Source organism: Camelus dromedarius, unplaced genomic scaffold (assembly GCF_036321535.1).
Source record: "Camelus dromedarius isolate mCamDro1 unplaced genomic scaffold, mCamDro1.pat HAP1_SCAFFOLD_36, whole genome shotgun sequence".
NCBI lineage: Eukaryota > Metazoa > Chordata > Mammalia > Artiodactyla > Camelidae > Camelus > Camelus dromedarius.
In genome coordinates, this window is record NW_026989735.1 from 37,655 (window position 1) to 614,370 (window position 576,716).

A 576,716-nucleotide genomic window follows, 5' to 3' on the forward strand; every position below is an offset into this window, starting at 1 on the left:
TTATAGTTGTCATTTCATTACGCTCACAGCAGCCTACGAACACGGTTCTAGGTCCCCTAGTTTACACGTGGCAGACGGGTAACCTTTTAATCAGTAATCACGCAGCTAAGAATGGTCAGAACCAGCATTTGAATTTGATCCCTGTGTCCAGATTATTTCTATTCTCACTCAGTATTACTGGAAAACTAGGAAATTCAGAACAAACACTGCTGGGAAGTGGGTGCTTGAAATATGTTTGCTGTCATCGCCATTGGGGAGTGTTGAGTTCACGTTCCTCACAGCCCGTCCGAGGCTCCCTGCATCTCTGGCTGCCCCTGGTGGGGTCTGAAGGGCTCTGGGCAGCTTCTCCTTGATCTCTACCCCAAGGCTCTCTGCTCTCTACTTGTTGATTCTCAACCCTGACTGCTCAGAAGAGCTAATGTCTAAAAACAAAACAAAAAAATATGGTGTGGAGGGTACGGCTCAGTGATAGAGCATGTGCTTAGCATGCAAGAGGTCCTGGGTTCAATTCCCAGTACCTCCATTAAAATAAATAAAGCTAACTACCCCCCCAAAAAAGGAAAGAAGTATTTGAAAAACAATAAACAGTACAAAGTCCCCGCTCCAGGCTGGGGTGCACTAATATTTAAAGGCTCCCAGATGCTTCCCATGTGCAGGACAGTGAGAGCTACCCCTCTACACCTCTTCTCGTGAGCTTGTCCACTCACCCCCATTAGTCTCTTGAAACAGGAAAACTACTTGGCTCAGCCTAGAACTTTCTCCCAATTTCTGGACTTTTATTTGCCTACTGGACATCTCTCCTGGAGCCCACAGGCACCCAGGCAGAACTGAATCAGTTGTCTCCTCTCATGACTTGCCCCTCTTTCTGCCCTTTTTATTTCAGGGAATGGCACTATAATTTAGGACACTCCCAAAGCCAGAAAGCTGCCCGGGATCTTTGATCTCTTCCTGCCCTTCCATCACACCTGTGGCCAATCCGTCCACCTGTGGAAATGTTTTCTTCTCTCTCCTCCTGGCGGGGCCTCAGCAGGCCTTCACATGAACCTGCAAATAGGTTTCCCGGCCTCTATCTTGTCTCTTTCTAGATCACTTTGCATGTCTCCTCTACCTTGGAGGCACACAGAGTCCTGTGTGATGTGCACCTGTGATCTCTCCACCTGGTTGCCTCACCTGCCTCCCACACCCTGTGCTCACTTCTAGACTATTAGCAGTTCCTGGAAGGGAGCTGGCTCTCTTTGGCTTCCCTCCTTCTCATGTGCAGCTCCCCAGGGAGAAATGGCCTTAACATTATACCTTCACCTGATCACTTCTAGGGCAACTCAGAACTCACCATGGTGGTTCCCTCCTTTGGGAGAGCCTCGGCTACAGTTCTGGCTCTCTGCCCCGAGCACCCTCTGCTGACTGTTATGCAAGCCCTCTTAACACACCTCCTCATCCATCATTTCACGATGACTCCTGTGCACCAAGGAGCTCCCGGAAGCAGGGACAGTGACTTTTTTCTCTTTATTCTCAGAGCATGGTAGAGACTCAGGTATAAAGTTGGAGGGAACAGTGGTTATTCTGGAATTTCTCCAGAGTTGGGGCCTAGGGGTAAGTCTGGTTGGAAGAAGGGCTTAGGGGACTTACCCTGGAGCCACATTTTCAATTAACATTTCATGTTGTTTTTGTCTACAATTTGAAGTTTCGAGTCTTAAAACAGAATGACAATTTCTAAAAATTACTTTACCAAAGATTGAGGAAAATGGCAGTTTTCCATATTTAAGAATATTATTTTAATTTTGTGTGACTGGGGTGGTGGAAAATAGAAATGCAGGGGCTACTAAAGCATTCTCATCCCCTTCCCCACCCTCAGGTCCTTCGGACAGAAGAGACAGAGGGATGTGATTAGAAGACTTGGAGGGTGGACCATGCACTGCTTTTAAATTATGACAGTTACTTGTGCTTTTTTTAAACTTTCTTTTTAATGGAGGTATTGGGGCTTGAACCTAGGACCTTGTACATGCAAAGCACGTGCTCTGCCACTGAGCTATACCCACCCTTCCCCCCAATATTTGTGTTTTTAGTGGGCATAATGTGCTGGTAGCAGGTCCTTTAGCATCAGACACAGTCACCTGCCTTTGACCATCACGTTAATAACTTTCCCCTGAGCTAGAGAGCTAGGTAGTCTGTTTTCACAACTTCAATAAATTATCTACATTTTCTTTTTTCTTAAAAAAAGGCATTAACTCATGCTTCTCTTTAGTATTGTCTATAAATAAAATGTGATTTTATTAACCATTAACCAAAGTGTTAAGGGTAATAAATATTAAGTACAGATTTCTGAAGCATCAGTCATCACTGAAGATCCACATTCTGCTGTTCTTTCTCTCTCTTAGTCACCTTACTTCTGGAGTTCTGGAAGCAGCACCAGGCAGAACTTGAGTACAAACAGGACACGGTTGAGCAGGAAGAACAAGTCCGGCCAGAATAGGAGGTGCCGTGTCCCCACGTGGAGACAGATGAGTACCCAGGAAAAGTGGGCCCTGTTTAGATGCACTTTAGTCTGTTTACTTCTAGGCTTGTCAGCCTTGGCTGCATGTTGGAATCACCAGGGGACCTTAAAAAATTTTGGTGCCTGGATTCCATCACTGCAAACTCTGATGGTACTTAGTGGCCTGGGGTGCATTCTGGCATAGGGAAGTTTTTAAAGCTCCTCTGGTTATTCTAATGTGCAGCCAAGGTGAAGGAGCACTTCCCGGAATGGTGGACACAGAAGAGAAGTGTGGTCCTTCCTTCATAATAACAGTAAAAATGGGGAAAAGAAAAAGTCTGGCATAAATATATAAGAAAAGAAGCATTGATTTGTATCCTTTCATAACACCAATAAAAAAATGCAAAAAAAAAAATTAGCCACTATGACATGTATATAGAAGGAAAGACACACTGGTTTTATAGTTGACTCCCATTGTTTCACATGTGCCTTCATTATTGCAGCCTCCTTTTCATCGTAGACTAGGTGCCCCTTTGTCTTGAACTAAGTTCCGGTCACTGCTCCCACTTCCGGTTGAGATGTGCACAAAGCAGCGTGGCCCTCATCCTAAAGTCAGAGAAAGGGTAGAAGAAGCAGGGAAATCTTTGTTGAGGTGCCATCAGTGTTTGAGCAGTGTTTGAGCTAGGCATTTTATATAATTGGAAATGTAAATTTATTGCTGCCACTCCTGCTGCAAAATTAAAAAAAAAACTATATATCTTTGTATCAACATTCCAGAGCTATGAAAAAATGATTTTTTGAGTCATATGTATTATTGCTTCTTTCCATCAGATGAGAAAATTTAGAGCTGATGGTACTTGCAGTCAGCAGCAGCAGGACAGTAGGTTGTGAGCGTGAATAACACTTGGAAAGAAAATGCTTTTACTAGGAGGATCTGAAAATATCTCCAACTATAGACTTTATAAATTGAATCACATATCTACAGAATTTTGGCACTGAAAATGTCTGGAGGGAGCAGGTCAAATTCCTCTTTTTATAAATGGAAAAAAATGAAGTTCAGCTACCAATAGAAAGGGACATTTGTCTTTTACAATGTAATAAGCTTCTAATAATCCCCATTGTGAATATTTCCCATTGTTTACAACTGAAGATGGGGGTCAAATCATATGTTGGTGAAAGACTGTACATCCAGAGATGAAAGCTGAAACTTAGACAAAATTAGATGGTCATAATATTTTTGAGTCCTGAAAAACAAAAACGTATCATATTGGCAGCATAGAAAAAATACTGAAGAAAAGTTTTTTAGTCATTTAAGCTGCCAATTTTAAATTTAAAAGTGCCAACTAGTAAGTTTAAATTTTCATTGGAACATGCTTGTTGAAAAATTGAAGATGAAGACTCATTTCACTTTATCGTTCTTCCTTATTTAAAAAATTGTTTATTTATTTATTTTTTTTTAGTTTTTAATTGAAGAGTTTTACTTTAATTGCGAATGCATGCTCCATTTTTTAGAGAGGCCAGTGTTGTGGTAGTGAGACCTTGGGAAAGAAGTTGCCTAAATTCATATTTGAACACAGCAGCTTGCTTCCTGAGCGATCTTGGACAACTTAACTTCTCTGTGCCATAGTTTCCTATAAAATAAAAATAAGAGTTTTGCTTCCTCATGACTGTGGTAAGGACGGGTCGAATTAATGTACAGAATCTACTTGGAAGACTTCCTGGCACAGAGGAAGGGCCATGTACTTAGTGACAGCTATTATTATACTATATCTGCTTTTATAATCCAGGTAAATCTTGAGTCTTACTGATTTTATCTCTAAAAAAAATCTAAATATAAACTCTAAAATGGAAACTCTAAAACTTTATAGTTGTAGCTAATTAACACATAAAGCTCAACCAAGAAACACACAGTGGAGACCAGGTAGCTGCAGACACCTGTGAAACTTCCTGTCCTGCATGGACTCTAAGCTGTCACTACCGTCACTTCTGAAATCTAAGGCAAGCTCAGGAGCAGAGCTTTAAAGCTTGGCCTCGTCAGGTACCCAGACCCCTAAGCTCAGACCATGGCAGGGAAACAGTTTACTGTTCACATGTGCATTTTGAAAAAAATAGTATTAAAATGAACACAGTACATATTTTGTTGTGTGTTTGACATCGTTAACAGAAAAAAAAAAAAAGAAGGAAAAATGCCCATGCAGCTACAAATAAGGAAGCTATGCCTGAAAATTATTATTTTTTTAAAATTATGTTTAGGATTTAGTGACCAGTTAGGAGAAAAATCATTTCATTGGTGTAATCACTTGAATGACTAAACTTGTTTTTATTAAATTAGGAAGAAGAGCGTGTTCCCTTTACCACCTGGGGAAAGTCTATACATATAACCCTTTGTGCAAGTGCTCTTTTTCTGGGTAAGAACCTGCCACAGACTTTTTAGAATCTAATGTGAAATGCTGAGAAAACTGAAAGTCAAGCTGGGAAATATGTAGTCTCATAGAGAAAACTTTTTCCAGAGAACATCTGAGCCAACGCAGGGCGCCACTCTGGAGGTTCCACCGTCTCTTCTGCTCACAGTGCTTTCCCCAATACTTTTCACCTCATTTGTTAAAATGAGATCAGTGGTTTAGGATTCTCCAGGGTCTGAATAAGAGACCAGGTGGAGGCATTAAGAATTCTAAAATTTTCCAAGAGTAACAACCAAGGTAAAATATCTAAGAATAGCCTAACAAAAGGATAGTAGGAACTATGAAAAATAAAAATAAAAACTACTGAAAGATATAAATTATGCATTAATCACATGATTCTAGATTAAAAGATCATACCTCCAAAATATCAGAAGTTATAAAATTGATTTGGGGTTTATTGTGAATAAAATCATATTAGTAATATAATAATTAATAAGATAATGAGTGTTTTACTAGTTCAAGAATAGCCAGATTAGAAAATAGGACAGGAAGTCCAGATATGGGCTCTGATATCAATAATAATTTAATATAAGAGATGGAAGACATTACAAATCAGGGAGATAAATAAAGGTTATTCAGTAAATGGAACACTTGTTAGCTACTTGGGGGGAAAGGAAAAGATTGAAATCATACTGTGAACCATATATTGTGATAAATTCCAGAAACATTTAAAAATGTTTAGAATTAGAAACACAATTAGAAAAAAACTAGAAATAAATATGGATGAATATACAACCTCTAGATGAACAGTAATTTTAAGAGGAAAATATATAAAGAATTCCATGCATCAGAAGCATCCTAATTTTAAACAAAACACCAGAGGATGTTATTTGTTTACAAATCTGACAAGGGGCTAATTCCTTCAATACATAGAGAGTTCAGATCACTTCAAAGGTAATATCAAAAAATTTCAGGAGTCTAGAAAGCAGAGAAGACGAACACACATTCACAAAGGAAAAAATAGATGTCACACTCCAATGGTAATTCAGTCAGTGCACATCAAAATGAAATAGTTTTCCACCTCTCAAGTGACACAGCTCTGTTTATGAGGATGAAGTGCCAGTGATCACCAATCCCATGCCTAGGTCACTGGATATTTTTTGTGAAGTATGGTTAATTTACAATGCTGTGTTAATTTCTGCTGTACACCTCCAGCCTTCTTGGAAAGCAGTCTGGCAGTTCATATCAAGAGTAAAAAGTATTCATATGCTTTAATCCACTAATTCAGCTTTGAAAAACTTTTAATCAGGAAGTATTTCAAAATGGCAGGGAAAAGTCAGTATGGATGCAAGTCACAGACATACTTTTATATGTATATATATGTAAAACCTCAGCCAAAATATTCTTCCAACACTTCACATAGTAGAATAATATGCAGCCATGAAAAACCGTGTCCATGAAAATATTTTATGACATGTCAAAGAGTTATACTTATGTTAGGCTTGAGAATAAAATTAATATATAAAATGATTTGTAATATACAAACAATGCAAAGTTCTGTAGGAATTATGTCTAAAGGTGGAAGCATTTTTCTTATTTTATTTTTTATTCATTTTCAGAGTTGGAGTCTTTTGATTGTAGGTGACAAAATCAATCTCCAATGTGCTTAAACAACAACCAAAAAATGGGGATGCATGGGATTTATTGGTTCCTGTAAATGAAAACCTCAGGTCTGAGGTCTGGGTTCAGTCAAGGAGAGATACTGTAGCCCAGATGATGTCAAGGGCTGGTTTTGTCCTGTATTCATTCTGTGTCCAAGGATGTCTCAGCATGCTGCTTCTAGGCACTCAGCATCCCAGATCACACATCCATCCAAACAAAGAGAGCTCTCTTTTGGCAGCTTCCTCTCTTGATAGAGGAAGGTTATCATTCACATGGGCACCAGCATGTATCTCCTCACATAATAGTGGCTCTTACTGGGTTATTTGCCAATTCTCAAATCATGTGCGAGGCCAATAGAATGAGGGGTATTATTTGTCTTAAGCCAACTGAGATCTACCTCTGGTGCTTCAGAAAGAGTGGGTCAATCGAGCTTAAATCACAGGACTAAAAACAGAAGGGAGGTTATTTATCCTAAAGCAAAATCTGGGTCCTCTTCTAAGACTGGGGACAGACCCAGGACAGCAGTTCTGTCCACTACTGAGTACTTTCAAATTTTCTTTAATGAGCAAATATTAAATTTATGATCAGAAAATATGATAAGTAAGAAGAAACTTGAGGAAGGAGAATGGAAAGCTTTCCTGTTTCTTTAGAAATATTGAACCCATTAATTGCTTGGAAGAAAAATGGAAATGATTCAAGTTTGTAAAAGTTCTGAAATGAATTAGAATTGATTTCACTGACCATGTAGGAGACAGTGCTATACAGTTAGTGTGTCTTTGGGCTCTTTGAGTATTTCAGTTCTTTCACTTAATAGTTGCTTCATTTGGGGCAAATTGCATCATCTCCACGTGGCTCCACTTCCTCATCTGTAAAAGAGATATAATATTACCTTCCCCACAGGGTGATTGTGAGGATTTAGAAAAATAGATGTGTGCTGAAGCAATAGTAAGCCTTTAAAAATCTTAACTATTATGATTTCTTAATACATAATTAAAAAATTATTATGCAGACTTTTAAAAAATGCATACTATTTAAATGGCCTATATGTGCTGTAGAAGAGAGGAAGGATTAATATACCTTCTATAATACATTTTTCTCAGTCTTAACTAATTTTCACATTTAATCACACACACAACAAAAAGTTATTCCTTTCACAAGCATGAAGCTTTAACTGTGAAGAAAAGGATGATGAAAGAGGGTAGAGGAGGAAATAAAATGCTTTCTCTACAAACTGATGGCTTAAAAACTAAGAAAAACACCTTTTTAAGACTTTGGTCACCATATTCATAGCTAATACTTAGGTAGAGTTTTTCACATGCCTGTGGTTAATGTCCCAAATGTTTTCAAAATTAGTAAATCATTGACTCATCACAATAGTCCTATAAATTGCTATTATTATCCCCCCAGTATATGGGTGAGGATATTGACGCCCTTAGAGGTTAAGAAATTTGCACAGGGCCCCACAGCTAACATCGGAGCTGGGATCCAGATGCAGGAGTGTGGCTCCAGGAGGGGTTTGTAAACACTCCCTCTGCTCTCTCCTGCTGGTGCAAGCCAGACACCTGCTGTTACTGTAAGTAACATGATGTGGTTCACTTAGTCTTGAAATTCACATTCTTTGTAGCTTTCTCTCTGGGGCAGCCATTAGGAGCAGCCAGGGACACTGAGTACATGCTTCTGGACTATGACCAAGAAGGTAGATGGAAGGAAAACAGTTTAAAAATGGGATCTTTAATGTGCATTCTTCAGTGGCCAGAAAAAAACCTGTCTAGTGAGGAACTGAATCCCTATCAGCCACGTGCAATTTATGCTTCAGACACCCCCGTTGCCCTTGGGTCCACACAGTCAGAACTACAATGGATCAGGGACATGAACCTTGTGCAAATGCAGGGAGTATGAATACCTGCCATTTTAAGATCTCAAGGAGTACGAAAAGCATGTGAAGCTTCCATCAGCAGAGACCTGCTGTCACTTCCACTATTTCCCTCAGGGCATGTCCACAGTTTCACTGGTCTTATTCAGAATGAAGATGACAGAAAGCACCTGCTGAACCCTGAATCAGTGATAGGTTCTCCCTTGAAAGGAAGCGTATCCCCTTCATGGGTTACAACTAGATCATAACATAAGTAATTCTATAGATGTAGAAGGGGTATTTTCATTGGTTCTGCTATCACAGAATTGTCTCCAAAAGAACATGCCACCAGTTACTCCATTTTCAGCCATTTAAAGATATACTTAGCAGGCTTCCTTCTTTAGTGCAGTTTTAGGTTTACAGAAAAATTCACAGAAAGTGGAGTTCCCATATATTCCCTATGCCCTGCACTCAGCTGCTCCTGCTGTCAGCATGTTACATTAGTGGATGCACTCATTCTTTTTGACATCTTTCATTCCTCCTCCCCTAAAGTTTAACAAGACTGATATTCACGTCTCTTGTGGCATTTAAGTGCGATTTACATCACTTCTCACCTTTATGTGAGGTTTACAGCACATGCATGTTGTCTGTTTAAGCGTGGGTTGGGGACAAGTATTCTGTGTAAAAATACGATCATTAGTGAGTCTCATGCTGCTGGGTTTTTGGGTTGTCAGGTCCTGTTGACCATTGCTTCAGTTATTGGGATCATTGTCTACGGGCTTTCAGTGTTCATTGTATTTTCTGCAAAAGTTTCCAAGAACCGGAATGGAAGAGACCCAATCCAGAAGTACCTGACTGTGCAGGTGGCCACGCCCATCACTGCTTCCCTCATCAGTTTTATCATCATCGTGACCCTGAACGCCATATATGAGAAAGTGGCAATCATGATGACTGACTCTGGTAAGGTCCTCCTGTAGCTGAGGTCATTTCTACACCAGTTTTAGAACCAGGTCAAAACAGAGACTGTATCTTGTAGGCACTTCAATTCCAGTACACTACAGTCTTTAGAAAACTTCAAGTGTAAATGTATTTTCTCTAGCCTATGCGAGAAGTGAATTAGCTCCAGCTTTGCATTATTAAAAGGGAAAAAGGAAGCATTAGAATGTCCAAGCTCTGTGCAAACAGGTCAGTGTTTAATAATAATTTCAATTACATTAGATCATATACCCTATTGTTGAAAGTAAATAGTCTCTGTGTTGCAAACAAGTGGAAGAGGGTCGTGGTTCCAGTGGCAGATTTGCTTGTGCGTTATGGAGAGGAAAGGTAATCACAGTGTTATGTGTCTTCCCCGCATGCTGTTCCTGTTAGTGTAACTCCATTCTCATCAGCTGTGGCTTCTATAATAAATGTTTCTTCTCTCTGGCTTGTATCCCAGCCAGTGGCTTAGTGGCCCAAGTTAAGTGCTTCCGACCCACTGCTTGTGGCTGGGTCATTCTCCCAGTGGTCTGCTCAGTGGTCATCTTCTGAAAACACTAAAACCAATTCAAATTCTGAACTAGGAAGATGACCCGTTTTATGTTCCCCAAATGCTTCTAGCAAGTTGCCCCGTGTTTTGTTTGTTTTCTTCAATAGTCCTACCTTCCTGCCGTTCAGGGAGACAAGAGAATATCATTTAGCAGGATGTTTAAAAGTAGCTTTCTGTCAACTTACACCTGACAGAAGACAGTTCTTGCCCATTGGATACTGTTGTGCTTATAAATTTTAAGGAACAGCTGACTTTTTCCTTTTTTGCCTTGTAGAATATTGCGTTCATAGTGGGAGAAACTCTTACAACAGTGTGTACACTTGGAATTAATATAGTAGCTATGTTAAGGAATTCAAAACAGCTTAAATGAAAACAGTGTGAATTGTGTGTGTGTATATATATATATATATATATATATATATATATACATATTTACTGTGTTAACTCATGTGTCCGTGGCTTTGATGAGGGTCTCAAAGCTGTTCACAGTTTTACAGAATTAACTTTTCTTTATTCTAGCTGCAGAGCTCCCAAGGACCAGACTGACTATGAGAACAACCTAGCCATGAAGGTGTTCTTGTTCCTGTTTGTCAACTACTTCTCCTCATGTTTCTACATCACATTCTTTAAGGGCAGATTTGTGACTTAGCCGGGAGATCTGGTGTATTGGCTGTGAAAATACAGAAATGAAGACGTGTGAATACAGCTTCGTGTTCTGACAGTCTGACCGTTTCATGTTTTCTCTTATTTGCCCAATGAAGAGTGTCTTTACTCTCTGTTCCTTAGACATTTTTAGGCATATAATAATGACTTTATTTCATGTTAGAGCTATCTAAAATTTAAATGAGATTTTCTTTCTAATATTCCAGTGTGACCCAGGTGGCTGTCTCCTTGAACTGAAGACACAGCTGACAATAATCATGGGAGGACAGTCCATCTGGAATAACATACAAGAGGTGTTACTTCCGTGAGTACTAAGTCACGTGATCTTGGGGTGAGAATGGCCCACCCATCCATGTCATTTTCCTGCGTGCCCATCTCTAAAACAGGGGAGACTCTCTGCTTGTTAAAGCTCTCCAGATAAGATGATCCAGCCAACAGTGTAAACGTACCTGCTGTTTAATAATTATGCTTAGATACCTTCCTTTTTATGTTTAACTTAAATCCCCAAGTGCTATAGTTTCTGCTTATGAGCCCATCATTAGGGACGGGCTGATTAGAGCCCTTTGAGAGATGGCCCTTTTTGGGGCCGTGAACTAAATTTTCCCACAACTTTCTCTTCTTTTTACACATGCATTTAAAAATCTATAACAGGAATTTGTTGAGTGCCTAGTATGTGCTAGACACTGTATTAAATGTTGTACATGTATGTGTGTGTGTGCGTGCATCTGTGTGTACAATTTAAACACCCAAACAATCCTTATTCTTATCTTCCTTTTGCAAATGAAGATTCTGTGGCTTAAAGAGGGTAAGTGATTTGCCCAAGATCTCATTGCCAATAAGAGACCACTGTGGGACTCACAAATAAGACCCTATCTCTCTGAATCCATGGTCTTCTAAGAACAGAGACTCTCTTGGGTTCCTAAGGCACAGGGTTACATAATGTTTTAAGAGACACTTGTCTAAAATAATAACTACAGAAGTTTTGACTTACTGTTCTCTTCCTAAAAATGAGAAAAGCAGATGTTAGCAAAGGTCACACTGTCCTTTTGATTTTCAAATAACCCCAATCCTATATCAACGTGGACAGTCCAGTGTTATCTGTAATTTCTGAACATTTCAAGGAGCTTACAGTATTTGCTTAATGTTGATGTTGTAACAAGTATCCCCAAACCTCATGGTAGTAGGAAGAAAAAAGAAAAAGTCTCCACTAAACAACACAAATTTAACCTTGTAGCGTTCTTGAACGCAAAGCCTGCTGAAGTCAAATTATTGGCAGGGCTGTTTCTGAAGGCCTCAGTGGAACATGTATCTTTGACTTTTCTGGCTCCCAGAGGCCACCTGCATCTCTTGGCCTGTGACCTCTTTTCTCTCTCTCAAGGTCAGCATGGTTTTGTGCCTTTGACTCTGATCCTGTGGTCACATCTCCTCTTCTCTCTCCCCTCTTCTGCCTCACTCTTCCTCCTTTAACGACCCTGGTGATTACACTGGGCCCACCTCTATAATCCAGCTCGTCTCTCTTAGAGTCAGCTGGTTAGCAACTTTAACTTCATCTGCAAACATAGGCCCCCTTTGCCAGGGAACCTGACCTCTTCATATGTTCTGGGGATTAGGACATAGACATCTTGAGGGGGAACATTTTTCTGCCTACCACACTAATCTATTTAAAATAATTTCTGGCTTTGATTTTCTGTCCTCATGAAACTGTTGATATCTCTTCTGTCTTGCCTTCCACACCAGCATTCTGCTCCTGGCCTACCTAACGGCAGAGCTCACCCCTCTCTGTGGTGTCCCCGAAAACCACTTACACAAGCAGGCCTTACTGTTGTTTGGAGCATGGTGGAGAAACTCAAACAACTTGAATTTTGAAATAAAAAACCTCCATCATTTTAAAATCTTCCATGCCACTATAAAAAAATTAATTTTTTTAACTTCATTTTTAAATTTTTAAACTATTTTAAACTTTGTTACTTTTTAAACTTTACTTTTTTTTCTTATCATCCTTCATTGTAGGCTCCAGAAACCTGCTATTCTGCCCACCACATCCAGGTTCCCTTTCATTGTTTCTCCTCCCTTCCCTAACCTTCCTTCTCTCTCCCTTATTATCAAGTTTCTGTCCATTCTTTTTATAAGGCAGTTAAATTATTTTTTCTTTCTTTCTTTCTGTTTTTGCAGAGTGAACACCGTTGGGTGTCAGTGTGTCCTTCCACATTTCTTCACAAGGGCTTCATCTTTCAGCTTCAGTATGGATTACCGGGGTCTGTCTCTAAACAAAGGCATTTCCCTTGTCCCCCAGCTCACCATGCCACTCAAAAAAAGAAAGATTCTGATCTTCGCTGTGAAATGAATCTTTTTTTTTTTTCCCTACTGTGCAGTAGACAACTCTTACCCTGAGCTCACAGTCAGATTTTTCCAGAGGAGTAAAAGTAGCTCATGTGCAAATAATACTGTTTTTCTCTGTGAAAAGAAATAGATCAGATAGAGGAAATACTTAACTCAGATTACTCAAAAGCATTTCCTGAAGGAAATAGGTTAATTATTTAACAGTAAATTTTGTTGAATATGGTTTTCAGTGAGCTATTTTTACCAATCAAGGAGAAGGATTTATTTCCTAAATTGGTACTGAGCAATTCATGTGAAATGAAACTGGCTCACATGAACTAGTTTAAAGTAAAGGATGCATTATAGTATCTGTGGTCTGTTTATACCTTCACTTAAGTAAGCACATTGCTGTAGGTTCCAGTGAGCTGAACTTTGCCTCCATGTATTTCTACTCTGGGCTGAAATATTTAGGGAATATGTTTTGAATTATGTTTCTCTTGTTTGAAAACCAGGGATGCTGAATTGTAGCTAAGTTTGAGGGTGGCTTGCATTTTCCTCACTGCCTCTTCTCTTTGTATACGGTGCCAGTTTCCTTCTTAATTTTTCATAGAAAATCCTAACATACCAAAGATCTATCAATTACTCTTGCTGCACCAAAACTATACCCATCCTCAAAAATACATAGGAAAAGAAAACTTATCAAAATTAGCGACTATTTTCATGCTATTTAAATATGTCTAGAGGAACATAATGAAATGAATTTCACCATAACTCACCTGCCTCCACACCCCAAATTCCATGTGGATTTCTTGAGTAGGATTCTGGGAGCAAATGAAGAAGGACAGTGATGCTGTGATCCAGGCTCCCTCTGGGGTCTCCCCAGCACTTGGATCGGCAGCTGGTATAAAGTAGGTCTCAGTCCGAGCCAGCTGAGTGGGTGAGTGACTCACAGGCATCAGATGCGTGACATCAGTGAATTAACAGCATTCTTTGTAGGACTCAGAGCATAAGCTGAGAGCCCTGTGGCCTTCCCAGCCTCACATACTATTTTGATATTGGGGTCATTTCTGGGAATGTTATTCTGTACTTGACAGAAGGCTAGTACAATTCCAGGGTTAAGCAACTTGCCCTAGGGAAATTTTATGATAAAACATTAAGAAAAATAGTTAAATGCCCAAAATGACATAGCATTGTCCTTTGGTGTTTAGATAATGTATGGCTGTAATTTTCTTACTTTATATGTTTTCTACATTTTCCACCGTGTGTATGCACTACTATATAGTAAGAAAATGCAAATGTTTAAAAGAGAAAATCTCTCTTTTCCAGATATGATTTGGTTAGAGGAGGTGTCAGATACACATAATAAGAGAATCTTAAATACATGTGTCCATAATTCACTCTTTAATTTCAGGAACAGGAAACTCAGGAATGAAATAGATTAAGAGAGTCAAAGATACTTGTATTCAAGATTAGCAAGTGGGAGTGTCCTCAACCGAAACGGTGATAATCTATAATGCAGGGATTAGATGTGATAATGAAGGTACAAAGACAACATGAAGTAGAATATGCCACGTGGCAAGCACTGAGTAAAGGGAAACTTACTGTGATTATGCCAACATGTGTGGTCAATTCCCAAGCAAATGATTGTGTAACCCCTGCTAGAGGGAGAAAGCTTCCAGCCTTGGCTGTAGAGGGGGGCGGATCCAGTGTCTGTATTTTTCAAAATGTGTACAGGTGCTTCTCATGTGCAAATTGATATCCTGCACAAGAACCATATCCCAACAGAAAATCCAAAAGACCGAGGACAATGATGCATAGATGACAACCCAAGCTTTTCTGCCACAGAAGAGTGGTTCCACTCAGGAAGACTGAGCAAGAGGCTCAGAGTCTTAGCTAAGGACAAGTAAGTCGGGACTTCTAATACGACCTAATGCCATTGACGGGGGATGGCAGTTCAGCACAAGAAGGGAGCGCCAGTTGAGTTAACATGGAAGTTTCTTCCTGTATCCAAACCGTGATGGATTTTGGTCCCGGAGGCTAAAAGCCCTACTTCCCTGGGGCATGGACCGGATTCCACAGGAGGCTGAGACAGGAAGTATGAGGCAGAGAAAAATTCCCTCAGGAGACTCCCGAGTCTGGGTGCCAGGGAGGGTGATGGACGAGAGCGGTCCCAGCGCCACCCACACCGCAGGGCTCTGAGTGGCTGTGGAGCTGCGCGCTCCCGGCCGAACCTCAGACCTGACTGCAGCGCTCTGGGCTGCGGCCTGGGGAGTGGCTTGAGCAGCAGGCTGTCCCCGTCATTCTCGTAGGTGCTGCAGTGACTCCCACCCCTGTGGCCACGGCGTTCCCAAGCCAAGATTCTTAGTGACTTCAACCCTATTTACAGGTGACCACAGCCAGTTAGCCTGTGCTGCTCAAAAGGGAGGTCCCACATGGGGTTTTGATGTGTTAGGGGGGTTGCTAATACCTGGCCTGCTTTGAATCGTTTCATCCTGACAGCAGCCTAGGCAGTGGCAGTTTCATCTCCCACTTTTATTTCAACGATTTTTGTTGAAAGTATAGTTGGTTTACAATATTATGTTAATTCTTGGTGTACAGCATAGTGATTCAGTTATACATCCATATATATATATTCCTTGTCATATTATTTTTCACTATAGGCTATTAAAAGTTACTGAATGTAGTTCCTTATGCTATACAGTAGGACCTTGTTGTTTGATGCAAAAATTAGTAAACAAAGTATTTGCAGACTAAACCTAGCCATGTATATGACAGAGTTGAGTTTATCTCAGAATTTAAATGTGGTTTTGATCTCCAGGATCTCTTTATCAACTTATCATAAGTAAAGAGCCTGTGGACCACTTCTCAGAAAAATGTTTTAAAATCATAAGATTTAGAGAATAAAGAAGAAAGATAATTATACTGAAAAGCAGATATCAAAATATAGAAATGGGCACTTGTGATATAGTAATATCTGAATTATTGGAAGAACGTGTTGAATAAGAGGATCCAGTGGTGGGTCTACTAACTGCAATATTCTGCCATAGCAGTAAATGTAAATCATCTGAGATCCGCAACAATTGCATTTGGAATGTAAATAAAGTTAAATAACAAATAAGCCATGAAGTGTGGATTCAGATTCAGGGGTATCTCGAGTCCATATCCACACCACTTCCCAGAGCTCCCTCCTCTTCCCCTAATGTCATTGAAAGAAAGAAGTGGGGAAAGTTTGTGAAGCGAAGGGCATGTTCCATTGTAAAGAAATCTCGTAGCAAACCTGGGAGCATGGCCAGTGAATGGTTAACGCTGAGATCAGAGGCAGTGGGAAAGCTAGAAGGGGCAGCTCTATACAAGACACATCATATAATCTGTGTGTGTCCACGTGTGTGTGCATACAGACGTGTGGGCATGTATGATGTATACACCTGCATTTCGTGTGAAGCTGCCTCACTGTCCAAATTTGAAAACCATCCAAACGTGCAGTGCAGTCAGCCGAACCTCAGCCAGACGCTAAGCTGTCTGTTGTTGCTCTCTCTATTCTGCTGGACTCCACGAGTAAACCATGCACCGGCTGTTGCTTTCAGGGACAACAGCTCTGTAGGCTACAAGTCCATGCCTTGTTTCACTGCCAACTCCGATTTCACTTCAGGACAAATTGCCATTTGAAAAAGGGGGAAGCATTCAGTTGGCCCACAAGCCTCTGAGTGAGGAAAAAAATAACCTTAGAGACAGCTCTGTGGGACAGCATCCAGGAGGGGGCAGAGCACTGGGCTGCGAGTCGAGGCTGTGTTTCTTTCAAGCTCTGCACTGACTTTGAGGAGGCATGTCACTTCTTTGGCCCTTGATTTGTTCAGCTTAAATTATGGTCTTGGACCTGTTTGATCCAACGTTAGAATATCACTTTTCTGCTTGGTGACCCTCCATGTCTCCGCAATTCCTTCAGAGGGAAAAATGCCCACATCATCACTGCAGTCTCTTAGGCTCCACCCCCAAAACCACCACTTATATCCTATTCACTCTGGCCCACACCAGCCTGCATGCTGTCTGTCCAGCGTGAGGGACCTCCAGGCCTGTGATCACCATTCCCTCTGCCCCTTCTCTGCCTGGCCCTTCCCTCCATCTTTGCCTTATTCAAAGGTCAATGCCCCAGACCCACTCCTCCCTACCACACATTCTTCGCCCTCCTTTATTTTCCCCACAGCACTTATCACCAGCTCACATACCCTGTATTTCTTTCTTTTACTTATTTTCTCTGACGATTTTCAGACTTGAAAGGCCACGGTGGATAATAGCAGAGAAATGGGGGGAAAAAAGGCAAATGAGGGAAGGTATCTTCTAAAAGCTAAAATGCCCACCTGGAAAGGAGGTAGGAGATAAAGTAGTAGTCGTTAAAATTTTGATAAAGCCAAGGTAAGTAGTCAGGACTAGTTTCCACAATATTTGGGGATAGGGAGGCAGCAATAAAAAGAAATTTATCCTGAAAACAAGAAATTAAATTCTTGGGAAGATGATGTGTTCAGCTTGAGATATCAGTAATACTTTTATGACCTTGGTCTGATAATACCCTGCCTTATAATTTGATCTGCTTGGCAGCTGGGTCATGAATCTAATGGTGCCACAGTTTCAGGAGCAGAACAGACCACCCCACAATTGGAACGGGACAACCATCTGTATCCCATAGGCAGACTGGGGTTATTTTATGAATTCCTTGAAATAAGCAAGTCATCAGTGGAGATTTCGGTGCTGTTGGTTATACTAGTGTATGTTTTGGGTCTCAGAAGCATCGGTTACCGAGCCAAACAAAGACCTAGCATACCAAAACGGAGCCCGCTTTTCTCCAATAGATGCAATTATGCAGTCAGGCTTTCAAATACGGTGCCTGTGTGTATCTTTGTCAATATTTATGTTGTACAAAGCTGAAGATTTGCTGCCAAGGAATGAAATGGAATATTCATTCAGGTACGTCTCCACCATTGATTCTCAGATCCTTCTGGTCATGTCGTCTAAGGATGAACTCAGAACCGTTACTAAATGGGACTCAGCTCGGGCTGCAGCCCGTGTGGCACAGCTGTTGGCTGATATCCTTCTAAACAGAGTCATGTGAGCCCGCCAGCCTGTGCAGAAAGCCCGCAAGAGCATCCTGCCTCATGGCAGCAAGGTTCACAGGGTCACCCCTTCCACATCTCACACTTACCTTTGACATTGTTCCTATTTCTTCTGGCCGATGGTTTCTGCCTGGTTCCTTGAGTGACCTCTTGGCACATCACTGGCTTGAATTCAGGATGAATTTGCTGATCTGGAGTATCGGTTGAGCACAGATCCCCTCCTTCTCCAATGTCTTTGTCCATTTCTGTACATTTGCTTGGGCTCTGTTTCTCTTTGGTTGAACTTGGTTTTGAGCTCTCAGTTGCCTTTAAATGGTTGCATCTCAAAATAGATTTCCATAGGAAACATCTTTTCTACTATGCATGGCACACTTTAATCTACTAGAAGGCTGATGATGTGCACGTTTTGTATCTGAGCCCTTTCAGCTCACCACTGCCTTGAATTATATAGTTTTTTTTTTTTTTAAGCTTAGGAGACAGGAAAGGATTTTGGTGAATAGGGATTGCATTTTACATGAGGGTTCATGTCTGCAAAGGCACCCCTTTGTGCTTCCTGTTTATAAGTCTACAGATGGAGTTTTCATTTTCCTAAATTACATTCTATATATAAAATAATTGCTTTAAAAATATACATTATACATGGAAATGCATCTGGTTCCCTCGGAGAGTGAAAGGTCATCTTGTGGAATCTTCAGTCAGCTATGCTTTGTGACCTGGTGTCTGATTTGAGTTTCACCTTTGCTTTTGTTGTGTTTCGTGACCAGGTTCCATTAAGGGTGCAGCTGCAGTCCCTGGTGTAGAAGTTATGTTAGTTTATTCTGCTTATTTTCAAAAGGACTATAAGCCAATTACCTATTATTCCAAAATGAGTCATAATTGTAAATATGTCTTATTGGGGCTATTATCAGCATTAATAATAACAACAACATTCTGAGTGCAGCAGATCATTTGGTATTTTAACACATACGAAAAAAGCCTTGGAAAAAAAATGAGTGTTCTAGTTAAGCCAAACAAAGGTCATTGAAAGGAAAAGTTGTACGCTTTTGGGAGAAATTGATAGGACATTTAGAACTTTATGGTCTCATTAAAATACCAATTAAATAATTAAGCTTCCCCCTACCCTACAGAACAGGATGGAGAAAAAGCTATTCTAGAGAGATTTTTCAGATTTATTCATTTTCCTATTCTCTAAATAATCCCTAACAAATTAGAAAATTCAATCCATTTCTGAGAGTAGGCAGTCAGTTATTCTGTATTCAATGCTGGATTGAAACTTATTTTGTGTTCTTTTCGTTCATGGGAGATAGAATTTCCAAGTGATTTTTGAATTATTTTGGTTCCTCTAAAATAAAATGCCTTTGGTGCTGATCTCCTGACCTCAGTTTCCTCCTCCCAGTTTTCCCCATGATCATTAATGACACCCCACCTGCCTTTTTAGTTATGCCTCTTAGCTGCTGAAGGGGAACAGTTTCTGACAGATAACCCTGGAGCCCTCCACCTGTGCATTGTTAGGTCTCGCACCCAGCCACCAACCCTAGTCTCCTTCGCCTGAAGTATCTTTCTCTGCTTTTCTGCCTGGAAGGACTCTTGCCAAGCCTTTGCAGGAACCCCACCACATTTTAGAGATTTTCTGCTCTCCTCTCTAGGCATGAATTGCACTTGATTCTTGTCTTGTTGGTTCGTGATCATGTCCGTGTCCATTGTGCTCCCCAGCTGCACTGATCCTGTCGGAGGCAGTAGTCAGGCTTTTCATCTTCCCGTCCATGTCTGGAGCACCACAGCCTGGACCCTGGTTCTCATACATGTTTAAGTGACTTGAGCTTGGAGTTTCAATGCACTCACATAAAACTGTTAGATGAGTTGGCGGTAATATTGCCCCCAAGATCCCCACAAGATTCTATATGGCACATGTTTTTTTCTGAGTGAAATTTCTCTTTTATTTGTTTTAGTGAATTCCCCACTGTCCTTTGAGATTATTAGAGTAACCCTGAGTTGTTAACCACAATAGCTCTCCCCCCACCAGTGAATGATCCTGCTGTCTGAGAACTCAGACATGGGACATAAGAGAAATAATCTATCAGTCTTAAAATCTGGAAGCCATAAGGTACCATTTTGTACTTAGAGCACCCACAGCACAAACACCAGTCTCTCAAGAATTTGACGCTGCCTTCCCAGAGGGCGGGTGCCGTAAGTGAAATGCAGTGAGTGATGAAGTGAGAGCTCTTCGTCTCTGGTGCTGCCTTTTCCACCCTTGCGGTGTTAACTTGATCTTCCCTTCATATATTATGTTCTCCATTTAATTTACTGCATTTAATATCAGTTGTTCTTCAACATCTCCTTGTACCCGCCCCCTCCATTCCCTCTCTCTCCAGTGCTCTCCCACCTACGCCTCTCCTGCGCTCTCCAGGACCAGGCCTGTCTGCCCCACCCCCTCACTTCTGTTCTGTTTGCCCACCACCTGCACTGACATTTCCTTAACTCCGCAGAATGAACTTCCCAAAATGGCAGCTGAGTAACTGGGGGGGATTGTAGAACTCTCATCTCTTTACTCATTCATTTATCCATCCAACAAACACTGAGCACCTGCTGTGCCAAACACTGTATCAACTGCTGGGGAGACCGAGACAGGTAAGACTTGGTGTCTGCACTCCCCAGGCCAGGCGAGGAATGGCGAGTAGTTGATGGATTGCTAAGCAGGTGAACACACATTGGACTTCATAGAGCTGGAAATATTTGAACTGAATCTTGAAAGGTGAAAGGAAGTTAGCTCTCTAATATGTGGTAGAGGGAGTGGACAATTCATGCAGAGAGGTAGAGACATATAAGAGTACACGGCATGAAGCGGCTTGGCCAGACTGAAGAACAAGTAGGGTTAGAACAAAGGATCCATAGGTGGGAATATTAGGTGCACAAGGCCTATGTCACGATGGGCCTTGTGTGCTTAGACTTGAATGTATCCTTAAAGAAACAGGGATATATTGGAATATTTGTAAGCAAGAGAATTGCATGTTTATGTTGAAGAAGATCTGGTTATTCTGGCAGCAGAATGGAAGATACTATTTTTGGGGGGAGGCCCATATTTTGGGGTGAAAGGATATTTTGGGGACCACAGCAGGTAGCCCAGACAAGTGGCACACGCCTGCAGAGAGGCCCTGGGCAGAGGGAGAGAGACATGGGCGGCAGACGTGGTGACTGCTGCAGAGGAGACTGCAGGGCCGGGGCGGCGGGCTGCAGAGCTGCTGAGGTGACTTTCCAGTGACCCATCCGGAGAGCGGATCTGCAGGGGGAGTGTAAGGGGAGGAGCTGGTTTCGAGGGGATGGTTCTGTGTGTGGCATTTTGAGTGCAAAGTGTCTATGGGACATCTGAGGGTTGATTGCATTGTTAAGCTGGATTCACCAGTCAGGAGCTCAGAGGAGATGTGGGTGAGGCCGTGGGGGTGATTCAGTCCTGCCAAGTGGAGGATTGAAAATGAGGCCTGGGAAAAAGTGCCATGTACATGGCAAATGGGAGAAGAGAAATCCACCAAGAGAAAGAATAGCAGAGCAGTTGGCAGAAAACTAGCTGAGGCAACACAGAGAAGGCTGTAACCTGGCTTAAGAGGGATTTGAACACTGACTAAAAGGAGCATAGTGAGAAAGGGGGGGTGTGTGTGGGGCAATAAAGCAAGAACTAAAGCCCACCTTTAATTGCCAAGACTAGGGAAAAGGAGGAGGAGGACTATAGTTAGGTAGCCTTTAAAAAACAGATCTGTGTGTATCTGTGTGTGTGCATATGTGTACACACAATTTTCTGCCTGGGCTTTTTAAATTTATTTAAGTAAAACAAAAATTAATTGGAGAAAACATTCCACTGAGAGGAAAATATTTGTCCACGGCAAAAGCTACCTGGTAATCAAATAAACAGGAGCTGAAAATGCCCACTGGTTTGAAACACGCAGCCACAGACAGTGCAACTCCTGTCTCAGTGCCGCGGTGAGGGCCGTGGGGGATGCAGGGCTCTGAGCCCTGGAGGAGTCATCAGCGCAGGTACTTCTCCAAGAAACTGGACTTTAAAGGGAAGAAGAAAGTGTAGAAAGTATAAGAGAGCAATACAGGGCAGTGAGAGAGGCTTGGGTGAGGGTTAGTTTTGTTTTACAGTGGGCGTTTCTGGCCTTGCTGAGTTGCTAGGCCTTTGCTGTTGTTGGTCTTTGTTCCAAAAGCTTTTTAGAAAGTTCTTCTCGCTTGAATATCTGAACAGATTAAATCATGTTGGGTTACTTCTGGTGTTTTATTCTTTAATTAAAAAATTATCTGGAATTTATTTTAATGTCAAAAATGAGGACACTGTGCCAGGTTTTCCAATGATTTAGCTAATTACTCCAGTACTTGAATCCACTGATTTGAAGTGTCAGGTTTTTAATATTACTAAAATCTCATAAATATCCACGTCTATTCTTGAAATGTATTCTATTTCATTCATACTCTCAGTGCACTATTTCTATACCGTTTCCATGATGATAGATTAATACCTCCTAGAGTTGGTCCTATTTTATCCTTTTCCAGAATGTCCCTAATACTACAAATTCAAACATCCCTCCTCATTATTTTATTTGTAGATTTGTGTATATTTCTGGAAGAACTTTAGGATCACCCTTCAGATTTTTTTCTTAAATCCATTTGGGATTATTAACTATATTTGCATTCAGATTCTAAATTTATTTTGGAGAAAAAATGTTCTATGTCCCCCAAATTTGAGTCTGCCCAGTGAAGAGTATGGTGCATTCTACTGTTCATTCAATCATCATTTTTTTTCTTTTTTTAAGTCATTTATCAGAATCATTTTAACATTTTTCATTCATTTATTTCTGAATAGTCTGTGCATTTGTTGTCATTATAAATGATATCTTTCCTGGGTTTTGAACTGGGTTGATTGCTAATAAAGTCTTAATTTCTGGCTTCTCTTGAATATGAAATAGATCTGACAGTGTGGGGCCCACTTTCCAATATGGTGACTGTGAGCAGTGCGTTTCCTTAGGATGTCCACTTGCCTACTTGCCAGTAGCTGCACCCACTCCACACATTTCTGCTACTTTCCTGCCCCCTGTAGGCAGATGAGTTCATGTAGGGTTAGGTGGGTTATGGACACAGATACTGACATCACTGCTGCCACGCTGCTGACCCTGTGGTGTCACTAACTCTGGTTCTTGCTCTCTGACCTCCCTGAATATGACAGCTCCTTTTGGGCTGTGGACCTGCTGCATCTTTCCAGCACTGTCGGCTTTTCTGCAACACACCCCTGCCTCTCAGGTCAGAAGCAAATGTCAGCTCCTCCTACCCATCCACCCCATCCACGGTCTTGCCGTTCCTGGCCAGAGTGGTCCCTACCCCTTGACTGAGCAGTAACACTAAAGGGGCTATAAATTTGCGTCTCATCCACTGTCTTAGTTACATACCTGTGCTAGTTTACTTTAAAGGTCTGCCAGTTAGGAGGGGAGGGTCTAAAAGTCTTTTAGATCTCTGGCCTTATCATTTCTAACCGCTCCCCCACCCTGGAACAACTTACCATAGATCTCTGCTGCCCCGTCTGTAGCAAATCCATGTAAATTACAGACAAAGAGAAAAGAACTTCTAAGCCACCACCATAACTTTGACTTCCTGTGACCACACAGACCATAGAAGTATCAAGATAAAAATTCCTGAAGAAGGATATTTTGCTTAGGAAGACACTTTAATTGTATACCTTTCTGTGACTTGTAATAACTTCATAGACCCTCTGAATGTGCTGCACTCACCTTCCCAGACTCAAGGGAGCTTTCTCACTTGCCTATTTTCAGTGTATTTCCTCCAACGTTCTCTATGCATAGCTTTCCCAAAGGTACATTTCTTATTTCTATTTAAATTGTTAGATACATCCACAATATTCTTTTTTAATCCTCAATTACAAATCATCTTCCAAGATTGTATTATTTCAACACTGAGAGTGAATAATATGCCTCAAGATTCCCAAGTTTATTACGAGCAAATAACTATGGTTGGTTGAAGATTTTTAAGCATGTTACTCCTACTAAGGGTATATACATGAAAGTAACAGGTTGTAATTAGTCTTCTTCCCAGGGATTTTATATTTGCCTTTTGTTTGGAGTCTTTCACTTTTGAACATTATTATTACCATGAATGTCTATTCTCTTTGGGAATTAGTTCATCATTTGCCCCTCTCTCTTTACAGGAGTAAAGGAATTGATGTTGTCCTTCCATCCATCCACCACTCCATGTTGTGTGTCCATTCCTTCAACAAGTATTCAGTTTGGGTTCACCACCTTATCTGTGGCCTCTTTCCAGTGGACCCTCTGTTGGCACTGGAGGAAAATATATTGGAAATCAGAGTGGGTACGTGGAAACTTGACTACCAAGTACAGACGCATGGTGCCAGAAAAAGCCCAGGACATCGCAGTGTGGCAGCCCACCATGCAAGGAACAGCAATTCTGGCTGTGGTGGACCCATGTGTGTAAAAAGTCTTCATGCGGTGAAGACCTAGAAAAGTCCAAAAATGCATTGGTGTTGCTTCCTAAGGAATCCAGTTTTGGGTATTGTTTAATATGAGAGGGAGATGCTAACACTATCATCGTTATAAACAACATAGCTGTTGTAACTGTAATTGTTATTATTTTTAATATATATTTTTATAAGTATTATTTGTGACTTACAAGAGCTCTTACAGGGGCAGTTGTTAAGAAGCGTGGCCATTATACTCTTGCTGAAGTGTTAATTCAGTAGAAGCATGGTAATAGCATTAATAAGTACTAACTCTTTTGATCCTCACGTGACTATAAAGGTCACACAGCAGTGCTTGTATAATGGAGATAGAAATCTATCCATTTAAGAGTTTGTAGAACCTAAAATAAGAGCAGTCATTCCACCGTATTTGACCATATATTCCAGACTATCAGTTTAAAGTAGGAACTACCTGATGAGGCCATAGAAACCTTTTGTGCATCCCCAATCATTCGTTACCTTCCTGGTCCCCTGGGGCAGAGGTTCTTCCAGAAGGTGGCCCCATCTCTCCTCCCCACACTACTCTTGGCCTTTGCTACACACTGTTGGTCATTAGCTAAGCATCCTCATGTCCTGCAGGTGTCTGAGCTGTGAAGGAACAGAACTCCGCTGTTTACAAACTGTATTGACTATGACCAGTCTGAACAGTCTCTCTTCTTCCCTGCCCACACCCCCACAGGGCAACAGGGGGCTCACAACCACAGCAATTCCCATGCCAGCCCATCAGGGAACCTTCTTCCCTAGAAATATTCTTACAACCAGGACTGTTTCCTCCCTTACTTCACTGCCAGTTTCACTCCCAGGTTACAGCACCCAACAAAAGGCTATCCCAGTTTGAATTTCTTAATCAAGTCACGTTGACCTGAGTACCTGGCATTTTCCTATGAGCACTCATAGAAACAGAACAGGGCCTGGCAGTGGCTGTGGGCCAGGTTCCTGGATGAGGGGACTTGCTGGGCCCTTCATGTTCTGTAGCCTGGCCCGAGCTCAGCTCCCAGCATGGCGTCTTCCCATCTGCATGATTTCGGGCCAGGCTTCAACTGTTCAGAGCTTCCTTCTTTAATCTGCAAACAGAATAAATCCCTGCTGCATATTTTAAGACTGTTATGTACCACAAAGGGTGCTTAGGGAATTCAGTGAGTCAATGCATGGAAGTCACACAACCTGGTCCTCAGGGGATGTTAGTTATCTTCATTATGCACCATTGATAAAATTGGCTGCACAGACTTGGCCAGGTATCAAAGCTGCAGTCACAAGGATTTGACAATGTGTCACTGGATCATAGTCACAATTTTACACAGTAAAATAACCTTCCTGGGACCACCCAGCTGTCAGCCCACCCGACTCCCCACCCCAAGAACCCTCAGTTTATCTGATTTGCTTGCTACCTCTACTTTTTGGAGAAACTTGGCAAATCACACACAGTCAATGACTGCTAGGTTGTGTCCATTCCCATTCACTCAAATTGCCCCATTTTCAGTATCCACTGTGCTGCAAATCATAGACTAATGTTCAGAAATATGACAGCAAGGCCTTTCCCGTTCCACAGTCAGAGAAGTATGAATCTGTCATGTTTAATATGCCATATGACTCTAAGCAAGGCAGGAAAACAGGCTCCTGTGCTTTAAGAAAACATTTAGCAATGACTTTTGAAACTAAAAGTGTTTTTGTTTGACCTTCAGCTAACCAGAAAATTCAATTGACTCCTATTACCCATTACTCAGGTGTCCTGGTTTGATTGTATTAGGCACTTTTCCTCATCTCCCCAGCATGACTTGGCTCCATCAGCACAGATGGAGTGTCTCCAAGGCTGCTCCATGTGCATGGGTGTGTGCGTGCGTGCACACATGTGCACCCACTGATTGCTGCCACTGATTCATATCCAGGAGTTGTTCTGTCTTATAACTCAAGCATTGCTTTATTATATCCTAGAAAACTGCTTTTAGATCATTGATTGAACTATAGACCATCCTCTTGCCCACATTAGGAAGTGATGTCTTCCAAGACACAGGTCCTGTGTGCTTGTATATATGTATAAGTAAGAATTAAATATGCATGTGATCCCCTCACATATCTAATTTGAGCCTCCCCAATTGAATGTGCACAGTAAAGGCTAATTTCCCATAACAGGAGAACTTTTACGAAGAAAGAAGAAGGAATTAGCCACCAGGGAGAAGACAGGACATCAAGCAGGAGTTTGGTATAAAATCATTTATTCTAAAGCTGCTCTGGCTCAATAAATAAGTGGAATTGACATTGTTGTATCATGCCAGAGCACCTGCTATTGAAGACCGATTTTAATTTACTTTGATATAAGTGGAAAATTGTGTTGGAACAGCATGGGGAATGAAGAACACTGCATCTATCTCTACTCCTGAAGTGTGTCTCAGAGCTGCTCAGTTTTGAGGAAAAGTATCTTGTCTGGAGACAATAGAATTATTTTCATTGTTGGAATTTTTGTAGCTTCCAGAAGCACATCTGCAGGTGATTCTGTAAAAGTCTAGAGTTGACTTAAATAGTAGGAAATTATAGCCTATTGAAATCAGGGGAAGTGAATTATTTTTGCCTACCACCACCACCACCACCACCACCACCACCAGGCAAGCACGTGTACACCCAGAGAGATTTCACATCAGAGGGAATGACAAAGCTGGTTCTGTTACCGAGGCCAAACTTGTTCTGCTCACTGCACAACAGTGATAAATAAATAAATCAGGAGACAAGGTTTTGGGGCAAGGAATAGTAACTTTATTCAGAAAGCTGGCAGACCAAGAAGATGGGGGACTAATGTCCTGGAGAATCATCTTGCCCAAGTCAGAATTCAGGCTCCCTTTAAGCTAAAAAGGGGAGGGGGTGTGGTTGGTTGTGAAAACTTCTTGCTGCAGGCGTTCTTTGTTCTTGCAGCCATCCACGTGGGTCAGGCTGTGATGTCCCTGTAAACCTCCAACAAAACAAAGGCTATTCTGTATTTTGCAACTTGCCATCTCTGCATAAGTGCAGAAGGGCTAACATCCTTAAAGGTCAGAGCCCCGAGAATAGGCTTTCCTGTAGGTTTTAGGCTAAAGGCAACGTTGTTTTACAAAAGGTGCAGAGCCAGCAAGATTAAGCCTGGAAAACAGGGCACAGTGCTTCAAACTAAAGGAACAGATCCAATGTGGCATCAGATTTGTTCTCTATTACAGCTAGAGTTAGGGGAAATTTTGCAGTAGAAAATCCCCTCAGTTGTTTTCCTTGCTTTGCCTGAGATCTTGTTTGTTGGCTTGTGGTCTCATGGTGTCTAAACCGTATGTTCATGTGAATACTATTAAAATCATATGCTGCGGAAAACGTATCTGTTCTGCTTCAAAAAATGACTGAAACATTTAGCTTTGTTTATTCCCATAGAATTTGGATTGAATCTATTCTCAACTTCTTCCTTCAAACCAGGTTTTTACTGGAGGGTTTAAAGCCCAAACTAAAGAATTTTGGAGAAGACTCATGTAATTCATAAGAGCTTTACATCCGAATTTAAGACTGACCCATATTTATACTTTTAGTCAAGGAACACAATAAACTTTGTTAGTCGATCATTTATGGCTTTTTTAACTTTGTCCATGTAATCTTTTGGAAGTTGAGAGGCTTAGACACCTGATCTAACAAAACAGGTATCATTGCTTGACTCTGTGAATGAAAGAATCCCAGTATTTTCCCGCAAGTATATTTTATTAACAATAATAAAGAATTCTTGCTCTCTAATAAAGCAACAGACAGAAGCACATACTGAGTGTTTAAAATAAATCAGACTATGGGTTAACTTATCTAAACAAGTCAAGATAGTATAGGGCAAAAAGTATGAACTTGAAGGAAAATACATATTGTGTAATTAATATCCTATTTTTAAGAAGCATATGATAAAAGAAAACCCCAATATTTAATCATTTATCTACAAAGGAGTTATATAAAGCCAACTAATTTTCATAAGTGTTACATAAACAAAAGGGCTATCTAAATCTACATTATTAAAGATTAAATTATACCAAATAGATCTCCAAGATTGACTTTCATGATATTTATAATTTTTTAAAATATAACTTACATATAACATATCCAAGCAGCTCTTCAGTTATCCACAGTACCCTACTCTACAGTTATTCTTACTGTACTTAAAACAAATAATAGGCAAGGTTCAGGCCCTTGCTTTTGAACTGCCACTGGAATTCTGGATATTCCCTTAGGTTAAATACAAAAAGCAAAGTAACAATTCTACTTTAAAGCAGTTGTTCAAAGACTTTAACACATTCATTATCTATATCCAGTTACAGGAAAGAATTAAGTTTTCTGAACCTTAAAAAAAAGAAATCTACTGCTGAAAATGAAATTCTGTCATGTCTGCTGACCACAACTATAAAGGCTCTAAATTAGTGCTCCCTTTACTGTTTTCCTACCAGCATAGGCCATGATCATCACTTTCACATTCCATTTATGCTAGATGAACGAACGCCTCCCCACATGCTCAATTCTGACAGATGAATGTGTGTGAAAGCCATCAATCACCTAGCTTGTTGGGAATACAGTTTCTTTTCAGTGGGAAAATACACGAAATACATATATATGGGGAGGTACTAGCTCCAACTCGGTTTTACAGAGAAAACTGCATGAACTTCAAACTGGCACTAAGAAACATACTGAGAAATCACATTAAGTGTTTCTATGGCTCCTCAATCCCTTTATGCTACATTAATGAATGCATCTCCACATGCTCAATTCTGAGAGTTGAATGTGTGTGTAATCGGTCAATGACCTATCTTGTTGGGAACACACAGTTTCTTAAGAGTGTGGAACTAAACTACATATATATATATATATGGATAGGTAGTAGCTCCAACACGGTTTTAGCTGAAAACTGCATGAACTTCAAACCGGCACCAGGAAACATACTTAGAAATCACAGTAAGTGTTTCTAATGTTACAAAATCGTTTTATGCTACATGAACGAACCCCTCTACACATGTTCAATTCTGAGAGTTGAATGTGTGTGAAAGCCATCAATCATCTAGCTTGTTGGGAACACACAGTTTCTTTTCAATTGGAAACTACACTATATCTATATGGCAAGATACAAGCACCAACTGGGTTTTAGAGTGAAATCTGCATGAACTTCAAACTGGACCTAGGAAAAATGAGAAACCAGAGTAAGTGTTTCTACTACAACCCATTTCCTTCATCCTATATGAACGAACGCCTCTCTACATGATCAGTTCTGAGAGCTGATTGTGTGCAAAAGCTATCTATCCATTAGCTTGTAGGGAACACACAGTTTCTTTTGAGTGGGGAAATACACTGTATAAATATATATGGGGAGGTAATATTTCCAAGTTGACTTTATAGTGAAACCTGCATGAAATTCAAACTGGCACTAGGAAAGAAACTGAGAAACCAGAGTAAGTGTTTCTACTGCAACCCATTCCCTTTAAGCTAGATGAATGAACGTATCTCAAAATGCTCTATTCTGAGACTTAAGTGTGTGTGAAAGCCCACAATCACCTAGCTTTTGGGGAACACACAGTTTCTTTTGAGTTGGGAATTACACGACATAAATATATATGGGAGGTACTAGCTCAAACTAGGTTTTACAGTGAAAAATGCATGAAATTCAAACTGGCACGAAGAAATATACTGAGAAACCATAGAAAGTGTTTCTACGGCAACTCAGTCCCTTCATCCTAGATGAACGAACGTATCTCCACAGGCTCAGTTCTGAGAGTTGAATGTGTGTGAAATCATCTATCACTAATCTTGTAGGGAACACACAGTTACTTTTGAGTGGCGAACTACACTACATACATATATATGGGGAGGTACTAGTTACAAATCGGTTTTACACTGAAAAATACATGAACTTTAAACGGACACTAGGAAATATCCTGAGAAACCAGGGTAGTTTTTTCTACTGCAATCCATTCACTTTATTCTAGATGAAAGAACCCCTCCCCACATTCTCAGTTCTGAGAATAGAATGTGTGTGAAAGCCTTAAATCACATAGCTACTTGGCATCACAAACTATGTTTTTAGTGAGGAACAACACTACATAGATATGGAGAGGTACAAGCTGCAACTGGTTTTACTGTGAAAACTGCATGAAATTCAAACCGGCACTAGGAAACAAACTCAGAAACCAAAGTAAGTGTATCTAGAGCAAGCCATTATCTTTATGCTAGATGAACGAATTCCTCCCCACATTTTCATTCCTAGATTTGAATGTGTGTGAAAGCCGTAAATCACCTAGACACTTGGGATCACATAGTTTGCTTTCAGTGAGGAAAAACCCTACATAAATATATATGGGGAGGTAAAAGCTCCATCTCGGTTTTAAGTGAAACTGCATAAATTTCAAACCGGCAGTATTAAAAACAGAGAGAAATAAGAGTAAATGTTTATAGTGCTACAAATTCTCTTTATGCTATATGAAAAAACGTCTCGTCACATGCTCAACTCTGACACATATATACATGTGTGAAAGCGATTATTCAGTTAACTTGTTGGGAACACAAAATTTCTTTTCAGTGGTAAATTACACTACATATATATATATAGGGAGGTACATGATCCAACTCGGTTTTAAAGGGAAAACTGCATGAAATTAAATCCGGCACTAGGAAATAGACTGAGAAACCAGAGTAAAAGTTTCTCCTGCAACCCGTTCCCTTTTGCTAAATGAAGGAACGTCTTTCCACATGCTCAGTTCTGAGAGACAATTGTGTGTGAAAGCCATGCTTCAACTAGGTTGTTGGGAACACAAAGATTAATTTCAGTTTCAAACTAAACTCCATAAATATATATGGGGAGGTACTAGCTCCAAAATGGTTTTACCGTGAAAACTGCAAGAACTTCAAACCGGCACTAGGGAACAGACTGAGAAACCAGAGTAAAAGTTTCTCCTGCAACCCGTTCCCTTTGTGCTAGATGAACGAAAGTCTCTCCACATGCTCAGTTCCTAGAGATAAGTGTGTGTGAAAACCGTCCTTCTCCTAGCTTGTTGGGAACACAAAGTTTATTTTAAGTTTCAAACTTCACTACATACATATATATGGGAAGGTACTAGCTCCAACTCGGTTTTACAGTGAAAACTGCAGGGACTTCAACCCAGCACTAGGAAACAGACTGAGGAACCAGAGTAAAATTTCTTCTGAAACCCATTCTTTTTGTGCAAGATGAACGAACTTTTCTAAACATGCTCTGATCCAGAGTTAATTGTGTGTGAAAGCCGTCCTTCAACTAGCTTGTTTGAAAAAAAAAGGTTCTTGTCAGTTGCAATCAACACTCCATACTTTTATATTGGGAAGTACATGCCCCAACTCGGTTCTATAGTAAAAAATGAAGGAACTTGAAACCGGCACTAAGAAAAACACTGAGAACACAGATTAAAATTTGCACCTGCAAACCGTTCCACTTGTGCTAGATAAACGAAAGTCTCTCCACATGCTCAGTTCTGAGAGAAAAGTGCGTTTGAAAGCAGTATTTCACCTAGGTTCCTGGGAACACAAATTTTCTTTTCAGTTCCAAACTACACTCCATACATATATATGGGGATTTAGTACACCCAACTGCGTTTTACAGTGAAAATTGCAGGAACTTCAAACGGACACTAGGATATGGACTGAGAACCAGACTAAAAATTTCCCCTGCAAATCGTTCCCATTGTGCTAGATGAACGAACGTCTATCCACATGCTCATTTCGGAGAGATCAGTATGTATGAAAGCCGTTTATAACCTAGTGTCCGAAACACAAATTTTCTTTACAGTTGCAAACTACACTCTATAATTATAAATAGGGTGTTACTAGCTCCAACTTGGTTTTATAGTGAAAACTGCAGGAACTTCAATCAAACACTAGGAAGCAGACTGAGTAACCAGAGTAGAAGTTTCAACTGCAACCCGTTCCCTTTGTGCTAGATGAACGAGCGTCTCCCCAAATATTCAGTTGTCAGAGAAAAGTGTGTGAAAGCCATCCTTTCTGTAGATTGATGGGAACACAAAAGTTCTTTTCAGTTGAAAACTACACTCCACACTTTTATATGGGGACGTACTAGCTCCAACTCGCATTTACAGTGAAATCTGCAGAAACTACAAATTGGCACTGGGAAAAAGACTGAGAAAACACAGTAAAAGTTCCTCATGCAACTCGTTCCCTTTATGCTAGATAAACGAGCGTCTCCCCACATACTCAGATCTGAGGGATAACTGTGTGTTAAAGCCGAACTTCACCTAGCTTCTTGGGAAATCAAAGGTTCTATACAGGTGCAAACTACAATCCTTACATATATATGGGGAGGTACTAGCTCCTACTCGGTTTTACAGTGAAATCGGCAGGAACTTCAAACCGGCATTAGGAAACATACTTAGAATAAGAGTAAAAGTTTCTCCTGCAACAGGTTCCTTTGTGCTAGATGGACGAATGTCTATCCACATGCTCAAAACTGAGGGATAGGTGTGTGTGAATGGCGACTGATCCACCCCTATATTGTTGGGAACACAAAGTTTCTTTTCAGTTGCTAATTACAATCCATGCATATATATGGGGAGGTAGTATCTCCAACACAATTTTACAGAGAAAAATGCAGGAACTTCAACCCTGCATTAGGAAACAGAATGAGGAACAGAGTTAAAGTTTCTCCTGCAACCGTTTCCATTTGTGCTAGATGAACGAGCGTATAAACACATGTTCACTTCTGAGAGAAAAGTGTATGAAAGCCGTCTTTCACCTAGTTTGATGGGAACACAAATTTTCTTTTCATTTGAAAACTACACTCCATACATATATATGGATTGGTACTCGCTCCAAAATTTTTTAACAGTGAAAATTGCAGGACCCTCAAACCGGCACTAGGAAACAGGCTGAGAAACAGAGTAAAAGTTCCAACTGCAACAAGTTCCATTTTTGGTATATGATCAAATGTCTCTCTGCATGCTCATTTCTGAGAGATCATTATGTGGGAAAGCCGACCTTCACCTAGCTTTTTGGGAACACAAAGATTCTTTTCACTTGCAAACTACACTCCATATATGTATATGGGTAGGTCATAGTTCCAAAACGGTTTTACAGTGAAAACTGCAGGAACTTCAAACTGTCACTAGGAAATAGTCTGAGATCCAGAGTGAAAATTTCTCCTGCAACACATTCCCTTGTGCTAGATAAATGAACGTCTCTCCACAGGCTCAGGTTTGAGGAATAAGTGTTTGGGAATTCCATCCTTTAACTAGCTTGTTTGCAACATCAAGTGTCTTTTCAGTTGCAAACTACACTCCATATATATATATTAGGAGGTACTAGCTCCAACCCGGTTTTACACTGAAAACTGCAGGAACTTGAAACCGGCACTAGGAAACAGACTGTGAATCCAGAGTAAAAGTATCTCCTGCAAACCGTTCCATTTTTGCTAGATGAACGATCGTCTCCCGGCATGCTCAGTTGTGAGAGATAACTGTTTGTGATAGAAGTCCTTCAACTAGCTTGTTGGGAACACAGTGTTTCTTTTAATTTGCTAAACACACTCCGTACATATATAAGGTGAGGTACCTGCTCCACTCGGTTTTAACGTGAAAACTGCAGAAACATCAAACTGGCACTAGGAGACAGACTGAGGAATCAGAATAAAACTTTCTCCTGCAAACCGTTCCTTTTGTGAAAGACAAGTGAGCGTCTGCCCACATGCTTAGTGATGAGAGATAAGTGTGTGTGAAAGCCGTCTTTCACATAACTTGTTGAAAACACAAAATTACTTTTCAGTTGCATACTGCAATGCAAAAATGTATATGGGGGGTACTAGCTGCAACTCGGTTTTACAGGGAAAACTGTAGGAATTTCACAGGGCACTAGGACACAGACTGTGAAACCAGAGTAAAAGTTTCAGCAGAGAGAGGTTCCCTTTCTGCTTGATGAACGAACGTGTCACCACATGCTCATTTCTGAGAGATCAGTTTGTGTGAAAGCCGTCCTTCACCTAGCATGTTGGTAATACAAAAATTATTTTAATTTGCAAACAACACTCCATACATACATATGGGGAAGTACTAGCTCCAACTCGGTTTTAAATTGAATACTGCAAGAACTTCAATCCAGCACTAGGAAATAGACTGAGAAACGAGAGTAATAGTTTCTCCTGCAAATCGTTCCCTTTGTGCTAGTTGAATGAAAGTCTCTCCACATGCTCAGTTCTGAGAGAAAAGTGCGTTTGAAAGCATTATTTCACATAGGTTGTTGGGAACACAAATTTTCTTTTCAGTTGCCAAGTACACTCCATACATATGTATGGGGAGGTACTATCTCCAAATCGGTTTTTCAGTGGAACCTGCAGGAACTTCAAACCGGCACTAGGAAACAGACAGAGAAAACAGAGTTAAAGTTTCTCCTGCAAACCGTTTCTTTGTGGTACATGAACGAAAGTCTCTCCACATTCTCAGTTCTGAGAGATAAGTGTGTGTGAAAGCCACCTTCACCAAGCTAGTTGGGAAGACAAAGCTTCTTTCTAGTTGGAAACTACACTCCATATACATATGTGGGGAGGTAATAGCCCTAACTCTGTTTTACAGTGAAAACTGCAGGAACTTCAAACCGGCACTAGGAAACAAACTGAGAAACCACAGTAAAATTTTCTCCTGCAAACCGTTCCCTATCTGCTAGTTGAATGAATGTCTCTCCACGTGCTCAGTTCACAGAGATAACTGTGTGTGAAACCGTTCTTCACCTCGATTTTTGGGAACACAAATTTCTTTTCAGTTGCAAACTACACTCCATTATTATCTACAGGGAATTACAAGCTCCAAATCAGTTTTACAGTAATAACTGCAGGTATATCAAAACGGCACTAGGAAACAGACTGAGATACCATAGAAAAATTTTCCCTTGCATCCCGTTCCATTTGTGCTAGATGAACGAACTTCTCTCCAAATGCTCAGTTCTCAGAGATAAGTGTGTGCGCAAGATGTCCTTCACGTATCTTTTTGGGAACACAAAGTATCTTTTCAGTTGCAAACAACACTACATACATATAAATGGGTACGTACTAGATCCAACACGGTTTTACATTGAAAACGGCAGGAACTTCAAAGCAGCACTAGGAAAAAGACTGAGAAAGGAGAGTAAAAGTTTCTCCAGCAAATCTTTCCCTTTGTGCTAGTTGAATGAATTTCTCTCCACATGCTCAGTTCTAAGAGAAAAGTGCGTGTGAAAGCTGTATTTCACATATGTTGTTGGGAACACAAATTTTCTTTTCTGTTGCCAACTACACTCCAACCATATGTATGGGGAGGTACTGTCTCCAAATCGGTTTTTCAGTGGAAACTGCAGGAACTTCAAACCGGCACTAGGAAACAGACTGAGAAACCAGAGTAAAAATTTCTCCTGAAACCCTTTCCCTTTGTGCTAGATGAACAAACGTCTCTCCACATGGTCAAATCTGTGAGATAATTGTGTGTGTAAGCCGTGCATCACCTAGTTTGTTGGGAACACAAAGTTTCTTTTCTGTTGCAAACTACAATCCATACATATCTATGGGGAGGTAGAAGCTCCAACTCAGTATTACAGAGAAAACTGCAGGAACTTCAAACCAGCAGTAGGAAACAGACAGGGAAACCAGAATAAAAGTTTCTCCTGCCACCCGTTCCCTTTGTGCTAGATGAAAGAACGTCTATCCACATGCTCTTTTCTGAGAGATAAGTGTGTGTGAAAGAAGCCCTTCACCAAGCTTGTTGGGAAAACAAAGTTTCTTTTCAGTTGCAAACTACACTCCATACATATCTATGAGGGTGTACAAGCTCCAACTCGATGTTACAGTGAAAACTGCAGGAACCTCAAACCGGCACTAGGAAACAGACTGAGAAACCAGAGTAACAGTTTTTCCTGCACACCGTTCACATTGTGCTAGATGAACGAACTTCTCTCCACATGCTCATTTCTGAGACATAAGAGTGAGTGAAAGCCGTCCTTCACCTAGCTTGTTGGGAACACATAGTTTATTTTCTTTTGCAAACTACACTCCATACATATCTATGGGGAGGTACTAGCTCCAACTCTGTTTTACAGTGAAAACTGCAAGAACTTTAAACCGGAACTAGGAAACAGACTGAGAATTGAGAGTAAAAGTTCTCCTGGAAACCTTTCCCTTTGTGCTAGATGAACGAACGTCTATCCACATACTCAGTTCTGAGAGATAAGTGTGTGTTTAAGACGTCCTTCAACTAGCTTGTTTGGAAAACGAACTTTCATTTCAGTTGCAAACAACACTGCATAAATATCTATGGGGAGGTACAAGCTCCAACACGATGTTACAGTGAAAATTGCAGGAACTTCAAACTGGCACTAGGAAACAGACTGAGAAACCAGAGTAAATGTTTCACATGCAACCCGCTCCATTTGTGCTAGATGAATGAACGTCTCTCACATGCTCAATTCTGAGAGATAAGTGTCTGTGAAAGCCAACCTTTTACCAAGCTTGTTGGGAACTGAAAGTCTCTTTTCATTTGCAAACTACACTCCATACATATATATATGTAGGTATAAACTCCAACTCGATTTTACAGTGAAAACTGCAGGAAATTCAATCTGGCAGTAGGAAACAGACTGATATACCAGAGTAAAAGTTTCTCCTGCGAACAGTACGCTTTGTGCTAGATGAACGATACTCTCTACACATGCTCAGTTCTGAGACATAAGTCTGTGTGAAGGCCTTCCTTCACCTTGCTTGTTGGGAATACAAAGTTTGTTTTCAGTTGCAAACAACACTCAATACATATCAATGGGTTGTACTAGCTCCAAATCAGTTTTACAGTGAAAACTGCAAGAACTTCAAACAGGCCCTAGGAATCATACTGATAAACAAGAGTAAAAGTTTCCCCTGCAAACCGTTCCATTTGTGCGAGATGAACGAATGTCTCCCACATGGTCATTTCTGAGAGATATGTGTGTGAGAAAGCCGTCCTTCACCTAGCATGTTGGGAACACAAAGATTCTTTTCTGTTGCAAACTACACTGCATACATATCTATGGAGAGTTACAAGCTCCACCTCAATTTTACAGTGAATACTGCAGGAAATTCAAACCGGAACCAGGAGTCAGACTGAGAAACCAGAGTAACAATTTCTCCTGCAAACCCCTCCATTTGTGTTAGATGAACGAACGTTTCTCCACATGCTCAGTTCGAGAGATAAGTGTGTATGAAAGCCGTCCTTCACCTAGCATGTTGGGAACAGAATGTCTCTTTTCAGTTGCAAACTAGACTCCATAAATTTATATGTGGAGGTACTAGGTCCAACTCTGTTTTACAGTGAAAACTGCAGGATCTTCCTATCGGCCCTAGGAAACAAAAAGAGAAACCAGGGTAAAAGTTTCCACTGCAACCCTTTCCCTTTGTGCTAGATGAATGAATGTCTCTCCACATGCTCAGTTCTTAGAGATAAGTGTGTTCTGAATCCAAACTTCAACTAGCTTGTTGGGAACACAAATTTTCTTTAAGTTGAAAACTACACTCCATAAATATCTTTGGGGAGGTACTGGCTCCAACTCGGTTTTACAGTGAAAACAGCAGGAACTGCAAACCGGCACTAGGAAACAGACTGAGAAACCAGAGTAAAAGTTTCCCTGCAGCACGTCCATTTCTGCTAGATGAAAGAACGTCTCTCCACATGCTCATTTCTGAGAGATAATTGTGTGTGAAAGCCCCCCTTCTCCTAGATTGCTGGGAACACAAAGTATATTTTTAGTTGCAAACTACATTCCATACATATTTATGGGGAGTTACTAGCTCCAAATCGGATTTACACTTAAAACTACAGGAAATTCAAATTGGTATTAGGAAAAATACTGAGAAACCAGAGTAAATGTTTCCCCTGTACACGTTACTATTGTGCTAGATGAACGAACGTCTCTCCACATGCTCAGTTCTGGGAGATAAATGTGTGTGAAAGCCGTCTTTCACCTAGCTTGTTGGGAAAACAAAGATTGTCTTAAGTTGCAAACTACACTCCGTATATATCTATGGTTAGGTACTAGCTCCAACTCAGGTTTACAGTGAAAAATGCAGGAACTTCAAACTGGCACTAGGAAACAGACTGTGAAACCAGAGTAAATGTTTCTCCTGCAACCAGTTCCCTTTGTGCTAGATGAACGAACTTCTCTCCTCATGCTCATATCAGAGAAAAATGAGTGTGTTAAACCGTCCTTCATCTAGCTTGTTGGGAACGCAAAGTTTCTTTTCAGTTGCAAACTACACTGCATACAGATCTATGGGGAGTTACAAGCTCCAACTCGGTTTACATTGAATACTGCAGGAACTTCAAATCGGCACTAGAAAACAGATTGAGAAACCAGAGTAACAGTTTCTCCTGCAACCTGTTCCCTTTGTGATAGATGAACGAACGTGTCTCCACATGCTCAGTTCTGAGAGATATGTGTGTGTGAAAGCCACCCTTCACCAAACTTTTTGGGAAAGGAAAGTCTCTTTTCATTTGCACACTACACTCCATATATATATATGGGGAGGTACTAGCACCAACTCGGTTTTACAGTGAAAATTGCAGGAACTTCCAATCGCCCAAGGAAACAGAATGTGAAACCAGAGTAAAAGTTTCACCTGCAACCCGTTCCATTTGTGCTAGATGAACGAATGTCTCTCCACATGCTCAGTTCTGAGAGATAACTGTGTGGGAAAGCTGTACTAAACCTAGCTTGTTGGGAACGCAATGTTGATTTTCAGTTGCAAACTACACTCCATAGATAAATATGGGGAGGTACTAGCTCCAACTTGGTTTTATAGAGAAAACAGCATGAACTTCATACCGGCCCTAGGAAACAGACTGAAAAACCATAGTAAATGTTTCCCCTGCAAACTGTTCCTTTTGTGATAGATGAACGAACGTCTCTCTTCATGATCAGTTCTGAGAGATAAGTGTGTGTGAAAGCCTTCTTTCAACTAGCATTTTGGGAACACATAGTTTCTTTACATTGCAAACTAAAGTCCATGCATATATATGGAGAGTTACTAGTTCTATTCGGTTTTATAGTGAAAACTGCATTAACTTCAAACTGGCACGAGGAAGCCAAATGAGAAATCTGAGAAAAAAATTCTCCTGCAACATGCTCCCTTTGTGCTACATGAACGAACGTCTCTCCACATGCTCAGTTCTGGGAGATAATTGAGTGTGAAACCCGTCCTTCAACTAGCTTGTTGTGAACACAGATTCTTTTCATATGCAAACTACAGACCATACATATTTATGGGGAGTTACAAGCTCCAACTCGGTTTTACAGAGAAAACTGCAGGAACGTCAAAATTGCACTAAGAAATATACTGAGAAAGCAGAGAAAATGTTTCTCCTGGAAACCGTTCCATTTGTGTTAGATGAACGAAATTATCTCCACATGCTCAGTTCTGAGAGATACTTGTGTGTGAAAGCCGTACTTCACATAGCTTGTTGGGAACACAAAGATTCTTTTCAGTTCCTAACAACAGTCCATACATATATATGGGTTGGTACTATCTCCACCACGGTTTTACAGTGAAACCTGCATTAACTTCAAACCGGCACTAGGAAACAGACTGAGAAACCAGATTAAAAATTTCTCCGTCAATCATTTCCCTTTGTGCTAGATGATCGAAAGCCTCTCCACATGCTCAGTTCTGAGAGAAAAATGCGTGTGAAAGCCCTCTTTAACATAGATTGTTGGGAACACAAATTTTCTTTTCAGTTGCCAACTACACTCCATCCATATATATGGGGAGGTACTGTCTCCAAATCGGTTTTTCAGCGGAAACTGCAGGAACTTCAAATCGGCACTAGGAAACAGACTGAGAAACCAGAGTAAAAGTTTCTCCCACAAACCGTTTCTTTGTGGTACATGAAGGAAAGTCTATCCACATTCTCAGTTCAAAGAGATAAGTGTGTGTGAACGCTGCCTTCACCCAGCTAGTTGGGAAGACAAAGCTTCTTTTCAGTTGCAAACTACAATCCATACATATATGTGGGAAGGTAATAGCCCTAACTGTGATTTACTGTGAAAACTGCAGGAACTTCAAACCGGCACTAGGAAACAGACTGAGAAACCACAGTAAAATTTTCTCCTGCAAACCGTTCCCTATCTGCTGGATGAATGAATGTCTCTTCACGTGCTCAGTTCACAGATATAACTGTGTGTGAAACCGTTCTTCACCTAGATTTTTGGGAACACAAGTTTCTTTTCAGTTGCAAACTACACTCCATAATTATATACAGGGAATTACAAGCTCCAACTCAGGTTTACAGTAATAATTGCAGGTATATCAAAACGGCACTAGGAAACAGACTGACATACCATAGAAAAAGTTTCTCTTGCAACCCGTTCCATTTGTGCTAGATGAATGAACTTCTCTCCAAATGCTCAGTTCTGAGAGATGTGTGTGTGCAAGATGTCATTCACGTATCTTTTTGGGAACACAAAGTTTCTTTTCAGTTGCAAACAACACTACATACATATATATGGGTAGGTACTAGATCCAACACGGTTTTACATTGAAAACTGCAGTCACTTCAAAGAGGCACTAGGAAAAATACTGAGAAACGTGAGTAAAAGTTTCTCCTGCAAATCGTTCCCTTTGTGCTAGTTGAATGAACGTCTCTCCACATGCTCAGTTCTGAGAGAATAGTGCGTGTGAAAGCTGTATTTCACATAGGTTGTTGGGAAAAAAAAATTTTCTTTTCAGTTGCCAACTACACTCCAAACATATGTATGGGGAGGTACTGTCTCCAAATCGGTTTTTCAGTGGAAACTGCAGGAACTTCAAACCGGCACTAGGAAACAGACTGAGAAACCAGAGTAAAAGTTTCTCCTGCAAACCGTTTCTTTTGTTGTACATGAACGAAAGTCTCTCCACATTCTCAGTTCTGAGAGATAAGTGTGTGTGAAAACCACCTTAATCCAGCTAATTTGGAAGACAAAGCTTCTTTTCAGTTGCAAACTACACTCCATACATATATGTGGGGAGGTAATAGCCCTAACTCTGTTTCACAGTGAAAACTGCAGGAAATTCAAACCGGCACTAGGAAACAGACTGAGAAAGCAGTATAAAAAGTTCTCCTGCAAACAGTTCCCTTTGTGCTATATGAACGAAAGTCTCTCCACATGCTCAGATCTGAGACATAAGTGTGTGTGAAAGCCGTCCTTCACCTAACTTGTTGGGAACACAAAGTTTCGTTTCAGTTGCAAACAACACTCCATACATATGTATGGGGAGGTACAATATCCAACACATTTTTACACTGAAAAATGCAGGAACATCTAACCAGCACAAGGAAACAAACTGAGAAACCAGAGTAAAAGTTCTCCTGCAAACCGTTCCCTTAGTGCTTGATGAACGAACGTCTCTCCACATGCTCAGTTCTCAGTGATAACTGTGTGTGAAACCGTCCTTCACCTAGATTTTTGTGAACACAAATTTCTTTTCAGTTGCAAACTACACTCCATATATATATACAAGGAATTACAAGCTCCAACTCAGTTTTACAGTGATAACTGCAGGTACATGAACCCGGCACTAGGAACAGACTGAGATACCATAGAAATAGTTTACCTTGCAACCGGTTCCATTGTGCTAGATGAACGAAAGTCTCTCCACATGCTGAATTCTGAGAGATAAGTGTGTGTGAAAGCCGTCCTTCACCTAGCTTGTTGGGAACACAAAGATTCTTTTAAGTTTCAAACTACAATGCATACATATATATGGGGAGGTATAAGTTCCAACTCGGTTTTACAGTGAAAACTGCAGGATCTTCAAACATTCTTTAAGTAACAGACTGAGAAACCAGAGTAAAATCTTCCCCAGCAACCAGTTCCCATTTTGCTAGATGAACGGACGTCTCTCCACATGCTCATATCTGAGAGATTACTTGAGTGAAAGCCGTCCTTCACAAAGCTTGTTGGGAACACAAAGTTTCTTTTCAGTTGCAAACTACACTCCTTACATATATAAGAGGAGATACTAGCTCCAACTCGGTTTTACAGTGAAATCTGCAGGAACTTCAAAACGGCACTAGAAAAAGTCTGAGAAAACAGATTAAAAGTTTCTCAAGGATCCCGTTCTCTTGTGCTAGATAAACGAATGTCTCTGCATATGATCAATTCTGAGAGATAAGTGTGTGTGAAAACCTTACTTCAACTAACATTTTTGGAATACATAGTTTCTTTACATTTGCAAACTAAACTCCATGCATATATATGGAGAGTTACTAGTTCCAACTCGGTTTTTTCGTGAAAACTGCATTAACTTCAAACTGGCACGGGGAAGCCAAATGAGAAATCTGAGAAAAAAATTCTCCTGCAACACGCTCAATTTGTGCTACATGAATGAACGTCTCCCCACATGCTCAGTTCTGGGAGATAAGTGACTGTGAAACCCGTCCTTCAACTAGCATGTTGTGAACACTGATTCTTTTCATATGCAAACTACACACCATACATATTTATGGGGAGTTACAAGCTCCAACTCGGTTTTACAGAGAAAACTGCAGGAACGTCAAAATTGCACTAGGAAAGAAACTGAGAAAGCAGAGAAAATGTTTCTCCTGGAAACCGTTCCATTTGTGTTAGATGAATGAAATTATCTCCACATGCTCAGTTCTGAGAGATACTTGTGTGTGAAAGCCGTACTTCACATAGCTTGTTGGGAACACAAAGATTCTTTTCATTTCCTAACAACAGTCCATACATATATATGGGTTGGTACTATCTCCACCACGGTTTTACAGTGAAACCTGCATTAACTTCAAACCGAAACTAGGAAACAGACTGAGAAACCAGATTAAAAATTTCTCCAGCAAACAGTTCCCTTTTTGCTAGATGAACGAAATTCTATCGACATGCTCAGTTCTGAGAGATAAGTGCGTGTAAAGCCGTCTTTCACATAGGTTGTTTGGAACACAAATTTTCTTTTCAGTTGCCAACTACACTCCATCCATATATATGGGGAGTTACTATCTCCAAATCAGTTTTTCAGTGGAAACGGCAGTAACTTCAAACCGGCAATAAGAAACAGACTGAGAACCTAGAGTAAAAGTTTCTCCTGCAAACCGTTTCTTTGTGGTATATGAACGAAAGTCTCTCCACATTCTCAGTTCTGAGAGATAAGTGTGTGTGAAAGCCGTCCTCCACACAGCTAGTTGGGAAGACAAAGTTTCTTTCCTGTTGCAAACTACACTCCATACATATATGTGGGGAGGTAATAGCCCTAACTCTGTTTCACAGTGAAAACTGCAGGAAATTCAAACCGGCACTAGGAAAAAGACTGAGAAAGCAGTATAAAAAATTCTCCTGCACACTGTTCCCTTTGTGCTATATGAACGAAAGTCTCTCCACATGCTCAGATCTGAGACATAAGCGTGTGTGAAAGCCGTCCTTCACCTAACTTGATGGGAACACAAAGTTTCATTTCAGTTGCAAACAACACTCCATACATATATATGGGAAGGTACAAGATCCAACACGTTTTTACACTGAAAAATGCAGGAACCTCTAACCAGCACAAGGAAACAATCTGAGAAACCAGAGTAAAAGTTCTCCTGCAAACCGTTCCCTATATGCTAGTTGAATGAATGTCTCTCCACATGCTCAGTTTTCAAAGATAACTGTGTGTGAAAGCCGTCCTTCAAATAGCTTTTTGGGAACACAAAGTTTTTTTTCAGTTGCAAACTACACTCCATAATTGTATACAGGGAAGTACTAGCTCCAAATCTTTTTTACAGTGAAAACTGCAAGAACTTCAAACAGACACTAGTAAATAGACTGAGAAACCATAGTAAATGTTTCCCCTGCAAACAGTTCCATTTATGCTAGATGAACGAACGTCTCTCCACATGCTGAGTTCTGAGAGATTACTGTGTATTGAAGCCAAAATTCACATACCTTGTTGGGAACCCAGGGATTCTTTTAAGTTGCAAACTACACTCCATACATATATATGGGCAGTTACTAGCTCCAACTCGGTTTTACAGCGAAAACTGCAGGAAATTGAAACCGGCACTAAGTAACAGACTGGGTAACCAGAGAAAAAGTTTCCCCTGCAACCCGTTCCCTTTCTGCTAGATGAACGAACTTCTCTCCACATGCTCAGTTCTGAGAGATAAGTGCGTGTGAAGCCATACTTCACCTAGTTTGTTGGGAACACAAAGTTTCTTTTCAGTTACAAACTACACTCCATAAATATATATGGGGAGGTACTATCTCCAACTCGGTTTTACAGTGAAAACTGCAGGAACTTTATACCGTCTTTAAGTAACAGACTGAGAAACCAGGGAAAATGTTTCACCTGCAACCCGTTCCTTTTTGGCTAGATGAACGAACATCTCTCCACATGCGCAGGTATGAGAGATAAGTTTGTGTGCAAGCTGTACTTCACCTCTCTTTTGGTAAACACAAAGTTTCTTTTCACATGCAAAAAACACTCCATACGTATATATGGGTAGGTACTAGATCCAACACGGTTTTACAATGAAAACTGCAGGAACCTCAAAGCGGAACTAGGAAACAGACTGAGAAATCAGAGTAAAAGTTTCTACTTCAACCCGTTTCCTTTGTGCTAAATGAATGAAATACTCACCACATGCTCAGTTCTGAGATATAAGTGAGTGTGGAAGCCGTCCTTCACCTAGCCTATTGGGAACAAATAGTTTTTTTCAGTTGCTATGTACAATCCATACATATAAATGGTGAGGTACTATCCCCAAATCGTTTTTACAGCGAAAACTGCAGGATCTTCAAACCGGCATTTGGAAACTGAATAAGAAACAACAACATAATATTCTCCTGCAAACAGTTCCATTTGTGCTAGATGAAGGAACGTCTCTCCACATTCTCATTTCTGAGAGATAAGTGTGTGTGAAAGCCGTACTTAAACTCTCTTGTTGGGAACACAAATATTCTTTTCAGTTGCAAACTACACTCCATAAATATATATAGGTAAGTTCTAGGTGCAACTCAGTTTTACAGTGATAACTTCAGGAACTTCAAACTGGCACTAGGAAAAAACTGAGAAACCATATTAAAATACTTACCTGCAACCCGTTCCCCTTGTGCTGGATGATCGAACGTCTCTCCACATGCTTAGTTCTGAAGATAAGTGTGTGTGGAAGCCGTCATTCACCTAGCATGTTGTGAAAACAAAGATTCTTTTCAGTTGCAATCTACACTCCATAAATATATATGGGGCGATGTTACCTCCAACACGTGTTTAGAGTGAAAACTGCAGGAAGTTCAAAAAGTCTTTAGGTAACAGACTGAGATACCAGAGTAAAAGTTTCTCCTGTGAACAGTACGCTTTTTACTAGATGAACGATACTCTGTCCACATGCTCAGTTCTGAGACATAAGTCTGTGTGAAGGCCTTCCTTCACCTTGCTTGTTGGGAAAACAAAGTTTGTTTTCAGTTGCAAACAACACTCCATACATATCAATGGGGTTGCACTAGCTCCAAATCAGTTTTACAGTGAAAAGTGCAGGAACTTCCAACCGGCACTAGGAAACAGACAGAGAACCATAGTAAAAGTTTCCCTAAGATAAGTTCCCGTTGTGCTAGGTAAACGAACGTCTCTCCACATGCTCAGTTATGAGAGATGAGTGTGTGAAAGCCATCCTTCACACAGCTTGTTGGGACACAAAGTTTATTTTCAGTTGCAAACAACTCTCCATACATATATATGGGGAGGTTCTAGTTCCAACTCTTTTTTACAGTGAAACCTGCAGGAACTTAAAACCGGCACTAGGAATCATACTGATAAACAAGAGTAAAAGTTTCCCCTGCAACCCGTTCCATTTGTGCTAGATGAACGAACGTCTCCCACATGCTCATTTCTGAGAGATATGTGTGTGAGAAAGCCGTTCTTCACCTAGCATGTTGGGAACACAAAGTTTCTTTTCTGTTGCAAACTACACTGCGTACATATCTATGGAGAGTTACAAGCTCCACCTCAATTTTACAGTGAAAACTGCAGGAAATTCAAACCGGAACTAGGAAACAGACTGAGAAACCAGAGTAACAATTTCTCCTGCAACCCCCTCCATTTGTGCTACATGAACGAACGTCTCTCCACATGCTCAGTTCGAGAGATAAGTGTGTGTGAAAGCCGTCCTTCACCTAGCTTGTTGGGAACAGAAAATCTCTTTTCAGTAGCAAACTAGACTCCATAAATGTGTATGTGTTGGTACTAGGTCCAACTCTGTTTTACAGTGAAAACTGCAGGATCTTCTTATCGGCCCTAGGAAACAGAAAGAGAATCCAGAGTGAAAGTTTCCCCTGCAAACCTTTCCCTTTGTGCTAGATGAACGAATGTCTCTCCAAATGCTCAGTTCTGAGAGATAATTGTGTTCTGAATGCGAACTTCAACTTGCTTCTTGGGAACACAAATTTTCTTTATGTTGAAAACTACACTCCATAAATATCTTTGGGGAGGTACTGGCTCCAACTCGGTTTTACAGCGAAAACAGCAGGAAATTCAAACCGGCACTAGGAAACAGACTGAGAAAGCAGAGTACAAGTTTTTTCTGCAAACCGTTCCATTTGTGCTAGATGAATGAACATCTCCCCACACGCTCAGTTCTGAGAGATAAGTGTGTGTGATAGCCGTCCTTCACATAGCTTGTTGGGAACACAAATTTTCTTTTCAGTTGCAAAGTACACTCCATGCATACATATGTGGATGTAGTAGCTCCAAATCGGTTTTACAGAGAAAACTGCAGGAACTTCAAAGCGGCACTAGGAAACAGACTGAGAAACCAGAGATAAAATTTCCCCTGTAACCCGTTCCATTTGTGCTAGATGAATGAACATCTCTCCACATGCTCAGTTCTGAGAGATAATTTTGTGTGAAAGCCATCCTTCTCCCAGCTTGTGGGGACACAATGTTTCTTTTCAGTTGCAATCTACACTCCAAACATATATATGGGTATGTAGTAGCTCCAACTCGGTTTTATAGAGAAAATTGCAGGAACGTCAAACCGGCACAATGAAACAAACTATGGAACCAGAGTAAATGTTTCTCCTGCAACCCGTTAGCTTTCTGCTAGTTAAACAAAAGTCTCTCCACATGATCAGTTCTGAGAAACAAGTGTGTGTGAAAGCCGTCCTTCATGTAGCTTGTTGGGAACACAAAGTTTCTATTCAGTAGCAAACTATACTCCATACATATATATGGGGAAGAACTAGCTCCAACACTATTTTACAGTGAAAACTGCAGGAACGTCAAACCGGCACTATGAAACAGACTAAGGAAACAGAGTAAATGTTTCTCCTGCAACCCGTTAGCTTTCTGCTAGATAAACGAACATCTCTAAACCTGATCAGTTCTGAGAGTTAATTTTCTGTGAAAGCAGTAATTAACCTAGCTTGTTTGGAACACAAATTTTCTTTTTAGTTGCAAACTACACTCCATACATATATATGGGGTGTACTAGCTCCAAATCTGTTTTAAATTGAAAACTGCAGGAACTTCAAACCGGCACTAGGAAACAGACTGTGAAACCTGAGTAATAGTTTCAACTGCAACCCTTTCCCTTTGTGCTAGATGAACGAACGTCTCTCCACATGCTCAGTTCTGAGAGTAAATGTGTGTGAATGCCATTGTTCACCTATCTTGTTTGGAACACAATGTTTCTTTTCAGTTGCAAAATATACTCCATACAAATATATGGAGAGGTACTAAATCCAGCTAGGTTTTACATTGAAAACTACAGGAACATCAACCGGCACTAGGAAAAAGGCTGAGAAACCAGAGTAAAAGATTCTCCTGCAACCCGTTCCTTTTGTGCTAGATGAACGAACGTCTCTCCACATGCTACGTTCTGGAAAATATGTGTGTGTGAAAGCCATTCTTCACGTAGATTTCTGGGAACACAAAGTTTCTTTTCAGTTGCAAAATTCACTCCATACATATATATATGGGCATAACTAACTCCAACTTACTTTTACAGTGAAACCTGCAGGAACTTCAAAACGGCACTTGGAAACACACTTAGAAACCAGACTAAAAGTTTCTCCTGCAACCCGTTCCCTTTGTTCTAGATGAACGAACGTCTCTCCACATGCTCATTTCTGAGAGACAAATGTGAGTGAAAACCGTCCTTCACCTAGCTTGTTGGGAACACAAAGTTTCTTTTCAGTTGCAGACTACAATCCATAGATGTATATGGTGAGGTACTAGCCCAAACACGGATTTACATTGAAAACTGCAGGAACTTCAAACCGGCTCTAGTAAATAGACTGAGAAACCAGAGAAAAAGTTTCTCTTGCAACCCGTTCCATTTGAGCTGATGTACGAACGTCTCTCCACATGCTCAGTTCTGAGAGACAAGTGTGTCTGAAAGTCGTCCTTCATCTAGCTTGTTGGAACACAAAGTTTCTTTTCAGTTGCAAACTACACTCCATAAAAATATAAGGGGAGGTACTAGCTCCAACTAGTTTTCACAGTGAAAACTGCAAGAACTTCAAACATGAACTAGGAAACAGACTGAGAAACCAGAGTAAAAGTCCCTCCTGCCACCCGTTCTCTTGGTGCTAGATGAACGAACGTCTCTCCACATGCTCAGTTCTGAGAGATAAGTGTGTGTGAAAGCCGTCCTTCACCTAGCTTGTTGGGAACACAAAGTTTTTTTCAGTTGCAAACTCCACTCCATACATATATATGGGGAGGTACCAGCTCCAACTCGGATTTACAGTGAAAACTGCAGGAACATCAATCCGGCACTATTAAATAGACAGCGAAATCAGAGTAAAATTTTCTCCTGCAACACATTCCTATTATGCTAGATGAACGAAATTCTCTCTACATGCTCAGTTCTGAAGAGATAATTGTCTGTGAAAGCCTTTCTTCACCTATCTTGTTGGAAACACAAAGTTTATTTTTAGTTGCAAACTACACTCCATACAAATATATGGAGAGGTACTAGCTCCAACTCAGTTTTACAGTGAAAACTGAAGGAACATCAAACCGGCACTAGGAAAAAGGCTGAGAAACCAGAGTAAAAGATTCTCATGCAACCCGTTCGTTTTGTGCTAGATGAACGAACGTCTCTCCACATGCTCAGTTCTGAGAGACAAGTGTGTGTGAAAGCCGTCCTTCACCTAGCTTGTTGGGAACACAAAGTTTCTTTTCAGCTGCAAACTTCACTTCATACATATATATGGGGTGATGCTAGCTCCAACTCGAGTTTACATTAAAAACTGCAGGAACATCAAACCCACACAAGGAAACAGACTGAGAAACCAGAGTAAAATTTTCTACTGCAACCCGTTCACTTTGTGGTAGATGAACGAACTTCTCTCAACATGCTCATTTCTGAGAGATAATGGTGTGTTAAAGCAGACTTCACCTAGCTTGTTGGGAACACAAAGTTCCTTTTCAGTTGCAAACTACACTCCATACATATATATGGGGAAGTACTAGCTCCAAATCGGTTTTACAGGGTAAACTGCAAGAACTTGAAACCGGCACTAGGAAACAGACTGAGAAACCAGAGTGAAATTTTTTCTGCAAACTGTTCCCTTTGTGCTTGATGAACGAAAGTCTCTCCACATGCTCAGTTCTGAGAAATAAGTGTGTATGAAAGCCTTCCTTCACCTAGCTTTCTGGGAACACAAAGTATCTTTTTAGTTGCAAACTACAATCTATAAATATATATGTGGAAGTACTAGCTCCAACTCGGTTTTACAGTGAGAAGGGCATGAACTTCAAACCGGTACTAGGAAAGAGATTGAGAAACAAGAGTAAAAGTTGCTCCTGCAAACTGTTCCATTTGTGCTAGATTAACGAAAGTCTCTCCACATGCTCAAATCTGAGAGTTTAGTGTGTGTGAAACCGTCCTTCCCCTAGCTTGTTGGGAACACATATTTTCTTTTCAGTTACAAACTACTCTCCATTCATATATATGGGGAAATACAAGCTCCAAATCTGTTTTAGAGTGAAAACTGCAGGAACTTCAAACCGGCACGAGGAAACAGACTGAGAAAACAGAGTAAATGTTTCTGCTGCAACCCGTTCACTTTGTGCTAGATGAACGAAGTTCTCTCCACATGCTCAGTTCTGAGACATAGTTTTCTGTGAAAGCCATTCTTCACCTATCTTGTTGGGAACAAAAAGTTCCTTTTCTGTTTGCAAAATACATTCCATGCATATATATAGGGAGGTACTAGCTCCAAATCTATTTTACAGGGAAAAATGCAGGAACATCCAAACGGCACTAGGAAACAGACTGAGAAACCAGAGTAAAAATGACACCTGCAACCCGTTCCCTATGGCCTAGATGAACGAATTTCCCTCCAAATGCTCATTTCTGAGTGATAATTGGGTCTGAAAGCCGTACTTCACCTAGCTTGTTGGGAATACAAACTGTCTTTTCATTTGCAAACTATACTCCATATATGTGTGTGGGGAGGTACTAGCTCCAACACGGTTTTACAGTGAACACTGCAAGAACTTCAAACCGGCACTAGGAAACAGACAGAGAAACCAGAGTAAAAGTTTGTCCTGCAACCCTTTCCCTTTGTGCTTGATGAACGAAAGTCTCACCTCATGCTCAGTTCTGAGAGAGAAGTGTGTGTGAAAGCCGTCCTTCACCTAGCTTTTTGGGAACACAAAGTTTCTTTTCAGATACAAACTACACACCATACATATATATGGGGATGTACTAGAACCAAATCTGTTTTACACTGAAAACTGCAGGAAAATCCATACGGCACTAGGAAACAGAATGAGAAACCACAGTAAAAGTATCTTCTGCAAACCATTAAATTTGTGCTAGATTAATGGACATCTCTCCACATGCTCAGTTCTGAGGGAAATGTGTGTGTGAATGTCGTCCTTCATGTAGCTTGTTGGGAACACAAAGTTTCTTTTCAGTTGCCAACTATACTCCATACATATATATGTGGAGATACTAGCTCCAACTCATTTTACAGTGAAAACTGCAGGAACTTTTAACTGGCACTAGGAAACAGACTGAGAATCCAGAGTAACATTTTCCCTGCAACCCGTTCCTTTTCTGCTAGATGAACGAAAGTCTCTCCACATGCTCAGTTCTGAGAGATAACTGTGTGTGAAAGCCATTCTTCTCCTATCTTGTTGGGAACACAAAGATTCTTTTCAGTTACTTACTACAATCCATACATATATATGGGGACGTACTCGCTCCAACTCGTGTTTACAGTGAATACTGCAGGAACTTCAATCCGGCACTAGGAAATAGACTGAGAAACCAGAGTAAAAGTTTCTCCTGCAACCATTTCCCTTTGTGCTAGATGAACGAAATTCTCTCTATATGCTCACTTCTGAGAGATAATTGTCTGCGAAAACCGTTCTTCACCTAACATGTTGGGAACACAAAGTTTCTTTTCAGTTGCAAAATACACTCCATACATATATATGGGGAGGTACTAGCTCCAACACAGTTTTACAGTGAACACTGCAAGAACTTCAAACCGGCACTAGGAAACAGACAGAGAAACCAGAGTAAAAGTTTGTCCTGCAACCATTTCCCTTTGTGCTAGATGAACGAACGTCTCTCCACATACTCAGTTCTGAGAGATAAGTGTGTGTGAAATCCGTACTTCACCTTGCTTGTTGGGAACACAAATTTTCTTTTCATTTGCAAACTACACTCCATACATATATATGGGGAGGTACCAGCTCCAACACGTTTTCACACTGAAAACTGCAGGAACTTCAAAACTGCACTAGGAAACAGACTGAGAAAATTGAGTAAAAGTCCCTCCTGCATCCCGTTCCCTTTTGCTAGATGAACGAATGTCTCTCCACATGCTCAGCTCTGAGAGAGAATTGTGTGTGAAAGCCGTCCTTCACCTACCTTTTTGGGAACTCAAAGTTTCTATTCAGTTACAAACTACAATCCATACATATATATGGGCAGGTACTAGATCCAAATCAGTTTTATAGTGAAAACTGCAGGAAATTCCATACGGCACTAGGAAACAGACTGAGAAACCAGAGTAAAAGTTTCTCCTGCAACCCGTTCCCTTTGTGCTAGATGAACGAACGTCTCTCCACATGCTCAGTTCAGAGAGATAAGTGTGTGAAAGCTGTCCTTCACCAAGGTTGTTGGGAACACATAGTTTCTTTTCAGTAGCAAACTACACTCCATACATATATATGGGTATGTAATAGCTCCTAAACTATTTTACAGTGAAAACTGCAGGAACTTCAAACCGGCACTAGGAAACAGACTGAAAAACCAGTGTAAAGTTTCTAGTTCAACCCGTTCCCTTGGTGCTAGATGAACGAATGTCTCTCTACATGCTCAGTTCTGAGATAAGTGTGTGTGAATGTCGTCCTTCATGTAGCTTGTTGGGAACACAAATTTTCTCTTCAGTTGAAAACTACACTCCATACATATATATGAGGAGGTTGTAGCTCCAACTCGTTTTACAGTGAAAACTGCAGGAACTTTACACCGGCACTAGGAAACAGACTGAGAAACCAGTGAAAAAGTTTCTCCTGCCACCCGTTCCTTTTGTGCTATATGAACGAATGTCTCACACATGCTAGGTTCTGAGAGAAAAGTTTGTGTGAAAGCCATCCTTCCCCCAGCTTGTCGGAACACAATGTTTCTTTTCAGTTGCAAACTACACTCCATACATATATAAGGGTATGTACTATCTCCAACTCGGTTTTATAGAGAAAATTGCAGGAAAGTCATACCGGCACTATGAAACAGACTAAGGAACAAGTGTAAATGTCTCCTGCAACCCGTTAGCATTCTGCTAGATAAACGAACGTCTCTCCACATGCTCAGTTCTGAGGGATAAGTGTGTGTGAAAACCGACCTTCACGTAGCTTGTTTTGAACACAAAGTTTCTTTTCAGTTGCAAACTACACTCCATAAGTAAATATCGGGAGGTACTATCTCCAACTCGATATTACAGAGAAAACTGCAGGAACTTCAAACTGGCACTAGAAAAAAGACTGAGAAACCAGAGAAAAAGTTTCTACTGCAATCCGATCCAACTGTGCTACTGAAGGAAATTCTCCCCTCCTGCTCTGTTCTGAGAGATAACTGTGTGTGAAAGCTGTCCATCAACTAGCTTGTTGGGAAAAGAAATTTTCTTCTAGGTTGCAAAATACACTCCATCTTATATATGGGTAGGTACTAGCTCCAAATCGGTTTTACAGTGAAAACTGCAGGAACTTCAAAACGGTACTAGGAAACAGAGTGAGAAACCAGACTACAAGTTTCACCTGAAACCCTTTCCCTTTGTGCTAGATGAATGAACGTATCTCCACATGCTCATTTCTGAGAGACAAGTGTGTGTGAAAGCCGAAGTTCACCTAGCTCGTTGGGAACAAAAAAGTTTCTTTTCAGTAGCAAACTGCACTCCATATATTTATATCAGGTAGTACTAGCTCCAACTCGGTTTTAGAGTGAAAACTGCAGGAACTTATTACCGGCACTAGGAAACAGTCTGAGAAACCAGTGTAAAAGATTCTCCTGCAACACGTTCCCTTTGTGCTAGATGAACGAACGTCTCTCCACATGCAAAATTCTGAGAGATAAGTGTGTGTGAAAGCAGTCCTTCACCTAGCTTGTTGGGAACACAAAGTTTGTTTTCAGTTGCTAACAGCACTCCGTATATATAAATGGTGAGGTACTAACTCCAACTCGGTTTTACAGTGAAAATTTCAGACACTTCAATCTGGCACTACGAAACAGACTGAGAAACAAGAGTAAAAGTTTCTCCTACAACCCGTTCCGTTTGTGCTAGAGGAAAGAACGTCACTCCACATGCTCAGTTGTGAGATAATGTGTGTGAAACCGTCCTTCACCTTGCTTGTTGGGAACACAAAAATTCTTTTCATTTGCAAACTGCACTCCGTAAATATATATGGGGAAATACTAGCTAAAACATAATTTGACAGTGAAAATTGCAGATTCATCAAACCGGCACTAGGAAACAGACTGAGAAACAATAGTAAAAGTTTATAGTGCAATCCGATCCAATACTGCTAATGAAGGAAATTCTCTCCACATGCTCATTTCTGAGAGATAAGTGTGTTTGAAAGCCTTCCTTCTCCTAGCTTTTTGGGAACACAAAGTTTCTTTTCAGTTGTAAACTACAGTCCATACATTAAAAGGAGAGGTACTAGTGCCAACTCGATTTTACAGTGAAATCTGCAGGAACATGAAACCGGCCCTAGGAAACAGACTGAGAAACGAGAGTAAAATTTTCTACTGCAACCCTTTCCCTTTGTGCTAGATGAATGAATTTCTCTCCACATGCTCAGTTCTGAGAGATAAGTGTGTGTGAAAGCTGCCTTCACCTATCTTGTTGGGAACACAAAGTATCTTTTCAGTTGCAATCTACACTCCATACATATATATGGGGAGATACTAGCTCCATATCGGTTTTACAGTGATAAATTCATTAACATCATACCGGCACTAGGAAATAGACTGAGAAACCAGAGTAATAGTTGCCCCTGCAACCCGTTCCCTTTGTGCTAGATGAATGAACGTCTCTCCCCATGCTCAGTTTTGAGATATATTTTTGTGTGAAAGCCGAACTTCACCTAACTTGTTGGGAATACAAAGATTCTTTTCAGTTGCAAACAACTCTCCATACATATATATGGGGAGGTTCTAGTTCCAACTCTTTTTTACAGTGAAACCTGCAGGAACTTAAAACCGGCACTAGGAATCATACTGATAAACAAGAGTAAAAGTTTCCCCTGCAACCCGTTCCATTTGTGCTAGATGAACGAACGTCTCCCACATGCTCATTTCTGAGAGATATGTGTGTGAGAAAGCCGTTCTTCACCTAGCATGTTGGGAACACAAAGTTTCTTTTCTGTTGCAAACTACACTGCGTACATATCTATGGAGAGTTACAAGCTCCACCTCAATTTTACAGTGAAAACTGCAGGAAATTCAAACCGGAACTAGGAAACAGACTGAGAAACCAGAGTAACAATTTCTCCTGCAACCCCCTCCATTTGTGCTACATGAACGAACGTCTCTCCACATGCTCAGTTCGAGAGATAAGTGTGTGTGAAAGCCGTCCTTCACCTAGCTTGTTGGGAACAGAAAATCTCTTTTCAGTAGCAAACTAGACTCCATAAATGTATATGTGTTGGTACTAGGTCCAACTCTGTTTTACAGTGAAAACTGCAGGATCTTCTTATCGGCCCTAGGAAACAGAAAGAGAATCCAGAGTGAAAGTTTCCCCTGCAAACCTTTCCCTTTGTGCTAGATGAACGAATGTCTCTCCAAATGCTCAGTTCTGAGAGATAATTGTGTTCTGAATGCGAACTTCAACTTGCTTGTTGGGAACACAAATTTTCTTTATGTTGAAAACTACACTCCATAAATATCTTTGGGGAGGTACTGGCTCCAACTCGGTTTTACAGCGAAAACAGCAGGAAATTCAAACCGGCACTAGGAAACAGACTGAGAAAGCAGAGTACAAGTTTTTTCTGCAAACCGTTCCATTTGTGCTAGATGAATGAACATCTCCCCACACGCTCAGTTCTGAGAGATAAGTGTGTGTGATAGCCGTCCTTCACATAGCTTGTTGGGAACAGAAATTTTCTTTTCAGTTGCAAAGTACACTCCATGCATACATATGTGGATGTAGTAGCTCCAAATCGGTTTTACAGAGAAAACTGCAGGAACTTCAAAGCGGCACTAGGAAACAGACTGAGAAACCAGAGATAAAGTTTCCCCTGTAACCCGTTCCATTTGTGCTAGATGAACGAACATCTCTCCACATGCTCAGTTCTGAGAGATAAATATGTGTGAAAGCCGTCCTTCACCTAGCTTGTTTGGAACACAAAGATTGTTTTAAGTTGCAAGCTACACTCCGTACATATCTATGGTTAGGTACTAGATCCAACTCAGTTTTACAGTGAAAAATGCAGGAACTTCAAACCAGCACTAGGAAACAGACTGAGATACCAGAGTAAAAGTTTCACCTTCAACCAGTTCCCTTTGTGCTAGATGAATGAATGTCTCTCCACATGCTGAATTCTGAGAGATAATTTTGTGTGAAAGCCATCCTTCTCCCAGCTTGTGGGAACACAATGTTTCTTTTCAGTTGCAATCTACACTCCAAACATATATATGGGTATGTAGTAGCTCCAACTCGGTTTTATAGAGAAAATTGCAGGAACGTCAAACCGGCACAATGAAACAGACTATGGAACCAGAGTAAATGTTTCTCCTGCAACCCGTTAGCTTTCTGCTAGTTAAACAAAAGTCTCTCCACATGATCAGTTCTGAGAAACAAGTGTGTGTGAAAGCCGTCCTTCATGTAGCTTGTTGGGAACACAAAGTTTCTATTCAGTAGCAAGCTACACTGCATACATATATATGGGGAAGAACTAGCTCCAACACTATTTTACAGTGAAAACTGCAGGAACGTCAAACCGGCACTATGAAACAGACTAAGGAAACAGAGTAAATGTTTCTCCTGCAACCCGTTAGCTTTCTGCTAGATAAACGAACATCTCTAAACCTGATCAGTTCTGAGAGTTAATTTTCTGTGAAAGCAGTAATTAACCTAGCTTGTTTGGAACACAAATTTTCTTTTTAGTTGCAAACTACACTCCATACATATATATGGGGTGTACTAGCTCCAAATCTGTTTTAAATTGAAAACTGCAGGAACTTCAAACCGGCACTAGGAAACAGACTGTGAAACCTGAGTAATAGTTTCAACTGCAACCCTTTCCCTTTGTGCTAGATGAACGAACGTCTCTCCACATGCTCAGTTCTGAGAGTAAATGTGTGTGAATGCCATTGTTCACCTATCTTGTTTGGAACACAATGTTTCTTTTCAGTTGCAAAATATACTCCATACAAATATATGGAGAGGTACTAAATCCAGCTAGGTTTTACAGTGAAAACTACAGGAACATCAACCGGCACTAGGAAAAAGGCTGAGAAACCAGAGTAAAAGATTCTCCTGCAACCCGTTCCTTTTGTGCTAGATGAACGAACGTCTCTCCACATGCTACGTTCTGGAAAATATGTGTGTGTGAAAGCCATTCTTCACGTAGATTTCTGGGAACACAAAGTTTCTTTTCAGTTGCAAAATTCACTCCATACATATATATATGGGCATAACTAACTCCAACTTACTTTTACAGTGAAACCTGCAGGAACTTCAAAACGGCACTTGGAAACACACTGAGAAACCAGACTAAAAGTTTCTCCTGCAACCCGTTCCCTTTGTTCTAGATGAACGAACGTCTCTCCACATGCTCATTTCTGAGAGACAAATGTGAGTGAAAACCGTCCTTCACCTAGCTTGTTGGGAACACAAAGTTTCTTTTCAGTTGCAGACTACAATCCATAGATGTATATGGTGAGGTACTAGCCCAAACACGGATTTACATTGAAAACTGCAGGAACTTCAAACCGGCTCTAGTAAATAGACTGAGAAACCAGAGAAAAAGTTTCTCTTGCAACCCGTTCCATTTGAGCTGATGTACGAACGTCTCTCCACATGCTCAGTTCTGAGAGACAAGTGTGTCAGAAAGTCGTCCTTCATCTAGCTTGTTGGGAACACAAAGTTTCTTTTCAGTTGCAAACTACACTCCATAAAAATATAAGGGGAGGTACTAGCTCCAACTAGTTTTCACAGTGAAAACTGCAAGAACTTCAAACATGAACTAGGAAACAGACTGAGAAACCAGAGTAAAGTTTTTCCTGCAACCCGTTCCCTTTGTGCTAGATGAACGAACGTCTCTCCACATGCTCAGTTCTGAGAGACAAGTGTGTGTGAAAGTCGTCCTTCAAGTACCTTGTTGGGAACACAAAGTTTCTCTTCAGTTGCAAACTACACTCCAGAGATATATATGGGGATGTACTTACTGCAACTCGTTTTACAGTGAAAACTGCAGGAACTTAAACCGGCACTAGGAAGCAGACTGAGAAACCAGAGTAAAAGTCCCTCCTGCCACCCGTTGTCTTGGTGCTAGATGAACGAACGTCTCTCCACATGCTCAGTTCTGAGAGATAAGTGTGTGTGAAAGCCGTCCTTCACCTAGCTTGTTGGGAACACAAAGTTTTTTTTCAGTTGCAAACTCCACTCCATCCATATATATGGGGAGGTACAAGCTCCAACTCGGATTTACAGTGAAAACTGCAGGAACATCAATCCGGCACTATTAAATAGACAGCGAAATCAGAGTAAAATTTTCTCCTGCAACACATTCCTATTATGCTAGATGAACGAAATTCTCTCTACATGCTCAGTTCTGAAGAGATAATTGTCTGTGAAAGCCTTTCTTCACCTATCTTGTTGGAAACACAAAGTTTATTTTTAGTTGCAAACTACACTCCATACAAATATATGGAGAGGTACTAGCTCCAACTCAGTTTTACAGTGAAAACTGAAGGAACATCAAACCGGCACTAGGAAAAAGGCTGAGAAACCAGAGTAAAAGATTCTCATGCAACCCGTTCGTTTTGTGCTAGATGAACGAACGTCTCTCCACATGCTCAGTTCTGAGAGACAAGTGTGTGTGAAAGCCGTCCTTCACCTATCTTGTTGGAAACACAAAGTTTCTTTCCTGTTGCAAACTACACTCCATACATATATGTGGGGAGGTAATAGCCCTAACTCTGTTTCACAGTGAAAACTGCAGGAAATTCAAACCGGCACTAGGAAAAAGACTGAGAAAGCAGTATAAAAAATTCTCCTGCACACTGTTCCCTTTGTGCTATATGAACGAAAGTCTCTCCACATGCTCAGATCTGAGACATAAGCGTGTGTGAAAGCCGTCCTTCACCTAACTTGATGGGAACACAAAGTTTCATTTCAGTTGCAAACAACACTCCATACATATATATGGGAAGGTACAAGATCCAACACGTTTTTACACTGAAAAATGCAGGAACCTCTAACCAGCACAAGGAAACAATCTGAGAAACCAGAGTAAAAGTTCTCCTGCAAACCGTTCCCTATATGCTAGTTGAATGAATGTCTCTCCACATGCTCAGTTTTCAAAGATAACTGTGTGTGAAAGCCGTCCTTCAAATAGCTTTTTGGGAACACAAAGTTTTTTTTCAGTTGCAAACTACACTCCATAATTGTATACAGGGAAGTACTAGCTCCAAATCTTTTTTACAGTGAAAACTGCAAGAACTTCAAACAGACACTAGTAAATAGACTGAGAAACCATAGTAAATGTTTCCCCTGCAAACAGTTCCATTTATGCTAGATGAACGAACGTCTCTCCACATGCTGAGTTCTGAGAGATTACTGTGTATTGAAGCCAAAATTCACATACCTTGTTGGGAACCCAGGGATTCTTTTAAGTTGCAAACTACACTCCATACATATATATGGGCAGTTACTAGCTCCAACTCGGTTTTACAGCGAAAACTGCAGGAAATTGAAACCGGCACTAAGTAACAGACTGGGTAACCAGAGAAAAAGTTTCCCCTGCAACCCGTTCCCTTTCTGCTAGATGAACGAACTTCTCTCCACATGCTCAGTTCTGAGAGATAAGTGCGTGTGAAGCCATACTTCACCTAGTTTGTTGGGAACACAAAGTTTCTTTTCAGTTACAAACTACACTCCATAAATATATATGGGGAGGTACTATCTCCAACTCGGTTTTACAGTGAAAACTGCAGGAACTTTATACCGTCTTTAAGTAACAGACTGAGAAACCAGGGAAAAAGTTTCACCTGCAACCCGTTCCTTTTTGGCTAGATGAACGAACATCTCTCCACATGCGCAGGTATGAGAGATAAGTTTGTGTGCAAGCTGTACTTCACCTCTCTTTTGGTAAACACAAAGTTTCTTTTCACATGCAAAAAACACTCCATACGTATATATGGGTAGGTACTAGATCCAACACGGTTTTACAATGAAAACTGCAGGAACCTCAAAGCGGAACTAGGAAACAGACTGAGAAATCAGAGTAAAAGTTTCTACTTCAACCCGTTTCCTTTGTGCTAAATGAATGAAATACTCACCACATGCTCAGTTCTGAGATATAAGTGAGTGTGGAAGCCGTCCTTCACCTAGCCTATTGGGAACAAATAGTTTTTTTCAGTTGCTATGTACAATCCATACATATAAATGGTGAGGTACTATCCCCAAATCGTTTTTACAGCGAAAACTGCAGGATCTTCAAACCGGCATTTGGAAACTGAATAAGAAACAACAACATAATATTCTCCTGCAAACAGTTCCATTTGTGCTAGATGAAGGAACGTCTCTCCACATTCTCATTTCTGAGAGATAAGTGTGTGTGAAAGCCGTACTTAAACTCTCTTGTTGGGAACACAAATATTCTTTTCAGTTGCAAACTACACTCCATAAATATATATAGGTAAGTTCTAGGTGCAACTCAGTTTTACAGTGATAACTTCAGGAACTTCAAACTGGCACTAGGAAAAAACTGAGAAACCATATTAAAATACTTACCTGCAACCCGTTCCCCTTGTGCTGGATGATCGAACGTCTCTCCACATGCTTAGTTCTGAAGATAAGTGTGTGTGGAAGCCGTCATTCACCTAGCATGTTGTGAAAACAAAGATTCTTTTCAGTTGCAATCTACACTCCATAAATATATATGGGGCGATGTTACCTCCAACACGTGTTTAGAGTGAAAACTGCAGGAAGTTCAAAAAGTCTTTAGGTAACAGACTGAGATACCAGAGTAAAAGTTTCTCCTGTGAACAGTACGCTTTTTACTAGATGAACGATACTCTGTCCACATGCTCAGTTCTGAGACATAAGTCTGTGTGAAGGCCTTCCTTCACCTTGCTTGTTGGGAAAACAAAGTTTGTTTTCAGTTGCAAACAACACTCCATACATATCAATGGGGTTGCACTAGCTCCAAATCAGTTTTACAGTGAAAAGTGCAGGAACTTCCAACCGGCACTAGGAAACAGACAGAGAACCATAGTAAAAGTTTCCCTAAGATAAGTTCCCGTTGTGCTAGGTAAACGAACGTCTCTCCACATGCTCAGTTATGAGAGATGAGTGTGTGAAAGCCATCCTTCACACAGCTTGTTGGGACACAAAGTTTATTTTCAGTTGCAAACAACTCTCCATACATATATATGGGGAGGTTCTAGTTCCAACTCTTTTTTACAGTGAAACCTGCAGGAACTTAAAACCGGCACTAGGAATCATACTGATAAACAAGAGTAAAAGTTTCCCCTGCAACCCGTTCCATTTGTGCTAGATGAACGAACGTCTCCCACATGCTCATTTCTGAGAGATATGTGTGTGAGAAAGCCGTTCTTCACCTAGCATGTTGGGAACACAAAGTTTCTTTTCTGTTGCAAACTACACTGCGTACATATCTATGGAGAGTTACAAGCTCCACCTCAATTTTACAGTGAAAACTGCAGGAAATTCAAACCGGAACTAGGAAACAGACTGAGAAACCAGAGTAACAATTTCTCCTGCAACCCCCTCCATTTGTGCTACATGAACGAACGTCTCTCCACATGCTCAGTTCGAGAGATAAGTGTGTGTGAAAGCCGTCCTTCACCTAGCTTGTTGGGAACAGAAAATCTCTTTTCAGTAGCAAACTAGACTCCATAAATGTATATGTGTTGGTACTAGGTCCAACTCTGTTTTACAGTGAAAACTGCAGGATCTTCTTATCGGCCCTAGGAAACAGAAAGAGAATCCAGAGTGAAAGTTTCCCCTGCAAACCTTTCCCTTTGTGCTAGATGAACGAATGTCTCTCCAAATGCTCAGTTCTGAGAGATAATTGTGTTCTGAATGCGAACTTCAACTTGCTTCTTGGGAACACAAATTTTCTTTATGTTGAAAACTACACTCCATAAATATCTTTGGGGAGGTACTGGCTCCAACTCGGTTTTACAGCGAAAACAGCAGGAAATTCAAACCGGCACTAGGAAACAGACTGAGAAAGCAGAGTACAAGTTTTTTCTGCAAACCGTTCCATTTGTGCTAGATGAATGAACATCTCCCCACACGCTCAGTTCTGAGAGATAAGTGTGTGTGATAGCCGTCCTTCACATAGCTTGTTGGGAACACAAATTTTCTTTTCAGTTGCAAAGTACACTCCATGCATACATATGTGGATGTAGTAGCTCCAAATCGGTTTTACAGAGAAAACTGCAGGAACTTCAAAGCGGCACTAGGAAACAGACTGAGAAACCAGAGATAAAATTTCCCCTGTAACCCGTTCCATTTGTGCTAGATGAATGAACATCTCTCCACATGCTCAGTTCTGAGAGATAATTTTGTGTGAAAGCCATCCTTCTCCCAGCTTGTGGGGACACAATGTTTCTTTTCAGTTGCAATCTACACTCCAAACATATATATGGGTATGTAGTAGCTCCAACTCGGTTTTATAGAGAAAATTGCAGGAACGTCAAACCGGCACAATGAAACAAACTATGGAACCAGAGTAAATGTTTCTCCTGCAACCCGTTAGCTTTCTGCTAGTTAAACAAAAGTCTCTCCACATGATCAGTTCTGAGAAACAAGTGTGTGTGAAAGCCGTCCTTCATGTAGCTTGTTGGGAACACAAAGTTTCTATTCAGTAGCAAACTATACTCCATACATATATATGGGGAAGAACTAGCTCCAACACTATTTTACAGTGAAAACTGCAGGAACGTCAAACCGGCACTATGAAACAGACTAAGGAAACAGAGTAAATGTTTCTCCTGCAACCCGTTAGCTTTCTGCTAGATAAACGAACATCTCTAAACCTGATCAGTTCTGAGAGTTAATTTTCTGTGAAAGCAGTAATTAACCTAGCTTGTTTGGAACACAAATTTTCTTTTTAGTTGCAAACTACACTCCATACATATATATGGGGTGTACTAGCTCCAAATCTGTTTTAAATTGAAAACTGCAGGAACTTCAAACCGGCACTAGGAAACAGACTGTGAAACCTGAGTAATAGTTTCAACTGCAACCCTTTCCCTTTGTGCTAGATGAACGAACGTCTCTCCACATGCTCAGTTCTGAGAGTAAATGTGTGTGAATGCCATTGTTCACCTATCTTGTTTGGAACACAATGTTTCTTTTCAGTTGCAAAATATACTCCATACAAATATATGGAGAGGTACTAAATCCAGCTAGGTTTTACATTGAAAACTACAGGAACATCAACCGGCACTAGGAAAAAGGCTGAGAAACCAGAGTAAAAGATTCTCCTGCAACCCGTTCCTTTTGTGCTAGATGAACGAACGTCTCTCCACATGCTACGTTCTGGAAAATATGTGTGTGTGAAAGCCATTCTTCACGTAGATTTCTGGGAACACAAAGTTTCTTTTCAGTTGCAAAATTCACTCCATACATATATATATGGGCATAACTAACTCCAACTTACTTTTACAGTGAAACCTGCAGGAACTTCAAAACGGCACTTGGAAACACACTTAGAAACCAGACTAAAAGTTTCTCCTGCAACCCGTTCCCTTTGTTCTAGATGAACGAACGTCTCTCCACATGCTCATTTCTGAGAGACAAATGTGAGTGAAAACCGTCCTTCACCTAGCTTGTTGGGAACACAAAGTTTCTTTTCAGTTGCAGACTACAATCCATAGATGTATATGGTGAGGTACTAGCCCAAACACGGATTTACATTGAAAACTGCAGGAACTTCAAACCGGCTCTAGTAAATAGACTGAGAAACCAGAGAAAAAGTTTCTCTTGCAACCCGTTCCATTTGAGCTGATGTACGAACGTCTCTCCACATGCTCAGTTCTGAGAGACAAGTGTGTCTGAAAGTCGTCCTTCATCTAGCTTGTTGGAACACAAAGTTTCTTTTCAGTTGCAAACTACACTCCATAAAAATATAAGGGGAGGTACTAGCTCCAACTAGTTTTCACAGTGAAAACTGCAAGAACTTCAAACATGAACTAGGAAACAGACTGAGAAACCAGAGTAAAAGTCCCTCCTGCCACCCGTTCTCTTGGTGCTAGATGAACGAACGTCTCTCCACATGCTCAGTTCTGAGAGATAAGTGTGTGTGAAAGCCGTCCTTCACCTAGCTTGTTGGGAACACAAAGTTTTTTTCAGTTGCAAACTCCACTCCATACATATATATGGGGAGGTACCAGCTCCAACTCGGATTTACAGTGAAAACTGCAGGAACATCAATCCGGCACTATTAAATAGACAGCGAAATCAGAGTAAAATTTTCTCCTGCAACACATTCCTATTATGCTAGATGAACGAAATTCTCTCTACATGCTCAGTTCTGAAGAGATAATTGTCTGTGAAAGCCTTTCTTCACCTATCTTGTTGGAAACACAAAGTTTATTTTTAGTTGCAAACTACACTCCATACAAATATATGGAGAGGTACTAGCTCCAACTCAGTTTTACAGTGAAAACTGAAGGAACATCAAACCGGCACTAGGAAAAAGGCTGAGAAACCAGAGTAAAAGATTCTCATGCAACCCGTTCGTTTTGTGCTAGATGAACGAACGTCTCTCCACATGCTCAGTTCTGAGAGACAAGTGTGTGTGAAAGCCGTCCTTCACCTAGCTTGTTGGGAACACAAAGTTTCTTTTCAGCTGCAAACTTCACTTCATACATATATATGGGGTGATGCTAGCTCCAACTCGAGTTTACATTAAAAACTGCAGGAACATCAAACCCACACAAGGAAACAGACTGAGAAACCAGAGTAAAATTTTCTACTGCAACCCGTTCACTTTGTGGTAGATGAACGAACTTCTCTCAACATGCTCATTTCTGAGAGATAATGGTGTGTTAAAGCAGACTTCACCTAGCTTGTTGGGAACACAAAGTTCCTTTTCAGTTGCAAACTACACTCCATACATATATATGGGGAAGTACTAGCTCCAAATCGGTTTTACAGGGTAAACTGCAAGAACTTGAAACCGGCACTAGGAAACAGACTGAGAAACCAGAGTGAAATTTTTTCTGCAAACTGTTCCCTTTGTGCTTGATGAACGAAAGTCTCTCCACATGCTCAGTTCTGAGAAATAAGTGTGTATGAAAGCCTTCCTTCACCTAGCTTTCTGGGAACACAAAGTATCTTTTTAGTTGCAAACTACAATCTATAAATATATATGTGGAAGTACTAGCTCCAACTCGGTTTTACAGTGAGAAGGGCATGAACTTCAAACCGGTACTAGGAAAGAGATTGAGAAACAAGAGTAAAAGTTGCTCCTGCAAACTGTTCCATTTGTGCTAGATTAACGAAAGTCTCTCCACATGCTCAAATCTGAGAGTTTAGTGTGTGTGAAACCGTCCTTCCCCTAGCTTGTTGGGAACACATATTTTCTTTTCAGTTACAAACTACTCTCCATTCATATATATGGGGAAATACAAGCTCCAAATCTGTTTTAGAGTGAAAACTGCAGGAACTTCAAACCGGCACGAGGAAACAGACTAAGAAAACAGAGTAAATGTTTCTGCTGCAACCCGTTCACTTTGTGCTAGATGAACGAAGTTCTCTCCACATGCTCAGTTCTGAGACATAGTTTTCTGTGAAAGCCATTCTTCACCTATCTTGTTGGGAACAAAAAGTTCCTTTTCTGTTTGCAAAATACATTCCATGCATATATATAGGGAGGTACTAGCTCCAAATCTATTTTACAGGGAAAAATGCAGGAACATCCAAACGGCACTAGGAAACAGACTGAGAAACCAGAGTAAAAATGACACCTGCAACCCGTTCCCTATGGCCTAGATGAACGAATTTCCCTCCAAATGCTCATTTCTGAGTGATAATTGGGTCTGAAAGCCGTACTTCACCTAGCTTGTTGGGAATACAAACTGTCTTTTCATTTGCAAACTATACTCCATATATGTGTGTGGGGAGGTACTAGCTCCAACACGGTTTTACAGTGAACACTGCAAGAACTTCAAACCGGCACTAGGAAACAGACAGAGAAACCAGAGTAAAAGTTTGTCCTGCAACCCTTTCCCTTTGTGCTTGATGAACGAAAGTCTCACCTCATGCTCAGTTCTGAGAGAGAAGTGTGTGTGAAAGCCGTCCTTCACCTAGCTTTTTGGGAACACAAAGTTTCTTTTCAGATACAAACTACACACCATACATATATATGGGGATGTACTAGAACCAAATCTGTTTTACACTGAAAACTGCAGGAAAATCCATACGGCACTAGGAAACAGAATGAGAAACCACAGTAAAAGTATCTTCTGCAAACCATTAAATTTGTGCTAGATTAATGGACGTCTCTCCACATGCTCAGTTCTGAGAGAAATGTGTGTGTGAATGTCGTCCTTCATGTAGCTTGTTGGGAACACAAAGTTTCTTTTCAGTTGCCAACTATACTCCATACATATATATGTGGAGATACTAGCTCCAACTCATTTTACAGTGAAAACTGCAGGAACTTTTAACTGGCACTAGGAAACAGACTGAGAATCCAGAGTAACATTTTCCCTGCAACCCGTTCCTTTTCTGCTAGATGAACGAAAGTCTCTCCACATGCTCAGTTCTGAGAGATAACTGTGTGTGAAAGCCATTCTTCTCCTATCTTGTTGGGAACACAAAGATTCTTTTCAGTTACTTACTACAATCCATACATATATATGGGGACGTACTCGCTCCAACTCGTGTTTACAGTGAATACTGCAGGAACTTCAATCCGGCACTAGGAAATAGACTGAGAAACCAGAGTAAAAGTTTCTCCTGCAACCATTTCCCTTTGTGCTAGATGAACGAAATTCTCTCTATATGCTCACTTCTGAGAGATAATTGTCTGCGAAAACCGTTCTTCACCTAACATGTTGGGAACACAAAGTTTCTTTTCAGTTGCAAAATACACTCCATACATATATATGGGGAGGTACTAGCTCCAACACAGTTTTACAGTGAACACTGCAAGAACTTCAAACCGGCACTAGGAAACAGACAGAGAAACCAGAGTAAAAGTTTGTCCTGCAACCATTTCCCTTTGTGCTAGATGAACGAACGTCTCTCCACATACTCAGTTCTGAGAGATAAGTGTGTGTGAAATCCGTACTTCACCTTGCTTGTTGGGAACACAAATTTTCTTTTCATTTGCAAACTACACTCCATACATATATATGGGGAGGTACCAGCTCCAACACGTTTTCACACTGAAAACTGCAGGAACTTCAAAACTGCACTAGGAAACAGACTGAGAAAATTGAGTAAAAGTCCCTCCTGCATCCCGTTCCCTTTTGCTAGATGAACGAATGTCTCTCCACATGCTCAGCTCTGAGAGAGAATTGTGTGTGAAAGCCGTCCTTCACCTACCTTTTTGGGAACTCAAAGTTTCTATTCAGTTACAAACTACAATCCATACATATATATGGGCAGGTACTAGATCCAAATCAGTTTTATAGTGAAAACTGCAGGAAATTCCATACGGCACTAGGAAACAGACTGAGAAACCAGAGTAAAAGTTTCTCCTGCAACCCGTTCCCTTTGTGCTAGATGAACGAACGTCTCTCCACATGCTCAGTTCAGAGAGATAAGTGTGTGAAAGCTGTCCTTCACCAAGGTTGTTGGGAACACATAGTTTCTTTTCAGTAGCAAACTACACTCCATACATATATATGGGTATGTAATAGCTCCTAAACTATTTTACAGTGAAAACTGCAGGAACTTCAAACCGGCACTAGGAAACAGACTGAAAAACCAGTGTAAAGTTTCTAGTTCAACCCGTTCCCTTGGTGCTAGATGAACGAATGTCTCTCTACATGCTCAGTTCTGAGATAAGTGTGTGTGAATGTCGTCCTTCATGTAGCTTGTTGGGAACACAAATTTTCTCTTCAGTTGAAAACTACACTCCATACATATATATGAGGAGGTTGTAGCTCCAACTCGTTTTACAGTGAAAACTGCAGGAACTTTACACCGGCACTAGGAAACAGACTGAGAAACCAGTGAAAAAGTTTCTCCTGCCACCCGTTCCTTTTGTGCTATATGAACGAATGTCTCACACATGCTAGGTTCTGAGAGAAAAGTTTGTGTGAAAGCCATCCTTCCCCCAGCTTGTCGGAACACAATGTTTCTTTTCAGTTGCAAACTACACTCCATACATATATAAGGGTATGTACTATCTCCAACTCGGTTTTATAGAGAAAATTGCAGGAAAGTCATACCGGCACTATGAAACAGACTAAGGAACAAGTGTAAATGTCTCCTGCAACCCGTTAGCATTCTGCTAGATAAACGAACGTCTCTCCACATGCTCAGTTCTGAGGGATAAGTGTGTGTGAAAACCGACCTTCACGTAGCTTGTTTTGAACACAAAGTTTCTTTTCAGTTGCAAACTACACTCCATAAGTAAATATCGGGAGGTACTATCTCCAACTCGATATTACAGAGAAAACTGCAGGAACTTCAAACTGGCACTAGAAAAAAGACTGAGAAACCAGAGAAAAAGTTTCTACTGCAATCCGATCCAACTGTGCTACTGAAGGAAATTCTCCCCTCCTGCTCTGTTCTGAGAGATAACTGTGTGTGAAAGCTGTCCATCAACTAGCTTGTTGGGAAAAGAAATTTTCTTCTAGGTTGCAAAATACACTCCATCTTATATATGGGTAGGTACTAGCTCCAAATCGGTTTTACAGTGAAAACTGCAGGAACTTCAAAACGGTACTAGGAAACAGAGTGAGAAACCAGACTACAAGTTTCACCTGAAACCCTTTCCCTTTGTGCTAGATGAATGAACGTATCTCCACATGCTCATTTCTGAGAGACAAGTGTGTGTGAAAGCCGAAGTTCACCTAGCTCGTTGGGAACAAAAAAGTTTCTTTTCAGTAGCAAACTGCACTCCATATATTTATATCAGGTAGTACTAGCTCCAACTCGGTTTTAGAGTGAAAACTGCAGGAACTTATTACAGGCACTAGGAAACAGTCTGAGAAACCAGTGTAAAAGATTCTCCTGCAACACGTTCCCTTTGTGCTAGATGAACGAACGTCTCTCCACATGCAAAGTTCTGAGAGATAAGTGTGTGTGAAAGCAGTCCTTCACCTAGCTTGTTGGGAACACAAAGTTTGTTTTCAGTTGCTAACAGCACTCCGTATATATAAATGGTGAGGTACTAACTCCAACTCGGTTTTACAGTGAAAATTTCAGACACTTCAATCTGGCACTACGAAACAGACTGAGAAACAAGAGTAAAAGTTTCTCCTACAACCCGTTCCGTTTGTGCTAGAGGAATGAACGTCACTCCACATGCTCAGTTGTGAGATAATGTGTGTGAAACCGTCCTTCACCTTGCTTGTTGGGAACACAAAAATTCTTTTCATTTGCAAACTGCACTCCGTAAATATATATGGGGAAATACTAGCTAAAACATAATTTGACAGTGAAAATTGCAGATTCATCAAACCGGCAGTAGGAAACAGACTGAGAAACAATAGTAAAAGTTTATAGTGCAATCCGATCCAATACTGCTAATGAAGGAAATTCTCTCCACATGCTCATTTCTGAGAGATAAGTGTGTTTGAAAGCCTTCCTTCTCCTAGCTTTTTGGGAACACAAAGTTTCTTTTCAGTTGTAAACTACAGTCCATACATTAAAAGGAGAGGTACTAGTGCCAACTCGATTTTACAGTGAAATCTGCAGGAACATGAAACCGGCCCTAGGAAACAGACTGAGAAACGAGAGTAAAATTTTCTACTGCGACCCTTTCCCTTTGTGCTAGATGAATGAATTTCTCTCCACATGCTCAGTTCTGAGAGATAAGTGTGTGTGAAATCTGCCTTCACCTATCTTGTTGGGAACACAAAGTATCTTTTCAGTTGCAATCTACACTCCATACATATATATGGGGAGATACTAGCTCCATATCGGTTTTACAGTGATAAATTCATTAACATCATACCGGCACTAGGAAATAGACTGAGAAACCAGAGTAATAGTTGCCCCTGCAACCCGTTCCCTTTGTGCTAGATGAATGAACGTCTCTCCCCATGCTCAGTTTTGAGATATATTTTTGTGTGAAAGCCGAACTTCACCTAACTTGTTGGGAATACAAAGATTCTTTTCAGTTGCAAACAACTCTCCATACATATATATGGGGAGGTTGTAGTTCCAACTCTTTTTTACAGTGAAACCTGCAGGAACTTAAAACCGGCACTAGGAATCATACTGATAAACAAGAGTAAAAGTTTCCCCTGCAACCCGTTCCATTTGTGCTAGATGAACGAACGTCTCCCACATGCTCATTTCTGAGAGATATGTGTGTGAGAAAGCCGTTCTTCACCTAGCATGTTGGGAACACAAAGTTTCTTTTCTGTTGCAAACTACACTGCGTACATATCTATGGAGAGTTACAAGCTCCACCTCAATTTTACAGTGAAAACTGCAGGAAATTCAAACCGGAACTAGGAAACAGACTGAGAAACCAGAGTAACAATTTCTCCTGCAACCCCCTCCATTTGTGCTACATGAACGAACGTCTCTCCACATGCTCAGTTCGAGAGATAAGTGTGTGTGAAAGCCGTCCTTCACCTAGCTTGTTGGGAACAGAAAATCTCTTTTCAGTAGCAAACTAGACTCCATAAATGTATATGTGTTGGTACTAGGTCCAACTCTGTTTTACAGTGAAAACTGCAGGATCTTCTTATCGGCCCTAGGAAACAGAAAGAGAATCCAGAGTGAAAGTTTCCCCTGCAAACCTTTCCCTTTGTGCTAGATGAACGAATGTCTCTCCAAATGCTCAGTTCTGAGAGATAATTGTGTTCTGAATGCGAACTTCAACTTGCTTCTTGGGAACACAAATTTTCTTTATGTTGAAAACTACACTCCATAAATATCTTTGGGGAGGTACTGGCTCCAACTCGGTTTTACAGCGAAAACAGCAGGAAATTCAAACCGGCACTAGGAAACAGACTGAGAAAGCAGAGTACAAGTTTTTTCTGCAAACCGTTCCATTTGTGCTAGATGAATGAACATCTCCCCACACGCTCAGTTCTGAGAGATAAGTGTGTGTGATAGCCGTCCTTCACATAGCTTGTTGGGAACACAAATTTTCTTTTCAGTTGCAAAGTACACTCCATGCATACATATGTGGATGTAGTAGCTCCAAATCGGTTTTACAGAGAAAACTGCAGGAACTTCAAAGCGGCACTAGGAAACAGACTGAGAAACCAGAGATAAAGTTTCCCCTGTAACCCGTTCCATTTGTGCTAGATGAACGAACATCTCTCCACATGCTCAGTTCTGAGAGATAAATATGTGTGAAAGCCGTCCTTCACCTAGCTTGTTTGGAACACAAAGATTGTTTTAAGTTGCAAGCTACACTCCGTACATATCTATGGTTAGGTACTAGATCCAACTCAGTTTTACAGTGAAAAATGCAGGAACTTCAAACCAGCACTAGGAAACAGACTGAGAAACCAGAGTAAAAGTTTCTCCTTCAACCAGTTCCCTTTGTGCTAGATGAATGAATGTCTCTCCACATGCTGAATTCTGAGAGATAAGTTTGTGTGAAAGCCATCCTTTTCCCAGCTTGTGGGAACACAATGTTTCTTTTCAGTTGCAATCTACACTCCAAACATATATATGGGTATGTAGTAGCTCCAACTCGGTTTTATAGAGAAAATTGCAGGAACGTCAAACCGGCACAATGAAACAGACTATGGAACCAGAGTAAATGTTTCTCCTGCAACCCGTTAGCTTTCTGCTAGTTAAACAAAAGTCTTTCCACATGATCAGTTCTGAGAAACAAGTGTGTGTGAAAGCCGTCCTTCATGTAGCTTGTTGGGAACACAAAGTTTCTATTCAGTAGCAAACTACACTGCATACATATATATGGGGAAGAACTAGCTCCAACACTATTTTACAGTGAAAACTGCAGGAACGTCAAACCGGCACTATGAAACAGACTAAGGAAACAGAGTAAATGTTTCTCCTGCAACCCGTTAGCTTTCTGCTAGATAAACGAACATCTCTAAACCTGATCAGTTCTGAGAGTTAATTTTCTGTGAAAGCAGTAATTAACCTAGCTTGTTTGGAACACAAATTTTCTTTTTAGTTGCAAACTACACTCCATACATATATATGGGGTGTACTAGCTCCAAATCTGTTTTAAATTGAAAACTGCAGGAACTTCAAACCGGCACTAGGAAACAGACTGTGAAACCTGAGTAATAGTTTCAACTGCAACCCTTTCCCTTTGTGCTAGATGAACGAACGTCTCTCCACATGCTCAGTTCTGAGAGTAAATGTGTGTGAATGCCATTGTTCACCTATCTTGTTTGGAACACAATGTTTCTTTTCAGTTGCAAAATATACTCCATACAAATATATGGAGAGGTACTAAATCCAGCTAGGTTTTACAGTGAAAACTACAGGAACATCAACCGGCACTAGGAAAAAGGCTGAGAAACCAGAGTAAAAGATTCTCCTGCAACCCGTTCCTTTTGTGCTAGATGAACGAACGTCTCTCCACATGCTACGTTCTGGAAAATATGTGTGTGTGAAAGCCATTCTTCACGTAGATTTCTGGGAACACAAAGTTTCTTTTCAGTTGCAAAATTCACTCCATACATATATATATGGGCATAACTAACTCCAACTTACTTTTACAGTGAAACCTGCAGGAACTTCAAAACGGCACTTGGAAACACACTTAGAAACCAGACTAAAAGTTTCTCCTGCAACCCGTTCCCTTTGTTCTAGATGAACGAACGTCTCTCCACATGCTCATTTCTGAGAGACAAATGTGAGTGAAAACCGTCCTTCACCTAGCTTGTTGGGAACACAAAGTTTCTTTTCAGTTGCAGACTACAATCCATAGATGTATATGGTGAGGTACTAGCCCAAACACGGATTTACATTGAAAACTGCAGGAACTTCAAACCGGCTCTAGTAAATAGACTGAGAAACCAGAGAAAAAGTTTCTCTTGCAACCCGTTCCATTTGAGCTGATGTACGAACGTCTCTCCACATGCTCAGTTCTGAGAGACAAGTGTGTCAGAAAGTCGTCCTTCATCTAGCTTGTTGGGAACACAAAGTTTCTTTTCAGTTGCAAACTACACTCCATAAAAATATAAGGGGAGGTACTAGCTCCAACTAGTTTTCACAGTGAAAACTGCAAGAACTTCAAACATGAACTAGGAAACAGACTGAGAAACCAGAGTAAAGTTTTTCCTGCAACCCGTTCCCTTTGTGCCAGATGAACGAACGTCTCTCCACATGCTCAGTTCTGAGAGACAAGTGTGTGTGAAAGTCGTCCTTCAAGTACCTTGTTGGGAACACAAAGTTTCTCTTCAATTGCAAACTACACTCCATAGATATATATGGGGATGTACTTACTGCAACTCGTTTTACAGTGAAAACTGCAGGAACTTTAAACCGGCACTAGGAAACAGACTGAGAAACCAGAGTAAAAGTCCCTCCTGCCACCCGTTCTCTTGGTGCTAGATGAACGAACGTCTCTCCACATGCTCAGTTCTGAGAGATAAGTGTGTGTGAAAGCCGTCCTTCACCTAGCTTGTTGGGAACACAAAGTTTTTTTTCAGTTGCAAACTCCACTCCATACATATATATGGGGAGGTACAAGCTCCAACTCGGATTTACAGTGAAAACTGCAGGAACATCAATCCGGCACTATTAAATAGACAGCGAAATCAGAGTAAAATTTTCTCCTGCAACACATTCCTATTATGCTAGATGAACGAAATTCTCTCTACATGCTCAGTTCTGAAGAGATAATTGTCTGTGAAAGCCTTTCTTCACCTATCTTGTTGGAAACACAAAGTTTATTTTTAGTTGCAAACTACACTCCATACAAATATATGGAGAGGTACTAGCTCCAACTCAGTTTTACAGTGAAAACTGAAGGAACATCAAACCGGCACTAGGAAAAAGGCTGAGAAACCAGAGTAAAAGATTCTCATGCAACCCGTTCGTTTTGTGCTAGATGAACGAACGTCTCTCCACATGCTCAGTTCTGAGAGACAAGTGTGTGTGAAAGCCGTCCTTCACCTAGCTTGTTGGGAACACAAAGTTTCTTTTCAGCTGCAAACTTCACTTCATACATATATATGGGGTGATGCTAGCTCCAACTCGAGTTTACATTAAAAACTGCAGGAACAGCAAACCCAGACAAGGAAACAGACTGAGAAACCAGAGTAAAATTTTCTACTGCAACCCGTTCACTTTGTGGTAGATGAACGAACTTCTCTCAACATGCTCATTTCTGAGAGATAATGGTGTGTTAAAGCAGACTTCACCTAGCTTGTTGGGAACACAAAATTCCTTTTCAGTTGCAAACTACACTCCATACATATATATGGGGAAGTACTAGCTCCAAATCGGTTTTACAGGGTAAACTGCAAGAACTTGAAACCGGCACTAGGAAACAGACTGAGAAACCAGAGTGAAATTTTTTCTGCAAACTGTTCCCTTTGTGCTTGATGAACGAAAGTCTCTCCACATGCTCAGTTCTGAGAAATAAGTGTGTATGAAAGCCTTCCTTCACCTAGCTTTCTGGGAACACAAAGTATCTTTTTAGTTGCAAACTACAATCTATAAATATATATGTGGAAGTACTAGCTCCAACTCGGTTTTACAGTGAGAAGGGCATGAACTTCAAACCGGTACTAGGAAAGAGATTGAGAAACAAGAGTAAAAGTTGCTCCTGCAAACTGTTCCATTTGTGCTAGATTAACGAAAGTCTCTCCACATGCTCAAATCTGAGAGTTTAGTGTGTGTGAAACCGTCCTTCCCCTAGCTTGTTGGGAACACATATTTTCTTTTCAGTTACAAACTACTCTCCATTCATATATATGGGGAAATACAAGCTCCAAATCTGTTTTAGAGTGAAAACTGCAGGAACTTCAAACCGGCACGAGGAAACAGACTAAGAAAACAGAGTAAATGTTTCTGCTGCAACCCGTTCACTTTGTGCTAGATGAACGAAGTTCTCTCCACATGCTCAGTTCTGAGACATAGTTTTCTGTGAAAGCCATTCTTCACCTATCTTGTTGGGAACAAAAAGTTCCTTTTCTGTTTGCAAAATACATTCCATGCATATATATAGGGAGGTACTAGCTCCAAATCTATTTTACAGGGAAAAATGCAGGAACATCCAAACGGCACTAGGAAACAGACTGAGAAACCAGAGTAAAAATGACACCTGCAACCCGTTCCCTATGGCCTAGATGAACGAATTTCCCTCCAAATGCTCATTTCTGAGTGATAATTGGGTCTGAAAGCCGTACTTCACCTAGCTTGTTGGGAATACAAACTGTCTTTTCATTTGCAAACTATACTCCATATATGTGTGTGGGGAGGTACTAGCTCCAACACGGTTTTACAGTGAACACTGCAAGAACTTCAAACCGGCACTAGGAAACAGACAGAGAAACCAGAGTAAAAGTTTGTCCTGCAACCCTTTCCCTTTGTGCTTGATGAACGAAAGTCTCACCTCATGCTCAGTTCTGAGAGAGAAGTGTGTGTGAAAGCCGTCCTTCACCTAGCTTTTTGGGAACACAAAGTTTCTTTTCAGATACAAACTACACACCATACATATATATGGGGATGTACTAGAACCAAATCTGTTTTACACTGAAAACTGCAGGAAAATCCATACGGCACTAGGAAACAGAATGAGAAACCACAGTAAAAGTATCTTCTGCAAACCATTAAATTTGTGCTAGATTAATGGACGTCTCTCCACATGCTCAGTTCTGAGGGAAATGTGTGTGTGAATGTCGTCCTTCATGTAGCTTGTTGGGAACACAAAGTTTCTTTTCAGTTGCCAACTATACTCCATACATATATATGTGGAGATACTAGCTCCAACTCATTTTACAGTGAAAACTGCAGGAACTTTTAACTGGCACTAGGAAACAGACTGAGAATCCAGAGTAACATTTTCCCTGCAACCCGTTCCTTTTCTGCTAGATGAACGAAAGTCTCTCCACATGCTCAGTTCTGAGAGATAACTGTGTGTGAAAGCCATTCTTCTCCTATCTTGTTGGGAACACAAAGATTCTTTTCAGTTACTTACTACAATCCATACATATATATGGGGACGTACTCGCTCCAACTCGTGTTTACAGTGAATACTGCAGGAACTTCAATCTGGCACTAGGAAATAGACTGAGAAACCAGAGTAAAAGTTTCTCCTGCAACCATTTCCCTTTGTGCTAGATGAACGAAATTCTCTCTATATGCTCACTTCTGAGAGATAATTGTCTGCGAAAACCGTTCTTCACCTAACATGTTGGGAACACAAAGTTTCTTTTCAGTTGCAAACTACACTCCATAAGTAAATATCGGGAGGTACTATCTCCAACTCGATATTACAGAGAAAACTGCAGGAACTTCAAACTGGCACTAGAAAAAAGACTGAGAAACCAGAGAAAAAGTTTCTACTGCAATCCGATCCAACTGTGCTACTGAAGGAAATTCTCCCCTCCTGCTCTGTTCTGAGAGATAACTGTGTGTGAAAGCTGTCCATCAACTAGCTTGTTGGGAAAAGAAATTTTCTTCTAGGTTGCAAAATACACTCCATCTTATATATGGGTAGGTACTAGCTCCAAATCGGTTTTACAGTGAAAACTGCAGGAACTTCAAAACGGTACTAGGAAACAGAGTGAGAAACCAGACTACAAGTTTCACCTGAAACCCTTTCCCTTTGTGCTAGATGAATGAACGTATCTCCACATGCTCATTTCTGAGAGACAAGTGTGTGTGAAAGCCGAAGTTCACCTAGCTCGTTGGGAACAAAAAAGTTTCTTTTCAGTAGCAAACTGCACTCCATATATTTATATCAGGTAGTACTAGCTCCAACTCGGTTTTAGAGTGAAAACTGCAGGAACTTATTACAGGCACTAGGAAACAGTCTGAGAAACCAGTGTAAAAGATTCTCCTGCAACACGTTCCCTTTGTGCTAGATGAACGAACGTCTCTCCACATGCTCAGTTCTGAGACATAGTTTTCTGTGAAAGCCATTCTTCACCTATCTTGTTGGGAACAAAAAGTTCCTTTTCTGTTTGCAAAATACATTCCATGCATATATATAGGGAGGTACTAGCTCCAAATCTATTTTACAGGGAAAAATGCAGGAACATCCAAATGGCACTAGGAAACAGACTGAGAAACCAGAGTAAAAATGACACCTGCAACCCGTTCCCTATGGCCTAGATGAACGAATTTCCCTCCAAATGCTCATTTCTGAGTGATAATTGGGTCTGAAAGCCGTACTTCACCTAGCTTGTTGGGAATACAAACTGTCTTTTCATTTGCAAACTATACTCCATATATGTGTGTGGGGAGGTACTAGCTCCAACACGGTTTTACAGTGAACACTGCAAGAACTTCAAACCGGCACTAGGAAACAGACAGAGAAACCAGAGTAAAAGTTTGTCCTGCAACCCTTTCCCTTTGTGCTTGATGAACGAAAGTCTCACCTCATGCTCAGTTCTGAGAGAGAAGTGTGTGTGAAAGCCGTCCTTCACCTAGCTTTTTGGGAACACAAAGTTTCTTTTCAGATACAAACTACACACCATACATATATATGGGGATGTACTAGAACCAAATCTGTTTTACACTGAAAACTGCAGGAAAATCCATACGGCACTAGGAAACAGAATGAGAAACCACAGTAAAAGTATCTTCTGCAAACCATTAAATTTGTGCTAGATTAATGGACGTCTCTCCACATGCTCAGTTCTGAGAGAAATGTGTGTGTGAATGTCGTCCTTCATGTAGCTTGTTGGGAACACAAAGTTTCTTTTCAGTTGCCAACTATACTCCATACATATATATGTGGAGATACTAGCTCCAACTCATTTTACAGTGAAAACTGCAGGAACTTTTAACTGGCACTAGGAAACAGACTGAGAATCCAGAGTAACATTTTCCCTGCAACCCGTTCCTTTTCTGCTAGATGAACGAAAGTCTCTCCACATGCTCAGTTCTGAGAGATAACTGTGTGTGAAAGCCATTCTTCTCCTATCTTGTTGGGAACACAAAGATTCTTTTCAGTTACTTACTACAATCCATACATATATATGGGGACGTACTCGCTCCAACTCGTGTTTACAGTGAATACTGCAGGAACTTCAATCCGGCACTAGGAAATAGACTGAGAAACCAGAGTAAAAGTTTCTCCTGCAACCATTTCCCTTTGTGCTAGATGAACGAAATTCTCTCTATATGCTCACTTCTGAGAGATAATTGTCTGCGAAAACCGTTCTTCACCTAACATGTTGGGAACACAAAGTTTCTTTTCAGTTGCAAAATACACTCCATACATATATATGGGGAGGTACTAGCTCCAACACAGTTTTACAGTGAACACTGCAAGAACTTCAAACCGGCACTAGGAAACAGACAGAGAAACCAGAGTAAAAGTTTGTCCTGCAACCATTTCCCTTTGTGCTAGATGAACGAACGTCTCTCCACATACTCAGTTCTGAGAGATAAGTGTGTGTGAAATCCGTACTTCACCTTGCTTGTTGGGAACACAAATTTTCTTTTCATTTGCAAACTACACTCCATACATATATATGGGGAGGTACCAGCTCCAACACGTTTTCACACTGAAAACTGCAGGAACTTCAAAACTGCACTAGGAAACAGACTGAGAAAATTGAGTAAAAGTCCCTCCTGCATCCCGTTCCCTTTTGCTAGATGAACGAATGTCTCTCCACATGCTCAGCTCTGAGAGAGAATTGTGTGTGAAAGCCGTCCTTCACCTACCTTTTTGGGAACTCAAAGTTTCTATTCAGTTACAAACTACAATCCATACATATATATGGGCAGGTACTAGATCCAAATCAGTTTTATAGTGAAAACTGCAGGAAATTCCATACGGCACTAGGAAACAGACTGAGAAACCAGAGTAAAAGTTTCTCCTGCAACCCGTTCCCTTTGTGCTAGATGAACGAACGTCTCTCCACATGCTCAGTTCAGAGAGATAAGTGTGTGAAAGCTGTCCTTCACCAAGGTTGTTGGGAACACATAGTTTCTTTTCAGTAGCAAACTACACTCCATACATATATATGGGTATGTAATAGCTCCTAAACTATTTTACAGTGAAAACTGCAGGAACTTCAAACCGGCACTAGGAAACAGACTGAAAAACCAGTGTAAAGTTTCTAGTTCAACCCGTTCCCTTGGTGCTAGATGAACGAATGTCTCTCTACATGCTCAGTTCTGAGATAAGTGTGTGTGAATGTCGTCCTTCATGTAGCTTGTTGGGAACACAAATTTTCTCTTCAGTTGAAAACTACACTCCATACATATATATGAGGAGGTTGTAGCTCCAACTCGTTTTACAGTGAAAACTGCAGGAACTTTACACCGGCACTAGGAAACAGACTGAGAAACCAGTGAAAAAGTTTCTCCTGCCACCCGTTCCTTTTGTGCTATATGAACGAATGTCTCACACATGCTAGGTTCTGAGAGAAAAGTTTGTGTGAAAGCCATCCTTCCCCCAGCTTGTCGGAACACAATGTTTCTTTTCAGTTGCAAACTACACTCCATACATATATAAGGGTATGTACTATCTCCAACTCGGTTTTATAGAGAAAATTGCAGGAAAGTCATACCGGCACTATGAAACAGACTAAGGAACAAGTGTAAATGTCTCCTGCAACCCGTTAGCATTCTGCTAGATAAACGAACGTCTCTCCACATGCTCAGTTCTGAGGGATAAGTGTGTGTGAAAACCGACCTTCACGTAGCTTGTTTTGAACACAAAGTTTCTTTTCAGTTGCAAACTACACTCCATAAGTAAATATCGGGAGGTACTATCTCCAACTCGATATTACAGAGAAAACTGCAGGAACTTCAAACTGGCACTAGAAAAAAGACTGAGAAACCAGAGAAAAAGTTTCTACTGCAATCCGATCCAACTGTGCTACTGAAGGAAATTCTCCCCTCCTGCTCTGTTCTGAGAGATAACTGTGTGTGAAAGCTGTCCATCAACTAGCTTGTTGGGAAAAGAAATTTTCTTCTAGGTTGCAAAATACACTCCATCTTATATATGGGTAGGTACTAGCTCCAAATCGGTTTTACAGTGAAAACTGCAGGAACTTCAAAACGGTACTAGGAAACAGAGTGAGAAACCAGACTACAAGTTTCACCTGAAACCCTTTCCCTTTGTGCTAGATGAATGAACGTATCTCCACATGCTCATTTCTGAGAGACAAGTGTGTGTGAAAGCCGAAGTTCACCTAGCTCGTTGGGAACAAAAAAGTTTCTTTTCAGTAGCAAACTGCACTCCATATATTTATATCAGGTAGTACTAGCTCCAACTCGGTTTTAGAGTGAAAACTGCAGGAACTTATTACAGGCACTAGGAAACAGTCTGAGAAACCAGTGTAAAAGATTCTCCTGCAACACGTTCCCTTTGTGCTAGATGAACGAACGTCTCTCCACATGCAAAGTTCTGAGAGATAAGTGTGTGTGAAAGCAGTCCTTCACCTAGCTTGTTGGGAACACAAAGTTTGTTTTCAGTTGCTAACAGCACTCCGTATATATAAATGGTGAGGTACTAACTCCAACTCGGTTTTACAGTGAAAATTTCAGACACTTCAATCTGGCACTACGAAACAGACTGAGAAACAAGAGTAAAAGTTTCTCCTACAACCCGTTCCGTTTGTGCTAGAGGAATGAACGTCACTCCACATGCTCAGTTGTGAGATAATGTGTGTGAAACCGTCCTTCACCTTGCTTGTTGGGAACACAAAAATTCTTTTCATTTGCAAACTGCACTCCGTAAATATATATGGGGAAATACTAGCTAAAACATAATTTGACAGTGAAAATTGCAGATTCATCAAACCGGCACTAGGAAACAGACTGAGAAACAATAGTAAAAGTTTATAGTGCAATCCGATCCAATACTGCTAATGAAGGAAATTCTCTCCACATGCTCATTTCTGAGAGATAAGTGTGTTTGAAAGCCTTCCTTCTCCTAGCTTTTTGGGAACACAAAGTTTCTTTTCAGTTGTAAACTACAGTCCATACATTAAAAGGAGAGGTACTAGTGCCAACTCGATTTTACAGTGAAATCTGCAGGAACATGAAACCGGCCCTAGGAAACAGACTGAGAAACGAGAGTAAAATTTTCTACTGCGACCCTTTCCCTTTGTGCTAGATGAATGAATTTCTCTCCACATGCTCAGTTCTGAGAGATAAGTGTGTGTGAAATCTGCCTTCACCTATCTTGTTGGGAACACAAAGTATCTTTTCAGTTGCAATCTACACTCCATACATATATATGGGGAGATACTAGCTCCATATCGGTTTTACAGTGATAAATTCATTAACATCATACCGGCACTAGGAAATAGACTGAGAAACCAGAGTAATAGTTGCCCCTGCAACCCGTTCCCTTTGTGCTAGATGAATGAACGTCTCTCCCCATGCTCAGTTTTGAGATATATTTTTGTGTGAAAGCCGAACTTCACCTAACTTGTTGGGAATACAAAGATTCTTTTCAGTTGCAAACAACTCTCCATACATATATATGGGGAGGTTGTAGTTCCAACTCTTTTTTACAGTGAAACCTGCAGGAACTTAAAACCGGCACTAGGAATCATACTGATAAACAAGAGTAAAAGTTTCCCCTGCAACCCGTTCCATTTGTGCTAGATGAACGAACGTCTCCCACATGCTCATTTCTGAGAGATATGTGTGTGAGAAAGCCGTTCTTCACCTAGCATGTTGGGAACACAAAGTTTCTTTTCTGTTGCAAACTACACTGCGTACATATCTATGGAGAGTTACAAGCTCCACCTCAATTTTACAGTGAAAACTGCAGGAAATTCAAACCGGAACTAGGAAACAGACTGAGAAACCAGAGTAACAATTTCTCCTGCAACCCCCTCCATTTGTGCTACATGAACGAACGTCTCTCCACATGCTCAGTTCGAGAGATAAGTGTGTGTGAAAGCCGTCCTTCACCTAGCTTGTTGGGAACAGAAAATCTCTTTTCAGTAGCAAACTAGACTCCATAAATGTATATGTGTTGGTACTAGGTCCAACTCTGTTTTACAGTGAAAACTGCAGGATCTTCTTATCGGCCCTAGGAAACAGAAAGAGAATCCAGAGTGAAAGTTTCCCCTGCAAACCTTTCCCTTTGTGCTAGATGAACGAATGTCTCTCCAAATGCTCAGTTCTGAGAGATAATTGTGTTCTGAATGCGAACTTCAACTTGCTTCTTGGGAACACAAATTTTCTTTATGTTGAAAACTACACTCCATAAATATCTTTGGGGAGGTACTGGCTCCAACTCGGTTTTACAGCGAAAACAGCAGGAAATTCAAACCGGCACTAGGAAACAGACTGAGAAAGCAGAGTACAAGTTTTTTCTGCAAACCGTTCCATTTGTGCTAGATGAATGAACATCTCCCCACACGCTCAGTTCTGAGAGATAAGTGTGTGTGATAGCCGTCCTTCACATAGCTTGTTGGGAACACAAATTTTCTTTTCAGTTGCAAAGTACACTCCATGCATACATATGTGGATGTAGTAGCTCCAAATCGGTTTTACAGAGAAAACTGCAGGAACTTCAAAGCGGCACTAGGAAACAGACTGAGAAACCAGAGATAAAGTTTCCCCTGTAACCCGTTCCATTTGTGCTAGATGAACGAACATCTCTCCACATGCTCAGTTCTGAGAGATAAATATGTGTGAAAGCCGTCCTTCACCTAGCTTGTTTGGAACACAAAGATTGTTTTAAGTTGCAAGCTACACTCCGTACATATCTATGGTTAGGTACTAGATCCAACTCAGTTTTACAGTGAAAAATGCAGGAACTTCAAACCAGCACTAGGAAACAGACTGAGAAACCAGAGTAAAAGTTTCTCCTTCAACCAGTTCCCTTTGTGCTAGATGAATGAATGTCTCTCCACATGCTGAATTCTGAGAGATAAGTTTGTGTGAAAGCCATCCTTTTCCCAGCTTGTGGGAACACAATGTTTCTTTTCAGTTGCAATCTACACTCCAAACATATATATGGGTATGTAGTAGCTCCAACTCGGTTTTATAGAGAAAATTGCAGGAACGTCAAACCGGCACAATGAAACAGACTATGGAACCAGAGTAAATGTTTCTCCTGCAACCCGTTAGCTTTCTGCTAGTTAAACAAAAGTCTTTCCACATGATCAGTTCTGAGAAACAAGTGTGTGTGAAAGCCGTCCTTCATGTAGCTTGTTGGGAACACAAAGTTTCTATTCAGTAGCAAACTACACTGCATACATATATATGGGGAAGAACTAGCTCCAACACTATTTTACAGTGAAAACTGCAGGAACGTCAAACCGGCACTATGAAACAGACTAAGGAAACAGAGTAAATGTTTCTCCTGCAACCCGTTAGCTTTCTGCTAGATAAACGAACATCTCTAAACCTGATCAGTTCTGAGAGTTAATTTTCTGTGAAAGCAGTAATTAACCTAGCTTGTTTGGAACACAAATTTTCTTTTTAGTTGCAAACTACACTCCATACATATATATGGGGTGTACTAGCTCCAAATCTGTTTTAAATTGAAAACTGCAGGAACTTCAAACCGGCACTAGGAAACAGACTGTGAAACCTGAGTAATAGTTTCAACTGCAACCCTTTCCCTTTGTGCTAGATGAACGAACGTCTCTCCACATGCTCAGTTCTGAGAGTAAATGTGTGTGAATGCCATTGTTCACCTATCTTGTTTGGAACACAATGTTTCTTTTCAGTTGCAAAATATACTCCATACAAATATATGGAGAGGTACTAAATCCAGCTAGGTTTTACAGTGAAAACTACAGGAACATCAACCGGCACTAGGAAAAAGGCTGAGAAACCAGAGTAAAAGATTCTCCTGCAACCCGTTCCTTTTGTGCTAGATGAACGAACGTCTCTCCACATGCTACGTTCTGGAAAATATGTGTGTGTGAAAGCCATTCTTCACGTAGATTTCTGGGAACACAAAGTTTCTTTTCAGTTGCAAAATTCACTCCATACATATATATATGGGCATAACTAACTCCAACTTACTTTTACAGTGAAACCTGCAGGAACTTCAAAACGGCACTTGGAAACACACTTAGAAACCAGACTAAAAGTTTCTCCTGCAACCCGTTCCCTTTGTTCTAGATGAACGAACGTCTCTCCACATGCTCATTTCTGAGAGACAAATGTGAGTGAAAACCGTCCTTCACCTAGCTTGTTGGGAACACAAAGTTTCTTTTCAGTTGCAGACTACAATCCATAGATGTATATGGTGAGGTACTAGCCCAAACACGGATTTACATTGAAAACTGCAGGAACTTCAAACCGGCTCTAGTAAATAGACTGAGAAACCAGAGAAAAAGTTTCTCTTGCAACCCGTTCCATTTGAGCTGATGTACGAACGTCTCTCCACATGCTCAGTTCTGAGAGACAAGTGTGTCAGAAAGTCGTCCTTCATCTAGCTTGTTGGGAACACAAAGTTTCTTTTCAGTTGCAAACTACACTCCATAAAAATATAAGGGGAGGTACTAGCTCCAACTAGTTTTCACAGTGAAAACTGCAAGAACTTCAAACATGAACTAGGAAACAGACTGAGAAACCAGAGTAAAGTTTTTCCTGCAACCCGTTCCCTTTGTGCCAGATGAACGAACGTCTCTCCACATGCTCAGTTCTGAGAGACAAGTGTGTGTGAAAGTCGTCCTTCAAGTACCTTGTTGGGAACACAAAGTTTCTCTTCAATTGCAAACTACACTCCATAGATATATATGGGGATGTACTTACTGCAACTCGTTTTACAGTGAAAACTGCAGGAACTTTAAACCGGCACTAGGAAACAGACTGAGAAACCAGAGTAAAAGTCCCTCCTGCCACCCGTTCTCTTGGTGCTAGATGAACGAACGTCTCTCCACATGCTCAGTTCTGAGAGATAAGTGTGTGTGAAAGCCGTCCTTCACCTAGCTTGTTGGGAACACAAAGTTTTTTTTCAGTTGCAAACTCCACTCCATACATATATATGGGGAGGTACAAGCTCCAACTCGGATTTACAGTGAAAACTGCAGGAACATCAATCCGGCACTATTAAATAGACAGCGAAATCAGAGTAAAATTTTCTCCTGCAACACATTCCTATTATGCTAGATGAACGAAATTCTCTCTACATGCTCAGTTCTGAAGAGATAATTGTCTGTGAAAGCCTTTCTTCACCTATCTTGTTGGAAACACAAAGTTTATTTTTAGTTGCAAACTACACTCCATACAAATATATGGAGAGGTACTAGCTCCAACTCAGTTTTACAGTGAAAACTGAAGGAACATCAAACCGGCACTAGGAAAAAGGCTGAGAAACCAGAGTAAAAGATTCTCATGCAACCCGTTCGTTTTGTGCTAGATGAACGAACGTCTCTCCACATGCTCAGTTCTGAGAGACAAGTGTGTGTGAAAGCCGTCCTTCACCTAGCTTGTTGGGAACACAAAGTTTCTTTTCAGCTGCAAACTTCACTTCATACATATATATGGGGTGATGCTAGCTCCAACTCGAGTTTACATTAAAAACTGCAGGAACAGCAAACCCAGACAAGGAAACAGACTGAGAAACCAGAGTAAAATTTTCTACTGCAACCCGTTCACTTTGTGGTAGATGAACGAACTTCTCTCAACATGCTCATTTCTGAGAGATAATGGTGTGTTAAAGCAGACTTCACCTAGCTTGTTGGGAACACAAAATTCCTTTTCAGTTGCAAACTACACTCCATACATATATATGGGGAAGTACTAGCTCCAAATCGGTTTTACAGGGTAAACTGCAAGAACTTGAAACCGGCACTAGGAAACAGACTGAGAAACCAGAGTGAAATTTTTTCTGCAAACTGTTCCCTTTGTGCTTGATGAACGAAAGTCTCTCCACATGCTCAGTTCTGAGAAATAAGTGTGTATGAAAGCCTTCCTTCACCTAGCTTTCTGGGAACACAAAGTATCTTTTTAGTTGCAAACTACAATCTATAAATATATATGTGGAAGTACTAGCTCCAACTCGGTTTTACAGTGAGAAGGGCATGAACTTCAAACCGGTACTAGGAAAGAGATTGAGAAACAAGAGTAAAAGTTGCTCCTGCAAACTGTTCCATTTGTGCTAGATTAACGAAAGTCTCTCCACATGCTCAAATCTGAGAGTTTAGTGTGTGTGAAACCGTCCTTCCCCTAGCTTGTTGGGAACACATATTTTCTTTTCAGTTACAAACTACTCTCCATTCATATATATGGGGAAATACAAGCTCCAAATCTGTTTTAGAGTGAAAACTGCAGGAACTTCAAACCGGCACGAGGAAACAGACTAAGAAAACAGAGTAAATGTTTCTGCTGCAACCCGTTCACTTTGTGCTAGATGAACGAAGTTCTCTCCACATGCTCAGTTCTGAGACATAGTTTTCTGTGAAAGCCATTCTTCACCTATCTTGTTGGGAACAAAAAGTTCCTTTTCTGTTTGCAAAATACATTCCATGCATATATATAGGGAGGTACTAGCTCCAAATCTATTTTACAGGGAAAAATGCAGGAACATCCAAACGGCACTAGGAAACAGACTGAGAAACCAGAGTAAAAATGACACCTGCAACCCGTTCCCTATGGCCTAGATGAACGAATTTCCCTCCAAATGCTCATTTCTGAGTGATAATTGGGTCTGAAAGCCGTACTTCACCTAGCTTGTTGGGAATACAAACTGTCTTTTCATTTGCAAACTATACTCCATATATGTGTGTGGGGAGGTACTAGCTCCAACACGGTTTTACAGTGAACACTGCAAGAACTTCAAACCGGCACTAGGAAACAGACAGAGAAACCAGAGTAAAAGTTTGTCCTGCAACCCTTTCCCTTTGTGCTTGATGAACGAAAGTCTCACCTCATGCTCAGTTCTGAGAGAGAAGTGTGTGTGAAAGCCGTCCTTCACCTAGCTTTTTGGGAACACAAAGTTTCTTTTCAGATACAAACTACACACCATACATATATATGGGGATGTACTAGAACCAAATCTGTTTTACACTGAAAACTGCAGGAAAATCCATACGGCACTAGGAAACAGAATGAGAAACCACAGTAAAAGTATCTTCTGCAAACCATTAAATTTGTGCTAGATTAATGGACGTCTCTCCACATGCTCAGTTCTGAGGGAAATGTGTGTGTGAATGTCGTCCTTCATGTAGCTTGTTGGGAACACAAAGTTTCTTTTCAGTTGCCAACTATACTCCATACATATATATGTGGAGATACTAGCTCCAACTCATTTTACAGTGAAAACTGCAGGAACTTTTAACTGGCACTAGGAAACAGACTGAGAATCCAGAGTAACATTTTCCCTGCAACCCGTTCCTTTTCTGCTAGATGAACGAAAGTCTCTCCACATGCTCAGTTCTGAGAGATAACTGTGTGTGAAAGCCATTCTTCTCCTATCTTGTTGGGAACACAAAGATTCTTTTCAGTTACTTACTACAATCCATACATATATATGGGGACGTACTCGCTCCAACTCGTGTTTACAGTGAATACTGCAGGAACTTCAATCTGGCACTAGGAAATAGACTGAGAAACCAGAGTAAAAGTTTCTCCTGCAACCATTTCCCTTTGTGCTAGATGAACGAAATTCTCTCTATATGCTCACTTCTGAGAGATAATTGTCTGCGAAAACCGTTCTTCACCTAACATGTTGGGAACACAAAGTTTCTTTTCAGTTGCAAAATACACTCCATACATATATATGGGGAGGTACTAGCTCCAACACAGTTTTACAGTGAACACTGCAAGAACTTCAAACCGGCACTAGGAAACAGACAGAGAAACCAGAGTAAAAGTTTGTCCTGCAACCATTTCCCTTTGTGCTAGATGAACGAACGTCTCTCCACATACTCAGTTCTGAGAGATAAGTGTGTGTGAAATCCGTACTTCACCTTGCTTGTTGGGAACACAAATTTTCTTTTCATTTGCAAACTACACTCCATACATATATATGGGGAGGTACCAGCTCCAACACGTTTTCACACTGAAAACTGCAGGAACTTCAAAACTGCACTAGGAAACAGACTGAGAAAATTGAGTAAAAGTCCCTCCTGCATCCCGTTCCCTTTTGCTAGATGAACGAATGTCTCTCCACATGCTCAGCTCTGAGAGAGAATTGTGTGTGAAAGCCGTCCTTCACCTACCTTTTTGGGAACTCAAAGTTTCTATTCAGTTACAAACTACAATCCATACATATATATGGGCAGGTACTAGATCCAAATCAGTTTTATAGTGAAAACTGCAGGAAATTCCATACGGCACTAGGAAACAGACTGAGAAACCAGAGTAAAAGTTTCTCCTGCAACCCGTTCCCTTTGTGCTAGATGAACGAACGTCTCTCCACATGCTCAGTTCAGAGAGATAAGTGTGTGAAAGCCGTCCTTCACCAAGGTTGTTGGGAACACATAGTTTCTTTTCAGTAGCAAACTACACTCCATACATATATATGGGTATGTAATAGCTCCTAAACTATTTTACAGTGAAAACTGCAGGAACTTCAAACCGGCACTAGGAAACAGACTGAAAAACCAGTGTAAAGTTTCTAGTTCAAACCGTTCCCTTGGTGCTAGATGAACGAATGTCTCTCTACATGCTCAGTTCTGAGATAAGTGTGTGTGAATGTCGTCCTTCATGTAGCTTGTTGGGAACACAAATTTTCTCTTCAGTTGAAAACTACACTCCATACATATATATGAGGAGGTTGTAGCTCCAACTCGTTTTACAGTGAAAACTGCAGGAAATTCAAACCGGCACTAGGAAACAGACTGAGAAAGCAGACTAATAGTTTCTCCTGCAACCTGTTCCCTTTGTTCTAGATGAAGGAACGTGTCTCCACATTCTCATTTCTGAGAGACAAATGTGTGTGAAAGCCGTTCTTCACCTATATTGTTGGGAACACAAAGTTTCTTTTCAGTTGCAAACTACAATCCATACAAATATATGGGAGGTACTAGCTCCAAATCGGTTTTACATTGAAAACTGCAGGAACATAAAACCGGCACTAGGAAACAGACTGAGAAACCAGAGTAAAAGATTTTCCTCCAACCCGTTCCTATTTTGCTAGATGAACGAACGTCTCTGCACATGCTCAGCTCTAAGAAATAAGTGTGTGTGAAAGCCGTCCTTCAACTAGCTTGTTGGGAACACAAAGTTTCTTTTCAGTTGCAAACTACACTCCAAAAATATATATCATGAAATACTAGCTCCAACTCGATTTTACAGAGAAAACTGCAGGAACTTCAAACCTGCACTAGGAAACTGATTTAAAAACCAGAGTAAAAGTTTCTACTGCAATCCGATTCAAATGTTCTAATGAAGGAAATTCTCTCCACATGCTCTGTTCTGAGAGATAACTGTGTGTGAAAGCTGTTCTTCACCTAGCTTGTTGGGAACACAAAGTTTCTTTTCAGTTACTTACTACACTCCATACATATATATGGGGAGGTACTAGATCCAAACCGATTTTAAAGTGTAAACTGCAGGAACTTGTAACCGGCATTAGGAAACTGAGAAACCAGAGTAAAATTCTTCCTGCAAACTTTTCCAATAGTGCTAGATGAACGAAAGTCTCCCCACATGCTCAGTTCTGAGAAAGAAGTGCGTGTGAAAGCCGAACTTCAACTAGCTTGTTGGGAACACAAAATTTTTTTTCTGTTGCAAACTACACTCCATACATTTATATGGGGAGATACTAGCTCCAACTCGGTTTAGAGTGAAAACTGCAGGAACTTACTACCGGCACTAGGAATCAGTCTGAGAAACCAGAGTAAAAGATTCTCCTGCAACCCGTTCCCTTTTTGCTAGATGAATGAACGTCTCTCCACATGCTCAGTTCTGAAGAGATACGTGTGTGTGAAAACCGTCCTTCACCTAGATTTTTGTGCACACAAAGTTACTTTTCAGTTGCAAACTACACTCCATACATATATATGTGGAGTTACTAGCTTCAACACGGTTTTAAAGTGAAATCTGCAGGAACTTCAATCCGGTACTAGGAATCAGACTGAGAAACCAGAGTAAAAGTTTCTCCTGCAACCCGTTTTTTTTGTGCTAGATGAACAAACGACTATCCACATGCTCAGGTCTGAGAGATAAGTGTGTGCTAAAGTCGTCCTTCACCTTGCTACTTGGGAACACAAAGTTCCCTTTCATTTGCAAACTACAGTCCGTAAAATTATATGGGGAGGTACTAGCTCCAAGTCGGTTTTACAGTGAATTCTGCAGGAAATTCAAACCAGCACTAGGAATTAGACTGAGAAACCACAGTAAAAGTTTCTCCTGCAAACCGTTCCCTTTGTACTAGATGAACGAATGTCTCTCCACATGCTCAGTTCTGAGAGACAATTGTGTGTGAAAGCAGTCCTTCACCTAGCTTGTTGGGAACACAAAGTTTGTTTTCAGTTGCAAACAACATTCCGTATATATATATGGTGAGGTACTAACTCCAACTCGGTTTTACAGTGAAAACTGCAGGAACTTCAAACAGGCACTACGAAACAGACTGAGAAACTAGAGTAAAAGTTTCTCCTACATCCCGTTCCGTTTGTGCTAGAGGAACGAACGTCTCTGCACATGCTCAGTTCTGAGAGATAATGTGTGTGAAACCGTCCTTCACCTAGCTTGTTGGGAACACAAAATTTCCTTTCATTTGCAAACTGCACTCCGTACATCTATATGGGGAAATACTAGCTAAAACATAATTTGACAGTGAAAACTGCAGATTCTTCAAACCGGCACTAGGAAACAGACTGAGAAACCAGAGTAAAAGTTTCTACTGCAATCCGATCCAATAGTGCTAATGAAGGAAATTCTCTCCACATGCTCAGTTCTCAGAGAAAAGTGTGTGTGAAAGCCTTCCTTCTCCTAGCTTGTTGGGAACACAAAGTTTCTTTTCAGTTGTAAACTACAGTCCATACATTAAAAGGAGAGGTACTAGCGCCAACTCGATTTTACAGTGTAACCTGCGGGAACATGAAACCGGCCCTAGGAAACAGACTGAGAAACCAGTGTAAAATTTTCAACTGCAACCCGTTCCCTTTGTGCTAGATGAATGAATGTCTCTCCACATGCTCAGTTATGAGAGATAAGTGTGTGTGAAAGCCACCTTAACCTATCTTGTTGGGAACGCAAAGTTTCTTTTCAGTTGCAATCTACACTCCATACATATATATGGGGAAGTACTAGCTACAAATCGATTTTACAGTGATAAATTCAGGAACATCATACCGGCACTAGGAAATAGACTGAGAAACCAGAGTAACAGTTGCCCCTACATCTCGTTCCCTTTGTGCTAGATGAACGAACGTCTCTCCCCATGCTCAGTTTTGAGATATATTTTTGTGTGAAAGCCAAACTTCACCTACCTTGTTGGGAATACAAAGTTTCTTTTCATTTGCAAACTACACTCCAAAATATATATCGGGTGGTACTAGCTCCAAAACTCTTTTACAGTGAAAACTGCAGGAACTTCATACCGGCACTTGGAAACAGACTGAGAAACTAGAGTAAAAGATTCTCCTGCAAACCGTTCCATTTGTGCTAGATGAACGAAAGTCTCTCCACATGCTGTGTTCGGAGAGATAAGTGTGTGTGAAATCTGTACTTCACCTAGCAATTTGGGAACACAAAGTTTCTTTTCAGTTGCATTCTATACTCCAGAAATATATAATGGGAAGTACTAGCTCCAACTCGGTTTTACAGAGAAAGTTGCAGGAACTTCAAACATGCACTAGGAAACATACTTAGAAACCAGAGTAAAGTTTCTCCTGCAACCCGCTCCCTTTGTGCTAGATGAAGGAATGTCTCTCCACATGCTCAGATCTGAGAGATAAGTGTGTGTGAAAGTCGTCCTTCAGGTAGCTTGTTGTGAACACAAAGTTTCTTTTCAGTTGCATTCTATACTCCAGAAATATATAATGGGAAGTACTAGCTCCAACTCGGTTTTATAGAGAAAATTGCAGGAAAGTCAAACCGGCACTATGAAACAGACTAAAGAACCAGAGTTAATGTCTCCTGCAACCCGTTAGCTTTCTGCTAGATAAATGAACGTCTCTCCACATGCTCAGTTCTGAGGGATAAGTGTGTGTGAAATCCGTACTTCACGTAGCTTGTTGGGAACACCAAGTATATTTTCAGTTGTAAAATACACTCCATAAAAATATATCGGGAGATACTATCTCAAACTCGATATTACAGAGAAAACTGCAGGAACTTCAAACCAGCACTAGAAAAAAGACTGAGAAACCAGAGTAAAAGTTTCTACTGCAATCCGATCCAATTGTGCTAATGAAGGAAATTCTCTCCACCTGCTATGTTCTGAGAGATATCTGTGTGTGAAAGCTGTCCTTCACCTATCTTGTTGGGAACAGAAAGTTTCTTCTAGGTTGCAAAATACACTCCATCTTATATATGGGTAGGTACTAGCTCCAAATTGGTTTTATAGTGAAAACTGCAGGAACTTCAAAACGGCACTAGGAAACAGACTGAGAAACCAGACTAAAAGTTTCACCTGCAACCCGTTCCCTTTGTGCTAGATGAACGAACGTGTCTCCACATGCTCATTTCTGAGAGACAAGTGTGTGTGAAAGCCGAGGTTCACCTAGCTCATTGGGAACACAAGTTTCTCTTCAGTAGCAAACTACAATCCATATATGTTTATCAGGTAGTACTAGCTCCAACTCGGTTTTAGAGTGAAAACTGCAGGAACTTATTACCGGCACTAGGAATCAGTCTGAGAAACCAGAGTAAAAGATTCTCCTGCAACCCGTTCCCTTTTTGCTAGATGAATGAACGTCTCTCCACATGCTCAGTTCTGAAGAGATACGTGTGTGTGAAAACCGTCCTTCACCTAGATTTTTGTGCACAGAAAGTTACTTTTCAGTTGCAAACTACACTCCATACATATATATGTGGAGTTACTAGCTTCAACACGGTTTTAAAGTGAAATCTGCAGGAACTTCAATCCGGTACTAGGAATCAGACTGAGAAACCAGAGTAAAAGTTTCTCCTGCAACCCGTTTTTTTTGTGCTAGATGAACAAACGACTATCCACATGCTCAGGTCTGAGAGATAAGTGTGTGCTAAAGTCGTCCTTCACCTTGCTACTTGGGAACACAAAGTTCCCTTTCATTTGCAAACTACAGTCCGTAAAATTATATGGGGAGGTACTAGCTCCAAGTCGGTTTTACAGTGAATTCTGCAGGAAATTCAAACCAGCACTAGGAATTAGACTGAGAAACCATAGTAAAAGTTTCTCCTGCAAACCGTTCCCTTTGTACTAGATGAACGAATGTCTCTCCACATGCTCAGTTCTGAGAGACAATTGTGTGTGAAAGCAGTCCTTCACCTACCTTGTTGGGAACACCAAGTATATTTTCAGTTGTAAAATACACTCCATAAGTATATATCGGGAGATACTATCTCAAACTCGATATTACAGAGAAAACTGCAGGAACTTCAAACCAGCACTAGAAAAAAGACTGAGAAACCAGAGTAAAAGTTTCTACTGCAATCCGATCCAATTGTGCTAATGAAGGAAATTCTCTCCACCTGCTATGTTCTGAGAGATATCTGTGTGTGAAAGCTGTCCTTCACCTATCTTGTTGGGAACAGAAAGTTTCTTCTAGGTTGCAAAATACACTCCATCTTATATATGGGTAGGTACTAGCTCCAAATTGGTTTTATAGTGAAAACTGCAGGAACTTCAAAACGGCACTAGGAAACAGACTGAGAAACCAGACTAAAAGTTTCACCTGCAACCCGTTCCCTTTGTGCTAGATGAACGAACGTGTCTCCACATGCTCATTTCTGAGAGACAAGTGTGTGTGAAAGCCGAAGTTCACCTAGCTCGTTGGGAACACAAAGTTTCTCTTCAGTAGCAAACTACAATCCATATATGTTTATCAGGTAGTACTAGCTCCAACACGGTTTTAGAGTGAAAACTGCAGGAACTTATTACCGGCACTAGGAATCAGTCTGAGAAACCAGAGTAAAAGATTCTCCTGCAACCCGTTCCCTTTTTGCTAGATGAATGAACGTCTCTCCACATGCTCAGTTCTGAAGAGATACGTGTGTGTGAAAACCGTCCTTCACCTAGATTTTTGTGCACACAAAGTTACTTTTCAGTTGCAAACTACACTCCATACATATATATGTGGAGTTACTAGATTCAACACGGTTTTAAAGTGAAATCTGCAGGAACTTCAATCCGGTACTAGGAATCAGACTGAGAAACCAGAGTAAAAGTTTCTCCTGCAACCCGTTTTTTTTGTGCTAGATGAACAAACGACTATCCACATGCTCAGGTCTGAGAGATAAGTGTGTGCTAAAGTCGTCCTTCACCTTGCTACTTGGGAACACAAAGTTCCCTTTCATTTGCAAACTACAGTCCGTAAAATTATATGGGGAGGTACTAGCTCCAAGTCGGTTTTACAGTGAATTCTGCAGGAAATTCAAACCAGCACTAGGAATTAGACTGAGAAACCATAGTAAAAGTTTCTCCTGCAAACCGTTCCCTTTGTACTAGATGAACGAATGTCTCTCCACATGCTCAGTTCTGAGAGACAATTGTGTGTGAAAGCAGTCCTTCACCTACCTTGTTGGGAACACCAAGTATATTTTCAGTTGTAAAATACACTCCATAAGTATATATCGGGAGATACTATCTCAAACTCGATATTACAGAGAAAACTGCAGGAACTTCAAACCAGCACTAGAAAAAAGACTGAGAAACCAGAGTAAAAGTTTCTACTGCAATCCGATCCAATTGTGCTAATGAAGGAAATTCTCTCCACCTGCTATGTTCTGAGAGATATCTGTGTGTGAAAGCTGTCCTTCACCTATCTTGTTGGGAACAGAAAGTTTCTTCTAGGTTGCAAAATACACTCCATCTTATATATGGGTAGGTACTAGCTCCAAATTGGTTTTATAGTGAAAACTGCAGGAACTTCAAAACGGCACTAGGAAACAGACTGAGAAACCAGACTAAAAGTTTCACCTGCAACCCGTTCCCTTTGTGCTAGATGAACGAACGTGTCTCCACATGCTCATTTCTGAGAGACAAGTGTGTGTGAAAGCCGAAGTTCACCTAGCTCGTTGGGAACACAAAGTTTCTCTTCAGTAGCAAACTACAATCCATATATGTTTATCAGGTAGTACTAGCTCCAACACGGTTTTAGAGTGAAAACTGCAGGAACTTATTACCGGCACTAGGAATCAGTCTGAGAAACCAGAGTAAAAGATTCTCCTGCAACCCGTTCCCTTTTTGCTAGATGAATGAACGTCTCTCCACATGCTCAGTTCTGAAGAGATACGTGTGTGTGAAAACCGTCCTTCACCTAGATTTTTGTGCACACAAAGTTACTTTTCAGTTGCAAACTACACTCCATACATATATATGTGGAGTTACTAGATTCAACACGGTTTTAAAGTGAAATCTGCAGGAACTTCAATCCGGTACTAGGAATCAGACTGAGAAACCAGAGTAAAAGTTTCTCCTGCAACCCGTTTTTTTTGTGCTAGATGAACAAACGACTATCCACATGCTCAGGTCTGAGAGATAAGTGTGTGCTAAAGTCGTCCTTCAACTTGCTACTTGGGAACACAAAGTTCCCTTTCATTTGCAAACTACAGTCCGTAAAATTATATGGGGAGGTACTAGCTCCAAGTCGGTTTTACAGTGAATTCTGCAGGAAATTCAAACCAGCACTAGGAATTAGACTGAGAAACCACAGTAAAAGTTTCTCCTGCAAACCGTTCCCTTTGTACTAGATGAACGAATGTCTCTCCACATGCTCAGTTCTGAGAGACAATTGTGTGTGAAAGCAGTCCTTCACCTAGCTTGTTGGGAACACAAAGTTTGTTTTCAGTTGCAAACAACATTCCGTATATATATATGGTGAGGTACTAACTCCAACTCGGTTTTACAGTGAAAACTGCAGGAACTTCAAACCGGCACTACGAAACAGACAGAGAAACAAGATTAAAAGTTTCTCTTACATCCCGTTCCGTTTGTGCTAGAGGAACGAACGTCTCTGCACATGCTCAGTTCTGAGAGATAATGTGTGTGAAACCGTCCTTCACCTAGCTTGTTGGGAACACAAAATTTCCTTTCATTTGCAAACTGCACTCCGTACATGTATATGGGGAAATACTAGCTAAAACATAATTTGACAGTGAAAACTGCAGATTCTTCAAACCGGCACTAGGAAACAGACTGAGAAACCAGAGTAAAAGTTTCTACTGCAATCCGATCCAATAGTGCTAATGAAGGAAATTCTCTCCACATGCTCAGTTCTCAGAGAAAAGTGTGTGTGAAAGCCTTCCTTCTCCTAGCTTGTTGGGAACACAAAGTTTCTTTTCAGTTGTAAACTACAGTCCATACATTAAAAGGAGAGGTACTAGCGCCAACTCGATTTTACAGTGTAACCTGCGGGAACATGAAACCGGCCCTAGGAAACAGACTGAGAAACCAGTGTAAAATTTTCAACTGCAACCCGTTCCCTTTGTGCTAGATGAATGAATGTCTCTCCACATGCTCAGTTATGAGAGATAAGTGTGTGTGAAAGCCACCTTAACCTATCTTGTTGGGAACGCAAAGTTTCTTTTCAGTTGCAATCTACACTCCATACATATATATGGGGAAGTACTAGCTACAAATCGATTTTACAGTGATAAATTCAGGAACATCATACCGGCACTAGGAAATAGACTGAGAAACCAGAGTAACAGTTGCCCCTACATCTCGTTCCCTTTGTGCTAGATGAACGAACGTCTCTCCCCATGCTCAGTTTTGAGATATATTTTTGTGTGAAAGCCAAACTTCACCTACCTTGTTGGGAATACAAAGTTTCTTTTCATTTGCAAACTACACTCCAAAATATATATCGGGTGGTACTAGCTCCAAAACTCTTTTACAGTGAAAACTGCAGGTACTTCATACCGGCACTTGGAAACAGACTGAGAAACTAGAGTAAAAGATTCTCCTGCAAACCGTTACCTTTGTGCTAGATGAACGAAAGTCTCTCCACATGCTCTGTTCGGAGAGATAAGTGTGTGTGAAATCTGTACTTCACCTAGCAATTTGGGAACACAAAGTTTCTTTTCAGTTGCATTCTACACTTCAGAAATATATAATGGGAAGTACTAGCTCCAACTCGGTTTTACAGAGAAAGTTGCAGGAACTTCAAACATGCACTAGGAAACATACTTAGAAACCAGAGTAAAGTTTCTCCTGCAACCCGCTCCCTTTGTGCTAGATGAAGGAATGTCTCTCCACATGCTCAGTTCTGAGAGATAAGTGTGTGTGAAAGTCGTCCTTCACGTAGCTTGTTGTGAACACAAAGTTTCTCTTCAGTTGCAAACTACACTCCATACATATATAAGGGTATGTACTAGCTCCAACTCGGTTTTATAGAGAAAATTGCAGGAAAGTCAAACCGGCACTATGAAACAGACTAAAGAACCAGAGTTAATGTCTCCTGCAACCCGTTAGCTTTCTGCTAGATAAATGAACGTCTCTCCACATGCTCAGTTCTGAAGAGATACGTGTGTGTGAAAACCGTCCTTCACCTAGATTTTTGTGCACACAAAGTTACTTTTCAGTTGCAAACTACACTCCATACATATATATGTGAAGTTACTATCTTCAACACGGTTTTAAAGTGAAATCTGCAGGAACATCAATCCGGTACTAGGAATCAGACTGAGAAACCAGAGTAAAAGTTTCTCCTGCAACCCGTTTTTTTTGTGCTAGATGAACAAACGACTATCCACATGCTCAGGTCTGAGAGATAAGTGTGTGCTAAAGTCGTCCTTCACCTTGCTACTTGGGAACACAAAGTTCCCTTTCATTTGCAAACTACAGTCCGTAAAATTATATGGGGAGGTACTAGCTCCAAGTCGGTTTTACAGTGAATTCTGCAGGAAATTCAAACCAGCACTAGGAATTAGACTGAGAAACCACAGTAAAAGTTTCTCCTGCAAACCGTTCCCTTTGTACTAGATGAACGAATGTCTCTCCACATGCTCAGTTCTGAGAGACAATTGTGTGTGAAAGCAGTCCTTCACCTAGCTTGTTGGGAACACAAAGTTTGTTTTCAGTTGCAAACAACATTCCGTATATATATATGGTGAGGTACTAACTCCAACTCGGTTTTACAGTGAAAACTGCAGGAACTTCAAACCGGCACTACGAAACAGACTGAGAAACTAGAGTAAAACTTTCTCCTACATCCCGTTCCGTTTGTCCTAGAGGAACGAACGTCTCTGCACATGCTCAGTTCTGAGAGATAATGTGTGTGAAACCGTCCTTCACCTAGCTTGTTGGGAACACAAAATTTCCTTTCATTTGGAAACTGCACTCCGTACATGTATATGGGGAAATACTAGCTAAAACATAATTTGACAGTGAAAACTGCAGATTCTTCAAACCGGCACTAGGAAACAGACTGAGAAACCAGAGTAAAAGTTTCTACTGCAATCCGATCAAATAGTGCTAATGAAGGAAATTCTCTCCACATGCTCAGTTCTCAGAGAAAAGTGTGTGTGAAAGCCTTCCTTCTCCTAGCTTGTTGGGAACACAAAGTTTCTTTTCAGTTGTAAACTACAGTCCATACATTAAAAGGAGAGGTACTAGCGCCAACTCGATTTTACAGTGTAACCTGCGGGAACATGAAACCGGCCCTAGGAAACAGACTGAGAAACCAGTGTAAAATTTTCAACTGCAACCCGTTCCCTTTGTGCTAGATGAATGAATGTCTCTCCACATGCTCAGTTCTGAGAGATAAGTGTGTGTGAAAGCCAACTTAACCTATCTTGTTGGGAACGCAAAGTTTCTTTTCAGTTGCAATCTACACTCCATACATATATATGGGGAAGTACTAGCTACAAATCGATTTTACAGTGATAAATTCAGGAACATCATACCGGCACTAGGAAATAGACTGAGAAACCAGAGTAACAGTTGCGCCTACATCTCGTTCCCTTTGTGCTAGATGAACGAACGTCTCTCCCCATGCTCAGTTTTGAGATATATTTTTGTGTGAAAGCCAAACTTCACCTACCTTGTTGGGAATACAAAGTTTCTTTTCATTTGCAAACTACACTCCAAAATATATATCGGGTGGTACTAGCTCCAAAACTCTTTTACAGTGAAAACTGCAGGAACTTCATACTGGCACTTGGAAACAGACTGAGAAACTAGAGTAAAAGATTCTCCTGCAAACCGTTACCTTTGTGCTAGATGAACGAAAGTCTCTCCACATGCTCTGTTCGGAGAGATAAGTGTGTGTGAAATCTGTACTTCACCTAGCAATTTGGGAACACAAAGTTTCTTTTCAGTTGCATTCTACACTTCAGAAATATATAATGGGAAGTACTAGCTCCAACTCGGTTTTACAGAGAAAGTTGCAGGAACTTCAAACATGCACTAGGAAACATACTTAGAAACCAGAGTAAAGTTTCTCCTGCAACCCGCTCCCTTTGTGCTAGATGAAGGAATGTCTCTCCACATGCTCAGTTCTGAGAGATAAGTGTGTGTGAAAGTCGTCCTTCACGTAGCTTGTTGTGAACACAAAGTTTCTCTTCAGTTGCAAACTACACTCCATACATATATAAGGGTATGTACTAGCTCCAACTCGGTTTTATAGAGAAAATTGCAGGAAAGTCAAACCGGCACTATGAAACAGACTAAAGAACCAGAGTTAATGTCTCCTGCAACCCGTTAGCTTTCTGCTAGATAAATGAACGTCTCTCCACATGCTCAGTTCTGAGGGATAATTGTGTGTGAAAGCCGTACTTCACGTAGCTTGTTGGGAACACCAAGTATATTTTCAGTTGTAAAATACACTCCATAATTATATATCGGGAGATACTATCTCAAACTCGATATTACAGAGAAAACTGCAGGAACTTCAAACCAGCACTAGAAAAAAGACTGAGAAACCAGAGTAAAAGTTTCTACTGCAATCCGATCCAATTGTGCTAATGAAGGAAATTCTCTCCACCTGCTATGTTCTGAGAGATATCTGTGTGTGAAAGCTGTCCTTCACCTATCTTGTTGGGAACAGAAAGTTTCTTCTAGGTTGCAAAATACACTCCATCTTATATATGGGTAGGTACTAGCTCCAAATTGGTTTTATAGTGAAAACTGCAGGAACTTCAAAACGGCACTAGGAAACAGACTGAGAAACCAGACTAAAAGTTTCACCTGCAACCCGTTCCCTTTGTGCTAGATGAACGAACGTGTCTCCACATGCTCATTTCTGAGAGACAAGTGTGTGTGAAAGCCGAAGTTCACCTAGCTCGTTGGGAACACAAAGTTTCTCTTCAGTAGCAAACTACAATCCATATATGTTTATCAGGTAGTACTAGCTCCAACTCGGTTTTAGAGTGAAAACTGCAGGAACTTATTACCGGCACTAGGAATCAGTCTGAGAAACCAGAGTAAAAGATTCTCCTGCAACCCGTTCCCTTTTTGCTAGATGAATGAACGTCTCTCCACATGCTCAGTTCTGAAGAGATACGTGTGTGTGAAAACCGTCCTTCACCTAGATTTTTGTGCACACAAAGTTACTTTTCAGTTGCAAACTACACTCCATACATATATATGTGGATTTACTAGCTTCAACACAGTTTTAAAGTGAGATCTGCAGGAACTTCAATCCGGTACTAGGAATCAGACTGAGAAACCAGAGTAAAAGTTTCTCCTGCAACCCGTTTTTTTTGTGCTAGATGAACAAACGACTATCCACATGCTCAGGTCTGAGAGATAAGTGTGTGCTAAAGTCGTCCTTCACCTTGCTACTTGGGAACACAAAGTTCCCTTTCATTTGCAAACTACAGTCCGTAAAATTATATGGGGAGGTACTAGCTCCAAGTCGGTTTTACAGTGAATTCTGCAGGAAATTCAAACCAGCACTAGGAATTAGACTGAGAAACCACAGTAAAAGTTTCTCCTGCAAACCGTTCCCTTTGTACTAGATGAACGAATGTCTCTCCACATGCTCAGTTCTGAGAGACAATTGTGTGTGAAAGCAGTCCTTCACCTAGCTTGTTGGGAACACAAAGTTTGTTTTCAGTTGCAAACAACATTCCGTATATATATATGGTGAGGTACTAACTCCAACTCGGTTTTACAGTGAAAACTGCAGGAACTTCAAACCGGCACTACGAAACAGACAGAGAAACAAGAGTAAAAGTTTCTCTTACATCCCGTTCCGTTTGTGCTAGAGGAACGAACGTCTCTGCACATGCTCAGTTCTGAGAGATAATGTGTGTGAAACCGTCCTTCACCTAGCTTGTTGGGAACACAAAATTTCCTTTCATTTGCAAACTGCACTCCGTACATATATATGGGGAAATACTAGCTAAAACATAATTTGACAGTGAAAACTGCAGATTCTTCAAACCGGCACTAGGAAACAGACTGAGAAACCAGAGTAAAAGTTTCTACTGCAATCCGATCCAATAGTGCTAATGAAGGAAATTCTCTCCACATGCTCAGTTCTCAGAGAAAAGTGTGTGTGAAAGCCTTCCTTCTCCTAGCTTGTTGGGAACACAAAGTTTCTTTTCAGTTGTAAACTACAGTCCATACATTAAAAGGAGAGGTACTAGCGCCAACTCGATTTTACAGTGTAACCTGCGGGAACATGAAACCGGCCCTAGGAAACAGACTGAGAAACCAGTGTAAAATTTTCAACTGCAACCCGTTCCCTTTGTGCTAGATGAATGAATGTCTCTCCACATGCTCAGTTCTGAGAGATAAGTGTGTGTGAAAGCCACCTTAACCTATCTTGTTGGGAACGCAAAGTTTCTTTTCAGTTGCAATCTACACTCCATACATATATATGGGGAAGTACTGGCTACAAATCGATTTTACAGTGATAAATTCAGGAACATCATACCGGCACTAGGAAATAGACTGAGAAACCAGAGTAACAGTTGCCCCTACATCTCGTTCCCTTTGTGCTAGATGAACGAACGTCTCTCCCCATGCTCAGTTTTGAGATATATTTTTGTGTGAAAGCCAAACTTCACCTACCTTGTTGGGAATACAAAGTTTCTTTTCATTTGCAAACTACACTCCAAAATATATATCGGGTGGTACTAGCTCCAAAACTCTTTTACAGTGAAAACTGCAGGAACTTCATACCGGCACTTGGAAACAGACTGAGAAACTAGAGTAAAAGATTCTCCTGCAAACCGTTCCCTTTGTGCTAGATGAACGAAAGTCCCTCCACATGCTCTGTTCGGAGAGATAAGTGTGTGTGAAATCTGTACTTCACCTAGCATTTTGGGAACACAAAGTTTCTTTTCAGTTGCATTCTACACTCCAGAAATATATAATGGGAAGTACTAGCTCCAACTCGGTTTTACAGAGAAAGTTGCAGGAACTTCAAACATGTACTAGGAAACATACTTAGAAACCAGAGTAAAGTTTCTCCTGCAACCCGCTCCCTTTGTGCTAGATGAAGGAATGTCTCTCCACATGCTCAGTTCTGAGAGATAAGTGTGTGTGAAAGTCGTCCTTCACGTAGCTTGTTGTGAACACAAAGTTTCTCTTCAGTTGCAAACTACACTCCATACATATATAAGGGTATGTACAAGCTCCAACTCGGTTTTATAGAGAAAATTGCAGGAAAGTCAAACCGGCACTATGAAACACACTAAAGAACCAGGGTTAAGTCTACTGCAACCCTTTAGCTTTCTGCTAGATAAATGAACGTCTCTCCACATGCTCAGTTCTGAAGAGATACGTGTGTGTGAAAACCGTCCTTCACCTAGATTTTTGTGCACACAAAGTTACTTTTCAGTTGCAAACTACACTCCATACATATATATGTGGAGTTACTAGCTTCAACACGGTTTTAAAGTGAAATCTGCAGGAACTTCTATCCGGTACTAGGAATCAGACTGAGATACCAGAGTAAAAGTTTCTCCTGCAACCCGTTTTTTTTGTGCTAGATGAACAAACGACTATCCACATGCTCAGGTCTGAGAGATAAGTGTGTGCTAAAGTCGTCCTTCACCTTGCTACTTGGGAACACAAAGTTCCCTTTCATTTGCAAACTACAGTCCGTAAAATTATATGGGGAGGTACTAGCTCCAAGTCGGTTTTACAGTGAATTCTGCAGGAAATTCAAACCAGCACTACGAATTAGACTGAGAAACCATAGTAAAAGTTTCTCCTGCAAACCGTTCCCTTTGTACTAGATGAACGAATGTCTCTCCACATGCTCAGTTCTGAGAGATAATTGTGTGTGAAAGCAGTCCTTCACCTAGCTTGTTGGGAACACAAAGTTTGTTTTCAGTTGCAAACAACATTCCGTATATATATATGGTGAGGTACTAACTCCAACTCGGTTTTACAGTGAAAACTGCAGGAACTTCAAACCGGCACTACGAAACAGACTGAGAAACAAGAGTAAAACTTTCTCCTACATCCCGTTCCGTTTGTGCTAGAGGAACGAACGTCTCTGCACATGCTCAGTTCTGAGAGATAATGTGTGTGAAACCGTCCTTCACCTAGCTTGTTGGGAACACAAAATTTCCTTTCATTTGCAAACTGCACTCCGTACATATATATGGGGAAATACTAGCTAAAACATAATTTGACAGTGAAAACTGCAGATTCCTCAAACCGGCACTAGGAAACAGACTGAGAAACCAGAGTAAAAGTTTCTACTGCAATCCGATCCAATAGTGCTAATGAAGGAAATTCTCTCCACATGCTCAGTTCCCAGAGAAAAGTGTGTGTGAAAGCCTTCCTTCTCCTAGCTTGTTGGGAACACAAAGTTTCTTTTCAGTTGTAAACTACAGTCCATACATTAAAAGGAGAGGTACTAGCGCCAACTCGATTTTACAGTGTAACCTGCGGGAACATGAAACCGGCCCTAGGAATCAGACTGAGAAACCAGTGTAAAATTTTCAACTGCAACCCGTTCCATTTGTGCGAGATGAATGAATGTCTCTCCACATGCTCAGTTCTGAGAGATAAGTGTGTGTGAAAGCCACCTTAACCTATCTTGTTGGGAACGCAAAGTTTCTTTTCAGTTGCAATCTAAACTCCATACATATATATGGGGAAGTACTAGCTACAAATCGATTTTACAGTGATAAATTCAGGAACATCATACCGGCACTAGGAAATAGACTGAGAAACCAGAGTAACAGTTGCGCCTACATCTCGTTCCCTTTGTGCTAGATGAACGAACGTCTCTCCCCATGCTCAGTTTTGAGATATATTTTTGTGTGAAAGCCAAACTTCACCTACCTTGTTGGGAATACAAAGTTTCTTTTCATTTGCAAACTACACTCCAAAATATATATCGGGTGGTACTAGCTCCAAAACTCTTTTACAGTGAAAACTGCAGGAACTTCATACCGGCACTTGGAAACAGACTGAGAAACTAGAGTAAAAGATTCTCCTGCAAACCGTTCCCTTTGTGCTAGATGAACGAAAGTCTCTCCACATGCTCTGTTCGGAGAGATAAGTGTGTGTGAAATCTGTACTTCACCTAGCATTTTGGGAACACAAAGTTTCTTTTCAGTTGCATTCTACACTCCAGAAATATATAATGGGAAGTACTAGATCCAACTCGGTTTTACAGAGAATGTTGCAGGAACTTCAAACATGTACTAGGAAACATACTTAGAAACCAGAGTAAAGTTTCTCCTGCAACCCGCTCCCTTTGTGCTAGATGAAGGAATGTCTCTCCACATGCTCAGTTCTGAGAGATAAGTGTGTGTGAAAGTCGTCCTTCACGTAGCTTGTTGTGAACACAAAGTTTCTCTTCAGTTGCAAACTACACTCCATACATATATAAGGGTATGTACTAGCTCCAACTCGGTTTTATAGAGAAAATTGCAGGAAAGTCAAACCGGCACTATGAAACAGACTAAAGAACCAGAGTTAATGTCTCCTGCAACCCGTTAGCTTTCTGCTAGATAAATGAACGTCTCTCCACATGCTCAGTTCTGAAGAGATACGTGTGTGTGAAAACCGTCCTTCACCTAGATTTTTGTGCACACAAAGTTACTTTTCAGTTGCAAACTACACTCCATACATATATATGTGGAGTTACTAGCTTCAACACGGTTTTAAAGTGAAATCTGCAGGAACTTCAATCCGGTACTAGGAATCAGACTGAGAAACCAGAGTAAAAGTTTCTCCTGCAACCCGTTTTTTTTGTGCTAGATGAACAAACGACTATCCACATGCTCAGGTCTGAGAGATAAGTGTGTGCTAAAGTCGTCCTTCACCTTGCTACTTGGGAACACAAAGTTCCCTTTCATTTGCAAACTACAGTCCGTAAAATTATATGGGGAGGTACTAGCTCCAAGTCGGTTTTACAGTGAATTCTGCAGGAAATTCAAACCAGCACTAGGAATTAGACTGAGAAACCACAGTAAAAGTTTCTCCTGCAAACCGTTCCCTTTGTACTAGATGAACGAATGTCTCTCCACATGCTCAGTTCTGAGAGATAATTGTGTGTGAAAGCAGTCCTTCACCTAGCTTGTTGGGAACACAAAGTTTGTTTTCAGTTGCAAACAACATTCCGTATATATATATGGTGAGGTACTAACTCCAACTCGGTTTTACAGTGAAAACTGCAGGAACTTCAAACCGGCACTACGAAACAGACTGAGAAACTAGAGTAAAACTTTCTCCTACATCCCGTTCCGTTTGTGCTAGAGGAACGAACGTCTCTGCACATGCTCAGTTCTGAGAGATAATGTGTGTGAAACCGTCCTTCACCTAGCTTGTGGGGAACACAAAATTTCCTTTCATTTGCAAACTGCACTCCGTACATATATATGGGGAAATACTAGCTAAAACATAATTTGACAGTGAAAACTGCAGATTCTTCAAACCGGCACTAGGAAACAGACTGAGAAACCAGAGTAAAAGTTTCTACTGCAATCCGATCCAATAGTGCTAATGAAGGAAATTCTCTCCACATGCTCAGTTCTCAGAGAAAAGTGTGTGTGAAAGCCTTCCTTCTCCTAGCTTGTTGGGAACACAAAGTTTCTTTTCAGTTGTAAACTACAGTCCATACATTAAAAGGAGAGGTACTAGCGCCAACTCGATTTTACAGTGTAACCTGCGGGAACATGAAACCGGCCCTAGGAAACAGACTGAGAAACCAGTGTAAAATTTTCAACTGCAACCCGTTCCCTTTGTGCGAGATGAATGAATGTCTCTCCACATGCTCAGTTCTGAGAGATAAGTGTGTGTGAAAGCCACCTTAACCTATCTTGTTGGGAACGCAAAGTTTCTTTTCAGTTGCAATCTACACTCCATACATATATATGGGGAAGTACTAGCTACAAATCGATTTTACAGTGATAAATTCAGGAACATCATACCGGCACTAGGAAATAGACTGAGAAACCAGAGTAACAGTTGCGCCTACATCTCGTTCCCTTTGTGCTAGATGAACGAACGTCTCTCCCCATGCTCAGTTTTGAGATATATTTTTGTGTGAAAGCCAAACTTCACCTACCTTGTTGGGAATACAAAGTTTCTTTTCATTTGCAAACTACACTCCAAAATATATATCGGGTGGTACTAGCTCCAAAACTCTTTTACAGTGAAAACTGCAGGAACTTCATACCGGCACTTGGAAACAGACTGAGAAACTAGAGTAAAAGATTCTCCTGCAAACCGTTCCCTTTGTGCTAGATGAACGAAAGTCTCTCCACATGCTCTGTTCGGAGAGATAAGTGTGTGTGAAATCTGTACTTCACCTAGCATTTTGGGAACACAAAGTTTCTTTTTAGTAGCATTCTACAGTCCAGAAATATATAATGGGAAGTACTAGCTCCAACTCGGTTTTACAGAGAAAGTTGCAGGAACTTCAAACATGCACTAGGAAACATACTTAGAAACCAGAATAAAGTTTCTCCTGCAACCCGCTCTCTTTGTGCTAGATGAAGGAATGTCTCTCCACATGCTCAGTTCTGAGAGATAAGTGTGTGTGAAAGTCGTCCTTCACGTAGCTTGTTGTGAACACAAAGTTTCTCTTCAGTTGCAAACTACACTCCATACATATATAAGGGTATGTACTAGCTCCAACTCGGTTTTATAGAGAAAATTGCAGGAAAGTCAAACCGGCACTATGAAACACACTAAAGAACCAGAGTTAATGTCTCCTGCAACCCGTTAGCTTTCTGCTAGGTAAATGAACGTCTCTCCACATGCTCAGTTCTGAAGAGATACGTGTGTGTGAAAACCGTCCTTCACCTAGATTTTTGTGCACACAAAGTTACTTTTCAGTTGCAAACTACACTCCATACATATATATGTGGAGTTACTAGCTTCAACACGGTTTTAAAGTGAAATCTGCAGGAACTTCAATCCGGTACTAGGAATCAGACTGAGAAACCAGAGTAAAAGTTTCTCCTGCAACCCGTTTTTTTTGTGCTAGATGAACAAACGACTATCCACATGCTCAGGTCTGAGAGATAAGTGTGTGCTAAAGTCGTCCTTCACCTTGCTACTTGGGAACACAAAGTTCCCTTTCATTTGCAAACTACAGTCCGTAAAATTATATGGGGAGGTACTAGCTCCAAGTCGGTTTTACAGTGAATTCTGCAGGAAATTCAAACCAGCACTAGGAATTAGACTGAGAAACCACAGTAAAAGTTTCTCCTGCAAACCGTTCCCTTTGTACTAGATGAACGAATGTCTCTCCACATGCTCAGTTCTGAGAGATAATTGTGTGTGAAAGCAGTCCTTCACCTAGCTTGTTGGGAACACAAAGTTTGTTTTCAGTTGCAAACAACATTCCGTATATATATATGGTGAGGTACTAACTCCAACTCGGTTTTACAGTGAAAACGGCAGGAACTTCAAACCGGCACTACGAAACAGACTGAGAAACAAGAGTAAAACTTTCTCCTACATCCCGTTCCGTTTGTGCTAGAGGAACGAACGTCTCTGCACATGCTCAGTTCTGAGAGATAATGTGTGTGAAACCGTCCTTCACCTAGCTTGTTGGGAACACAAAATTTCCTTTCATTTGCAAACTGCACTCCGTACATATATATGGGGAAATACTAGCTAAAACATAATTTGACAGTGAAAACTGCAGATTCTTCAAACCGGCACTAGGAAACAGACTGAGAAACCAGAGTAAAAGTTTCTACTGCAATCCGATCCAATAGTGCTAATGAAGGAAATTCTCTCCACATGCTCAGTTCTCAGAGAAAAGTGTGTGTGAAAGCCTTCCTTCTCCTAGCTTGTTGGGAACACAAAGTTTCTTTTCAGTTGTAAACTACAGTCCATACATTAAAAGGAGAGGTACTAGCGCCAACTCGATTTTACAGTGTAACCTGCGGGAACATGAAACCGGCCCTAGGAAACAGACTGAGAAACCAGTGTAAAATTTTCAACTGCAACCCGTTCCCTTTGTGCTAGATGAATGAATGTCTCTCCACATGCTCAGTTCTGAGAGATAAGTGTGTGTGAAAGCCACCTTAACCTATCTTGTTGGGAACGCAAAGTTTCTTTTCAGTTGCAATCTACACTCCATACATATATATGGGGAAGTACTAGCTACAAATCGATTTTACAGTGATAAATTCAGGAACATCATACCGGCACTAGGAAATAGACTGAGAAACCAGAGTAACAGTTGCGCCTACATCTCGTTCCCTTTGTGCTAGATGAACGAACGTCTCTCCACATGCTCTGTTCGGAGAGATAAGTGTGTGTGAAATCTGTACTTCACCTTAGCATTTTGGGAACACAAAGTTTCTTTTCAGTTGCATTCTACACTCCAGAAATATATAATGGGAAGTACTATCTCCAACTCGGTTTTACAGAGAAAGTTGCAGGAACTTCAAACATGCACTAGGAAACATACTTAGAAACCAGAGTAAAGTTTCTCCTGCAACCCGCTCCCTTTGTGCTAGATGAAGGAATGTCTCTCCACATGCTCAGTTCTGAGAGATAAGTGTGTGTGAAAGTCGTCCTTCACGTAGCTTGTTGTGAACACAAAGTTTCTCTTCAGTTGCAAACTACACTCCATACATATATAAGGGTATGTACTAGCTCCAACTCGGTTTTATAGAGAAAATTGCAGGAAAGTCAAACCGGCACTATGAAACACACTAAAGAACCAGAGTTAATGTCTCCTGCAACCCGTTAGCTTTCTGCTAGATAAATGAACGTCTCTCCACATGCTCAGTTCTGAAGGATAATTGTGTGTGAAATCCGTACTTCACGTAGCTTGTTGGGAACACCAAGTATATTTTCAGTTGTAAAATACACTCCATAATTATATATCGGGAGATACTATCTCAAACTCGATATTACAGAGAAAACTGCAGGAACTTCAAACCAGCACTAGAAAAAAGACTGAGAAACCAGAGTAAAAGTTTCTACTGCAATCCGATCCAATTGTGCTAATGAAGGAAATTCTCTCCACCTGCTATGTTCTGAGAGATAACTGTGTGTGAAAGCTGTCCTTCACCTATCTTGTTGGGAACAGAAAGTTTCTTCTAGGTTGCAAAATACACTCCATCTTATATATGGGTAGGTACTAGCTCCAAATTGGTTTTATAGTGAAAACTGCAGGAACTTCAAAACGGCACTAGGAAACAGACTGAGAAACCAGACTAAAAGTTTCACCTGCAACCCGTTCCCTTTGTGCTAGATGAACGAACGTGTCTCCACATGCTCATTTCTGAGAGACAAGTGTGTGTGAAAGCCGAAGTTCACCTAGCTCGTTGGGAACACAAAGTTTCTCTTCAGTAGCAAACTACAATCCATATATGTTTATCAGGTAGTACTAGCTCCAACTCGGTTTTAGAGTGAAAACTGCAGGAACTTATTACCGGCACTAGGAATCAGTCTGAGAAACCAGAGTAAAAGATTCTCCTGCAACCCGTTCCCTTTTTGCTAGATGAATGAACGTCTCTCCACATGCTCAGTTCTGAAGAGATACGTGTGTGTGAAAACCGTCCTTCACCTAGATTTTTGTGCACACAAAGTTACTTTTCAGTTGCAAACTACACTCCATACATATATATGTGGAGTTACTAGCTTCAACACGGTTTTAAAGTGAAATCTGCAGGAACTTCAATCCGGTACTAGGAATCAGACTGAGAAACCAGAGTAAAAGTTTCTCCTGCAAACCGTTTTTTTTGTGCTAGATGAACAAACGACTATCCACATGCTCAGGTCTGAGAGATAAGTGTGTGCTAAAGTCGTACTTCACCTTGCTACTTGGGAACACAAAGTTCCCTTTCATTTGCAAACTACAGTCCGTAAAATTATATGGGGAGGTACTAGCTCCAAGTCGGTTTTACAGTGAATTCTGCAGGAAATTCAAACCAGCACTAGGAATTAGACTGAGAAACCACAGTAAAAGTTTCTCCTGCAAACCGTTCCCTTTGTACTAGATGAACGAATGTCTCTCCACATGCTCAGTTCTGAGGGATAAGTGTGTGTGAAAGCCGTACTTCACGTAGCTTGTTGGGAACACCAAGTATATTTTCAGTTGTAAAATACACTCCATAAGTATATATCGGGAGATACTATCTCAAACTCGATATTACAGTGAAAACTGCAGGAACTTCAAACCAGCACTAGAAAAAAGACTGAGAAACCAGAGTAAAAGTTTCTACTGCAATCCGATCCAATTGTGCTAATGAAGGAAATTCTCTCCACCTGCTATGTTCTGAGAGATATCTGTGTGTGAAAGCTGTCCTTCACCTATCTTGTTGGGAACAGAAAGTTTCTTCTAGGTTGCAAAATACACTCCATCTTATATATGGGTAGGTACTAGCTCCAAATTGGTTTTATAGTGAAAACTGCAGGAACTTCAAAACGGCACTAGGAAACAGACTGAGAACCAGACTAAAAGTTTCACCTGCAACCCGTTCCCTTTGTGCTAGATGAACGAACGTGTCTCCACATGCTCATTTCTGAGAGACAAGTGTGTGTGAAAGCCGAAGTTCACCTAGCTCGTTGGGAACACAAAGTTTCTCTTCAGTAGCAAACTACAATCCATATATGTTTATCAGGTAGTACTAGCTCCAACTCGGTTTTAGAGTGAAAACTGCAGGAACTTATTACCGGCACTAGGAATCAGTCTGAGAAACCAGAGTAAAAGATTCTCCTGCAACCCGTTCCCTTTTTGCTAGATGAATGAACGTCTCTCCACATGCTCAGTTCTGAAGAGATACGTGTGGGTGAAAACCGTCCTTCACCTAGATTTTTGTGCACACAAAGTTACTTTTCAGTTGCAAACTACACTCCATACATATATATGTGGAGTTACTAGCTTCAACACGGTTTTAAAGTGAAATCTGCAGGAACTTCAATCCGGTACTAGGAATCAGACTGAGAAACCAGAGTAAAAGTTTCTCCTGCAACCCGTTTTTTTTGTGCTAGATGAACAAACGACTATCCACATGCTCAGTTGTGAGAGATAAGTGTGTGCTAAAGTCGTCCTTCACCTTGCTAGTTGGGAACACAAAGTTCCCTTTCATTTGCAAACTACAGTCCGTAAAATTATATGGGGAGGTACTAGCTCCAAGTCGGTTTTACAGTGAATTCTGCAGGAAATTCAAACCAGCACTAGGAATTAGACTGAGAAACCACAGTAAAAGTTTCTCCTGCAAACCGTTCCCTTTGTACTAGAAGAACGAATGTCTCTCCACATGCTCATTTCTGAGAGATAATTGTGTGTGAAAGCAGTCCTTCACCTAGCTTGTTGGGAACACAAAGTTTGTTTTCAGTTGCAAACAACATTCCGTATATATATATGGTGAGGTACTAACTCCAACTCGGTTTTACAGTGAAAACTGCAGGAACTTCAAACCGGCACTACGAAACAGACTGAGAAACAAGAGTAAAAGTTTCTCCTACATCCCGTTCCGTTTGTGCTAGAGGAACGAACGTCTCTGCACATGCTCAGTTCTGAGAGATAATGTGTGTGAAACCGTCCTTCACCTAGCTTGTGGGGAACACAAAATTTCCTTTCATTTGCAAACTGCACTCTGTACATATATATGGGGAAATACTAGCTAAAACATAATTTGACAGTGAAAACTGCAGATTCTTCAAACCGGCACTAGGAAACAGACTGAGAAACCAGAGTAAAAGTTTCTACTGCAATCCGATCCAATAGTGCTAATGAAGGAAATTCTCTCCACATGCTCAGTTCTCAGAGAAAAGTGTGTGTGAAAGCCTTCCTTCTCCTAGCTTGTTGGGAACACAAAGTTTCTTTTCAGTTGTAAACTACAGTCCATACATTAAAAGGAGAGGTACTAGCGCCAACTCAATTTTACAGTGTAACCTGCGGAAACATGAAACCGGCCCTAGGAAACAGACTGAGAAACCAGTGTAAAATTTTCAACTGCAACCCGTTCCCTTTGTGCTAGATGAATGAATGTCTCTCCACATGCTCAGTTATGAGAGATAAGTGTGTGTGAAAGCCACCTTAACCTATCTTGTTGGGAACGCAAAGTTTCTTTTCAGTTGCAATCTACACTCCATACATATATATGGGGAAGTACTAGCTACAAATCGATTTTACAGTGATAAATTCAGGAACATCATACCGGCACTAGGAAATAGACTGAGAAACCAGAGTAACAGTTGCGCCTACATCTCATTCCCTTTGTGCTAGATGAACGAACGTCTCTCCCCATGCTCAGTTTTGAGATATATTTTTGTGTGAAAGCCAAACTTCACCTACCTTGTTGGGAATACAAAGTTTCTTTTCATTTGCAAACTACACTCCAAAATATATATCGGGTGGTACTAGCTCCAAAACTCTTTTACAGTGAAAACTGCAGGAACTTCATACCGGCACTTGGAAACAGACTGAGAAACTAGAGTAAAAGATTCTCCTGCAAACCGTTCCCTTTGTGCTAGATGAACGAAAGTCTCTCCACATGCTCTGTTCGGAGAGATAAGTGTGTGTGAAATCTGTACTTCACCTTAGCATTTTGGGAACACAAAGTTTCTTTTCAGTTGCATTCTACACTCCAGAAATATATAATGGGAAGTACTAGCTCCAACTCGGTTTTACAGAGAAAGTTGCAGGAACTTCAAACATGCACTAGGAAACATACTTAGAAACCAGAGTAAAGTTTCTCCTGCAACCCGCTCTCTTTGTGCTAGATGAAGGAATGTCTCTCCACATGCTCAGTTCTGAGAGATAAGTGTGTGTGAAAGTCGTCCTTCACGTAGCTTGTTGTGAACACAAAGTTTCTCTTCAGTTGCAAACTACACTCCATACATATATAAGGGTATGTACTAGCTCCAACTCGGTTTTATAGAGAAAATTGCAGGAAAGTCAAACCGGCACTATGAAACAGACTAAAGAACCAGAGTTAATGTCTCCTGCAACCCGTTAGCTTTCTGCTAGATAAATGAACGTCTCTCCACATGCTCAGTTCTGAAGGATAATTGTGTGTGAAATCCGTACTTCACGTAGCTTGTTGGGAACACCAAGTATATTTTCAGTTGTAAAATACACTCCATAATTATATATCGGGAGATACTATCTCAAACTCGATATTACAGAGAAAACTGCAGGAACTTCAAACCAGCACTAGAAAAAAGACTGAGAAACCAGAGTAAAAGTTTCTACTGCAATCCGATCCAATTGTGCTAATGAAGGAAATTCTCTCCACCTGCTATGTTCTGAGAGATATCTGTGTGTGAAAGCTGTCCTTCACCTATCTTGTTGGGAACAGAAAGTTTCTTCTAGGTTGCAAAATACACTCCATCTTATATATGGGTAGGTACTAGCTCCAAATTGGTTTTATAGTGAAAACTGCAGGAACTTCAAAACGGCACTAGGAAACAGACTGAGAAACCAGACTAAAAGTTTCACCTGCAACCCGTTCCCTTTGTGCTAGATGAACGAACGTGTCTCCACATGCTCATTTCTGAGAGACAAGTGTGTGTGAAAGCCGAAGTTCACCTAGCTCGTTGGGAACACAAAGTTTCTCTTCAGTAGCAAACTACAATCCATATATGTTTATCAGGTAGTACTAGCTCCAACTCGGTTTTAGAGTGAAAACTGCAGGAACTTATTACCGGCACTAGGAATCAGTCTGAGAAACCAGAGTAAAAGATTCTCCTGCAACCCGTTCCCTTTTTGCTAGATGAATGAACGTCTCTCCACATGCTCAGTTCTGAAGAGATACGTGTGTGTGAAAACCGTCCTTCACCTAGATTTTTGTGCACAGAAAGTTACTTTTCAGTTGCAAACTACACTCCATACATATATATGTGGAGTTACTAGCTTCAACACGGTTTTAAAGTGAAATCTGCAGGAACTTCAATCCGGTACTAGGAATCAGACTGAGAAACCAGAGTAAAAGTTTCTCCTGCAACCCGTTTTTTTTTGTGCTAAATGAACAAACGATTATCCACATGCTCAGGTCTGAGAGATAAGTGTGTGCTAAAGTCGTCCTTCACCTTGCTACTTGGGAACACAAAGTTCCCTTTCATTTGCAAACTACAGTCCGTAAAATTATATGGGGAGGTACTAGCTCCAAGTCGGTTTTACAGTGAATTCTGCAGGAAATTCAAACCAGCACTAGGAATTAGACTGAGAAACCACAGTAAAAGTATCTCCTGCAAACCGTTCCCTTTGTACTAGAAGAACGAATGTCTCTCCACATGCTCAGTTCTGAGAGATAATTGTGTGTGAAAGCAGTCCTTCACCTAGCTTTTTGGGAACACAAAGTTTGTTTTCAGTTGCAAACAACATTCCGTATATATATATGGTGAGGTACTAACTCCAACTCGGTTTTACAGTGAAAACTGCAGGAACTTCAAACCGGCACTACGAAACAGACTGAGAAACAAGAGTAAAAGTTTCTCCTACATCCCGTTCCGTTTGTGCTAGAGGAACGAACGTCTCTGCACATGCTCAGTTCTGAGAGATAATGTGTGTGAAACCGTCCTTCACCTAGCTTGTTGGGAACACAAAATTTCCTTTCATTTGCAAACTGCACTCCGTACATATATATGGGGAAATACTAGCTAAAACATAATTTGACAGTGAAAACTGCAGATTCTTCAAACCGGCACTAGGAAACAGACTGAGAAACCAGAGTAAAAGTTTCTACTGCAATCCGATCCAATAGTGCTAATGAAGGAAATTCTCTCCACATGCTCAGTTCTCAGAGAAAAGTGTGTGTGAAAGCCTTCCTTCTCCTAGCTTGTTGGGAACACAAAGTTTCTTTTCAGTTGTAAACTACAGTCCATATATTAAAAGGAGAGGTACTAGCGCCAACTCGATTTTACAGTGTAACCTGCGGGAACATGAAACCGGCCCTAGGAAACAGACTGAGAAACCAGTGTAAAATTTTCAACTGCAACCCGTTCCCTTTGTGCTAGATGAATGAATGTCTCTCCACATGCTCAGTTCTGAGAGATAAGTGTGTGTGAAAGCCACCTTAACCTATCTTGTTGGGAACGCAAAGTTTCTTTTCAGTTGCAATCTACACTCCATACATATATATGGGGAAGTACTAGCTACAAATCGATTTTACAGTGATAAATTCAGGAACATCATACCGGCACTAGGAAATAGACTGAGAAACCAGAGTAACAGTTGCGCCTACATCTCGTTCCCTTTGTGCTAGATGAACGAACGTCTCTCCCCATGCTCAGTTTTGAGATATATTTTTGTGTGAAAGCCAAACTTCACCTACCTTGTTGGGAATACAAAGTTTCTTTTCATTTGCAAACTACACTCCAAAATATATATCGGGTGGTACTAGCTCCAAAACTCTTTTACAGTGAAAACTGCAGGAACTTCATACCGGCACTTGGAAACAGACTGAGAAACTAGAGTAAAAGATTCTCCTGCAAACCGTTCCCTTTGTGCTAGATGAACGAAAGTCTCTCCACATGCTGTGTTCGGAGAGATAAGTGTGTGTGAAATCTGTACTTCACCTTAGCATTTTGGGAACACAAAGTTTCTTTTCAGTTGCATTCTACACTCCAGAAATATATAATGGGAAGTACTAGCTCCAACTCGGTTTTACAGAGAAAGTTGCAGGAACTTCAAACATGCACTAGGAAACATACTTAGAAACCAGAGTAAAGTTTCTCCTGCAACCCGCTCTCTTTGTGCTAGATGAAGGAATGTCTCTCCACATGCTCAGTTCTGAGAGATAAGTGTGTGTGAAAGTCGTCCTTCACGTAGCTTGTTGTGAACACAAAGTTTCTCTTCAGTTGCAAACTACACTCCATACATATATAAGGGTATGTACTAGCTCCAACTCGGTTTTATAGAGAAAATTGCAGGAAAGTCAAACCGGCACTATGAAACACACTAAAGAACCAGAGTTAATGTCTCCTGCAACCCGTTAGCTTTCTGCTAGATAAATGAACGTCTCTCCACATGCTCAGTTCTGAAGGATAATTGTGTGTGAAATCCGTACTTCACGTAGCTTGTTGGGAACACCAAGTATATTTTCAGTTGTAAAATACACTCCATAATTATATATCGGGAGATACTATCTCAAACTCGATATTACAGAGAAAACTGCAGGAACTTCAAACCAGCACTAGAAAAAAGACTGAGAAACCAGAGTAAAAGTTTCTACTGCAATCCGATCCAATTGTGCTAATGAAGGAAATTCTCTCCGCCTGCTATGTTCTGAGAGATAACTGTGTGTGAAAGCTGTCCTTCACCTATCTTGTTGGGAACAGAAAGTTTCTTCTAGGTTGCAAAATACACTCCATCTTATATATGGGTAGGTACTAGCTCCAAATTGGTTTTATAGTGAAAACTGCAGGAACTTCAAAACGGCACTAGGAAACAGACTGAGAAACCAGACTAAAAGTTTCACCTGCAACCCGTTCCCTTTGTGCTAGATGAACGAACGTGTCTCCACATGCTCATTTCTGAGAGACAAGTGTGTGTGAAAGCCGAAGTTCACCTAGCTCGTTGGGAACACAAAGTTTCTCTTCAGTAGCAAACTACAATCCATATATGTTTATCAGGTAGTACTAGTTCCAACTCGGTTTTAGAGTGAAAACTGCAGGAACTTATTACCGGCACTAGGAATCAGTCTGAGAAACCAGAGTAAAAGATTCTCCTGCAACCCGTTCCCTTTTTGCTAGATGAATGAACGTCTCTCCACATGCTCAGTTCTGAAGAGATACGTGTGTGTGAAAACCGTCCTTCACCTAGATTTTTGTGCACAGAAAGTTACTTTTCAGTTGCAAACTACACTCCATACATATATATGTGGAGTTACTAGCTTCAACACGGTTTTAAAGTGAAATCTGCAGGAACTTCAATCCGGTACTAGGAATCAGACTGAGAAACCAGAGTAAAAGTTTCTCCTGCAACCCGTTTTTTTTGTGCTAGATGAACAAACGATTATCCACATGCTCAGGTCTGAGAGATAAGTGTGTGCTAAAGTCGTCCTTCACCTTGCTACTTGGGAACACAAAGTTCCCTTTCATTTGCAAACTACAGTCCGTAAAATTATATGGGGAGGTACTAGCTCCAAGTCGGTTTTACAGTGAATTCTGCAGGAAATTCAAACCAGCACTAGGAATTAGACTGAGAAACCACAGTAAAAGTATCTCCTGCAAACCGTTCCCTTTGTACTAGAAGAACGAATGTCTCTCCACATGCTCAGTTCTGAGAGATAATTGTGTGTGAAAGCAGTCCTTCACCTAGCTTGTTGGGAACACAAAGTTTGTTTTCAGTTGCAAACAACATTCCGTATATATATATGGTGAGGTACTAACTCCAACTCGGTTTTACAGTGAAAACTGCAGGAACTTCAAACCGGCACTACGAAACAGACTGAGAAACAAGAGTAAAAGTTCCTCCTACATCCCGTTCCGTTTGTGCTAGAGGAACGAACGTCTCTGCACATGCTCAGTTCTGAGAGATAATGTGTGTGAAACCGTCCTTCACCTAGCTTGTTGGGAACACAAAATTTCCTTTCATTTGCAAACTGCACTCCGTACATCTATATGGGGAAATACTAGCTAAAACATAATTTGACAGTGAAAACTGCAGATTCTTCAAACCGGCACTAGGAAACAGACTGAGAAACCAGAGTAAAAGTTTCTACTGCAATCCGATCCAATAGTGCTAATGAAGGAAATTCTCTCCACATGCTCAGTTCTCAGAGAAAAGTGTGTGTGAAAGCCTTCCTTCTCCTAGCTTGTTGGGAACACAAAGTTTCTTTTCAGTTGTAAACTACAGTCCATACATTAAAAGGAGAGGTACTAGCGCCAACTCGATTTTACAGTGTAACCTGCGGGAACATGAAACCGGCCCTAGGAATCAGACTGAGAAACCAGTGTAAAATTTTCAACTGCAACCCGTTCCCTTTGTGCTAGATGAATGAATGTCTCTCCACATGCTCAGTTCTGAGAGATAAGTGTGTGTGAAAGCCACCTTAACCTATCTTGTTGGGAACGCAAAGTTTCTTTTCAGTTGCAATCTACACTCCATACATATATATGGGGAAGTACTAGCTACAAATCGATTTTACAGTGATAAATTCAGGAACATCATACCGGCACTAGGAAATAGACTGAGAAACCAGAGTAACAGTTGCGCCTACATCTCGTTCCCTTTGTGCTAGATGAATGAACGTCTCTCCCCATGCTCAGTTTTGAGATATATTTTTGTGTGAAAGCCAAACTTCACCTACCTTGTTGGGAATAGAAAGTTTCTTTTCATTTGCAAACTACACTCCAAAATATATATCGGGTGGTACTAGCTCCAAAACTCTTTTACAGTGAAATCTGCAGGAACTTCATACCGGCACTTGGAAACAGACTGAGAAACTAGAGTAAAAGATTGTCCTGCAATCCTTTCCCTTTGTGCTAGATGAACGAAAGTCTCTCCACATGCTCTGTTCGGAGAGATAAGTGTGTGTGAAATCTGTACTTCACCTTAGCATTTTGGGAACACAAAGTTTCTTTTCAGTTGCATTCTACACTCCAGAAATATATAATGGGAAGTACTATCTCCAACTCGGTTTTACAGAGAAAGTTGCAGGAACTTCAAACATGCACTAGGAAACATACTTAGAAACCAGAGTAAAGTTTCTCCTGCAACCCGCTCCCTTTGTGCTAGATGAAGGAATGTCTCTCCACATGCTCAGTTCTGAGAGATAAGTGTGTGTGAAAGTCGTCCTTCACGTAGCTTGTTGTGAACACAAAGTTTCTCTTCAGTTGCAAACTACACTCCATACATATATAAGGGTATGTACTAGCTCCAACTCGGTTTTATAGAGAAAATTGCAGGAAAGTCAAACCGGCACTATGAAACACACTAAAGAACCAGAGTTAATGTCTCCTGCAACCCGTTAGCTTTCTGCTAGATAAATGAACGTCTCTCCACATGCTCAGTTCTGAAGGATAATTGTGTGTGAAATCCGTACTTCACGTAGCTTGTTGGGAACACCAAGTATATTTTCAGTTGTAAAATACACTCCATAATTATATATCGGGAGATACTATCTCAAACTCGATATTACAGAGAAAACTGCAGGAACTTCAAACCAGCACTAGAAAAAAGACTGAGAAACCAGAGTAAAAGTTTCTACTGCAATCCGATCCAATTGTGCTAATGAAGGAAATTCTCTCCACCTGCTATGTTCTGAGAGATAACTGTGTGTGAAAGCTGTCCTTCACCTATCTTGTTGGGAACAGAAAGTTTCTTCTAGGTTGCAAAATACACTCCATCTTATATATGGGTAGGTACTAGCTCCAAATTGGTTTTATAGTGAAAACTGCAGGAACTTCAAAACGGCACTAGGAAACAGACTGAGAAACCAGACTAAAAGTTTCACCTGCAACCCGTTCCCTTTGTGCTAGATGAACGAACGTGTCTCCACATGCTCATTTCTGAGAGACAAGTGTGTGTGAAAGCCGAAGTTCACCTAGCTCGTTGGGAACACAAAGTTTCTCTTCAGTAGCAAACTACAATCCATATATGTTTATCAGGTAGTACTAGCTCCAACTCGGTTTTAGAGTGAAAACTGCAGGAACTTATTACCGGCACTAGGAATCAGTCTGAGAAACCAGAGTAAAAGATTCTCCTGCAACCCGTTCCCTTTTTGCTAGATGAATGAACGTCTCTCCACATGCTCAGTTCTGAAGAGATACGTGTGTGTGAAAACCGTCCTTCACCTAGATTTTTGTGCACAGAAAGTTACTTTTCAGTTGCAAACTACGCTCCATACATATATATGTGGAGTTACTAGCTTCAACACGGTTTTAAAGTGAAATCTGCAGGAACTTCAATCCGGTACTAGGAATCAGACTGAGAAACCAGAGTAAAAGTTTCTCCTGCAACCCGTTTTTTTTGTGCTAGATGAACAAACGATTATCCACATGCTCAGGTCTGAGAGATAAGTGTGTGCTAAAGTCGTCCTTCACCTTGCTACTTGGGAACACAAAGTTCCCTTTCATTTGCAAACTACAGTCCGTAAAATTATATGGGGAGGTACTAGCTCCAAGTCGGTTTTACAGTGAATTCTGCAGGAAATTCAAACCAGCACTAGGAATTAGACTGAGAAACTACAGTAAAAGTATCTCCTGCAAACCGTTCCCTTTGTACTAGAAGAACGAATGTCTCTCCACATGCTCAGTTCTGAGAGATAATTGTGTGTGAAATCAGTCCTTCACCTAGCTTGTTGGGAACACAAAGTTTGTTTTCAGTTGCAAACAACATTCCGTATATATATATGGTGAGGTACTAACTCCAACTCGGTTTTACAGTGAAAACTGCAGGAACTTCAAACCGGCACTACGAAACAGACTGAGAAACAAGAGTAAAAGTTTCTCCTACATCCCGTTCCGTTTGTGCTAGAGGAACGAACGTCTCTGCACATGCTCAGTTCTGAGAGATAATGTGTGTGAAACCGTCCTTCACCTAGCTTGTTGGGAACACAAAATTTCCTTTCATTTGCAAACTGCACTCCGTACATCTATATGGGGAAATACTAGCTAAAACATAATTTGACAGTGAAAACTGCAGATTCTTCAAACCGGCACTAGGAAACAGACTGAGAAACCAGAGTAAAAGTTTCTACTGCAATCCGATCCAATAGTGCTAATGAAGGAAATTCTCTCCACATGCTCAGTTCTCAGAGAAAAGTGTGTGTGAAAGCCTTCCTTCTCCTAGCTTGTTGGGAACACAAAGTTTCTTTTCAGTTGTAAACTACAGTCCATACATTAAAAGGAGAGGTACTAGCGCCAACTCGATTTTACAGTGTAACCTGCGGGAACATGAAACCGGCCCTAGGAAATAGACTGAGAAACCAGAGTAACAGTTGCCCCTACATCTCGTTACCTTTGTGCTAGATGAATGAATGTCTCTCCCCATGCTCAGTTTTGAGATATATTTTTGTGTTAATGCCAAACTTCACCTACCTTGTTGGGAATACAAAGTTTCTTTTCATTTGCAAACTACACTCCAAAATATATATCGGGTGCTACTAGCTCCAAAACTCTTTTACAGTGAAAACTGCAGGAACTTCATACCGGCACTTGGAAACAGACTGAGAAACTAGAGTAAAAGATTCTCCTGCAAACCGTTCCCTTTGTGCTAGATGAACGAAAGTCTCTCCACATGCTGTGTTCGGAGAGATAAGTGTGTGTGAAATCTGTACTTCACCTTAGCATTTTGGGAACACAAAGTTTCTTTTCAGTTGCATTCTACACTCCAGAAATATATAATGGGAAGTACTATCTCCAACTCGGTTTTACAGAGAAAGTTGCAGGAACTTCAAACATGCACTAGGAAACATACTTAGAAACCAGAGTAAAGTTTCTCCTGCAACCCGCTCCCTTTGTGCTAGATGAAGGAATGTCTCTCCACATGCTCAGTTCTGAGAGATAAGTGTGTGTGAAAGTCGTCCTTCACGTAGCTTGTTGTGAACACAAAGTTTCTCTTCAGTTGCAAACTACACTCCATACATATATAAGGGTATGTACTAGCTCCAACTCGGTTTTATAGAGAAAATTGCAGGAAAGTCAAACCGGCACTATGAAACAGACTAAAGAACCAGAGTTAATGTCTCCTGCAACCCGTTAGCTTTCTGCTAGATAAATGAACGTCTCTCCACATGCTCAGTTCTGAAGGATAATTGTGTGTGAAATCCGTACTTCACGTAGCTTGTTGGGAACACCAAGTATATTTTCAGTTGTAAAATACACTCCATAATTATATATCGGGAGATACTATCTCAAACTCGATATTACAGAGAAAACTGCAGGAACTTCAAACCAGCACTAGAAAAAAGACTGAGAAACCAGAGTAAAAGTTTCTACTGCAATCCGATCCAATTGTGCTAATGAAGGAAATTCTCTCCACCTGCTATGTTCTGAGAGATAACTGTGTGTGAAAGCTGTCCTTCACCTATCTTGTTGGGAACAGAAAGTTTCTTCTAGGTTGCAAAATACACTCCATCTTATATATGGGTAGGTACTAGCTCCAAATTGGTTTTATAGTGAAAACTGCAGGAACTTCAAAACGGCACTAGGAAACAGACTGAGAAACCAGACTAAAAGTTTCACCTGCAACCCGTTCCCTTTGTGCTAGATGAACGAACGTGTCTCCACATGCTCATTTCTGAGAGACAAGTGTGTGTGAAAGCCGAAGTTCACCTAGCTCGTTGGGAACACAAAGTTTCTCTTCAGTAGCAAACTACAATCCATATATGTTTATCAGGTAGTACTAGCTCCAACTCGGTTTTAGAGTGAAAACTGCAGGAACTTATTACCGGCACTAGGAATCAGTCTGAGAAACCAGAGTAAAAGATTCTCCTGCAACCCGTTCCCTTTTTGCTAGATGAATGAACGTCTCTCCACATGCTCAGTTCTGAAGAGATACGTGTGTGTGAAAACCGTCCTTCACCTAGATTTTTGTGCACAGAAAGTTACTTTTCAGTTGCAAACTACGCTCCATACATATATATGTGGAGTTACTAGCTTCAACACGGTTTTAAAGTGAAATCTGCAGGAACTTCAATCCGGTACTAGGAATCAGACTGAGAAACCAGAGTAAAAGTTTCTCCTGCAACCCGTTTTTTTTGTGCTAGATGAACAAACGATTATCCACATGCTCAGGTCTGAGAGATAAGTGTGTGCTAAAGTCGTCCTTCACCTTGCTACTTGGGAACACAAAGTTCCCTTTCATTTGCAAACTACAGTCCGTAAAATTATATGGGGAGGTACTAGCTCCAAGTCGGTTTTACAGTGAATTCTGCAGGAAATTCAAACCAGCACTAGGAATTAGACTGAGAAACTACAGTAAAAGTATCTCCTGCAAACCGTTCCCTTTGTACTAGAAGAACGAATGTCTCTCCACATGCTCAGTTCTGAGAGATAATTGTGTGTGAAATCAGTCCTTCACCTAGCTTGTTGGGAACACAAAGTTTGTTTTCAGTTGCAAACAACATTCCGTATATATATATGGTGAGGTACTAACTCCAACTCGGTTTTACAGTGAAAACTGCAGGAACTTCAAACCGGCACTACGAAACAGACTGAGAAACAAGAGTAAAAGTTTCTCCTACATCCCGTTCCGTTTGTGCTAGAGGAACGAACGTCTCTGCACATGCTCAGTTCTGAGAGATAATGTGTGTGAAACCGTCCTTCACCTAGCTTGTTGGGAACACAAAATTTCCTTTCATTTGCAAACTGCACTCCGTACATCTATATGGGGAAATACTAGCTAAAACATAATTTGACAGTGAAAACTGCAGATTCTTCAAACCGGCACTAGGAAACAGACTGAGAAACCAGAGTAAAAGTTTCTACTGCAATCCGATCCAATAGTGCTAATGAAGGAAATTCTCTCCACATGCTCAGTTCTCAGAGAAAAGTGTGTGTGAAAGCCTTCCTTCTCCTAGCTTGTTGGGAACACAAAGTTTCTTTTCAGTTGTAAACTACAGTCCATACATTAAAAGGAGAGGTACTAGCGCCAACTCGATTTTACAGTGTAACCTGCGGGAACATGAAACCGGCCCTAGGAAATAGACTGAGAAACCAGAGTAACAGTTGCCCCTACATCTCGTTACCTTTGTGCTAGATGAATGAATGTCTCTCCCCATGCTCAGTTTTGAGATATATTTTTGTGTTAATGCCAAACTTCACCTACCTTGTTGGGAATACAAAGTTTCTTTTCATTTGCAAACTACACTCCAAAATATATATCGGGTGCTACTAGCTCCAAAACTCTTTTACAGTGAAAACTGCAGGAACTTCATACCGGCACTTGGAAACAGACTGAGAAACTAGAGTAAAAGATTCTCCTGCAAACCGTTCCCTTTGTGCTAGATGAACGAAAGTCTCTCCACATGCTGTGTTCGGAGAGATAAGTGTGTGTGAAATCTGTACTTCACCTTAGCATTTTGGGAACACAAAGTTTCTTTTCAGTTGCATTCTACACTCCAGAAATATATAATGGGAAGTACTATCTCCAACTCGGTTTTACAGAGAAAGTTGCAGGAACTTCAAACATGCACTAGGAAACATACTTAGAAACCAGAGTAAAGTTTCTCCTGCAACCCGCTCCCTTTGTGCTAGATGAAGGAATGTCTCTCCACATGCTCAGTTCTGAGAGATAAGTGTGTGTGAAAGTCGTCCTTCACGTAGCTTGTTGTGAACACAAAGTTTCTCTTCAGTTGCAAACTACACTCCATACATATATAAGGGTATGTACTAGCTCCAACTCGGTTTTATAGAGAAAATTGCAGGAAAGTCAAACCGGCACTATGAAACAGACTAAAGAACCAGAGTTAATGTCTCCTGCAACCCGTTAGCTTTCTGCTAGATAAATGAACGTCTCTCCACATGCTCAGTTCTGAGGGATAATTGTGTGTGAAATCCGTACTTCACGTAGCTTGTTGGGAACACCAAGTATATTTTCAGTTGTAAAATACACTCCATAATTATATATCGGGAGATACTATCTCAAACTCGATATTACAGAGAAAACTGCAGGAACTTCAAACCAGCACTAGAAAAAAGACTGAGAAACCAGAGTAAAAGTTTCTACTGCAATCCGATCCAATTGTGCTAATGAAGGAAATTCTCTCCACCTGCTATGTTCTGAGAGATATCTGTGTGTGAAAGCTGTCCTTCACCTATCTTGTTGGGAACAGAAAGTTTCTTCTAGGTTGCAAAATACACTCCATCTTATATATGGGTAGGTACTAGCTCCAAATTGGTTTTATAGTGAAAACTGCAGGAACTTCAAAACGGCACTAGGAAACAGACTGAGAAACCAGACTAAAAGTTTCACCTGCAACCCGTTCCCTTTGTGCTAGATGAACGAACGTGTCTCCACATGCTCATTTCTGAGAGACAAGTGTGTGTGAAAGCCAAAGTTCACCTAGCTCGTTGGGAACACAAAGTTTCTCTTCAGTAGCAAACTACAATCCATATATGTTTATCAGGTAGTACTAGCTCCAACTCGGTTTTAGAGTGAAAACTGCAGGAACTTATTACCGGCACTAGGAATCAGTCTGAGAAACCAGAGTAAAAGATTCTCCTGCAACCCGTTCCCTTTTTGCTAGATGAATGAACGTCTCTCCACATGCTCAGTTCTGAAGAGATACGTGTGTGTGAAAACCGTCCTTCACCTAGATTTTTGTGCACAGAAAGTTACTTTTCAGTTGCAAACTACACTCCATACATATATATGTGGAGTTACTAGCTTCAACACGGTTTTAAAGTGAAATCTGCAGGAACTTCAATCCGGTACTAGGAATCAGACTGAGAAACCAGAGTAAAAGTTTCTCCTGCAACCCGTTTTTTTTGTGCTAGATGAACAAAAGACTATCCACATGCTCAGGTGTGAGGGATAAGTGTGTGCTAAAGTCGTCCTTCAACTTGCTACTTGGGAACACAAAGTTCCCTTTCATTTGCAAACTACAGTCCGTAAAATTATATGGGGAGGTACTAGCTCCAAGTCGGTTTTACAGTGAATTCTGCAGGAAATTCAAACCAGCACTAGGAATTAGACTGAGAAACCACAGTAAAAATTTCTCCTGCAAACCGTTCCCTTTGTACTAGATGAACGAATGTCTCTCCACATGCTCAGTTCTGAGAGATAATTGTGTGTGAAAGTAGTCCTTCACCTAGCTTGTTGGGAACACAAAGTTTGTTTTCAGTTGCAAACAACATTCCGTATATATATATGGTGAGGTACTAACTCCAACTCGCTTTTACAGTGAAAACTGCAGGAACTTTAAACCGGCACTACGAAACAGACTGAGAAACAAGAGTAAAAGTTTCTCCTACATCCCGTTCCGTTTGTGCTAGAGGAACGAACGTCTCTGCACATGCTCAGTTCTGAGAGATAATGTGTGTGAAACCGTCCTTCACCTAGCTTGTTGGGAACACAAAATTTCCTTTCATTTGCAAACTGCACTCTGTACATATATATGGGGAAATACTAGCTAAAACATAATTTGACAGTGAAAACTGCAGATTCTTCAAACCGGCACTAGGAAACAGACTGAGAAACCAGAGTAAAAGTTTCTACTGCAATCCGATCCAATAGTGCTAATGAAGGAAATTCTCTCCACATGCTCAGTTCTCAGAGAAAAGTGTGTGTGTAAGCCTTCCTTCTCCTAGCTTGTTGGGAACACAAAGTTTCTTTTCAGTTGTAAACTACAGTCCATACATTAAAAGGAGAGGTACTAGCGCCAACTCGATTTTACAGTGTAACCTGCGGGAACATGAAACCGGCCCTAGGAATCAGACTGAGAAACCAGTGTAAAATTTTCAACTGCAACCCGTTCCCTTTGTGCTAGATGAATGAATGTCTCTCCACATGCTCAGTTCTGAGAGATAAGTGTGTGTGAAAGCCACCTTAACCTATCTTGTTGGGAACGCAAAGTTTCTTTTCAGTTGCAATCTACACTCCATACATATATATGGGGAAGTACTAGCTACAAATCGATTTTACAGTGATAAATTCAGGAACATCATACCGGCACTAGGAAATAGACTGAGAAACCAGAGTAACAGTTGCGCATACATCTCGTTCCCTTTGTGCTAGATGAATGAACGTCTCTCCCCATGCTCAGTTTTGAGATATATTTTTGTGTGAAAGCCAAACTTCACCTACCTTGTTGGGAATAGAAAGTTTCTTTTCATTTGCAAACTACACTCCAAAATATATATCGGGTGGTACTAGCTCCAAAACTCTTTTACAGTGAAATCTGCAGGAACTTCATACCGGCACTTGGAAACAGACTGAGAAACTAGAGTAAAAGATTGTCCTGCAATCCTTTCCCTTTGTGCTAGATGAACGAAAGTCTCTCCACATGCTCTGTTCGGAGAGATAAGTGTGTGTGAAATCTGTACTTCACCTAGCATTTTGGGAACACAAAGTTTCTTTTCAGTTGCATTCTACACTCCAGAAATATATAATGGGAAGTACTATCTCCAACTCGGTTTTACAGAGAAAGTTGCAGGAACTTCAAACATGCACTAGGAAACATACTTAGAAACCAGAGTAAAGTTTCTCCTGCAACCCGCTCCCTTTGTGCTAGATGAAGGAATGTCTCTCCACATGCTCAGTTCTGAGAGATAAGTGTGTGTGAAAGTCGTACTTCACGTAGCTTGTTGTGAACACAAAGTTTCTCTTCAGTTGCAAACTACACTCCATACATATATAAGGGTATGTACTAGCTCCAACTCGGTTTTATAGAGAAAATTGCAGGAAAGTCAAACCGGCACTATGAAACAGACTAAAGAACCAGAGTTAACGTCTCCTGCAACCCGTTAGCTTTCTGCTAGATAAATGAACGTCTCTCCACATGCTCAGTTCTGAGGGATAAGTGTGTGTGAAAGCCGTACTTCACGTAGCTTGTTGGGAACACCAAGTATATTTTCAGTTGTAAAATACACTCCATATGTATATATCAGGAGATACTATCTCAAACTCGATATTACAGAGAAAACTGCAGGAACATCAAACCACCACTAGAAAAAAGACTGAGAAACCAGAGTAAACGTTTCTATTGCAATCCGATCCAATTGTGCTAATGAAGGAAATTCTCTCCACCTGCTATGTTCTGAGAGATATCTGTGTGTGAAAGTTGTCCTTCACCTATCTTGTTGGGAACAGAAAGTTTCTTCTAGGTTGCAAAATACACTCCATCTTATATATGGGTAGGTACTAGCTCCAAATTGGTTTTATAGTGAAAACTGCAGGAACTTCAAAACGGCACTAGGAAACAGACTGAGAAACCAGACTAAAAGTTTCACCTGCAACCCGTTCCCTTTGTGCTTGATGAACGAACGTGTCTCCACATGATCATATCTGAGAGACAATTGTTTGTGAAAGCCGAAGTTCACCTAGCTCGTTGGGAACACAAAGTTTCTTTTCAGTAGCAAACTACAATCCATATATATTTATCAGGTAGTACTAGCTCCAACTCGGTTTTAGAGTGAAAACTGCAGGAACTTATTACCGGCACTAGGAATCAGTCTGAGAAACCAGAGTAAAAGATTCTCCTGCAACCCGTTCCCTTTTTGCTAGATGAATGAACGTCTCTCCACATGCTCAGTTCTGAAGAGATACGTGTGTGTGAAAACCGTCCTTCACCTAGATTTTTGTGCACACAAAGTTACTTTTCAGTTGCAAACTACACTCCATACATATATATGTGGAGTTACTAGCTTCAACACGGTTTTAAAGTGAAATCTGCAGGAACTTCAATCCGGTACTAGGAATCAGACTGAGAAACCAGAGTAAAAGTTTCTCCTGCAACCCGTTTTTTTTGTGCTAGATGAACAAACGACTATCCACATGCTCAGGTCTGAGAGATAAATGTGTGCTAAACTCGTCCTTCACCTTGCTACTTGGGAACACAAAGTTCCCTTTCATTTGCAAACTACAGTCCGTAAAATTATATGGGGAGGTACTAGCTCCAAGTCGGCTTTACAGTGAATTCTGCAGGAAATTCAAACCAGCACTAGGAATTAGACTGAGAAACCACAGTAAAAGTTTCTCCTGCAAACCGTTCCCTTTGTACTAGATGAACGAATGTCTCTCCACATGCTCAGTTCTGAGAGACAATTGTGTGTGAAAGCAGTCCTTCACCTAGCTTGTTGGGAACACAAAGTTTGTTTTCAGTTGCAAACAACATTCCGTATATATATATGGTGAGGTACTAACCCCAACTCAGTTTTACAGTGAAAACTGCAGGAACTTCAAACCGGCACTACGAAACAGACTGAGAAACAAGAGTAAAAATTTCTCCTACATCCCGTTCCGTTTGTGCTAGAGGAACGAACGTCTCTGCACATGCTCAGTTCTGAGAGATAATGTGTGTGAAACCGTCCTTCACCTAGCTTGTTGGGAACACAAAATTTCCTTTCATTTGCAAACTGCACTCCGTTCATCTATATGGGGAAATACTAGCTAAAACATAATTTGACAGTGAAAACTGCAGATTCTTCAAACCGGCACTAGGAAACAGACTGAGAAACCAGAGTAAAAGTTTCCACTGCAACCCGTTCCCTTTGTGCGAGATGAATGAATGTCTCTCCACATGCTCAGTTCTCAGAGAAAAGTGTGTGTGAAAGCCTTCCTTCTCCTAGCTTGTTGGGAACACAAAGTTTCTTTTCAGTTGTAAACTACAGTCCATACATTAAAAGGAGAGGTACTAGCGCCAACTCGATTTTACAGTGTAACCTGCGGGAACATGAAACCGGCCCTAGGAATCAGACTGAGAAACCAGTGTAAAATTTTCAACTGCAACCCGTTCCCTTTGTGCGAGATGAATGAATGTCTCTCCACATGCTCAGTTCTGAGAGATAAGTGTGTGTGAAAGCCACCTTAACCTATCTTGTTGGGAACGCAAAGTTTCTTTTCAGTTGCAATCTACACTCCATACATATATATGGGGAAGTACTAGCTACAAATCGATTTTACAGTGATAAATTCAGGAACATCATACCGGCACTAGGAAATAGACTGAGAAACCAGAGTAACAGTTGCGCCTACATCTCGTTCCCTTTGTGCTAGATGAACGAACGTCTCTCCCCATGCTCAGTTTTGAGATATATTTTTGTGTGAAAGCCAAACTTCACCTACCTTGTTGGGAATACAAAGTTTCTTTTCATTTGCAAACTACACTCCAAAATATATATCGGGTGGTACTAGCTCCAAAACTCTTTTACAGTGAAAACTGCTGGAACTTCATATCGGAACTTGGAAACAGACTGAGAAACTAGAGTAAAAGAATGTCCTGCAAACCTTTCCCTTTGTGCTAGATGAACGAAAGTCTCTCCACATGCTCTGTTCGGAGAGATAAGTGTGTGTGAAATCTGTACTTCACCTAGCATTTTGGGAACACAAAGTTTCTTTTCAGTTGCATTCTACACTCCAGAAATATATAATGGGAAGTACTAGCTCCAACTCGGTTTTACAGAGAAAGTTGCAGGAACTTCAAACATGCACTAGGAAACATACTTAGAAACCAGAGTAAAGTTTCTCCTGCAACCCGCTCCCTTTGTGCTAGATGAAGGAATGTCTCTCCACATGCTCAGTTCTGAGAGATAAGTGTGTGTGAAAGTCGTCCTTCACGTAGCTTGTTGTGAACACAAAGTTTCTCTTCAGTTGCAAACTACACTCCATACATATATAAGGGTATGTAGTAGCTCCAACTCGGTTTTATAGAGAAAATTGCAGGAAAGTCAAACCGGCACTATGAAACAGACTAAAGGACCAGAGTTAATGTCTCCTGCAACCCGTTAGCTTTCTGCTAGATAAATGAACGTCTCTCCACATGCTCAGTTCTGAGGGATATGTGTGTGTGAAAGCCGTACTTCACGTAGCTTGTTGGAAACACCAAGTATATTTTCAGTTGTAAAATACACTCCATAATTATATATCGGGAGATACTATCTCAAACTCGATATTACAGAGAAAACTGCAGGAACTTCAAACCAGCACTAGAAAAAAGACTGAGAAACCAGAGTAAAAGTTTCTATTGCAATCCGATCCAATTGTGCTAATGAAGGAAATTCTCTCCACCTGCTATGTTCTGAGAGATATCTGTGTGTGAAAGCTGTCCTTCACCTATCTTGTTGGGAACAGAAAGTTTCTTCTAGGTTGCAAAATACACTCCATCTTATATATGGGTAGGTACTAGCTCCAAATTGGTTTTATAGTGAAAACTGCAGGAACTTCAAAACGGCAATAGGAAACAGACTGAGAAACCAGACTAAAAGTTTCACCTGCAACCCGTTCCATTTGTGCTTGATGAACGAACGTGTCTCCACATGATCATATCTGAGAGACAAGTGTGTGTGAAAGCCGAAGTTCACCTAGCTCGTTGGGAACACAAAGTTTCTCTTCAGTAGCAAACTACAATCCATATATGTTTATCAGGTAGTACTAGCTCCAACTCGGTTTTAGAGTGAAAACTGCAGGAACTTATTACCGGCACTAGGAATCAGTCTGAGATACCAGAGTAAAAGATTCTCCTGCAACCCGTTCCCTTTTTGCTAGATGAATGAACGTCTCTCCACATGCTCAGTTCTGAAGAGATACGTGTGTGTGAAAACCGTCCTTCACCTAGATTTTTGTGCACACAAATTTACTTTTCAGTTGCAAACTACACTCCATACATATATATGTGGAGTTACTAGCTTCAACACGGTTTTAAAGTGAAATCTGCAGGAACTTCAATCCGGTACTAGGAAACAGACTGAGATACCAGAGTAAAAGTTTCTCCTGCAACCCGTTTTTTTTGTGCCAGATGAACAAACGACTATCCACATGCTCAGGTCTGAGAGATAAGTGTGTGCTAAAGTCGTCCTTCAACTTGCTACTTGGGAACAAAAACTTTCCTTTTATTTGCAAACTACAGTCCGTAAAATTATATGGGGAGGTACTAGCTCCAAGTCGGTTTTACAGTGAATTCTGCAGGAAATTCAAACCAGCACTAGGAATTAGACTGAGAAACCACAGTAAAAGTTTCTCCTGCAAACCGTTCCCATTGTACTAGATGAACGAATGTCTCTCCACATGCTCAGTTCTGAGAGATAATTGTGTGTGAAAGCAGTCCTTCACCTAGCTTGTTGGGAACACAAAGTTTGTTTTCAGTTGCAAACAACATTCCGTATATATATATGGTGAGGTACTAACTCCAACTCGGTTTTACAGTGAAAACTGCAGGAACTTCATACCGGCACTTGGAAACAGACTGAGAAACTAGAGTAAAAGTTTCTCCTACATCCCGTTCCGTTTGTGCTAGAGGAACGAACGTCTCTGCACATGCTCAGTTCTGAGAGATAATGTGTGTGAAACCGTCCTTCACCTAGCTTGTTGGGAACACAAAATTTCCTTTCATTTGCAAACTGCACTCCGTACATATATATGGGGAAATACTAGCTAAAACATAATTTGACAGTGAAAACTGCAGATTCTTCAAACCGGCACTAAGAAACAGACTGAGAAACCAGAGTAAAAGTTTCTCCTGCAACCTGTTCCCTTTGTGCTAGATGAACGAAAGTCTCTCCACATGCTCAGTTCTGAGAGATAAGTGTGTGTAAAAGCTTTCCTTCACCTAGCTTGTTGGGAACACAAAGTTTCTTTTCAGTTGCAAACTCCACTCCATACATATATATGGGGAGGTACTAGCTCCAACTCGGTTTTACAGTGAAAGCTGCCGGAACTTCAAACCGGCACTAGGAAACAGACTGAGAATCCAGAGTAAAAGTTTCTCCTGCAACCCGTTCCCTTTGTGCTAGATGAACGAACGTCTCTCCACATGCTCAGTTCTGAGAGATAATTGAGTGTGAAAGCCACCATTCACCTAGCTTGTTTGGAACACAAAGTTTCTTTTCAGTTGCAAACTCCACTCCAGACATATATATGGGGAGGTACTAGCTCAAACTCGGTTTTACAGTGAAAACTGCAGGAACTTCAAACCGGCACTAGTAAACAGAATGAGAAACCAGAGTAAAAGTTTCTCCTGCAGCCCGTTCCCATTGTGCTAGATGAACGAACGTCTCTCCACATGCTCAGTTCTGAGATATACGTGTGTGTTAAAGCCGTCCTTCACCTAGCTTGTTGGGAACACAAAGTTTCTTTTTACTTGCAAACTCCACTCCTTACATATATATCGGGAGGTACTAGCTCCAACTCTGTTTTACAGTGAAAACTGCAGGAACTTCAAACCGGCACTAGGAAACAGACTGAGAAACAATAGTAAAAGTTTCTCCTGCAACCCGTTCCCTTTGTGCTTGATGAACGAACGTCTCTCCACATGCTCAGTTCTGAGAGGAAATTGTGTGTGAAAGCCGTACTTCACCTACCTTTTTGGGAACACAAAGTTCCTTTGCAGTTGCAAATTCCACTCCATATATATATATGTGGATGTACTAGCTCCAACTCTGTTTTACAGTGAAAACTGGAGGAAATTCAAACCGGCACTAGGAAACAGACTGAGAAACCAGAGTAAAAGTTTCTCCTGCAAACCATTCCCTTTGTGCTAGATGAACGAAAGTCTCTCCACATGCTCAGTTCTGAGATATAAGTGTGTGTGAAAGCCGTCCTTCACCTAGCTTGTTGGGAACACAAAGTTTCTTTTCAGTTACAAACTCCACTCCAGACATATATATGGGGAGGTACTAGCTCCAACTCGGTTTTACAGTGAAAACTGCAGGAACATCAATCCGGCACTAGGAAACAGACTGAGAAACAATAGTAAAACTTTCTCCTGCAACCCGTTCCGTTTGTGCTAGATGAACGAACGTCTCTCCACATGCTCAGTTCTGAGAGAAAATTGTGTGTGAAAGCCGTCTTTCACCTAGCTTGTTGGGAACACAAAGTTTCTTTTAAGTTGCAAACTCCACTCCATACATATATATGGGGAAGTACTATCTCCAACTCGGTTTTACAGTGAAAACTGCAGGAACGTCAAACCGACACTAGGAAACAGACTGAGAAACCAGAGTAAAAGTTTCCCCTGCAACCTGTTCCCTTTGTGCTAGATGAACGAAAGTCTCTCCACAAGCTCAGTTCTGAGAGATAAGTGTGTGTGAAAGCCGTCCTTCATCTAGCTTGTTGGGAACACAAAGTTTCTTTTCAGTTGCAAACTCCACTCCATACATATATATGGGGAGGTACGAGCTCCAACTCGGTTTTACAGTGAAAACTGCAGGAACTTCAAACCGGCACTAGGAAACAGACTGAGAAACCAGAGGAAAAGTTTCTCCTGCAACCCGTTCCCTTTCTGCTAGATGAACGAACGTCTCTCCACATGCTCAGTTCTAAGAGATAAGTGTGTGTGAAAGCCGTCCTTCACCTAGATTGTTGGGAACACAAAGATTCTTTACAGTTGCAAACTCCACTCCATACATATATATGGGGAGGTACGAGCTCCAACTCGGTTTTACAGTGAAAACTGCAGGAACCTCAAACCGGCACTAGGAAACAGACTGAGAAACCAGATTAAAAGTTTCTCCTGCAACCCTTTCCCGTTGTGCTAGATGAACGAACGTCTCTCCACATGCTCAGAACTGAGAGATAAGTGTGTGTGTAAGCCGTACTTCACCTAACTTGTTGGGAACAAAAAGTTTCTTTTCAGACGCAATCTCCACTCCATACATATATATGGGGAGGTACTAGCTCCAACTCGGTTTTACAGTGAAAACTGCAGGAACTTCAAACCGGCACTAGGAAACAGACTGAGAAACCAGAGTAAAAGTTTCTCCTGCAACCCGTTCCATTTGTGCTAGATGAACGAACGTCTCTCCACATGCTCAGTTCTGAGAGATAAGTGTGTGTGAAAGCCGTCCTTCACCTAGCTTGTTGGGAACACAAAGTTTCTTTTCACATGCAAACTCCACTCCATACATATATATGGGGAGGTACAAGCTCCAACTCGGTTTTACAGTGAAAACTGCAGGAACTTCAAACCGGCACTAGGAAACACACTGAGAAACCAGAGTAAAAGTTTCTCCTGCAACCCGTTCCCTTTGTGCTAGATGAACGAACGTCTCTCCACATGCTCAGTTCTGAGAGATAAATGTGTGTGAAAGCCGTCCTTCACCAAGCTTCTTGGGAACACAAAGTTTCTTTTCACTTGCAAACTCCACTCAATACACATATATGGGGAAGTACTAGCTCCAAATCGGTTTTACAGTGAAAACTGCAGGAACTTCAAACCGGCACTAGGAAACAGACTGAGAAACCAGAGTAAAAGTTTCTCATGCAACCCGTTTCCTTGGTGCTAGATGAAGGAATGTCTCTCCACATGCTCAGTTCTGAGAGATAAGTGTGTGTGAAAGCCGTCCTTCAACTAGCTTGTTGGGAACACAAAGGTTCTTTTCAGTTGCAAACTCCATTCCATACATATATAAGGGGACGTACTAGCTCCAACTCGGTTTTACAGTGAAAACTGCAGGAACCTCAAACCGGCACTAGGGAACAGACTGAGAAACAATAGTAAAACTTTCTCCTGCAACCCGTTCCGTTTGTGCTAGATGAACGAACGTCTCTCCACATGCTCAGTTCTGAGAGAAAATTGTGTGTGAAAGCCGTCTTTCACCTAGCTTGTTGGGAACACAAAGTTTCTTTTAAGTTGCAAACTCCACTCCATACATATATATGGGGAGGTACTATCTCCAACTCGGTTTTACAGTGAAAACTGCAGGAACGTCAAACCGACACTAGGAAACAGACTGAGAAACCAGAGTAAAAGTTTCTCCTGCAACCTGTTCCCTTTGTGCTAGATGAACGAAAGTCTCTCCACAAGCTCAGTTCTGAGAGATAAGTGTGTGTGAAAGCCGTCCTTCATCTAGCTTGTTGGGAACACAAAGTTTCTTTTCAGTTGCAAACTCCACTCCATACATATATATGGGGAGGTACGAGCTCCAACTCGGTTTTACAGTGAAAACTGCAGGAACCTCAAACCGGCACTAGGAAACAGACTGAGAAACCAGATTAAAAGTTTCTCCTGCAACCCTTTCCCGTTGTGCTAGATGAACGAACGTCTCTCCACATGCTCAGAACTGAGAGATAAGTGTGTGTGTAAGCCGTACTTCACCTAACTTGTTGGGAACAAAAAGTTTCTTTTCAGACGCAATCTCCACTCCATACATATATATGGTGAGGTACTAGCTCCAACTCGGTTTTACAGTGAAAACTGCAGGAACTTCAAACCGGCACTAGGAAACAGACTGAGAAACCAGAGTAAAAGTTTCTCCTGCAACCCGTTCCATTTCTGCTAGATGAACGAACGTCTCTCCACATGCTCAGTTCTGAGAGATAAGTGTGTGTGAAAGCCGTCCTTCACCTAGCTTGTTGGGAACACAAAGTTTCTTTTCACATGCAAACTCCACTCCATACATATATATGGGGAGGTACAAGCTCCAACTCGGTTTTACAGTGAAAACTGCAGGAACTTCAAACCGGCACTAGGAAACACACTGAGAAACCAGAGTAAAAGTTTCTCCTGCAACCCGTTCCCTTTGTGCTAGATGAACGAACGTCTCTCCACATGCTCAGTTCTGAGAGATAAATGTGTGTGAAAGCCGTCCTTCACCAAGCTTCTTGGGAACACAAAGTTTCTTTTCACTTGCAAACTCCACTCAATACACATATATGGGGAAGTACTAGCTCCAAATCGGTTTTACAGTGAAAACTGCAGGAACTTCAAACCGGCACTAGGAAACAGACTGAGAAACCAGAGTAAAAGTTTCTCATGCAACCCGTTTCCTTGGTGCTAGATGAAGGAATGTCTCTCCACATGCTCAGTTCTGAGAGATAAGTGTGTGTGAAAGCCGTCCTTCAACTAGCTTGTTGGGAACACAAAGGTTCTTTTCAGTTGCAAACTCCATTCCATACATATATAAGGGGACGTACTAGCTCCAACTCGGTTTTACAGTGAAAACTGCAGGAATCTCAAACCGGCACTAGGGAACAGACTGAGAAATCAGAGTAAATGTTGGTCTTGCAAACCGTTCCTTTGTGCTAGATGAACGAACGTCTCTCCACATGCTCAGTTTTGAGAGATAAGTGTGTTTGAAAGCCGTCCTTCACCTATCTTGTTGGGAACACAAAGTTTCTTTTCACTTGCAAACTTCACTCCATACATATATATGGGAGGTGCAAGCTCCAACTCGGTTTTACAGTGAAAACTGCAGGAACTTCAAACTGGCATTAGGAAACAGACTGAGAATCCAGAATAAATGTTTCCCCTGCAACCCGTTCCATTTGTGCTAGATGAACAAACGTCTCTCCACATGCTCATTTCTGAGAGATAAGTGTTTGTGGAAGCCGAACTTCAACTAGCTTGTTGGGAACACAAAGTTCTTTTCAGTTGCAAACTCCACTCCATACAGATATATGGGGTAGTAAGAGCTCCAACTCGGTTTTAAAGTGAAAACTGTAGGAACTTCAAACTGGCACCAGGAAACAGACTGAGAAGCCAGAGTAAAAGTTTCACCTACAAACCGTTCACTTTGTGCTAGATGAACGAACGTCTCTCCACATGCTCAGTTCTGAGAGATAAATGTGTGTGAAAGCCGTCCTTCACCTAGCTTGTTGGGAACACAAAGTTTCTTTTCAGTTGCAAACTCCACTCCATACATATATATGGGGAGGTACGAGCTCCAACTCGGTTTTACAGTGAAAACTGCAGGAACTTCAAACCGGCACTACGAAACAGACTGAGAAACCAGAGTAAAATTTTCTCCTGCAAACCTTTCCGTTTGTGCTAGATGAACGAACGTCTCTCCACATGCTCAGTACTGAGGGATAAGTGTGTGTGTAAGCCGTCCTTCACCTAACTTGTTGGGAACACAAAGTTTCTTTTCAGTTGCAAACTCCACTCCATACATATATATGGGGAGGTACTAGCTCCAACTTGTTTTTACAGTGTAAACTGCAGGAACTTCAAACCGGCACTAGGAAACAGACTGAGAAACCAGAGTAAATGTTTCTCCAGCAACCCGTTCCCTTTGTGCTAGATGAACGAACTTCTCTCCACATGCTCACTTCTGAGAGATAAGTGTGTGTGAAAGCCGTCCTTCACCTAGCTTCTTGGGAACACAAAATTTCTTTTCACATGCAAACTCCACTCCATACATATATATGGGGAGGTACTAGCTCCAGTCGGTTTTACAGTGAAAACTGCAGGACTTTCAAACCGGCACTAGGAAACAGACTGAGAAACCAGAATAAAAGTTTCTCCTGCAAACCGTTCCCTTTGTGCAAGATGAACGAACGTCTCTCCACATGCTCAGTTCTGAGAGATAAGTGTGTGTGAAAGCCGTCCTTCTCCTAGCTTTTGGGAACACAAAGTTTCTTTTCACATGGAAACTCCACTCCATACATATATATGGGGAGGTATGAGCTCCAAATCGGTTTTACAGTGAAAACTGCAGGAACTTCAAACCGGCACTAGGAAACATGCTGAGAAACCAGAGTAAAAGTTTCTCCTTCAAACCGTTCCAATTGTGCTAGATGAACGATCGTCTCTCCACATGTTCAGTTCTGAGATACAAGTGTGTGTGAAAGCTGTCTTCACCTAGTTTGTTGGGAACACAAAGTTTCTTTCCAGTTTCAAATTCCACTCAATACATATATATGGGGAGGTAATAGCTCCAAATCTGTTTTACAGTGAAAACTGCAGGAACTTCAAACCGGCACTAGGAAACAGACTGAGAAACCAGAGTAAAAGTTTCTCCTGCAACCCGTTCCCTTTGTGCTACATGAACTTACGTCTCTCCACATGCTCAGTTCTGAGAGATAAGTGTGTGTGAAAGCCGTCCTTCACCTAGATTGTTGGGAACACAATGTTTCTTTTCAGTTGCTAACTCCAATCCATACATATATATGGGGAAGTACTAGCTCCAACTCGGTTTTACAGTGAAAACTGCAGGAACTTCAAACCGGCACTAGGAAACAGACTGAGAAACCAGAGTAAAAGTTTCTCCTGCAACCCTTTCCCTTTGTGCTAGATGAACGAACGTCACTCCACATGCTCAGTTCTGAGAGATATGTGTGTGTGTAAACCGTCCTTCACCTAACTTGTTGGGAACACAAAGTTTCTTTTCAGTTGCAAACTCCACTCCATACATATATATGTGCTGGTACTAGCTCCAACTCCGTTTTTCAGTGAAAACTGCAGGAACTTCAAACCGGCACTAGGAAACAGACTGAGAAACCAGAGTAAAAGTTTCTCCTGCAAACCGTTCCCTTTGTGCAGATGAACGAACGTCCCTCCACTTGCTCAGTTCTGAGGGATAAGTGTGTGTGAAAGCCGTCCTTCACCTAGCTTCTTGGGAACACAAAGTTTCTTTTCACTTGCAAACTCCACTCCATACATATAAATGGGGAGGTACTAGCTCCAACTCAATGTTACAGTGAAAAATGCAGGAACTTCAAACCGGCACTAGGTAACAGCTGAGAATCCAGAGTAAATGTTTCTTCTGCAAACCATTCCCTTTGTTCTAGATGAACGAACGTCTGTCCACATGCTTAGTTCTGAGAGATAAGTGTGTGTGAAAGCAGTCCTTCACCTAGCTTGTTGGGAACACAAAATTTCTTTTCAGTTGCAAACTCCACTCCATATATATATATGGGGAGGTACGAGCTCCAACTCGATTTTACAGTGAAAACTGCAGGAACTTCAAACCGGCACTAGGAAACAGACTGAGAAACCAGAGTAAAAGTTTCTCCTGCAACCCTTTCCCTTTTTGCTAGATGAACGAACGTCACTCCACATGCTCAGTTCTGAGAGATAAGTGTGTGTGTAAACCGTTCTTCACATAACTTCTTGGGAACATAAAGTTTCTTTTCAGTTGCAAACTCCACTCCATACATATATATGGGGAGGTACGAGCTTCAACTCGATTTTACAGTGAAAACTGCATGAACTTCAAACCGGCACTAGGATACAGACTGAGGAACCAGAGTAAAAGTTTCTCCTGAAACCCGTTCCCGTTTTGCTAGATGAACGAACGGTTCTCCACATGCTCAGTACTGAGAGATATGTGTGTGTGAAAGCCGTCCTTCAACTTGCTTGTTGGGAACACAAAGTTTCTTTTCAGTTGCAAATTCCACTCCATACATATATATGTGTTGGTACAAGCTCCAAATCGGTTTTTTAGTGAAAACTGCAGGAACTTAAACCGGCACTAGGAAACAGACTGAGAAACCAGAGTAAAAGTTTCTACTGCAACCCGTTCCCTTTGTGCTAGATGAACGAACGTCTCTCCACATGCTCAGTTCTGAGAGATAAGTGTGTGTGAAAGCCGTCCTTCACCTAGATTGTTGGGAACACAAAGTTTCTTTTCAGTTGCAAACTCCACTCCATACATATATATGGGGAGGTACTAGCTCCAACACTCTTTTACAGTGAAAACTGTAGGAACTTCAAACCGGCACTAGGAAACAGACTGAGAAACCAGAGTAAAAGTTTCTCCTGCAAACTTTTCCGTTTGTGCTAGATGAACGAACGTCTCTCCACATGCTCAGTACTGAGGGATAAGTGTGTGTGTAAGCCGTACTTCACCTAACTTGTTGGGAACACAAAGTTTCTTTTCAGTTGCAAACTCCACTCCATACATATATATGGGGAGTTACTAGCTCCAACTTGTTTTTACAGTGAAAATTGCAGGAACTTCAAACCGGCACTAGGAAACAGACTGAGAAACCAGAATAAATGTTTCTCCAGCAACCCGTTCCCTTTGTGCTAGATGAACGAACTTCTCTCCACATGCTCACTTCTGAGAGATAAGTGTGTGTGAAAGCCGTCCTTCACCTAGCTTCTTGGGAACACAAAGTTTCTTTTCACATGCAAACTCCACTCCATACATATATATGGGGAGGTACTAGCTCCAGTCGGTTTTACAGTGAAAACTGCAGGACTTTCAAACCGGCACTAGGAAAGAGACTGAGAAACCAGAATAAAAGTTTCTCCTGCAAACCGTTCCCTTCGTGCAAGATGAACGAACGTCTCTCCACATGCTCAGTTCTGAGAGATAAGTGTGTGTGAAAGCCGTCCTTCTCCTAGCTTTTGGGAACACAAAGTTTCTTTTCACATGGAAACTCCACTCCATACATATATATGGGGAGGTACGAGCTCTAAATCGGTTTTACAGTGAAAACTGCAGGAACTTCAAACCGGCACTAGGAAACATGCTGAGAAACCAGAGTAAAAGGTTCTCCTTCAAACCGTTCCAATTGTGCTAGATGAACGATCGTCTCTCCACATGTTCAGTTCTGAGATACAAGTGTGTGTGAAAGCTGTCCTTCACCTAGTTTGTTGGGAAGACAAAGTTTCTTTCCAGTTTCAAATTCCACTCAATACATATATATGGGGAGGTAATAGCTCCAAATCTGTTTTACAGTGAAAACTGCAGGAATTTCAAACTGGCACTAGGAAACATACTGAGAAACCAGAGTAAAAGTTTCTCCTGCAACCCTTTCCCTTTGTGCTAGATGAACGAACGTCACTCCACATGCTCAGTTCTGAGAGATATGTGTGTGTGTAAACCGTCCTTCACCTAACTTGTTGGGAACACAAAGTTTCTTTTCAGTTGCAAACTCCACTCCATACATATATATGTGGTGGTACTAGCTCCAACTGGGTTTTTCAGTGAAAACATCAGGAACTTCAAACCGGCACTAGGAAACAGACTGAGAAACCAGAGTAAAAGTTTCTCCTGCAAACCGTTCCCTTTGTGCAGATGAACGAACGTCCCTCCACTTGCTCAGTTCTGAGGGATAAGTGTGTGTGAAAGCCGTCCTTCACCTAGCTTCTTGGGAACACAAAGTTTCTTTTCACTTGCAAACTCCACTCCATACATATAATTGGGGAGGTACTAGCTCCAACTCAATTTTACAGTGAAAAATGCAGGAACTTCAAACCGGCACTAGGTAACAGCTGAGAATCCAGAGTAAAAGTTTCTCCTGCAACCCGTTCCCTTTGTGCTACATGAACGTACGTCTCTCCACATGCTCAGTTCTGAGAGATAAGTGTGTGTGAAAGCCGTCCTTCACCTAGATTGTTGGGAACACAAAGTTCCTTTTCAGTTGCTAACTCCAATCCATACATATATATGGGGAGGTACTAGCTCCAAATCGGTTTTACAGTGAAAACTGCAGGAACTTCAAACCGGCACTAGGAAACAGACTGAGAAACCAGAGTAAAAGTTTCTCCTGCAACCTTTCCCTTTGTGCTAGATGAACGAACGTCACTCCACATGCTCAGTTCTGAGAGATAAGTGTTTGTGTAAACCATTCTTCACCTAACTTTTTGGGAACACAAAGTTTCTTTTCAGTTGCAAACTCCACTCCATACATATATATGTGGTGGTACTAGCTCCAACTCGGTTTTTTAGTGAAAACTGCAGGAACTTCAACTCGGCACTAGGAAACAGACTGAGAAACCAGAGTAAAAGTTTCTCCTGAAACCCGTTCCCGTTTTGCTAGATGAATGAACGTCTCTCCACATGCTCAGTACTGAGAGATATGTGTGTGTGAAAGCCGTCCTTCAACTTGCTTGTTGGGAACACAAAGTTTCTTTTAAGTTGCAAATTCCACTCCATACATATATATGTGTTGGTACAAGCTCCAAATCGGTTTTTTAGTGAAAACTGCAGGAACTTAAACCGGCACTAGGAAACAGACTGTGAAACCAGAGTAAAAGTTTCTACTGCAACCCGTTCCCTTTGTGCTGGATGAACGAACGTCTCTCCACATGCTCAGTTCTGAGAGATAAGTGTGTGTGAAAGCTGTCCTTCACCTAGATTGTTGGGAACACAAAGTTTCTTTTCATTTGCAAACTCCACTCCATACATATATATGGGGAGGTACTAGCTCCAACACTCTTTTACAGTGAAAACTGCAGGAACTTCAAACCGGCACTAGGAAACAGACTGAGAAACCAGAGTAAAAGTTTCTCCTGCAACCCGTTCCCTTTGTGCTACATGAACGTACGTCTCTCCACATGCTCAGTTCTGAGAGATAAGTGTGTGTGAAAGCCGTCCTTCACCTAGATTGTTGGGAACACAAAGTTTCTTTTCAGTTGCTAACTCCAATCCATACATATATATGGGGAGGTACTAGCTCCAACTCGGTTTTACAGTGAAAACTGCAGGAACTTCAAACCGGCACTAGGAAACAGACTGAGAAACCAGAGTAAAAGTTTCTCCTGCAACCCTTTCCCTTTGTGCTAGATGAACGAACGTCACTCCACATGCTCAGTTCTGAGAGATAAGTGTTTGTGTAAACCATTCTTCACCTAACTTTTTTTTGAACACAAAGTTTCTTTTCAGTTGCAAACTCCACTCCATACATATATATGTGGTGGTACTAGCTCCAACTCGGTTTTTCAGTGAAAACTGCAGGAACTTCAACTCGGCACTAGGAAACAGACTGAGAAACCAGAGTAAAAGTTTCTCCTGCAAACCGTTCCTTTGTGCTAGATGAACGAACGTCCCTCCACTTGCTCAGTTCTGAGGGATAAGTGTGTGTGAAAGCAGTCCTTCACATTGCTTCTTGGGAACACAAAGTTTCTTTTCACTTGCAAACTCCACTCCATACATATAAATGGGGAGGTACTAGCTCCAACTCGATTTTACAGTGAAAAATGCAGGAACTTCTAACCGGCACTAGGAAACAGCTGAGAATCCAGTGTAAATGTTTCTTCTGCAAACCTTTCCCTTTGTTCTAGATGAACGAACGTCTGTCCACATGCTTAGTTCTGAGAGATAAGTGTGTGTGAAAGCCGTCCTTCACCTAGCTTGTTGGGAACACAAAATTTCATTTCAGTTGCAAACTCCACTCCATACATATATATGGGGAGGTACGAGCTCCAACTCGATTTTACAGTGAAAACTGCAGGAACTTCAAACCGGCACTAGGAAACAGACTGAGAATCCAGAGTAAAAATTTCTCCTGCAACCCTTTCCCTTTTTGCTAGATGAACGAACGTCACTCCACATGCTCATTTCTGAGAGATAAGTGTGTGTGTAAACCGTTCTTCACCTAACTTGTTGGGAACGTAAAGTTTCTTTTCAGTTGCAAACTCCACTCCATACATATATATGGGGAGGTACGAGCTTCAACTCGATTTTACAGTGAAAACTGCATGAACTTCAAATCGGCACTAGGATACATACTGAGAAACCAGAGTAAAAGTTTCTCCTGAAACCTGTTCCCGTTTTGCTAGATGAACGAACGTCTCTCCACATGCTCAGTACTGAGAGATATGTGTGTGTGAAAGCCGTCCTTCAACTTGCTTATTGGGAACACAAAGTTTCTTTTCAGTTGCAAATTCCACTCCATACATATATATGTGTTGGTACAAGCTCCAACTCGGTTTTTTAGTGAAAACTGCAGGAACTTAAACCGGCAGTAGGAAACAGACTGAGAAACCAGAGTAAAAGTTTCTCCTGCAACCCGTTCCCTTTGTGCTAGATGAACGAACGTCTCTCCACATGCTCAGAACTGAGAGATAAGTGTGTGTGTAAGCCGTCCTTCACCTAACTTGTTGGGAACACAAAGTTTCTTTTCAGATGCAAACTCCACTCCATACATATATATGGGGAGGTACTAGCTCAAACTCGGTTTTACAGTGAAAACTGCAGGAACTTCAAACCGGCACTAGGAAACAGACTGAGAAACCAGAGTAAAAGTTTCTCCTGCAACCCGTTCCATTTGTGCTAGATGAACTTACGTCTCTCCACATGCTCAGTTCTGAGAGATAAGTGTGTGTGAAAGCCGTCCTTCACCTAGCTTGTTGGGACACAAAGTTTCTTTTCACATGCAAACTCCACTCCATACATATATATGGGGAGGTACTAGCTCCAACTCTGTTTTACAGTGAAAACTGCAGGAACTTCAAACCGGCACTAGGAAACACACTGAGAAACCAGAATAAAAGTTTCTCCTGCAACCCTTTCCCTTTGTGCTAGATGAACGAACGTCTCTCCACATGCTCAGTTCTAAGAGATAAGTGTGTGTGAAGCCGTACTTCACCAAGCTTCTTGGGAACACAAAGTTTCTTTTCACTTGCAAACTCCACTCCATACATATAAATGGGGAGGTACTAGCTCCAAGTCGATTTTACAGTGAAAAATGTAGGAATTTCAAACCGGCACTAGGAAACAGCTGAGAATCTAGAGTAAATGTTTCTTCTGCAAACCGTTCCCTTTGTTCTAGATGAACGAACGTCTGTCCATATGCTTAGTTCTGAGAGATAAGAGTGTGTGAAAGCCGTCCTTCACTTAGCTTGTTGGGGACACAAAATTTCTTTTCAGTTGCAAACTCCACTCCATACATATATATGGGGAGGTACGAGCTCCAACTCGATTTTACAGTGAAAACTGCAGGAACTTCAAACCGGCACTAGGAAACAGACTGAGAAACCAGAGTAAAAGTTTCTCCTGAAACCCGTTCCCGTTTTGCTAGATGAACGAACGTCTCTCCACATGCTCAGTACTGAGAGATATGTGTGTGTGAAAGCCGTCCTTCAACTTGCTTGTTGGGAACACAAAGTTTCTTTTCAGTTGCAAATTCCACTCCATACATATATATGTGTTGGTACTAGCTCCAACTCGGTTTTTAGTGAAAACTGCAGGAACTTCAAACCGGCACTAGGAAACAGACTGAGAAACCAGAGTAAAAGTTTCTCCTGCAACCAGTTCCCTTTGTGTTAGATGAACGAACGTCTCTCCACATGCTCAGTTCTGAGAGATAAGTGTGTGTGAAACCCGTCCTTCACCTAGATTGTTGGGAACACAAAGTTTCTCTTCAGTTGCAAACTCCACTCCATACATATATATGGGGAGGTACTATCTCCAACACTGTTTTACAGTGAAAACTGCAGGAACTTCAAACCGGCACTAGGAAACAGACTGAGAAACCAGAGTAAAACTTTCTACTGCAACCCTTTCCCTTTGTGCTAGATGAACGAACGTCTCTCCACATGATCAGTACTGAGAGATAAGTGTGTGTGTAAGCCGTCCTTCACCTAACTTGTTGGGAACACAAAGTTTCTTTTCAGTTGCAAACTCCACTCCATACATATATATGGGGAGGTACGAGCTCCAACTCGGTTTTACAGTGAAAACTGCAATAACTTCAAACCGGCACTAGGAAACAGACTGAGAAACCAGAGGAAAAGTTTCTCCTGCAACCCGTTCCCTTTGTGCTAGATGAACGAACGTCTCTCCACATGCTCAGTTCTAAGAGATAAGTGTGTGTGAAAGCCGTCCTTCACCTAGATTGTTGGGAACACAAAGATTCTTTTCAGTTGCAAACTCCACTCCATACAAATATATGGGGAGGTACTAGCTCAAACTCGGTTTTACAGTGAAAACTGCAGGAACTTCAAACCGGCACTAGGAAACAGACTGAGAAACCAGATTAAAAGTTCCTCCTACAACCCGTTCCTTTTGTGCTAGATGAACGAAAGTCTCTCCACATGCTCAGAACTCAGAAATAAGTGTGTGTGTAAGCCGTCGTTCTCCTAACTTGTTGGGAACACAAAGTTTTTTTTCAGATGCAAACTCCAGTCCATACATATATATGGGGAGGTACTAGCTCCAAATTGGTTTTACAGTGAAAACTGCAGGAACTTCAAACCGGCACTAGGAAACAGACTGAGAAACCAGAGTAAAAGTTTCTCCTGCAACCCGTTCCCTTTGTGCTAGATGAACGAACGTCTCTCCACATGCTCAGTTCTGAGAGATAAGTGTGTGTGAAAGCCGTCCATCACCTAGCTTGTTGGGAACACAAAGTTTCTTTTCACATGCAAACTCCACTCCATACATATATATGGGGAGGTACTAGCTCCAACTCTGTTTTACAGTGAGAACTGTAGGAACTTCAAACCGGCACTAGAAAACACACTGAGAAACCAGAGTAAAAGTTTCTCCTGCAACCCTTTCCCTTTGTGTTAGATGAACGAACGTCTCTCCACATGGTCAGTTCTGAGAGATAAGTGTGTGTGAAAGCCGTACTTCACCTAGCTTGTTGGGAACACAAAGTTTCTATTCAGTTGAAAACTCCACTCCATACATATAAATGGGGAGGTACTAGCTCCAAGTCGATTTTACAGTGAAAAATGTAGGAATTTCAAACCGGCACTAGGAAACAGCTGAGAATCCAGAGTAAATGTTTCTTCTGCAAACCGTTCCCTTTGTTCTAGATGAACGAACGTCTGTCCATATGCTTAGTTCTGAGAGATAAGAGTGTGTGAAAGCCGTCCTTCACTTAACTTGTTGGGGACACAAAATTTCTTTTCAGTTGCAAACTCCACTCCATACATATATATGGGGAGGTACGAGCTCCAACTCGATTTTACAGTGAAAACTGCAGGAACTTCAAACCGGCACTAGGAAACAGACTGAGAAACCAGAGTAAAAGTTTCTCCTGAAACCCGTTCCCGTTTTGCTAGATGAACGAACGTCTCTCCACATGCTCAGTACGGAGAGATATGTGTGTGTGAAAGCCGTCCTTCAACTTGCTTGTTGGGAACACAAAGTTTCTTTTCAGTTGCAAACTCCACTCCATACATATATATGGGGAGGTACGAGCTCCAACTCGGTTTTACAGTGAAAACTGCAGGAACTTCAAACCGGCACTAGGAAACAGACTGAGAAACCAGAGGAAAAGTTTCTCCTGCAACCCGTTCCCTTTGTGCTAGATGAACGAACGTCTCTCCACATGCTCAGTTCTAAGAGATAAGTGTGTGTGAAAGCCGTCCTTCAGCTGTCTTGTTGGGAACACAAAGTTTCTTTTCAGTTGCAAACTCCACTCCATACATATATACGGGGTGGTACGAGCTCCAACTCGGTTTTACAGTGAAAACTGCAGGAACTTCAAACCGGCACTAGGAAACAGACTGAGAAACCAGAGTAAAAATTTCCCTGCAACACGTTCCCTTTGTGCTAGATGAACGAACGTCTCTCCACATGCTCAGTTCTGAGATATAAGTGTGTGTGAAAGCCGTCCTTCACCTATCTGGTTGGGAACACAAAGTTTCTTTTCAGTTGCAAACTCCACTCCATATATATATATGGGGAGGTACGAGCTCCAACTCGGTTTTACAGTGAAAACTGCAGGAACTTCAAACCGGCACTAGGAAACTGAGAATCCAGAGTAAAATTTTCTTTGCAACCCTATTCCTTTCTGCTAGATGAACGAACGTCTCTCCACATGCTCAGTTCTGAGAGATGAGTGTGAAAGCCGTCCATCACCTAGATTCTTGGGAACACAAAGTTTCTTTTCAGTTGCAAACTCCACTCCATACATATATATGGGGAGTTACGAGCTCCAACTCGGTTTTACAGTGAAAACTGCAGGAACTTCAAACCGGCACTAACAAACAGACTGAGAAACCAGAGTAAATGTTTCCCTTGCAACCCGTTCCATTTGTGCTAGATGAACGAACGTGTCTCCACATGCTCAGTTCTGAGAGATAAGTGTTTGTGAAAGACGTCCTTCACCTGTCTTGTTGGGAACACAAAGTTTCTTTTCACTTGCAAACTCCACTCCATACATATAAATGGGGAGGTACTAGCTCCAACTCGATTTTACAGTGAAAAATGCAGGAACTTCAAACCGGCACTAGGAAACAGCTGAGAATCCAGTGTAAATGTTTCTTCTGCAATCCTTTCCCTTTGTTCTAGATGAACGAACGTCTGTCCACATGCTTAGTTCTGAGAGATAAGTGTGTGTGAAAGCCGTCCTTCACCTAGCTTGTTGGGAACACAAAATTTCATTTCAGTTGCAAACTCCACTCCATACATATATATGGGGAGGTACGAGCTCCAACTCGATTTTACAGTGAAAACTGCATGAACTTCAAATCGGCACTAGGATACATACTGAGAAACCAGAGTAAAAGTTTCTCCTGAAACCTGTTCCCGTTTTGCTAGATGAACGAACGTCTCTCCACATGCTCAGTACTGAGAGATATGTGTGTGTGAAAGCCGTCCTTCAACTTGCTTATTGGGAACACAAAGTTTCTTTTCAGTTGCAAATTCCACTCCATACATATATATGTGTTGGTACAAGCTCCAACTCGGTTTTTTAGTGAAAACTGCAGGAACTTAAACCGGCAGTAGGAAACAGACTGAGAAACCAGAGTAAAAGTTTCTCCTGCAACCCGTTCCCTTTGTGCTAGATGAACGAACGTCTCTCCACATGCTCAGAACTGAGAGATAAGTGTGTGTGTAAGCCGTCCTTCACCTAACTTGTTGGGAACACAAAGTTTCTTTTCAGATGCAAACTCCACTCCATACATATATATGGGGAGGTACTAGCTCAAACTCGGTTTTACAGTGAAAACTGCAAGAACTTCAAACCGGCACTAGGAAACAGACTGAGAAACCAGAGTAAAAGTTTCTCCTGCAACCCGTTCCATTTGTGCTAGATGAACTTACGTCTCTCCACATGCTCAGTTCTGAGAGATAAGTGTGTGTGAAAGCCGTCCTTCACCTAGCTTGTTGGGACACAAAGTTTCTTTTCACGTGCAAACTCCACTCCATACATATATATGGGGAGGTACTAGCTCCAACTCTGTTTTACAGTGAAAACTGCAGGAACTTCAAACCGGCACTAGGAAACACACTGAGAAACCAGAATAAAAGTTTCTCCTGCAACCCTTTCCCTTTGTGCTAGATGAACGAACGTCTCTCCACATGCTCAGTTCTAAGAGATAAGTGTGTGTGAAGCCGTACTTCACCAAGCTTCTTGGGAACACAAAGTTTCTTTTCACTTGCAAACTCCACTCCATACATATAAATGGGGAGGTACTAGCTCCAAGTCGATTTTACAGTGAAAAATGTAGGAATTTCAAACCGGCACTAGGAAACAGCTGAGAATCTAGAGTAAATGTTTCTTCTGCAAACCGTTCCCTTTGTTCTAGATGAACGAACGTCTGTCCATATGCTTAGTTCTGAGAGATAAGAGTGTGTGAAAGCCGTCCTTCACTTAGCTTGTTGGGGACACAAAATTTCTTTTCAGTTGCAAACTCCACTCCATACATATATATGGGGAGGTACGAGCTCCAACTCGATTTTACAGTGAAAACTGCAGGAACTTCAAACCGGCACTAGGAAACAGACTGAGAAACCAGAGTAAAAGTTTCTCCTGAAACCCGTTCCCGTTTTGCTAGATGAACGAACGTCTCTCCACATGCTCAGTACTGAGAGATATGTGTGTGTGAAAGCCGTCCTTCAACTTGCTTGTTGGGAACACAAAGTTTCTTTTCAGTTGCAAATTCCACTCCATACATATATATGTGTTGGTACTAGCTCCAACTCGGTTTTTAGTGAAAACTGCAGGAACTTCAAACCGGCACTAGGAAACAGACTGAGAAACCAGAGTAAAAGTTTCTCCTGCAACCAGTTCCCTTTGTGCTAGATGAACGAACGTCTCTCCACATGCTCAGTTCTGAGAGATAAGTGTGTGTGAAACCCGTCCTTCACCTAGATTGTTGGGAACACAAAGTTTCTCTTCAGTTGCAAACTCCACTCCATACATATATATGGGGAGGTACTATCTCCAACACTGTTTTACAGTGAAAACTGCAGGAACTTCAAACCGGCACTAGGAAACAGACTGAGAAACCAGAGTAAAACTTTCTACTGCAACCCTTTCCCTTTGTGCTAGATGAACGAACGTCTCTCCACATGATCAGTACTGAGAGATAAGTGTGTGTGTAAGCCGTCCTTCACCTAACTTGTTGGGAACACAAAGTTTCTTTTCAGTTGCAAACTCCACTCCATACATATATATGGGGAGGTACGAGCTCCAACTCGGTTTTACAGTGAAAACTGCAATAACTTCAAACCGGCACTAGGAAACAGACTGAGAAACCAGAGGAAAAGTTTCTCCTGCAACCCGTTCCCTTTGTGCTAGATGAACGAACGTCTCTCCACATGCTCAGTTCTAAGAGATAAGTGTGTGTGAAAGCCGTCCTTCACCTAGATTGTTGGGAACACAAAGATTCTTTTCAGTTGCAAACTCCACTCCATACAAATATATGGGGAGGTACTAGCTCAAACTCGGTTTTACAGTGAAAACTGCAGGAACTTCAAACCGGCACTAGGAAACAGACTGAGAAACCAGATTAAAAGTTCCTCCTACAACCCGTTCCTTTTGTGCTAGATGAACGAAAGTCTCTCCACATGCTCAGAACTCAGAAATAAGTGTGTGTGTAAGCCGTCGTTCTCCTAACTTGTTGGGAACACAAAGTTTTTTTTCAGATGCAAACTCCAGTCCATACATATATATGGGGAGGTACTAGCTCCAAATTGGTTTTACAGTGAAAACTGCAGGAACTTCAAACCGGCACTAGGAAACAGACTGAGAAACCAGAGTAAAAGTTTCTCCTGCAACCCGTTCCCTTTGTGCTAGATGAACGAACGTCTCTCCACATGCTCAGTTCTGAGAGATAAGTGTGTGTGAAAGCCGTCCATCACCTAGCTTGTTGGGAACACAAAGTTTCTTTTCACATGCAAACTCCACTCCATACATATATATGGGGAGGTACTAGCTCCAACTCGGTTTTACAGTGAGAACTGTAGGAACTTCAAACCGGCACTAGAAAACACACTGAGAAACCAGAGTAAAAGTTTCTCCTGCAACCCTTTCCCTTTGTGTTAGATGAACGAACGTCTCTCCACATGGTCAGTTCTGAGAGATAAGTGTGTGTGAAAGCCGTACTTCACCTAGCTTGTTGGGAACACAAAGTTTCTATTCAGTTGAAAACTCCACTCCATACATATAAATGGGGAGGTACTAGCTCCAAGTCGATTTTACAGTGAAAAATGTAGGAATTTCAAACCGGCACTAGGAAACAGCTGAGAATCCAGAGTAAATGTTTCTTCTGCAAACCGTTCCCTTTGTTCTAGATGAACGAACGTCTGTCCATATGCTTAGTTCTGAGAGATAAGAGTGTGTGAAAGCCGTCCTTCACTTAACTTGTTGGGGACACAAAATTTCTTTTCAGTTGCAAACTCCACTCCATACATATATATGGGGAGGTACGAGCTCCAACTCGATTTTACAGTGAAAACTGCAGGAACTTCAAACCGGCACTAGGAAACAGACTGAGAAACCAGAGTAAAAGTTTCTCCTGAAACCCGTTCCCGTTTTGCTAGATGAACGAACGTCTCTCCACATGCTCAGTACGGAGAGATATGTGTGTGTGAAAGCCGTCCTTCAACTTGCTTGTTGGGAACACAAAGTTTCTTTTCAGTTGCAAACTCCACTCCATACATATATATGGGGAGGTACGAGCTCCAACTCGGTTTTACAGTGAAAACTGCAGGAACTTCAAACCGGCACTAGGAAACAGACTGAGAAACCAGAGGAAAAGTTTCTCCTGCAACCCGTTCCCTTTGTGCTAGATGAACGAACGTCTCTCCACATGCTCAGTTCAAAGAGATAAGTGTGTGTGAAAGCCGTCCTTCAGCTGTCTTGTTGGGAACACAAAGTTTCTTTTCAGTTGCAAACTCCACTCCATACATATATATGGGGTGGTACGAGCTCCAACTCGGTTTTACAGTGAAAACTGCAGGAACTTCAAACCGGCACTAGGAAACAGACTGAGAAACCAGAGTAAAAATTTCCCTGCAACACGTTCCCTTTGTGCTAGATGAACGAACGTCTCTCCACATGCTCAGTTCTGAGATATAAGTGTGTGTGAAAGCCGTCCTTCACCTATCTGGTTGGGAACACAAAGTTTCTTTTCAGTTGCAAACTCCACTCCATATATATATATGGGGAGGTACGAGCTCCAACTCGGTTTTACAGTGAAAACTGCAGGAACTTCAAACCGGCACTAGGAAACTGAGAATCCAGAGTAAAATTTTCTTTGCAACCCTATTCCTTTCTGCTAGATGAACGAACGTCTCTCCACATGCTCAGTTCTGAGAGATGAGTGTGAAAGCCGTCCATCACCTAGATTCTTGGGAACACAAAGTTTCTTTTCAGTTGCAAACTCCACTCCATACATATATATGGGGAGTTACGAGCTCCAACTCGGTTTTACAGTGAAAACTGCAGGAACTTCAAACCGGCACTAACAAACAGACTGAGAAACCAGAGTAAATGTTTCCCTTGCAACCCGTTCCATTTGTGCTAGATGAACGAACGTCTCTCCACATGCTCAGTTCTGAGAGATAAGTGTTTGTGAAAGACGTCCTTCACCTGTCTTGTTGGGAACACAAAGTTTCTTTTCAGTTGCAAACTCCACTCCATACATATATATGGGGTGGTACGAGCTCCAACTCGGTTTTACAGTGAAAACTGCAGGAACTTCAAACCGGCACTAGGAACCAGACTGAGAAACCAGAGTAAAAGTTTCTCCTTCAACCCGTTCCCTTTCAGCTAGATGAACGAACGTCTCTCCACATGCTCAGTTCTGAGAGATAAGTGTGTGTGAAAGCCGTCCTTCACCTAGCTTGTTGGGAACACAAAGTTTCTTTTCACTTGCAAACTTCACTCCATACATATATATGGGAGGTACAAGCTCCAACTCGGTTTTACAGTGAAAAGTGCAGGAACTTCAAACCGGCACTAAAAACAGACTGAGATACCAGAGTAAAAGTTTCTCCTGCAACCCGTTCCATTTGTGCTAGATGAACGAACGTCTCTCCACATGCTCAGTTCTGAGAGATAAGTGTGTGTGAAAGCCGTACTTCACCTAGCTTCTTGGGATCACAAAGTTTCTTTTCACTTGCAAACTCCACTCCATACATATATATTGGGAGGTACGAGCTCCAACTCGGTTTTACAGTGAAAACTGCTGGAACTTCAAACCGGCACTAGGAAACAGACTGAGAAACCAGAGTAAAAGTTTCCCCTGCAACCCGTTCCCTTTGTGCTAGATGAACGAACGTCTCTCCACATGCTCAGTTCTGAGAGATAAGTGTGTGTGAAAGCCGTCCTTCACCTAGCTTGATGGGAAAACAAAGTTTCTTTTCAGTTGCAAACTCCACTCCATACATATATATGGGGAGGTACGAGCTCCAACTCGGTTTTATAGTGAAATCTGCAGGAACTTCAAACCGGCACTAGGAAACAGACTGAGAAACCAGAGTAAAAATTTCCCTGCAACAAGTTCCCTTTGTGCTAGATGAACGAACGTCTCTCCACATGCCCAGTTCTGAGATATAAGTGTGTGTGAAAGCCGTCCTTCACCTATCTGGTTGGGAACACAAAGTTTCTTTTCAGTTGCAAACTCCACTCCATATATATATATGGGGAGGTACGAGCTCGAACTCGGATTTACAGTGAAAACTGCAGGAACTTCAAACCGGCACTAGGAAACTGAGAATCCAGAGTAAAATTTTCTTTGCAACGCTATTCTTTTCTGCTAGATGAACGAACGTCTCTCCACATGCTCAGTTCTGAGAGATAAGTGAGTGTGAAAGCCGTCCTTCACCTAGATTCTTGGGAACACAAAGTTTCTTTTCAGTTGCAAACTCAAATCCATACATATATATGGGGAGTTACGAGCTCCAACTCGGTTTTACAGTGAAAACTGCAGGAACTTCAAACCGGCACTAACAAACAGACTGAGAAACCAGAGTAAATGTTTCCCTTGCAACCCGTTCCATTTGTGCTAGATGAACGAACGTCTCTCCACATGCTCAGTTCTGAGAGATAAGTGTTTGTGAAAGACGTCCTTCACCTGTCTTGTTGGGAACACAAAGTTTCTTTTCAGTTGCAAACTCCACTCCATACATATATATGGGGTGGTACGAGCTCCAACTCGGTTTTACAGTGAAAACTGCAGGAACTTCAAACCGGCAGTAGGAAACAGACTGAGAAACCAGAGTAAAAATTTCCCTGCAACACGTTCCCTTTGTGCTAGATGAACGAACGTCTCTCCACATGCTCAGTTCTGAGATATAAGTGTGTGTGAAAGCCGTCCTTCACCTATCTGGTTGGGAACACAAAGTTTCTTTTCAGTTGCAAACTCCACTCCATATATATATATGGGGAGGTACGAGCTCCAACTCGGTTTTACAGTGAAAACTGCAGGAACTTCAAACCGGCACTAGGAAACTGAGAATCCAGGGTAAAATTTTCTTTGCAACCCTATTCCTTTCTGCTAGATGAACGAACGTCTCTCCACATGCTCAGTTCTGAGAGATAAGTGAGTGTGAAAGCCGTCCTTCACCTAGATTCTTGGGAACACAAAGTTTCTTTTCAGTTGCAAACTCCACTCCATACATATATATGGGGAGTTACGAGCTCCAACTCGGTTTTACAGTGAAAACTGTAGGAACTTCAAACCGGCACTAGGAACCAGACTGAGAAACCAGAGTAAAAGTTTTTCCTGCAACCCGTTCCCTTTGTGCTAGATGAACGAACGTCTCTCCACATGCTCAGTTCTGAGAGATAAGTGTGTGTGAAAGCCGTCCTTCACCTAGCTTGTTGGGAACACAAAGTTTCTTTTCACTTGCAAACTTCACTCCATACATATATATGGGAGGTACAAGCTCCAACTCGGTTTTACAGTGAAAACTGCAGGAAATTCAAACTGGCACTAGGAAACAGACTGAGAAACCAGAATAAATGTTTCCCCTGCAACCCGTTCCATTTGTGCTAGATGAAAAAACGTCTCTCCACATGCTCATTTCTGAGAGATAAGTGTGTGTGGAAGCCGAACTTCAACTAGCTTGTTGGGAACACAAAGTTCCTTTCAGTTGCAAACTCCACTCCATACATATATATGGGGTAGTAAGAGCTCCAACTCGGTTTTACAGTGAAAACTGTAGGAACTTCAAACCGGCACCAGGAAACAGACTGAGAAACCAGAGTAAAAGTTTCACCTGCAAACCGTTCATTTTGAGCTAAAAGAACGAACGTCTCTCCACATGCTCAGTTCTGAGAGATAAATGTGTGTGAAAGCCGTCCGTCACCTAGCTTGTTGGGAACACAAAGTTTCTTTTCAATTGCAAACTCCACTCCATTCATATATATGGGGAGGTACTAGCTCAAACTCGGTTTTACTGTGAAAACTGCAGGAACTTCAAACCGGCACTAAAAACAGACTGAGATACCAGAGTAAAAGTTTCTCCTGCAACACGTTCCCTTTGTGCTAGATGAACGAACGTCTCTCCACATGCTCAGTTCTGAGAGATAAGTGTGTGTGAAGGACGTCCTTCACCTATCTGGTTGGGAACACAAAGTTTCTTTTCAGTTGCAAACTCCACTCCATATATATATATGGGGAGGTACGAGCTCCAACTCGGTTTTACAGTGAAAACTGCAGGAACTTCAAACCGGCACTAGCAAACTGAGAATCCAGAGTAAAATTTTATTTGCAACCCTATTCCTTTCTGCTAGATGAACGAACGTCTCTCCACATGCTCAGTTCTGAGAGATAAGTGAGTGTGAAAGCCGTCCTTCACCTAGATTCTTGGGAACACAAAGTTTCTTTTCAGTTGCAAACTCCACTCCATACATATATACGGGGAGTTACGAGCTCCAACTCGGTTTTACAGTGAAAACTGCAGGAACTTCAAACCGGCACTAACAAACAGACTGAGAAACCAGAGTAAATGTTTCCCTTGCAACCCGTTCCATTTGTGCTAGATTAACGAACGTCTCTCCACATGCTCAGTTCTGAGAGATAAGTGTTTGTGAAAGACGTCCTTCACCTGTCTTGTTGGGAACACAAAGTTTCTTTTCACTTGCAAACTCCACTCCATACATATATATGGGGTGGTACGAGCTCCAACTCGGTTTTACAGTGAAAACTGCAGGAACTTCAAACCGGCACTAGGAACCAGAGTGAGAAAGCAGAGTAAAAGTTTCTCCTGCAACCCGTTCCCTTTCAGCTAGATGAACGAACTTCTCTCCACATGCTCAATTCTGAGAGATAAGTGTGTGTGAAAGCCGTCCTTCACCTAGCTTGTTGGGAACACAAAGTTTCTTTTCAATTGCAAACTCCAATCCATACATATATATGGGGTGGTACAAGCTCCAACTCGTTTTTACAGTGAAAACTGCAGGAACTTCAAACCGGCACTACGAAACAGACTGAGCAACCAGAGTAAAAGTTTCTCCTGCAACACGTTCTCTTTGTGCTAGATGAACGAACGTCTCTCCACATGCTGAGTTCTGAGAGATAAGTGTGTGTGAAAGCCGTCCTTCACCTATCTTGTTGGGAACACAAAGTTTCTTTTCATTTCCAAACTCCAATCCATACATATATATGGGGAGGTACTAGCTCCAACTCGGTTTTACAGTGAAAACTGCAGGAACTTCAAACCGGCACTAGGAAACAGACTGAGAAACCAGAGTAAAAGTTTCTCCTGCAACCCGTTCCCTTTGTGCTGGATGAAAGAAAATCTCTCCACATGCTCTGTTCTGAGAGATAAGTGTGTGTGAAAGCCGTCCTTCACCTAGCTTGTTGGGAACACAATGTTTCTTTCCAGTTGCAAACTACACTTCATACATATATATGGGGAGGTACTAGCTCCAACTCGGATTTACAGTGAAAACTGCAGGAACTTCAAACCGGCACTAGGAAACAGACTGAGAAAATAGAGTAAAAGTTTCTCCTGCAACCCATTCCCTTAGTGCTAGATGAACGAAAGTTTCTCCACATGCTCAGTTCTGAGAGATAAGTGTGTGTGAAAGCCGTACTTCACATACCTTGTTGGGAACACAAAGTTTCTTTTCAGTTGCAAACTCCACTCCATATATATATATATATGGGTAGGTAGTAGCTCCTACGTGTTTTTACAGTGAAAACTGCAGGAACTTCAAACCGGCACTAGGAAACAGACTGAGAAACCAGAGTAAAAGTTTCTCCTGCAACCCGTTCCCTTTGTGCTAGATGAACGAACGTCTCTCCACATGCTCAGTTCTGAGAGATAAGTGTGTGTGAAAGCCGTCCTTCACCAAGCTTCTTGGGAACACAAACTTTCTTTTCACTTGCAAACTCCACACCATACATATATATGGGGAGGTACGAGCTAAAACTCGATTTTACAGTGAAAACTGCAGGAACTTCAAACCGGCACTAGGAAACAGACTGAGAAACCAGAGTAAAATTTCTCCTGCAACCCGTTCCCTTTGTGCTAGATGAACGAACGTCTCTCCACATGCTCAGTTCTGAGAGATAAGTGTGTGTGAAAGCCGTCCTTCACCTAGATTCTTGGGAACACAAAGTTTCTTTTCAGTGGCAAACTCCAATCCATACATATATATGGGGAGGTACTAGCTCTAACTCTGTTTTACAGTGAAAACTGCAGGAACTTCAAACCGGCACTAGGAAACAGACTGAGAAACCAGAGTAATGGGTTCTTCTGCAACCAGTTCCCTTTGTGCTAGATGAACGAACGTCTCTCCACATGCTCATTTCTGAGAGATAAGTGTGTGTGAAAGCCGTCCTTCACCTAGCTTGTTATGAACACAAAGTTTCTTTTCACTTGCAAAATCCACTCCATACATATATATGGGGAGGTACTAGCTCCAACTCGGTTTTACAGTGAAAACTGCAGGAACTTCAAACCGGCACTAGGAAACAGACTGAGAAACCAGAGTAAAAGTTTCTCCTGCAACCCGTTCCATTTGTGCTAGATGAACGAAAGTCTCTCCACATGCTCAGCTCTGAGAAATAAGTGTGTGTGAAAGCCGTACTTCACCTAGCTTGTTGGGAACACAAAGTTTCTTTTCAGTGGCAAACTCCACTCCATAAATATATATGGGGAGGTACTAGCCCCTACTCGTTTTTACAGTGAAAACTGCAGGAACTTCAAACCGGCACTAACAAACAGACTGAGAAACCAGAGTAAACTTTTCCCTTGCAACCCGTTCCATTTGTGCTAGATGAACGAACGTCTCTCCACATGCTCAGTTCTGAGAGATAAGTGTTTTTGAAAGACGTCCTTCACCTGTCTTGTTGGGAACACAAAGTTTCTTTTCAGTTGCAAACTCCAATCCATACATATATATGGGGTGGTATGAGCTCCAACTCGGTTTTACAGTGAAAACTGCAGGAACTTCAAACCGGCACTAGGAACCAGACTGAGAAACCAGAGTAAAAATTTCTCCTCCAACCCGTTCCCTTTCAGCTAGATGAACGAACGTCTCTCCACATGCTCAGTTCTGAGAGATAAGTGTGTGTGAAAGCCGTCCTTCACCTAGCTTGTTGGGAACACAAAGTTTCTTTTCACTTGCAAACTTCACTCCATACATATATATGGGAGGTACGAGCTCCAACTCGGTTTTACAGTGAAAATTGCAGGAACTTCAAACCGGCACTAAAAACAGACTGAGATACCAGAGTAAAAGTTTCTCCTGCAACCCGTTCCATTTGTGCTAGATGAACGAACGTCTCTCCACATGCTCATTTCTGAGAGATAAGTGTGTGTGAAAGCCGTACTTCACCTAGCTTCTTGGGATCACAAAGTTTCTTTTCACTTGCAAACTCCACTCCATACATATATATGGGGAGGTACGAGCTCCAACTCGGTTTTACAGTGAAAACTGCAGGAACTTCAAACCGGCACTAGGAAACAGACTGAGAAACCAGAGTAAAAGTTTCCCCTGCAACCCGTTCCCTTTGTGCTAGATGAACGAACGTCTCTCCACATGCTCAGTTCTGAGAGATAAGTGTGTGTGAAAGCCGTCCTTCACCTAGCTTGATGGGAAAACAAAGTTTCTTTTCAGTTGCAAACTCCACTCCATACATATATATGGGGAGGTACGAGCTCCAACTCGGTTTTACAGTGAAAACTGCAGGAACTTCAAACCGGCACTAGGAAATAGACTGAGAAACCAGAGTAAAAATTTCCCTGCAACACGTTCCCTTTGTGCTAGATGAACGAACGTCTCTCCACATGCTCAGTTCTGAGATATAAGTGTGTGTGAAAGCCGTCCTTCACCTATCTGGTTGGGAACACAAAGTTTCTTTTCAGTTGCAAACTCCACTCCATATATATATATGGGGAGGTACGAGCTCCAACTCGGATTTACAGTGAAAACTGCAGGAACTTCAAACCGGCACTAGGAAACTGAGAATCCAGAGTAAAATTTTCTTTGCAACCCTATTCCTTTCTGCTAGATGAACGAACGTCTCTCCACATGCTCAGTTCTGAGAGATAAGTGAGTGTGAAAGCCGTCCTTCACCTAGATTCTTGGGAACACAAAGTTTCTTTTCAGTTGCAGACTCCACTCCATACATATATATGGGGAGTTACGAGCTCCAACTCGGTTTTACAGTGAAAACTGCAGGAACTTCAAACCGGCACTAACAAACAGACTGAGAAACCAGAGTAAATGTTTCCCTTGCAACCCGTTCCATTTGTGCTAGATGAACGAACGTCTCTCCACATGCTCAGTTCTGAGAGATAAGTGTTTGTGAAAGACGTCCTTCATCTGTCTTGTTGGGAACACAAAGTTTCTTTTCAGTTGCAAACTCCACTCCATACATATATATGGCGTGGTATGAGCTCCAACTCGGTTTTACAGTGAAAACTGCAGGAACTTCAAACCGGCACTAGGAAACAGACTGAGAAACCAGAGTAAAAATTTCCCTGCAACACGTTCCCTTTGTGCTAGATGAACGAACGTCTCTCCACATGCTCAGTTCTGAGATATAAGTGTGTGTGAAAGCCGTCCTTCACCTATCTGGTTGGGAACACAAAGTTTCTTTTCAGTTGCAAACTCCACTCCATATATATGTATGGGGAGGTACGAGCTCCAACTCGGTTTTACAGTGAAAACTGCAGGAACTTCAAACCGGCACTAGGAAACTGAGAATCCAGAGTAAAATTTTCTTTGCAACCCTATTCCTTTCTGCTAGATGAACGAACGTCTCTCCACATGCTCAGTTCTGAGAGATAAGTGAGTGTGAAAGCCGTCCTTCACCTAGATTCTTGGGAACACAAAGTTTCTTTTCAGTTGCAAACTCCACTCCATACATATATATGGGGAGTTACGAGCTCCAACTCGGTTTTACAGTGAAAACTGCAGGAACTTCAAACCGGCACTAGGAACCAGACTGAGAAACCAGAGTAAAAGTTTCTCCTGCAACCCGTTCCCTTTCAGCTAGATGAACGAAAGCCTCTCCACATGCTCAGTTCTGAGAGATAAGTGTGTGTGAAAGCCGTCCTTCACCTAGCTTGTTGGGAACAGAAAGTTTCTTTTCAGATGCAAACTCCACTGCAGACATATATATGGGGAGGTACAAGCTCCAACTCGGTTTTACAGTGAAAATTGCTGGAACTTCAAACCGGCACTAGGAAACAGACTGAGAATCAAGAGTAAAAATTTCCCCTGCAACCCATTCACTTTGTGCTAATGAACGAACGTCTCTCCACATGCTCAGTTCTGAGAGATAATTGTGTGTGAAAGCCACCCTTCACCTAGCTTGTTGGGAACACAAAATTTCTTTTCAGATGCAAACTCCACTCCAGACATATATATGGGGAGGTACTAGCTCCAACTCGGTTTTACAGTGAAAACTGCAGGAACTTCAAACCGGCACTAGGAAACAGACTGAGAAACCAGAGTAAAAGTTTCTCCTGCAACCCGTTCTCTTTTTGCTAGATGAACGATCGTCTCTCAACATGCTCAGTTCTGAGATATAAGTGTGTGTGAAAGCCGTCCTTCACCTAGCTTGTTGGGAACACAAAGTTTCTGTACAGTTGCAAACTCCACTCCATACATATATACGGGGAGGTACAAGCTCCAACTCGGTTTTCCAGTGAAAACTGCGGGAAATTCAAACCGGCACTAGGAAACAGACTGAGAAACCGGAGTAAAAGTTTCTCCTGTAACCCGTTCCCTTTGTGCTAGATGAACGAACGTCTCTCCACATGCTCAGTTCTGAGATAAAAGTGTGTGTGAAAGCCGTACTTCAACTATCTTGCTGGGAACACAAAGTTTCTTTTCAGTTGCAAACTCCACTCCTTAAATATATATGGGGAGGTACTAGCTCCAACTCGGTTTTACAGTGAAAACTGCAGGAACTTCAAACCGGCACTAGGAAATAGACTGAGAAACCAGGGTTAAATTTTCTCCTGCAAACCGTTCCATTTGTGCTAGATGAACGAACGTCTCTACACATGCTCAGTTCTGAGATATAAGTGTGTGTGAAAGCCGTCCTTCACATAGCTTGTTGGGAACACAAAGTTTCTTTTCATTTGCAAACTCCACTCCATACATTTATATGGGTAGGTACAAGCTCCAACTCGGTTTTACAGTGAAAACTGCAGGATCTTCAAACCGGCACTAGGAAACAGACTGAGAAACAAGAGTAAAAGTTTCTTCTGCAACCCGTTCCCTTTGTGCTAGATGAACGAACGTCTCTCCACATGCTCAGTTCTGAGAGATAATTGTGTGTGAAGCCACCCTTCACCTAGCTTGTTTGGAAAACGAAGTTTCTTTTCAGTTGCAAACTCCACTCCAGACATATATATGGGGAGGTACTATCTCCAACTAGGTTTTACAGTGAAAACTGCAGGAACTTCAAACAGGCACTAGGAAACAGACTGAGAATCCAGATTAAATGTTTCTCCTGCAACCCGTTCCCTTTGTGCTAGATGAACGAACGTCTCTCCACATGCTCTGTTCTTAGAGATAAGTGTGTGTGAAATCCGTACTTCACATAGCTTGTTGGGAACACAAATATTCTTTTCAGTTGCAAACTCCACTCCATACATATATATGGGGAGGTACTAGCTCCAACTCGATTTTACAGTGAAAACTGCAGGAACTTCAAACCGGCACAAGGAAAAAGACTGAGAAACCAGAGAAAAAGTTTCTCCTGCAACCCGTTCCCTTTGTGCTAGATGAACGAAAGTCTCTCCACATGCTCATTTCTGAGAGATAAGTGTGTTTGAAAGCCGTCATTCACATAGCTTGTTGGGAACACAAAGTTTCTTTACAGTTTCAAACTCCACTCCATACATATATATGGGGAGGTACTAGCTCCAACTCGATTTTACAGTGAAAACTGCAGGAAATTCAAACCGGGACTAGGAAACAGACTGAGAAACCAGAGTAAAATTTTCTCCTGCAAACCGTTCCCTTTGTGCTAGATGAACGAACGTCTCTCCACATGCTCAGTTCTGAGAGAAAATTATGTGTGAAAGCCGTAGTTCACCTAGCTTGTTGGGAACACAAAGTTTTTTCCAGTTGCAAACTCCACTCCATACATATATATTGGGAGGTACTATATCCAACTCGGTTTTACAGTGAAAACTGCAAGAAATTCCAACCGGCACTAGGAAACAGACTGAGAATCCAGAGTAAAAATTTCTCCTGCAACCCGTTCCCTTTGTACTAGATGAACGAACGTCTCTCCACATGCTCAGTTCTGAGAGATAATTGTGTGTGAAAGCCTTCCTTCACCTAGCTTGTTGGGAACACAAAGTTTCTTTTCAGATGCAAACTCCACTCCAGACATATATATGGGGAGGTACTAGCTCCAACTCGGTTTTACAGTGAAAATTGCAGGAACTTCAAACCGGCAGTAGGAAACAGACTGAGAATCCAGAGTAAAAATTTCCCCTGCAACCCGTTCACTTTGTGCTAATGAACGAACGTCTCTCCACATGCTCAGTTCTGAGAGATAATTGTGTGTGAAAGCCGCACTTCACCTAGCTTGTTGGGAACACAAAATTTCTTTTCAGATGCAAACTCCACTCCAGACATATATATGGGGAGGTACTAGCTCCAACTCGGTTTTACAGTGAAAACTGCAGGAACTTCAAACCGGCACTAGGAAACAGACTGAGAAACCAGAGTAAAAGTTTATCCTGCAACCCGTTCCCTTTGTGCTAGGTGAACGATCGTCTCTCAACATGCTCAGTTCTGAGATATAAGTGTGTGTGAAAGCCGTTCTTCACCTAGCTTGTTGGGAACACAAAGTTTCTTTTCAGTTGCAAACTCCACTCCATACATATATATGGGGAGGTACAAGCTCCAACTCGGATTTACAGTGAAAACTGCAGGAACTTCAAACCGGCACTAGGAAACTGAGAATCCAGAGTAAAATTTTCTTTGCAACCCTATTCCTTTCTGCTAGATGAACGAACGTCTCTCCACATGCTCAGTTCTGAGAGATAAGTGAGTGTGAAAGCCGTCCTTCACCTAGATTCTTGGGAACACAAAGTTTCTTTTCAGTTGCAGACTCCACTCCATACATATATATGGGGAGTTACGAGCTCCAACTCGGTTTTACAGTGAAAACTGCAGGAACTTCAAACCGGCACTAACAAACAGACTGAGAAACCAGAGTAAATGTTTCCCTTGCAACCCGTTCCATTTGTGCTAGATGAACGAACGTCTCTCCACATGCTCAGTTCTGAGAGATAAGTGTGTGTGAAAGCCGTCCTTCACCTATCTGGTTGGGAACACAAAGTTTCTTTTCAGTTGCAAACTCCACTCCATATATATATATGGGGAGGTACGAGCTCCAACTCGGTTTTACAGTGAAAACTGCAGGAACTTCAAACCGGCACTAGGAAACTGAGAATCCAGAGTAAAATTTTCTTTGCAACCCTATTCTTTCTGCTAGATGAACGAACGTCTCTCCACATGCTCAGTTCTGAGAGATAAGTGAGTGTGAAAGCCGTCCTTCACCTAGATTCTTGGGAACACAAAGTTTCTTTTCAGTTGCAAACTCCACTCCATACATATATATGGGGAGTTACGAGCTCCAACTCGGTTTTACAGTGAAAACTGCAGGAACTTCAAACCGGCACTAGGAACCAGACTGAGAAACCAGAGTAAAAGTTTCTCCTGCAACCCGTTCCCTTTCAGCTAGATGAACGAAAGTCTCTCCACATGCTCAGTTCTGAGAGATAAGTGTGTGTGAAAGCCGTCCTTCACCTAGCTTGTTGGGAACACAAAGTTTCTTTTCAGATGCAAACTCCACTCCAGACATATATATGGGGAGGTACAAGCTCCAACTCGGTTTTACAGTGAAAATTGCTGGAACTTCAAACCGGCACTAGGAAACAGACTGAGAATCAAGAGTAAAAATTTCCCCTGCAACCCGTTCACTTTGTGCTAATGAACGAACGTCTCTCCACATGCTCAGTTCTGAGAGATAATTGTGTGTGAAAGCCACCCTTCACCTAGCTTGTTGGGAACACAAAATTTCTTTTCAGATGCAAACTCCACTCCAGACATATATATGGGGAGGTACTAGCTCCAACTCGGTTTTACAGTGAAAACTGCATGAACTTCAAACCGGCACTAGGAAACAGACTGAGAAACCAGAGTAAAAGTTTCTCCTGCAACCCGTTCCCTTTTTGCTAGATGAACGATCGTCTCTCAACATGCTCAGTTCTGAGATATAAGTGTGTGTGAAAGCCGTACTTCACCTAGCTTGTTGGGAACACAAAGTTTCTTTACAGTTGCAAACTCCACTCCATACATATATACGGGGAGGTACAAGCTCCAACTCGGTTTTCCAGTGAAAACTGCGGGAAATTCAAACCGGCACTAGGAAACAGACTGAGAAACCGGAGTAAAAGTTTCTCCTGTAACCCGTTCCCTTTGTGCTAGATGAACGAACGTCTCTCCACATGCTCAGTTCTGAGATAAAAGTGTGTGTGAAAGCGGTACTTCAACTATCTTGCTGGGAACACAAAGTTTCTTTTCAGTTGCAAACTCCACTCCTTAAATATATATGGGGAGGTACTAGCTCCAACTCGGTTTTACAGTGAAAACTGCAGGAACTTCAAACCGGCACTAGGAAATAGACTGAGAAACCAGGGTTAAAGTTTCTCCTGCAAACCGTTCCATTTGTGCTAGATGAACGAACGTCTCTCCACATGCTCAGTTCTGAGAGAAAATTATGTGTGAAAGCCGTAGTTCACCTAGCTTGTTGGGAACACAAAGTTTTTTCCAGTTGCAAACTCCACTCCATACATATATATTGGGAGGGACTATATCCAACTCGGTTTTACAGTGAAAACTGCAAGAAATTCCAACCGGCACTAGGAAACAGACTGAGAATCCAGAGTAAAAATTTCTCCTGCAACCCGTTCCCTTTGTACTAGATGAACGAACGTCTCTCCACATGCTCAGTTCTGAGAGATAATTGTGTGTGAAAGCCTTCCTTCACCTAGCTTGTTGGGAACACAAAGTTTCTTTTCAGATGCAAACTCCACTCCAGACATATATATGGGGAGGTACTAGCTCCAACTCGGTTTTACAGTGAAAATTGCAGGAACTTCAAACCGGCAGTAGGAAACAGACTGAGAATCCAGAGTAAAAATTTCCCCTGCAACCCGTTCACTTTGTGCTAATGAACGAACGTCTCTCCACATGCTCAGTTCTGAGAGATAATTGTGTGTGAAAGCCGCACTTCACCTAGCTTGTTTGGAACACAAAATTTCTTTTCAGATGCAAACTCCACTCCAGACATATATATGGGGAGGTACTAGCTCCAACTCGGTTTTACAGTGAAAACTGCAGGAACTTCAAACCGGCACTAGGAAACAGACTGAGAAACCAGAGTAAAAGTTTATCCTGCAACCCGTTCCCTTTGTGCTGGATGAACGATCGTCTCTCAACATGCTCAGTTCTGAGATATAAGTGTGTGTGAAAGCCGTTCTTCACCTAGCTTGTTGGGAACACAAAGTTTCTTTTCAGTTGCAAACTCCACTCCATACATATATATGGGGAGGTACAAGCTCCAACTCGGTTTTACAGTGAAAACTGCCGGAAATTCAAACCGGCACTAGGAAACAGACTGAGAAACCGGAGTAAAAGTTTCTCCTGCAACCCGTTCCCTTTGTGCTAGATGAACGAACGTCTCTCCACATGCTCAGTTCTGAGATAAATGTGTGTGTGAAAGCCGTACTTCAACTATCTTGCTGGGAACACAAAGTTTCTTTTCAGTTGCAAACTCCACTCCTTAAATATATATGGGGAGGTACTAGCTCCAACTCGGTTTTACAGTGAAAACTGCAGGAACTTCAAACCGGCACTAGGAAATAGACTGAGAAACCAGGGTTAAAGTTTCTCCTGCAACCCGTTCCCTTTGTGCTAGATGAACGAACGTCTCTCCACATGCTAAGTTCTGAGAGATAAGTGTGTGTGAAAGCCGTCCTTCACATAGCTTGTTGGGAACACAAAGTTTCTTTACATTTGCAAACTCCACTCCATACATATATATGGGGAGGTACTATATCCAACTCGGTTTTATAGTGAAAACTGCAGGAAATTCATACCAGGACTAGGAAACAGACTGAGAAACCAGAGTAAAAGTTTCTCCTGCAACCCGTTCCCTTTGTGCTAGATGAACGAACGTCTCTCCACATGCTCAGTTCTGAGATAAAAATGTGTGTGAAAGCCGTCCTTCAACTATCTTGCTGGGAACACAAAGTTTCTTTTCAGTTGCAAACTCCACTCCTTACATATATATGGGGAGGTAATAGCTCCAACTCGGTTTTACAGTGAAAACTGCAGGAACTTCAAACCGGCACTAGGAAACAGACTTAGAAACCAGTGTTAAAGTTTCTCCTGCAAACCGTTCCATTTGTGCTAGATGAACGAACGTTTCTCCACATGCTCAGTTCTGAGAGATAATTGTGTGTGAAGCCACCCTTCACCTAGCTTGTTTGGAAAACGAAGTTTCTTTTCATTTGCAAACTCCACTCCAGACATATATATGGGGAGGTACTATCTCCAACTATGTTTTACAGTGAAAACTGCAGGAACTTCAAACAGGCACTAGGAAACAGACTGAGAAACCAGATTAAAAGTTTCTCCTGCAACCCGTTCCCTTTGTGCTAGATGAACGAACGTCTCTCCACATGCTCAGTTCTGAGAGATAATTGTGTGTGAAAGCCGTCCTTCACATAGCTTGTTGGGAACACAAAATTTCTTTTCAGTTGCAAACTCCACTCCATACATATATATGGGGAGGTACTAGCTCCAACTCGATTTTACAGTGAAAACTGCTGGAACTTCAAACCGGCACAAGGAAAAAGACTTAGAAACCAGAGAAAAAGTTTCTCCTGCAACCCGTTCCCATTGTGCTAGATGAACGAACGTCTCTCCACATGCTCAGTTCTGAGAGATAAGTGTGTTTGAAAGCCGTCATTCACATAGCTTGTTGGGAACACAAAGTTTCTGTACAGTTGCAAACTCCACTCCATACATATATATGGGGAGGTACTAGCTCCAACTCGATTTTACAGTGAAAACTGCCGGAAATTCAAACCGGCACTAGGAAACAGACTGAGAAACCAGAGTAAAAGTTTCTCCTGCAACACGTTCCTTTGTGCTAGATGAACGAACGTCTCTCCACATGCTCAGTTCTGAGATATAAGTGTGTTTGAAAGCCGTCCTTCAACTATCTTGCTGGGAACACAAAGTTTCTTTTCAGTTGCAAACTCCATTCCTTACATATATATGGGGAGGTACTAGCTCCAACTCGGTTTTACAGTGAAAACTGCAGGAACTTCAAACCGGCACTAGGAAACAGACTGAGAAACCAGAGTTAAAGTTTCTCCTGCAAACCGTTCCCTTTGTGCTAGATGAACGAACGTCTCTCCACATGCTCAGTTCTGAGATATAAGTGTGTGTGAAAGCCGTCCTTCACATAGCTTGTTGGGAACACAAAGTTTCTTTTCAGTTGCAAACTCCACTCCATACATATATATGGGTAGGTACAAGCTCCAAATCGGTTTTACAGTGAAAACTGCAGGAACTTCAAACCGGCACTAGGAAACAGATTGAGAAACCAGAGTAAAAGTTTCTCCTGCAACCTATTCCCTTTGTGCTAGATGAACGAACGTCTCTCCACATGCTCAGTTCTGAGAGATAAGTGTGTGTGAAAGCCGTCCTTCACCTAGCTTCTTGGGAACACAAAGTTTCTTTTCACATGCAAACTCCACGCCATACATATATATGGGGAGGTACTAGCTCCAACTCGGTTTTACAGGGAAAACTGCAGGAACTTCAAACCGGCACTAGGAAACAGACTGAGAAACCAGAGTAAAAGTTTCTCCTGCAACCATTTCCCTTTGTGCTAGATGAACGAACGTCTCTCCACATGCTCAGTTCTGAGACATATGTGTGTGTGTAAGCCGTCCTTCACCTAACTTGTTGGGAACACAAAGTTTCTTTTCAGTTGCAAACTCCAATCCATATATATGTATGGGGAGGTAATAGCTCCAACTCGGTTTTACAGTGAAAACTGCAGGAACTTCAAACATGCACTAGGAAACAGACTGAGAAACCAGAGTAAAAGTTTCTCCTGCAACCCGTTCCCTTTGTGCTAGATGAACGAACGTCTCTCCACATGCTCAGTTCTGAGAGATAAGTGTGTGTGAAAGCCGTCCTTCACCTAGCTTCTTGGGAACACAAAGTTTCTTTTCACATGCAAACTCCACTCCATACATATATATGGGGAGGTACTAGCTCCAAATCGGTTTTACAGTGAAAACTGCAGGAACTTCAAACCGGCACTAGGAAACAGACTGAGAAACCAGGGTTAAAGTTTCTCCTGCAACCCGTTCCCTTTGTGCTAGATGAACGAACGTCTCTCCACATGCTAAGTTCTGAGAGATAAGTGTGTGTGAAAGCCGTCCTTCACATAGCTTGTTGGGAACACAAAGTTTCTTTACATTTGCAAACTCCACTCCATACATATATATGGGGAGGTACTATATCCAACTCGGTTTTATAGTGAAAACTGCAGGAAATTCATACCAGGACTAGGAAACAGACTGAGAAACCAGAGTAAAAGTTTCTCCTGCAACCCGTTCCCTTTGTGCTAGATGAACGAACGTCTCTCCACATGCTCAGTTCTGAGATAAAAATGTGTGTGAAAGCCGTCCTTCAACTATCTTGCTGGGAACACAAAGTTTCTTTTCAGTTGCAAACTCCACTTCTTACATATATATGGGGAGGTACTAGCTCCAACTCGGTTTTACAGTGAAAACTGCAGGAACTTCAAACCGGCAATAGGAAACAGACTTAGAAACCAGTGTTAAAGTTTCTCCTGCAAACCGTTCCATTTGTGCTAGATGAACGAACGTCTCTCCACATGCTCAGTTCTGAGAGATAATTGTGTGTGAAGCCACACTTCACCAAGCTTGTTTGGAAAACGAAGTTTCTTTTCATTTGCAAACTCCACTCCAGACATATATATGGGGAGGTACTATCTCCAACTATGTTTTACAGTGAAAACTGCAGGAACTTCAAACAGGCACTAGGAAACAGACTGAGAAACTAGATTAAAAGTTTCTCCTGCAACCCGTTCCCATTGTGCTAGATGAACGAACGTCTCTCCACATGCTCAGTTCTGAGAGACAAGTGTGTTTGAAAGCCGTCATTCACATAGCTTGTTGGGAATACAAAGTTTCTGTACAGTTGCAAACTCCACTCCATACATATATATGGGGAGGTACTAGCTCCAACTCGATTTTACAGTGAAAACTGCCGGAAATTCAAACCGGCACTAGGAAACAGACTGAGAAACCAGAGTAAAAGTTTCTCCTGCAACACGTTCCTTTGTGCTAGATGAACGAACGTCTCTCCACATGCTCAGTTCTGAGATATAAGTGTGTTTGAAAGCCGTCCTTCAACTATCTTGCTGGGAACACAAAGTTTCTTTTCAGTTGCAAACTCCATTCCTTACATATATATGGGTAGGTACTAGCTCCAACTCGGTTTTACAGTGAAAACTGCAGGAACTTCATACCGGCACTAGGAAACAGACTGAGAAACCAGAGTTAAAGTTTCTCCTGCAAACCGTTCCCTTTGTGCTAGATGAACGAACGTCTCTCCACATGCTCAGTTCTGAGATATAAGTGTGTGTGAAAGCCGTCCTTCACATAGCTTGTTGGGAACACAAAGTTTCTTTTCAGTTGCAAACTCCACTCCATACATATATATGGGTAGGTACAAGCTCCAAATCGGTTTTACAGTGAAAACTGCAGGAACTTCAAACCGGCACTAGGAAACAGACTGAGAAACAAGAGAAAAAGTTTCTCCTGCAACCCTTTCCCTTTGTGCTAGATGAACAAACGTCTCTCCACATGCTCAGTTCTGAGAGAAAATTGTGTGTGAAAGCCGTCCTTCATCTAGCTTGTTGGGAACACAAAGATTCTTTGCAGTTGCAAATTCCACTCCATACATATATATGGGGAGGTACTAGCTCCATCTCGGTTTTACAGGGAAAACTGCAGGAACTTCAAACCGGCACTAGGAAACAGACTGAGAAACCAGAGTAAAAGTTTCTCCTGCAACCTATTCCCTTTGTGCTAGATGAACGAACGTCTCTCCACATGCTCAGTTCTGAGAGATAAGTGTGTGTGAAAGCCGTCCTTCACCTAGCTTCTTGGGAACACAAAGTTTCTTTTCACATGCAAACTCCACGCCATACATATATATGGGGAGGTACTAGCTCCAACTCGGTTTTACAGTGAAAACTGCAGGAACTTCAAACCGGCACTAGGAAACAGACTGAGAAACCAGAGTAAAAGTTTCTCCTGCAACCATTTCCCTTTGTGCTAGATGAACGAACGTCTCTCCACATGCTCAGTTCTGAGACATATGTGTGTGTGTAAGCCGTCCTTCACCTAACTTGTTGGGAACACAAAGTTTCTTTTCAGTTGCAAACTCCAATCCATATATATGTATGGGGAGGTAATAGCTCCAACTCGGTTTTACAGTGAAAACTGCAGGAACTTCAAACAGGCACTAGGAAACAGACTGAGAAACCAGAGTAAAAGTTTCTCCTGCAACCCGTTCCCTTTGTGCTAGATGAACGAACGTCTCTCCACATGCTCAGTTCTGAGAGATAAGTGTGTGTGAAAGCCGTCCTTCACCTAGCTTGTTGGGAACACAAAGTTTCTTTTCACATGCAAACACCACTCCATACATATATATGGGGAGGTACTAGCTCCAAATCGGTTTTACAGTGAAAACTGCAGGAACTTCAAACCGGCACTAGGAAACAGACTGAGAAACCAGAGTTAAAGTTTCTCCTGCAAACCGTTCCCATTGTGCTAGATGAACGAACGTCTCTCCACATGCTCAGTTCTGAGATATAAGTGTGTATGAAAGCCGTTCTTCCCATAGCTTGTTGGGAACACAAAGTTTCTTTTCAGTTGCAAACTCCACTCCATACATATATATGGGTAGGTACAAGCTCCAACTCGGTTTTACAGTGAAAACTGCAGGATCTTCAAACCGGCACTAGGAAACAGACTGAGAAACCAGAGTAAAAGTTTCTCCTGCAACCCGTTCCCTTTGTGCTAGATGAACGAACGTCTCTCCACATGCTAAGTTCTGAGAGATAAGTGTGTGTGAAAGCCGTCCTTCACATAACTTGTTGGGAACACAAAGTTTCTTTACAGTTGCAAACTCCACTCCATACATATATATGGGGAGGTACTATATCCAAATCGGTTTTACAGTGAAAACTGCAGGAAATTCAAACCGGGACTAGGAAACAGACTGAGAAACCAGAGTAAAAGTTTCTCCTGCAACCCGTTCCCTTTGTGCTAGATGAACGAACGTCTCTCCACATGCTCAGTTCTGAGATAAATGTGTGTGTGAAAGCCGTCCTTCAACTATCTTGCTGGGAACACAAAGTTTCTTTTCAGTTGCAAACTCCACTCCTTACATATATATGGGGAGGTACTAGCTCCAACTCGGTTTTACAGTGAAAACTGCAGGAACTTCAAACCGGCACTAGGAAACAGACTGAGAATCCAGTGTTAAAGTTCCTCCTGCAAACCGTTCCCTTTGTGCTGGATGAACGAACGTCTCTCCACATGCTCAGTTCTGAGAGATAATTGTGTGTGAAGCCACCCTTCACCAACTTGTTTGGAAAACGAAGATTCTTTTCAGTTGCAAACTCCACTCCAGACATATATATGGGGATGTACTATCTCCAACTAGGTTTTACAGTGAAAACTGCAGGAACTTCAAACAGGCACTAGGAAACAGACTGAGAAACCAGATTAAAAGTTTCTCCTGCAACCCGTTCCCTTTGGGCTACATGAACGAACGTCTCTCCACATGCTCAGTTCTGAGAGATAAGTGTGTGTGAAAGCCGTCCTTCACATAGCTTGTTGGGAACACAAAGTTTCTTTTCATTTGCAAACTCCACTCCATACATATATATGGGGAGGTACTAGCTCCAAATCGATTTTACAGTGAAAACTGCAAGAACTTCATACCGGCACAAGGAAAAAGACTGAGAAACAAGAGAAAAAGTTTCTCCTGCAACCCGTTCCCTTTGTGCTAGATGAACGAACGTCTCTCCACATGCTCAGTTCTGAGAGATAAGTGTGTGTGAAAGCCGTCCTTCAACTATCTTGCTGGGAACACAAAGTTTCTTTTCAGTTGCAAACTCCACTCCATACATATATATGGAGAGGTACAAGCTCCAACTCGATTTTAATGTGAAAACTGCAGGAACTTCTAACCGGCACTAGGAAACAGACTGAGAAACCAGAGTAAAAGTTTCTCCTGCAACCCGTTCCCTTTGTGCTAGATGAACGAAAGTCTCTCCACATGCTCAGTTCTGAGATATAAGTGTGTGTGAAAGCCGTCCTTCACATAGCTTGTTGGGAACACAAAGTTTCTTTTCAGTTGCAAACTCCACTCCATACATATATATGGGTAGGTACAAGCTCCAACTCGGTTTTACAGTGAAAACTGCAGGAACTTCAAACCGGCACTAGGAAACAGACTGAGAAACAAGAGAAAAAGTTTCTCCTGCAACCCGTTCCCTTTGTGCTAGATGAACGAACGTCTCTCCACATGCTCAGTTCTGAGAGATATTTGTGTGTGAAGCCACCCTTCACCAAGCTTGTATGGAAAACAAAGTTTCTTTTCAGTTGCAAACTCCACTCCAGACATATATATCGGGAGGTACTATCTCCAACTAGGTTTTACAGTGAAAACTGCAGGAACTTCAAACAGGCACTAGGAAAAAGACTGAGAAACCAGAGTAAAAGTTTCTCCTGCAACCCGTTCCCTTTGTGCTAGATGAACGAACGTCTTTCCACATGCTAAGTTCTGAGAGATAAGTGTGTGTGAAAGCCGTCCTTCACATAGCTCTTTGGGAACACAAAGTTTCTTTACAGTTGCAAACTCCACTCCATACATATATATGGGGAGGTACTATATCCAACTCTGTTTTACAGTGAAAACTGCAGGAAATTCAAACCGGGACTAGGAAACAGACTGAGAAACCAGAGTAAAAGTTTCTCCTGCAACCCGTTCCCTTTGTGCTAGATGAACGAACGTCTCTCCACATGCTCAGTTCTGAGAGATAAGTGTGTTTGAAAGCCGTCCTTCAACTATCTTGCTGGGAACACAAAGTTTCTTTTCATTTGCAAACCCCACTCCTTACATATATATGGGGAGGTACTAGCTCCAACTCGGTTTTACAGTGAAAACTGCAGGAACTTCAAACCGGCACTAGGAAACAGACTGAGAAACCAGTGTTAAAGTTTCTCCTGCAAACCGTTCCATTTGTGCTAGATGAACGAACGTCTCTCCACATGCTCAGTTCTGAGATAAAAGTGTGTGTGAAAGCCGTCCTTCAACTATCTTGCTGGGAACACAAAGTTTCTTTTCAGTTGCAAACTCCACTCCTTACATATATATGGGGAGGTACTAGCTCCAACTCGGTTTTACAGTGAAAACTGCAGGAACTTCAAACCGGCACTAGGAAACAGACTGAGAAACCAGTGTTAAAGTTTCTCCTGCAAACTGTTCCCTTTGTGCTAGATGAACGAACGTCTCTCCACATGTTCAGTTCTGAGAGATAATTGTGTGTGAAGCCACCCTTCACCAACTTGTTTGGAAAACGAAGTTTCTTTTCAGTTGCAAACTCCACTCCAGACATATATATGGGGATGTACTATCTCCAACTAGGTTTTACAGTGAAAACTGCAGGAACTTCAAACAGGCACTAGGAAACAGACTGAGAAACCAGATTAAAAGTTTCTCCTGCAACCCGTTCCCTTTGGGCTACATGAACGAACGTTTCTCCACATGCTCAGTTCTGAGAGATAAGTGTGTGTGAAAGCCGTCCTTCACATAGCTTGTTGGGAACACAAAGTTTCTTTTCATTTGCAAACTCCACTCCATACATATATATGGGGAGGTACTAGCTCCAACTCGATTTTACAGTCAAAACTGCAGGAACTTCAAACCGGCACAAGGAAAAAGACTGAGAAACCAGAGAAAAAGTTTCTCCTGCAACCCGTTCCCTTTGTGCTAGATGAACGAACGTCTCTCCACATGCTCAGTTCTGAGAGATAAGTGTGTTTGAAAGCCGTCATTCACATAGCTTGTTGGGAACACAAAGTTTCTTTACAGTTGCAAACTCCACTCCATAATTATATATGGGGAGGTCCTAGCTCCATCTCGATTTTACAGTGAAAACTGCCGGAAATTCAAACCGGCACTAGGAAACAGACTGAGAAACCAGAGTAAAAGTTTCTCCTGCAACACGTTCCTTTGTGCTAGATGAACGAACGTCTCTCCACATGCTCAGTTCTGAGATATAAGTGTGTGTGAAAGCCGTCCTTCAACAATCTTGCTGGGAACACAAAGTTTCTTTTCAATTGCAAACTCCACTCCATACATATATATGGGTAGGTACAAGCACCAACTCGGTTTTACAGTGAAAACTGCAGGAACTTCAAACCGGCACTAGGAAACAGACTGAGAAACAAGAGAAAAGTTTCTCCTGCAACCCGTTCCCTTTGTGCTAGATGAACGAACGTCTCTCCACATGCTCAGTTCTGAGAGATAATTGTGTGTGAAGCCACCCTTCACCTAGCTTGTTTGGAAAACAAAGTTTCTTTTCAGTTGCAAACTTCACTCCAGACATATATATGCGGAGGTACTATCTCCAACTCGGTTTTACAGTGAAAACTGCAGGAACTTCAAACAGGCACTAGGAAACAGACTGAGAAAACAGAGTAAAAGTTTCTCCTGCAACCCGTTCCCTTTGTGCTAGATGAACGAACGTCTCTCCACATGCTCAGTTCGGAGAGATAATTGTGTGTAAAAGCCGTCCTTCAAATATCTTGTTGGGAACATAAAGTTTCTTTTCAGTTGCAATCACCACTCCATACATATATATGGGCATGTACTAGCTCCAACTCGGTTTTACAGTGAAAACTGCAGGAACTTCAAACCGGCACTAGGAAACAGACTGAGAAACCAGAGTAAAAGTTTCTCCTGCAACCCGTTCCCTTTGTGCTAGATGAACGAACGTCTCTCCACATGCTCAGTTCTGAGAGATAAGTGTGTTTGAAAGCCGTCCTTCAACTATCTTGCTGGGAACACAAAGTTTCTTTTCAGTTGCAAACTCCATTCCTTACATATATATGGGGAGGTACTAGCTCCAACTCGGTTTTACAGTGAAAACTGCAGGAAATTCAAACCGGCACTAGGAAACAGACTGAGAAACCAGAGTTAAAGTTTCTCCTGCAACACGTTCCTTTGTGCTAGATGAATGAACGTCTCTCCACATGCTCAGTTGTGAGATATAAGTGTGTGTGAAAGCCGTCCTTCACATAGCTTGTTGGGAACACAAAGTTTCTTTTCAGTTGCAAACTCCACTCCATACATATATATGGGTAGGTACAAGCTCCATCTCGGTTTTACAGTGAAAACTGCAGGAACTTCAAACCGGCACTAGGAAACAGACTGAGAAACAAGAGAAAAAGTTTCTCCTGCAACCCGTTCCCTTTGTGCTAGATGAACGAAAGTCTCTCCACATGCTCAGTTCTGAGAGATAAGTGTGTGTGAAAGCCGTCCTTCAATTAGCTTGTTGGGAACACAAAGTTTCTTTTCAGTTGCAAACTCCACTCCATACATATATATGGAGAGGTACAAGCTCCAACTCGATTTTAAAGTGAAAACTGCAGGAACTTCAAACAGGCACTAGGAAAAAGACTGAGAAACCAGAGTAAAAGATTCTCCTGCAACCCGTTCCCTTTGTGCTAGATGAACGAACGTCTCTCCACATACTCAGTTCTGAGATATAAGTGTGTGTGAAAGCCGTCCTTCACATAGCTTGTTGGGAACACAAAGTTTCTTTTCAGATGCAAACTCCACTCCATACATATATATGGGTAGGTACAAGCTCCAACTCGGTTTTACAGTGAAAACTGCAGGAACTTCAAACCGGCACTAGGAAACAGACTGAGAAACAAGAGAAAAAGTTTCTCCTGCAACCCGTTCCCTTTGTGCTAGATGAACGAACGTCTCTCCACATGCTCAGTTCTGAGAGATAAGTGTGTGTGAAAGCCGTCCTTCACTTAGCTTGTTGGGAACACAAAGTTTCTTTTCAGTTGCAAACTCCACTCCATACATATATATGGATAGGTACAAGCTCCAACTCGATTTTAAAGTGAAAACTGCAGGAACTTCAAACCGGCACTAGTAAACAGACTGAGAAACCAGAGTAAAAGATTCTCCTGCAACCCGTTCCCTTTGTGCTAGATGAACGAACGTCTCTCCACATGCTCAGTTCTGAGAGAAAATTGTGTGTGAAAGCCGTCCTTCACCTAGCTTGTTGGGAACACAAAGTTTCTTTTCACTTGCAAACTCCACTCCATACATATATATGGGGAGGTATAAGCTCCAACTCGGTTTTACAGTGAAAACTGCAGGAACTTCAAACCGGCACTAGGAAACAGACTGAGAAACCAGAGGAAAAGTTTCCCCTGCAACCAGTTCCTTTGTGCTGGATGTACGAACGTCTCTCCACATGCTCAGTTCTGAGAGAAAATTGTGTGTGAAAGCCGTCCTTCACCTAGCTTGTTGGGAACACAAAGTTTCTTTGCAGTTGCAAATTCCACTCCATACATATATATGGGGAGGTACAATCTCCAACTAGGTTTTACAGTGAAAACTGTAGGAACTTCAAACTGGCACTAGGAAACAGACTGAGAAACCAGAGTAAAACTTTCTCCTGAAAACCGTTCCCTTTGTGCTAGATGAACGAACGTCTCTCCACATGCTCAGTTCTGAGAGATAATTGTGTGTGAAAGCCGCCTTTCAACTAGTTTGTTGGGAACACAAAGTTTCTTTTCAGTTGCAAACTCCACTCCAGACATATATATGGGGAGGTACAAGCTCTAACTCGGTTTTACAGTGAAAACTGCAGGAACTTCAAACCGGCACTAGGAAAGAGACTGAGAAACCAGAGTAAATGTTTCTCCTGCAACCCGTTCCTTTTGTGCTAGATGAACGAACGTCTCTCCACATGCTCAGTTCAGAGATATAAGTGTGTGTGAAAGCCGTCCTTCACCTAGCTTGTTGGGAACACAAAGTTTCTTTTCAGTTGCAAACTCCACTCCAGACATATATATGGGGAGGTACTAGCTCCAACTCGGTTTTACAGTGAAAACTGCAGGAACTTCAAACCGGCACTAGGAAACAGACTGAGAAACAATAGTAAAAGTTTCTCCTGCAACCCGTTCCCGTTGTGCTAGATGAACGAACGTCTCTCCAGATGCTCATTACTGAGAGATATGTGTGTGTGAAAGCCGTCCTTCACCTAACTTGTTGGGAACACAAAGTTTCTTTTCACTTGCAAACTCCACTCAATACATATATATGGGGAGGTACTAGCTCCAACTCGGTTTTACAGTGAAAACTGCAGGAACTTCAAAACGGCACTAGGAAACAGACTGAGAAACCAGAGTTAAAGTTTCTCCTGCAACTCGTTCCCTTTGTGCTAGATGAACGAACGTCTCTCAACATGCTCAGTTCTGAGAGAAAATTGTGTGTGAAAGCCGTCCTTCACCTAGCTTGTTGGGAACACAAAGTTTCTTTGCAGTTGCAAACTCCACTGCATACATATATATGGGGAGGTACTAGCTCCAACTCGGTTTTACAGTGAAAACTGCAGGAACTTCAAACCGGCACTAGGAAACAGACTGAGAAACCAGAGTAAAAGTTTCTCCTGCCACCCGTTCCCTTTGAGCTAGATGAACGAACATCTCTCCACATGCTCAGTTCTGAGATAGAAGTGTGTGTGAAAGCCGTACTTCAACTAGCTTGTTGTAAACACAAAGTTTCTTTTCAGTTGCAAACTAAACTCCAGACATATATATGGGGAGGTACTAGATCCAACTCGGTTTTACAGTGAAAACTGCAGGAACTTCAAACCGGCACTAGGAAACAGACTGAGAAACAATAGTAAAAGTTTCTACTGCAACCCGTTCCCTTTGTGCTAGATGAACGAACGTCTCTCCACATGCTCAGTTCTGAGAGAAAATTGTGTGTGAAAGCCGTCCTTCACCTAGCTTGTTGGGAACACAAAGTTTCTTTTCAGTTGCAAACTCCACTCCAGACATATAAATGGGGAGGTACTAGCTCCAACTCGGTTTTACAGTGAAAACTGCAGGAACTTCAAACCGGCACTAGGAAACAGACTGAGAAACCAGAGTAAAAGTTTCTCCTGCAACCTGTTCTCTTTGTGCTAGATGAACGAAAGTCTCTCCACATGCTCAGTTCTGAGAGATAAGTGTGTGTAAAAGCTTTCCTTCACCTAGCTTGTTGGGAACACAAAGTTTCCTTTCAGTTGCAAACTCCACTCCATACATATATATGGGGAGCTACTAGCTCCAACTCGGTTTTACAGTGAAAGCTGCCGGAACTTCAAACCGGCACTAGGAAACAGACTGAGAATCCAGAGTAAAAGTTTCTCCTGCAACCTGTTCCCTTTGTGCTAGATGAACGAACGTCTCTCCACATGCTCAGTTCTGAGATATACGTGTGTTTTAAAGCCGTCCTTCACCTAGCTTGTTGGGAACACAAAGTTTCTTTTCACTTGCAAACTCCACTCCTTACATATATATGGGGAGGTACTAGCTCCAACTCTGTTTTACAGTGAAAACTGCAGGAACTTCAAACCGGCACTAGGAAACAGACTGAGAAACAATAGTAAAAGTTTCTCCTGCAACCCGTTCCCTTTGTGCTTGATGAAGGAACGTCTCTCCACATGCTCAGTTCTGAGAGGAAATTGTGTGTGAAAGCCGTACTTCACCTAGCTTGTTGGGAACACAAAGTTTCTTTGCAGTTGCAAATTCCACTCCATATATATATATGTGGATGTACTAGCTCCAACTCTGTTTTACAGTGAAAACTGGAGGAAATTCAAACCATCACTAGGAAACAGACTGAGAAACCAGAGTAAAAGTTTCTCCTGCAAACCATTCCCTTTGTGCTAGATGAACGAAAGTCTCTCCACATGCTCAGTTCTGAGAGATAAGTGTGTGTGAAAGCCGTCCTTCACCTAGCTTGTTGGGAACACAAAGTTTCTTTTCAGTTGCAAACTCCACTCCAGACATATATATGGGGAGGTACTAGCTCCAACTCGGTTTACAGTGAAAACTGCAGGAACATCAAACCGACACTAGGAAACAGACTGAGAAACCAGAGTAAAAGTTTCTCCTGCAACCTGTTCCCTTTGTGCTAGATGAACGAAAGTCTCTCCACAAGCTCAGTTCTGAGAGATAAGTGTGTGTGAAAGCCGTCCTTCACCTAGCTTGTTGGGAACACAAAGTTTCTTTTCAGTTGCAAACTCCACTCCATACATATATATTGGGACATACGAGCTCCAACTCGGTTTTACAGTGAAAACTGCAGGAACTTCAAACCGGCACTAGGAAACAGACTGAGAAACCAGAGGATTAGTTTCTCCTGCAACCCGTTCCCTTTGTTCTAGATGAACGAACGTCTCTCCACATGCTCAGTTCTACGAGATAAGTGTGTGTGAAAGCCGTCCTTCACCTAGATTGTTGGGAACACAAAGATTCTTTTCAGTTGCAAACTCCACTCCATACATATATATGGGGAGGTACGAGCTCCAACTCGGTTTTACAGTGAAAACTGCAGGAACTTCAAACCGGCACTAGGAAACAGACTGAGAAACCAGATTAAAAGTATCTCCTGCAACCCTTTCCCTTTGTGCTAGATGAACAAACGTCTCTCCACATGCTCAGAACTGAGAGATAAGTGTGTGTGTAAGCCGTCCTTCACCTAACTTGTTGGGAACACAAAGTTTCTTTTCAGACGCAATCTCCACTCCATACATATATATGGGGATGTACTAGCTCCAACTCGGTTTTACAGTGAAAACTGCAGGAACTTCAAACCGGCACTAGGAAACAGACTGAGAAACCAGAGTAAAAGTTTCTCCTGCAACCCGTTCCCTTTGTGCTAGATGAACGAACGTCTCTCCACATGCTCAGTTCTGAGAGATAAGTGTGTGTGAAAGCCGTCCTTCACCTAGCTTGTTGGGAACACAAAGTTTCTTTTCACATGCAAACTCCACTCCATACATATATATGGGGAGGTACTAGCTCCAACTCGGTTTTACAGTGAAAACTGCAGGAACTTCAAACCGGCACTAGGAAACACACTGAGAAACCAGAGTAAAAGTTTCTCCTGCAACCCGTTCCCTTTGTGCTAGATGAACGAACGTCTCTCCACATGCTCAGTTCTGAGAGATAAGTGTGTGTGAAAGCCGTCCTTCACCTAGCTTGTTGGGAACACAAAGTTTCTTTTCACATGCAAACTCCACGCCATACATATATATGGGGAGGTACTAGCTCCAACTCGGTTTTACAGTGAAAACTGCAGGAACTTCAAACCGGCACTAGGAAAGACACTGAGAAACCAGAGTAAAAGTTTCTCCTGCAACCTGTTCCCTTTGTGCTAGATGAACGAAAGTCTCTCCACAAGCTCAGTTCTGAGAGATAAGTGTGTGTGAAAGCCGTCCTTCACCTAGCTTGTTGGGAACACAAAGTTTCTTTTCAGTTGCAAACTCCACTCCATACATATATATGGGGAGGTACGAGCTCCAACTCGGTTTTACAGTGAAAACTGCAGGAACTTCAAACCGGCACTAGGAAACAGACTGAGAAACCAGAGGAAAAGTTTCTCCTGCAACCCGTTCCCTTTGTTCTAGATGAACGAACGTCTCTCCACATGCTCAGTTCTACGAGATAAGTGTGTGTGAAAGCCGTCCTTCACCTAGATTGTTGGGAACACAAAGATTCTTTTCAGTTGCAAACTCCACTCCATACATATATATGGGGAGTTACGAGCTCCAACTCGGTTTTACAGTGAAAACTGCAGGAATCTCAAACCGGCACTAGGAAACAGACTGAGAAACCAGATTAAAAGTATCTCCTGCAACCCTTTCCCTTTGTGCTAGATGAACAAACGTCTCTCCACATGCTCAGAACTGAGAGATAAGTGTGTGTGTAAGCCGTCCTTCACCTAACTTGTTGGGAAAACAAAGTTTCTTTTCAGACGCAATCTCCACTCCATACATATATATGGGGAGGTACTAGCTCCAACTCGGTTTTACAGTGAAAACTGCAGGAACTTCAAACCGGCACTAGGAAACACACTGAGAAACCAGAGTAAAAGTTTCTCCTGCAACCCGTTCCCTTTGTGCTAGATGAACGAACGTCTCTCCACATGGTCAGTTCTGAGAGATAAGTGTGTGTGAAAGCCGTCCTTCACCAAGCTTCTTGGGAACACAAAGTTTCTTTTCACTTGCAAACTCCACACCATACATATATATGGGGAGGTACGAGCTCCAACTCGGTTTTACAGTGAAAACTGCAGGAAATTCAAACTGGCACTAGGAAACAGACTGAGAATCCAGAATAAATGTTTCCCCTGCAACCCGTTCCATTTGTACTAGATGAACAAACGTCTCTCCACATGCTCATTTCTGAGAGATAAGTGTGTGTGGAAGCAGAACTTCAACTAGCTTGTTGGGAACACAAAGTTCCTTTCAGTTGCAAACTCCACTCCATACATATATATGGGGTGGTAAGAGCTCCAACTCGGTTTTACACTGAAAACTGCAGGAACTTCAAACCGGCACTAGGAAACAGACTGAGAAACCAGAGTAAATGTTTCTCCTGCAACCCGTTCCTTTTGTGCTAGATGAACGAACGTCTCTCCACATGCTCAGTTCTGAGAGAAAATTGTGTGTGAAAGCCGTACTTCACCTGGCTTGTTGGGAACACAAAGTTTCTTTTCACTTGCAAACTTCACTCCATACATATATATGGGAGGTACAAGCTCCAACTCGGTTTTACAGTGAAAACTGCAGGAACTTCAAACTGGCACTAGGAAACAGACTGAGAATCCAGAATAAATGTTTCCCCTGCAACCCGTTCCATTTGTGATAGATGAACAAACGTCTCTCCACATGCTAATTTCTGAGAGATAAGTGTGTGTGGAAGCCGAACTTCAACTAGCTTGTTGGGAACACAAAGTTCCTTTCAGTTGAAAACTCCACTCCATACAGATATATGGGGTAGTAAGAGCTCCAACTCGGTTTTACAGTGAAAACTGCAGGAACTTCAAACCGGCACCAGGAAACAGACTGAGAAGCCTGAGTAAAAGTTTCACCTGCAAACAGTTCACTTTGTGCTAGATGAACGAAAGTCTCTCCACATGCTCAGTTCTGAGAGATAAATGTGTGTGAAAGCCGTACTTCACCTAGCTTGTTGGGAACACAAAGTTTCTTTTCAGTTGCAAACTCCACTCCATACATATATATGGGGAGGTACTAGCTCCAACTTGTTTTTACAGTGAAAACTGCAGGAACATCAAACCGGCACTAGGAAACAGACTGAGAAACCAGAATAAAAGTTTCTCCTGCAAACCGTTCCCTTTGTGCAAGATGAACGAACGTCTCTCCACATGCTCAGTTCTGAGAGATAAATGTGTGTGAAAGCCGTCCTTCTCCTAGCTTTTGGGAACACAAAGTTTCTTTTCACATGGAAACTCCACTCCATACATATATATGGGGAGGTACGAGCTCCAAATCGATTTTACAGTGAAAACTGCAGGAACTTCAAACCGGCACTAGGAAACATACTGAGAAACCAGAGTAAAAGTTTCTCCTTCAAACCGTTCCAATTGTGCTAGATGAACGATCGTCTCTCCACATGTTCATTTCTGAGATACAAGTGTGTGTGAAAGCTGTCCTTCACCTAGTTTGTTGGGAACACAAAGTTTCTTTCCAGTTTCAAATTCCACTCAATACATATATATGGGGAGGTAATAGCTCCAAATCTGTTTTACAGTGAAAACTGCAGGAACTTCAAACCGGCACTAGGAAACAGACTGAGAAACCAGAGTAAAAGTTTCTCCTGCAAACCGTTCCCTTTGTGCAGATGAACGAACGTCCCTCCACTTGCTCAGTTCTGAGGGATAAGTGTGTGTGAAAGCCGTCCTTCACCTAGCTTCTTGGGAACACAAAGTTTCTTTTCACTTGCAAACTCCACTCCATACATATAAATGGGGAGGTACTAGCTCCAACTCAATTTTACAGTGAAAAACGCAGGAACTTCAAACCGGCACTAGGTAACAGCTGAGAATCCAGAGTAAATGTTTCTTCTGCAAACCATTCCCTTTGTTCTAGATGAACGAACGTCTGTCCACATGCTTAGTTCTGAGAGATAAGTGTGTGTGAAAGCCGTCCTTCACCTAGCTTGTTGGGAACACAAAATTTCTTTTCAGTTGCAAACTCCACTCCATACATATATATGGGGAGGTACGAGCTCCAACTCGATTTTACAGTGAAAACTGCAGGAACTTCAAACCGGCACTAGGAAACAGACTGAGAAACCAGAGTAAAAGTTTCTCCTGCAACCCTTTCCTTTTTTGCTAGATGAACGACCGTCACTCCACATGCTCAGTTCTGAGAGATAAGTGTGTGTGTAAACCGTTCTTCACCTAACTTCTTGGGAACATAAAGTTTCTTTTCAGTTGCAAACTCCACTCCATACATATATATGGGGAGGTACGAGCTTCAACTCGATTTTACAGTGAAAACTGCATGAACATCAAACCGGCACTAGGATACAGACTGAGGAACCAGAGTAAAAGTTTCTCCTGAAACCCGTTCCCGTTTTGCTAGATGAACGAACGTCTCTCCTCATGCTCAGTACTGAGAGATATGTGTGTGTGAAAGCCGTCCTTCAACTTGCTTGTTGGGAACACAAAGTTTCTTTTCAGTTGCAAATTCCACTCCATACATATATATGTGTTGGTAGAAGCTCCAAATCGGTTTTTTTGTGAAAACTGCAGGAACTTAAACCGGCACTAGGAAACAGACTGAGAAACCAGAGTACAAGTTTCAACTGCAACACGTTCCCTTTGTGCTAGATGAACGAAAGTCTCTCCACATGCTCAGTTCTGAGAGATAAATGTGTGTGAAAGCCGTCCTTCACCTAGATTGTTGGGAACACAAAGTTTCATTTCAGTTGCAAACTCCACTCCATACATATATATGGGGAGGTACTAGCTCCAACACTCTTTTACAGTGAAAACTGCAGGAACTTCAAACCGGCACTAGGAAACAGACTGAGAAACCAGAGTAAAAGTTTCTCCTGCAACCCGTTCCCTTTGTGCTAGATGAAGGAACGTCACTCCACATGCTCATTTCTGAGAGATAAGTGTGTGTGTAAACCGTTCTTCACCTAACTTGTTGGGAACGTAAAGTGTCTTTTCAGTTGCAAACTCCACTCCATACATATATATGGGGAGGTACGAGCTCCAACTCGGTTTTACAGTGAAAACTGCATGAACTTCAAACCGGCACTAGGATACAGACTGATAAACCAGAGTAAAAGTTTCTCCTGAAACCCGTTCCCGTTTTGCTAGATGAACGAACGTCTCTCCACATGCTCAGTACTGAGAGATATGTGTGTGTGAAAGCCGTCCTTCAACTTGCTTATTGGGAACACAAAGTTTCTTTTCAGTTGCAAATTCCACTCCATACATATATATGTGTTGGTACAAGCTCCAACTCGGTTTTTTAGTGAAAACTGCAGGACCTTAAACCGGCACTAGGAAACAGACTGAGAAACCAGAGTAAAAGTTTCTCCTGCAACCCGTTCCCATTGTGCTAGATGAACGAACGTCTCTCCACATGCTCAGAACTGAGAGGTAAGTGTGTGTGTAAGCCGTCCTTCAACTAACTTGTTGGGAACACAAAGTTTCTTTTCAGATGCAAACTCCACTCCATACATATATATGGGGAGGTACTAGCTCCAACTCGGTTTTACAGTGAAAACTGCAGGAACTTCAAACCGGCACTAGGAAACAGACTGAGAAACCAGAGTAAAAGTTTCTTCTGCAACCAGTTCCCTTTGTGCTAGATGAACGAACGTCTCTCCACATGCTCAGTTCTGAGAGATAAGTGTGTGTGAAAGCCGTCCTTCTCCTAGCTTGTTGGGAACACAAAGTTTCTTTTCACATGCAAACTCCACTCCATACATATATATGGGTAGGTACTAGCTCCAACTCGGATTTACAGTGAAAACTGTAGGAACTTCAAACCGGCACTAGGAAACACACTGAGAAACCAGAGTAAAAGTTTCTCCTGCAACCCTTTCCCTTTGTGTTAGATGAACGAACGTCTCTCCACATGGTCAGTTCTGAGAGATAAGTGTGTGTGAAAGCCGTACTTCACCTAGCTTGTTGGGAACACAAAGTTTCTATTCAGTTGAAAACTCCACTCCATACATATATATGGGGAGGTACTAGCTCCAAATCGGTTTTACAGTGAAAACTGCAGGAACTTCAAACCGGCACTAGGAAACAGACTGAGAATCCAGAGTAAAAGTTTCTCCTGCAACCCGTTCCCTTTGTGCTAGATGAACGAACGTCTCTCCACATGCTCAGTTCTGAGAGATAAGTGTGTGTGAAAGCCGTCCTTCACCTAGCTTGTTGGGAACACAAAGTTTCTTTTCACATGCAAACTCCACTCCATACATATATATGGGTAGGTACTAGCTCCAACTCGGATTTACAGTGAAAACTGTAGGAACTTCAAACCGGCACTAGGAAACACACTGAGAAACCAGAGTAAAAGTTTCTCCTGCAACCCTTTCCCTTTGTGTTAGATGAACGAACGTCTCTCCACATGGTCAGTTCTGAGAGATAAGTGTGTGTGAAAGCCGTACTTCACCTAGCTTGTTGGGAACACAAAGTTTCTATTCAGTTGAAAACTCCACTCCATACATATATATGGGGAGGTACTAGCTCCAACTCGGTTTTTCAGTGAAAACTGCAGGATCTTCAAACCGGCACTAGGAAACAGACTGAGAAACCAGAGTAAAAGTTTCTCCTGCAACCCGTTCCCTTTGTGCTAGGTGAACGAACGTGTCTCCACATGCTCAGTTCTGAGAGTTAAGTGTGTGTGAAAGCCTTCCTTCACCAAGCTTCTTGGGAACACAAAGTTTCTTTTCACTTGCAAACTCCACACCGTACATATATATGGGGAGGTACTAGCTCCAACTCGGTTTTACAGTGAAAACTGCAGGAACTTCAAACCGGCATTAGGAAACAGACTGAGAATCCAGAGTAAAAGTTTCTCCTGCAAACCGTTCCCTTTGTGCTAGATGAACGAACGTCTCTCCACATGATTAGTTCTGAGAGATAAGTGTGTGTGAAAGCCGTCCTTCACATAGCTTGTTGGGAACACAAAGTTTCTTTTCAGTTGCAAACTCCACTCCATACATATATATGGGGAGGTACGAGCTCCAACTCGGTTTTACAGTGAAAACTGCAGGAACTTCAAACCGGCACTAGGAAACAGACTGAGAAACCAGAGTAAAAGTTTCTCCTGAAACCCGTGCCAGTTTTGCTAGATGAACGAACGTCTCTCCACATGCTCAGTACTGAGAGTTATGTCTGTGTGAAAGCCGTCCTTCACCTTGCTTGTTGGGAACACAAAGTTTCTTTTCAGTTGCAAACTCCATTCCATACATATATATGGGGAGGTACTAGCTCCAACTCGGTTTTACAGTGAAAACTGCAGGAACCTCAAACCGGAACTAGGGAACAGACTGGAAAGCAGAGTAAATGTTGCTCTTGCAAACCGTTCCTTTGTGCTAGATGAACGAACGTCTCTCCACATGCTCAGTTCTGAGAGATAAGGGTGTGTGAAAGCCGTCCTTTACCTAGCTTGTTGGGAACACAAAGTTTCTTTTCACTTGCAAACTTCACTCCATACATATATATGGGAAGTACAAACTCCAACTCGGTTTTACAGTGAAAACTGCAGGAAATTCAAACTGGCACTAGGAAACAGACTGAGAAACCAGAATAAATGTTTCCCCTGCAACCCGTTCCCTTTGTGCTAGATGAACGAACGTCTCTCCACATGCTCAGTTCTGAGAGATAAGTGTGTGTGAAAGCCGTACTTCACCTAGCTTGTTGGGAACACAAAGTTACTTTTCAGTTGCAAACTCCACTCCATACATATATATGGGGATGTACTAGCTCCAACTCGGTTTTTCAGTGAAAACTGCAGGAACTTCAAACCGGCACTAGGAAACAGACTGAGAATCCAGAGTAAAAGTTTCTCATGCAACCCGTTCCCTTTGTGCTAGATGAACGAACGTCTCTCCACATGCTCAGTTCTGAGAGATAAGTGTGTGTGAAAGCCGTCCTTCACCTAGCTTGTTGGGAACACAAAGTTGCTTTTCACTTGCAAACTCCACTCCATACATATATATGGGGAGGTACTAGCTCCAACTCGGTTTTACAGTGAAAACTGTAGGAACTTCAAACCGGCACTAGGAAACACACTGAGAAACCAGAGTAAAAGTTTCTCCTGCAACCCTTTCCCTTTGTGTTAGATGAACGAACGTCTCTCCACATGCTCAGTTCTGAGAGATAAGTGTGTGTGAAAGCCGTACTTCACCTAGCTTGTTGGGAACACAAAGTTTCTATTCAGTTGAAAACTCCACTCCATACATATATATGGGGAGGTACTAGCTCCAACTCGGTTTTTCAGTGAAAACTGCAGGATCTTCAAACTGGCACTAGGAAACAGACTGAGAAACCAGAGTAAAAGTTTCTCCTGCAACCCGTTCCCTTTGTGCTAGATGAACGAACGTGTCTCCACATGCTCAGTTCTGAGAGATAAGTGTGTGTGAAAGCCGTCCTTCACATAGCTTGTTGGGAACACAAAGTTTCTTTTCAGTTGCAAACTCCACTCCATACATATATATGGGGAGGTACGAGCTCCAACTCGGTTTTACAGTGAAAACTGCAGGAACTTCAAACCGGCACTAGGAAACAGACTGAGAAACCCGAGTAAAAGTTTCTCCTGAAACCCGTGCCAGTTTTGCTAGATGAACGAACGTCTCTCCACATGCTCAGTACTGAGAGTTATGTCTGTGTGAAAGCCGTCCTTCACCTTGCTTGTTGGGAACACAAAGTTTCTTTTCAGTTGCAAACTCCATTCCATACATATATATGGGGAGGTACTAGCTCCAACTCGGTTTTACAGTGAAAACTGCAGGAACCTCAAACCGGAACTAGGGAACAGATTGAGAAAGCAGAGTAAATGTTGCTCTTGCAAACCGTTCCTTTGTGCTAGATGAACGAACGTCTCTCCACATGCTCAGTTCTGAGAGATAAGGGTGTGTGAAAGCCGTCCTTTACCTAGCTTGTTGGGAACACAAAGTTTCTTTTCACTTGCAAACTTCATTCCATACATATATATGGGAAGTACAAACTCCAACTCGGTTTTACAGTGAAAACTGCAGGAAATTCAAACTGGCACTAGGAAACAGACTGAGAAACCAGAATAAATGTTTCCCCTGCAACCCGTTCCCTTTGTGCTAGATGAACGAACGTCTCTCCACATGCTCAGTTCTGAGAGATATGTGTGTGTGAAAGCCGTACTTCACCTAGCTTGTTGGGAACACAAAGTTTCTTTTCAGTTGCAAACTCCACTCCATACATATATATGGGGATGTACTAGCTCCAACTCGGTTTTTCAGTGAAAACTGCAGGAACTTCAAACCGGCACTAGGAAACAGACTGAGAATCCAGAGTAAAAGTTTCTCCTGCAACCCGTTCCCTTTGTGCTAGATGAACGAACGTCTCTCAACATGCTCAGTTCTGAGAGATAAGTGTGTGTGAAAGCCGTCCTTCACCTAGCTTGTTGGGAACACAAAGTTTCTTTTCACTTGCAAACTCCACTCCATACATATATATGGGGAGGTACTAGCTCCAACTCGGTTTTACAGTGAAAACTGTAGGAACTTCAAACCGGCACTAGGAAACACACTGAGAAACCAGAGTAAAAGTTTCTCCTGCAACCCTTTCCCTTTGTGTTAGATGAACGAACGTCTCTCCACATGCTTAGTTCTGAGAGATAAGTGTGTGTGAAAGCCGTACTTCACCTAGCTTGTTGGGAACACAAAGTTTCTATTCAGTTGAAAACTCCACTCCATACATATATATGGGGAGGTACTAGCTCCAACTCGGTTTTTCAGTGAAAACTGCAGGATCTTCAAACCGGCACTAGGAAACAGACTGAGAAACCAGAGTAAAAGTTTCTCCTGCAACCCGTTCCCTTTGTGCTAGATGAACGAACGTGTCTCCACATGCTCAGTTCTGAGAGTTAAGTGTGTGTGAAAGCCGTCCTTCACCAAGCTTCTTGGGAACACAAAGTTTCTTTTCACTTGCAAACTCCACACCGTACATATATATGGGGAGGTACTAGCTCCAACTCGGTTTTACAGTGATAACTGCAGGAACTTCAAACCGGCATTAGGAAACAGACTGAGAATCCAGAGTAAAAGTTTCTCCTGCAAACCGTTCCCTTTGTGCTAGATGAACGAACGTCTCTCCACATGATTAGTTCTGAGAGATAAGTGTGTGTGAAAGCCGTCCTTCACATAGCTTGTTGGGAACACAAAGTTTCTTTTCAGTTGCAAACTCCACTCCATACATATATATGGGGAGGTACGAGCTCCAACTCGGTTTTACAGTGAAAACTGCAGGAACTTCAAACCGGCACTAGGAAACAGACTGAGAAACCAGAGTAAAAGTTTCTCCTGAAACCCGTGCCAGTTTTGCTAGATGAACGAACGTCTCTCCACATGCTCAGTACTGAGAGTTATGTCTGTGTGAAAGCCGTCCTTCACCTTGCTTGTTGGGAACACAAAGTTTCTTTTCAGTTGCAAACTCCATTCCATACATATATATGGGGAGGTACTAGCTCCAACTCGGTTTTACAGTGAAAACTGCAGGAACCTCAAACCGGAACTAGGGAACAGACTGAGAAAGCAGAGTAAATGTTGCTCTTGCAAACCGTTCCTTTGTGCTAGATGAACGAACGTCTCTCCACATGCTCAGTTCTGAGAGATAAGGGTGTGTGAAAGCCGTCCTTTACCTAGCTTGTTGGGAACACAAAGTTTCTTTTCACTTGCAAACTTCACTCCATACATATATATGGGAAGTACAAACTCCAACTCGGTTTTACAGTGAAAACTGCAGGAAATTCAAACTGGCACTAGGAAACAGACTGAGAAACCAGAATAAATGTTTCCCCTGCAACCCGTTCCCTTTGTGCTAGATGAACGAACGTCTCTCCACATGCTCAGTTCTGAGAGATAAGTGTGTGTGAAAGCCGTACTTCACCTAGCTTGTTGGGAACACAAAGTTTCTTTTCAGTTGCAAACTCCACTCCATACATATATATGGGGATGTACTAGCTCCAACTCGGTTTTTCAGTGAAAACTGCAGGAACTTCAAACCGGCACTAGGAAACAGACTGAGAAACCAGAGTAAAAGTTTCTCCTGCAACCCGTTCCCTTTGTGCTAGATGAACGAACGTCTCTCCACATGCTCAGTTCTGAGAGATAAGTGTGTGTGAAAGCCGTCCTTCACCTAGCTTGTTGGGAACACAAAGTTTCTTTTCACATGCAAACTCCACTCCATACATATATATGGGGAGGTACTAGCTCCAACTCGGTTTTACAGTGAAAACTGTAGGAACTTCAAACCGGCACTAGGAAACACACTGAGAAACCAGAGTAAAAGTTTCTCCTGCAACCCTTTCCCTTTGTGTTAGATGAACGAACGTCTCTCCACATGCTCAGTTCTGAGAGATAAGTGTGTGTGAAAGCCGTACTTCACCTAGCTTGTTGGGAACACAAAGTTTCTTTTCAGTTGAAAACTCCACTCCATACATATATATGGGGAGGTACTAGCTCCAACTCGGTTTTTCAGTGAAAACTGCAGGATCTTCAAACCGGCACTAGGAAACAGACTGAGAAACCAGAGTAAAAGTTTCTCCTGCAACCCGTTCCCTTTGTGCTAGATGAAGGAATTTGTCTCCACATGCTCAGTTCTGAGAGTTAAGTGTGTGTGAAAGCCGTCCTTCACCAAGCTTCTTGGGAACACAAAGTTTCTTTTCACTTGCAAACTCCACACCGTACATATATATGGGGAGGTACTAGCTCCAACTCGGTTTTACAGTGAAAACTGCAGGAACTTCAAACCGGCACTAGGAAACAGACTGAGAAACCAGAGTAAAAGTTTCTCCTGCAAACCGTTCCCTTTGTGCTAGATGAACGAACGTCTCTCCACATGATTAGTTCTGAGAGATAAGTGTGTGTGAAAGCCGTCCTTCACATAGCTTGTTGGGAACACAAAGTTTCTTTTCAGTTGCAAACTCCACTCCATACATATATATGGGGAGGTACGAGCTCCAACTCGGTTTTACAGTGAAAACTGCAGGAACTTCAAACCGGCACTAGGAAACAGACTGAGAAACCAGAGTAAAAGTTTCTCCTGAAACCCGTGAAAGTTTTGCTAGATGAACGAACGTCTCTCCACATGCTCAGTACTGAGAGTTATGTCTGTGTGAAAGCCGTCCTTCACCTTTCTTGTTGGGAACACAAAGTTTCTTTTCACTTGCAAACTCCACTCAATACACATATATGGGGAAGTACTAGCTCCAAATCGGTTTTACAGTGAAAACTACAGGAACTTCAAACCGGCACTAGGAAACAGACTGAGAAACCAGAGTAAAAGTTTCTCATGCAACCCGTTTCCTTGGTGCTAGATGAACGAATGTCTCTCCACATGCTGAGTTCTGAGAGATATGTGTGTGTGAAAGCCGTCCTTCACCTAGCTTGTTGGGAACACAAAGTTTCTTTTCAGTTGCAAACTCCATTCCATACATATATATGGGGAGGTACTAGCTCCAACTCGGTTTTACAGTGAAAACTGCAGGAACCTCAAACCGGCACTAGGGAACAGACTGAGAAAGCAGAGTAAATGTTGCTCTTGCAAACCGTTCCTTTGTGCTAGATGAACGAACGTCTCTCCACATGCTCAGTTCTGAGAGATAAGGGTGTGTGAAAGCCGTCCTTTACCTAGCTTGTTGGGAACACAAAGTTTCTTTTCACTTGCAAACTTCACTCCATACATATATATGGGAAGTACAAACTCCAACTCGGTTTTACAGTGAAAACTGCAGGAAATTCAAACTGGCACTAGGAAACAGACTGAGAAACCAGAATAAATGTTTCCCCTGCAACCCGTTCCCTTTGTGCTAGATGAACGAACGTCTCTCCACATGCTCAGTTCTGAGAGATAAGTGTGTGTGAAAGCCGTACTTCACCTAGCTTGTTGGGAACACAAAGTTTCTTTTCAGTTGCAAACTCCACTCCATACATATATATGGGGATGTACTAGCTCCAACTCGGTTTTTCAGTGAAAACTGCAGGAACTTCAAACCGGCACTAGGAAACAGACTGAGAAACCAGAGTAAAAGTTTCTCCTGCAACCCGTTCCCTTTGTGGTAGATGAACGAACGTCTCTCCACATGCTCAGTTCTGAGAGATAAGTGTGTGTGAAAGCCGTCCTTCACCAAGCTTCTTGGGAACACAAAGTTTCTTTTCACTTGCAAACTCCACACCATACATATATATGGGGAGGTACTAGCTCCAACTCGGTTTTACAGTGAAAACTGCAGGAACTTCAAACTGGCATTAGGAAACAGACTGAGAATCCAGAGAAAAAGTTTCTCCTGCAACCCGTTCCCTTTGTGCTAGATGAACGAACGTCTCTCCACATGATTAGTTCTGAGAGATATGTGTGTGTGAAAGCCGTCCTTCAGATAGCTTGTTGGGAACACAAAGATTCTTTTCAGTTGCAAACTCCACTCCATACATATATATCGGGAGGTACGAGCTCCAACTCGGTTTTACAGTGAAAACTGCAGGAACTTCAAACCGGCACTAGGAAACAGACTGAGAAACCAGAGTAAAAGTTTCTCCTGAAACCCGTTCCAGTTTTGCTAGATGAACGAACGTCTCTCCACATGCTCAGTACTGAGAGATATGTCTGTGTGAAAGCCGTCCTTCACCTTGCTTGTTGGGAACACAAAGTTTCTTTTCACTTGCAAACTCCACTCAATACATATATATGGGGAATTACTAGCTCCAAATCGGTTTTACAGTGAAAACTACAGGAACTTCAAACCGGCACTAGGAAACTGAGAATCCAGAGTAAAATTTTCTTTGCAACCCTATTCCTTTCTGCTAGATGAACGAACGTCTCTCCACATGCTCTGTTCTGAAAGATAAGTGAGTGTGAAAGCCGTCCTTCACCTAGATTCTTGGGAACACAAAGTTTCTTTTCAGTTGCAAACTCCACTCCATACATATATATGGGGAGTTACGAGCTCCAACTCGGTTTTACAGTGAAAACTGCAGGAACTTCAAACCGGCACTAGGAAACAGACTGAGAAACCAGAGTAAATGTTTCCCTTGCAACCCGTTCCCTTTGTGCTAGATGAACGAACGTCTCTCCACATGCTCAGTTCTGAGAGATAAGTGTGTGTGAAAGCCGTACTTCACCTAGCTTGTTGGGAACACAAAGTTTCTTTTCAGTTGCAATATCCACTCCATACATATATGGGGATGTACTAGCTCCAACTCGGTTTTTCAGTGAAAACTGCAGGAACTTCAAACTGGCATTAGGAAACAGACTGAGAATCCAGAGAAAAAGTTTCTCCTGCAACCCGTTCCCTTTGTGCTAGATGAACGAACGTCTCTCCACATGATTAGTTCTGAGAGATAAGTGTGTGTGAAAGCCGTCCTTCAGATAGCTTGTTGGGAACACAAAGATTCTTTTCAGTTGCAAACTCCACTCCATACATATATATCGGGAGGTACGAGCTCCAACTCTGTTTTACAGTGAAAACTGTAGGAACTTCAAACCGGCACTAGGAAACACACTGAGAAACCAGAGTAAAAGTTTCTCCTGCAACCCTTTCCCTTTGTGTTAGATGAACGAACGTCTCTCCACATGCTCAGTTCTGAGAGATAAGTGTGTGTGAAAGCCGTACTTCACCTAGCTTGTTGGGAACACAAAGTTTCTTTTCAGTTGAAAACTCCACTCCATACATATATATGGGGAGGTACTAGCTCCAACTCGGTTTTTCAGTGAAAACTGCAGGATCTTCAAACCGGCACTAGGAAACAGACTGAGAAACCAGAGTAAAAGTTTCTCCTGCAACCCGTTCCCTTTGTGCTAGATGAACGAACGTGTCTCCACATGCTCAGTTCTGAGAGTTAAGTGTGTGTGAAAGCCGTCCTTCACCAAGCTTCTTGGGAACACAAAGTTTCTTTTCACTTGCAAACTCCACACCGTACATATATATGGGGAGGTACTAGCTCCAACTCGGTTTTACAGTGAAAACTGCAGGAACTTCAAACCGGCACTAGGAAACAGACTGAGAAACCAGAGTAAAAGTTTCTCCTGCAAACCGTTCCCTTTGTGCTAGATGAACAAACGTCTCTCCACATGATTAGTTCTGAGAGATAAGTGTGTGTGAAAGCCGTCCTTCACATAGCTTGTTGGGAACACAAAGTTTCTTTTCAGTTGCAAACTCCACTCCATACATATATATGGGGAGGTACGAGCTCCAACTCGGTTTTACAGTGAAAACTGCAGGAATTTCAAACCGGCACTAGGAAACAGACTGATAAACCAGAGTAAAAGTTTCTCCTGAAACCCGTGCCAGTTTTGCTAGATGAACGAACGTCTCTCCACATGCTCAGTACTGAGAGTTATGTCTGTGTGAAAGCCGTCCTTCACCTTTCTTGTTGGGAACACAAAGTTTCTTTTCACTTGCAAACTCCACTCAATACACATATATGGGGAAGTACTAGCTCCAAATCGGTTTTACAGTGAAAACTACAGGAACTTCAAACCGGCACTAGGAAACAGACTGAGAAACCAGAGTAAAAGTTTCTCATGCAACCCGTTTCCTTGGTGCTAGATGAACGAATGTCTCTCCACATGCTGAGTTCTGAGAGATATGTGTGTGTGAAAGCCGTCCTTCACCTAGCTTGTTGGGAACACAAAGTTTCTTTTCAGTTGCAAACTCCATTCCATACATATATATGGGGAGGTACTAGCTCCAACTCGGTTTTACAGTGAAAACTGCAGGAACCTCAAACCGGCACTAGGGAACAGACTCAGAAAGCAGAGTAAATGTTGCTCTTGCAAACCGTTCCTTTGTGCTAGATGAACGAACGTCTCTCCACATGCTCAGTTCTGAGAGATAAGGGTGTGTGAAAGCCGTCCTTTACCTAGCTTGTTGGGAACACAAAGTTTCTTTTCACTTGCAAACTTCACTCCATACATATATATGGGAAGTACAAACTCCAACTCGGTTTTACAGTGAAAACTGCAGGAAATTCAAACTGGCACTAGGAAACAGACTGAGAAACCAGAATAAATGTTTCCCCTGCAACCCGTTCCCTTTGTGCTAGATGAACGAACGTCTCTCCACATGCTCAGTTCTGAGAGATAAGTGTGTGTGAAAGCCGTACTTCACCTAGCTTGTTGGGAACACAAAGTTTCTTTTCAGTTGCAAACTCCACTCCATACATATATATGGGGATGTACTAGCTCCAACTCGGTTTTTCAGTGAAAACTGCAGGAACTTCAAACCGGCACTAGGAAACAGACTGAGAAACCAGAGTAAAAGTTTCTCCTGCAACCCGTTCCCTTTGTGGTAGATGAACGAACGTCTCTCCACATGCTCAGTTCTGAGAGATAAGTGTGTGTGAAAGCCGTCCTTCACCAAGCTTCTTGGGAACACAAAGTTTCTTTTCACTTGCAAACTCCACTCAATACATATATATGGGGAAGTACTAGCTCCAAATCGGTTTTACAGTGAAAACTACAGGAACTTCAAACCGGCACTAGGAAACTGAGAATCCTGAGTAAAATTTTCTTTGCAACCCTATTCCTTTCTGCTAGATGAACGAACGTCTCTCCACATGCTCATTTCTGAGAGATAAGTGAGTGTGAAAGCCGTCCTTCACCTAGATTCTTGGGAACACAAAGTTTCTTTTCAGTTGCAAACTCCACTCCATACATATATATGGGGAGTTACGAGCTCCAACTCGGTTTTACAGTGAAAACTGCAGGAACTTCAAACCGGCACTAGGAAACAGACTGAGAAACCAGAGTAAATGTTTCCCTTGCAACCCGTTCCCTTTGTGCTAGATGAACGAACGTCTCTCCACATGCTCAGTTCTGAGAGATAAGTGTGTGTGAAAGCCGTACTTCACCTAGCTTGTTGGGAACACAAAGTTTCTTTTCAGTTGCAATATCCACTCCATACATATATGGGGATGTACTAGCTCCAACTCGATTTTTCAGTGAAAACTGCAGGAACTTCAAACTGGCATTAGGAAACAGACTGAGAATCCAGAGAAAAAGTTTCTCCTGCAACCCGTTCCCTTTGTGCTAGATGAACGAACGTCTCTCCACATGATTAGTTCTGAGAGATAAGTGTGTGTGAAAGCCGTCCTTCAGATAGCTTGTTGGGAACACAAAGATTCTTTTCAGTTGCAAACTCCACTCCATACATATATATCGGGAGGTACGAGCTCCAACTCGGTTTTAAAGTGAAAACTGCAGGAACTTCAAACCGGCACTAGGAAACAGACTGAGAAACCAGAGTAAAAGTTTCTCCTGAAACCCGTTCCAGTTTTGCTAGATGAACGAACGTCTCTCCACATGCTCAGTACTGAGAGATATGTCTGTGTGAAAGCCGTCCTTCACCTTGCTTGTTGGGAACACAAAGTTTCTTTTCACTTGCAAACTCCACTCAATACATATATATGGGGAAGTACTAGCTCCAAATCGGTTTTACAGTGAAAACTACAGGAACTTCAAACCGGCACTAGGAAACTGAGAATCCAGAGTAAAATTTTCTTTGCAACCCTATTCCTTTCTGCTAGATGAACGAACGTCTCTCCACATGCTCAGTTCTGAGAGATAAGTGAGTGTGAAAGCCGTCCTTCACCTAGATTCTTGGGAACACAAAGTTTCTTTTCAGTTGCAAACTCCACTCCATACATATATATGGGGAGTTACGAGCTCCAACTCGGTTTTACAGTGAAAACTGCAGGAACTTCAAACCGGCACTAGGAAACAGACTGAGAAACCAGAGTAAATGTTTCCCTTGCAACCCGTTCCCTTTGTGCTAGATGAACGAACGTCTCTCCACATGCTCAGTTCTGAGAGATAAGTGTTTGTGAAAGACGTCCTTCACCTGTCTTGTTGGGAACACAAAGTTTCTTTTCAGTTGCAAACTCCACTCCATACATATATATGGGGTAGTAAGAGCTCCAACTCGGTTTTACAGTGAAAACTACAGGAACTTCAAACCGGCACTAGGAAACTGAGAATCCTGAGTAAAATTTTCTTTGCAACCCTATTCCTTTCTGCTAGATGAACGAACGTCTCTCCACATGCTCATTTCTGAGAGATAAGTGAGTGTGAAAGCCGTCCTTCACCTAGATTCTTGGGAACACAAAGTTTCTTTTCAGTTGCAAACTCCACTCCATACATATATATGGGGAGTTACGAGCTCCAACTCGGTTTTACAGTGAAAACTGCAGGAACTTCAAACCGGCACTAGGAAACAGACTGAGAAACCAGAGTAAATGTTTCCCTTGCAACCCGTTCCCTTTGTGCTAGATGAACGAACGTCTCTCCACATGCTCAGTTCTGAGAGATAAGTGTGTGTGAAAGCCGTACTTCACCTAGCTTGTTGGGAACACAAAGTTTCTTTTCAGTTGCAATATCCACTCCATACATATATGGGGATGTACTAGCTCCAACTCGATTTTTCAGTGAAAACTGCAGGAACTTCAAACTGGCATTAGGAAACAGACTGAGAATCCAGAGAAAAAGTTTCTCCTGCAACCCGTTCCCTTTGTGCTAGATGAACGAACGTCTCTCCACATGATTAGTTCTGAGAGATAAGTGTGTGTGAAAGCCGTCCTTCAGATAGCTTGTTGGGAACACAAAGATTCTTTTCAGTTGCAAACTCCACTCCATACATATATATCGGGAGGTACGAGCTCCAACTCGGTTTTAAAGTGAAAACTGCAGGAACTTCAAACCGGCACTAGGAAACAGACTGAGAAACCAGAGTAAAAGTTTCTCCTGAAACCCGTTCCAGTTTTGCTAGATGAACGAACGTCTCTCCACATGCTCAGTACTGAGAGATATGTCTGTGTGAAAGCCGTCCTTCACCTTGCTTGTTGGGAACACAAAGTTTCTTTTCACTTGCAAACTCCACTCAATACATATATATGGGGAAGTACTAGCTCCAAATCGGTTTTACAGTGAAAACTACAGGAACTTCAAACCGGCACTAGGAAACTGAGAATCCAGAGTAAAATTTTCTTTGCAACCCTATTCCTTTCTGCTAGATGAACGAACGTCTCTCCACATGCTCAGTTCTGAGAGATAAGTGAGTGTGAAAGCCGTCCTTCACCTAGATTCTTGGGAACACAAAGTTTCTTTTCAGTTGCAAACTCCACTCCATACATATATATGGGGAGTTACGAGCTCCAACTCGGTTTTACAGTGAAAACTGCAGGAACTTCAAACCGGCACTAGGAAACAGACTGAGAAACCAGAGTAAATGTTTCCCTTGCAACCCGTTCCCTTTGTGCTAGATGAACGAACGTCTCTCCACATGCTCAGTTCTGAGAGATAAGTGTTTGTGAAAGACGTCCTTCACCTGTCTTGTTGGGAACACAAAGTTTCTTTTCAGTTGCAAACTCCACTCCATACATATATATGGGGTAGTAAGAGCTCCAACTCGGTTTTACAGTGAAAACTGTAGGAACTTCAAACCGGCACCAGGAAACAGACTGAGAAACCAGAGTAAAAGTTACACCTGCAAACCGTTCATTTTGTGCTAGATGAACGAACGTCTCTCCACATGCTCAGTTCTGAGAGATAAATGTGTGTGAAAGCCGTCCTTCACCTAGCTTGTTGGGAACACAAAGTTTCTTTTCAGTTGCAAACTCCACTCCATTCATATATATGGGGAGGTACTAGCTCAAACTCGGTTTTACAGTGAAAACTGCAGGAACTTCAAACCGGCACTAAAAACAGACTGAGATACCAGAGTAAAAGTTTCTCCTGCAACCCGTTCCATTTGTGCTAGATGAACGAACGTCTCTCCACATGCTCAGTTCTGAGAGATAAGTGTGTGTGAAAGCCGTACTTCACCTAGCTTCTTGGGAACACAAAGTTTCTTTTCACTTGCAAACTCCACTCCATACATATATATGGGGAGGTACGAGCTCCAACTCGGTTTTACAGTGAAAACTGCAGGAACTTCAAACCGGCACTAGGAAACAGACTGAGAAACCAGAGTAAAAGTTTCCCCTGCAACCCGTTCCCTTTGTGCTAGATGAACGAACGTCTCTCCACATGCTCAGTTCTGAGAGATAAGTGTGTGTGAAAGCCGTCCTTCACCTAGCTTGATGGGAATACAAAGTTTCTTTTCAGTTGCAAACTCCACTCCATACATATATATGGGGAGGTACGAGCTCCAACTCGGTTTTACAGTGAAAACTGCAGGAACTTCAAACCGGCACTAGGAAACAGACTGAGAAACCAGAGTAAAAATTTCCCTGCAACACGTTCCCTTTGTGCTAGATGAACGAACGTCTCTCCACATGCTCAGTTCTGAGAGATAAGTGTGTGTGAAAGCCGTCCTTCACCTATCTGGTTGGGAACACAAAGTTTCTTTTCAGTTGCAAACTCCACTCCATATATATATATGGGGAGGTACGAGCTCCAACTCGGATTTACAGTGAAAACTGCAGGAACTTCAAACCGGCACTAGGAAACTGAGAATCCAGAGTAAAATTTTCTTTGCAACCCTATTCCTTTCTGCTAGATGAACGAACGTCTCTCCACATGCTCAGTTCTGAGAGATAAGTGAGTGTGAAAGCCGTCCTTTACCTAGATTCTTGGGAACACAAAGTTTCTTTTCAGTTGCAAACTCCACTCCATACATATATATGGGGATTTACGAGCTCCAACTCGGTTTTACAGTGAAAACTGCAGGAACTTCAAACCGGCACTAACAAACAGACTGAGAAACCAGAGTAAATGTTTCCCTTGCAACCCGTTCCATTTGTGCTAGATGAACGAACGTCTCTCCACATGCTCAGTTCTGAGAGATAAGTGTTTGTGAAAGACGTCCTTCACCTGTCTTGTTGGGAACACAAAGTTTCTTTTCAGTTGCAAACTCCACTCCATACATATATATGGGGTGGTACGAGCTCCAACTCGGTTTTACAGTGAAAACTGCAGGAACTTCAAACCGGCCCTAGGAAACAGACTGAGAAACCAGAGTAAAAATTTCCCTGCAACACGTTCCATTTGTGCTAGATGAACGAAAGTCTCTCCACATGCTCAGTTCTGAGAGATAAGTGTTTGTGAAAGACGTCCTTCACCTGTCTTGTTGGGAACACAAAGTTTCTTTTCAGTTGCAAACTCCACTCCATACATATATATGGGGTGGTACGAGCTCCAACTCGGTTTTACAGTGAAAACTGCAGGAACTTCAAACCGGCACTAGGAACCAGACTGAGAAACCAGAGTAAAAGTTTCTCCTGCAACCCGTTCCCTTTCAGCTAGATGAACGAACGTCTCTCCACATGCTCAGTTCTGAGAGATAAGTGTGTGTGAAAGCCGTCCTTCACCTAGCTTGTTGGGAACACAAAGTTTCTTTTCACTTGCAAACTTCACTCCATACATATATATGGGAGGTACAAGCTCCAACTCGGTTTTACAGTGAAAAGTGCAGGAACTTCAAACCGGCACTAAAAACAGACTGAGATACCAGAGTAAAAGTTTCTCCTGCAACCCGTTCCATTTGTGCTAGATGAACGAACGTCTCTCCACATGCTAAGTTCTGAGAGATAAGTGTGTGTGAAAGCCGTACTTCACCTAGCTTCTTGGGAACACAAAGTTTCTTTTCACTTGCAAACTCCACTCCATACATATATATGGGGAGGTACGAGCTCCAACTCGGTTTTACAGTGAAAACTGCAGGAACTTCAAACCGGCACTAGGAAACAGACTGAGAAACCAGAGTAAAAATTTCCCTGCAACACGTTCCCTTTGTGCTAGATGAACGAACGTCTCTCCACATGCTCAGTTCTGAGATATAAGTGTGTGTGAAAGCCGTCCTTCACCTATCTGGTTGGGAACACAAAGTTTCTTTTCAGTTGCAAACTCCACTCCATATATATATATATGGGGAGGTACGAGATCCAACTCGGATTTACAGTGAAAACTGCAGGAACTTCAAACCGGCACTAGGAAACTGAGAATCCAGAGTAAAATTTTCTTTGCAACCCTATTCCTTTCTGCTAGATGAACGAACGTCTCTCCACATGCTCAGTTCTGAGAGATAAGTGAGTGTGAAAGCCGTCCTTCACCTAGATTCTTGGGAACACAAAGTTTCTTTTCAGTTGCAAACTCCACTCCATACATATATATGGGGAGTTACGAGCTCCAACTCGGTTTTACAGTGAAAACTGCAGGAACTTCAAACCGGCACTAACAAAGAGACTGAGAAACCAGAGTAAATGTTTCCCTTGCAACCCGTTCCATTTGTGCTAGATGAACGAACGTCTCTCCACATGCTCAGTTCTGAGAGATAAGTGTTTGTGAAAGACGTCGTTCACCTGTCTTGTTGGGAACACAAAGTTTCTTTTCAGTTGCAAACTCCACTCCATACATATATATGGGGTGGTACGAGCTCCAACTCGGTTTTACAGTGAAAACTGCAGGAACTTCAAACCGGCACCAGGAAACAGACTGAGAAACCAGAGTAAAAGTTTCACCTGCAAACCGTTCATTTTGTGCTAAAAGAACGAACGTCTCTCCACATGCTCAGTTCTGAGAGATAAGTGTGTGTGAAAGCCGTACTTCACCTAGCTTCTTGGGAACACAAAGTTTCTTTTCACTTGCAACCTCCACTCCATACATATATATGGGGTGGTAATAGCTCCAACTCGATTTTACAGTGAAAACTGCAGGAACTTCAAACCGGCACTAGGAAACAGACTGAGAAACCAGAGTAAAAGTTTCCCCTGCAACCCATTCCCTTTGTGCTAGATGAACGAACGTCTCTCCACATGCTCAGTTCTGAGAGATAAGTGTGTGTGAAAGCCGTCCTTCACCTAGCTTGATGGGAAAACAAAGTTTCTTTTCAGTTGCAAACTCCACTCCATACATATATATGGGGAGGTACGAGCTCCAACTCGGTTTTACAGTGAAAACTGCAGGAACTTCAAACCGGCACTAGGAAACAGACTGAGAAACCAGAGTAAAAATTTCCCTGCAACACGTTCCCTTTGTGCTAGATGAACGAACGTCTCTCCACATGCTCAGTTCTGAGAGATAAGTGTGTGTGAAGGAAGTCCTTCACCTATCTGGTTGGGAACACAAAGTTTCTTTTCAGTTGCAAACTCCACTCCATATTTATATATGGGGAGGTACGAGCTCCAACTCAGTTTTACAGTGAAAACTGCAGGAACTTCAAACCGGCACTAGGAAACTGAGAATCCAGAGTAAAATTTTCTTTGCAACCCTATTCCTTTCTGCTAGATGAACGAACGTCTCTCCACATGCTCAGTTCTGAGAGATAAGGGAGTGTGAAAGCCGTCCTTCACCTAGATTCTTGGGAACACAAAGCTTCTTTTCAGTTGCAAACTCCACTCCATACATATATATGGGGAGTTACGAGCTCCAACTCGGTTTTACAGTGAAAACTGCAGGAACTTCAAACCGGCACTAACAAACAGACTGAGAAACCAGAGTAAATGTTTCCCTTGCAACCCGTTCCATTTGTGCTAGATGAACGAACGTCTCTCCACATGCTGAGTTCTGAGAGATAAGTGTGTGTGAAAGCCGTCCTTCACCTATCTTGTTGGGAAACAAAGTTTCTTTTCATTTCCAAACTCCAATCCATACATATATATGGGGAGGTACTAGCTCCAACTCGGTTTTACAGTGAAAACTGCAGGAACTTCAAACCGGCACTAGGAAACAGACTGAGAAACCAGAGTAAATGTTTCTCCTGCAACCCGTTCCCTTTGTGCTGGATGAACGAAAATCTCTCCACATGCTCAGTTCTGAGAGATAAGTGTGTGTGAAAGCCGTCCTTCACCTAGCTTGTTGGGAACACAAAGTTTCTTTCCAGTTGCAAACTACACTTCATACATATATATGGGGAGGTACTAGCTCCAACTCGGATTTACAGTGAAAACTGCAGGAACTTCAAACCGGCACTAGGAAACAGACTGAGAAAATAGAGTAAAAGTTTCTCCTGCAACCCATTCCCTTAGTGCTAGATGAACGAACGTTTCTCCACATGCTCAGTTCTGAGAGATAAGTGTGTGTGAAAGCCGTACTTCACATACCTTGTTGGGAACACAAAGTTTCTTTTCAGTTGCAAACTCCACTCCATATATATATATATGGGTAGGTAGTAGCTCCTACGTGTTTTTACAGTGAAAACTGCAGGAACTTCAAACCGGCACTAGGAAACAGACTGAGAAACCAGAGTAAAAGTTTCTCCTGCAACCCGTTCCCTTTCTGCTAGATGAACGAAAGTCTCTCCACATGCTCAGTTCTGAGAGATAAGTGTGTGTGAAAGCCGTCCTTCACCTAGATTCTTGGGAACACAAAGTTTCTTTTCAGTGGCAAACTCCAATCCATACATATATATGGGGAGGTACTAGCTCTAACTCTGTTTTACAGTGAAACTGCAGGAACTTCAAACCGGCACTAGGAAACAGACTGAGAAACCAGAGTAATGGGTTCTTCTGCAAACTGTTCCCTTTGTGCTAGATGAACGAACGTCTCTCCACATGCTCATTTCTGAGAGATTAGTGTGTGTGAAAGCCGTCCTTCACCTAGCTTGTTATGAACACAAAGTTTCTTTTCACTTGCAAAATCCACTCCATACATATATATGTGGAGGTACTAGCTCCAACTCGGTTTTACAGTGAAAACTGCAGGAACTTCAAACCGGCACTAGGAAACAGACTGAGAAACCAGAGTAAAAGTTTCTCCTGCAACCCGTTCCATTTGTGCTAGATGAACGAAAGTCTCTCCACATGCTCAGCTCTGAGAAATAAGTGTGTGTGAAAGCCGTACTTCACCTAGCTTGTTGGGAACACAAAGTTTCTTTTCAGTGGCAAACTCCACTCCATAAATATATATGTGGAGGTACTAGCTCCTACTCGTTTTTACAGTGAAAACTGCAGGAACTTCAAACCGGCACTAGGAAGCAGACTGAGAATCCAGAGTAAAAGTTTCTCCTGCAACCCGTTCCCTTTGTGCTAGATGAACGAACGTCTCTCCACATGCTCAGTTCTGAGAGATAATTGTGTGTGAAAGCCGTCCTTCACCTAGCTTGTTGGGAACACAGAGTTCCTTTTCAGTTGCAAACTCCAATCCATACATATATATGGGGAGGTACTAGCTCCAACTCGGTTTTACAGTGAAAACTGCAGGAACTTCAAACCGGCACTAGGAAACAGACTGAGAAACCAGAGTAAAAGTTTCTCCTGCAACCCGTTCCCTTTGTGCTGGATGAACGAAAATCTCTCCACATGCTCAGTTCTGAGAGATAAGTGTGTGTGAAAGCCGTCCTTCACCTAGCTTGTTGGGAACACAAAGTTTCTTTCCAGTTGCAAACTACACTTCATACATATATATGGGGAGGTACTAGCTCCAACTCGGATTTACAGTGAAAACTGCAGGAACTTCAAACCGGCACTAGGAAACAGACTGAGAAAATAGAGTAAAAGTTTCTCCTGCAACCCATTCCCTTAGTGCTAGATGAACGAACGTTTCTCCACATGCTCAGTTCTGAGAGATAAGTGTGTGTGAAAGCCGTACTTCACATACCTTGTTGGGAACACAAAGTTTCTTTTCAGTTGCAAACTCCACTCCATATATATATATATGGGTAGGTAGTAGCTCCTACGTGTTTTTACAGTGAAAACTGCAGGAACTTCAAACCGGCACTAGGAAACAGACTGAGAAACCAGAGTAAAAGTTTCTCCTGCAACCCGTTCCCTTTCTGCTAGATGAACGAAAGTCTCTCCACATGCTCAGTTCTGAGAGATAAGTGTGTGTGAAAGCCGTCCTTCACCTAGATTCTTGGGAACACAAAGTTTCTTTTCAGTGGCAAACTCCAATCCATACATATATATGGGGAGGTACTAGCTCTAACTCTGTTTTACAGTGAAACTGCAGGAATTTCAAACCGGCACTAGGAAACAGACTGACAAACCAGAGTAATGGGTTCTTCTGCAACTAGTTCCCTTTGTGCTAGATGAACGAACGTCTCTCCACATGCTCATTTCTGAGAGATTAGTGTGTGTGAAAGCCGTACTTCACCTAGCTTGTTATGAACACAAAGTTTCTTTTCACTTGCAAAATCCACTCCATACATATATATGGGGAGGTACTAGCTCCAACTCGGTTTTACAGTGAAAACTGCAGGAACTTCAAACCGGCACTAGGAAACAGACTGAGAAACCAGAGTAAAAGTTTCTCCTGCAACCCGTTCCATTTGTGCTAGATGAACGAAAGTCTCTCCACATGCTCAGCTCTGAGAAATAAGTGTGTGTGAAAGCCGTACTTCACCTAGCTTGTTGGGAACACAAAGTTTCTTTTCAGTGGCAAACTCCACTCCATAAATATATATGGGGAGGTACTAGCTCCTACTCGTTTTTACAGTGAAATCTGCAGGAACTTCAAACCGGCACTAGGAAGCAGACTGAGAATCCAGAGTAAAAGTTTATCCTGCAACCCGTTCCCTTTGTGCTAGATGAACGAACGTCTCTCCACATGCTCAGTTCTGAGAGATAATTGTGTGTGAAAGCCGTACTTCACCTAGCTTGTTGGGAACACGGAGTTCCTTTTCACTTGCAAACTCCAATCCATACATATATATGGGGAGGTACTAGCTCCAACTCGGTTTTACAGTGAAAACTGCAGGATCTTCAAACCGGCACTAGGAAACAGACTGAGAAACCAGAGTAAAAGTTTCTCCTGCAACCCGTTCCCTTTGTGCTAGATGAACGAACTTCTCTCCACATGCTCAGTTCGGAGAAATAAGTGTGTGTGAAAGCCGTCGTTCACCTAGCTTCTTGGGAACACAAAGATTCTTTTCAGTTGCAAACTCCACTCCATACATATATACGGGTAGGTACTAGCTCCAACTCGGTTTTACAGTGAAAACTGCAGGAAATTCAAACCTGCACTAGGAAACAGACTGAGAATCCAGAGTAAAAGTTTCTCCTGCAACCCGTTCCCTTTGTGCTAGATGAACGAACGTCTCTCCACATGCTCAGTTCTGAGAGATAAGTGTGTGTGAAAGCCGTCCTTCACCAGGCTTGTTGGGAACACAGAGTTCCTTTTCAGTTGCAAACTCCAATCCATACATATATATGGGGAGGTACTATTTCCAACCCGGTTTTACAGTGAAAACTGCAGGAACTTCAAACCGGCAATAAGAAACAGACTGAGAAACCAGAGTAAATGTTTCTCATGCAACCCGTTCCATTTGGGCTAGATGAACGAACGTCTCTCCACATGCTCAGTTCTGAGAAAAAATTGTGTGTGAAAGCCGTCCTTCACCTAGCTTCTTGGGAACACAAAGTTACTTTTCACTTGCAAACACCACTCCATACATATATATGGGGAGGTACGAGCTCCAACTCGGTTTTACAGTGAAAACTGCAGGAACTTAAAACCGGCACTAAGAAACAGTCTGAGAAACCTGAGTAAATGTTTCTCCTGCAACCCGTTCCATTTGTGATAGATGAACGAACGTCTCTCCACATGCTCAGTTCTGAGAAATAAGTGTTTGTGAAAGCCGTCCTTCACCTAGCTTGTTGGGAACACAAAGTTTCTTTTCAGTTGCAAACTCCACTCCATACATATATATGGGGTGGTACGAGCTCCAACTCGGTTTTACAGTGAAAACTGCAGGATCTTCAAACCGGCACTAGGAAAGAGACTGAGAAACCAGAGTAAAAGTTTCTCCTGCAACCCATTCCCTTTCTGCTAGATGAACGAACGTCTCACCACATGCTCAGTTCTGAGAGATAAGTGTGTGTGAAAGCCGTCCTTCACCTAGCTTGTTGGGAACACAAAGTTTCTTTTCAATTGCAAACTCCACTCCATACATATATATGGGGAGGTACAAGTTCCAACTCGGTTTTACAGTGAAAACTGCAGGAACTTTAAACCGGCACTACGAAACAGACTGAGCAACCAGAGTAAAAGTTTCTCCTGCAACCCGTTCTATTTGTGCTAGATGAATGAACGTCTCTCCAGATGCTCAGTTCTGAGAGATAAAAGTGTGTGAAAGCCGTCCTTCACCTAGCTTGTTGGGAACACAAAGTTTCTTTCCAGTTGCAAACTCTACTCCATACATATATATGGGGAGGTACTAGCTCCAACTCGGTTTTACAGTGAAAACTGCAGGAAATTCAAACCGGCACTAGGAAACAGACTGAGAAACCAGAGTAAAAGTTTCTACTGCAACCCGTTCCCTTAGTGCTAGATGAACGAACGTTTCTCCACATGCTCAGTTCTGAGTGATAATTCTGTGTGAAAGCCGTACTTCACCTACCTTGTTGGGAACACAAAGTTTCTTTTAAGTTGAAAACTCCACTCCACACCATATATATGGGGAAGTACTAGCTCCAACACGGTTTTACAGTGAAAACTGCAAGAACTTCAACCCGGCACTAGGAAACAGACTGAGAAACCAGAGTAAAAGTTTCACCTGCAACCCGTTCCCTTTCTGCTAGATGAATGAAAGTCTCTCCACATGCTCAGTTCTGAGAGATAAGTGTGTGTGAAAGCCGTCCTTCACCTATATTCTTGGGAACACAAAGTTTCTTTTCAGTGGCAAAATCCACTCCATACATATATATGGGGAGGTACTAGCTCCAACTCGGTTTCACAGTGAAAAGTGCAGGAAATTCAAACCGGCACTAGGAAACAGACTGAAAAACCAGAGTAATAGTTTCTTCTGCAACCCGTTCCCTTTGAGCTGGATGAACGAATATTTCCCCACATGCTCAGTTCTGAGAGATAAGTGTGTGTGAAAGCCGTCCTTCACATAGCTTGTTGGGAACCCAAAGTTTCTTTTCACTTGCAAACTCCACTCCATACATATATATTTGGAAGTACTAGCTCCAACTCGTTTTTACAGTGAAAACTGCAGGAACTTCAAACCGGCACTAGGAAACAGACTGAGAAACCAGAATAAAAGTTTCTCCTGCAACCCGTTCCCTTTGTGCTAGATGAACGATCGACTCTCCACATGCTCAGTTCTGAGAGATAAGTGTGTGTGAAAGCCGTACTTCACCTACCTTGTTGGGAACACAAAGTTTCTTTTAAGTTGCAAACTCCACTCCACACCATATATAAGGGGAAGTACTAGCCCCAACTCGGTTTTACAGTGAAAACTGCAGGAAATTCAAACCGGCACTAGGAATCAGACTGAGAAACCAGAGAAAAGTTTCTCCTGGAACCCGTTCCATTTGTGCTAGATGAACGATCGTCTCTCCACATGCTCAGTTCTGAGAGAAAAGTGTGTGTGAAAGCCTTCCTTCTCCTAGCTTCTTGGGAACACAAAGATTCTTTTCAGTTGCAAACTCCACTCCATAAATATATATGGGGATGTACTAGCTCCAACTCGATTTTACAGTGAAAACTGCAGGAACTTCAAACCAGCACTAGGAAACAGACTGAGATACCAGAGTAAAAATTTCTACTGTAACCGGTTCCCTTTGTGCTAGATGAATGAACGTCTCTCCACATGCTCAGTTCTGAGGGATAAGTGTGTGTGAAAGCCGTCCTTCACCTAGATTCTTGGGAACACAAAGTTTCTTTTCACTTGCAAACTCCACTCCATACATATATATGGGGTGGTACTAGCTCCAACTCGGTTTTACAGTGAAAACTGCAGGATCTTCAAACCGGCACTAGGAAACAGACTGAGAAACCAGAGTAATAGTTTCTCCTGCAACCCGTTCCCTTTCTGCTAGATGAATGAACATCTCTCCACATGCTCAGTTCTGAGAGATAAGTGTGTGTGAAAGCCGTCCTTCACCTAGCTTGTAGGGAACACAAAGTTTCTTTTCAATTGCAAACTCCACTCCATACATATATATGGGGAGGTACAAGCTCCAACTCGGTTTTACAGTGAAAACTGGAGGAACATTAAACCGGCACTACGAAACAGACTGAGCAACCAGAGTAAAAGTTTCTCCTGCAACCCGTTCCCTTTTTGCTAGATGAACGAACGTCTCTCCACATGCTCAGTTCTGAGAGATAATTGTGTGTGAAAGCCGTCCTTCACCTAGCTTGTTGGGAACACAAAGTTTCTTTCCAGTTGCAAACTCCACTCCATACATATATATGGGGAGGTACTAGCTCCAACTCGGTTTTACAGTGAAAACTGCAGGAACTTCAAACCGGCACTAGGAAACAGACTGAGAAACCAGAGTAAAAGTTTCTCCTGCAACCCGTTCCCTTTCTGCTAGATGAACGAACGTCTCTCCACATGCTCAGTTCTGAGAGATAAGTGTGGGTGAAAGCCGTCCTTCACCTAGCTTGTTGGGAACACAAAGTTTCTTTTCAATTGCAAACTCCACTCCATACATATATATGGGGAGGTACAAGCTCCAACTCGGTTTTACAGTGAAAACTGCAGGAACTTTAAACCGGCACTACGAAACAGACTGAGCAACCAGAGTAAAAGTTTCTCCTGCAACCCGTTCCCTTTGTGCTAGATGAACGAACGTCTCTCCACATGCTCAGTTCTGAGAGATAAGTGTGTGTGAAAGCCGTCCTTCACCTAGCTTGTTGGGAACACAAAGTTTCTTTCCAGTTGCAAACTCCACTCCATACATATATATGGGGAGGTACTAGCTCCAACTCGGTTTTACAGTGAAAACTGCAGGAACTTCAAACCGGCACTAGTAAACAGACTGAGAAACCAGAGGAAAAGTTTCTCCTGCAACCCGTTCCCTTTGTGCTAGATGAACGATCGTCTCTCCACATGCTCAGTTCTGAGAGATAAGTGTGTGTGAAAGCCTTCCTTCTCCTAACTTCTTGGGAACACAAAGATTCTTTTCAGTTGCAAACTCCACTCCATAAATATATATGGGGATGTACTAGCTCCAACTCGATTTTACAGTGAAAACTGCAGGAATTTCAAACCAGCACTAGGAAACAGACTGAGATACCAGAGTAAAAATTTCTACTGTAACCCGTTCCCTTTGTGCTAGATGAATGAACGTCTCTCCACATGCTCAGTTCTGAGGGATAAGTGTGTGTGAAAGCCGTCCTTCACCTAGATTCTTGGGAACACAAAGTTTCTTTTCACTTGCAAACTCCACTCCATACATATATATGGGGAGGTACTAGCTCCAACTTGGTTTTACAGTGAAAACTGCAGGATCTTCAAACCGGCAATAGGAAACAGACTGAGAAACCAGAGTAAAAGTTTCTCCTGCAACCCGTTCCCTTTGTGCTAGATGAACGAACTTCTCTCCACATGCTCAGTTCTGAGAGATAAGTGTGTGTGAAAGCCGTCCTTCAACAGGCTTGTTGGGAACACAAAGTTTCTTTTCAGTTGCAAACTCCTCTCCATACATATATATGGGGAGGTACTAGCTCCAACACGGTTTTACAGTGAAAACTGCAAGAACTTCAACCCGGCACTAGGAAACAGACTGAGAAACCAGAGTAAAAGTTTCACCTGCAACCCGTTCCCTTTCTGCTAGATGAATGAAAGTCTCTCCACATGCTCAGTTCTGAGAGATAAGTGTGTGTGAAAGCCGTCCTTCACCTATATTCTTGGGAACACAAAGTTTCTTTTCAGTGGCAAAATCCACTCCATACATATATATGGGGAGGTACTAGCTCCAACTCGGTTTTACAGTGAAAAGTGCAGGAAATTCAAACCGGCACTAGGAAACAGACTGAAAAACCAGAGTAATAGTTTCTTCTGCAACCCGTTCCCTTTGTGCTGGATGAACGAACATTTCTCCACATGCTCAGTTCTGAGAGATAAGTGTGTGTGAAAGCCGTCCTTCAGATAGCTTGTTGGGAACCCAAAGTTTCTTTTCATTTGCAAACTCCACTCCATACATATATATTTGGAGGTACTAGCTCCAACTCGTTTTTACAGTGAAAACTGCAGGAACTTCAAACCGGCACTAGGAAACAGACTGAGAAACCAGAATAAAAGTTTCTCCTGCAACCCGTTCCCTTTGTGCTAGATGAACGATCGACTCTCCACATGCTCAGTTCTGAGAGATAAGTGTGTGTGAAAGCCTTCCTTCTCCTAGCTTCTTGGGAACACAAAGATTCTTTTCAGTTGCAAACTCCACTCCATAAATATATATGGGGATGTACTAGCTCCAACTCGATTTTACAGTGAAAACTGCAGGAACTTCAAACCAGCACTAGGAAACAGACTGAGATACCAGAGTAAAAATTTCTACTGTAACCGGTTCCCTTTTTGCTAGATGAATGAACGTCTCTCCACATGCTCAGTTCTGAGGGATAAGTGTGTGTGAAAGCCGTCCTTCACCTAGATTCTTGGGAACACAAAGTTTCTTTTCACTTGCAAACTCCACTCCATACATATATATGGGGTGGTACTAGCTCCAACTCGGTTTTACAGTGAAAACTGCAGGATCTTCAAACCGGCACTAGGAAACAGACTGAGAAACCAGAGTAAAAGTTTCTCCTGCAACCCGTTCCCTTTCTGCTAGATGAACGAACGTCTCTCCACATGCTCAGTTCTGAGAGATAAGTGTGGGTGAAAGCCGTCCTTCACCTAGCTTGTTGGGAACACAAAGTTTCTTTTCAATTGCAAACTCCACTCCATACATATATATGGAGAGGTACAAGCTCCAACTCGGTTTTACAGTGAAAACTGCAGGAACTTTAAACCGGCACTACGAAACAGACTGAGCAACCAGAGTAAAAGTTTCTCCTGCAACCCGTTCCCTTTGTGCTAGATGAACGAACGTCTCTCCACATGCTCAGTTCTGAGAGATAAGTGTGTGTGAAAGCCGTCCTTCACCTAGCTTGTTGGGAACACAAAGTTTCTTTCCAGTTGCAAACTCCACTCCATACATATATATGGGGAGGTACTAGCTCCAACTCGGTTTTACAGTGAAAACTGCAGGAACTTCAAACCGGCACTAGTAAACAGACTGAGAAACCAGAGGAAAAGTTTCTCCTGCAACCCGTTCCCTTTGTGCTAGATGAACGATCGTCTCTCCACATGCTCAGTTCTGAGAGATAAGTGTGTGTGAAAGCCTTCCTTCTCCTAGCTTCTTTGGAACACAAAGATTCTTTTCAGTTGCAAACTCCACTCCATAAATATATATGGGGATGTACTAGCTCCAACTCGATTTTACAGTGAAAACTGCAGGAATTTCAAACCAGCACTAGGAAACAGACTGAGATACCAGAGTAAAAATTTCTACTGTAACCCGTTCCCTTTGTGCTAGATGAATGAACGTCTCTCCACATGCTCAGTTCTGAGGGATAAGTGTGTGTGAAAGCCGTCCTTCACCTAGATTCTTGGGAACACAAAGTTTCTTTTCACTTGCAAACTCCACTCCATACATATATATGGGGAGGTACTAGCACCAACTTGGTTTTACAGTGAAAACTGCAGGATCTTCAAACCGGCACTAGGAAACAGACTGAGACACCAGAGTAAAAGTTTCTCCTGCAACCCGTTCCCTTTGTGCTTGATGAACGAACTTCTCTCCACATGCTCAGTTCTGAGAGATAAGTGTGTGTGAAAGCCGTCCTTCAACAGGCTTGTTGGGAACACAAAGTTTCTTTTCAGTTGCAAACTCCTCTCCATACATATATATGGGGAGGTACGAGCTCCAACTCTGTTTTACAGTGAAAACTGCAAGAACTTCAAAACGGCACTAGGAAACAGACTGAGAAACCAGAGTAAAAGTTTCTCCTGCAAACCGTTCCCTTAGTGCTAGATGAACGAACGTTTCTCCACATGCTCAGTTCTGAGAGATAATTGTGTGTGAAAGCCGTACTTCACCTACCTTGTTGGGAACACAAAGTTTCTTTTAAGTTGAAAACTCCACTCCACACCATATATATGGGGAAGTACTACCTCCAACACGGTTTTACAGTGAAAACTGCAAGAACTTCAACCCGGCACTAGGAAACAGACTGAGAAACCAGAGTAAAAGTTTCACCTGCAACCCGTTCCCTTTCTGCTAGATGAATGAAAGTCTCTCCACATGCTCAGTTCTGAGAGATAAGTGTGTGTGAAAGCCGTCCTTCACCTATATTCTTGGGAACACAAAGTTTCTTTTCAGTGGCAAAATCCACTCCATACATATATATGGGGAGGTACTAGCTCCAACTCGGTTTTACAGTGAAAAGTGCAGGAAATTCAAACCGGCACTAGGAAACAGACTGAAAAACCAGAGTAATAGTTTCTTCTGCAACCCGTTCCCTTTGTGCTGGATGAACGAACATTTCTCCACATGCTCAGTTCTGAGAGATAAGTGTGTGTGAAAGCCGTCCTTCAGATAGCTTGTTGGGAACCCAAAGTTTCTTTTCACTTGCAAACTCCACTCCATACATATATATTTGGAGGTACTAGCTCCAACTCGTTTTTACAGTGAAAACTGCAGGAACTTCAAACCGGCACTAGGAAACAGACTGAGAAACCAGAATAAAAGTTTCTCCTGCAACCCGTTCCCTTTGTGCTAGATGAACGATCGACTCTCCACATGCTCAGTTCTGAGAGATAAGTGTGTGTGAAAGCCTTCCTTCTCCTAGCTTCTTTGGAACACAAAGATTCTTTTCATTTGCAAACTCCACTCCATAAATATATATGGGGATGTACTAGCTCCAACTCGATTTTACAGTGAAAACTGCAGGAACTTCAAACCAGCACTAGGAAACAGACTGAGAAACCAGAGTAAAAATTTCTACTGTAACCCGTTCCCTTTGTGCTAGATGAACGAACGTCTCTCCAAATTCTCAGTTCTGAGGGATAAGTGTGTGTGAAAGCCGTCCTTCACCTAGATTCTTGGGAACACAAAGTTTCTTTTCACTTGCAAACTCCATTCCATACATATATATGGGGGGGTACGAGCTCCAACTCGGTTTTACAGTGAAAACTGCAGGAACTTCAAACCGGCACTAGGAAACAGACTGAGAAACCAGAGTAAAAGTTTCTCCTGCAACCCGTTCCCTTTCTGCTAGATGAACGAACGTCTCTCCACATGCTCAGTTCTGAGAGATAAGTGTGTGTGAAAGCCGTCCTTCACCTAGCTTGTTGGGAACACAAAGTTTCTTTTCAATTGCAAACTCCACTCCATACATATATATGGGGAGGTACAAGCTCCAACTCGGTTTTACAGTGAAAACTGCAGGAACTTTAAACCGGCACTACGAAACAGACTGAGCAACCAGAGTAAAAGTTTCTCCTGCAACCCGTTCCCTTTGTGCTAGATGAACGAACGTCTCTCCACATGCTCAGTTCTGAGAGATAAGTGTGTGTGAAAGCCGTCCTTCACCTAGCTTGTTGGGAACACAAAGTTTCTTTCCAGTTGCAAACTCCACTCCATACATATATATGGGGAGGTACTAGCTCCAACTCGGTTTTACAGTGAAAAGTGCAGGAACTTCAAACCGGCACTAGTAAACAGACTGAGAAACCAGAGGAAAAGTTTCTCCTGCAACCCGTTCCCTTTGTGCTAGATGAACGATCGTCTCTCCACATGCTCAGTTCTGAGAGATAAGTGTGTGTGAAAGCCGTCCTTCACCTAGCTTGTTGGGAACACAAAGATTCTTTTCAGTTGCAAACTCCACTCCATAAATATATATGTGGATGTACTAGCTCCAACTCGATTTTACAGTGAAAACTGCAGGAACTTCAAACCAGCACTAGGAAACAGACTGAGAAACCAGAGTAAAAATTTCTACTGTAACCCGTTCCCTTTGTGCTAGATGAACGAACGTCTCTCCACATGCTCAGTTCTGAGGGATAAGTGTGTGTGAAAGCCGAACTTCACCTAGCTTGTTGGGAACACTAAGTTTCTTTTCACTTGCAAAATCCACTCCATACATATATATGGGGAGGTACTAGCTCCAACTCGATTTTACAGTGAAAACTGCAGGAACTTCAAACAGGCACTAGGAAACAGACTGAGAAACCAGAGTAAAAATTTCCCCTGCAACCCGTTCCCTTTGTGCTAGATGAACGAACGTCTCTCCACATGCTCAGTTCTGAGAGATAAGTGTGTGTGAATGCCGTACTTCACCCAGCTTCTTGGGAACACAGGGTTTCTTTTCACTTGCAAACTCCACTCCATACTTATATATGGGGAGGTACTAGCTCCAACCCGGTTTTACAGTGAAAACTGCAGGAACTTCAAACCGGCACTAGGAAACAGACTGAGAAACCAGAGTAAAAGTTTCTCCTGCAACCCTTTCCCTTTCTGCTAGATGAACGAACGTCTCTCCACATGCTCAGTTCTGAGAGATAAGTGTGTGTGAAAGCCGTCCTTCACCTAGCTTGTTGGGAACACAAAGTTTCTTTTCAATTGCAAACTCCACTCCATACATATATATGGGGAGGTACAAGCTCCAACTCGGTTTTACAGTGAAAACTGCAGGAACTTTAAACCGGCACTACGAAACAGACTGAGCAACCAGAGTAAAAGTTTCTCCTGCAACCCGTTCCCTTTGTGCTAGATGAACGAACGTCTCACCACATGCTCAGTTCTGAGAGATAAGTGTGTGTGAAAGCCGTCCTTCACCTAGCTTGTTGGGAACACAAAGTTTCTTTCCAGTTGCAAACTCCACTCCATACATATATATGGGGAGGTACTAGCTCCAACTCGGTTTTACAGTGAAAACTGCAGGAACTTCAAACCAGCACTAGTAAACAGACTGAGAAACCAGAGGAAAAGTTTCTCCTGCAACCCGTTCCCTTTGTGCTAGATGAACGATCGTCTCTCCACATGCTCAGTTCTGAGAGATAAGTGTGTGTGAAAGCCTTCCTTCTCCTAGCTTCTTGGGAACACAAAGATTCTTTTCAGTTGCAAACTCCACTCCATAAATATATATGGGGATGTACTAGCTCCAACTCGATTTTACAGTGAAAACTGCAGGAATTTCAAACCAGCACTAGGAAACAGACTGAGATACCAGAGTAAAAATTTCTACTGTAACCCGTTCCCTTTGTGCTAGATGAATGAACGTCTCTCCACATGCTCAGTTCTGAGGGATAAGTGTGTGTGAAAGCCGTCCTTCACCTAAATTCTTGGGAACACAAAGTTTCTTTTCACTTGCAAACTCCACTCCATACATATATATGGGGAGGTACTAGCTCCAACTCGGTTTGACAGTGAAAACTGCAGGATCTTCAAACCGGCACTAGGAAACAGACTGAGAAACCAGAGTAAAAGTTTCTCCTGCAACCCGTTCCCTTTGTGCTAGATGAACGAACTTCTCTCCTCATGCTCATTTCTGAGAGATAAGTGTGTGTGAAAGCCGTCCTTCAACAGGCTTGTTGGGAACACAAAGTTTCTTTTCAGTTGCAAACTCCTCTCCATACATATATATGGGGAGGTACGAGCTCCAACTCTGTTTTACAGTGAAAACTGCAAGAACTTCAAACGGCACTAGGAAACAGACTGAGAAACCAGAGTAAAGTTTCTCCTGCAAACCGTTCCCTTTGTGCTAGATGAACGAACGTCTCTCCACATGCTCAGTTCTGAGAGATAAGTGTGTGTGAAAGCCGTTCTTCACCTAGATTCTTGGGAACACAAAGTTTCTTTTCAGTGGCAAACTCCACTCCATACATATATATGGGGAGGTACAAGCTCCAACTCGGTTTTACAGTGAAAAGTGCAGGAAATTCAAACCGGCACTAGGAAACAGACTGAAAAACCAGAGTAATAGTTTCTTCGGCAACCCGTTCCCTTTTTGCTAGATGAACGAACATTTCTCCACATGCTCAGTTCTGAAAGATAAGTGTGTGTGAAAGCCGTCCTTCACATAGCTTGTTGGGAACCCAAAGTTTCTTTTCACTTGCAAACTCCACTCCATACATATATATGGGGAGGTACTAGCTCCAACTCGATTTTACAGTGAAAACTGCAGGAACTTCAAACCAGCACTAGGAAACAGACTGAGATACCAGAGTAAAAATTTCTACTTTAACCCGTTCCCTTTGTGCTAGATGAATGAACGTCTCTCCACATGCTCAGTTCTGAGAGATAAGTGTGTGTGAAAGCCGTCCTTCACCTAGATTCTTGGGAACACAAATTTTTTTTTTCACTTGCAAACTCCACTCCATACATATATATGGGGAGGTACTAGCTCCAACTCGGTTTTACAGTGAAAAGTGCAGGATCTTCAAACCGGCACTAGGAAACAGACTGAGAAACCAGAGTAAAAGTTTCTCCTACAACCCGTTCCCTTTGTGCTAGATGAACGAACGTCTCTCCACATGCTCAGTTCTGAGAGATAAGTGTGTGTGAAAGCCTTCCTTTTCCTAGCTTCTTGGGTACACAAAGATTCTTTTCAGTTGCAAACTCCACTAAATAAATATATATGGGGATGTACTAGCTCCAACTCGATTTTACAGTGAAAACTGCAGGAACTTCAAACCAGCACTAGGAAACAGACTGAGAAACCAAAGTAAAAATTTCTACTGTAACCCGTTCCCTTTGTGCTAGATGAACGAACGTCTCTCCACATGCTCAGTTCTGAGGGATAAGTGTGTGTGAAAGCCGAACTTCACCTAGCTTGTTGGGAACACTAAGTTTCTATTCACTTGCAAACTCCACTCCATACATATATATGGGGAGGTACTAGCTCCAACTCGGTTTTACAGTGAAAACTGCAGGAACTTCAAACAGGCACTAGGAAACAGACTGAGAAACCAGAGTAAAAATTTCCCCTGCAACCCGTTCCATTGTGCTGGATGAACGAACGTCTCTCCACATGCTCAGTTCTGAGAGATAAGTGTGTGTGAATGCCGTACTTCACCTAGCTTCTTGGGAACACAAAGTTTCTTTTCAGTTGCAAAATCCACTCCATACTTATATATGGGGAGGTACGAGCTCCAACTCGGTTTTACAGTGAAAACTGCAGGAACTTCAAACCGGCACTAAGAAACAGTGTGAGAAACCAGAGTAAATGTTTCTCCTGCAACCCGTTCCATTTGTGCTAGATGAACGAACGTCTCTCCACATGCTCAGTTCTGAGAAATAAGTGTTTGTGAAAGCCGTCCTTCACCTAGCTTGTTGGGAACACAAAGTTTCTTTTCAGTTGCCAACTCAACTCCATACATATATATGGGGTGGTACGAGCTCCAACTTGGTTTTACAGTGAAAACTGCAGGAACTTCAAACCGGCACTAGGAAACAAACTGAGAAACCAGAGTAAAAGTTTCTCCTGCAACCCGTTCCATTTCTGCTAGATGAACGAACGTCTCTCCACATGCTCAGTTCTGAGAGATAAGTGTGTGTGAAAGCCGTCCTTCACCTAGCTTGTTGGGAACACAAAGTTTCTTTTCAATTGCAAACTGCACTCCATACATATATATGGGGAGGTACAAGCTCCAACTCGGTTTTACAGTGAAAACTGGAGGAACTTTAAACCGGCACTACGAAACAGACTGAGCAACCAGAGTAAAAGTTTCTCCTGCAACCCGTTCCCTTTGTGCTAGATGAACGAACGTCTCTCCACATGCTCAGTTCTGAGAGATAAGTGTGTGTGAAAGCCGTCCTTCACCTAGCTTGTTGGGAACACAAAGTTTCTTTCCAGTTGCAAACCCCACTCCATACATATATATGGGGAGGTACTAGCTCCAACTCGATTTTACAGTGAGAACTGCAGGAACTTCAAACCATCTCTAGTAAACAGACTGAGAAACCAGAGTAAAAATTTCTACTGTAACCCGTTCCCTTTGTGCTAGATGAACGAACGTCTCTCCACATGCTCAGTTCTGAGGGATAAGTTTGTGTGAAAGCCGTCCTTCACCTAGATTCTTGGGAACACAAAGTTTCTTTTCACTTGCAAACTCCACTCCATACATATATATGGGGAGGTACTAGCTCCAACACGGTTTTACAGTGAAAACTGCAGGATCTTCAAACCGGCACTAGAAAAGAGACTGAGAAACCAGAGTAAAAGTTTCTCCTGCAACCCGTTCCCGTTGTGCTAGATGAACGAACTTCTCTCCACATGCTCAGTTCTGAGAGATAAGTGTGTGTGAAAGCCGTCCTTCAACAGGCTTCTTGGGAACACAAAGTTTCTTTTCAGTTGCAAACTCCTCTCCATACATATATATGGGGAGGTACGAGTTCCAACTCGTTTTTACAGTGAAAACTGCAGGAACTTCAAACCGGCACTAGGAAACAGACTGAGAAACCAGAGTAAAAGTTTATCCTGCAACCCGTTCCCTTTGTGCTAGATGAACGATCGTCTCTCCACATGCTCAGTTCTGAGAGATAAGTGTGTGTGAAAGCCTTACTTCTCCTAGCTTCTTGGGAACACAAAGATTCTTTTCAGTTGCAAACTTCACTCCATAAATATATATGGGGATGTACTAGCTCCAACTCGATTTTACAGTGAAAACTGCAGGAACTTCAAACCAGCACTAGGAAACAGACTGAGATACCAGAGTAAAAATTTCTACTGTAACCCGTTCCCTTTCTGATAGATGAACGAACGTCTCTCCACATGCTCAGTTCTGAGAGATAAGTGTGTGTGAAAGCCGCCCTTCACCTATCTTGTTGGGAACACAAAGATTCTTTTAAGGTGCAAACTCCACTCCATACATATAAATGGGGAGGTACTAGCTCCAACTCGGTTTTACAGTGAAAACTGCAGGAACTTCAATCTGGCACTAGGAAACAGACTGAGAAACCAGAGTAAAAGTTTCTCCTGCCACCCGTTCCCTTTGGGCTAGATGAACGATCTTCTCTACACATGGTGAGTTCTGAGAGATAAATGTGTGTGAAAGCTTTCATTCACTTAGCTTGTTGGGAACACAAAGTTTCTTTTCAGTTGCAAACTCCACTCCATACATATATATGGGGAGGTACTAGCTCCAACTCGGTTTTACATTGAAAACTGCAGGAACTTCAAACCGGCACTAGGAAACAGACTGAGAATCCAGAGTAAAGTCTCTCCTGCAACCCGTTCCCTTTGTGCTAGAAGAACGAAAGTGTCTCCACATGCTTATTTCTGAGAGATAAGTGTGTGTGAAAGCCGTCCTTCAGCTAGCTTGTTGTTAACACAAAGTTTCTTTTCAGTTGCAAACTCCACTCCATAAATATATATGGGGTGGTACTAGCTCCCACTCGGTTTTACAGTGAAAACTGCAGGAATTTCAAACCGGCACTAGGAAACAGACTGAGAAACCAGAGTAAAATTTCTCCTGCAACCCGTTCCATTTGTGCTAGATGAACGAACGTATCTCCACATGCTCAGTTCTGAGAGATAAGTGGGTGTGAAAGCCGTCCTTCACCTAGCTTGTTGGGAACACAAAGTTTCTTTTCAGTTGCAAACTCCAATCCATACAGGTATATGGGGAGGTACTAGCTCCAACTCGGTTTTACAGTGGAAACTGCATGAACTTCAAACCGTCACTAGGAAACAGACTGAGAAAACAGAGAATAGTTTCTCCTGCAACACGTTCCTTTTGTGCTAGATGAACGAAAGTCTCTCCACATGCTCAGTTCTGAGAGATAAGTGTGTGTGAAAGCCGAACTTCACCTAGCTTGTTGGGAACACAAAGTTTCTTTTCACTTGCAAACTCCACTCCATACATATATATGGGAATGTACTAGCTCCAACTCGGTTTTACAGTGAAAACTGCAGGAAATTCAAACCGGCATTAGGAAACAGACTGAGAAACCAGAGTAAAGTTTCTCCTGAGCACCTTTCCCTTTGAGCTAGATGAACGAACGTCTCTCCACATGCTCAGTTCTGAGAGATAAATGTGTGGGAAAGCTGTCCTTCACCTAGCTTGTTGGGAACACAAAGTTTCTTTTCAGTTGCAAACTTCAATCCATACATATATATGGGGAGGTACTAGATCTAAATCTGTTTTACAGTGAAAACTGCAGGAACTTCAAACCGGCACTAGGAAACAGACTGAGAAACCAGAGTAAAAGATTCTCATGGAACTCGTTCCCTTTGTGCTAGATGAACGAACGTCTCTCCTTATGCTCAGTTCTGAGAGATAAGTGTGTGTAATGCCGTCCTTCACCTAGCTTGTTGGGAACGCAAACTTTCTTTTCAGTTGCAAACCCCACTCCATACATATATATGGGGAGGTACAAGTTCCAACTCGGTTTTAAAGTGAAAACTGCAAGAACTTCAAAACGGCACTAGGAAACAGACTGAGAAACCAGAGTAAAAGTTTCTCCTGCAACCCGTTCCCTTTGTGCTAGATGAACGAACGTCTCTCCACATGCTAAGTTCTGAGAGATAAGTGTGTGTGAAAGCCGCACTTCACCTAGCTTGTTGGGAACACAAAGTATTTTTTCAGTTGCAAACTCCACTCCATACATATATATGGGGAGGTACGAGCTCCAACTCGGTTTTACAGTGAAAACTGCAGGAACTTCCAACCGGCACTAGGAAACAGACTGAGAAACCAGAGTAAAATTTCTCCAGCCACCCGTTCCCTTTGGGCTAGATGAACGATCGTCTCTACACATGCTCAGTTCTGAGAAATAAATGTGTGTGAAAGCTTTCCTTCACCAAACTTTTTGGGAACACAAAGTTTCTTTTCAGTTGCAAACTCCACTCCATACATATATATGGGGAGGTACTAGCTCCAACTCGGTTTTACAGTGAAAACTGCATTAACTTCAAACCGGCACTAGGAAACAGACTGAGAAACCAGAGTAAAAGTTTCTCATGCAACCCGTTCCCTTTGTGCCAGATGAACGAACGTCTCTCCATACGCTCAGTTCTGAGAGATAAGTGTGTGTGAATGCCGTCCTTCACCAGGCTTGTTGGGATCCCAAAGTTTCTTTTCAGTTGCAAACTCCACTCCATACATATATATGGGGTGATACGAGCTCCAACTCTATTTTACAGTGAAAACTGCAGGAACTTCAAACCGGCACAAGAAATCAGACTGAGAAACCAGAGTAAAAGTTTCCCCTGCAACCCGTTCCCTTTCTGATAGATGAACGAACGTCTCTCCACATGCTCAGTTCTGAGAGAGAAGTGTGTGTGAAAGTCGTCCTTCACCTAGCTTGTTGGGAACAAAAAGTTTCTTTTCACTTGCAAACTCCACTCCATACATATATATGGGAATGTACTAGCTCCAACTCGGTTTTACAGTGAAAACTGCAGGAAATTCAAACCGGCATTAGGAAACAGACTGAGAAACCAGAGTAAAGTTTCTCCTGAGCACCTTTCCCTTTGAGCTAGATGAACGAACGTCTCTCCACATGCTCAGTTCTGAGAGATAAATGTGTGAGAAAGCTGTCCTTCACCTAGCTTGTTGGGAACACAAAGTTTCTTTTCAGTTGCAAACTTCAATCCATACATATATATGGGGAGGTACTAGATCCAAATCTGTTTTACAGTGAAAACTGCAGGAACTTCAAACCGGCACTAGGAAACAGACTGAGAAACCAGAGTAAAAGTTTCTCATGGAACTCGTTCCCTTTCTGCTAGATGAACGAACGTCTCTCCTTATGCTCAGTTCTGAGAGATAAGTGTGTGTAATGCCGTCCTTCACCTAGCTTGTTGGGAACGCAAACTTTCTTTTCAGTTGCAAACCCCACTCCATACATATATATGGGGAGGTACTAGTTCCAACTCGGTTTTAAAGTGAAAACTGCAAGAACTTCAAAACGGCACTAGGAAACAGACTGAGAAACCAGAGTAAAAGTTTCTCCTGCAACCCGTTCCCTTTGTGCTAGATGAATGAACGTCTCTCCACATGCTAAGTTCTGAGAGATAAGTGTGTGTGAAAGCCGCACTTCACCTAGCTTGTTGGGAACACAAAGTATTTTTTCAGTTGCAAACTCCACTCCATACATATATATGGGGAGGTACGAGCTCCAACTCGGTTTTACAGTGAAAACTGCAGGAACTTCCAACCGGCACTAGGAAACAGACTGAGAAACCAGAGTAAAATTTCTCCAGCCACCCGTTCCCTTTGGGCTAGATGAACGATCGTCTCTACACATGCTCAGTTCTGAGAAATAAATGTGTGTGAAAGCTTTCCTTCACCAAACTTGTTGGGAACACAAAGTTTCTTTTCAGTTGCAAACTCCACTCCATACATATATATGGGGAGGTACTAGCTCCAACTCGGTTTTACAGTGAAAACTGCATTAAATTCAAACCGGCATTAGGAAACAGACTGAGAAACCAGAGTAAAAGTTTCTCATGCAACCCGTTCCCTTTGTGCCAGATGAACGAACGTCTCTCCATACGCTCAGTTCTGAGAGATAAGTGTGTGTGAATGCCGTCCTTCACCAGGCTTGTTGGGATCCCAAAGTTTCTTTTCAGTTGCAAACTCCACTCCATACATATATATGGGGTGATACGAGCTCCAACTCTATTTTACAGTGAAAACTGCAGGAACTTCAAACCGGCAGAAGAAATCAGACTGAGAAACCAGAGTAAAAATTTCCCCTGCAACCCGTTCCCTTTCTGATAGATGAACGAACGTCTCTCCACATGCTCAGTTCTGAGAGAGAAGTGTGTGTGAAAGTCGTCCTTCACCTAGCTTGCTGGGAACAAAAAGTTTCTTTTCACTTGCAAACTCCACTCCATACATATAAATGGGGATATACTAGCTCCAAATCGGTTTTACAGTGAAAACTGCAAGAACTTCAAAACGGCACTAGGAAACAGACTGAGAAACCAGAGTAAAAGTTTCTCCTGCAACCCGTTCCCTTTGTGCTAGATGAACGAACGTCTCTCCACATGCTCAGTTCTGAGAGAAAATTGTGTGTGAAAGCCGCACTTCACGTAGCTTGTTGGGAACACAAAGTATTTTTTCAGTTGCAAACTCCACTCCATACATATATATGGGGAGGTACGAGCTCCAACTCGGTTTTACAGTGAAAACTGCAGGAACTTCCAACCGGCACTAGGAAACAGACTGAGAAACCAGAGTAAAAGTTTCTCCTGCCACCCGTTCCCTTTGGGCTAGATGAACGATCGTCTCTACACATGCTCAGTTCTGAGAGATAAATGTGTGTGAAAGCTTTCCTTCACCTAGCTTGTTGGGAACACAAAGTTTCTTTTCAGTTGCAAACTCCACTCCATACATATATATGGGTAGGTACTAGCTCCAACTCGGTTTTACAGTGAAAACTGCATGAACTTCAAACCGGCACTAGGAAACAGACTGAGAAACCAGAGTAAAGTTTCTCCTGAACACTGTTCCCCTTGTGCTAGATGAACGAAAGTCTCTCCACATGCTCAGTTGTGAGAGATAAGTGTGTGTGAAAGCCGTCCTTCACCTAGCTTGTTGGGAACACAAAGTTTCTTTTCAGTTGCAAACTCCAATCCATACAGGTATATGGGGAGGTACTAGCTCCAACTCGGTTTTACAGTGGAAACTGCAGGAACTTCAAACCGGCACTAGGAAACAGACTGAGAAACCAGAGTAAATGTTTCTCCTGCCACCCGTTCCCTTTGTGCTAGATGAACGATCGTCTCTCCACATGCTCAGTTCTGAGAGATAAATGTGTGAGGAAGCCGAACTTCACATAGCTTGTTGGGAACACAAATTTTCTTTTCACTTGCAAACTCCACTCCATACATATATATGGGGAGGTACTAGCTCCAACTCGGTTTTACAGTGAAAACTGCAGGAACATCAAACAGGCACTAGGAAACAGTCTGAGAAACCAGAGTAAAAGTTTCCCCTGCAACCCGTTCCCTTTGTGCTAAATGAACGAACGTCTCTCCACATGCTCAGTTCTGAGAGATAAGTGTGTGTGAAAGCCGTCCTTCACATAGCTTGTTGGGAACAGAAAGATTCTTTTCAGTTGAAAATTCCACTCCATACATATATATGGGGAGGTACTATATCCAACTCGGGTTTACAGTGAAAACTGCAGGAACTTCAAACCGGCACTAGGAAACAGACTGAGAAACCAGAGTAAAGTTTCTCCTGAACAACTTTCCCTTTGTTCTAGATGAACGAACGTCTCACCACATGCTCATTTCTGGAGATAAATGTGTGTGAATGCCGTCCTTCAACTAGCTTGTTGGGAACACAAAGTTTCTATTCAGTTGCAAACTCCAATCCATACATTTATATGGGGAGGTACTAGCTCCAACTCGGTGTTACAGTGAAAACTGCAGGAACTTCAAACCGGCACTAGGAAACAGACTGAGAAACCAGAGTAAAAGTTTCTCATGCAACCCGTTCCCTTTGTGCTAGATGAACGAACGTCTCTCCATACGCTCAGTTCTGAGAGATAAGTGTGTGTGAATGCCGTCCTTCACCAGGCTTGTTGGGATCCCAAAGTTTCTTTTCAGTTGCAAACTCCACTCCATACATATATATGGGGTGATACGAGCTCCAACTCTATTTTACAGTGAAAACTGCAGGAACTTCAAACCGGCACAAGAAATCAGACTGAGAAACCAGAGTAAAAGTTTCCCCTGCAACCCGTTCCCTTTCTGATAGATGAACGAACGTCTCTCCACATGCTCACTTCTGAGAGAGAAGTGTGTGTGAAAGCCGTCCTTCACCTAACTTGTTGGGAACAAAAAGTTTCTTTTCACTTGCAAACTCCACTCCATACATATAAATGGGGATGTACTAGCTCCAAATCGGTTTTACAGTGAAAACTGCAAGAACTTCAAAACGGCACTAGGAAACAGACTGAGAAACCAGAGTAAAAGTTTCTCCTGCAACCCGTTCCCTTTGTGCTAGATGAACGAACGTCTCTCCACATGCTCACTTCTGAGAGATAAGTGTGTGTGAAAGCCGTCCTTCACCTAGCTTGTTGGGAACACAAAGTTTCTTTTCAGTTGCAAACTCCAATCCATACAGGTATATGGGGAGGTACTAGCTCCAACTCGGTTTTACAGTGGAAACTGCAGGAACTTCAAACCGGCACTAGGAAACAGACTGAGAAACCAGAGTAAATGTTTATCCTGCCACCCGTTCCCTTTGGGCTAGATGAACGATCGTGTCTACACATGCTGAGTTCTGAGAGATAAATGTGTTTGGAAGCCGAACTTCACCTAGCTTGTTGGGAACACAAAGTTTCTTTTCACTTGCAAACTCCACTCCATACATATATATGGGGAGGTACTAGCTCCAACTCGGTTTTACAGTGAAAACTGCAGGAACTTCAAACAGGCACTAGGAAACAGACTGAGAAACCAGAGTAAAAGTTTCCCCTGCAACCCGTTCCCTTTTTGCTAGATGAACGAACGTCTCTCCACATGCTCAGTTCTGAGAGATAAGTGTGTGTGAAAGCCGTCCTTCACCTAGCTTGTTGGGAACACAAAGTTTTTTTTCACTTGCCAACTCCACTCCATACATTTATATCGGGAGGTACGAGCTCCAAATCGGTTTTACAGTGAAAACTGCAGGAACTTGAAACCGGCACTAGGAAACAGACTGAGAAACCACAGTAAAAGTTTCTCCTGCAACCCGTTTCCTTTGTGCTAGATGAACGAACGTCTCACCACATGCTCAGTTCTGAGAGATAAGTGTGTGTGAAAGCCGTCCTTCACATAGCTTGTTGGGAACAGAAAGATTCTTTTCAGTTGAAAATTCCACTCCATACATATATATGGGGAGGTACTATATCCAACTCTGTTTTACAGTGAAAACTGCAGGAACTTCAAACCGGCACTAGGAAACAGACTGAGAAACCAGAGTAAAAGTTTCTCCTGCCACCCGTCCCATTTGTGCTAAATGAACGATCGTCTCTCCACATGCTCAGTTCTGAGAGATATATGTGTGTGAAAGCTGTCCTTCACCTAGCTTGTCGGGAACACAAAGTTTCTTTTCAGTTGCAAACTCCACTCCATTCATATATATGGGGAGGTACTAGCTCCAACTCAGTTTTACAGTGAAAACTGCAGGAACTTCTAACCGGCACTAGGAAACAGACTGAGAAACCAGAGTAAAAGTTTCTCCTGCAACCCGTTCCCTTTGTGCTAGATGAACGAACGTCTCTTCAGACGCTGAGTTCTGAGAGATAAGTGTGTGTGAATGCCGTCTTCACCAGGCTTGTTGGGAACACAAAGTTTCTTTTCAGTTGCAAACTCCACTCCATACATATATATGGGGTGATACGAGCTCCAACTCGGTTTTACAGTGAAAACTGCAGGAACTTCAAACCGGCACAAGAAATCAGACTGAGAAACCAGAATAAAAGTTTCCCCTGCAACCCGTTCCCTTTCTGATAGATGAACGAACGTCTCTCCACATGCTCATTTCTGAGAGAGAAGTGTGTGTGAAAGCCGTCCTTCACATAGCTTGTTGGGAACACAAAGTTTCTTTTCACTTGCAAACTCCACTCCATACATATAAATGGGGATGTACTAGCTCCAACTCGGTTTTACAGTGAAAACTGCAAGAACTTCAAAACGGCACTAGGAAACAGACTGAGAAACCAGAGTAAAAGTTTCTCCTGCAACCCGTTCCCTTTGTGATAGATGAACGAACGTCTCTCCACATGCTCAGTTCTGAGAGAAAATTGTGTTTGAAAGCCGTCCTTCACCTAGCTTGTTGGAACACAAAGTTTCTTTTCAGTTGCAAACTACACTCCATACATATATATGTTGAGGTACTAGCTCCAACTCGGTTTTACAGTGAAAATTGCAGGAAATTTATACTAGCACTAGGAAACAGACTGAGAAAACAGAGTAAAAGTTTCACCTGCAAACTGTTCCCTTTGTTATAGATGAACGAAAGTCTCTCCACATGCTCAGTTCTGAAAGATAAATGTGTGTGAAAGCCGTCCTTCACCTAGCTTGTTGGGAACACAAAGTTTCTTTTCACTTGCAAACTCCACTCCATACATATATATGGGGAGGTACTAGCTCCAACTCGGTTTTACAGTGAAAAATGCAGGAACTTCAAACCGGCACTAGGAAAGATACTGAGAGACCAGAGTAAAAGTTTCTCCTGCAACCCGTTCCCTTTGTGGTAGATGAACGAACGTCTCTCCACATGTTCAGTTCTGAGAGATAAGTGTGTGTGAAAGCCGTCCTTCACCTAGCTTGTTGGGAACACAAAGTTTCTTTTCAGTTACAAACTCCACTCCATACATATAAATGGGGAGGTACTAGCTCCAACACGGTTTTACAGTGAAAACTGCAGGAACTTCAAACCGGCACTACGAAACAGAGTGAGAAACCAGAGTAAAAGTTTCTTCTGTATCCCGTTCCCTTTGTGCTAGACGAACGAACTTCTCTCTACATGCTCAGCTCTGAGAGATTAGTGTTGTGAAAGCCGTCCTTCACCTAGCTTGTTGGGAACACAAAGTTTTTTTTCACTTGCAAACTCCACTCCATACATATATATGGGGAGGTACGAGATCCAACACGGTTTTACTCTGAAAACTGCAGGAACTTCAAACCGGCACTAGGAAACAGACTGAGAAACCAGTGTAAAAGTTCCTCCTGCAACCCGTTCCCTTTGTGCTAGATGAACGAAATTCTCTCCCCTTGGTCATTTCTGAGAGATAAGTGTGTGTGAAAGACGTCTTTCACCTACCTTGTTGGGATCACAAAGTTTCTTTTCAGTTGCAAACTCCACTCCATACATATCTATGGGGAGGTACGAGCTCCAACTCTGTTTTACAGTGAAAACTGCAGGAACTTCAAACCGACACTAGGAAAAAGACTGAGAAACCAGAGAAAAGTTTCCCCTGCAAACCGTTCCATTTGTGCTAGAAGAACGAACGTCTCTCCACATGCTCTGTTCTTAGATATATGTGTGTGTGACAGCCGTCCTTCACATACCTTCTTAGGAACACAAACATTCTTTCCAGTTGCTAACCCCTCTCCATACATATATATGGGGAGGTACTAGCTCCAACTCGGTTTTACAGTGAAAACTGCAGGAAATTCAAACCGGCACTAGGAATCAGACTGAGAAACCAGAGTAAAAGTTTCTCCTCCCACCCGTTCCCTTTGGGCTAGATGAACGATCATCTCTACACATGCTCAGTTCTGAGAGATAAATGTGTGTGAAAGCTTTAATTCACCTAGCTTGTTGGGAACACAAAGTTTCTTTTCAGTTGCAAACTCCACTCCATACATATATATGGGGAGGTACAAGCTCCAACTCGGTTTTACAGTGAAAACTGCATTAACTTCAAAGCGGCACTAGGAAACAGACTGAGAAACCAGAGTAAAAGTTTCTCATGCAACCCGTTCCATTTGTGCTAGATGAACGAACGTCTCTCCACATGCTCAGTTCTGAGAGATAAGTGTGTGTAAAAGCCGTCCTTCACCTAGCTTGTTGGGAACACAAAGTTTCTTTTCAGTTGCAAACTCCACTCCATACATATATATGGGGAGGTACTAGCTCCAACTCGGTTTTACAGTGGAAACTGCAAGAACTTCAAACCGGCACTAGGAAACAGACTGAGAAACCAGAGAAATAGTTTCTCCTGTAACCCGTTCCATTTGTGCTAGATGAACGAACGTCTCTCCACATGCTCAGTTCTGAGAGATAAGTGTGTGTGAAAGCCGAACTTCACCTAGCTTGTTGGGAACACAAAGTTTCTTTTCACTTGCAAACTCCACTCCATACATATATAGGGGAGGTACGAGCTCCAACTCGGTTTTACAGTGAAAACTGCAGGAATTTCAAAACGGCACTAGGAAACTGACTGAGAAACCAGAGTAAAGTTTCTCCTGAACACCTTTCCCTTTGTGCTAGATGAACGTACGTCTCTCCACATGCTCATTTCAGAGAGATAAATGTGTGTGAAAGCCGTCCTTCACCTAGCTTGATTGGAACACAAAGTTTCTTTTCAGTTGCAAACTCCAATCCGTACATATATATGGGGAGGTACTAGCTCCAACTCGGTTTTACAGTGAAAACTGCAGGTTTTTCAAACCGGCACTTGGAAACAGACTGAGGAACCAGAGTAAAAGTTTCTCCTGCAACCCTTTCCCTTTGTGCTAGATGAAGGAACGTCTCTCCATATGCTCAGTTCTGAGAGATAAGTGTGTGTGAATGCCGTCCTTCACCTAGCTTGTTGGGAATGCAAAGTTTCTTTTCAGTTGCAAACCCCACTCCATACATGTATATGGGGAGGTACTAGTTCCAACTCGGTTTTACAGTGAAAACTGCAGGAACTTCAAACAGGCACTAGGAAACAGACTGAGAATCCAGAGTAAAATTTTATCCTGCAACCCGTTCCATTTGTTCTAGATGAACGAACGTCTCTAAACATGCTCAGTTCTGAGAGATAATTGTGTGTGAAAGCCGTCCTTCACCTAGCTTATAGGGTACACAAAGTTTCTTTTCAGTTGCAAACTCCAATCCATACAGTTATATAGGGAGGTATTAGCTCCAACTCAGTTTTACAGTGAAAACTGCAGGAACTTCAAACCGGCACTAGGAAACAGACTGAGAAACCAGAGTAAAAGTTTGTCCTACAAACCCGTTCCCTTTGTGCTAGATGATCGAACGTCTCTCCACATGCTCATTTCTGAAAGATAAGTGTGTGTGAAAGCCGTACTTCACCTAGCTTGTTGGGAACACAAAGTTTCTTTTCAGTTGCAAACTCCACTCCATACATATAAATGGGTAGGTACAAGCTCCAACTCGGTTTTACAGTGAAAACTGCAGGAACTTCAAACCGGCACTAGGAAACAGACTGAGAAACCAGAGTAAAGTTTCTCCTGAACAAATTTCCCTTTGTGCTAGATGAACGAACGTCTCACCACATGCTCATTTCTGAGAGATAAATGTGTGTGAATGCCGTCCTTCAACTAGCTTGTTGGGAAAACAAAGTTTCTATTCAGTTGCAAACTCCAATCCATACATATATATGGGGAGGTACTAGCTCCAACTCGGTTTTACAGTGAAAACTGCAGGAACTTCAAACCGGCCCTAGGAAACAGACTGAGAAACCAGAGTAAAAGTTTCTCCTGCAACCCGTTCCCTTTGTGCTAGATGAACGAACGGCTCTCCATACGCTGAGTTCTGAGAGATAAGTGTGTGTGAATGCCGTCCTTCACGAGGCTTGTTGGGAACACAAAGTTTCTTTTCAGTTGCAAATTCCACTCCATACATATATATGGGGTGATACGAGCTCCAACTCGGTTTTACAGTGAAAACTGCAGGAACTTCAAACCGGCACTACGAAACAGACTGAGAAACCAGAGTAAAAGTTTCTTCTGTATCCCGTTCCCTTTGTGCTAGACGAACGAACTTCTCTCTACATGCTCAGCTCTGAGAGATTAGTGTTGTGAAAGCCGTTCTTCACCTAGCTTGTTGGGAACACAAAGTTTTTTTTCACTTGCAAACTCCACTCCATACATATACATGGGGAGGTACGAGGTCCAACACGGTTTTACTCTGAAAACTGCAGGAACTTCAAACCGGCACTAGGAAACAGACTGAGAAACCAGTGTAAAAGTTCCTCCTGCAACCCGTTCCCTTTGTGCTAGATGAACGAAATTCTCTCCCCTTGGTCAGTTCTGAGAGATAAGTGTGTGTGAAAGACGTCCTTCACCTACCTTGTTGGGATCACAAAGTTTCTTTTCAGTTGCAAACTCCACTCCATACATATCTATGGGGAGGTATAAGCTCCAACTCTGTTTTACAGTGAAAACTGCAGGAACCTCAAACCGGCACTAGGAAAAAGACTGAGAAACCAGAGAAAAGTTTCCCATGCAAACCGTTCCATTTGTGCTAGAAGAACGAACGTCTCTCCACATGCTCTGTTCTTAGATATATGTGTGTGTGACAGCCGTCCTTCACATAGCTTCTTAGGAACACAAAGATTCTTTCCAGTTGCTAACCCCTCTCCATACATATATATGGGGAGGTACTAGCTCCAACTCGGTTTTACAGTGAAAACTGCAGGAAATTCAAACCGGCAATAGGAAACAGACTGAGGAACCAGAGTAAAAGTTTCTCCTGCAACCCTTTCCCTTTGTGCTAGATGAAGGAACGTCTCTCCATATGCTCAGTTCTGAGAGATAAGTATGTGTGAATGCCGTCCTTCACCTAGCTTGCTGGGAACGCAAAGTTTCTTTTCAGTTGCAAACCCCACTCCATACATGTATATGGGGAGGTACTAGTTCCAACTCGGTTTTACAGTGGAAACTGCAGGAACTTCAAACCGGCACTAGGAAACAGACTGAGAAACCAGAGCAAAAGTTTCTCCTGCCACCCGTTCCCTTTGGGCTAGATGAACGATCATGTCTACACATGCTCAGTTCTGAGAGATAAGTGTGTGTGAAAGAAGAACTTCACCTAGCTTGTTGGGAACACAATGTTTATTTTCAGTTGCAAACTCCAATCCATACATACATATGGGGAGGTACTAGCTCCAAATCGGTTTTACAGTGAAAACTGCAGGAACTTCAAACCGGCACTAGGAAACAGACTGAGAAACCAGAGTAAAAGTTTCTCCTGCAACCCGTTCCCTTTGTGCTAGATGAACGAACGTCTCTCCATATGCTCAGTTCTGAGAGATAAGTGTGTGTTAATGCCGTCGTTCACCTAGCTTGTTGGGAACGCAAAGATTCTTTTCAGTTGCAAAACCCACTCCATACATATATATGGGGAGGTACTAGTTCCAACTCGGTTTTACAGTGAAAACTGCAGGAAATTCAAACCGGCACTAGGAAACAGACTGAGAAACCAGAGAAATAGTTTCTCCTGTAACCCGTTCCATTTGTGCTAGATGAACGAACGTCTCTCCACATGCTCAGTTCTGAGAGATAAGTGTGTGTGAAAGCCGAACTTCACCTAGCTTGTTGGGAACACAAAGTTTCTTTTCACTTGCAAACTCCACTCCATACATATATATGGGGAGGTACGAGGTCCAACACGGTTTTACTCTGAAAACTGCAGGAACTTCAAACCGGCACTAGGAAACAGACTGAGAAACCAGTGTAAAAGTTCCTCCTGCAACCCGTTCCCTTTGTGCTAGATGAACGAAATTCTCTCCCCTTGGTCAGTTCTGAGAGATAAGTGTGTGTGAAAGACGTCCTTCACCTACCTTGTTGGGATCACAAAGTTTCTTTTCAGTTGCAAACTCCACTCCATACATATCTATGGGGAGGTATAAGCTCCAACTCTGTTTTACAGTGAAAACTGCAGGAACTTCAAACTGGCACTAGGAAAAAGACTGAGAAACCAGAGAAAAGTTTCCCCTGCAAACCGTTCCATTTGTGCTAGAAGAACGAACGTCTCTCCACATGCTCTGTTCTTAGATATATGTGTGTGTGACAGCCGTCCTTCACATAGCTTCTTAGGAACACAAAGATTCTTTCCAGTTGCTAACCCCTCTCCATACATATATATGGGGAGGTACTAGCTCCAACTCGGTTTTACAGTGAAAACTGCAGGAAATTCAAACCGGCACTAGGAAACAGACTGAGGAACCAGAGTAAAAGTTTCTCCTGCAACCCTTTCCCTTTGTGCTAGATGAAGGAACGTCTCTCCATATGCTCAGTTCTGAGAGATAAGTATGTGTGAATGCCGTCCTTCACCTAGCTTGTTGGGAACGCAAAGTTTCTTTTCAGTTGCAAACCCCACTCCATACATGTATATGGGGAGGTACTAGTTCCAACTCGGTTTTACAGTGGAAACTGCAGGAACTTCAAACCGGCACTAGGAAACAGACTGAGAAACCAGAGCAAAAGTTTCTCCTGCCACCCGTTCCCTTTGGGCTAGATGAACGATCATGTCTACACATGCTCAGTTCTGAGAGATAAGTGTGTGTGAAAGAAGAACTTCACCTAGCTTGTTGGGAACACAATGTTTATTTTCAGTTGCAAACTCCAATCCATAGATACATATGGGGAGGTACTAGCTCCAAATCGGTTTTACAGTGAAAACTGCAGGAACTTCAAACCGGCACTAGGAAACAGACTGAGAAACCAGAGTAAAAGTTTCTCCTGCAACCCGTTCCCTTTGTGCTAGATGAACGAACGTCTCTCCATATGCTCAGTTCTGAGAGATAAGTGTGTGTTAATGCCGTCGTTCACCTAGCTTGTTGGGAACGCAAAGATTCTTTTCAGTTGCAAAACCCACTCCATACATATATATGGGGAGGTACTAGTTCCAACTCGGTTTTACAGTGAAAACTGCAGGAAATTCAAACCGGCACTAGGAAACAGACTGAGAAACCAGAGAAATAGTTTCTCCTGTAACCCGTTCCATTTGTGCTAGATGAACGAACGTCTCTCCACATGCTCAGTTCTGAGAGATAAGTGTGTGTGAAAGCCGAACTTCACCTAGCTTGTTGGGAACACAAAGTTTCTTTTCACTTGCAAACTCCACTCCATACATATATATGGGGAGGTACGAGCTCCAACTCTGTTTTACAGTGAAAACTGCATTAACTTCAAATCGGCACTAGGAAACTGACTGAGAAACCAGAGTAAAGTTTCTTCTGAACACCTTTCCCTTTGTGCTAGATGAACGTACGTCTCTCCACATGCTCATTTCAGAGATATAAATGTGTGGAAAGCCTTCCTTCACCTAGCTTGTTTGGAACACAAAGTTTCTTTTCAGTTGCAAACTCCAATCCATACATATATATGGGGAGGTACTAGCCCCAACTCGGTTTTACAATGAAAACTGCAGGTTCTTCAAACCGGCACTAGGAAACAGACTGAGGAACCAGAGTTAAAGTTTCTCCTGCAACCCTTTCCCTTTGAGCTAGATGAAGGAACGTCTCTCCATATGCTCAGTTCTGAGAGATAAGTGTGTGTGAATGCCGTCCTTCACCTAGCTTGTTGGGAACGCAAAGTTTCTTTTCAGTTGCAAACCCCACTCCATACATGTATATGGGGAGGTACTAGTTCCAACTCGGTTTTACAATGAAAACTGCAGGAACTTCAAACCGGCACTAGGAAACAGACTGAGAATCCAGAGTAAAATTTTCTCCTGCAACCCGTTCCATTTGTGCTAGATGAACGAACGTCTCTAAACATGCTCACTTCTGAGAGATAATTGTGTGTGAAAGCCGTCCTTCACCTAGCTTGTAGGGTACACAAAGTTTCTTTTCAGTTGCAAACTCCAATCCATACAGTTATATGGGGAGGTATTAGCTCCAACTCGGTTTTACAGTGAAAACTGCAGGAACTTCAAACCGGCACTAGGAAACAGACTGAGAAACCAGAGTAAAAGTTTTCCTACAACCCGTTCCCTTCGTGCTAGATGAACGAAAGTCTCTCCACATGCTCAGTTCTGAGAGATAAGTGTGTGTGAAAGCCGTCCTTCACCTAGCTTGTTGGGAACAGAAAGTTTCTTTTTAGTTGCAAACTCCACTCCATACATATAAATGGGGAGGTACTAGCTCCAACTCTGTTTTACAGTGAAAACTGCAGGAACTTCAAACCAGCACTAGGAAACAGACTGAGAAACCAGAGTAAAGTTTCTCCTGCACCCTGTTCCCTTTGTGTTAGATGAACGAACGTCTCTCCACATGCTCAGTTCTGAGAGATAAGTGTGTGTGAAAGCCGTCCTTCACCTAGCTTGTTGTGAACACAAAGTTTATTTTCAGTTGCAAACTCCAATCCATACAGGTATATGGGGAGGTACTAGCTCCAACTCGGTTTTACAGTGGAAACTGCAGGAACTTCAAACCGGCACTAGGAAACAGACTGAGAAACCAGAGCAATAGTTTCTCCTGCCACCCGTTCCCTTTGGGCTAGATGAACGATCATGTCTACACATGCTGAGTTCTGAGAGATAAGTGTGTGTGAAAGCCGAACTTCACCTAATTGTTGGGAACACAAAGTTTCTTTTCAGTTGCAAACTCCAATCCATACATACATATGGGGAGGTACTAGCTCCAAATCGGTTTTACAGTGAAAACTGCAGGAACTTCAAACCGGCACTAGGAAACAGACTGAGAAACCAGAGTAAAAGTTTCTCCTGCAATCCGTTCCCTTTGTGCTATATGAACGAACGTCTCTCCATATGCTCAGCTCTGAGAGATAAGTTTGTGTGAATGCCGTCCTTCACCTAGCTTGTTGGGAACGCAAAGTTTCTTTTCAGTTGCAAAACCCACTCCATACATATATATGGGGAGGTACTAGTTCCAACTCGGTTTTACAGTGAAAACTGCAGGAAATTCAAACCGGCACTAGGAAACAGACTGAGAAACCAGAGTAAAAGTTTCTCCAGCAACCCGTTCCCTTTGTGCTAGATGAACGAACGTGTCTCCACATGCTCAGTTCTGAGAGATAATTGTGTGTGAAAACCGTCCTTCACCTAGCTTGTAGGGAACATAAAGTTTCTATTCAGTTGCAAACTCCAATCCATACAGGTATATGGGGAGGTATTAGCTCCAACTCGGTTTACAGTGAAAACTTCAGGAACTTCCAACCGGCACTAGGAAACAGACTGAGAAACCAGAGTAAAAGTTTCTCCTACAAACCCGTTCCCTGTGTGCTAGATGAACGAAAGTCTGTCCACATGCTCAATTCTGAGAGATAAGTGTGTGTGAAAGCCGTACTTCATCTAGCTTGTTGGGAACACAAAGTTTCTTTTCAGTTGCAAACTCCACTCCATACATATATATGGGGAGGTACAAGCTCAAACTCGGTATTACAGTGAAAACTGCAGGAACTTCAAACCGGCACTAGGAAACAGACTGAGAAACCAGAGTAAAAGTTTCTCCTGCCACCCGTTCCTTTTGGCCTAGATGAACGATCGTCTCTGCACATGCTCAGTTCTGAGAGATAAATGTGTGTGAAAGCTTTCCTTCACCTAGCTTGTTGGGAACACAAAGTTTCTTTTCAGTTGCAAACTCCACTCCATACATATATATGGGGAGGTACTAGCTCCAACTCGGTTTTACAGTGAAAACTGCAAGAACTTCAAACCGGCACTAGGAAACAGACTGAGAAACCAGAGTAAAGTTTCTCCTGCACCCTGTTCCCTTTGTGCTAGATGAACGAAAGTCTCTCCACATGCTCAGTTCTGAGAGATAAGTGTGTGTGAAAGCCGTCCTTCACCTAGCTTGTTGGGAACACAAAGTTTCTTTTCAGTTGCAAACTCCAGTCCATACAGGTATATGGGGAGGTACTAGCTCCAACACGGATTTACAGTGGAAACTGCATGAACTTTAAACCGGCACTAGGAAACAGACTGAGAAACGAGAGTAAATGTTTCTCCTGCAACCCGTTCCCTTTGTGCTAGATGAAGGAACGTCTCACCACTTGCTCAGTTCTGAGAGATAAGTGTGTGTGAAAGCCGTCCTTCACATAGCTTGTGGGGAACAGAAAGATTCTTTTCAGTTGAAAATTCCACTCAATACATATATATGGGGAGGTACTATATCCAACTCGGTTTTACAGTGAAAACTGCAGGAACTTCAAACCGGCACTAGGAAACAGACTGTGAATCCAGAGTAAAAGTTTCTCCTGCCACCCGTTCCCTTTGTGCTAAATGAACGATCGTCTCTCCACATGCTCAGTTTTGAGAGATAAATGTGTGTGAAAGCTCTCCTTCACCTAGCTTGTTGGGAACACAAAGTTTTTTTCAGTTGCAAACTCCAGTCCATACATATATATGGGGAGGTACTAGTTCCAACTCGGTTTTACAGTGACAACTGCAGGAACTTCAAACCGGCACTATTAAACAGACTGAGAAACCAGAGTAAAGTTTCTCCTGAACAACTTTCCCTTTGTGCTAGATGAACGAACGTCTCTCCACATGCTCATTTCTGAGAGATTAATGTGTGTGAATGCCGTCCTTCAACTAGCTTGCTGGGAACACAAAGTTTCTTTTCATTTGTAAACTCCAATCCATACATATATATAGGGAGGTACTAGCTCCAACTCGGTTTTACAGTGAAAACTGCAGGAATTTCAAACCGGCACTAGGAAACAGACTGAGAATCCAGAGTAAAAGTTTATCCTGCAACCCGTTCTCTTTGTGCTAGATGAACGAACGTCTCTCCACATGCTCAGTTCTGAGAGATAAGTGTGTGTGAAAGCCGACCTTCACCTAGCTTCTTGGGAACATAAAGTTTCTTTTCAGTTGCTAACTCCATTCCATGCATATATATGGGGAGGTTCTAGCTCCAACTCGGTTTTACAGTGAAAACTGCAGGAACATCAAACCGGCACTAGGAAACAAACTGAGAAACCAGAGTAAAAGTTTCCCCTGCAACCCGTTCCTTTTGTGCTAGATGAACGAACGTCTCTCCACATTCTGAGTTCTGAGAGATAAGTGTGTGTGAAAGCCGCCCTTCACCTAGCTTGTTGGGAACACAAAGTTTCTTTTCGCTTGCAAACTACAATCCATACATATATATGGGAAGGTACTAGCTCCAAATCGGTTTTACAGTGAAAACTGCAGGAACTTCAAACCGGCACTATTAAACAGACTGAGGAACCAGAGTAAAAGTTTCTCCTGCAACCCATTCCCTTTGTGCTAGATGAGCGAACGTTTCTCCACATGCTCAGTTCTGAGAGATAAGTGTGTGTGAAAGCCGTCCTTCAACTACCTTGTTGGGAACACAAAGTTTCTTTTCAGTTGCAAACTCCACTCCATACATATATATGGGGAGGTACTAGCTCCAACTCGATTTTACAGTGAAAACTGCAGGAACTTCAAAACGGCACTAGGAAAAAGACTGAGAAGCCAGAGTAAAAGTTTCTGCTGCAACCCGTTCCTTTGTGCTAGATGAACGAACGTCTCTCCACATGCTCAGTTCTGAGAGATAAGTGTGTGTGAAAGCCGTCCTTCACCTAGCTTCTTGGGAACAGAAAGTTTCTTTTCAGTTGCAAACTCCATTCCATGCATATATATGGGGAGGTACTAGCTCCAACTCGGTTTTACAGTGAAAACTGCAGGAACTTCAAACCGGCACTAGGAGACAGACTGAGAAACCAGAGTAAAAGTTTCCCCTGCAACCCGTTCCTTTTGTGCTAGATGAACGAACGTCTCTCCACATGCTCAGTTCTGAAGAGATAAGTGTGTGTTAAAGCCGTCCTTCCCCTAGCTTGTTGGGAACACAAAGTTTCTTTTCGCTTGCAAACTACAATCCATACATATATATCGGAAGGTACTAGCTCCAACTCGGATTTACAGTGAAAACTGCAGGAACTTCAAACCGGCAGTATTAAACAGACTGAGAAACCAGAGTAAAAGTTTCTCCTGCAACCCATTCCCTTTGTGCTTGATGAACGAACGTTTCTCCACAAGCTCAGTTCTGAGAGATAAGTGTGTGTGAAAGCCGTCCTTCACCTAATTTGTTGGGAACACAAAGTTTCTATTCATTTGCAAACTCCAATCCATACATATATAAAGGGAGGTACTAGCTCCAACTCGATTTTACAGTGAAAACTGCAGGAACTTCAAACAGGCACTATTAAACAGACTGAGAAACCAGAGTAAAAGTTTCTCCTGCAACCCATTCCCTTTGTGCTAAATGAACGAAAGTCTCTCCACATGCACAGTTCTGAGAGATAAGTGTGTGTGAAAGCCGTTCTTCACCCAACTTGTTGGGAACACAAAGTTTCTTTTCAGTTGCAAACTCCACTCCATACATATATATGGGGAGGTACTAGCTCCAACTCTGTTTTACAGTGAAAACTGCAGGAACTTCAAACCGGCACTAGGAAACAGACTGAGAATCCAGAGTAAAAGTTTCTCCTGCAACCCGTTCCCTTTGTGCTAGATGAACGAACGTCTCTCCACATGCTCAGTTCTGAGGGATAAGTGTGTTTGAAAGCCTTCCTTCACATAGCTTATTGGGAAAACAAAGTTTTTTCCAGTTGCAAACTCCACTCCATACATATATGGGGAGTTACTAGTTCCAACTCGGTTTTACAGTGAAAACTGCAGGAACTTCAAACCAGCACTTGGAAACAGACTGAGAATCCAGAGTAAAAGTTTATCCTGCATCCCGTTCCATTTGTGCTAGATGAACGAACGTCTCTCCACATGCTCAGTTCTGAGAGATATGTGTGTGTGAAAGCCGTCCTTCACCAAGCTTCTTGGGAACAGTAAGTTTCTTTTCAGTTGCAAACTCTAATCCATACATACATATGGGGATTTACTAGCTCCAACTCGGTTTTACCGTGAAAACTGCAGGAACTTCAAACCGTCACTAGGAAACAGACTGAGATAGCTGAGTAGAAGTTTCTCCTGAAAACCGTTCCCTTTGTGCTAGATGAACGAACGTCTCTCCACATACTCAGTTCTGAGAGTTAAGTGTGTGTGAAAGCCGTCCTTCACCTAGCTTGTTGTGAGCACAAAGTTTCTTTTCAGTTGCAAACACCACTCCATACGTATATATGGGGTGGTAAGAGATCCAACTCGGTTTTACAGAGAAAACTGCAGGAACTTCAAACCGGCACTAGGAAAGAGACTGAGAAACCAGAGTAAAAGTTTCTCCTGCAACCCGTTCCCTTTGTGCTAGATGAACGAACGTCTCTCCACATGCTCAGTTCTGAGGTATAAGTGGGTGTGAAAGCCGTCCTTCACATAGCTTATTGGGAACACAAAGTTTTTTTCAGTTGCACACACCACTCCATACATATATGGGGAGTTACTAGTTCCAACTCAGTTTTACAGTGAAAACTGCAGGAACTTCAAACCGGCACTAGGAAACAGACTGAGAATGCAGAGTAAAAGTTTCTCCTGCAATCCGTTCCCTTTGTGCTAGACGACCGAACGTCTCTCCACATGCTCATTTCTGAGAGATAAGTGTGTGTGAAAGCCGTCCTTCACCTAGCTTCTTGGGAACAGAAAGTTTCTTTTCAGTTGCAAACTCCATTCCTTGCATATATATGGGGAGGTACTAGCTCCAAGTCGGTTTTACAGTGAAAACTGCAGGAACTTCAAACCGGCACTAGGAAACAGACTGAGAAACCAGAGTAAAAGTTTCTCCTGCAACCCGTTCCCTTTGTGCTAGATGAACGAACGTCTCTCCACATGCTCAGTTCTGAGAGATAATTGTGTGTGAAAGCCGTCCTTCACCTAACTTGTTGGGAACACAAAGTTTCTTTTCAGTTGCAAACTTCACTCCATACAAATATATGGGGAGGTACTAGCTCCAACTCGGTTTTACACTGAAAACTGCAGGAACTTCAAACCGGCACTAGGAAACAGACTGAGAATCCAGAGTAGAAGATTCTCCTGCAACCCGTTCCCATTGTGCTAGATGAAAGAACTTCTCTCCACATGCTCAGTTCTGAGAGATAAGTGTGTGTGAAAGCCGTCCTTCAATTAGCTTGTTGTGAACACAAAGTTTCTTTTCAGTTGCAAACCCCAATCCATACATATATATGGGGAGGAACAAGCTCCAAATCGGTTTTACAGTGAAAACTGCAGGAACTTCAAACCGGCACTAGGAAACAGACTGTGAAACCACAGTAAAAGTTTCTCCTGCAACCCGTTCCCTTTGTGCTAGATGAACGAACGTCTCTCCACATGCTCAGTTCTGAGGGATAAGTGTGTGTGAAAGCCGTCCTTCACATAGCTTATTGGGGAGACAAAGTTTTTTTCAGTTGCAAACTCCAATCCATACATATATGGGGAGTTAGTAGTTCCAACTCGGTTTTACAGTGAAAACTGCAGGAACTTCAAACCGGCACTAGGAAACAGACTGAGAATCCAGAGTAAAAGTTTCTCCTGCAACCCGTTCCCTTTGTGCTAGATGAACGAACGTCTCTCCACATGCTCAGTTCTGAGAGATAAGTGTGTTTGAAAGCCGTCCTTCACCTAGCTTCTTGGGAACACAAAGTTTCTTTTCCGTTGCAAACTCCATTCCATGCATATATATGGGGAGGTACTAGCTCCAACTCGGTTTTACAGTGAAAACTGCAGGAACTTCAAACCGGCACTAGGAAACAGACTGAGAAACCAGAGTAAAAGTTTCCCCTGCAACCCGTTCCTTTTGTTCTAGATGAACGAACGTGTCTCCACATGCTCAGTTCTGAGAGATAAGTGTGTGTTAAAGCCGTCCTTCACCTAGCTTGTTGGGAACACAAAGTTTCTTTTCGCTTGCAAACTACAATCCATACATATATAAAGGGAGGTACTAGCTCCAACTCGGTTTTACAGTGTAAACTGCAGGAACTTCAAACAGGCACTATTAAACAGACTGAGAAACCAGAGTAAAAGTTTCTACTGCAACCCACTCCCTTTGTGCTAGATGAACGAACGTCTCTCCACATGCACAGTTCTGAGAGATAAGTGTGTGTGAAAGCCGTCCTTCACATAACTTGTTGGGAACACAAAGTTTCTTTTCAGTTGCAAACTCGACCTCATACATATATATGGGGTGGTACTAGCTCCAACTCGGTTTTACAGTGAAAACTGCAGGAACTTCAAACCGGCACTAGGAAACTTACTGAGAATCCAGGGTAAAAGTTTATCCTGCATCCCGTTACATTTGTGCTAGATGAAAGAACGTCTCTCCACATGCTCAGTTCTGAGGTATAAGTGGGTGTGAAAGCCGTCCTTCACATAGCTTATTGGGAACACAAAGTTTTTTTCAGTTGCAAACTCCACTCCATACATATATGGGGAGTTACTAGTTCCAACTCGGTTTTACAATGAAAACTGCAGGAACTTCAAACCGGCACTAGGAAACAGACTGAGAATCTAGAGTAAAAGTTTCTCCTGCAATCCTTTCCCTTTGTGCTAGACGAACGAACGTCTCTCCACATGCTCAGTTCTGAGAGATAAGTGTGTGTGAAAGCCGTCCTTCACTTAGCTTCTTGGAAACAGAAAGTTTCTTTTCAGTTGCAAACTCCATTCCATGCATATATATGGGGAGGTACTAGCTCCAAGTCGGTTTTACAGTGAAAACTGCAGGAACTTCAAACCGGCACTAGGAAACAGACTGAGAAACCAGAGTAAAAGTTTCTCCTGCAACCCGTTCCCTTTGTGCTAGATGAACGAACGTCTCTCCACATGCTCAGTTCTGAGAGATAAGTGTGTGTTAAAGCCGTCCTTCACCAAGCTTTTTGGGAACACAAAGATTCTTTTCGCTTGCAAACTACAATCCATACATATATATGGGAAGGTACTAGCTCCAACTCGGTTTTACAGTGAAAACTGCAGGAACTTCAAACCGGCACTATTAAACAGACTGAGAAACCAGAGTAAAAGTTTCTCCTGCAACCCATTCCCTTTGTGCTAGATGAACGAATGTCTCTCCACATGCTCAGTTCTGAGAGATAATTGTGTGTGAAAGCCGTCCTTCACCTAACTTGTTGGGAACACAAAGTTTCTTTTCAGTTGCAAACTTCACTCCATACAAATATATGGGGAGGTACTAGCTCCAACTCGGTTTTACACTGAAAACTGCAGGAACTTCAAACCGGCACTAGGAAACAGACTGAGAATCCAGAGTAGAAGATTCTCCTGCAACCCGTTCCCATTGTGCTAGATGAACGAACGTCTCTCCACATGCTCAGTTCTGAGAGATAACTGTGTGTGAAAGCCGTCCTTCACCAAGCTTCTTGGAACAAAGTTTCTTTTCAGTTGCAAACTCTAATCCATACATACATATGGGGATTTACTAGCTCCAACTCGGTTTTACAGTGAAAACTGCAGGAACATCAAACCGTCACTTGGAAACAGACTGAGAAACCAGAGTAGAAGTTTCTCCTGCAAACCGTTCCCTTTGTGCTAGATGAACGAACGTCTCTCCACATGCTCAGTTCTGAAAGTTAAGTGTGTGTGAAAGCCGACCTTCACCTAACTTGTTGTGAACACAAAGTTTCTTTTCAGTTGCAAACTCCACTCCATAAATATATATGGGGTTGTAATAGCTCCAACTCGGTTTTACAGAGAAATCTGCAGGAACTTCAAACCGGCACTAGGAAACAGACTGAGAATCCAGAGTAAAAGTTTCTCCTGCAACCCGTTCCCTTTGTGCTAGATGAACGAACGTCTCTCCACATGCTCAGTTCTGAGAGATAAGTGTGTTTGAAAGCCGTCCTTCACCTAGCTTCTTGGGAACACAAAGTTTCTTTTCCGTTGCAAACTCCATTCCATGCATATATATGGGGAGGTACTAGCTCCAACTCGGTTTTACAGTGAAAACTGCAGGAACTTCAAACCGGCACTAGGAAACAGACTGAGAAACCAGAGTAAAAGTTTCCCCTGCAACCCGTTCCTTTTGTTCTAGATGAACGAACGTCTCTCCACATGCTCAGTTCTGAGAGATAAGTGTGTGTTAAAGCCGTCCTTCACCTAGCTTGTTGGGAACACAAAGTTTCTTTTCGCTTGCAAACTACAATCCATACATATATATGGGAAGGTACAAGCTCCAACTCGGTTTTACAGTGAAAACTGCAGGAACTTCAAATCGGCACTAGGAAACAGACTGAGAATCCAGAGTAGAAGATTCTCCTGCAACCCGTTCCCATTGTGCTAGATGAAAGAACGTCTCTCCACATGCTCAGTTCTGAGAGATAAGTGTGTGTGAAAGCCGTTCTTCACCTAGCTTCTTGGGAACAGTAAGTTTCTTTTCAGTTGCAAACTCTAATCCATACATACATATGGGGATTTACTAGCTCCAACTCGGTTTTACAGTGAAAATTGCCGGAACTTCAAACCGTCACTAGGAAACAGACTGAGATACCAGAGTAGAAGTTTCTCCTGCAAACCGTTCCCTTTGTGCTAGATGAACGAACGTCTCTCCACATACTCATTTCTGAGAGATAAGTGTGTGTGAAAGCCGTCCTTCACCTAGCTTCTTGGGAACAGAAAGTTTCTATTCAGTTGCAAACTCCATTGCATGCATATATATGGGGAGGTACTAGCTCCAAGTCGGTTTTACAGTGAAAACTGCAGGAACTTCAAACCGGCACTAGGAAACAGACTGAGAAACCAGAGTAAAAGTTTCTCCTGCAACCCGTTCCCTTTGTGCTAGATGAACGAACTTCTCTCCACATGCTCAGTTCTGAGAGATAATTGTGTGTGAAAGCCGTCCTTCACTTAACTTGTTGGGAACACAAAGTTTCTTTTCAGTTGCAAACTTAACTCCGAACAAATATATGGGGAAGTACTAGCTCCAACTCGGTTTTACACTGAAAACTGCAGGAACTGCAAACCGGCACTAGGAAACAGACTGAGAATCCAGAGTAGAAGATTCTCCTGCAACCCGTTCCCATTGTGCTAGATGAAAGAACGTCTCTCCACATGCTCAGTTCTGAGAGATAAGTGTGTGTGAAAGCCGTCCTTCAATTAGCTTGTTGTGAACACAAAGTTTCTTTTCAGTTGCAAACCCCAATCCATACATATATATGAGGAGGAACAAGCTCCAACTCGGTTTTACAGTGAAAACTGCAGGAACTTCAAATCGGCACTAGGAAACAGACTAAGAAACCAGAGTAAAAGTTTATAATGCATCCCGTTCCCTTTGTGCTAGATGAACGAACGTCTCTCCACATGCTCATTTCTGAGAGATAAGTGTGTTTGAAAGCCGTCCTTCACATAGCTTATTGGGGAGACAAAGTTTTTTTCAGTTTCAAATTCCAATCCATACATATATGGGGAGTTACTAGTTCCAACTCGGTTTTACAGTGAAAACTGCAGGAACTTCAAACCGGCACTAGGAAACAGACTGAGAATCCAGAGTAAAAGTTTCTCCTGCAACCCGTTCCCTTTGTGCTAGATGAACGAACGTCTCTCCACATGCTCAGTTCTGAGAGATAAGTGTGTTTGAAAGCCGTCCTTCACCTAGCTTCTTGGGAACACAAAGTTTCTTTTCCGTTGCAAACTCCATTCCATGCATATATATGGGGAGGTACTAGCTCCAACTCGGTTTTACAGTGAAAACTGCAGGAACTTCAAACCGGCACTTGGAAACAGACTGAGAAACCAGAGTAAAAGTTTCCCCTGCAACCCGTTCCTTTTGTTCTAGATGAACGAACGTCTCTCCACATGCTCACTTCTGAGAGATAAGTGTGTGTTAAAGCCGTCCTTCACCTAGCTTGTTGGGAACACAATGTGTCTTTTCGCTTGCAAACTACAATCCATACATATATAAAGGGAGGTACTAGCTCCAACTCGGTTTTACAGTGTAAACTGCAGGAACTTCAATCAGGCACTATTAAACAGACTGAGAAACCAGAGTAAAAGTTTCTCCTGCAACCCACTCCCTTTTTGCTAGATGAACGAACGTCTCTCCACTTGCACAGTTCTGAGAGATAAGTGTGTGTGAAAGCCGTCCTTCACATAACTTGTTGGGAACACAAAGTTTCTTTTCAGTTGCAAACTCGACCTCATACATATATATGGGGTGGTACAAGCTCCAACTCGGTTTTACAGTGAAAACTGCAGGAACTTCAAACCGGCACTAGGAAACATACTGAGAATCCAGAGTAAAAGTTTATCCTGCATCCCGTTCCATTTGTGCTAGATGAAAGAACGTCTCTCCACATGCTCAGTTCTGAGGTATAAGTGGGTGTGAAAGTCGTCCTTCACATAGCTTATTGGGAACACAAAGTTTTTTTCAGTTGCAAACTCCACTCCATACATATATGGGGAGTTACTAGTTCCAACACGGTTTTACAGTGAAAACTGCAGGAACTTCAAACCGGAACTAGGAAACAGACTGAGAATCCAGAGTAAAAGTTTCTCCTGCAATCCTTTCCCTTTGTGCTAGACGAACGAACGTCTCTCCACATGCTCAGTTCTGAGAGATAAGTGTGTGTGAAAGCCGTCCTTCACCTAGCTTCTTGGGAACAGAAAGTTTCTTTTCAGTTGCAAACTCCATTCCATGCATATATATGGGGAGGTACTAGCTCCAAGTCGGTTTTACAGTGAAAACTGCAGGAACTTCAAACCGGCACTAGGAAACAGACTGAGAAACCAGAGTAAAAGTTTCTCCTGCAACCCGTTCCCTTTGTGCTAGATGAACGAACGTCTCTCCACATGCTCAGTTCTGAGATATAAGTGTGTGTTAAAGCCGTCCTTCACCAAGCTTGTTGGGAACACAAAGATTCTTTTCGCTTGCAAACTACAATCCATACATATATATGGGAAGGTACTAGCTCCAACTCGGTTTTACAGTGAAAACTGCAGGAACTTCAAACCGGCACTATTAAACAGACTGAGAAAAAAGAGTAAAAGGTTCTCCTGCAACCCATTCCCTTTGTGCTAGATGAACGAACGTCTCTCCACATGCTCAGTTCTGAGAGATAATTGTGTGTGAAAGCCGTCCTTCACCTAGCTTGTTGGGAACACAAAGTTTCTTTTCAGACGCAAACTCCACTCCATACATATATATTTGGAGGTACTAGTTCCAACTCGGTTTTACAGTGAAAACTGCAGGAACTTCAAACCGGCACTAGGAAGCAGACTGAGAATCCAGAGTAAAAGTTTCTCCTGCAACCCGTTCCCTTTGTGCTAGATGAACGAACGTCTCTTCACATGCTCAGTTCTGAGAGATAAGTGTGTGTGAAAGCCGTCCTTCACCAAGCTTCTTGGAACAGAAAGTTTCTTTTCAGTTGCAAACTCTAATCCATACATACATATGGGGATTTACTAGCTCCAACTCGGTTTTATAGTGAAAACTGCAGGAACATCAAACCGTCACTAGGAAACAGACTGAGAAACCAGAGTAGAAGTTTCTCCTGCAAACCATTCCCTTTGTGCTAGATGAACGAACGTCTCTCCACATACTCAGTTCTGAGAGTTAAGTGTGTGTGAAAGCCGTCCTTCACCTAGCTTGTTGTGAACACAAAGTTTCTTTTCAGTTGCAAACTCCACTCCATACATATATATGGGGTGGTAATAGCTCCAACTCGGTTTTACAGAGAAAACTGCAGGATCTTCAAACCGGCACTAGGAAACAGACTGAGAAACCAGAGTAAAAGTTTCTCCTGCAACCCGTTCCCTTTGTGCTAGATGAACGAACGTCTCTCCAGATGCTCAGTTCTGAGGGATAAGTGTGTGTGAAAGCCGTCCTTCACATAGCTTAATGGGAAGACAAAGTTTTTTTCAGTTGCAAACTCCAATCCATACATATATGGGGAGTTACTAGTTCCAACTCGGTTTTACAGTGAAAAATGCGGGAACTTCAAAACGGCACTAGGAAACAGACTGAGAATCCAGAGTAAAAGTTTCTCCTGCAACACGTTCCCTTTGTGCTAGATGAACGAACGTCTCTCCACATGCTCAGTTCTGAGAGATAAGTGTGTGTGAAAGCCGTCCTTCACCTAGCTTCTTGGGAACACAAAGTTTCTTTTCCGTTGCAAACTCCATTCCATGCATATATATGGGGAGGTACTAGCTCCAACTCGGTATTACAGTGAAAACTGCAGGAACTTCAAACCGGCACTAGGAAACAGACTGAGAAACCAGAGTAAAAGTTTCCCCTGCAACCCGTTCCTTTTGTGCTAGATGAACGAACGTCTCTCCACATGCTCAGTGCTGAGAGATAAGTGTGTGTTAAAGCCGTCCTTCACCTAGCTTGTTGGGAACACAAAGTTTCTTTTCACTTGCAAACTACAATCCATACATATATATGGGAAGGTACTAGCTCCAACTCGGTTTTACAGTGAAAACTGCAGGAACCTCAAACCGGCACTATTAAACAGACTGAGAAACCAGAGTAAAAGTTTCTCCTGCAACCCATTCCCTTTGTGCTAGATGAAAGAACGTTTCTCCACATGCTCAGTTCTGAGAGTTAAGTGTGTGTGAAAGCCGTCCTTCAACTAACTTGTTGGGAACACAACGTTTCTTTTCAGTTGCAAAATCCACTCCATACATATATATGGGGAGGTACTAGCTCCAACTCGGTTTTACAGTGAAAACTGCAGGAACTTCAAACCGGCACTAGGAAAAAGACTGAGAAACCAGAGTAAAAATTTCTGCTGCAAACCGTTCCTTTTGTGCTAGATGAACGAACGTCTCTCTACATGCTCAGTTCTGAGAGATAAGTGTGTGTGAAAGCCGCCCTTCACCTAGCTTCTTGGGAACAGAAAGTTTCTTTTCAGTTGTAAACTCCATTCCATGCATATATATGGGGAGGTATTAGCTCCAACTCGGTTTTACAGTGTAAACTGCAGGAACTTCAAACCGGCACTAGGAAACAGACTGAGAAACCAGAGTAAAAGTTTCCCCTGCAACCCGTTCCTTTTGTGCTAGATGAACGAACGTCTCTCCACATGCTCAATTCTGAGAGATAAGTGTGTGTGAAAGCCGTCCTTCACCTATCTTGTTGGGAACACAAAGTTTCTTTTCATTTGCAAACTCCAATCCATACATATATATAGGGAGGTACTAGCTCCAACTCGGTTTTACAGTGAAAACTGCAGGAACTTCAAACCGGCACTAGGAAAGGGTTTGAGAAACCAGAGTAAAAGTTTCTACTGGAACCCATTCCTTTGTGCTAGATGAACGAACGTCTCTCCACATGCTCAGTTCTGAGAGATAATTGTGTCTGTAAGCCGTCCTTCAATTAGCTTGTTGTGAACACAAAGTTTCTTTTCAGTTGCAAACTTCAATCCATACATATATATGGGGAGGAACAAGCTCCAACTCGGTTTTACAGTGAAAACTGCAGGAACTTCAAAACGGCACTAGGAAACAGACTGAGAATCCAGAGTAGAAAATTCTCCTGCAACCCGTTCCCTTTTTGCTAGATGAAAGAACGTCTCTACACATGCTCAGTTCTGAGAGATATGTGTGTGTGAAAGCCGTCCTTCACCTAGCTTCTTGGGAACACAAATTTTCTTTTCATTTGCAAACTCCACTCCATACATACATATGGGGAGGTACTAGCTCCAACTCGGTTTTACAGTGAAAACTGCAGGAACTTCAAACCGGCACTAGGAAACAGACTGAGAAACCAGAGTAAAAGTTTCCCCTGCAACCCGTTCCTTTTGTGCTAGATGAACGAACGTCTCTCCACATGCTCAATTCTGAGAGATAAGTGTGTGTGAAAGCAGGCCTTCACCTATCTTGTTAGGAACACAAAGTTTCTTTTCATTTGCAAACTAAAATCCATACATATATATATAGGGAGGTACTAGCTCCAACTCGGTTTTACAGTGAAAACTGCAGGAACTTCAAACAGGCACTATTAAACAGACTGAGAAACCAGAGTAAAAGTTTCTCCTGCAACACATTCCCTTTGTGCTAGATGAACGAACGTCTCTCCACATGCACAGTTCTGAGAGATAAGTGTGTGTGAAAGCCGTCCTTCACCTAACTTGTTGGGAACACAAAGTTCCTTTTCAGTTGCAAACTCCACTCCATACATATATATGGGGAGGTACTAGCTCCAACTCGGTTTTACAGTGAAAACTGCAGGAACTGCAAACCGGCACTAGGAAACAGACTGAGAATCCAGAGTAGAAAATTCTCCTGCAAACCTTTCCCTTTTTGCTAGATGAAAGAACGTCTCTACACATGCTCAGTTCTGAGAGATAAGTGTGTGTGAAAGCCGTCCTTCACCTAGCTTCTTGGGAACACAAAGTTTCTTTTCATTTGCAAACTCCACTCCATACATATATATGGGGAGGTACTAGCTCCAACTCGGTTTTACAGTGAAAACTGCAGGAACTTCAAACCGGCACTATTAAACAGACCGAGAAACCAGAGTAAAAGTTTCTCCTGCAACCCGTTCCCTTTGTGCTAGATGAACGAACTTCTCTCTACATGCTCAGTTCTGAGAGATAAGTGTGTGTTAAAGCCGTCCTTCACCTAGCTTGTTGGAAACACAAAGTTTCTTTTCGCTTGAAAACTACAATCCATACATATATATGGGAAGGTACTAGCTCCAACTCGGTTTTACAGTGAAAACTGCAGGAACTTCAAACCGGCACTATTAAACAGACCGAGAAACCAGAGTAAAAGTTTCTCCTGCAACCCATTCCCTTTTCTGCTAGATGAACGAACGTCTCTCCACATGCTCAGTTCTGAGAGATAAGTTTGTGTGAAAGCCGTCCTTCACCTAACTTGTTGGGAACACAAAGTTTCTTTTCAGTTGCAAACTCCACTCCATACAAATATATGGGGAGGTACTAGCTCCAACTCGGTTTTACAGTGAAAACTGCAGGAACTTCTTACCGGCACTAGGAAACAGACTAAGAGTCCATAGTAGAAGATTCTCCTGCAACCCGTTCCCTTTTTGCTAGATGAACGAACGTCTCTCAACATGCTCAGTTCTGAGAGTTAAGTGTGTGTGAAAGCCGTCCTTCACATTGCTTCTTGGGAACACAAAGCTTCTTTTCACTTGTAAACTACACTCCATACATATATATGGGGAGGTACTATCTCCAACTCGGTTTTACAGTGAAAACTGCAGGAACTTCAAACCGGCACTAGGAAAGGGTTTGAGAAACCAGAGTAAAAGTTTCTACTGCAACCCATTCTTCTGTGCTAGATGAACGAACGTCTCTCCACATGCTCAGTTCTGAGAGATAATTGTGTCTGTAAGCCGTCCTTCAATTAGCTTGTTGTGAACACAAAGTTTCTTTTCAGTTGCAAACTTCAATCCATACATATATATGGGGAGGAACAAGCTCCAACTCGGTTTTACAGTGAAAACTGCAGGAACTTCAAAACGGCACTAGGAAACAGACCGAGAATCCAGAGTAGAAAATTCTCCTGCAACCCGTTCCCTTTTTGCTAGATGAAAGAACGTCTCTACACATGCTCAGTTCTGAGAGATAAGTGTGTGTGAAAGCCGCCCTTCACCTAGTTTCTTGGGGACAGAAAGTTTCTTTTCAGTTGCAAACTCCATTCCATGCATATATATGGGGAGGTACTAGCTCCAAGTCGGTTTTACAGTGAAAACTGCAGGAACTTCAAACCGGCACTAGGAAACAGACTGAGAAACCAGAGTAAAAGTTTCTCCTGCAACCCGTTCCCTTTGTGCTAGATGAACGAACTTCTCTCCACATGCTCAGTTCTGAGAGATAAGTGTGTGTGAAAGCCGTTCTTCACCTATCTTGTTGTGAACACAAAGTTTCTTTTCACTTGCAAACTCCACTCCATACATATATAAGGGGAGGTACAAGCTCCAACTCGGTTTTACAGTGAAAACTGCAGGAACTTCAAACCGGCACTAGGAAACAGACTGAGAAACCAGAGTAAAAGTTTTTCCTGCAACCAGTTCCCTTGGTGCTAATTGAACGAATGTCTCACCTCATGCTCAGTTCTGAGATATAAGTGTGTGTGAAAGCCGTCCTTCACCTAGCTTGTTGGGAACACAAAGTTTCTTTCCAGTTGCAAACTCCACTCCATACATATATATGGGGAGGTACTAGCTCCAAGTCGGTTTTACAGTGAAAACTGCAAGAAATTCAAACCGGCACTAGGAGACAGACTGAGAAACCAGAGAAAAACTTCCTCCGGCAACCCGTTCCCTTTGTGCTAGATGAACGAAAGTCTCTCCTCATGCTCACTTATGAGAGATAATTGTGTGTGAAAGCCGTCGTTCAACTAGCTTGTTGGGAACACAAAGTTTCTTTTCAGTTGCAAACTCCACTCCATACATATATATGGGGAGGTACTTGCTCCAACTCGGTTTTACAGTGAAAACTGCAGGAACATCAAACCGTCACTAGGAAACAGAGTGAGAAACCAGAGTAGAAGTTTCTCCTGCAAACCATTCCCTTTGTGCTAGATGAACGAACGTCTCTCCACATACTCAGTTCTGAGAGTTAAGTGTGTGTGAAAGCCGTCCTTCACCTAGCTTGTTGGGAACAGAAAGTTTCTTTTCAGTTGTAAACTCCATTCCATGCATATATATGGGGAGGTACTAGCTCCAACTCGGTTTTACAGTGTAAACTGCAGGAACTTCAAACCGGCACTAGGAAACAGACTGAGAAACCAGAGTAAAAGTTTCTCCTGCAACCCGTTCCCTTTGTGCTAGATGAACGAACGTCTCTCCAGATGCTAAGTTCTGAGGGATAATTGTGTGTGAAAGCCGTCCTTCACATAGCTTATTGGGAAGACAATGTTTTTTTCAGTTGCATACTGCAATCCATACATATATGGGGAGTTACTAGTTCCAAATCGGTTTTACAGTGAAAAATGCAGGAACTTCAAACCGGCACTAGGAAACAGACTGAGAATACAGAGTAAAAGTTTCTCCTGCAACCCGTTCCCTTTGTGCTAGATGAATGAACGTCTCTCCACATGCTCAGTTCTGAGAGATAAGTGTGTGTGAAAGCCGTCCTTCACCTAGCTTCTTGGGAACACAAAGTTTCTTTTCCGTTGCAAACTCCATTCCATGCATATATATGGGGAGGTACTAGCTCCAACTCGTTATTACAGTGAAAACTGCAGGAACTTCAAACCGGCACTAGGAAACAGACTGAGAAACCAGAGTAAATGTTTCCCCTGCAACCCGTTCCTTTTGTGCTAGATGAACGAACGTCTCTCCACATGCTCAGTTCTGAGAGATAAGTGTGTGTTAAAGCCGTCCTTCACCTAGCTTGTTGAGAACACAAAGTTTCTTTTCACTTGCAAACTACAATCTATACATATATATGGGAAGGTACTAGCTCCAACTCGGTTTTACAGTGAAAACTGCAGGAACCTCAAACCGGCACTATTAAACAGACTGAGAAACCAGAGTAAAAGTTTCTCCTGCAACCCATTCCCTTTGTGCTAGATGAACGAACGTCTCTCCACATGCTCAGTTCTGAGAGTTAAGTGTGTGTGAAAGCCGTCCTTCAACTAACTTGTTGGGAACACAAAGTTTCTTTTCAGTTGCAAACTCCACTCCATACATATATATGGGGAGGTACTAGCTCCAACTCGGTTTTACAGTGAAAACGGCAGGAACTTCAAACCAGCACTAGGAAAAAGACTGAGAAACCAGAGTAAAAATTTCTGCTGCAACCCGTTCCCTTTGTGCTAGATGAACGAACGTCTCTCCACATGCTCAGTTCTGAGAGATAAGTGTGTGTGAAAGCCGCCCTTCACCTAGCTTCTTGGGAACAGAAAGTTTCTTTTCAGTTGTAAACTCCATTCCATGCATATATATGGGGAGGTACTAGCTCCAACTCGGTTTTACAGTGTAAACTGCAGGAACTTCAAACCGGCACTAGGAAACAGACTGAGAAACCAGAGTAAAAGTTTCCCCTGCAACCCGTTCCTTTTGTGCTAGATGAACGAACGTCTCTCCACATGCTCAATTCTGAGAGATAAGTGTGTGTGAAAGCCGTCCTTCACCTATCTTGTTGGGAACACAAAGTTTCTTTTCATTTGCAAACTCCAATCCATACATATATATAGGGAGGTACAAGCTCCAACTCGGTTTTACAGTGAAAACTGCAGGAACTTCAAACCGGCACTAGGAAAGCGTTTGAGAAACCAGAGTAAAAGTTTCTACTGCAACCCATTCCTTTGTGCTAGATGAACGAACGTCTCTCCACATGCTCAGTTCTGAGAGTTAAGTGTGTGTGAAAGCCGTCCTTCAACTAACTTGTTGGGAACACAAAGTTTCTTTTCAGTTGCAAACTCCACTCCATACATATATATGGGGAGGTACTAGCTCCAACTCGGTTTTACAGTGAAAACGGCAGGAACTTCAAACCAGCACTAGGAAAAAGACTGAGAAACCAGAGTAAAAGTTTCTACTGGAACCCATTCCTTTGTGCTAGATGAACGAACGTCTCTCCACATGCTCAGTTCTGAGAGATAATTGTGTCTGTAAGCCGTCCTTAAATTAGCTTGTTGTGAACACAAAGTTTCTTTTCAGTTGCAAACTTCAATCCATACATATATATGGGGATTAACAAGCTCCAACTCGGTTTTACAGTGAAAACTGCAGGAACTTCAAAACGGCACTAGGAAACAGACTGAGAATCCAGAGTAGAAAATTCTCCTGCAACCCGTTCCATTTTTGCTAGATGAAAGAACGTCTCTCCACATGCTCAGTTCTGAGAGATAAGTTTGTGTGAAAGCCGTCCTTCACCTAACTTGTTGGGAACACAAATTTTCTTTTCAGTTGCAAACTCCACTCCATACAAATATATGGGGAGGTACTAGCTCCAACTCGGTTTTACAGTGAAAACTGCAGGAACTTCTTACCGGCACTAGGAAACAGACTAAGAATCCATTGTAGAAGATTCTCCTGCAACCCGTTCCCTTTGTGCTAGATGAACGGACGTCTCTCCACATGCTCAGTTCTGAGAGATAAGTGTGTGTGAAAGCAGTTCTTCACCTATCTTGTTGTGAACACAAAGTTTCTTTTCACTTGCAAACTCCACTCCATACATATATAAGGGGAGGTACAAGCTCCAACTCGGTTTTACAGTGAAAACTGCAGGAACTTCAAACCGGCACTAGGAAACAGACTGACAAACCAGAGTAAAAGTTTTTCCTGCAACCCGTTCCCTTGGTGCTAATTGAACGAATGTCTCACCACATGCTCAGTTCTGAGATATAAGTGTGTGTGTAAGCCGTCCTTCACCTAGCTTGTTGGGAACACAAAGTTTCTTTTCAGTTGCAAACTCCACTCCATACATATATATGGGGAGGTACTAGCTCCAGCTCGGTTTTACAGTGAAAACTGCAGGAAATTCAAACCGGCACTAGGAGACAGACTGAGAAACCAGAGTAAAAGTTTCTCCTGGAACCCGTTCCCTTTGTGTTAGATGAACGAAAGTCCCTCCTCATGCTCACTTCTGAGAGATAAGTGTGTGTGAAAGCCGTCCTTCACCTAGCTTGTTGGGAACACAAAATTTTTTTCAGTTGCAAACTCCACTCCATACATTTATATAGGTAGGTACAAGCTCCAACTCGGTTTTACAGTGAAAACTGCAAGAACTTCAAACCGGCACTAAGAAACAGACTGAGAAGCCAGAGTATAAGTTACTCCTGCAACATGTTCCCTTTGTGCTAGATGAACGAACGTCTCTCCACATGCTCAGTTCTGAGAGATAAGTGTGTGTGAAAGCCGTCCTTCACCTAGTTTGTTGGTAACACAAAGTTTCTTTTCACTTGCAAACTCCACTCCATACATAAATATGGTGAGATACTAGCTCCAACTCGGTTTTACAGTGAAAACTGCAAGAAATTCAAACCGGCACTAGGAAACAGACTGAGAAACCAGAGTAAAAGTTTCTCCTGCAACCCGTTCCATTTGTGCTAGATGAACGAACGTCTCTCCACATGCTCAGTTCTGCAAGATAAGTGTGTGTGAAAGCCGGACTTCACCTATCTTCTTGGGAACACAAAGTTTCTTTTCAGTTGCAAACTCCACTCCATACATATATATATGGGGAGGTACTAGCTCCAACTCGATTTTACAGTGAAATCTGCAGGAACATCAAAGGGCACTAGGAAACAGACAGAGAAACCAGAGTAAAAGTTTCTCCTGCAACCCGTTCTCTTTCTGCTAGGTGAACGAACGTCTCTCCACATGCTCAGTTCTGAGAGATAAGTGTGTGTGAAAGCCGTCCTTCACCTAGTTTGTTGGTAACACAAAGTTTCTTTTCACTTGCAAACTCCACTCCATACATAAATATGGTGAGATACTAGCTCCAACTCGGGTTTACAGTGAAAACTGCAAGAAATTCAAACCGGCACTAGGAAACAGACTGAGAAACCAGAGTAAAAGTTTCTCCTGCAACCCGTTCCATTTGTGCTAGATGAATGAACGTCTCTCCACATGCTCAGTTCTGCAAGATAATTGTGTGTGAAAGCCGGACTTCACCTATCTTCTTGGGAACACAAAGTTTCTTTTCAGTTGCAAACTCCACTCCATACATATATATATGGGGAGGTACTAGCTCCAACTCGGTTTTACAGTGAAATCTGCAGGAACATCAAAGGGCACTAGGAAACAGACTGAGGAACCAGAGTAAAAGTTTCTCCTGCAACCCGTTCTCTTTCTGCTAGGTGAACGAACGTCTCTCCACATGCTCAGTTCTGAGGGATAAGTGTGTGTTAAAGCCGTCCTTCACCTAGCTTGTTGGGAACAGAAAGTGTTTTTTCTCTTGCAAACTCCACTCCATAAATATATATGGGGAAGTACTAGCTCCAACTCGGTTTTACAGTGAAAATTGTAGGAACTTCAAACCGGCACTAGGAAACAGACTGAGAAACCAGAGTAAAAGTTTCTCCTGCAACCCGTTCCCTTTGTGCTAGATGAACGGACGTCTCTCCACATGCTCAGTTCTGAGAGATAAGTGTGTGTGAAAGCTGTTCTTCACCTATCTTGTTGTGAACACAAAGTTTCTTTTCACTTGCAAACTCCACTCCATACATATATAAGGGGAGGTACTAGCTCCAACTCGGTTTTACAGTGAAAACTGCAGGAACTTCAAACCGGCACTAGGAAACAGACTGAGAAACCAGAGTAAAAGTTTTTCCTGCAACCCGTTCCCTTGGTGCTAATTGAACGAATGTCTCACCACATGCTCAGTTTTGAGATATAAGTGTGTGTGAAAGCCGTCCTTCACCTAGCTTGTTGGGAACACAAAGTTTCTTTTCAGTTGCAAACTCCACTCCATACATATATATGGGGAGGTACTAGCTCCAACTCGGTTTTACAGTGAAAACTGCAGGAAATTCAAACCGGCACTAGGAGACAGACTGAGAAACCAGAGTAAATGTTTCTCCTGCAACCCGTTCCATTTGTGCTAGATGAATGAACGTCTATCCACATGCTCAGTTCTGCAAGATAAGTGTGTGTGAAAGCCGGACTTCACCTATCTTCTTGGGAACACAAAGTTTCTTTTCAGTTGCAAACTCCACTCCATACATATATATATGGGGAGGTACTATCTCCAACTCGGTTTTACAGTGAAATCTGCAGGAACATCAAAGGGCACTAGGAAACAGACTGAGGAACCAGAGTAAAAGTTTCTCCTGCAACCCGTTCTCTTTCTGCTAGGTGAACGAACGTCTCTCCACATGCTCAGTTCTGAGAGATAAGTGTGTGTTAAAGCCGTCCTTCACCTAGCTTGTTGGGAACACAAAGTGTCTTTTCTCTTGCAAACTCCACTCCATACATATATATGGGGAAGTACTAGCTCCAACTCGGTTTTACAGTAAAAAATGTAGGAACTTCAAACCGGCACTAGGAAACAGACTGAGATACCAGAGTAAAAGTTTCTCCTGCAACCCGTTCCCTTTGTGCTAGATGAACGGACGTCTCTCCACATGCTCAGTTCTGAGAGATAAGTGTGTGTGAAAGCCGTTCTTCACCTATCTTGTTGTGAACAGAAAGTTTCTTTTCACTTGCAAACTCCACTCCATACATATATAAGGGGAGGTACTAGCTCCAACTCGGTTTTACAGTGAAAACTGCAGGAACTTCAAACCGGCACTAGGAAACAGACTGAGAAACCAGAGTAAAAGTTTTTCCTGCAACCCGTTCCCTTGGTGATAATTGAACGAATGTCTCACCACATGCTCAGCTTTGAGATATAAGTGTGTGTGAAAGCCGTCCTTCACCTAGCTTGTTGGGAACACAAAGTTTCTTTTCAGTTGCAAACTCCACTCCATACATATATATGGGGAGGTACTAGCTCCAACTCGGTTTTACAGTGAAAACTGCAGGAACTTCAAACCGGCACTAGGAAAAAGACTGAGAAACCAGAGTAAAAATTTCTGCTGCAACCCGTTCCCTTTGTGCTAGATGAACGAACGTCTCTCCACATGCTCAGTTCTGAGAGATAAGTGTGTGTGAAAGCCGCCCTTCACCTAGCTTCTTGGGAACAGAAAGTTTCTTTTCAGTTGTAAACTCCATTCCATGCATATATATGGGGAGGTACTAGCTCCAACTCGGTTTTACAGTGTAAACTGCAGGAACTTCAAACCGGCACTAGGAAACAGACTGAGAAACCAGAGTAAAAGTTTCCCCTGCAACCCGTTCCTTTTGTGCTAGATGAACGAACGTCTCTCCACATGCTCAATTCTGAGAGATAAGTGTGTGTGAAAGCCGTCCTTCACCTATCTTGTTGGGAACACAAAGTTTCTTTTCATTTGCAAACTCCAATCCATACATATATATAGGGAGGTACTAGCTCCAACTCGGTTTTACAGTGAAAACTGCAGGAACTTCAAACCGGCACTAGGAAAGGGTTTGAGAAACGAGAGTAAAAGTTTCTACTGCAACCCATTCCTTTGTGCTAGATGAACGAACGTCTCTCCACATGCTCAGTTCTGAGAGATAATTGTGTCTGTAAGCCGTCCTTCAATTAGCTTGTTGTGAACACAAAGTTTCTTTTCAGTTGCAAACTTCAATCCATACATATATATGGGGAGGAACAAGCTCCAACTCCTTTTTACAGTGAAAACTGCAGGAACTTCAAAACGGCACTAGGAAACAGACTGAGAATCCAGAGTAGAAAATTCTCCTGCAACCCGTTCCATTTTTGCTAGATGAAAGAACGTCTCTACACATGCTCAGTTCTGAGAGATATGTGTGTGTGAAAGCCGTCCTTCACCTAGCTTCTTGGGAACACAAATTTTCTTTTCATTTGCAAACTCCACTCCATACATATATATGGGGAGGTACTAGCTCCAACTCGGTTTTACAGTGAAAACTGCAGGAACTTCAAACCGGCACTAGGAAACAGACTGAGAAACCAGAGTAAAAGTTTCCCCTGCAACCCGTTCCTTTTTTGCTAGATGAACGAACGTCTCTCCACATGCTCAATTCTGAGAGATAAGTGTGTGTGAAAGCTGGCCTTCACCTATCTTGTTGGGAACACAAAGTTTCTTTTCATTTGCAAACTCCAATCCATACATATATATAGGGAGGTACTAGCTCCAACTCGGTTTTACAGTGAAAACTGCAGGAACTTCAAACAGGCACTATTAAACAGACTGAGAAACCAGAGTAAATGTTTCACCTGCAACACATTCCCTTTGTGCTAGATGAACGAACGTCTCTCCACATGCACAGTTCTGAGAGATAAGTGTGTGTGAAAGCCGTCCTTCACCTAACTTGTTGGGAACACAAAGTTCCTTTTCAGTTGCAAACACCACTCCATACATATATATGGGGAGGTACTAGCTCCAACTCGGTTTTACAGTGAAAACTGCAGGAACTTCAAAACGAGAATAGGAAACAGACTGAGAAACCAGAGAAAAAGTTTCTCCGGCAACCCGTTCCCTTTGTGCTAGATGAACGAAAGTCTCTCCTCATGCTCACTTATGAGAGATAATTGTGTGTGAAAGCCGTCGTTCAACTAGCTTGTTGGGAACACAAAGTTTCTTTTCAGTTGCAAACTCCACTCCATACATATATATGGGGAGGTACTTGCTCCAACTCGGTTTTACAGTGAAAACTGCAGGAACATCAAACCGTCACTAGGAAACAGACTGAGAAACCAGAGTAGAAGTTTCTCCTGCAAACCATTCCCTTTGTGCTAGATGAACGAACGTCTCTCCACATACTCAGTTCTGAGAGTTAAGTGTGTGTGAAAGCCGTCCTTCACCTAGCTTGTTGTGAACACAAAGTTTCTTTTCAGTTGCAAACTCCACTCCATACATATATATGGGGTGGTAATAGCTCCAACTCGGTTTTACAGAGAAAACTGCAGGAACTTCAAACGGGCACTAGGAAACAGACTGAGAAACCAGAGTAAAAGTTTCTCCTGCAACCCGTTCCCTTTGTGCTAGATGAACGAACGTCTCTCCAGATGCTAAGTTCTGAGGGATAAGTGTGTGTGAAAGCCGTCCTTCACATAGCTTATTGGGAAGACAATGTTTTTTTCAGTTGCATACTCCAATCCATACATATATGGGGAGTTACTAGTTCCAACTCGGTTTTACAGTGAAAAATGCAGGAACTTCAAACCGGCACTAGGAAACAGACTGAGAATCCAGAGTAAAAGTTTCTCCTGCAACCCGTTCCCTTTGTGCTAGATGAACGAACGCCTCTCCACATGCTCAGTTCTGAGAGATAAGTGTGTGTGAAAGCCGTCCTTCACCTAGCTTGTTGGGAACACAAAGTTTCTTTTCCGTTGCAAACTCCATTCCATGCATATATATGGGGAGGTACTAGCTCCAACTCGGTTTTACAGTGAAAACTGCAGGAACTTCAAACCGGCACTAGGAAACAGACTGAGAAACCAGAGTAAAAGTTTCCCCTGCAACCCGTTCCTTTTGTGCTAGATGAACGAACGTCTCTCCACATGCTCAGTTCTGAGAGATAAGTGTGTGTTAAAGCCGTCCTTCACCTAGCTTGTTGGGAACACAAAGTTTCTTTTCACTTGCAAACTACAATCTATACATATATATGGGAAGGTACTAGCTCCAACTCGGTTTTACAGTGAAAACTGCAGGAACCTCAAACCGGCACTATTAAACAGACTGAGAAACCAGAGTAAAAGTTTCTCCTGCAACCCATTCCCTTTGTGCTAGATGAAAGAACGTTTCTCCACATGCTCAGTTCTGAGATTTAAGTGTGTGTGAAAGCCGTCCTTCAACTAACTTGTTGGGAACACAAAGTTTCTTTTCAGTTGCAAACTCCACTCCATACATATATATGGGGAGGTACTAGCTCCAACTCGGTTTTACAGTGAAAACTGCAGGAACTTCAAACCGTCACTAGGAAAAAGACTGAGAATCCAGAGTAAAAATTTCTGCTGCAACCCGTTCCCTTTGTGCTAGATGAACGAACGTCTCTCCACATGCTCAGTTCTGAGAGATAAGTGTGTGTGAAAGCCGCCCTTCACCTAGCTTCTTGGGAACAGAAAGTTTCTTTTCAGTTGTAAACTCCATTCCATGCATATATATGGGGAGGTACTAGCTCCAACTCTGTTTTACAGTGTAAACTGCAGGAACTTCAAACCGGCACTAGGAAACAGACTGAGAAACCAGAGTAAAAGTTTCCCCTGCAACCCGTTCCTTTTGTGCTAGATGAACGAACGTCTCTCCACATGCTCAATTCTGAGAGATAAGTGTGTGTGAAAGCCGTCCTTCACCTATCTTGTTGGGAACACAAAGTTTCTTTTCATTTGCAAACTCCAATCCATACATATATATAGGGAGGTACTAGCTCCAACTCGGTTTTACAGTGAAAACTGCAGGAACTTCAAACCGGCACTAGGAAACAGACTAAGAGTCCATAGTAGAAGATTCTCCTGCAACCCGTTCCCTTTTTGCTAGATGAACGAACGTCTCTCAACATGCTCAGTTCTGAGATTTAAGTGTGTGTGAAAGCCGTCCTTCACATTGCTTGTTGGGAACACAAAGTTTCTTTTCACTTGTAAACTACACTCCATACATATATATGGGGAGGTACTAGCTCCAACTCGGTTTTACAGTGAAAACTGCAGGAACATCAATCCGGCACTAGGAAAGGGTTTGAGAAACCAGAGTATAAGTTTCTACTGCAACCCATTCCTCTGTGCTAGATGAACGAACGTCTCTCCACATGCTCAGTTCTGAGAGATAATTGTGTCTGTAAGCCGTCCTTCAATTAGCTTGTTGTGAACACAAAGTTTCTTTTCAGTTGCAAACTTCAATCCATACATATATATGGGGAGGAACAAGCTCCAACTCGGTTTTACAGTGAAAACTGCAGGAACTTCAAAACGGCACTAGGAAACAGACTGAGAATCCAGAGTAGAAAATTCTCCTGCAACCCGTTCCCTTTTTGCTAGATGAAAGAACGTCTCTACACATGCTCAGTTCTGAGAGATAAGTGTGTGTGAAAGCCGTCCTTCACCTAGCTTCTTGGGAACACAAATTTTCTTTTCATTTGCAAACTCCACTCCATACATATATATGGGGAGGTACAAGCTCCAACTCGGTTTTACAGTGAAAACTGCAGGAACATCAAACCGGCATTAGGAAACAGACTGAGAAAGCAGAGTAAAATTTTCTCCTGCAACCCGTTCCTTTTGTGCCAGATGAACGAACGTCTCTCAACATGCTCAGTTCTGAGAGATAAGTGTTTGTGAAAGCCGTTCTTCACCCAGCTTGTTGGGAACTCAAAGTTTCTTTTCAGACGCAAACTCCACTCCATACATATATATGGGGAGGTACTAGTTCCAACTCGGTTTTACAGTGAAAACTGCAGGAACTTCAAACCGGCACTAGGAAACAGACTGAGAATCCAGAGTAAAAGTTTCTCCTGCAATCCGTTCCCTTTGTGCTAGATGAACGAACGTCTCTCCACATGCTCAGTTCTGACAGATAAGTGTGTGTGAAAGCCATCCTTCACCTACCTTCTTGGGAACAGAAAGTTTCTTTTCAGTTGCAAACTCCACTCCATACAAATATATGGGGAAGTACTAGCTCCAACTCGGTTTTACAGTGAAAACTGCAGGAACTTCTTACCGGCACTAGGAAACAGACTAAGAATCCATTGTAGAAGATTCTCCTGCAACCCGTTCCCTTTGTGCTAGATGAACGGACGTCTCTCCACATGCTCAGTTCTGAGAGATAAGTGTGTGTGAAAGCAGTTCTTCACCTATCTTGTTGTGAACACAAAGTTTCTTTTCACTTGCAAACTCCACTAAATACATATATAAGGGGAGGTACAAGCTCCAACTCGGTTTTACAGTGAAAACTGCAGGAACTTCAAACCGGCACTAGGAAACAGACTGAGAATCCAGAGTAAAAGTTTTTCCTGCAACCCGTTCCCTTGGTGCTAATTGAATGAATGTCTCACCACATGCTCAGTTCTGAGATATAAGTGTGTGTGAAAGCCGTCCTTCACCTAGCTTGTTGGGAACACAAAGTTTCTTTTCAGTTGCAAACTCCATTCCATACATATATATGGGGAGGTACTAGCTCCAACTCGGTTTTACAGTGAAAACTGCAGGAAATTCAAACCGGCACTAGGAGACAGACTGAGAAACCAGAGTAAAAGTTTCTCCTGGAACCCGTTCCCTTTGTGTTAGATGAACGAAAGTCTCTCCTCATGCTCACTTCTGAGAGATAAGTGTGTGTGAAAGCCGTCCTTCACCTAGCTTGTTGGGAACACAAAATTTTTTACAGTTGCAAACTCCACTCCATACATTTATATAGGTAGGTACAAGCTCCAACTCGGTTTTACAGTGAAAACTGCAAGAACTTCAAACCGGCACTAGGAAACAGACTGAGAAACCAGAGTATAAGTTACTCCTGCAACATGTTCCCTTTGTGCTAGATGAACGAACGTCTCTCCACATGCTCAGTTCTGAGAGATAAGTGTGTGTGAAAGCCGTCCTTCACCTAGTTTGTTGGTAACACAAAGTTTCTTTTCACTTGCAAACTCCACTCCATACATAAATATGGTGAGATACTAGCTCCAACTCGGTTTTACAGTGAAAACTGCAAGAAATTCAAACCGGCACTAGGAAACAGACTGAGAAACCAGAGTAAAAGTTTCTCCTGCAACCCGTTCCATTTGTGCTAGATGAACGAACGTCTCTCCACATGCTCAGTTCTGCAAGATAAGTGTGTGTGAAAGCCGGACTTCACCTATCTTCTTGGGAACACAAAGTTTCTTTTCAGTTGCAAACTCCACTCCATACATATATATATGGGGAGGTACTAGCTCCAACTCGATTTTACAGTGAAATCTGCAGGAACATCAAAGGGCACTAGGAAACAGACAGAGAAACCAGAGTAAAAGTTTCTCCTGCAACCCGTTCTCTTTCTGCTAGGTGAACGAACGTCTCTCCACATGCTCAGTTCTGAGAGATAAGTGTGTGTGGAAGCCGTCCTTCACCTAGTTTGTTGGTAACACAAAGTTTCTTTTCACTTGCAAACTCCACTCCATACATAAATATGGTGAGATACTAGCTCCAACTCGGTTTTACAGTGAAAACTGCAAGAAATTCAAACCGGCACTAGGAAACAGACTGAGAAACCAGAGTAAAAGTTTCTCCTGCAACCCGTTCCATTTGTGCTAGATGAATGAACGTCTCTCCACATGCTCAGTTCTGCAAGATAATTGTGTGTGAAAGCCGGACTTCACCTATCTTCTTGGGAACACAAAGTTTCTTTTCAGTTGCAAACTCCACTCCATACATATATATATGGGGAGGTACTAGCTCCAACTCGGTTTTACAGTGAAATCTGCAGGAACATCAAAGGGCACTAGGAAACAGACTGAGGAACCAGGGTAAAAGTTTCTCCTGCAACCCGTTCTCTTTCTGCTAGGTGAACGAACGTCTCTCCACATGCTCAGTTCTGAGAGATAAGTGTGTGTTAAAGCCGTCCTTCACCTAGCTTGTTGGGAACACAAAGTGTCTTTTCTCTTGCAAACTCCACTCCATAAATATATATGGGGAAGTACTAGCTCCAACTCGGTTTTACAGTGAAAACTGTAGGAACTTCAAACCGGCACTAGGAAACAGACTGAGAAACCAGAGTAAAAGTTTCTCCTGCAACCCGTTCCCTTTGTGCTAGATGAACGGACGTCTCTCCACATGCTCAGTTCTGAGAGATAAGTGTGTGTGAAACCCGTTCTTCACCTATCTTGTTGTGAACACAAAGTTTCTTTTCACTTGCAAACTCCACTCCATACATATATAAGGGGAGGTACTAGCTCCAACTCGGTTTTACAGTGAAAACTGCAGGAACTTCAAACCGGCACTAGGAAACAGACTGAGAAACCAGAGTAAAAGTTTTTCCTGCAACCCGTTCCCTTGGTGCTAATTGAACGAATGTCTCACCACATGCTCAGTTTTGAGATATAAGTGTGTGTGAAAGCCGTCCTTCACCTAGCTTGTTGGGAACACAAAGTTTCTTTTCAGTTGCAAACTCCACTCCATACATATATATGGGGAGGTACTAGCTCCAACTCGGTTTTACAGTGAAAACTGCAGGAAATTCAAACCGGCACTAGGAGACAGACTGAGAAACCAGAGTAAAAGTTTCTCCTGCAACCCGTTCCATTTGTGCTAGATGAAATAAAGTCTCTCCACATGCTCAGTTCTGAGAGATATGTGTGTGTGAAAGACGTCCTTCACTTTGCTTGTTGGGAACACAATGTTTCTTTTCAGTTGCAAACTCCACTCCATACATATATATGGGGAGGTACTAGCTCCAAGTCGGTTTTACAGTGAAAACTGCAGGAACTTCAAACCGGCACTAGGAAACAGACTGAGAAACCAGAGAAAAAGTTTCTCCGGCAACCCGTTCCCTTTGTGCTAGATGAACGAAAGTCTCTCCTCATGCTCACTTATGAGAGATAATTGTGTGTGAAAGCCGTCGTTCAACTAGCTTGTTGGGAACACAAAGTTTCTTTTCAGTTGCAATCTCCACTCCATACATATATATGGGGAGGTACTTGCTCCAACTCTGTTTTACAGTGAATACTGCAGGAACTTCATACCGGCACTAGGAAACAGACTGAGAAACCAGAGTAAAAGTTTCTCCTGGAACCCGTTCCCTATGTGTTAGATGAACGAAAGTCTCTCCTTATGCTCACTTCTGAGAGATAAGTGTGTGTGAAAGCCGTCCTTCACCTATCTTGTTGGGAACACAAAATTTCTTTTTAGTTGCAAACTCCACTCCATACATTTATATAGGTAAGTACTAGCTCCAACTCGGTTTTACAGTGAAAACTGCAAGAACTTCAAACCGGCACTAGGAAACAGAATAAGAAACCAGAGTATAAGTTACTCCTGCAACATGTTCCCTTTGTGCTAGATGAACGAACGTCTCTCCACATGCTCAGTTCTGAGAGATAAGTGTGTGTGAAAGCCGTCCTTCACCTAGCTTGTTGGGAACACAAAATTTTTTTCAGTTGCAAACTCCACTCCATACATTTATATAGGTAGGTACAAGCTCCAACTCGGTTTTACAGTGAAAACTGCAAGAACTTCAAACCGGCACTAGGAAACAGACTGAGAAACCAGAGTATAAGTTACTCCTGCAACATGTTCCCTTTGTGCTAGATGAACGAACGTCTCTCCACATGCTCAGTTCTGAGAGATAAGTGTGTGTGAAAGCCGTCCTTCACCTAGGTTGTTGGTAACACAAAGTTTCTTTTCACTTGCAAAATCCACTCCATACATAAATATGGTGAGATACTAGCTCCAACTCGGTTTTACAGTGAAAACTGCAAGAAATTCAAACCGGCACTAGGAAACAGACTGAGAAACCAGAGTAAAAGTTTCTCCTGCAACCCGTTCCATTTGTGCTAGATGAACGAACGTCTCTCCACATGCTCAGTTCTGCAAGATAAGTGTGTGTGAAAGCCGGACTTCACCTATCTTCTTGGGAACACAAAGTTTCTTTTCAGTTGCAAACTCCACTCCATACATATATATATGGGGAGGTACTAGCTCCAACTCGATTTTACAGTGAAATCTGCAGGAACATCAAAGGGCACTAGGAAACAGACAGAGAAACCAGAGTAAAAGTTTCTCCTGCAACCCGTTCTCTTTCTGCTAGGTGAACGAACGTCTCTCCACATGCTCAGTTCTGAGAGATAAGTGTGTGTGAAAGCCGTCCTTCACCTAGTTTGTTGGTAACACAAAGTTTCTTTTCACTTGCAAACTCCACTCCATACATAAATATGGTGAGATACTAGCTCCAACTCGGTTTTACAGTGAAAACTGCAAGAAATTCAAACCGGCACTAGGAAACAGACTGAGAAACCAGAGTAAAAGTTTCTCCTGCAACCCGTTCCATTTGTGCTAGATGAATGAACGTCTCTCCACATGCTCAGTTCTGCAAGATAATTGTGTGTGAAAGCCGGACTTCACCTATCTTCTTGGGAACACAAAGTTTCTTTTCAGTTGGAAACTCCACTCCATACATATATATATGGGGAGGTACTAGCTCCAACTCGGTTTTACAGTGAAATCTGCAGGAACATCAAAGGGCACTAGGAAACAGACTGAGGAACCAGAGTAAAAGTTTCTCCTGCAACCCGTTCTCTTTCTGCTAGGTGAACGAACGTCTCTCCACATGCTCAGTTCTGAGAGATAAGTGTGTGTTAAAGCCGTCCTGCACCTAGCTTGTTGGGAACACAAAGTGTCTTTTCTCTTGCAAACTCCACTCCATAAATATATATGGGGAAGTACTAGCTCCAACTCGGTTTTACAGTGAAAACTGTAGGAACTTCAAACCGGCACTAGGAAACAGACTGAGAAACCAGAGTAAAAGTTTCTCCTGCAACCCGTTCCCTTTGTGCTAGATGAACGGACGTCTCTCCACATGCTCAGTTCTGAGAGATAAGTGTGTGTGAAAGCCGTTCTTCACCTATCTTGTTGTGAACACAAAGTTTCTTTTCACTTGCAAACTCCACTCCATACATATATAATGGGAGGTACTAGCTCCAACTCGGTTTTACAGTGAAAACTGCAGGAACTTCAAACCGGCACTAGGAAACAGACTGAGAAACCAGAGTAAAAGTTTTTCCTGCAACCCGTTCCCTTGGTGCTAATTGAACGAATGTCTCACCACATGCTCAGTTTTGAGATATAAGTGTGTGTGAAAGCCGTCCTTCACCTAGCTTGTTGGGAACACAAAGTTTCTTTTCAGTTGCAAACTCCACTCCATACATATATATGGGGAGGTACTAGCTCCAACTCGGTTTTACAGTGAAAACTGCAGGAAATTCAAACCGGCACTAGGAGGCAGACTGAGAAACCAGAGTAAAAGTTTCTCCTGCAACCCGTTCCATTTGTGCTAGATGAAATAAAGTCTCTCCACATGCTCAGTTCTGAGAGATATGTGTGTGTGAAAGACGTCCTTCACTTTGCTTGTTGGGAACACAATGTTTCTTTTCAGTTGCAAACTCCACTCCATACATATATATGGGGAGGTACTAGCTCCAAGTCGGTTTTACAGTGAAAACTGCAGGAACTTCAAACCGGCACTAGGAAACAGACTGAGAAACCAGAGAAAAAGTTTCTCCGGCAACCCGTTCCCTTTGTGCTAGATGAACGAAAGTCTCTCCTCATGCTCACTTATGAGAGATAATTGTGTGTGAAAGCCGTCGTTCAACTAGCTTGTTGGGAACACAAAGTTTCTTTTCAGTTGCAAACTCCACTCCATACATATATATGGGGAGGTACTTGCTCCAACTCTGTTTTACAGTGAATACTGCAGGAACTTCATACCGGCACTAGGAAACAGACTGAGAAACCAGAGTAAAAGTTTCTCCTGGAACCCGTTCCCTATGTGTTAGATGAACGAAAGTCTCTCCTCATGCTCACTTCTGAGAGATAAGTGTGTGTGAAAGCCGTCCTTCACTTATCTTGTTGGGAACACAAAATTTCTTTTCAGTTGCAAACTCCACTCTATACATTTATATAGGTAAGTACTAGCTCCAACTCGGTTTTACAGTGAAAACTGCAAGAACTTCAAAACGGCACTAGGAAACAGACTAAGAAACCAGAGTATAAGTTACTCCTGCAACATGTTCCCTTAGTGCTAGAAGAACGAACGTCTCTCCACATGCTCAGTTCTGAGAGATAATTGTGTCTGTAAGCCGTCCTTCAATTAGCTTGTTGTGAACACAAAGTTTCTTTTCAGTTGCAAACTTCAATCCATACATATATATGGGGAGGTACTAGCTCCAACTCGGTTTTACAGTGAAAACTGCAGGAACTTCAAAACGGCACTAGGAAACAGACTGAGAATCCAGAGTAGAAAATTCCCTTGCAACCAGTTCCCTTTTTGCTAGATGAAAGAACGTCTCTACACATGCTCAGTTCTGAGAGATAAGTGTGTGTGAAAGCCGTCCTTCACCTAGCTTCTTGGGAACACAAATTTTCTTTTCATTTGCAAACTCCACTCCATACATATATATGGGGAGGTACTAGCTCCAACTCGGTTTTACAGTGAAAACTGCAGGAACATCAAACCGGCACTAGGAAACAGACTGAGAAACCAGAGTAAAAGTTTCTCCTGCAACCCGTTCCTTTTGTGCTAGATGAACGAACGTCTCTCAACATGCTCAGTTCTGAGAGATAATTGTTTGTGAAAGCCGTTCTTCACCCAGCTTGTTGGGAACTCAAAGTTTCTTTTCAGACGCAAACTCCACTCCATACATATATATGGGGAGGTACTAGTTCCAACTCGGTTTTACAGTGAAAACTGCAGGAACTTCAAACCGGCACTAGGAAACAGACTGAGAATCCAGAGTAAAAGTTTCTCCTGCAAACCGTTCCCTTTGTGCTAGATGAACGAACGTCTCTCCACATGCTCAGTTCTGACAGATAAGTGTGTGTGAAAGCCGTCCTTCACCTAGCTTCTTGGGAACAGAAAGTTTCTTTTCAGTTGCAAACTCCATTCCATGCATATATATGGGGAGGTACTAGCTCCAAGTCGGTTTTACAGCGAAAACTGCAGGAACTTCAAACCGGCACTAGGAAACAGACTGAGAAACCAGAGTAAAAGTTTCTCCTGCAACCCGTTCCCTTTGTGCTAGATGAACGAACTTCTCTCCACATGCTCAGTTCTGAGAGATAAGTGTGTGTTAAAGCCGTCCTTCACCTAGCTTGTTGGAAACACAAAGTTTCTTTTCGCTTGAAAACTACAATCCATACATACATATGGGAAGGTACTAGCTACAACTAGGTTTTACAGTGAAAACTGCAGGAACTTCAAACCGGCACTATTAAACAGACCGAGAAACCAGAGTAAAAGTTTCTCCTGCAACCCATTCCCTTTGTGCTAGATGAACGAACGTCTCTCCACATGCTCAGTTCTGAGAGATAAGTTTGTGTGAAAGCCGTCCTTCACCTAACTTATTGGGAACACAAATTTTCTTTTCAGTTGCAAACTCCACTCCATACAAATATATGGGGAGGTACTAGCTCCAACTCGGTTTTACAGTGAAAACTGCAGGAACTTCTTACCAGCACTAGGAAACAGACTAAGAATCCATTGTAGAAGATTCTCCTGCAACCCGTTCCCTTTGTGCTAGATGAACGGACGTCTCTCCACATGCTCAATTCTGAGAGATAAGTGTGTGTGAAAGCAGTTCTTCACCTATCTTGTTGTGAACACAAAGTTTCTTTTCACTTGCAAACTCCACTCCATACATATATAAGGGGAGGTACAAGCTCCAACTCGGTTTTACAGTGAAAACTGCAAGAACTTCAAAACGGCACTAGGAAACAGACTAAGAAACCAGAGTATAAGTTACTCCTGCAACATGTTCCCTTAGTGCTAGATGAACGAACGTCTCTCCACATGCTCAGTTCTGAGAGATAATTGTGTCTGTAAGCCGTCCTTCAATTAGCTTGTTGTGAACACAAAGTTTCTTTTCAGTTGCAAACTTCAATCCATACATATATATGGGGAGGTACTAGCTCCAACTCGGTTTTACAGTGAAAACTGCAGGAACATCAAACCGGCACTAGGAAACAGACTGAGAAACCAGAGTAAAAGTTTCTCCTGCAACCCGTTCCTTTTGTGCTAGATGAACGAACGTCTCTCAACATGCTCAGTTCTGAGAGATAATTGTTTGTGAAAGCCGTTCTTCACCCAGCTTGTTGGGAACTCAAAGTTTCTTTTCAGACGCAAACTCCACTCCATACATATATATGGGGAGGTACTAGTTCCAACTCGGTTTTACAGTGAAAACTGCAGGAACTTCAAACCGGCACTAGGAAACAGACTGAGAATCCAGAGTAAAAGTTTCTCCTGCAATCCGTTCCCTTTGTGCTAGATGAACGAACGTCTCTCCACATGCTCAGTTCTGACAGATAAGTGTGTGTGAAAGCCGTCCTTCACCTAGCTTCTTGGGAACAGAAAGTTTCTTTTCAGTTGCAAACTCCATTCCATGCATATATATGGGGAGGTACTAGCTCCAAGTCGGTTTTACAGCGAAAACTGCAGGAACTTCAAACCGGCACTATTAAACAGACCGAGAAACCAGAGTAAAAGTTTCTCCTGCAACCCATTCCCTTTGTGCTAGATGAACGAACGTCTCTCCACATGCTCAGTTCTGAGAGATAAGTTTGTGTGAAAGCCGTCCTTCACCTAACTTATTGGGAACACAAATTTTCTTTTCAGTTGCAAACTCCACTCCATACAAATATATGGGGAGGTACTAGCTCCAACTCGGTTTTACAGTGAAAACTGCAGGAACTTCTTACCGGCACTAGGAAACAGACTAAGAATCCATTGTAGAAGATTCTCCTGCAACCCGTTCCCTTTGTGCTAGATGAACGGACGTCTCTCCACATGCTCAATTCTGAGAGATAAGTGTGTGTGAAAGCAGTTCTTCACCTATCTTGTTGTGAACACAAAGTTTCTTTTCACTTGCAAACTCCACTCCATACATATATAAGGGGAGGTACAAGTTCCAACTCGGTTTTACAGTGAAAACTGCAGGAACTTCAAACCGGCACTAGGAAACAGACTGAGAAAGCAGAGTAAAAGTTTTTCCTGCAACCCGTTCCCTTGGTGCTAATTGAACGAATGTCTCACCACATGCTCAGTTCTGAGATATAAGTGTGTGTGAAAGCCGTCCTTCACCTATCTTGTTGGGAACACAAAGTTTCTTTTCAGTTGCAAACTCCATTCCATACATATATATGGGGAGGTACTAGCTCCAACTCGGTTTTACAGTGAAAACTGCAGGAAATTCAAACCGGCACTAGGAGACAGACTGAGAAACCAGAGTAAAAGTTTCTCCTGGAACCCGTTCCCTTTGTGTTAGATGAACGAAAGTCTCTCCTCATGCTCACTTCTGAGAGATAAGTGTGTGTGAAAGCTGTCCTTCACCTAGCTTGTTGGGAACACAAAATTTTTTTCAGTTGCAAACTCCACTCCATACATTTATATAGGTAGGTACAAACTCCAACTCGGTTTTACAGTGAAAACTGCAAGAACTTCAAACCGGCACTAGGAAACAGACTGAGAAACCAGAGTATAAGTTACTCCTGCAACATGTTCCGTTTGTGCTAGATGAACGAACGTCTCTCCACATGCTCAGTTCTGAGAGATAAGTGTGTGTGAAAGCCGTCCTTCACCTAGTTTGTTGGTAACACAAAGTTTCTTTTCACTTGCAAACTCCACTCCATACATAAATATGGTTAGATACTAGCTCCAACTCGGTTTTACAGTGAAAACTGCAAGAAATTCAAACCGGCACTAGGAAACAGACTGAGAAACCAGAGTAAAAGTTTCCCCTGCAACCCGTTCCATTTGTGCTAGATGAACGAACGTCTCTCCACATGCTCAGTTCTGCAAGATAAGTGTGTGTGAAAGCCGGACTTCACCTATCTTCTTGGGAACACAAAGTTTCTTTTCAGTTGCAAACTCCACTCCATACATATATATATGGGGAGGTACTAGCTCCAACTCGATTTTACAGTGAAATCTGCAGGAACATCAAAGGGCACTAGGAAACAGACAGAGAAACCAGAGTAAAAGTTTCTCCTGCAACCCGTTCTCTTTCTGCTAGGTGAACGAACGTCTCTCCACATGCTCAGTTCTGAGAGATAAGTGTGTGTGAAAGCCGTCCTTCACCTAGTTTGTTGGTAACACAAAGTTTCTTTTCACTTGCAAACTCCACTCCATACATAAATATGGTGAGATACTAGCTCCAACTCGGTTTTACAGTGAAAACTGCAAGAAATTCAAACCGGCACTAGGAAACAGACTGAGAAACCAGAGTAATAGTTTCTCCTGCAACCCGTTCCATTTGTGCTAGATGAATGAACGTCTCTCCACATGCTCAGTTCTGCAAGATAATTGTGTGTGAAAGCCGGACTTCACCTATCTTCTTGGGAACACAAAGTTTCTTTTCAGTTGCAAACTCCACTCCATACATATATATATGGGGAGGTACTAGCTCCAACTCGGTTTTACAGTGAAATCTGCAGGAACATCAAAGGGCACTAGGAAACAGACTGAGGAACCAGAGTAAAAGTTTCTCCTGCAACCCGTTCTCTTTCTGCTAGGTGAACGAACGTCTCTCCACATGCTCAGTTCTGAGAGATAAGTGTGTGTTAAAGCCGTCCTTCACCTAGCTTGTTGGGAACACAAAGTGTCTTTTCTCTTGCAAACTCCACTCCATAAATATATATGGGGAAGTACTAGCTCCAACTCGGTTTTACAGTGAAAACTGTAGGAACTTCAAACCGGCACTAGGAAACAGACTGAGAAACCAGAGTAAAAGTTTCTCCTGCAACACGTTCCCTTGTGCTAGATGAACGGACGTCTCTCCACATGATCAGTTCTGAGAGATAAGTGTGTGTGAAAGCCGTTCTTCAACTATCTTGTTGTGAACACAAAGTTTCTTTTCACTTGCAAACTCCACTCCATACATATATAAGGGGAGGTACTAGCTCCAACTCGGTTTTACAGTGAAAACTGCAGGAACTTCAAACCGGCACTAGGAAACAGACTGAGAAACCAGAGTAAAAGTTTTTCCTGCAACCCGTTCCCTTGGCGCTAATTGAACGAATGTCTCACCACATGCTCAGTTTTGAGATATAAGTGTGTGTGAAAGCCGTCCTTCACCTAGCTTGTTGGGAACACAAAGTTTCTTTTCAGTTGCAAACTCCACTCCATACATATATATGGGGAGGTACTAGCTCCAACTCGGTTTTACAGTGAAAACTGCAGGAAATTCAAACCGGCACTAGGAGACAGACTGAGAAACCAGAGTAAAAGTTTCTCCTGCAACCCGTTCCATTTGTGCTAGATGAAATAAAGTCTCTCCACATGCTCAGTTCTGAGAGATATGTGTGTGTGAAAGACGTCCTTCACTTTGCTTGTTGGGAACACAATGTTTCTTTTCAGTTGCAAACTCCTCTCCATACATATATATGGGGAGGTACTAGCTCCAAGTCGGTTTTACAGTGAAAACTGCAGGAACTTCAAACCGGCACTAGGAAACAGACTGAGAAACCAGAGAAAAAGTTTCTCCGGCAACCCGTTCCCTTTGTGCTAGATGAACGAAACTCTCTCCTCATGCTCACTTATGAGAGATAATTGTGTGTGAAAGCCGTCGTTCAACTAGCTTGTTCGGAACACAAAGTTTCTTTTCAGTTGCAAACTCCACTCCATACATATATATGGGGAGGTACTTGCTCCAACTCTGTTTTACAGTGAATACTGCAGGAACTTCATACCGGCACTAGGAAACAGACTGAGAAACCAGAGTAAAAGTTTCTCCTGGAACCCGTTCCCTATGTGTTAGATGAACGAAAGTCTCTCCTCATGCTCACTTCTGAGAGATAAGTGTGTGTGAAAGCCGTGCTTCACCCATCTTGTTGGGAACACAAAATTTCTTTTCAGTTGCAAACTCCACTCCATACATTTATATAGGTAAGTACTAGCTCCAACTCGGTTTTACAGTGAAAACTGCAAGAACTTCAAACCGGCACTAGGAAACAGACTAAGAAACCAGAGTATAAGTTACACCTGCAACATGTTCCCTTTGTGCTAGATGAACGAACGTCTCTCCACATGCTCAGTTCTGAGAGAAAAGTGTGTGTGAAAGCCGTCCTTCACCTAGCTTGTTGGGAACACAAAGTGTCTATTCTCTTGCAAACTCCACTCCATATATACATATGGGGAGGTACTAGCTCCAACTCGGTTTTACAGTGAAAACTGCAGGAACTTCAAACCGGCACTAGGAAACAGACTGAGAAACTAGAGTAAAACTTTCTCCTGCAAACCGTTCCCTTTGTGCTAGATGAACGGACGTCTCTCCACATGCTCAGTTCTGAGAGATACGTGTGTGTGAAAGCCGTCCTTCATCTAGCTTGTTGGGAACAGAAAGTTTCTTTTCAGTTGCAAAGTCCACTCCATACATATATATGGGGAGGTACTAGCTCCAACTCGGTTTTACAGTGAAAACTGAAGGAACTTTAAACCGGCACTAGGAAACAGACTGAGACACCACAGTAAAGGTTTCTCCTGCAACCCGTTCCATTTGTGCTAGATGAACGAACGTCCCTCCACATGCTCAGTTCTGAGAGATAAGTGTGTGTGAAAGCCGTCCTTCACCTAGCTTGTTGGGAACACAAAGTTTCTTTTCAATTGCCAACTCCACTCCATACATATATATGGGGAGATACTAGCTCCAACTCGGTTTTACAGTGAAAACTGTAGGAACTTCAAATCGGCACTAGGAGACAGACTGAGAAACCAGAGTAAAAGTTTCTCCTGCAACCCGTTCCATTTGTGCTAGATGAACGAACGTCTCTCCACATGCTCAGTTCAGAGAGATAAGTGTGTGTGAAAGCCGTCCTTCACCTAGCTTGTTGGGAACAGAAAGTTTCTTTACAGTTGCAAACTCCACCCCATACACATATATGGGGAGGTACTAGCTCCAACTCGGTTTTACAGTGAAAACTGCAGGAACTTCATACCGGCACTAGGAAACAGACTGAGACACCACAGTAAAAGTTTCTCCTGCAACCCGTTCCCTTTGTGCTAGATGAACGAACGTCTCTCCACATGCTCAGTTCTGAGAGATAAGTGTGTGTGAATGCCGTTCTTCACCTAACTTGTTGGGAACACAAATTTTCTTTCCATTTGCAAACTCCACTCCATACATATATATGGTGAGGTTCTAGCTCCAACTCTGTTTTACAGTGAAAATTGCAGGAACTTCAAATCGGCACTAGGAAACAGACTGAGAATATAGACTAAAAGATTCACCTGCAACCGGTTCCATTTGTGCTAGATGAACGAACGTCTCTCCACATGCTCATTTCTGAGAAATAAGTGTGTGTGAAAGCCGTCCTTCACATAGCTTGTTGGGAACACAAAGTTTCTTTTCAGTTGCAAACTCTACTCCATAAATATATATGGGGAGGTACTAGCTCCAACTCGGTTTTACAGTGAAAACTGCAGGAACTTCAAACCGGCACTAGGAAACAGACTGAGAAACCAGAGTAATAGTTTCTCTTGCAACCCATTCCCTTTGTGCTAGATGAACGAACGTCTCTCCACATGCTCATTTCTGAGAGATAAGTGTGTGTGAATGCCGTTCTTCACCTAACTTGTTGGGAACACAAATTTTCTTTCCAGTTGCTAACTCCACTCCATACATATATATGGGGAGGTACTAGCTCCAAATCGGTTTTACAGTGAAAACTGCAGGAACTTCAAACCGGCACTAGGAATCAGACTGAGAATATAGAGTAAAAGATTCACCTGCAACCCGTTCCATTTGTGCATGATGAAAGAAATTCTCTCCACATGCTCAGTTCTGAGAGATAAGTGTGTGTGAAAGCCGTCCTTCACAAAGCTTGTTGGGAACACAAAGTTTCTTTTCAGTTGCAAACTACACTCCATAAATATATATGGGGAGGTACTAGCTCCAACTCGATTTTACAGTGAAAACTGCAGGAACTTCAAACCGGCAGTAGGAAACAGACTGAGAAACCAGAGTAAAAGTTTCTCCTGCAACCCGTTCCCTTTGTGCTAGATGAACGAACGTCTCTCCACATGCTCAGTTCTGAGAGATAAGTGTGTGTGAAAGCCGTCCTTCACAAAGCTTGTTGGGAACACAAAGTTTCTTTTCAGTTGCAAACTACACTCCATAAATATATATGGGGAGGTACTAGCTCCAACTCGATTTTACAGTGAAAACTGCAGGAACTTCAAACCGGCAGTAGGAAACAGACTGAGAAACCAGAGTAAAAGTTTCTCCTGCAACCCGTTCCCTTTGTGCTAGATGAACGGACGTCTCTCCACATGCTCAGTTCTGAGAGATACGTGTGTGTGAAAGCCGTCCTTCATCTAGCTTGTTGGGAACAGAAAGTTTCTTTTCAGTTGCAAAGTCCACTCCATACATATATATGGGGAGGTACTAGCTCCAACTCGGTTTTACAGTGAAAACTGAAGGAACTTTAAACCGGCACTAGGAAACAGACTGAGACACCACAGTAAAGGTTTCTCCTGCAACCCGTTCCATTTGTGCTAGATGAACGAACGTCCCTCCACATGCTCAGTTCTGAGAGATAAGTGTGTGTGAAAGCCGTCCTTCACCTAGCTTGTTGGGAACACAAAGTTTCTTTTCAATTGCCAACTCCACTCCATACATATATATGGGGAGATACTAGCTCCAACTCGGTTTTACAGTGAAAACTGTAGGAACTTCAAATCGGCACTAGGAGACAGACTGAGAAACCAGAGTAAAAGTTTCTCCTGCAACCCGTTCCATTTGTGCTAGATGAACGAACGTCTCTCCACATGCTCAGTTCAGAGAGATAAGTGTGTGTGAAAGCCGTCCTTCACCTAGCTTGTTGGGAACAGAAAGTTTCTTTACAGTTGCAAACTCCACCCCATACACATATATGGGGAGGTACTAGCTCCAACTCGGTTTTACAGTGAAAACTGCAGGAACTTCATACCGGCACTAGGAAACAGACTGAGACACCACAGTAAAAGTTTCTCCTGCAACCCGTTCCCTTTGTGCTAGATGAACGAACGTCTCTCCACATGCTCAGTTCTGAGAGATAAGTGTGTGTGAATGCCGTTCTTCACCTAACTTGTTGGGAACACAAATTTTCTTTCCATTTGCAAACTCCACTCCATACATATATATGGTGAGGTTCTAGCTCCAACTCTGTTTTACAGTGAAAATTGCAGGAACTTCAAATCGGCACTAGGAAACAGACTGAGAATATAGACTAAAAGATTCACCTGCAACCGGTTCCATTTGTGCTAGATGAACGAACGTCTCTCCACATGCTCATTTCTGAGAAATAAGTGTGTGTGAAAGCCGTCCTTCACATAGCTTGTTGGGAACACAAAGTTTCTTTTCAGTTGCAAACTCTACTCCATAAATATATATGGGGAGGTACTAGCTCCAACTCGGTTTTACAGTGAAAACTGCAGGAACTTCAAACCGGCACTAGGAAACAGACTGAGAAACCAGAGTAATAGTTTCTCTTGCAACCCATTCCCTTTGTGCTAGATGAACGAACGTCTCTCCACATGCTCATTTCTGAGAGATAAGTGTGTGTGAATGCCGTTCTTCACCTAACTTGTTGGGAACACAAATTTTCTTTCCAGTTGCTAACTCCACTCCATACATATATATGGGGAGGTACTAGCTCCAAATCGGTTTTACAGTGAAAACTGCAGGAACTTCAAACCGGCACTAGGAATCAGACTGAGAATATAGAGTAAAAGATTCACCTGCAACCCGTTCCATTTGTGCATGATGAAAGAAATTCTCTCCACATGCTCAGTTCTGAGAGATAAGTGTGTGTGAAAGCCGTCCTTCACAAAGCTTGTTGGGAACACAAAGTTTCTTTTCAGTTGCAAACTACACTCCATAAATATATATGGGGAGGTACTAGCTCCAACTCGATTTTACAGTGAAAACTGCAGGAACTTCAAACCGGCAGTAGGAAACAGACTGAGAAACCAGAGTAAAAGTTTCTCCTGCAACCCGTTCCCTTTGTGCTAGATGAACGAACGTCTCTCCACATGCTCAGTTCTGAGAGATAAGTGTGTGTGAAAGCAGTCCTTCACCTATCTTGTTGGGAACACAAAGTTTCTTTTCAGGTGCAAACTCCACTCCATTAATATATATTGGGAGGTAATAGTTCCAACTCGGTTTTACAGTGAAAACTGCAGGAACGTCAAACCGGCACTAGGAAACAGACTGAGAATCCAGAGTAGAAGTTCCTCATGCAACCCGTTCCCTTTGTGCCAGATGAACGAACGTCTCTCCACATGCTCATTTCGGAGAGATAAGTGTGTGTGAAAGCCGTCCTTCACCTAGCATCTTGGGAACAGAAAGTTTCTTTTCAGTTGCAAACTCCACTCCAGACATATATATGGGGAAGTACTAGCTCCAACTCTGTTTTACAGTGAAAACTGCAGGAATTTCAAACCGGCACTTGGAAACAGAATGAGAAACCACAGTAAATATTTCTCCTGCAACCCGTTTCCTTTGTGCTAAGTGAAAGAATGTCTCTCCACATGCTCAGTTCTGAGAGATAAGTGTGTCTGAAAGCAGTCCTTCACCTAGCTAGTCGGGAACACAAAGTTTCTTCTCACTTGCAAACTACACTCCATACCTATATATTGGGAGGTAATAGTTCCAACTCGGTTTTACACTGATTAATGCAGGAACGTCAAACCGGCACTAGGAAACAGACTGAGAATCCAGAGTAAAAGTTTCTCCTGCAACCCGTTCCCTTTGTGCTAGATGAACGAACGTCTCTCCACATGCTCAGTTCAGAGAGATAAGTGTGTGTGAAAGCCGTCCTTCACCTAGCTTGTTGGGAACAGAAAGTTTCTTTTCAGTTGCAAACTCCACTCCATACATATATATGGGGAGGTACTAGCTCCAACTCGGTTTTACAGTGAAAACTGAAGGAACTTCAAACCGGCACTAGGAAACAGACTGAGAATCCAGAGTAAAAGTTTCTCCTGCAACACGTTCCCTTTGTGCTAGATGAACGAACGTCTCTCCACATGCTCAGTTCTGAGAGATAAGTGTGTGTGAAAGCCATCCTTCACCTAGCTTGTTTGGAACACCAAGTTTCTTTTCACTTGCCAACTACACTCCATACATATATATGGGGTGGTACTAGATCCAACTCGGTTTTACAGTGAAAGCTGAGGAACTTCAAACCGACACTAGGAAACAGACTGAGAAACCAGAGTAATAGTTTCTCTTGCAACCCATTCTCTTTGTGCTAGATGAACGAACGTCTCTCCACATGCTCATTTCTGAGAGATAAGTGTGTGTGAATGCCGTTCTTCACCTAACTTGTTGGGAACACAAATTTTCTTTCCAGTTGCAAACTCCACTCCATACATATATATGGGGAGGTACTAGCTCCAACTCGGTTTTACAGTGAAAACTGCAGGAACTTCAAACCGGCACTAGGAAACAGACTGAGAATATAGAGTAAAAGATTCACCTGCAACCCGTTCCATTTGTGCATGATGAAAGAAATTCTCTCCACATGCTCAGTTCTGAGAGATAAGTGTGTGTGAAAGCCGTCCTTCACAAAGCTTGTTGGGAACACAAAGTTTCTTTTCAGTTGCAAACTACACTCCATAAATATATATGGGGAGGTACTAGCTCCAACTCGATTTTACAGTGAAAACTGCAGGAACTTCAAACCGGCAGTAGGAAACAGACTGAGAAACCAGAGTAATAGTTTCTCCTGCAACCCGTTCCCTTTGTGCTAGATGAACGAACGTCTCTCCACATGCTCAGTTCTGAGAGATAAGTGTGTGTGAAAGCAGTCCTTCACCTATCTTGTTGGGAACACAAAGTTTCTTTTCAGTTGCAAACTCCACTCCATTACTATATATTGGGAGGTAATAGTTCCAACTCGGTTTTACAGTGAAAACTGCAGGAACGTCAAACCGGCACTAGGAAACAGACTGAGAATCCAGAGTAGAAGTTACTCCTGCAACATGTTCCCTTTGTGCTAGATGAACGAACGTCTCTCCACATGCTCAGTTCTGAGAGATAAGTGTGTGTGAAAGCCGTCCTTCACCTAGTTTGTTGGTAACACAAAGTTTCTTTTCACTTGCAAACTCCACTCCATACATAAATATGGTGAGATACTAGCTCCAACTCGGTTTTACAGTGAAAACTGCAAGAAATTCAAACCGGCACTAGGAAACAGACTGAGAAACCGGAGTAATAGTTTCCCCTGCAACCCGTTCCATTTGTGCTAGATGAACGAACGTCTCTCCACATGCTCAGTTCTGCAAGATAAGTGTGTGTGAAAGCCGGACTTCACCTATCTTCTTGGGAACACAAAGTTTCTTTTCAGTTGCAAACTCCACTCCATACATATATATATGGGGAGGTACTAGCTCCAACTCGATTTTACAGTGAAATCTGCAGGAACATCAAAGGGCACTAGGAAACAGACAGAGAAACCAGAGTAAAAGTTTCTCCTGCAACCCGTTCTCTTTCTGCTAGGTGAACGAACGTCTCTCCACATGCTCAGTTCTGAGAGATAAGTGTGTGTGAAAGCCGTCCTTCACCTAGTTTGTTGGTAACACAAAGTTTCTTTTCACTTGCAAACTCCACTCCATACATAAATATGGTGAGATACTAGCTCCAACTCGGTTTTACAGTGAAAACTGCAAGAAATTCAAACCGGCACTAGGAAACAGACTGAGAAACCAGAGTAAAAGTTTCTCCTGCAACCCGTTCCATTTGTGCTAGATGAATGAACGTCTCTCCACATGCTCAGTTCTGCAAGATAATTGTGTGTGAAAGCCGGACTTCACCTATCTTCTTGGGAACACAAAGTTTCTTTTCAGTTGCAAACTCCACTCCATACATATATATATGGGGAGGTACTAGCTCCAACTCGGTTTTACAGTGAAATCTACAGGAACATCAAAGGGCACTAGGAAACAGACTGAGGAACCAGAGTAAAAGTTTCTCCTGCAACCCGTTCTCTTTCTGCTAGGTGAACGAACGTCTCTCCACATGCTCAGTTCTGAGAGATAAGTGTGTGTTAAAGCCGTCCTTCACCTAGCTTGTTGGGAACACAAAGTGTCTTTTCTCTTGCAAACTCCACTCCATAAATATATATGGGGAAGTACTAGCTCCAACTCGGTTTTACAGTGAAAACTGTAGGAACTTCAAACCGGCACTAGGAAACAGACTGAGAAACCAGAGTAAAAGTTTCTCCTGCAACACGTTCCCTTGTGCTAGATGAACGGACGTCTCTCCACATGCTCAGTTCTGAGAGATAAGTGTGTGTGAAAGCCGTTCTTCACCTATCTTGTTGTGAACACAAAGTTTCTTTTCACTTGCAAACTCCACTCCATACATATATAAGGGGAGGTACTAGCTCCAACTCGGTTTTACAGTGAAAACTGCAGGAACTTCAAACCGGCACTAGGAAACAGACTGAGAAACCAGAGTAAAAGTTTTTCCTGCAACCCGTTCCCTTGGTGCTAATTGAACGAATGTCTCACCACATGCTCAGTTTTGAGATATAAGTGTGTGTGAAAGCCGTCCTTCACCTAGCTTGTTGGGAACACAAAGTTTCTTTTCAGTTGCAAACTCCAATCCATACATATATATGGGGAGGTACTAGCTCCAACTCGGTTTTACAGTGAAAACTGCAGGAAATTCAAACCGGCACTAGGAGACAGACTGAGAAACCAGAGTAAAAGTTTCTCCTGCAACCCGTTCCATTTGTGCTAGATGAAGTAAAGTCTCTCCACATGCTCAGTTCTGAGAGATATGTGTGTGTGAAAGACGTCCTTCACTTTGCTTGTTGGGAACACAATGTTTCTTTTCAGTTGCAAACTCCACTCCATACATATATATGGGGAGGTACTAGCTCCAAGTCGGTTTTACAGTGAAAACTGCAGGAACTTCAAACCGGCACTAGGAAACAGACTGAGAAACCAGAGAAAAAGTTTCTCCGGCAACCCGTTCCCTTTGTGCTAGATGAACGAAACTCTCTCCTCATGCTCACTTATGAGAGATAATTGTGTGTGAAAGCCGTCGTTCAACTAGCTTGTTCGGAACACAAAGTTTCTTTTCAGTTGCAAACTCCACTCCATACATATATATGGGGAGGTACTTGCTCCAACTCTGTTTTACAGTGAATACTGCAGGAACTTCATACCGGCACTAGGAAACAGACTGAGAAACCAGAGTAAAAGTTTCTCCTGGAACCCGTTCCCTATGTGTTAGATGAACGAAAGTCTCTCCTCATGCTCACTTCTGAGAGATAAGTGTGTGTGAAAGCCGTGCTTCACCCATCTTGTTGGGAACACAAAATTTCTTTTCAGTTGCAAACTCCACTCCATACATTTATATAGGTAAGTACTAGCTCCAACTCGGTTTTACAGTGAAAACTGCAAGAACTTCAAACCGGCACTAGGAAACAGACTAAGAAACCAGAGTATAAGTTACTCCTGCAACATGTTCCCTTTGTGCTAGATGAACGAACGTCTCTCCACATGCTCAGTTCTGAGAGATAAGTGTGTGTGAAAGCCGTCCTTCACCTAGCTTGTTGGGAACACAAAGTGTCTATTCTCTTGCAAACTCCACTCCATATATACATATGGGGAGGTACTAGCTCCAACTCGGTTTTACAGTGAAAACTGCAGGAACTTCAAACCGTCACTAGGAAACAGACTGAGAAACTAGAGTAAAACTTTCTCCTGCAAACCGTTCCCTTTGTGCTAGATGAACGGACGTCTCTCCACATGCTCAGTTCTGAGAGATACGTGTGTGTGAAAGCCGTCCTTCATCTAGCTTGTTGGGAACAGAAAGTTTCTTTTCAGTTGCAAACTCCACTCCATACATATATATGGGGATGTACTAGCTCCAACTCGGTTTTACAGTGAAAACTGAAGGAACTTTAAACCGGCACTAGGAAACAGACTGAGACACCACAGTAAAGGTTTCTCCTGCAACCCGTTCCATTTGTGCTAGATGAACGAACGTCCCTCCACATGCTCAGTTCTGAGAGATAAGTGTGTGTGAAAGCCGTCCTTCACCTAGCTTGTTGGGAACACAAAGTTTCTTTTCAATTGCCAACTCCACTCCATACATATATATGGGTAGATACTAGCTCCAACTCGGTTTTACAGTGAAAACTGTAGGAACTTCAAATCGGCACTAGGAGACAGACTGAGAAACCAGAGTAAAAGTTTCTCCTGCAACCCGTTCCATTTGTGCTAGATGAACGAACGTCTCTCCACATGCTCAGTTCAGAGAGATAAGTGTGTGTGAAAGCCGTCCTTCACCTAGCTTGTTGGGAACAGAAAGTTTCTTTACAGTTGCAAACTCCACCCCATACACATATATGGGGAGGTACTAGCTCCAAATCGGTTTTACAGTGAAAACTGCAGGAACTTCATACCGGCACTAGGAAACAGACTGAGACACCACAGTAAAAGTTTCTCCTGCAACCCGTTCCCTTTGTGCTAGATGAACGAACGTCTCTCCACATGCTCAGTTCTGAGAGATAAGTGTGTGTGAATGCCGTTCTTCACCTAACTTGTTGGGAACACAAATTTTCTTTCCATTTGCAAACTCCACTCCATACATATATATGGTGAGGTTCTAGCTCCAACTCTGTTTTACAGTGAAAATTGCAGGAACTTCAAATCGGCACTAGGAAACAGACTGAGAATATAGACTAAAAGATTCACCTGCAACCGGTTCCATTTGTGCTAGATGAACGAACGTCTCTCCACATGCTCATTTCTGAGAAATAAGTGTGTGTGAAAGCCGTCCTTCACATAGCTTGTTGGGAACACAAAGTTTCTTTTCAGTTGCAAATTCTACTCCATAAATATATATGGGGAGGTACTAGCTCCAACTCGGTTTTACAGTGAAAACTGCAGGAACTTCAAACCGGCACTAGGAAACAGACTGAGAATCCAGAGTAAAAGTTTCTCCTGCAACACGTTCCCTTTGTGCTAGATGAACGAACGTCTCTCCACATGCTCAGTTCTGAGAGATAAGTGTGTGTGAAAGCCATCCTTCACCTAGCTTGTTTGGAACACCAAGTTTCTTTTCACTTGCCAACTACACTCCATACATATATATGGGGTGGTACTAGATCCAACTCGGTTTTACAGTGAAAGCTGAGGAACTTCAAACCGACACTAGGAAACAGACTGAGAAACCAGAGTAATAGTTTCTCTTGCAACCCATTCCCTTTGTGCTAGATGAACGAACGTCTCTCCACATGCTCATTTCTGAGAGATAAGTGTGTGTGAATGCCGTTCTTCACCTAACTTGTTGGGAACACAAATTTTCTTTCCAGTTGCTAACTCCACTCCATACATATATATGGGGAGGTACTAGCTCCAACTCGGTTTTACAGTGAAAACTGCAGGAACTTCAAACCGGCACTAGGAAACAGACTGAGAATATAGAGTAAAAGATTCACCTGCAACCCGTTCCATTTGTGCATGATGAAAGAAATTCTCTCCACATGCTCAGTTCTGAGAGATAAGTGTGTGTGAAAGCCGTCCTTCACAAAGCTTGTTGGGAACACAAAGTTTCTTTTCAGTTGCAAACTACACTCCATAAATATATATGGGGAGGTACTAGCTCCAACTCGATTTTACAGTGAAAACTGCAGGAACTTCAAACCGGCAGTAGGAAACAGACTGAGAAACCAGAGTAAAAGTTTCTCCTGCAACCCGTTCCCTTTGTGCTAGATGAACGAACGTCTCTCCACATGCTCAGTTCTGAGAGATAAGTGTGTGTGAAAGCAGTCCTTCACCTATCTTGTTGGGAACACAAAGTTTCTTTTCAGTTGCAAACTCCACTCCATTACTATATATTGGGAGGTAATAGTTCCAACTCGGTTTTACAGTGAAAACTGCAGGAACGTCAAACCGGCACTAGGAAACAGACTGAGAATCCAGAGTAGAAGTTCCTCATGCAACCCGTTCCCTTTGTGCCAGATGAACGAACGTCTCTCCACATGCTCATTTCGGAGAGATAAGTGTGTGTGAAAGCCGTCCTTCACCTAGCATCTTGGGAACAGAAAGTTTCTTTTCAGTTGCAAACTCCACTCCAGACATATATATGGGGAAGTACTAGCTCCAACTCTGTTTTACAGTGAAAACTGCAGGAATTTCAAACCGGCACTTGGAAACAGAATGAGAAACCACAGTAAATATTTCTCCTGCAACCCGTTTCCTTTGTGCTAAGTGAAAGAATGTCTCTCCACATGCTCAGTTCTGAGAGATAAGTGTGTCTGAAAGCAGTCCTTCACCTAGCTAGTCGGGAACACAAAGTTTCTTCTCACTTGCAAACTACACTCCATACCTATATATTGGGAGGTAATAGTTCCAACTCGGTTTTACACTGATTAATGCAGGAACGTCAAACCGGCACTAGGAAACAGACTGAGAATCCAGAGTAAAAGTTTCTCCTGCAACCCGTTCCCTTTGTGCTAGATGAACGAACGTCTCTCCACATGCTCAGTTCAGAGAGATAAGTGTGTGTGAAAGCCGTCCTTCACCTAGCTTGTTGGGAACAGAAAGTTTCTTTTCAGTTGCAAACTCCACTCCATACATATATATGGGGAGATACTAGCTCCAACTCGGTTTTACAGTGAAAACTGTAGGAACTTCAAATCGGCACTAGGAGACAGACTGAGAAACCAGAGTAAAAGTTTCTCCTGCAACCCGTTCCATTTGTGCTAGATGAACGAACGTCTCTCCACATGCTCAGTTCAGAGAGATAAGTGTGTGTGAAAGCCGTCCTTCACCTAGCTTGTTGGGAACAGAAAGTTTCTTTACAGTTGCAAACTCCACCCCATACACATATATGGGGAGGTACTAGCTCCAACTCGGTTTTACAGTGAAAACTGCAGGAACTTCAAACCGGCACTAGGAAACAGACTGAGACACCACAGTAAAAGTTTCTCCTGCAACCCGTTCCCTTTGTGCTAGATGAACGAACGTCTCTCCACATGCTCAGTTCTGAGAGATAAGTGTGTGTGAATGCCGTTCTTCACCTAACTTGTTGGGAACACAAATTTTCTTTCCATTTTCAAACTCCACTCCATACATATATATGGTGAGGTTCTAGCTCCAACTCTGTTTTACAGTGAAAATTGCAGGAACTTCAAATCGGCACTAGGAAACAGACTGAGAATATAGACTAAAAGATTCACCTGCAACCGGTTCCATTTGTGCTAGATGAACGAACGTCTCTCCACATGCTCATTTCTGAGAAATAAGTGTGTGTGAAAGCCGTCCTTCACATAGCTTGTTGGGAACACAAAGTTCCTTTTCAGTTGCAAACTCTACTCCATAAATATATATGGGGAGGTACTAGCTCCAACTCGGTTTTACAGTGAAAACTGCAGGAACTTCAAAACGGCACTAGGAAACAGACTGAGAATCCAGAGTAAAAGTTTCTCCTGCAACACGTTCCCTTTGTGCTAGATGAACGAACGTCTCTCCACATGCTCAGTTCTGAGAGATAAGTGTGTGTGAAAGCCATCCTTCACCTAGCTTGTTTGGAACACCAAGTTTCTTTTCACTTGCCAACTACACTATACATATATATGGGGTGGTACTAGATCCAACTCGGTTTTACAGGGAAAGCTGAGGAACTTCAAACCGACACTAGGAAACAGACTGAGAAACCAGAGTAATAGTTTCTCTTGCAACCCATTCCCTTTGTGCTAGATGAACGAACGTCTCTCCACATGCTCATTTCTGAGAGATAAGTGTGTGTGAATGCCGTTCTTCACATAACTTGTTGGGAACACAAATTTTCTTTCCAGTTGCAAACTCCACTCCATACATATATATGGGGAGGTACTAGCTCCAACTCGGTTTTACAGTGAAAACTGCAGGAACTTCAAACCGGCACTAGGAAACAGACTGAGAATATAGAGTAAAAGATTCACCTGCAACCCGTTCCATTTGTGCATGATGAAAGAAATTCTCTCCACATGCTCAGTTCTGAGAGATAAGTGTGTGTGAAAGCCGTCCTTCACAAAGCTTGTTGGGAACACAAAGTTTCTTTTCAGTTGCAAACTACACTCCATAAATATATATGGGGAGGTACTAGCTCCAACTCGATTTTACAGTGAAAACTGCAGGAACTTCAAACCGGCACTAGGAAACAGACTGAGAAACCAGAGTAAAAGTTTCTCCTGCAACCCGTTCCCTTTGTGCTAGATGAACGAACGTCTCTCCACATGCTCATTTCTGAGAGATAAGTGTGTGTGAAAGCCGTCCTTCACCTAGCATCTTGGGAACAGAAAGTTTCTTTTCAGTTGCAAACTCCACTCCAGATATATATATGGGGAAGTACTAGCTCCAAATCTGTTTTACAGTGAAAACTGCAGGAATTTCAAACCGGCACTTGGAAACAGAATGAGAAACCACAGTAAATATTTCTCCTGCAACCCGTTCCCTTTGTGCTAAGTGAAAGAATGTCTCTCCACATGCTCAGTTCTGAGAGATAAGTGTGTCTGAAAGCAGTCCTTCACCTAGCTTGTTGGGAACACAAAGTTTCTTCTCACTTGCAAACTACAATCCATACCTATATATTGGGAGGTAATAGTTCCAACTCGGTTTTACACTGATTAATGCAGGAACGTCAAACCGGCACTAGGAAACAGACTGAGAATCCAGAGTAAAAGTTTCCCCTGCAACCCTTTCCCTTTGTGCTAGATGAACGAACGTCTCTCCACATGCTCATTTCTGAGAGAAAAGTTTGTGTGAAAGCCGTCCTTCACCTAGCTTCTTGGGAACAGAAAGTTTCTTTTCAGTTGCAAACTTTACTCCATACATATATATGGGGAGGTACTAGCTCCAACTCGGTTTTACAGTGAAAACTGCAGGAACTTCAAACCGGCACTAGGAAACAGACTGAGAAACCAGAGTAAAAGTTTCTAATGCAACCCGTTCCCTTTGTGCTAATTGAACGAACGTCTCTCCACATGCTCATTTCTGAGAGATAAGTGTGTGTGAAAGCCTTCCTTCACCTATCTTGTTGGGAACATAAAGTTTCTTTTCAGTTGCAAACTCCACTCCATACATATATATTGGGAGGTACTAGCTCCAACTCGGTTTTACAGTGAAAACTGCAGGAACTTCAAACCGGCACTAGGAAACAGACTGAGACACCACAGTAAAAGTTTCTCCTGCAACCCGTTCCCTTATTGCTAGGTGAACGAACGTCTCTTCACATGCTCAGTTCTGAGAGATAAGTGTGTGTGAAAGCCGTCCTTCACCTAGCTTGTTGGGAACACAAAGTTTCTTTTCAGTTGCAAACTCCACTCCATACATATATATGGGGAGGTACTAGCTCCAACACTGTTTTACAGTGAAAACTGCAGGAAATTCAAACCGGCTCTAGGAAACAGACTGAGAAACCAGAGTAAAAGATTCTCCTGCAACCTGTTCCCTTTGTGCTAGAAGAACGAACGTCTCTCCGCATGCTCAGTTCTGAGAGATAATTGTGTGTGAAAGCCGTACTTCACCTAGCTTGATGGGAACACAAAGTTTCTTTTCAGTTGCAATCTCCACTCCATACATATATATGGGGAGGTACTAGCTCCAACTCGGTTTTACAGTGAAAACTGCAGGAAATTCAAACCGGCACTAGGGAACAGACTTAAAATCCACAGTAAAAGTTTCTCCTGCAACCCGTTCATTTTTGTTAGATGAACGAACGTCTCTCCACATGCTCAGTTCTGAGAGATAAGTGTGTGTGAAAGCCGTCCTTCACCTAACTTGTTGGTTACACAAAGTTTCTTTTCAGTTGCAAACTCCACTCCATACATATATATCGGGAGGTACTAGTTCCAACTCGGATTTACAGGGATAACTGCAGAAACTTCAAACCGGCACTAGGAAACAGACTGAGAATCCAGAGTAAAAGTTTCTCCTGCAACCCGTTCCCTTTGTGCTACATGAACGAACGTCTCTCCACATGCTCAGTTCTGAGAGATAAATGTGTGTGAAAGCCTTCCTTCACCTAGCCTCTTGGGAACAGAAAGTTTCTTTTCATTTGCAAACTCTACTCCATTCATATATATTGGGAGGTAATAGTTCCAACTCGGTTTTACAGTGAAAACTGCAGGAACTTCAATCAGGCACTAGGAAACAGACTGAGAATCCAGAGTAAATGTTTCTCCTTCAACCAGTTCCCTTTGTGCTGGATGAACGAACGTCTCTCCACATGCTAATTTCTGAGAGATAAGTATGTATGAAAGCCGTCCTTCACCAAACTTGTTGGGAACACAAAGTTTCTTTTCAGTTTCAAACTCCACTACATACATATATATGGGGAGGTACTAGCTCCAAATCGGTTTTACAGTGAAAACTGCAGGAACTTCAAACCGGCACTAGGAAACAAACTGAGAATCCAGAGTAAAAGATTCTCCTGCAAGCCGTTCCATTTTTGCTAGATGAGAGAACGTCTCTCCACATGCTCAGTTCTGTGAGATAAGTGTGTGTGAAAGCCGTCCTTCACCTAGCTTCTTGGGAACACAAAGTTTCTTTTCAGTTGCAAACTCCACTCCATAAATATATATGGGGAGGTACTAGCTCCAACTCGGTTTTACAGTGAAAACTGCAGGAAATTCAAACAGGCACTTGGAAACAGAATTAGAAAGCAGAGTAAAAGTTTCTCTTGCAACCCGATCCCTTTGTGCTAGATGAACGAACGTCTCTCCACATGCTCAGTTCTGAGAGATAAGTGTTTGTGAAAGCCGTCCTTAACCTAGCTTCTTGGGAACACAAAGTTTCTTTTCAGTTGCAAACTCCACTCCATACATATATATTGGGAGGTACTAGCTCCAAATTGGTTTTACAGTGAAAACTGCAGGAACTTCAAACCGGCACTAGGAAACAGACTGAGAAACCGGAGTAAAAGTTTTTCCTGCAACCCGTTTCATTTGTGCTAGATGAACGAACGTCTCTCTACATGCTCAGTTCTGAGAGATAAGTGTGTGTGATAGCCGTCCTTCACCTAGCTTGTTGGGAACACAAAGTTTCTTTTCAGTTGCAAACTCCACTCCATACATATATATGGGGAGGTACTAGCTCCAACACGGTTTTACAGTGAAAACTGCAGGAAATTCAAACCGGCACTTGGAAACAGACTTAGAAAGCAGAGTAAAAGTTTCCCTTTCAACCCGATCCCTTTGTGCTAGATGAACGAACGTCTCTCCACATGCTCAGTTCTGAGAGATAAGTGTGTGTGAAAGCCGTCCTTCACCTAGCTTCTTTTGAACACAAAGTTTCTTTTCAGTTGCAAACTCCACTCCATACATATATATTGGGAGGTACTAGCTCCAACTCGGTTTTACAGTGAAAACTGCAGTAACTTCAAACCGGCACTAGGAAACAGACTGAGAAACCAGAGTAAAAGTTTCTCCTGCAACCCGTTCCTTTTGTGCTACATGAACGAATGTCTCTCCACATGCTCAGATCTGAGAGTTATGTGTGTGTGAAAGCCATACTTCACCTAGATTGTTGGGAACATAAAGTTTCTTTTCAGTTGCAAACTCCACTCCATATATATATATGGGGATGTGCAAGCTCCAAATCGGTTTTACAGTGAAAACTGCAGGAACTTCAAACCGGCACTAGGAAACAGACTGAGAAACCAGAGGAAAAGTTTCTGACGCAACCCGTTCCCTTTGTGCTAGATGAAAGAACGTCTCTCCACATGCTCAGTTCTGAGAGATAAGTGTGTGTGAAAGCCGTTTTCACCTAACTTTTTGGGAACACATTTTCTTTTCACATGTAAACTCCACTCCATACATATATATGGGGAGGTACTAGCTCCAACTCAGTTTTACAGATTAAACTGCAGGAACTTCAAACCGGCATTAGGAAAGAGACTGAGAAACCAGAGAAAAAGTTTCTCCTGCAACCCGTTCCCTTTGTGCTAGATGAACGAACGACTCTCCCCATGCTCAGTTCTGAGAGATAAGTGTGTGTGAAAGCCGTCCTTCAACGAGCTTGTTGGGAACACAAAGTTTCTTTACTGTTGCAAACTCCAATCCATACAAATATATGGGGAGGTACTAGCTCCAACTCGGTTTTACAGTGAAATCTGCAGGAACTTCAAACCGGCACTAGGAAACAGACTGAGAAACCAGAGTAAAAGTTTCTTCTGCAACCCGTTCCCTTTGTGCTAGATAAATGAACGTCTCTCCACATGCTCAGTTCTGAGAGATAAGTGGGTGTGAAAGCCGTTCTTCACCTATCTTGTTGGGAACACAAAGTTTCTTTCCAGTTGCAAACTCCACTTCATAAATATATAAGGGGAGGTATGAGCTCCAACTCGGTTTTACAGTGAAAACTGCAGGAACTTCAAACCTGCACTAGGAAACAGACTGTGAAACCAGAGTAAAAGTTTCTCCTGCATCCCGTTCCATTTTTGCTAGATGAACGAACGTCTCTCAACTTGCTCAGTTCTGAGAGATAAGTGTGTGTGAAAGCCGTCCTTCACCAACTTGTTGGGAAGACAAAGTTTATTTTCACTTGCAAACTCCTCTCCATACATATATATGGGGAGGTACTAGCTCCAACTCGGTTTTACAGTGAAAACTGCAGGAAATTCGGCACTAGGAAACTGACTGAGAATACCGAGTAAAAGTTTCATTTGCAAACCGTTCCCTTTGTGCTTGATGAACGAACGTCTCTAAACATGCTCAGTTCTGAGAGATAAGTGTGTGTGAAAGCCGCCCTTCACCTAGCTTGTTGGGAAAAGAAATTTTCTTTTCAGAAGAAAACTCCACTCCATACATATATATGGGGAGGTACTAGCTCCAACTCGGTTTTACAGTGAAAACTGAAGGAACTTCTAACCGGCACTAGGAAACAGACTGAGAAACCAGAGTAAAAGTTTCTCCTGCAACCCGTTCCCTTTGTGCTAGATGAACGAACGTCTCTCCACATGCTCAGATCTGAGAGTTAAGTGTGTGAGAAATCCGTACTTCACCTAGATTTTTGGGAACACAAAGTTTCTTTTCAGTTGCAAACTACACCCCATACATATATATGGCGAGGTACAAGCTCCAACTCGGTTTTACAGTGAAAACTGCAGGAACTTCAAACCGGCACTAGGAAACAGACTGAGAAACCAGAGTAAAAGTTTCTCCTGCAAACCGTTCCCTTTGTGCTAGATGAACGATCGTCTCTCCACATGCTCAGTTCTGAGAGATAAGTGTGTGTGAAAGCCGTCTTTCACCTAGCTTGTTGGGAACACAAAGTTTCTTTTCAGTTGCAAACTCCACTCCATACATATATATGGGGAGGTACTAGCTCCAAATCGGTTTTACAGTGAATAATGCAAGAACTTCAAACCGGCACTAGGAAACAGACTGAGAAAGCAGAGTAAAAGATTCTCCTGCATCCAGTTCCCTTTGTGCTAGATGAACGAACGTCTCTCCACATGCTCAGTTTTGAGAGATAAGTGTGTGTGAAAGCCGTCCTTCACCTAGCTTCTTGGGAACACAAAGTTTCAATTCATTTGAAAAATCCACTCCATACATATATACGGGGAGGAACTAGCTCCATCTCGGTTTTACAGTGAAAACTGCAGGAACTTCAAACCGGCACTAGGAAACAGACTGAGAAACCAGAGGAAAAGATTCTCCTGCAACCCGTTCCCTTTGTGCTACATGAACGAACGTCTCTCCACATGCTCAGTTCTGAGAGATAAGTGTGTGTGAAAGCCGTCTTTCACCTAGCTTGTTGGGAACACAAAGTTTCTTTTCAGTTGCAAACTCCACTCCATACATATATATGGGGAGGTACTAGCTCCAACTCGATTTTACAGTTAAAAATGCAGGAAATTCAAACCGTCACTAGGAAACAGACTGAGAAACCAGAGTAAAAGTTACTCCTGCAGCCCGTTCCATTTGTGTTAGATGAACGAACGTCTCTCCACATGCTCAGTTCTGAGAGATAATTGTGTGTGAAAGCCGTCCTTCAATTAGCTTGTTGTGAACACCAATTTCTTTTCAGTTGCAAACTCCAATCCATACATATATATGGGGAGGAACAAGCTCCAACTCGGTTTTACAGTGAAAACTGCAGGAACTTCAAACCGGCACTAGGAAACAGACTGAGAAACCAGAATAAATGTTTCTCCTGCAACCCGTTCCTTTGTGCTAGATGAACGAACGTCTCTACACATGCTCAGTTCTGAGAGATAATTGTGTGTGAAAGCCGTCCTTCACCTAGCTTCTTGGGAACAAAGTTTCTTTTCAGTTGAAAAATCCACTCCATACATATATATGGGGAGGTACTAGCTCCAACACGGTTTTACAGTGAAAACTGCAGGAACTTCAAAAGGGCACCTGGAAACAGACTGAGAAACCAGAGTAAAAGTTTCTCCTGCAACCAGTTCCCTTTGTGCTAGATGAACGAACGCCTCTCCACATGCTTAGTTCTGAGAGATAAGTGTGTGTGAAAGCCGTCCTTCACCTAGCTTGTTGGGAACACAAAGTTTCTTTTCAGTTGCAAACTCCACTCCATACATATATATGGGGAGGTACTAGCTCCAACTCTGTTTTACAGTGAAAACTGCAGGAACTTCAAATCGGCAATAGGAAGCAGACTGGTAAACCAGAGTAAAAGTTTCTCTTGCAACCCGTTCCCTTTGTGCTAGATGAACGAACGTCTCTCCACATGCTCAGATCTGAGAGTTAAGTGTGTGAGAAAGCCGTACTTCACCTAGATTGTTGGGAACACAAAGTTTCTTTTCAGTTGCAAACTCCACCCCTTACATATATATGGGGAGGTACAAGCTCCAACTCGGTTTTACAGTGAAAACTGCAGGAACTTCAAACCGGCACTAGGAAACAGACTGAGAAACCGGAGTAAAAGTTTCTCCTGCAACCCGTTCCCTTTGTGCTAGATAAATGAACATATCTCCACATGCTCAGTTCTGAGAGATAAGTGGGTGTGAAAGCCGTTCTTCACCTAGCTTGTTGGGAACACAAAGTTTCTTTCCAGTTGCAAACTCCACTTCATAAATATATAAGGGGAGGTATGAGCTCCAACTCGGTTGTACAGTGAAAACTGCAGGAACTTCAAACCTGCACTAGGAAACAGACTGAGAAACCAGAGTAAAAGTTTCTCCTGCATCCCGTTCCATTTGTGCTAGATGAACGAACGTCTCTCCACATGCTCAGTTCTGAGAGATTAGTGTGTGTGAAAGTCGTCCTTCATTTAGCTTGTTGTGAACACAAAGTTTCTTTTCAGTTGCAAACTCCAATCCATACATATATATGGGGAGGTACTAGCTCCAACTCGGTTTTACAGTGAAAACTACAGGAACTTCAAACCGGCACTAGGAAACAGACTGAGAAACCAGATTAAAAGTTTCTCCTGCAACCCGTTCACATTCTGCTAGATGAACGAACGTCTGTCCACATGCTCAGTTCTGAGAGATTAGTGTGTGTGAAAGTCGTCCTTCACTTAGCTTGTTGGGAACACAAAGTTACTTTTCACTTGCAAACTCCACTCCATACATATATATGGGGAGGTACAAGCTCCAACTCGGTTTTACTATGAAAACTGAAGGAAATTCAAACCGGCACTAGGAAACAGACTGAGAAAATAGACTAAAAGATTCTCCTGCAACCCGTTCGCTTTGTGCTAGATGAACGAACGTCTCTCCACATGCTCAGTTCTGAGAGATAAGTGTGTGTGAAAGCCGTCCTTCACCTAGCTTGTTGGGAACACAAAGTTTCTTTTCAGTTGTAAACCCCACTCCATTCATAAATATGGGTAGGTAATAGCTCCAACTCTGTTTTACAGTGAAAACTGCAGGAATTTCAAACCGGCACTAGGAAACAGACTGAGAAACCTGAGTAAAAGTTTCACCTGCAACCCGTTCCCTTTATGCTAGATGAACGAACGTCTCTCCACATGCTCAGTTTTGAGAGATAAGTGTGAGTGAAAGCCGTCCTTCACCTAGCATGTTGGGAAAACAAAGTTTCAATTCAGTTGCGAAATCCACTCCATACATATATATGGGGAGGTACTAGCTCCAACTCAGTTTTACAGTGAAAACTGCAGTAACTTCAAACCGGCACTAGGAAACAGACTGAGAAACCAGAGAAAAAGTTTCTCCTGCAAGCCGTTCCCTTTGCGCTAGATGAAAGAACCTCTCTCCACATTCTCAGTTCTGAGAGATAAGTGTGTGTGAAAGCCGTCCTTCAACGAGCTTGTTGGGAACACAAAGTTTCTTTTCTGTTGCAAACTCCAATTCATACAAATATATGGGGAGGTACTAGCTCCAAATCGGTTTTACAGTGAAAAATGCAGGAACTTCAAACCGGCACTAGGAAACAGACTGAGAAACCAGAGTAAATGTTTCTCCTGCAACCCGTTCCCTTTGTGCTAGATAAACGAACGTCTCTCCACATGCTCAATTCTGAGAGATAAGTGTGTGTGAAAGCCGTCCTTCACCAACTTGTTGGGAACACAAAGTTTATTTTCACTTGCAATCTCCTCTCCATACATATATATGGGTATGTACTAGCTCCAACTCGGTTTTACAGTGAAAACTGCAGGAACTTCAAACCGGCACTAGGAAACTGACTGAGAATACAGAGTAAAGTTTCACCTGCAAACCGTTCCCTTTGTGCTTGATGAATGAACGTCTCTAAACATGATCAGTTCTGAGAGATAAGTGTGTGTGAAAGCCGCCCTTCACCTAGCTTGTTGGGAAAAGAAAGTTTCTTTTCAGATGAAAACTCCACTCCATACATATATATGGGGAGGTACTAGCTCCAACTCGGTTTTACAGGAAAACTGAAGGAACTTCTAACCGGCACTAGGAAACAGACTGAGAAACCAGAGTAAAAGTTTTTCCTGCAACCCGTTCCCTTTGTGCTAGATGAACGAAAGTCTCTCCACATGCACAATTCTGAGAGATAAGTGTGTGTGAAAGCCGTCCTTCACCTAGCTTGTTGGGAACACAAAGTTTCTTTTCAGTTGCAAACTCCACTCCATACATATATATGGGGAGGTACTAGCTCCAACTCGATTTTACAGTTAAAAATGCAGGAAATTCAAACCGTCACTAGGAAACAGACTGAGAAACCAGAGTAAAAGTTACTCCTGCAACCCGTTCCATTTGTGCTAGATGAACGAACGTCTCTCCACATGCTCAGTTTTGAAAGATAAGTGTGTGTGAAAGCCGTCCTTCACCTAGCTTGTTGGGAACACAAAGTTTCTTTTCTGTTGCAAACTCCAATCCATACAAATATATGGGGAGGTACTAGCTCCATCTCGATTTTACAGTTAAAAATGCAGGAAATTCAAACCGTCACTAGGAAACAGAGTGAGAAACTAGAGTAAAAGTTACTCCTGCAACCCGTTCCCTTTTTGCTAGATGAACGAACGTCTCTCCACATGCTCAGTTCTGAGAGATAATTGTGTGTGAAAGCCGTCCTTCAATTAGGTTGTTGTGAACACCAAGTTTCTTTTCAGTTGCAAACTCCAATCCATACATATATATGGGGAGGAACAAGCTCCAACTCGGTTTTACAGTGAAAACTGCAGGAACTTCAAACCGGCACTAGGAAACAGACTGAGAAACCAGAATAAATGTTTCTCCTGCAACCCGTTCCCTTTGTGCTAGATGAACGAACGTCTCTCCACATGCTCAGTTCTGAGAGATAATTGTGTGTGAAAGCCGTCCTTCACCTAGCTTCTTGGGAACAAAGTTTCTTTTCAGTTGCAAACTCCACTCCATATATATATATGGGGAGGTACTATCTCCAACTCGTTTTTACAGTGAAAACTGCAGGAACTTCAAACCAGCACTAGGAAACAGACTGAGAAACCAGATTAAAAGTTTCCCCTGCAACCCGTTCCCTTTGTGCTAGATGAAAGAACGTCTCTCCACATGCTCAGTTCTGAGAGATTAGTGTGTGTGAAAGTCGTCCTTCACTTAGCTTGTTGTGAACACAAAGTTTCTTTTCAGTTGCAAACTCCAATCCATACATATATATGGGGAGGTACTAGCTCCAACTCGGTTTTACAGTGAAAACTACATTAACTTCAAACCGGCACTAGGAAACAGACTGAGAAACCAGATTAAAGTTTCTCCTGTAAACCGTTCACTTTCTGCTAGATGAATGAACGTCTCTCCACATGCTCAGTTCTGAGAGATTAGTGTGTGTGAAAGTCGTCCTTCACTTAGCTTGTTGGGAACACAAAGTATCTTTTCACTTGCAAACTCCACTCCATATATATATATGGGGAGGTACTAGCTCCAACTGGGGTTTACTATGAAAACTGAAGGAAATTCAAACCGGCACTAGGAAACAAACTGAGAAAATAGAGTAAAAGATTCTCCTGCAACCCGTTCGCTTTGTGCTACATGAACGAACGTCTCTCCACATGCTCAGTTCTGAGAGATAAGTGTGTGTGAAAGCCGTCCTTCACCTAGCTTGTTGGGAACACAAAGTTTCTTTTCAGTTGTAAACCCCACTCCATACAGAAATATGTGTAGGTAATAGCTCGAACTCTGTTTTACAGTGAAAACTGCAGGAATTTCAAACCGGCACTAGGAAACAAACTGAGAAACCTGAGTAAAATTTCACCTGCAACCCGTTCCCTTTGTGCTAGATGAACGAACGTCTCTCCACATGCTCAGTTTTGAGAGAAAAGTGTGTGTGAAAGCCGCCCTTCACCTAGCTTGTTGGGAAAAGAAAGTTTCTTTTCAGATGAAAACTCCACTCCATACATATATATGGGGAGGTACTAGCTCCAACTCGGTTTTACAGTGAAAACTGAAGGAACTTCTAACCGGCACTAGGAAACGGACTGAGAAACCAGAGTAAAAGTTTTTCCTGCAACCCGTTCCCTTTGTGCTAGATGAACGAAAGTCTCTCCACATGCACAATTCTGAGAGATAAGTGTGTGTGAAAGCCGTCCTTCACCTAGCTTGTTGGGAACACAAAGTTTCTTTTCAGTTGCAAACTCCACTCCATACATATATATGGGGATGTACAAGCTCCAACTCGATTTTACAGTGAAACTTGCAGGAACTTCAAACCGGCAGTAGGAAACAGACTGAGAAACCCGAGAAAATGTTTCTCCTGCAACCCGTTCCCTTTGTGCTAGATGAACGAACGTCTCTCCACATGCTCATTTCTGAGAGATAAGTGTGTGTGAAAGCCGTCCTTCAAATAGCTTGTTGTGAACACAAAGTTTATTTTCACTTGCCAACACCTCTCCATACATATATATGGGGAGGTACTAGCTGCAACTCGATTTTACAGTGAAAACTGCAGGAAAATCTAACCGGCACTAGGAAACAGACTGAGAAACCAGAGTAAAAGTTTCTCCTGCAAACAGTTCCCTTTGTGCTAGATGAACGAAAGTCTTCCCACATGCTCAGTTCTGAGAGATAAGTGTGTGTGAAAGCCGTCCTTCACCTAGCTTGTTGGGAACACAAAGTTTCTTTTCAGTTGCAAACTCCACTCCATATATATTTATGGGGAGGTACTAGCTCCAAATCGGTTTTCCAGTGAAAACTGCAGGAACTTCAAACCGGCACTAGGAAACAGACTGAGAAACCAGAGAAAAAGTTTCTCCTGCAACCCGTTCCCTTTGTGCTAGATGAACGAATGTCTCTCCACATGCTCAGTTCTGAGAGATAAGTGTGAGTGAAAGCCGTCCTTCAACGAGCTTGTTGGGAACACAAAGTTTCTTTTCTGTTGCAAACTCCAATCCATACAAATATATGGGGAGGTACTAGCTCCAACTCTGTTTTACAGTGAAAACTGCAGGAACTTCAAACCGGCACTATGAAACAGACTGAGAAACCAGAGTAAAAGTTTCTACTGCAACCCGTTCCCTTTGTGCTAGATAAATGAACGTCTCTCCACATGCTCAGTTCTGAGAGATAATTGTGTGTGAAAGCCGTCCTTCAATTAACTTGTTGTGAACACCAAGTTTCTTTTCAGTTGCAAACTCCAATCCATACATATATATGGGGAGGAACAAGCTCCAACTCGGTTTTACAGTGAAAACTGCAGGAACTTCAAACCGGCACTAGGAAACAGACTGAGAAACCAGAATAAATGTTTCTCCTGCAACCCGTTCCCTTTGTGCTAGATGAACGAACGTCTCTCCACATGCTCAGTTCTGAGAGATAATTGTGTGTGAAAGCAGTCCTTCACCTAGCTTCTTGGGAACAAAGGTTCTTTTCAGTTGCAAACTCCACTCCATATATATATATGGGGAGGTACTAGCTCCAACTCGTTTTTACAGTGAAAACTGCAGGAACTTCAAACCGGCACTAGGAAACAGACTGAGAAACCAGAGTAAAAGTTTCTCCTTCAACCCGTTCCCTTTGTGCTAGATGAACGAACGTCTCTCCATATGCTCAGTTCTGAGGGAAAAGTGTGTGTGAAAGCCGTCCTTCACCTAAATTGTTGGGAACACAAAGTTTCTTTTCAGTTGAAAAATCCACTCCATACATATATATGGGGAGGTACTAGCTCCAACTCGGTTTTACAGTGAAAACTGCAGGAACTTCAAAAGGGCACCTGGAAACAGACTGAGAAACCAGAGTAAAAGTTTCTCCTGCAACCCGTTCCCTTTGTGCTAGATGAACGAACGTCTCTCCACATGCTGAGTTCTGAGATATAAGTGTGTGTGAAAGCCGTCCTTCACCTAGCTTGTTGGGAACACAAAGTTTCTTTTCAGTTGCAAACACCACTCCATACATATACTTGGGGAGGTACTAGCTCCAAATCGGTTTTACAGTGAATAATGCAGGAACTTCAAACCGGCACTAGGAAACAGACTGAGAAACCAGATTAAAAGTTTCCTCTGCAACCCGTTCCCTTTGTGCTAGATGAAAGAACGTCTCTCCACATGCTCAGTTCTGAGAGATTAGTGTGTGTGAAAGTCGTCCTTCACTTAGCTTGTTGTGAACACATAGTTTCTTTTCAGTTGCAAACTCCAATCCATACATATATATGGGGAGGTACTAGCTCCAACTCGGTTTTACAGTGAAAACTACAGGAACTTCAAACCGGCACTAGGAAACAGACTGAGAAACCAGATTAAAAGTTTCTACTGTAACCAGTTCACTTTCTGCTAGATGAACGAACGTCTCTCCACATGCTCAGTTCTGAGAGATTAGTGTGTGTGAAAGTCGTCCTTCACTTAGCTTGTTGGGAACACAAAGTTTCTTTTCACTTGCAAACTCCACTCCATATATATATATGGGGAGGTACTAGCTCCAACTCGGGTTTACTATGAAAACTGAAGGAAATTCAAACCGGCACTAGAAAACAGACTAGAGGAAATAGAGTAAAAGATTCTCCTGCAACCCGTTCGCTTTGTGCTAGATGAACGAACGTCTCTCCACATGCTCAGTTCTGAGAGATAAGTGTGTGTGAAAGCCGCCCTTCACCTAGCTTGTTGGGAACACAAAGTTTCTTTTCAGTTGTAAACCCCACTCCATACATTAATATGGGTAGGTAATAGCTCCAACTCTGTTTTACAGTGAAAACTGCAGGAATTTCAAACCGGCACTAGGAAACAAACTGAGAAACCTGAGTAAAAGTTTCACCTGCAACCTGTTCCCTTTGTGCTAGATGAAAGAACGTCTCTCCACATGCTCAGTTTTGAGAGATAAGTGTGTGTGAATGCCGTCCTTCACCTAGCTTGTTGGGAACACAAAGTTTCAATTCAGTTGCGAAATCCACTCCATACATATATATGGGGAGGTACTAGCTCCAACTCAGTTTTACAGTGAAAACTGCAGGAACTTCAAACCGGCACTAGGAAACAGACTGAGAAACCAGAGTAAATGTTTCTACTGCAACCCGTTCCCGGTGTGCTAGATTAATGAACGTCTCTCCACATGCTCAGTTTTGAGATATAAGTGGGTGTGAAAGCCGTTCTTCACCTAGCTTGTTGGGAACACAAAGTTTCTTTCCAGTTGCAAACTCCACTTCATAAATATATAAGGGGAGGTATGAGCTCCAACTCGGTTTTAGAGTGAAAACTGCAGGAACTTCAAACCGGCACTAGGAAACAGAGTGAAAAACCAGAGTAAAAGTTTCTCCTGCATCCCGTTCCATTTGTGCTAGATGAACGAACGTCTCTCCACATGCTCAGTTCTGAGAGATAAGTGTGTGTGAAAGCCGTCCTTCACCAACTTGTTGGGAACACAAAGTTTATTTTCACTTGCAAACTCCTCTCCATACATATATATGAGGAGGTACTAGCTCCAACTCGGTTTTACAGTGAAAACTGCAGGAACTTCAAACCGGCACTAGGAAACTGACTGAGAATACAGAGTAAAGTTTCACCTGCAAACCGTTCCATTTGTGCTTGATGAACGAACGTCTCTAAACATGCTCAGTTCTGAGAGATAAGTGTGTGTGAAAGCCGCCCTTCACCTAGCTTGTTGGGAAAAGAAAGTTTCTTTTCAGATGAAAACTCCACTCCATACATATATATGGGGAGGTACTAGCTCCAACTCGGTTTTCCAGTGAAAACTGCAGGAACTTCAAACCGGCACTAGGAAACAGCGGGAGAATCCAGAGTAAAAGTTTCTCCTGCAACCCGTTCCCTTTGTGCTAGATGAACGAACGTCTCTCCACATGCTCAGTCTGAGATATAAGTGTGTGTGAAAGCCGTCCTTCACCTACCTTGTTTGAACACAAAGTTTCTTTTCAGTTACAAACTCCACTCCATACATATATATGGGGAGGTACTAGCTCCAACTCAGTTTTACAGTGAAAACTGCAGGAACTTCAAACCGGCACTAGGAAACAGACTGAGAAACCAGAGAAAAAGTTTCTCCTGCAACCCGTTCCCTTTGTGCTAGATGAACGAATGTCTCTCCACATGCTCAGTTCTGAGAGATAAGTGTGAGTGAAAGCCGTACTTCAACGAGCTTGTTGGGAACACAAAGTTTCTTTTCTGTTGCAAACTCCAATCCATACAAATATATGGGGAGGTACTAGCTCCAACTCGATTTTACAGTGAAAACTGCAGGAACTTCAAACCGGCACTAGGAAACAGACTGAGAAACCAGAGTAAAAGTTTCTACTGCAACCCGTTCCCTTTGTGCTAGATAAATGAACGTCTCTCCACATGCTCAGTTCTGAGAGATAAGTGGGTGTGAAAGCCATTCTTCACCTAGCTTGTTGGGAACACAAAGTTTCTTTCCAGTTGCAAACTCCACTTCATAAATATATAAGGGGAGGTATGAGCTCCAACTCGGTTTTACAGTGAAAACTGCAGGAACTTCAAACCGGCACTAGGAAGCAGACTGAGAAACCAGAGTAAAAGTTTCTCCTGCATCCCGTTCCATTTGTGCTAGATGAACGAACGTCTCTCCACATGCTCAGTTCTGAGAGATATGTGTGTGTGAAAGCCGTCCTTCACCAACTTGTTGGGAACACAAAGTTTATTTTCACTTGCAAACTCCTCTCCACACATATATATGAGGAGGTACTAGCTCCAACTCGGTTTTACAGTGAAAACTGCAGGAACTTCAAACCGGCACTAGGAAACTGACTGAGAATACAGAGTAAAGTTTCACCTGCAAACCGTTCCCTTTGTGCTTGATGAACGAACGTCTCTAAACATGCTCAGTTCTGAGAGATAAGTGTGTGTGAAAGCCGCCCTTCACCTAGCTTGTTGGGAAAAGAAAGTTACTTTTCAGATGAAAACTCCACTCCATACATATATATGGGGATGTACTAGCTCCAACTCGGTTTTACAGTGAAAACTGAAGGAACTTCTAACCGGCACTAGGAAACAGACTGAGAAACCAGAGTAAAAGTTTTTCCTGCAACCCGTTCCCTTTGTGCTAGATGAACGAAAGTCTCTCCACATGCACAATTCTGAGAGATAAGTGTGTGTGAAAGCCGTCCTTCACCTAGCTTGTTGGGAACACAAAGTTTCTTTTCAGTTGCAAACTCCATTCCATACATATATATGGGGATGTACTAGCTCCAACTCGATTTTACAGTGAAACCTGCAGGAACTTCAAACCGGCAGTAGGAAACAGACTGAGAAACCCGAGAAAATGTTTCTCCTGCAACCCGTTCCCTTTGTGCTAGATGAACGAACGTCTCTCCACATGCTCAGTTCTGAGAGATAAGTGTGTGTGAAAGCCGTCCTTCAAATAGCTTGTTGTGAACACAAAGTTTATTTTCACTTGCCAACTCCTCTCCATACATATATATGGGGAGGTACTAGCTCCAACTCGGTTTTACAGTGAAAACTGCAGGAAATTCTAACCGGCACTAGGAAACAGACTGAGAAACCAGAGTAAAAGTTTCTCCTTCAACCCGTTCCCTTTGTGCTAGATGAACGAACGTCTCTCCATATGCTCAGTTCTGAGGGATAAGTGTGTGTGAAAGCCGTCCTTCACCTAAATTGTTGGGAACACAAAGTTTCTTTTCAGTTGAAAAATCCACTCCATACATATATATGGGGAGGTACTAGCTCCAACTCGGTTTTACAGTGAAAACTGCAGGAACTTCAAAAGGGCACCTGGAAACAGACTGAGAAACCAGTGTAAAAGTTTCTCCTGCAACCAGTTCCCTTTGTGCTAGATGAACGAACGCCTCTCCACATGCTCAGTTCTGAGAGATAAGTGTGTGTGAAAGCCGTCCTTCACCTAGCTTGTTGGGAACACAAAGTTTCTTTACAGTTGCAAACTCCACTGCATAAATATATATGGGGAGGTACTAGCTCCAACACTGTTTTACAGTGAAAACTGCAGGAACTTCAAATCGGCAATAGGAAACAGACTGAGAAACCAGAGTAAAAGTTTCTCCTGCAACCCGTTCCCTTTGTGCTAGATGAAAGAACGTCTCTCCACATGCTCAGATCTGAGAGTTAAGTGTGTTAAAAAGCCGTACTTCACCTAGATTGTTGGGAACACAATGTTTCTTTTCAGTTGCAAACTCCACACCATACATATATATGGGGAGGTACAAGTTCCAACTCGGTTTTACAGTGAAAACTGCAGGAACTTCAAACCGGCAATAGGAAACAGACTGAGAAACCAGAGTAAAAGTTTCTCCTGCAACCCGTTCCCTTTGTGCTAGATGAACGAACGTCTCTCCACATGCTGAGTTCTGAGAGATAAGTGTGTGTGAAAGCCGTCCTTCACCTAGCTTGTTGGGAACACAAAGTTTCTTTTCAGTTGCAAACACCACTCCATACATATACTTGGGGAGGTACTAGCTCCAAATCGGTTTTACAGTGAATAATGCAGGAACTTCAAACCGGCACTAGGAAACAGACTGAGAAACCAGATTAAAAGTTTCCTCTGCAACCAGTTCCCTTTGTGCTAGATGAAAGAACGTCTCTCCACATGCTCAGTTCTGAGAGATTAGTGTGTGTGAAAGACGTCCTTCACTTAGCTTGTTGTGAACACATAGTTTCTTTTCAGTTGCAAACTCCAATCCATACATATATATGGGGAGGTACTAGCTCCAACTCGGTTTTACAGTGAAAACTACAGGAACTTCAAACCGGCACTAGGAAACAGACTGAGAAACCAGATTAAAAGTTTCTCCTTTAACCAGTTCACTTTCTGCTAGATGAACGAACGTCTCTCCACATGCTCAGTTCTGAGAGATTAGTGTGTGTGAAAGTCGTCCTTCACTTAGCTTGTTGGGAACACAAAGTTTCTTTTCACTTGCAAACTCCACTCCATATATATATATGGGGAGGTACTAGCTCCAACTCGGGTTTACTATGAAAACTGAAGGAAATTCAAACCGGCACTAGGAAACAGACTAGAGGAAATAGAGTAAAAGATTCTCCTGCAACCCGTTCGCTTTGTGCTAGATGAACGAACGTCTCTCCACATGCTCATTTCTGAGAGATAAGTGTGTGTGAAAGCCGCCCTTCACCTAGCTTGTTGGGAACACAAAGTTTCTTTTCAGTTGTAAACCCCACTCCATACATTAATATGGGTAGGTAATAGCTCCAACTCTGTTTTACAGTGAAAACTGCAGGAATTTCAAACCGGCACTAGGAAACAAACTGAGAAACCTGAGTAAAAGTTTCACCTGCAACCTGTTCCCTTTGTGCTAGATGAAAGAACGTCTCTCCACATGCTCAGTTTTGAGAGATAAGTGTGTGTGAATGCCGTCCTTCACCTAGCTTGTTGGGAACACAAAGTTTCAATTCAGTTGCGAAATCCACTCCATACATATATATGGGGAGGTACTAGCTCCAACTCAGTTTTACAGTGAAAACTGCAGGAACTTCAAACCGGCACTAGGAAACAGACTGAGAAACCAGACTAAATGTTTCTACTGCAACCCGTTCCCTTTGTGCTAGATAAATGAACGTCTCTCCACATGCTCAGTTTTGAGATATAAGTGGGTGTGAAAGCCGTTCTTCACCTAGCTTGTTGGGAACACAAAGTTTCTTTCCAGTTGCAAACTCCACTTCATAAATATATAAGGGGAGGTATGAGCTCCAACTCGGTTTTAGAGTGAAAACTGCAGGAACTTCAAACCGGCACTAGGAAACAGAGTGAAAAACCAGAGTAAAAGTTTCTCCTGCATCCCGTTCCATTTGTGCTAGATGAACGAACGTCTCTCCACATGCTCAGTTCTGAGAGATAAGTGTGTGTGAAAGCCGTCCTTCACCAACTTGTTGGGAACACAAAGTTTATTTTCACTTGCAAACTCCTCTCCATACATATATATGAGGAGGTACTAGCTCCAACTCGGTTTTACAGTGAAAACTGCAGGAACTTCAAACCGGCACTAGGAAACTGACTGAGAATACAGAGTAAAGTTTCACCTGCAAACCGTTCCATTTGTGCTTGATGAACGAACGTCTCTAAACATGCTCAGTTCTGAGAGATAAGTGTGTGTGAAAGCCGCCCTTCACCTAGCTTGTTGGGAAAAGAAAGTTTCTTTTCAGATGAAAACTCCACTCCATACATATATATGGGGAAGTACTAGCTCCAACTCGGTTTTACAGTGAAAACTGCAGGAACTTCTAACCGGCACTAGGAAACAGACTGAGAAACCAGAGTAAAAGTTTTTCCTGCAACCCGTTCCCTTTGTGCTAGATGAACGAAAGTCTCTCCACATGCACAATTCTGAGAGATAAGTGTGTGTGAAAGCCGTCCTTCACCTAGCTTGTTGGGAACACAAAGTTTCTTTTCAGTTGCAAACTCCACTCCATACATATATATGGGGATGTACTATCTCCAACTCGATTTTACAGTGAAACCTGCAGGAACTTCAAACCGGCAGTAGGAAACAGACTGAGAAACCCGAGAAAATGTTTCTCCTGCAACCTGTTCCCTTTGTGCTAGATGAACGAACGTCTCTCCACATGCTCAGTTCTGAGAGATAAGTGTGTGTGAAAGCCGTCCTTCAAATAGCTTGTTGTGAACACAAAGTTTATTTTCACTTGCCAACTCCTCTCCATACATACATATGGGGAGGTACTAGCTCCAACTCGGTTTTACAGTGAAAACTGCAGGAAATTCTAACCGGCACTAGGAAACAGACTGAGAAACCAGAGAAAAAGTTTCTCCTGCAACCCGTTCCCTTTGTGCTAGATGAACGAATGTCTCTCCACATGCTCAGTTCTGAGAGAAAAGTGTGAGTGAAAGCCGTACTTCAACGAGCTTGTTGGGAACACAAAGTTTCTTTTCTGTTGCAAACTCCAATCCATACAAATATATGGGGAGGTACTAGCTCCAACTCGATTTTACAGTGAAAACTGCAGGAACTTCAAACCGGCACTAGGAAACAGACTGAGAAACCAGAGTAAAAGTTTCTACTGCAACCCGTTCCCTTTGTGCTAGATAAATGAACGTCTCTCCACATGCTCAGTTCTGAGAGATAAGTGGGTGTGAAAGCCGTTCTTCACCTAGCTTGTTGGGAACACAAAGTTTCTTTCCAGTTGCAAACTCCACTTCATAAATATATAAGGGGAGGTATGAGCTCCAACTCGGTTTTAGAGTGAAAACTGCAGGAACTTCAAACCGGCCCTAGGAAACAGAGTGAAAAACCATAGTAAATGTTTCTCCTGCATCCCGTTCCATTTGTGCTAGATGAACGAACGTCTCTCCACATGCTCAGTTCTGAGAGATAAGTGTGTGTGAAAGCCGTCCTTCACCTAGTTGTTGGGACCACAAAGTTTCTTTTCTGTTGCAAACTAGACTCCATACATATATATGGGGAGTTACCAGCTCCAACTCGGTTTTACAGTGAAAAATGCAGGAACTTCAAACCGGCACTAGGAAACAGACTGAGATACCAGAGTAAAAGTTTCTCCTGCAACCCGTTCCCTTTGTGCTAGATGAACGAACGTCTCTCCACATGCTCAGCTCTGAGAGATAAGTGTGTGTGAAAGCCGTACTTCAACTAACTTGTTGGGAACATAAAGTTTCTTTTCACTTGCAAACTCCACTCCATACATATATATGGGGAGGTACTAGCTCCAACTCGGTTTTACAGAGAAAACTGCAGGATCTTCAAACCGGCAGTAGGAAACAGACTGAGAAACCAGAGTAAAAGTTTTTCCTGCAACCCGTTCCCTTTGTGCTAGATGAACGAACGTCTCTCCACTTGCTCAGTTCTGAGAGATATGTGTGTGTGAAAGCCGTCCTTCACCTAGCTTGTTGGGAACACAAAGTTTCTTTTCAGTTGTGAACTCCACTCCATACATATATATGGGGAGTTACAAGCTCCAAATCGGTTTTACAGAGAAAACTGCAGGAACTTCAAACCGGAACTAGGAAACAGACTGAGAAACTAGAATAAAAGTTTCACCTGCAACCCGTTCCATTTGTGCTAGATGAACGAACGTCTCTCCACATGCTCAGTTCTGAGAGATAAGTGTGTGTGAAAGCCGTCCTTCAACTAGCTTGTTGGGAACATAAAGTTTCTTTTCACTTGTAAATTCCACTCCATATATATATATGGGGAGGTACTAGCTCCAACTCGGTTTTACAGTGAAAACTGCAGGAACTTCAAACCGGCACTATGAAACAGACTGAGAAACCAGTGTAAAAATTTCTCCTGCAACCAGTTCCCTTTGTGCTAGATGAACGAAAGTCTCTCCACATGCTCAGTTCTGAGAGATAAGTGTGTGTGAAAGCCGTCCTTCACCTAGCTTGTTGGGAACAAAAAGTTTCTTTTCAGTTGCAAACTCCACTCCATATATATATATGGGGAGGTACTAGCTATAAATCTCTTTTACAGTGAAAACTGCAGGAACTTCAAACCGGCACTAGGAAACAGACTGAGAAACCAGAGTAAAAATTTCTCCTGCAACCCTTTCCCTTTGTGCTAGATGAATGAACAACTCTCCACATGCTCAGTTCTGAGAGATAAGTGTGTGTGAAAGCCGTCCTTCACCTAGCTCGTTGGGAACACAAATTTTCTTTTCATTTGCAAACTCCACTGCATAGATATATATGGTGAGGTACTAGCTCCAACTCGGTTTTACAGTGAAAACTGCAGGAACTTCAAACCGGCACTAGGAAACAGACTGAGAAACCAGAGTAAAAGTTTCCGCTGCAACCCGTTCCCTTTGTGCTAGATGAACGAAAGTCTCTCCACATGCTCAGTTCTGAGAAATAAGTGTGTGTGAAAGCCGACCTTCACCTAGCTTGTTGGGAACACAAAGTTTCTTTTCAGTTGCAAACTCCACTCCATACATATATATGGGGAGGTACTAGCTCCAACTCGGTTTTACAGTGAAAACTGCAGGAACTTCATACCGGCACTAGGAAACAGACTGAGAAACCAGAGTAAAAGTTTCTCCTGCAACCCGTTCAATTTGTGCTAGATGAACGAACGTCTCTCTTCATGCTCAGTTCAGAGAGATAAGTGTGTGTGAAAGCCGTTCTTCAACTAGCTTGTTGGGAACACAAAGTTTCTTTTCACTTGCAAACTCCACTCCATATATATATATGGGGAGGTACTAGCTATAAATCTGTTTTACAGTGAAAACTGCAGGAACTTCAAACCGGCACTAGGAAACAGACTGAGAAACCAGAGAAAAAATTTCTCCTGCAAACCTTTCCCTTTGTGCTAGATGAACGAACGTCTCTCCACATGCTCAGTTCTGAGAGATAAGTGTGTATGAAAGCCGTCCTTCACCTAGCTTGTTGGGAACACAAATTTTCTTTTCATTTGCAAACTCCACTCCATAGATATATATGGGGAAGTACTAGCTCCAACTCGGTTTTACAGTGAAAACTGCAGGAACTTCAAACCGGCACTAGGAAACAGACTGAGAAACCAGAGTAAAAGTTTCCCCTGCAACCCGTTCCCTTTGTGCTAGATGAACGAAAGTCTCTCCACATGCTCAGTTCTGAGAAATAAGTGTGTGTGAAAGCCGAACTTCACCTAGCTTGTTGGGAACACAAAGTTTGTTTTCAGTTGCAAACTCCACTCCATACATATATATGGGTAGGTACTATCTCCAACTCGGTTTTACAGTGAAAACGGCAGGAAATTCAAACCGGCTCTAGGAAACAGACTGAGAAACCAGAGTAAAAGTTTCTCCTGAAACCCGTTCCCTTTGTGCTAATTGAACGAAAGTTTCTCCACATGCTCAGTTCTGAGATATAAGTGTGTGTGAAAGCCGTCCTTCACCTAGCTTGTTGGGAACACAAAGTTTCTTTTCAGTTGCAAACTCCACTCCATAAATATATATGGGGAGGTACTAGCTTCAAATCTGTTTTACAGTGAAAACAGCAGGAATATCAAACCGGCAGTAGGAAACAGACTGAGAAACCAGATTAAAAGTTTCTCCTGCAACCCGTTCCCTTTGTGCTAGATGAACGAAAGACTCTCCACATGCTCAGTTCTGAGAGATAAGTGTGTGTGAAAGCCGTCCTTCACCTAGCTTGTTGGGAACATAAAGTTTCTTTTCAGTTGCAAACTCCACTCCATACATATATATGGGGAGGTACTAGCTCCAACTCGGTTTTACAGTGAAAACTGCAGGAACTTCAAACCGGCAATAGGAAACAGACTGAGAATCCAGAGTAAAAGTTTTTCCTGCAACCCGTTCCCTTTGTGCTAGATGAACGAACGTCTCTCCACATGCTCAGTTCTGAGAGATAAGTGTGTGTGAAAGCCGTCCTTCACCTAGCTTGTTGGGAACACAAAGTTTCTTTTCTGTTGCAAACTCCAATCCATACAAATATATGGGGAGGTACTAGCTCCATCTCGATTTTACAGTTAAAAATGCAGGAAATTCAAACCGTCACTAGGAAACAGAGTGAGAAACTAGAGTAAAAGTTACTCCTGCAACCCGTTCCCTTTTTGCTAGATGAACGAACGTCTCTCCACATGCTCAGTTCTGAGAGATAATTGTGTGTGAAAGCCGTCCTTCAATTAGGTTGTTGTGAACACCAGGTTTCTTTTCAGTTGCAAACTCCAATCCATACATATATAAGGGGAGGAACAAGCTCCAACTCGGTTTTACAGTGAAAACTGCAGGAACTTCAAACCGGCAGTAGGAAACAGACTGAGAAACCAGAATAAATGTTTCTCCTGCAACCCGTTCCCTTTGTGCTAGATGAACGAACGTCTCTCCACATGCTCAGTTCTGAGAGATAATTGTGTGTGAAAGCCGTCCTTCACCTAGCTTCTTGGGAACAAAGTTTCTTTTCAGTTGCAAACTCCACTCCATATATATATATGGGGAGGTACTATCTCCAACTCGTTTTTACAGTGAAAACTGCAGGAACTTCAAACCAGCACTAGGAAACAGACTGAGAAACCAGAGTAAAAGTTTCTCCTTCAACTCTTTCCCTTTGTGCTAGATGAACGAACGTCTCTCCATATGCTCAGTTCTGAGGGATAAGTGTGTGTGAAAGCCGTACTTCACCTAAATTGTTGGGAACACAAAGTTTCTTTTCAGTTGAAAAATCCACTCCATACATATATATGGGGAGGTACTAGCTCCAACTCGGTTTTACAGTGAAAACTGCAGGAACTTCAAACCGGCAATAGGAAACAGACTGAGAACCAGAGTAAAAGTTTCTCCTGCAACCCGTTCCCTTTGTGCTAGATGAACGAACGTCTCTCCACATGCTGAGTTCTGAGAGATAAGTGTGTGTGAAAGCCGTCCTTCACCTAGCTTGTTGGGAACACAAAGTTTCTTTTCAGTTGCAAACTCCACTCCATACATATACTTGGGGAGGTACTAGCTCCAAATCGGTTTTACAGTGAATAATGCAGGAACTTCAAACCGGCACTAGGAAACAGACTGAGAAACCAGATTAAAGTTTCTCCTGTAACCCGTTCGCTTTGTGCTACATGAACGAACGTCTCTCCACATGCTCAGTTCTGAGAGATAAGTGTGTGTCAAAGCCGTCCTTCACCTAGCTTGTTGGGAACACAAAGTTTCTTTTCAGTTGTAAACCCCACTCCATACAGAAATATGGGTAGGTAATAGCTCCAACTCTGTTTTACAGTGAAAACTGCAGGAATTTCAAACCGGCACTAGGAAACAAACTGAGAAACCTGAGTAAAAGTTTCACCTGCAACCCGTTCCCTTTGTGCTAGATGAATGAACAACTCTCCACATGCTCAGTTCTGAGAGATAAGTGTGTGTGAAAGCCGTCCTTCACCTAGCTTGTTGGGAACACAAATTTTCTTTTCATTTGCAAACTCCACTGCATAGATATATATGGTGAGGTACTAGCTCCAACTCGGTTTTACAGTGAAAACTGCAGGAACCTCAAACCGGCACTAGGAAACAGACTGAGAAACCAGAGTAAAAGTTTCCGCTGCAACCCGTTCCCTTTGTGCTAGATGAACGAAAGTCCCTCCACATGCTCAGTTCTGAGAAATAAGTGTGTGTGAAAGCCGACCTTCACCTAGCTTGTTGGGAACACAAAGTTTCTTTTCAGTTGCAAACTCCACTCCATACATATATATGGGGAGGTACTAGCTCCAACTCGGTTTTACAGTGAAAACTGCAGGAACTTCATACCGGCACTAGGAAACAGACTGAGAAACCAGAGTAAAAGTTTCTCCTGCAACCCGTTCAATTTGTGCTAGATGAACGAACGTCTCTCTTCATGCTCAGTTCAGAGAGATAAGTGTGTGTGAAAGCCGTTCTTCAACTAGCTTGTTGGGAACACAAAGTTTCTTTTCACTTGCAAACTCCACTCCATATATATATATGGGGAGGTACTAGCTATAAATCTGTTTTACAGTGAAAACTGCAGGAACTTCAAACCGGCACTAGGAAACAGACTGAGAAACCAGAGTAAAAATTTCTCCTGCAAACCTTTCCCTTTGTGCTAGATGAACGAACGTCTCTCCACATGCTCAGTTCTGAGAGATAAGTGTGTATGAAAGCCGTCCTTCACCTAGCTTGTTGGGAACACAAATTTTCTTTTCATTTGCAAACTCCACTCCATAGATATATATGGGGAAGTACTAGCTCCAACTCGGTTTTACAGTGAAAACTGCAGGAACTTCAAACCGGCACTAGGAAAGAGACTGAGAAACCAGAGTAAAAGTTTCCCCTGCAACCCGTTCCCTTTGTGCTAGATGAACGAAAGTCTCTCCACATGCTCAGTTCTGAGAAATAAGTGTGTGTGAAAGCCGAACTTCACCTAGCTTGTTGGGAACACAAAGTTTGTTTTCAGTTGCAAACTCCACTCCATACATATATATGGGTAGGTACTATCTCCAACTCGGTTTTACAGTGAAAACGGCAGGAAATTCAAACCGGCTCTAGGAAACAGACTGAGAAACCAGAGTAAAAGTTTCTCCTGAAACCCGTTCCCTTTGTGCTAATTGAACGAAAGTTTCTCCACATGCTCAGTTCTGAGATATAAGTGTGTGTGAAAGCCGTCCTTCACCTAGCTTGTTGGGAACACAAAGTTTCTTTTCAGTTGCAAACTCCACTCCATAAATATATATGGGGAGGTACTAGCTTCAAATCTGTTTTACAGTGAAAACAGCAGGAATATCAAACCGGCAGTAGGAAACAGACTGAGAAACCAGATTAAAAGTTTCTCCTGCAACCCGTTCCCTTTGTGCTAGATGAACGAAAGACTCTCCACATGCTCAGTTCTGAGAGATAAGTGTGTGTGAAAGCCTTCCTTCACCTAGCTTGTTGGGAACATAAAGTTTCTTTTCAGTTGCAAACTCCACTCCATACATATATATGGGGAGGTACTAGCTCCAACTCGGTTTTACAGTGAAAACTGCAGGAACTTCAAACCGGCAATAGGAAACAGACTGAGAATCCAGAGTAAAAGTTTTTCCTGCAACCCGTTCCCTTTGTGCTAGATGAACGAACGTCTCTCCACATGCTCAGTTCTGAGAGATAAGTGTGTGTGAAAGCCGTCCTTCACCTAGCTTGTTGGGAACACAAAGTTTCTTTTCTGTTGCAAACTCCAATCCATACAAATATATGGGGAGGTACTAGCTCCATCTCGATTTTACAGTTAAAAATGCAGGAAATTCAAACCGTCACTAGGAAACAGAGTGAGAAACTAGAGTAAAAGTTACTCCTGCAACCCGTTCCCTTTTTGCTAGATGAACGAACGTCTCTCCACATGCTCAGTTCTGAGAGATAATTGTGTGTGAAAGCCGTCCTTCAATTAGGTTGTTGTGAACACCAAGTTTCTTTTCAGTTGCAAACTCCAATCCATACATATATATGGGGAGGAACAAGCTCCAACTCGGTTTTACAGTGAAAACTGCAGGAACTTCAAACCGGCACTAGGAAACAGACTGAGAAACCAGAATAAATGTTTCTCCTGCAACCCGTTCCCTTTGTGCTAGATGAACGAACGTCTCTCCACATGCTCAGTTCTGAGAGATAATTGTGTGTGAAAGCCGTCCTTCACCTAGCTTCTTGGGAACAAAGTTTCTTTTCAGTTGCAATCTCCACTCCATATATATATATGGGGAGGTACTATCTCCAACTCGTTTTTACAGTGAAAACTGCAGGAACTTCAAACCAGCACTAGGAAACAGACTGAGAAACCAGAGTAAAAGTTTCTCCTTCAACTCTTTCCCTTTGTGCTAGATGAACGAACGTCTCTCCATATGCTCAGTTCTGAGGGATAAGTGTGTGTGAAAGCCGTCCTTCACCTAAATTGTTGGGAACACAAAGTTTCTTTTCAGTTGAAAAATCCACTCCATACATATATATGGGGAGGTACTAGCTCCAACTCGGTTTTACAGTGAAAACTGCAGGAACTTCAAACCGGCAATAGGAAACAGACTGAGAACCAGAGTAAAAGTTTCTCCTGCAACCCGTTCCCTTTGTGCTAGATGAACGAACGTCTCTCCACATGCTGAGTTCTGAGAGATAAGTGTGTGTGAAAGCCGTCCTTCACCTAGCTTGTTGGGAACACAAAGTTTCTTTTCAGTTGCAAACTCCACTCCATACATATACTTGGGGAGGTACTAGCTCCAAATCGGTTTTACAGTGAATAATGCAGGAACTTCAAACCGGCACTAGGAAACAGACTGAGAAACCAGATTAAAGTTTCTCCTGTAACCCGTTCGCTTTGTGCTACATGAACGAACGTCTCTCCACATGCTCAGTTCTGAGAGATAAGTGTGTGTCAAAGCCGTCCTTCACCTAGCTTGTTGGGAACACAAAGTTTCTTTTCAGTTGTAAACCCCACTCCATACAGAAATATGGGTAGGTAATAGCTCCAACTCTGTTTTACAGTGAAAACTGAAGGAACTTCAAACCGGCAGTAGGAAACAGACTGAGAAACCCGAGAAAATGTTTCTCCTGCAATCCGTTCCCTTTGTGCTAGATGAACGAACGTCTCTCCACATGCTCAGTTCTGAGAGATAAGTGTGTGTGAAAGCCGTCCTTCAAATAGCTTGTTGTGAACACAAAGTTTATTTTCACTTGCCAACTCCTCTCCATACATATATATGGGGAGGTACTAGCTCCAACTCGGTTTTACAGTGAAAACTGCAGGAAATTCTAACCGGCACTAGGAAACAGACTGAGAAACCAGAGTAAAAGTTTCTCCTGCAAACAGTTCCCTTTGTGCTAGATGAACGAAAGTCTTCCCACATGCTCAGTTCTGAGAGATAAGTGTGTGTGAAAGCCGTCCTTCAACGAGCTTGTTGGGAACACAAAGTTTCTTTTCTGTTGCAAACTCCAATCCATACAAATATATGGGGAGGTACTAGCTCCAACTCGGTTTTACAGTGAAAACTGCAGGAACTTCAAACCGGCACTAGGAAACAGACTGAGAAACCAGAGTAAAAGTTTCTACTGCAAGCCGTTCCCTTTGTGCTAGATAAATGAACGTCTCTCCACATGCTCAGTTTTGAGAGATAAGTGGGTGTGAAAGCCGTTCTTCACCTAGCTTGTTGGGAACACAAAGTTTCTTTCCAGTTGCAAACTCCACTTCATAAATATATAAGGGGAGGTATGAGCTCCAACTCGGTTTTAGAGTGAAAACTGCAGGAACTTCAAACCGGCACTAGGAAACAGAGTGAGAAACCAGAGTAAAAGTTTCTCCTGCATCCCATTCCATTTGTGCTAGATGAACGAACGTCTCTCCACATGCTCAGTTCTGAGAGATAAGTGTGTGTGAAAGCCGGCCTTCACCAACTTGTTGGGAACACAAAGTTTATTTTCACTTGCAAACTCCTCTCCATACATATATATGAGGAGGTACTAGCTCCAACTCGGTTTTACAGTGAAAACTGCAGGAACTTCAAACCGGCACTAGGAAACTGACTGAGAATACAGAGCAAAGTTTCACCTGCAAACCGTTCCATTTGTGCTTGATGAACGAACGTCTCTAAACATGCTCAGTTCTGAGAGATAAGTGTGTGTGAAAGCCGCCCTTCACCTAGCTTGTTGGGAAAAGAAAGTTTCTTTTCAGATGAAAACTCCACTCCATACATATATATGGGGAGGTACTAGCTCCAACTCGGTTTTACAGTGAAAACTGCAGGAACTTCTAACCGGCACTAGGAAACAGACTGAGAAACCAGAGTAAAAGTTTTTCCTGCAACCCTTTCCCTTTGTGCTAAATGAACGAAAGTCTCTCCACATGCACAATTCTGAGAAATAAGTGTGTGTGAAAGCCGTCCTTCACCTAGCTTGTTGGGAACACAAAGTTTCTTTTCAGTTGCAAACTCCACTCCATACATATATATGGGGATGTACTATCTCCAACTCGATTTTACAGTGAAACCTGCAGGAACTTCAAACCGGCAGTAGGAAACAGACTGAGAAACCCGAGAAAATGTTTCTCCTGCAACCCGTTCCCTTTGTGCTAGATGAACGAACGTCTCTCCACATGCTCAGTTCTGAGAGATAAGTGTGTGTGAAAGCCGTCCTTCAAATAGCTTGTTGTGAACACAAAGTTTATTTTCACTTGCCAACTCCTCTCCATACATATATATGGGGAGGTACTAGCTCCAACTCGGTTTTACAGAGAAAACTGCAGGAAATTCTAACCGGCACTAGGAAACAGACTGAGAAACCAGAGTAAAAGTTTCTCCTGCAACCAGTTCCCTTTGTGCTAGATGAACGAAAGTCTTCCCACATGCTCAGTTCTGAGAGATAAGTGTGTGTGAAAGCCGACCTTCACCTAGCTTGTTGGGAATACAAAGTTTCTTTTCAGTTGCAAACTGCACTCCATACATATTTATGGGGAGGTTCTAGCTCCAAATCGGTTTTCCAGTGAAAACTGCAGGAACTTCAAACCGGCACTAGGAAACAGCGGGAGAATCCAGATTAAAAGTTTCTCCTGCAACCCATTCCCTTTGTGCTAGATGAACGAACGTCTCTCCACATGCTCAGTCTGAGATATAAGTGTGTGTGAAAGCCGTCCTTCACCTACCTTGTTTGAACACAAAGTTTCTTTTCAGTTACAAACTCCACTCCATACATATATATGGGGAGGTACTAGCTCCAACTCAGTTTTACAGTGAAAACTGCAGGAACTTCAAACCGGCACTAGGAAACAGACTGAGAAACCAGAGAAAAAGTTTCTCCTGCAACCCGTTCCCTTTGTGCTAAATGAACGAATGTCTCTCCACATGCTCAGTTCTGAGAGATAAGTGTGAGTGAAAGCCGTACTTCAACGAGCTTGTTGGGAACACAAAGTTTCTTTCCAGTTGCAAACTCCACTTCATAAATATATAAGGGGAGGTATGAGCTCCAACTCGGTTTTACAGTGAAAACTGCAGGAACTTCAAACCGGCACTAGGAAACAGACTGAGAAACCAGAGTAAAAGTTTCTCCTGCATCCCGTTCCATTTGTGCTAGATGAACGAACGTCTCTCCACATGCTCAGTTCTGAGAGATATGTGTGTGTGAAAGCCGTCCTTCACCAACTTGTTGGGAACACAAAGTTTATTTTCACTTGCAAACTCCTCTCCACACATATATATGAGGAGGTACTAGCTCCAACTCGGTTTTACAGTGAAAACTGCAGGAACTTCAAACCGGCACTAGGAATCTGACTGAGAATACAGAGTAAAGTTTCACCTGCAAACCGTTCCCTTTGTGCTTGATGAACGAACGTCTCTCCACATGCTCAGTTCTGAGAGATAAGTGTGTGTGAAAGCCGTCCTTCACCTAGCTTGTTGGGAACACAAAGTTTCTTTTCAGTTGCAAACTCCATTCCATACATATATATGGGGAGGTACTAGCTCCAACTCGATTTTACAGTGAAAACTGCAGGAACTTCAAACCGGCAGTAGGAAACAGACTGAGAAACCCGAGAAAATGTTTCTCCTGCAACCCGTTCCCTTTGTGCTAGATGAACGAACGTCTCTCCACATGCTCAGTTCTGAGAGATAAGTGTGTGTGAAAGCCGTCCTTCAAATAGCTTGTTGTGAACACAAAGTTTATTTTCACTTGCCAACTCCTCTCCATACATATATATGGGGAGGTACTAGCTCCAACTCGGTTTTATAGTGAAAACTGCAGGAAATTCTAACCGGCACTAGGAAACAGACTGAGAAACCAGAGTAAAAGTTTCTCCTGCAACCAGTTCCCTTTGTGCTAGATGAACGAAAGTCTTCACACATGCTCAGTTCTGAGAGAAAATTGTGTGTGAAAGCCGTCCTTCACCTAGCTTGTTGGGAACACAAAGTTTCTTTTCAGTTGCAAACTCCACTCCATACATATTTATGGGGAGGTTCTAGCTCCAAATCGGTTTTCCAGTGAAAACTGCATGAACTTCAAACCGGCACTAGGAAACAGCGTGAGAATCCAGAGTAAAAGTTTCTCCTGCAACCCGTTCCCTTTGTGCTAGATGAACGAACGTCTCTCCACATGCTCAGTCTGAGATATAAGTGTGTGTGAAAGCCGTCCTTCACCTAGCTTGTTGGGAACACAATGATTCTTTACAGTTGCAAACTACACTCCATACATATATATGGGGTGGTACTAGCTCCAACTCGGTTTTACAGTGAAAACTGCAGGAACTTCATACCGGCACTAGGAAACAGACTGAGAAACCAGAGTAAAATTTTCTACTGCAACCCGTTCCCTTTGTGCTAGATGAACGAACGTCTCTCCACATGCTCAGATCTGAGAGATATGTGTGTGTGAAAGCCGTACTTCACCTAGCTTGTTGGGAACACAAAGTTTCTTTTCACTTGCAAACTCCACTCCATACGTATATATCGGGAGGTACAAGTTCCAACTCGGTTTTACAGTGAAAACTGCAGGAACTTCAAACCGGCACTAGGAAACAGACTGAGAAACCAGAGTAAAAGTTTCTCCTGCAACACGTTCCCTTTGTGCTAGATGAACGAACGTCTCACAACATGCTAAGTTCTGAAAGATAAGTGTGTGTGAAAGCCGTCCTTCACCTAGTTGTTGGGAACACAATGTTTCTTTTCAGTTGCAAACTCCACTCCATACATATATATGGGGAGTTACCAGCTCCAACTCGGTTTTACAGTGAAAACTGCAGGAACTTCAAACCGGCACTAGGAAACAGACTGAGATACCAGAGTAAAAGTTTCTCCTGCAACCCGTTCCATTTGTGCTAGATGAACGAACGTCTCTCCACATGCTCAGTTCTGAGTAATAAGTGTGTGTGAAAGCCGACTTTCACCTAGCTTGTTGGGAACACAAAGTTTCTTTTCAGTTGCAAACTCCACTCCATATAAATATATGGGGAGGTAATAGCTCCAACTCGGTTTTACAGTGAAAACGGCAGGAACTTCAAACCGGCACTAGGAAACAGACTGAGATACCAGAGTAAAAGTTTCCCCTGCAACCCGTTCCCTTTGTGCTAGATGAACGAACGTCTCTCCACATGCTCAGTTCTGAGAGATAAGTGTGTGTGAAAGCCGTCTTTCACCAAGCTTGTTGGGAACACAAAGTTTGTTTTCACTTGCAAACTCCACTCCATACATATATATGGGGAGGTACTAGCTTCAAATCTGTTTTACAGAGAAAACTGCAGGAACTTCAAACCGGAACTAGGAAACAGACTGAGAAACGAGAATAAATGTTTCACCTGCAACACGTTCCCTTTGTCCTAGATGAACGAACGTCTCTCCACATGCTCAGTTCTGAGAGATAAGTGTGCGTGAAAGCCGTCCTTCAACTAGCTTGTTGGGAACATAAAGTTTCTTTTCACTTGTAAATTCCACTCCATATATATAAATGGGGAGGTACTAGCTCCAACTCGGTTTTACAGTGAAAACTGCAGGAACTTCAAACCGGCACTATGAAACAGACTGAGAAACCAGTGTAAAAATTTCTCCTGCAACCCGTTCCCTTTGTGCTAGATGAACGAACGTCTCTCCACATGCTCAGTTCTGAGAGATAAGTGTGTGTGAAAGCCGTCCTTCACCTAGCTTGTTGGGAACACAAAGTTTCTTTTCAGTTGCAAACTCCACTCCATACATATATATGGGGAGGTACTAGCTCCAAATCGGTTTTACAGTGAAAACTGCAGGAACTTCATACCGGCACTAGGAAACAGACTGAGAAACCAGAGTAAAAGTTTCTCCTGCAACCCGTTCCATTTGTGCTAGATGAACGAACTTCTCTCTTCATGCTCAGTTCTGAGAGATAAGTGTGTGTGAAAGCCTTTCTTCAACTAGCTTGTTGGGAACACAAAGTTTCTTTTCACTAGCAAACTCCACTCCATATATATATATGGGATGTACTAGCTATAAATCTGTTTTACAGTGAAAACTGCAGGAACTTCAAACCGGCACTAGGAAACAGACTGAGAAACCAGAGTAAAAATTTCTCCTGCAACCCTTTCCCTTTGTGCTAGATGAACGAACAACTCTCCACATGCTCAGTTCTGAGAGATAAGTGTGTGTGAAAGCCGTCCTTCACCTAGCTTGTTGGGAACACAAATTTTCTTTTCATTTGCAAACTCCACTGCATAGATATATATGGTGAGGTACTAGCTCCAACTCGGTTTTACAGTGAAAACTGCAGGAACTTCAAACCGGCAGTAGGAAACAGACTGAGAAACCAGAGTAAAAGTTTCCCCTGCAACCCGTTCCCTTTGTGCTAGATGAACGAAAGTCTCTCCACATGCTCAGTTCTGAGAGATAAGTGTGTGTGAAAGCCGTCCTTCAAATAGCTTGTTGGGAACACAAAATTTCTTTTCAGTTGCAAACTCCATTCCATACATATATATGGGGAGGTACAAGCTCCAACTCGGTTTTACAGTGAAAACTGCAGGAACTTCAAACTGGCACTAGGAAACAGACTGAGAAACCAGAGTAAAAGTTTCTCCTGCAACACGTTCCCTTTGTGCTAGATGAACGAACGTCTCTCCACATGCTCAGTTCTGAGAGATAAGTGTGTGTGAAAGCCGTCCTTCACCTAGTTGTTGGGAACACAAAGTTTCTTTTCAGTTACAAACTCCACTCCATACATATATATGGGGAGGTACTAGCTCCAACTCGGTTTTACAGTGAAAACTGCAGGAAATTCAAACCGGCACTAGGAAACAGACTGAGAAACCAGAGTAAAATTTTCTCCTGAACCCGTTCCATTTGTGCTAATTGAACGAACGTTTCTCCACATGCTCAGACTGAGATACAAGTGTGTGTGAAAGCCGTCCTTCACCTAGCTTGTTGGGAACATAATGATTCTTTTCATTTGCAAACTCCACTCCATACATATATATGGGGTGGTACTAGCTCCAACTCGGTTTTACAGTGAAAACTGCAGGAACTTCATACCGTCACTAGGAAACAGACTGAGAAACCAGAGTAAAATTTTCTACTGCAAACCGTTCCCTTTGTGCTAGATGAACGAACATCTCTCCACATGCTCAGATCTGAGAGATATGTGTGTGTGAAAGCCGTCCTTCACCTAGCTTGTTGGGAACACAAATTTTCTTTTCAGTTGCAAACTCCACTCCATACATATATATGGGGAGGTAAAAGCTCCAACTCGGTTTTACAGTGAAAACTGCAGGAACTTCAAACCGGCACTAGGAAACAGACTGAGAAACCAGAGTAAAAGTATCTCCTGCAACACGTTCCCTTTGTGCTAGATGAACGAACGTCTCACAACATGCTAAGTTCTGAAAGATAAGTGTGTGTGAAAGCCGTCCTTCACCTAGTTGTTGGGAACACAAAGTTTCAATTCAGTTGCGAAATCCACTCCATACATATATATGGGGAGGTACTAGCTCCAACTCAGTTTTACAGTGAAAACTGCAGGAACTTCAAACCGGCAGTAGGAAACAGACTGAGAATCCAGAGAAAAAGTTTCTCCTGCAACCCGTTCCCTTTGTGCTAGATGAACGAATGTCTCTCCACATGCTCAGTTCTGAGAGATAAGTGTGTGTGAAAGCCGTCCTTCACCTAGCTTGTTGGGAACACAAATTTTCTTTTCATTTGCAAACTCCACTGCATAGATATATATGGTGAGGTACTAGCTCCAACTCGGTTTCACAGTGAAAACTGCAGGAACTTCAAACCGGCACTAGGAAACAGACTGAGAAACCAGAGTAAAAGTTTCCCCTGCAACCCGTTCCCTTTGTGCTAGATGAACGAAAGTCTCTCCACATGCTCAGTTCTGAGAAATAAGTGTGTGTGAAAGCCGACCTTCACCTAGCTTGTTGGGAACACAAAGTTTCTTTTCAGTTGCAAACTCCACTCCATACATATATATGGGGAGGTACTAGCTCCAAGTCGGTTTTACAGTGAAAACTGCAGGAACTTCATACCGGCACTAGGAAACAGACTGAGAAACCAGAGTAAAAGTTTCTCCTGCAACCCGTTCAATTTGTGCTAGATGAACGAACGTCTCTCTTCATGCTCAGTTCAGAGAAATAAGTGTGTGTGAAAGCCGTTCTTCAACTAGCTTGTTGGGAACACAAAGTTTCTTTTCACTTGCAAACTCCACTCCATATATATATATGGGGAGGTACAAGCTATAAATCTGTTTTACAGTGAAAACTGCAGGAACTTCAAACCGGCACTAGGAAACAGACTGAGAAACCAGAGTAAAAATTTCTCCTGCAAACCTTTCCCTTTGTGCTAGATGAACGAACGTCTCTCCACATGCTCAGTTCTGAGAGATAAGTGTGTATGAAAGCCGTCCTTCACCTAGCTTGTTGGGAACACAAATTTTCTTTTCATTTGCAAACTCCACTCCATAGATATATATGGGGAAGTACTAGCTCCAACTCGGTTTTACAGTGAAAACTGCAGGAACTTCAAACCGGCACTAGGAAACAGACTGAGAAACCAGAGTAAAAGTTTCCCCTGCAACCCGTTCCCTTTGTGCTAGATGAACGAAAGTCTCTCCACATGCTCAGTTCTGAGAAATAAGTGTGTGTGAAAGCCGAACTTCACCTAGCTTGTTGGGAACACAAAGTTTGTTTTCAGTTGCAAACTCCACTCCATACATATATATGGGTAGGTACTATCTCCAACTCGGTTTTACAGTGAAAACGGCAGGAAATTCAAACCGGCTCTAGGAAACAGACTGAGAAACCAGAGTAAAAGTTTCTCCTGAAACCCGTTCCCTTTGTGCTAATTGAACGAAAGTTTCTGCACATTCTCAGTTCTGAGATATAAGTGTGTGTGAAAGCCGTCCTTCACCTAGCTTGTTGGGAACACAAAGTTTCTTTTCAGTTGCAAACTCCACTCCATATATATATATGGGGAGGTACTAGCTTCAAATCTGTTTTACAGTGAAAACAGCCGGAATATCAAACCGGCAGTAGGAAACAGACTGAGAAACCAGATTAAAAGTTTCTCCTGCAACCCGTTCCCTTTGTGCTAGATGAACGAACGTCTCTCCACATGCTCAGTTCTGAGAGATAAGTGTCTGTGAAAGCCGTCCTTCAACTAGCTTGTTGGGAACACAAAGATTCTTTTCACTTGTAAACTCCACTCCATATATATATATGGGGAGTTACTTGCTCCAACTCGGTTTTACAGTAAAAACTGCAGGAACTTCAAACCGGCACTAGGAAACAGACTGAGAAACCAGAGTAAAAATTTCTCCTGCAACCCGTTCCATTTGTGCTAGATGAACGAACGTCTCTCCACATGCTCAGTTCTGAGAGATAAGTGTGTGTGAAAGCCGTCCTTCACCTAGCTTGTTGGGAACACAAAGTTTCTTTTCAGTTGCAATCTCCACTCCATACATATATATGGGGAGGTACTGGCTCCAACTCGGTTTTACAGTGAAAACTGCAGGATCTTCAAACCGGCACTAGGAAACAGACTGAGAAACCAGAGAAAAAGTTTCTCCTGCAAGCCGTTCCTTTGTGCTAGATGAACGAACGTCTCTCCACATGCTCAGTTCTGAGAGATATGTGTGTGTGAAAGTCGTCCTTCACCTAGCTTGTTGGGAACACAAAGTTTCTTTTCAGTTGCAAACTTCACTCCATACATATATATGGGGAGGTACTAGCTCCAACTCTGTTTTACAGTGAAAAATGCAGGAAATTCAAACCGGCACTAGGAAACAGACTGAGAAATCAGAGTAAAAATTTCTCCTGAAACCCGTTCCCTTTGTGCTAATTGAACGAACGTTTCTCCACATGCTCAGTTCTGAGATACAATTGTGTGTAAAAGCCGTCCTTCACCTAGCTTGTTGGGAACACAAAGTTTCTTTTCAGTTGCAAACTCCACTCCGTAAAAATATATGGGGTGTTACTAGCTCCAACTCGGTTTTACAGAGAAAACTGCAGGAACTTCATACCTGCACTAGGAAAAATTCTGAGAAACCAGAGTAAAATTTTCTCCTGCAATCCATTCCCTTTGTGCTAGATGAACGAACCTCTCTCCACATGCTCAGATCGGAGAGATAAGTGTGTGTGAAAGCCGTCCTTCACCTAGCTTGTTGGGAACACAAAGCTTCTTTTCACTTTCAAACTCGACTCCATACATATATATGGGGAGATACAAGCTCCAACTCGGTTTTACAGTGAAAACTGCAGGAACTTCAAACCGGCACTTGGAAACAGACTGAGAAACCAGAGTAAAAGTTTCTCCTGCAACGCGTTCCCTTTGTGCTAGATGAACGATCGTCTTTCCACATGCTCAGTTCTGAGAGATAAGTGTGTGTGAAAGCCGTCCTTCACCTAGCTTGTTGGGAACACAAATTTTCTTTTCAGTTGCAAACTCCACTCCATACATATATATGGGGATGTAGTAGCGCCAAATCGGTTTTACAGTGAAAACTGCAGGAACTTCATATCTGCACTAGGAAACAGACTGAGAAACCAGAGTAAAAGTTTCTCCTGCAACCCGTTCCATTTGTGCTCGATGAACGAACGTCTCCCCACATGCTAAGATCTGAGAGGAAAGTGTGTGTGAAAACCGTCCTTCACCTAGCTTGTTGGGAACACAAAGTTTTTTTTCAGTTGCAAACTCCACTCCATACATATATATGGGGAGTTACAAGCTCCAATTCGGTTTTACAGTGAAAACTGCAGGAATTTCATACCGGCACTAGGAAACATACTGAGAAATCAGAGTAAAAGTTTCATCTGCAACCCATTCCATTTGTGCTAGATTAACGAACGTCTCTCCACATGCTCAGTTCTGAGAGATAAGTGTGTGTGAAAACCGTCCTTCAACTAGCTTGTTGGGAACACAAAGTTTCTTTTCACTTGTAAAATCCACTACATATATATATATGGGGAGGTACTAGTTCCAACTCGGCTTTACAGTGAAAACTGCAGGAACTTCAAACCGGCACTAAGAAACAGACTGAGAAACCAGAGTAAAAGTTTCTCCTGCAACCCGTTCCCTTTTTGCTAGATGAACGAACGTCTCCCCACATGCTCAGATCTGAGAGAAAAGTGTGTTGGAAAGCCGTCCTTCACCTAGCTTGTTGGGAACACAAAGTTTCTTTTCAGTTGCAAACTCCACTCGATACATATATATGGGGAGGTACTAGCTCCAACTCGGTTTTACAGTGAAAACTGCAGGATCTTCAAACCGGCACTAGGAAACAGACTGAGAAACCAGAGTAAAAGTTTCTCCTGAAACCCGTTCCCTTTGTGCTAATTGAACGAACGTTTCTCCACATGCTCAGTTCTGAGATACAAGTGTGTGTAAAAGCCGTCCTTCACCTAGCTTGTTTTGAACACAAAGTTTGTTTTCAGTTGCAAACTCCACTCCGTAAAAATATATGGGGTGGTACTAGCTCCACCTCGGTTTTACAGAGAAAACTGCAGGAACTTCATACCGGCACTAGGAAAAAGTCTGAGAAACCAGAGTAAAATTTTCTCCTGCAATCCGTTCCTTTTGTGCTAGATGAACGAACGTCTCTCCACATGCTCAGATCTGAGAGATAAGTGTGTGTGAAAGCCGTCCTTCACCTAGCTTGTTGGGAACACAAAGTTTCTTTTCACTTGTAAATTTCACTCCATATATATATATGGGGAGGTAGTAGCTCTAACTCGGTTTTACAGTGAAAACTGCATGAACTTCAAACCGGCACTAGGAAACAGACTGAGAAACCAGAGTAAAAATTTCTCCTGCAACCCGTTCCCTTTGTGCTAGATGAACGAAAGTCTCTCCACATGCTCAGTTCTGAGAGATATGTGTGTGTGAAAGCCGTCCTTCACCTAGCTTGTTGGGAACACAAAGTATCTTTTCAGTTGCAAACTCCACTCCATACATATATATGGGGAGGTACTAGCTCCAACTCGATTTTACAGTGAAAACTGCAGGAACTTCAAACCGGCACTAGGAAACAGACTGAGAAAGCAGAGAAAAAGTGTCTCCTTCAACCCGTTCCCTTGGTGCTAGATGAACGAACGTCTCTCCACTTGCTCAGTTTTGAGAGATAAGTGTGTGTGAAAGCCGTCCTTCACCTAGCTTGTTGGGAACACAAAGTTTCTTTTCAGTTGCAAACCCCATTCCATACATATATATGGAAAGGTACTAGCTCCAACTCGGTTTTACAGTGAAATCTGCAGGAACTTCAAACCGGCACTAGGAAACAGACTGAGAAAGCAGAGAAAAAGTGTCTCCTGCAAACCGTTCCCTTGGTGCTAGATGAACGAACGTCTCTCCACTTGCTCAGTTCTGAGAGATAAGTGTGTGTGAAAGCCGTCCTTCACCTAGCTTGTTGGGAACACAAAGTTTCTTTTCAGTTGCAAACTCCATTCCATACATATATATGGGGAGGTACTAGCTCCAACTCGGTTTTACAGTGAAAACTGCAGGAACTTCAAACCGGCACTAGGAAACAGACTGAGAAAGCAGAGAAAAAGTGTCTCCTGCAACCCGTTCCCTTGGTGCTAGATGAACGAACGTCTCTCCACTTGCTCAGTTCTGAGAGATAAGTGTGTGTGAAAGCCGTCCTTCACCTAGCTTGTTGGGAACCCAAAGTTTCTTTTCAGTTGCAAACTCCATTCCATACATATATATGGGGAGGTACTAGCTCCAACTCGGTTTTACAGTGAAAACTGCAGGAACTTCAAACCGGCACTGGGAAACAGACTGAAAAACAGAGAAAAAGTGTCTCCTGCAACCCATTCCCTTGGTGCTAGATGAACGAACGTCTCTCCACTTGCTCAGTTCTGAGAGATAAGTGTTTGTGAAAGCCGTCCTTCACATAGCTTGTTGGGAACACAAAGTTTCTTTTCAGTTGCAAACTCCATTCCATACATATATATGGGGAGGTACTAGCTCCAACTCGGTTTTACAGTGAAAACTGCAGGAACTTCAAACCGGCACTAGGAAACAGACTGAGAAAGCAGAGAAAATGTGTCTCCTGCAACCCGTTCCCTTGGTGCTAGATGAACGAACGTCTCTCCACTTGCTCAGTTCTGAGAGATAAATGTGTGTGAAAGCCGTCCTTCACCTAGCTTGTTGGGAACACAAAGATTCTTTTCAGTTGCAAACTCCATTCCATACATATATTTGGGGAAGTACTAGCTCCAAAACGGTTTTACAGTGAAAACTGCAGGAACTTCAAACCGGCACTAGGAAACAGACTGAGAAAGCAGAGAAAAAGTGTCTCCTGCAACCCGTTCCCTTGGTGCTAGATGAACGAACGTCTCTCCACTTGCTCATTTCTGAGAGATAAGTGTGTGTGAAAGCCGCCATTCAACTGGCTTGTTGGGAACACACAGTTTCTTTTCAGTTGCAAACTCTATTAAATACATATATATAGGGAGGTACTAGCTCCAAATCGGTTTTACAGTGAAAACTGCAGGAACTTCAATCCGGCACTAGGAAACAGACTTAGAAAGCAGAGAAAAAGTGTCCCCTTCAACCCGATCCCATGGTGCTAGATGAACGAACGTCTCTCCACTTGCTCAGTTCTGAGAGATAAGTGTGTGTGAAAGCCGTCCTTCACCTAGCTTGTTGGGAACACAAAGTTTCTTTTCAGTTGCAAACTCCATTCCATACATATATATGGGGTGGTACAAGCTCCAACTCTCTTTTACAGTGAAAACTGCAGGAACTTCAAACCGGCACTAGGAAACAGACTGAGAAAGCAGAGAAAAAGTGTCTCCTGCAACCCGTTCCCTTGGTGCTAGATGAACGAACGTCTCTCCACTTGCTCAGTTCTGAGAGATAAGTGTGTGTGAAAGCCGTCCTTCACCTAGCTTGTTGGGAACACAAAGTTTCTTTTCAGTTGCAAACTCCATTCCATACATATATTTGGGGAAGTACTAGCTCCAAAACGGTTTTACAGTGAAAACTGCAGGAACTTCAATCCGACACTAGGAAACAGACTTAGAAAGCAGAGAAAAAGTGTCCCATTCAACCCGATCCCATGGTGCTAGATGAACGAACGTCTCTCCACTTGCTCAGTTCTGAGAGATAAGTGTGTGTGAAAGCCGTCCTTCACCTAGCTTGTTGGGAACACAAAGTTTCTTTTCAGTTGCAAACTCCATTCCATACATATATATGGGGAGGTACTAGCTCCAAATCGGTTTTACAGTGAAAAGTGCAGGAACTTCAAACCGGCAGTAGGAAACAGACTGAGAAAGAAGAGAAAAAGTGTCTCCTGCAACCCGTTCCCTTGGTGCTAGATGAACGAACGTCTGTCCACTTGCTCAGTTCTGAGAGATAAGTGTGTGTGAATGCCGTCATTCACCTAGCTTGTTGGGAACCCAAAGTTTCTTTTCAGTTGCAAACTCCATTCCATACATATATATGGGGAGGTACTAGCTCCAACTCGGTTTTACAGTGAAAACTGCAGGAACTTCAAACCGGCACTGGGAAACAGACTGAGAAACAGAGAAAAAGTGTCTCCTGCAACCCGTTCCCTTGGTGCTAGATGAACGAACGTCTCTCCACTTGCTCAGTTCTGAGAGATAAGTGTTTGTGAAAGCCGTCCTTCACATAGCTTGTTGGGAACACAAAGTTTCTTTTCAGTTGCAAACTCCATTCCATACATATATATGGGGAGGTACTAGCTCCAACTCGGTTTTACAGTGAAAACTGCAGGAACTTCAAACCGGCACTAGGAAACAGACTGAGAAAGCAGAGAAAAAGTGTCTCCTGCAACAAGTTCCCTTGGTGCTAGATGAACGAACGTCTCTCCACTTGCTCAGTTCTGAGAGATAAGTGTGTGTGAAAGCCGTCCTTCACCTAGCTTGTTGGGAACACAAAGTTTCTTTTCAGTTGCAAACTCCATTCCATACATATATTTGGGGAAGTACTAGCTCCAAAACGGTTTTACAGTGAAAACTGCAGGAACTTCAAACCGGCACTAGGAAACAGACTGAGAAAGCAGAGAAAAAGTGTCTCCTGCAACCCGTTCCCTTGGTGCTAGATGAACGAACGTCTCTCCACTTGCTCATTTCTGAGAGATAAGTGTGTGTGAAAGCCGCCATTCAACTGGCTTGTTGGGAACACACAGTTTCTTTTCAGTTGCAAACTCTAATAAATACATATATATAGGGAGGTACTAGCTCCAAATCGGTTTTACAGTGAAAACTGCAGGAACTTCAATCCGGCACTAGGAAACAGACTTAGAAAGCAGAGAAAAAGTGTCCCCTTCAACCCGATCCCATGGTGCTAGATGAACGAACGTCTCTCCACTTGCTCAGTTCTGAGAGATAAGTGTGTGTGAAAGCCGTCCTTCACCTAGCTTGTTGGGAACACAAAGTTTCTTTTCAGTTGCAAACTCCATTCCATACATATATATGGGGAGGTACAAGCTCCAACTCTCTTTTACAGTGAAAACTGCAGGAACTTCAAACCGGCACTAGGAAACAGACTGAGAAAGCAGAGAAAAAGTGTCTCCTGCAACCCGTTCCCTTGGTGCTAGATGAACGAACGTCTCTCCACTTGCTCAGTTCTGAGAGATAAGTGTGTGTGAAAGCCGTCCTTCACCTAGCTTGTTGGGAACACAAAGTTTCTTTTCAGTTGCAAACTCCATTCCATACATATAAATGGGGAAGTACAAGCTCCAACTCGGTTTTACAGTGAAAACTGCAGGAACTTCAAACCGGCACTAGGAAACAGACTGAGAAAGCAGAGAAAAAGTGTCTCCTGCAAACCGTTCCCTTGTTGCAAGATGAACGAAAGTCTCTCCTCTTGCTCAGTTCTGAGAGATAAGTGTGTGTGAAAGCCGTCCTTCAACTAGCTTGTTGGGAACACAAAGTTTCTTTTCAGTTGCAAACTCCATTCCATACATATAAATGGGGAAGTACTAGCTCCAACTCGGTTTTACAGTGAAAACTGCAGGAACTTCAAACCGGCACTAGGAAACAGACTGAGAAAGCAGAGAAAAAGTGTCTCCTGCAACCCGTTCCCTTGGTGCTAGATGAACGAAAGTCTCTCCACTTGCTTAGTTCTGAGAGAAAAGTGTGTGTGAAAGCCGTCCTTCACCTAGCTTGTTGGGAACACAAAGTTTCTTTTCAGTTGTAAACTCCATTCCATACATATATATGGGGAGGTACTAGCTCCAACTCGCTTTTACAGTGAAAAATGAAGGAACTTCAAACCGGCACTAGGAAACAGACTGAGAAAGCAGAGAAAAGTGTCTCCTGCAACCCGTTCCCTTGGTGCTAGATGAACGAACGTCTCTCCACTTGCTCAGTTCTGAGAGATAAGTGTGTGTGAAAGCCGTCCTTCACCTAGCTTGTTGGGAACACAAAGTTTCTTTTCAGTTGCAAACTCTATTCCATACATATAAATGGGGAAGTACTAGCTCCAACTCATTTTTACAGTGAAAACTGCAGGAACTTCAAACCGGCACTAGGAAACAGACTGAGAAAGCAGAGAAAAAGTGTCTCCTGCAACCCGTTCCTTGGTGCTAGATGAACGAAAGTCTCTCCACTTGCTCAGTTCTGAGAGATAAGTGTGTGTGAAAGCCGTCCTTCACCTAGCTTGTTGGGAACACAAAGTTTCTTTTCAGTTGCAAACTCCATTCCATACATATAAATGGGGAAGTACTAGCTCCAACTCGGTTTTACAGTGAAAACTGCAGGAACTTCAAACCGTCACTAGGAAACAGACTGAGAAAGCAGAGAAAAAGTGTCTCCTGCAACACGTTCCTTGGTGCTAGATGAACGAAAGTCTCTCCTCTTGCTCAGTTCTGAGAGATAAGTGTGTGTGAATGCCGTCATTCACCTAGCTTGTTGGGAACCCAAAGTTTCTTTTCAGTTGCAAACTCCATTCCATACATATATATGGGGAGGTACTAGCTCCAACTCGGTTTTACAGTGAAAACTGCAGGAACTTCAAACCGGCACTAGGAAACAGACTGAGAAACAGAGAAAAAGTGTCTCCTGCAACCCGTTCCCTTGGTGCTAGATGAACGAACGTCTCTCCACTTGCTCAGTTCTGAGAGATAAGTGTGTGTGAAAGCCGTCCTTCACCTAGCTTGTTGGGAACACAAAGTTTCTTTTCAGTTGCAAACTCTATTCCATACATATAAATGGGGAAGTACTAGCTCCAACTCATTTTTACAGTGAAAACTGCAGGAACTTCAAACCGGCACTAGGAAACAGACTGAGAAAGCAGAGAAAAAGTGTCTCCTGCAACCCGTTCCTTGGTGCTAGATGAACGAAAGTCTCTCCACTTGCTCAGTTCTGAGAGATAAGTGTGTGTGAAAGCCGTCCTTCACCTAGCTTGTTGGGAACACAAAGTTTCTTTTCAGTTGCAAACTCCATTCCATACATATAAATGGGGAAGTACTAGCTCCAACTCGGTTTTACAGTGAAAACTGCAGGAACTTCAAACCGTCACTAGGAAACAGACTGAGAAAGCAGAGAAAAAGTGTCTCCTGCAACACGTTCCTTGGTGCTAGATGAACGAAAGTCTCTCCTCTTGCTCAGTTCTGAGAGATAAGTGTGTGTGAATGCCGTCATTCACCTAGCTTGTTGGGAACCCAAAGTTTCTTTTCAGTTGCAAACTCCATTCCATACATATATATGGGGAGGTACTAGCTCCAACTCGGTTTTACAGTGAAAACTGCAGGAACTTCAAACCGGCACTAGGAAACAGACTGAGAAACAGAGAAAAAGTGTCTCCTGCAACCCGTTCCCTTGGTGCTAGATGAACGAACGTCTCTCCACTTGCTCAGTTCTGAGAGATAAGTGTTTGTGAAAGCCGTACTTCACATAGCTTGTTGGGAACACACAGTTTCTTTTCAGTTGCAAACTCTATTAAATACATATATATGGGGAGGTACTAGCTCCAAATCGGTTTTACAGTGAAAACTGCAGGAACTTCAATCCGGCACTAGGAAACAGACTTAGAAAGCAGAGAAAAAGTGTCCCCTGCAACCCGATCCCATGGTGCTAGATGAACGAACGTCTCTCCACTTGCTCAGTTCTGAGAGATAAGTGTGTGTGAAAGCCGTCCTTCACCTAGCTTGTTGGGAACACAAAGTTTCTTTTCAGTTGCAAACTCCATTCCATACATATATATGGGGAGGTACTAGCTCCAACTCTCTTTTACAGTGAAAACTGCAGGAACTTCAAACCGGCACTAGGAAACAGACTGAGAAAGCAGAGAAAAAGTGTCTCCTGCAACCCGTTCCCTTGGTGCTAGATGAACGAACGTCTCTCCACTTGCTCAGTTCTGAGAGATAAGTGTGTGTGAAAGCCGTCCTTCACCTAGCTTGTTGGGAACACAAAGTTTCTTTTCAGTTGCAAACTCCATTCCATACATATAAATGGGGAAGTACTAACTCCAACTCCTTTTTACAGTGAAAACTGCAGGAACTTCAAACCGGCACTAGGAAACAGACTGAGAAAGCAGAGAAAAAGTGTCTCCTGCAACCCGTTCCTTGGTGATAGATGAACGAAAGTCTCTCCACTTGCTCAGATCTGAGAGATAAGTGTGTGTGAAAGCCGTCCTTCACCTAGCTTGTTGGGAACACAAAGTTTCTTTTCAGTTGCAAACTCCATTCCATACATATAAATGGGGAAGTACTAGCTCCAACTCGGTTTTACAGTGAAAACTGCAGGAACTTCAAACCGGCACTAGGAAACAGACTGAGAAAGCAGAGAAAAAGTGTCTCCTGCAAACCGTTCCCTTGTTGCTAGATGAACGAAAGTCTCTCCACTTGCACAGTTCTGAGAGATAAGTGTGTGTGAAAGCCGTCCTTCAACTAGCTTGTTGGGAACACAAAGTTTCTTTTCAGTTGCAAACACCATTCCATACATATAAATGGGGAAGTACTAGCTCCAACTCGGTTTTACAGTGAAAACTGCAGGAACTTCAAACCGGCACTAGGAAACAGACTGAGAAAGCAGAGAAAAAGTGTCTCCTGCAACCCGTTCCCTTGGTGCTAGATGAACGAACGTCTCTCCACTTGCTTAGTTCTGAGAGAAAAGTGTGTGTGAAAGCCGTCCTTCACCTAGCTTGTTGGGAACACAAAGTTTCTTTTCAGTTGCAAACTCCATTCCATACATATATATGGGGAGGTACTAGCTCCAACTCGCTTTTACAGTGAAAACTGCAGGAACTTCAAACCGGCACTAGGAAACAGACTGAGAAAGCAGAGAAAAAGTGTCTCCTGCAACCCGTTCCCTTGGTGCTAGATGAACGAACGTCTCTCCACTTGCTCAGTTCTGAGAGATAAGTGTGTGTGAAAGCCGTCCTTCACCTAGCTTGTTGGGAACACGAAGTTTCTTTTCAGTTGCAAACTCTATTCCATACATATAAATGGGGAAGTACTAGCTCCAACTCCTTTTTACAGTGAAAACTGCAGGAACTTCAAACCGGCACTAGGAAACAGACTGAGAAAGCAGAGAAAAAGTGTCTCCTGCAACCCGTTCCTTGGTGCTAGATGAACGAAAGTCTCTCCACTTGCTCAGTTCTGAGAGATAAGTGTGTGTGAAAGCCGTCCTTCACCTAGCTTGTTGGGAACACAAAGTTTCTTTTCAGTTGCAAACTCCATTCCATACATATAAATGGGGAAGTACTAGCTCCAACTCGGTTTTACAGTGAAAACTGCAGGAACTTCAAACCGTCACTAGGAAACAGACTGAGAAAGCAGAGAAAAAGTGTCTCCTGCAACCCGTTCCTTGGTGCTAGATGAACGAAAGTCTCTCCACTTGCTTAGTTCTGAGAGATAAGTGTGTGTGAAAGCCGTCCTTCACCTAGCTTGTTGGGAACACAAAGTTTCTTTTCAGTTGCAAAGTCCATTCCATACATATATATGGGGAGGTACTACCTCCAACTCGGTTTTACAGTGAAAACTGCAGGAACTTCAAACCGGCACTAGGAAACAGACTGAGAATGCAGAGAAAAAGTGTCTCCTGCAACCCGTTCCCTTGGTGCTAGATGAACGAACGTCTCTCCACTTGCTCAGTTCTGAGAGATAAGTGTGTGTGAAAGCCGTCCTTCACCTAGCTTGTTGGGAACACAAAGTTTCTTTTCAGTTGCAAACTCCATTCCATACATATATTTGGGGAAGTACTAGCTCCAAAACGGTTTTACAGTGAAAACTGCAGGAACTTCAAACCGGCACTAGGAAACAGACTGAGAAAGCAGAGAAAAAGTGTCTCCTGCAACCCGTTCCCTTGGTGCTAGATGAACGAACGTCTCTCCACTTGCTCAGTTCTGAGAGATAAGTGTGTGTGAAAGCCGTCCTTCACCTAGCTTGTTGGGAACACAAAGTTTCTTTTCAGTTGCAAACTCCATTCCAAATATATAAATGGGGAACTACTAGCTCCAACTCGGTTTTACAGTGAAAATTGCAGGAACTTCAAACCGGCACTAGGAAACAGACTGAGAAAGCAGAGAAAAAGTGTCCCCTGCAACCCGTTCCCTTGGTGCTAGATGAACGAACGTCTCTCCACTTGCTCATTTCTGAGAGATAAATGTGTGTGAAAGCCGCCATTCAACTGGCTTGTTGGGAACACACAGTTTCTTTTCAGTTGCAAACTCTATTAAATACATATATATGGGGAGGTACTAGCTCCAAATCGGTTTTACAGTGAAAACTGCAGGAACTTCAATCCGGCACTAGGAAACAGACTTAGAAAGCAGAGAAAAAGTGTCCCCTGCAACCCGATCCCATGGTGCTAGATGAACGAACGTCTCTCCACTTGCTCAGTTCTGAGAGATAAGTGTGTGTGAAAGCCGTCCTTCACCTAGCTTGTTGGGAACACAAAGTTTCTTTTCAGTTGCAGACTCCATTCCATACATATATATGGGGAGGTACTAGCTCCAACTCTCTTTTACAGTGAAAACTGCAGGAACTTCAAACCGGCACTAGGAAACAGACTGAGAATGCAGAGAAAAAGTGTCTCCTGCAACCCGTTCCCTTGGTGCTAGATGAACGAACGTCTCTCCACTTGCTCAGTTCTGAGAGATAAGTGTGTGTGAAAGCCGTCCTTCACCTAGCTTGTTGGGAACACAAAGTTTCTTTTCAGTTGCAAACTCCATTCCATACATATAAATGGGGAAGTACTAACTCCAACTCCTTTTTACAGTGAAAACTGCAGGAACTTCAAACCGGCACTAGGAAACAGACTGAGAAAGCAGAGAAAAAGTGTCTCCTGCAACCCGTTCCTTGGTGATAGATGAACGAAAGTCTCTCCACTTGCTCAGTTCTGAGAGATAAGTGTGTGTGAAAGCCGTCCTTCACCTAGCTTGTTGGGAACACAAAGTTTCTATCAGTTGCAAACTCCATTCCATACATATAAATGGGGAAGTACTAGCTCCAACTCGGTTTTACAGTGAAAAATGCAGGAACTTCAAACCGGCACTAGGAAACAGACTGAGAAAGCAGAGAAAAAGTGTCTCCTGCAAACCGTTCCCTTGTTGCTAGATGAACGAAAGTCTCTCCACTTGCTCAGTTCTGAGAGATAAGTGTGTGTGAAAGCCATCCTTCAACTAGCTTGTTGGGAACACAAAGTTTCTTTTCAGTTGCAAACACCATTCCATACATATAAATTGGGAAGTACTAGCTCCAACTCGGTTTTACAGTGAAAACTGCAGGAACTTCAAACCGGCACTAGGAAACAGACTGAGAAAGCAGAGAAAAAGTGTCTCCTGCAACCCGTTCCCTTGGTGCTAGATGAACGAACGTCTCTCCACTTGCTTAGTTCTGAGAGAAAAGTGTGTGTGAAAGCCGTCCTTCACCTAGCTTGTTGGGAACACAAAGTTTCTTTTCAGTTGCAAACTCCATTCCATACATATATATGGGGAGGTACTAGCTCCAACTCGCTTTTACAGTGAAAACTGCAGGAACTTCAAACCGGCACTAGGAAACAGACTGAGAAAGCAGAGAAAAAGTGTCTCCTGCAACCCGTTCCCTTGGTGCTAGATGAACGAACGTCTCTCCACTTGCTCAGTTCTGAGAGATAAGTGTGTGTGAAAGCCGTCCTTCACCTAGCTTGTTGGGAACACAAAGTTTCTTTTCAGTTGCAAACTCTATTCCATACATATAAATGGGGAAGTACTAGCTCCAACTCCTTTTTACAGTGAAAACTGCAGGAACTTCAAACCGGCACTAGGAAACAGACTGAGAAAGCAGAGAAAAAGTGTCTCCTGCAACCCGTTCCTTGGTGCTAGATGAACGAAAGTCTCTCCACTTGCTCAGTTCTGAGAGATAAGTGTGTGTGAAAGCCGTCCTTCACCTAGCTTGTTGGGAACACAAAGTTTCTTTTCAGTTGCAAACTCCATTCCATACATATAAATGGGGAAGTACTAGCTCCAACTCGGTTTTACAGTGAAAACTGCAGGAACTTCAAACCGGCACTAGGAAACAGACTGAGAAAGCAGAGAAAAAGTGTCTCCTGCAACCCGTTCCCTTGGTGCTAGATGAACGAACGTCTCTCAACTTGCTTAGTTCTGAGAGAAAAGTGTGTGTGAAAGCCGTCCTTCACCTAGCTTGTTGGGAACACAAAGTTTCTTTTCAGTTGCAAACTCCATTCCATACATATATATGGGGAGGTACTAGCTCCAACTCGCTTTTACAGTGAAAACTGCAGGAACTTCAAACCGGCACTAGGAAACAGACTGAGAATGCAGAGAAAAAGTGTCTCCTGCCACCCGTTCCCTTGGTGCTAGATGAACGAACGTCTCTCCACTTGCTCAGTTCTGAGAGATAAGTGTGTGTGAAAGCCGTCCTTCACCTAGCTTGTTGGGAACACAAAGTTTCTTTTCAGTTGCAAACTCTATTCCATACATATAAATGGGGAAGTACTAGCTTCAACTCCTTTTTACAGTGAAAACTGCAGGAACTTCAAACCGGCACTAGGAAACAGACTGAGAAAGCAGAGAAAAAGTGTCTCCTGCAACCCGTTCCTTGGTGCTAGATGAACGAAAGTCTCTCCACTTGCTCAGTTCTGAGAGATAAGTGTGTGTGAAAGCCGTCCTTCACCTAGCTTGTTGGGAACACAAAGTTTCTTTTCAGTTGCAAACTCCATTCCATACATATAAATGGGGAAGTACTAGCTCCAACTCGGTTTTACAGTGAAAACTGCAGGAACTTCAAACCGTCACTAGGAAACAGACTGAGAAAGCAGAGAAAAAGTGTCTCCTGCAACCCGTTCCTTGGTGCTAGATGAACGAAAGTCTCTCCACTTGCTCAGTTCTGAGAGATAAGTGTGTGTGAAAGCCGTCCTTCACCTAGCTTGTTGGGAACACAAAGTTTCTTTTCAGTTGCAAACTCTATTCCATACATATAAATGGGGAAGTACTAGCTCCAACTCCTTTTTACAGTGAAAACTGCAGGAACTTCAAACCGGCACTAGGAAACAGACTGAGAAAGCAGAGAAAAAGTGTCTCCTGCAACCCGTTCCTTGGTGCTAGATGAACGAAAGTCTCTCCACTTGCTCAGTTCTGAGAGATAAGTGTGTGTGAAAGCCGTCCTTCACCTAGCTTGTTGGGAACACAAAGTTTCTTTTCAGTTGCAAACTCCATTCCATACATATAAACGGGGAAGTACTAGCTCCAACTCGGTTTTACAGTGAAAACTGCAGGAACTTCAAACCGTCACTAGGAAACAGACTGAGAAAGCAGAGAAAAAGTGTCTCCTGCAACCCGTTCCTTGGTGCTAGATGAACGAAAGTCTCTCCACTTGCTCAGTTCTGAGAGATAAGTGTGTGTGAAAGCCGTCCTTCAACTAGCTTGTTGGGAACACAAAGTTTCTTTTCAGTTGCAAACACCATTCCATATATATAAATGGGGAAGTACTAGCTCCAACTCGGTTTTACAGTGAAAACTGCAGGAACTTCAAACCGGCACTAGGAAACAGACTGAGAAAGCAGAGAAAAAGTGTCTCCTGCAACACGTTCCTTGGTGCTAGATGAACGAAAGCCTCTCCACTTGCTCAGTTCTGAGAGATAAGTGTGTGTGAAAGCCGTCCTTCACCTAGCTTGTTGGGAACACAAAGTTTCTTTTCAGTTGCAAACCCCATTCCATACATATATATGGGGAGGTACTAGCTCCAACTCGGTTTTACAGTGAAAACTGCAGGAACTTCAAACCGGCACTAGGAAACAGACTGAGAAAGCAGAGAAAAAGTGTCTCCTGCAACCCGTTCCCTTGTTGCTAGATGAACGAACGTCTCTCCACTTGCTCAGTTCTGAGAGATAAGTGTGTGTGAAAGCCGTCATTCATCTAGCTTGTTGGGAACACAAAGTTTCTTTTCACTTGCAAACTCCATTCCATACATATATATGGGGAGGTACTAGCTCCAAATCAGTTTTACAGTGAAAACTGCAGGAACTTCAATCCGGCACTAGGAAACAGACTGAGAAAGCAGAGAAAAAGTGTCTCCTGCAACCCGATCCCATGGTGCTAGATGAACGAACGTCTCTCCACTTGCTCAGTTCTGAGAGATAAGTGCGTGTGAAAGCCGTCCTTCACCTAGCTTGTTGGGAACACAAAGTTTCTTTTCAGTTGCAAACTCAATTCCATACATATATATGGGGAGGTACTAGCTCCAACTCGGTTTTACAGTGAAAAGTGCAGGAATTTCAAACCGGCACTAGGAAACAGACTGAGAAACAGAGAAAAAGTGTCTCCTGCAACCCGTTCACTTGGTGCTAGATGAACGAACGTCTCTCCACTTGCTCAGTTCTGAGAGATAATTGTGTGTGAAAGCCGTCCTTCACCTAGCTTGTTGGGAACACAAAGTTTCTTTTCAGTTGCAAACTCCATTCCATACATATAAATGGGGAAGTACTAGCTCCAACTCGGTTTTACAGTGAAAACTGCAGGAACTTCAAACCGTCACTAGGAAACAGACTGAGAAAGCAGAGAAAAAGTGTCTCCTGCAACACGTTCCTTGGTGCTAGATGAACGAAAGTCTCTCCTCTTGCTCAGTTCTGAGAGATAAGTGTGTGTGAATGCCGTCATTCACCTAGCTTGTTGGGAACCCAAAGTTTCTTTTCAGTTGCAAACTCCATTCCATACATATATATGGGGAGGTACTAGCTCCAACTCGGTTTTACAGTGAAAACTGCAGGAACTTCAAACCGGCACTAGGAAACAGACTGAGAAACAGAGAAAAAGTGTCTCCTGCAACCCGTTCCCTTGGTGCTAGATGAACGAACGTCTCTCCACTTGCTCAGTTCTGAGAGATAAGTGTTTGTGAAAGCCGTACTTCACATAGCTTGTTGGGAACACAAAGTTTCTTTTCAGTTGCAAACTCCATTCCATACAGATATATGGGGAGGTACTAGCTCCAACTCGGTTTTACAGTGAAAACTGAAGGAACTTCAAACCGGCACTAGGAAACAGACTGAGAATGCAGAGAAAAAGTGTCTCCTGCAACCCGTTCCCTTGGTGCTAGATGAACGAACGTCTCTCCACTTGCTCAGTTCTGAGAGATAAGTGTGTGTGAAAGCCGTCCTTCACCTAGCTTGTTGGGAACACAAAGTTTCTTTTCAGTTGCAAACTCCATTCCATACATATATTTGGGGAAGTACTAGCTCCAAAACGGTTTTACAGTGAAAACTGCAGGAACTTCAAACCGGCACTAGGAAACAGACTGAGAAAGCAGAGAAAAAGTGTCTCCTGCAACCCGTTCCCTTGGTGCTAGATGAACGAACGTCTCTCCACTTGCTCAGTTCTGAGAGATAAGTGTGTGTGAAAGCAGTCCTTCACCTAGCTTGTTGGGAACACAAAGTTTCTTTTCAGTTGCAAACTCCATTCCAAATATATAAATGGGTAAGTACTAGCTCCAACTCGGTTTTACAGTGAAAATTGCAGGAACTTCAAACCGGCACTAGGAAACAGACTGAGAAAGCAGAGAAAAAGTGTCCCCTGCAACCCGTTCCCTTGGTGCTAGATGAACGAACGTCTCTCCACTTGCTCATTTCTGAGAGATAAGTGTGTGTGAAAGCCGCCATTCAACTGGCTTGTTGGGAACACACAGTTTCTTTTCAGTTGCAAACTCTATTAAATACATATATATGGGGAGGTACTAGCTCCAAATCGGTTTTACAGTGAAAACTGCAGGAACTTCAATCCGGCACTAGGAAACAGACTTAGAAAGCAGAGAAAAAGTGTCCCCTGCAAACCGATCCCATGGTGCTAGATGAACGAACGTCTCTCCACTTGCTCAGTTCTGAGAGATAAGTGTGTGTGAAAGCCGTCCTTCACCTAGCTTGTTGGGAACACAAAGTTTCTTTTCAGTTGCAAACTCCATTCCATACATATATATGGGGAGGTAGTAGCTCCAACTCTCTTTTACAGTGAAAACTGCAGGAACTTCAAACCGGCACTAGGAAACAGACTGAGAAAGCAGAGAAAAAGTGTCTCCTGCAACCCGTTCCCTTGGTGCTAGATGAACGAACGTCTCTCCACTTGCTCAGTTCTGAGAGATAAGTGTGTGTGAAAGCCGTCCTTCACCTAGCTTGTTGGGAACACAAAGTTTCTTTTCAGTTGCAAACTCCATTCCATACATATAAATGGGGAAGTACTAGCTCCAACTCGGTTTTACAGTGAAAACTGCAGGAACTTCAAACCGGCACTAGGAAACAGACTGAGAAAGCAGAGAAAAAGTGTCTCCTGCAAACCGTTCCCTTGTTGCTAGATGAACGAAAGTCTCTCCACTTGCTCAGTTCTGAGAGATAAGTGTGTGTGAAAGCCGTCCTTCAACTAGCTTGTTGGGAACACAAAGTTTCTTTTCAGTTGCAAACACCATTCCATACATATAAATGGGGAAGTACTAGCTCCAACTCGGTTTTACAGTGAAAACTGCAGGAACTTCAAACCGGCACTAGGAAACAGACTGAGAAAGCAGAGAAAAAGTGTCTCCTGCAACCCGTTCCCTTGGTGCTAGATGAACGAACGTCTCTCCACTTGCTTAGTTCTGAGAGAAAAGTGTGTGTGAAAGCCGTCCTTCACCTAGCTTGTTGGGAACACAAAGTTTCTTTTCAGTTGCAAACTCCATTCCATACATATATATGGGGAGGTACTAGCTCCAACTCGCTTTTACAGTGAAAACTGCAGGAACTTCAAACCGGCACTAGGAAACAGACTGAGAAACAGAGAAAAAGTGTCTCCTGCAACCCGTTCCCTTGGTGCTAGATGAACGAACGTCTCTCCACTTGCTCAGTTCTGAGAGATAAGTGTTTGTGAAAGCCGTACTTCACATAGCTTGTTGGGAACACAAAGTTTCTTTTCAGTTGCAAACTCCATTCCATACAGATATATGGGGAGGTACTAGCTCCAACTCGGTTTTACAGTGAAAACTGAAGGAACTTCAAACCGGCACTAGGAAACAGACTGAGAATGCAGAGAAAAAGTGTCTCCTGCAACCCGTTCCCTTGGTGCTAGATGAACGAACGTCTCTCCACTTGCTCAGTTCTGAGAGATAAGTGTGTGTGAAAGCCGTCCTTCACCTAGCTTGTTGGGAACACAAAGTTTCTTTTCAGTTGCAAACTCCATTCCATACATATATTTGGGGAAGTACTAGCTCCAAAACGGTTTTACAGTGAAAACTGCAGGAACTTCAAACCGGCACTAGGAAACAGACTGAGAAAGCAGAGAAAAAGTGTCTCCTGCAACCCGTTCCCTTGGTGCTAGATGAACGAACGTCTCTCCACTTGCTCAGTTCTGAGAGATAAGTGTGTGTGAAAGCAGTCCTTCACCTAGCTTGTTGGGAACACAAAGTTTCTTTTCAGTTGCAAACTCCATTCCAAATATATAAATGGGTAAGTACTAGCTCCAACTCGGTTTTACAGTGAAAATTGCAGGAACTTCAAACCGGCACTAGGAAACAGACTGAGAAAGCAGAGAAAAAGTGTCCCCTGCAACCCGTTCCCTTGGTGCTAGATGAACGAACGTCTCTCCACTTGCTCATTTCTGAGAGATAAGTGTGTGTGAAAGCCGCCATTCAACTGGCTTGTTGGGAACACACAGTTTCTTTTCAGTTGCAAACTCTATTAAATACATATATATGGGGAGGTACTAGCTCCAAATCGGTTTTACAGTGAAAACTGCAGGAACTTCAATCCGGCACTAGGAAACAGACTTAGAAAGCAGAGAAAAAGTGTCCCCTGCAAACCGATCCCATGGTGCTAGATGAACGAACGTCTCTCCACTTGCTCAGTTCTGAGAGATAAGTGTGTGTGAAAGCCGTCCTTCACCTAGCTTGTTGGGAACACAAAGTTTCTTTTCAGTTGCAAACTCCATTCCATACATATATATGGGGAGGTAGTAGCTCCAACTCTCTTTTACAGTGAAAACTGCAGGAACTTCAAACCGGCACTAGGAAACAGACTGAGAAAGCAGAGAAAAAGTGTCTCCTGCAACCCGTTCCCTTGGTGCTAGATGAACGAACGTCTCTCCACTTGCTCAGTTCTGAGAGATAAGTGTGTGTGAAAGCCGTCCTTCACCTAGCTTGTTGGGAACACAAAGTTTCTTTTCAGTTGCAAACTCCATTCCATACATATAAATGGGGAAGTACTAGCTCCAACTCGGTTTTACAGTGAAAACTGCAGGAACTTCAAACCGGCACTAGGAAACAGACTGAGAAAGCAGAGAAAAAGTGTCTCCTGCAAACCGTTCCCTTGTTGCTAGATGAACGAAAGTCTCTCCACTTGCTCAGTTCTGAGAGATAAGTGTGTGTGAAAGCCGTCCTTCAACTAGCTTGTTGGGAACACAAAGTTTCTTTTCAGTTGCAAACACCATTCCATACATATAAATGGGGAAGTACTAGCTCCAACTCGGTTTTACAGTGAAAACTGCAGGAACTTCAAACCGGCACTAGGAAACAGACTGAGAAAGCAGAGAAAAAGTGTCTCCTGCAACCCGTTCCCTTGGTGCTAGATGAACGAACGTCTCTCCACTTGCTTAGTTCTGAGAGAAAAGTGTGTGTGAAAGCCGTCCTTCACCTAGCTTGTTGGGAACACAAAGTTTCTTTTCAGTTGCAAACTCCATTCCATACATATATATGGGGAGGTACTAGCTCCAACTCGCTTTTACAGTGAAAACTGCAGGAACTTCAAACCGGCACTAGGAAACAGACTGAGAAAGCAGAGAAAAAGTGTCTCCTGCAACCCGTTCCCTTGGTGCTAGATGAACGAACGTCTCTCCACTTGCTCAGTTCTGAGAGATAAGTGTGTGTGAAAGCCGTCCTTCACCTAGCTTGTTGGGAACACGAAGATTCTTTTCAGTTGCAAACTCTATTCCATACATATAAATGGGGAAGTACTAGCTCCAACTCCTTTTTACAGTGAAAACTGCAGGAACTTCAAACCGGCACTAGGAAACAGACTGAGAAAGCAGAGAAAAAGTGTCTCCTGCAACCCGTTCCTTGGTGCTAGATGAACGAAAGTCTCTCCACTTGCTCAGTTCTGAGAGATAAGTGTGTGTGAAAGCCGTCCTTCACCTAGCTTGTTGGGAACACAAAGTTTCTTTTCAGTTGCAAACTCTATTCCATACATATAAATGGGGAAGTACTAGCTCCAACTCCTTTTTACAGTGAAAACTGCAGGAACTTCAAACCGGCACTAGGAAACAGACTGAGAAAGCAGAGAAAAAGTGTCTCCTGCAACCCGTTCCTTGGTGCTAGATGAACGAAAGTCTCTCCACTTGCTCAGTTCTGAGAGATAAGTGTGTGTGAAAGCCGTCCTTCAACTAGCTTGTTGGGAACACAAAGTTTCTTTTCAGTTGCAAACTCCATTCCATACATATATATGGGGAGGTACTACCTCCAACTCGGTTTTACAGTGAAAACTGCAGGAACTTCAAACCGGCACTAGGAAACAGACTGAGAATGCAGAGAAAAAGTGTCTCCTGCAACCCGTTCCCTTGGTGCTAGATGAACGAACGTCTCTCCACTTGCTCAGTTCTGAGAGATAAGTGTGTGTGAAAGCCGTCCTTCACCTAGCTTGTTGGGAACACAAAGTTTCTTTTCAGTTGCAAACTCCATTCCATACATATATTTGGGGAAGTACTAGCTCCAAAACGGTTTTACAGTGAAAACTGCAGGAACTTCAAACCGGCACTAGGAAACAGACTGAGAAAGCAGAGAAAAAGTGTCTCCTGCAACCCGTTCCCTTGGTGCTAGATGAACGAACGTCTCTCCACTTGCTCAGTTCTGAGAGATAAGTGTGTGTGAAAGCCGTCCTTCACCTAGCTTGTTGGGAACACAAAGTTTCTTTTCAGTTGCAAACTCCATTCCAAATATATAAATGGGGAAGTACTAGCTCCAACTCGGTTTTACAGTGAAAATTGCAGGAACTTCAAACCGGCACTAGGAAACAGACTGAGAAAGCAGAGAAAAAGTGTCCCCTGCAACCCGTTCCCTTGGTGCTAGATGAACGAACGTCTCTCCACTTGCTCATTTCTGAGAGATAAATGTGTGTGAAAGCCGCCATTCAACTGGCTTGTTGGGAACACACAGTTTCTTTTCAGTTGCAAACTCTATTAAATACATATATATGGGGAGGAACTAGCTCCAAATCGGTTTTACAGTGAAAACTGCAGGAACTTCAATCCGGCACTAGGAAACAGACTTAGAAAGCAGAGAAAAAGTGTCCCCTGCAACCCGATCCCATGGTGCTAGATGAACGAACGTCTCTCCACTTGCTCAGTTCTGAGAGATAAGTGTGTGTGAAAGCCGTCCTTCACCTAGCTTGTTGGGAACACAAAGTTTCTTTTCAGTTGCAAACTCCATTCCATACATATATATGGGGAGGTACTAGCTCCAACTCTCTTTTACAGTGAAAACTGCAGGAACTTCAAACCGGCACTAGGAAACAGACTGAGAAAGCAGAGAAAAAGTGTCTCCTGCAACCCGTTCCCTTGGTGCTAGATGAACGAACGTCTCTCCACTTGCTCAGTTCTGAGAGATAAGTGTGTGTGAAAGCCGTCCTTCACCTAGCTTGTTGGGAACACAAAGTTTCTTTTCAGTTGCAAACTCCATTCCATACATATAAATGGGGAAGTACTAACTCCAACTCCTTTTTACAGTGAAAACTGCAGGAACTTCAAACCGGCACTAGGAAACAGACTGAGAAAGCAGAGAAAAAGTGTCTCCTGCAACCCGTTCCTTGGTGATAGATGAACGAACGTCTCTCCACTTGCTCAGTTCTGAGAGATAAGTGTGTGTGAAAGCCGTCCTTCACCTAGCTTGTTGGGAACACAAAGTTTCTATCAGTTGCAAACTCCATTCCGTACATATAAATGGGGAAGTACTAGCTCCAACTCGGTTTTACAGTGAAAAATGCAGGAACTTCAAACCGGCACTAGGAAACAGACTGAGAAAGCAGAGAAAAAGTGTCTCCTGCAAACCGTTCCCTTGTTGCTAGATGAACGAAAGTCTCTCCACTTGCTCAGTTCTGAGAGATAAGTGTGTGTGAAAGCCATCCTTCAACTAGCTTGTTGGGAACACAAAGTTTCTTTTCAGTTGCAAACACCATTCCATACATATAAATTGGGAAGTACTAGCTCCAACTCGGTTTTACAGTGAAAACTGCAGGAACTTCAAACCGGCACTAGGAAACAGACTGAGAAACCAGAGAAAAAGTGTCTCCTGCAACCCGTTCCCTTGGTGCTAGATGAACGAACGTCTCTCCACTTGCTCAGTTCTGAGAGATAAGTGTGTGTGAAAGCCGTCCTTCACCTAGCTTGTTGGGAACACAAAGTTTCTTTTCAGTTGCAAACTCCATTCCATACATATATATGGGGAGGTACTAGCTCCAACTCGCTTTTACAGTGAAAACTGCAGGAACTTCAAACCGGCACTAGGAAACAGACTGAGAAAGCAGAGAAAAAGTGTCTCCTGCAACCCGTTCCCTTGGTGCTAGATGAACGAACGTCTCTCCACTTGCTCAGTTCTGAGAGATAAGTGTGTGTGAAAGCCGTCCTTCACCTAGCTTGTTGGGAACACAAAGTTTCTTTTCAGTTGCAAACTCTATTCCATACATATAAATGGGGAAGTACTAGCTCCAACTCCTTTTTACAGTGAAAACTGCAGGAACTTCAAACCGGCACTAGGAAACAGACTGAGAAAGCAGAGAAAAAGTGTCTCCTGCAACCCGTTCCTTGGTGCTAGATGAACGAAAGTCTCTCCACTTGCTCAGTTCTGAGAGATAAGTGTGTGTGAAAGCCGTCCTTCACCTAGCTTGTTGGGAACACAAAGTTTCTTTTCAGTTGCAAACTCCATTCCATACATATAAATGGGGAAGTACTAGCTCCAACTCGGTTTTACAGTGAAAACTGCAGGAACTTCAAACCGGCACTAGGAAACAGACTGAGAAAGCAGAGAAAAAGTGTCTCCTGCAACCCGTTCCCTTGGTGCTAGATGAACGAACGTCTCTCCACTTGCTTAGTTCTGAGAGAAAAGTGTGTGTGAAAGCCGTCCTTCACCTAGCTTGTTGGGAACACAAAGTTTCTTTTCAGTTGCAAACTCCATTCCATACATATATATGGGGAGGTACTAGCTCCAACTCGCTTTTACAGTGAAAACTGCAGGAACTTCAAACCGGCACTAGGAAACAGACTGAGAAAGCAGAGAAAAAGTGTCTCCTGCCACCCGTTCCCTTGGTGCTAGATGAACGAACGTCTCTCCACTTGCTCAGTTCTGAGAGATAAGTGTGTGTGAAAGCCGTCCTTCACCTAGCTTGTTGGGAACACAAAGTTTCTTTTCAGTTGCAAACTCTATTCCATACATATAAATGGGGAAGTACTAGCTTCAACTCCTTTTTACAGTGAAAACTGCAGGAACTTCAAACCGGCACTAGGAAACAGACTGAGAAAGCAGAGAAAAAGTGTCTCCTGCAACCCGTTCCTTGGTGCTAGATGAACGAAAGTCTCTCCACTTGCTCAGTTCTGAGAGATAAGTGTGTGTGAAAGCCGTCCTTCACCTGGCTTGTTGGGAACACAAAGTTTCTTTTCAGTTGCAAACTCCATTCCATACATATAAATGGGGAAGTACTAGCTCCAAATCGGTTTTACAGTGAAAACTGCAGGAACTTCAAACCGTCACTAGGAAACAGACTGAGAAAGCAGAGAAAAAGTGTCTCCTGCAACCCGTTCCTTGGTGCTAGATGAACGAAAGTCTCTCCACTTGCTCAGTTCTGAGAGATAAGTGTGTGTGAAAGCCGTCCTTCAACTAGCTTGTTGGGAACACAAAGTTTCTTTTCAGTTGCAGACACCATTCCATATATATAAATGGGGAAGTACTAGCTCCAACTCGGTTTTACAGTGAAAACTGCAGGAACTTCAAACCGGCACTAGGAAACAGACTGAGAAAGCAGAGAAAAAGTGTCTCCTGCAACCCGTTCCTTGGTGCTAGATGAACGAAAGTCTCTCCACTTGCTCAGTTCTGAGAGATAAGTGTGTGTGAAAGCCGTCCTTCACCTAGCTTGTTGGGAACACAAAGTTTCTTTTCAGTTGCAAACCCCAATCCATACATATATATGGGGAGGTACTAGCTCCAACTCGGTTTTACAGTGAAAACTGCAGGAACTTCAAACCGGCACTAGGAAACAGACTGAGAAAGCAGAGAAAAAGTGTCTCCTGCAACCCGTTCCCTTGGTGCTAGATGAACGAACGTCTCTCCACTTGCTTAGTTCTGAGAGAAAAGTGTGTGTGAAAGCCGTCCTTCACCTAGCTTGTTGGGAACACAAAGTTTCTTTTCAGTTGCAAACTGCATTCCATACATATATATGGGGAGGTACTAGCTCCAACTCGCTTTTACAGTGAAAACTGCAGGAACTTCAAACCGGCACTAGGAAACAGACTGAGAAAGCAGAGAAAAAGTGTCTCCTGCAACCCGTTCCCTTGGTGCTAGATGAACGAACGTCTCTCCACTTGCTCAGTTCTGAGAGTTAAGTGTGTGTGAAAGCCGTCCTTCACCTAGCTTGTTGGGAACACAAAGTTTCTTTTCAGTTGCAAACTCTATTCCATACATATAAATGGGGAAGTACTAGCTCCAACTCCTTTTTACAGTGAAAACTGCAGGAACTTCAAACCGGCACTAGGAAACAGACTGAGAAAGCAGAGAAAAAGTGTCTCCTGCAACCCGTTCCTTGGTGCTAGATGAACGAAAGTCTCTCCACTTGCTCAGTTCTGAGAGATAAGTGTGTGTGAAAGCCGTCCTTCACCTAGCTTGTTGGGAACACAAAGTTTCTTTTCAGTTGCAAACACCATTCCATATATATAAATGGGGAAGTACTAGCTCCAACTCGGTTTTACAGTGAAAACTGCAGGAACTTCAAACCGGCACTAGGAAACAGACTGAGAAAGCAGAGAAAAAGTGTCTCCTGCAACCCGTTCCTTGGTGCTAGATGAACGAAAGTCTCTCCACTTGCTCAGTTCTGAGAGATAAGTGTGTGTGAAAGCCGTCCTTCACCTAGCTTGTTGGGAACACAAAGTTTCTTTTCAGTTGCAAACCCCAATCCATACATATATATGGGGAGGTACTAGCTCCAACTCGGTTTTACAGTGAAAACTGCAGGAACTTCAAACCGGCACTAGGAAACAGACTGAGAAAGCAGAGAAAAAGTGTCTCCTGCAACCCGTTCCCTTGGTGCTAGATGAACGAACGTCTCTCCACTTGCTTAGTTCTGAGAGAAAAGTGTGTGTGAAAGCCGTCCTTCACCTAGCTTGTTGGGAACACAAAGTTTCTTTTCAGTTGCAAACTGCATTCCATACATATATATGGGGAGGTACTAGCTCCAACTCGCTTTTACAGTGAAAACTGCAGGAACTTCAAACCGGCACTAGGAAACAGACTGAGAAAGCAGAGAAAAAGTGTCTCCTGCAACCCGTTCCCTTGGTGCTAGATGAACGAACGTCTCTCCACTTGCTCAGTTCTGAGAGATAAGTGTGTGTGAAAGCCGTCCTTCACCTAGCTTGTTGGGAACACAAAGTTTCTTTTCAGTTGCAAACTCTATTCCATACATATAAATGGGGAAGTACTAGCTCCAACTCCTTTTTACAGTGAAAACTGCAGGAACTTCAAACCGGCACTAGGAAACAGACTGAGAAAGCAGAGAAAAAGTGTCTCCTGCAACCCGTTCCTTGGTGCTAGATGAACGAAAGTCTCTCCACTTGCTCAGTTCTGAGAGATAAGTGTGTGTGAAAGCCGTCCTTCACCTAGCTTGTTGGGAACACAAAGTTTCTTTTCAGTTGCAAACTCCATTCCATAGATATAAACGGGGAAGTACTAGCTCCAACTCGGTTTTACAGTGAAAACTGCAGGAACTTCAAACCGTCACTAGGAAACAGACTGAGAAAGCAGAGAAAAAGTGTCTCCTGCAACCCGTTCCTTGGTGCTAGATGAACGAAAGTCTCTCCACTTGCTCAGTTCTGAGAGATAAGTGTGTGTGAAAGCCGTCCTTCAACTAGCTTGTTGGGAACACAAAGTTTCTTTTCAGTTGCAAACACCATTCCATATATATAAATGGGGAAGTACTAGCTCCAACTCGGTTTTACAGTGAAAACTGCAGGAACTTCAAACCGGCACTAGGAAACAGACTGAGAAAGCAGAGAAAAAGTGTCTCCTGCAACACGTTCCTTGGTGCTAGATGAACGAAAGTCTCTCCACTTGCTCAGTTCTGAGAGATAAGTGTGTGTGAAAGCCGTCCTTCACCTAGCTTGTTGGGAACACAAAGTTTCTTTTCAGTTGCAAACCCCATTCCATACATATATATGGGGAGGTACTAGCTCCAACTCGGTTTTACAGTGAAAACTGCAGGAACTTCAAACCGGCACTAGGAAACAGACTGAGAAAGCAGAGAAAAAGTGTCTCCTGCAACCCGTTCCCTTGGTGCTAGATGAACGAACGTCTCTCCACTTGCTCAGTTCTGAGAGATAAGTGTGTGTGAAAGCCGTCATTCACCTAGCTTGTTGGGAACACAAAGTTTCTTTTCACTTGCAAACTCCATTCCATACATATATATGGGGAGGTACTAGCTCCAAATCGGTTTTACAGTGAAAACTGCAGGAACTTCAATCCGGCACTAGGAAACAGACTGAGAAAGCAGAGAAAAAGTGTCTCCTGCAACCCGATCCCATGGTGCTAGATGAACGAACGTCTCTCCACTTGCTCAGTTCTGAGAGATAAGTGTGTGTGAAAGCCGTCCTTCAACTAGCTTGTTGGGAACACAAAGTTTCTTTTCAGTTGCAAACTCAATTCCATACATATATATGGGGAGGTACTAGCTCCAACTCGGTTTTACAGTGAAAAGTGCAGGAATTTCAAACCGGCACTAGGAAACAGACTGAGAAACAGAGAAAAAGTGTCTCCTGCAACCCGTTCCCTTGGTGCTAGATGAACGAACGTCTCTCCACTTGCTCAGTTCTGAGAGATAAGTGTGTGTGAAAGCCGTCCTTCACCTAGCTTGTTGGGAACACAAAGTTTCTTTTCAGTTGCAAACTCCATTCCATACATATATATGGGGAGGTACTAGCTCCAACTCGGTTTTACAGTGAAAACTGCAGGAACTTCAAACCGGCACTAGGAAACAGACTGAGAAAGCAGAGAAAAAGTGTCTCCTGCAACCCGTTCCCTTGGTGCTAGATGAACGAACGTCTCTCCACTTGCTCTGTTCTGAGAGATAAGTGTGTGTGAAAGCCGTCCTTCACCTAGCTTGTTGGGAACACAAAGTTCCTTTTCAGTTGCAAACTCCATTCCATACATATATTTGGGGAAGTACTAGCTCCAAAACGGTTTTACAGTGAAAACTGCAGGAACTTCAAACCGGCACTAGGAAACAGACTGAGAAAGCAGAGAAAAAGTGTCTCCTGCAACCCGTTCCCTTGGTGCTAGATGAACGAACGTCTCTCCACTTGCTCAGTTCTGAGAAATAAGTGTGTGTGAAAGCCGTCCTTCACCTAGCTTGTTGGGAACACAAAGTTTCTTTTCAGTTGCAAACTCCATTCCATACATATAAATGGGGAAGTACTAGCTCCAACTCGGTTTTACAGTGAAAATTGCAGGAACTTCAAACCGGCACTAGGAAACAGACTGAGAAAGCAGAGAAATAGTGTCTCCTGCAACCCGTTCCCTTGGTGCTAGATGAACGAACGTTTCTCCACTTGCTCATTTCTGAGAGATAAGTGTGTGTGAAAGCCGCCAATCACCTAGCTTGTTGGGAACACACAGTTTCTTTTCAGTTGCAAACTCCATTATATACATATATATGGGGAGGTACTAGCTCCAAGTTGGTTTTACAGTGAAAACTGCAGGAACTTCACCACGACAGTAGGAAACAGACTGAGAAAGCAGAGAAAAAGTGTCTCCTGCAACCCGTTCCCTTGGTGCTAGATGAACGAACGTCTCTCCTCTTACTCAGTTCTGAGAGATAAGTGTGTGTGAAAGCCATCCTTCACCTAGCTTGTTGGGAACACAAAGTTTCTTTTCAGTTGCAAACTCCATTCCATACATATAAATGGGGAAGTACTAGCTCCAACTCGGTTTTACAGTGAAAAATGCAGGAACTTCAAACCGGCACTAGGAAACAGACTGAGAAAGCAGAGAAAAAGTGTCTCCTGCAACCCGTTCCCTTGGTGCTAGTTGAACGAAGGTCTCTCCACTTGCTCAGTTCTGAGAGATAAGTGTGTGTGAAAGCCGTCCTTCACCTAGCTTGTTGGGAACACAAAGTTTCTTTTCAGTTGCAAACTCCATTCCATACATATATGTGGGGAGGTACTAGCTCCAAATCGGTTTTACAGTGAAAACTGCAGGAACTTCAAACCGGCACTAGGAAACAGACTGAGAAACAGAGAAAAAGTGTCTCCTGCAACCCTTTCCCTTGGTGCTAGATGAACGAACGTCTCTCCACTTGCTCAGTTCTGAGAGATAAGTGTGTGTGAAAGCCGTCCTTCACGTAGCTTGTTGGGAACACAATGTTTCTTTTCAGTTGCAAACTCCATTCCATACATATATATGGGGAGGTACTAGCTCCAACTCGGTTTTACAGTGAAAACTGCAGGAACTTCAAACCGGCAATAGGAAACAGACTGAGAAACAGAGAAAAAGTGTCTCCTGCAACCCGTTCCCTTGGTGCTAGATGAACGAACGTCTCTCCACTTGCTCAGTTCTGAGAGATAAGTGTGTGTGAAAGCCGTCCTTCACCTAGCTTGTTGGGAACACAATGTTTCTTTTCAGTTGCAAACTCCATTCCATACATATATATGGGGAGGTACTAGCTCCAACTCGGTTTTACAGTGAAAACTGCAGGAACTTCAAACCGGCACTAGGAAACAGACTGAGAAACAGAGAAAAAGTGTCTCCTGCAACCCGTTCCCTTGGTGCTAGATGAACGAACGTCTCTCCACTTGCTCAGTTCTGAGAGATAAGTGTGTGTGAAAGCCGTCCTTCACCTAGCTTGTTGGGAACACAAAGTTTCTTTTCAGTTGCAAACTCCATTCCATACATATATATGGGGAGGTACTAGCTCCAACTCGGTTTTACAGTGAAAACTGCAGGAACTTCAAACCGGCACTAGGAAACAGACTGAGAAAGCAGAGAAAAAGTGTCTCCTGCAACCCGTTCCCTTGGTGCTAGATGAACGAACGTCTCTCCACTTGCTCAGTTCTGAGAGATAAGTGTGTGTGAAAGCCGTCCTTCACCTAGCTTGTTGGGAACACAATGTTTCTTTTCAGTTGCAAACTCCATTCCATACATATATATGGGGAGGTACTAGCTCCAACTCGGTTTTACAGTGAAAACTGCAGGAACTTCAAACCGGCAATAGGAAACAGACTGAGAAACAGAGAAAAAGTGTCTCCTGCAACCCGTTCCCTTGGTGCTAGATGAACGAACGTCTCTCCACTTGCTCAGTTCTGAGAGATAAGTGTGTGTGAAAGCCGTCCTTCACCTAGCTTGTTGGGAACACAAAGTTTCTTTTCAGTTGCAAACTCCATTCCATACATATATATGGGGAAGTACTAGCTCCAAATCGGTTTTACAGTGAAAACTGCAGGAACTTCAAACCGGCACTAGGAAACAGACTGAGAAAGCAGAGAAAAAGTGTCTCCTGCAACCCGTTCCCTTGGTGCTAGATGAACGAACGTCTCTCCACTTCCTCAGTTCTGAGAGATAAGTGTGTGTGAAAGCCGTCCTTCACCTAGCTTGTTGGGAACACAAAGTTCCTTTTCAGTTGCAAACTCCATTCCATACGTATATTTGGGGAAGTACTAGCTCCAAAATGTTTTACAGTGAAAACTGCAGGAACTTCAAACCGGCACTAGGAAACAGACTGAGAAAGCAGAGAAAAAGTGTCTCCTGCAACCCGTTCCCTTGGTGCTAGATGAACGAACGTCTCTCCACTTGCTCAGTTCTGAGAAATAAGTGTGTGTGAAAGCCGTCCTTCACCTAGCTTGTTGGGAACACAAAGTTTCTTTTCAGTTGCAAACTCCATTCCATACATATAAAAGGGGAAGTACTAGCTCCAACTCGGTTTTACAGTGAAAATTGCAGGAACTTCAAACCGGCACTAGGAAACAGACTGAGAAAGCAGAGAAAAAGTGTCTCCTGCAACCCGTTCCCTTGGTGCTACATGAACGGACTTTTCTCCACTTGCTCAGTTCTGAGAGATAAGTGTGTGTGAAAGCCGTCCTTCACCTAGCTTGTTGGGAACACAAAGTTTCTTTTCAGTTGCAAACTCCATTCCATATATATATATGGGGAGGTACTAGCTCCAAATCGGTTTTACAGTGAAAACTGCAGGAACTTCAAACCAGCAGTAGGAAACAGACTGAGAATGAGGAGAAAAAGTGTCTCCAGCAACCCGTTCCCTTGGTGCTAGATGAAAGAACGTCTCTTCACTTGCTCAGTTCTGAGAGATAAGTGTGTGTGAAAGCCGTTCTTCACCTAGCTTGTTGGGAACACAAAATTTCTTTTCAGTTGCAAACTCCATTCCATACATATATATGGGGAGGTTCTAGCTCCAACTCGGTTTTACAGTGAAAACTGCAGGAACTTCAAACCGGCACTAGGAAACAGACTGAGAAACAGAGAAAAAGTGTCTCCTGCAACCCGTTCCCTTGGTGCTAGATGAACGAACGTCTCTCCACTTGCTCAGTTCTGAGAGATAAGTGTGTGTGAAAGCCGTCCTTCACCTAGCTTGTTGGGAACACAAAGTTTCTTTTCAGTTGCAAACTCCATTCCATACATATATTTGGGGAAGTACTAGCTCCAAACCGGTTTTACAGTGAAAACTGCAGGAACTTCAAACCGGCACTAGGAAACAGACTGAGAAAGCAGAGAAAAAGTGTCTCCTGCAACCCGTTCCCTTGTTGCTAGATGAACGAACGTCTCTCCACTTGCTCAGTTCTGAGAGATAAGTGTGTGTGAAAGCCGTCCTTCACCTAGCTTGTTGGGAACACAAAGTTTCTTTTCAGTTGCAAACTCCATTAAATACATATATATGGGGAGGTACTAGCTCCAAATCGGTTTTACAGTGAAAACTGCAGGAACTTCAACACGACAGTAGGAAACAGACTTAGAAAGCAGAGAAAAAGTGTCTCCTACAACCCGTTCCCTTGGTGCTAGATGAACGAACGTCTCTCCCCTTGCTCAGTTCTGAGAGATAAGTGTGTGTGAAAGCCATCCTTCACCTAGCTTGTTGGGAACACAAAGTTTCTTTTCAGTTACAAACTCCATTCCATACATATAAATGGGGAAGTACTAGCTCCAACTCCTTTTTACAGTGAAAACTGCAGGAACTTCAAACCGGCACTAGGAAACAGACTGAGAAAGCAGAGAAAAAGTGTCTCCTGCAACCCGTTCCCTTGGTGCTAGATGAACGAACGTCTCTCCACTTGCTCAGTTCTGAGAGATAAGTGTGTGTGAAAGCCGTCCTTCACCTAGCTTGTTGGGAACACAAAGTTTCTTTTCAGTTGCAAACTCCATTCCATACATATATTTGGGGAAGTACTAGCTCCAAACCGGTTTTACAGTGAAAACTGCAGGAACTTCAAACCGGCACTAGGAAACAGACTGAGAAAGCAGAGAAAAAGTGTCTCCTGCAACCCGTTCCCTTGGTGCTAGATGAACGAACGTCTCTCCACTTGCTCAGTTCTGAGAGATAAGTGTGTGTGAAAGCCGTCCTTCACCTAGCTTGTTGGGAACACAAAGTTTCTTTTCAGTTGCAAACTCCATTAAATACATATATATGGGGAGGTACTAGCTCCAAATCGGTTTTACAGTGAAAACTGCAGGAACTTCAACACGACAGTAGGAAACAGACTTAGAAAGCAGAGAAAAAGTGTCTCCTGCAACCCGTTCCCTTGGTGCTAGATGAACGAACGTCTCTCCTCTTGCTCAGTTCTGAGAGATAAGTGTGTGTGAAAGCCATCCTTCACCTAGCTTGTTGGGAACACAAAGTTTCTTTTCAGTTACAAACTCCATTCCATACATATAAATGGGGAAGTACTAGCTCCAACTCCTTTTTACAGTGAAAACTGCAGGAACTTCAAACCGGCACTAGGAAACAGACTGAGAAAGCAGAGGAAAAGTGTCTCCTGCAACCCGTTCCTTGGTGCTAGATGAACGAAAGTCTCTCCACTTGCTCAGTTCTGAGAGATAATTGTGTGTGAAAGCCGTCCTTCACCTAGCTTGTTGGGAACACAAAGTTTCTTTTCTGTTGCAAACTCCATTCCATACATATATATGGGGAGGTACTAGCTCCAACTCGGATTTACAGTGAAAACTGCAGGAACTTCAAACCGGCACTAGGAAACAGACTGAGAAAGCAGAGAAAAAGTGTCTCCTGCAACCCGTTCCCTTGGTGCTAGATGAACGAACGTCTCTCCACTTGCTCAGTTCTGAGAGATAAGTGTGTGTGAAAGCCGTCCTTCACCTAACTTGTTGGGAACACAAAGTTTCTTTTCCGTTGCAAACACAATTCCATACATATAAATGGGGAAGTACTAGCTCCAAATCGGTTTTACAGTGAAAACTGCAGGAACTTCAAACCGGCACTAGGAAACAGACTGAGAATGCAGAGAAAAAGTGTCTCCTGCAACCCGTTCCCTTGGTGCTAGATGAACGAACGTCTCTCCACTTGCTCAGTTCTGAGAGATAAGTGTGTGTGAAAGCCGTCCTTCACCTAGCTTGTTGGGAACACAAAGTTCCTTTTCAGTTGCAAACTCCATTCCATACATATATTTGGGGAAGTACTAGCTCCAAAATGTTTTACAGTGAAAACTGCAGGAACTTCAAACCGGCACTAGGAAACAGACTGAGAAAGCAGAGAAAAAGTGTCTCCTGCAACCCGTTACCTTGGTGCTAGATGAACGAACGTCTCTCCACTTGCTCAGTTCTGAGAAATAAGTGTGTGTGAAAGCCGTCCTTCACCTAGCTTGTTGGGAACACAAAGTTTCTTTTCAGTTGCAAACTCCATTCCATACATATAAATGGGGAAGTACTAGCTCCAACTCGGTTTTACAGTGAAAATTGCAGGAACTTCAAACCGGCACTAGGAAACAGAATGAGAATGCAGAGAAAAAGTGTCTCCTGCAAACCGTTCCCTTGGTGCTAGATGAACGAACGTTTCTCCACTTGCTCAGTTCTGAGAGATAAGTGTGTGTGAAAGCCGTCCTTCACCTAGCTTGTTGGGAACACAAAGTTCCTTTTCAGTTGCAAACTCCATTCCATACATATATATGGGGAGGTACTAGCTCCAAATCGGTTTTACAGTGAAAACTGCAGGAACTTCAAACCGGCACTAGGAAACAGACTGAGAAAGAAGAGAAAAAGTGTCTCCAGCAACCCGTTCCCTTGGTGCTAGATGAAAGAACTTCTCTCCACTTGCTCACTTCTGAGAGATAAGTGTGTGTGAAAGCCGTCCTTCACCTAGCTTGTTGGGAACACAAAGTTCCTTTTCAGTTGCAAACTCCATTCCATACTTATATATGGGGAGGTACTAGCTCCAAATCGGTTTTACAGTGAAAACTGCAGGAACTTCAAACCGGCACTAGGAAACAGACTGAGAAAGAAGAGAAAAAGTGTCTCCAGCAACCCGTTCCCTTGGTGCTAGATGAAAGAACGTCTCTCCACTTGCTCACTTCTGAGAGATAAGTGTGTGTGAAAGCCGTCCTTCACCTAGCTTGTTGGGAACACAAAGTTCCTTTTCAGTTGCAAACTCCATTCCATAAATATATATGGGGAGGTTCTAGCTCCAACTCGGTTTTACAGTGAAAACTGCAGGAACTTCAAACCGGCACTAGGAAACAGACTGAGAAAGCAGAGAAAAAGTGTCTCCTGCAACCCGTTCCCTTGGTGCTAGATGAACGAACGTCTCTCCACTTGCTCAGTTCTGAGAGATAAGTGTGTGTGAAAGCCGTCCTTCACCTAGCTTGTTGGGAACACAAAGTTTCTTTTCAGTTGCAAACTCCATTCCATACATATATTTGGGGAAGTACTAGCTCCAAACCGGTTTTACAGTGAAAACTGCAGGAACTTCAAACCGGCACTAGGAAACAGACTGAGAAAGCAGAGAAAAAGTGTCTCCTGCAACCCGTTCCCTTGGTGCTAGATGAACGAACGTCTCTCCACTTGCTCAGTTCTGAGAGATAAGTGTGTGTGAAAGCCGTCCTTCACCTAGCTTGTTGGGAACACAAAGTTTCTTTTCAGTTGCAAACTCCATTAAATACATATATATGGGGAGGTACTAGCTCCAAATCGGTTTTACAGTGAAAACTGCAGGAACTTCAACACGACAGTAGGAAACAGACTTAGAAAGCAGAGAAAAAGTGTCTCCTGCAACCCGTTCCCTTGGTGCTAGATGAACGAACGTCTCTCCTCTTGCTCAGTTCTGAGAGATAAGTGTGTGTGAAAGCCATCCTTCACCTAGCTTGTTGGGAACACAAAGTTTCTTTTCAGTTACAAACTCCATTCCATACATATAAATGGGGAAGTACTAGCTCCAACTCCTTTTTACAGTGAAAACTGCAGGAACTTCAAACCGGCACTAGGAAACAGACTGAGAAAGCAGAGGAAAAGTGTCTCCTGCAACCCGTTCCTTGGTGCTAGATGAACGAAAGTCTCTCCACTTGCTCAGTTCTGAGAGATAATTGTGTGTGAAAGCCGTCCTTCACCTAGCTTGTTGGGAACACAAAGTTTCTTTTCTGTTGCAAACTCCATTCCATACATATATATGGGGAGGTACTAGCTCCAACTCGGATTTACAGTGAAAACTGCAGGAACTTCAAACCGGCACTAGGAAACAGACTGAGAAAGCAGAGAAAAAGTGTCTCCTGCAACCCGTTCCCTTGGTGCTAGATGAACGAACGTCTCTCCACTTGCTCAGTTCTGAGAGATAAGTGTGTGTGAAAGCCGTCCTTCACCTAACTTGTTGGGAACACAAAGTTTCTTTTCCGTTGCAAACACAATTCCATACATATAAATGGGGAAGTACTAGCTCCAAATCGGTTTTACAGTGAAAACTGCAGGAACTTCAAACCGGCACTAGGAAACAGACTGAGAATGCAGAGAAAAAGTGTCTCCTGCAACCCGTTCCCTTGGTGCTAGATGAACGAACGTCTCTCCACTTGCTCAGTTCTGAGAGATAAGTGTGTGTGAAAGCCGTCCTTCACCTAGCTTGTTGGGAACACAAAGTTCCTTTTCAGTTGCAAACTCCATTCCATACATATATTTGGGGAAGTACTAGCTCCAAAATGTTTTACAGTGAAAACTGCAGGAACTTCAAACCGGCACTAGGAAACAGACTGAGAAAGCAGAGAAAAAGTGTCTCCTGCAACCCGTTACCTTGGTGCTAGATGAACGAACGTCTCTCCACTTGCTCAGTTCTGAGAAATAAGTGTGTGTGAAAGCCGTCCTTCACCTAGCTTGTTGGGAACACAAAGTTTCTTTTCAGTTGCAAACTCCATTCCATACATATAAATGGGGAAGTACTAGCTCCAACTCGGTTTTACAGTGAAAATTGCAGGAACTTCAAACCGGCACTAGGAAACAGAATGAGAATGCAGAGAAAAAGTGTCTCCTGCAAACCGTTCCCTTGGTGCTAGATGAACGAACGTTTCTCCACTTGCTCAGTTCTGAGAGATAAGTGTGTGTGAAAGCCGTCCTTCACCTAGCTTGTTGGGAACACAAAGTTCCTTTTCAGTTGCAAACTCCATTCCATACATATATATGGGGAGGTACTAGCTCCAAATCGGTTTTACAGTGAAAACTGCAGGAACTTCAAACCGGCACTAGGAAACAGACTGAGAAAGAAGAGAAAAAGTGTCTCCAGCAACCCGTTCCCTTGGTGCTAGATGAAAGAACTTCTCTCCACTTGCTCACTTCTGAGAGATAAGTGTGTGTGAAAGCCGTCCTTCACCTAGCTTGTTGGGAACACAAAGTTCCTTTTCAGTTGCAAACTCCATTCCATACTTATATATGGGGAGGTACTAGCTCCAAATCGGTTTTACAGTGAAAACTGCAGGAACTTCAAACCGGCACTAGGAAACAGACTGAGAAAGAAGAGAAAAAGTGTCTCCAGCAACCCGTTCCCTTGGTGCTAGATGAAAGAACGTCTCTCCACTTGCTCACTTCTGAGAGATAAGTGTGTGTGAAAGCCGTCCTTCACCTAGCTTGTTGGGAACACAAAGTTCCTTTTCAGTTGCAAACTCCATTCCATAAATATATATGGGGAGGTTCTAGCTCCAACTCGGTTTTACAGTGAAAACTGCAGGAACTTCAAACCGGCACTAGGAAACAGACTGAGAAAGCAGAGAAAAAGTGTCTCCTGCAACCCGTTCCCTTGGTGCTAGATGAACGAACGTCTCTCCACTTGCTCAGTTCTGAGAGATAAGTGTGTGTGAAAGCCGTCCTTCACCTAGCTTGTTGGGAACACAAAGTTTCTTTTCAGTTGCAAACTCCATTCCATACATATATTTGGGGAAGTACTAGCTCCAAACCGGTTTTACAGTGAAAACTGCAGGAACTTCAAACCGGCACTAGGAAACAGACTGAGAAAGCAGAGAAAAAGTGTCTCCTGCAACCCGTTCCCTTGGTGCTAGATGAACGAACGTCTCTCCACTTGCTCAGTTCTGAGAGATAAGTGTGTGTGAAAGCCGTCCTTCACCTAGCTTGTTGGGAACACAAAGTTTCTTTTCAGTTGCAAACTCCATTAAATACATATATATGGGGAGGTACTAGCTCCAAATCGGTTTTACAGTGAAAACTGCAGGAACTTCAACACGACAGTAGGAAACAGACTTAGAAAGCAGAGAAAAAGTGTCTCCTGCAACCCGTTCCCTTGGTGCTAGATGAACGAACGTCTCTCCTCTTGCTCAGTTCTGAGAGATAAGTGTGTGTGAAAGCCATCCTTCACCTAGCTTGTTGGGAACACAAAGTTTCTTTTCAGTTGCAAACTCCATTCCATACATATAAATGGGGAAGTACTAGCTCCAACACCTTTTTACAGTGAAAACTGCAGGAACTTCAAACCGGCACTAGGAAACAGACTGAGAAAGCAGAGAAAATGTGTCTCCTGCAACCCGTTCCCTTGGTGCTAGATGAACGAACGTCTCTCCACTTGCTCAGTTCTGAGAGATAAGTGTGTGTGAAAGCCGTCCTTCACCTAACTTGTTGGGAACACAAAGTTTCTTTTCAGTTGCAAACACCATTCCATACATATAAATGGGTAAGTACTAGCTCCAACTCGGTTTTACAGTGAAAACTGCCGGAACTTCAAACCGGCATTAGGAAACAGACTGAGAAAGCAGAGAAAAAGTGTCTCCTGCAACCCGTTCCCTTGGTGCTAGATGAACGAACGTCTCTCCACTTGCTCAGTTCTGAGAGATATGTGTGTGTGAAAGCCGTCCTTCACCTAGCTTGTTGGGAACACAAAGTTTCTTTTCAGTTGCAAACTCCATTCCATACATATAAATGGTGAAGTACTAGCTCCAACTCGGTTTTACAGTGAAAACTGCAGGAACTTCAAACCGGCACTAGGAAACACACTGAGAAAGCGGAGAAAAATTGTCCCCTGCAACCCGTTCCCTTGGTGCTAGATGAACGAACGTCTCTCCACTTGCTCAGTTCTGAGAGATAAGTGTGTGTGAAAGCCGTCCTTCAACTAGCTTTTTGGGAACACAAAGTTTCTTTTCAGTTGCAAACACCATTCCATACATATAAATGGGGAAGTACTAGCTCCAACTCGGTTTTAGAGTGAAAACTGCAGGAACTTCAAACCGGCACTAGGAAACAGACTGAGAAAGCAGAGAAAAAGTGTCTCCTGCAACCCGTTCCCTTGGTGCTAGATGAACGAACGTCTCTCCACTTGCTCAGTTTTGAGAGATAAGTGTGTGTGAAAGCCGTCCTTCACCTAGCTTGTTGGGAACACAAAGTTTCTTTTCACTTGCAAACTCCATTCCATACATATATATGGGGAGGTACTAGCTCCAAATCGGTTTTAGAGTGAAAACTGCAGGAACTTCAATCCGGCACTAGGAAACAGACTGAGAAAGCAGAGAAAAAGTGTCCCCTGCAACCCGATCCCATGGTGCTAGATGAACGAACGTCTCTCCACTTGCTCAGTTCTGAGAGATAAGTGTGTGTGAAAGCCGTCCTTCACATAGCTTGTTGGGAACACAAAGTTTCATTTCAGTTGCAAACTCCATTCCATACATATATATGGGGAGGTACTAGCTCCAAATCGGTTTTACAGTGAAAACTGCAGGAACTTCAAACCGGCACTAGGAAAAACACTGAGAAACAGAGAAAAAGTGTCTCCTGCAAACCGTTCCCTTGGTGCTAGATGAACGAACGTCTCTCCACTTGCTCAGTTCTGAGAGATAAGTGTGTGTGAAAGCCGTCCTTCACCTAGCTTGTTGGGAACACAAAGTTTATTTTCAGTTGCAAACTCCATTCCATACATATATATGGGGAGGTACTAGCTCCAACTCGGTTTTACAGTGAAAACTGCAGGAACTTCAAACCGGCACTAGGAAACAGACTGAGAACGCAGAGAAAAAGTGTCTCCTGCAACCCGTTCCCTTGGTGCTAGATGAACGAACGTCTCTCCACTTGCTCAGTTCTGAGAGATAAGTGTGTGTGAAAGCCGTCCTTCACCTAGCTTGTTGGGAACACAAAGTTTCTTTTCAGTTGCAAACTCCATTCCATACATATATATGGGGAGGTACTAGCTCCAACTCGGTTTTACAGTGAAAACTGCAGGAACTTCAAACCGGCACTAGGAAACAGACTGAGAAACAGAGAAAAAGTGTCTCCTGCAACCCGTTCCCTTGGTGCTAGATGAACGAACGTCTCTCCACTTGCTCAGTTCTGAGAGATAAGTGTGTGTGAAAGCCGTCCTTCACCTAGCTTGTTGGGAACACATAGTTTCTTTTCAGTTGCAAACTCCATTCCATACATATATATGGGGAGGTACTAGCTCCAAATCTGTTTTACAGTGAAAACTGCAGGAACTTCAAACCGGCATTAGGAAACAGACTGAGAAAGCAGAGAAAAAGTTTCTCCTGCGACCCGTTCCCTTGGTGCTAGATGAACGAACGTCTCTCCACTTGCTCAGTTCTGAGAGATATGTGTGTGTGAAAGCCGTCCTTCACCTAGCTTGTTGGGAACACAAAGTTTCTTTTCAGTTGCAAACTCCATTCCATACCTATAAATGGTGAAGTACTAGCTCTAACTCGGTTTTACAGTGAAAACTGCAGGAACTTCAAACCGGCACTAGGAAACAGACTGAGAAAGCAGAGAAAAAGTGTCTCCTGCAACCCGTTCCCTTGGTGCTAGATGAACGAACGTCTCTCCACTTGCTCAGTTCTGAGAGATAACTGTGTGTGAAAGCCGTCCTTCACCTAGCTTGTTGGGAACACAAAGTTCCTTTTCAGTTGCAAACCCCATTCCATACATATAAATGGGGAAGTACTAGCTCCAACTCGGTTTTACAGTGAAAATTGCAGGAACTTCAAACCGGCACTAGGAAACAGACTGAGAAAGCAGAGAAAAAGTGTCTCCTGCAACCCGTTCCCTTGGTGCTAGATGAACGAACGTCTCTCCACTTGCTCAGTTCTGAGAGATAAGTGTGTGTGAAAGCCGTCCTTCAACTAGCTTGTTGGGAACACAAAGTTTCTTTTCAGTTGCAAACTCCATTCCATACATATATATGGGGAAGTACTAGCTCCAACTCGGTTTTACAGTGAAAACTGCAGGAACTTCAAACCGGCACTAGGAAACAGACTGAGAAAGGAGAGAAAAAGTGTCTCCTGCAACCCGTTCCCTTGGTGCTAGATGAACGAACGTCTCTCCACTTGCTCAGTTCTGAGAGATAAGTGTGTGTGAAAGCCGTCCTTCACCTAGCTTGTTGGGAACACAAAGTTTCTTTTCAGTTGCAAACCTCATTCCATACATATATATGGGGAGGTACTAGCTCCAACTCGGTTTTACAGTGAAAACTGCAGGAACTTCAAACCGGCACTAGGAAACAGACTGAGAAAGCAGAGAAAAAGTGTCTCCTGCAACCCGTTCCCTTGGTGCTAGATGAACGAACGTCTCTCCACTTGCTCAGTTCTGAGAGATATGTGTGTGTGAAAGCCGTCCTTCACCTAGCTTGTTGGGGACACAAAGTTTCTTTTCAGTTGCAAACTCCATTCCATACATATAAATGGTGAAGTACTAGCTCCAACTCGGTTTTACAGTGAAAACTGCAGGAACTTCAAACCGGCACTAGGAAACACACTGAGAAAGCAGAGAAATAGTGTCCCCTGCAACCCGTTCCCTTGGTGCTAGATGAACTGACGTCTCTCCTCTTGCTCAGTTCTGAGAGATAAGTGTGTGTGAAAGCCATCCTTCACCTAGCTTGGTGGGAACACACAGTTTCTTTTCAGTTGCAAACTCCATTAAATACATATATATTGAGAGGTACTAGCTCCAAATCGGTTTTACAGTGAAAACTGCAGGAACTTCAACACGACAGTAGGAAACAGACTGAGAAAGCAGAGAAAAAGTGTCTCCTGCAACCCATTCCCTTGGTGCTAGATGAACGAACGTCTCTCCTCTTGCTCAGTTCTGAGAGATAAGTGTGTGTGAAAGCCATCCTTCACCTAGCTTGTTGGGAACACAAAGTTTCTTTTCAGTTGCAAACTCCATTCCATACATATATATGGGGAGGTACTAGCTCGAACTCGGTTTTACAGTGAAAACTGCAGGAACTTCAATCCGGCACTAGGAAACAGACTGAGAAAGCAGAGAAAAAGTGTCTCCTGCAACCCGTTCCCTTGGTGCTAGATGAACGAACGTCTCTCCACTTGCTCAGTTCTGAGAGATAAGTGTGTGTGAAAGCCGTCCTTCTCCTAGCTTGTTGTGAACACAAAGTTTCTTTTCAGTTGCAAACTCCATTCCATACATATATATGGGGAGGTACTAGCTCCAACTCGGTTTTACAGTGAAAACTGCAGGAACTTCAAACCGGCACTAGGAAACAGACTGAGAAAGCAGAGAAAAAGTGTCTCCTGCAACCCGTTCCCTTGGTGCTAGATGAACGAACGTCTCTCCACTTGCTCAGTTCTGAGAGATAAGTGTGTGTGAAAGCCGTCCTTCACCTATCTTGTTGGGAACACAAAGTTTCTTTTCAGTTGCAAACTCCATTCCATACATATATTTGGGGAAGTACTAGCTCCAAACCGGTTTTACAGTGAAAACTGCAGGAACTTCAAACCGGCACTAGGAAACAGACTGAGAAAGCAGAGAAAAACTGTCTCCTGCAACCCGTTCCCTTGGTGCTAGATGAACGAACGTCTCTCCACTTGCTCAGTTCTGAGAGATAAGTGTGTGTGAAAGCCGTCCTTCACCAAGCTTGTTGGGAACACAAAGTTTCTTTTCAGTTGCAAACTCCATTCCATACATATAAATGGGGAAGTACTAGCTCCAACTCGGTTTTACAGTGAAAATTGCAGGAAATTCAAACCGGCACTAGGAAACAGAATGAGAAAGCAGAGAAATAGTGTCTCCTGCAACCCGTTCCCTTGGTGCTAGATGAACGAACGTCTCTCCACTTGCTCATTTCTGAGAGATAAGTGTGTGTGAAAGCCGACATTCACCTAGCTTGTTGGGAACACACAGTTTCTTTTCAGTTGCAAACTCCATTAAATATATATATATGGGGAGGTACTGCTCCAAATCGGTTTTACAGAGAAAACTGCAGGAACTTCAACACGACAGTAGGAAACAGACTGAGAAATCAGAGAAAAAGTGTCTCCTGCAACCCGTTCCCTTGGTGCTAGATGAACGAACGTCTCTCCTCTTGCTCAGTTCTGAGAGATAAGTGTGTGTGAAAGCCGTCCTTCAACTAGCTTGTTGGGAACACAAAGTTTCTTTTCAGTTGCAAACTCCATTCCATACATATAAATGGGGAAGTACTAGCTCCAACTCCTTTTTACAGTGAAAACTGCAGGAACTTCAAACCGGCACTAGGAAACAGACTGAGAAAGCAGAGAAAAAGTGTCTCCTGCAACCCGTTCCTTGGTGCTAGATGAACGAAAGTCTCTCCACTTGCTCAGTTCTGAGAGATAAGTGTGTGTGAAAGCCGTCCTTCACCTAGCTTGTTGGGAACACAAAGTTTCTTTTCAGTTGCAAACTCCATTCCATACATATAAATGGGGAAGTACTAGCTCCAACTCGGTTTTACAGTGAAAACTGCAGGAACTTCAAACCGGCACTAGGAAACAGACTGAGAAAGCAGAGAAAAAGTGTCTCCTGCAACCCGTTCCTTGGTGCTAGATGAACGAAAGTCTCTCCACTTGCTCAGTTCTGAGAGATAAGTGTGTGTGAAAGCCGTCCTTCAACTAGCTTGTTGGGAACACAAAGTTTCTTTTCAGTTGCAAACTCCATTCCATACATATATATGGGGAGGTAATAGCTCCAAATCTGTTTTACAGTGAAAACTGCAGGAACTTCAAACCGGCATTAGGAAACAGACTGAGAAACAGAGAAAAAGTGACTCCTGCAACCCGTTCCCTTGGTGCTAGATGAACGAACGTCTCTCCACTTGCTCAGTTCTGAGAGATATGTGTGTGTGAAAGCCGTCCTTCACCTAGCTTGTTGGGAACACAAAGTTTATTTTCAGTTGCAAACTCCAATCCAAACATATAAATGGTGAAGTACTAGCTCCAACTCGATTTTACAGTGAAAACTGCAGGAACTTCAAACCGGCACTAGGAAACACACTGAGAAAGCAGAGAAATAGTGTCCCCTGCAACCCGTTCCCTTGGTGCTAGATGAACTAACGTCTCTCCTCTTGCTCAGTTCTGAGAGATAAGTGTGTGTGAAAGCCATCCTTCACCTAGCTTGTTGGGAACACACAGTTTCTTTTCAGTTGCAAACTCCATTAAATATATATATATGGGGAGGTACTGCTCCAAATCGGTTTTACAGAGAAAACTGCAGGAACTTCAACACGACAGTAGGAAACAGACTGAGAAATCAGAGAAAAAGTGTCTCCTGCAACCCGTTCCCTTGGTGCTAGATGAACGAACGTCTCTCCTCTTGCTCAGTTCTGAGAGATAAGTGTGTGTGAAAGCCGTCCTTCAACTAGCTTGTTGGGAACACAAAGTTTCTTTTCAGTTGCAAACTCCATTCCATACATATAAATGGGGAAGTACTAGCTCCAACTCCTTTTTACAGTGAAAACTGCAGGAACTTCAAACCGGCACTAGGAAACAGACTGAGAAAGCAGAGAAAAAGTGTCTCCTGCAACCCGTTCCTTGGTGCTAGATGAACGAAAGTCTCTCCACTTGCTCAGTTCTGAGAGATAAGTGTGTGTGAAAGCCGTCCTTCACCTAGCTTGTTGGGAACACAAAGTTTCTTTTCAGTTGCAAACTCCATTCCATACATATAAATGGGGAAGTACTAGCTCCAACTCGGTTTTACAGTGAAAACTGCAGGAAATTCAAACCGGCACTAGGAAACAGACTGAGAAAGCAGAGAAAAAGTGTCTCCTGCAACCCGTTCCTTGGTGCTAGATGAACGAAAGTCTCTCCACTTGCTCAGTTCTGAGAGATAAGTGTGTGTGAAAGCCGTCCTTCAACTAGCTTGTTGGGAACACAAAGTTTCTTTTCAGTTGCAAACTCCATTCCATACATATATATGGGGAGGTAATAGCTCCAAATCTGTTTTACAGTGAAAACTGCAGGAACTTCAAACCGGCATTAGGAAACAGACTGAGAAACAGAGAAAAAGTGACTCCTGCAACCCGTTCCCTTGGTGCTAGATGAACGAACGTCTCTCCACTTGCTCAGTTCTGAGAGATATGTGTGTGTGAAAGCCGTCCTTCACCTAGCTTGTTGGGAACACAAAGTTTATTTTCAGTTGCAAACTCCAATCCAAACATATAAATGGTGAAGTACTAGCTCCAACTCGATTTTACAGTGAAAACTGCAGGAACTTCAAACCGGCACTAGGAAACACACTGAGAAAGCAGAGAAATAGTGTCCCCTGCAACCCGTTCCCTTGGTGCTAGATGAACTAACGTCTCTCCTCTTGCTCAGTTCTGAGAGATAAGTGTGTGTGAAAGCCATCCTTCACCTAGCTTGTTGGGAACACACAGTTTCTTTTCAGTTGCAAACTCCATTAAATACATATATATGGTTAGGTACTAGCTCCAAATCGGTTTTACAGTGAAAACTGCAGGAACTTCAACACGACAGTAGGAAACAGACTGAGAAAGCAGAGAAAAAGTGTCTCCTGCAACCCATTCCCTTGGTGCTAGATGAACGAACGTCTCTCCTATTGCTCAGTTTTGAGAGATAAGTGTGTGTGAAAGCCATCCTTCACCTAGCTTGGTGGGAACACAAAGTTTCTTTTCAGTTGCAAACAACATACCATACATATAATTGGGGAAGTACTAGCTCCAACTCGGTTTTACAGTGAAAACTGCAGGAACTTCAAACTGGCACTAGGAAACAGACTGAGAAAGCAGAGAAAAAGTGTCTCCTGCAACCCGTTCCCTTGGTGCTAGATGAACGAACGTCTCTCCACTTTCTCAGTTCTGAGAGATAAGTGTGTGTGAAAGCCGTCCTTCACCTAGCTTGTTGGGAAGACAAAGTTTCTTTTCAGTTGCAAACTCCATTCCATACATATATATGGGGAGGTACTAGCTCCAACTCGGTTTTACAGTGAAAACTGCAGGAACTTCAAACCGGCACTAGGAAACAGACTGAGAAACATAGAAAAAGTGTCTCCTGCAACCCGTTCCCTTGGTGCTAGATGAACGAACGTCTCTCCACTTGCTCAGTTCTGAGAGATAAGTGTGTGTGAAAGCCGTCCTTCACATAGCTTGTTGGGAACACAAAGTTTCTTTTCATTTGCAAACTCCATTCCATACATATATATGGGGAGGTACTAGCTCCAAATCGGTTTTACAGTGAAAACTGCAGGAACTTCAAACCGGCAGTAGGAAACAGACTGAGAAAGAAGAGAAAAAGTGTCTCCTGCAACCCGTTCCCTTGGTGCTAGATGAACGAACGTCTCTCCACTTGCTCAGTTCTGAGAGATAAGTGTGTGTGAAAGCCGTCATTCACCAAGCTTGTTGGGAACACAAAGTTTCTTTTCATTTGCAAACTCCATTCCATACATATATACGGGGAGGTACTAGCTCCAAATCGGTTTTACAGTGAAAACTACAGGAACTTCAATCCGGCACTAGGAAACAGACTGAGAAAGCAGAGAAAAAGTGTCCCCTGCAACCCGATCCCATAATGCTAGATGAAAGAACGTCTCTCCACTTGCTCAGTTCTGAGAGATAAGTGTGTGTGAAAGCCGACCTTCACCTAGCTTGTTGGGAACACAAAGTTTCTTTTCAGTTGCAAACTCCATTCCATACATATATATGGGGAGGTACTAGCTCCAACTCGGTTTTACAGTGAAAACTGCAGGAACTTCAAACAGGCACTAGGAAACAGACTGAGAAAGCAGAGAAAAAGTGTCTCCTGCAACCCGTTCCCTTGGTGCTAGATGAACGAACGTCTCTCCACTTGCTCAGTTCTGAGAGATAAGTGTGTGTGAAAGACGTCCTTCTCCTAGCTTGTTGTGAACACAAAGTTTCTTTTCAGTTGCAAACTCCATTCCATACATATATATGGGGAGGTACTAGCTCCAACTCGGTTTGACAGTGAAAACGGCAGGAACTTCAAACCGGCACTAGGAAACAGACTGAGAAAGCAGAGAAAAAGTGTCTCCTGCAACCCGTTCCCTTGGTGCTAGATGAACGAACGTCTCTCCACTTGCTCAGTTCTGAGAGATAAGTGTGTGTGAAAGCCGTCCTTCACCTAGCTTGTTGGGAACACAAAGTTTCTTTTCAGTTGCAAACTCCATTCCATACATATAAATGGGGAAGTACTAGCTCCAACTCCTTTTTACAGTGAAAACTGCAGGAACTTCAAACCGGCACTAGGAAACAGACTGAGAAAGCAGAGAAAAAGTGTCTCCTGCAACCCGTTCCTTGGTGCTAGATGAACGAAAGTCTCTCCACTTGCTCAGTTCTGAGAGATAAGTGTGTGTGAAAGCCGCCCTTCACCTAGCTTGTTGGGAACACAAAGTTTCTTTTCAGTTGCAAACCCATTCCATACATATATATGGGGAGGTACTAGCTCCAACTCGGTTTTACAGTGAAAACTGCAGGAACTTCAAACCGGCACTAGGAAACAGACTGAGAAAACAGAGAAAAAGTGTCTCCTGCAATCCGTTCCCTTGGTGCTAGATGAACGAACGTCTCTCCACTTGCTCAGTTCTGAGAGATAAGTGTGTGTGAAAGCCGTCCTTCACCTAGCTTGTTGGGAACACAAAGTTTCTTTTCAGTTGCAAACTCCATTCCATACATATATATGGGGAGGTACTAGCTCCAAATCGGTTTTACAGTGAAAACTGCAGGAACTTCAAACCGGCACTAGGAAACAGACTGAGAAAGCAGAGAAAAAGTTTCTCCTGCAATCCGTTCCCTTGGTGCTAGATGAACGAACGTCTCTCCACTTGCTCAGTTCTGAGAGATAAGTGTGTGTGAAAGCCGTCCTTCACCTAGCTTGTTTGGAACACAAAGTTTCTTTTCAGTTGCAAACTCCATTCCATACATATATATGGGGAGGTACTAGCTCCAAATCGGTTTTACAGTGAAAACTGCAGGAACTTCAATCCGGCACTAAGAAACAGACTGAGAAAACAGAGAAAAAGTGTCCCCTGCAACCCGATCCCTTGGTGCTAGATGAACGAACGTCTCTCCACTTGCTCAGTTCTGAGAGATAAGTGTGTGTGAAAGCCGTCCTTCACCTAGTTTGTTGGGAACACAAAGTTTCTTTTCAGTTGCAAACTCCATTCCATACATATATATGGGGAGGTACAAGCTCCAAATCTTTTTTACAGTGAAAACTGCAGGAACTTCAATCCGGCACTAGGAAACAGACTGAGAAAGCAGAGAAAAAGTGTCCCCTGCAACCTGATCCCTTGGTGCTAGATGAACGAACGTCTCTCCACTTGCTCAGTTCTGAGAGATAAGTGTGTGTGAAAGCCGTCCTTCACCTAGCTTGTTGGGAACACAAAGTTTCTTTTCAGTTGCAAACTCAATTCCATACATATATATGGGGATGTACTAGCTCCAACTCGGTTTTACAGTGAAAACTGTAGGAACTTCAAACCGGCACTAGGAAGCAGACTGAGAAACAGAGAAAAAGTATCTCCTGCAACACGTTCCCTTGGTGCTAGATGAACGAACGTCTCTCCACTTGCTCAGTTCTGAGAGATAAGTGTGTGTGAAAGCCGTCCTTCACCTAGCTTGTTGGGAACACAAAGTTTCTTTTCAGTTGCAAACTCCATTCCATACATATATATGGGGAGGTACTAGCTCCAAATCGGTTTTACAGTGAAAACTGCAGGAACTTCAAACCGGCACTAGGAAACAGACTGAGAAAGCAGAGAAAAAGTGTCCCCTGCAACCCGATCTCTTGGTGCTAGATGAACGAACGTCTCTCCACTTGCTCAGTTCTGAGAGAAAAGTGTGTGTGAAAGCCGTCCTTCACCTAGCTTGTTGGGAACACAAAGTTTCTTTTCAGTTGCAAACTCCATTCCATACATATATATGGGGAGGTACTAGTTCCAACTCGTTTTTACAGTGAAAACTGCAGGAACTTCAAACCGGCACTAGGAAACAGACTGAGAAACAGAGAAAAAGTGTCTCCTGCAACCCGTTCCCTTGGTGCTAGATGAACGAACGTCTCTCCACTTGCTCAGTTCTGAGAGATAAGTGTGTGTGAAAGCCGTACTTCACCTAGCTTGTTGGGAACACAAAGTTTCTTTTCAGGTCCAAACTCCATTCCATACATATATATGGGGAGGTACTAGCTCCAAATCGGTTTTACAGTGGAAACTGCAGGAACTTCAAACCGGCACTAGGAAACAGACTGAGAAAGCAGAGAAAAAGTGTCCCCTGCAATCCGATCTCTTGGTTCTAGATGAACGAACGTCTCTCCACTTGCTCAGTTCTGAGAGATAAGTGTGTGAAAGCCGTCCTTCACCTAGCTTGTTGGGAACACAAAGTTTCTTTTCAGTTGCAAACTCCATTCCATACATATAAATGGGGAAGTACTAGCTCCAAACCGGTTTTACTTTGAAAACTGCAGGAACTTCAAACCGGCACTAGGAAACAGAATGAGAAAGCAGAGAAAAAGTGTCTCCTGCAACCCGTTCCCTTGGTGCTAGATGAACGAACGTCTCTCCACTTGCTCAGTTCTGAGAGATAAGTGTGTGTGAAAGCCGTCCTTCACCTAGCTTGCTGGGAACACAAAGTTTCTTTTCAGTTGCAAACTCCATTCCATACATATAAATGGGGAAGTACAAGCTCCAAATCGGTTTTACAGTGAAAACTGCAGGAAATTCAAACCGGCACTAGGAAACAGAATGAGAAAGCAGAGAAAAAGTGTCCCCTGCAACCCGATCTCTTGGTTCTAGATGAACGAACGTCTCTCCACTTGCTCAGTTCTGAGAGATATGTGTGTGTGAAAGCCGTCCTTCACCTAGCTTGTTGGGAACACAAAGTTTCTTTTCAGTTGCAAACTCCATTCCATACATATAAATGGTGAAGTACTAGCTCCAACTCGGTTTTACAGTGAAAACTGCAGGAACTTCAAACCGGCACTAGGAAACACACTGAGAAAGCAGAGAAAAAGTGTCTCCTGCAACCCGTTCCCTTGGTGCTAGATGAACGAACGTCTCTCCACTTGCTCAGTTCTGAGAGATAAATGTGTGTGAAAGCCGTCCTTCACCTAGCTTGTTGGCAACACAAAGTTTCTTTTCAGTTGCAAACTCCATTCCATACATATATATGTGGAGGTACTAGCTCCAAATCGGTTTGACAGTGAAAACTGCAGGAACTTCAAACCGGCACTAGGAAACACACTGAGAAAGCAGAGAAAAAGTGTCTCCTGCATCCCGTGCCATTGGTGCTAGATGAACGAACGTCTCTCCACTTGCTAATTTCTGACAGATAAGTGTGTGTGAAAGCCGTCCTTCACCTAGCTTGTTGGGAACACAAAGTTTCTTTTCAGTTGCAAACTCCTTTCCATACATATATATGGGATGTACTAGCTCCAACTCGATTTTACCATGAAAACTGCAGGAACTTCAAACCGGCACTAGGAAACAGACTGAGAAAGCAGAGAAAAAGTGTCTCCTGCAAACCGTTCCCTTGGTGCTAGATGAACGAACGTCTCTCCACTTGCTCAGTTCTGAGAGATAAGTGTGTGTGAAAGCCGTCTTTCACCTAGCTTGTTGGGAACACAAAGTTTCTTTTCCGTTGCAAACTCCATTCCATACATATATATGGGGAGGTACTAGCTCCAACTCAGTTTTACAGTGAAAACTGAATTAACTTCAAACCGGCACTGGAAAACAGACTGAGAAAGCAGAGAAATAGTGTCTCCTGCAACCCGTTCCCTTGGTGCTAGATGAACGAACGTCTCTCCACTTGCTCAGTTCTGAGAGATAAGTGTGTGTGAAAGCCGTCCTTCACCTAGCTTGTTGGGAACACAAAGTTTCTTTTCAGTTGCAAACTCCATTCCATATATATATATGGGGAGGTACTAGCTCCAAATCTGTTTTACAGTGAAAACTGCAGGAACTTCAACCCGCACTAGGAAACAGACTGAGAAAGCAGAGAAAAAGTGTCTCCTGCAACCCGTTCCCTTGGTGCTAGATGAACGAACGTCTCTCCACTTGCTCAGTTCTGAGAGATAAATGTGTGTGAAAGCCGTACTTCACCTAGCTTGTTGGGAACACAAAGTTTCTTTTCAGTTGCAAACTCCATTCCTTACATATATAAGGGGAGGTACTAGCTCCAACTCGGTTTTACAGTGAAAACTGCAGGAACTTCAAACTGGCACTAGGAAAAAGACTGAGAAAGCAGAGAAAAAGAGTCTCCTGCAACTCGTTCCCTTGGTGCTAGATGAACGAACGTCTCTCCACTTGCTCAGTTCCGAGAGTTAAGTGTGTGTGTAAGCCGTTTTTCACCTAGCTTGTTGGGAACACAAAGTTTCTTTTCAGTTGCAAACTCAATTCCATACATATATATGGGGAGGTACTAGCTCCAACTCGGTTTTACAGTGAAAACTGTAGGAACTTCAAACCGGCACTAGGAAGCAGACTGAGAAACAGAGAAAAAGTATCTCCTGCAACACGTTCCCTTGGTGCTAGATGAACGAACGTCTCTCCACTTGCTCAGTTCTGAGAGATAAGTGTGTGTGAAAGCCGTCCTTCACCTAGCTTGTTGGGAACACAAAGTTTCTTTTCAGTTGCAAACTCCATTCCATACATATATATGGGGAGGTACTAGCTCCAAATCGGTTTTACAGTGAAAACTGCAGGAACTTCAAACCGGCACTAGGAAACAGACTGAGAAAGCAGAGAAAAAGTGTCCCCTGCAACCCGATCTCTTGGTGCTAGATGAACGAACGTCTCTCCACTTGCTCAGTTCTGAGAGATAAGTGTGTGTGAAAGCCGTCCTTCACCTAGCTTGTTGGGAACACAAAGTTTCTTTTCAGTTGCAAACTCCATTCCATACATATATATGGGGAGGTACTAGTTCCAACTCGTTTTTACAGTGAAAACTGCAGGAACTTCAAACCGGCACTAGGAAACAGACTGAGAAACAGAGAAAAAGTGTCTCCTGCAACCCGTTCCCTTGGTGCTAGATGAACGAACGTCTCTCCACTTGCTCAGTTCTGAGAGATAAGTGTGTGTGAAAGCCGTACTTCACCTAGCTTGTTGGGAACACAAAGTTTCTTTTCAGGTCCAAACTCCATTCCATACATATATATGGGGAGGTACTAGCTCCAAATCGGTTTTACAGTGGAAACTGCAGGAACTTCAATCCGGCACTAGGAAACAGACTGAGAAAGCAGAGAAAAAGTGTCCCCTGCAATCCGATCTCTTGGTTCTAGATGAACGAACGTCTCTCCACTTGCTCAGTTCTGAGAGATAAGTGTGTGAAAGCCGTCCTTCACCTAGCTTGTTGGGAACACAAAGTTTCTTTTCAGTTGCAAACTCCATTCCATACATATAAATGGGGAAGTACTAGCTCCAAACCGGTTTTACTTTGAAAACTGCAGGAACTTCAAACCGGCACTAGGAAACAGAATGAGAAAGCAGAGAAAAAGTGTCTCCTGCAACCCGTTCCCTTGGTGCTAGATGAACGAACGTCTCTCCACTTGCTCAGTTCTGAGAGATAAGTGTGTGTGAAAGCCGTCCTTCACCTAGCTTGTTGGGAACACAAAGTTTCTTTTCAGTTGCAAACTCCATTCCATACCTATAAATGGGGAGGTACTAGCTACAAATCTGTTTTACAGTGAAAACTGCAGGAACATCAAACCGGCACTAGGAAACAGACTGAGAAAGCAGAAAAAAAGTGTCTCCTGCAACCCGTTCCCTTGGTGCTAGATGAACGAAAGTCTCTCCACTTGCTCAGTTCCGAGAGATAAGTGTGTGTGTAAGCCGTTTTTCACCTAGCTTGTTGGGAACACAAAGTTTCTTTTCAGTTGCAAACTCCATTCCTTACATATATATGGGGAGGTACTAGCTCCAAATCGGTTTTACAGTGAAAACTGCAGGTTCTTCAAACCGGCACTAGGAAACAGACTGAGAAAGCATAGAAAAAGTGTCTCCTGCAAACCGTTCCCTTGGTGCTAGATGAACGAACGTCTCTCCACTTGCTCAGTTCTGAGAGATAAGTGTGTGTGAAAGCCGTTCTTCACCTAGCTTGTTGGGAACACAAAGTTTCTTTTCAGTTGCAAACTCCATTCGTTACATATATATGGGGAGGTACTAGCTCCAACTCGGTTTTACAGTGAAAACTGCAGGAACTTCAAACCGGCACTAGGAAACAGACTGAGAAAGCAGAGAATAAGTGTCTCCTGCAAACAGTTAACTTGGTGCTAGATGAACGAACGTCTCTCCACTTGCTCAGTTCTGAGAGATAATTGTGTGTGGAAGCCGTCCTTCACCTAGCTTGTTGGGAACACAAAGTTTCTTTTCAGTTGCAAACTCCATTCCATACATATATATGGGGAGGTACAAGCTCCAACTCGGTTTTACAGTGAAAACTGCAGGAACTTCAAACCGGCACTAGGAAACAGACTGAGAAAGCAGAGAAAAAGTGTCTCCTGCAACCCGTTCCCTTGGTGTTAGATGAACGAACGTCTCTCCACTTGCTCAGTTCCGAGATATAAGTGTGTGTGTAAGCCGTCTTTCACCTAGCTTGTTGGGAACACAAAGTTTCTTTTCAGTTGCAAACTCCATTCCATACATATATATGGGGAGGTACTAGCTCCAATTCGGTTTTACAGTGAAAACTGCAGGAACTTCAAACCGGCACTAGGAAACAGACTGAGAAAGCAGAGAAATAGTGTCTCCTGCAACCCGTTCCCTTGGTGCTAGATGAACGAAAGTCTCTCAACTTGCTCAGTTCCGAGATATAAGTGTGTGTGTAAGCCGTCCTTCACCTAGCTTGTTGGGAACACAAAGTTTCTTTTCAGTTGCAAACCCCATTTCATACATATATATGGGGAGGTACAAGCTCCAACTCGGTTTTACAGTGAAAACTGCAGGAACTTCAAACCGGCACTAGGAAACAGACTGAGAAAGCAGAGAAAAAGTGTCTACTGCAAACTGCTCCCTTGGTGCTAGATGAACGAAAGTTTCTCAACTTGCTCAGTTCCGAGAGATAAGTGTGTGTGAAAGCCGTCCTTCACCTGGCTTGTTGGGAACACAAAGTTTCTTTTCAGTTGCAAACTGCATTCCATACATATATATGGGGAAGTACTAGCTCCAAATCGGTTTTACAGTGAAAACTGCAGGAACTTCAAACCGGCACTAGGAAACAGACTGAGAAAGCATAGAAATAGTTTCTACTGCAAACTTCTCCCTTGGTGCTAGATGAACGAACGTCTCTCCACTTGCTCTGTTCTGAGAGATAAGTGTGTGTGAAAGCCGTCCTTCACCTAGCTTGTTGGGAACACAAAGTTTCTTTTCAGCTGCAAAGTCCATTCCATACATATATATGGGGAGGTACTAGCTCCAAATCGGTTTTACAGAGAAAACTGCAGGAAATTCAAACCGGCACTAGGAAACAGACTGAGAAAGCAGAGAAAAAGTGTCTCCTGCAACCCGTTCCCTTGGTGCTAGATGAACGAACGTCTCTCCACTTCCTCAGTTCTGAGAGATAATTGTGTGTGAAAGCCGTCCTTCACCTAGCTTGTTGGGAACACAAAGTTCCTTTTCAGTTGCAAACTCCATTCCATACATATATTTGGGGAAGTACTAGCTCCAAAACGGTTTTACAGTGAAAACTGCAGGAACTTCAAACCGGCACTAGGAAACAGACTGAGAAAGCAGAGAAAAAGTGTCTCCTGCAACCCGTTCCCTTGGTGCTAGATGAACGAACGTCTCTCCACTTGCTCAGTTCTGAGAAATAAGTGTGTGTGAAAGCCGTCCTTCACCTAGCTTGTTGGGAACACAAAGTTTCTTTTCAGATGCAAACTCCATTCCATACATATAAATGGGGAAGTACTAGCTCCAACTCGGTTTTACAGTGAAAATTGCAGGAACTTCAAACCGGCACTAGGAAACAGACTGAGAAAGCAGAGAAAAAGTGTCTCCTGCAACCCGTTCCCTTGGTGCTAGATGAACGAACGTTTCTCCACTTGCTCATTTCTGAGAGATAATTGTGTGTGAAAGCCGCCGTTCACCTAGCTTGTTGGGAACACACAGTTTCTTTTCAGTTGCAAACTCCATTATATACATATATATGGGGAGGTACTAGCTCCAAATCGGTTTTACAGTGAAAACTGCAGGAACTTCAACACGACAGTAGGAAACAGACTGAGAAAGCAGAGAAAAAGTGTCTCCTGCAACCCGTTCCCTTGGTGCTAGATGAACGAACGTCTCTCCTCTTACTCAGTTCTGAGAGATAAGTGTGTGTGAAAGCCATCCTTCACCTAGCTTGTTGGGAACACAAAGTTTCTTTTCAGTTGCAAACTCCATTCCATACATATATATGGGGAGGTACTAGCTCCAACACGGTTTTACAGTGAAAACTGCAGGAACTTCAAACCGGCACTAGGAAACAGACTGAGAAACAGAGAAAAAGTGTCTCCTGCAACCCGTTCCCTTGGTGCTAGATGAACGAACGTCTCTCCACTTGCTCAGTTCTGAGAGATAAGTGTGTGTGAAAGCCGTCCTTCACCTAGCTTGTTGGGAACACAAAGTTTCTTTTCAGTTGCAAACTCCATTCCATACATATATATGGGGAGGTACTAGCTCCAAATCGGTTTTACAGTGAAAACTGCAGGATCTTCATACCGGCAGTAGGAAACAGACTGAGAAAGAAGAGAAAAAGTGTCTCCTGCAACCCGTTCCCTTGGTTCTAGATGAACGAACGTCTCTCCAATTGCTCAGTTCTGAGAGATAAGTGTGTGTGAAAGCCGTCATTCACCTAGCTTGTTGGGAACACAAAGTTTCTTTTCAGTTGCAAACTCCATTCCATACATATATATGGGGAGGTACTAGCTCCAAATTGGTTTTACAGTGAAAACTGCAGGAACTTCAAACCGGCACTAGGAAACAGACTGAGAAAGCAGAGAAAAAGTGTCCCCTGCAACCCGATCCCAAGGTGCTAGATGAACGAACGTCTCTCCACTTGCTCAGTTCTGAGAGATAAGTGTGTGTGAAAGCCGTCCTTCACCTAGCTTGTTGGGAACACAAAGTTTCTTTTCAGTTGCAAACTCCATTCCATACATATATATGGGGAGGTACTAGCTCCAACTCAGTTTTACAGTGAAAACTGCAGGAAATTCAAACCGGCACTAGGAAACAGACTGAGAAAGCAGAGAAAAAGTGTCTCCTGCAACCCGTTCCTTTGGTGCTAGATGAACGAACGTCTCTCCACTTGCTCAGTTCTGAGAGATAAGTGTGTGTGAAAGCCGACCTTCAACTAGCTTGTTGGGAACACTAAGTTTCTTTTCAGTTGCAAACTCCATTCCATACATATATATGGGGAGGTTCTAGCTCCAACTCGATTTTACAGTGAAAACTGCAGGAACTTCAAACCGGCACTAGGAAACAGACTGAGAAAGCAGAGAAAAAGTGTCTACTGCAAACTGCTCCCTTGGTGCTAGATGAACGAAAGTTTCTCAACTTGCTCAGTTCCGAGAGATAAGTGTGTGTGAAAGCCGTCCTTCACCTGGCTTGTTGGGAACACAAAGTTTCTTTTCAGTTGCAAACTGCATTCCATACATATATATGGGGAAGTACTAGCTCCAAATCGGTTTTACAGTGAAAACTGCAGGAACTTCAAACCGGCACTAGGAAACAGACTGAGAAAGCATAGAAATAGTTTCTACTGCAAACTTCTCCCTTGGTGCTAGATGAACGAACGTCTCTCCACTTGCTCTGTTCTGAGAGATAAGTGTGTGTGAAAGCCGTCCTTCACCTAGCTTGTTGGGAACACAAAGTTTCTTTTCAGCTGCAAAGTCCATTCCATACATATATATGGGGAGGTACTAGCTCCAAATCGGTTTTACAGAGAAAACTGCAGGAAATTCAAACCGGCACTAGGAAACAGACTGAGAAAGCAGAGAAAAAGTGTCTCCTGCAACCCGTTCCCTTGGTGCTAGATGAACGAACGTCTCTCCACTTCCTCAGTTCTGAGAGATAATTGTGTGTGAAAGCCGTCCTTCACCTAGCTTGTTGGGAACACAAAGTTCCTTTTCAGTTGCAAACTCCATTCCATACATATATTTGGGGAAGTACTAGCTCCAAAACGGTTTTACAGTGAAAACTGCAGGAACTTCAAACCGGCACTAGGAAACAGACTGAGAAAGCAGAGAAAAAGTGTCTCCTGCAACCCGTTCCCTTGGTGCTAGATGAACGAACGTCTCTCCACTTGCTCAGTTCTGAGAAATAAGTGTGTGTGAAAGCCGTCCTTCACCTAGCTTGTTGGGAACACAAAGTTTCTTTTCAGATGCAAACTCCATTCCATACATATAAATGGGGAAGTACTAGCTCCAACTCGGTTTTACAGTGAAAATTGCAGGAACTTCAAACCGGCACTAGGAAACAGACTGAGAAAGCAGAGAAAAAGTGTCTCCTGCAACCCGTTCCCTTGGTGCTAGATGAACGAACGTTTCTCCACTTGCTCATTTCTGAGAGATAATTGTGTGTGAAAGCCGCCGTTCACCTAGCTTGTTGGGAACACACAGTTTCTTTTCAGTTGCAAACTCCATTATATACATATATATGGGGAGGTACTAGCTCCAAATCGGTTTTACAGTGAAAACTGCAGGAACTTCAACACGACAGTAGGAAACAGACTGAGAAAGCAGAGAAAAAGTGTCTCCTGCAACCCGTTCCCTTGGTGCTAGATGAACGAACGTCTCTCCTCTTACTCAGTTCTGAGAGATAAGTGTGTGTGAAAGCCATCCTTCACCTAGCTTGTTGGGAACACAAAGTTTCTTTTCAGTTGCAAACTCCATTCCATACATATATATGGGGAGGTACTAGCTCCAACACGGTTTTACAGTGAAAACTGCAGGAACTTCAAACCGGCACTAGGAAACAGACTGAGAAACAGAGAAAAAGTGTCTCCTGCAACCCGTTCCCTTGGTGCTAGATGAACGAACGTCTCTCCACTTGCTCAGTTCTGAGAGATAAGTGTGTGTGAAAGCCGTCCTTCACCTAGCTTGTTGGGAACACAAAGTTTCTTTTCAGTTGCAAACTCCATTCCATACATATATATGGGGAGGTACTAGCTCCAAATCGGTTTTACAGTGAAAACTGCAGGATCTTCATACCGGCAGTAGGAAACAGACTGAGAAAGAAGAGAAAAAGTGTCTCCTGCAACCCGTTCCCTTGGTTCTAGATGAACGAACGTCTCTCCAATTGCTCAGTTCTGAGAGATAAGTGTGTGTGAAAGCCGTCATTCACCTAGCTTGTTGGGAACACAAAGTTTCTTTTCAGTTGCAAACTCCATTCCATACATATATATGGGGAGGTACTAGCTCCAAATTGGTTTTACAGTGAAAACTGCAGGAACTTCAAACCGGCACTAGGAAACAGACTGAGAAAGCAGAGAAAAAGTGTCCCCTGCAACCCGATCCCAAGGTGCTAGATGAACGAACGTCTCTCCACTTGCTCAGTTCTGAGAGATAAGTGTGTGTGAAAGCCGTCCTTCACCTAGCTTGTTGGGAACACAAAGTTTCTTTTCAGTTGCAAACTCCATTCCATACATATATATGGGGAGGTACTAGCTCCAACTCAGTTTTACAGTGAAAACTGCAGGAAATTCAAACCGGCACTAGGAAACAGACTGAGAAAGCAGAGAAAAAGTGTCTCCTGCAACCCGTTCCTTTGGTGCTAGATGAACGAACGTCTCTCCACTTGCTCAGTTCTGAGAGATAAGTGTGTGTGAAAGCCGACCTTCAACTAGCTTGTTGGGAACACTAAGTTTCTTTTCAGTTGCAAACTCCATTCCATACATATATATGGGGAGGTTCTAGCTCCAACTCGATTTTACAGTGAAAACTGCAGGAACTTCAAACCGGCACTAGGAAACAGACTGAGAAAGCAGAGAAAAAGTGTCTCCTGCAACCCGTTCCCTTGGTGCTAGATGAACGAACGTCTCTCCACTTGCTCAGTTCTGAGAGATAAGTGTGTGTGAAAGCCGTCCTTCACCTAGCTTGTTGGGAACACAAAGTTTCTTTTCAGTTGCAAACTCCATTCCATACATATATATGGGGAGGTACTAGCTCCAAATCGGTTTTACATTGAAAACTGCAGGAACTTCAATCCGGCACTAGGAAACAGACTGAGAAAGCAGAGAAAAAGTGTCCCCTGCAACCCGATCTCTTGGTTCTAGATGAACGAACGTCTCTCCACTTGCTCAGTTCTGAGAGATAAGTGTGTGTGAAAGCCGTCCTTCACCTAGCTTGTTGGGAACACAAAGTTTCTTTTCAGATGCAAACTCCATTCCATACATATAAATGGGGAAGTACTAGCTCCAACTCGGTTTTACAGTGAAAATTGCAGGAACTTCAAACCGGCACTAGGAAACAGACTGAGAAAGCAGAGAAAAAGTGTCCCCTGCAACCCGTTCCCTTGGTGCTAGATGAACGAACGTTTCTCCACTTGCTCATTTCTGAGAGATAAGTGTGTGTGAAAACCGCCGTTCACCTAGCTTGTTGGGAACACACAGTTTCTTTTCAGTTGCATACTCCATTATATACATATATATGGGGAGGTACTAGCTCCAAATCGGTTTTACAGTGAAAACTGCAGGAACTTCAACACGACAGTAGGAAACAGACTGAGAAAGCAGAGAAAAAGTGTCTCCTGCAACCCGTTCCCTTGGTGCTAGATGAACGAACGTCTCTCCACTTGCTCAGTTCTGAGAGATAAGTGTGTGTGAAAGCCGTCCTTCACCTAGCTTGTTGGGAACACAAAGTTTCTTTTCAGTTGCAAACTCCATTCGTTACATATATATGGGGAGGTACTAGCTCCAAATCGGTTTTACAGTGAAAACTGCAGGAACTTCAAACCGGCACTAGGAAACAGAGTGAGAAAGCAGAGAAAAAGTGTCTCCTGCAACCCGTTAACTTGGTGCTAGATGAACGAAAGTCTCTCCACTTGCTCAGTCCTGAGAGATAAGTGTGTGTGAAAGCCGTCCTTCACCTAGCTTGTTGGGAACACAAAGTTTCTTTTCAGTTGCAAACTCCATTCCATACATATATATGGGGAGGTACAAGCTCCAACTCGGTTTTACAGTGAAAACTGCAGGAACTTCAAACCGGCACTAGGAAAGAGACTGAGAAAGCAGAGAAAAAGTGTCTCCTGCAACCCGTTCCCTTCGTGCTAGATGAACGAACGTCTCTCCACTTCCTCAGTTCTGAGAGATAAGTGTGTGTGAAAGCCGTCCTTCACCTAGATTGTTGGGAACACAAAGTTTCTTTTCAGTTGCAAAGTCCATTCCATACATATATATGGGGAGGTACTAGCTCCAAATCTGTTTTACAGTGAAAACTGCAGGAACTTCAAACCGGCACTAGGAAACAGACTGAGAAAGCAGAGAAAAAGTGTCTCCTGCAACCCGTTCCCTTGGTGCTAGATGAACGAACGTCTCTCCACTTGCTCAGTTCTGAGAGATAAGTGTGTGTGAAAGCCGTCCTTCACCTAGCTTGTTGGGAACACAAAGTTTCTTTTCAGTTGCAAACTCCATTCCATACATATATATGGGGAGGTACTAGCTCCAAATCGGTTTTACATTGAAAACTGCAGGAACTTCAATCCGGCACTAGGAAACAGACTGAGAAAGCAGAGAAAAAGTGTCCCCTGCAACCCGATCTCTTGGTTCTAGATGAACGAACGTCTCTCCACTTGCTCAGTTCTGAGAGATAAGTGTGTGTGAAAGCCGTCCTTCACCTAGCTTGTTGGGAACACAAAGTTTCTTTTCAGATGCAAACTCCATTCCATACATATAAATGGGGAAGTACTAGCTCCAACTCGGTTTTACAGTGAAAATTGCAGGAACTTCAAACCGGCACTAGGAAACAGACTGAGAAAGCAGAGAAAAAGTGTCCCCTGCAACCCGTTCCCTTGGTGCTAGATGAACGAACGTTTCTCCACTTGCTCATTTCTGAGAGATAAGTGTGTGTGAAAACCGCCGTTCACCTAGCTTGTTGGGAACACACAGTTTCTTTTCAGTTGCATACTCCATTATATACATATATATGGGGAGGTACTAACTCCAAATCGGTTTTACAGTGAAAACTGCAGGAACTTCAACACGACAGTAGGAAACAGACTGAGAAAGCAGAGAAAAAGTGTCTCCTGCAACCCGTTCCCTTGGTGCTAGATGAACGAACGTCTCTCCACTTGCTCAGTTCTGAGAGATAAGTGTGTGTGAAAGCCGTCCTTCACCTAGCTTGTTGGGAACACAAAGTTTCTTTTCAGTTGCAAACTCCATTCGTTACATATATATGGGGAGGTACTAGCTCCAAATCGGTTTTACAGTGAAAACTGCAGGAACTTCAAACCGGCACTAGGAAACAGACTGAGAAAGCAGAGAAAAAGTGTCTCCTGCAACCCGTTAACTTGGTGGTAGATGAACGAAAGTCTCTCCACTTGCTCAGTCCTGAGAGATAAGTGTGTGTGAAAGCCGTCCTTCACCTAGCTTGTTGGGAACACAAAGTTTCTTTTCAGTTGCAAACTCCATTCCATACATATATATGGGGAGGTACAAGCTCCAACTCGGTTTTACAGTGAAAACTGCAGGAACTTCAAACCGGCACTAGGAAACAGACTGAGAAAGCAGAGAAAAAGTGTCTCCTGCAACCCGTTCCCTTCGTGCTAGATGAACGAACGTCTCTCCACTTCCTCAGTTCTGAGAGATAAGTGTGTGTGAAAGCCGTCCTTCACCTAGATTGTTGGGAACACAAAGTTTCTTTTCAGTTGCAAAGTCCATTCCATACATATATATGGGGAGGTACTAGCTCCAAATCTGTTTTACAGTGAAAACTGCAGGAACTTCAAACCGGCACTAGGAAACAGACTGAGAAAGCAGAGAAAAAGTGTCTCCTGCAACCCGTTAACATGATGCTAGTTGAACGAACGTCTCTCCACTTCCTCAGTTCTGAGAGATAAGTTTGTGTGAAAGCCGTCCTTCACCTAGCTTGTTGGGAACACAAAGTTTCCTTTCAGTTGCAAACTCCATTCCATACATATAAATGGGGAGGTACTAGCTACAAATCTGTTTTACAGTGAAAACTGCAGGAACATCAAACCGGCACTAGGAAACAGACTGAGAAAGCAGAAAAAAAGTGTCTCCTGCAACCCGTTCCCTTGGTGCTAGATGAACGAAAGTCTCTCCACTTGCTCAGTTCCGAGAGATAAGTGTGTGTGTAAGCCGTATTTCACCTAGCTTGTTGGGAACACAAAGTTTCTTTTCAGTTGCAAACTCCATTCCTTACATATATATCGGGAGGTACTAGCTCCAAATCGGTTTTACAGTGAAAACTGCAGGTTCTTCAAACCGGCACTAGGAAACAGACTGAGAAAGCATAGAAAAAGTGTCTCCTGCAAACCGTTCCCTTGGTGCTAGATGAACGAACGTCTCTCCACTTGCTCAGTTCTGAGAGATAAGTGTGTGTGAAAGCCGTCCTTCACCTAGCTTGTTGGGAACACAAAGTTTCTTTTCAGATGCAAACTCCATTCCATACATATAAATGGGGAAGTACTAGCTCCAACTCGGTTTTACAGTGAAAATTGCAGGAACTTCAAACCGGCACTAGGAAACAGACTGAGAAAGCAGAGAAAAAGTGTCCCCTGCAACCCGTTCCCTTGGTGCTAGATGAACGAACGTTTCTCCACTTGCTCATTTCTGAGAGATAAGTGTGTGTGAAAACCGCCGTTCACCTAGCTTGTTGGGAACACACAGTTTCTTTTCAGTTGCATACTCCATTATATACATATATATGGGGAGGTACTAGCTCCAAATCGGTTTTACAGTGAAAACTGCAGGAACTTCAACACGACAGTAGGAAACAGACTGAGAAAGCAGAGAAAAAGTGTCTCCTGCAACCCGTTCCCTTGGTGCTAGATGAACGAACGTCTCTCCACTTGCTCAGTTCTGAGAGATAAGTGTGTGTGAAAGCCGTCCTTCACCTAGCTTGTTGGGAACACAAAGTTTCTTTTCAGTTGCAAACTCCATTCGTTACATATATATGGGGAGGTACTAGCTCCAAATCGGTTTTACAGTGAAAACTGCAGGAACTTCAAACCGGCACTAGGAAACAGACTGAGAAAGCAGAGAAAAAGTGTCTCCTGCAACCCGTTAACTTGGTGCTAGATGAACGAAAGTCTCTCCACTTGCTCAGTCCTGAGAGATAAGTGTGTGTGAAAGCCGTCCTTCACCTAGCTTGTTGGGAACACAAAGTTTCTTTTCAGTTGCAAACTCCATTCCATACATACATATGGGGAGGTACAAGCTCCAACTCGGTTTTACAGTGAAAACTGCAGGAACTTCAAACCGGCACTAGGAAACAGACTGAGAAAGCAGAGAAAAAGTGTCTCCTGCAACCCGTTCCCTTCGTGCTAGATGAACGAACGTCTCTCCACTTCCTCAGTTCTGAGAGATAAGTGTGTGTGAAAGCCGTCCTTCACCTAGATTGTTGGGAACACAAAGTTTCTTTTCAGTTGCAAAGTCCATTCCATACATATATATGGGGAGGTACTAGCTCCAAATCTGTTTTACAGTGAAAACTGCAGGAACTTCAAACCGGCACTAGGAAACAGACTGAGAAAGCAGAGAAAAAGTGTCTCCTGCAACCCGTTAACATGATGCTAGTTGAACGAACGTCTCTCCACTTCCTCAGTTCTGAGAGATAAGTTTGTGTGAAAGCCGTCCTTCACCTAGCTTGTTGGGAACACAAAGTTTCCTTTCAGTTGCAAACTCCATTCCATACATATAAATGGGGAGGTACTAGCTACAAATCTGTTTTACAGTGAAAACTGCAGGAACATCAAACCGGCACTAGGAAACAGACTGAGAAAGCAGAAATAAAGTGTCTCCTGCAACCCGTTCCCTTGGTGCTAGATGAACGAAAGTCTCTCCACTTGCTCAGTTCCGAGAGATAAGTGTGTGTGAAAGCCGTCCTTCACCTAGCTTGTTGGGAACACAAAGTTTCTTTTCAGTTGCAAACTCCATTCCTTACATATATATGGGGAGGTACTAGCTCCAAATCGGTTTTACAGTGAAAACTGCAGGTTCTTCAAACCGGCACTAGGAAACAGACTGAGAAAGCATAGAAAAAGTGTCTCCTGCAAACCGTTCCCTTGGTGCTAGATGAACGAACGTCTCTCCACTTGCTCAGTTCTGAGAGATAAGTGTGTGTGAAAGCCGTTCTTCACCTAGCTTGTTGGGAACACAAAGTTTCTTTTCAGTTGCAAACTCCATTCGTTACATATATATGGGGAGGTACTAGCTCCAACTCGGTTTTACAGTGAAAACTGCAGGAACTTCAAACCGGCACTAGGAAACAGACTGAGAAAGCAGAGAAAAAGTGTCTCCTGCAAACAGTTAACTTGGTGCTAGATGAACGAACGTCTCTCCACTTGCTCAGTTCTGAGAGATAATTGTGTGTGGAAGCCGTCCTTCACCTAGCTTGTTGGGAACACAAAGTTTCTTTTCACTTGCAAACTCCATTCGTTACATATATATGGGGAGGTACTAGCTCCAAATCGGTTTTACAGTGAAAACTGCAGGAACTTCAAACCGGCACTAGGAAACAGACTGAGAAAGCAGAGAAAAAGTGTCTCCTGCAACCCGTTAACTTGGTGCTAGATGAACGAAAGTCTCTCCACTTGCTCAGTCCTGAGAGATAAGTGTGTGTGAAAGCCGTCCTTCACCTAGCTTGTTGGGAACACAAAGTTTCTTTTCAGTTGCAAACTCCATTCCATACATACATATGGGGAGGTACAAGCTCCAACTCGGTTTTACAGTGAAAACTGCAGGAACTTCAAACCGGCACTAGGAAACAGACTGAGAAAGCAGAGAAAAAGTGTCTCCTGCAACCCGTTCCCTTCGTGCTAGATGAACGAACGTCTCTCCACTTCCTCAGTTCTGAGAGATAAGTGTGTGTGAAAGCCGTCCTTCACCTAGATTGTTGGGAACACAAAGTTTCTTTTCAGTTGCAAAGTCCATTCCATACATATATATGGGGAGGTACTAGCTCCAAATCTGTTTTACAGTGAAAACTGCAGGAACTTCAAACCGGCACTAGGAAACAGACTGAGAAAGCAGAGAAAAAGTGTCTCCTGCAACCCGTTAACATGATGCTAGTTGAACGAACGTCTCTCCACTTCCTCAGTTCTGAGAGATAAGTTTGTGTGAAAGCCGTCCTTCACCTAGCTTGTTGGGAACACAAAGTTTCCTTTCAGTTGCAAACTCCATTCCATACATATAAATGGGGAGGTACTAGCTACAAATCTGTTTTACAGTGAAAACTGCAGGAACATCAAACCGGCACTAGGAAACAGACTGAGAAAGCAGAAAAAAAGTGTCTCCTGCAACCCGTTCCCTTGGTGCTAGATGAACGAAAGTCTCTCCACTTGCTCAGTTCCGAGAGATAAGTGTGTGTGTAAGCCGTTTTTCACCTAGCTTGTTGGGAACACAAAGTTTCTTTTCAGTTGCAAACTCCATTCCTTACATATATATGGGGAGGTACTAGCTCCAAATCGGTTTTACAGTGAAAACTGCAGGTTCTTCAAACCGGCACTAGGAAACAGACTGAGAAAGCATAGAAAAAGTGTCTCCTGCAAACCGTTCCCTTGGTGCTAGATGAACGAACGTCTCTCCACTTGCTCAGTTCTGAGAGATAAGTGTGTGTGAAAGCCGTTCTTCACCTAGCTTGTTGGGAACACAAAGTTTCTTTTCAGTTGCAAACTCCATTCGTTACATATATATGGGGAGGTACTAGCTCCAACTCGGTTTTACAGTGAAAACTGCAGGAACTTCAAACCGGCACTAGGAAACAGACTGAGAAAGCAGAGAAAAAGTGTCTCCTGCAAACAGTTAACTTGGTGCTAGATGAACGAACGTCTCTCCACTTGCTCAGTTCTGAGAGATAATTGTGTGTGGAAGCCGTCCTTCACCTAGCTTGTTGGGAACACAAAGTTTCTTTTCACTTGCAAACTCCATTCCATACATATATATGGGGAGGTACAAGCTCCAACTCGGTTTTACAGTGAAAACTGCAGGAACTTCAAACCGGCACTAGGAAACAGACTGAGAAAGCAGAGAAAAAGTGTCTCCTGCAACCCGTTCCCTTGGTGCTAGATGAACGAACGTCTCTCCACTTGCTCAGTTCCGAGATATAAGTGTGTGTGTAAGCCGTCTTTCACCTAGCTTGTTGGGAACACAAAGTTTCTTTTCAGTTGCAAACTCCATTCCATACATATATATGGGGAGGTACTAGCTCCAATTCGGTTTTACAGTGAAAACTGCAGGAACTTCAAACCGGCACTAGGAAACAGACTGAGAAAGCAGAGAAATAGTGTCTCCTGCAACCCGTTCCCTTGGTGCTAGATGAACGAAAGTCTCTCAACTTGCTCAGTTCCGAGATATAAGTGTGTGTGTAAGCCTTCCTTCACCTAGCTTGTTGGGAACACAAAGTTTCTTTTCAGTTGCAAACCCCATTCCATACATATATATGGGGAGGAACAAGCTCCAACTCGGTTTTACAGTGAAAACTGCAGGAACTTCAAACCGGCACTAGGAAACAGACTGAGAAAGCAGAGAAAAAGTGTCTACTGCAAACTGCTCCCTTGGTGCTAGATGAACGAAAGTCTCTCAACTTGCTCAGTTCCGAGAGATAAGTGTGTGTGAAAGCCGTCCTTCACCTGGCTTGTTGGGAACACAAAGTTTCTTTTCAGTTGCAAACTGCATTCCATACATATATATGGGGAGGTACTAGCTCCAAATCGGTTTTACAGTGAAAACTGCAGGAACTTCAAACCGGCACTAGGAAACAGACTGAGAAAGCAGAGAAAAAGTGTCTCCTGCAACCCGTTCCCTTGGTGCTAGATGAACGAACGTCTCTCCACTTGCTCAGTTCTGAGAGATAAGTGTGTGTGAAAGCCGTCCTTCACCTAGCTTGTTGGGAACACAAAGTTTCTTTTCAGTTGCAAACTCCATTCCATACATATATATGGGGAGGTACTAGCTCCAAATCGGTTTTACATTGAAAACTGCAGGAACTTCAATCCGGCACTAGGAAACAGACTGAGAAAGCAGAGAAAAAGTGTCCCCTGCAACCCGATCTCTTGGTTCTAGATGAACGAACGTCTCTCCACTTGCTCATTTCTGAGAGATAAGTGTGTGTGAAAGCCGTCCTTCACCTAGCTTGTTGGGAACACAAAGTTTCTTTTCAGATGCAAACTCCATTCCATACATATAAATGGGGAAGTACTAGCTCCAACTCGGTTTTACAGTGAAAATTGCAGGAACTTCAAACCGGCACTAGGAAACAGACTGAGAAAGCAGAGAAAAAGTGTCCCCTGCAACCCGTTCCCTTGGTGCTAGATGAACGAACGTTTCTCCACTTGCTCATTTCTGAGAGATAAGTGTGTGTGAAAGCCGCCGTTCACCTAGCTTGTTGGGAACACACAGTTTCTTTTCAGTTGCATACTCCATTATATACATATATATGGGGAGGTACTAGCTCCAAATCGGTTTTACAGTGAAAACTGCAGGAACTTCAACACGACAGTAGGAAACAGACTGAGAAAGCAGAGAAAAAGTGTCTCCTGCAACCCGTTCCCTTGGTGCTAGATGAACGAACGTCTCTCCACTTGCTCAGTTCTGAGAGATAAGTGTGTGTGAAAGCCGTTCTTCACCTAGCTTGTTGGGAACACAAAGTTTCTTTTCAGTTGCAAACTCCATTCGTTACATATATATGGGGAGGTACTAGCTCCAAATCCGTTTTACAGTGAAAACTGCAGGAACTTCAAACCGGCACTAGGAAACAGACTGAGAAAGCAGAGAAAAAGTGTCTCCTGCAACCCGTTAACTTGGTGCTAGATGAACGAAAGTCTCTCCACTTGCTCAGTCCTGAGAGATAAGTGTGTGTGAAAGCCGTCCTTCACCTAGCTTGTTGGGAACTCAAAGTTTCTTTTCAGTTGCAAACTCCATTCCATACATATATATGGGGAGGTACAAGCTCCAACTCGGTTTTACAGTGAAAACTGCAGGAACTTCAAACCGGCACTAGGAAACAGACTGAGAAAGCAGAGAAAAAGTGTCTCCTGCAACCCGTTCCCTTCGTGCTAGATGAACGAACGTCTCTCCACTTCCTCAGTTCTGAGAGATAAGTGTGTGTGAAAGCCGTCCTTCACCTAGATTGTTGGGAACACAAAGTTTCTTTTCAGTTGCAAAGTCCATTCCATACATATATATGGGGAGGTACTAGCTCCAAATCTGTTTTACAGTGAAAACTGCAGGAACTTCAAACCGGCACTAGGAAACAGACTGAGAAAGCAGAGAAAAAGTGTCTCCTGCAACCCGTTAACATGATGCTAGTTGAACGAACGTCTCTCCACTTCCTCAGTTCTGAGAGATAAGTGTGTGTGAAAGCCGTCCTTCACCTAGCTTGTTGGGAACACAAAGTTTCTTTTCAGTTGCAAACTCCATTCCATACATATAAATGGGGAGGTACTAGCTACAAATCTGTTTTACAGTGAAAACTGCAGGAACATCAAACCGGCACTAGGAAACAGACTGAGAAAGCAGAAAAAAAGTGTCTCCTGCAACCCGTTCCCTTGGTGCTCGATGAACGAAAGTCTCTCCACTTGCTCAGTTCCGAGAGATAAGTGTGTGTGTAAGCCGTTTTTCACCTAGCTTGTTGGGAACACAAAGTTTCTTTTCAGTTGCAAACTCCATTCCTTACATATATATGGGGAGGTACTAGCTCCAAATCGGTTTTACAGTGAAAACTGCAGGTTCTTCAAACCGGCACTAGGAAACAGACTGAGAAAGCATAGAAATAGTGTCTCCTGAAAACCGTTCCCTTGGTGCTAGATGAACGAACGTCTCTCCACTTGCTCAGTTCTGAGAGATAAGTGTGTGTGAAAGCCGTTCTTCACCTAGCTTGTTGGGAACACAAAGTTTCTTTTCAGTTGCAAACTCCATTCGTTACATATATATGGGGAGGTACTAGCTCCAACTCGGTTTTACAGTGAAAACTGCAGGAACTTCAAACCGGCACTAGGAAACAGACTGAGAAAGCAGAGAAAAAGTGTCTCCTGCAAACAGTTAACTTGGTGCTAGATGAACGAACGTCTCTCCACTTGCTCAGTTCTGAGAGATAATTGTGTGTGGAAGCCGTCCTTCACCTAGCTTGTTGGGAACACAAAGTTTCTTTTCACTTGCAAACTCCATTCCATACATATATATGGGGAGGTACAAGCTCCAACTCGGTTTTACAGTGAAAACTGCAGGAACTTCAAACCGGCACTAGGAAACAGACTGAGAAAGCAGAGAAAAAGTGTCTCCTGCAACCCGTTCCCTTGGTGCTAGATGAACGAACGTCTCTCCACTTGCTCAGTTCCGAGATATAAGTGTGTGTGTAAGCCGTCTTTCACCTAGCTTGTTGGGAACACAAAGTTTCTTTTCAGTTGCAAACTCCATTCCATACATATATATGGGGAGGTACTAGCTCCAATTCGGTTTTACAGTGAAAACTGCAGGAACTTCAAACCGGCACTAGGAAACAGACTGAGAAAGCAGAGAAATAGTGTCTCCTGCAACCCGTTCCCTTGGTGCTAGATGAACGAAAGTCTCTCAACTTGCTCAGTTCCGAGATATAAGTGTGTGTGTAAGCCGTCCTTCACCTAGCTTGTTGGGAACACAAAGTTTCTTTTCAGTTGCAAACCCCATTCCATACATATATATGGGGAGGTACAAGCTCCAACTCGGTTTTACAGTGAAAACTGCAGGAACTTCAAACCGGCACTAGGAAACAGACTGAGAAAGCAGAGAAAAAGTGTCTACTGCAAACTGCTCCCTTGGTGCTAGATGAACGAAAGTCTCTCAACTTGCTCAGTTCCGAGAGATAAGTGTGTGTGAAAGCCGTCCTTCACCTGGCTTGTTGGGAACACAAAGTTTCTTTTCAGTTTCAAACTGCATTCCATACATATATATGGGGAGGTACTAGCTCCAAATCGGTTTTACAGTGAAAACTGCAGGAACTTCAAACCGGCACTAGGAAACAGACTGAGAAAGCATAGAAAAAGTTTCTACTGCAAACTTCTCCCTTGGTGCTAGATGAACGAACGTCTCTCCACTTGCTCTGTTCTGAGAGATAAGTGTGTGTGAAAGCCGTCCTTCACCTAGCTTGTTGGGAACACAAAGTTTCTTTTCAGATGCAAAATCCATTCCATACATATATATGGGGAGGTACTAGCTCCAAATCGGTTTTACAGAGAAAACTGCAGGAACTTCAAACCGGCACTAGGAAACAGACTGAGAAAGCAGAGAAAAAGTGTCTCCTGCAACCCGTTCCCTTGGTGCTAGATGAACGAACGTCTCTCCACTTGCTCAGTTCTGAGAGATAATTGTGTGTGAAAGCCGTCCTTCACCTAGCTTGTTGGGAACACAAAGTTCCTTTTCAGTTGCAAACTCCATTCCATACATATATTTGGGGAAGTACTAGCTCCAAAACGGTTTTACAGTGAAAACTGCAGGAACTTCAAACCGGCACTAGGAAACAGACTGAGAAAGCAGAGAAAAAGTGTCTCCTGCAACCCGTTCCCTTGGTGCTAGATGAACGAACGTCTCTCCACTTGCTCAGTTCTGAGAAATAAGTGTGTGTGAAAGCCGTCCTTCACCTAGCTTGTTGGGAACACAAAGTTTCTTTTCAGATGCAAACTCCATTCCATACATATAAATGGGGAAGTACTAGCTCCAACTCGGTTTTACAGTGAAAATTGCAGGAACTTCAAACCGGCACTAGGAAACAGACTGAGAAAGCAGAGAAAAAGTGTCTCCTGCAACCCGTTCCCTTGGTGCTAGATGAACGAACGTTTCTCCACTTGCTCATTTCTGAGAGATAATTGTGTGTGAAAGCCGCCGTTCACCTAGCTTGTTGGGAACACACAGTTTCTTTTCAGTTGCAAACTCCATTATATACATATATATGGGGAGGTACTAGCTCCAAATCGGTTTTACAGTGAAAACTGCAGGAACTTCAACACGACAGTAGGAAACAGACTGAGAAAGCAGAGAAAAAGTGTCTCCTGCAACCCGTTCCCTTGGTGCTAGATGAACGAACGTCTCTCCTCTTACTCAGTTCTGAGAGATAAGTGTGTGTGAAAGCCATCCTTCACCTAGCTTGTTGGGAACACAAAGTTTCTTTTCAGTTGCAAACTCCATTCCATACATATATATGGGGAGGTACTAGCTCCAACACGGTTTTACAGTGAAAACTGCAGGAACTTCAAACCGGCACTAGGAAACAGACTGAGAAACAGAGAAAAAGTGTCTCCTGCAACCCGTTCCCTTGGTGCTAGATGAACGAACGTCTCTCCACTTGCTCAGTTCTGAGAGAAAAGTGTGTGTGAAAGCCGTCCTTCACCTAGCTTGTTGGGAACACAAAGTTTCTTTTCAGTTGCAAACTCCATTCCATACATATATATGGGGAGGTACTAGCTCCAAATCGGTTTTACAGTGAAAACTGCAGGAACTTCATACCGGCAGTAGGAAACAGACTGAGAAAGAAGAGAAAAAGTGTCTCCTGCAACCCGTTCCCTTGGTTCTAGATGAACGAACGTCTCTCCACTTGCTCAGTTCTGAGAGATAAGTGTGTGTGAAAGCCGTCATTCACCTAGCTTGTTGGGAACACAAAGTTTCTTTTCAGTTGCAAACTCCATTCCATACATATATATGGGGAGGTACTAGCTCCAAATTGGTTTTACAGTGAAAACTGCAGGAACTTCAATCCGGCACTAGGAAACAGACTGAGAAAGCAGAGAAAAAGTGTCCCCTGCAACCCGATCCCAAGGTGCTAGATGAACGAACGTCTCTCCACTTGCTCAGTTCTGAGAGATAAGTGTGTGTGAAAGCCGTCCTTCACCTAGCTTGTTGGGAACACAAAGTTTCTTTTCAGTTGCAAACTCCATTCCATACATATATATGGGGAGGTACTAGCTCCAACTCAGTTTTACAGTGAAAACTGCAGGAACTTCAAACCGGCACTAGGAAACAGACTGAGAAAGCAGAGAAAAAGTGTCTCCTGCAACCCGTTCCATTGGTGCTAGATGAACGAACGTCTCTCCACTTGCTCAGTTCTGAGAGATAAGTGTGTGTGAAAGCCGACCTTCAACTAGCTTGTTGGGAACACAAAGTTTCTTTTCAGTTGCAAACTCCATTCCATACATATATATGGGGAGGTTCTAGCTCCAACTCGGTTTTACAGTGAAAACTGCAGGAACTTCAAACCGGCACTAGGAAACAGACTGAGAAAGCAGAGAAAAAGTGTCTCCTGCAACCCGTTCCCTTGGTGCTAGATGAACGAACGTCTCTCCAATTGCTCAGTTCTGAGAGATAAGTGTGTGTGAAAGCCGTCCTTCACCTAGCTTGTTGGGAACACAAAGTTTCTTTTCAGATGCAAACTCCATTCCATACATATAAATGGGGAAGTACTAGCTCCAACTCGGTTTTACAGTGAAAATTGCAGGAACTTCAAACCGGCACTAGGAAACAGACTGAGAAAGCAGAGAAAAAGTGTCCCCTGCAACCCGTTCCCTTGGTGCTAGATGAACGAACGTTTCTCCACTTGCTCATTTCTGAGAGATAAGTGTGTGTGAAAGCCGCCGTTCACCTAGCTTGTTGGGAACACACAGTTTCTTTTCATTTGCATACTCCATTATATACATATATATGGGGAGGTACTAGCTCCAAATCGGTTTTACAGTGAAAACTGCAGGAACTTCAACACGACAGTAGGAAACAGACTGAGAAAGCAGAGAAAAAGTGTCTCCTGCAACCCGTTCCCTTGGTGCTAGATAAACGAACGTCTCTCCTCTTACTCAGTTCTGAGAGATAAGTGTGTGTGAAAGCCATCCTTCACCTAGCTTGTTGGGAACACAAAGTTTCTTTTCAGTTGCAAACTCCATTCCATACATACATATGGGGAGGTACTAGCTCCAACACGGTTTTACAGTGAAAACTGCAGGAACTTCAAACCGGCACTAGGAAACAGACTGAGAAACAGAGAAAAAGTGTCTCCTGCAACCCGTTCCCTTGGTGCTAGATGAACGAACGTCTCTCCACTTGCTCAGTTCTGAGAGATAAGTGTGTGTGAAAGCCGTCATTCACCTAGCTTGTTGGGAACACAAAGTTTCTTTTCAGTTGCAAACTCCATTCCATACATATATATGGGGAGGTACTAGCTCCAAATTGGTTTTACAGTGAAAACTGCAGGAACTTCAATCCGGCACTAGGAAACAGACTGAGAAATCAGAGAAAAAGTGTCCCCTGCAACCCGATCCCAAGGTGCTAGATGAACGAACGTCTCTCCACTTGCTCAGTTCTGAGAGATAAGTGTGTGTGAAAGCCATCCTTCACCTAGTTTGTTGGGAACACAAAGTTTCTTTTCAGTTGCAAACTCCATTCCATACATATATATGGGGAGGTACTAGCTCCAACACGGTTTTACAGTGAAAACTGCAGGAACTTCAAACCGGCACTAGGAAACAGACTGAGAAACAGAGAAAAAGTGTCTCCTGCAACCCGTTCCCTTGGTGCTAGATGAACGAACGTCTCTCCACTTGCTCAGTTCTGAGAGATAAGTGTGTGTGAAAGCCGTCCTTCACCTAGCTTGTTGGGAACACAAAGTTTCTTTTCAGTTGCAAACTCCATTCCATACATATATATGGGGAGGTACTAGCTCCAAATCGGTTTTACAGTGAAAACTGCAGGAACTTCATACCGGCACTAGGAAACAGACTGAGAAATCAGAGAAAAAGTGTCTCCTGCAACCCGTTCCCTTGGTGCTAGATGAACGAACGTCTCTCCACTTGCTCAGTTCTGAGAGATAAGTGTGTGTGAAAGCCGTCATTCACCTAGCTTGTTGGGAACACAAAGTTTCTTTTCAGTTGCAAACTCCATTCCATACATATATATGGGGAAGTACTAGCTCCAAATTGGTTTTACAGTGAAAACTGCAGGAACTTCAATCCGGCACTAGGAAACAGACTGAGAAAGCAGAGAAAAAGTGTCCCCTGCAACCCGATCCCAAGGTGCTAGATGAACGAACGTCTCTCCACTTGCTCAGTTCTGAGAGATAAGTGTGTGTGAAAGCCGTCCTTCACCTAGCTTGTTGGGAACACAAAGTTTCTTTTCAGTTGCAAACTCCATTCCATACATATATATGGGGAGGTACTAGCTCCAACTCAGTTTTACAGTGAAAACTGCAGGAACTTCAAACCGGCACTAGGAAACAGACTGAGAAACAGAGAAAAAGTGTCTCCTGCAACCCGTTCCCTTGGTTCTAGATGAACGAACGTCTCTCCACTTGCTCAGTTCTGAGAGATAAGTGTGTGTGAAAGCCGTCCTTCACCTAGCTTGTTGGGAACACAAAGTTTCTTTTCAGTTGCAAACTCCATTCCATACATATATATGGGGAGGTTCTAGCTCCAACTCGGTTTTACAGTGAAAACTGCAGGAACTTCAAACCGGCACTAGGAAACAGACTGAGAAATCAGAGAAAAAGTGTCTCCTGCAACCCGTTCCCTTGGTGCTAGATGAACGAACGTCTCTCCACTTGCTCAGTTCTGAGAGATAAGTGTGTGTGAAAGCCGTCCTTCACCTATCTTGTTGGGAACACAAAGTTTCTTTTCAGTTGCAAACTCCATTCTATACATATATATGGGGAGGTACTAGCTCCAAATCGGTTTTACAGTGAAAACTGCAGGAACTTCAAACCGGCACTAGGAAACAGACTGAGAAAGCAGAGAAAAAGTGTCACCTGCAACCCGATCTCTTGGTTCTAGATGAACGAACGTCTCTCCACTTGCTCAGTTCTGAGAGATAAGTGTGTGTGAAAGCCGTCCTTCACCTAGCTTGTTGGGAACACAAAGTTTCTTTTCAGTTGCAAACTCCATTCCATACATATAAATGGGGAAGTACTAGCTCCAAACCTGTTTTACAGTGGAAACTGCAGGAACTTCAAACCGGCACTAGGAAACAGACTGAGAAAGCAGAGAAAAAGTGTCTCCTGCAACCCGTTCCCTTGGTGCTAGATGAACGAACGTCTCTCCACTTGCTCAGTTCTGAGAGATAAGTGTGTGTGAAAGCCGTCCTTCACCTAGCTTGTTGGGAACACAAAGTTTCTTTTCAGTTGCAAACTCCATTCCATACATATAAATGGGGAAGTACAAGCTCCAACTCGGTTTTACAGTGAAAACTGCAGGAACTTCAAACCGGCACTAGGAAACACACAGAGAAAGCAGAGAAAAAGTGTCTCCTGCAACCCGTTCCCTTGGTGCTAGATGAACGAACGTCTCTCCACTTGCTCAGTTCTGAGAGATAAGTGTGTGTGAAAGCCGTCCTTCACCTAGCTTGTTGGGAACACAAAGTTTCTTTTCAGATGCAAACTCCATTCCATACATATAAATGGGGAAGTACTAGCTCCAACTCGGTTTTACAGTGAAAATTGCAGGAACTTCAAAACGGCACTAGGAAACAGACTGAGAAAGCAGAGAAAAAGTGTCTCCTGCAACCCGTTCCCTTGGTGCTAGATGAACGAACGTTTCTCCACTTGCTCATTTCTGAGAGATAAGTGTGTGTGAAAGCCGCCGTTCACCTAGCTTGTTGGGAACACACAGTTTCTTTTCAGTTGCAAACTCCATTATATACATATATATGGGGAGGTACTAGCTCCAAATCGGTTTTACAGTGAAAACTGCAGGAACTTCAACACGACAGTAGGAAACAGACTGAGAAAGCAGAGAAAAAGTGTCTCCTGCAACCCGTTCCCTTGGTGCTAGATGAACGAACGTCTCTCCTCTTACTCAGTTCTGAGAGATAAGTCTGTGTGAAAGCCGCCCTTCACCTAGCTTGTTGGGAACACAAAGTTTCTTTTCAGTTGCAAACTCCATTCCATACATATATATGGGGAGGTACTAGCTCCAACACGGTTTTACAGTGAAAACTGCAGGAACTTCAAACCGGCACTAGGAAACAGACTGAGAAACAGAGAAAAAGTGTCTCCTGCAACCCGTTCCCTTGGTGCTAGATGAACGAACGTCTCTCCACTTGCTCAGTTCTGAGACATAAGTGTGTGTGAAAGCCGTCCTTCACCTAGCTTGTTGGGAACACAAAGTTTCTTTTCAGATGCAAACTCCATTCCATACATATAAATGGGGAAGTACTAGCTCCAACTCGATTTTACAGTGAAAATTGCAGGAACTTCAAACCGGCACTAGGAAACAGACTGAGAAAGCAGAGAAAAAGTGTCTCCTGCAACCCGTTACCTTGGTGCTAGATGAACGAACGTTTCTCCACTTGCTCATTTCTGAGAGATAATTGTGTGTGAAAGCCGCCGTTCACCTACCTTGTTGGGAACACACAGTTTCTTTTCAGTTGCAAACTCCATTATATACATATATATGGGGAGGTACTAGCTCCAAATCGGTTTTACAGTGAAAACTGCAGGAACTTCAACACGACAGTAGGAAACAGACTGAGAAAGCAGAGAAAAAGTGTCTCCTGCAACCCGTTCCCTTGGTGCTAGAAGAACGAACGTCTCTCCTCTTACTCAGTTCTGAGAGATAAGTGTGTGTGAAAGCCATCCTTCACCTAGCTTGTTGGGAACACAAAGTTTCTTTTCAGTTGCAAACTCCATTCCATACATATATATGGGGAGGTACTAGCTCCAACACGGTTTTATAGTGAAAACTGCAGGAACTTCAAACCGGCACTAGGAAACAGACTGAGAAACAGAGAAAAAGTGTCTACTGCAACCCGTTCCCTTGGTGCTAGATGAACGAACGTCTCTCCACTTGCTCAGTTCTGAGAGATAAGTGTGTGTGAAAGCCGTCCTTCACCTAGCTTGTTGGGAACACAAAGTTTCTTTTCAGTTGCAAACTCCATTCCATACATATATATGGGGAGGTACTAGCTCCAAATCGGTTTTACAGTGAAAACTGCAGGAACTTCATACCGGCAGTAGGAAACAGACTGAGAAAGAAGAGAAAAAGTGTCTCCTGCAAACCCGTTCCCTTGGTGCTGGATGAACGAACGTCTCTCCACTTGCTCAGTTCTGAGAGATAAGTGTGTGTGAAAGCCGTCATTCACCTAGCTTGTTGGGAACACAAAGTTTCTTTTCAGTTGCAAACTCCATTCCATACATATATATGGGGAGGTACTAGCTCCAAATTGGTTTTACAGTGAAAACTGCAGGAACTTCAATCCGGCACTAGGAAACAGACTGAGAAAGCAGAGAAAAAGAGTCCCCTGCAACCCGATCACAAGGTGCTAGATGAACGAACGTCTCTCCACTTGCTCAGTTCTGAGAGATATGTGTGTGTGAAAGCCGTCCTTCACCTAGCTTGTTGGGAACACAAAGTTTCTTTTCAGTTGCAAACTCCATTCCATACATATATATGGGGAGGTACTAGCTCCAACTCAGTTTTACAGTGAAAACTGCAGGAACTTCAAACCGGCACTAGGAAACAGACTGAGAAACAGAGAAAAAGTGTCTCCTGCAACCCGTTCCCTTGTTGCTAGATGAACGAACGTCTCTCCACTTGCTCAGTTCTGAGAGATAAGTGTGTGTGAAAGCCGTCCTTCACCTAGCTTGTTGGGAACACAAAGTTTCTTTTCAGTTGCAAACTCCATTCCATACATATATATGGGGAGGTTCTAGCTCCAACTCGGTTTTACAGTGAAAACTGCAGGAACTTCAAACCGGCACTAGGAAACAGACTGAGAAAGCAGAGAAAAAGTGTCTCCTGCAACCCGTTCCCTTGGTGCTAGATGAACGAACGTCTCTCCACTTGCTCAGTTCTGAGAGATAAGTGTGTGTGAAAGCCGTCCTTCACCTAGCTTGTTGGGAAGACAAAGTTTCTTTTCAGTTGCAAACTCCATTCCATACATATATATGGGGAGGTACTAGCTCCAAATCGGTTTTATAGTGAAAACTGCAGGAACTTCAATCCGGCACTAGGAAACAGACTGAGAAAGCAGAGAAAAAGTGTCCCCTGCAACCCGATCTCTTGGTTCTAGATGAACGAACGTCTCTCCACTTGCTCAGTCCTGAGAGATAAGTGTGTGTGAAAGCCGTCCTTCACCTAGCTTGTTGGGAACACAAAGTTTCTTTTCAGTTGCAAACTCCATTCCATACATATAAATGGGGAAGTACTAGCTCCAAACCGGTTTTACAGTGAAAACTGCAGGAACTTCAAACCGGCACTAGGAAACAGACTGAGAAAGCAGAGAAAAAGTGTCTCCTGCAACCCGTTCCATTGGTGCTAGATGAACGAACGTCTCTCCACTTGCTCAGTTCTGAGAGATAAGTGTGTGTGAAAGCCGTCCTTCACCTATCTTGTTGGGAACACAAAGTTTCTTTTCAGTTGCAAACTCCATTCCATACATATAAATGGGGAAGTACAAGCTCCAACTCGGTTTTACAGTGAAAACTGCAGGAACTTCAAACCGGCACTAGGAAACAGACTGAGAAAGCAGAGAAAAAGTGTCTCCTGCAACCCGTTCCATTGGTGCTAGATGAACGAACGTCTCTCCACTTGCTCAGTTCTGAGAGATAAGTGTGTGTGAAAGCCGTCCTTCACCTAGCTTGTTGGGAACACAAAGTTTCTTTTCCGTTGCAAACTCCATTCCATACATATATATGGGGAGGTACTAGCTCCAAATCTGTTTTACAGTGAAAACTGCAGGAACTTCAAACAGGCATTAGGAAACAGACTGAGAAAGCAGAGAAAAAGTGTCTCCTGCAACCCATTCCCTTGGTGCTAGATGAACGAACGTCTCTCCACTTGCTCAGTTCTGAGAGATATGTGTGTGTGAAAGCCGTCCTTCACCTAGCTTGTTGGCAACACAAAGTTTCTTTTCAGTTGCAAACTCCATTCCATACATATATATGTGGAGGTACTAGCTCCAAATCGGTTTGACAGTGAAAACTGCAGGAACTTCAAACCGGCACTAGGAAACAGACTGAGAAGGCAGAGAAAAAGTGTCTCCTGCATCCCGTGCCATTGGTGCTAGATGAACGAACGTCTCTCCACTTGCTAAGTTCTGACAGATAAGTGTGTGTGAAAGCCGTCCTTCACCTAGCTTGTTGGGAACACAAAGTTTCTTTTCAGTTGCAAACTCCATTCCATACATATATATGGGAGGTACTAGCTCCAACTCGATTTTACCATGAAAACTGCAGGAACTTCAAACCGGCACTAGGAAACAGACTGAGAAAGCAGAGAAAAAGTGTCTCCTGCAAACCGTTCCCTTGGTGCTAGATGAACGAACGTCTCTCCACTTGCTCAGTTCTGAGAGATAAGTGTGTGTGAAAGCCGTCTTTCACCTAGCTTGTTGGGAACACAAAGTTTCTTTTCAGTTGCAAACTCCATTCCATACATATATATGGGGAGGTACTAGCTCCAACTCAGTTTTACAGTGAAAACTGCATTAACTTCAAACCGGCACTAGGAAACAGACTGAGAAAGCAGAGAAAAAGTGTCTCCTGCAACCCGTTCCCTTGGTGCTAGATGAACGAACGTCTCTCCACTTGCTCAGTTCTGAGAGATAAGTGTGTGTGAAAGCCGTCCTTCACCTAGCTTGTTGGGAACACAAAGTTTCTTTTCAGTTGCAAACTCCATTCCATATATATATATGGGGAGGTACTAGCTCCAAATCTGTTTTACAGTGAAAACTGCAGGAACTTCAACCCGCACTAGGAAACAGACTGAGAAAGCAGAGAAAAAGTGTCTCCTGCAACCCGTTCCCTTGGTGCTAGATGAACGAACGTCTCTCCACTTGCTCAGTTCTGAGAGATAAATGTGTGTGAAAGCTGTACTTCACCTAGCTTGTTGGGAACACAAAGTTTCTTTTCAGTTGCAAACTCCATTCCATACATATATAAGGGGAGGTACTAGCTCCAACTCGGTTTTACAGTGAAAACTGCAGGAACTTCAAACTGGCACTAGGAAACAGACTGAGAAAGCAGAGAAAAAGTGTCTCCTGCAACCCGTTCCCTTGGTGCTAGATGAACGAACGTCTCTCCACTTGCTCAGTTCTGAGAGATAAGTGTGTGTGAAAGCCATCCTTCACCTAGCTTTTTGGGAACACAAAGTTTCTTTTCAGTTGCAAACTCCATTCCATACATATATATGGGGAGGTACTAGCTCTAACTCGGTTTTACAGTGAAAACTGCAGGAACTTCAAACCGGCCCTAGGAAACAGACTGAGAAAGCAGAGAAAAAGTGTCTCCTGCAACCCGTTCCCTTGGTGCTAGATGAACGAACGTCTCTCCACTTCCTCAGTTCTGAGAGATAAGTGTGTGTGAAAGCCGTCCTTCACCTAGCTTGTTGGGAACACAAAGTTTCTTTTCAGTTGCAAACTCCATTCCATACATATAAATGGGGAAGTACTAGCTCCAAACCGGTTTTACAGTGAAAACTGCAGGAACTTCAAACCGGCACTAGGAAACAGACTGAGAAAGCAGAGAAAAAGTGTCTCCTGCAACCCGTTCCCTTGGTGCTAGATGAACGAACGTCTCTCCACTTGCTCAGTTCTGAGAGATAAGTGTGTGTGAAAGCCGTCCTTCACCTAGCTTGTTGGGAACACAAAGTTTCTTTTCAGTTGCAAACTCCATTCCATACATATAAATGGGGAAGTACAAGCTCCAACTCGGTTTTACAGTGAAAACTGCAGGAACTTCAAACCGGCACTAGGAAACAGACTGAGAAAGCAGAGAAAAAGTGTCTCCTGCAACCCGTTCCCTTGGTGCTAGATGAACGAACGTCTCTCCACTTGCTCAGTTCTGAGAGATAAGTGTGTGTGAAAGCCGTCCTTCACCTAGCTTGTTGGGAACACAAAGTTTCTTTTCAGTTGCAAACTCCATTCCATACATATATATGGGGAGGTACTAGCTCCAAATCTGTTTTACAGTGAAAACTGCAGGAACTTCAAACCGGCACTAGGAAACAGACTGAGAAGGCAGAGAAAAAGTGTCTCCTGCATCCCGTGCCATTGGTGCTAGATGAACGAACGTCTCTCCACTTGCTAAGTTCTGACAGATAAGTGTGTGTGAAAGCCGTCCTTCACCTAGCTTGTTGGGAACACAAAGTTTCTTTTCAGTTGCAAACTCCATTCCATACATATAAATGGGGAAGTACTAGCTCCAAACCGGTTTTACAGTGAAAACTGCAGGAACTTCAAACCGGCACTAGGAAACAGACTGAGAAAGCAGAGAAAAAGTGTCTCCTGCAACCCGTTCCCTTGGTGCTAGATGAACGAACGTCTCTCCACTTGCTCAGTTCTGAGAGATAAGTGTGTGTGAAAGCCGTCCTTCACCTAGCTTGTTGGGAACACAAAGTTTCTTTTCAGTTGCAAACTCCATTCCATACATATAAATGGGGAAGTACAAGCTCCAACTCGGTTTTACAGTGAAAACTGCAGGAACTTCAAACCGGCACTAGGAAACAGACTGAGAAAGCAGAGAAAAAGTGTCTCCTGCAACCCGTTCCCTTGGTGCTAGATGAACGAACGTCTCTCCACTTGCTCAGTTCTGAGAGATAAGTGTGTGTGAAAGCCGTCCTTCACCTAGCTTGTTGGGAACACAAAGTTTCTTTTCAGTTGCAAACTCCATTCCATACATATATATGGGGAGGTACTAGCTCCAAATCTGTTTTACAGTGAAAACTGCAGGAACTTCAAACCGGCACTAGGAAACAGACTGAGAAGGCAGAGAAAAAGTGTCTCCTGCATCCCGTGCCATTGGTGCTAGATGAACGAACGTCTCTCCACTTGCTAAGTTCTGACAGATAAGTGTGTGTGAAAGCCGTCCTTCACCTAGCTTGTTGGGAACACAAAGTTTCTTTTCAGTTGCAAACTCCATTCCATACATATATATGGGAGGTACTAGCTCCAACTCGATTTTACGATGAAAACTGCAGGAACTTCAAACCGGCACTAATAAACTGACTGAGAAAGCAGAGAAAAAGTGTCTCCTGCAAACCGTTCCCTTGGTGCTAGATGAACGAACGTCTCTCCACTTGCTCAGTTCTGAGGGATAAGTGTGTGTGAAAGCCGTCTTTCACCTAGCTTGTTGGGAACACAAAGTTTCTTTTCAGTTGCAAACTCCATTCCATACATATATATGGGGAGGTACTAGCTCCAACTCAGTTTTACAGTGAAAACTGCATTAACTTCAAACCGGCACTAGGAAACAGACTGAGAAAGCAGAGAAAAAGTGTCTCCTGCAACCCGTTCCCTTGGTGCTAGATGAACGAACGTCTCTCCACTTGCTCAGTTCTGAGAGATAAGTGCGTGTGAAAGCCGTCCTTCACCTAGCTTGTTGGGAACACAAAGTTTCTTTTCAGTTGCAAACTCCATTCCATATATATATATGGGGAGGTACTAGCTCCAAATCTGTTTTACAGTGAAAACTGCAGGAACTTCAACCCGCACTAGGAAACAGACTGAGAAAGCAGAGAAAAAGTGTCTCCTGCAACCGTTCCCTTGGTGCTAGATGAACGAACGTCTCTCCACTTGCTCAGTTCTGAGAGATAAATGTGTTTGAAAGCCGTACTTCACCTAGCTTGTTGGGAACACAAAGTTTCTTTTCAGTTGCAAACTCCATTCCATACATATATAAGGGGAGGTACTAGCTCCAACTCGGTTTTACAGTGAAAACTGCAGGAACTTCAAACTGGCACTAGGAAACAGACTGAGAAAGCAGAGAAAAAGTGTCTCCTGCAACCCGTTCCCTTGGTGCTAGATGAACGAACGTCTCTCCACTTGCTCAGTTCTGAGAGATAAGTGTGTGTGAAAGCCATCCTTCACCTAGCTTGTTGGGAACACAAAGTTTCTTTACAGTTGCAAACTCCATTCCATACATATATATGGGGAGGTACTAGCTCTAACTCGGTTTTACAGTGAAAACTGCAGGAACTTCAAACCGGCACTAGGAAACAGACTGAGAAAGCAGAGAAAAAGTGTCTCCTGCAACCCGTTCCCTTGGTGCTAGATGAACGAACGTCTCTCCACTTCCTCAGTTCTGAGAGATAAGTGTGTGTGAAAGCCGTCCTTCACCTAGCTTGTTGGGAACACAAAGTTTCTTTTCAGTTGCAAAGTCCATTCCATACATATATATGGGGAGGTACTAGCTCCAAATCGGTTTTACAGTGAAAACTGCAGGAACTTCAAACCGGCACTAGGAAACAGACTGAGAAAGCAGAGAAAAAGTGTCTCCTGCAACCCGTTAACTTGGTGCTAGATGAACGAACGTCTCTCCACTTGCTCAGTCCTGAGAGATAAGTGTGTGTGAAAGCCGTCTTTCACCTAGCTTGTTGGGAACACAAAGTTTCTTTTCAGTTGCAAACTCCATTCCATACATATATATGGGGAGGTACTAGCTCCAACTCGGTTTTACAGTGAAAACTGCAGGAACTTCAAACCGGCACTAGGAAACAGACTGAGAAAGCAGAGAAAAAGTGTCTCCTGCAACCCGTTCCCTTGGTGCTAGATGAACGAACGTCTCTCCACTTGCTCAGTTCTGAGAGATAAGTGTGTGTGAAAGCCGTCATTCACCTAGCTTGTTGGGAACACAAAGTTTCTTTTCAGTTGCAAACTCCATTCCATACATATATATGGGGAGGTACTAGCTCCAAATTGGTTTTACAGTGAAAACTGCAGGAACTTCAATCCGGCCCTAGGAAACAGACTGAGAAAGCAGAGAAAAAGTGTCTCCTGCAACCCGTTCCCTTGGTGCTAGATGAACGAACGTCTCTCCACTTCCTCAGTTCTGAGAGATAAGTGTGTGTGAAAGCCGTCCTTCACCTAGCTTGTTGGGAACACAAAGTTTCTTTTCAGTTGCAAACTCCATTCCATACATATAAATGGGGAAGTACTAGCTCCAAACCGGTTTTACAGTGAAAACTGCAGGAACTTCAAACCGGCACTAGGAAACAGACTGAGAAAGCAGAGAAAAAGTGTCTCCTGCAACCCGTTCCCTTGGTGCTAGATGAACGAACGTCTCTCCACTTGCTCAGTTCTGAGAGATAAGTGTGTGTGAAAGCCGTCCTTCACCTAGCTTGTTGGGAACACAAAGTTTCTTTTCAGTTGCAAACTCCATTCCATACATATAAATGGGGAAGTACAAGCTCCAAATCGGTTTTACAGTGAAAACTGCAGGAACTTCAAACCGGCACTAGGAAACAGACTGAGAAAGCAGAGAAAAAGTGTCTCCTGCAACCCGTTCCCTTGGTGCTAGATGAACGAACGTCTCTCCACTTGCTCAGTTCTGAGAGATAAGTGTGTGTGAAAGCCGTCCTTCACCTAGCTTGTTGGGAACACAAAGTTTCTTTTCAGTTGCAAACTCCATTCCATACATATATATGGGGAGGTACTAGCTCCAAATCTGTTTTACAGTGAAAACTGCAGGAACTTCAAACCGGCACTAGGAAACAGACTGAGAAAGCAGAGAAAAAGTGTCTCCTGCAACCCGTTCCCTTGGTGCTAGATGAACGAACGTCTCTCCACTTGCTCAGTTCTGAGAGATAAGTGTGTGTGAAAGCCGTCCTTCACCTAGCTTGTTGGGAACACAAAGTTTCTTTTCAGTTGCAAACTCCATTCCATACATATATATGGGGAGGTACTAGCTCCAAATCTGTTTTACAGTGAAAACTGCAGGAACTTCAAACCGGCACTAGGAAACAGACTGAGAAAGCAGAGAAAAAGTGTCTCCTGCAACCCGTTCCCTTGGTGCTAGATGAACGAACGTCTCTCCACTTGCTCAGTTCTGAGAGATAAGTGTGTGTGAAAGCCGTCCTTCACCTAGCTTGTTGGGAACACAAAGTTTCTTTTCAGTTGCAAACTCCATTCCATACATATAAATGGGGAAGTACAAGCTCCAACTCGGTTTTACAGTGAAAACTGCAGGAACTTCAAACCGGCACTAGGAAACAGACTGAGAAAGCAGAGAAAAAGTGTCTCCTGCAACCCGTTCCCTTGGTGCTAGATGAACGAACGTCTCTCCACTTGCTCAGTTCTGAGAGATAAGTGTGTGTGAAAGCCGTCCTTCACCTAGCTTGTTGGGAACACAAAGTTTCTTTTCAGTTGCAAACTCCATTCCATACATATATATGGGGAGGTACTAGCTCCAAATCTGTTTTACAGTGAAAACTGCAGGAACTTCAAACCGGCACTAGGAAACAGACTGAGAAAGCAGAGAAAAAGTGTCTCCTGCATCCCGTGCCATTGGTGCTAGATGAACGAACGTCTCTCCACTTGCTAAGTTCTGACAGATAAGTGTGTGTGAAAGCCGTCCTTCACCTAGCTTGTTGGGAACACAAAGTTTCTTTTCAGTTGCAAACTCCATTCCATACATATATATGGGAGGTACTAGCTCCAACTCGATTTTACGATGAAAACTGCAGGAACTTCAAACCGGCACTAATAAACTGACTGAGAAAGCAGAGAAAAAGTGTCTCCTGCAAACCGTTCCCTTGGTGCTAGATGAACGAACGTCTCTCCACTTGCTCAGTTCTGAGGGATAAGTGTGTGTGAAAGCCGTCTTTCACCTAGCTTGTTGGGAACACAAAGTTTCTTTTCAGTTGCAAACTCCATTCCATACATATATATGGGGAGGTACTAGCTCCAACTCAGTTTTACAGTGAAAACTGCATTAACTTCAAACCGGCACTAGGAAACAGACTGAGAAAGCAGAGAAAAAGTGTCTCCTGCAACCCGTTCCCTTGGTGCTAGATGAACGAACGTCTCTCCACTTGCTCAGTTCTGAGAGATAAGTGCGTGTGAAAGCCGTACTTCACCTAGCTTGTTGGGAACACAAAGTTTCTTTTCAGTAGCAAACTCCATTCCATATATATATATGGGGAGGTACTAGCTCCAAATCTGTTTTACAGTGAAAACTGCAGGAACTTCAACCCGCACTAGGAAACAGACTGAGAAAGCAGAGAAAAAGTGTCTCCTGCAACCGTTCCCTTGGTGCTAGATGAACGAACGTCTCTCCACTTGCTCAGTTCTGAGAGATAAATGTGTTTGAAAGCCGTACTTCACCTAGCTTGTTGGGAACACAAAGTTTCTTTTCAGTTGCAAACTCCATTCCATACATATATAAGGGGAGGTACTAGCTCCAACTCGGTTTTACAGTGAAAACTGCAGGAACTTCAAACTGGCACTAGGAAACAGACTGAGAAAGCAGAGAAAAAGTGTCTCCTGCAACCCGTTCCCTTGGTGCTAGATGAACGAACGTCTCTCCACTTGCTCAGTTCTGAGAGATAAGTGTGTGTGAAAGCCATCCTTCACCTAGCTTGTTGGGAACACAAAGTTTCTTTTCAGTTGCAAACTCCATTCCATACATATATATGGGGAGGTACTAGCTCTAACTCGGTTTTACAGTGAAAACTGCAGGAACTTCAAACCGGCACTAGGAAACAGACTGAGAAAGCAGAGAAAAAGTGTCTCCTGCAACCCGTTCCCTTGGTGCTAGATGAACGAACGTCTCTCCACTTCCTCAGTTCTGAGAGATAAGTGTGTGTGAAAGCCGTCCTTCACCTAGCTTGTTGGGAACACAAAGTTTCTTTTCAGTTGCAAAGTCCATTCCATACATATATATGGGGAGGTACTAGCTCCAAATCGGTTTTACAGTGAAAACTGCAGGAACTTCAAACCGGCACTAGGAAACAGACTGAGAAAGCAGAGAAAAAGTGTCTCCTGCAACCCGTTAACTTGGTGCTAGATGAACGAACGTCTCTCCACTTGCTCAGTCCTGAGAGATAAGTGTGTGTGAAAGCCGTCTTTCACCTAGCTTGTTGGGAACACAAAGTTTCTTTTCAGTTGCAAACTCCATTCCATACATATATATGGGGAGGTACTAGCTCCAACTCGGTTTTACAGTGAAAACTGCAGGAACTTCAAACCGGCACTAGGAAACAGACTGAGAAAGCAGAGAAAAAGTGTCTCCTGCAACCCGTTCCCTTGGTGCTAGATGAACGAACGTCTCTCCACTTGCTCAGTTCTGAGAGATAAGTGTGTGTGAAAGCCGTCATTCACCATCTTGTTGGGAACACAAAGTTTCTTTTCAGTTGCAAACTCCATTCCATACATATATATGGGGAGGTACTAGCTCCAAATTGGTTTTACAGTGAAAACTGCAGGAACTTCAATCCGGCACTAGGAAACAGACTGAGAAAGCAGAGAAAAAGTGTCCCCTGCAACCCGATCCCATGGTGCTAGATGAACGAACGTCTCTCCACTTGCTCAGTTCTGAGAGATAAGTGTGTGTGAAAGCCGTCCTTCACCTAGCTTGTTGGGAACACAAAGTTTCTTTTCAGTTGCAAACTCCATTCCATACATATATATGGGGAGGTACTAGCTCCAACTCAGTTTTACAGTGAAAACTGCAGGAACTTCAAACCGGCACTAGGAAACAGACTGAGAAACAGAGAAAAAGTGTCTCCTGCAACCCGTTCCCTTGGTGCTAGATGAACGAACGTCTCTCCACTTGCTCAGTTCTGAGAGATAAGTGTGTGTGAAAGCCGTCCTTCACCTAGCTTGTTGGGAACACAAAGTTTCTTTTCAGTTGCAAACTCCATTCCATACATATATATGGGGAGGTTCTAGCTCCAACTCGGTTTTACAGTGAAAACTGCAGGAACTTCAAACCGGCACTAGGAAACAGACTGAGAAAGCAGAGAAAAAGTGTCTCCTGCAACCCGTTCCCTTGGTGCTAGATGAACGAACGTCTCTCCACTTGCTCAGTTCTGAGAGATAAGTGTGTGTGAAAGCCGTCCTTCACCTAGCTTGTTGGGAACACAAAGTTTCTTTTCAGTTGCAAACTCCATTCCATACATATATATGGGGAGGTACTAGCTCCAAATCGGTTTTACAGTGAAAACTGCAGGAACTTCAATCCGGCACTAGGAAACAGACTGAGAAAGCAGAGAAAAAGTGTCCCCTGCTACCCGATCTCTTTGTTCTAGATGAACGAAGGTCTCTCCACTTGCTCAGTTCTGAGAGATAAGTGTGTGTGAAAGCCGTCCTTCACCTAGCTTGTTGGGAACACAAAGTTTCTTTTCAGTTGCAAACTCCATTCCATACATATAAATGGGGAAGTACTAGCTCCAAACCGGTTTTACAGTGAAAACTGCAGGAACTTCAAACCGGCACTAGGAAGCAGACTGAGAAAGCAGAGAAAAAGTGTCTCCTGCAACCCGTTCCCTTGGTGCTAGATGAACGAACGTCTCTCCACTTGCTCAGTTCTGAGAGATAAGTGTGTTTGAAAGCCGTCCTTCACCTAGCTTGTTGGGAACACAAAGTTTCTTTTCAGTTGCAAACTCCATTCCATACATATAAATGGGGAAGTACAAGCTCCAACTCGGTTTTACAGTGAAAACTGCAGGAACTTCAAACCGGCACTAGGAAACAGACTGAGAAAGCAGAGAAAAAGTGTCTCCTGCAACCCGTTCCCTTGGTGCTAGATGAACGAACGTCTCTCCACTTGCTCAGTTCTGAGAGATAAGTGTGTGTGAAAGCCGTTCTTCACCTAGCTTGTGGGAACACAAAGTTTCTTTTCAGTTTCAAACTCCATTCCATACATATATATGGGGAGGTACTAGCTCCAACTCGGTTTTACAGTGAAAACTGCAGGAACTTCAAACCGGCACTAGGAAACAGACTGAGAAAGCAGAGAAAAAGTGTCTCCTGCAACCCATTCCATTGGTGCTAGATGAACGAACGTCTCTCCACTTGCTCAGTTCTGAGAGATAAGTGTGTGTGAAAGCCGTCCTTCACCTAGCTTGTTGGGAACACAAAGTTTCTTTTCAGTTGCAAACTCCATTCCATACATATATATGGGGAGGTACTAGCTCCAAATCTGTTTTACAGTGAAAACTGCAGGAACTTCAAACAGGCATTAGGAAACAGACTGAGAAAGCAGAGAAAAAGTGTCTCCTGCAACCCGTTCCCTTGGTGCTAGATGAACGAACGTCTCTCCACTTGCTCAGTTCCGAGAGATATGTGTGTGTGAAAGCCGTCCTTCACCTAGCTTGTTCGCAACACAAAGTTTCTTTTCAGTTGCAAACTCCATTCCATACATATATATGTGGAGGTACTAGCTCCAAATCGGTTTGACAGTGAAAACTGCAGGAACTTCAAACCGGCACTAGGAAACAGACTGAGAAGGCAGAGAAAAAGTGTGTCCTGCATCCCGTGCCATTGGTGCTAGATGAACGAACGTCTCTCCACTTGCTAAGTTCTGACAGATAAGTGTGTGTGAAAGCCGTCCTTCACCTAGCTTGTTGGGAACACAAAGTTTCTTTTCAGTTGCAAACTCCATTCCATACATATATATGGGAGGTACTAGCTCCACCTCGATTTTACCATGAAAACTGCAGGAACTTCAAACCGGCACTAGGAAACAGACTGAGAAAGCAGAGAAAAAGTGTCTCCTGCAAACCGTTCCCTTGGTGCTAGATGAACGAACGTCTCTCCACTTGCTCAGTTCTGAGAGATAAGTGTGTGTGAAAGCCGTCTTTCACCTAGCTTGTTGGGAACACAAAGTTTCTTTTCAGTTGCAAACTCCATTCCATACATATATATGGGGAGGTACTAGCTCCAACTCAGTTTTACAGTGAAAACTGCATTAACTTCAAACCGGCACTAGGAAACAGACTGAGAAAGCAGAGAAAAAGTGTCTCCTGCAACCCGTTCCCTTGGTGCTAGATGAACGAACGTCTCTCCACTTCCTCAGTTCTGAGAGATAAGTGTGTGTGAAAGCCGTCCTTCACCTAGCTTGTTGGGAACACAAAGTTTCTTTTCAGTTGCAAAGTCCATTCCATACATATATATTGGGAGGTACTAGCTCCAAATCGGTTTTACAGTGAAAACTGCAGGAACTTCAAACCGTCACTAGGAAACAGACTGAGAAAGCAGAGAAAAAGTGTCTCCTGCAAACCGTTAACTTGATGCTAGTTGAACGAACGTCTCTCCACTTCCTCAGTTCTGAGAGATAAGTGTGTGTGAAAGCCGTCCTTCACCTAGCTTGTTGGGAACACAAAGTATCTTTTCAGTTGCAAACTCCATTCCATACATATATATGGGGAGGTACTAGCTCCAAATCAGTTTTACAGTGAAAACTGCAGGAACTTCAAACCGTCACTAGGAAACAGACTGAGAAAGCAGAGAAAAAGTGTCTCCTGCAACCCGTTAACTTGATGCTAGTTGAACGAACGTCTCTCCACTTCCTCAGTTCTGAGAGATAAGTGTGTGTGAAAGCCGTCCTTCACCTAGCTTGTTGGGAACACAAAGTTTCTTTTCAGTTGCAAACTCCATTCCATACATATAAATGGGGAGGTACTAGCTACAAATCTGTTTTACAGTGAAAACTGCAGGAACATCAAACCGGCACTAGGAAACAGACTGAGAAAGCAGAAAAAAAGTGTCTCCAGCAACCCGTTCCCTTGGTGCTAGATGAACGAACGTCTCTCCACTTGCTCAGTTCCGAGAGTTAAGTGTGTGTGTAAGCCGTTTTTCACCTAGCTTGTTGGGAACACAAAGTTTCTTTTCAGTTGCAAACTCCATTCCATACATCTATAAGGGGAGGTACTAGCTTAAACTCGGTTTTACAGTGAAAACTGCAGGTTCTTCAAACCGGCACTAGGAAACAGACTGAGAAAGCAGAGAAAAAGTGTCTCCTGCAAACCGTTCCCTTGGTGCTAGATGAACGAACGTCTCTCCACTTGCTCAGTTCTGAGAGATAAGTGTGTGTGAAAGCCGTTCTTCACCTAGCTTGTTGGGAACACAAAGTTTCTTTTCAGTTGCAAAGTCCATTCGTTACATATATATGGGGAGGTACTAGCTCCAAATCGGTTTTACAGTGAAAACTGCAGGAACTTCAAACCGTCACTAGGAAACAGACTGAGAAAGCAGAGAAAAAGTGTCTCCTGCAACCCGTTAACTTGATGCTAGTTGAACGAACGTCTCTCCACTTCCTCAGTTCTGAGAGATAAGTGTGTGTGAAAGCCGTCCTTCACCTAGCTTGTTGGGAACACAAAGTTTCTTTTCAGTTGCAAACTCCATTCCATACATATAAATGGGGAGGTACTAGCTACAAATCTGTTTTACAGTGAAAACTGCAGGAACATCAAACCGGCACTAGGAAACAGACTGAGAAAGCAGAAAAAAAGTGTCTCCTGCAACCCGTTCCCTTGGTGCTAGATGAACGAACGTCTCTCCACTTGCTCAGTTCCGAGAGATAAGTGTGTGTGTAAGCCGTTTTTCACCTAGCTTGTTGGGAACACAAAGTTTCTTTTCAGTTGCAAACTCCATTCCATACATATATATGGGGAGGTACTAGCTCCAACTCGGTTTTACAGTGAAAACTGCAGGTTCTTCAAACCGGCAGTAGGAAACAGACTGAGAAAGCATAGAAAAAGTGTCTCCTGCAACCCGTTCCCTTGGTGCTAGATGAACGAACGTCTCTCCACTTGCTCAGTTCTGAGAGATAAGTGTGTGTGAAAGCCGTTCTTCACCTAGCTTGTTGGGAACACAAAGTTTCTTTTCAGTTTCAAACTGCATTCCATACATATATATGGGGAGGTACTAGCTCCAACTCGGTTTTACAGTGAAAACTGCAGGAACTTCAATCCGGCACTAGGAAACAGACTGAGAAAGCAGAGAAAAAGTGTCCCCTGCAACCCGATCCCATGGTGCTAGATGAACGAACGTCTCTCCACTTGCTCAGTTCTGAGAGATAAGTGTGTGTGAAAGCCGTCCTTCACCTAGCTTGTTGGGAACACAAAGTTTCTTTTCAGTTGCAAACTCCATTCCATACATATATATGGGGAGGTACTAGCTCCAACTCAGTTTTACAGTGAAAACTGCAGGAACTTCAAACCGGCACTAGGAAACAGACTGAGAAACAGAGAAAAAGTGTCTCCTGCAACCCGTTCCCTTGGTGCTAGATGAACGAACGTCTCTCCACTTGCTCAGTTCTGAGAGATAAGTGTGTGTGAAAGCCGTCCTTCACCTAGCTTGTTGGGAACACAAAGTTTCTTTTCAGTTGCAAACTCCATTCCATACATATATATGGGGAGGTTCTAGCTCCAACTCGGTTTTACAGTGAAAACTGCAGGAATTTCAAACCGGCACTAGGAAACAGACTGAGAAAGCAGAGAAAAAGTGTCTCCTGCAACCCGTTCCCTTGGTGCTAGATGAACGAACGTCTCTCCACTTGCTCAGTTCTGAGAGATAAGTGTGTGTGAAAGCCGTCCTTCACCTAGCTTGTTGGGAACACAAAGTTTCTTTTCAGTTGCAAACTCCATTCCATACATATATATGGGGAGGTACTAGCTCCAAATCGGTTTTACAGTGAAAACTGCAGGAACTTCAATCCGGCACTAGGAAACAGACTGAGAAAGCAGAGAAAAAGTGTCCCCTGCAACCCGATCTCTTTGTTCTAGATGAACGAACGTCTCTCCACTTGCTCAGTTCTGAGAGATAAGTGTGTGTGAAAGCCGTCCTTCACCTAGCTTGTTGGGAACACAAAGTTTCTTTTCAGTTGCAAACTCCATTCCATACATATAAATGGGGAAGTACTAGCTCCAAACCGGTTTTACAGTGAAAACTGCAGGAACTTCAAACCGGCACTAGGAAACAGACTGAGAAAGCAGAGAAAAAGTGTCTCCTGCAACCCGTTCCCTTGGTGCTAGATGAACGAACGTCTCTCCACTTGCTCAGTTCTGAGAGATAAGTGTGTTTGAAAGCCGTCCTTCACCTAGCTTGTTGGGAACACAAAGTTTCTTTTCAGTTGCAAACTCCATTCCATACATATAAATGGGGAAGTACAAGCTCCAACTCGGTTTTACAGTGAAAACTGCAGGAACTTCAAACCGGCACTAGGAAACAGACTGAGAAAGCAGAGAAAAAGTGTCTCCTGCAACCCGTTCCCTTGGTGCTAGATGAACGAACGTCTCTCCACTTGCTCAGTTCTGAGAGATAAGTGTGTGTGAAAGCCGTTCTTCACCTAGCTTGTTGGGAACACAAAGTTTCTTTTCAGTTTCAAACTCCATTCCATACATATATATGGGGAGGTACTAGCTCCAACTCGGTTTTACAGTGAAAACTGCAGGAACTTCAAACCGGCACTAGGAAACAGACTGAGAAAGCAGAGAAAAAGTGTCTCCTGCAACCCATTCCATTGGTGCTAGATGAACGAACGTCTCTCCACTTGCTCAGTTCTGAGAGATAAGTGTGTGTGAAAGCCGTCCTTCACCTAGCTTGTTGGGAACACAAAGTTTCTTTTCAGTTGCAAACTCCATTCCATACATATATATGGGGAGGTACTAGCTCCAAATCTGTTTTACAGTGAAAACTGCAGGAACGTCAAACAGGCATTAGGAAACAGACTGAGAAAGCAGAGAAAAAGTGTCTCCTGCAACCCGTTCCCTTGGTGCTAGATGAACGAACGTCTCTCCACTTGCTCAGTTCCGAGAGATATGTGTGTGTGAAAGCCGTCCTTCACCTAGCTTGTTCGCAACACAAAGTTTCTTTTCAGTTGCAAACTCCATTCCATACATATATATGTGGAGGTACTAGCTCCAAATCGGTTTGACAGTGAAAACTGCAGGAACTTCAAACCGGCACTAGGAAACAGACTGAGAAGGCAGAGAAAAAGTGTGTCCTGCATCCCGTGCCATTGGTGCTAGATGAACGAACGTCTCTCCACTTGCTAAGTTCTGACAGATAAGTGTGTGTGAAAGCCGTCCTTCACCTAGCTTGTTGGGAACACAAAGTTTCTTTTCAGTTGCAAACTCCATTCCAGACATATATATGGGAGGTACTAGCTCCAACTCGATTTTACCATGAAAACTGCAGGAACTTCAAACCGGCACTAGGAAACAGACTGAGAAAGCAGAGAAAAAGTGTCTCCTGCAAACCGTTCCCTTGGTGCTAGATGAACGAACGTCTCTCCACTTGCTCAGTTCTGAGAGATAAGTGTGTGTGAAAGCCGTCTTTCACCTAGCTTGTTGGGAACACAAAGTTTCTTTTCAGTTGCAAACTCCATTCCATACATATATATGGGGAAGTACTAGCTCCAACTCAGTTTTACAGTGAAAACTGCATTAACTTCAAACCGGCACTAGGAAACAGACTGAGAAAGCAGAGAAAAAGTGTCTCCTGCAACCCGTTCCCTTGGTGCTAGATGAACGAACGTCTCTCCACTTGCTCAGTTCTGAGAGATAAGTGTGTGTGAAAGCCGTCCTTCACCTAGCTTGTTGGGAACACAAAGTTTCTTTTCAGTTGCAAACTCCATTCCATACATATATATGGGAGGTACTAGCTCCAACTCGATTTTACCATGAAAACTGCAGGAACTTCAAACCGGCACTAGGAAACAGACTGAGAAAGCATAGAAAAAGTGTCTCCTGCAAACCGTTCCCTTGGTGCTAGATGAACGAACGTCTCTCCACTTGCTCAGTTCTGAGAGATAAGTGTGTGTGAAAGCCGTTCTTCACCTAGCTTGTTGGGAACACAAAGTTTCTTTTCAGTTGCAAAGTCCATTCGTTACATATATATGGGGAGGTACTAGCTCCAAATCGGTTTTACAGTGAAAACTGCAGGAACTTCAAACCGTCACTAGGAAACAGACTGAGAAAGCAGAGAAAAAGTGTCTCCTGCAACCCGTTAACTTGATGCTAGTTGAACGAACGTCTCTCCACTTCCTCAGTTCTGAGAGATAAGTGTGTGTGAAAGCCGTCCTTCAACTAGCTTGTTGGGAACACAAAGTTTCTTTTCAGTTGCAAACTCCATTCCATACATATAAATGGGGAGGTACTAGCTACAAATCTGTTTTACAGTGAAAACTGCAGGAACATCAAACCGGCACTAGGAAACAGACTGAGAAAGCAGAAAAAAAGTGTCTCCTGCAACCCGTTCCCTTGGTGCTAGATGAACGAACGTCTCTCCACTTGCTCAGTTCCGAGAGATAAGTGTGTGTGTAAGCCGTTTTTCACCTAGCTTGTTGGGAACACAAAGTTTCTTTTCAGTTGCAAACTCCATTCCATACATATATATGGGGAGGTACTAGCTCCAACTCGGTTTTACAGTGAAAACTGCAGGTTCTTCAAACCGGCAGTAGGAAACAGACTGAGAAAGCATAGAAAAAGTGTCTCCTGCAACCCGTTCCCTTGGTGCTAGATGAACGAACGTCTCTCCACTTGCTCAGTTCTGAGAGATAAGTGTGTGTGAAAGCCGTCCTTCAACTAGCTTGTTGGGAACACAAAGTTTCTTTTCAGTTTCAAACTGCATTCCATACATATATATGGGGAGGTACTAGCTCCAACTCGGTTTTACAGTGAAAACTGCAGGAACTTCAATCCGGCACTAGGAAACAGACTGAGAAAGCAGAGAAAAAGTGTCCCCTGCAACCCGATCCCACGGTGCTAGATGAACGAACGTCTCTCCACTTGCTCAGTTCTGAGAGATAAGTGTGTGTGAAAGCCGTCCTTCACCTAGCTTGTTGGGAACACAAAGTTTCTTTTCAGTTGCAAACTCCATTCCATACATATATATGGGGAGGTACTAGCTCCAACTCAGTTTTACAGTGAAAACTGCAGGAACTTCAAACCGGCACTAGGAAACAGACTGAGAAACAGAGAAAAAGTGTCTCCTGCAACCCGTTCCCTTGGTGCTAGATGAACGAACGTCTCTCCACTTGCTCAGTTCTGAGAGATAAGTGTGTGTGAAAGCCGTCCTTCACCTAGCTTGTTGGGAACACAAAGTTTCTTTTCAGTTGCAAACTCCATTCCATACATATATATGGGGAGGTTCTAGCTCCAACTCGGTTTTACAGTGAAAACTGCAGGAACTTCAAACCGGCACTAGGAAACAGACTGAGAAAGCAGAGAAAAAGTGTCTCCTGCAACCCGTTCCCTTGGTGCTAGATGAACGAACGTCTCTCCACTTGCTCAGTTCTGAGAGATAAGTGTGTGTGAAAGCCGTCCTTCACCTAGCTTGTTGGGAACACAAAGTTTCTTTTCAGTTGCAAACTCCATTCCATACATATATATGGGGAGGTACTAGCTCCAAATCGGTTTTACAGTGAAAACTGCAGGAACTTCAATCCGGCACTAGGAAACAGACTGAGAAAGCAGAGAAAAAGTGTCCCCTGCAACCCGATCACTTTGTTCTAGATGAACGAACGTCTCTCCACTTGCTCAGTTCTGAGAGATAAGTGTGTGTGAAAGCCGTCCTTCACCTAGCTTGTTGGGAACACAAAGTTTCTTTTCAGTTGCAAACTCCATTCCATACATATAAATGGGGAAGTACTAGCTCCAAACCGGTTTTACAGTGAAAACTGCAGGAACTTCAAACCGGCACTAGGAAACAGACTGAGAAAGCACAGAAAAAGTGTCTCCTGCAACCCGTTCCCTTGGTGCTAGATGAACGAACGTCTCTCCACTTGCTCAGTTCTGAGAGATAAGTGTGTTTGAAAGCCGTCCTTCACCTAGCTTGTTGGGAACACAAAGTTTCTTTTCAGTTGCAAACTCCATTCCATACATATAAATGGGGAAGTACAAGCTCCAACTCGGTTTTACAGTGAAAACTGCAGGAACTTCAAACCGGCACTAGGAAACAGACTGAGAAAGCAGAGAAAAAGTGTCTCCTGCAACCCGTTCCCTTGGTGCTAGATGAACGAACGTCTCTCCACTTGCTCAGTTCTGAGAGATAAGTGTGTGTGAAAGCCGTTCTTCACCTAGCTTGTTGGGAACACAAAGTTTCTTTTCAGTTTCAAACTCCATTCCATACATATATATGGGGAGGTACTAGCTCCAACTCGGTTTTACAGTGAAAACTGCAGGAACTTCAAACCGGCACTAGGAAACAGACTGAGAAAGCAGAGAAAAAGTGTCTCCTGCAACCCATTCCATTGGTGCTAGATGAACGAACGTCTCTCCACTTGCTCAGTTCTGAGAGATAAGTGTGTGTGAAAGCCGTCCTTCACCTAGCTTGTTGGGAACACAAAGTTTCTTTTCAGTTGCAAACTCCATTCCATACATATATATGGGGAGGTACTAGCTCCAAATCTGTTTTACAGTGAAAACTGCAGGAACTTCAAACAGGCATTAGGAAACAGACTGAGAAAGCAGAGAAAAAGTGTCTCCTGCAACCCGTTCCCTTGGTGCTAGATGAACGAACGTCTCTCCACTTGCTCAGTTCCGAGAGATATGTGTGTGTGAAAGCCGTCCTTCACCTAGCTTGTTCGCAACACAAAGTTTCTTTTCAGTTGCAAACTCCATTCCATACATATATATGTGGAGGTACTAGCTCCAAATCGGTTTGACAGTGAAAACTGCAGGAACTTCAAACCGGCACTAGGAAACAGACTGAGAAGGCAGAGAAAAAGTGTGTCCTGCATCCCGTGCCATTGGTGCTAGATGAACGAACGTCTCTCCACTTGCTAAGTTCTGACAGATAAGTGTGTGTGAAAGCCGTCCTTCACCTAGCTTGTTGGGAACACAAAGTTTCTTTTCAGTTGCAAACTCCATTCCATACATATATATGGGAGGTACTAGCTCCAACTCGATTTTACCATGAAAACTGCAGGAACTTCAAACCGGCACTAGGAAACAGACTGAGAAAGCAGAGAAAAAGTGTCTCCTGCAAACCGTTCCCTTGGTGCTAGATGAACGAACGTCTCTCCACTTGCTCAGTTCTGAGAGATAAGTGTGTGTGAAAGCCGTCTTTCACCTAGCTTGTTGGGAACACAAAGTTTCTTTTCAGTTGCAAACTCCATTCCATACATATATATGGGGAGGTACTAGCTCCAACTCAGTTTTACAGTGAAAACTGCATTAACTTCAAACCGGCACTAGGAAACAGACTGAGAAAGCAGAGAAAAAGTGTCTCCTGCAACCCGTTCCCTTGGTGCTAGATGAACGAACGTCTCTCCACTTCCTCAGTTCTGAGAGATAAGTGTGTGTGAAAGCCGTCCTTCACCTAGCTTGTTGGGAACACAAAGTTTCTTTTCAGTTGCAAACTCCATTCCATACATATATATGGGAGGTACTAGCTCCAACTCGATTTTACCATGAAAACTGCAGGAACTTCAAACCGGCACTAGGAAACAGACTCAGAAAGCATAGAAAAAGTGTCTCCTGCAAACCGTTCCCTTGGTGCTAGATGAACGAACGTCTCTCCACTTGCTCAGTTCTGAGAGATAAGTGTGTGTGAAAGCCGTTCTTCACCTAGCTTGTTGGGAACACAAAGTTTCTTTTCAGTTGCAAAGTCCATTCGTTACATATATATGGGGAGGTACTAGCTCCAAATCGGTTTTACAGTGAAAACTGCAGGAACTTCAAACCGTCACTAGGAAACAGACTGAGAAAGCAGAGAAAAAGTGTCTCCTGCAACCCGTTAACTTGATGCTAGTTGAACGAACGTCTCTCCACTTCCTCAGTTCTGAGAGATAAGTGTGTGTGAAAGCCGTCCTTCACCTAGCTTGTTGGGAACACAAAGTTTCTTTTCAGTTGCAAACTCCATTCCATACATATAAATGGGGAGGTACTAGCTACAAATCTGTTTTACAGTGAAAACTGCAGGAACATCAAACCGGCACTAGGAAACAGACTGAGAAAGCAGAAAAAAAGTGTCTCCTGCAACCCGTTCCCTTGGTGCTAGATGAACGAACGTCTCTCCACTTGCTCAGTTCCGAGAGATAAGTGTGTGTGTAAGCCGTTTTTCACCTAGCTTGTTGGGAACACAAAGTTTCTTTTCAGTTGCAAACTCCATTCCATACATATATATGGGGAGGTACTAGCTCCAACTCGGTTTTACAGTGAAAACTGCAGGTTCTTCAAACCGGCAGTAGGAAACAGACTGAGAAAGCATAGAAAAAGTGTCTCCTGCAACCCGTTCCCTTGGTGCTAGATGAACGAACGTCTCTCCACTTGCTCAGTTCTGAGAGATAAGTGTGTGTGAAAGCCGTTCTTCACCTAGCTTGTTGGGAACACAAAGTTTCTTTTCAGTTTCAAACTGCATTCCATACATATATATGGGGAGGTACTAGCTCCAACTCGGTTTTACAGTGAAAACTGCAGGAACTTCAATCCGGCACTAGGAAACAGACTGAGAAAGCAGAGGAAAAGTGTCCCCTGCAACCCGATCCCATGGTGCTAGATGAACGAACGTCTCTCCACTTGCTCAGTTCTGAGAGATAAGTGTGTGTGAAAGCCGTCCTTCACCTAGCTTGTTGGGAACACAAAGTTTCTTTTCAGTTGCAAACTCAATTCCATACATATATATGGGGAGGTACTAGCTCCAACTCAGTTTTACAGTGAAAACTGCAGGAACTTCAAACCGGCACTAGGAAACAGACTGAGAAACAGAGAAAAAGTGTCTCCTGCAACCCGTTCCCTTGGTGCTAGATGAACGAACGTCTCTCCACTTGCTCAGTTCTGAGAGATAAGTGTGTGTGAAAGCCGTCCTTCACCTAGCTTGTTGGGAACACAAAGTTTCTTTTCAGTTGCAAACTCCATTCCATACATATATATGGGGAGGTTCTAGCTCCAACTCGGTTTTACAGTGAAAACTGCAGGAACTTCAAACCGGCACTAATAAACAGACTGAGAAAGCAGAGAAAAAGTGTCTCCTGCAACCCGTTCCCTTGGTGGTAGATGAACGAACGTCTCTCCACTTGCTCAGTTCTGAGAGATAAGTGTGTGTGAAAGCCGTCCTTCACCTAGCTTGTTGGGAACACAAAGTTTCTTTTCAGTTGCAAACTCCATTCCATACATATATATGGGGAGGTACTAGCTCCAAATCGGTTTTACAGTGAAAACTGCAGGAACTTCAATCCGGCACTAGGAAACAGACTGAGAAAGCAGAGAAAAAGTGTCCCCTGCAACCCGATCTCTTTGTTCTAGATGAACGAACGTCTCTCCACTTGCTCAGTTCTGAGAGATAAGTGTGTGTGAAAGCCGTCCTTCACCTAGCTTGTTGGGAACACAAAGTTTCTTTTCAGTTGCAAACTCCATTCCATACATATAAATGGGGAAGTACTAGCTCCAAACCGATTTTACAGTGAAAACTGCAGGAACTTCAAACCGGCACTAGGAAACAGACTGAGAAAGCAGAGAAAAAGTGTCTCCTGCAACCCGTTCCCTTGGTGCTAGATGAACGAACGTCTCTCCACTTGCTCAGTTCTGAGAGATAAGTGTGTTTGAAAGCCGTCCTTCACCTAGCTTGTTGGGAACACAAAGTTTCTTTTCAGTTGCAAACTCCATTCCATACATATAAATGGGGAAGTACAAGCTCCAACTCGGTTTTACAGTGAAAACTGCAGGAACTTCAAACCGGCACTAGGAAACAGACTGAGAAAGCAGAGAAAAAGTGTCTCCTGCAAACCGTTCCCTTGGTGCTAGATGAACGAACGTCTCTCCACTTGCTCAGTTCTGAGAGATAAGTGTGTGTGAAAGCCGTTCTTCACCTAGCTTGTTGGGAACACAAAGTTTCTTTTCAGTTTCAAACTCCATTCCATACATATATATGGGGAGGTACTAGCTCCAACTCGGTTTTACAGTGAAAACTGCAGGAACTTCAAACCGGCACTAGGAAACAGACTGAGAAAGCAGAGAAAAAGTGTCTCCTGCAACCCATTCCATTGGTGCTAGATGAACGAACGTCTCTCCACTTGCTCAGTTCTGAGAGATAAGTGTGTGTGAAAGCCGTCCTTCACCTAGCTTGTTGGGAACACAAAGTTTCTTTTCAGTTGCAAACTCCATTCCATACATATATATGGGGAGGTACTAGCTCCAAATCTGTTTTACAGTGAAAACTGCAGGAACTTCAAACAGGCATTAGGAAACAGACTGAGAAAGCAGAGAAAAAGTGTCTCCTGCAACCCGTTCCCTTGGTGCTAGATGAACGAACGTCTCTCCACTTGCTCAGTTCCGAGAGATATGTGTGTGTGAAAGCCGTCCTTCACCTAGCTTGTTCGCAACACAAAGTTTCTTTTCAGTTGCAAACTCCATTCCATACATATATATGTGGAGGTACTAGCTCCAAATCAGTTTGACAGTGAAAACTGCAGGAACTTCAAACCGGCACTAGGAAACAGACTGAGAAGGCAGAGAAAAAGTGTGTCCTGCATCCCGTGCCATTGGTGCTAGATGAACGAACGTCTCTCCACTTGCTAAGTTCTGACAGATAAGTGTGTGTGAAAGCCGTCCTTCACCTAGCTTGTTGGGAACACAAAGTTTCTTTTCAGTTGCAAACTCCATTCCATACATATATATGGGAGGTACTAGCTCCAACTCGATTTTACCATGAAAACTGCAGGAACTTCAAACCGGCACTACGAAACAGACTGAGAAAGCAGAGAAAAAGTGTCTCCTGCAAACCGTTCCCTTGGTGCTAGATGAACGAACGTCTCTCCACTTGCTCAGTTCTGAGAGATAAGTGTGTGTGAAAGCCGTCTTTCACCTAGCTTGTTGGGAACACAAAGTTTCTTTTCAGTTGCAAACTCCATTCCATACATATATATGGGGAGGTACTAGCTCCAACTCAGTTTTACAGTGAAAACTGCATTAACTTCAAACCGGCACTAGGAAACAGACTGAGAAAGCAGAGAAAAAGTGTCTCCTGCAACCCGTTCCCTTGGTGCTAGATGAACGAACGTCTCTCCACTTGCTCAGTTCTGAGAGATAAGTGTGTGTGAAAGCCGTCCTTCACCTAGCTTGTTGGGAACACAAAGTTTCTTTTCAGTTGCAAACTCCATTCCATACATATATATGGGAGGTACTAGCTCCAACTCGATTTTACCATGAAAACTGCAGGAACTTCAAACCGGCACTAGGAAACAGACTGAGGAAGCATAGAAAAAGTGTCTCCTGCAAACCGTTCCCTTGGTGCTAGATGAACGAACGTCTCTCCACTTGCTCAGTTCTGAGAGATAAGTGTGTGTGAAAGCCGTTCTTCACCTAGCTTGTTGGGAACACAAAGTTTCTTTTCAGTTGCAAAGTCCATTCGTTACATATATATGGGGAGGTACTAGCTCCAAATCGGTTTTACAGTGAAAACTGCAGGAACTTCAAACCGTCACTAGGAAACAGACTGAGAAAGCAGAGAAAAAGTGTCTCCTGCAACCCGTTAACTTGATGCTAGTTGAACGAACGTCTCTCCACTTCCTCAGTTCTGAGAGATAAGTGTGTGTGAAAGCCGTCCTTCACCTAGCTTGTTGGGAACACAAAGTTTCTTTTCAGTTGCAAACTCCATTCCATACATATAAATGGGGAGGTACTAGCTACAAATCTGTTTTACAGTGAAAACTGCAGGAACATCAAACCGGCACTAGGAAACAGACTGAGAAAGCAGAAAAAAAGTGTCTCCTGCAACCCGTTCCCTTGGTGCTAGATGAACGAACGTCTCTCCACTTGCTCAGTTCCGAGAGATAAGTGTGTGTGTAAGCCGTTTTTCACCTAGCTTGTTGGGAACACAAAGTTTCTTTTCAGTTGCAAACTCCATTCCATACATATATATGGGGAGGTACTAGCTCCAACTCGGTTTTACAGTGAAAACTGCAGGTTCTTCAAACCGGCAGTAGGAAACAGACTGAGAAAGCATAGAAAAAGTGTCTCCTGCAACCCGTTCCCTTGGTGCTAGATGAACGAACGTCTCTCCACTTGCTCAGTTCTGAGAGATAAGTGTGTGTGAAAGCCGTCCTTCAACTAGCTTGTTGGGAACACAAAGTTTCTTTTCAGTTTCAAACTGCATTCCATACATATATATGGGGAGGTACTAGCTCCAACTCGGTTTTACAGTGAAAACTGCAGGAACTTCAATCCGGCACTAGGAAACAGACTGAGAAAGCAGAGAAAAAGTGTCCCCTGCAACCCGATCCCATGGTGCTAGATGAACGAACGTCTCTCCACTTGCTCAGTTCTGAGAGATAAGTGTGTGTGAAAGCCGTCCTTCACCTAGCTTGTTGGGAACACAAAGTTTCTTTTCAGTTGCAAACTCCATTCCATACATATATATGGGGAGGTACTAGCTCCAACTCAGTTTTACAGTGAAAACTGCAGGAACTTCAAACCGGCACTAGGAAACAGACTGAGAAACAGAGAAAAAGTGTCTCCTGCAACCCGTTCCCTTGGTGCTAGATGAACGAACGTCTCTCCACTTGCTCAGTTCTGAGAGATAAGTGTGTGTGAAAGCCGTCCTTCACCTAGCTTGTTGGGAACACAAAGTTTCTTTTCAGTTGCAAACTCCATTCCATACATATATATGGGGAGGTTCTAGCTCCAACTCGGTTTTACAGTGAAAACTGCAGGAACTTCAAACCGGCACTAGGAAACAGACTGAGAAAGCAGAGAAAAAGTGTCTCCTGCAACCCGTTCCCTTGGTGCTAGATGAACGAACGTCTCTCCACTTGCTCAGTTCTGAGAGATAAGTGTGTGTGAAAGCCGTCCTTCACCTAGCTTGTTGGGAACACAAAGTTTCTTTTCAGTTGCAAACTCCATTCCATACATATATATGGGGAGGTACTAGCTCCAAATCGGTTTTACAGTGAAAACTGCAGGAACTTCAATCCGGCACTAGGAAACAGACTGAGAAAGCAGAGAAAAAGTGTCCCCTGCAACCCGATCTCTTTGTTCTAGATGAACGAACGTCTCTCCACTTGCTCAGTTCTGAGAGATAAGTGTGTGTGAAAGCCGTCCTTCACCTAGCTTGTTGGGAACACAAAGTTTCTTTTCAGTTGCAAACTCCATTCCATATATATAAATGGGGAAGTACTAGCTCCAAACCGGTTTTACAGTGAAAACTGCAGGAACTTCAAACCGGCACTAGGAAACAGACTGAGAAAGCAGAGAAAAAGTGTCTCCTGCAACCCGTTCCCTTGGTGCTAGATGAACGAACGTCTCTCCACTTGCTCAGTTCTGAGAGATAAGTGTGTTTGAAAGCCGTCCTTCACCTAGCTTGTTGGGAACACAAAGTTTCTTTTCAGTTGCAAACTCCATTCCATACATATAAATGGGGAAGTACAAGCTCCAACTCGGTTTTACAGTGAAAACTGCAGGAACTTCAAACCGGCACTAGGAAACAGACTGAGAAAGCAGAGAAAAAGTGTCCCCTGCAACCCGATCCCATGGTGCTAGATGAACGAACGTCTCTCCACTTGCTCAGTTCTGAGAGATAAGTGTGTGTGAAAGCCGTCCTTCACCTAGCTTGTTGGGAACACAAAGTTTCTTTTCAGTTGCAAACTCCATTCCATACATATATATGGGGAGGTACTAGCTCCAACTCGGTTTTACAGTGAAAACTGCAGGAACTTCAAACCGGCAGTAGGAAACAGACTGAGAAAGCAGAGAAAAAGTGTCTCCTGCAACCCGTTCCCTTGGTGCTAGATGAACGAACGTCTCTCCACTTGCTCAGTTCTGAGAGATAAGTGTGTGTGAAAGCCGTCCTTCACCTAGCTTGTTGGGAACACAAAGTTTCTTTTCAGTTGCAAACACCATTCCATACATATATATGGGGAGGTACTAGCTCCAAATCGGTTTTACAGTGAAAACTGCAGGAACTTCAATCCGGCACTAGGAAACAGACTGAGAAAGCAGAGAAAAAGTGTCCCCTGCAACCCGATCCAATGGTGCTAGATGAACGAACGTCTCTCCACTTGCTCAGTTCTGAGAGATAAGTGTGTGTGAAAGCCGTCCTTCATCTAGCTTGTTGGGAACACAAAGTTTCTTTTCAGTTGCAAACTCCATTCCCTACATATATATGGGGAGGTACTAGCTCCAAATCTGTTTTACAGTGAAAACTGCAGGAACTTCAAACAGGCATTAGGAAACAGACTGAGAAAGCAGAGAAAAAGTGTCTCCTGCAACCCGTTCCCTTGGTGCTAGATGAACGAACGTCTCTCCACTTGCTCAGTTCCGAGAGATATGTGTGTGTGAAAGCCGTCCTTCACCTAGCTTGTTCGGAACACAAAGTTTCTTTTCAGTTGCAAACTCCATTCCATACATATATATGTGGAGGTACTAGCTCCAAATCGGTTTGACAGTGAAAACTGCAGGAACTTCAAACCGGCACTAGGAAACAGACTGAGAAGGCAGAGAAAAAGTGTGTCCTGCATCCCGTGCCATTGGTGCTAGATGAACGAACGTCTCTCCACTTGCTCAGTTCTGAGAGATAAGTGTGTGTGAAAGCCGTCCTTCACCTAGCTTGTTGGGAACACAAAGTTTCTTTTCAGTTGCAAACTCCATTCCATACATATATATGGGGAGGTACTAGCTCCAACTCGGTTTTACAGTGAAAACTGCAGGAACTTCAAACCGGCAGTAGGAAACAGACTGAGAAAGCAGAGAAAAAGTGTCTCCTGCAACCCGTTCCCTTGGTGCTAGATGAACGAACGTCTCTCCACTTGCTCAGTTCTGAGAGATAAGTGTGTGTGAAAGCCGTCCTTCACCTAGCTTGTTGGGAACACAAAGTTTCTTTTCAGTTGCAAACACCATTCCATACATATATATGGGGAGGTACTAGCTCCAAATCGGTTTTACAGTGAAAACTGCAGGAACTTCAATCCGGCACTAGGAAACAGACTGAGAAAGCAGAGAAAAAGTGTCCCCTGCAACCCGATCCAATGGTGCTAGATGAACGAACGTCTCTCCACTTGCTCAGTTCTGAGAGATAAGTGTGTGTGAAAGCCGTCCTTCATCTAGCTTGTTGGGAACACAAAGTTTCTTTTCAGTTGCAAACTCCATTCCCTACATATACATGGGAGGTACTAGCTCCAACTCGATTTTACCATGAAAACTGCAGGAACTTCAAACCGGCACTAGGAAACAGACTGAGAAAGCAGAGAAAAAGTGTCTCCTGCAAACCGTTCCCTTGGTGCTAGATGAACGAACGTCTCTCCACTTGCTCAGTTCTGAGAGATAAGTGTGTGTGAAAGCCGTCTTTCACCTAGCTTGTTGGGAACACAAAGTTTCTTTTCAGTTGCAAACTCCATTCCATACATATATATGGGGAGGTACTAGCTCCAACTCAGTTTTACAGTGAAAACTGCATTAACTTCAAACCGGCACTAGGAAACAGACTGAGAAAGCAGAGAAAAAGTGTCTCCTGCAACCCGTTCCCTTGGTGCTAGATGAACGAACGTCTCTCCACTTGCTCAGTTCTGAGAGATAAGTGTGTGTGAAAGCCGTCCTTCACCTAGCTTGTTGGGAACACAAAGTTTCTTTTCAGTTGCAAACTCCATTCCATATATATATATGGGGAGGTACTAGCTCCAAATCTGTTTTACAGTGAAAACTGCAGGAACTTCAACCCGCACTAGGAAACAGACTGAGAAAGCAGAGAAAAAGTGTCACCTGCAACCCGTTCCCTTGGTGCTAGATGAACGAACGTCTCTCCACTTGCTCAGTTCTGAGAGATAAATGTGTGTGAAAGCCGTACTTCACCTAGCTTGTTGGGAACACAAAGTTTCTTTTCAGTTGCAAACTCCATTCCATACATATATAAGGGGAGGTACTAGCTCCAACTCGGTTTTACAGTGAAAACTGCAGGAACTTCAAACTGGCACTAGGAAACAGACTGAGAAAGCAGAGAAAAAGTGTCTCCTGCAACCCGTTCCCTTGGTGCTAGATGAACGAACGTCTCTCCACTTCCTCAGTTCTGAGAGATAAGTGTGTGTGAAAGCCGTCCTTCACCTAGCTTGTTTTGAACACAAAGTTTCTTTTCAGTTGCAAAGTCCATTCCATACATATATATTGGGAGGTACTAGCTCCAAATAGGTTTTACAGTGAAAACTGCAGGAACTTCAAACCGTCACTAGGAAACAGACTGAGAAAGCAGAGAAAAAGTGTCTCCTGCAAACCGTTAACTTGATGCTAGTTGAACGAACGTCTCTCCACTTCCTCAGTTCTGAGAGATAAGTGTGTGTGAAAGCCGTCCTTCACCTAGCTTGTTGGGAACACAAAGTATCTTTTCAGTTGCAAACTCCATTCCATACATATATATGGGGAGGTACTAGCTCCAAATCGGTTTTACAGTGAAAACTGCAGGAACTTCAAACCGTCACTAGGAAACAGACTGAGAAAGCAGAGAAAAAGTGTCTCCTGCAACCCGTTAACTTGATGCTAGTTGAACGAACGTCTCTCCACTTCCTCAGTTCTGAGAGATAAGTGTGTGTGAAAGCCGTCCTTCACCTAGCTTGTTGGGAACACAAAGTTTCTTTTCAGTTGCAAACTCCATTCCATACATATAAATGGGGAGGTACTAGCTACAAATCTGTTTTACAGTGAAAACTGCAGGAACATCAAACCGGCACTAGGAAACAGACTGAGAAAGCAGAAAAAAAGTGTCTCCAGCAACCCGTTCCCTTGGTGCTAGATGAACGAACGTCTCTCCACTTGCTCAGTTCCGAGAGTTAAGTGTGTGTGTAAGCCGTTTTTCACCTAGCTTGTTGGGAACACAAAGTTTCTTTTCAGTTGCAAACTCCATTCCATACATCTATAAGGGGAGGTACTAGCTTCAACTCGGTTTTACAGTGAAAACTGCAGGTTCTTCAAACCGGCACTAGGAAACAGACTGAGAAAGCATAGAAAAAGTGTCTCCTGCAAACCGTTCCCTTGGTGCTAGATGAACGAACGTCTCTCCACTTGCTCAGTTCTGAGAGATAAGTGTGTGTGAAAGCCGTTCTTCACCTAGCTTGTTGGGAACACAAAGTTTCTTTTCAGTTGCAAACTCCATTCGTTACATATATATGGGGAGGTACTAGCTCCAAATCTGTTTTACAGTGAAAACTGCAGGAACTTCAAACCGGCACTAGGAAACAGACTGAGAAAGCAGAGAAAAAGTGTCTCCTGCAACCCGTTAACTTGGTGCTAGATGAACGAACGTCTCTCCACTTCCTCAGTTCTGAGAGATAAGTGTGTGTGAAAGCCGTCCTTCACCTAGCTTGTTGGGAACACAAAGTTTCTTTTCAGTTGCAAAGTCCATTCCATACATATATATGGGGAGGTACTAGCTCCGAATCGGTTTTACAGTGAAAACTGCAGGAACTTCAAACCGTCACTAGGAAACAGACTGAGAAAGCAGAGAAAAAGTGTCTCCTGCAACCCATTAACTTGATGCTAGTTGAACGAACGTCTCTCCACTTCCTCAGTTCTGAGAGATAAGTGTGTGTGAAAGCCGTCCTTCACCTAGCTTGTTGGGAACACAAAGTTTCTTTTCAGTTGCCAACTCCATTCCATACATATAAATGGGGAGGTACTAGCTACAAATCTGTTTTACAGTGAAAACTGCAGGAACATCAAACCGGCACTAGGAAACAGACTGAGAAAGCAGAAAAAAAGTGTCTCCTGCAACCCGTTCCCTTGGTGCTAGATGAACGAACGTCTCTCCACTTGCTCAGTTCCGAGAGATAAGTGTGTGTGTAAGCCGTTTTTCACCTAGCTTGTTGGGAACACAAAGTTTCTTTTCAGTTGCAAACTCCATTCCATACATATATATGGGCAGGTACTAGCTCCAACTCGGTTTTACAGTGAAAACTGCCGGTTCTTCAAACCGGCAGTAGGAAACAGACTGAGAAAGCATAGAAAAAGTGTCTCCTGCAACCCGTTCCCTTGGTGCTAGATGAACGAACGTCTCTCCACTTGCTCAGTTCTGAGAGATAAGTGTGTGTGAAAGCCGTTCTTCACCTAGCTTGTTGGGAACACAAAGTTTCTTTTCAGTTTCAAACTCCATTCCATACATATATATGGGGAGGTACTAGCTCCAACTCGGTTTTACAGTGAAAACTGCAGGAACTTCAAACCGGCACTAGGAAACAGACTGAGAAACAGAGAAAAAGTGTCTCCTGCAACCCGTTCCATTGGTGCTAGATGAACGAACGTCTCTCCACTTGCTCAGTTCTGAGAGATAAGTGTGTGTGAAAGCCGTCCTTCACCTAGCTTGTTGGGAACACAAAGTTTCTTTTCAGTTGCAAACTCCATTCCATACATATATATGGGGAGGTACTAGCTCCAAATCGGTTTTACAGTGAAAACTGCAGGAACTTCATACCGGCAGTAGGAAACAGACTGAGAAAGAAGAGAAAAAGTGTCTCCTGCAACCCGTTCCCTTGGTGCTACATGAACGAACTTCTCTCCACTTGCTCAGTTCTGAGAGATAAGTGTGTGTGAAAGCCGTCATTCACCTAGCTTGTTGGGAACACAAAGTTTCTTTTCAGTTGCAAACTCCATTCCATACATATATATGGGGAGGTACTAGCTCCAAATCGGTTTTACAGTGAAAACTGCAGGAACTTCAATCCGGCACTAGGAAACAGACTGAGAAAGCAGAGAAAAAGTGTCCCCTGCAACCCGATCCCATGGTGCTAGATGAACGAACGTCTCTCCACTTGCTCAGTTCTGAGAGATAAGTGTGTGTGAAAGCCGTCCTTCTCCTAGCTTGTTGGGAACACAAAGTTTCTTTTCAGTTGCAAACTCCATTCCATACATATATATGGGGAGGTACTAGCTCCAAATCGGTTTTACAGTGAAAACTGCAGGAACTTCAAACCGGCACTAGGAAACAGACTGAGAAACAGAGAAAAAGTGTCTCCTGCAATCCGTTCCCTTGGTGCTAGATGAACGAACGTCTCTCCATTTGCTCAGTTCTGAGAGATAAGTGTGTGTGAAAGCCGTCCTTCACCTAGCTTGTTGGGAACACAAAGTTTCTTTTCAGTTGCAAACTCCATTCCATACATATATATGGGGAGGTACTAGCTCCAACTCGGTTTTACAGTGAAAACTGCAGGAACTTCAAACCGGCAGTAGGAAACAGACTGAGAAAGCAGAGAAAAAGTGTCTCCTGCAACCCGTTCCCTTGGTGCTAGATGAACGAACGTCTCTCCACTTGCTCAGTTCTGAGAGATAAGTGTGTGTGAAAGCCGTCCTTCACCTAGCTTGTTGGGAACACAAAGTTTCTTTTCAGTTGCAAACACCATTCCATACATATATATGGGGAGGTACTAGCTCCAAATCGGTTTTACAGTGAAAACTGCAGGAACTTCAATCCGGCACTAGGAAACAGACTGAGAAAGCAGAGAAAAAGTGTCCCCTGCAACCCGATCCCATGGTGCTAGATGAACGAACGTCTCTCCACTTGCTCAGTTCTGAGAGATAAGTGTGTGTGAAAGCCGTCCTTCACCTAGCTTGTTGGGAACACAAAGTTTCTTTTCAGTTGCAAACTCCATTCCATACATATATATGGGGAGGTACTAGCTCCAAATCGGTTTTACAGTGAAAACTGCAGGAACTTCAAACCGGCAGTAGGAAACAGACTGAGAAAGAAGAGAAAAAGTGTTTCCTGCAACCCGTTCCCTTGGTGCTATTTGAACGAACGTCTCTCCACTTGCTCAGTTCTGAGAGATAAGTGTGTGTGAAAGCCGTCCTTCACCTAGCTTGTTGGGAACACAAAGTTTCTTTTCAGTTGCAAACACCATTCCATACATATATATGGGGAGGTACTAGCTCCAAATCGGTTTTACAGTGAAAACTGCAGGAACTTCAATCCGGCACTAGGAAACAGACTGAGAAAGCAGAGAAAAAGTGTCCCCTGCAACCCGATCCCATGGTGCTAGATGAACGAACGTCTCTCCACTTGCTCAGTTCTGAGAGATAAGTGTGTGTGAAAGCCGTCCTTCACCTAGCTTGTTGGGAACACAAAGTTTCTTTTCAGTTGCAAACTCCATTCCATACATATATATGGGGAGGTACTAGCTCCAACTCGGATTTACAGTGAAAACTGCAGGAACTTCAAACCGGCACTAGGAAAGAGACTGAGAAAGCAGAGAAAAAGTGTCTCCTGCAACCCGTTCCCTTGGTGCTAGATGAACGAACGTCTCTCCACTTGCTCATTTCTGAGAGATAAGTGTGTGTGAAAGCCGTCCTTCACCTAGCTTGTTGGGAACACAAAGATTCTTTTCAGTTGCAAACTCCATTCCATACATATAAATGGGGAAGTACTAACTCCAACTCGGTTTTACAGTGAAAATTGCAGGAACTTCAAACCGGCACTAGGAAACAGTCTGAGAAAGCAGAGAAAAAGTGTCTCCTGCAACCCGTTCCCTTGGTGCTAGATGAACGAACGTCTCTCCACTTGCTCATTTCTGAGAGATAAGTGTGTGTGAAAGCCGCCATTCACCTAGCTTGTTGGGAACACACAGTTTCTTTTCAGTTGCAAACTCCATTAAATACATATATATGGGGAGGTACTAGCTCCAAATCGGTTTTACAGAGAAAACTGCAGGAACTTCAACACGACAGTAGGAAACAGACTGAGAAAGCAGAGAAAAAGTGTCTCCTGCAACCCTTTCCCTTGGTGCTAGATGAACGAACGTCTCTCCTCTTGCTCAGTTCTGAGAGATAAGTGTGTGTGAAAGCCATCCTTCACCTAGCTTGTTGGGAACACAAAGTTCCTTTTCAGTTGCAAACTCCATTCCATACATATAAATGGGGAAGTACTAGCTCCAACTCCTTTTTACAGTGAAAACTGCAGGAACTTCAAACCGGCACTAGGAAACAGACTGAGAAAGCAGAGAAAAAGTGTCTCCTGCAACCCGTTCCTTGGTGCTAGATGAACGAACGTCTCTCCACTTGCTCAGTTCTGAGAGATAAGTGTGTGTGAAAGCCGTCCTTCACCTAGCTTGTTGGGAACACAAAGTTTCTTTTCAGTTGCAAACTCCATTCCATACATATATACGGGGAGGTAGTAGCTCCAACTCGGTTTTACAGTGAAAACTGCAGGAACTTCAAACCGGCACTAGGAAACAGACTGAGAAAGCAGAGAAAAAGTGTCTCCTGCAACCCGTTCCTTGGTGCTAGATGAACGAAAGTCTCTCCACTTGCTCAGTTCTGAGAGATAAGTGTGTGTGAAAGCCGTCCTTCAACTAGCTTGTTGGGAACACAAAGTTTCTTTTCAGTTGCAAACACCATTCCTTATATATAAATGGGGAAGTACTAGCTCCAACTCGGTTTTACAGTGAAAACTGCAGGAACTTCAAACCGGCACTAGGAAACAGACTGAGAAAGCAGAGAAAAAGTGTCTCCTGCAAACCGTTCCTTGGTGCTAGATGAACGAAAGTCTCTCCACTTGCTCAGTTCTGAGAGATAAGTCTGTGTGAAAGCCGCCCTTCACCTAGCTTGTTGGGAACACAAAGTTTCTTTTCAGTTGCAAACCCCATTCCATACATATATATGGGGAGGTACTAGCTCCAACTCGGTTTTACAGTGAAAACTGCAGGAACTTCAAACCGGCACTAGGAAACAGACTGAGAAAGCAGAGAAAAAGTGTCTCCTGCAACCCGTTCCATTGGTGCTAGATGAACGAACGTCTCTCCACTTGCTCAGTTCTGAGAGATAAGTGTGTGTGAAAGCCGTCCTTCACCTAGCTTGTTGGGAACACAAAGTTTCTTTTCAGTTGCAAACTCCATTCCATACATATATACGGGGAGGTAGTAGCTCCAACTCGGTTTTACAGTGAAAACTGCAGGAACTTCAAACCGGCACTAGGAAACAGACTGAGAAAGCAGAGAAAAAGTGTCTCCTGCAACCCGTTCCTTGGTGCTAGATGAACGAAAGTCTCTCCACTTGCTCAGTTCTGAGAGATAAGTGTGTGTGAAAGCCGTCCTTCAACTAGCTTGTTGGGAACACAAAGTTTCTTTTCAGTTGCAAACACCATTCCTTATATATAAATGGGGAAGTACTAGCTCCAACTCGGTTTTACAGTGAAAACTGCAGGAACTTCAAACCGGCACTAGGAAACAGACTGAGAAAGCAGAGAAAAAGTGTCTCCTGCAAACCGTTCCTTGGTGCTAGATGAACGAAAGTCTCTCCACTTGCTCAGTTCTGAGAGATAAGTCTGTGTGAAAGCCGCCCTTCAGCTAGCTTGTTGGGAACACAAAGTTTCTTTTCAGTTGCAAACTCCATTCCATACATATATATGGGGAGGTACTAGCTCCAAATCGGATTTACAGTGAAAACTGCAGGAACTTCAAACCGGCACTAGGAAACAGACTGAGAAACAGAGAAAAAGTGTCTCCTGCAACCCGTTCCCTTGGTGCTAGATGAACGAACGTCTCTCCACTTGCTCAGTTCTGAGAGATAAGTGTGTGTGAAAGCCGTCCTTCACCTAGCTTGTTGGGAACACAAAGTTTCTTTTCAGTTGCAAACTCCATTCCATACATATATATGGGGAGGTACTAGCTCCAAATCGGATTTACAGTGAAAACTGCAGGAACTTCAAAGCGGCACTAGGAAACAGACTGAGAAACAGAGAAAAAGTGTCTCCTGCAACCCGTTCCATTGGTGCTAGATGAACGAACGTCTCTCCACTTGCTCAGTTCTGAGAGATAAGTGTGTGTGAAAGCCGTCCTTCACCTAGCTTGTTGGGAACACAAAGTTTCTTTTCAGTTGCAAACTCCATTCCATACATATATACGGGGAGGTAGTAGCTCCAACTCGGTTTTACAGTGAAAACTGCAGGAACTTCAAACCGGCACTAGGAAACAGACTGAGAAAGCAGAGAAAAAGTGTCTCCTGCAACCCGTTCCTTGGTGCTAGATGAACGAAAGTCTCTCCACTTGCTCAGTTCTGAGAGATAAGTGTGTGTGAAAGCCGTCCTTCAACTAGCTTGTTGGGAACACAAAGTTTCTTTTCAGTTGCAAACACCATTCCTTATATATAAATGGGGAAGTACTAGCTCCAACTCGGTTTTACAGTGAAAACTGCAGAAACTTCAAACCGGCACTAGGAAACAGACTGAGAAAGCAGAGAAAAAGTGTCTCCTGCAAACCGTTCCTTGGTGCTAGATGAACGAAAGTCTCTCCACTTGCTCAGTTCTGAGAGATAAGTGTGTGTGAAAGCCGTCCTTCACCTAGCTTGTTGGGAACACAAAGTTTCTTTTCAGTTGCAAACTCCATTCCATACATATATATGGGGAGGTACTAGCTCCAACTCGGTTTTACAGTGAAAACTGCAGGAACTTCAAACCGGCACTAGGAAACAGACTGAGAAAGCAGAGAAAAAGTGTCTCCTGCAACCCGTTCCCTTGGTGCTAGATGAACGAACGTCTCTCCACTTGCTCAGTTCTGAGAGATAAGTGTGTGTGAAAGCCGTCCTTCACTTAGCTTGTTGGGAACACAAAGTTTCTTTTCAGTTGCAAACTCCATTCCATACATATATTTGGGGAAGTACTATCTCCAAGCTGGTTTTACAGTGAAAACTGAAGGAACTTCAAACCGGCACTAGGAAACAGACTGAGAAAGCAGAGAAAAAGTGTCGCCTGCAACCCGTTCCCTTGGTGCTAGATGAACGAACGTCTCTCCACTTGCTCAGTTCTGAGAGATAAGTGTGTGTGAAAGCCGTCCTTCACCTAGCTTGTTGGGAACACAAAGTTTCTTTTCAGTTGCAAACTCCATTCCATACATATAAATGGGGAAGTACTAGCTCCAACTCGGTTTTACAGTGAAAACTGCAGGAACTTCAAACCGGCACTAGGAAACAGACTGAGAAAGCAGAGAAAAAGTGTCTCCTGCAACCGGTTCCCTTGGTGCTAGATGAACGAACGTCTCTCCACTTGCTTAGTTCTGAGAGATAAGTGTGTGTGAAAGCCGTCCTTCACCTAGCTTGTTGGGAAGACAAAGTTTCTTTTCAGTTGCAAACTCCATTCCATACATATATATGGGGAGGTACTAGCTCCAACTCGGTTTTACAGTGAAAACTGCAGGAACTTCAAACCGGCACTAGGAAACAGACTGAGAAACAGAGAAAAAGTGTCTCCTGCAACCCTTTCCCTTGGTGCTAGATGAACGAACGTCTCTCCACTTGCTCAGTTCTGAGAGATAAGTGTGTGTGAAAGCCGTCCTTCACCTAGCTTGTTGGGAACACAAAGTTTCTTTTCAGTTGCAAACTCCATTCCATACATATATATGGGGAGGTACTAGCTCCAAATCGGTTTTACAGTGAAAACTGCAGGAACTTCAAACCGGCAGTAGGAAACAGACTGAGAAAGAAGAGGAAAAGTGTCTCTTGCAACCCGTTCCCTTGGTGCTAGATGAACGAACGTCTCTCCACTTGCTCAGTTCTGAGAGGTAAGTGTGTGTGAAAGCCGTCATTCACCTAGCTTGTTGGGAACACAAAGTTTCTTTTCATTTGCAAACTCCATTCCATACATAAAAATGGGGAAGTACTAGCTCCAACTCGGTTTTACAGTGAAAATTGCAGGAACTTCAAACCGGCACTAGGAAACAGACTGAGAAAGCAGAGAAAAAGTGTCCCCTGCAACCCGATCCCATGGTGCTAGATGAACGAACGTCTCTCCTCTTGCTAAGTTCTGAGAGATAAGTGTGTGTGAAAGCCATCCTTCACCTAGCTTGTTGGGAACACAAAGTTTCTTTTCAGTTGCAAACTCCATTCCATACATATAAATGGGGAAGTACTAGCTCCAACACGGTTTTACAGTGAAAACTGCAGGAACTTCAAACCGGCACTAGGAAACAGACTGAGAAAGCAGAGAAAAAGTGTCTCCTGCAACCCGTTCCTTGGTGCTAGATGAACGAACGTCTCTCCACTTGCTCAGTTCTGAGAGATAAGTGTGTGTGAAAGCCGTCCTTCACATAGCTTGTTGGGAACACAAAGTTTCTTTTCAGTTGCAAACTCCATTCCATACATATATACGGGGAGGTAGTAGCTCCAACTCGGTTTTACAGTGAAAACTGCAGGAACTTCAAACCGGCACTAGGAAAAAGACTGAGAAAGCAGAGAAAAAGTGTCTCCTGCAACCCGTTCCTTGGTGCTAGATGAACGAAAGTCTCTCCACTTGCTCAGTTCTGAGAGATAAGTGTGTGTGAAAGCCGTCCTTCAACTAGCTTGTTGGGAACACAAAGTTTCTTTTCAGTTGCAAACACCATTCCTTATATATAAATGGGGAAGTACTAGCTCCAACTCGGTTTTACAGTGAAAACTGCAGGAACTTCAAACCGGCACTAGGAAACAGACTGAGAAAGCAGAGAAAAAGTGTCTCCTGCAAACCGTTCCTTGGTGCTAGATGAACGAAAGTCTCTCCACTTGCTCAGTTCTGAGAGATAAGTCTGTGTGAAAGCCGCCCTTCACCTAGCTTGTTGGGAACACAAAGTTTCTTTTCAGTTGCAAACCCCATTCCATACATATATATGGGGAGGTACTAGCTCCAACTCGGTTTTACAGTGAAAACTGCAGGAACTTCAAACCGGCACTAGGAAACAGACTGAGAAAGCAGAGAAAAAGTGTCTCCTGCAACCCGTTCCCTTGGTGCTAGATGAACGAACGTCTCTCCACTTGCTCAGTTCTGAGAGATAATTGTGTGTGAAAGCCGTCCTTCAACTAACTTGTTGGGAACACAAAGTTTCTTTTCAGTTGCAAACACCATAACATACATATAAATGGGGAAGTACTTGCTCCAACTCGGTTTTACAGTGAAAACTGCAGGAACTTCAAACCGGCACTAGGAAACAGACTGAGAAAGCAGAGAAGAAGTGTCTCCTGCAACACGTTCCCTTGGTGCTAGATGAACGAACGTCTCTCCACTTGCTCAGTTCTGAGAGATAAGTGTGTGTGAAAGCCGTCCTTCACCTAGCTTGTTGGGAACACAAAGTTTATTTTCATTTGCAAACTCCATTCCATACATATATACGGGGAGGTAGTAGCTCCAACTCGGTTTTACAGTGAAAACTGCAGGAACTTCAAACCGGCACTAGGAAACAGACTGAGAAAGCAGAGAAAAAGTGTCTCCTGTAACCCGTTCCTTGGTGCTAGATGAACGAAAGTCTCTCCACTTGCTCAGTTCTGAGAGATAAGTGTGTGTGAAAGCCGTCCTTCAACTAGCTTGTTGGGAACACAAAGTTTCTTTTCAGTTGCAAACACCATTCCTTATATATAAATGGGGAAGTACTAGCTCCAACTCGGTTTTACAGTGAAAACTGCAGGAACTTCAAACCGGCACTAGGAAACAGACTGAGAAAGCAGAGAAAAAGTGTCTCCTGCAAACCGTTCCTTGGTGCTAGATGAACGAAAGTCTCTCCACTTGCTCAGTTCTGAGAGATAAGTCTGTGTGAAAGCCGCCCTTCACCTAGCTTGTTGGGAACACAAAGTTTCTTTTCAGTTGCAAACCCCATTCCATACATATATATGGGGAGGTACTAGCTCCAACTCGGTTTTACAGTGAAAACTGCAGGAACTTCAAACCGGCACTAGGAAACAGACTGAGAAAGCAGAGAAAAAGTCTCTCCTGCAACCCGTTCCCTTGGTGCTAGATGAACGAACGTCTCTCCACTTGCTCAGTTCTGAGAGATAATTGTGTGTGAAAGCCGTCCTTCACCTAACTTGTTGGGAACACAAAGTTTCTTTTCAGTTGCAAACACCATTCCATACATATAAATGGGGAAGTACTAGCTCCAACTCGGTTTTATAGTGAAAACTGCAGGAACTTCAAACCGGCACTAGGAAACAGACTGAGAAATCAGAGAAGAAGTGTCTCCTGCAACAGGTTCCCTTGGTGCTAGATGAACGAACGTCTCTCCACTTGCTCATTTCTGAGAGATAAGTGTGTGTGAAAGCCGCCATTCACCTAGCTTGTTGGGAACACACAGTTTCTTTTCAGTTGCAAACTCCATTAAATACATATATATGGGGAGGTACTAGCTCCAAATCGGTTTTACAGTGAAAACTGCAGGAACTTCAACACGACAGTAGGAAACAGACTGAGAAAGCAGAGAAAAAGTGTCTCCTGCAACCCTTTCCCTTGGTGCTAGATGAACGAACGTCTCTCCTCTTGCTCAGTTCTGAGAGATAAGTGTGTGTGAAAGCCATCCTTCACCTAGCTTGTTGGGAACACAAAGTTTCTTTTCAGTTGCAAACTCCATTCCATACATATAAATGGGGAAGTACTAGCTCCAACTCGGTTTTACAGTGAAAACTGCAGGAACTTCAAACCGGCACTAGGAAACAGACTGAGAAAGCAGAGAAAAAGTGTCTCCTGCAAACCGTTCCTTGGTGCTAGATGAACGAACGTCTCTCCACTTGCTCAGTTCTGAGAGATAAGTGTGTGTGAAAGTCGTCCTTCACCTAGCTTGTTGGGAACACAAAGTTTCTTTTCAGTTGCAAACTCCATTCCATACATATATACGGGGAGGTAGTAGCTCCAACTCGGTTTTACAGTGAAAACTGCAGGAACTTCAAACCGGCACTAGGAAACAGACTGAGAAAGCAGAGAAAAAGTGTCTCCTGCAACCCGTTCCTTGGTGCTAGATGAACGAAAGTCTCTCCACTTGCTCAGTTCTGAGAGATAAGTGTGTGTGAAAGCCGTCCTTCAACTAGCTTGTTGGGAACACAAAGTTTCTTTTCAGTTGCAAACACCATTCCTTATATATAAATGGGGAAGTACTAGCTCCAACTCGGTTTTACAGTGAAAACTGCAGGAACTTCAAACCGGCACTAGGAAACAGACTGTGAAAGCAGAGAAAAAGTGTCTCCTGCAAACCGTTCCTTGGTGCTAGATGAACGAAAGTCTCTCCACTTGCTCAGTTCTGAGAGATAAGTCTGTGTGAAAGCCGCCCTTCACCTAGCTTGTTGGGAACACAAAGTTTCTTTTCAGTTGAAAACCCCATTCCATACATATATATGGGGAGGTACTAGCTCCAACTCGGTTTTACAGTGAAAACTGCAGGAACTTCAAACCGGCACTAGGAAACAGACTGAGAAAGCAGAGAAAAAGTGTCTCCTGCAACCCGTTCCCTTGGTGCTAGATGAACGAACGTCTTTCCACTTGCTCAGTTCTGAGAGATAATTGTGTGTGAAAGCCGTCCTTCACCTAACTTGTTGGGAACACAAAGTTTCTTTTCAGTTGCAAACACCATTCCATACATATAAATGGGGAAGTACTTGCTCCAACTCGGTTTTACAGTGAAAACTGCAGGAACTTCAAACCGGCACTAGGAAACAGACTGAGAAAGCAGAGAAGAAGTGTCTCCTGCAACACGTTCCCTTGGTGCTAGATGAACGAACGTCTCTCCACTTGCTCAGTTCTGAGAGATAAGTGTGTGTGAAAGCCGTCCTTCACCTAGCTTGTTGGGAACACAAAGTTTCTTTTCAGTTGCAAACTCCATTCCATACATATATACGGGGAGGTAGTAGCTCCAACTCGGTTTTACAGTGAAAACTGCAGGAACTTCAAACCGGCACTAGGAAACAGACTGAGAAAGCAGAGAAAAAGTGTCTCCTGCAACCCGTTCCTTGGTGCTAGATGAACGAAAGTCTCTCCACTTGCTCAGTTCTGAGAGATAAGTGTGTGTGAAAGCCGTCCTTCATCTAGCTTGTTGGGAACACAAAGTTTCTTTTCAGTTGCAAACACCATTCCTTATATATAAATGGGGAAGTACTAGCTCCAACTCGGTTTTACAGTGAAAACTGCAGGAACTTCAAACCGGCACTAGGAAACAGACTGTGAAAGCAGAGAAAAAGTGTCTCCTGCAAACCGTTCCTTGGTGCTAGATGAACGAAAGTCTCTCCACTTGCTCAGTTCTGAGAGATAAGTCTGTGTGAAAGCCGCCCTTCACCTAGCTTGTTGGGAACACAAAGTTTCTTTTCAGTTGAAAACCCCATTCCATACATATATATGGGGAGGTACTAGCTCCAACTCGGTTTTACAGTGAAAACTGCAGGAACTTCAAACCGGCACTAGGAAACAGACTGAGAAAGCAGAGAAAAAGTGTCTCCTGCAACCCGTTCCCTTGGTGCTAGATGAACGAACGTCTTTCCACTTGCTCAGTTCTGAGAGATAATTGTGTGTGAAAGCCGTCCTTCACCTAACTTGTTGGGAACACAAAGTTTCTTTTCAGTTGCAAACACCATTCCATACATATAAATGGGGAAGTACTTGCTCCAACTCGGTTTTACAGTGAAAACTGCAGGAACTTCAAACCGGCACTAGGAAACAGACTGAGAAAGCAGAGAAGAAGTGTCTCCTGCAACACGTTCCCTTGGTGCTAGATGAACGAACGTCTCTCCACTTGCTCAGTTCTGAGAGATAAGTGTGTGTGAAAGCCGTCCTTCACCTAGCTTGTTGGGAACACAAAGTTTCTTTTCAGTTGCAAACTCCATTCCATACATATATACGGGGAGGTAGTAGCTCCAACTCGGTTTTACAGTGAAAACTGCAGGAACTTCAAACCGGCACTAGGAAACAGACTGAGAAAGCAGAGAAAAAGTGTCTCCTGCAACCCGTTCCTTGGTGCTAGATGAACGAAAGTCTCTCCACTTGCTCAGTTCTGAGAGATAAGTGTGTGTGAAAGCCGTCCTTCATCTAGCTTGTTGGGAACACAAAGTTTCTTTTCAGTTGCAAACACCATTCCTTATATATAAATGGGGAAGTACTAGCTCCAACTCGGTTTTACAGTGAAAACTGCAGGAACTTCAAACCAGCACTAGGAAACAGACTGAGAAAGCAGAGAAAAAGTGTCTCCTGCAAACCGTTCCTTGGTGCTAGATGAACGAAAGTCTCTCCACTTGCTCAGTTCTGAGAGATAAGTCTGTGTGAAAGCCGCCCTTCAGCTAGCTTGTTGGGAACACAAAGTTTCTTTTCAGTTGCAAACCCCATTCCATACATATATATGGGGAGGTACTAGCTCCAACTCGGTTTTACAGTGAAAACTGCAGGAACTTCAAACCGGCACTAGGAAACAGACTGAGAAAGCAGAGAAAAAGTCTCTCCTGCAACCCGTTCCCTTGGTGCTAGATGAATGAACGTCTCTCCACTTGCTCAGTTCTGAGAGATAATTGTGTGTGAAAGCCGTCCTTCACCTAACTTGTTGGGAACACAAAGTTTCTTTTCAGTTGCAAACACCATTCCATACATATAAATGGGGAAGTACTAGCTCCAACTCGGTTTTACAGTGAAAACTGCAGGAACTTCAAACCGGCACTAGGAAACAGACTGAGAAAGCAGAGAAAAAGTGTCTCCTGCAACACGTTCCCTTGGTGCTAGATGAACGAACGTCTCTCCACTTGCTCAGTTCTGAGAGATAAGTGTGTGTGAAAGCCGTCCTTCACCTAGCTTGTTGGGAACACAAAGTTTCTTTTCAGTTGCAAACTCCATTCCATACATATATATGGGGAGGTACTAGCTCCAACTCGGTTTTACAGTGAAAACTGCAGGAACTTCAAACCGGCACTAGGAAACAGACTGAGAAAGCAGAGAAAAAGTGTCTCCTGCAACCCTTTCCCTTGGTGCTAGATGAACGAACGTCTCTCCTCTTGCTCAGTTCTGAGAGATAAGTGTGTGTGAAAGCCATCCTTCACCTAGCTTGTTGGGAACACAAAGTTTCTTTTCAGTTGCAAACTCCATTCCATACATATAAATGGGGAAGTACTAGCTCCAACTCGGTTTTACAGTGAAAACTGCAGGAACTTCAAACCGGCACTAGGAAACAGACTGAGAAAGCAGAGAAAAAGTGTCTCCTGCAACCCGTTCCTTGGTGCTAGATGAACGAACGTCTCTCCACTTGCTCAGTTCTGAGAGATAAGTGTGTGTGAAAGTCGTCCTTCACCTAGCTTGTTGGGAACACAAAGTTTCTTTTCAGTTGCAAACTCCATTCCATACATATATACGGGGAGGTAGTAGCTCCAACTCGGTTTTACAGTGAAAACTGCAGGAACTTCAAACCGGCACTAGGAAACAGACTGAGAAAGCAGAGAAAAAGTGTCTCCTGCAACCCGTTCCTTGGTGCTAGATGAACGAAAGTCTCTCCACTTGCTCAGTTCTGAGAGATAAGTGTGTGTGAAAGCCGTCCTTCAACTAGCTTGTTGGGAACACAAAGTTTCTTTTCAGTTGCAAACACCATTCCTTATATATAAATGGGGAAGTACTAGCTCCAACTCGGTTTTACAGTGAAAACTGCAGGAACTTCAAACCGGCACTAGGAAACAGACTGTGAAAGCAGAGAAAAAGTGTCTCCTGCAAACCGTTCCTTGGTGCTAGATGAACGAAAGTCTCTCCACTTGCTCAGTTCTGAGAGATAAGTCTGTGTGAAAGCCGCCCTTCACCTAGCTTGTTGGGAACACAAAGTTTCTTTTCAGTTGAAAACCCCATTCCATACATATATATGGGGAGGTACTAGCTCCAACTCGGTTTTACAGTGAAAACTGCAGGAACTTCAAACCGGCACTAGGAAACAGACTGAGAAAGCAGAGAAAAAGTGTCTCCTGCAACCCGTTCCCTTGGTGCTAGATGAACGAACGTCTTTCCACTTGCTCAGTTCTGAGAGATAATTGTGTGTGAAAGCCGTCCTTCACCTAACTTGTTGGGAACACAAAGTTTCTTTTCAGTTGCAAACACCATTCCATACATATAAATGGGGAAGTACTTGCTCCAACTCGGTTTTACAGTGAAAACTGCAGGAACTTCAAACCGGCACTAGGAAACAGACTGAGAAAGCAGAGAAGAAGTGTCTCCTGCAACACGTTCCCTTGGTGCTAGATGAACGAACGTCTCTCCACTTGCTCAGTTCTGAGAGATAAGTGTGTGTGAAAGCCGTCCTTCACCTAGCTTGTTGGGAACACAAAGTTTCTTTTCAGTTGCAAACTCCATTCCATACATATATACGGGGAGGTAGTAGCTCCAACTCGGTTTTACAGTGAAAACTGCAGGAACTTCAAACCGGCACTAGGAAACAGACTGAGAAAGCAGAGAAAAAGTGTCTCCTGCAACCCGTTCCTTGGTGCCAGATGAACGAAAGTCTCTCCACTTGCTCAGTTCTGAGAGATAAGTGTGTGTGAAAGCCGTCCTTCAACTAGCTTGTTGGGAACACAAAGTTTCTTTTCAGTTGCAAACACCATTCCTTATATATAAATGGGGAAGTACTAGCTCCAACTCGGTTTTACAGTGAAAACTGCAGGAACTTCAAACCGGCACTAGGAAACAGACTGAGAAAGCAGAGAAAAAGTGTCTCCTGCAAACCGTTCCTTGGTGCTAGATGAATGAAAGTCTCTCCACTTGCTCAGTTCTGAGAGATAAGTCTGTGTGAAAGCCGCCCTTCAGCTAGCTTGTTGGGAACACAAAGTTTCTTTTCAGTTGCAAACCCCATTCCATACATATATATGGGGAGGTACTAGCTCCAACTCGGTTTTACAGTGAAAACTGCAGGAACTTCAAACCGGCACTAGGAAACAGACTGAGAAAGCAGAGAAAAAGTGTCTCCTGCAACCCGTTCCCTTGGTGCTAGATGAACGAACGTCTCTCCACTTGCTCAGTTCTGAGAGATAATTGTGTGTGAAAGCCGTCCTTCACCTAACTTGTTGGGAACACAAAGTTTCTTTTCAGTTGCAAACACCATTCCATACATATAAATGGGGAAGTACTAGCTCCAACTCGGTTTTACAGTGAAAACTGCAGGAACTTCAAACCGGCACTAGGAAACAGACTGAGAAAGCAGAGAAAAAGTGTCTCCTGCAACACGTTCCTTTGGTGCTAGATGAACGAACGTCTCTCCACTTGCTCAGTTCTGAGAGATAAGTGTGTGTGAAAGCCGTCCTTCACCTAGCTTGTTGGGAACACAAAGTTTCTTTTCAGTTGCAAACTCCATTCCATACATATATATGGGGAGGTACTAGCTCCAACTCGGTTTTACAGTGAAAACTGCAGGAACTTCAAACCGGCACTAGGAAACAGACTGAGAAAGCAGAGAAAAAGTGTCTCCTGCAATCCGTTCCCTTGGTGCTAGATGAACGAACGTCTCTCCACTTGCTCAGTTCTGAGAGATAAGTGTGTGTGAAAGCCGTCCTTCACCTAGCTTGTTGGGAACACAAAGTTTCTTTTCAGTTGCAAACTCCATTCCATACATATATATGGGGAGGTACTAGCTCCAAATCGGTTTTACAGTGAAAACTGCAGGAACTTCAATCCGGCACTAAGAAACAGACTGAGAAAGCAGAGAAAAAGTGTCCCCTGCAACCCGATCCCTTGGTGCTAGATGAACGTACGTCTCTCCACTTGCTCAGTTTTGAGAGATAAGTGTGTGTGAAAGCCGTCCTTCACCTAGCTTGTTGGGAACACAAAGTTTCTTTTCAGTTGCAAACTCCATTCCATACATATATATGGGGAGGTACTAGCTCCAAATCTTTTTTACAGTGAAAACTGCAGGAACTTCAATCCGGCACTAGGAAACAGACTGAGAAAGCAGAGAAAAAGTGCCCCCTCAACCCGATCCCTTGGTGCTAGATGAACGAACGTCTCTCCACTTGCTCAGTTCTGAGAGATAAGTGTGTGTGAAAGCCGTCCTTCACCTAGCTTGTTGGGAACACAAAGTTTCTTTTCAGTTGGAAACTCAATTCCATACATATATATGGGGAGGTACTAGCTCCAACTCGGTTTTACAGTGAAAACTGCAGGAACTTCAAACCGGCACTAGGAAACAGACTGAGAAACAGAGAAAAAGTATCTCCTGCAACACGTTCCCTTGGTGCTAGATGAACGAACGTCTCTCCACTTGCTCAGTTCTGAGAGATAAGTGTGTGTGAAAGCCGTCCTTCACCTAGCTTGTTGGGAACACAAAGTTTCTTTTCAGTTGCAAACTCCATTCCATACATATATATGGGGACGTACTAGCTCAAACTCGGTTTTACAGTGAAAACTGCAGGAACTTCAAACCGGCACTAGGAAACAGACTGAGAAAGCAGAGAAAAAGTGTCTCCTGCAACCCGTTCCCTTGGTGCTAGATGAACGAACGTCTCTCCACTTGCTCAGTTCTGAGAGATAATTGTGTGTGAAAGCCGTCCTTCACCTAACTTGTTGGGAACACAAAGTTTCTTTTCAGTTGCAAACACCATTCCATACATATAAATGGGGAAGTACAAGCTCCAACTCGGTTTTATAGTGAAAACTGCAGGAACTTCAAACCGGCACTAGGAAACAGACTGAGAAAGCAGAGAAGAAGTGTCTCCTGCAACACGTTCCCTTGGTGCTAGATGAACGAACGTCTCTCCACTTGCTCATTTCTGAGAGATAAGTGTGTGTGAAAGCCGCCATTCACCTAGCTTGTTGGGAACACACAGTTTCTTTTCAGTTGCAAACTCCATTAAATACATATATATGGGGAGGTACTAGCTCCAAATCGGTTTTACAGTGAAAACTGCAGGAACTTCAACACGACAGTAGGAAACAGACTGAGAAAGCAGAGAAAAAGTGTCTCCTGCAACCCTTTACCTTGGTGCTAGATGAACGAACGTCTCTCCTCTTGCTCAGTTCTGAGAGATAAGTGTGTGTGAAAGCCATCCTTCACCTAGCTTGTTGGGAACACAAAGTTTCTTTTCAGTTGCAAACTCCATTCCATACATATAAATGGGGAAGTACTAGCTCCAACTCCTTTTTACAGTGAAAACTGAAGGAACTTCAAACCGGCACTAGGAAACAGACTGAGAAAGCAGAGAAAAAGTGTCTCCTGCAACCCGTTCCTTGGTGCTAGATGAACGAATGTCTCTCCACTTGCTCAGTTCTGAGAGATAAGTGTGTGTGAAAGTCGTCCTTCACCTAGCTTGTTGGGAACACAAAGTTTCTTTTCAGTTGCAAACTCCATTCCATACATATATATGGGGAGGTACAAGCTCAAACTCGGTTTTACAGTGAAAACTGCAGGAACTTCAAACCGGCACTAGGAAACAGACTGAGAAAGCAGAGAAAAAGTGTCTCCTGCAACCCGTTCATTGGTGCTAGATGAACGAAAGTCTCTCCACTTGCTCAGTTCTGAGAGATAAGTGTGTGTGAAAGCCGTCCTTCAACTAGCTTGTTGGGAACACAAAGTTTCTTTTCAGTTGCAAACACCATTCCTTATATATAAATGGGGAAGTACTAGCTCCAACTCGGTTTTACAGTGAAAACTGCAGGAACTTCAAACCGGCACTAGGAAACAGACTGTGAAAGCAGAGAAAAAGTGTCTCCTGCAAACCGTTCCTTGGTGCTAGATGAAAGAAAGTCTCTCCACTTGCTCAGTTCTGAGAGATAAGTCTGGGTGAAAGCCGCCCTTCACCTAGCTTGTTGGGAACACAAAGTTTCTTTTCAGTTGAAAACCCCATTCCATACATATATATGGGGAGGTACTAGCTCCAACTCGGTTTTACAGTGAAAACTGCAGGAACTTCAAACCGGCACTAGGAAACAGACTGAGAAAGCAGAGAAAAAGTGTCTCCTGCAACCCGTTCCCTTGGTGCTAGATGAACGAACGTCTTTCCACTTGCTCAGTTCTGAGAGATAATTGTGTGTGAAAGCCGTCCTTCACCTAACTTGTTGGGAACACAAAGTTTCTTTTCAGTTGCAAACACCATTCCATACATATAAATGGGGAAGTACTTGCTCCAACTCGGTTTTACAGTGAAAACTGCAGGAACTTCAAACCGGCACTAGGAAACAGACTGAGAAAGCAGAGAAGAAGTGTCTCCTGCAACACGTTCCCTTGGTGCTAGATGAACGAACGTCTCTCCACTTGCTCAGTTCTGAGAGATAAGTGTGTGTGAAAGCCGTCCTTCACCTAACTTGTTGGGAACACAAAGTTTCTTTTCAGTTGCAAACACCATTCCATACATATATACGGGGAGGTAGTAGCTCCAAATCGGTTTTACAGTGAAAACTGCAGGAACTTCAAACCGGCACTAGGAAACAGACTGAGAAAGCAGAGAAAAAGTGTCTCCTGCAACCCGTTCCTTGGTGCTAGATGAACGAAAGTCTCTCCACTTGCTCAGTTCTGAGAGATAAGTGTGTGTGAAAGCCGTCCTTCAACTAGCTTGTTGGGAACACAAAGTTTCTTTTCAGTTGCAAACTCCATTCCATACATATATATGGGGAGGTACTAGCTCCAAATCTTTTTTACAGTGAAAACTGCAGGAACTTCAATCCGGCACTAGGAAACAGACTGAGAAAGCAGAGAAAAAGTGCCCCCTCAACCCGATCCCTTGGTGCTAGATGAACGAACGTCTCTCCACTTGCTCAGTTCTGAGAGATAAGTGTGTGTGAAAGCCGTCCTTCACCTAGCTTGTTGGGAACACAAAGTTTCTTTTCAGTTGGAAACTCAATTCCATACATATATATGGGGAGGTACTAGCTCCAACTCGGTTTTACAGTGAAAACTGCAGGAACTTCAAACCGGCACTAGGAAACAGACTGAGAAACAGAGAAAAAGTATCTCCTGCAACACGTTCCCTTGGTGCTAGATGAACGAACGTCTCTCCACTTGCTCAGTTCTGAGAGATAAGTGTGTGTGAAAGCCGTCCTTCACCTAGCTTGTTGGGAACACAAAGTTTCTTTTCAGTTGCAAACTCCATTCCATACATATATATGGGGACGTACTAGCTCAAACTCGGTTTTACAGTGAAAACTGCAGGAACTTCAAACCGGCACTAGGAAACAGACTGAGAAAGCAGAGAAAAAGTGTCTCCTGCAACCCGTTCCCTTGGTGCTAGATGAACGAACGTCTCTCCACTTGCTCAGTTCTGAGAGATAATTGTGTGTGAAAGCCGTCCTTCACCTAACTTGTTGGGAACACAAAGTTTCTTTTCAGTTGCAAACACCATTCCATACATATAAATGGGGAAGTACAAGCTCCAACTCGGTTTTATAGTGAAAACTGCAGGAACTTCAAACCGGCACTAGGAAACAGACTGAGAAAGCAGAGAAGAAGTGTCTCCTGCAACACGTTCCCTTGGTGCTAGATGAACGAACGTCTCTCCACTTGCTCATTTCTGAGAGATAAGTGTGTGTGAAAGCCGCCATTCACCTAGCTTGTTGGGAACACACAGTTTCTTTTCAGTTGCAAACTCCATTAAATACATATATATGGGGAGGTACTAGCTCCAAATCGGTTTTACAGTGAAAACTGCAGGAACTTCAACACGACAGTAGGAAACAGACTGAGAAAGCAGAGAAAAAGTGTCTCCTGCAACCCTTTACCTTGGTGCTAGATGAACGAACGTCTCTCCTCTTGCTCAGTTCTGAGAGATAAGTGTGTGTGAAAGCCATCCTTCACCTAGCTTGTTGGGAACACAAAGTTTCTTTTCAGTTGCAAACTCCATTCCATACATATAAATGGGGAAGTACTAGCTCCAACTCCTTTTTACAGTGAAAACTGAAGGAACTTCAAACCGGCACTAGGAAACAGACTGAGAAAGCAGAGAAAAAGTGTCTCCTGCAACCCGTTCCTTGGTGCTAGATGAACGAATGTCTCTCCACTTGCTCAGTTCTGAGAGATAAGTGTGTGTGAAAGTCGTCCTTCACCTAGCTTGTTGGGAACACAAAGTTTCTTTTCAGTTGCAAACTCCATTCCATACATATATATGGGGAGGTACAAGCTCAAACTCGGTTTTACAGTGAAAACTGCAGGAACTTCAAACCGGCACTAGGAAACAGACTGAGAAAGCAGAGAAAAAGTGTCTCCTGCAACCCGTTCATTGGTGCTAGATGAACGAAAGTCTCTCCACTTGCTCAGTTCTGAGAGATAAGTGTGTGTGAAAGCCGTCCTTCAACTAGCTTGTTGGGAACACAAAGTTTCTTTTCAGTTGCAAACACCATTCCTTATATATAAATGGGGAAGTACTAGCTCCAACTCGGTTTTACAGTGAAAACTGCAGGAACTTCAAACCGGCACTAGGAAACAGACTGTGAAAGCAGAGAAAAAGTGTCTCCTGCAAACCGTTCCTTGGTGCTAGATGAAAGAAAGTCTCTCCACTTGCTCAGTTCTGAGAGATAAGTCTGTGTGAAAGCCGCCCTTCACCTAGCTTGTTGGGAACACAAAGTTTCTTTTCAGTTGAAAACCCCATTCCATACATATATATGGGGAGGTACTAGCTCCAACTCGGTTTTACAGTGAAAACTGCAGGAACTTCAAACCGGCACTAGGAAACAGACTGAGAAAGCAGAGAAAAAGTGTCTCCTGCAACCCGTTCCCTTGGTGCTAGATGAACGAACGTCTTTCCACTTGCTCAGTTCTGAGAGATAATTGTGTGTGAAAGCCGTCCTTCACCTAACTTGTTGGGAACACAAAGTTTCTTTTCAGTTGCAAACACCATTCCATACATATAAATGGGGAAGTACTTGCTCCAACTCGGTTTTACAGTGAAAACTGCAGGAACTTCAAACCGGCACTAGGAAACAGACTGAGAAAGCAGAGAAGAAGTGTCTCCTGCAACACGTTCCCTTGGTGCTAGATGAACGAACGTCTCTCCACTTGCTCAGTTCTGAGAGATAAGTGTGTGTGAAAGCCGTCCTTCACCTAACTTGTTGGGAACACAAAGTTTCTTTTCAGTTGCAAACACCATTCCATACATATATACGGGGAGGTAGTAGCTCCAAATCGGTTTTACAGTGAAAACTGCAGGAACTTCAAACCGGCACTAGGAAACAGACTGAGAAAGCAGAGAAAAAGTGTCTCCTGCAACCCGTTCCTTGGTGCTAGATGAACGAAAGTCTCTCCACTTGCTCAGTTCTGAGAGATAAGTGTGTGTGAAAGCCGTCCTTCAACTAGCTTGTTGGGAACACAAAGTTTCTTTTCAGTTGCAAACACGATTCCTTATATATAAATGGGGAAGTACTAGCTCCAACTCGGTTTTACAGTGAAAACTGCAGGAACTTCAAACCGGCACTAGGAAACAGACTGAGAAAGCAGAGAAAAAGTGTCTCCTGCAAACCGTTCCTTGGTGCTAGATGAACGAAAGTCTCTCCACTTGCTCAGTTCTGAGAGATAAGTCTGTGTGAAAGCCGCCCTTCAGCTAGCTTGTTGGGAACACAAAGTTTCTTTTCAGTTGCAAACCCCATTCCATACATATATATGGGGAGGTACTAGCTCCAACTCGGTTTTACAGTGAAAACTGCAGGAACTTCAAACCGGCACTAGGAAACAGACTGAAAGCAGAGAAATAGTGTCTCCTGCAACCCGTTCCCTTGGTGCTAGATGAACGAACGTCTCTCCACTTGCTCAGTTCTGAGAGATAATTGTGTGTGAAAGCCGTCCTTCACCTAACTTGTTGGGAACACAAAGTTTCTTTTCAGTTGCAAACACCATTCCATACATATAAATGGGGAAGTACTAGCTCCAACTCGGTTTTACAGTGAAAACTGCAGGAACTTCAAACCGGCACTAGGAAACAGACTGAGAAAGCAGAAAAAAAGTGTCTCCTGCAACACGTTCCCTTGGTGCTAGATGAACGAACGTCTCTCCACTTGCTCAGTTCTGAGAGATAAGTGTGTGTGAAAGCCGTGCTTCAACTAGCTTGTTGGGAACACAAAGTTTCTTTTCAGTTGCAAACTCCATTCCATACATATATATGGGGAGGTACTAGCTCCAACTCGGTTTTACAGTGAAAACTGCAGGAACTTCAAACCGGCACTAGGAAACAGACTGAGAAAGCAGAGAAAAAGTGTCTCCTGCAATCCGTTCCCTTGGTGCTAGATGAACGAACGTCTCTCCACTTGCTCAGTTCTGAGAGATAAGTGTGTGTGAAAGCCGTCCTTCACCTAGCTTGTTGGGAACACAAAGTTTCTTTTCAGTTGCAAACTCCATTCCATACATATATATGGGGAGGTACTAGCTCCAAATCGGTTTTACAGTGAATACTGCAGGAACTTCAATCCGGCACTAAGAAACAGACTGAGAAAGCAGAGAAAAAGTGTCCCCTGCAACCCGATCCCTTGGTGCTAGATGAACGAACGTCTCTCCACTTGCTCAGTTTTGAGAGATAAGTGTGTGTGAAAGCCGTCCTTCACCTAGCTTGTTGGGAACACAAAGTTTCTTTTCAGTTGCAAACTCCATTCCATACATATATATGGGGAGGTACTAGCTCCAAATCTTTTTTACAGTGAAAACTGCAGGAACTTCAATCCGGCACTAGGAAACAGACTGAGAAAGCAGAGAAAAAGTGCCCCCTCAACCCGATCCCTTGGTGCTAGATGAACGAACGTCTCTCCACTTGCTCAGTTCTGAGAGATAAGTGTGTGTGAAAGCCGTCCTTCACCTAGCTTGTTGGGAACACAAAGTTTCTTTTCAGTTGCAAACTCAATTCCATACATATATATGGGGAGGTACTAGCTCCAACTCGGTTTTACAGTGAAAACTGCAGGAACTTCAAACCGGCACTAGGAAACAGACTGAGAAACAGAGAAAAAGTATCTCCTGCAACACGTTCCCTTGGTGCTAGATGAACGAACGTCTCTCCACTTGCTCAGTTCTGAGAGATAAGTGTGTGTGAAAGCCGTCCTTCACCTAGCTTGTTGGGAACACAAAGTTTCTTTTCAGTTGCCAACTCCATTCCATACATATATATGGGGAGGTACTAGCTCAAACTCGGTTTTACAGTGAAAACTGCAGGAACTTCAAACCGGCACTAGGAAACAGACTGAGAAAGCAGAGAAAAAGTGTCTCCTGCAACCCGTTCCCTTGGTGCTAGATGAACGAACGTCTCTCCACTTGCTCAGTTCTGAGAGATAAGTGTGTGTGAAAGCCGTCCTTCACCTAGCTTGTGGGAACAAAAAGTTTCTTTTCAGTTTCAAACTCCATTCCATACATATATATGGGGAGGTACTAGCTCCAAATCGGTTTTACAGTGAAAACTGCAGGAACTTCAATCCGGCACTAGGAAACAGACTGAGAAAGCAGAGAAAAAGTGTCCCCTGCAACCCGATCCCTTGGTGCTAGATGAACGAACGTCTCTCCACTTGCTCAGTTCTGAGAGATAAGTGTGTGTGAAAGCCGTCCTTCACCTAGCTTGTTGGGAACACAAAGTTTCTTTTCAGTTGCAAACTCCATTCAATACATATATATGGGGAGGTACTAGCTCCAACTCGGTTTTACAGTGAAAACTGCAGGAACTTCAAACCGGCACTAGGAAACAGACTGAGAAACAGAGAAAAAGTGTCTCCTGCAACCCGTTCCCTTGGTGCTAGATGAACGAACGTCTCTCCACTTGCTCAGTTCTGAGAGATAAGTGTGTGTGAAAGCCGTACTTCACCTAGCTTGTTGGGAACACAAAGTTTCTTTTCAGTTGCAAACCCCATTCCATACATATATATGGGGAGGTACTAGCTCCAACTCGCTTTTACAGTGAAAACTGCAGGAACTTCAAACCGGCACTAGGAAACAGACTGAGAAAGCAGAGAAAAAGTGTCTCCTGCAACCAGTTCCCTTGGTGCTAGATGAACGAACGTCTCTCCACTTGCTCAGTTCTGAGAGATAAGTGTGTGTGAAAGCCGTCCATCACCTAGCTTGTTGGGAACACAAAGTTTCTTTTCAGTTGCAAACTCCATTCCATACATATATATGGGGAGGTACTAGCTCCAAATCGGTTTTACAGTGAAAACTGCAGGAACTTCAATCCGGCACTAGGAAACAGACTGAGAAAGCAGAGAAAAAGTGTCCCCTGCAACCCGATCTCTTGGTGCTAGATGAACGAACGTCTCTCCACTTGCTCATTTCTGAGAGATAAGTGTGTGTGAAAGCCGTCCTTCACCTAGCTTGTTGGGAACACAAAGTTTCTTTTCAGTTGCAAACTCCATTCCATACATATATATGGGGAGGTACTAGCTCCAACTCGGTTTTACAGTGAAAACTGCAGGAACTTCAAACCGGCACTAGGAAACAGACTGAGAAACAGAGAAAAAGTGTCTCCTGCAACCCGTTCCCTTGGTGCTAGATGAACGAACGTCTCTCCACTTGCTCAGTTCTGAGAGATAAATGTGTGTGAAAGCCGTCCTTTACCTAGCTTGTTGGGAACACAAAGTTTCTTTTCAGTTGCAAACTCCATTCCATACATATATATGGGGAGGTACTAGCTCCAAATCGGTTTTACAGTGAAAACTGCAGGAACTTCAAACCGGCACTAGGAAACAGACTGAGAAAGCAGAGAAAAAGTGTCTCCTGCAACCCGTTCCCTTGGTGCTAGATGAACGAACGTCTCTCCTCTTGCTCAGTTCTGAGAGATAAGTGTGTGTGAAAGCCATCCTTCACCTAGCTTGTTGGGAACACAAAGTTTCTTTTCAGTTGCAAATTCCATTCCATACATATAAATGGGGAAGTACTAGCTCCAAGTCCTTTTTACAGTGAAAACTGCAGGACTTCAAACCGGCACTAGGAAACAGACTTAGAATGCAGAGAAAAAATGACTCCTGCAACCCGTTCCTTGGTGCTAGATGAACGAAAGTCTCTCCGCTTGCTCAGTTCTGAGAGATAATTGTGTGTGAAAGCCGTCCTTCACCTAGCTTGTTGGGAACACAAAGTTTCTTTTCAGTTGCAAACTCCATTCCATACATATAAATGGGGAAGTACTAGCTCCAACTCGGTTTTACAGTGAAAACTGCAGGAACTTTAAACCGGCACTAGGAAACAGACTGAGAAAGCAGAGAAAAAGTGTCTCCTGCAACCCGTTCCTTGGTGCTAGATGTACAAAAGTCTCTCCACTTGCTCAGTTCTGAGAGATAAGTGTGTGTGAAAGCCGTCCTTCACCTAGCTTGTTGGGAACACAAAGTTTGTTTTCAGTTGCAAACTCCATTCCATACATATATATGGGGAAGTACTAGCTCCAAATCGGTTTTACAGTGAAAACTGCAGGAACTTCAAACCGGCACTATGAAACAGACTGAGAAAGCAGAGAAAAAGTGTCTCCTGCAACCCGTTCCCTTGGTGCTAGATGAACGAACGTCTCTCCACTTGCTCAGTTTTGAGAGATAAGTGTGTGTGAAAGCCGTCCTTCACCTAGCTTGTTGGGAACACAAAGTTTCTTTTCAGTTGCAAACTCCATTCCATACATATATATGGGGAGGTACTAGCTCCAACACGTTTTTACAGTGAAAACTGCAGGAACTTCAAACCGGCACTAGGAAACAGACTGAGAAAGCAGAGAAAAAGTGTCTCCTGCAACCCGTTCCCTTGGTGCTAGATGAACGAACGTCTCTCCACTTGCTCAGTTCTGAGAGATAAGTGTGTGTGAAAGCCGTCCTTCACCTAGCTTGTTGGGAACACAAAGTTTCTTTTCAGTTGCTAACACCATTCCATACATATAAATGTTGAAGTACTAGCTCCAATTCGGTTTTACAGTGAAAACTGCAGGAACTTCAAACCGGCACTAGGAAACAGACTGAGAAAGCAGAGAAAAAGTGACTCCTGCAACCCGTTCCCTTGGTGCTAGATGAACGAACGTCTCTCCACTTGCTCAGTTCTGAGAGATAAGTGTGTGTGAAAGCCGTCCTTCACCCAGCTTGTTGGGAACACAAAGTTTCTTTTCAGTTGCAGACTCCATTTCATACATATATATGGGGAGGTACTAGCTCCAACTCGGTTTTACAGTGAAAACTGCAAGAACTTCAAACCGGCACTAGGAAACAGACTGAGAAAGCAGAGAAAAAGTGTCTCCTGCAACACGTTCCCTTGGTGCTAGATGAACGAAGGTCTCTCCACTTGCTCAGTTCTGAGAGATAAGTGTGTGTGAAAGCCGTCCTTCACCTAGCTTGTTGGGAACACAAAGTTTCTTTTCAGTTGCAAACTCCATTCCATACATATATATGGGGAGGTACTAGCTCCAACTCGGTTTTACATTGAAAATTGCAGGAACTTCAAACCGGCACTAGGAAACAGACTGAGAAAGCGGACAAAAAGTGTTTCCTGCAACCCGTTCCCTTGGTGCTAGATGAACAAACTTCTCTTCACTTGCTCAGTTCTGAGAGAAAAGTGTGTGTGAAAGCCGTCCTTCACCTAGCTTGTTGGGAACACAAAGTTTCTTTTCAATTGCAAACTCCATTCCATACATATATTTGGGGAGGTACTAGCTCCAACTAGGTTTTACAGTGAAAACTGCAGGAACTTCAAACCGGCACTAGGAAACAGACTGAGAAAGCAGAGAAATAGTTTCTCCTGCAACCCGTTCCCTTGGTGCTAGATGAACGAACGTCTCTCCACTTGCTCAGTTCTGAGAGATAAGTGTGTGTGAAAGCCGTCCTTCACCTAGCTTGTTGGGAACACAAAGTTTCTTTCAGTTGCAAACTCCATTCAATACATATATAAGGGGAGGTACTAGCTCCAACTCGTTTTTACAGTGAAAACTGCAGGAACTTCAAACCGGCACTAGGAAACAAACTGAGAAACAGAGAAAAAGTGTCTCCTGCAACCCGTTCCCTTGGTGCTAGATGAACGAACGTCTCTCCACTTGCTCAGTTCTGAGAGATAAGTGTGTGTGAAAGTCGTACTTCACCTAGCTTGTTGGGAACACAAAGTTTCTTTTCAGTTGCAAACCCAATTCCATACATATATATGGGGAGGTACTAGCTCCAACACGGTTTTACAGTGAAAACTGCAGGAACTTCAAACCGGCACTAGGAAACAGACTGAGAAAGCAGAGAAAAAGTGTCTCCTGCAACCCGTTCCCTTGGTGCTAGATGAACGAACGTCTCTCCACTTGCTCAGTTCTGAGAGATAAGTGTGTGTGAAAGCCGTCCTTCACCTAGCTTGTTGGGAACACAAAGTTTCTTTTCAGTTGCTAACACCATTCCATACATATAAATGGGGAAGTACTAGCTCCAATTCGGTTTTACAGTGAAAACTGCAGGAACTTCAAACCGGCACTAGGAAACAGACTGAGAAAGCAGAGAAAAAGTGACTCCTGCAACCCGTTCCCTTGGTGCTAGATGAACGAACGTCTCTCCACTTGCTCAGTTCTGAGAGATAAGTGTGTGTGAAAGCCGTCCTTCACCCAGCTTGTTGGGAACACAAAGTTTCTTTTCAGTTGCAAACTCCATTTCATACATATCTATGGGGAGGTACTAGCTCCAACTCGGTTTTACAGTGAAAACTGCAAGAACTTCAAACCGGCACTAGGAAACAGACTGAGAAAGCAGAGAAAAAGTGTCTCCAGCATCACGTTCCCTTGGTGCTAGATGAACGAAGGTCTCTCCACTTGCTCAGTTCTGAGAGATAAGTGTGTGTGAAAGCCGTCCTTCACCTAGCTTGTTGGGAACACAAAGTTTCTTTTCAGTTGCAAACTCCATTCCATACATATAAATGGGGAAGTACTAGCTCCAACTCGGTTTTACAGTGAAAACTGCAGGAACATCAAACCAGCACTAGGAAACAGACTGAGAAAGCAGAGAAAAAGTGTCTCCTGCAACCCGTTCCATTGGTGCTAGATGAACGAACGTCTCTCCACTTGCTCAGTTCTGAGAGATATGTGTGTGTGAAAGCCGTCCTTCACCTAGCTTGTTGGGAACACAAAGTTTCTTTTCAGTTGCAAACTCCAATGCATACATATAAATGGTGAAGTACTAGCTCCAACACGGTTTTACAGTGAAAACTGCAGGAACTTCAAACCGGCACTAGGAAACACACTGAGAAAGCAGAGAAAAAGTGTCTCCTGCAACCCGTTCCCTTGGTGCTAGATGAACTAAAGTCTCTCCACTTGCTCAGTTCTGAGAGATAAGTGTGTGTGAAAGCCGTCCTTCACCTAGCTTGTTGGCAACACAAAGTTTCTTTTCAGTTGTAAACTCCATTCCATACATATATATGTGGAGGTACTACCTCCAACTCGGTTTGACAGTGAAAACTGTAGGAACATCACACCGGCACTAGGAAACAGACTGAGAAAGCAGAGAAAAAGTGTCTCCTGCAACCCGTTCCTTGGTGCTAGATGTACAAAAGTCTCTCCACTTGCTCAGTTCTGAGAGATAAGTGTGTGTGAAAGCCGTCCTTCACCTAGCTTGTTGGGAACACAAAGTTTGTTTTCAGTTGCAAACTCCATTCCATACATATATATGGGGAAGTACTAGCTCCAACTCGGTTTTACAGTGAAAACTGCAGGAACTTCAAACCGGCACTAGGAAACAGACTGAGAAAGCAGAGAAAAAGTGTCTCCTGCAACCCGATCCCTTGGTGCTAGATGAACGAACGTCTCTCCACTTGCTCAGTTTTGAGAGATAAGTGTGTGTGAAAGCCGTCCTTCACCTAGCTTGTTGGGACACAAAGTTTCTTTTCAGTTGCAAACTCCATTCCATACATATATATGGGGACGTACTAGCTCCAACACGGATTTACAGTGAAAACTGCAGGAACTTCAAACCGGCACTAGGAAACAGACTGAGAAAGCAGAGAAAAAGTGTCTCCTGCAACCCTTTCCCTTGGTGCTAGATGAACGAACGTCTCTCCACTTGCTCAGTTCTGAGAGATAAGTGTGTGTGAAAGCCGTCCTTCACCTAGCTTGTTGGGAACACAAAGTTTCTTTTCAGTTGCAAACTCCATTCCATACATATATATGGGGAGGTACTAGCTCCAACACGGTTTTACAGTGAAAACTGCAGGAACTTCAAACCGGCACTAGGAAACAGACTGAGAAAGCAGAGAAAAAGTGTCTCCTGCAACCCGTTCCCTTCGTGCTAGATGAACGAACGTCTCTCCACTTGCTCAGTTTTGAGAGATAAGTGTGTGTGAAAGCCGTCCTTCACCTAGCTTGTTGGGAACACAAAGTTTCTTTTCAGTTGCAAACTCCATTCCATACATATATATGGGGAGGTACTAGCTCCAACACGGTTTTACAGTGAAAACTGCAGGAACTTCAAACCGGCACTAGGAAACAGACTGAGAAAGCAGAGAAAAAGTGTCTCCTGCAACCCGTTCCCTTGGTGCTAGATGAACGAACGTCTCTCCACTTGCTCAGTTCTGAGAGATAAGTGTGTGTGAAAGCCGTCCTTCACCTAGCTTGTTGGGAACACAAAGTTTCTTTTCAGTTGCAAAGTCCATTCCATACATATATATGGGGAGGTACTAGCTCCAAATCGGTTTTACAGTGAAAACTGCAGGAACTTCAAACCGGCACTAGGAAACAGACTGAGAAAGCAAAGAAAAAGTGTCTCCTGCAACCCCTTAACTTGATGCTAGTTGAACGAACGTCTCTCCACTTCCTCAGTTCTGAGAGATAAGTGTGTGTGAAAGCCGTCCTTCACCTAGCTTGTTGGGAACACAAAGTTTCTTTTAAGTTGCAAACTCCATTCCATACATATAAATGGGGAGGTACTAGCTACAAATCTGTTTTACAGTGAAAACTGCAGGAACATCAAACCGGCACTAGGAAACAGACTGAGAAAGCAGAAAAAAAGTGTCTCCTGCAACCCGTTCCCTTGGTGCTAGATGAACGAACGTCTCTAAACTTGCTCAGTTCCGAGAGATAAGTGTGTGTGTAAGCCGTTTTTCACCTAGCTTGTTGGGAACACAAAGTTTCTTTTCAGTTGCAAACTCCATTCCATATATATATATGGGGAGGTACTAGCTCCAAATCTGTTTTACAGTGAAAACTGCAGGAACTTCAACCCGCACTAGGAAACAGACTGAGAAAGCAGAGAAAAATTGTCTCCTGCAACCCGTTCCCTTGGTGCTAGATGAACGAACGTCTCTCCACTTGCTCAGTTCTGAGAGATAAATGTGTGTGAAAGCCGTACTTCACCTAGCTTGTTGGGAACACAAAGTTTCTTTTAAGTTGCAAACTCCATTCGTTACATATATATGGGTAGGTACTAGCTCCAACTCGGTTTTACAGTGAAAACTGCAGGAACTTCAAACCGGCACTAGGAAACAGACTGAGAAAGCAGAGAAAAAGTGTCTCCTGCAACCCGTTCCCTTGGTGCTAGATGAACGAACGTCTCTCCACTTGCTCAGTTCTGAGAGATAAGTGTGTGTGAAAGCCGTCCTTCACCTACCTTGTTGGGAACACAAAGTTTCTTTTCAGTTGCTAACACCATTCCATACATATAAATGGGGAAGTACTTGCTACAATTCGGTTTTACAGTGAAAACTGCAGGAACTTCAAACCGGCACTAGGAAACAGACTGAGAAAGCAGAGAAAAAGTGACTCCTGCAACCCGTTCCCTTGGTGCTAGATGAACGAACGTCTCTCCACTTGCTCAGTTCTGAGAGATAAGTGTGTGTGAAAGCCGTCCTTCACCCAGCTTGTTGGGAACACAAAGTTTCTTTTCAGTTGCAAACTCCATTTCATACATATATATGGGGAGATACTAGCTCCAACTCGGTTTTACAGTGAAAACTGCAAGAACTTCAAACCGGAACTAGGAAACAGACTGAGAAAGCAGAGAAAAAGTGTCTCCAGCAACACGTTCCCTTGGTGCTAGATGAACGAAGGTCTCTCCACTTGCTCAGTTCTGAGAGATAAGTGTGTGTGAAAGCCGTCCTTCACCTAGCTTGTTGGGAACACAAAGTTTCTTTTCAGTTGCAAACTCCATTCCATACATATAAATGGGGAAGTACTAGCTCCAACTCGGTTTTACAGTGAAAACTGCAGGAACATCAAACCAGCACTAGGAAACAGACTGAGAAAGCAGAGAAAAAGTGTCTCCTGCAACCCGTTCCATTGGTGCTAGATGAACGAACGTCTCTCCACTTGCTCAGTTCTGAGAGATAAGTGTGTGTGAAAGCCGTCCTTCACCTAGCTTGTTGGGAACACAAAGTTTCTTTTCAGTTGCAAACTCCATTCCATACATATAAATGGGGTAGTACAAGCTCCAACTCGGTTTTACAGTGATAACTGCAGGAACTTCAAAATGGCACTAGGAAACAGACTGAGAAAGCAGAGAAAAAGTGTCTCCTGCAACCCGTTCCCTTGGTGCTAGATGAACGAACGTCTCTCCACTTGCTCAGTTCTGAGAGATAAGTGTGTGTGAAAGCCGTCCTTCACCTAGCTTGTTGGGAACACAAAGTTTCTTTTCAGTTGCAAAGTCCATTCCATACATATATATGGGGAGGTACTAGCTCCAAATCTGTTTTACAGTGAAAACTGCAGGAACTTCAAACAGGCATTAGGAAACAGACTGAGAAAGCAGAGAAAGAGTGTCTCCTGCAACCCGATCCCTTGGTGCTAGATGAACGAACGTCTCTCCACTTGCTCAGTTCTGAGAGATATGTGTGTGTGAAAGCCGTCCTTCACCTAGCTTGTTGGGAACACAAAGTTTCTTTTCAGTTGCAAACTCCAATGCATACATATAAATGGTGAAGTACTAGCTCCAAATCGGTTTTACAGTTAAAACTGCAGGAACTTCAAACCGGCACTAGGAAACACACTGAGAAAGCAGAGAAAAAGTGTCTCCTGCAACCCGTTCCCTTGGTGCTAGATGAACTAAAGTCTCTCCACTTGCTCAGTTCTGAGAGATAAGTGTGTGTGAAAGCCGTCCTTCACCTAGCTTGTTGGCAACACAAAGTTTCTTTTCAGTTTAAACTCCATTCCATACATATATATGTGGAGGTACTACCTCCAACTCGGTTTGACAGTGAAAACTGCAGGAACTTCAAACCGGCACTAGGAAACAGACTGAGAAAGCAGAGAAAAAGTGTCTCCTGCATCCCGTGCCATTGGTGCTAGATGAACGAACGTCTCTCCACTTCCTCAGTTCTGAGAGATAAGTGTGTGTGAAAGCCGTCCTTCACCTAGCTTGTTGGGAACACAAAGTTTCTTTTCAGTTGCAAAGTCCATTCCATACATATATATGGGGAGGTACTAGCTCCAAATCGGTTTTACAGTGAAAACTGCAGGAACTTCAAACCGGCACTAGGAAACAGACTGAGAAAGCAGAGAAAAAGTGTCTCTTGCAACCCCTTAACTTGATGCTAGTTGAACGAACGTCTCTCCACTTCCTCAGTTCTGAGAGATAAGTGTGTGTGAAAGCCGTCCTTCACCTAGCTTGTTGGGAACACAAAGTTTCTTTTCAGTTGCAAACTCCATTCCATACATATAAATGGGGAGGTACTAGCTACAAATCTGTTTTACAGTGAAAACTGCAGGAACATCAAACCGGCACTAGGAAACAGACTGAGAAAGCAGAAAAAAAGTGTCTCCTGCAACCCGTTCCCTTGGTGCTAGATGAACGAACGTCTCTCCACTTGCTCAGTTCCGAGAGATAAGTGTGTGTGTAAGCCGTTTTTCACCTAGCTTGTTGGGAACACAAAGTTTCTTTTCAGTTGCAAACTCCATTCCATATATATATATGGGGAGGTACTAGCTCCAACTCGGTTTTACAGTGAAAACTGCAGGAACTTCAAACCGGCACTAGGAAACAGACTGAGAAAGCAGAGAAAAAGTGTCTCCTGCAACCCGTTAACTTGGTGCTAGATGAACGAACGTCTCTCCACTTGCTCAGTTCTGAGAGATAAATGTGTGTGAAAGCCGTCCTTCACCTAGCTTGTTGGGAACACAAAGTTTCTTTTCAGTTGCAAACTCCATTCCATATATATATATGGGGAGGTACTAGCTCCAAATCTGTTTTACAGTGAAAACTGCAGGAACTTCAACCCGCACTAGGAAACAGACTGAGAAAGCAGAGAAAAAGTGTCTCCTGCAACCCGTTCCCTTGGTGCTAGATGAACGAACGTCTCTCCACTTGCTCAGTTCTGAGAGATAAATGTGTGTGAAAGCCGTACTTCACCTAGCTTGTTGGGAACACAAAGTTTCTTTTCAGTTGCAAACTCCATTCCATACATATATAAGGGGAGGTACTAGCTCCAACTCGGTTTTACAGTGAAAACTGCAGGAACTTCATACTGGCACTAGGAAACAGACTGAGAAAGCAGAGAAAAAGTGTCTCCTGCAACCCGTTCCCTTGGTGCTAGATGAACGAACGTCTCTCCACTTGCTCAGTTCTGAGAGATAAGTGTGTGTGAAAGGCATCCTTCACCTAGCTTGTTGGGAACACAAAGTTTCTTTTCAGTTGCAAACTCCATTCCATAAATATATATGGGGAGGTACTAGCTCTAACTCGGTTTTACAGTGAAAACTGCAGGAACTTCAAACCGGCACTAGGAAACAGACTGAGAAAGCAGAGAAAAAGTGTCTCCTGCAACCCGTTCCCTTGGTTCTAGATGAACGAACGTCTCTCCACTTGCTCAGTTCTGAGAGATAAGTGTGTGTGAAAGCCGTCCTTCACCTAGCTTGTTGGGAACACAAAGTTTCTTTTCAGTTGCAAAGTCCATTCCATACATATATATGGGGAGGTACTAGCTCCAAATCGGTTTTACAGTGAAAACTGCAGGAACTTCCAACCGGCACTAGGAAACAGACTGAGAAAGCAGAGAAAAAGTGTCTCCTGCAACCCCTTAACTTCATGCAAGTTGAACGAACGTCTCTCCACTTCCTCAGTTCTGAGAGATAAGTGTGTGTGAAAGCCGTCCTTCACCTAGCTTGTTGGGAACACAAAGTTTCTTTTCTGTTGCAAACACCATTCCATACATATAAATGGGGAGGTACTAGCTACAAATCTGTTTTACAGTGAAAACTGCAGGAACATCAAACCGGCACTAGGAAACAGACTGAGAAAGCAGAAAAAAAGTGTCTCCTGCAACCCGTTCCCTTGGTGCTAGATGAACGAACGTCTCTCCACTTGCTCAGTTCCGAGAGATAAGTGTGTGTGTAAGCCGTTTTTCACCTAGCTTGTTGGGAACACAAAGTTTCTTTTCAGTTGCAAACTCCATTCCATATATATATATGGGGAGGTACTAGCTCCAAATCTGTTTTACAGTGAAAACTGCAGGAACTTCAACCCGCACTAGGAAACAGACTGAGAAAGCAGAGAAAAATTGTCTCCTGCAACCCGTTCCCTTGGTGCTAGATGAACGAACGTCTCTCCACTTGCTCAGTTCTGAGAGATAAATGTGTGTGAAAGCCGTACTTCACCTAGCTTGTTGGGAACACAAAGTTTCTTTTCAGTTGCAAACTCCATTCGTTACATATATATGGGGAGGTACTAGCTCCAACTCGGTTTTACAGTGAAAACTGCAGGAACTTCAAACCGGCACTAGGAAATAGACTGAGAATTCAGAGAAAAAGTGTCTCCTGCAACACGTTCCCTTGGTGCTAGATGAACGAACGTCTCTCCACTTGCTAAGTTCTGAGAGATAAGTGTGTGTGAATGCCGTCCTTCACCTAGCTTTATGGGAACACAAAGTTTCTTTTCAGTTGCAAACTCCATTCCATACATATATATGGGGAGGAACTAGCTCCAAATCGGCTTTACAGTGAAAACTGCAGGAACTTCAAACCGGCACTAGGAAACAGACTGAGAAAGCAGAGAAAAAGTGTCTCCTGCAACCCGTTCCCTTGGTGCTAGATGAACGAACGTCTCTCCACTTGCTCAGTTCTGAGAGATAAGTGTGTGTGAAAGCCGTCCTTCACCTAGCTTGTTGGGAACACAAAGTTTCTTTTCAGTTGCAAAGTCCATTCCATACATATATATGGGGAGGTACTAGCTCCAAATCTGTTTTACAGTGAAAACTGCAGGAACTTCAAACAGGCATTAGGAAACAGACTGAGAAAGCAGAGAAAGAGTGTCTCCTGCAACCCGATCCCTTGGTGCTAGATGAACGAACGTCTCTCCACTTGCTCAGTTCTGAGAGATATGTGTGTGTGAAAGCCGTCCTTCACCTAGCTTGTTGGGAACACAAAGTTTCTTTTCAGTTGCAAACTCCAATGCATACATATAAATGGTGAAGTACTACCTCCAAATCGGTTTTACAGTTAAAACTGCAGGAACTTCAAACCGGCACTAGGAAACACACTGAGAAAGCAGAGAAAAAGTGTCTCCTGCAACCCGTTCCCTTGGTGCTAGATGAACTAAAGTCTCTCCACTTGCTCAGTTCTGAGAGATAAGTGTGTGTGAAAGCCGTCCTTCACCTAGCTTGTTGGCAACACAAAGTTTCTTTTCAGTTGTAAACTCCATTCCATACATATATATGTGGAGGTACTACCTCCAACTCGGTTTGACAGTGAAAACTGCAGGAACTTCAAACCGGCACTAGGAAACAGACTGAGAAAGCAGAGAAAAAGTGTCTCCTGCATCCCGTGCCATTGGTGCTAGATGAACGAACGTCTCTCCACTTCCTCAGTTCTGAGAGATAAGTGTGTGTGAAAGCCGTCCTTCACCTAGCTTGTTGGGAACACAAAGTTTCTTTTCAGTTGCAAAGTCCATTCCATACATATATATGGGGAGGTACTAGCTCCAAATCGGTTTTACAGTGAAAACTGCAGGAACTTCAAACCGGCACTAGGAAACAGACTGAGAAAGCAGAGAAAAAGTGTCTCTTGCAACCCCTTAACTTGATGCTAGTTGAACGAACGTCTCTCCACTTCCTCAGTTCTGAGAGATAAGTGTGTGTGAAAGCCGTCCTTCACCTAGCTTGTTGGGAACACAAAGTTTCTTTTCAGTTGCAAACTCCATTCCATACATATAAATGGGGAGGTACTAGCTACAAATCTGTTTTACAGTGAAAACTGCAGGAACATCAAACCGGCACTAGGAAACAGACTGAGAAAGCAGAAAAAAAGTGTCTCCTGCAACCCGTTCCCTTGGTGCTAGATGAACGAACGTCTCTCCACTTGCTCAGTTCTGAGAGATAAGTGTGTGTGTAAGCCGTTTTTCACCTAGCTTGTTGGGAACACAAAGTTTCTTTTCAGTTGCAAACTCCATTCCATATATATATATGGGGAGGTACTAGCTCCAACTCGGTTTTACAGTGAAAACTGCAGGAACTTCAAACCGGCACTAGGAAACAGACTGAGAAAGCAGAGAAAAAGTGTCTCCTGCAACCCGTTAACTTGGTGCTAGATGAACGAACGTCTCTCCACTTGCTCAGTTCTGAGAGATAAGTGTGTGTGAAAGCCGTCCTTCAACTAGCTTGTTGGGAACACAAAGTTTCTTTTCAGTTGCAAACTCCATTCCATATATATATATGGGGAGGTACTAGCTCCAAATCTGTTTTACAGTGAAAACTGCAGGAACTTCAACCCGCACTAGGAAACAGACTGAGAAAGCAGAGAAAAAGTGTCTCCTGCAACCCGTTCCCTTGGTGCTAGATGAACGAACGTCTCTCCACTTGCTCAGTTCTGAGAGATAAATGTGTGTGAAAGCCGTACTTCACCTAGCTTGTTGGGAACACAAAGTTTCTTTTCAGTTGCAAACTCCATTCCATACATATATAAGGGGAGGTACTAGCTCCAACTCGGTTTTACAGTGAAAACTGCAGGAACTTCATACTGGCACTAGGAAACAGACTGAGAAAGCAGAGAAAAAGTGTCTCCTGCAACCCGTTCCCTTGGTGCTAGATGAACGAACGTCTCTCCACTTGCTCAGTTCTGAGAGATAAGTGTGTGTGAAAGCCATCCTTCACCTAGCTTGTTGGGAACACAAAGTTTCTTTTCAGTTGCAAACTCCATTCCATAAATATATATGGGGAGGTACTAGCTCTAACTCGGTTTTACAGTGAAAACTGCAGGAACTTCAAACCGGCAGTAGGAAACAGACTGAGAAAGCAGAGAAAAAGTGTCTCCTGCAACCCGTTCCCTTGGTTCTAGATGAACGAACGTCTCTCCACTTGCTCAGTTCTGAGAGATAAGTGTGTGTGAAAGCCGTCCTTCACCTAGCTTGTTGGGAACACAAAGTTTCTTTTCAGTTGCAAACTCCATTCCATACATATATATGGGGAGGTACTAGCTCCAAATCGGTTTTACAGTGAAAACTGCAGGAACTTCCAACCGGCACTAGGAAACAGACTGAGAAAGCAGAGAAAAAGTGTCTCCTGCAACCCCTTAACTTCATGCAAGTTGAACGAACGTCTCTCCACTTCCTCATTTCTGAGAGATAAGTGTGTGTGAAAGCCGTCCTTCACCTAGCTTGTTGGGAACACAAAGTTTCTTTTCTGTTGCAAACACCATTCCATACATATAAATGGGGAGGTACTAGCTACAAATCTGTTTTACAGTGAAAACTGCAGGAACATCAAACCGGCACTAGGAAACAGACTGAGAAAGCAGAAAAAAAGTGTCTCCTGCAACCCGTTCCCTTGGTGCTAGATGAACGAACGTCTCTCCACTTGCTCAGTTCCGAGAGATAAGTGTGTGTGTAAGCCGTTTTTCACCTAGCTTGTTGGGAACACAAAGTTTCTTTTCAGTTGCAAACTCCATTCCATATATATATATGGGGAGGTACTAGCTCCAAATCTGTTTTACAGTGAAAACTGCAGGAACTTCAACCCGCACTAGGAAACAGACTGAGAAAGCAGAGAAAAATTGTCTCCTGCAACCCGTTCCCTTGGTGCTAGATGAACGAACGTCTCTCCACTTGCTCAGTTCTGAGAGTTAAATGTGTGTGAAAGCCGTACTTCACCTAGCTTGTTGGGAACACAAAGTTTCTTTTCAGTTGCAAACTCCATTCGTTACATATATATGGGGAGGTACTAGCTCCAACTCGGTTTTACAGTGAAAACTGCAGGAACTTCAAACCGGCACTAGGAAATAGACTGAGAATTCAGAGAAAAAGTGTCTCCTGCAACACGTTCCCTTGGTGCTAGATGAACGAACGTCTCTCCACTTGCTAAGTTCTGAGAGATAAGTGTGTGTGAATGCCGTCCTTCACCTAGCTTTATGGGAACACAAAGTTTCTTTTCAGTTGCAAACTCCATTCCATACATATATATGGGGAGGAACTAGCTCCAAATCGGCTTTACAGTGAAAACTGCAGGAACTTCAAACCGGCACTAGGAAACAGACTGAGAAAGCAGAGAAAAAGTGTCTCCTGCAACCCGTTCCCTTGGTCCTAGATGAACGAAAGTCTCTCCACTTGCTCAATTCTGAGAGATAAGTGTGTGTGAAAGCCGTCCTTCACCTAGCTTGTTGGGAACACAAAGTTTCTTTTCAGTTGCAAACTCCATTCCATATATATATATGGGGAGGTACTAGCTCCAAATCTGTTTTACAGTGAAAACTGCAGGAACTTCAACCCGCACTAGGAAACAGACTGAGAAAGCAGAGAAAAAGTGTCTCCTGCAACCCGTTCCCTTGGTGCTAGATGAACGAACGTCTCTCCACTTGCTCAGTTCTGAGAGATAAATGTGTGTGAAAGCCGTACTTCACCTAGCTTGTTGGGAACACAAAGTTTCTTTTCAGTTGCAAACTCCATTCCATACATATATAAGGGGAGGTACTAGCTCCAACTCGGTTTTACAGTGAAAACTGCAGGAACTTCATACTGGCACTAGGAAACAGACTGAGAAAGCAGAGATAAAGTGTCTCCTGCAACCCGTTCCCTTGGTGCTAGATGAACGAACGTCTCTCCACTTGCTCAGTTCTGAGAGATAAGTGTGTGTGAAAGCCATCCTTCACCTAGCTTGTTGGGAACACAAAGTTTGTTTTCAGTTGCAAACTCCATTCCATACATATATATGGGGAGGTACTAGCTCTAACTCGGTTTTACAGTGAAAACTGCAGGAACATCAAACCGGCACTAGGAAACAGACTGAGAAAGCAGAGAAAAAGTGTCTCCTGCAACCCGTTAACTTGATGCTAGTTGAACGAACGTCTCTCCACTTCCTCAGTTCTGAGAGATAAGTGTGTGTGAAAGCCGTCCTTCACCTAGCTTGTTGGGAACACAAAGTTTCTTTTCAGTTGCAAACTCCATTCCATACATATAAATGGGGAGGTACTAGCTACAAATCTGTTTTACAGTGAAAACTGCAGGAACATCAAACCGGCACTAGGAAACAGACTGAGAAAGCAGAAAAAAAGTGTCTCCTGCAACCCGTTCCCTTGGTGCTAGATGAACGAACGTCTCTCCACTTGCTCAGTTCCGAGAGATAAGTGTGTGTGTAAGCCGTTTTTCACCTAGCTTGTTGGGAACACAAAGTTTCTTTACAGTTGCAAACTCCATTCCATATATATATATGGGGAGGTACTAGCTCCAAATCTGTTTTACAGTGAAAACTGCAGGAACTTCAACCCGCACTAGGAAACAGACTGAGAAAGCAGAGAAAAAGTGTCTCCTGCAACCCGTTCCCTTGGTGCTAGATGAACGAACGTCTCTCCACTTGCTCAGTTCTGAGAGATAAGTGTGTGTGAAAGCCGTACTTCACCTAGCTTGTTGGGGACACAAAGTTTCTTTTCAGTTGCAAACTCCATTCGTTACATATATATGGGGAGGTACTAGCTCCAACTCGGTTTTACAGTGAAAACTGCAGGAACATCAAACCGGCACTAGGAAACAGACTGAGAAAGCAGAGAAAAAGTGTCTCCTGCAAACCGTTCCCTTGGTGCTAGATGAACGAACGTCTCTCCACTTGCTCAGTTCTGAGAGATAAGTGTGTGTGGAAGCCGTCCTTCACCTAGCTTGTTGGGAACACAAAGTTTCTTTTCAGTTGCAAACTCCATTCCATACATATATATGGGGAGGTACAAGCTCCAACTCGGTTTTACAGTGAAAACTGCAGGAACTTCAAACCGGCACTAGGAAACAGACTGAGAAAGCAGAGAAAAAGTGTCTCCTGCAACCCGTTGCCTTGGTGCTAGATGAACGAACGTCTCTCCACTTGCTGAGTTACGAGATATAATTGTGTGTGTAAGCCGTCTTTCACCTAGCTTGTTGGGAACACAAAGTTTCTTTTCAGTTGCAAACTCCATTCCATACATATATATGGGGAGGTACTAGCTCTAACTCGGTTTTACAGTGAAAACTGCAGGAACTTCAAACCGGCACTAGGAAACAGACAGAGAAAGCAGAGAAAAAGTGTCTACTGCAAACTGCTCCCTTGGAGCTAGATGAACGAAAGTCTCTCAACTTGCTCAGTTCTGAGAGATAAGTGTGTGTGAAAGCCGTCCTTCACCTGGCTTGTTGGGAACACAAACTTTCTTTTCAGTTGCAAACTGAATTCCATACATATATATGGGGAGGTACTAGCTCCAAATCGGTTTTACAGTGAAAACTGCAGGAACTTCAAACCGGCACTAGGAAACAGACTGAGAAAGCAGAGAAAAAGTGTCTCCTGCAACCCGTTCCCTTGGTGCTAGATGAACGAACGTCTCTCCACTTGCTCAGTTCTGAGAGATAAGTGTGTGTGAAAGACATCCTTCACCTAGCTTGTTGGGAACACAAAGTTTCTTTTCAGTGGCAAACTCCATTCCATACATATATATGGGGAGGTACTAGCTCTAACTCGGTTTTACAGTGAAAACTGCAGGAACTTCAAACCGGCACTAGGAAAAAGACTGAGAAAGCAGAGAAAAAGTGTCTCCTGCAACCCGTTCCCTTGGTGCTAGATGAACGAACGTCTCTCCACTTCCTCAGTTCTGAGAGATAAGTGTGTGTGAAAGCCGTCCTTCACCTAGCTTGTTGGGAACACAAAGTTTCTTTTCAGCTGCAAAGTCCATTCCATACATATATATGGGGAGGTAGTAGCTCCAAATCTGTTTTACAGTGAAAACTGCAGGAACTTCAAACCGGCACTAGGAAACAGACTGAGAAAGCAGAGAAAAAGTGTCTCCTGCAACCCGTAAACTTGATGCTAGTTGAACGAATGTCTCTCCACTTCCTCAGTTCTGAGAGATAAGTGTGTGTGAAAGCCGTACTTCATCTAGCTTGTTGGGAACACAAAGTTTCTTTTCAGTTGCAAACTCCATTCCATACATATAAATGGGGAGGTACTAGCTACAAATCTGTTTTACAGTGAAAACTGCAGGAAGATCAAACCGGCACTAGGAAACAGACTGAGAAAGCAGAAAAAAAATGTCTCCTGCAACCCGTTCCCTTGGTGCTAGATGAACGAACGTCTCTCCACTTGCTCAGTTCTGAGAGATAAGTGTGTGTGAAAGCCGTTCTTCACCTAGCTTGTTGGGAACACAAAGTTTCTTTTCAGTTGCAAACTCCATTCGTTACAAATATAAGGGGAGGTACTAGCTCCAAATCGGTTTTACAGTGAAAACTGCAGGAACTTCAAACCGGCACTAGGAAACAGACTGAGAAAGCAGAGAAAAAGTGCCTCCTGCATCCCGTTAACTTGGTGCTAGATGAACGAACGTCTCTCCACTTGCTCAGTTCTGAGAGATAAGTGTGTGTGAAAGCCGTCCTTCACCTAGCTTGTTGGGAACACAAAGGTTCTTTTCAGTTGCAAACTTCATTCGTTACATATATATGGGGATGTACTAGCTCCAAATCGGTTTTACAGTGAAAACTGCAGGAACTTCAAACCGGCACTAGGAAACAGACTGAGAAAGCAGAGAAAAAGTGTCTGCTGCAACCCGTTAACTTGGTGCTAGATGAACGAACGTCTCTCCACTTGCTCAGATCTGAGAGATAAGTGTGTGTGAAAGCCGTCCTTCAACTAGCTTGTTGGGAACACAAAGTTTCTTTTCAGTTGCAAACTCCATTCCATACATATATATGGGGAGGTACTAGCTCCAACTCGGTTTTACTGTGAAAACTGCAGAAACTTCAAACCGGCACTAGGAAACAGACTGAGAAAGCAGAGAAATAGTGTCTCCTGCAACCCGTTCCCTTGGTGCTAGATGAACGAACGTCTCTCCACTTGCTCAGTTCTGAGAGATAAGTGTGTCTGAAAGCCGTCCTTCACCTAGCTTGTTGGGAACACAAAGTTTCTTTTCAGTTGCAAACTCCATTCCATATATATATATGGGGAGGTACTAGCTCCAACTCGGTTTGAAAGTGAAAACTGCAGGAAATTCAAACCGGCACTTGGAAACAGACTGAGAAAGCAGAGAAAAAGGGTCTGCTTCAATCCGTTCCCTTGGTGCTAGAAGAGCGAACGTCTCTCCACTTGCTCAGTTCCGAGAGATAAGTGTGTGTGAAAGCCGTCCTTCACCTAGCTTGTTGGGAACACAAAGTTTCTTTTCAGTTGCAAACTCCATTCCATACATATATATGGGGAGGTACTAGCTCCAACTCGGTTTTACAGTGAAAACTGCAGGAAATTCAAACCGGCACTTGGAAACAGACTGAGAAACCAGAGAAAAAGGGTCTGCTTCAATCCGTTCCCTTGGTGCTAGAAGAGCGAACGTCTCTCCACTTGCTCAGTTCCGAGAGATAAGTGTGTGTGAAAGCCGTCCTTCACCTAGCTTGTTGGGAACACAAAGGTTCCTTTCAGTTGCAAACTCCATTCCATACATATAAATGGGGAGTTACTAGCTCCAATTTGGTTTTAAAGTGAAAACTGCAGGAACTTCCAAACTTCATTAGGAAACAGACTGAGAAAGCAGAGAAAAATTGACTCCTGCAACCCGTTCCCTTGGTGCTAGATGAACGAACGTCTCTCCACTTGGTCAGTTACGAGAGATAAATGTGTGTGTAAGCCGTCCTTCATCTAGCTTGTTGGGAACACAAAGTTTCTTTTCAGGTGCAAAATCCATTCCATACCTATATATGGGGAGGTACTAGCTCCAACACGGTTTTACAGTGAAAACTGAAGGAACTTCAAACTGGCACTAGGAAACAGACTGAGAAAGCAGAGAAAAAGTGTCTCCTGCAATCCGTTAACTTGGTGCTAGATGAACGAACGTCTCTCCACTTGCTCAGTTCCGAGAGATTAGTGTGTGTGAAAGCCGTCCTTCACCTAGCTTGTTGGGAACACAAAGTTTCTTTTCAGTTGCAAACTCCATTCCATACATATATAAGGGGAGGTACTAGCTGCAACTCGGTTTGACAGTGAAAACTGCAGGAAGTTCAAACCGGCACTAGGAAACAGACTGAGAAAGCAGAGAAAAAGTGTCTCCTGCAACCCGTTCCTTTGGTGCTAGATGAACGAACGTCTCTCCACTTGCTCAGTTGTGAGAGATAAGTGTGTGTGAAAGCCTCCCTTCACCTAGCTTGTTGGGAACACAATGGTTCCTATCAGATGCAAACTCCATTCCATACATATAAATGGGTAGTTACTAGCTCCAACTTGGTTTTAAAGTGAAAACTGCAGGAACTTCCAACCTTCATTAGGAAACAGACTGAGAAAGCAGAGAAAAAGTGACTCCTGCAAACCGTTCCCCTGGTGCTAGATGAACGAACGTCTCTCCACTTGCTCAGTTCTGAGAGATAAATGTGTGTGAAAGCCGTACTTCATCTAGCTTGTTGGGAACACAAAGTTTCTTTTCAGTTGCAAACTTCATTCCATACATATATATGGGGAGGTACAAGCTCCAACTCGGGTTTACAGTGAAAACTGCAGGAAATTCTAACCGGCACTAGGAAACAGACTGAGAAAGCAGAGAAAAAGTGTCTGCTGCAATCCGTTCCCTTGATGCTAGAAGAACGAACGTCTCTCCACTTGCTCAGTTCCGAGAGATAAGTGTGTGTGAAAGCCGTCCTTCACCTATCTTGTTGGGAACACAAAGTTTCTTTTCAGTTGCAAACTGCATTCCATACATATATATAGGGAGGTACTAGCTCCAAATCGGTTTGACAGTCAAAACTGCAGGAACTTCAATCCGGCACTAGGAAACAGACTGAGAAAGCAGAGAATAAGTGTCTCTTGCAACCCGTTCCCTTAGTGCTAGATGAACGAACGTCTCTCCAATTGCTCAGTTCTGAGAGATAAGTGTGTGTGAAAGCCGTCCTTCACCTAGCTTGTTGGGAACACAAAGTTTCTTTTCAGTTGCAAACTCCATTCCATACATATATATGGGGAGGTACTAGCTCCAACTCGGTTTTACAGTGAAAACTGCAGGAACATCAAACCGGCACTAGGAAACAGACTGAGAAAGCAGAGAAAAAGTGTCTCCTGCAACCCGTTCCCTTGGTGCTAGATGAACGAACGTCTCTCCACTTGCTCAGTTCTCAGAGAAAAGTGTGTGTGAAAACCGTCCTTCACCTAGATTGTTGGGAACACAAAGTTTCTTTTCAGTTGCAAACTCCATTCCATACATATATATGGGGAGGTACTAGCTCCAAATCGGTTTTACAGTGAAAACTGCAAGAACTTCAAACCGGCACTAGGAAACAGACTGAGAAAGCAGAGAAAAAGTGTCTCCTGCAACCCGTTCCCTTGGTGCTAGATGAACGAACGTCTCTTCACTTGCTAAGTTCCGAGAGATAAGTGTGGTGAAAGCCGTGCTTCACCTAGCTTGTTGGGAACACAAAGTTTCTTTTCAGTTGCAAACTCCATTCCATACATATATATGGGGAGGTACAAGCTCCAACTCGGTTTGACTGTGAAAACTGCAGGAACTTCAAACCGGCACTAGGAAACAGACTGAGAAAGCAGAGAAAAAGTGTCTCCTGCAACCCGTTCCCTTGGTGCTAGATGAACGAACGTCTCTCCACTTGCTCAGTTCTGAGAGATAAGTGTGTGTGAAAGCCGTCCTTCACCTAGCTTGTTGGGAACACAAAGTTCCTTTTCAGTTGCAAACTCCATTCCATACATATATATGGGGAGGTACTAGCTCCAAATCGGTTTTACCATGAAAACTGCAGGAACTTCAAACCGGCACTAGGAAGCAGACTGAGAAAGCAGAGAAAAAGTGTCTCCTGCAAAACGTTCCCTTGGTGCTAGATGAACGAACGTCTCTCCACTTGCTCAGTTCCGAGAGATAAGTGTGTTTGTAAGCCGTCCTTCACCTAGCTTGTTGGGAACACAAAGTTTCTTCTCAGTTGCAACTCCATTCCATACATATATATGGGGAGGTACTAGCTCCAACACGGTTTTACTGTGAAAAGTGCAGGAAATTTAAACCGGCACTAGGAAACAGACTGAGAAAGCAGAGAAAAAGTGTCTCCTGCAACACTTTCCCTTGGTGCTAGAAGAACGAACGTCTCTCCACTTGCTCAGTTCCGAGTGAAAATTGTGTGTGTAAGCCGTATTTCACCTAACTTGTTGGGAACACAAAGTTTCTTTTCAGTTGCAAACTCCATTCCATACATATATATGGGAAGGTACAAGCTCCAACTCGGTTTTACAGTGAAAACTGCAGGAACGTCAAACCGGCACTAGGAAACAGACTTAGAATGCAGAGAAAAAGTGTCTCCTGCAACCCGTTCCCTTGGTGCTAGATGAACGAACGTCTCTCCAATTGCTCAATTCCGAGAGATAAGTGGGTGTGTAAGCCGTTCTTCACCTAGCTTGTTGGGAACACAAAGTTTCTTTTCAGTTGCAAACTCCATTCCATACATATATATGGGGAGGTACTAGCTCCAACTCGGTTTTACAGTGAAAACTGCAGGAACTTCAAACCGGCACTAGGAAACAGACTGAAAAACAGATAAAAACTGTCTCCTGCAACCCGTTCCCTTGGTGCTAGATGAACGAACGTCTCTCCACTTGCTCAGTTCTGAGAGATAAGTGTGTGTGTAAGCCGACTTTCACCTAGCTTGTTGGGAACACAAAATTTCTTTTCAGTTGCAAACTCGATTCCATACATATATATGGGGAAGTACAAGCTCCAACACGGTTTTACAGTGAAAACTGCAGGAAATTCAAACCGGCACTAGGAAACAGACTGAGAAATCAGAGAAAAAGTGTCCCGTACAACCCGTTCCCTTGGTGCTAGATGAACGAACGTCTCTCCACTTGCTCAGTTCCGAGAGATAATTGTGTGTGAAAGCCGTCCTTCACCTAGCTTGTTGGGAACACAAAGTTTCTTTTCAGTTGCAAACTCCATTCCATACCTATATATGGGGAGGTACTAGCTCCAACTCGGTTTTACAGTGAAAACTGCAGGAACTTCAAACCGGCACTAGGAAACAGACTGAGAAAGTAGAGAAAAAGTGTCTCCTGCAACCCGTTCCCTTGGTGCTAGATGAACGAACGTCTCTCCACTTGCTCAGTTCTGAGAGATAAGTGTGTGTGAAAGCCGTCCTTCACCTAGCTTGTTGGGAACACAAAGTTTCTTTTCATTTGCAAACTCCATTCCATACATACATGTGGGGGCGTTCTAGCTCCAACTCGGTTTTACAGTGAAAACTGCAGGAACTTCAAACCGGCACTAGGAAACAGACTGAGAAAGCTGAGAAATAGTGTCTCCTGCAACCCGTTCCCTTGGTGCAAGATGAACGAACGTCTCTCCACTTGCTCAGTTCTGAGAGATAAGTGTGTGTGAAAGCCGTCCTTCACCTAGCTTGTTGGGAACACAAAGTTTCTTTTCAGTTTCAAACTCCTTTCCATTCATATATATGGGGAGTTACTAGCTCCAACACGGTTTGACAGTGAAAACTGCAGGAACTTCAAACCGGCACTACGAAACAGACTGAGAAAGCAGAAAAAAAGTTTCTCCTGCAACCCGTTCCCTTGGTGCTAGATGAACGAACGTCTCTCCACTTGCTCAGTTCTGAGAGATAAGTGTGTGTGAAAGCCGTCCTTCACCTAGCTTGTTGGGAACACAAAGTTTCTTTTCAGTTGCAAACTCCATTCCATACATATATATGGGGAGGTACTATCTCCAACTCGGTTTGACAGTGAAAACTGCAGGAAGTTCAAAACGGCACTAGGAAACAGACTGAGAAAGCAGAGAAAAAGTGTCTCCTGCAACCCGTTCCTTTGGTGCTAGATGAACGAAAGTCTCTCCACTTGCTCAGTTCTTTGAGATAAGTGTGTGTGAAAGCCGTCCTTCACCTAGCTTGTTGGGATCACAAAGGTTCCTTTCAGTTGCAAACTCCATTCCATACATATAAATGGGGAGTTACTAGCTCCAATTTGGTTTTAAAGTGAAAACTGCAGGAACTTCCAACCTTCATTAGGAAACAGACTGAGAAAGCAGAGAAAAAGTGACACCTGCATCCCGTTCCCTTGGTGCTAGATGAACGAACGTCTCTCCACTTGCTCAGTACCGAGAGATAAATGTGTGTGTAAGCCGTCCTTCATCTAGCTTGTTGGGAACACAAAGTTTCTTTTCAGTTGCAAACTCCATTCCATACCTATATATGGGGAGGTACTATCTCCAACTCGGTTTGACAGTGAAAACTGCAGGAAGTTCAAAACGGCACTAGGAAACAGACTGAGAAAGCAGAGAAAAAGTGTCTCCTGCAACCCGTTCCTTTGGTGCTAGATGAACGAAAGTCTCTCCACTTGCTCAGTTCTTTGAGATAAGTGTGTGTGAAAGCCGTCCTTCACCTAGCTTGTTGGGATCACAAAGGTTCCTTTCAGTTGCAAACTCCATTCCATACATATAAATGGGGAGTTACTAGCTCCAATTTGGTTTTAAAGTGAAAACTGCAGGAACTTCCAACCTTCATTAGGAAACAGACTGAGAAAGCAGAGAAAAAGTGACACCTGCATCCCGTTCCCTTGGTGCTAGATGAACGAACGTCTCTCCACTTGCTCAGTACCGAGAGATAAATGTGTGTGTAAGCCGTCCTTCATCTAGCTTGTTGGGAACACAAAGTTTCTTTTCAGTTGCAAACTCCATTCCATACCTATATATGGGGAGGTACTAGCTCCAACTCGGTTTGACAGTGAAAACTGCAGGAAGTTCAAACCGGCACTAGGAAACAGACTGAGAAAGCAGAGAAAAAGTGTCTCCTGCAACCCGTTCCCTTGGTGCAAGATGAACGAACGTCTCTCCACTTGCTCAGTTCTGAGAGATAAGTGTGTGTGAAAGCCGTCCTTCACCTAACTTGTTGGGAACACAAATGTTCCTTTCCGTTGCAAACTCCATTCCATACATATAAATGGGGAGTTACTAGCTCCAATTTGGTTTTAAAGTGAAAACTGCAGGAACTTCCAACCTTCATTAGGAAACAGACTGAGAAAGCAGAGAAAAATTGACTCCTGCAACCCGTTCCCTTGGTGCTAGATGAACGAACGTCTCTCCACTTGGTCAGTTACGAGAGATAAATGTGTGTGTAAGCCGTCCTTCATCTAGCTTGTTGGGAACACAAAGTTTCTTTTCATTTGCAAACTCCATTCCATACCTATATATGGGGAGGTACTAGCTCCAAATAGGTTTTACAGTGAAAACTGCAGGAAATTCAAACCGGCACTAGGAAACAGACTGAGAAAGCAGAGAAAAAGTGTCTCCTGCAACCCGTTTCCTTGGTGCTAGATGAACGAACGTCTCTCCACTTGCTCAGTTCTGAGAGATAAGTGTGTGTGAAAGACGTCCTTCACCTAGATTGTTGGGAACACAAAGTGTCTTTTCAGTTGCAAACTCCATTCCATACATATGTATGGGGAGGTACTAGCTCCAAATCGGTTTTACAGTGAAAACTGCAGGAACTTCAAACCGGCACTAGGAAACAGACTGAGAAAGCAGAGAAAAAGTGTCTCCTGCAAAACGTTCCCTTGGTGCTAGATGAACGAACGTCTCTCCACTTGCTCAGTTCCGAGAGATAAGTGTGTTTGTAAGCCGTCCTTCACCTAGCTTGTTGGGAACACAAAGTTTCTTTTCAGTTGCAAACTCCATTCCATACATATATATGTGGAGGTACTAGCTCCAACACGGTTTTACAGTGAAAACTACAGGAAATTTAAACCGGCACTAGGAAACAGACTGAGAAAGCAGAGAAAAAGTGCCTCCTGCAACACTTTCCCTTGGTGCTAGATGAACGAACGTCTCTCCACTTGCTCAGTTCTGAGAGATAATTGTGTGTGAAAGCCGTCCTTCACCTAGCTTGTTGGGAACACAAAGTTTCTTTTCAGTTGCAAACTCCATTCCATACATATATATGGGGAGGTACTAGCTCCAACTCGGTTTGACAGTGAAAACTGCAGGAACTTCAAACCGGCACTAGGAAACAGACTGAGAAAGCAGAGAAAAAGTGTCTCCTGCAACCCGTTCCCTTGGTGCTAGATGAACGAAAGTCTCTCCACTTGCTCAGTTCCGAGTGATAATTGTGTGTGTAAGCCGTATTTCACCTAACTTGTTGGGAACACAAAGTTTCTTTTCAGTTGCAAACTCCATTCCATACATATATATGGGAAGGTACAATCTCCAACTCGGTTTTACAGTGAAAACTGCAAGAACGTCAAACCGGCACTAGGAAACAGACTTAGAATGCAGAGAAAAAGTGTCTCCTGCAACCCGTTCCCTTGGTGGTAGATGAACGAACGTCTCTCCACCTGTTCAATTCCGAGAGATAAGTGTGTGTGTAAGCCGTTGTTCACCTAGCTTGTTGGGAACACAAAATTTCTTTTCAGTTGCAAACTCCATTCCATACATATATATGGGGAGGTACTAGCTCCAACTCGGTTTTACAGTGAAAACTGCAGGAACTTCAAACCGGCACTAGGAAACAGACTGAGAAAGCAGAGAAAAAGTGTCTCCTGCAACCCGTTTCCTTGGTGCTAGATGAACGAACGTCTCTCCACTTGCTCAGTTTCGAGAGATAAGTGTGTGTGTAAGCCGTCCTTCACCTAGCTTGTTGGGAACACAAAGTTTCTTTTAAGTTGCAAACTCCATTCCATACATATATATGGGGAGGTACTAGCTCCAACTCGGTTTGACAGTGAAAACTGCAGGAACTTCAAACCGGCACTAGGAAACAGACTGAGAAACAGATAAAAACTGTCTCCTGCAACCCGTTCCCTTGCTGCTAGATGAACGAACGTCTCTCCACTTGCTCAGTTCTGAGAGATAAGTGTGTGTGTAAGCCGACTTTCACATAGCTTGTTGGGAACACAAAGTTTCTTTTCAGTTGCAAACTCCATTCCATACATATATATGGTTAGGTACAAGCTCCAAAACGGTTGTACAGTGAAAACTGCAGGAAATTCAAACCGGCACTAGGAAACAGACTGAGAAAGCAGAGAAAAAGTGTCCCGTGCAACCCGTTCCCTTGGTGCTAGATGAACGAACGTCTCTCCACTTGCTCAGTTCCGAGAGATAAGTGTGTGTGAAAGCCGTCCTTCACCTAGCTTGTTGGGAACACAAAGTTTCTTTTCAGTTGCAAACTCCATTCCATACCTATATATGGGGAGGTACCAGCTCCAACTCGGTTTTACAGTGAAAACTGCAGGAACTTCAAACCGGCACTAGGAAACAGACTGAGAAAGTAGAGAAAAAGTGTCTCCTGCAACCCGTTCCCTTGGTGCTAGATGAACGAACGTCTCTCCACTTGCTCAGTTCTGAAAGATAAGTGTGTGTGAAAGCCGTCCTTCACCTAGCTTGTTGGGAACACAAAGTTTCTTTTCAGTTGCAAACTCCATTCCATACATACATGTGGGGGCGTTCTAGCTCCAACTCGGTTTTACAGTGAAATCTGCAGGAAATTTAAACCGGCACTAGGAAACAGACTGAGAAAGCAGAGAAAAAGTTTCTCCTGCAACCCGTTCCTTGGTGCTAGATGAACGATCGTCTCTCCACTTGCTCAGTTCTGAGAGATACGTGTGTGTGAAAGCCGTCCTTCAACTAGCTTGTTGGGAACACAAAGTTTCTTTTCAGTTGCAAACTCCACTCCATATATATATATGGGGAGGTACTAGCTCCAAATCGGTTTTACAGTGAAAACTGCAGGAACTTCAAACCGGCACTAGGAAACAGACTGAGAAAGCAGAGAAAAAGTGTCCCCTGCAACCAGTTATCTTGGTGCTAGATGAACGAAAGTCTCTCCACTTGCTCAGTTCTGAGAGATAAGTGTGTGTGAAAGCCGTCCTTCACCTAGCTTGTTGGGAACACAAAGTTTCTTTTCAGTTGCAAACTCCATTCCATACATATATATGGGGAGGTACAAGCTCCAAATCGGTTTTACAGTGAAAACTGCAGGAAATTCAAACCGGCACTAGGAAACAGACTGAGAAAGCAGAGAAAAAGTGTCTCCTGCAACCCGTTCCCTTGGTGCTAGATGAACGAACGTCTCTCCACTTGCTCAGTTCTGAGAGATAAGTGTGTGTGAAGGCCGTCCTTCACCTAGCTTGTTGGGAACACAAAGTTTCTTTTCAGTTGCAAACTCCAATCCATACATATATATGCTGAGGTACTAGCTCCAACTCGGTTTTACAGTGAAAACTGCAGGAACTTCAAACCGGCACTAGGAAACAGACTGAGAAAGCAGAGAAAAAGTGTCTCCTGCAACCGGTTCCCTTGGTGCTAGATGAACGAACGTCTCTCCACTTTTTCAGTTCTGAGAGATAAATGTGTGTGAAAGCCGTCCTTCACCTAGCTTGTTGGGAACACAAAGTTTCTTTTCATTTGCAAACTCCATTCCATACATATATATGGGGAGGTACAAGCTCCAACTCGGTTTGACAGTGAAAACTGCAGGAACTTCAAACCGGCACTAGGAAACAGACTGAGAAAGCAGAGAAAAAGTGTCTCCTGCAACCCGTTCCCTTGGTGCTAGATGAACGAACGTCACTCCACTAGCTCAGTTCTGAGAGATAAATGTGTGTGAAAGCCGTCCTTCACCTAGCTTGTTGGGAACACAAAGTTTCTTTTCAATTGCAAACTCCATTCCATACATATATATGGGAAGGTACAAGCTCCAACTCGGTTTGACAGTGAAAACTGCAGGAACTTCAAACCGGCACTAGGAAACAGACTGAGAAAGCAGAGAAAAAGTGTCTCCTGCAACCCGTTCCCTTGGTGCTAGATGAACGAACGTCTCTCCACTTGCTCAGTTCTGAGAGATAAGTGTGTGTGAAAGCCGTCCTTCAAATAGCTTGTTGGGAACACAAAGTTTCTTTTCAGTTGCAAACTCCAATCCATAGATATATATGGGGAGGTACAAGCTCCAACTCTGTTTTACAGTGAAAACTGCAGGAACTTCAAACCGGCACTAGGAAACAGACTGAGAAAGCAGAGAAAAAGTGTCCCTGCAACCCGTTCCCTTGGTGCTAGATGAACGAACGTCTCTCCACTTGCTCAGTTCTGAGAGATAAATGTGTGTGAAAGCCGTCCTTCACCTAGCTTGTTGGGAACACAAAGTTTCTTTTCAGTTGCAAACTCCATTCCATACATATATATGGGAAGGTACAAGCTCCAACTCGGTTTGACAGTGAAAACTGCAGGAACATCAAACCGGCACTAGGAAACAGACTGAGAAAGCAGAGAAAAAGTGTCTCCTGCAACCCGTTCCCTTGGTGCTAGATGAACGAACGTCTCTCCACTTGCTCAGTTCTGAGAGATAAGTGTGTGTGAAAGCCGTCCTTCAAATAGCTTGTTGGGAACACAAAGTTTCTTTTCAGTTGCAAACTCCAATCCATAGATATATATGGGGAGGTACTAGCTCCAACTCTGTTTTACAGTGAAAACTGCAGGAACTTCAAACCGGCACTAGGAAACAGACTGAGAAAGCAGAGAAAAAGTGTCCCTGCAACCCGTTCCCTTGGTGCTAGATGAACGAACGTCTCTCCACTTGCTCAGTTCTGAGAGATAAATGTGTGTGAAAGCCGTCCTTCACCTAGCTTGTTGGGAACACAAAGTTTCTTTTCAGTTGCAAACTCCATTCCATACATATATATGGGAAGGTACAAGCTCCAACTCGGTTTGACAGTGAAAACTGCAGGAACATCAAACCGGCACTAGGAAACAGACTGAGAAAGCAGAGAAAAAGTGTCTCCTGCAACCCGTTCCCTTGGTGCTAGATGAACGAACGTCTCTCCACTTGCTCAGTTCTGAGAGATAAGTGTGTGTGAAAGCCGTCCTTCAAATAGCTTGTTGGGAACACAAAGTTTCTTTTCAGTTGCAAACTCCAATCCATATATATATATGGGGAGGTACTAGCTCCAACTCGGTTTTACAGTGAAAACTGCAGGAACTTCAAACCGGCACTTGGAAACAGACTGAGAAAGCAGAGAAAAAGTGTCTCGTGCAACGCGTTCCCTTGGTGCTAGATGAACGAACGTCTCTCCACTTGCTCAGTTCTGAGAGATAAATGTGTGTGAAAGCCGTCCTTCACCTAGCTTGTTGGGAACACAAAGTTTCTTTTCATTTGCAAACTCCATTCCATACATATATATGGGAAGGTACAAGCTCCAACTCGGATTGACAGTGAAAACTGCAGGAACATCCAACCGGCACTAGGAAACAGACTGAGAAAGCAGAGAAAAAGTGTCTCCTGCAACCCGTTCCCTTGGTGCTAGATGAACGAACGTCTCTCCACTTGCTCAGTTCTGAGAGATAAGTGTGTGTGAAAGCCGTCCTTCACCTAGCTTGTTGGGAACACAAAGTTTCTTTTCAGTTGCAAACTCCAATCCATACATATATATGGGGAGGTACTAGCTCCAAATCGGTTTTACAGTGAAAACTGCAGGAACTTCAAACCGGCACTAGGAAACAGACTGAGAAAACAGAGAAAAAGTGTCCCCTGCAACCAGTTATCTTGGTGCTAGATGAACGAAAGTCTCTCCACTTGCTCAGTTCTGAGAGATAAGTGTGTGTGAAAGCCGTCCTTCACCTAGCTTGTTGGGAACACAAAGTTTCTTTTCAGTTGCAAACTCCATTCCATACATATATATGGGGAGGTACAAGCTCCAAATCGGTTTTACAGTGAAAACTGCAGGAAATTCAAACCGGCACTAGGAAACAGACTGAGAAAGCAGAGAAAAAGTGTCTCCTGCAACCCGTTCCCTTGGTGCTAGATGAACGAACGTCTCTCCACTTGCTCAGTTCTGAGAGATAAGTGTGTGTGAAGGCCGTCCTTCACCTAGCTTGTTGGGAACACAAAGTTTCTTTTCAGTTGCAAACTCCAATCCATACATATATATGCTGAGGTACTAGCTCCAACTCGGTTTTACAGTGAAAACTGCAGGAACTTCAAACCGGCACTAGGAAACAGACTGAGAAAGCAGAGAAAAAGTGTCTCCTGCAACCGGTTCCCTTGGTGCTAGATGAACGAACGTCTCTCCACTTTTTCAGTTCTGAGAGATAAATGTGTGTGAAAGCCGTCCTTCACCTAGCTTGTTGGGAACACAAAGTTTCTTTTCATTTGCAAACTCCATTCCATACATATATATGGGGAGGTACAAGCTCCAACTCGGTTTGACAGTGAAAACTGCAGGAACTTCAAACCGACACTAGGAAACAGACTGAGAAAGCAGAGAAAAAGTGTCTCCTGCAACCCGTTCCCTTGGTGCTAGATGAACGAACGTCTCTCCACTTGCTCAGTTCTGAGAGATAAGTGTGTGTGAAAGCCGTCCTTCAAATAGCTTGTTGGGAACACAAAGTTTCTTTTCAGTTGCAAACTCCAATCCATAGATATATATGGGGAGGTACTAGCTCCAACTCTGTTTTACAGTGAAAACTGCAGGAACTTCAAACCGGCACTAGGAAACAGACTGAGAAAGCAGAGAAAAAGTGTCCCTGCAACCCGTTCCCTTGGTGCTAGATGAACGAACGTCTCTCCACTTGCTCAGTTCTGAGAGATAAATGTGTGTGAAAGCCGTCCTTCACCTAGCTTGTTGGGAACACAAAGTTTCTTTTCAGTTGCAAACTCCATTCCATACATATATATGGGAAGGTACAAGCTCCAACTCGGTTTGACAGTGAAAACTGCAGGAACATCAAACCGGCACTAGGAAACAGACTGAGAAAGCAGAGAAAAAGTGTCTCCTGCAACCCGTTCCCTTGGTGCTAGATGAACGAACGTCTCTCCACTTGCTCAGTTCTGAGAGATAAGTGTGTGTGAAAGCCGTCCTTCAAATAGCTTGTTGGGAACACAAAGTTTCTTTTCAGTTGCAAACTCCAATCCATATATATATATGGGGAGGTACTAGCTCCAACTCGGTTTTACAGTGAAAACTGCAGGAACTTCAAACCGGCACTTGGAAACAGACTGAGAAAGCAGAGAAAAAGTGTCTCGTGCAACGCGTTCCCTTGGTGCTAGATGAACGAACGTCTCTCCACTTGCTCAGTTCTGAGAGATAAATGTGTGTGAAAGCCGTCCTTCACCTAGCTTGTTGGGAACACAAAGTTTCTTTTCATTTGCAAACTCCATTCCATACATATATATGGGAAGGTACAAGCTCCAACTCGGATTGACAGTGAAAACTGCAGGAACATCCAACCGGCACTAGGAAACAGACTGAGAAAGCAGAGAAAAAGTGTCTCCTGCAACCCGTTCCCTTGGTGCTAGATGAACGAACGTCTCTCCACTTGCTCAGTTCTGAGAGAAAAGTGTGTGTGAAAGCCGTCCTTCACCTAGCTTGTTGGGAACACAAAGTTTCTTTTCAGTTGCAAACTCCAATCCATACATATATATGGGGAGGTACTAGCTCCAACTCGGTTTTATAGTGAAAACTGCAGGAACTTCAAACCGGCACTAGGAAACAGACTGAGAAAGCAGAGAAAAAGTGTCTCCTGCAACCCGTTCCCTTGGTGCTAGATGAACGAACGTCTCTCCACTTGCTCAGTTCCGAGGGATAAGTGTGTGTGTAAGCCGTCTTTCACCTAGCTTGTTGGGAACACAAAGTTTCTTTTCAGTTGCAAACTCCATTCCATACATATATATGGGGAGGTACTTGCTCCAACTCGGTTTGACAGTGAAAACTGCAGGAACTTCAAACCGGCACTAGGAAACAGACTGAGAAAGCAGAGAAAAAGTGTCTCCTGCAACCCGTTCCCTTGGTGCTAGATGAACGAACGTCTCTCCACTTGCTCAGTTCTGAGAGATAAGTGTGTGTGAAAGCCGTCCTTCACCTAGCTTGTTGGGAACACAAAGTTTCTTTTCAGTTGCAAACTCCAATCCATACATATATATGGGGAGCTTCTAACTCCAACTCGGTTTTACAGTGAAAACTGCAGGAACTTCAAACCGGCACTAGTAAACAGACTGAGAAAGCAGAGAAATAGTGTCTCCTGCAACCCGTTCCCTTGGTGCTAGATGAACGAACGTCTCTCCACTTGCTCAGTTCTGAGAGATAAATGTGTGTGAAAGCCGTCCTTCACCTAGCTTGTTGGGAACACAAAGTTTCTTTTCATTTGCAAACTCCATTCCATACATATATATGGGAAGGTACAAGCTCCAACTCGGTTTGACAGTGAAAACTGCAGGAACTTCAAACCGGCACTAGGAAACAGACTGAGAAAGCAGAGAAAAAGTGTCTCCTGCAACCCGTTCCCTTGGTGCTAGATGAACGAACGTCTCTCCACTTGCTCAGTTCTGAGAGATAAGTGTGTGTGAAAGCCGTCCTTCACCTAGCTTGTTGGGAACACATAGTTTCTTTTCAGTTGCAAACTCCAATCCATACATATATTTGGGGAGGTACTAGCTCCAACTCGGTTTTACAGTGTAAACTGCAGGAACTTCAAACCGGCACTAGGAAACAGACTGAGAAATCAGAGAAATAGTGTCTCCTGCAACCCGATCCCTTGGTGCTAGATGAACGAATGTCTCTCCACTTGCTCAGTTCTGAGAAATAAGTGTGTGTGAAAGCCGTCCTTCACGTAGCTTGTTGGGAACACAAAGTTTCTTTTCAGTTGCAAACTCCATTCCATACATATATATGGGGAGGTACTAACTCCAACTCTGTTTGACAGTGAAAACTGCAGAAACTTGAAACCGGCACTAGGAAACAGACTGAGAAAGCAGAGAAAAAGTGTCTCCTGCAACCCGTTCCTTTGGTGCTAGATGAACGAACGTCTCTCCACTTGCTCAGTTCTGAGAGATAAGTGTGTGTGAAAGCCGTACTTCACCTAGCTTGTTGGGAACACAAAGTTTCTTTTCAGTTGCAAACTCCATTCCATACATATATATGGGGAGGTACTAGCTCCAACTCGGTTTTACAGTGAAAAGTGCAGGAAATTTAAACCGGCACTAGGAAACAGACTGAGAAAGCAGAGAAAATGTTTGTCCTGCAACCCGTTCCCTTGGTGCTAGATGAACGATCGTCTCTCCACATGCTCAGTTCTGAGAGATAAGTGTGTGTGAAAGCCGTGCTTCAACTAGCTTGTTGGGAACACAAAGTTTCTTTTCAGTTGTAAACTCCATTCCATACATATACATGGGGTGGTACTAGCTCCAAATCTGTTTTACAGTGAAAACTGCAGGAACTTCAAACCGGCACTAGGAAACAGACTGAGAAAGCAGAGAAAAAGTGTCTCCTGCAACCCGGTCCCTTGGTGCTAGATGAACGAACGTCTCTACACTTGCTCAGTTCTGAGAGATAAGTGTGTGTGAAAGCCGTGCTTCAACTAGCTTGTTGGGAACACATAGTTTCTTTTCAGTTGCAAACTCCAATCCATACATATATTTGGGGAGGTACTAGCTCCAACTCGGTTTTACACTGTAAACTGCAGGAACTTCAAACCGGCACTAGGAAACAGACTGAGAAATCAGAGAAATAGTGTCTCCTGCAACCCGATCCCTTGGTGCTAGATGAACGAATGTCTCTCCACTTGCTCAGTTCTGAGAAATAAGTGTGTGTGAAAGCCGTCCTTCACGTAGCTTGTTGGGAACACAAAGTTTCTTTTCAGTTGCAAACTCCATTCCATACATATATATGGGGAGGTACTAACTCCAACTCTGTTTGACAGTGAAAACTGCAGAAACTTGAAACCGGCACTAGGAAACAGACTGAGAAAGCAGAGAAAAAGTGTCCCCTGCAACCCGTTCCTTTGGTGCTAGATGAACGAACGTCTCTCCACTTGCTCAGTTCTGAGAGATAAGTGTGTGTGAAAGCCGTACTTCACCTAGCTTGTTGGGAACACAAAGTTTCTTTTCAGTTGCAAACTCCATTCCATACATTTATATGGGGAGGTACTAGCTCCAACTCGGTTTTACAGTAAAAAGTGCAGGAAATTTAAACCGGCACTAGGAAACAGACTGAGAAAGCAGAGAAAAAGTTTGTCCTGCAACCCGTTCCCATGGTGCTAGATGAACGATCGTCTCTCCACATGCTCAGTTCTGAGAGATAAGTGTGTGTGAAAGCCGTGCTTCAACTAGCTTGTTGGGAACACAAAGTTTCTTTTCAGTTGTAAACTCCATTCCATACATATACATGGGGTGGTACTAGCTCCAAACCTGTTTTACAGTGAAAACTGCAGGAACTTCAAACCGGCACTAGGAAACAGACTGAGAAAGCAGAGAAAAAGTGTCTCCTGCAACCCGTTCCCTTGTTGCTAGATGAACGAACGTCTCTCCACTTGCTCAGTTCTGAGAGATAAGTGTGTGCGAAAGCCGACCTTCACCTAGCTTGTTGGGAACACAAAGTTTCTTTTCAGTTGCAAACTCCATTCCATACATATATATGGGGAGGTACTAGCTCCAACTCGGTTTGACAGTGAAAACTGCAGGAACTTCAAACCGGCACTAGGAAACAGACTGAGAAACAGAGAAATAGTGTCTCCTGCAACCCGTTCCCTTGGTGCTAGATGAACGAACGTCTCTCCACATGCTCAGTTCTGAGAGATAAGTGTGTGCGAAAGCCTACCTTCACCTAGCTTGTTGGGAACACAAAATTTCTTTTCAGTTGCAAACTCCATTCCATACATATATATGGGGAGGGACTAGCTCCAACTTGGTTTTACAGTGAAAACTGCAGGAACTTCAAACCGGCACTAGGAAACAGACTGAGAAAGCAGAGAAAAAGTTTGTCCTGCAACCCGTTCCCTTGGTGCTAGATGAACGATCGTCTCTCCACATGCTCAGTTCTGAGAGATAAGTGTGTGTTAAAGCCGTACTTCACCTAGCTTGTTGGGAACACAAAGTTTCTTTTCAGTTGCAAACTCCATTCCATACATATATATGGGGAGGTACTAGCTCCAACTCGGTTTTACAGTGAAAAGTGCAGGAAATTTAAACCGGCACTAGGAAACAGACTGAGAAAGCAGAGAAAAAGTTTGTCCTGCAACCCGTTCTCTTGGTGCTAGATGAACGATCGTCTCTCCACATGCTCAGTTCTGAGAGATAAGTGTGTGTGAAAGCCGTGCTTCAACTAGCTTGTTGGGAACACAAAGTTTCTTTTCAGTTGTAAACTCCATTCCATACATATACATGGGGTGGTACTAGCTCCAAATCTGTTTTACAGTGAAAACTGCAGGAACTTCAAACCGGCACTAGGAAACAGACTGAGAAAGCAGAGAAAAAGTGTCTCCTGCAAACCGTTCCCTTGGTGCTAGATGAACGAACGTCTCTCCACTTGCTCAGTTCTGAGAGATAAGTGTGTGTGAAAGCCGTCCTTCACCTAGCTTGTTGGGAACACATAGTTTCTTTTCAGTTGCAAACTCCAATCCATACATATATTTGGGGAGGTACTAGCTCCAACTCGGTTTTACACTGTAAACTGCAGGAACTTCAAACCGGCACTAGGGAACAGACTGAGAAATCAGAGAAATAGTGTCTCCTGCAACCCGATCCCTTGGTGCTAGATGAACGAATGTCTCTCCACTTGCTCAGTTCTGAGAAATAAGTGTGTGTGAAAGCCGTCCTTCACGTAGCTTGTTGGGAACACAAAGTTTCTTTTCAGTTGCAAACTCCATTCCATACATATATATGGGGAGGTACTAACTCCAACTCTGTTTGACAGTGAAAACTGCAGAAACTTGAAACCGGCACTAGGAAACAGACTGAGAAAGCAGAGAAAAAGTGTCTCCTGCAACCCGTTCCTCTGGTGCTAGATGAACGAAAGTCTCTCCACTTGCTCAGTTCTGAGAGATAAGTGTGTGTGAAAGCCGTACTTCACCTAGCTTGTTGGGAACACAAAGTTTCTTTTCAGTTGCAAACTCCATTCCATACATATATATGGGGAGGTACTAGCTCCAACTCGGTTTTACAGTGAAAAGTGCAGGAAATTTAAACCGGCACTAGGAAACAGACTGAGAAAGCAGAGAAAAAGTTTGTCCTGCAACCCGTTCCCTTGGTGCTAGATGAACGATCGTCTCTCCACATGCTCAGTTCTGAGAGATAAGTGTGTGTGAAAGCCGTGCTTCAACTAGCTTGTTGGGAACACAAAGTTTCTTTTCAGTTGTAAACTCCATTCCATATATATACATGGGGTGGTACTAGCTCCAAATCTGTTTTACAGTGAAAACTGCAGGAACTTCAAACCGGCACTAGGAAACAGACTGAGAAAGCAGAGAAAAAGTGTCTCCTGCAACCCGTTCCCTTGTTGCTAGATGAACGAACGTCTCTCCACTTGCTCAGTTCTGAGAGATAAGTGTGTGCGAAAGCCGACCTTCACCTAGCTTGTTGGGAACACAAAGTTTCTTTTCAGTTGCAAACTCCATTCCATACATATATATGGGGAGGTACTAGCTCCAACTCGGTTTGACAGTGAAAACTGCAGGAACTTCAAACCGGCACTAGGAAACAGACTGAGAAACAGAGAAATAGTGTCTCCTGCAACCCGTTCCCTTGGTGCTAGATGAACGAACGTCTCTCCACATGCTCAGTTCTGAGAGATAAGTGTGTGCGAAAGCCTACCTTCACCTAGCTTGTTGGGAACACAAAGTTTCTTTTCAGTTGCAAACTCCATTCCATACATATATATGGGGAGGGACTAGCTCCAACTTGGTTTTACAGTGAAAACTGCAGGAACTTCAAACCGGCACTAGGAAACAGACTGAGAAAGCAGAGAAAAAGTGTCTCCTGCAACCCGTTCCCTTGGTGCTAGATGAACGAACGTTTCTCCACTTGCTCAGTTCTGAGAGATAAGTGTGTGTGAAAGCCGTCCTTCACGTAGCTTGTTGGGAACACAAACTTTCTTTTCAGTTGCAAACTCCATTCCATACATATATATGGGGAGGTACTAACTCCAACTTTGTTTGACAGTGAAAACTGCAGAAACTTCAAACCGGCACTAGGAAACAGACTGAGAAAGCAGAGAAAAAGTGTCTCCTGCAACCCGTTCCTTTGGTGCTAGATGAACGAACGTCTCTCCACTTGCTCAGTTCTGAGAGATAAGTGTGTGCGAAAGCCGACCTTCAACTAGCTTGTTGGGAACACAAAGTTTCTTTTCAGTTGCAAACCCCATTCCATACATATATATGGGGAGGTACAGGCTCCAACTCGGTTTGACAGTGAAAACTGCAGGAACATCAAACCGGCACTAGGAAACAGACTGAGAAACAGAGAAAAAGTGTCTCCTGCAACCCGTTCCCTTGGTGCTAGATGAACGAACGTCTCTCCACTAGCTCAGTTCTGAGAGATAAGTGTGTGTGAAAGCCGTCCTTCACCTAGCTTGTTGGGAACACAAAGTTTCTTTTCAGTTGCAAACTCCATTCCATACATATATATGGGGAGGTACTAGCTCCAACTCGGTTTGACAGTGAAAACTGCAGGAACTTCAAACCGGCACAAGGAAACAGACTGAGAAAGCAGAGAAAAAGTGTCCCCTGCAACGAGTTATCTTGGTGCTAGATGAACGAAAGTCTCTGCACTTGCTCAGTTCTGAGAGATAAGTGTGTGTGAATGCCGTCCTTCAACTAGCTTGTTGGGAACACAAAGTTTCTTTTCATTTGCAAACTCCATTCCATACATATATATGGGAAGGTACAAGCTCCAACTCGGTTTGACAGTGAAAACTGCAGGAACTTCAAACCGGCACTAGGAAACAGAATGAGAAAGCAGAGAAATAGTGTCTCCTGCAACCCGTTCCCTTGGTGCTAGATGAACGAATGTCTCTCCACTTGCTCAGTTCTGAGAAATAAGTGTGTGTGAAAGCCGTCCTTCACCTAGCTTGTTGGGAACACAAAGATTCTTTTCAGTTGCAAACTCAATTCCATACATATAAATGGGGAGGTACTAGCTCCAACTTGGTTTTAAAGTGAAAACTGCAGGAACTTCAAACCTTCATTAGGAAACAGACTGAGAAAGCAGAGAAAAAGTGTCTCCTGCAACCCGTTCCCTTGGTGCTAGATGAACGAACGTCTCTTCACTTGCTCAGTTCCGAGAGATAAGTGTGTGTGTAAGCCGTCCTTCACCTAGCTTGTTGGGGACACAAAGTTTCTTTTCAGTTGCAAACTTCATTCCATACATATATATGGGAGGTACTAGCTCCAACTCGGTTTTATAGTGAAAACTGCAGGAACTTCAAATCGGCACTAGGAAACAGACTGAGAAAGCCGAGAAAAAGTGTCTCCTGCAACCGTTCCCTTGATGCTAGATGAACGAACGTCTCTCCACTTTCTCAGTTCTGAGAAATACGTGTGTGTGAAAGCCGTCCTTCACCTAGCTTGTTGGGAACACAAAGTTTCTTTTCAGTCGCAAACTCCATTCCATACATATATATGGGGAGGTACTAGCTCCAACTCGGTTTTACAGTGAAAACTTCAGGAACTTCAAACCGGCACTAGGAAACAGACAGAGAAAGCAGAGAAAAAGTGTCTCCTGCAACCCATTCCCTTGGTGCTAGATGAACGAACGTCTCTCCACTTGCTCAGTTCTGAGAGATAAGTGTGTGTGAAAGCCGTCCTTCACCTAGCTTGTTGGGAACACAAAGTTTCTTTTTGGATGCAAACTACATTCCATACATATATATGGGGAGGTACTAGCTCCAACTCGGTTTTACAGTGAAAACTGCAGGAAATTTAAACCGGCACTAGGAAACAGACTGAGAAAACAGAGAAAAAGTTTCTCCTGCAACCCGTTCCCTTGGTGCTAGATGAACGATCGTCTCTCCACATGCTCAGTTCTGAGAGATAAGTGTGTGTGAAAGCCGTCAATCACGTAGCTTGTTGGGAACACAAAGTTTCTTTTCAGTTGCAAACTCCATTCCATACATATATATGGGGAGGTACTAACTCCAACTCTGTTTGACAGTGAAAACTGCAGAAACTTCAAACCGGCACTAGGAAACAGACTGAGAAAGCAGAGAAAAAGTGTCTCCTGCAACCCGTTCCTTTGGTGCTAGATGAACGAACGTCTCTCCACTTGCTCAGTTCTGAGAGATAAGTGTGTGCGAAAGCCGACCTTCACCTAGCTTGTTGGGAACACAAAGTTTCTTTTCAGTTGCAAACCCCATTCCATACATATATATGGGGAGGTACTAGCTCCAACTCGGTTTGACTGTGAAAACTGCAGGAACATCAAACCAGCACTAGGAAACAGACTGAGAAACAGAGAAAAAGTGTCTCCTCCAACCCGTTCCCTTGGTGCTAGATGAACGAACGTCTCTCCACTAGCTCAGTTCTGAGAGATAAGTGTGTGTGAAAGCCGTCCTTCACCTAGCTTGTTGGGAACACAAAGTTTCTTTTCAGTTGCAAACTCCATTCCATACATATATATGGGGAGGTACTAACTCCAACTCGGTTTGACAGTGAAAACTGCAGAAACTTCAAACCGGCACTAGGAAACAGACTGAGAAAGCAGAGAAAAAGTGTCTCCTGCAAACCGTTCCCTTGGTGCTAGATGAACGAACGTCTCTCCACTTGCTCAGTTCTGAGAGATAAGTGTGTGTTAAAGCCGAACTTTACCTAGCTTGTTGGGAACACAAAGATTCTTTTCAGTTGCAAACTCCATTCCATACATATATATGGGGAGGTACTAGCTCCAACTCGGTTTGACAGTGAAAACTGCAGGAACTTCAAACCGGCACAAGGAAACAGACTGAGAAAGCAGAGAAAAAGTGTCCCCTGCAACGAGTTATCTTGGTGCTAGATGAACGAAAGTCTCTGCACTTGCTCAGTTCTGAGAGATAAGTGTGTGTGAATGCCGTCCTTCAACTAGCTTGTTGGGAACACAAAGTTTCTTTTCATTTGCAAACTCCATTCCATACATATATATGGGGAGGTACTAGCTCCAAATCGGTTTTACAGTGAAAACTGCAGGAAATTCAAACCGGCACTAGGAAACAGACTGAGAAAGCAGAGAAAAAGTGTCTCCTGCAACCCGTTCCCTTGGAGCTAGATGAACGAACGTCTCTCCACTTGCTCAGTTCTGAGAGATAAGTGTGTGCGAAAGCCGACCTTCACCCAGCTTGTTGGGAACAGAAAGTTTCTTTTCAGTTGCAAACTCCATTCCATACATATATATGGGGAGGTACTAGCTCCAACTCGGTTTGACAGTGAAAACTGCAGGAACTTCAAACCGGCACTAGGAAACAGACTGAGAAACAGAGTAATAGTGTCTCCTGCAACCCGTTCCATTGGTGCTAGATGAAAGAACGTCTCTCCACTTGCTCAGTTCTGAGAGATAAGTGTGTGCGAAAGCCGACCTTCACCTAGCTTGTTGGGAACACAAAGTTTCTTTTCAGTTGCAAACTCCATTCCATACATATATATGGGGAGGGACTAGCTCCAACTCGGTTTTACAGTGAAAACTGCAGGAACTTCAAACCGGCACTAGGAAACAGACTGAGAAACAGAGAAAAAGTGTCTCCTCCAACCCGTTCCCTTGGTGCTAGATGAACGAACGTTTCTCCACTTGCTCAGTTCTGAGAGATAAGTGTGTGTGAAAGCCGTCAATCACGTAGCTTGTTGGGAACACAAAGTTTCTTTTCAGTTGCAAACTCCATTCCATACATATATATGGGGAGGTACTAACTCCAACTCTGTTTGACAGTGAAAACTGCAGAAACTTCAAACCGGCACTAGGAAACAGACTGAGAAAGCAGAGAAAAAGTGTCTCCTGCAACCCGTTCCTTTGGTGCTAGATGAACGAACGTCTCTCCACTTGCTCAGTTCTGAGAGATAAGTGTGTGCGAAAGCCGACCTTCACCTAGCTTGTTGGGAACACAAAGTTTCTTTTCAGTTGCAAACCCCATTCCATACATATATATGGGGAGGTACTAGCTCCAACTCGGTTTGACTGTGAAAACTGCAGGAACATCAAACCAGCACTAGGAAACAGACTGAGAAACAGAGAAAAAGTGTCTCCTCCAACCCGTTCCCTTGGTGCTAGATGAACGAACGTCTCTCCACTAGCTCAGTTCTGAGAGATAAGTGTGTGTGAAAGCCGTCCTTCACCTAGCTTGTTGGGAACACAAAGTTTCTTTTCAGTTGCAAACTCCATTCCATACATATATATGGGGAGGTACTAACTCCAACTCGGTTTGACAGTGAAAACTGCAGAAACTTCAAACCGGCACTAGGAAACAGACTGAGAAAGCAGAGAAAAAGTGTCTCCTGCAAACCGTTCCCTTGGTGCTAGATGAACGAACGTCTCTCCACTTGCTCAGTTCTGAGAGATAAGTGTGTGTTAAAGCCGAACTTTACCTAGCTTGTTGGGAACACAAAGATTCTTTTCAGTTGCAAACTCCATTGCATACATATATATGGGGAGGTACTAGCTCCAACTAGGATTTACAGTGAAAACTGCAGGAAATTTAAACCGGCACTAGGAAACCGACTGAGAAAGCAGAGAAAAAGTTTTTCCCGCAACCCTTTTCCTTGGTGCTAGATGAAAGAACGTCTCTCCACTTGCTCAGTTCTGAGAGATAAGTGTGTGTGAAAGGCGTCCTTCACCTAGCTTGTTGGGAACACAAAGTTTCTTTTCAGTTGCAAACTCCATTCCATATATATATATGGGGAGGTACTAGCTCCAAATCGGATTTACAGTGAAAACTGCAGGAACTTCAAACCGGCACTAGGAAACAGACTGAGAAAGCAGAGAGAAGTGTCTCCTGCAACCCGTTCCCTTGGTGCTAGATGAACGAACGTCTCTCCACTTGCTCAGTTCTGAGAGATAAGTGTGTGTGAAAGCCGTCCTTCACCTAGCTTGTTGGGAACACAAAGTTTCTTTTCAGTCGCAAATTCCATTCCATACATATATATGGGGAGATACTAGCTCCAACTCCGTTTTACAGTGAAAACTGCAGGAAATTCAAACCGGCACTAGGAAACAGACTGAGAATGCAGAGAAAAAGTTTCTCCTGCAACCCGTTCCCTTGGTGCTAGATGAACGAACGTCTCTCCACTTGCTCAGTTCTGAGAGATAAGTGTGTGCGAAAGCCGACCTTCACCCAGCTTGTTGGGAACAAAAAGTTTCTTTTCAGTTGCAAACTCCATTCCATACATATATATGGGGAGGTACTAGCTCCAACTCGGTTTGACAGTGAAAACTGCAGGAACTTCAAACCGGCACTAGGAAACAGACTGAGAAACAGAGTAATAGTGTCTCCTGCAACCCTTTCCATTGGTGCTAGATGAAAGAACGTCTCTCCACTTGCTCAGTTCTGAAAGATAAGTGTGTGCGAAAGCCGACCTTCACCTAGCTTGTTGGGAACACAAAGTTTCTTTGCAGTTGCAAACTCCATTCCATACATATATATGGGGAGGGACTAGCTCCAACTCGGTTTTACAGTGAAAACTGCAGGAACTTCAAACTGGCACTAGGAAACAGACTGAGAAACCGAGAAAAAGTGTCTCCTCCAACCCGTTCCCTTGGTGCTAGATGAACGAACGTTTCTCCACTTGCTCAGTTCTGAGAGATAAGTGTGTGTGAAAGCCGTCAATCACGTAGCTTGTTGGGAACACAAAGTTTCTTTTCAGTTGCAAACTCCATTCCATACATATATATGGGGAGGTACTAACTCCAACTCTGTTTGACAGTGAAAACTGCAGAAACTTCAAACCGGCACTAGGAAACAGACTGAGAAAGCAGAGAAAAAGTGTCTCCTGCAACCCGTTCCTTTGGTGCTAGATGAACGAACGTCTCTCCACTTGCTCAGTTCTGAGAGATAAGTGTGTGCGAAAGCCGACCTTCACCTAGCTTGTTGGGAACACAAAGTTTCTTTTCAGTTGCAAACCCCATTCCATACATATATATGGGGAGGTACAAGCTCCAACTCGGTTTGACAGTGAAAACTGCAGGAACATCAAACCGGCACTAGGAAACAGACTGAGAAACAGAGAAAAAGTGTCTCCTCCAACCCGTTCCCTTGGTGCTAGATGAACGAACGTCTCTCCACTAGCTCAGTTCTGAGAGATAAGTGTGTGTGAAAGCCGTCCTTCACCTAGCTTGTTGGGAACACAAAGTTTCTTTTCAGTTGCAAACTCCATTCCATACATATATATGGGGAGGTACTAACTCCAACTCGGTTTGACAGTGAAAACTGCAGAAACTTCAAACCGGCACTAGGAAACAGACTGAGAAAGCAGAGAAAAAGTGTCTCCTGCAAACCGTTCCCTTGGTGCTAGATGAACGAACGTCTCTACACTTGCTCAGTTCTGAGAGATAAGTGTGTGTTAAAGCCGACCTTCACCTAGCTTGTTGGGAACACAAAGATTCTTTTCAGTTGCAAACTCCATTCCATACATATATATGGGGAGGTACTAGCTCCAACTAGGATTTACAGTGAAAACTGCAGGAAATTTAAACCGGCACTAGGAAACCGACTGAGAAAGCAGAGAAAAACTTTTTCCCGCAACCCTTTTCCTTGGTGCTAGATGAAAGAACGTCTCTCCACTTGCTCAGTTCTGAGAGATAAGTGTGTGTGAAAGGCGTCCTTCACCTAGCTTGTTGGGAACACAAAGTTTCTTTTCAGTTGCAAACTCCATTCCATATATATATATGGGGAGGTACTAGCTCCAAATCGGATTTACAGTGAAAACTGCAGGAACTTCAAACCGGCACTAGGAAACAGACTGAGAAAGCAGAGAGAAGTGTCTCCTGCAACCCGTTCCCTTGGTCCTAGATGAACGAACGTCTCTCCACTTGCTCAGTTCTGAGAGATAAGTGTGTGTGAAAGCCGTCCTTCACCTAGCTTGTTGGGAACACAAAGTTTCTTTTCAGTCGCAAACTCCATTCCATACATATATATGGGGAGATACTAGCTCCAACTCCGTTTTACAGTGAAAACTGCAGGAAATTCAAACCGGCACTAGGAAACAGACTGAGAATGCAGAGAAAAAGTTTCTCCTGCAACCCGTTCCCTTGGTGCTAGGTGAACGAACGTCTCTCCACTTGCTCAGTTCTGAGAGATAAATGTGTGTGAAAGCCGTCCTTTACCTAGCTTGTTGGGAACACAAAGTTTCTTTTCATTTGCAAACTCCATTACATACATATATATGGGAAGGTACTAGCTCCAACTCGGTTTTACAGTGAAAACTGCAGGAAATTTAAACCGGCACTAGGAAACAGACTGAGAAAGCAGAGAAAAAGTTTCTCCTGCAACCCGTTCCCTTGGTGCTAGATGAACGAACGTCTCTCCTCTTGCTCAGTTCTGAGAGATAAGTGTGTGTGAAAGCCGTGCTTCAACTAGCTTGTTGGGAACACAAAGTTTCTTTTCAGTTGTAAACTCCATTCCATACATATACATGGGGTGGTACTAGCTCCAACACGGTTTTACAGTGAAAACTGCAGGAACTTCAAACCGGCACTAGGAAACAGACTGAGAAAGCAGAGAAGAAGTGGCTCCTGCAACCCGTTCCCTTGTTGCTAGATGAACGAACGTCTCTCCACTTGCTCAGTTCTGAGAGATAAGTGTGTGTGAAAGCCTTCCTTCACCTAGCTTGTTGGAAACACAAAGTTCCTTTTCAGTTGCAAACTAAATTCCATACATATATATGGGGAGGTACTAGCTCCAAATCGGTTTTACAGTGAAAACTGCAGGAAATTCAAACCGGCACTAGGAAACAGACTGAGAATGCAGAGAAATAGTGTCTCCTGCAAACCGTTCCCTTGGTGCTAGATGAACGAACGTCTCTACACTTGCTCAGTTCTGAGAGATAAGTGTGTGCGAAAGCCGACCTTCACCTAGCTTGTTGGGAACACAAAGTTTCTTTTCAGTTGCAAACTCCATTCCATACATATATATGGGGAGGTACTAGCTCCAACTCGGTTTGACAGTGAAAACTGCAGGAACTTCAAACCGGCACTAGGAAACAGACTGAGAAACAGAGAAATAATGTCTCCTGCAACCCGTTCCCTTGGTGCTAGATGAACGAACGTCTCTCCACTTGCTCAGTTCTGAGAGATAAGTGTGTGCGAAAGCCGAACTTCACCTAGCTTGTTGGGAACACAAAGTTTCTTTTCAGTTGCAAACTCCATTCCATACATATATATGGGGAGGTACTAGCTCCAACTCGGTTTGACAGTGAAAACTGCAGGAACTTCAAACCGGCACTAGGAAACAGACTGAGAAACAGAGAAAAAGTGTCTCCTCCAACCCGTTCCCTTGGTGCTAGATGAACGAACGTTTCTCCACTTGCTCAGTTCTGAGAGATAAGTGTGTGTGAAAGCCGTCCTTCACGTAGCTTGTTGGAAACACAAAGTTTCTTTCCAGTTGCAAACTCCATTCCATACATATATATGGGGAGGTACTAACTCCAACTCTGTTTGACAGTGAAAACTGCAGAAACTTCAAACCGGCACTAGGAAACAGACTGAGAATGCAGAGAAAAAGTGTCTCCTGCAACCCGTTCCTTTGGTGCTAGATGAACGAACGTCTCTCCACTTGCTCAGTTCTGAGAGATAAGTGTGTGCGAAAGCCGACCTTCACCTAGCTTGTTAGGAACACAAAGTTTCTTTTCAGTTGCAAACTCCATTCCATACATATATATGGGGAGGTACTAGCTCCAACTCGGTTTGACAGTGAAAACTGCAGGAACATCAAACCGGCACTAGGAAACAGACTGAGAAACAGAGAAAAAGTGTCTCCTCCAACCCGTTCCCTTGGTGCTAGATGAACGAACGTCTCTCCACAAGCTCAGTTCTGAGAGATAAGTGTGTGTGAAAGCCGTTCTTCACCTAGCTTGTTGGGAACACAAAGTTTCTTTTCAGTTGCAAACTCCATTCCATACATATATATGGGGAGGTACTAACTCCAACTCGGTTTGACAGTGAAAACTGCAGAAACTTCAAACCGGCACTAGGAAACAGACTGAGAAAGCAGAGAAAAAGTGTCTCCTGCAAACCGTTCCCTTGGTGCTAGATGAACGAACGTCTCTCCACTTGCTCAGTTCTGAGAGATAAGTGTGTGTTAAAGCCGACATTCACCTAGCTTGTTGGGAACACAAAGATTCTTTTCAGTTGCAAACTACATTCCATACATATATATGGGGAGGTACTAGCTCCAACTCGGATTTACAGTGAAAACTGCATGAAATTTAAACCGGCAGTAGGAAACCGACTGAGAAAGCAGAGAAAAAGTTTTTCCTGCAACCCTTTTCCTTGGTGCTAGATGAAAGAACGTCTCTCCACTTGCTCAGTTCTGAGAGATAAGTGTGTGTGAAAGCCGTGCTTCAACTAGCTTGTTGGGAACTCAAAGTTTCTTTTCAGTTGCAAACTCAATTCCATACATATATATGGGGAGGTACTAGCTCCAACTCTGATTTACAGTGAAAACTGCAGGAACTTCAAACCGGCACTAGGAAACAGACTGAGAAAGCAGAGAAAAAGTTTCTCCTACAACCCGTTCCCTTGGTGCTAGATGAACGAACGTCTCTACACTTGCTCAGTTCTGAGAGTTAAATGTGTGTGAAAGCCGTCCTTCACCTAGCTTGTTGGGAACACAAAGTTTCTTTTCATTTGCAAACTCCATTCCATACATATATATGGGAAGGTACTAGCTCCAACTCGGTTTTACAGTGAAAACTGCAGGAAATTTAAACCGGCACTAGGAAACAGACTGAGAAAGCAGGGAAAAAGTTTCTCCTGCAACCCGTTCCCTTGGTGCTAGATGAACGAACGTCTCTCCACTTGCTCAGTTCTGAGAGATAAGTGTGTGTGAAAGCCGTGCTTCAACTAGCTTGTTGGGAACACAAAGTTTCTTTTCAGTTGTAAACTCCATTCCATACATATACATGGGGTGGTACTAGCTCCAACTCGGTTTTACAGTGAAAAGTGCAGGAACTTCAAACCGGCACTAGGAAACAGACTGAGAAAGCAGAGAAAAAGTGGCTCCTGCAACCCGTTCCCTTGGTGCTAGATGAACGAACGTCTCTCCACTTGCTCAGTTCTGAGAGATAAGTGTGTGTGAAAGCCTTCCTTCACCTAGCTTGTTGGAAACACAAAGTTCCTTTTCAGTTGCAAACTCCATTCCATACATATATATGGGGAGGTACTAGCTCCAAATCGGTTTTACAGTGAAAACTGCAGGAAATTCAAACCGGCACTAGGAAACAGACTGAGAAAGCAGAGAAATAGTGTCTCCTGCAACCCGTTCCCTTGGTGCTAGATGAACGAACGTCTCTACACTTGCTCAGTTCTGAGAGATAAGTGTGTGCGAAAGCCGACCTTCACCTAGCTTGTTGGGAACACAAAGTTTCTTTTCAGTTGCAAACTCCATTCCATACATATATATGGGGAGGTACTAGCTCCAACTCGGTTTGACAGTGAAAACTGCAGGAAGTTCAAACCGGCACTAGGAAACAGACTGAGAAACAGAGAAATAATGTCTCCTGCAACCCGTTCCCTTGGTGCTAGATGAACGAACGTCTCTCCACTTGCTCAGTTCTGAGAGATAAGTGTGTGCGAAAGCCGAACTTCACCTAGCTTGTTGGGAACACAAAGTTTCTTTTCAGTTGCAAACTCCATTCCATACATATATATGGGGAGGTACTAGCTCCAACTCGGTTTGACAGTGAAAACTGCAGGAACTTCAAACCGGCACTAGGAAACAGACTGAGAAACAGAGAAAAAGTGTCTCCTCCAACCCGTTCCCTTGGTGCTAGATGAACGAACGTTTCTCCACTTGCTCAGTTCTGAGAGATAAGTGTGTGTGAAAGCCGTCCTTCACGTAGCTTGTTGGGAACACAAAGTTTCTTTCCAGTTGCAAAGTCCATTCCATACATATATATGGGGAGGTACTAACTCCAACTCTGTTTGACAGTGAAAACTGCAGAAACTTCAAACCGGCACTAGGAAACAGACTGAGAATGCAGAGAAAAAGTGTCTCCTGCAACCCGTTCCTTTGGTGCTAGATGAACGAACGTCTCTCCACTTGCTCAGTTCTGAGAGATAAGTGTGTGCGAAAGCCGACATTCACCTAGCTTGTTAGGAACACAAAGTTTCTTTTCAGTTGCAAACTCCATTCCATACATATATATGGGGAGGTACTAGCTCCAACTCGGTTTGACAGTGAAAACTGCAGGAACATCAAACCGGCACTAGGAAACAGACTGAGAAACAGAGAAAAAGTGTCTCCTCCAACCCGTTCCCTTGGTGCTAGATGAACGAACGTCTCTCCACAAGCTCAGTTCTGAGAGATAAGTGTGTGTGAAAGCCGTTCTTCACCTAGCTTGTTGGGAACACAAAGTTTCTTTTCAGTTGCAAACTCCATTCCATACATATATATGGGGAGGTACTAACTCCAACTCGGTTTGAGAGTGAAAACTGCAGAAACTTCAAACCGGCACTAGGAAACAGACTGAGAAAGCAGAGAAAAAGTGTCTCCTGCAAACCGTTCCCTTGGTGCTAGATGAACGAACGTCTCTCCACTTGCTCAGTTCTGAGAGATAAGTGTGTGTTAAAGCCGACCTTCACCTAGCTTGTTCGGAACAGAAAGGTTCTTTTCAGTTGTAAACTCCATTCCATACATATACATGGGGTGGTACTAGCTCCAACTCGGTTTTACAGTGAAAACTGCAGGAACTTCAAACCGGCACTAGGAAACAGACTGAGAAAGCAGAGAAAAAGTGGCTCCTGCAACCCGTTCCCTTGGTGCTAGATGAACGAACGTCTCTCCACTTGCTCAGTTCTGAGAGATAAGTGTGTGTGAAAGCCTTCCTTCACCTAGCTTGTTGGAAACACAAAGTTCCTTTTCAGTTGCAAACTCCATTCCATACATATATATGGGGAGGTACTAGCTCCAAAGCGGTTTTACAGTGAAAACTGAAGGAAATTCAAACCGGCACTAGGAAACAGACTGAGAAAGCAGAGAAATAGTGTCTCCTGCAACCCGTTCACTTGGTGCTAGATGAACGAACGTCTCTACACTTGCTCAGTTCTGAGAGATAAGTGTGTGCGAAAGCCGACCTTCACCTAGCTTGTTGGGAACACAAAGTTTCTTTTCAGTTGCAAACTCCATTCCATACATATATATGGGTAGGTACTAGCTCCAACTCGGTTTGACAGTGAAAACTGCAGGAACTTCAAACCGGCACTAGGAAACAGACTGAGAAACAGAGAAATAATGTCTCCTGCAACCCGTTCCCTTGGTGCTAGATGAAAGAACGTCTCTCCACTTGCTCAGTTCTGAGAGATAAGTGTGTGCGAAAGCCGAACTTCACCTAGCTTGTTGGGAACACAAAGTTTCTTTTCAGTTGCAAACTCCATTCCATACATATATATGGGGAGGTACTAGCTCCAACTCGGTTTGACAGTGAAAACTGCAGGAACTTCAAACCGGCACTAGGAAACAGACTGAGAAACAGAGAAAAAGTGTCTCCTCCAACCCGTTCCCTTGGTGCTAGATGAACGAACGTTTCTCCACTTGCTCAGTTCTGAGAGATAAGTGTGTGTGAAAGCTGTCCTTCACGTAGCTTGTTGGAAACACAAAGTTTCTTTCCAGTTGCAAACTCCATTCCATACATATATATGGGGAGGTACTAACTCCAACTCTGTTTGACAGTGAAAACTGCAGAAACTTCAAACCGGCACTAGGAAACAGACTGAGAATGCAGAGAAAAAGTGTCTCCTGCAACCCGTTCCTTTGGTGCTAGATGAACGAACGTCTCTCCACTTGCTCAGTTCTGAGAGATAAGTGTGTGCGAAAGCCGACCTTCACCTAGCTTGTTAGGAACACAAAGTTTCTTTTCAGTTGCAAACTCCATTCCATACATATATATGGGGAGGTACTAGCTCCAACTCGGTTTGACAGTGAAAACTGCAGGAACATCAAACCGGCACTAGGAAACAGACTGAGAAACAGAGAAAAAGTGTCTCCTCCAACCCGTTCCCTTGGTGCTAGATGAACGAACGTCTCTCCACAAGCTCAGTTCTGAGAGATAAGTGTGTGTGAAAGCCGTTCTTCACCTAGCTTGTTGGGAACACAAAGTTTCTTTTCAGTTGCAAACTCCATTCCATACATATATATGGGGAGGTACTAACTCCAACTCGGTTTGAGAGTGAAAACTGCAGAAACTTCAAACCGGCACTAGGAAACAAACTGAGAAAGCAGAGAAAAAGTGTCTCCTGCAAACCGATCCCTTGGTGCTAGATGAACGAACGTCTCTCCACTTGCTCAGTTCTGAGAGATAAGTGTGTGTTAAAGCCGACCTTCACCTAGCTTGTTGGGAACACAAAGATTCTTTTCAGTTGCAAACTCCATTCCATACATATATATGGGGAGGTACTAGCTTCAACTCGGATTTACAGTGAAAATAGCATGAAATTTAAACCGGCAGTAGGAAACCGACTGAGAAAGCAGAGAAAAAGTTTTTCCTGCAACCCTTTTCCTTGGTGCTAGATGAAAGAACGTCTCTCCACTTGCTCAGTTCTGAGAGATAAGTGTGTGTGAAAACCGTGCTTCAACTTGCTTGTTGGGAACTCAAAGTTTCTTTTCAGTTGCAAACTAGATTCCATACATATATATGGGGAGGTACTAGCTCCAAATCGGTTTTACAGTGAAAACTGCAGGAAATTCAAACCGGCACTAGGAAACAGACTGAGAAAGCAGAGAAATAGTGTCTCCTGCAACCCGTTCCCTTGGTGCTAGATGAACGAACGTCTCTCCACTTGCTCAGTTCTGAGAGATAAGTGTGTGCGAAAGCCGAACTTAACCTAGCTTGTTGGGAACACAAAGTTTCTTTTCAGTTGCAAACTCCATTCCATACATATATATGGGGAGGTACTAGCTCCAACTCTGTTTGACAGTGAAAACTGCAGGAACTTCAAACCGGCACTAGGAAACAGACTGAGAAACAGAGAAATAGTGTCTCCTGCCACCCGTTCCTTTGGTGCTAGATGAAAGAACGTCTCTCCACTTGCTCAGTTCTGAGAGATAAGTGTGTGCGAAAACCGACCTTCACCTAGCTTGTTGGGAACACAAAGTTTCTTTTCAGTTGCAAACTCCATTCCATACATATTTATAGGGAGGGACTAGCTCCAACTCGGTTTTACAGTGAAAACTGCAGGAACTTCAAACCGGCACTAGGAAACAGACTGAGAAAGCAGAGAAAAAGTGTCTCCTGCAACCCGTTCCCTTGGTGCTAGATGAACGAACGTCTCTCCACTTGCTCAGTTCTGAGAGATAATTGTGTGTGAAAGCGTTTCTTCACCTAGCTTGTTGGGAACACAAAGTTTCTTTTCAGTTGCAAACTCCATTCCATACATATATATGGGGAGGTACTAGCTCCAACTCTTTTTGACAGTGAAAACTGCAGGAACTTCAAAACGGCACTAGGAAACAGACTGAGTAAGCAGAGAGAAGTGTCTCCTGCAACCCGTTCCCTTGGTGCTAGATGAACGAACGTCTCTCCACTTGCTCAGTTCTGAGAGATAAGTGTGTGTGAAAGCCGTTCTTCACCTAGCTTGTTGGGAACACAAAGTTTCTTTTCAGTTGCAAACTCCATTCCATACATATTTATGGGGAGGTACTAGCTCCAAATCGGTTTTACAGTGAAAACTGCAGGAACTTCAAACCGGCACTAGGAAACAGACTGAGAAAGCAGAGAAAAAGTGTCTCCTGCAACCCGTTCCCTTGGTGCTAGATGAACGAACGTCTCTCCACTTGCTCAGTTCTGAGAGATAAGTGTGTGTGAAAACCGTCCTTCACCTAGCTTGTTGGGAACACAAAGGTTCTTTTCAGTTGCAAACTCCATTCCATACATATATATGGGGAGGTACTAGCTCCAACTCGGTTTGACAGTGAAAACTGCAGGAACTTCAAACCGGCACTAGGAAACAGACTGAGAAATCAGAGAAATAGTGTCTCCTGCAACCCGTTCCCTTGGTGCTAGATGAACGAACGTCTCTCCACTTGCTCAGTTCTGAGAGATAAGTGTGTGTGAAAGCCGTCCTTCACCTAGCTTGTTGGGAACACAAAGTTTCTTTTCAGTTGCAAACTCCATTCCATACATATATATGGGGAGGTACTAGCTCCAACTCGGTTTTACAGTGAAAACTGCAGGAACTTCAATCCGGCACTAGGAAACAGACTGAGAAAGCAGAGAAAAAGTGTCCCCTGCATCCCGATCCCTTGGTGCTAGATGAACGAACGTCTCTCCACTTGCTTAGTTCTGAGAGATAAGTGTGTGTGAAAGCCGTCCTTCACCTATCTTGTTGGGAACACAAAGTTTCTTTTCAGTTGCAAACTCCATTCCATACATATAAATGGGGAAGTACTAGCTCCAAACCGGTTTTACAGTGAAAACTGCAGGAACTTCAAACAGGCACTAGGAAACAGACTGAGAAAGCAGAGAAAAAGTGTCTCCTGCAACCCGTTCCCTTGGTGCTAGATGAACGAACGTCTCTCCACTTGCTCAGTTCTGAGAGATAAGTGTGTGTGAAAGCCGTTCTTCACCTAGCTTGTTGGGAACACAAAGTTTCTTTTCAGTTGCAAACTCCATTCCATACATATATATGGGGAGGTACTAGCTCCATATCGGTTTTACAGTGAAAACTGCAGGAACTTCAAACCGGCACTAGGAAACAGACTGAGAAAGCAGAGAAAATGTGCCTCCTGCAACCCGTTCCCTTGGTGCTAGATGAACGAACGTCTCTCCACTTGCTCAGTTCTGAGAGATAAGTGTGTGTGAAAGCCGTCCTTCACCTAGCTTGTTGGGAACACAAAGTTTCTTTTCAGTTGCAAACTCCATTCCATACATATATATGGGGAGGTACTAGCTCCAACTCCGTTTGACAGTGAAAACTGCAGGAACTTCAAACCGGCACTAGGAAACAGACTGAGAAAGCAGAGAAAAAGTGTCTCCTGCAACCCGTTCCCTTGGTGCTAGATGAACGAACGTCTCTCCACTTGCTCAGTTCTGAGAGATATGTGTGTGTGAAAGCCGTCCTTCACCTAGCTTGTTGGGAACACATAGTTTCTTTTCAGTTGCAAACTCCATTCCATACATATATATGGGGAGGTACTAGCTCCAACTCGTTTTGACAGTGAAAACTGCAGGAACTTCAAAACGGCACTAGGAAACAGACTGAGAAAGCAGAGAGAAGTGTCTCCTGCAACCCGTTCCCTTGGTGCTAGATGAACGAATGTCTCTCCACTTGCTCAGTTCTGAGAGATAAGTGTGTGTGAAAGCTGTCCTTCAACTAGCTTGTTGGGAACACAAAGTTTCTTTTCAGTTGCAAACTCCATTCCATACATATATATGGGGAGGTACTAGCTCCAAATCGGTTTTACAGTGAAAACTGCAGGAACTTCTAACCGGCACTAGGAAACAGACTGAGAAAGCAGAGAAAAAGTGTCTCCTGCAACCCGTTCCCTTGGTGCTAGATGAACGAACGTGTCTCCACTTGCTCAGTTCTGAGAGATAAGTGTGTGTGAAAACCGTCCTTCACCTAGCTTGTTGGGAACACAAAGTTTCTTTTCAGTTGCAAACTCCATTCCATACATATATATGGGGAAGTACAAGCTCCGCTCGGTTTGAAAGTGAAAACTGCAGGAACTTCAAACCGGCACTAGGAAACAGACTGAGAAAGCAGAGAAATAGTGTCTCCTGCAACCCGTTCCCTTGGTGCTAGATGAACGAACGTCTCTCCACTTGCTCAGTTCTGAGAGATAAGCGTGTGTGAAAGCCGTACTTCACCTAGCTTGTTGGGAACACAAAGTTTCTTTTCAGTTGCAAACTCCATTCCATACATATATATGGGGAGGTACTAGCTCCAAATCGGTTTTACAGTGAAACTGCAGGAACTTCAAACCGGCACTAGGATACAGACTGAGAAAGCAGAGAAAAAGTGTCCCCTGCAACCCGTTCCCTTGGTGCTAGATGGACGAACGTCTCTCCACTTGCTCAGTTCTGAGAGATAAGTGTGTGTGAAAGCCGTCCTTCACCTAGCTTGTTGGGAACACAAAGTTTCTTTTCAGTTGCAAACTCCATTCCATACATATATATGGGGAGGTACTAGCTCCAACTCGGTTTGACAGTGAAAACTGCAGGAACTTCAAACCGGCACTAGGAAACAGACTGAGAAAGCAGAGAAAAAGTGTCTCCAGCAACCCGTTCCCTTGGTGCTAGATGAACGAACGTCTCTCCACTTGCTCAGTTCTGAGAGATAAGTGTGTGTGAAAGCCGTCCTTCACCTAGCTTGTTGGGAACACAAAGTTTCTTTTCAGTTGCAAACTCTATTCCATACATATATATGGGGAGGTACTAGCTCCAACTCGTTTTGACAGTGAAAACTGCAGGAACTTCAAACCGGCACTAGAAAACAGACTGAGAAAGCAGAGAAAAAGTGTCTCCTGCAACCCGTTCCCTTGGTGCTAGATGAACGAACGTGTCTCCACTTGCTCAGTTCTGAGAGATAAGTGTGTGTGAAAGCCGTCCTTCACCTAGCTTGTTGGGAACACAAAGTTTCTTTTCAGTTGCAAACTCCATTCCATACATATATATGGGGAGGTACTAGCTCCAACTCGTTTTGACAGTGAAAACTGCAGGAACTTCAAAACGGCACTAGGAAACAGACTGAGAAAGCAGAGAGAAGTGTCTCTTGCAACCCGTTCCCTTGGTGCTAGATGAACGAACGTCTCTCCACTTGCTCAGTTCTGAGAGATAAGTGTGTGTGAAAGCCGTCCTTCACCTAGCTTGTTGGGAACACAAAGTTTCTTTTCAGTTGCAAACTCTATTCCATACATATATATGGGGAGGTACTAGCTCCAACTCGTTTTGACAGTGAAAACTGCAGGAACTTCAAACCGGCACTAGAAAACAGACTGAGAAAGCAGAGGAAAAGTGTCTCCTGCAACCCGTTCCCTTGGTGCTAGATGAACGAACGTGTCTCCACTTGCTCAGTTCTGAGAGATAAGTGTGTGTGAAAGCCGTCCTTCACCTAGCTTGTTGGGAACACAAAGTTTCTTTTCAGTTGCAAACTCCATTCCATACATATATATGGGGAGGTACTAGCTCCAACTCGTTTTGACAGTGAAAACTGCAGGAACTTCAAAACGGCACTAGGAAACAGACTGAGAAAGCAGAGAGAAGTGTCTCTTGCAACCCGTTCCCTTGGTGCTAGATGAACGAACGTCTCTCCACTTGCTCAGTTCTGAGAGATAAGTGTGTGTGAAAGCCGTCCTTCACCTAGCTTGTTGGGAACACAAAGTTTCTTTTCAGTTGCAAACTCCATTCCATACATATATATGGGGAGGTACTAGCTCCAACTCGGTTTGACAGTGAAAACTGCAGGAACTTCAAACCGGCACTAGGAAACAGACTGAGAAAGCAGAGAAAAAGTGTCTCCTGCAACCCGTTCCCTTGGTGCTAGATGAACGAACGTCTCTCCACTTGCTCAGTTCTGAGAGATAATTGTGTGTGAAAGCCGTCCTTCACCTAGCTTGTTGGGAACACAAAGTTTCTTTTCAGTTGCAAACTCCATTCCATACATATATATGGGGAGGTACTAGCTCCAACTCGTTTTGACAGTGAAAACTGCAGGAACTTCAAAACGGCACTAGGAAACAGACTGAGAAAGCAGAGAGAAGTGTCTCCTGCAACCCGTTCCCTTGGTGCTAGACGAACGAACGTCTCTCCACTTGCTCAGTTCTGAGAGATAAGTGTGTGTGAAAGCCGTCCTTCACCTAGCTTGTTGGGAACACAAAGTTTCTTTTCAGTTGCAAACACCATTCCATACATATATATGGGGAGGTACAAGCTCCAACTCGGATTTACAGTGAAAACTGCAGGAACTTCAAACCGGCACTAGGAAACAGACTGAGAAAGCAGAGAGAAGTGTCTCCTGCAACCCGTTCCCTTGGTTCTAGATGAACGAACGTCTCTCCACTTGCTCAGTTCTGAGAGATAATTGTGTGTGAAAGCTGTCCTTCAACTAGCTTGTTGGGAACACAAAGTTTCTTTTCAGTCGCAAACTCCATTCCATACATATATATGGGGAGGTACTAGCTCCAAATCGGTTTTACAGTGAAAACTGCAGGAACTTCAAACCGGCACTAGGAAACAGACTGAGAATCAGAGAAAAAGTGTCTCCTGCAACCCGTTCCCTTGGTGCTAGATGAACGAACGTCTCTCCACTTGCTCAGTTCTGAGAGATAAATGTGTGTAAAAGCCGTCCTTCACCTAGCTTGTTGGGAACACAAAGTTTCTTTTCAGTTGCAAACTCCATTCCATACATATATATGGGGAGGTACTAGCTCCAACTCGGTTTGACAGTGAAAACTGCAGGAACTTCAAACCGGCACTAGGAAACAGACTGAGAAAGCAGAGAAAAAGTGTCTCCTGCAACCCGTTCCCTTGGTGCTAGATGAACGAACGTCTCTCCACTTGCTCAGTTCTGAGAGATAATTGTGTGTGAAAGCCTTTCTTCACCTAGCTTGTTGGGAACACAAAGTTTCTTTTCAGTTGCAAACTCCATTCCATACATATATATGGGGAGGTACTAGCTCCAACTCTTTTTGACAGTGAAAACTGCAGGAACTTCAAAACGGCACTAGGAAACAACGCAGCGCTCGACTGGAAGTGTCTCCTGCAAACCGTTCCCTTGGTGCTAGATGAACGAACGTCTCTCCACTTGCTCAGTTCTGAGAGATAAGTGTGTGTGAAAGCCGTTCTTCACCTAGCTTGTTGGGAACACAAAGTTTCTTTTCAGTTGCAAACTCCATTCCATACATATATATGGGGAGGTACTAGCTCCAAATCGGTTTTACAGTGAAAACTGCAGGAACTTCAAACCAGCACTAGGAAACAGACTGAGAAAGCAGAGAAAAAGTGTCTCCTGCAACCCGTTCCCTTGGTGCTAGATGAACGAACGTCTCTCCACTTGCTCAGTTCTGAGAGATAAGTGTGTGTGAAAACCGTCCTTCACCTAGCTTGTTGGGAACACAAAGTTCTTTTCAGTTGCAAACCCCATTCCATACATATATATGGGGAGGTACTAGCTCCAACTCGGTTTGACAGTGAAAACTGCAGGAACTTCAAACCGGCACTAGGAAACAGACTGAGAAAGCAGAGAAATAGTGTCTCCTGCAACCCGTTCCCTTGGTGCTAGATGAACGAACGTCTCTCCACTTGCTCAGTTCTGAGAGATAAGTGTGTATGAAAGCCGCCCTTCACCTAGCTTGTTGGGAACACAAAGTTTCTTTTCAGTTGCAAACTCCATTCCATACATATATATGGGGAGGTACTAGCTCCAACTCGGTTTGACAGTGAAAACTGCAGGAACTTCAAACCGGCACTAGGAAACAGACTGAGAAAGCAGAGAAAAAGTGTCTCCTGCAACCCGTTCCCTTGGTGCTAGATGAACGAACGTCTCTCCAATTGCTCAGTTCTGAGAGATAAGTGTGTGTGAAAGCCGTCCTTCACCTAGCTTGTTGGGAACACAAAGTTTCTTTTCAGTTGCAAACTCTATTCCATACATATATATGGGGAGGTACTAGCTCCAACTCGTTTTGACAGTGAAAACTGCAGGAACTTCAAAACGGCACTAGGAAAAAGACTGAGAAAGCAGAGAGAAGTGTCTCCTGCAACCCGTTCCCTTGGTGCTAGATGAACGAACGTCTCTCCACTTGCTCAGTTCTGAGAGATAAGTGTGTGTGAAAGCCGTCCTTCAACTAGCTTGTTGGGAACACAAAGTTTCTTTTCAGTTGCAAACTCCATTCCATACATATATATGGGGAGGTACTAGCTCCAAATCGGTTTTACAGTGAAAACTGCAGGAACTTCTAACCGGCACTAGGAAACAGACTGAGAAAGCAGAGAAAAAGTGTCTCCTGCAACCCGTTCCCTTGGTGCTAGATGAACGAACGTCTCTCCACTTGCTCAGTTCTGAGAGATAAGTGTGTGTGAAAACCGTCCTTCACCTAGCTTGTTGGGAACACAAAGTTTCTTTTCAGTTGCAAACTCCATTCCATACATATATATGGGGAGGTACAAGCTCCAACTCGGTTTGGCAGTGAAAACTGCAGGAACTTCAAACCGGCACTAGGAAACAGACTGAGAAATCAGAGAAAAAGTGTCTCCTGCAACCCGTTCCCTTGGTGCTAGATGAACGAACGTCTCTCCAATTGCTCAGTTCTGAGAGATAAGTGTGTGTGAAAGCCGTCCTTCACCTAGCTTGTTGGGAACACAAAGTTTCTTTTCAGTTGCAAACTCTATTCCATACATATATATGGGGAGGTACTAGCTCCAACTCGTTTTGACAGTGAAAACTGCAGGAACTTCAAACCGGCACTAGAAAACAGACTGAGAAAGCAGAGAAAAAGTGTCTCCTGCAACCCGTTCCCTTGGTGCTAGATGAACGAACGTCTCTCCACTTGCTCAGTTCTGAGAGATAAGTGTGTGTGAAAGCCGTCCTTCAACTAGCTTGTTGGGAACACAAAGTTTCTTTTCAGTTGCAAACTCCATTCCATACATATATATGGGGAGGTACTAGCTCCAACTCTTTTTGACAGTGAAAACTGCAGGAACTTCAAAACGGCACTAGGAAACAGACTGAGTAAGCAGAGAGAAGTGTCTCCTGCAACCCGTTCCCTTGGTGCTAGATGAACGAACGTCTCTCCACTTGCTCAGTTCTGAGAGATAAGTGTGTGTGAAAGCCGTTCTTCACCTAGCTTGTTGGGAACACAAAGTTTCTTTTCAGTTGCAAACTCCATTCCATACATATTTATGGGGAGGTACTAGCTCCAAATCGGTTTTACAGTGAAAACTGCAGGAACTTCAAACCGGCACTAGGAAACAGACTGAGAAAGCAGAGAAAAAGTGTCTCCTGCAACCCGTTCCCTTGGTGCTAGATGAACGAACGTCTCTCCACTTGCTCAGTTCTGAGAGATAAGTGTGTGTGAAAACCGTCCTTCACCTAGCTTGTTGGGAACACAAAGTTTCTTTTCAGTTGCCAACTCCATTCCATACATATATATGGGGAGGTACTAGCTCCAACTCGGTTTGACAGTGAAAACTGCAGGAACTTCAAACCGGCACTAGGAAACAGACTGAGAAAGCAGAGAAATAGTGTCTCCTGCAACCCGTTCCCTTGGTGCTAGATGAACGAACGTGTCTCCACTTGCTCAGTTCTGAGAGATAAGTGTGTGTGAAAGCTGTCCTTCAACTAGCTTGTTGGGAACACAAAGTTTCTTTTCAGTTGCAAACTCCATTCCATACATATATATGGGGAGGTACTAGCTCCAAATCGGTTTTACAGTGAAAACTGCAGGAACTTCTAACCGGCACTAGGAAACAGACTGAGAAAGCAGAGAAAAAGTGTCTCCTGCAACCCGTTCCCTTGGTGCTAGATGAACGAACGTGTCTCCACTTGCTCAGTTCTGAGAGATAAGTGTGTGTGAAAACCGTCCTTCACCTAGCTTGTTGGGAACACAAAGTTTCTTTTCAGTTGCAAACTCCATTCCATACATATATATGGGGAAGTACAAGCTCCGCTCGGTTTGAAAGTGAAAACTGCAGGAACTTCAAACCGGCACTAGGAAACAGACTGAGAAAGCAGAGAAAAAGTGTCTCCTGCAACCCGTTCCCTTGGTGCTAGATGAACGAACGTCTCTCCACTTGCTCAGTTCTGAGAGATAAGCGTGTGTGAAAGCCGTACTTCACCTAGCTTGTTGGGAACACAAAGTTTCTTTTCAGTTGCAAACTCCATTCCATACATATATATGGGGAGGTACTAGCTCCAAATCGGTTTTATAGTGAAAACTGCAGGAACTTCAAACCGGCACTAGGATACAGACTGAGAAAGCAGAGAAAAAGTGTCCCCTGCAACCCGTTCCCTTGGTGCTAGATGGACGAACGTCTCTCCACTTGCTCAGTTCTGAGAGATAAGTGTGTGTGAAAGCCGTCCTTCACCTAGCTTGTTGGGAACACAAAGTTTCTTTTCAGTTGCAAACTCCATTCCATACATATATATGGGGAGGTACTAGCTCCAACTCGGTTTGACAGTGAAAACTGCAGGAACTTCAAACCGGCACTAGGAAACAGACTGAGAAAGCAGAGAAAAAGTGTCTCCAGCAACCCGTTCCCTTGGTGCTAGATGAACGAACGTCTCTCCACTTGCTCAGTTCTGAGAGATAAGTGTGTGTGAAAGCCGTCCTTCACCTAGCTTGTTGGGAACACAAAGTTTCTTTTCAGTTGCAAACTCTATTCCATACATATATATGGGGAGGTACTAGCTCCAACTCGTTTTGACAGTGAAAACTGCAGGAACTTCAAACCGGCACTAGAAAACAGACTGAGAAAGCAGAGAAAAAGTGTCTCCTGCAACCCGTTCCCTTGGTGCTAGATGAACGAACGTGTCTCCACTTGCTCAGTTCTGAGAGATAAGTGTGTGTGAAAGCCGTCCTTCACCTAGCTTGTTGGGAACACAAAGTTTCTTTTCAGTTGCAAACTCCATTCCATACATATATATGGGGAGGTACTAGCTCCAACTCGTTTTGACAGTGAAAACTGCAGGAACTTCAAAACGGCACTAGGAAACAGACTGAGAAAGCAGAGAGAAGTGTCTCCTGCAACCCGTTCCCTTGGTGCTAGATGAACGAACGTCTCTCCACTTGCTCAGTTCTGAGAGATAAGTGTGTGTGAAAGCCGTCCTTCACCTAGCTTGTTGGGAACACAAAGTTTCTTTTCAGTTGCAAACTCCATTCCATACATATATATGGGGAGGTACTAGCTCCAACTCGTTTTGACAGTGAAAACTGCAGGAACTTCAAAACGGCACTAGGAAACAGACTGAGAAAGCAGAGAGAAGTGTCTCCTGCAACCCGTTCCCTTGGTGCTAGATGAACGAACGTCTCTCCACTTGCTCAGTTCTGAGAGGTAAGTGTGTGTGAAAGCCGTCCTTCACCTAGCTTGTTGGGAACACAAAGTTTCTTTTCAGTTGCAAACTCCATTCCATACATATATATGGGGAGGTACTAGCTCCAACTCGGATTTACAGTGAAAACTGCAGGAACTTCAAACCGGCACTAGGAAACAGACTGAGAAAGCAGAGGGAAGTGTCTCCTGCAACCCGTTCCCTTGGTTCTAGATGAACGAACGTCTCTCCACTTGCTCAGTTCTGAGAGATAATTGTGTGTGAAAGCTGTCCTTCAACTAGCTTGTTGGGAACACAAAGTTTCTTTTCAGTCCCAAACTCCATTCCATACATATATATGGGGAGGTACTAGCTCCAAATCGGTTTTACAGTGAAAACTGCAGGAACTTCAAACCGGCACTAGGAAACAGACTGAGAAATCAGAGAAAAAGTGTCTCCTGCAACCCGTTCCCTTGGTGCTAGATGAACGAACGTCTCTCCACTTGCTCAGTTCTGAGATATAAATGTGTGTAAAAGCCGTCCTTCACCTAGCTTGTTGGGAACACAAAGTTTCTTTTCAGTTGCAAACTCCATTCCATACATATATATGGGGAGGTACTAGCTCCAACTCGGTTTGACAGTGAAAACTGCAGGAACTTCAAACCGGCACTAGGAAACAGACTGAGAAAGCAGAGAAAAAGTGTCTCCTGCAACCCGTTCCCTTGGTGCTAGATGAACGAACGTCTCTCCACTTGCTCAGTTCTGAGAGATAATTGTGTGTGAAAGCCTTTCTTCACCTAGCTTGTTGGGAACACAAAGTTTCTTTTCAGTTGCAAACTCCATTCCATACATATATATGGGGAGGTACTAGCTCCAACTCTTTTTGACAGTGAAAACTGCAGGAACTTCAAAACGGCACTAGGAAACAGACTGAGAAAGCAGAGAGAAGTGTCTCCTGCAACCCGTTCCCTTGGTGCTAGATGAACGAACGTCTCTCCACTTGATCAGTTCTGAGAGATAAGTGTGTGTGAAAGCCGTTCTTCACCTAGCTTGTTGGGAACACAAAGTTTCTTTTCAGTTGCAAACTCCATTCCATAAATATATATGGGGAGGTACTAGCTCCAAATCGGTTTTACAGTGAAAACTGCAGGAACTTCAAACCAGCACTAGGAAACAGACTGAGAAAGCAGAGAAAAAGTGTCTCCTGCAACCCGTTCCCTTGGTGCTAGATGAACGAACGTCTCTCCACTTGCTCAGTTCTGAGAGATAAGTGTGTGTGAAAACCGTCCTTCACCTAGCTTGTTGGGAACACAAAGTTCTTTTCAGTTGCAAACTCCATTCCATACATATATATGGGGAGGTACTAGCTCCAACTCGGTTTGACAGTGAAAACTGCAGGAACTTCAAACCGGCACTAGGAAACAGACTGAGAAAGCAGAGAAATAGTGTCTCCTGCAACCCGTTCCCTTGGTGCTAGATGAACGAACGTCTCTCCACTTGCTCAGTTCTGAGAGATAAGTGTGTATGAAAGCCGCCCTTCACCTAGCTTGTTGGGAACACAAAGTTTCTTTTCAGTTGCAAACTCCATTCCATACATATATATGGGGAGGTACTAGCTCCAACTCGGTTTTACAGTGAAAAATGCAGGAACTTCAATCCGGCACTAGGAAACAGACTGAGAAAGCAGAGAAAAAGTGTCCCATGAATCCCGATCCCTTGGTGCTAGATGAACGAACGTCTCTCCACTTGCTCAGTTCTGAGAGATAAGTGTGTGTGAAAGCCGTCCTTCACCTAGCTTGTTGGGAACACAAAGTTTCTTTTCAGTTGCAAACTCCATTCCATACATATAAATGGGGAAGTACTAGCTCCAAACCGGTTTTACAGTGAAAACTGCAGGAACTTCAAACAGGCACTAGGAAACAGACTGAGAAAGCGGAGAAAAAGTGTCTCCTGCAACCCGTTCCCTCGGTGCTAGATGAACGAACGTCTCTCCACTTGCTCAGTTCTGAGAGATAATTGTGTGTGAAAGCCGTCCTTCACCTAGCTTGTTGGGAACACAAAGTTTCTTTTCAGTTGCAAACTCCATTCCATACATATATATGGGGAGGTACTAGCTCCAAATCGGTTTTACAGTGAAAACTGCAGGAACTTCAAACCGGCACTAGGAAACAGACTGAGAAAGCAGAGAAAAAGTGCCTCCTGCAACCCGTTCCCTTGGTGCTAGATGAACGAACGTCTCTCCACTTGCTCAGTTCTGAGAGATAAGTGTGTGTGAAAGCCGTCCTTCACCTAGCTTGTTGGGAACACAAAGTTTCTTTTCAGTTGCAAACTCCATTCCATACATATATATGGGGAGGTACTAGCTCCAACTCCGTTTGACAGTGAAAACTGCAGGAACTTCAAACCGGCACTAGGAAACAGACTGAGAAAGCAGAGAAAAAGTGTCTCCTGCAACCCGTTCCCTTGGTGCTAGATGAACGAACGTCTCTCCACTTGCTCAGTTCTGAGAGATATGTGTGTGTGAAAGCCGTCCTTCACCTAGCTTGTTGGGAACACATAGATTCTTTTCAGTTGCAAACTCCATTCCATACATATATATGGGGAGGTACTAGCTCCAACTCGTTTTGACAGTGAAAACTGCAGGAACTTCAAAACGGCACTAGGAAAAAGACTGAGAAAGCAGAGAGAAGTGTCTCCTGCAACCCGTTCCCTTGGTGCTAGATGAACGAACGTCTCTCCACTTGCTCAGTTCTGAGAGATAAGTGTGTGTGAAAGCCGTCCTTCAACTAGCTTGTTGGGAACACAAAGTTTCTTTTCAGTTGCAAACTCCATTCCATACATATATATGGGGAGGTACTAGCTCCAAATCGGTTTTACAGTGAAAACTGCAGGAACTTCTAACCGGCACTAGGAAACAGACTGAGAAAGCAGAGAAAAAGTGTCTCCTGCAACCCGTTCCCTTGGTGCTAGATGAACGAACGTCTCTCCACTTGCTCAGTTCTGAGAGATAAGTGTGTGTGAAAACCGTCCTTCACCTAGCTTGTTGGGAACACAAAGTTTCTTTTCAGTTGCAAACTCCATTCCATACATATATATGGGGAAGTACTAGCTCCAACTCGGTTTGACAGTGAAAACTGCAGGAACTTCAAACCGGCACTAGGAAACAGACTGAGAAAGCAGAGAAAAAGTGTCTCCTGCAACCCGTTCCCTTGGTGCTAGATGAACGAACGTCTCTCCACTTGCTCAGTTCTGAGAGATAAGCGTGTGTGAAAGCCGTCCTTCACCTAGCTTGTTGGGAACACAAAGTTTCTTTTCAGTTGCAAACTCCATTCCATACATATATATGGGGAGGTACTAGCTCCAAATCGGTTTTACAGTGAAAACTGCAGGAACTTCAAACCGGCACTAGGATACAGACTGAGAAAGCAGAGAAAAAGTGTCCCCTGCAACCCGTTCCCTTGGTGCTAGATGGACGAACGTCTCTCCACTTGCTCAGTTCTGAGAGATAAGTGTGTGTGAAAGCCGTCCTTCACCTAGCTTGTTGGGAACACAAAGTTTCTTTTCAGTTGCAAACTCCATTCCATACATATATATGGGGAGGTACAAGCTCCAACTCGGTTTGGCAGTGAAAACTGCAGGAACTTCAAACCGGCACTAGGAAACAGACTGAGAAAGCAGAGAAAAAGTGTCTCCTGCAACCCGTTCCCTTGGTGCTAGATGAACGAACGTCTCTCCAATTGCTCAGTTCTGAGATATAAGTGTGTGTGAAAGCCGTCCTTCACCTAGCTTGTTGGGAACACAAAGTTTCTTTTCAGTTGCAAACTCTATTCCATACATATATATGGGGAGGTACTAGCTCCAACTCGTTTTGACAGTGAAAACTGCAGGAACTTCAAACCGGCACTAGAAAACAGACTGAGAAAGCAGAGAAAAAGTGTCTCCTGCAACCCGTTCCCTTGGTGCTAGATGAACGAACGTCTCTCCACTTGCTCAGTTCTGAGAGATAAGTGTGTGTGAAAGCCGTCCTTCAACTAGCTTGTTGGGAACACAAAGTTTCTTTTCAGTTGCAAACTCCATTCCATACATATATATGGGGAGGTACTAGCTCCAACTCGTTTTGACAGTGTAAACTGCAGGAACTTCAAAACGGCACTAGGAAACAGACTGAGAAAGCAGAGAGAAGTGTCTCCTGCAACCCGTTCCCTTGGTGCTAGATGAACGAACGTCTCTCCACTTGCTCAGTTCTGAGAGATAAGTGTGTGTGAAAGCCGTCCTTCACCTAGCTTGTTGGGAACACAAAGTTTCTTTTCAGTTGCAAACTCCATTCCATACATATATATGGGGAGGTACTAGCTCCAACTCGGTTTGACAGTGAAAACTGCAGGAACTTCAAACCGGCACTAGGAAACAGACTGAGAAAGCAGAGAAAAAGTGTCTCCTACAACCCGTTCCCTTGGTGCTAAATGAACGAACGTCTCTCCACTTGCTCAGTTCTGAGAGATAAGTGTGTGTGAAAGCCGTCCTTCACCTAGCTTGTTGGGAACACAAAGTTTCTTTTCAGTTGCAAACTCCATTCCATACATATATATGGGGAGGTACTAGCTCCAACTCGTTTTGACAGTGAAAACTGCAGGAACTTCAAAACGGCACTAGGAAACAGACTGAGAAAGCAGAGAGAAGTGTCTCCTGCAACCCGTTCCCTTGGTGCTAGATGAACGAACGTCTCTCCACTTGCTCAGTTCTGAGAGATAAGTGTGTGTGAAAGCCGTCCTTCACCTAGCTTGTTGGGAACACAAAGTTTCTTTTCAGTTGCAAACTCCATTCCATACATATATATGGGGAGGTACTAGCTCCAAATCGGTTTTACAGTGAAAACTGCAGGAACTTCAAACCGGCACTAGGAAACAGACTGAGAAAGCAGAGAAAAAGTGTCTCCTGCAACCCGTTCCCTTGGTGCTAGATGAACGAACGTCTCTCCACTTGCTCAGTTCTGAGAGATAAGTGTGTGTGAAAGCCGTCCTTCACCTAGCTTGTTGGGAACACAATGTTTCTTTTCAGTTGCAAACTCCATTCCATACATATATATGGGGAGGCACTAGCTCCAACACGGTTTGGCAGTGAAAACTGCAGGAACTTCAAACCGGCACTAGAAAACAGACTGAGAAAGCAGAGAAAAAGTGTCTCCTGCAACCGGTTCCCTTGGTGCTAGATGAACGAACGTCTCTCCACTTGCTCAGTTCTGAGAGATACGTGTGTGTGAAAGCCGTCCTTCACCTAGCTTGTTGGGAACACAAAGTTTCTTTTCAGTTGCAAACTCCATTCCATACATATATATGGGGAGGTACAAGCTCCAACTCGTTTTGACAGTGAAAACTGCAGGAACTTCAGTCCGGCACTAGGAAACAGACTGAGAAAGCAGTGAAAAAGTGTCTCCTGCAACCCGTTCCCTTGGTGCTAGATGAACGAACGTCTCTCCACTTGCTCAGTTCTGAGAGATAAGTGTGTGTGAAAGCCGTCCTTCACCTAGCTTGTTGGGAACACAAAGTTTCTTTTCAGTTGCAAACTCCATTCCATACATATATATGGGGAGGTACTAGCTCCAACAAGGTTTGCCAGTGAAAACTGCAGGAACTTCAAACCGGCACTAGAAAACAGACTGAGAAAGCAGAGAAAAAGTGTCTCCTGCAACCGGTTCCCTTGGTGCTAGATGAACGAACGTCTCTCCACTTGCTCAGTTCTGAGAGATACGTGTGTGTGAAAGCCGTCCTTCACCTAGCTTGTTGGGAACACAAAGTTTCTTTTCAGTTGCAAACTCCATTCCATACATATATATGGGGAGGTACTAGCTCCAACTCGTTTTGACAGTGAAAACTGCAGGAACTTCAAAACGGCACTAGGAAACAGACTGAGAAAGCAGAGAGAAGTGTCTCCTGCAACCCGTTCCCTTGGTGCTAGATGAACGAACGTCTCTCCACTTGCTCAGTTCTGAGAGATAAGTGTGTGTGAAAGCCGTCCTTCACCTAGCTTGTTGGGAACACAAAGTTTCTTTTCAGTTGCAAACTCCATTCCATACATATATATGGGGAGGTACTAGCTCCAACTCAGTTTGACAGTGAAAACTGCAGGAACTTCAAACCGGCACTAGGAAACAGACTGAGAAAGCAGAGAAAAAGTGTCTCCTGCAACCCGTTCCCTTGGTGCTAAATGAACGAACGTCTCTCCACTTGCTCAGTTCTGAGAGATAAGTGTGTGTGAAAGCCGTCCTTCACCTAGCTTGTTGGGAACACAAAGTTTCTTTTCAGTTGCAAACTCCATTCCATACATATATATGGGGAGGTACTAGCTCCAACTCGGTTTGACAGTGAAAACTGCAGGAACTTCAAACCGGCACTAGGAAACAGACTGAGAAAGCAGAGAAAAAGTGTCTCCTGCAACCCGTTCCCTTGGTGCTAGATGAACGAACGTCTCTCCACTTGCTCAGTTCTGAGAGATAAGTGTGTGTGAAAGCCGTCCTTCACCTAGCTTGTTGGGAACACAAAGTTTCTTTTCAGTTGCAAACTCCATTCCATACATATATATGGGGAGGTACTAGCTGCAAATCGGTTTTACAGTGAAAACTGCAGGAACTTCAGTCCGGCACTAGGAAACAGACTGAGAAAGCAGTGAAAAAGTGTCTCCTGCAACCCGTTCCCTTGGTGCTAGATGAACGAACGTCTCTCCACTTGCTCAGTTCTGAGAGATAAGTGTGTGTGAAAGCCGTCCTTCACCTAGCTTGTTGGGAACACAAAGTTTCTTTTCAGTTGCAAACTCCATTCCATACATATATATGGGGAGGTACTAGCTCCAACACGGTTTGGCAGTGAAAACTGCAGGAACTTCAAACCGGCACTAGAAAACAGACTGAGAAAGCAGAGAAAAAGTGTCTCCTGCAACCGGTTCCCTTGGTGCTAGATGAACGAACGTCTCTCCACTTGCTCAGTTCTGAGAGATACGTGTGTGTGAAAGCCGTCCTTCACCTAGCTTGTTGGGAACACAAAGTTTCTTTTCAGTTGCAAACTCCATTCCATACATATATATGGGGAGGTACTAGCTCCAAATCGGTTTTACAGTGAAAACTGCAGGAACTTCAAACCGGCACTAGGAAACAGACTGAGAAAGCAGAGAAAAAGTGTCTCCTGCAACCCGTTCCCTTGGTGCTAGATGAACGAACGTCTCTCCACTTGCTCAGTTCTGAGAGATAAGTGTGTGTGAAAGCCGTCCTTCACCTAGCTTGTTGGGAACACAAAGTTTCTTTTCAGTTGCAAACTCCATTCCATACATATATATGGGGAGGCACTAGCTCCAACACGGTTTGGCAGTGAAAACTGCAGGAACTTCAAACCGGCACTAGAAAACAGACTGAGAAAGCAGAGAAAAAGTGTCTCCTGCAACCGGTTCCCTTGGTGCTAGATGAACGAACGTCTCTCCACTTGCTCAGTTCTGAGAGATACGTGTGTGTGAAAGCCGTCCTTCACCTAGCTTGTTGGGAACACAAAGTTTCTTTTCAGTTGCAAACTCCATTCCATACATATATATGGGGAGGTACTAGCTGCAACTCGTTTTGACAGTGAAAACTGCAGGAACTTCAGTCCGGCACTAGGAAACAGACTGAGAAAGCAGTGAAAAAGTGTCTCCTGCAACCCGTTCCCTTGGTGCTAGATGAACGAACGTCTCTCCACTTGCTCAGTTCTGAGAGATAAGTGTGTGTGAAAGCCGTCCTTCACCTAGCTTGTTGGGAACACAAAGTTTCTTTTCAGTTGCAAACTCCATTCCATACATATATATGGGGAGGTACTAGCTCCAACACGGTTTGGCAGTGAAAACTGCAGGAACTTCAAACCGGCACTAGAAAACAGACTGAGAAAGCAGAGAAAAAGTGTCTCCTGCAACCGGTTCCCTTGGTGCTAGATGAACGAACGTCTCTCCACTTGCTCAGTTCTGAGAGATAAGTGTGTGTGAAAACCGTCCTTCACCTAGCTTGTTGGGAACACAAAGTTTCTTTTAAGTTGCAAACTCCATTCCATACATATATATGGGGAGGTACTAGCTCCAACTCCGTTTGACAGTGAAAACTGCAGGAACTTCAAACCGGCACTAGGAAACAGACTGAGAAAGCAGAGAAAAAGTGTCTCCTGCAACCCGTTCCCTTGGTGCTAGATGAACGAACGTCTCTCCACTTGCTCAGTTCTCAGAGATAAGTGTGTGTGAAAGCCGTCCTTCTCCTAGCTTGTTGGGAACACAAAGTTTCTTTTCAGTTGCAAACTCCATTCCATACATATATATGGGGAGGTACTAGCTCCAAATCGGTTTTACAGTGAAAACTGCAGGAACTTCAGTCCGGCACTAGGAAACAGACTGAGAAAGCAGTGAAAAAGTGTCACCTGCAACCCGTTCCCTTGGTGCTAGATGAACGAACGTCTCTCCACTTGCTCAGTTCTGAGAGATAAGTGTGTGTGAAAGCCGTCCTTCACCTAGCTTGTTGGGAACACAAAGTTTCTTTTCAGTTGCAAACTCCATTCCATACATATATATGGGGAGGTACTAGCTCCAACTCGGTTTGGCAGTGAAAACTGCAGGAACTTCAAACCGGCACTAGGAAACAGACTGAGAAAGCAGAGAAAAAGTGTCTCCTGCAACCCGTTCCCTTGGTGCTAGATGAACGAACGTCTCTCCACTTGCTCAGTTCTGAGAGATAAGTGTGTGTGAAAGCCGTCCTTCACCTAGCTTGTTGGGAACACAAAGTTTCTTTTCAGTTGCAAACTCCATTCCATACATATATATGGGGAGGTACAGGCTCCAAATCGGTTTGACAGTGAAAACTGCAGGAACTTCAATCCGGCACTAGGAAACAGACTGAGAAAGTAGAGAAAAAGTGTCCCCTGCAACCCGATCCCTTGGTGCTAGATGAACGAACGTCTCTCCACTTGCTCAGTTCTGAGAGATAAGTGTGTGTGAAAGCCATCCTACATCTAGCTTGTTGGGAACACAAAGTTTCTTTTCAGTTGCAAACTCCATTCCATACATATATATGGGGAGGTACTAGCTCCAACTCGGTTTGACAGTGAAAACTGCAGGAACTTCAAACCGGCACTAGGAAACAGACTGAGAAAGCAGAGAAAAAGTGTCTCCTGCAACCCGTTCCCTTGGTGCTAGATGAACGAACGTCTCTCCACTTGCTCAGTTCTGAGAGATAAGTGTGTGTGAAAGCCGTCCTTCACCTAGCTTGTTGGGAACACAAAGTTTCTTTTCAGTTGCAAACTCTATTCCATACATATATATGGGGAGGTACTAGCTCCAACTCGTTTTGACAGTGAAAACTGCAGGAACTTCAAACCGGCACTAGAAAACAGACTGAGAAAGCAGAGAAAAAGTGTCTCCTGCAACCCGTTCCCTTGGTGCTAGATGAACGAACGTCTCTCCACTTGCTCAGTTCTGAGAGATAAGTGTGTGTGAAAGCCGTCCTTCACCTAGCTTGTTGGGAACACAAAGTTTCTTTTCAGTTGCAAACTCCATTCCATACATATATATGGGGAGGTACTAGCTCCAACTCGTTTTGACAGTGAAAACTGCAGGAACTTCAAAACGGCACTAGGAAACAGACTGAGAAAGCAGAGAGAAGTGTCCCCTGCAACCCGTTCCCTTGGTTCTAGATGAACGAACGTCTCTCCACTTGCTCAGTTCTGAGAGATAAGTGTGTGTGAAAGCCGTCCTTCACCTAGCTTGTTGGGAACACAAAGTTTGTTTTCAGTTGCAAACTCCATTCCATACATATATATGGGGAGGTACTAGCTCCAACTCGGTTTGACAGTGAAAACTGCAGGAACTTCAAACCGGCACTAGGAAACAGACTGAGAAAGCAGAGAAAAAGTGTCTCCTGCAACCCGTTCCCTTGGTGCTAAATGAACGAACGTCTCTCCACTTGCTCAGTTCTGAGAGATAAGTGTGTGTGAAAGCCGTCCTTCACCTAGCTTGTTGGGAACACAAAGTTTCTTTTCAGTTGCAAACTCCATTCCATACATATATAAGGGGAGGTACTAGCTCCAACTCGTTTTGACAGTGAAAACTGCAGGAACTTCAAAACGGCACTAGGAAACAGACTGAGAAAGCAGAGAGAAGGGTCTCCTGCAACCCGTTCCCTTGGTGCTAGATGAACGAACGTCTCTCCACTTGCTCAGTTCTGAGAGATAAGTGTGTGTGAAAGCCGTCCTTCACCTAGCTTGTTGGGAACACAAAGTTTCTTTTCAGTTGCAAACTCCATTCCATACATATATATGGGGAGGTACTAGCTCCAAATCGGTTTTACAGTGAAAACTGCAGGAACTTCAAACCGGCACTAGGAAACAGACTGAGAAAGCAGAGAAAAAGTGTCTCCTGCAACCCGTTCCCTTGGTGCTAGATGAACGAACGTCTCTCCACTTGCTCAGTTCTGAGAGATAAGTGTGTGTGAAAACCGTCCTTCACCTAGCTTGTTGGGAACACAAAGTTTCTTTTCAGTTGCAAACTCCATTCCATACATATATATGGGGAGGTACTAGCTCCAACTCGGTTTGACAGTGAAAACTGCAGGAACTTCAAACCGGCACTAGGAAACAGACTGAGAAAGCAGAGAAAAAGTGTCTCCTGCAACCCGTTCCCTTGGTGCTAGATGAACGAACGTCTCTCCACTTGCTCAGGTCTGAGAGATAAGTGTGTGTGAAAGCCGTCCTTCACCTAGCTTGTTGGGAACACAAAGTTTCTTTTCAGTTGCAAACTCCATTCCATACATATATATGGGGAGGTACTAGCTCCAAATCGGTTTTACAGTGAAAACTGCAGGAACTTCAGTCCGGCACTAGGAAACAGACTGAGAAAGCAGTGAAAAAGTGTCTCCTGCAACCCGTTCCCTTGGTGCTAGATGAACGAACGTCTCTCCACTTGCTCAGTTCTGAGAGATAAGTGTGTGTGAAAGCCGTCCTTCACCTAGCTTGTTGGGAACACAAAGTTTCTTTTCAGTTGCAAACTCCATTCCATACATATATATGGGGAGGTACTAGCTCCAACTCGGTTTGGCAGTGAAAACTGCAGGAACTTCAAACCGGCACTAGGAAAGAGACTGAGAAAGCAGAGAAAAAGTGTCTCCTGCAACCCGTTCCCTTGGTGCTAGATGAACGAACGTCTCTCCACTTGCTCAGTTCTGAGAGATAAGTGTGTGTGAAAGCCGTCCTTCAACTAGCTTGTTGGGAACACAAAGTTTCTTTTCAGTTGCAAACTCCATTCCATACATATATATGGGGAGGTACTAGCTCCAAATCGGTTTTACAGTGAAAACTGCAGGAACTTCAATCCGGCACTAGGAAACAGACTGAGAAAGAAGAGAAAAAGTGTCCCCTGCAACCCGATCCCTTGGTGCTAGATGAACGAACGTCTCTCCACTTGCTCAGTTCTGAGAGATAATTGTGTGTGAAAGCCGTCCTTCATCTAGCTTGTTGGGAACACAAAGTTTCTTTTCAGTTGCAAACTCCATTCCATACATATATATGGGGAGGTACTAGCTCCAACTCGGTTTTACAGTGAAAACTGCAGGAACTTCAATCCGGCACTAGGAAACAGACTGAGAAAGCAGAGAAAAAGTGTCCCCTGCAACCCGATCCCTTGGTGCTAGATGAACGAACGTCTCTCCACTTGCTCAGTTCTGAGAGATAAGTGTGTGTGAAAGCCGTCCTTCACCTAGCTTGTTGGGAACACAAAGTTTCTTTTCAGTTGCAAACTCCATTCCTTACATATAAATGGGGAAGTACTAGCTCCAAAACGGTTTTACAGTGAAAACTGCAGGAACTTCAAACAGGCACTAGGAAACAGACTGAGAAAGCAGAGAAAAAGTGTCTCCTGCAAACCGTTCCCTTGGTGCTAGATGAACGAACGTTTCTCCACTTGCTCAGTTCTGAGAGATAAGTGTGTGTGAAAGCCGTCCTTCACCTAGCTTGTTGGGAACAAAAGTTTCTTTTCAGTTGCAAACCCCATTCCATACATATATATGGGGAGGTACTAGCTCCAACTCGGTTTTACAGTGAAAACTGCAGGAACTTCAACCCGGCACTAGGGAACAGACTGAGAAAGCAGAGAAAAAGTGTCTCCTGCAACCCGTTCCCTTGGTGCTAGATGAACGAACGTCTCTCCACTTGCTCAGTTCTGAGAGATAAGTGTGTGTGAAAGCCGTCCTTCACCTAGCTTGTTGGGAACACAAAGTTTCTTTTCAGTTGCAAACTCCATTCCATACATATATATGGGGAGGTACTAGCTCCAACTCGGTTTGACAGTGAAAACTGCAGGAACTTCAAACCGGCACTAGGAAACAGACTGAGAAAGCAGAGAAAAAGTGTCTCCTGCAACCCGTTCCCTTGGTGCTAGATGAACGAACGTCTCTCCACTTGCTCAGTTCTGAGAGATAAGTGTGTGTGAAAGCCGTCCTTCACCTAGCTTGTTGGGAACACAAAGTTTCTTTTCAGTTGCAAACTCCATTCCATACATATATACGGGGAGGTACTAGCTCCAAATCGGTTTTACAGTGAAAACTGCAGGAACTTCAATCCGGCACTAGGAAACAGACTGAGAAAGCAGAGAAAAAGTGTCTCCTGCAACCCGTTCCCTTGGTGCTAGATGAACGAACGTCTCTCCACTTGCTCAGTTCTGAGAGATAAGTGTGTGTCAAAGCCGTCCTTCACCTAGCTTGTTGGGAACACAAAGTTTCTTTTCAGTTGCAAACTCCATTCCATACATATATATGGGGAGGTACTAGCTCCAACTCCGTTTGACAGTGAAAACTGCAGGAAATTCAAACCGGCACTAGGAAACAGACTGAGAAAGCAGAGAAAAAGTGTCTCCTGCAACCCGTTCCCCTGGTGCTAGATGAACGAACGTCTCTCCACTTGCTCAGTTCTGAGAGATATGTGTGTGTGAAAGCCGTCCTTCACCTAGCTTGTTGGGAACACATAGTTTCTTTTCAGTTGCAAACTCCATTCCATACATATATATGGGGAGGTACTAGCTCCAACTCGTTTTGACAGTGAAAAGTGCAGGAACTTCAAAACGGCACTAGGAAACAGACTGAGAAAGCAGAGAGAAGTGTCTCCTGCAACCCGTTCCCTTGGTGCTAGATGAACGAACGTCTCTCCACTTGCTCAGTTCTGAGAGATAAGTGTGTGTGAAAGCCGTCCTTCACCTAGCTTGTTGGGAACACAAAGTTTCTTTTCAGTTGCAAACTCCATTCCATACATATATATGGGGAGGTACTAGCTCCAACTCCGTTTGACAGTGAAAACTGCAGGAAATTCAAACCGGCACTAGGAAACAGACTGAGAAAGCAGAGAAAAAGTGTCTCCTGCAACCCGTTCCCTTGGTGCTAGATGAACGAACGTCTCTCCACTTGCTCAGTTCTGAGAGATATGTGTGTGTGAAAGCCGTCCTTCACCTAGCTTGTTGGGAACACATAGTTTCTTTTCAGTTGCAAACTCCATTCCATACATATATATGGGGAGGTACTAGCTCCAACTCGTTTTGACAGTGAAAACTGCAGGAACTTCAAAACGGCACTAGGAAACAGACTGAGAAAGCAGAGAGAAGTGTCTCCTGCAACCCGTTCCCTTGGTGCTAGATGAACGAACGTCTCTCCACTTGCTCAGTTCTGAGAGATAAGTGTGTGTGAAAGCCGTCCTTCAACTAGCTTGTTGGGAACACAAAGTTTCTTTTCAGTTGCAAACTCCATTCCATACATATATATGGGGAGGTACTAGCTCCAACTCGGTTTGACAGTGAAAACTGCAGGAACTTCAAACCGGCAGTAGGAAACAGACTGAGAAAGCAGAGAAAAAGTGTCTCCTGCAACCCGTTCCCTTGGTGCTAGATGAACGAACGTCTCTCCACTTGCTCAGTTCTGAGAGATAAGTGTGTGTGAAAGCCGTCCTTCACCTAGATTGTTGGGAACACAAAGTTTCTTTTCAGTTGCAAACTCTATTCCATACATATATATGGGGAGGTACTAGCTCCAACTCGTTTTGACAGTGAAAACTGCAGGAACTTCAAACCGGCACTAGAAAACAGACTGAGAAAGCAGAGAAAAAGTGTCTCCTGCAACCCGTTCCCTTGGTGCTAGATGAACGAACGTCTCTCCACTTGCTCAGTTCTGAGAGATAAGTGTGTGTGAAAGCCGTCCTTCACCTAGCTTGTTGGGAACACAAAGTTTCTTTTCAGTTGCAAACTCCATTCCATACATATATATGGGGAGGTACTAGCTCCAACTCGTTTTGACAGTGAAAACTGCAGGAACTTCAAAACGGCACTAGGAAACAGACTGAGAAAGCAGAGAGAAGTGTCTCCTGCAACCCGTTCCCTTGGTGCTAGATGAACGAACGTCTCTCCACTTGCTCAGTTCTGAGAGATAAGTGTGTGTGAAAGCCGTCCTTCACCTAGCTTGTTGGGAACACAAAGTTTCTTTTCAGTTGCAAACTCCATTCCATACATATATATGGGGAGGTACTAGCTCCAACTCGGTTTGACAGTGAAAACTGCAGGAACTTCAAACCGGCACTAGGAAACAGACTGATAAAGCAGAGAAAAAGTGTCTCCTGCAACCCGTTCCCTTGGTGCTAAATGAACGAACGTCTCTCCACTTGCTCAGTTCTGAGAGATAAGTGTGTGTCAAAGCCGTCCTTCACCTAGCTTGTTGGGAACACAAAGTTTCTTTTCAGTTGCAAACTCCATTCCATACATATATAAGGGGAGGTACTAGCTGCAACTCGGTTTGACAGTGAAAACTGCAGGAACTTCAAAACGGCACTAGGAAACAGACTGAGAAAGCAGAGAGAAGTGTCTCCTGCAACCCGTTCCCTTGGTGCTAGATGAACGAACGTCTCTCCACTTGCTCAGTTCTGAGAGATAAGTGTGTGTGAAAGCCGTCCTTCACCTAGCTTGTTGGGAACACAAAGTTTCTTTTCAGTTGCAAACTCCATTCCATACATATATATGGGGAGGTACTAGCTCCAAATCGGTTTTACAGTGAAAACTGCAGGAACTTCAATCCGGCACTAGGAAACAGACTGAGAAAGCAGTGAAAAAGTGTCTCCTGCAAACCGTTCCCTTGGTGCTAGATGAACGAACGTCTCTCCACTTGCTCAGTTCTGAGAGATAAGTGTGTGTGAAAGCCGTCCTTCACCTAGCTTGTTGGGAACACAAAGTTTCTTTTCAGTTGCAAACTCCATTCCATACATATATATGGGGAGGTACTAGCTCCAACTCGGTTTTACAGTGAAAACTGCAGGAACTTCAAACCGGCACTAGGAAACAGACTGAGAAAGCAGAGAAAAAGTGTCTCCTGCAACACGTTCCCTTGGTGCTAGATGAACGAACGTCTCTCCACTTGCTCAGTTCTGAGAGATAAGTGTGTGTGAAAGCCGTCCTTCACCTAGCTTGTTGGGAACACAAAGTTTCTTTTCAGTTGCAAACTCCATTCCATACAGATATATGGGGAGGTACTAGCTCCAACTCGGTTTGACAGTGAAAACTGCAGGAACTTCAAACCGGCACTAGGAAACAGACTGAGAAAGCAGAGAAAAAGTGTCTCCTGCAACACGTTCCCTTGGTGCTAGATGAACGAACGTCTCTCCACTTGCTCAGTTCTGAGAGATAAGTGTGTGTGAAAGCCGTCCTTCACCTAGCTTGTTGGGAACACAAAGTTTCTTTTCAGTTGCAAACTCCATTCCATACAGATATATGGGGAGGTACTAGCTCCAACTCGGTTTGACAGTGAAAACTGCAGGAACTTCAAACCGGCACTAGGAAACAGACTGAGAAAGCAGAGAAAAAGTGTCTCCTGCAACCCGTTCACTTGGTGCTAGATGAACGAACGTCTCTCCACTTGCTCAGTTCTGAGAGATAAGTGTGTGTGAAAGCCGTTCTTCACCTAGCTTGTTGGGAACACAAAGTTTCTTTTCAGTTGCAAACTCCATTCTATACATATATATGGGGAGGTACTAGCTAAAAAATCGGTTTTACAGTGAAAACAGCAGGAACTTCAATCCGGCACTAGGAAACAGACTGAGAAAGCAGAGAAAAAGTGTCCCCTGCAACCCGATCCCTTGGTGCTAGATGAACGAACGTCTCTCCACTTGCTCAGTTCTGAGAGATAAGTGTGTGTGAAAGCCGTCCTTCACCTAGCTTGTTGGGAACACAAAGTCTCTTTTCAGTTGCAAACTACATTCCATACATATATATGGGGAGGTACTAGCTCCAAATCGGTTTTACAGTGAAAACTGCAGGAACTTCAATCCGGCACTAGGAAACAGACTGAGAAAGCAGAGAAAAAGTGTCCCCTGCAACCCGATCCCTTGGTGCTAGATGAACGAACGTCTCTCCACTTGCTCAGTTCTGAGAGATAAGTGTGTGTGAAAGCCGTCCTTCACCTAGCTTGTTGGGAACACAAAGTTTCTTTTCAGTTGCAAACTCCAATCCTTGCATATAAATGGGGAAGTACTAGCTCCAAAACTGTTTTACAGTGAAAACTGCAGGAACTTCAAACAGGCACTAGGAAACAGACTGAGAAAGCAGAGAAAAACTGTCTCCTGCAACCCGTTCCCTTGGTGCTAGATGAACGAACGTTTCTCCACTTGCTCAGTTCTGAGAGATAAGTGTGTGTGAAAGCCGCCCTTCACTTAACTTGTTGGGAACACAAAGTTTCTTTTCAGTTGCAAACCCCATTCCATACATATATATGGGGAGGTACTAGCTCCAACTCGGTTTTACAGTGAAAACTGCAGGCACTTCAAACCGGCACTAGGAAACAGACTGAGAAAGCAGAGAAAAAGTGTCCCCCGCAACCCGTTCCCTTGGTGCTAGATGAACGAACGTCTCTCCACTTGATCAGTTCTGAGAGATAAGTGTGTGTGAAAGCCATCCTTCACCTAGCTTGTTGGGAACACAAAGTTTCTTTTCAGTTGCAAACTCCATTCCATACATATAAATGGGGAAGTACTAGCTCCAACTCCTTTTTACAGTGAAAACTGCAGGAACTTCAAACCGGCACTAGGAAACAGACTGAGAAAGCAGAGAAAAAGTGTCTCCTGCAATCCGTACCTTGGTGCTAGATGAACGAAAGTCTCTCCACTTGCTCAGTTCTGAGAGATAAGTGTGTGTGAAAGCCGTCCTTCACCTAGCTTGTTGGGAACACAAAGTTTCTTTTCAGTTGCAAACTCCATTCCATACATATAAATGGGGAAGTACTAGCTCCAACTCGGTTTTACAGTGAAAACTGCAGGAACTTCAAACCGGCACTAGGAAACAGACTGAGAAAACAGAGAAAAAGTGTCTCTGGCAACCCGTTCATTGGTGCTAGATGAACGAAAGTCTCTCCACTAGCTCAGTTCTGAGAGATAAGTGTGTGTGAAAGCCGTCCTTCACCTAGCTTTTTGGGAACACAAAGTTTATTTTCAGTTGCAAACTCCATTCCATACATATATATGGGGAGGTACTAGCTCCAAATCGGTTTTACAGTGAAAACTGCAGGAACTTCAATCCGGCACTAGGAAACAGACTGAGAAAGCAGAGAAAAAGTGTCCCCTGCAACCCGATCCCTTGGTGCTAGATGAACGAACGTCTCTCCACTTGCTCAGTTCTGAGAGATAAGTGTGTGTGAAAGCCGTCCTTCACCTAGCTTGTTGGGAACACAAAGTTTCTTTTCAGTTGCAAACTCCATTCCATACGTATAAATGGGGAAGTACAAGCTCCAAACCGGTTTGACAGTGAAAACTGCAGGAACTTCAAACTGGCACTAGGAAACAGACTGAGAAAGCAGAGAAAAAGTGTCTCCTGCAACCCGTTCGCTTTTTGCTAGATGAACGAACGTCTCACCACTTGCTCAGTTCTGAGAGATAAGTGTGTCTGAAAGCCGTCCTTCACCTAGCTTGTTGGGAACACAAAGTTTCTTTTCAGTTGCAAACTCCATTCCATACATATAAATGGGGAAGTACTAGCTCCAACTCGGTTTTACAGTGATAATTGCAGGAACTTCAAACCGGCACTTGGAAACAGACTGAGAAAGCAGAAAAAAAGTGTCTCCTGCAACCCGTTCCCTTGGTGCTAGATGAACGAACGTCTCTCCTCTTGCTCAGTTCTGAGAGATAAGTGTGTGTGAAAGCCATCCTTCATATAGCTTGTTGGGAACACAAAGTTTCTTTTCAGTTGCAAACTCCATTCCATACATATAAATGGGGAAGTACTAGCTCCAACTCCTTTTTACAGTGAAAACTGCAGGAACTTCAAACCGGCACTAGGAAACAGACTGAGAAAGCAGAGAAAAAGTGTCTCCTGCAACCCGTTCCTTGGTGCTAGATGAACGAAAGTCTCTCCACTTGCTCAGATCTGAGAGATAAGTGTGTGTGAAAGCCGTCCTTCACCTAGCTTGTTGGGAACACAAAGTTTCTTTTCAGTTGCAAACTCCATTCCATACATATAAATGGGGAAGTACTAGCTCCAACTCGGTTTTACAGTGAAAACTGCAGGAACTTCAAACCAGCACTAGGAAACAGACTGAGAAAGCAGAGAAAAAGTGTCTCCTGCAACCCGTTCCCTTGGTGCTAGATGAACGAAAGTCTCTCCACTTGCTCAGTTCTGAGAGATAAGTGTGTGTGAAAGCCGTACTTCACCTAGCTTGTTGGGAACACAAAGATTCTTTTCAGTTGCAAACAACATTCCATACATATATATGAGGAGGTACTAGCTCCAACTCGGTTTTACAGTGAAAACTGCAGGTACTTCAAACCGGCACTAGGAAACAGACTGAGAAAGCAGAGAAAAAGTGTCTCCTGCAACCCGTTCCCTTGGTGCTAGATGAACGAACGTCTCTCGACTTGCTCAGTTTTCAGAGATAAGTGTTTGTGAAAGCTGTCCTTCACCTAGCTTGTTGGGAACACAAAGTTTCTATTCAGTTGCAAACCCCATTCCATACATATATATGGGGAGGTACTAGCTCCAACTCGGTTTTACAGTGAAAACTGCAGGCACTTCAAACCGGCACTAGGAAACAGACTGAGAAAGCAGAGAAAAAGTGTCCCCCGCAACCCGTTCCCTTGGTGCTAGATGAACGAACGTCTCTCCACTTGATCAGTTCTGAGAGATAAGTGTGTGTGAAAGCCATCCTTCACCTAGCTTGTTGGGAACACAAAGTTTCTTTTCAGTTGCAAACTCCATTCCATACATATAAATGGGGAAGTACTAGCTCCAACTCCTTTTTACAGTGAAAACTGCAGGAACTTCAAACCGGCACTAGGAAACAGACTGAGAAAGCAGAGAAAAAGTGTCTCCTGCAATCCGTACCTTGGTGCTAGATGAACGAAAGTCTCTCCACTTGCTCAGTTCTGAGAGATAAGTGTGTGTGAAAGCCGTCCTTCACCTAGCTTGTTGGGAACACAAAGTTTCTTTTCAGTTGCAAACTCCATTCCATACATATAAATGGGGAAGTACTAGCTCCAACTCGGTTTTACAGTGAAAACTGCAGGAACTTCAAACCGGCACTAGGAAACAGACTGAGAAAACAGAGAAAAAGTGTCTCTGGCAACCCGTTCATTGGTGCTAGATGAACGAAAGTCTCTCCACTAGCTCAGTTCTGAGAGATAAGTGTGTGTGAAAGCCGTCCTTCACCTAGCTTTTTGGGAACACAAAGTTTATTTTCAGTTGCAAACTCCATTCCATACATATATATGGGGAGGTACTAGCTCCAAATCGGTTTTACAGTGAAAACTGCAGGAACTTCAATCCGGCACTAGGAAACAGACTGAGAAAGCAGAGAAAAAGTGTCCCCTGCAACCCGATCCCTTGGTGCTAGATGAACGAACGTCTCTCCACTTGCTCAGTTCTGAGAGATAAGTGTGTGTGAAAGCCGTCCTTCACCTAGCTTGTTGGGAACACAAAGTTTCTTTTCAGTTGCAAACTCCATTCCATACGTATAAATGGGGAAGTACAAGCTCCAAACCGGTTTGACAGTGAAAACTGCAGGAACTTCAAACTGGCACTAGGAAACAGACTGAGAAAGCAGAGAAAAAGTGTCTCCTGCAACCCGTTCGCTTTTTGCTAGATGAACGAACGTCTCACCACTTGCTCAGTTCTGAGAGATAAGTGTGTCTGAAAGCCGTCCTTCACCTAGCTTGTTGGGAACACAAAGTTTCTTTTCAGTTGCAAACTCCATTCCATACATATAAATGGGGAAGTACTAGCTCCAACTCGGTTTTACAGTGATAATTGCAGGAACTTCAAACCGGCACTTGGAAACAGACTGAGAAAGCAGAAAAAAAGTGTCTCCTGCAACCCGTTCCCTTGGTGCTAGATGAACGAACGTCTCTCCTCTTGCTCAGTTCTGAGAGATAAGTGTGTGTGAAAGCCATCCTTCATATAGCTTGTTGGGAACACAAAGTTTCTTTTCAGTTGCAAACTCCATTCCATACATATAAATGGGGAAGTACTAGCTCCAACTCCTTTTTACAGTGAAAACTGCAGGAACTTCAAACCGGCACTAGGAAACAGACTGAGAAAGCAGAGAAAAAGTGTCTCCTGCAACCCGTTCCTTGGTGCTAGATGAACGAAAGTCTCTCCACTTGCTCAGATCTGAGAGATAAGTGTGTGTGAAAGCCGTCCTTCACCTAGCTTGTTGGGAACACAAAGTTTCTTTTCAGTTGCAAACTCCATTCCATACATATAAATGGGGAAGTACTAGCTCCAACTCGGTTTTACAGTGAAAACTGCAGGAACTTCAAACCAGCACTAGGAAACAGACTGAGAAAGCAGAGAAAAAGTGTCTCCTGCAACCCGTTCCCTTGGTGCTAGATGAACGAAAGTCTCTCCACTTGCTCAGTTCTGAGAGATAAGTGTGTGTGAAAGCCGTACTTCACCTAGCTTGTTGGGAACACAAAGATTCTTTTCAGTTGCAAACAACATTCCATACATATATATGAGGAGGTACTAGCTCCAACTCGGTTTTACAGTGAAAACTGCAGGTACTTCAAACCGGCACTAGGAAACAGACTGAGAAAGCAGAGAAAAAGTGTCTCCTGCAACCCGTTCCCTTGGTGCTAGATGAACGAACGTCTCTCGACTTGCTCAGTTTTCAGAGATAAGTGTTTGTGAAAGCTGTCCTTCACCTAGCTTGTTGGGAACACAAAGTTTCTATTCAGTTGCAAACCCCATTCCATACATATATATGGGGAGGTACTAGCTCCAACTCGGTTTTACAGTGAAAACTGCAGGAACTTCAAACTGGCACTAGGAAACAGACTGAGAAACAGAGAAAAAGTGTCTCCTGCAACCCGTTCCCTTGGTGCTAGATGAACGAACGTCTCTCCACTTGCTCAGTTCTGAGAGATAAGTGTGTGTGAAAGCCGTCCTTCACCTAGCTTGTTGGGAACACAAAGTTTCTTTTCAGTTGCAAACTCCATTCCATACATATAAATGGGGAAGTACTAGCTCCAAATCCTTTTTACAGTGAAAACTGCAGGAAATTCAAACCGGCACTAGGAAACAGACTGAGAAAGCAGATAAAAAGTGTCTCCTGCAACCCGTTCCTTGGTGCTAGATGAACGAAAGTCTCTCCACTTGCTCAGATCTGAGAGATAAGTGTGTGTGAAAGCCGTCCTTCACCTAGCTTGTTGGGAACACAAAGTTTCTTTTCAGTTGCAAACTCCATTCCATACATATAAATGGGGAAGTACTAGCTCCAACTCGGTTTTACAGTGAAAACTGCAGGAACTTCAAACCAGCACTAGGAAACAGACTGAGAAAGCAGAGAAAAAGTGTCTCCTGCAACCCGTTCCCTTGGTGCTAGATGAACGAAAGTCTCTCCACTTGCTCAGTTCTGAGAGATAAGTGTGTGTGAAAGCCGTACTTCACCTAGCTTGTTGGGAACACAAAGATTCTTTTCAGTTGCAAACAACATTCCATACATATATATGAGGAGGTACTAGCTCCAACTCGGTTTTACAGTGAAAACTGCAGGTACTTCAAACCGGCACTAGGAAACAGACTGAGAAAGCAGAGAAAAAGTGTCTCCTGCAACCCGTTCCCTTGGTGCTAGATGAACGAACGTCTCTCGACTTGCTCAGTTTTCAGAGATAAGTGTTTGTGAAAGCTGTCCTTCACCTAGCTTGTTGGGAACACAAAGTTTCTATTCAGTTGCAAACCCCATTCCATACATATATATGGGGAGGTACTAGCTCCAACTCGGTGTGACAATGAAAATTGCAGGAACTTCAAACCGGCACTAGGAAACAGACTGAGAAAGCAGAGAAAAAGTGTCCCCCGCAACCCGTTCCCTTGGTGCTAGATGAACGAACGTCTCTCCACTTGATCAGTTCTGAGAGATAAGTGTGTGTGAAAGCCATCCTTCACCTAGCTTGTTGGGAACACAAAGTTTCTTTTCAGTTGCAAACTCCATTCCATACATATAAATGGGGAAGTACTAGCTCCAACTCCTTTTTACAGTGAAAACTGCAGGAACTTCAAACCGGCACTAGGAAACAGACTGAGAAAGCAGAGAAAAAGTGTCTCCTGCAATCCGTACCTTGGTGCTAGATGAACGAAAGTCTCTCCACTTGCTCAGTTCTGAGAGATAAGTGTGTGTGAAAGCCGTCCTTCACCTAGCTTGTTGGGAACACAAAGTTTCTTTTCAGTTGCAAACTCCATTCCATACATATAAATGGGGAAGTACTAGCTCCAACTCGGTTTTACAGTGAAAACTGCAGGAACTTCAAACCGGCACTAGGAAACAGACTGAGAAAACAGAGAAAAAGTGTCTCTGGCAACCCGTTCATTGGTGCTAGATGAACGAAAGTCTCTCCACTAGCTCAGTTCTGAGAGATAAGTGTGTGTGAAAGCCGTCCTTCACCTAGCTTTTTGGGAACACAAAGTTTATTTTCAGTTGCAAACTCCATTCCATACATATATATGGGGAGGTACTAGCTCCAAATCGGTTTTACAGTGAAAACTGCAGGAACTTCAATCCGGCACTAGGAAACAGACTGAGAAAGCAGAGAAAAAGTGTCCCCTGCAACCCGATCCCTTGGTGCTAGATGAACGAACGTCTCTCCACTTGCTCAGTTCTGAGAGATAAGTGTGTGTGAAAGCCGTCCTTCACCTAGCTTGTTGGGAACACAAAGTTTCTTTTCAGTTGCAAACTCCATTCCATACGTATAAATGGGGAAGTACAAGCTCCAAACCGGTTTGACAGTGAAAACTGCAGGAACTTCAAACTGGCACTAGGAAACAGACTGAGAAAGCAGAGAAAAAGTGTCTCCTGCAACCCGTTCGCTTTTTGCTAGATGAACGAACGTCTCACCACTTGCTCAGTTCTGAGAGATAAGTGTGTCTGAAAGCCGTCCTTCACCTAGCTTGTTGGGAACACAAAGTTTCTTTTCAGTTGCAAACTCCATTCCATACATATAAATGGGGAAGTACTAGCTCCAACTCGGTTTTACAGTGATAATTGCAGGAACTTCAAACCGGCACTTGGAAACAGACTGAGAAAGCAGAAAAAAAGTGTCTCCTGCAACCCGTTCCCTTGGTGCTAGATGAACGAACGTCTCTCCTCTTGCTCAGTTCTGAGAGATAAGTGTGTGTGAAAGCCATCCTTCATATAGCTTGTTGGGAACACAAAGTTTCTTTTCAGTTGCAAACTCCATTCCATACATATAAATGGGGAAGTACTAGCTCCAACTCCTTTTTACAGTGAAAACTGCAGGAACTTCAAACCGGCACTAGGAAACAGACTGAGAAAGCAGAGAAAAAGTGTCTCCTGCAACCCGTTCCTTGGTGCTAGATGAACGAAAGTCTCTCCACTTGCTCAGATCTGAGAGATAAGTGTGTGTGAAAGCCGTCCTTCACCTAGCTTGTTGGGAACACAAAGTTTCTTTTCAGTTGCAAACTCCATTCCATACATATAAATGGGGAAGTACTAGCTCCAACTCGGTTTTACAGTGAAAACTGCAGGAACTTCAAACCAGCACTAGGAAACAGACTGAGAAAGCAGAGAAAAAGTGTCTCCTGCAACCCGTTCCCTTGGTGCTAGATGAACGAAAGTCTCTCCACTTGCTCAGTTCTGAGAGATAAGTGTGTGTGAAAGCCGTACTTCACCTAGCTTGTTGGGAACACAAAGATTCTTTTCAGTTGCAAACAACATTCCATACATATATATGAGGAGGTACTAGCTCCAACTCGGTTTTACAGTGAAAACTGCAGGTACTTCAAACCGGCACTAGGAAACAGACTGAGAAAGCAGAGAAAAAGTGTCTCCTGCAACCCGTTCCCTTGGTGCTAGATGAACGAACGTCTCTCGACTTGCTCAGTTTTCAGAGATAAGTGTTTGTGAAAGCTGTCCTTCACCTAGCTTGTTGGGAACACAAAGTTTCTATTCAGTTGCAAACCCCATTCCATACATATATATGGGGAGGTACTAGCTCCAACTCGGTTTTACAGTGAAAACTGCAGGAACTTCAAACTGGCACTAGGAAACAGACTGAGAAACAGAGAAAAAGTGTCTCCTGCAACCCGTTCCCTTGGTGCTAGATGAACGAACGTCTCTCCACTTGCTCAGTTCTGAGAGATAAGTGTGTGTGAAAGCCGTACTTCACCTAGCTTGTTGGGAACACAAAGTTTCTTTTCAGTTGCAAACTCCATTCCATACATATAAATGGGGAAGTACTAGCTCCAAATCCTTTTTACAGTGAAAACTGCAGGAAATTCAAACCGGCACTAGGAAACAGACTGAGAAAGCAGAGAAAAAGTGTCTCCTGCAACCCGTTCGCTTTTTGCTAGATGAACGAACGTCTCACCACTTGCTCAGTTCTGAGAGATAAGTGTGTCTGAAAGCCGTCCTTCACCTAGCTTGTTGGGAACACAAAGTTTCTTTTCAGTTGCAAACTCCATTCCATACATATAAATGGGGAAGTACTAGCTCCAACTCGGTTTTACAGTGATAATTGCAGGAACTTCAAACCGGCACTTGGAAACAGACTGAGAAAGCAGAAAAAAAGTGTCTCCTGCAACCCGTTCCCTTGGTGCTAGATGAACGAACGTCTCTCCTCTTGCTCAGTTCTGAGAGATAAGTGTGTGTGAAAGCCATCCTTCATATAGCTTGTTGGGAACACAAAGTTTCTTTTCAGTTGCAAACTCCATTCCATACATATAAATGGGGAAGTACTAGCTCCAACTCCTTTTTACAGTGAAAACTGCAGGAACTTCAAACCGGCACTAGGAAACAGACTGAGAAAGCAGAGAAAAAGTGTCTCCTGCAACCCGTTCCTTGGTGCTAGATGAACGAAAGTCTCTCCACTTGCTCAGATCTGAGAGATAAGTGTGTGTGAAAGCCGTCCTTCACCTAGCTTGTTGGGAACACAAAGTTTCTTTTCAGTTGCAAACTCCATTCCATACATATAAATGGGGAAGTACTAGCTCCAACTCGGTTTTACAGTGAAAACTGCAGGAACTTCAAACCAGCACTAGGAAACAGACTGAGAAAGCAGAGAAAAAGTGTCTCCTGCAACCCGTTCCCTTGGTGCTAGATGAACGAAAGTCTCTCCACTTGCTCAGTTCTGAGAGATAAGTGTGTGTGAAAGCCGTACTTCACCTAGCTTGTTGGGAACACAAAGATTCTTTTCAGTTGCAAACAACATTCCATACATATATATGAGGAGGTACTAGCTCCAACTCGGTTTTACAGTGAAAACTGCAGGTACTTCAAACCGGCACTAGGAAACAGACTGAGAAAGCAGAGAAAAAGTGTCTCCTGCAACCCGTTCCCTTGGTGCTAGATGAACGAACGTCTCTCGACTTGCTCAGTTTTCAGAGATAAGTGTTTGTGAAAGCTGTCCTTCACCTAGCTTGTTGGGAACACAAAGTTTCTATTCAGTTGCAAACCCCATTCCATACATATATATGGGGAGGTACTAGCTCCAACTCGGTTTTACAGTGAAAACTGCAGGAACTTCAAACTGGCACTAGGAAACAGACTGAGAAACAGAGAAAAAGTGTCTCCTGCAACCCGTTCCCTTGGTGCTAGATGAACGAACGTCTCTCCACTTGCTCAGTTCTGAGAGATAAGTGTGTGTGAAAGCCGTACTTCACCTAGCTTGTTGGGAACACAAAGTTTCTTTTCAGTTGCAAACTCCATTCCATACATATAAATGGGGAAGTACTAGCTCCAAATCCTTTTTACAGTGAAAACTGCAGGAAATTCAAACCGGCACTAGGAAACAGACTGAGAAAGCAGATAAAAAGAGTCTCCTGCAATTCGTTCCTTGGTGCTAGATGAACGAAAGTCTCTCCACTTGCTCAGTTCTGAGAGATAAGTGTGTGTGAAAGCCGTCCTTCACCTAGCTTGTTGGGAACACAAAGTTTCTTTTCAGTTGCAAACTCCATTCCTTACATATAAAAGGGGAAGTACTAGCTCAAACTCGGTTTTACAGTGAAAACTGCAGGAACTTCAAACAGGCACTAGGAAACAGACTGAGAAAGCAGAGAAAAAGTGTCTCCTGCAACCCGTTCCTTGGTGCTAGATGAACGAAAGTCTCTCCACTTGCTCAGTTCTGAGAGATAAGTGTGTGTGAAAGCCGTCCTTCACCTAGCTTGTTGGGAACACAAAGTTTCTTTTCAGTTGCAAACTCCATTCCATACATATATATGGGGAGGTACTAGCTCCAAATCGGTTTTACAGTGAAAACTGCAGGAACTTCAATCCGTCACTAGGAAACAGACTGAGAAAGCAGAGAAAAAGTGTCCCCTGCAACCCGATCCCTTGGTGCTAGATGAACGAACGTCTCTCCACTTGCTCAGTTCTGAGAGATAAGTGTGTGTGAAAGCCGTCCTTCACCTAGCTTGTTGGGAACACAAAGTTTCTTTTCAGTTGCAAACTCCATTCCTTACATATAAAAGGGGAAGTACTAGCTCAAACTCGGTTTTACAGTGAAAACTGCAGGAACTTCAAACAGGCACTAGGAAACAGACTGAGAAAGCAGAGAAAAAGTGTCTCCTGCAACCCGTTCCTTGGTGCTAGATGAACGAAAGTCTCTCCACTTGCTCAGTTCTGAGAGATAAGTGTGTGTGAAAGCCGTCCTTCACCTAGCTTGTTGGGAACACAAAGTTTCTTTTCAGTTGCAAACTCCATTCCATACATATATATGGGGAGGTACTAGCTCCAAATCGGTTTTACAGTGAAAACTGCAGGAACTTCAATCCGTCACTAGGAAACAGACTGAGAAAGCAGAGAAAAAGTGTCCCCTGCAACCCGATCCCTTGGTGCTAGATGAACGAACGTCTCTCCACTTGCTCAGTTCTGAGAGATAAGTGTGTGTGAAAGCCGTCCTTCACCTAGCTTGTTGGGAACACAAAGTTTCTTTTCAGTTGCAAACTCCATTCCATACATATAAATTGGGAAGTACTAGCTCCAAACCGGTTTGACAGTGAAAACTGCAGGAACTTCAAACTGGCACTAGGAAACAGACTGAGAAAGCAGAGAAAAAGTGTCTCCTGCAACCCGTTCGCTTGGTGCTAGATGAACGAACGTCTCTCCACTTGCTCAGTTCTGAGAGATAAGTGTGTGTGAAAGCAGTCCTTCACCTAACTTGTTGGGAACACAAAGTTTCTTTTCAGTTGCAAACTCCATTCCATACATATAATTGGGGAAGTACTAGCTCCAACTCGGTTTTACAGTGATAATTGCAAGAACTTCAAACCGGCACTAGGAAACAGACTGAGAAAGCAGAGAAAAAGTGTCTCCTGCAACCCGTTCCCTTGGTGCTAGATGAACGAACGTCTCTCCACTTGCTCAGTTCTGAGAGATAAGTGTGTGTGAAAGCCGTCCTTCAACTAGCTTGTTGGGAACACACAGTTTCTTTTCAGTTGCAAACTCCATTAAATACATATATATGGGGAGGTACTAGCTCCAAATCGGTTTTACAGTGAAAACTGCAGGAACTTCAATCCGGCACTAGGAAACAGACTGAGAAAGCAGAGAAAAAGTGTCTCCTGCAACCCGTTCCCTTGGTGCTAGATGAACGAACGTCTCTCCTCTTGCTCAGTTCTGAGAGATAAGTGTGTGTGACAGCCATCCTTCACCTAGCTTGTTGGGAACACAAAGTTACTTTTCAGTTGCAAACTCCATTCCATACATATAAATGGGGAAGTACTAGCTCCAACTCCTTTTTACAGTGAAAACTGCAGTTACTTCAAACCGGCACTAGGAAACAGACTGAGAAAGCAGAGAAAAAGTGTCTCCTGCAACCCGTTCTTTGGTGCTAGATGAACGAAAGTCTCTCCACTTGCTCAGATCTGAGAGATAAGTGTGTGTGAAAGCCGTCCTTCACCTAGCTTGTTGGGAACACAAAGTTTCTTTTCAGTTGCAAACACCACTCCATACAAATAAATGGGGAAGTACTAGCTCCAACTCGGTTTTACAGTGAAAACTGCAGGAACTTCAAACCGGCACTAGGAAACAGACTGAGAAAGCAGAGAAAAAGTGTCTCCTGCAACCCGTTCCTTGGTGCTAGATGAACGAACGTCTCTCCACTTGTTCAGTTCTGAGAGATAAGTGTGTGTGAAAGCCGTCCTTCACCTAGCTTGTTGGGAACACAAAGTTTCTTTTCAGTTGCAAACTCCATTCCATACATATATATGGGGAGGTACTAGCTCCAACTCGGTTTTACAGTGAAAACTGCAGGAACTTCAAACCGGCATAGGAAACAGACTGAGAAACAGAGAAAAAGTGTCTCCTGCAACCCGTTCCCTTGGTGCTAGATGAACGAACGTCTCTCCACTTGCTCAGTTCTGAGAGATAAGTGTGTCTGAAAGCCGTCCTTCACCTAGCTTGATGGGAACACAAAGTTTCTTTTCAGTTGCAAACTCCATTCCATACATATAAATGGGGAAGTACTAGCTCCAACTCGGTTTTACAGTGATAATTGCAGGAACTTCAAACCGGCACTTGGAAACAGACTGAGAAAGCAGAGAAAAAGTGTCTCCTGCAACCCGTTCCCTTGGTGCTAGATGAACGAACGTCTCTCCACTTGCTCAGTTCTGAGAGATAAGTGTGTGTGAAAGCCGCCATTCACCTAGCTTGTTGGGAACACACAGTTTCTTTTCAGTTGCAAACTCCAATAAATATATATATATGGGGAGGTACTAGCTCCAAATCGGTTTTACAGTGAAAACTGCAGGAACTTCAAACCGGCACTAGGAAACAGACTGAGAAAGCAGAAAAAAAGTGTCCCCTGCAACCCGATCCCTTTGTGCTAGATGAACGAACGTCTCTCCACTTGCTCAGTTCTGAGAGATAAGTGTGTGTGAAAGCCGTCCTTCACCTAGCTTGTTGGGAACACCAAGTTTCTTTTCAGTTGCAAACTCCATTCCATACATATAAATTGGGAAGTACTAGCTCCAAACCGGTTTGACAGTGAAAACTGCAGGAACTTCAAACTGGCACTAGGAAACAGACTGAGAAAGCAGAGAAAAAGTGTCTCCTGCAACCCGTTCGCTTGGTGCTAGATGAACGAACGTGTCTCCACTTGCTCAGTTCTGAGAGATAAGTGTGTGTGAAAGCAGTCCTTCAACTAACTTGTTGGGAACACAAAGTTTCTTTTCAGTTGCAAACTCCATTCCATACATATAATTGGGGAAGTACTAGCTCCAACTCGGTTTTACAGTGATAATTGCAAGAACTTCAAACCGGCACTAGGAAACAGACTGAGAAAGCAGAGAAAAAGTGTCTCCTACAACCCGTTCCCTTGGTGCTAGATGAACGAACGTCTCTCCACTTGCTCAGTTCTGAGAGATAAGTGTGTGTGAAAGCCGTCCTTCAACTAGCTTGTTGGGAACACACAGTTTCTTTTCAGTTGCAAACTCCATTAAATACATATATATGGGGAGGTACTAGCTCCAAATCGGTTTTACAGTGAAAACTGCAGGAACTTCAATCCGGCACTAGGAAACAGACTGATAAAGCAGAGAAAAAGTGTCTCCTGCAACCCGTTCCCTTGGTGCTAGATGAACGAACGTCTCTCCTCTTGCTCAGTTCTGAGAGATAAGTGTGTGTGAAAGCCATCTTTCACCTAGCTTGTTGGGAACACAAAGTTTCTTTTCAGTTGCAAACTCCATTCCATACATATAAATGGGGAAGTACTAGCTCCAACTCCTTTTTACAGTGAAAACTGCAGTTACTTCAAACCGGCACTAGGAAACAGACTGAGAAAGCAGAGAAAAAGTGTCTCCTGCAACCCGTTCTTTGGTGCTAGATGAACGAAAGTCTCTCCACTTGCTCAGATCTGAGAGATAAGTGTGTGTGAAAGCCGTCCTTCACCTAGCTTGTTGGGAACACAAAGTTTCTTTTCAGTTGCAAACACCACTCCATACAAATAAATGGGGAAGTACTAGCTCCAACTCGGTTTTACAGTGAAAACTGCAGGAACTTCAAACCGGCACTAGGAAACAGACTGAGAAAGCAGAGAAAAAGTGTCTCCTGCAACCCGTTCCTTGGTGCTAGATGAACGAACGTCTCTCCACTTGTTCAGTTCTGAGAGATAAGTGTGTGTGAAAGCCGTCCTTCACCTAGCTTGTTGGGAACACAAAATTTCTTTTCAGTTGCAAACTCCATTCCATACATATATATGGGGAGGTACTAGCTCCAACTCGGTTTTACAGTGAAAACTGCAGGAACTTCAAACCGGCATAGGAAACAGAGTGAGAAACAGAGAAAAAGTGTCTCCTGCAACCCGTTCCCTTGGTGCTAGATGAACGAACGTCTCTCCTCTTGCTCAGTTCTGAGAGATAAGTGTGTGTGAAAGCCATCCTTCATATAGCTTGTTGGGAACACAAAGTTTCTTTTCAGTTGCAAACTCCATTCCATACATATAAATGGGGAAGTACTAGCTCCAACTCCTTTTTACAGTGAAAACTGCAGGAACTTCAAACCGGCACTAGGAAACAGACTGAGAAAGCAGAGAAAAAGTGTCTCCTGCAACCCGTTCCTTGGTGCTAGATGAACGAACGTCTCTCCACTTGCTCAGTTTTGAGAGATAAGTGTGTGTGAAAGCCGTCCTTCACCTAGCTTGTTGGGAACACAAAGTTTCTTTTCAGTTGCAAACCCCATTCCATACATATATATGGGGAGGTACTAGCTCCAACTCGGTTTTACAGTGAAAACTGCAGGAACTTCAAACCAGCACTAGGAAACAGACTGAGAAAGCAGAGAAAAAGTGTCTCCTGCAACCCGTTCCCTTGGTGCTAGATGAACGAACGTCTCTCCACTTGCTCAGTTCTGAGAGATAAGTGTGTGTGAAAGCCGTACTTCACCTAGCTTGTTGGGAACACAAAGATTGTTTTCAGTTGCAAACAACATTCCATACATATATATGGGGAGGTACTAGCTCCAACTCGGTTTTACAGTGAAAACTGCAGGAACTTCAAACCGGCACTAGGAAACAGACTGAGAAAGCAGAGAAAAAGTGTCTCCTGCAACCCGTTCCCTTGGTGCTAGATGAACGAACGTCTCTCCACTTGCTCAGTTTTCAGAGATAAGTGTTTGTGAAAGCCGTCCTTCACCTAGCTTGTTGGGAACACAAAGTATCTATTCAGATGCAAACCCCATTCCATACATATATATGGGGTGGTACTAGCTCCAACTCGGTTTTACAGTGAAAACTGCAGGAACTTCAAACCGGCACTGGGAAACAGACTGAGAAAGCAGAGAAAAAGTGTCTCCTGCAACCCGTTCCTTTGGTGCTAGATGAACGAACGTCTCTCCAATTGCTCAGTTCTGAGAGATAAGTGTGTGTGAAAGCCGTCCTTCACCTAGCTTGTTGGGAACACAAAGTTTCTTTTCAGTTGCAAACACCATTCCATACATATAAATGGGGAAATACTAGCTCCAACTCGGTTTTACAGTGAAAACTGCAGGAACTTCAAACCGGCACTAGGAAACAGACTGAGAAAGCAGAGAAAAAGTGTCTCCTGCAACCCGTTCCCTTGGTGCTAGATGAACGAACGTCTCTCCACTTGCTCAGTTCTGAGAGATAAGTGTGTGTGAAAGCCGTCCTTCACCTAGCTTGTTGGGAACACAAAGTTTCTTTTCAGTTGCAAACACCACTCCATACAAATAAATGGGGAAGTACTAGCTCCAACTCGGTTTTACAGTGAAAACTGCAGGAACTTCAAACCGGCACTAGGAAACAGACTGAGAAAGCAGAGAAAAAGTGTCTCCTGCAACCCGTTCCTTGGTGCTAGATGAACGAACGTCTCTCCACTTGTTCAGTTCTGAGAGATAAGTGTGTGTGAAAGCCGTCCTTCACCTAGCTTGTTGGGAACACAAAATTTCTTTTCAGTTGCAAACTCCATTCCATACATATATATGGGGAGGTACTAGCTCCAACTCGGTTTTACAGTGAAAACTGCAGGAACTTCAAACCGGCATAGGAAACAGAGTGAGAAACAGAGAAAAAGTGTCTCCTGCAACCCGTTCCCTTGGTGCTAGATGAACGAACGTCTCTCCTCTTGCTCAGTTCTGAGAGATAAGTGTGTGTGAAAGCCATCCTTCATATAGCTTGTTGGGAACACAAAGTTTCTTTTCAGTTGCAAACTCCATTCCATACATATAAATGGGGAAGTACTAGCTCCAACTCCTTTTTACAGTGAAAACTGCAGGAACTTCAAACCGGCACTAGGAAACAGACTGAGAAAGCAGAGAAAAAGTGTCTCCTGCAACCCGTTCCTTGGTGCTAGATGAACGAACGTCTCTCCACTTGCTCAGTTTTGAGAGATAAGTGTGTGTGAAAGCCGTCCTTCACCTAGCTTGTTGGGAACACAAAGTTTCTTTTCAGTTGCAAACCCCATTCCATACATATATATGGGGAGGTACTAGCTCCAACTCGGTTTTACAGTGAAAACTGCAGGAACTTCAAACCAGCACTAGGAAACAGACTGAGAAAGCAGAGAAAAAGTGTCTCCTGCAACCCGTTCCCTTGGTGCTAGATGAACGAACGTCTCTCCACTTGCTCAGTTCTGAGAGATAAGTGTGTGTGAAAGCCGTACTTCACCTAGCTTGTTGGGAACACAAAGTTTCTTTTCAGTTGCAAACTCCATTCCTTACATATAAAAGGGGAAGTACTAGCTCAAACTCGGTTTTACAGTGAAAACTGCAGGAACTTCAAACAGGCACTAGGAAACAGACTGAGAAAGCAGAGAAAAAGTGTCTCCTGCAACCCGTTCCTTGGTGCTAGATGAACGAAAGTCTCTCCACTTGCTCAGTTCTGAGAGATAAGTGTGTGTGAAAGCCGTCCTTCACCTAGCTTGTTGGGAACACAAAGTTTCTTTTCAGTTGCAAACTCCATTCCTTACATATAAAAGGGGAAGTACTAGCTCAAACTCGGTTTTACAGTGAAAACTGCAGGAACTTCAAACAGGCACTAGGAAACAGACTGAGAAAGCAGAGAAAAAGTGTCTCCTGCAACCCGTTCCTTGGTGCTAGATGAACGAAAGTCTCTCCACTTGCTCAGTTCTGAGAGATAAGTGTGTGTGAAAGCCGTCCTTCACCTAGCTTGTTGGGAACACAAAGTTTCTTTTCAGTTGCAAACTCCATTCCATACATATATATGGGGAGGTACTAGCTCCAAATCGGTTTTACAGTGAAAACTGCAGGAACTTCAATCCGGCACTAGGAAACAGACTAAGAAAGCAGAGAAAAAGTGTCCCCTGCAACCCGATCCCTTGGTGCTAGATGAACGAACGTCTCTCCACTTGCTCAGTTCTGAGAGATAAGTGTGTGTGAAAGCCGTCCTTCACCTAGCTTGTTGGGAACACAAAGTTTCTTTTCAGTTGCAAACTCCATTCCTTACATATAAAAGGGGAAGTACTAGCTCAAACTCGGTTTTACAGTGAAAACTGCAGGAACTTCAAACAGGCACTAGGAAACAGACTGAGAAAGCAGAGAAAAAGTGTCTCCTGCAACCCGTTCCTTGGTGCTAGATGAACGAAAGTCTCTCCACTTGCTCAGTTCTGAGAGATAAGTGTGTGTGAAAGCCGTCCTTCACCTAGCTTGTTGGGAACACAAAGTTTCTTTTCAGTTGCAAACTCCATTCCATACATATATATGGGGAGGTACTAGCTCCAAATCGGTTTTACAGTGAAAACTGCAGGAACTTCAATCCGGCACTAGGAAACAGACTGAGAAAGCAGAGAAAAAGTGTCCCCTGCAACCCGATCCCTTGGTGCTAGATGAACGAACGTCTCTCCACTTGCTCAGTTCTGAGAGATAAGTGTGTGTGAAAGCCGTCCTTCACCTAGCTTGTTGGGAACACAAAGTTTCTTTTCAGTTGCAAACTCCATTCCATACATATAAATTGGGAAGTACTAGCTCCAAACCGGTTTGACAGTGAAAACTGCAGGAACTTCAAACTGGCACTAGGAAACAGACTGAGAAAGCAGAGAAAAAGTGTCCCCTGCAACCCGTTCGCTTGGTGCTAGATGAACGAACGTCTCTCCACTTGCTCAGTTCTGAGAGATAAGTGTGTGTGAAAGCAGTCCTTCACCTAACTTGTTGGGAACACAAAGTTTCTTTTCAGTTGCAAACTCCATTCCATACATATAATTGGGGAAGTACTAGCTCCAACTCGGTTTTACAGTGATAATTGCAGGAACTTCAAACCGGCACTAGGAAACAGACTGAGAAAGCAGAGAATAAGTTTCTCTTGCAACCCGTTCCCTTGGTGCTAGATGAACGAACGTCTCTCCACTTGCTCAGTTCTGAGAGATAAGTGTGTGTGAAAGCCGTCCTTCAACTAGCTTGTTGGGAACACACAGTTTCTTTTCAGTTGCAAACTCCATTAAATACATATATATGGGGAGGTACTAGCTCCAAATCGGTTTTACAGTGAAAACTGCAGGAACTTCAATCCGGCACTAGGAAACAGACTGAGAAAGCAGAGAAAAAGTGTCTCCTGCAACCCGTTCTTTGGTGCTAGATGAACGAAAGTCTCTCCACTTGCTCAGATCTGAGAGATAAGTGTGTGTGAAAGCCGTCCTTCACCTAGCTTGTTGGGAACACAAAGTTTCTTTTCAGTTGCAAACACCACTCCATACAAATAAATGGGGAAGTACTAGCTCCAACTCGGTTTTACAGTGAAAACTGCAGGAACTTCAAACCGGCACTAGGAAACAGACTGAGAAAGCAGAGAAAAAGTGTCTCCTGCAACCCGTTCCTTGGTGCTAGATGAACGAACGTCTCTCCACTTGTTCAGTTCTGAGAGATAAGTGTGTGTGAAAGCCGTCCTTCACCTAGCTTGTTGGGAACACAAAGTTTCTTTTCAGTTGCAAACTCCATTCCATACAAATATATGGGGAGGTACTAGCTCCAACTCGGTTTTACAGTGAAAACTGCAGGAACTTCAAACCGGCATAGGAAACAGACTGAGAAACAGAGAAAAAGTGTCTCCTGCAACCCGTTCCCTTGGTGCTAGATGAACGAACGTCTCTCCACTTGCTCAGTTCTGAGAGATAAGTGTGTGTGAAAGCCGTCCTTCACCTAGCTTGTTGGGAACACAAAGTTTCTTTTCAGTTGCAAACACCACTCCATACATATAAATGGGGAAGTACTAGCTCCAACTCGGTTTTACAGTGAAAACTGCAGGAACTTCAAAACGGCACTAGGAAACAGACTGAGAAAGCAGAGAAAAAGTGTCTCCTGCAACCCGTTCCTTGGTGCTAGATGAACGAACGTCTCTCCACTTGTTCAGTTCTCAGAGATAAGTGTGTGTGAAAGCCGTACTTCACCTAGCTTTTTGGGAACACAAAGTTTCTTTTCAGTTGCAAACTCCATTCCATACATATATATGGGGAGGTACTAGCTCCAACTCGGTTTTACAGTGAAAACTGCAGGAACTTCAAACCGGCATAGGAAACAGACTGAGAAACAGAGAAAAAGTGTCTCCTGCAACCCGTTCCCTTGGTGCTAGATGAACGAACGTCTCTCCACTTGCTCATTTCTGAGAGATAAGTGTGTGTGAAAGCCGTCCTTCACCTAGCTTGTTGGGAACACACAGTTTCTTTTCAGTTGCAAACTCCAATATATACATATATATTGGGAGGTACTAGCTCCAAATCGGTTTTACAGTGAAAACTGCAGGAACTTCAAACCGGCACTAGGAAACAGACTGAGAAAGCAGAGAAAAAGTGTCTCCTGCAACCCGTTCCCTTGGTGCTAGATGAACGAACGTCTCTCCTCTTGCTCAGTTCTGAGAGATAAGTGTGTGTGAAAGCCATCCTTCACATAGCTTGTTGGGAACACAAAGTTTCTTTTCAGTTGCAAACTCCATTCCATACATATAAATGGGGAAGTACTAGCTCCAACTCCTTTTTACAGTGAAAACTGCAGGAACTTAATCCGGCACTAGGAAACAGACTGAGAAAGCAGAGAAAAAGTGTCTCCTGCAACCCGTTCCTTGGTGCTAGATGAACGAAAGTCTCTCCACTTGCTCAGATCAGAGAGATAAGTGTGTGTGAAAGCCGTCCTTCACCTAGCTTGTTGGTAACACAAAGTTTCTTTTCAGTTGCAAACTCCATTCCATAAATATAAATGGGGAAGTACTAGCTCCAACTCGGTTTTACAGTGAAAACTGCAGGAAATTCAAACCGGCACTAGGAAACAGACTGAGAAAGCAGAGAAAAAGTGTCTCCTGCAACCCGTTCCTTGGTGCTAGATGAACGAACGTCTCTCCACTTGCTCAGTTTTGAGAGATAAGTGTGTGTGAAAGCCGTCCTTCACCTAGCTTGTTGGGAACACAAAGTTTCTTTTCAGTTGCAAACCCCATTCCATACATACATATGGGGAGGTACTAGCTCCAACTCGGTTTTACAGTGAAAACTGCAGGAACTTCAAACCGGCACTAGGAAACAGACTGAGAAAGCAGAGAAAAAGTGTCTCCTGCAACCCGTTCCCTTGGTTCTAGATGAACGAACGTCTCTCCACTTGCTCAGTTCTGAGAGATAAGTGTGTGTGAAAGCCGTCCTTCACCTAGCTTGTTGGGAACACAAAGATTCTTTTCAGTTGCAAACACCATTCCATACATATATATGGGGAGGTACTAGCTCCAACTCGGTTTGACAGTGAAAACTGCAGGAACTTCAAACCGGCACTAGGAAACATACTGAGAAAGCAGAGAAAAAGTGTCTCATGCAACCCGTTCCCTTGGTGCTGGATGAACGAACGTCTCTCCACTTGCTCAGTTTTCAGAGATAAGTGTGTGTGAAAGCCGTCCTTCACCTAGCTTGTTGGGAACACAAAGTTTCTTTTCAGTTGCAAACCCCATTCCATACATATACATGGGGAGGTACTAGCTCCAACTCGTTTTTACAGTGAAAACTGCAGGGACTTCAAACCGGCACTAGGAAACAGACTGAGAAAGCAGAGAAAAAGTGTCTCCTGCAACCCGTTCCCTTGGTGCTAGATGAACGAACGTCTCTCCACTTGCTCAGTTTTCAGAGATAAGTGTGTGTGAAAGCCGTCCTTCACCTAGCTTGTTGGGAACACAAATTTTCTTTTCAGTTGCAAACACCATTCCATACATATAAATGGGGAAATACTAGCTCCAACTCGGTTTTACAGTGAAAACTGCAGGAACTTCAAACCGGCACTAGGAAACAGACTGAGAAAGCAGAGAAAAAGTGTCTCCTGCAACCCGTTCCCTTGGTGCTAGATGAACGATCGTCTCTCCACTTGCTCAGTTCTGAGAGATAAGTGTGTGTGAAAGCCGTCCTTCACCTAGCTTGTTGGGAACACAAAGTTTCTTTTCAGTTGCAAACTCCATTCCATACATATATATGGGGAGGTACTAGCTCCAACTCTTTTTTACAGTGAAAACTGCAGGAACTTCAAACCGGCACTAGGAAACAGACTGAGAAACAGAGAAAAAGTGTCTCCTGCAACCCGTTCCCTTGGTGCTAGATGAACGAACGTCTCTCCACTTGCTCAGTTCTGAGAGATAAGTGTGTGTGAAAGCCGTCCTTCACCTAGCTTGTTGGGAACACAAAGTTTCTTTTCAGTTGCAAACTCCATTCCATACGTATAAATGGGGAAGTACAAGCTCCAAACCGGTTTGACAGTGAAAACTGCAGGAACTTCAAACTGGCACTAGGAAACAGACTGAGAAAGCAGAGAAAAAGTGTCTCCTGCAACCCGTTCGCTTGGTGCTAGATGAACGAACGTCTCTCCACTTGTTCAGTTCTCAGAGATAAGTGTGTGTGAAAGCCGTCCTTCACCTAGCTTTTTGGGAACACAAAGTTTCTTTTCAGTTGCAAACTCCATTCCATACATATATATGGGGAGGTACTAGCTCCAACTCGTTTTTACAGTGAAAACTGCAGGAACTTCAAACCGGCATAGGAAACAGACTGAGAAACAGAGAAAAAGTGTCTCCTGCAACCCGTTCCCTTGGTGCTAGATGAACGAACGTCTCTCCACTTGCTCATTTCTGAGAGATAAGTGTGTGTGAAAGCCGTCCTTCACCTAGCTTGTTGGGAACACACAGTTTCTTTTCAGTTGCAAACTCCAATATATACATATATATTGGGAGGTACTAGCTCCAAATCGGTTTTACAGTGAAAACTGCAGGAACTTCAAACCGGCACTAGGAAACAGACTGAGAAAGCAGAGAAAAAGTGTCTCCTGCAACCCGTTCCCTTGGTGCTAGATGAACGAACGTCTCTCCTCTTGCTCAGTTCTGAGAGATAAGTGTGTGTGAAAGCCATCCTTCACATAGCTTGTTGGGAACACAAAGTTTCTTTTCAGTTGCAAACTCCATTCCATACATATAAATGGGGAAGTACTAGCTCCAACTCCTTTTTACAGTGAAAACTGCAGGAACTTAATCCGGCACTAGGAAACAGACTGAGAAAGCAGAGAAAAAGTGTCTCCTGCAACCCGTTCCTTGGTGCTAGATGAACGAAAGTCTCTCCACTTGCTCAGATCAGAGAGATAAGTGTGTGTGAAAGCCGTCCTTCACCTAGCTTGTTGGTAACACAAAGTTTCTTTTCAGTTGCAAACTCCATTCCATAAATATAAATGGGGAAGTACTAGCTCCAACTCGGTTTTACAGTGAAAACTGCAGGAAATTCAAACCGGCACTAGGAAACAGACTGAGAAAGCAGAGAAAAAGTGTCTCCTGCAACCCGTTCCTTGGTGCTAGATGAACGAACGTCTCTCCACTTGCTCAGTTTTGAGAGATAAGTGTGTGTGAAAGCCGTCCTTCACCTAGCTTGTTGGGAACACAAAGTTTCTTTTCAGTTGCAAACCCCATTCCATACATACATATGGGGAGGTACTAGCTCCAACTCGGTTTTACAGTGAAAACTGCAGGAACTTCAAACCGGCACTAGGAAACAGACTGAGAAAGCAGAGAAAAAGTGTCTCCTGCAACCCGTTCCCTTGGTTCTAGATGAACGAACGTCTCTCCACTTGCTCAGTTCTGAGAGATAAGTGTGTGTGAAAGCCGTCCTTCACCTAGCTTGTTGGGAACACAAAGATTCTTTTCAGTTGCAAACACCATTCCATACATATATATGGGGAGGTACTAGCTCCAACTCGGTTTGACAGTGAAAACTGCAGGAACTTCAAACCGGCACTAGGAAACATACTGAGAAAGCAGAGAAAAAGTGTCTCATGCAACCCGTTCCCTTGGTGCTGGATGAACGAACGTCTCTCCACTTGCTCAGTTTTCAGAGATAAGTGTGTGTGAAAGCCGTCCTTCACCTAGCTTGTTGGGAACACAAAGTTTCTTTTCAGTTGCAAACCCCATTCCATACATATACATGGGGAGGTACTAGCTCCAACTCGTTTTTACAGTGAAAACTGCAGGGACTTCAAACCGGCACTAGGAAACAGACTGAGAAAGCAGAGAAAAAGTGTCTCCTGCAACCCGTTCCCTTGGTGCTAGATGAACGAACGTCTCTCCACTTGCTCAGTTTTCAGAGATAAGTGTGTGTGAAAGCCGTCCTTCACCTAGCTTGTTGGGAACACAAATTTTCTTTTCAGTTGCAAACACCATTCCATACATATAAATGGGGAAATACTAGCTCCAACTCGGTTTTACAGTGAAAACTGCAGGAACTTCAAACCGGCACTAGGAAACAGACTGAGAAAGCAGAGAAAAAGTGTCTCCTGCAACCCGTTCCCTTGGTGCTAGATGAACGATCGTCTCTCCACTTGCTCAGTTCTGAGAGATAAGTGTGTGTGAAAGCCGTCCTTCACCTAGCTTGTTGGGAACACAAAGTTTCTTTTCAGTTGCAAACTCCATTCCATACATATATATGGGGAGGTACTAGCTCCAACTCTTTTTTACAGTGAAAACTGCAGGAACTTCAAACCGGCACTAGGAAACAGACTGAGAAACAGAGAAAAAGTGTCTCCTGCAACCCGTTCCCTTGGTGCTAGATGAACGAACGTCTCTCCACTTGCTCAGTTCTGAGAGATAAGTGTGTGTGAAAGCCGTCCTTCACCTAGCTTGTTGGGAACACAAAGTTTCTTTTCAGTTGCAAACTCCATTCCATACATATAAATGGGGAAGTACTAGCTCCAACTCGGTTTTACAGTGATAATTGCAGGAACTTCAAACCAGCACTAGGAAACAGACTGAGAAAGCAGAGAAAAAGTGTCTCCTGCAACCCGTTCCCTTGGTGCTAGATGAACGAACGTCTCTCCACTTGCTCAGTTCTGAGAGATAAGTGTGTGTGAAAGCCGCCATTCACCTAGCTTGTTGGGAACACACAGTTTCTTTTCAGTTGCAAACTCCACTAAATACATATATATGGGGAGGTACAAGCTCCAAATCGGTTTTACAGTGAAAACTGCAGGAACTTCAAACCGGCACTAGGAAACAGACTGAGAAAGCAGAGAAACAGTGTCTCCTGCAACCCGTTCCCTTGGTGCTAGATGAACGAACGTCTCTCCTCTTGCTCAGTTCTGAGAGATAAGTGTGTGTGAAAGCCATCTTTCATATAGCTTGTTGGGAACACAAAGTTTCTTTTCAGTTGCAAACTCCATTCCATACATATAAATGGGGAAGTACTAGCTCCAACTCCTTTTTACAGTGAAAACTGCAGGAACTTCAAACCGGCACTAGGAAACAGACTGAGAAAGCAGAGAAAAACTGTCTCCTGCAACCCGTTCCTTGGTGCTAGATGAACGAAAGTCTCTCCACTTGCTCAGATCTGAGAGATAAGTGTGTGTGAAAGCCGTCCTTCACCTAGCTTGTTGGGAACACAAAGTTTCTTTTCAGTTGCAAACTCCATTCCATACATAAAAATGGGGAAGTACTAGCTCCAACTCGGTTTTACAGTGAAAACTGCAGGAACTTCAAAACGGCACTAGGAAACAGACTGAGAAAGCAGAGAAAAAGTGTCTCCTGCAACCCGTTCCTTGGTGCTAGATGAACGAACGTCTCTCCACTTGCTCAGTTTTGAGAGATAAGTGTGTGTGAAAGCCGTCCTTCACCTAGCTTGTTGGGAACACAAAGTTTCTTTTCAGTTGCAAACCCCATTCCATACATATATATGGGGAGGTACTAGCTCCAACTCGGTTTTACAGTGAAAACTGCAGGAACTTCAAACCGGCAGTAGGAAACAGACTGAGAAAGCAGAGAAAAAGTGTCTCCTGCAACCCGTTCCCTTGGTGCTAGATGAACGAACGTCTCTCCACTTGCTCAGTTCTGAGAGATAAGTGTGTGTGAAAGCCGTACTTCACCTAGCTTGTTGGGAACACAAAGATTCTTTTCAGTTGCAAACAACATTCCATACATATATATGGGGAGGTACTAGCTCCAACTCGGTTTTACAGTGAAAACTGCAGGAACTTCAAACCGGCACTAGGAAACATACTGAGAAAGCAGAGAAAAAGTGTCTCATGCAACCCGTTCCCTTGGTGCTGGATGAACGAACGTCTCTCCACTTGCTCAGTTTTCAGAGATAAGTGTGTGTGAAAGCCGTCCTTCACCTAGCTTGTTGGGAACACAAAGTTTCTTTTCAGTTGCAAACCCCATTCCATACATATACATGGGGAGGTACTAGCTCCAACTCGTTTTTACAGTGAAAACTGCAGGGACTTCAAACCGGCACTAGGAAACAGACTGAGAAAGCAGAGAAAAAGTGTCTCCTGCAACCCGTTCCCTTGGTGCTAGATGAACGAACGTCTCTCCACTTGCTCAGTTTTCAGAGATAAGTGTGTGTGAAAGCCGTCCTTCACCTAGCTTGTTGGGAACACAAATTTTCTTTTCAGTTGCAAACACCATTCCATACATATAAATGGGGAAATACTAGCTCCAACTCGGTTTTACAGTGAAAACTGCAGGAACTTCAAACCGGCACTAGGAAACAGACTGAGAAAGCAGAGAAAAAGTGTCTCCTGCAACCCGTTCCCTTGGTGCTAGATGAACGATCGTCTCTCCACTTGCTCAGTTCTGAGAGATAAGTGTGTGTGAAAGCCGTCCTTCACCTAGCTTGTTGGGAACACAAAGTTTCTTTTCAGTTGCAAACTCCATTCCATACATATATATGGGGAGGTACTAGCTCCAACTCGGTTTTACAGTGAAAACTGCAGGAACTTCAAACCGGCACTAGGAAACAGACTGAGAAACAGAGAAAAAGTGTCTCCTGCAACCCGTTCCCTTGGTGCTAGATGAACGAACGTCTCTCCACTTGCTCAGTTCTGAGAGATAAGTGTGTGTGAAAGCCGTCCTTCACCTAGCTTGTTGGGAACACAAAGTTTCTTTTCAGTTGCAAACTCCATTCCATACGTATAAATGGGGAAGTACAAGCTCCATACCGGTTTGACAGTGAAAACTGCAGGAACTTCAAACTGGCACTAGGAAACAGACTGAGAAAGCAGAGAAAAAGTGTCTCCTGCAACCCGTTCGCTTGGTGCTAGATGAACGAACGTCTCTCCACTTGCTCAGTTCTGAGAGATAAGTGTGTGTGAAAGCCGTCCTTCACCTAGCTTGTTGGGAACACAAAGTTTCTTTTCAGTTGCAAACTCCATTCCATACATATAAATGGGGAAGTACTAGCTCCAACTCGGTTTTACAGTGATAATTGCAGGAACTTCAAACCAGCACTAGGAAACAGACTGAGAAAGCAGAGAAAAAGTGTCTCCTGCAACCCGTTCCCTTGGTGCTAGATGAACGAACGTCTCTCCACTTGCTCAGTTCTGAGAGATAAGTGTGTGTGAAAGCCGCCATTCACCTAGCTTGTTGGGAACACACAGTTTCTTTTCAGTTGCAAACTCCACTAAATACATATATATGGGGAGGTACAAGCTCCAAATCGGTTTTACAGTGAAAACTGCAGGAACTTCAAACCGGCACTAGGAAACAGACTGAGAAAGCAGAGAAAAAGTGTCTCCTGCAACCCGTTCCCTTGGTGCTAGATGAACGAACGTCTCTCCTCTTGCTCAGTTCTGAGAGATAAGTGTGTGTGAAAGCCATCTTTCATATAGCTTGTTGGGAACACAAAGTTTCTTTTCAGTTGCAAACTCCATTCCATACATATAAATGGGGAAGTACTAGCTCCAACTCCTTTTTACAGTGAAAACTGCAGGAACTTCAAACCGGCACTAGGAAACAGACTGAGAAAGCAGAGAAAAAGTGTCTCCTGCAACCCGTTCCTTGGTGCTAGATGAACGAAAGTCTCTCCACTTGCTCAGATCTGAGAGATAAGTGTGTGTGAAAGCCGTCCTTCTCCTAGCTTGTTGGGAACACAAAGTTTCTTTTCAGTTGCAAACTCCATTCCATACATATAAATGGGGAAGTACTAGCTCCAACTCGGTTTTACAGTGAAAACTGCAGGAACTTCAAAACGGCACTAGGAAACAGACTGAGAAAGCAGAGAAAAAGTGTCTCCTGCAACCCGTTCCTTGGTGCTAGATGAACGAACGTCTCTCCACTTGCTCAGTTTTGAGAGATAAGTGTGTGTGAAAGCCGTCCTTCACCTAGCTTGTTGGGAACACAAAGTTTCTTTTCAGTTGCAAACCCCATTTCATACATATATATGGGGAGGTACTAGCTCCAACTCGGTTTTACAGTGAAAACTGCAGGAACTTCAAACCGGCACTAGGAAACAGACTGAGAAAGCAGAGAAAAAGTGTCTCCTGCAACCCGTTCCCTTGGTGCTAGATGAACGAACGTCTCTCCACTTGCTCAGTTTTCAGAGATAAGTGTGTGTGAAAGCCGTCCTTCACCTAGCTTGTTGGGAACACAAATTTTCTTTTCAGTTGCAAACACCATTCCATACATATAAATGGGGAAATACTAGCTCCAACTCGGTTTTACAGTGAAAACTGCAGGAACTTCAAACCGGCACTAGGAAACAGACTGAGAAAGCAGAGAAAAAGTGTCTCCTGCAACCCGTTCCCTTGGTGCTAGATGAACGATCGTCTCTCCACTTGCTCAGTTCTGAGAGATAAGTGTGTGTGAAAGCCGTCCTTCACCTAGCTTGTTGGGAACACAAAGTTTCTTTTCAGTTGCAAACTCCATTCCATACATATATATGGGGAGGTACTAGCTCCAACTCGGTTTTACAGTGAAAACTGCAGGAACTTCAAACCGGCACTAGGAAACAGACTGAGAAACAGAGAAAAAGTGTCTCCTGCAACCCGTTCCCTTGGTGCTAGATGAACGAACGTCTCTCCACTTGCTCAGTTCTGAGAGATAAGTGTGTGTGAAAGCCGTCCTTCACCTAGCTTGTTGGGAACACAAAGTTTCTTTTCAGTTGCAAACTCCATTCCATACGTATAAATGGGGAAGTACAAGCTCCAAACCGGTTTGACAGTGAAAACTGCAGGAACTTCAAACTGGCACTAGGAAACAGACTGAGAAAGCAGAGAAAAAGTGTCTCCTGCAACCCGTTCGCTTGGTGCTAGATGAACGAACGTCTCTCCACTTGCTCAGTTCTGAGAGATAAGTGTGTGTGAAAGCCGTCCTTCACCTAGCTTGTTGGGAACACAAAGTTTCTTTTCAGTTGCAAACTCCATTCCATACATATAAATGGGGAAGTACTAGCTCCAACTCGGTTTTACAGTGATAATTGCAGGAACTTCAAACCAGCACTAGGAAACAGACTGAGAAAGCAGAGAAAAAGTGTCTCCTGCAACCCGTTCCCTTGGTGCTAGATGAACGAACGTCTCTCCACTTGCTCAGTTCTGAGAGATAAGTGTGTGTGAAAGCCGCCATTCACCTAGCTTGTTGGGAACACACAGTTTCTTTTCAGTTGCAAACTCCACTAAATACATATATATGGGGAGGTACAAGCTCCAAATCGGTTTTACAGTGAAAACTGCAGGAACTTCAAACCGGCACTAGGAAACAGACTGAGAAAGCAGAGAAAAAGTGTCTCCTGCAACCCGTTCCCTTGGTGCTAGATGAACGAACGTCTCTCCTCTTGCTCAGTTCTGAGAGATAAGTGTGTGTGAAAGCCATCTTTCATATAGCTTGTTGGGAACACAAAGTTTCTTTTCAGTTGCAAACTCCATTCCATACATATAAATGGGGAAGTACTATCTCCAACTCCTTTTTACAGTGAAAACTGCAGGAACTTCAAACCGGCACTAGGAAACAGACTGAGAAAGCAGAGAAAAAGTGTCTCCTGCAACCCGTTCCTTGGTGCTAGATGAACGAACGTCTCTCCACTTGCTCAGTTTTGAGAGATAAGTGTGTGTGAAAGCCGTCCTTCACCTAGCTTGTTGGGAACACAAAGTTTCTTTTCAGTTGCAAACCCCATTCCATACATATATATGGGGAGGTACTAGCTCCAACTCGGTTTTACAGTGAAAACTGCAGGAACTTCAAACCGGCAGTAGGAAACAGACTGAGAAAGCAGAGAAAAAGTGTCTCCTGCAACCCGTTCCCTTGGTGCTAGATGAACGAACGTCTCTCCACTTGCTCAGTTCTGAGAGATAAGTGTGTGTGAAAGCCGTACTTCACCTAGCTTGTTGGGAACACAAAGATTCTTTTCAGTTGCAAACAACATTCCATACATATATATGGGGAGGTACTAGCTCCAACTCGGTTTTACAGTGAAAACTGCAGGAACTTCAAACCGGCACTAGGAAACAGACTGAGAAAGCAGAGAAAAAGTGTCTCCTGCAAACCGTTCCCTTTGTGCTAGATGAACGAACGTCTCTCCACTTGCTCAGTTTTCAGAGATAAGTGTTTGTGAAAGCCGTCCTTCACCTAGCTTGTTGGGAACACAAAGTTTCTATTCAGTTGCAAACCCCATTCCATACATATATATGGGGAGGTACTAGCTCCAACTCGGTTTTACAGTGAAAACTGCAGGAACTTCAAACCGGCACTAGGAAACAGACTGAGAAAGCAGAGAAAAAGTGTCTCCTGCAACCCGTTCCCTTGGTGCTAGATGAACGAACGTCTCTCCACTTGCTCAGTTCTGAGAGATAAGTGTGTGTGAAAGCCGTCCTTCACCTAGCTTGTTGGGAACACAAAGTTTCTTTTCAGTTGCAAACACCATTCCATACATATAAATGGGGAAATACTAGCTCCAACTCGGTTTTACAGTGAAAACTGCAGGAACTTCAAACCGTCACTAGGAAACAGACTGAGAAAGCAGAGAAAAAGTGTCTCCTGCAACCCGTTCCCTTGGTACTAGATGAACGAACGTCTCTCCACTTGCTCAGTTCTGAGAGATAAGTGTGTGTGAAAGCCGTCCTTCACCTAGCTTGTTGGGAACACAAAGTTTCTTTTCAGTTGCAAACTCCATTCCATACATATATATGGGGAGGTACTAGCTCCAACTCGGTTTTACAGTGAAAACTGCAGGAACTTCAAACTGGCACTAGGAAACAGACTGAGAAACAGAGAAAAAGTGTCTCCTGCAACCCGTTCCCTTGGTGCTAGATGAACGAACGTCTCTCCACTTGCTCAGTTCTGAGAGATAAGTGTGTGTGAAAGCCGTCCTTCACCTAGCTTGTTGGGAACACAAAGTTTCTTTTCAGTTGCAAACTCCATTCCATACATATAAATGGGGAAGTACTAGCTCCAACTCATTTTACAGTGAAAACTGCAGGAAATTCAAACCGGCACTAGGAAACAGACTGAGAAAGCAGAGAAAAAGTGTCTCCTGCAATCCGTTCCTTGGTGCTAGATGAACGAAAGTCTCTCCACTTGCTCAGTTCTGAGAGATAAGTGTGTGTGAAAGCCGTCCTTCACCTAGCTTGTTGGGAACACAAAGTTTCTTTTCAGTTGCAAACTCCATTCCATACATATAAAAGGGGAAGTACTAGCTCCAACTCGGTTTTACAGTGAAAACTGCAGGAACTTCTAACCGGCACTAGGAAACAGACTGAGAAAGCAGAGAAAAAGTGTCTCCTGCAACCCGTTCCTTGGTGCTAGATGAACGAAAGTCTCTCCACTTGCTCAGTTCTGATAGATAAGTGTGTGTGAAAGCCGTCCTTCACCTAGCTTGTTGGGAACACAAAGTTTCTTTTCAGTTGCAAACTCCATTCCATACATATATATGGGGAGGTACTAGCTCCAAATCGGTTTTACAGTGAAAACTGCAGGAACTTCAATCCGGCACTAGGAAACAGACTGAGAAAGCAGAGAAAAAGTGTCCCCTGCAACCCGATCCCTTGGTGCTAGATGAACGAACGTCTCTCCTCTTGATCAGTTCTGAGAGATAAGTGTGTGTGAAAGCCGTCCTTCACCTAGCTTGTTGGGAACACAAAGTTTCTTTTCAGTTGCAAACTCCATTCCATACATATAAAAGGGGAAGTACTAGCTCCAAACCGGTTTGACAGTGAAAACTGCAGGAACTTCAAACTGGCACTAGGAAACAGACTGAGAAAGCAGAGAAAAAGTGTCTCCTGCAACCCGTTCGCTTGGTGTTAGATGAACGAACGTCTCTCCACTTGCTCAGTTCTGAGAGATAAGTGTGTGTGAAAGCCGTCCTTCACCTAGCTTGTTGGGAACACAAAGTTTCTTTTCAGTTGCAAACTCCATTCCATACATATAATTGGGGAAGTACTAGCTCCAACTCGCTTTTACAGTGATAATTGCAGGAACTTCAAACCGGCACTAGGAAACAGACTGAGAAAGCAGAGAAAAAGTTTCTCCTGCAACCCGTTCCCTTGGTGCTAGATGAACGAACGTCTCTCCACTTGCTCAGTTCTGAGAGATAAGTGTGTGTGAAAGCCGTCCTTCAACTAGCTTGTTGGGAACACACAGTTTCTTTTCAGTTGCAAACTCCAATAAATACATATATATGGGGAGGTACTAGCTCCAAATCGGTTTTACAGTGAAAACTGCAGGAACTTCAAACCGGCACTAGGAAACAGACTGAGAAAGCAGAGAAAAAGTGTCTCCTGCAACCCGTTCCCTTGGTGCTAGATGAACGAACGTCTCTCCTCTTGCTCAGTTCTGAGAGATAAGTGTGTGTGAAAGCCATCCTTCACCTAGCTTGTTGGGAACACAAAGTTTCTTTTCAGTTGCAAACTCCATTCCATACATATAAATGGGGAAGTACTAGCTCCAACTCCTTTTTACAGTGAAAACTGCAGTTACTTCAAACCGGCACTAGGAAACAGACTGAGAAAGCAGAGAAAAAGTGTCTCCTGCAACCCGTTCCTTGGTGCTAGATGAACGAAAGTCTCTCCACTTGCTCAGATCTGAGAGATAAGTGTGTGTGAAAGCCGTCCTTCACCTAGCTTGTTGGGAACACAAAGTTTCTTTTCAGTTGCAAACACCACTCCATACAAATAAATGGGGAAGTACTAGCTCCAACTCGGTTTTACAGTGAAAACTGCAGGAACTTCAAACCGGCACTAGGAAACAGACTGAGAAAGCAGAGAAAAAGTGTCTCCTGCAACCCATTCCTTGGTGCTAGATGAACGAACGTCTCTCCACTTGTTCAGTTCTGAGAGATAAGTGTGTGTGAAAGCCGTCCTTCACCTAGCTTGTTGGGAACACAAAGTTTCTTTTCAGTTGCAAACTCCATTCCATACATATATATGGGGAGGTACTAGCTCCAACTCGGTTTTACAGTGAAAACTGCAGGAACTTCAAACCGGCATAGGAAACAGACTGAGAAACAGAGAAAAAGTGTCTCCTGCAACCCGTTCCCTTGGTGCTAGATGAACGAAAGTCTCTCCACTTGCTCAGATCTGAGAGATAAGTGTTTGTGAAAGCCGTCCTTCACCTAGCTTGTTGGGAACACAAAGTTTCTTTTCAGTTGCAAACACCACTCCATACATATAAATGGGGAAGTACTAGCTCCAACTCGGTTTTACAGTGAAAACTGCAGGAACTTCAAACCGGCACTAGGAAACAGACTGAGAAAGCAGAGAAAAAGTGTCTCCTGCAACCCGTTCCTTGGTGCTAGATGAACGAACGTCTCTCCACTTGCTCAGTTCTGAGAGATAAGTGTGTGTGAAAGCCGTACTTCACCTAGCTTGTTGGGAACACAAAGATTCTTTTCAGTTGCAAACACCATTCCATACATATATATGGGGAGGTACTAGCTCCAACTCGGTTTTACAGTGAAAACTGCAGGAACTTCAAACCGGCACTAGGAAACAGACTGAGAAAGCAGAGAAAAAGTGTCTCCTGCAACCCGTTCCCTTGGTGCTAGATGAACGAACGTCTCTCCACTTGCTCAGTTTTCAGAGATAAGTGTGTGTGAAAGCCGTCCTTCACCTAGCTTGTTGGGAACACAAAGTTTCTTTTCAGTTGCAAACCCCATTCCATACATATATATGGGGAGGTACTAGCTCCAACTCGTTTTTACAGTGAAAACTGCAGGAATTTCAAACCGGCACTAGGAAACATACTGAGAAAGCAGAGAAAAAGTGTCTCCTGCAACCCGTTCCCTTGGTGCTAGATGAACGAACGTCTCTCCACTTGCTCAGTTTTTAGAGATAAGTGTGTGTGAAAGCCGTCCTTCACCTAGCTTGTTGGGAACACAAATTTTCTTTTCAGTTGCAAACACCATTCCATACATATAAATGGGGAAATACTAGCTCCAACTCGGTTTTACAGTGAAAACGGCAGGAACTTCAAACCGGCACTAGGAAACAGACTGAGAAAGCAGAGAAAAAGTGTCTCCTGCAACCCGTTCCCTTGGTGCTAGATGAACGAACGTCTCTCCACTTGCTCAGTTTTCAGAGATAAGTGTGTGTGAAAGCCGTCCTTCACCTAGCTTGTTGGGAACACAAATTTTCTTTTCAGTTGCAAACACCATTCCATACATATTAATGGGGAAATACTAGCTCCAAATCGGTTTTACAGTGAAAACTGCAGGAACTTCAAACCGGCACTAGGAAACAGACTGAGAAAGCAGAGAAAAAGTGTCTCCTGCAACCCGTTCCCTTGGTGCTAGATGAACGAACGTCTCTCCACTTGCTCAGTTCTGAGAGATAAGTGTGTGTGAAAGCCGTCCTTCACCTATCTTGTTGGGAACACAAAGTTTCTTTTCAGTTGCAAACTCCATTCCATACATATATATGGGGAGGTACTAGCTCCAAATCGGTTTTACAGTGAAAACTGCAGGAACTTCAAACCGGCACTAGGAAACAGACTGAGAAACAGAGAAAAAGTGTCTCCTGCAACCCGTTCCCTTGGTGCTAGATGAACGAACGTCTCTCCACTTGCTCAGTTCTGAGAGATAAGTGTGTGTGAAAGCCGTCCTTCACCTAGATTGTTGGGAACACAAAATTTCTTTTCAGTTGCAAACTCCATTCCATATATATAAATGGGGAAGTACTAGCTCCAACTCCTTTTTACAGTGAAAACTGCAGGAACTTCAAACAGGCACTAGGAAACAGACTGAGAAAGCAGAGAAAAAGTGTCTCCTGCAATCCGTTCCTTGGTGCTAGATGAACGAAAGTCTCTCCACTTGCTCAGTTCTGAGAGATAAGTGTGTGTGAAAGCCGTCCTTCACCTAGCTTGTTGGGAACACAAAGTTTCTTTTCAGTTGCAAACTCCATTCCATACATATAAAAGGGGAAGTACTAGCTCCAACTCGGTTTTACAGTGAAAACTGCAGGAACTTCAAACCGGCACTAGGAAACAGACTGAGAAAGCAGAGAAAAAGTGTCTCCTGCAACCCGTTCCTTGGTGCTAGATGAACGAAAGTCTCTCCACTTGCTCAGTTCTGAGAGATAAGTGTGTGTGAAAGCCGTCCTTCACCTAGCTTGTTGGGAACACAAAGTTTCTTTTCAGTTGCAAACTCCATTCCATACATATATATGGGGAGGTACTAGCTCCAAATCGATTTTACAGTGAAAACTGCAGGAACTTCAATCCGGCACTAGGAAACAGACTGAGAAAGCAGAGAAAAAGTGTCCCCTGCAACCCGATCCCTTGGTGCTAGATGAACGAACGTCTCTCCACTTGCTCAGTTCTGAGAGATAAGTGTGTGTGAAAGCCGTCCTTCACCTAGCTTGTTGGGAACACAAAGTTTCTTTTCAGTTGCAAACTCCATTCCATACATATAAACGGGGAAGTACTAGCTCCAAACCGGTTTGACAGTGAAAACTGCAGGAACTTCAAACTGGCACTAGGAAACAGACTGAGAAAGCAGAGAAAAAGTGTCTCCTGCAACCCGTTCCCTTGGTGCTAGATGAACGAACGTCTCTCCACTTGCTCAGTTCTGAGAGATAAGTGTGTGTGAAAGCCGTCCTTCACCTAGCTTGTTGGGAACACAAAGTTTCTTTTCAGTTGCAAACTCCATTCCATACTTATATATGGGGAGGTACTAGCTCCAAATCGGTTTTACAGTGAAAACTGCAGGAACTTCAATCCGGCACTAGGAAACAGACTGAGAAAGCAGAGAAAAAGTGTCCCCTGCAACCCGATCCCTTGGTGCTAGATGAACGAACGTCTCTCCACTTGCTCAGTTCTGAGAGATAAGTGTGTGTGAAAGCCGTCCTTCACCTAGCTTGTTGGGAACACAAAGTTTCTTTTCAGTTGCAAACTCCATTCCATACATATAAATGGGGAAGTACTAGCTCCAAACCGGTTTGACAGTGAAAACTGCAGGAACTTCAAACCGGCACTAGGAAACAGACTGAGAAAGCAGAGAAAAAGTGTCTCCTGCAACCCGTTCCCTTGGTGCTAGATGAACGAACGTCTCTCCACTTGCTCAGTTCTGAGAGATAAGTGTGTGTGAAAGCCGTCCTTCACCTAGCTTGTTGGGAACACAAAGTTTCTTTTCAGTTGCAAACTCCATTCCATACTTATATATGGGGAGGTACAAGCTCCAAATCGGTTTTACAGTGAAAACTGCAGGAACTTCAATCCGGCACTAGGAAACAGACTGAGAAAGCAGAGAAAAAGTGTCCCCTGCAACCCGATCCCTTGGTGCTAGATGAACGAACGTCTCTCCACTTGCTCAGTTCTGAGAGATAAGTGTGTGTGAAAGCCGTCCTTCACCTAGCTTGTTGGGAACACAAAGTTTCTTTTCAGTTGCAAACTCCATTCCATACATATAAATGGGGAAGTACTAGCTCCAAACCGGTTTGACAGTGAAAACTGCAGGAACTTCAAACTGGCACTATGAAACAGACTGAGAAAGCAGAGAAAAAGTGTCTCCTGCAACCCGTTCCCTTGGTGCTAGATGAACGAACGTCTCTCCACTTGCTCAGTTCTGAGAGATAAGTGTGTGTGAAAGCCGTCCTTCACCTAGCTTGTTGGGAACACACAGTTTCTTTTCAGTTGCAAACTCCATTAAATACATATATATGGGGAGGTACTAGCTCCAAATCGGTTTTACAGTGAAAACTGCAGGAACTTCAATCCGGCACTAGGAAACAGACTGAGAAAGCAGAGAAAAAGTGTCTCCTGCAACCCGTTCCCTTGGTGCTAGATGAACGAACGTCTCTCCTCTTGCTCAGTTCTGAGAGATAAGTGTGTGTGAAAGCCATCCTTCACCTAGCTTGTTGGGAACACAAAGTTTCTTTTCAGTTGCAAACTCCATTCCTTATATATAAATGGGGAAGTACTAGCTCCAACTCGGTTTTACAGTGAAAACTGCAGGAACTTCAAACCGGCATAGGAAACAGACTGAGAAACAGAGAAAAAGTGTCTCCTGCAACCCGTTCCCTTGGTGCTAGATGAACGAAAGTCTCTCCACTTGCTCAGATCTGAGAGATAAGTGTGTGTGAAAGCCGTCCTTCACCTAGCTTGTTGGGAACACAAAGTTTCTTTTCAGTTGCAAACACCACTCCATACATATAAATGGGGAAGTACTAGCTCCAACTCGGTTTTACAGTGAAAACTGCAGGAACTTCAAACCGGCACTAGGAAACAGACTGAGAAAGCAGAGAAAAAGTGTCTCCTGCAACCCGTTCCTTGGTGCTAGATGAACGAACGTCTCTCCACTTGCTCAGTTTTCAGAGATAAGTGTGTGTGAAAGCCGTCCTTCACCTAGCTTGTTGGGAACACAAAGTTTCTTTTCAGTTGCAAACCCCATTCCATACATATATATGGGGAGGTACTAGCTCCAACTCGTTTTTACAGTGAAAACTGCAGGAATTTCAAACCGGCACTAGGAAACATACTGAGAAAGCAGAGAAAAAGTGTCTCCTGCAACCCGTTCCCTTGGTGCTAGATGAACGAACGTCTCTCCACTTGCTCAGTTTTTAGAGATAAGTGTGTGTGAAAGCCGTCCTTCACCTAGCTTGTTGGGAACACAAATTTTCTTTTCAGTTGCAAACACCATTCCATACATATAAATGGGGAAATACTAGCTCCAACTCGGTTTTACAGTGAAAACTGCAGGAACTTCAAACCGGCACTAGGAAACAGACTGAAAAAGCAGAGAAAAAGTGTCTCCTGCAACCCGTTCCCTTGGTGCTAGATGAACGAACGTCTCTCCACTTGCTCAGTTTTCAGAGATAAGTGTGTGTGAAAGCCGTCCTTCACCTAGCTTGTTGGGAACACAAATTTTCTTTTCAGTTGCAAACACCATTCCATACATATTAATGGGGAAATACTAGCTCCAAATCGGTTTTACAGTGAAAACTGCAGGAACTTCAAACCGGCACTAGGAAACAGACTGAGAAAGCAGAGAAAAAATGTCTCCTGCAACCCGTTCCCTTGGTGCTAGATGAACGAACGTCTCTCCACTTGCTCAGTTCTGAGAGATAAGTGTGTGTGAAAGCCGTCCTTCACCTATCTTGTTGGGAACACAAAGTTTCTTTTCAGTTGCAAACTCCATTCCATACATATATATGGGGAGGTACTAGCTCCAACTCGGTTTTACAGTGAAAACTGCAGGAACTTCAAACCGGCACTAGGAAACAGACTGAGAAACAGAGAAAAAGTGTCTCCTGCAACCCGTTCCCTTGGTGCTAGATGAACGAACGTCTCTCCACTTGCTCAGTTCTGAGAGATAAGTGTGTGTGAAAGCCGTCCTTCACCTAGATTGTTGGGAACACAAAATTTCTTTTCAGTTGCAAACTCCATTCCATATATATAAATGGGGAAGTACTAGCTCCAACTCCTTTTTACAGTGAAAACTGCAGGAACTTCAAACAGGCACTAGGAAACAGACTGAGAAAGCAGAGAAAAAGTGTCTCCTGCAATCCGTTCCTTGGTGCTAGATGAACGAAAGTCTCTCCACTTGCTCAGTTCTGAGAGATAAGTGTGTGTGAAAGCCGTCCTTCACCTAGCTTGTTGGGAACACAAAGTTTCTTTTCAGTTGCAAACTCCATTCCATACATATAAAAGGGGAAGTACTAGCTCCAACTCGGTTTTACAGTGAAAACTGCAGGAACTTCAAACCGGCACTAGGAAACAGACTGAGAAAGCAGAGAAAAAGTGTCTCCTGCAACCCGTTCCTTGGTGCTAGATGAACGAAAGTCTCTCCACTTGCTCAGTTCTGAGAGATAAGTGTGTGTGAAAGCCGTCCTTCACCTAGCTTGTTGGGAACACAAAGTTTCTTTTCAGTTGCAAACTCCATTCCATACATATATATGGGGAGGTACTAGCTCCAAATCGATTTTACAGTGAAAACTGCAGGAACTTCAATCCGGCACTAGGAAACAGACTGAGAAAGCAGAGAAAAAGTGTCCCCTGCAACCCGATCCCTTGGTGCTAGATGAACGAACGTCTCTCCACTTGCTCAGTTCTGAGAGATAAGTGTGTGTGAAAGCCGTCCTTCACCTAGCTTGTTGGGAACACAAAGTTTCTTTTCAGTTGCAAACTCCATTCCATACATATAAACGGGGAAGTACTAGCTCCAAACCGGTTTGACAGTGAAAACTGCAGGAACTTCAAACTGGCACTAGGAAACAGACTGAGAAAGCAGAGAAAAAGTGTCTCCTGCAACCCGTTCCCTTGGTGCTAGATGAACGAACGTCTCTCCACTTGCTCAGTTCTGAGAGATAAGTGTGTGTGAAAGCCGTCCTTCACCTAGCTTGTTGGGAACACAAAGTTTCTTTTCAGTTGCAAACTCCATTCCATACTTATATATGGGGAGGTACTAGCTCCAAATCGGTTTTACAGTGAAAACTGCAGGAACTTCAATCCGGCACTAGGAAACAGACTGAGAAAGCAGAGAAAAAGTGTCCCCTGCAACCCGATCCCTTGGTGCTAGATGAACGAACGTCTCTCCACTTGCTCAGTTCTGAGAGATAAGTGTGTGTGAAAGCCGTCCTTCACCTAGCTTGTTGGGAACACAAAGTTTCTTTTCAGTTGCAAACTCCATTCCATACATATAAATGGGGAAGTACTAGCTCCAAACCGGTTTGACAGTGAAAACTGCAGGAACTTCAAACTGGCACTAGGAAACAGACTGAGAAAGCAGAGAAAAAGTGTCTCCTGCAACCCGTTCCCTTGGTGCTAGATGAACGAACGTCTCTCCACTTGCTCAGTTCTGAGAGATAAGTGTGTGTGAAAGCCGTCCTTCACCTAGCTTGTTGGGAACACAAAGTTTCTTTTCAGTTGCAAACTCCATTCCATACTTATATATGGGGAGGTACTAGCTCCAAATCGGTTTTACAGTGAAAACTGCAGGAACTTCAATCCGGCACTAGGAAACAGACTGAGAAAGCAGAGAAAAAGTGTCCCCTGCAACCCGATCCCTTGGTGCTAGATGAACGAACGTCTCTCCACTTGCTCAGTTCTGAGAGATAAGTGTGTGTGAAAGCCGTCCTTCACCTAGCTTGTTGGGAACACAAAGTTTCTTTTCAGTTGCAAACTCCATTCCATACATATAAATGGGGAAGTACTAGCTCCAAACCGGTTTGACAGTGAAAACTGCAGGAACTTCAAACTGGCACTAGGAAACAGACTGAGAAAGCAGAGAAAAAGTGTCTCCTGCAACCCGTTCGCTTGGTGCTAGATGAACGAACGTCTCTCCACTTGCTCAGTTCTGAGAGATAAGTGTGTGTGAAAGCCGTCCTTCACCTAGCTTGTTGGGAACACAAAGTTTCTTTTCAGTTGCAAACTCCATTAAATACATATATATGGGGAGGTACTAGCTCCAAATCGGTTTTACAGTGAAAACTGCAGGAACTTCAATCCGGCACTAGGAAACAGACTGAGAAAGCAGAGAAAAAGTGTCTCCTGCAACCCGTTCCCTTGGTGCTAGATGAACGAACGTCTCTCCTCTTGCTCAGTTCTGAGAGATAAGTGTGTGTGAAAGCCATCCTTCACCTAGCTTGTTGGGAACACAAAGTTTCTTTTCAGTTGCAAACTCCATTCCTTATATATAAATGGGGAAGTACTAGCTCCAACTCCTTTTTACAGTGAAAACTGCAGTTACTTCAAACCGGCACTAGGAAACAGACTGAGAAAGCAGAGAAAAAGTGTCTCCTGCAACCCGTTCCTTGGTGCTAGATGAACGAAAGTCTCTCCACTTGCTCAGATCTGAGAGATAAGTGTGTGTGAAAGCCGTCCTTCACCTAGCTTGTTGGGAACACAAAGTTTCTTTTCAGTTGCAAACACCACTCCATACATATAAATGGGGAAGTACTAGCTCCAACTCGGTTTTACATTGAAAACTGCAGGAACTTCAAACCGGCACTAGGAAACAGACTGAGAAAGCAGAGAAAAAGTGTCTCCTGCAACCCGTTCCTTGGTGCTAGATGAACGAACGTCTCTCCACTTGCTCAGTTCTGAGAGATAAGTGTGTGTGAAAGCCGTCCTTCACCTAGCTTGTTGGGAACACAAAGTTTCTTTTCAGTTGCAAACTCCATTCCATACATATATATGGGGAGGTACTAGCTAAAACTCGGTTTTACAGTGAAAACTGCAGGAACTTCATACCGGCATAGGAAACAGACTGAGAAACAGAGAAAAAGTGTCTCCTGCAACCCGTTCCCTTGGTGCTAGATGAACGAACGTCTCTCCACTTGCTCAGTTCTGAGAGATAAGTGTGTGTGAAAGCCGTCCTTCACCTAGCTTGTTGGGAACACAAAGTTTCTTTTCAGTTGCAAACTCCATTCCATACATATA

At 43.1% G+C, this 576,716-nt stretch overlaps 1 long non-coding RNA gene across 1 annotated transcript; it reads right to left on the reverse strand.

The window, feature by feature from the left end:
- Positions 1–2,253: 2,253 nt before the first annotated feature.
- On the reverse strand, positions 2,254–13,919 carry LOC135320503 (uncharacterized). Its single transcript, XR_010379669.1, has 3 exons — positions 13,670–13,919; positions 7,276–7,400; positions 2,254–3,076 (listed from the first exon to the last, which is right to left on the reverse strand). It is a non-coding gene; the product is annotated as an uncharacterized LOC135320503 (long non-coding RNA).
- Between the last annotated feature and the right edge of the window lie 562,797 nt (positions 13,920–576,716).